Source organism: Prinia subflava (genome assembly GCF_021018805.1).
Source record: "Prinia subflava isolate CZ2003 ecotype Zambia chromosome W unlocalized genomic scaffold, Cam_Psub_1.2 scaffold_32_NEW, whole genome shotgun sequence".
Taxonomy (NCBI): domain Eukaryota; kingdom Metazoa; phylum Chordata; class Aves; order Passeriformes; family Cisticolidae; genus Prinia; species Prinia subflava.
In genome coordinates, this window is record NW_026960609.1 from 1,968,153 (window position 1) to 2,544,868 (window position 576,716).

Sequence of the window (576,716 nt, forward strand, 5' to 3'; positions counted from 1 at the left end):
CACTGTTTGTAGACCCAGCAGCTTTATGTGGTGAAGAGGTGATGCTGCTTGGGTTTGGGAAGGTAACGGTATTCTAGGTGACTGAGAAACCTTACTAGAATTTTAAGAAGCTGTAGGCCCTTCAGAGATTAGGATATCTATGGATAATGCTTGTATTTTTTACATTAATCCTTAATTTGTGTTTTAAGTATGTGTATCTGTTCTGTGTTTGCTTGTCAAAAAGCAGTAATAATTATATAACTTCGTGGAACAGGTATAGAACTGGCAACTGTTTCAGGTTTCTAGGCAATCTCTCACTGCTGTCCTTCAGTTGTGACCTCTTTAGAGGTCCTCTTAAAGGTGATAAAGTAGTTTAAGCTCTGCAGCTGCCAGTGAGGGTGTTATATTTAAAGTGAGATGACACCACTCCAGCCTGCATGTTGAGCACTTAGTTTTCAGCCATAAGTTCTGTAGTGCAATTCTTAGTGGGCAGTTCTTAACAGAATTCCTCTGTCTAGACAATTACTTACTTTTTTAAGGATTTTCTGAAGTGAGCATAGGTGGTTGATATGGGAATAGTAGCTGGCTACTTTGTTGTATCAGCACATGCAGAATTGTTTAATTCAGTGCAGGGCTACTGGCAAAATGTGAATCAGATCTTGCTTTGAAAGGGTATCTTGATTTTATTTTTTTTCCTCCCCAACAATGAAAACCCCCTTGTTTTCACCTTGTGTGTGAAAGCAGTTGTTGAGAGACTGCTGAAGGTGTCTGTTTTAGTGAAATAATGTGTATGCATAAGTGAAGCACTTGGCTAATCTTGCACTGAGTGCAAGACGTAAAATAAGGACTCCAGATAAAATTAGCAGCTACATTCTGGTTTCATGCAGGGCAAAGCAGGTGGTTGTCTTTGCCTGTTGCCTCAGGATTTTTTTAATGTAATATGTAGCTAAGACTTGCCCAGACTGTGATGCTTCTGTAGAACTAAAAATTCATTAGAGTGTGGACTTGTTGGTTTGGAAGTTCGATATTGGTGTGAGACAGTATTTCTGGACATTCTGGTATGTATCTTAAACTGTACATTTCTTTCTTAAATTACTGTTTCAGTTATCACTGGCCTTTTGGTGGCTCTTTAGGAAAACTAGAGATGGAGTCTGATGTAACTTGTGGCCTTTCTTTGCAGGATGGGATTGAACCCATGTGGGAAGATGAAAAAAACAAGCGAGGAGGCCGATGGCTAATTACACTAAACAAGCAGCAGAGACGAAGTGACCTTGATCGCTTCTGGCTAGAGACAGTAAGCACCAGTGGCACCTGAGGAGTCTTATGTTTGTGTGAAAATACATTTAACTGAATTGATATTTGTGTGCTACACTATTCTAACTTCTTGGCAGGAGTGTCTGTAGGGTTTTATTGACTGGCTGTGTTTGAAACATGTTTTTTCAATAGTGATCCTTCCTGTGGGTGTGTTCTGCCTAATACTTCCTTCTAATAGGCAGCAACAGGGAGAGTTCTGCAGGACAGATTAAGCTTTTCCCATGTAATGTACAGAACATTACTGTTGCACTACTGTGAAAATAATACATTGTCTTGAGTGCAACTTGCTCATTCAGTTGATAAAAGAATATGTTTTACAAATACTTTTTTAAAAAGTGAATAGTTTTCATGTTTTTGCTTTGTTGAACAAGGGACTTTGAGATTTTTTTCTTTCTGTATTTATCTTAATGCTGGGACAGGCAATAATAGCACATTCATCCTCTATATACACACCATAAAAATACTTTTTTTCCCTTTGCTGTTATCTCTTTGGAACAGAATTGAATAGTAAATATATTTCTAGTGTGGATTGCAGTAAATGTATTACAGAAAAATGTGTTGTCTAGGAACTGACTCAGAATAGCCTAAGACAGTCTAGTGCGATCTAGGATTTAGGGACATGGATTGCAGACAGGACAATACACAGCAGTCTTGGCAAATCTCTCATTTTTGTCCTTGTTTTTGTGAAAGGCAAGGAGTATTGTACCCCTTTGAAAGGGAGAAATGGCCTTCAGAACTGAAGCAGAGGTGTCCAAAATGTCAGAACATTCAGGACCTTTGTAGTCACTGTAGTTGTGATTTGAAGAGAGCATTATATAGTATTGGGCAGTATGACTGCATGTGAGCAATTTCACATCCTGCTGCATGTACTTGGCCTAATGCATGTGAGTCCTAACTGCTAATAGCTGACATGGCTTGGAAACATGTAGGTAGACTGTGTAAACTGGAGGCTAGAGGGCTCTGCTTTTTGCTTTGCAGTGAGCAATGGCACAGAGCCTAAATACCCAGGTGACTGTGATATGTGCCCTAAAACAAGCCTGTCACTTCTAATTCCAGTAATTACATGCAACCAATTTTCTGCAATAGAAATCAAAGCTTTTATAACTCCCTTTTGGAACAATTTTTTATTATAATATAATCTTAACTGTAAACTAAACTTGATTTGAGAAGACCTTTGTCTTGGTTTGAAAGACAGATATCTGCTAGGAAGGGGCAGGACCTCCCTAGAGATGGAGAATTCAAATCCCCTCCCTCCAAATTATTCCGATTAAAAAAAATTTAAAGGAGCTTTCAGGAAGAGGTATGGGGGTAGGAATAACAGTTCTTTACTAGTATATATGACAAAACGACCAACAAACAACAACTACAGCATCAATAATAAACAGAACCAAGAACCTTGAGGGCTTTCTTTTACAAAAGCCCAGAGCAGTTTGATCTCGGCGCCCCTGCAGGGCTCCGAGAGGCCGAACTGGAAGGAAGGAAAGTCCCGGGCTGGTGGATGAGATGAGGAGCTCTGCGCTGGCAGCTGGAACAGCAGGGGTGTCCTGGCAGGGCTGGGCAGTGCAGGGCTACAGAGTAGCAGGGGAACCTCCAAGCTCCGAAGAAGCAGCGGCGGTGGGGGGAGAGGCTGGAGAAAACGAGCTCAGGATTCCTGGGTACACAGCAGATGATTGTAGATTTCCCAGGACGAGGCAGAGGCAGAGGGCAGCCTGACCGTCCTCCTCGGCGCTGAGAGCAAGAGTGCCTCCCCCTTCCCCAGATCTGTCTTTTTGCCTTTCCCAAAGCTCATCATCTCTCCCCTCTGAGGGACACTCCCAGGGACTCAAAAACAATAGGTGTAGCCTCGTGCTGCCATATCTCTCAAGTACCCCTTTTTGTTCTGACTAAGTAGTCATTAAGGCTTCTTGGAAACTTATGGGAAAAAATTCTGTGAGAAGAAAAAAAAACCAAATCTAACCCCCAACAACCTTTTTCCCTGTTGTGCAATATTCATGAAAAATGTACCTGAGTAGTGTTTATTGAGCATGGTAGTCATCTTTGCTTGTATGTGAACTAAGACGGTTGATATTTTGCATGTTTGTGTGTGATTTGATCTTAACCGTTTATGGCTTCAGTGACTCAGTGAGTGTGTGCAGCCTGCAGTTGGGTGTAACATTTAAAGCATGTCTAGTTATACCAAATTTATTTTTTAGCACACTTTATCCGTTTTGTATTTCCTCAAGTAAGCCAGCCCTTGTGGGTCAGATGAGTACTGAAAGATCTGCTTTGTTTGAAAAGTTGCAAACATGTTAAATTTCCAAATGTTATAAGTGATACCAGATATAACTGGTATATCTGGTAAAACTGATATAACAACAGTGTATTTAATGTACTGTGGAAGTGAAGGAAACAAGTGTCCATTTGCAGATTCAGTGTGCAGAAATATTTTTTAATTCAGCATAGTCTAGGCGAATGTCTCAAGCACAAGAAACCATTTGTTTTGAATATCAGGATTGCTTGTTTTACAAGTTGCAAGCTGAAGATTTTAAACACTGCTTTCACAGCTGGCATGTTGCACAGGCCTGTGACCCTGCTCAGTCTGATGTTCCTGGCCAATTCCAAGCTTCACTGCTAGAAACCTGGGAGGAAGAATCTTCTATTGTGCACCTGCATTGATGCATTGTATTAAACCCTGTTCAGGATCATTGATGCCCACTTCAGAGTTTATGGAAACACCGAAGCTTCCTGTATCAATAGGAAGTAACATTTTGTTGGCTAGCACTTAGCATCTGGCTGGAGTCAGATTTACCTCTGAACTGGTAGACTTCAGCATTGAAGTTAAACCTTATGTACCTGATGCTGTGCAAATAGTCCTTACCAGGTTCTTCCTAGATAATGGATGGAAACACCTGAAATCTCAGATTGGTCCATCTGTGTTAAGTGTACTGTAGAAAGAAGAATACAGTGCTTTAATTCCTCTCTTGTTTTGGATTGGGAGGATGGGGTGGAAGGCAGCACTGTGGAAATGATCAACTGTGTCAGAACTTGCAGCAGGTGGCAGAGGAGGAGCAATGGAAAATTCAGAATAGAAGGAAGATGCCCTACGAGAGTATATTCACTTGGAATATTTGGAACTTCAAGAAGACACTGCAATAAATAGAAAATTATTGTTCTATGGCAAGTAGCTGTAGGCTGTAAAATGTGTTCCTCAGTCCTTGTGTACACTGAGTGCTTGCCTACAGAACAGAGTTTTTGACTCTGAACTGCTTTCTCTTTCACAGCTGCTGTGCCTTATTGGGGAGTCATTCGATGACTACAGTGATGATGTGTGTGGTGCTGTTGTTAATGTTAGAACTAAGGGTGATAAAATAGCAATATGGACAACTGAATGTGAAAACAGGGATGCTGTTACACATATAGGGTAAGTAATGTGATTGGCGCCTCGGCTGTATGAAGTGTAGCCATGCATATAAAGCCAGTTGGCTAGATAGAGGAGGCATTCCAGAGAAGCAGAACCTGTGCAGAGCTGTATCCCAAGCTTAACTGTGCCAAGTTGTGTTCAGTTCATTTCTAAACCACAGTGGAGGTAGTGCAGCAGTACAGAGTAGTTACTAACACATGCCCATACACAAATCTTGGCAAAAATTCTCATTTCACAATGAGGCATTGTAATTAACAACTGTAGGTGATGTGCAATCTATTCCAGCTTGCAAGTTTGTAAAGATGGGTAGTCAGTAAGAGTAGAGCATTGATAAGATTTTTTTCAAAAGTGGTGCTTGCAAATAAGATAAGGAAAGGTGCTGCAAATCTTAAACACAGACGATGTACTAAAATTTGGAAACAAAACAAAAAGCTATACAGTGATGTGCTGTGAAACTTTACAGGTGTTTTCCTACGTTTTGCCTCTGTTTAAGTACAGATAAAGCAATGCTGGGATTCATGGGTTATTTGACCAGTGTAATAGCACGCTATGCTCTTTAAGTAAGCAACAGTAGTTATCTCAGATGGAGTCTGTGCTACGGAAAATGTACATTTTGCTTTAGTGTGTGTGCAAGTATTACTAATTACACGGTTACTATTTACACAATTATGTGATTACAGTTACTAATTACACAAGTATTTATTGGATTTTGTAGTACTTATGCTTCAGAATAACTTGCAGATAAATTTGTCACTGTAGGCCGTTTACCTTACGCAAACCAATGAAAATATTTACCTTCCTGGCTTAGTGCACATGTCTTAAGCCAAACTTGAACTGTCTGGCATAGCAGCTTACTTGTTTCTCTACCTGATGGCTCTTTTGACACATGCCTTTTTTGGGCCTTTAAGAATCTGTATCTGCCTTCTACTAACAATTTTATTATACGGTCATGTTCTCAGGCTTCAATGGTAAGTGTTTAATAATGAACAAGCAAAACTATGGTGTTCATCTTCTGGTACCAGAATGTTGCAATAAACCTAGTAAGCATCACACAGCATTTTGGAATGGTATTTAACCATTAACTCAGGGATTGACTCCTTTAGAGAACTGTGAAAAAGTTAAGTTTTTTGCAAACTGACACAAGGACCAATGTAAGTTATGTTGCCCACTGGCTCTCCCATATCCTAACTCCAAACAGGAGTGGCCATTAGTGAGTTGCATCTCACTCTGTGCTAAGGAACACTGTGTGTTTGTGTCTAAGGCAGGTACTGCTGCTTCTTTCTTTTAAAACAAGATCCAAACTGGTTTTTCTTAAAGCTTCTGTTGGGTAAGGTGCCCGTCACCAGGTCTGTGGGGGTCTGCTTTCTATCAATAGTTAGAGGAAAGACAGCAACTCTCTGCAGCTGCAATGTGTAGGGTGATTAAAAACTATCTGTTCCAGGCAATTGCTGTTTTCTTTGGTTCAGGTAAATTTATTATCTCAGTAGTTCTGGAATTGTGAACTATGAGTTCTTCATAGGTGTTTTCTTTCTGTGTTTGGAAATACAGCTTTCTGGTATTGATACTCACATGAATGCAGCATAGAGTCCCTGCATTTTGAATTTATTTAGGCCTGTTAATTATTTTTTGCTATAGCTTGTCCTATTATATGAGGTAAGTCATTTTACAAAACTGTAAGTGGGTTTTAGATGCAATACACTAGAAAAATCATATTTCAAGTCCTTTATTCATATCTGAGAAATTGTTTCTAAATAGGCAGCTTTTTTTTTATGGTGTCCACAGATCTTAAAACAGGTGTCCTGATCCTAATTACTTCCTAAGGACTGTGCTTAAACTGTTGTTTTATTTCTTTTCCTCTCCAGGAGAGTATACAAGGAAAGATTAGGACTTCCTCCAAAGATAGTGATTGGTTATCAGTCCCATGCAGACACAGCTACTAAGAGCGGCTCTACCACTAAAAATAGGTTTGTTGTTTAAGATGACGCTTTCTGAGTATTCTTTCATAGGAGACTGCGTCAAGCAATCGAGATTGGGAGCTGAACCAAAGCCTCTTCAAAAGCAGAGTGGACTACATGTAAATTTGATTTCCATCTTAATGTTGCTGAGATTTGTGAGAAGTCTCATTCGCCTTTGTCTTGTACTTCTATGTTCAATTTTTCTATTTTGGCCGAAATAACCATTGCCAATCTAAATTTTAGTACGCTTCACCCCCCAAATCCATAAATGTGTTTCTGGCCCATTCTGTAATAGCTTGGTAGAAACATTACTATTGCAAAAAAATGATTTGTTTATCCACAGTATTCAGAAAACAAGTTGCCTTTCTGAACCTGCAGGAAATTACCCTGTTTTACACTTGCATTGTATGCAGTAAGATTTTGCTGGTTTGGAAAAGAGTATGGTGCATACAGTTTTCTAGCATTTTTTTATACAGCATCATCTTTGCTGTAACCTATGCTGATGGCTGCTAGATTAATTTATTTGTTTTCCCTATTTGATAACATCAGCGATATTTTGATTTGAATTGTTTTTGCTCATGTAACATGTGGGGAAGAATTTGGGTATATGACAAAGGTGGAATAAAGATTAATTTTGTGCATTCTTTGGTAATTTTTTTTTGTTTTTTTGTAACATCAAAGCTTTGCTACAGATTTATGCATTTCAGTCAAATCAGTCATCTTTTTGTATGATTTCCTGAACATAAATGTGGGGTTTTTTAATGTAACACCATGATTTACATTCCTTACTAGAAATAGTATGTCTGTTTTTGTATCTTATGCTGTATTTTAACACTTTGTATTACTTAGGTTATTTTGCTTTGGTTAAAATGGCTGAAGTAGAGAAGCGGTCCCATTCATACTAAGACAGTGTACAAAACTGTAAATAAAATGTGTACAGTTGAATTGTGTTTTAGACAACTAGATTTGTCCTTTTATTTCTCCATCTATACAGCAAGTATTTGTACTTCTTGTGACAAGGCAGTCTCTACTGTGGCTTCTATTGTAGTGTCTTCCAAGAAAGATAAAGTCTGGAGCTATAGTCTGTTGAAACTTTTAATAAACCTATTAGATAGCACCCTAAGTCAAAGTGGAATTAGATCAATGTGGCTACTGTTTCTTAGTGCTTGGTCTACTTGATCATGGTTTGTGTTGTTTCTCTTTTGACTTCTGTTTTATGCCCAACCAAGAATTTCAAGGGTACACAGAAAGCTGTTTAGTTTCAGGTAGGAGCTACAGTTAAAAGTGCTTTAGTGAGTGATTCTGCTCTAAGGATATAATGCATAAAGTACAAGTAGAGCATACCAGAGACATGGCTACAAATAAAAGTATGAGTATCTCGATAGCTTGGTATTTATTACCTATGTTGGACTAATCGAAGCTTTGTTTCATTGTTTGAAAGTTACTCCAGTAGAGCTGTGAGTTTATTTGGAAGTTCACAGGATGAAAGAGATTTTGAAGGTTGAGTTCACTTATTTTGAGCAAAAGATGGGAGGCTTTTTATTTCCACCTCTTAAAGCAGAGCATGCAACAAAATCAGTGCTTTATTGCTGATTTCTTACTTTTTTTAAAGTGTGTGATGTACTTAAATATCTTGCCAGGGCCATGGAGCCTTTCTTCAGCTAAGTGTCAAGGCAGGTGCTTTTTGGGGTTTTGATCTTTGTGATCACTTATTAAAGCAAGTTTAGTCACTGGCAGTGAAGCTTCAGTTGAATCTGCCTGATGAAGGCACTGAAGTGTCTGTGTGCTGAAATAGACTTGAACACTTTTCTTGCACAATTGATCAGAAATGTGTCATAAGGAGCATATCAGACTATGCCAAAAATGTCTGGATCACTGTTTAATGGAAACAGTGTAGACATCTCTATCTAAAGATACTATGCCTTTAGTATTGGTCGTTAACCAGGGTAGCTGGTGAATGTAGAGAAAGCTGTCAAGGCTGTTTGTGTGCTGGTTTCTGTGGATTCTCGTGTAACTTGTTGCCTGTCCTGATTCAGCAGGTGTGTAGAGCAAGTCAGGTTTGTTTAATAGGTCCATGATAGTAGAACATAGCAGTCCATGCCTGTTTCCCAGCTTCAGCTAATCATCAGTAATGCTTGCATGCATGGGAATGTGAAGATGAATCTGCCTCCCGAGTGGTGACTGCATGTGTGTAATTTTGGAGCACTGTGGCCAGGCTCCCTCAAAGGAGTGTCACTGGTAACAGTGGTAGGTGCTGCCCTTTTGTAAAGAGCATTGAGATTAACCTAAGTGCTGTTGTGAGAACTACATAGTATTGGATTTGTTCATTTTGCTACAAGACTGACCAGAGTATTATTTAAGGTAGCAGCATTTTGTTTGTCTAGCAAAGCGATTGATAGGATTTTTTGGTATGGCCTCAGGTTTTTGAGCCTGAACCTATTGAAGCAGCCAGCTAACTTGCCTGTAGTATGAAAACTGTGCAGGCAGGTTGATTTGAGGCTCTCTGCTGCTCAAATAACAATTGCAGTGTTTCTAGAAGACTTGAGAGGAAATTAGCTGGCATGGTGTCATGGGTTGGCACTGGCCAGATGTTAATGCACCTATGAATATGTTTTTTTCCCTAACAGCTACTGTGGGATGTGATCAGGAACAGAGCAGAGCAGGCTTAAATCTTGAAAACAAAAAAAAAACCCACTAAAACTTTATTACATTACATAAGAACAGGGACAGAAATACTCTTAAACACACACAGAGACAGAAATAAAAACTTCTTAGAACATTTCTTCTCCCAGTTTCTACCTCTCCACCCATCACTCTTCACAGACCAACCTTGGGGTTTTAGATCAAACAATCACCACTCAAAAACAAACTAATCTTCAATTCAGCAAGGGAGAGAGGAGTCTCTCTCGCACCACAGACTGTTCTCCAGAACACACAGGTCTACTCCTTATGTGTTCCCATGTCACCCGTGGCACCGCCCGGAGAAGTCTGCCAGGGTGACACTCTCTTTTTCCTATGTCCAGCGCTCTCACCGCTGTCTCATAGGCCAAAACTACATACAGGGCTCTTTTAAGGATACTTGCATGCCGAGCTCTCCCCTTTTTACCCAGGGGCCGGGGTTCTAGGAGCAGGTCTGCCCTGAGGGCAGAGGGCGCCACCTCACCCTCCCCCTCGCTTCTCTGTTCGCTCTACTCTTCAAGTGCCAGTCACTGTAGCAAAAGCAAGGGTAGCTGTATCTACCCAAAAATGCAGTTTATGTTCAAAAGAGACTCAAGTTCAGTCCATGGCTGACATTATGCAAGAAAAGTCTAGCTCCGAAGGCTACTCCTCTCATTCTTTGCCCATCAGGTTCCTTCCAATCGTGCTTTATCACCTCGGTCCCAGGCCGCTTCCTTCTCCTTTTTTTCAAAATCACTAGTCATGAGAATCAATGTCTAAGAAAAGTTTCTTTCTGCCAAGCAAGGGTTAACAGCTTTTATCTCCCAGCAGGGTGCAGACACAGGCACTCCCAGGCTCGGCAACTCCCACGTGGCTGGGCACCTTCTCCTGGAGTTTGGGGGGGAAGAGGGGGTGAGCACACACAGAAGGCACTTCCACAGTTTTCCACCCCTCCATCCTGGATGGGGCAGCTCAGTTCCAGTCCTGTCCCCTCTCTTCTCCCCCCCCGGGGCTCTGGCTTACCTGAGCCGACCACGTGTTTCCCCTCCCCCACCCAGCCTCGTGGCTGGGCAGGGGAAGGAGGCCTGACACGTCTCTCTGCTGAAACCAGGATCTGAAAAGAGGCCGAACCCCCTTGGGGTCCTGCTTTTAACTCTTTGTGTCCTCAGAGGCGTGTCCAAACCTCTGAGTGACCAATCCAGGTGCCAGCAGAAAAGCTGATTACTGATTGGACTGCCTACATTCCCCTGGAAAAATTCACCTCCCCCGCAACCACGACACATGGTTGCTTTATCAAACATACAGCCTATGCCTTTAATTCATTTTTAGAGGGAGCAAGTGACCACGAGCCTTGTTTTTTCCAGCTTGCAACTCACTTTGTGCTGCATACTAATGTTCTTCTGATAATAATGGTGTAGTTTGTATTTGTGTGCTAAGGGAGCAAGCTGAGAGCTTTCCATTCTGCATATTAATATAACAGCTACAGGTTCAGGCAAGGACAAAGCAGTAAATGTTGAAGTATCTTGTATTGATGCAGAATATTTGGTGTCATTAAACTCCCAGCTAAAGGGGTGGCTGTTGTCAGTGTGTGGTTTTAGTAAGCCTGGGAAGACTACAGAGTAATTGTCTAAAGCATCTTTTCAGAAGTGGGGTTATGTGATACAAAACCAGCAGAGCAAGGAAAGACAGCAGAAATTGCTGTGCTAGAAGAGGTTTAACAATGTGCCAAAATACAGCCTGTGAAGATGGGGTAACATGAGGAATATGTGTGAATTGTCAGCTTCTGGGTATTATGTTAAATCTTGGGCTGTGCAATGCTTTTCATTGTCACTTCTGTTTGTCCTGCTGTGCTGTCACTGTCTTGTGTATCAAGTTGTCTCTAGCTCAGGAAACTTTAATGTTACCCAAATTCTGGGAACTTGGGGTAGTGGCTTTTAGCCAAGCTTGGAGTGAGCTCAAAGCTTCCATCCTACCTAGTGGAATCCTTTCTTACTAAATTGCTTGGAAAAAGTACTCTGGACTCCATTCTGGGACTCTTACTAAAGGCGAAAAAAACAAAACCCTAAAACATTGCATTTTACTCTCTGAAAGTGACATGGATCTTCCCTTTGGTATGTCACTTCCCACAGTTTCCAAGAAGCTTTATTTTTGAGTCTTGGTGTGATGGTTTTAAAACTAGTTTTTAAGAACATCCTGCCTTGAAGTACTCTACCAGACAGTTAAGCTTCGTAGTTAAAACCATAAAGCTTTCAGGCTGCCTGGCACTTAACTTTTAGATGACTTTGCCCTCTTAAAAACAGTCAGTGGTTTCTGCAAAATTTTTTTGTGAATAGGTTTTACTTGGGTCTTAAAGTAACTTCTTTTAATGCAGAATTTGTGCCTTTTCCCATTGGGCAAGAAACAGGCAAATGGAAATGACATGAACAGGAAGGAAATACGTATGACTATTTCACTTTGAGACATCTCATACCTGTCCATCTAAATTCTTTGGAGGGCAGAAGTGCAGAGTACATTAGCAAGCAGTGTGGAACCAGTCCTATGGAAGGCACCTACTGCACCTCTCCATCATCACCTCAGAGCTCCAGGAGCTGTTCAATCCCAGACTTGCTGTTTTGGATCTCTTTGTGGGACACCCATTCACTGCAGCTACTTGAACAGATTTTCTGTCTTTTAGCTCTTAGAAGTTTTGTATTCTGCTTGAATTTGTTTTCAGGTGTCTGGCTCTGGCACTGAAGCAATGCCTTTAATAAGCACTTAAATTCCTTCCCCTGAGATAAAAACCACAGTCACTCTTCCTCTTGCCTGGTGGCTGCCTGGCACTTTCCCAAAAGACTGTGGGATTGCCTACTAGCTTTTCTGTTTTGAAATAAAGCAGGTTCTGATGTCCAGAGCTAAATGTGAATTATGGCTGTGCACGTGATGGTTGTTATGCTTCCCAGCATTAACTTGTTATTTTGTGTGATGCCTTAAATGTAAAAACATCGTATCTGAAGTCTGCCTGTTATCAGTTTGTCTGCTAATCAGACATAACTCAGAATTTATTTTTTTTATTCCCTGCTAGTACTGAGAGTGTGACAAGCTTAGCTGTGAATTTGTGGGGTTTATGACTGCCTATGCTTTTCTTGTTTCCATTTTTCTAAATCCTGATGCTTTTCAAGCCCTACTAAAACATGTTTAATAAAGGGAAAAATTACACTGAGTCCAGTCACTGCTTTTTTAGCTACTGTGATACCATGGAGAATTCCAGGTGTTGCTAAACCCAGATGAAGACTGTGTGTGACTTTTTGGCATAATAATCTGCTTACTGGATTTCATTTTTTTATCTCTAGCTATGTAAGTATGATAATAGTGAAAATGATACTTGAAAGTGTGTGTGAATATATCGTATATAAAGCAAAAATGACTCATTTATTTTTTGAAAGTAGAAAACTTTTGTTATTTCTAAAAGGTTTCTTTGACTTTCTGTAATGCGTTATTGGATTTTGCTTACAATAGGTAGTTTAGATCAATCTTTTTTCCTATGTTGTGCCTATTATTGTTATCAAAGAGTTGGAGCCAACTTCTGATAGGTAAGGTTTGGCATTCTTTGAAGTAAAGCTAGTTTTTCAGCCTTATCTTCCTCCATATGTACAGGGTAGTTTATCTTAGTGCATCTTGCCCCGAGCAGTACAAATATGCAGAAAATATAACAGGAAATTGGAAGGTACTACTTTATTTCTGTAGTTTGAATTAAAATAAAGTTTCTGAGGAACTAATGTCTCAGCTTCTTCACTCTGTATGGGATGTAGAGAAATGCAGATCAAACATAAATGAGTGTGAAACTACTTTGAAACCTGTGTTTGCTTTTCAGTTTGGAGCTTGTGTGTCATCACTAAGGCTCCTGCAGTTCACCCACACATCAGCCTTGTTCTAGACAGAACTGGTGTAACACAATTGCAAAATCACTGCTCTTCCCTTGTTTACCAGAGTTTTTCCAGTAGGAAGGAGTAGTCTAAATATGGTGTAGTGGATCAACCAGCAGGAAAGTGCAGCTGAACCCTTAATGGGAGCTCCTGTTGTGCCACTGCAGTGACATCAAACAGCTGGAGACAGCACTGGGAAGTTGCAGGAGGGCTTTGGTCTTCCTGTGCTGTCTGTTGGGGGCTTCAGCACCAGAAAGAAACTGTAGGTGTTACCACTGCACAGCTGTGCACTTCAGTGCCTGAGAGGCTTTCTGATACAAGAGTGGATGTAGACTTGGCTGTAAATTGACCTCACTACATGGCCTCAGTTCATATTGTGGGAAGTTCATATTGTGTTGAAGTGGGAGTGCTCCTGCACAGTGAGGAAATGGTCACTACCAAAGTCTTGAGGTGGAGATGCTGCTTCAAACTTTCCCTGTACCTGGAAAATTCATCCTTCAGTACATTCCCTAAAAGCGAGGGAGAAATTTGCAGGCTGACATGTGGAGACAGATGCGTCCCAGATTGTTTGGGTAAAAAAAGGGAAAAAAAAGGCTTGGAAAGGTCCCTTAAGTGTTTATTGCTTCATTGGTAGAGGTGTCTTCCCTGTACTCACCAGCTGGGGAGGGGGGCAGGGGGAGGTGGGCATCAAGGACAAAACTGAGGTTTGATTCTTTTTTCTTTTTTCCTGCCTTAGACCATGAGGGTTTTTCAAAGGTCACTTGGGGAGAAATAAAAATTGGCAACTAGATTCAAGCACTGATAATTTTATGGAATTTTAAGGTAAATTCCCCCTTCAAGGTTCCGGTATTCCTTTAATTATGGCTAAAGTAGCCCCAAATCCTCAGTGTTATTTAAAGTTTGTGAGTGTGACAAGGCCACATGAATGTCTCTTTGTCTTCATTTAACTGGTACTTTGCCAATGTCTTGTGGGGGTGTAACAATGCAGAGTGGTCATAAGCTGTAACAGCAGTAACTGTTTGAGCAATGTGCTGCAAAAAAAAACCATTGGATATTGATGACTTCTTAAGAAACATGATTCTTTCACATTTGTACAAAATATGAAAATTATACGAAGGGGACAACTAGATTTTTGTAATGGATTTGATGCTTTTGTTTGGCCATTGTTTCTCAGTAGAGATGGTGCTGTCCCTGCACAGCTGTCTGACAGCAGCAGGGGCGATGGCATTGAGGGGACACCTGCACTGAGACAGCTCTCAGCAGCTCAGAGCTGCTTCTCTTCTCTGAGCTTGTGCTGTGGGTGCTCTTGGCTATCTCCAGGACTGAGAGATGAGGTTTTCACTTCTACCCTCTGACATGATCTCCTCCAACTACGCTTCTGCAGTGTACAAACATGCTTCTGGTTCTGTGCACTTGATGTTGTTGCACTAACCCTGCCCCTTGTATGACTTTCAAGATGGGTATTCATGTGAAATTCTAGGTGTTCTGCCAGAGTGGGATTAATTCTGGATTGAATACAACCCAACCAACCTTTCCTCTTTTATGCTCTTGAGGCTACAACTTAATTCTACTAGAAGCAGTATGGTTTGGGGTCATCTCTAGTTAAATTACCTTGAGGCAACTCAGTCCTACTCCTTGCCTTTAATTTTAGAGTTTTTCTAGGTTTGAACAATAGAGAATCAGCTTCTTGGAAATGCTGGAGTGCAGATATGCCTTTGTTTTACTACAAATAAGCTTGAACTATGGCTTAGGTCTGCCTTCCTGTCCCCTAAAGGAATTTGCAGCAGAATTGGCATGTGTCAGCAAGGGAATAAAATACCTTGGCAGTGTGAGGTGTTTGCAGTGAGATCATTTGCTAGCTGTCCTGTTGTCTAGTGCTGTGCCTTGCAGTGCTGGTATCCAGACTTTGTAAGGAGGTTTGTACAGGTGTTAACTGTTTGAGAATACTTCTATCTTAAAATCCAGGTTTCTTCCCTTTTTTCAGAGGCTTTATTTTTGCAATTTTATAACAGTTTCTGAAGATTTCTCCATCTTTGCTGAACTGTGCTCAGTGGTAACTATTATTGACACTATTAACTATTATTTATATATATATATAAAACTGCTACTTGAGTGTTAATGTTTTCCAGCAGTTCTGGAGCACTATGCTGGTTAATGCACCTGCATGCTGGCTACAGCTGGGTTAGTTTGCTTGGAGTAGAAGAGAGAAGAGATTCCTGGCTGCCTGGTGCATTTATTTAGGATTGGTTTGAGGAGGTTTTTTTCCCAAAGCTGAGCCATAACCTTAAAATGGAGAGACTGCAGATAATAAAGGCATTCTTTCAGTTTTCCTATCAGTGGAGAGGGGGTGGCCAGCAACAGATAGAGGAGCATCCTCACTGGAATGTGCCTGGGGACAGTGAAACAATTACTCAAAAGCAACTGAACTACTGAGGCACTGAAACAGCTTCTCCTGGATTGAAGTGGTCAACGTGAAATGCTGTTCAAATCAGTAGGTTTTGTCCTAAGTGTTATAATTCCTCCTTTGCAGCTGCTCTGTGAGGTGACTGCTGTGCATGTATCAGTTCTATTGGTTGCTTAACTTAATGCAGCATTTTTGGTCTTTCCAGTTCACCCCATGCTGCTCCCTTACTACAGTGGGCAGAAATCAGTTTCTGGAATGGTTTTGTTGCACAGGGCAGTTCCGATTTTTCCAGTTTTTAGTCTGAGGTCTCCCTTGGGACAATTGACTGTAAAGGCCTTTTAACTGCAGAAGACAAAGTGGGGGAGAAAATAAGCTTGCAGTTCTATGCAGCAAAGTCCCTGTGTAAATATCAACCAGACAAGAAAAGAAAGACTTTTGCTGTCTGGATGGAGTTTGCTGTAGTATTGGTCCAATGTTCAGCTCAGGTGTTCGCAGAAGGCTCTGGGGTCACATGAAAGGAAGAAAGGCAGAGAAAAGTTTCTGTTACTTCCCAATAGACTGCCAAAGTCCATCCTGGTCTTCATGTCTGTGTGGGGAGTGCTGGGGTAGAAAATGCAATCACAGGGCTTCCTTACCTTTCTTTAATCTCTGATATTTTACAGACAAGTAATTCAATTGAGTTTGAGGCCTTGTAGAAAGGGAAACAAGTCAGATAATCTGCTACTTAAATCTTTTGTTTTGGTCATCTAGTGAGACCTAGTCATTTGGGGTTATTTTACAAATTTCAGTGAACACTGAGGACTGAGTTCTTGTTTTCCAGTAACTTCAGCCCTGTGGCATTTGGTCTGGTCCATTCTTGCCACATTGTTACCTGTGGAGAAAACAGTCATTGACAACTTAAAAAACTTGTTTTGGGTTTTTTATCCTTTCAGTAAAGTTTCTTTTTTGCTTTGTCATTAAGCAACATGAGGACAGTCTGTGGTGGTCTAGATTTTGCTGCAGAGGCTCTAGAAAGAGTCACAGAAAGGAATGTGTAGTTTAAGAATTTTGCTCAGGAAAAAGGAACTCCTCAATGACACAGAACTAGCAGATAATAGGAAGATTATGTACTCTGCTGGGGAGATGGTTTTCCAGAGGCACAGGTAAGAACAGCTCCAGTTCACCCAGGCTGCAAACTCCCTGACTCCGGTGTAATTTCTGGTTTTTAGGCATCCTCTTTTCTCTGTTTTGACAGGGCTTTTCTGCTGAGGGAATGTGGCCACACATTTCCCTGCAGCAGGCTGCAGATCACACACAGGAGTGTTTGGGATCTTCGCCAGGTGTGTGTTTTGTTTCCAGATAGGCTCTGGAAAGGTTTGACAGCTAGGCCTGTTCCCATCTCCTTCCTGGCTGAAATGATTGGATGCTCAAATACTCGCAAGTGCACATTTTCCAGGTGCTGGCCTCCAGCTGCCATCTGCCCTCAAGCAGCAATAAGATGGTTCTATAAAAAACTTCAAGTGGTAAACACACGTTGAAGGAGACATATGGCAGTGCAGCAGTAGGCAGCGTATCCTAAATGGAACCCCAGTAAAAAGAGACTCACAAACCAGCAGTGCCTTGCCATTTCCCACCAGCTGGAATTGTGTTTGCCATGTTTAGGATCACCTAAAAACACCTTCACTGTGTTTTCCTGTAAAGCTGTTCCTATCTGCCCCAGCAAGAAGGACTTAACATGTTTGGAAAAATCAATAGCCTTCTGCTGCAGGGGGTGGTGGCATGGGCTGGCTTTTGCAGTGAGCCCTTGAGAGAACTGAAATCAGGGACTCTAATTGGGATTGGAGACGGAGCAAAAATGCAGGTCCAATCAATATGATTAATAACATACATTCTCCCCTTTATTCTCAAAATGGCTGGTTTTATACAGTGCAGAATAGTTTACAGTTGCAGGTGCATTTCTATTGGCATTCAGCATGAACAAGTATGTAAACTATTTCAGTTTAAGGCAGCTACCGTATTTCCATCCTAACTGTCCTAACTAAAGTATGCACACACCTTAAATTAATTTCTAACTGCACCACAGGTTTATCTACTACTACATGGACCCAAATCTGAGGCCCAGTTTGGGATAGCTCAACCTTCATTCCATAACACATCATGCTCTTGCTACAGAGAACTTATTTCTTTTATCTAGTGGCATGAGATTGTAATAAATGACATGAAATAATTTGTGTTGTTGTGTATATAAAATGTGATTTAAGATATGTTCTGTAAAATAAAGTGAACAAGCTGGTCAAGCTTGAAACAAACGAATTTTAGGATGAACAAAAGCCACTGCCAGGAATCCAAGATGAACAATACCCTTGTCGGGAACTCAGGAAACATGAAATTAACAACAGAATAGAAGGTGGGCCGACAAACAGATCGACCCTCTTGGGTGGCAAAACTGTACAGACACAGCTATCAAGAATGATATGGATCTTGCATCAATATCAGGGAAAATGCCTCTCTAGTCACAAGTCCACCTCCCCATTCAGGCTTCCTAGAAACTGAATTACTATTCGTTTTTCCCTCAGAAGCCCCATTCACCAGACTGGATGGCAGAAAAGGGACTCCTATGAATATGAAGAAAAAGATGGAGGACAAAGAACTGTGGAGAAATACTCTGTTCCTGGCTAAATCAACTGTATATAAGGAGACCCCTAAAAGACTGGACTTTGTGAACAAGGGGAGTTACGGTGCACTAGAGGCTGTAGCTGAAGTTCACCTAGTGCCGATCCCGGGACTCGACACTGAACTTCCGATTGTTAGCTTGTCTTAAATTTTTGTTTTGTTAATTCTTTAATTAATAAAAGTATTTATTAATTTAGAATTGGCTGAACGCTTATAACAAGATGTTCAAGAGGAAAATAACTGTTGCAGAAATTGTTCTTGTGCTTTGCCACAGTCCAAAACTGGAAATGCCATAGTTAGAACGGTTCTCTGTAGCTGCCTGGATTAGAAAGGTAACTCATAAACCATGGTGGATGTTTTTGAAAATGCTGATAATTGTTTCCAGCGTGCAGTTTGATGTGACTATTGTTCTCCCTTCAGTGTAGGATAAAATAGAGGAGGATAAAAATGTAACATATTTGTTAATTCTTATCTATTACTGTGAGTTGTGGTACAAGTAGGAAAAATGAATTATATGTAACTATAACACTTAACTGGGCTGATAGGAACTTGTGTTCTGTAGACTCAAATGTCACTAAAAGGGGATATGCTTTACTTGTCTCCACGGGGTAAAATCCAAGGCCTCTTTATTTTCTGGAGGCAGTTTAAAAACCCAAAATTTCCCCCAAATGCAAGACTTTCATTATTGCAAGTAAAGCTTTAAAGATACTTTATTACTTGGAGCATTCCATGCAGAAAATTACTTTTCTGGCTTACTTGGGAGCCAGGAGCTCTGCTGTTGTCCTTCCTTTGGCACATACTGTATTTTCAACCATGCTTATTTTAAACTTGAGGCTAACAGCAAAGGTGTCCTACTGACTTGGTTAAAATATTGACTGAACTTTGTGTCCTGTTTCCAACAGTGACCAGTGACAGATGATTAGGAAACAGCTTGAGGAATGAAAGATCCATAGTATGATTTTTCCTTTGGGACACCTTGTCCACTTTTGGCAAAAACTTGTGCACCTAAGACTGCTGTGTTTAATAGCTCCTGATTGATCTGTCTCCATTAATTTGGTGAGTCCCTTTCTGAATGAATTTATAATATTGTTTTTTGAAGTTGACACAGCAGTTGAATTTCCAGCACAGCGATGCATTGCGAGAAGGCATTTCCATTTGTGTCACTGTAGCATCCCATAAAAAAATTCAGATTCAGCCTTCCCTTTCAATTCAGTCTGGTGGCAGATGTGTCAGAACTATCATTTAACAAAGGGGGTGTGTGTTGGTTTGAAAGACAGATATCTGCTAGGAAGGGGGCAGGACCTCCCTAGAGACGGAGAATTCGAATCTCCTCTCTCTAAATTATTCTAATTTAAAAAAATTAAAGGAGCTTTCAGACAGAGATACGGGGATAGGAATAACAGTTCTTTACTAGCATATATGACAAACAAACAACAACTACAGCATTAATAATAAACAGAACTAAGAACTTTGAGGGCCTTTTTTCACAAAACAAAAAAAAACTGGGGCAGTTTGATCTCGGTGCCCCTGCAGGACTCTGAGAGGCTGAGCTGGAAGGGAGGAAAGTTTTGGGCTGGTGGATGAGATGAGGAGCTCTGCGTTGGTAGCTGGAGCAGCAGGGGTGTCCCGGCAGGGCTTGGCAGTGCTGGGCTACAGAGTAGCAGGGGCACCTCAAAGCTCTGAAGAAGCAGCGGCGGTGGGGGGAGGCTGGAGAAAGCGAGCTCAGGATTCCTGGGTACACAAGCAGATGACTGTAGATTTCTTAGGACGAGACAGAGGCAGAGTGATGGCCGTGAATTCTTGCAGTGAAGGGCAGCTTGACTGTCCTCTTTGATGCTGAGAGCAAGAGTGAGTTCTCCTCCCCTAGCTCTGTCTTTTTGCTTTTCCCAAAGCTCATCATCTCTCCCCTCTGAGGGACACTCTTAGGGACTCAAAAACAATAGGTGTAGCCTTGTGTTGCCATGTCTTTCAAGTACTCTCTTTTGTTCTGATTAAGTAGTCATTAAGGCTTCTTGGAAACTTATGGGAAAAAAATTCTGTAAGTGAAAAAAAAAAACCAAAACAAATCTAACCCCCAACAGGGTAGAGATACCTTTGCTTTAGTTTGTTGGGGTTTTTTTTTCAAACTGTGCTCTCTGCCAGTCCTGTTTGCAGTTTAGTTTGGGTTTTTTTTTTTTTTTTTTTGTGGGTTTCAGTTGTTGAGTACTGGAAGCCTGGTTAACAACTTAGTATCTTCCACCTAGGGCCATGCAAACCATACTGTTACAGTATGTAAATGAAAGGATTGCCATTTAGCCATAAATGCCATAAATGTCAAACAGGAGAGGCATTGAGAGAGAGGTGATTCATCATGGAAACTCATCTTTCTCTGTCACAATGAGGGAGTGTCACTGTGAGCCTTGCCAGAAAGACACACTGGAGCCCGGAGTTGATCAGAGCAGCAGCAGGGGAGAAAATCCCCGCCTTGTTTATTACTTCCTATTTTATACTTCTCGCAAGGTGACCATTGTTATAAATGCCAATCAGATATTCCAATTTAAATAATAATTTGGTTTATTAATAACAAATCAAATCACAGAATTTCGATAACCCACCAACAGTGGAAAAACTTGACAGAGTCTTCCCGGGAAATGTCAAGGGTGAACCGTGAGATACGGGGTCTGGCAGCCTGCTATCTCCCCCAACGGTTCACAAATTCGCCTGGTTCAGGGCTTGGTTTTTATACACTTTATTCCACCCTTGGCAATATTTCCCCATATTTCCCATTGTTTCCCCACTAACTAAACAAATTCGGGAGTCTCCCCGACCAAGCAGAAAAGAGTTCTTTTCTCAGTTCAAATGTTAATGTCCAATTTCAATAGGTCCTTATAGTTGATGAGTGGTCGAGATATCGAGGATGTGACTTGATGGTCTGTGAAGGTGGCACCCAAGGTGTGAGTTGTTGGTGCCAGCTTATCTCCGGGGTCCCCTGCCTGGTGCTTGGGGCAGCTGCAAGCTTTCCCGGAAAACCCCTTTGTTCTTTCCCGAATGGGGCGCCGGCTGTCTCAGGGTGGTCAGTTTCGCCGTCTGCTGCAGAATCTCTTAAAACATAAACTTTTACCTGATATCACTTTATACAATTTTATAAATTTCTAATTTATCATAAGAACATGAATTAACCATTCCACGTTTATAACACCATGGATTGGAGTGTGAGCATTCCCACCTCCCACCACATTGGTCAAGGGGACTGTCACACAGTCTTGTTTGTCCCAGCATGGAATGTGAAAACAATGGCTATGTTTATAGAACATAGCTAGTGTTTACATGAAAAGAGCGTGAGAAGGTGCAAACTTTCTACTTTAATATGAACACTCAGCAGCTGGTAAAATCTCATAGTGACAAGGGAGCTTTCTGCATTCCCCTCTCTCCAGGCTCTGCAGATCAGAACCCACAGCAGCCTGAGCTGTGGGGCATGAGCTGTATTTCCATGGGAGCATCTCCCTGGGTGAGCACATGCCTGTCTCTTCCTGTTGCCTTCTTCCAGGGTTCAGGCTCCCTCCTCCACTGAAAAAAACCCAAGCTTCATAGCCTTTTGAGGTAGCTACAGTAGCTCTTTCTTTTAAAGCTGACCTTCAAGGTGTTATAAATGCCAATTTTATTCCAATTAATAAAATATAATTTTATTAATTAAAGAATTACAAGGCAAAAATTTAGGCAAAACCAACCATCGGAAGTACAGAGCCGATACCTGGGATCGCCGCTGGGTGAACCAGTCACAGCCCCTAGTGTGCTGTAACCCCCTTGTTCACGAATCGGTCTGTTTCAGGGTCCTGGTTTTATACAGTTTATTTGGCCCCTGGCATATTTCCCCACAGTTCTTTGTGTTCAAAGTGGCTTTTTCAAATTCATCTCCTCTGTCCTGCTGGCTGAATGGGGCTTCCCCTCAAAAGGATGGGTATTAATTTCTTCCCTCAGTTGTATGAATGGGAGACGAATTTCTGAATGGAGAGGGCCCCCCTGATAGTATCTTTGGTGATCATTGAGCAGTTCGAAGTTCTGCTGCCCCGGAGGACTGATTTCAGTCTTGATTTTCCTGTCATTCTGATGTCAATAACGGAGTCCTGGTTCCCGGCAAGGCATTGTCCTTCTCTGAATAGCAGTTCCAGGGTGTCGCCGGACTTGAGATTAGCTGGTTTCGTGCCTGGCCTGCTTGCATTTTTATTTTACAGAACATATTTACAGTTTACATGCACCAAAACACGAATTAATATACCATATTTATTACAAAGGGAATAAATGCTGTCAGCCAGATTCTACTTTGTACTGTTTGAAGAAAGGTGAAGTGAGAGATGTTTTGAGAAGATCCTGATTGGTTTTTTTCTTTATTTTCTATTCTGCTTGTTCTTTATGTCCCAATTAAGATCCTGTCTATCCTGGATGACAGAATGGCTGACCTGGAAATGTAGAAGTATGAATTAACAAGAGCAAAACCTGGGTCTGCTTGAGAGGAAGGCTTTTGTGTGGGTTTTTTGGGTTTTTTTTCCTCCTTTGGTTATTCTAGAATAATTAATTCATGATGAAGCTTGCAAAAAGGAAGGAACTACTGTTACTGATAAATACTGATATGTATAAAACCCTCAATCACATAGGTGTTAACTTTACTTTTTAGGGAATTTGACCTGTTACTGCAGCCTGAATTTCAGGTTTCTAAATTTCTGAATTTCAGAGTTTCCATGTTGAGAGAGTGTGTCTGCAAAGGAGTAAAAGCCTAACCTTGATGTAATTGCTACAACTGTTCTGTGAAGAACTGTTGATTTTTCTCTGCCAAAGAAATGTCTTATCAGATTTGATGCATCATGTTGCCTCCTGTAAAACTTAACTCCTTTCTAGACAAATTTAGTTGAAGATAAAAATACTCTTAAAACTAATAGTGCGTTATTTGTACACAAGTTTTAGCAGTAAAGGAAGTTTAATGAACATCCCTCATCTTACCTCCATAAAATTAACTTTAATGCATCTCTACTGTAATTTATTAATTTAAAAAATCTTATTTAATAAGCTTACAAAACTATAAGCCAATCCACATAACTTCTTGGACATACATTTTCTACAGTCCAAGAGTAAGGGGATACAAATCTTTCAAGAACTGATTGAAGATAAGCTCAAATAATAGAGAATTCCATCTATAGCTTACTTTTCTTTGAAAAAATATAGAGGGGGTGGAGACTGTAAGATTTATAGCTACATCAAGTTTGCATTTTTTTTCCAGTCCTCAGATGTAATTGAGGTAATTGTATTTGTTATGGACCTTGATGTAATGCATATACTGTGTTTGGTGCCTTTATCTTACATAAAGTTTCTGAGTAGATCTGTAATGCAGCTGCAAACCCTGCACAAGAGTGAGAAGCTCAGTGTGAACACTGGGTATCAGTGCTGCTGCTGAGGCATGCTGACAGCTCAGCCTGGGCAGCTTTAATCAAGGTTCAAAGTCGAACAGGGCATCTCTGAGCATTGAGGTAAGACCAAGGAGGTCCTGCAGGCTCTACTGGTGCTCAGTTTGCTTCTTGCTGGACCTGCTGTGCCAGCCTCTGAGGTGACAGTAAGGGAAAACGTGGCTGCTGATCCTCAGGTTTCTGGTACTGTAATTAGGGCTTTGGCTTTTTGACTCAGTGCTGAACATCGTACAGCAATCAGAACAGTTCCTTTGCTGTCAGATGTTACTAGGGGTGTAAAGAAATTTTCACTGACTTCAAGGATGGTGCTCAAAGTGTGACTTTATAATTTTCCTTAGATGTGATTAGGCATTTTTGCAGTGGAGGCTGCCAGCACTGCCAAGGGACTGTGGGAATATTTATAAAATAGTATTTACATGTGAGTTAACTGTGAATGGATGAACTTATTTCTTCTTGTAACCAGATGGGTTAAAACTCAATCATGCACATGGAAACCCGATGGAAAAGGGACTTTTATCTTATGGAATCATAAGACAAAAGAGTTTTCTCCCCCAATCAGTAATTTGTGGTATCTGCCACAGGATGTCCTTTTGCAAATGTATATCTGCCATAGAAAATGGCTCCATGGAAAAGTTGCATAATGACAGATGTTCTGTGTCATCAGGTGGGTTTATGCCAGGGGCAAGGATGCACTTCCTGTTCTCTGGCTTTATGGACCATGCATTTGGTTGGGGAAAAAGAAGATGTTATTTGTATGTGATAGTTCATATCCTGTCACGGACTGTTTGTCCTTTCAGTATGAGTCACACTGGTCTAAGCACTGCATGATGCCTATGGGAATACACAAGACAGAGAGTCAAACAGACTTGATTAGCATAGCTGGTTTGATAACCAAGATGCCATGGCAGGAACAAACAGAAGTGTGAAGATTACAGAAGATGGGATTAAACCTGCTTACAGGAAGAGAGAAGATTCAATCAACTTCTGCAAGCAAAGAATTATTGTAAAATGCATGAGTTTTCTGTGTGATTTTTAACCTGATTATTGTAGTAGAAATTATTAACCTGTCTGAAATAGTATATAAGCTTTTGGGAAACCTGAGTAAAATTGAATTCTGATCACTGAATCAGTCTTCTCGTCTCTCAATAAATCGCCAATAATTGGTGCCCCGTGTGAGGAGAAGAACCGGCTACCTACCAGCAATTGGCGACGTCCCTGAAACTGATCGTGACAGTGAGAGAACCGCGTTTGGGCCCACAGTCGCCTGTACACTGCGATGTGACAGGTAAGCCAAGGGAACTCAAAGTGAGACAAGACGTGTCCAACGAGAGAGACATTAATGAAACCATGCTACGCTTGCTGAGCAAGCATGGATCCCCCATCCTTAAGCAGGACCTTAAGTCACTCCAACAATGAGTGTCACGCATGTTCCCCAATACCACCCCTTCCTCTATTTTTCCTCTCCGCTACTAGGACAAAGTCAGCGTAAAGCTCTACGACCTGACTACACTGCCTGGCCACGAGCCAGAGCTACGCCTGCTTCCTGCATGGAGGGCAGTCATGGATGCAATTAAAAAAGGGGGGGCACGAGGCAGCCTGTCATACCACTGTAGAGACAGCCCCGGTGGCCGTACTAGACTAAAACCTGCTCAGGTTCTGCTCCCTGTCCCCGATGAACGCCAGAGATAGAGCCCAGCCGCCACCTGCAGCCCTACCGGTATCCCACCAGCAACCCCAGACCCACCGAACGCTAACCGCTTATGGGGACTCTGACTCTAGCAGTGACGGAGAGTCTTTTGACCCCAGCCCCGAAAATGATCCGAACTTATTCCCTTCAAATGTGCATAACAATTGGTTACAGATAAAAAAGAAAGCCTTTAAAGACAGAGACTTTGCCTTTATTTTGCTAATTAATGCCTCTTCAAGTTTCACCAAATGGCCAGCTTTTATAGCAAATCATCTCACAGCACGGGACAGCAACGAGTACAGACAAATCCTACAGCAGATGCAGCAGCTGACACAGTAAGCAAGAGCAACCTTCAGCTTCCAGCCAGCGCAGGCCCCATCCACCGGACCGTCTCCAACCTACATGCAGCCACCCCAAGAAATGCAGTAACGTTGTCTAATTGCTCAGTTTTTGTCTCCCTACAAGAAATTTATAGACTCTTAGTACCCAGTTACCATGCCTTGCTTATAGGTAGTTCACATACCTCAGTAACACAACTGTTTGTTTTACCAGCAATCATCAACTCTGACACAGCTGGAGAGATAGAGATCATGGCTTGGACCCCCCAGCCCCCCTGCGTAGTCCCGGCACAGACCAAAATTGCCCAGCTTGTACTTTTCCCTGCAGTACCCCTTATCCACACCTCCGACAGCTAATCAGACGGGAGGCAAGTTTGGTTCAACAGAGGTACCACAAATTTTTTAGAGGCAGCACATAACTCCTGAACGTCCTACGTGCTGATGCAAAGTGTCTCTGAGAGGCAAAGAGTTAATTTAAACTGGATTTATTGATACCAGTGCAGATATTAGTCTTATTTCCCAAAACCAATGGCCTAATGATTGGCCATTAATGCCTGTCCCCCAGGTCCTTTCAGGGGTGGGTAGAAACAGTCAAAGCTCTCAAAGCCAACACTTAGTACAAATCACAGGGCCTGAGGGGAGAGTAGCTACTGTCAGGCCTTATGTGTTGTCTGCACTGCTAGTTTTGAGAGAGAAAGATGTTCTATCTCAGTAGGGAATTTTTATGCAGTCAAATTTTGTATAAAGGTCATTAAAGCGGGCGATTTTAAAACTAACCTAGAAAGCAAAAAAACCCCAAAACCCCCAAAAAACCCAAACAAACAAACAAAAAACAAACAAAAACCCCAGTTTAGTAAATTAATGTCTCTTAAGTTCTTAACAGGAAAGGAGGAGGCGGGGATGGCACCCCTGCTGAGAAGACTGCAGAAAGCTCTTTTATGTTTTCAGTTTTTTAAATTGTTCTTGATGAACTCTAAACAAATAGTTACAGCCTTTTGTTGCAGCCGTGAGGCCTGGTAGGCCTCTCTGGCGGTCAGTCGCCTAAGGGCAGAAATGCCTAGTCATGGTGACTAGGCCAAAATAACCCTTCTCCCGCGCTCAGACCCTCTCTTATCTCCCTGTAAGACAATAGGTCATTTTTTACCCCAACTCATACCATTGGACCACTTCTCAAAACCTCGGTACCCTATAAAAACCCCACTTTTCCCCCAGCTCAGCAGAAGAGCTGTCCCTGAAACCCTTCACAGAGGATGCTAATAAAGGATCATCTGTGGAACTTCATACAGCGCTTCTCCTCTCTCTCCCTGTGTCTGCCAAGGCACCTTAGCAAGCTTATGAGCTGAGAATCACTGCAAAAGAGCTGATCACTGCTAAGAGCTGAATATCACTATAACTAAGCTTGCTAAGTGTTGCCTGTGCCTGGGAGCTTTGCCGGAGTTGCTTGGGCAGGGGGGTACGAAGGTGCACCCCTATCCAGGAACAACCAAGGCAGCCGAGACCGACTGAAGCTACCGTGAGAAAAACAAAAGCCTTTGAGTGAGAACTTAATGCAAAACTGTTTCTCTCCTCTTGTTTAGTTTGTCATCAAACCTAGGCTGAATGCAAATGTGTTAGATGTGAGACACTGTAGTACTGTACATCTCATAAAAGACGAGGTATTACCTGTCAATATGATCCAACAAGACGCATCAGAAATAATGCACAAATTTGATGATTAATGTGTGTATATGTTTGATCTACCTCAACAATTAGAGCACAGTGGCTTACTGCCACTGAGAATAAGGATATATGATGATTTCCTCAATATCATGATATTTACTGAGAGTTGTTTCTAGTGCTCAGATTAAGCCTGTTAAACTTACATGCTTTTGACAAAGATTGTGATAACCAATGTGATTTTTAGTTCAAAGGAGATCCCCATAGAAATATCTAGACTGGTGCATAAGAATGCATTCTATTTCGGCACAACCTTTGCAAATTTTAACTGAAATCAAAATTTTACATGATGCACAAAAATTTTTGAAATCAAGCTCCCTATTAGAAATCCCAAATGCAGAACCTTAGTTTGCATCCTTTGTTTAGACTGCTAAAGAGAGATTCAAACCTTTTATCACCTAAACAACTTAATTTACAAGTTCAACATGCACTGCAGAGCTTGGTAAACCGGCAAGCTGCACGCTAGGCACCTGAACTGCCTTTCCTTTTAATAATTTTGCATCTAGCAAAACAACCCCACACTTTGATATTTCTATGAGACTCCAAAGCACCAGACCCTGTGCTTATCATCGATATTTTTACCTCACCAAGCGACCAAAACCATCAGTATCCAACATGAAATGATAGCCCAACTAGTTGTTAAAGCCTGACAAAGACTAACTTCTCTTGCAAGAGTGAAATTTTCCATTGTTTTGCTGCCTCTTATCACTTTTATTTGAATCAGATATTTTAAGAATCTGAAGCTATTCAAATGGCTTTTGCTGAATTCAGCAGACAAATCTCAATACATCCTCCAAAACATAAGCTTTTAACACCTTTATTTCAATTAATAGAAAAATCAAAGAGAAGTGAAGTTCCATTTCAAGCCTTAACAGTATTCACAGATGATTCTGGATGCTCTCGTAAATCAGCAACAGTATAGACTCTTTTTCTAGTGCCTAAAGATCAGATGTATCCACATTTGAGAGAACCCCTCAAATTATTGAACTTGCTACTGTTGTCAGAGCTTTTCAAAATTTTTCTGTTCCTTTTAATCTAGTAACAGATTCAGTTTATGTTGCAAGAATCGTGAAACCTCAGCCCTGAAAGAAAGTGTAAAAAACCTGCAAACAGATGATAGATTTGAATAGTTGAATAAACTCCTGAAAAGCTAGAAAATCCATTAAAAAATTAGAAATTTAGTAAAATAAGCTTATATGTATTAGGCATTATATTATCTATTGTTATAATTATTCCTTATATTTTACAGTGTGTGTAAACTAAAGGTAGAATCTGGATCTTGGCTAGATAACCTGTTTAGTGGCTGTGGTTTGACACCTTGGCTAAAAGATTTTCTTAGGATAGGAATGCATGTAATGATTTTAATAATAATTGTATTAGTTATGGTACCTTGCTTGCTTCAGTGTGTACAGAGATTAATTAATAAGGCCATCAGGGGGGTATTCTTGGTTGATACAGGAGGGGGAGATGAGAATACACAAGACAGAGTCAGACTTGATTAGCATAGCTGGTTTGATAACCAAGATGCCATGGCAGGAACAAACAGAACTGTGAAGATTACAGAAGATGGGATTAAACCTGTTTACGTGAAGAGAGGAGATTCAGTCAACTTCTGCAAGCAAAGGGTTGTTGTAAAATGTATGAGTTTTCTGTGTGATTTTTAACCTGATTATTGTAGTAGAAATTAACCTGTCTGAAATAGTATATAAGCTTTTGGGAAACCTGCGTAAAATCGAATTCTGATCACCGAATCAGTCTTCCCATCTCTCAATCGCCAATAGATGCCAATCAGTGGTTTCATTTTGTTAGTTGTTAAAAATAAGGCCAGCTTGCTCCATCACCTACCTTGCACTAGTTATCCTGCCTTAGATGATATAAACGAAGGGCACTCCTTTTCTCACAACTAAAGACAAAGCTCACTTTTAAAGTGCATGTGACTCCTCCAGCTCTGTCAGTTATTATTTTGTCAAAGTTCAGGTTTCAAACTCACCTATCTGCTTGACACTGGGAGGCTTCTTTTTGGATATATTCATTGGATCTGACTTTAGATTTATTTACCACTAGGCTTGTTTTACTGTTCCAAGTAAGGGCCAGCCCCTTCCTAGAGCAGAACGTGTGGTATTTGTCAGAAAGAGACAGCTTTAAGGCTGCCAGATAACTGGCCAGCCTGCTCCTCTGTAAACAATTTTGTGGGCTCTGCTGATAACGATAAAGCAACTGCACTGGAGATGATTGGAAAATGATGGTATCTGTAGGGGAGCAGACCAGTACTGCTCCAGCATACTTGTGAAGAAAAGCACTTTCAAGCTTGTGAACATTTATAACCTCTTGTTACTGATGATGGCACCCATCTGCAGTTTTTCTGCTGTCAGTGTGTGTCATCAAGCCCCAGGTGCTCATTGTTTTGTTCTCATCAAACTCCCAGCTTTGGTTCACAGGCCCACAAGAAACTATCCGTGGCTCTGCAACACACCAACAATTACAAACCCCTTCCTGCCCAGTCGGGGTGATGCTTATCAAAGTGTTACTCATATAGATCTTGCTTCTATTAGACAAGGTGTCTGTCCCTAGAATGAGACAGCTATATCCATGGAACTGCTGGTTAACTCTGTCAGTCTGTATCTGAAATTGATTTTAAGCCTTGCAGGATTAATATAAGCTTTTTCAGCTAGGGATTATAGACCTATGAGGACATGCAGGTGCTATTTTGCTAGTTATAAATTGTAATGTAGATTAAATTCTAAGGGATTCAGGTATTTTAAGTGTCATTCACCCCTGCACAGGTAGGCCAAATTTATCTGGTATGCATCTATCACCGCGAGGCCTAACCAGAAATTACACTGGGGAGACAGATCTGGGTGGACAGAGCATGCAGGGCAGAAGACGAAGTTTATTTACAAAAACCCACTTTTATACATTTCCTATGAGGCCTGTGGATTGGAGGATGGAATTCCCACCTCCCCATGACATTGGTCAAGGAGGCTGTCATTCAACCTCCCCTTCTCCTTGAGAAGGAATTCATAACAAGGGCAGTGTTTACAAAACATGGTCCTGTGTTTACATTCACAAGCGTGAGAAACTGCACATTTCTCCTTTAATATGAACGCTCGGCAAACCAGGAAAAAACCTCATGGCAACATGCATCTGTGATGAAAACTTTGAGAAAGGAGACTGGGTTTGTTACAATGACAGCAATATAGAAGTGATGGCTTTAGGTCAAACCTGTCAGGTTTCACCCCTGCAGGGAGGGTAAAGAGAGAAACACCTTTATCCTTCCTGCAAACCACACAAATAGAAAAGCAACGACTACAACGCAGAAGAGGGTGAAGGGAGAATCCAGGTTTAAGGAGGAGATGGCTCAAAAAGAAGCACCGTGTCTCCTGCAAATATTTGCTGTGATGAAGCATGGGAAGGCATAAAAGCAGTCTGAAAATCTGAGTATTTGCATCTGCAGAAAGAGAGAAGAGAAATGAGTGCAGATCTTGCTCTTTTTTCTCTGACTCTGTTGCCAGAGGGCCAAGATAGGTAATAGTTGCAGATGAAGCTGCTACCTTCCCCTGTCCTCAGAGCATGTGGGCAACCCAGCAGCCTTCCTGCATTGCTTTCATTTTGGTGCAGCTCTGCAACTTGCGCCAAATTCTTTTAGAGATGCGTGGACTGTTATTGCCTGCCCGTGCCTTTCCCTGTGTAACTTTTGCAGCAGAAATGGATCAGTTTTGCTTGATGTAACTTTGCTGTCTGCTGCCTTTAAATTAGCTTCAACTGCTATGAGACTCAAGTGGTGGCAGCTGGGACACTGCTTAGCTTCAAGCATGGCTGGAGTTGCTCTGTGACCTGAAGAAAAATGTGACTGCATTTTACACTCTGGGTAGCAGAATGCCATGCATTAAGGGCAATGGAAAATAGGTATGTGGGAGGAAGCCCTTACTCAGTTAATACACCTAAATGTGAAGAAAGAGGATTTGGTGTCAAAGTACATCTGTTGCCTGTGGTTTGATGCAGACAGCATGACATATATTGCCAAACCTTTGTTCCATCTGTCACAGGCACCTAAGTTTCTATGATTTTTCATTGGCTGCTGCTTGTGAAATTTGCTGCTCTTGAAATTTACTGCTTCTGACATGCAGGAATATTTTTTTTCAAAGTGTGAGTGAGCTTGCAGAATGAGGATGTTGATAGGACAGAGCTGACCACACTGCTGAAAGCTTTAGCCCAGCAGAATTTCAGCTCCTGGTTGCAATGGTAGTTAGAAAAAAAAGAAGATCAAATTGGACAGCTCTCACCAAAGTCCTCCAATTTGTAGTTTCTGAAGAGATTTTTGTCTCGGTCTACTCTTCTTTGCTATATAAAGGAAAACATATATTTTTCCCTTTGTGTTTAGAGAGCAGGCATGGATTAGGTTTACTAAGCAATAATCAGCTTTCACTGGTTTAAAATTAACTAAAACAGGACTAGTCTTTTTTCTCTCAGCTGGTGACAGTAAGGGACAGAAGGTGTCTGGAGGAGGTGGCTCAGGCTTTTGTGAAGAGAGGTGTGACCTGCAGCAAGCTCTTTCTATTGCCCGAGGCATGGTGCCACATCCACCCTAGATGCGTTTTCCTGGCCTATCTTCCCACCTGCCAGGATGGCTGTATGAGAGAGGTGAATTCTGTTCTGTGCAGGAAGGGAGGGATAGGTGTTATTCTGGTGGTGATGGGACTGCATGTCCTAGGACTGGTGGAGAGCCAGCAACAGCAGGTGTCCTATCCTGTTGTCTATCACCCTCAACCTGTTCCCCTAAAGAGAATGTCCTCCCCTCTCCTATTTTGTGCTGACAGTGAAATGTTAGAGTTGTAAATGAAACAGGTGTGGGGGGGATTTTAAACCCCTGCCCCTTGCAGTGGGTAAGGACACCAAGAGGCCTTTGCTGCCTTCTCTTTCTTTGCTCTCTCACTATCATGCTGAGAGGTTCAATGTTTATGGTGGAGATGCTGCACTGCAGCTACGCTGAGTGTTCCTTGGTCCATGAGCAGTGATGTCACCCACTGTTGTAATTTAGATTTTGGGGGGGGTCCCCGGGGAGAGTTCCCCGGGAGCCCCCCGGGTCCTAGGGTCGTGGATGTTCGCATGATGGTAGGCAAGCAAGGAGACTCTAGATGGCTGGTGAGGTGCTGATGAGATGAGGGTTTATTTGGAGTTCGACCCCGGGAAGGCAGCATGGTCACTGAGGGAGAGGGGGAAGGGGAGAGAGGGAAGGGGAGAGAGAGAAGGGAAGAGGAGCAGAGCCTCCAGAGGCCTCCAGGGCAAAGAGAGCAAGCCCTCTCTGCTTGCATCCTTAACAGGGAGCTTCGAAATGGGCGCAGTAAGATTCTTCAGCCAATAGAGTTACAGATACATGATACTGCAGGGAGGTTACAGACTTGGGATAAACCATACACTTTCCAGGGGTGAGCCAGAGCATACCATTTCCATAAAATGCAATTCCACAACCCACCACATCAGGGTGGTCTCATTCAGCCTGGCCTTGACCAGGGCCTCCCAGGAATGAGGCATCCACAGCTGCTCTGGGCAGTGCCTGTTCCAGTGCCTCAGCACCCTCTCAGTAAAGAACTTCTTCCTACTTTCTAATTAAAATCTCTCTTCCTTTAGTTTAAAACTGTTCCCCATTTCCTATCATCATGTGCCTATGTTCTTGTTTCATGACCTGACCCTTTGTCAGTGTGTCCTTCTAGCTCTGTATAGTCATGTTTGTATCCCTGCCAATGGGCTTCATGTGCTGGCATAATGAGGCAGGAGCCTCTGTGTTCCCTAGCATAGCTGCTTTATGGGGCTAAGGATGTTTGATTTTACTTTATCTTCTCTAATTAAGTTGCTTTATTTTGATTTTGTGTTTGGGTGTGGTTAACATGCCCACTCATCTGGAACCGCACAGTGTATGTAACTTCAGTGTGTATCTTCAGGCTCACATCACGCTGGGTTTTGACTTTTTTTTTTTGGTAGAACAGCAGCTGAAGTTTTCCCTTTCTCACTGTCGAGCAATTGGGCCAATGACCTCCTCCTGAAATCACAACTGTGACCTGTTTTCTGTGCTAAAGAAGCAAAGGTATAATAGTTCACAGCATAGCACAGAGCTGTGCCTAGCAGGCATCACTTCCCATTTTCAGTTTCTTCTGCTGGCCAAGTGATGCTGGGAGATGTAACTTAAGGCTAAAAAACCTCCACAGGATGTGCAAGGCCTGTCTGTGTGTCAAGCATCTTTCCATCTCCTCTTAGCACTGAATTGGAGAAGGCTGTTTTCCTTTTCTGGCATTAGGGGGAGCATAGCTGTTTAGAGAGAGGCTACATGGTTGGAAAAAAAAGAATAACTCACAAACTGAAAAAAACAAGTTCTGAACCTTAACAGTCCATTTTAAACTCTGTTCCTACACAATGGCCTGTTTATAATCCCTGTGCCACCAGTAACAAAGCTTCTGCAGGCACTGAAGATTGAAGGACCTCAGACATCAGGCAAAGAGGAGGAGTAGAGATGGACAGCCTGATAATTTTGCAGTCCTCTAGGAAGAAACAAATTTAACTGAATGGGATTAACAATTACTGAAACCTTGTTTGGCATTCCAGAGGCCTTGTTAAACAACATTGTTTCAACAGCTATTCAGGAATGCTATTATACCACCAGGGCTGTCTCAGAAGTTGCATTTTCTAAACTATAATTACTTGGTTTAGCTTCCAGGCTTGTTATTGCTGATTGTACATAGGACCTTGGATACAGGGAGGAATAGTATTCTCTTGTTCTAAGCCTTTGGCTCTGCAAATTAGTTTAGTTTTGCACTTCAGTGCCCAATAAGCTGTGTGGTAAAACCTCTCCATCCCCAGTCAAAATCCCCAAACTCTTACTGATTTTCTCAAAGCTGGGGTTTTACATGTGGGCTCAAAGTTCATAGACTTTTGTAATTCCTCTGCTTCTACCTCTGCTGGCTTGTGCTTGCTTCCTCCATTCATGGAAAGTACCTTATTGATTGGTTCCCTTTAAACCCCCAAGGCTACTTCCTGCCTACTCAGTGAGCAAGGCTGAATCAGTGCCTGTGTGCACAAAAGGAACCAGATAATGACATTTAGGCCAAATGTTCTATCAAGGGAATTTTACTTCATATGCTTTTCCACAATTTAGCTCCTCCTTTAATCATTGGATCTCAAGCTAGTCCATTCTGCACACATTCCATTTGCTTCTTTAGGAACATACCAATGTTAGTATCACCAAGAGAATTGAGGACAAAATATTAAAAAGAGTGATTCCTTCCAAGAGAAAAGTTTGGGATGCCCAAAGCAGGCATGCCTGGGTGCCAAACAATGGTAATGGTAGCTGCAGGAAGACCATGCAAGGAGGGCAAAGAGTAACTGGTACATGTAGATCCTTCCCTGGTAGTACTACTCAAGAGGAAGTTTTTGAGACCTATGGTCTTTGCAGTGCAGTTGGAAGTCAGAGGAGGAGAAGAGGGAGACAGTTGGAAAGGGCCTAAAGAGGGAAGAATCCTTGGAAGGGCAATGTTATAAATGTGTAGCAAATCCAATAAATAAAAATGAATTTTATTAATAATTTACAAAAATAAAATTTGGAAAAAAATTTGCAAAAACTAAAAAGCCACAAAGTCAGTGACGAGCCTGTGGTCAGCACTGGGTGAACCTAGCTTCGGCCTCTATTGCACCGGAGTTCCCCTGTTCACAATTTCAATCCCAGCAGGGTCAGTTTATATACAGTTTTTGGTCGGAAAGGGCATTGCTTCATACTTCTTTGTCCTTTTCGACTCTTTTTCCATACTCATGTAATTCTGTCCTCACTGCCGGATGGTTGATTGGATTTTCGAGAAGAGATGAATACTTGATTCGATTTCTGGGAATTTCGTATTGGGATGCTGTCTTGGTTTAGGGCAAATTTGGGAGGAAACTTCTGAATAGGGTCCTTCTGGAAAGCAAACTTAAAAGGTTCTTCTCCCCAGCCGGTCCGGGAAAAGAACTTCCTTGGAGAAAAGTGGAAAAAACTTATTTATTTAACAACAAAATGCTCACAAGTATAAAGAATGAATAATATGAAACAATAAAACTCGCTGCTCCTAACAGAGATGGTAAACTTGAGAAAATCCTTGCCGTGGGTGGCTCAGCTCACTCAGTTTTTTATCAGTCCCAGTTCCTCTGGAGGTTTAGGCCCGGTGGGCTGCAGGCATGAGCTTTTGGTGCTCCTCTGGGGTTTTCAGTCCAGAGCAGATTCAAAGAGTCTCAAGAAAAAGGAAAAAAAACCAGTCCAGGGAACTTCTCTGCCCTAGCTAGCTAAAACTAACTAAAAAGCAAAAAAAAAGATCTCTGTCACAGGCGTTGGTCTGTGCTTCAGACGAACACAGTCCGGAGAGGAATGTGCAGGAGGAGAGCTGTTTTCAAAACAAACTTGGCGTGTCTTCATTCTTTGCTTTGGCCTCAGAGCCAGTCTTAAAGGCACAGAACTCAATATACAGCACAGACAGAACAGACGATTGGGGATACAAGCATCAAAAAGTCACTCTAGGACATTCTACTCTTTATCTCCATATCGTCAACTTAATACTAAAACTAAATAAATTTTAACTCTACACACATACACTTTATACATATATATATACACAGTATACAACTATATATAGATAATGGTAATGACATTCGGCAAACAATGATATTTACACATGGTTTTCACTTAATTATATCTCTGAGGTACACATTGTGTTGTTCTATCTTTCTGCATTATCTATCATTTGCAACTTGGTCTCTGAGCAAAGACAATCTCACGGATGGGTTTGTCTGTACTCGAGGCAGATCTGATCTAAACTGTCTTATAACAAACTTTTCAAATGTACTACAGGGACTTGATCTTCATCTACTGTAGATAGGAGCTTAGACTGGGCAGGGCCTGCTCTGTTGGTGGAACTTCAGGTGTTCACTAACCAGGTGGCTTTCGTAAATGCTGCTCCCAATTTTTGAAAGATTTTCTACTCAATGCTTTCAAGGTCGTTTTTAACAGTCTATTGTATGTCTTTATTTTTCTAGCAGTTGGTGCATGGTAGGGGATATGGTACACTTACTTAATACCATGTTCTCTAGCTCAGGTGTTTATAACGCTATTCTTGAGATGAGTCTTATTGTTTGACTTAATTTTTTCAGGGGTGCCATGTTTCTAAAGGACTTGCTTCTCAGGGCTTAGAATGGTGTTAAGGGCCGTAGCTTGAGGCACAGGGTAGGTTTCCAGCCATCCCGTGGTGGCTTCTACTATTGTGAGCACATAGCGCTTCTCTTGGCATGTCTGGGGTAGTGTAATATTATCAATCTGCCAGGCCTCTTTATACTTATACTTGGACTACCGCCCGCCATACCATAGGGGCTTCACTCGCTTGGCCTGCTTGATTGCAGCACACGTCTTACAGTCATGGATAACTTGAGAAATGCTGTCTATGGTTAGACCTACTTCTCGGTTTTGTGCCCACTTATAGGTGGCATCTTTGTTCTGATGACCTGAGGCATCATGCACCTATCGAGCTAGGAACAACTTTCTTTTATGTTGCTTATTTAGGTTTATCTTTGACACTTCTATCTTGGCAGTTTGATCTACTTGCTTGTTGTTTTGGTGCGCCTCATTAGCTTTACTCTCAGGGACATAAGCATCTACACGGCGGACCTTCACAGGTAGTTTCTTTACTCTAGTAGCAATATCTTTCTACTCATTAGCAGCCTAGATTGGTTTTCTTCTATGCTGCCAGTTGGCTTTTTTCTGCTTTTTCAACCAACTTCACGGAGCATTGGCTACTATTTACGAATCAGTGTAGAGGTAGAGCTTTGGCTACTTTTTCTTTCAGCAATGTCCAGGGCTAATTGGACAGTTTTGAGTTCAGCGAATTGGCTTGATCTACTTTCTCTTTCAGTGGCTTGTGCAACCTGTTGTGTGGGGCTCCATACGGCTGCTTTCCACTTTCATTTTATCTCTACGATATGACAGGAACCATCAGTGAAAAGAGCGTAGTGTGTTTCTTTTTCTGGCAATTGGTTGTATGGTGGAACTTCTTCAGCACATGTCGCTTGCTCTTGTTCTTCATCATTGAGACTAAAATTTTCACCTTCAGGCCAGTTTGTAATTATTTCTAAAATTTCAGGGCAATTCAGTTTTTTAATACGGGCGCACTGTGTGATGAGAGCAATCTATTTGCTCTATGTGGCATTGGTGGCATGGTGGCTAGAGGGAACTTCTGCTTTGAACATCTACTCCAGCACTGGTAGTCGGGGTGCCAGGAGGAGTTGTGCTTCTCTGCCAATCACCTCTGAGGCAGCTTGAACTCTTTCATAGGCAGCCAAGATTTCTTTCTCTGTTGGAGTGTAGTTGGCTTCGGACTCTCTGTAACTTTGGCTCTAGAATCTCAGTGGTCGGCCTTGAGTCTCACCAGGCACCTTCTGCCAAAAGCTCTAGGACAGACCATGTGTCCTGGTTTGAGGGGGAAGTGAGTTTTCCAGGAAGTTGTGGTCAAACCAATCAGTGGTCAGGTTTTATGTTGGCACCTGGAGGGGCCACTGAGAGGTTGGATACGCCTCTGAGAACACAGGGGGTTAAAAGCAAGGACTTCCAGAGGGATTTCCTTTTTCTGGTTCCGGTTTCAGGAGAGAAGCGTCTTCTCCTCCTCCCCTGCCCAGCTTACAAGGCTGGGTGGGGGAGGGGGAGGGAAACCATGTGGTTGGGCTGAGGTAGGCTGGTGCCCTGGGGGGAGAAGAGAGTGAAAGGGACTGGAGCTGAGCCAGCCCCATCCAGGATGGAGGGGTGGAGAACTGTGGAGGTGCCTTCCGTCCCGCCCCCCCGCCCCATCTGTCCCTTGCCCCCCCCCAGGGAGAAGGTGCCTAGATGCATGTGGGAGTGCCTGAGCCGGCAGCCCTGCTGGGAGCCAGAGACTTTTAACCCTTTCTTGGAAGAAGAAAACTTTTTCCAGACTTTGATTTTTGTGGCTGGTGGTTTCAGAGAGAGAGACAGCCTGGGACTGAGATGATAAAGGAAGATGAAAAGAATCCCAGATGGGCAGAGATGAAGAGGAGTGGCTTTTTGGGCTGGACTTTTCTTGCATAATGTTAGCCATAGACGGAACCTGAATTCTCCTGAACATAAGACTGTATTTGGGCGGATGCAGTTGGCTTGAAACCAAAGATTTGTGGTAGTGATTTGCCACTGTAGGAGTGGAGCAAACAGAGAAGAGAGGAAGAGAGTGTGGTGGCGCCCTCTGTCTTGAGGGATGAAGATCTCTGTTCTTGGAACCCTCGGCCCCAGGGGAAAATGGGGGGACTGCTTGTCCCAATATGAGAAGATGGCTGGTTTTTGGTACTTGGCCAAGCATCCTTAAAAAAAGCCCTATATGCAGTTTTGGTCCATGGACAGTGGTGAGAGCACTGGACATGGAAAGGAGGGTGTCATCCTGGCAGACTTCTCCGGGCAGTGCCATGGGTGACATGGGAACATGGGAGGGTGGACCTGTGTTTCCTGTGGGAGGTCTATGGTGCGAGAGAGACTCCTCTCTCCTTGGATGAATTGAAGATTGGTTTTTTTGAGTGATGATGACTTGGATTGGGAACCCAGGGTTTTGGTTTAAGCAAGTAAGATGAAGGGTAACGTGTAAGTGTTAAAAGGTAGAGTGTGGAATGGGTGGAAATTAGGGGAGAAGAAAAAATGTTCTGGGAGGTTTTTATTTCTGTTTTTTTGTGTGTTTAGGGTGTTTTTTTTCCTTTTCCATTTTCTGTTCTTATGTAGTTTAATGAAGTTTTCTGTCTATTTCAAGTTTTGGGCCTGCTCTGCTCTGTTCTTGACCACATCTCACAGTAGTTCATTAGGAAAAACATACACTCATGGGTGCACTGGCATCTGGCCAGCGCCAACCCATGACACCATGGTTTTTAGCTGCAGAGTAGAGCACATTCTTTACATCTGGTCTTGTCTTGACTGGGCCAAGGGCCACTGCATGAGTGATTTCCTGCTTGATCTGGGCAAAGGCTTGCTGCTGTTCAGGGCCCCAGTGGAAATTATTTTTCTTGTGGATAACCAGGTAGAGAGGGCTCACAATCTGGCTGTACTCAGGAATGTGCATTTTCTAAAAGCCTATGGCACCCAGGAAAGTTTGTGTTACTTTCTTGTTGGTTGGTGGAGACATTGCTGTGATCTTATTGATGACATCACTGGGAATTTGATGCCATCTATCTTTTCACTTTACTCCTAGGAACTGAATCTCACGAGCAGGTCTCTTAACTGTGCTCTTCTTGATAGCGAACTCGGCTTTCAGGAGAATTTGGATGATCTTCGCTCCTTTTTTCAAACATTTCAGCTGCAGTGTTCCCCTATACAATGATGTCATCTGTTGCCATGAATTTTCCTGGTTTGCTGAGCGTTCATATTAAAGGAGAAACGTGCAGTTTCTCACGCTGGTGAATTGTAAACACAGGACCATGTTTTGTAAATATTGGCAATGTTATGAATACTTTCTCCAAGACAAGGGGAGGTTGAATGACAGCCTCCTGGACCAATGTGACAGGAGAGGTGGCGATACCCTTCTCCAATCCATGGTCACCTTGCCACAGATATATAATGGAAAAATAAACTAAGGGCAGGTCTTCTGCCCTGCTGCTGTTGTTGCACCCAGACCTGTGTCCCCAGTCTGTGTTCCTGGTTGGGCCTCCACGGTGATAACTGGCGCCTATACGTGGTCAAGTTGCAAGCTAGTGAGGAAAGAAAAAAGAAGAAAGAAAAGAAAAAAAAAAAAAAATCTGCCTTCTACAGCTGCAAAAAGAAGAAACCCACGATGTTCTCAGAGGAACGATTGATGATGGAACTGCTCCACTCCTTTTTGTTGTCCTGTGACGCTGACTTAACCAGGAAACACGTGAGAGAACTGCTTAGCTGGGGAAAGAAACTTGGAATTTTTTATACTGCTGAAAAGGCACTTTATATTGGCCCATGGAGAACCCTGGGAAAAAGCCTTTTCTCTGCCGTCCTTGACGGAAACTCTAAGGCAGGCACTCTTTTACGGGCATGGACAACAGTCTTCCCACTTCTAAAAGAGGCTGGAGAGGACTTTGAAGTTGATTCTGGGCTTTCGACAGGAAGCAGGACTGGCTCCCCTGTGAGCTCCGTCGCTTCTGACGAGGATTGCTCTGATGCAGGGTTAGAGCCGATGCAGGAGACCCCCACCCCCATGTCGGGGGTTGGGCGCGCCCAGCGGGGTTTTTGGAAGCGCGGGGAAGCTTTTTTCGGTCCGCTCCCCGCGCGGTTTGCCGGGCGGGGAGCTGGGGTGCCGAGGGGGCGGAGCGCTCGGCCTCGGGTCCCACGCCGAGCGCGGGGGATCGCCCGCGCCGCCCCGGGCCGCCGTGCCGCGGCGACCCCCCCGCTGCCCGCCACCGCTGCGGGGTCCGCCCTGCAGCTGCCGCGCGGAGCCGCCTGGCCTCGGGCCCCCTGCGGGGAGCCGGGGGGGCCGCTGTGCGCCGCCTCCCCGGCCCGCCCCGCCCCGCCGCGACCTGCTCCGCGCAGGATTCGGCAGGCGAGAGCGGCGGGGACGGCCCCTCCTTGCCCCGTCCCCCCGCCGCGCCAAATGCTGTGCGCGGGGTCGCCGCCGCCGGCGGTCCGTGCGGTGCCCGCAGCGGAGCCGCCGCCGCCGCCCGCCGCGCCGCGCCCCGCCCCACGCGTCCGGTGCCGGTCCGGCGCCGCGGGGGGAGGGCTGGGCGCAACGCTGCCCGCTGCTGCGGGGCCCCCCGCGATGGACAGCCCCCCCGCATGCCCCCTCCGTTCAGAGGGGACGGGGCCGAGCGCTGGAGCCGCAGAGCTGCCGCCGGCTCTGGACCCGGCCACCGGCCCATCGGCTGGCCGGGCAGGAGCTGAAAGCTGTGGCCGGTCGGCCACGCCTCCCTGCCCAGCGCGACAATCGCCCCCCCGCTCAGAGAGGAGTCTGAGCGAGTCACTGTCCCCCGCCCGCCCCCCCTACGGGGCCGGGTCGGCTGTGGGAGATGATAACGGGGCAAAAGCGTTGTCTGATGTGCACGCTTTTCCTGTCATGAAATCGGATGAGGCTTTTAGTCCGCAGGTGAACCAGGCTGCTGACCTAAGAGAGCTGCTGCCTGAAGATGCAGCTTTGCCCAAGCCAGTTCAGGGAGCTGTGGACGTGGTTCCACAGAATCATAGCCATGATGCCCCATCATGGGCAGTCCCGTTTCCCTTATCAAGGGACGTGGCAGAAGATAATATAAGCTTCACTGAGGCAATTCAATGGATCAGTGCAGAATTTGAGAATCTGATCTTTCCTTTTGTAATAAGAGGTCTTGCAACAATGATGCTTGAACCTCAACAGGTTTTTACCTTTGAAAGAAATTGGAAATTCCTAGCTGGACAAATGGCTGTCGAAAACAGCCACCTGCCTCGAGATGATCCCTTGTTTGGGGTCGGAGCTGACCTACTTATGGGGAGGAGTCAATATGCTTGCCCTGATGTGCAAGCTGGCCTTTCTTTCATTGTTTTAGATTCGTGCAGATACATAGGGATATCTGCATTGATAAAAACCAAGTTATCCTTCTCCCCAAAGGAAGACTTCTTAGACATAGCACAGAAGCCAGAGGAAGCTTTTAATGAATTTATATCGCGTCTGATGCATTTTTTAAAGACGAGAGTCAAGGATATAACTTTGACAATGATAATTTTGGAGCAATTAGCAAGAAGCTATGCTAATTCTGCTTGCCAGAGGCTCCTGGAAACCATTCCAGAGCCTTCTACTGTCCTGGAGATGGTCCAGACCTGTGCAGTTCTAAACACCTGTGATTCTATGGTGATGACCCCAACGGCTGCTTCACAGCCGGCAGAAAAGAGGCAGAATGATGGACATGAGACACAGGCAGATATTCAGCCTAGTGGAGAACAGGAAAAGGAGGCACAGAAAGTGACTCCCTTGGTTTTCTGCGCACAAGGTGTGGGTCCAGACCATACTGCAGAAACTTGTAAAGCAGTGGGTCATGCTGAGCCCACGCCAAGCCCGAAAACTCGGAGGCGAAGAAAAAGACGAAGACGTCAGGGGGACGAAACAGTTTCCCAAGCTCTAGAACAAGAGCAAAATTCTCTGGCTGGTTTACAGCCAGCATCTCAAGTGTAGGAAGTGTTGATGTTGCCACATAGCTATGGTCAGTTTTCCTTGGACCTTGCAGTGGGTTTCTACGTCCACATCCTATGTTGCATGCATTCTTTGAGAAAAAGTCAATTGCTCAATTTGTGTTTTCTAAGTTCTCTATCCTCAGGTTCTGGGATCTTTGCCATGGAGGTGGCCGCTGAAAGTCTGCTGAGCTGCCTCAGGTGCATTGGACTGATCCTGTTTGATCCTGAAACCTTGTGCACCCTGTGCCACCCTAGTGCCACCCATCACAGAAGCCTCTTCGAGATCTGATTGACATGGACACGGACTGGCATCTTCTCTTTTCCTATATGGCCTCCATAGAGACTTTGGATCCTGTGGAGCTGCTGGACAAGGACAGACTGAAGCAGTGTGATGCTGAGAGCCAACGGACTGTTAATCATGGACTCAGAGGAATTGTTTGCTACGGCTCAGTTTTATGTATGGTAGCCATTGTGACCTCTGTGGGGAAAGTGCACGTTGTTTGGGGGTTGTGGTTTTGGGACAGAACTTTTGGGGTTCAGAATTTTGAATTGAGTGATTAATTTTTCTTGGAATGCTCCTGCCTTTTGCACCGTATATTCCCTTGTATCTTATAAAAATTTAAATATATGAGGGTGTTGGTTGAATTATGTTAGACTATGCTCGAGATATTTTGAGCAGGTTATTGCAAGGGGTTCAGGGTGAAACCCTGGGTAGCAAAGGCAGAATCAGACCAACATGTAGCCCTCACACCGTCACCTAAATGAAGGTCGGTGAACTTTATACAGGTTTTTTTTTCTTTCTTTTTTCCTGTCATAGAATTGTTCATTTTTCTTTTTTTGTTTTCTTTTTAATATACTTAAAAGGGTGAGATGTTGCCATGAATTTTCCTGGTTTGCTGAGCGTTCATATTAAAGGAGAAACGTGCAGTTTCTCACGCTGGTGAATTGTAAACACAGGACCATGTTTTGTAAATATTGGCAATGTTATGAATACTTTCTCCAAGACAAGGGGAGGTTGAATGACAGCCTCCTGGACCAATGTGACAGGAGAGGTGGCGATACCCTTCTCCAATCCATGGTCACCTTGCCACAGATATATAATGGAAAAATAAACTAAGGGCAGGTCTTCTGCCCTGCTGCTGTTGTTGCACCCAGACCTGTGTCCCCAGTCTGTGTTCCTGGTTGGGCCTCCACGGTGATAGTCATCGATGTACTGTAGATATTTGGAGCTTCACTCTTTTCTAGTGCAGTCTGGATTAGTCCATGGCAAATGGTAGGACTATGCTTCTACCTCTGGGGCAGTCGGTTCCAGGTATACTGCACTCCCCTCCATGTGAAAGCAAACTGAGGCTTGCATTCTGCTGCCAGGGGAATGGAGAAAAACATATTGGCAATGTCAGTAGTTGCATACCACCTCACTGCCTTAGACTCCAGCTCATACTGGAGTTCTAACATGTTTGGCACAGCAGCGCTCAGTGGTGGAGTCACTTCATTCAAGCTATGATAGTCTACAGTCAGTCTCTATTCTTTGTCAGACTTGCGCACAGGCTAAATGGGGCTGCTGAAGGGTGAGTGTGTTTTGCTGACTACTTTTTGGCTCTCTGGCTTTCGGATCATCTTGTGAATGGGAATCACAGCATCTCGAGTTGTTTTGTACTGTTGGCGATGCACTGTCGAAGTGGCAATTGGGTGGCAATTGGTACTTGTTGCTGTTCTGCCTTCAGAAGTCCAACTGCAGATGGGTTCTCTGATAGTCCAGGCAAGGTGTTCAATTGCTTAACACTTTTTGTCTCTACAGCTGCTATTGTAAATGCTTACTTGAGTCCCTTTGGGTCTTTGAAATACTCATTTTGGCAGAAATCTATGCCCAAAATGCATGGGGCCTCTGGGCCAGTCACAATAGGGTGTTTCTTCCACTTATTTGTAGTCAGGCTCACATCAGCTTCTACTAAAGTAAAATTTTGTGATCCCCTGTCACACTAGCAATAGAAACGGATTCTTTTTTTACATATCTTGATGGTATTGATGTGTACTGCGCACTAGTGTCAACTAAGGCCTCATACTTTTGTGGTTCAGATGTGCCAGGCTAACGAATCCACACAGTCTAATACACATGGGTTTTTTTAGCCTTTATTTGGCTAGAGGCAGGGCCCCTCTAAGCTTGGTTATCTTTCTTTTCTTGGGTAACTGGAGCTGCTTCTTTTTTGGTGGAACAACTTCTTTGAGTCTTGCTGTCTTCTCATTCAGACACCCGTGGCGCCAGAGCAGCAGTAGGTTTTTTATCTTTTCATGTTTTCTCTACAATCACGCAGGAACGACCACAGCTCAGCTTGTAAAGTGCCCCTTCTCTCCCTATCTGGGTAACATCTGCGTTTGGTGCCAGAACCTCTGATCTGTACTGCCGAGATTTGGAGAAAGTCCTCTTTCATCTCTTCTCTTAGCTTCTTGTGGCTCTCTTTTATCTTGTCTTCTAATTTCTGCAGTCGTGTTTCTACAGCTGTGATTCTTGCGTGTGTTGGACCATGCACAATATCTGCATATGCTCAGAGCTTCTTTGCCATATCTAGCATGGTCTCTTCTGTGTCATCCCACTTTATTATTGCTAAAGCAGAAGAGTATTCTTGTGGCCCAAGTCGTACAAGTTTTCGCCACATCACGGGTGTACATAGTACTAAATCTGGATTCCTAATGTTTAGGTCATCTGAGAAGGCAATCTCTGCCACTGCCATTTCTCTTAAGCGTTGAATCTCGTTTTATGGTCTTCCACTGGGTTTGCTGCATATAAAGGTTGTCTGCACACATCTATCGTTGTGCTACACTTCTCAGGACCCGTTCCCAGAGACTGCAAGGGTGAGCCTCCCTCATAATTTCTTGGTCAATAATCGGATCATGTGACAGGGATCCCAAATGCCTCGTTTTAGTGCCATCCAGAATTGTAGCCTCACCTGCAGCATCTCAAAGACGGACTAACCAACTAATTATAGACTCATCAGGTCATCGAGTGTAATCCTTTCCTAGGCCACGAAGGTCCTTCAGGGAAAAGGACTTAATAGTGACTCTTGATCTTGTGTCATTCTGTGGGGCTTTTTATCTTGTGCTAGTTGGTCGGGCTCCTGATCTTGTACCAGTTGATTGGCTTTCTGATCTTGTGTGAATCGGTTGGACTCTTGATCTTGTGCCAGATGGTTGGACTTCTGGTTTTGTGTCAGTTGGTTCAGCTTCTGATTTTGTATCAGTTGGTTCGGCTTCTGATTGTGTATTAGTTGCTTCGGCTTCTGACTGTGTGTCAGTTGCTTCAGCTTTTCACTGAGTACCAGTTGGCTAATCTTTTGATTGTGTGTCGGGAAGCGTTGAGGGTCTTTCACTTGGATCACTGTTCACTGGTCGATCAGTTTTGCGTGTGTGCTTCTTTTTCTTCTTTCTTGCAGCGACTGCCAGTGTCTTAGGCTCACTGGTTGAGTTGCTGCCTGAGTAGTTGGGGTGTTGGCTACAGTCTGAGGGGCTGGGGTAGCTGCTGATTTATTTCCCTGCCCCCCTGCCTCTATCTGCTGCCCTACAGTATCTAGCAGCGTACGATAAGCATATGCTAGGGCTCAGCTTATTGCAATGAGCTTTTTTTCCTTAGTCATCATGGCAGTGCTCTTTTAGATATTTCCCCACTTCATCTGGGTTCTGAATTTGTTCACGTGAAAATTCCCAAGCTGGGGGATCAGAAAATTCCTTCAAGGTTTGGCTCATTTTTTTCTATTTTCTGTGTTACTCAGGATTTTCTATGCCTGGGTCTACTTTTGGGTCTATTTCTGGGTTAGGGGTCTCATCAGCCCCTCTGGAAATCTCAGACTTCACTCTAGACAAGCTACAAACCATATAGAGGAAGTTTACCAGATGAAATACCAGGAAGGTGGTATCTTTAACATTCAGGGGACACTGAACATTCTTAAAAAGTGATGTAACAGATTCAAAAGAGAAGAAGGAAAGCAAAGGCTGAAAAGCTTCATCTCTTACTCTTCTTCTAACAAACTGGGTAAAATTACTAATAAATTTCTAAAACATGCTACTGGAACTAGGACGCAGGGTAGGACGAAGAAACTACAAACCAAACATACCTGGCACAAACTCCAGTACCTTTATAAACTTTTTATAAATCATGATCACCGAGCCCAACAAAATAGCAATCCTAATTCGTGCACCTCTAGCATATAAGCTATGGGTTAGAGACAACATTGGAGCTATTTCTGGATAAGAAAACAAACTTAGGGACTAGAGAGGTATTAAAACTTCAAAATAGCCGAGGGAACAGAAACACAAAAAGGACTATTCTTAGAGACATTATGAATTCAAGCAGCAACATGGCTACTGACTGTTTTATCCCTACACAAAGAACAACCAAAATGCAGTCAATAATCAATACAAGTTTTTTTCACTCTCTCAAGACCCACGTTGGGCACCAATAACAAAAATGTATTGTCCTGGTTTAGGGCAAATTTGGGAGGAAACCTCTGAATAGGGTCCCTCTGGAAAGCAAACCTAAAAGGCCCCTCCCCCCAGCCGGTCCAGGAAAAGAACTTCTTCGGAGAAAAGTGGAAAAAAACCTATTTATTTAACAACAAAATGCCCACAAGCATAAAGAATGAATAATATGAAATAATAAAACCTCTCGCTGCTCCTAACAGAGATGGTAAACTTGAGAAAATCCTTGCCGTGGGTGGCTCAGCTCACTCAGTTCTTTATCAGTCCCAGTTCCTCTGGAGGTCCAGGCCTGGTGGGCCGCAGGTGTGAGCCCTTGGTGCTCCTCTGGGGTTTTCAGTCCGGAGCAGATTCAAAGAGTCCCAAGAAAAAGGAAAAAACTAGTCCAGGGAACTTCTCTTCTTCAGCTAGCTAAACTAACTAAAAGGCAAAAAAAAGATCTCTGTCACAGACACTGGTCTGTGCTTCAGACGAACACAGTCCGGAGAGAGGAATGTGTAGGAGGAGAGCTGTTTTCAAAACAAACTTGGCGCTTCTTTTTTCCCTGCTTTGCTCTCAGAGCCAGTCTTAAAGGCACAGAACTCAATATACAGCACAAACAGGACAGACGATTGGGGATACAAGCATCATAAAGTCACCCTAGGACAGATGCACACTGTGGATGATGAAGTCTGGATCCATATCAAGTGATAATCATCGGTCGTTTTTGAGCCCATCTCCAGAGTGGGCTTATCTCTTCTCTTAGTCACCCTCCTTTCTGTTGTAAATCCTGGTCCTTGCCCAAGTTTTGAGCAAGGGCATTCACAATTCTTAATTCTTTTACTTTATTTCCAAGCCCGGGTGACTGCTACACTATTCCTCCTAAAACGCGGCTGAATTTATACCATCGATACATCATTTTACATGAACATGGAAGCTTATACATTTATATTGCATGAACACGAATTACATCATATATTTCAATCCCTCCCCTTCTACATTAAATATTAACATATTAATTAATTTGTGTTCTTTCTATTCCCTCCAAGTTCTTTTGTCATCCCTTACCCCTGTCCGCCTGAATGAAGGTGATCAATTGTTTTTTCCTTTTTTCTTTTTTTTTTGACATATACTAAGGCTACCCTTATACCTACCGTATCTTAGTGTATGAAAAAATCCCTAAAAAATTTCCCTTTTTAAAACTTCATTCTTTATTTAAAAATCATCCCAATCAGCTGTACGATATCCCTCATAGTTATCTCTTTCTTCCCTTGCTCTAGCTTCAAATTTCGCTAGCACTTCTGCCGCCATGATTTCTGTGTTACCTCCCTTTAATTTCATAATCTTAAGTGCCTGAGTATCCCGGCCCAGTTTCCCTCTGGCCATGTCCTGATCTATGGGCAGGGCTGCTATTTGCATGCCTTGCACCACTGAATGTATTAGGCATATGAAACATGGTATCAGGCTGGGCAGGAATATTATCCCTGCTACAGAGCATAGTATAAAGAAAACTGCCCTCTTCCACCATGCTCCCTGCCTGAACAGTTGATCCCACCAAGAGGCCTGAAGTATGGAGTTCCATTTCTGAACCGTGACATGGGCTATCTTCTTAATTTCTGCAGCCAAATACTTTATTGTCTCCCCGTAGTCATCAATTTCTACGCAGCATTCAGATTCATTGAATTTTCCACACACCCCTCCTTCCTTGGCCAGGAGGTAGTCCAATGCTGTCCGGTTCTGATATACAAAGGCCCACATTTGGGAGTGTTGCTTGGCCAGTAATTGGAGTGTGTCAGAGGTGTGATTTGACACAACCTTCACTACAGCCTGTAATCTTATCAGCCTGTTCAACAGATAGATTGGGGTCCGGTATCCCCAGGTCCCATCCTGAGCCCAGGTGGCAGGGCCATAGTAGTCTATTATTCTTTCCATGGGCCAATCCTCATTTCCCCACTTCTGGTTCCCCCCTGTATTTGGGAGTTCCTTTTTCAATTCCCTTTTCTTCCTGCTCAGAGTTTCGAAGACAGGGTCCCTGTTAATTACATGGAAGCTAGACTGAGCAACACAGAGCACAACCAATATGGTGAAATCATACGTTCTCCCCTTTGTTCCCTGAAACGGCCGGTTAAATACAGTTTCAGATAATTTACAGTTACAGGTGTTTTCTAATTGGTATTCAGCATAAAAAGGAACGCAAAAAATCTCATTTTAAGGTAGCTACCATAATTTCACTATAACTATCCTATCTAATGCATAAACACAACTTAATCCAAATTTTAACGGCACCACAGGCTTATCTACTTCCACACAGGCCCAAACCTGGGGCCCATTTTGGGATAGCTCAGATCTCATTCCAAAATACCTCATGTCCATGTTCTCTAAGAAATTCTGTTACAGAGTTTCATATAATGGTGCTCCTAACATGCTGCTCTCAGACCCAGGCAGAGTGAAAAAGGAGGGCCAAATCATCCCTAAAGTACAGGAGCCCTTCCACCTACACGGTAACTCACTGTAGGCTTTCTTCCCACAGATCCAATAAATTCCCCCAGGTGCCTTGCATTCAATATTTACGGCCCCTGGCTCCTCCCAATACCCCCTCAGACTCCCCAAGGATCAGAAAGGGTTTGGTCCAGAGCCTCTGTGCCAGCATAGACCGATTTGATCCATCCATTCACAATTTGTCTTCTCTTTGCTTCAATATCCCTGAGGGGGTTCGGGTTGCCAAATTTTGTTTTTGTCCTTGGAATTTACAGCCAGTGTAGATACACAGGGAGTATACCTCACCACTTCTGTAAATTCTCCCCCCTCCCTGCTAATGCAAAGGGTCCCAATGACTCTGATCCAACATCCACCCTTCAGGCCATGGCATGGTTTTTGATGTTGGTGTATTGTCCCATTTTAAGAGCTGCTCTGGAGTCAAACTCTCACCTTTCCAAGGCCATTTTTCTGCTGATTTCAGTCCCAGACAAATCCAACAGTTAGGCAACCCTTATTCAGTTGCAATTTCCTGCATCAAGTCTATGAATAGATTTTTTTTTGATGCAGGCAGCCCATAATTGTTGCATTGCTTTTCTAGCTGCTCGTACTGTTCACTCAATGTCTTCAATCTTTCCTGTTCCATTATCTTTCTCCTGGCCTCGGACTCCTGTCCTTTTAGCTCCTGAGCTACCTGTTCTATTTTACTTTCTGGGTCCATTCCTTCCTCGTTTTTCAAAAAACAAAAAGTCTTGTCAAACCTCAGGCAAATCTGGTCATCATCATCTTTTAGAAGGTCTAGCATTACTGGTTCATTCCTGGGCAAGGGTTTACCATATTTAAGGATTCTCCCCACCCAATAAGTTTTCTCATTCATCGCACACTGTCCCAACTCCTTATCATAACGCAACTTATTCATCTGAAAATACGCCATGTACATGGATTCTTTTCTACCCTTGATCCATACCGTATGATTACATTTGTCACAAACAGGGATAGTACGCGCCTTTCCAACCTCCCGCCTACGCCTCATGTTTCCTCCCGGCTTAAATGGCAAACCTGGCTGTTCGCCCTTGGGCACCATTTTTGAATCATAGCAGATTATTTTTCCTCCCGAATTGCACATTTTGAACCGAGTGCCATTATATATACAGTACCCTTTGATGTCATCCTTCTAGCAATTATACAGGGTCGCAATCTCAAGGCATGGTTCACACGTATTACTGAGATTCGGCCCCTCCGTGCTGATCCGATCCTCCAGGGGCAGGCCAACCATCCAGAAAACGGCTAGGCTCAGGATCACTAGTATTCCCCATGGGTGTACTCCTCTGCCTACGCCTGCGCCCACTGGGTTGCAACCGGCGGCGAGGGAATCCATCTTCCTAGCAGCAAGGGTACTCTTCCGGGGTTCCATAATTGGATCAAGCTGTGAACCTCCTCTTAAAGGCACCCCACCTGGATAGCTTTACCGGATCGGCGTTACAGGGTACTTCGTTAGTTATCTGGCACTCAATTGCCAGGACCTGCACCCTTGCGTCCAATTGTCCCCTCACCCCCTTTTGAAATAGGAGAAACCACTCATAGGAATCTAACTCCAGTAAGCCCAAATTTGTGGCAAGCGCTAAGATGCAATCAGTCAGGTTCAGCTCTGTTTCAAAACACTTTGTACACAAGCCCCTCGGTTCTCAGGGTTGCTCTTCCCTGAGATTCTCCTCGGGGTTGCTGTTCCCCGAGGTAATAAGGTTTTATCCCAAGGTTGCTGTTCCCTGGGAGTCTCCTCAGGGTTGCTGTTCCCTGAGGTAATAAGGTTTTTCGTCTTCTCTTTGCCCTAAGTGTTTCACACCGGAGCCAGAGACGACAAGCTGAGTCCGCCAGTGCATGTTTCCAAGGTTGTTTATTCTTCATTATCTCAGTTCTTTCTCAGCTCTTCCAGGTCTCCCTGGCAGGGTACATTATCTTAGTCCTTTCTCATCTCTGCCAGGCCTCCCTGGCAGGGTACATTATCTTAGTTCTTTCTCAGCTCTGCAAGGCGTCCCCAGCAGAGCAGGACACGCGGCGGACTGCCACGGATCAGAGAGCCCCGCACCTTATGTACGGTACCCTTGACCCAACCACCATCCACAATGTACTTTTTATTTACAAAATTTTACCAATGTCTACTACCTATGTTAACATGTTGTTTCTACTCTAAACCAATCTCTAAAATCCAACTCAGCAAAAGATGGGGGATGAGAGCAAGAACAAGGAGCACAGGGGCCACTCCCCAATTCCTCCATCTTGTCTCTTTAACCCCATATACTAAAAATCCTAGATTCTACATTTACATTCTATGATAAACTAAATACTACTTATTTTGAATTCTCTCAGCTTGTGATTCTTCATACAATGTGGGCATTCACTCCCATGGCCAGGGATCAGAGGCAGTGTCCTCCTGGGCTCTGTGTGAGGCTGGTTGATCCCCTTGTACAGATCCCAGACCCCCCTGTCTGGTCTCCAAACCCTCCAGGGTGGCCAGAGGGATGTTCTAGACTCCGACACTCTGTCTATCCCCTTCTTGACAATGTACAACCCAGATCTTGTGACAATAAATGCACCTAAAATGAACGCATGGGTAACACGGACATTCAGGCTTAAAACACTTTATCGTATTCCTGTCAGTCATTTATCGAGTCTGCTGAGTTTGATCTTCAAATCTTCTGGGAGAGAGGCTACTTTCCACTTAGGTTCCTCTTCTCATCTCTCGATCTTCTTAACCTGTGATGCATGCGTCCAGCCTTTTTCAGCTGTCCGAACTGCTGTGTCTGTGGTTAAAAGGACAAGAAAGGGACCTTCCGAACGTGGAATCAGGGAAAACTCCTTCCAGGTTTTGATCAATACCTCGTCTCCTGGTTGTACTCTATGGATGGCAAATCCCAAGGGGGTGCTCTGCATTATTATCCCCTTTTTCCTGAGTTCCTGCAAGTTCTTATTTATGGCTATTAGATATGGCTGAATTTGGCTGTCTTCTAATCTGGGGTGACTGACAGGCATCCCATGCTCATAGGGCATTCCGTACGGCATTTCAAAAGGCGATAGTCCACTTTCAGAGTGGGGCATTGTTCTTATGTTCAGTAGGGCTAAAGGGAGACAACCCATGACATCCTGGTTTCTAGTATTGGCTTAGACAACTGAGTGTTGAAAGTTTGATTCATTTGTTCCACCCACCCTGAGCTTTGGGGGTACCACGGTGTGTGATAGTCCCAGCGAATCCCTAGGGTGTCTGCCAATTGCCCAATAATTTTTTATGTGAAGTGGGTCCCCTGGTCTGAATCTATGTGATCTATTATACCATATCAAGGGATGGTTTCTTCTAGCAGAATCCTTGATACTGTTTGGGCTGTAGCTCTAGAGCTAGGAAAGGCTTCCACCCAATGGGTTAATTGATCCACTATTACTAGTAGGTATTTATACCTGCCTACCTTGGGTAGCTCAGTAAAATCTACCTGAACCCTCCCGAATGGGCAATATGCCAAGGGTCGACCCCCTTACTGAATCCGACGAGACCTGGCCTGGTTAACCCTTTGACATATCATACACCCCTGTACCTCCTGTTTTGCTAACTCATAGATTCCCTTGCATCCAAAGAATTTCAGAAACTGCTCGGCGAGGGCCTGTGCCCCCCAGTGGGTCTGTTGATGGAGCCTATTCAGGATCTTTTTGGTGTAATCCCTAGATAAGAGTTCTCTCCTGTCTGGTAATTTCCATTTCCCTTCCTCCCACTTGCCTCCTATCTTCTTATATCCTTCGATCTCCTCGGGGAAAGGACAGGAGGGGTATCCCTGGGTGCTATCTTCCTGAACTTCAGGGGTTTCTACCACTAGGACTGCAGCTTTCTTAGCCTCCTGGTCTGCCAAGTTGTTCCCCCAGATTCGGAACTGTATGCCTGCCTGATGCCTCTTTACATGTACAATAGAAATAGCCTCGGATTCCCTTATTGCTTCCAAAATCTATCTAACTCCTCATGGATCAGCCCTTTCCCTCGAGTGCTAACCAACCCTCTTTCTTCCCAGATCTTTCCAAACGTATGTACCACCCTGAAGGCATACTTGGAGTCGGTGAAAACTGTATCTTTCTTTCCTTTTAGTGTCCTAAGCGCTTGTAACACTGCATACAATTCGGACGCTTGCGCTGCCCAACTGGCACTCAGAGGTCCAGACTCTATCACCTCCCCCATCTTTCCATCCACTATCACATAACCTGACTTCCTTTTCCCTTCTACAACCCTTGCGGATCCATCCACAAACCATTTCTCTCCTTCCTCTAATTCCTCCTCTTCCAAGTCTGGTCTTATCTTTGTCTGCAGTTCTACCACCTCTGCACAATCATGACTACACTCCTCTGATGCCTCCCCAAACAGGAACTGGGCGGGATTTTGGGCAGCAGCTGTTCGTAGCTCCAAATCGGGTGAATGAATCAATATTGCCTCATATTTTAACAATCTAGCATCGGTGAACCATTTATCCACCTTCTGCTGCAGAATACTCCTCACATTGGATACTCCTCCATCACTACCAAGGGTGCCCCAAAAGTGACCTTCTTGGCTTCTTCCACTAATAGTGCCACCGCGACTATCGCATGCAAGCAGGTGGGCCAGCTTCGGCTCATGGGGTCTAAGAGCTTAGACACATCCCACCGGCTTCCTGATTCCTGCCCAATCCTGCGTTAGCACCCTGTACGCCATGTGATTGCGAACATCCACAAAAAGCTGAAACTGCCTCCTTGCATTGGGGAGGCTCAATATTGGAGCTGTTATAAGTGTCTCCTTCAACTCTTTGTACTGTGCCTCATCCTGCTCTGTCCACTTTATTCTATCTGTTGTCAACTTCTCATATAAGAATTCTACCTTTTCACTATATCCCTCAATCCACTGTCTGCAGTACCCCAAAAGTCCCAGCAGCTGCCTAACCTCCCTCTTTGACCGTGGGGGAGGTGATGCAATAATTCCCGCAATCCTATCAGGATCTAACTTCTTTTTCCCTTTCGTGAGCCAATGGCCTAGTTATTTTACCTCCTGCTCAGTGAACTGCAGCTTTGATTTTGATACTTTCAGCCCCTTTTTCCCTAAGAAATTCGACAACACTATCATACTTGCCCTCACGTCTTCCTCCTTAGGACCGGCGATTAATAGATCGTCCACATACTGCAAAGGTTTTGTTCCTTCTGTTGGAACGAACTGGCTTAACAACTGCCCTAATGCTTGCCCAAACAGATTGGGGGAATCGGTGAACCCCTGGGGCAGGGATGTCCATCGGAACTGCTGTTTCCTATTTGTCTCCAGATCCTACCACTGGAAAGCAAAACAATCCTGACTATCTTTGGCTAGGGGGCAGGTCCAAAAAACGTCTTTGAGGTCTATTATGCTGTACCAAGTGTCTTCAGGGGAGATCTGATTTAAGAGGGTGTATGGATTAGCGACCACAGGGAAGCTTGTTTTTGTTCTCTGATTTACAGCCCTCAAATCCTGAACTAACCTAAAACTCCTGTCAGTTTTCCTTACTGCTAGAATCGGGGTATTATGCCTGGACAGACATGGTTCTAAGATTCCCCGTTTCACTAAGTCACCTTTCTTCCCTCCATGGAAATGGTGTATTGCTTTATTCTGATGGGTTCCTCTGGTCTCTGAATTTCTTTGGAAATTGGTTCCATTTCTAATCTCTCACCTTCTCCCTGGGTGTGCCAGACTATAGGATCTACCTTATTTTCATCTTCCTCTGTTAATTTGTATAAACTTACTACCAAGTCTGGTCCCTGAACTATTAAATTTATCCCTAGAGCTACAATCAAATCTCTTCCTAACAGATTGTAATCCGCCTCCTCCACCAGTAACATGTTCCCCAAACAAATCTTATTTCCTGATTCTATATCTACATCTTTAATAACTGGAACCTTGAAGGGCTCCCCCTTTGCTCCTATCACCATCATGGTGTCCCTACTTTTTGTGCACCCCTTCAGCAATTTCTGAACTGGGGAGCGTTTGGCTCCCGAATCAACTAGGAAGGATATCTCCTCCCTATGGGGTCCTATTTTCAATTTTATCAAGGGCTCCTTAGATGTTCTCGATCCCAAAATAAAGAGTCCCAGACTTGCCTAGTCTTCCTGAAACATATTCAAGTCTTTCAATCTTTTCTTGCAATCCCTCTTAATATGCCCCTTTTGCTCGCAGTAATAGCATTCAGGGCCCTCAATCTGACTATTGGAGTCCCTTTTTGGCAGAGGAAGTTTCCTCCTCTGGGAGTGATCTCTTCAGTCATGGGGTCGATCCTGCCTCTGCACCTCCCTGACAGCAGCAACTAGCACCTTTGTCTGTACCTTCTGTCTCTCCTCCTCCCTTCTCATGTAAACCTTTTGGGCTTCTCTAAGCAGCTCCTGCAACCCCTTCTCTTGCCAGTTCTCTATTTTCTCAAGTTTCCTTCGTAAATCTTCCCACGATTTTGTCACAAACTGTGTTTTTAACAACACCTCCCCTACAGGGGAATTCAGGTCCATTCCCGAATATATCTGTAGACTCTTCCTTAACCTGTCTAACCACTCTGAAGGAGTTTCATCCCTCCCCTGACATTCCCCAAATGCCTTACTTATGTTTTGTTCCCTCGGCACTGCTTCTCTTACACCTTGTATTATTATGTTCCTTAAATCTATCATATTTCGCTTGCCGTCCTCTGTCTGGGCATCACAATTAGGTCTCTGACTCGGCCACTTCAGTTCCTCTGTTGTGCCCTGGGGATTTCGGCGCTCCCACTCCCGCATTCCTGCTTGGCTAATTAACTATCTTTCCTCTGTATTAAACAGAGATCTTAATATTGTGGTGAGATCATCGTATGAATAGATACTTGTACCCAGGAACTCATCAAGTCTATCAGAGACCCCTAAAGGGCCATCCATTAATTTTCCCATCTCCTTTTTGAAAGCTCTTACATCTCCAATATTGATTGGTACGTTTACGTATCCAATAACTCCTGGGGCGGTCGGCACCTCCCTTAGGGGAAGGAGGTTGTGCCTATCTTATTCTTCTTTGCTATCCTCTTCACCTATTCTCTTTGGCTTTCGCCACGTCCTCCTGGCTAGTAGAGTGGAGGTTGCTTTTGGAAGGCTCGTGGAAGGTCTAGGGCTGGGAGGGTGTGCCGAGTCCAGCTCAGGAGGTGGGTGTTCTGGGGGTAGGATATCCTGGGGCCGAGAAGGGAGCAGGGGCTGTATCCCTGCTAGGGGGGGTTGTTGCGTAGGAGGTAATGCCGAAGCTCCCGGCGGAGGGGCTCGAGCTGCCTGCAGGGGTTGGGGTGGGGATCCCGGGAGTGCTGGAACCAGCGCAGGCAGGGGTAAAGGCTGTAGTTAGGGTGGTGGCAAATCATCTATAGTATCCTATGTGCTGCCTTGGGCCTTGCTAAGGTTTTTGGTCTTTATTGGAAAGAGCCTGATGTCCGTCCTTTCCCATACCTTGGTGTACTCATACTCCTCCTCATCCCATGTCTGTTTGCCAGCTACGTAAGTGCACAAAGCTCTACATGTCCATTGCTCAAACATACCAAACACAGGCCAAATTACATGATTCCTTATCTCCTCCCCTCCCCAGACTTCTACACAGAAATGGATCATTTTTTCCTTGGATTTTCTCCTTCTCATGGGACAATTGTCTCAACGCTCCAGTAACCACCCCAAGGGGCTTCCCCACGGGATTTCTGGGGTGCTATCCTTCAGTTTCTCGGCGGATTTCGCCTCCATTTTCCCTTGAGATTTACTCTTCTGCTGTCCCATATCATCTAGGCTACTGCAGTTTAGCCTGTCACACGTTAAGTCCTGACTTTTTCTAACTCTGCAATTCCTGAACTTACCCGGTACCGTATTCTCTGATTCCTGATTTTGGTATCACGAGACAACTAGCCCCACAGGGTCCGACAACGAGGGTTTCACCTGGTGATGAGCTCTCTATTCACCTAAATTTCCTGGACCTACCCTGGTCCTAGAGTAAAAGGTTTACCAGCCCTTATACTCCTAAGGGCATCCCTTCTCTTTTAGCTGCCGTGACCGATGTCCGACCCTTCCCCGGATCGGATTTGACGTGAGTTAAGTCACTCGCTTCCCCCATGACTGACTGTCTCCCTCGTGGGACAACGGAACTGCGATCATGGGGTCCGCATTCGCCTCGTGATAATATCACGTCTCACTCATGCTCAGTCACCCCACTCAACCACGCAATACTTGCAGAGCCTTTTTCCCGCGTGAATTCTTCGTGCACGTCGATTTTATGAGTGAAACTATGCTGCGGTTCCGAGGACCCCTTACCCCAAGTCCTCCCTGAGTTTTCCGAGAGCCCCTGAGCCAGCTCTTATCCTGCCCTCTTTTGCTTGTGGCTTCTTCTGATTGGTTCGGTATGTCCAGTCGGTTCCACGAGATCTCCCCATTCTGCCGGGCCACTGAATGAGTGGGGTGCCTCCTGGATGGAAAGAGGGGGACTGTAGACCCCAAAAACTGGATCCCGTATGAGTCCCCAAGTTTGTTATAAATGTGTAGCCAATCCAATTAATAAAAATGAATTTTATTAATAATTTACAAAAAAAAAAAAATTGGAAACAAATTTGCAAAATGAAAAAGCCACAAACAAGGTCAGTGTCGAGCCCGGGGTCGGCACTGGGTGAACCTAGCTTCGACCTCTATTGCACCAGAGCTCCCCTGTTCACAGTTTCAATCCCAGCAGGGTCAGTTTATATACAGTTTTTGGTTGGACAGGGCATTGCTTCATACTTCTTCGTCCTTTTCGACTCTTTTTCCATACTCATGTAATTCTGTCCTCACTGCCAGATGGTTGATTGGATTTTCGAGAAGAGATGAATACTTGATTCGATTTCTGGGAATTTCGTATTGGGATGCACACCCCAGATGATGAAGTCTAGATCCATATAGATCGATAATCGTTGGTCGTTGTCGAGTCCATCTCCAGAGTGGGCTTATCTCTTCTCGTAGCCACCCTCCTTTCTGTTGTAAATTCTGGTCCTTGCCCAAGTTTCAAGCAAGGGCATTCACAATTCTTAATTCTTTTACTTTATTTCCAAGCCCGGGTGACTGCTACACTATTCCTCCTAAAACGCGGCTGAATTTATACCATCGATACATCATATTACATGAACATGGAAACTTATACATGCATATTGCATGAACACGAATTGCATCATATATTACAGGAAGGAAGAGAGCCAGAAAGAAAAAACCTTTGTTGCTCTATGAAGGGCACAAGGGCAATTCATGTGCCCCAGAGTGACAGTCAAAGCCTGCGTCTCCCTGGGCTCTGTGCCAAGGCTTACAACCCCCCTGTACAGATCCCAGACCCCTCTGTACATGTTCCAAACCCCCCTGCCCAGGTAGCAGACCCCTTTGACAGGGTCCCTGACCCTCCTGGGCAACCAGAGGGATGCCCTGGACTCCAACATCCATGGTTAGATCCACCCCTCGGTCTCGTGCCCACTTATAGGTGGCATCTCTGCCCTGATGACCTGAGGCATCATGTGCCCATCGAGCTAGGAACAACTCTCCCTTATGTTGCCAATCTAGGTCTATATTTGACACTTCTATCTTTGCAGCTTGATCTAATTGCTTGTTGTTTCAGTGCTTCTCATTAGCCTGACTCTTGAGGACATGGGCATCTACATGATGGACTTTCACAAGTAGCTTCTCTACCCGAGTGGCAATGTCTTTCCATTCATCAGCAGCCCAGATTAGTTTTCCCCTATGCTGCCAGTTGGCCTTTTCCCACCTTTCCAGCCAACCCTATAGAGCATTGGCTACCATCCATGAATCAGTGTAGAGGTAGAGCTTTGGCCACTTGTCTCTTTCAGCAATGTCCAGGGCCAGTTGAATAGCCTTGAGTTCTGAAAGTTGACTTGATCCACCTTCTCCTTCAGTGCCTTGTGCAACCTGTCGTGTGGGGCTCCATACGACTGCTTTCCACTTCCGGTTCATCCCCACGATGCAACAGGAACCATCAGTGAAAAGAGCATAGTGTGTTTCTTCTGCTGGCAACTGATTATACAGTGGAGCTTCTTCGGCACGTGTCACTTGCTCTTGTTCCTCTTCATTGGTGAGATCAAAGTTTTCACCTTCCGGCCAGTTTGTAATTGCTTCAAAAATCCCAGGACGATTCAGGTTTTCAATACATGTGCCCTCAGTGATGAGAGCAATCCATTTGCTTGCTCCATGTGGCGTTGGTGGTGTGGTGGGTAGAGGGAACCTTTCCTTTCAACATCCACCCCTGCACCGGTAGTTGGGGTGCCAGGAGGAGTTGTACTTCCATGCCAATCACCTCCAAGGCGGCTTGAACTCCTTCATAGCCAGCCAAGATTTCTTTCTCTGTTGGAGTGTAGTTGGCTTCGGACTCTCTGTAACTTTGGCTCCAGAATCCCAGTGGTCAGCCTCGAGTCTCACCAGGCACCTTCTGCCAAAGGCTCCAGGACAGGCCATGGTTCCTGGCTGCAGAGTAGAGCACATTCTTAACCTCTGGTCCTGTCCTGACTGGGCCAAGGGCTACTGCATTGTTGCCAGAGATCAGCCAGAGTCAGGACAGCACTCAATATGAGTTAAAAATCTTGCTCGTTTATTCAGCTATTTGGCTTACATTTATATTGTGCTAAGCATATCACTGGTCTTGAGATGGGATAAGGATGAAGTAAAGTTTGGAGCAATAGCCATAACAGGATGCTAGACGGGATGTGTTGACCATAAGTTGGGGAAGGCTCACAGCATCCAGCTGCGTGGTCAGAGCTTCTAAGCCAATTATATATACTGCAAGGACACGTGAACACTATGGTTTAACCAATGATGTTCTCCATCAGACTTGCGCAGAGGCCAAATGGGGCTGTTGAAGGGTGAGTGGGTTTTGCTGACCACCCCTTGGCTCTCCAGCTCTCGGATCATCTTGTGGATGGGGATCACAGCATCTCGATTCATCCGATACTGCCGGCGGTGCACCGTCGAGGTGGCAACAGGTACTGGTTGCTCTTCTACCTTCAGGAGTCCTACTGCAGATGGGTTCTCTGATAGTCCAGGCAAGGTGTTCAATTCCTTAATGCCCTCTGCCTCCATGGCAGCTATTCCAAAAGCCCATCTGAACCCCTTAGGGTCTTTGTAATAGCCATTCCTCAGAAAGTCTTTGCCCAGAATACACGAAGCCTTTGGGCCAGTCACAATCGGATGTTTCTGCCACTCCTTCCCAGTCAGGCTCACCTCGGCCTCCAACAGAGTAAATTCTTTTGATCCCCCCGTCACCCTGGCAATGGAAATAGATTCTGCCCCCACATGTCCCGATGGCATTAGGGTACACTGCGAACCAGTATCAACCAAAGCTTCATATATGTGTGGCGCTGATGTGCCAGGCCATCAGATCCACACAGTCCAAAAGACTCGGTTTTCCCATGCCTCTTCCTGGTTAGAGGCAGGGCCCCTCTAGCACTGGTTACTACTCTCTTCCTGTGCATACATAGTAGAGGTTCCTTCAAGGGGATCTGACACAGCATCCTCACTTCTGTAATAGCTGGCGGCTTGGTCATGGGAGGCTGAGGCTACCTTCATTCTGGTGGAACCCCCTCGGTTAGTGTTTCTCTCCTTAAGCTTACGCACCCGTGCTGCTAGGACAGAAGTGGGTTTCCCATGCCACACTCCCATGTCTTCCTCACGGTCATGCAGAAAAAAACACAGGTCAGCTTGTGGGGTGTACCCTCTCTCTCTAGCTGGGGGATGTTGGGCTCTGATTTTGGGGCCTGTAACTCACACCAGTGCCACGTGGGAACTGGTCCTCCTCATCTCCTCCCTATCTCCCTTATCTCCTCTTTAAGTTCCTTAACCACGGCCGAGACATTAGCCTGCATCAGGCCATTGATCATGCTCTTATAATTTCTGAGCTTGGTGGCTACGGAACCTATGGTCTCTCAGTTGTCCTCAGCATTAATTGTTGGAACGAATGTGGCATATTGAGATGGTCCTAGAGTTGCCAGATTCCTCAACATTTGCCCTATGCACCTAACCTTGTTGGGGTCATTGTCATGCTGTCTGCTCCTCCCAAAAAGTATCTCCAATACCACTACTTCCCTCAGCTGTTGGATCCCTTCCTCAAGAGTCTTCCAGCGCATTCTATAGTAGTGTTCCTGCATTCTTTCTCTGTGGACAAACCTCTCCCTTACACTCATCAAAAGCTGCTCCCAAAGGGAAAGGGGCCTTGGCTCCCTTACAAATACATGATTCAAACCTGAATCCTGGGTCAAGGGTCCCAAATTCCTTGCCTCACCACTATCTAGTTGCACCCCTGTACCCATAAAGTCCCAGACCCGAAGTAACCAGGCTGTATAGGCCTCATGTCCCCATTGGACAATATCTTTTTGCAGATTACCGAGACTTTCACATGAGAGGGACTCAATTATGATCTCAACCTGAGGCTCCCATGGCGGTTGTGAGGGCCCTCCTTTCTTATCCTTATTACTTGGTTCGCCGATTTCACCTTAGACTTCTTTGTTTCCACAGGGGCCACTGCTGCTTGCTGTTACTGCCCCTGTGGTTCAGCTGGAACCTGGACGGTTGTAACATCTGTGGGTTCCACTGCTGCACCATCAGACTCTCCTTTGTCAGGGCAGGGGGAGGGTTTCCCATCAGCTGGGGCTAATGAGGCTACCAGAGCAGAAATGTACTCCCTCAGCATCTGGCCCATCTCACGTATCTCCTTCACCCAGTCCAGGTGGTTATTCTCCAAGGTAGGCTGTGGGGCAGGGTCAGGCTCTGGGGCAGTATCCTTATTCTCTGGAGCAGGTATCAGGATGGTTATCCAGGTCAATCTCCCCTTATCGCTGAATGCTAAATAGAATAGGCCTGTAAGCAATACCAGCCACTGTATGATATCATTAGCATTCAGAGAAGATTTAAACCCTTCAAAAACTGGTGGGGTAGACCCAAAGAGCTGAGTGAAGGGTTGGGAAAAAATTTTCCCTGGTGTCATTTCCTCACAGAAAGTACCATTGTTAAAGTAATCCCAAAAACACAGTTAGGGTGTGATAGCTCTGAAGCCATGTGCCTGCCTTCCAGAGGACGTTAAAAATCCATGAATTCCTCACCTTATTAACCCATAAAATAAACTGGATAACAGCCACAGTAGCCTTAGTTATAGGGCCCATGTTTAGATAAGGGCCTGCAAATGGCAGAAACACAGCCACAACCACATGCCACCCAAACCAAGGCAAGCTAGATCACATGATGCTGTCCAAAAAGACCTCTATATCTAGTACACAAGAACGTAAGCACCCAAGAACTGCTATTCCTTTCTCTTAATGCCCTCATGTCCCACATTAGGCACCAAATTCTGTCTTGGTTTGGAAAGACAGGTATCTGTCAGGGAAAACTGCAGTTTCCCTTGGAATGGAGAATGTAACCCCTCCCCCCCTCCAAATTATTACCATTTTGCAATTAGGAGCTTTCAGGCAAAAAAAATGGGAATAGGAATAACAGTTGTTCACTAGGAATATTAAAAAAATAGAAATGCGGTAGAACAAAAAAACCCCAAACAAACAAGCAAACAAACAAAAGTCCTAGAAAACCCTGACAGTCAGAGATACGACCTGACACCCTGTTGTCAGAGTGTTGGAAACAGTCTGAAATAAGTCCTCCTGGAGTAACAGATGTTGTTCTGTGAAGTAGAGGTGATACTCTAGAAAACAAAAAAAACGGGTCCAGTGCTGGTGAGATGGGTCCAGTCTTCCTCCGAGAATTCAGTGGAAAAACCGGCTGAATTGGTGTTTGGGATTGCTGGTTTTATCCCGGTGGAAAGGCTTTGGCTCCTTCCACTTGGTGAAGCATCTCACAATGGAATGAAGTAATGTTATCAGTCATGTGAGAGGCCTTAAATGGCCCATTCACGGGTGATGTCCCTCAGAGGAGGATGGGTGGAGGAAGAGATAAGGAGGCACTGCCTTATCTGGTGTTATCTGTTGTCCCATTAACAGAAGGCATCTGCCCTCTTCCCCCCCTAGAGTTACAAGAGATAAAGAACAATATCTCCCAACCAGTTTCAACAAATGAAAATAGAATACACATTTTTGGTTACATTTTTCAACCCAAGACAATACCGGATGTCATTTTTGTCAGAGCATTTTCAGGAATTATACCTGAACCTTCAGGTATACACAAGCAATAGTCCATGTTTGGGAAGTTAGAAGTTTCCAAATTTGCAGAGTTTGTCCAGTGGTTTTAGCAATACAAAGTGAAAAAGATAAATTTGGCACTTACTGGAGTCTAAGTTTATATCCATTTTAATGACCATGGTCCAGTAGCACCAGTAACGGAAGGGAAGGTGACTATCCACACCGATTGCAGTTATCCCTAATTTAGGACTGCAAGTCTGTCTCTCTTTTTGTAAAATAATGCAAATGTTCTATTTCATTAAACTCTGTCACAGCTGTGTCCATAAATTGGTTGTAAGAACTACCTCACAATTAATGCCCTTTGGAGCCAGTTCGGTTGTATGAGTGTTTGGAACCACACCTGCAGCCACTGTGTGACAGTGAACTATGGATCAGCTATGTTATACTATTCCTGCTTCACTGTTGTATAGACTTGTCAGGGGATAATCCCTGATAAGAAAGAGCTCTTCAAAAAACTCCAGAACAGGGGCTTGCTGAGGCACAGCACCCACTACAGAAAGAGAGCTGTGTGCCAGGATGTTTGCTCCAAGCTGCGCCGTGGTGAAGCCGCAGCCCCAGCTGCTCCTTTGCCCTTGCCTGCACAGCAGTTGGCAGGAAGTGTGCCACCAACTCCCACCCCTTCCTCTCAGAAGGAGCAGAGGCAGCAGCTCGAGGTGCCTGACACAAAAAGAAATAAATGCTCAGATACACGTTGTCTTGAGAAAATAAAATCAGACCCGATGCAACTGGTTTTTGGTTGTTATTTGGTATACCTTAGCTTCAGTTTCTGACCTCTAACCCTGCAGGTGTATAGACATGCTTCATGCTTTGTGAGTTATCCTAACAACATTGTTGTTATCACATTATAATGATATTGGCTGGCCCTGAGAGATGATATTATTATCCAGTACTGAGAGCTAAGTTTCATATGAAAAAGCAGCTCAGTACTCACCAGTGTTACCCATAACAGTAATTAGTCAGTACTTGCACTTGTTATTCTTGAGGGAAGCTGAAGTCATGTTCACATCTGGGGCAGAGCATGTACTTCCACCAAGGCCAATACAACTTGTATCACTACTTAAGTTTAGTTCTATGAAGTTCCTGTCTCCGAATTCCTTCTAAACCTAAACAATGTCCCCTCCTCAGTGCTCACACTTTTGCTAAGCAGAAAACAAAGTGCTTTTATGGTTGCAAAACTAGGAAATGAACACAAATGTCATTATGAGCTAGTATGTTACTTAGATTTGAAAATATTCTTAGGTAGATAATACCTCTGATTCTATAAATCTTGTCTGTCAGAAAGCTCTACAGTTTCCCCATGGAAAAAGATTGCTATCCTATGAATTCCCACTAAACTGGAGAGTCTAGGAAATAGCTAGACCTGTGGACACAGACACTGAACTTTTCTTAGACCACAGCTCTTTATCTAAGTGCACGTGGCACAAGGTGTGAAAAATGCATATTATATGGCTCTACGTAGATATTTACTATATGTATTATGCTAGGTTGAAAAGTTATGCTGTATTAACATTTGAATAATATAGTAAATGTAGTTTTGTAATTAACATTAAGCTTTAGTAATCACAAATAAGAACTATGTGTGTGAGATATTGTTTTTTAGCTCAAGAGAAAGAGAAGATAACCAAGAAATTCTTCGCACAGAGATAACAATTACAGAAACCCATACATTTTCCAGAGGAGAGAGATTTATGGCTTCCTAATCAACAGAAACAACCTCTTCAAGCCTGACTTAGACTCAAAGGCGCCTGGGGGATTAACAGAAAGTTTCTGACAAGTAACAGGCAAACTGTCTTGTTTTAAATAAAATATGCATAATCATGAGGTTACTCCTCTTAAGGGGTGAATTCTCTTTTGACATTGCCCTTCTCCTGACTGACTTTTGTCTATGAAGGGGGGCCCAGCCCAGGCTGTAACTCTTTGCTATTATTGTCTTATTAATTGTCCTAACTCTAAATTGTTTAACCTTTATTATTTGTATTACTATTTTTTATAACCATTTTATTTTTATTAAACTTTCATAAATTTCAGAATCGAGTGATTGGTGTTTATTACAATATGGTAGCAGAGGATGGTTATTAATACCTCGCTGTGGGTGCTGTAGGAGGATTAGAGTGAGAAGACGCATCCTGCCTTAATTAGGCGGTCTCGCTCTGTCCCCCTGGGGTGACCACAGAAAAGCAGGTAATGATCCGAGGACAAAAAGAGACAATAAAGCAAAGAGAAGGGAGAGAATTCCCTAAACCGCGGTAATTAGCTCCTAAGATCAACGTGTACACGAAGAACAAAACCCAAGGAAAAAGGAGCGGTGAGTATTTGCTTGGATTGGGGGGGTGCGGACGGAGCAGGAGAAATGAATGTGTGTGTGTAAGAGAGGTGGGCTGGCTACGCCAGACTTGCTAAGCGAGTGCGGAGTTTCCCATGCTGTGGTACCGTCTTTCCACGAAGAAAGCGGCCAGTACAGAGACAAAGTCTGTGATAACAAAGAGTGAGAGAACCCCCCCGGGAAAAAGTGGGATTTGGTCTCAGGGAAGGAGTGGGACCTCTTGGAGAGAGAGAAAGCTGAGGATTTTCCTGGCATAATCCATCGGGGAAAATAAAAAAGGTAAAGTGTGTGGAAAGGGGACCCTAAAACACTGCTGGATTGAGGGTAAGAGTGCCCAAGAACATCCAGGATTAGGTAACCTGCTGGATTGAGGAAAATAGTATTCCAAGAGCACCCAGGGTTATTTGGTAATCTGCTGGATTGAGGAGAATATTATTCCAAGAGCACCCAGGGTTATTTGGTAATCTGCTGGATTGAGGAAAATATTATTCCAAGAACATCCAGGGTTAAGTTAAATTCTTCACAAGTGAGGATATGCCCAAGAGAATCTGGGGTTGGGAACAACATTGCTAGATTGAGGGATGTCCGTGAAAACAGGGACTGGACAGGGACACCTAAAAGTGTAATAGGTGTGTTGAAAAATAAAAGGTACCCTGTTGTTGTGGTTGTTTTGTTGTGTGTGAGAGTAAGTGAAAAATAAAGTTGAGTGAATTTGGACGAATGAAAGTATATGCAATGTGGATTGTTTATTTTAAGCTTTATTATAGTTCCTGAGAGGAAAGTGATTTAGGTGGTGAGAGGGAAGTGTATTGTATTGAAAAGCAGTGTGAGAAAAAGGAGTTGTTTTTTTTTTTTTTTGAGAAAGTAGTCGAAAGAAAAGTGATATTTGGGTGGTGAGGGAAAAGTGAAAAACGGAGGCAGGGAGTGAAATAGATAAAATCTTGAAAAATGGGAAAGAAATCCCTGAAACAAAACAAGAAAAGAAAAAAAAAAGGAAAGAGAAAGAGAAGGAAGGGGACCAAGAGGAGAAGAGAGGAAAAGAAAAAAAGAATGGGATCCTCTGCAGGTTTTACCACCTCCCTTTCAATACACGCCTGCATTGCTGGTACTCCCAGTGCTGGTTCTGGGTCCCGGCGAGCTGTTTCCCTCAGCCCCACCGGCCCCGATGTCGGTGCCTGTCCCAGTCCCAGCGCTTACTGCGGGTCCTGGCTTGTCACCTATTCCTGCCCCGGTTTCTGTCCCAGGCGCGAGTCCGCTGTCCGCAGCGGTGGCTCTGCCGGTTCTCCCCCCACCACGCTGTCCGCAGCGGCATCTCTGCCGGTTCTCCCGCCCCGCTGCCCGTGGCGGCCCCCCCCGGTCCCTCTTTCGCCAAGGGCAGCCTCCCCCCCTTCCCCCCCTGTCCCTCTTTCGCTGCCCGCCACTTCGGTGCCGGCTGCCACCCCGCTGCCCAGGGCTGCCCGGTCGGCCCCTGCCCCTGTTCTGCCCAGTTAGTCTGTGGCTGATTCGCTGGCCATGCCTGGCGGGTTCCTGTCGGTCCTGGCTGTCCTGTCTCTGGCCGCTTTTCCCGCGGCGGCTTTTTTGGCCCCATCCCCAGCAGTTTTTCCAGTCGCGGTGGCGCTGAGAGCTGTCGCCACTGCCTTGCCTTTGATAAGAGCGGCTGGTACCGCCGCCATGAACCACGTGGAGGCTGACCGCCCGGCAGTTTAGCCACCCCCGGAAATGCTTCCCCCTTCAGCAGTTCCGGCAGCAAACCCCACCCATGCTCCGCCTATGGAGGACCAAGTCTCGTTGGTATGTCCTCCAAACACCTCACTTTCTGTCCAAAGCTCTGTTCCCTTGGAAACCGCAGCTCCAGCTCACAATAAAGAGGTAGGGGACAAATACCATCTGGAGCCTGTAATAACTTTAAAAGTAGATCCCCAAGAAGAAGAATTAGAATTTGTGGTAGATACAGGAGCAAAAAGAGAAAGTTTTACTGTTCCTGTCATCAAAGATGTAGTAATGGAGGGAGAAACTAGATTTTGGATAGAAGATGTTTTGTTGGTCCTGGGAGCAGGTAGTAAATTATTGGGACGAGATTTTCAAGTGAAATTAGGAATAGGAGTGACTCCAGAAGTAAGAGGAAATAATTTGGCAGACCAGGAAGCTAGGGATGCAGCAGAGAAAGAAGCTGAAAGAGTAATGCTAATATTAACTCCAAATGAGGAGAAATTGGAAATTCCAAAATTTAGTGAAGCAGAGGAAAAAGAATTAAAGGAGATAGGAGGTGAACAAGATGAATCAGGGAAATAGAAACTTCCTGATGGAAGGCAATTACTTAATAAAATACTGACTAGAAGAATATTAGAAGACATGCATCAGAAAACTCACTGGGGTACTCAGGCTTTGTGTGATCATTTTTTTAAAGAATTATGGGTCTATTGGGATATTTGGGATAGCAAAGAAAGTAACTGAAAAATGTGTAACTTGTCAAAGGATAAATAAAAAGTTAATGAGGAAAACTACACTGGGAGGTCGGGAATTAGCTCTTAGACCATTTCAAAGTATCCAAGTAGATTTTACTGAACTTCCTCAAGTTCAAAGATGGAAGTATTTATTAGTGATAACAGACCATCTAACTCATTGGGATGAAGCAGGAAGAACAAAGAGCGCGAGCCCCCTGCATTTACACTCTTAACACAGAGGTTCAAAGGGGCGCGGTAACATTCTCCAGCCAATGAGGTTACAGATACACGATACTGCAGGGAGGGTACAGACTTGGGATAAACCATACATTTTCCAGGGGTGAGCCAGAGCAAACCATTTCCATAAAATGCAATTCCACACAAGCCTTGGGGATAAAATGGGAGTTACACACCCCATGGCACCCACAAAGTTCTGGCTGAGTAGGGAGGATGAACCAGACTTTAAAATGAACTTTAACTAAATTAATAGTTGAAACCCAAATGTCATGGGTACAATGCTTACTTTTAGACTTACTGAGAATCCGAACACAACCCAGGTCAGACCTGGGAGTATCACCTTATGAAATCATGTTTGGGTTACCGTTTCTGACCACCCAACATGGAAATGCTACCTATGAGGTAGGGGAAAGGAGTGTTAAAGGATACATTAACACAATTACAAAAACTCTTGAAAATTTGAGGTTAAAAGGAATAATCCCTCAAACCACTCCTTTAGACTTTAAAATCCATGATATTCACCCAGGGGAATGGGTGTTGGTAAAAATATGGAAAGAACAATCTTTAACTCCACAATGGGAAGGTCCTTTTCAGGTATTGCTGACGACCGAGGCTGCGATCCGGACCAGGGAACGAGGGTGGATGCATGCCAGCAGAATCAAAGGACCTGTGGAAAAATCTAAGGAGTGGACGATAACATCTGAACTGGGTGATACAAAGATAACTCTTAAACGGGGAATGGGTAGTAATGAACTGGGAAGACCCAAATGATCCAAGGAATATACGCAAGATCACACCTGACTGGGAAGTCAGACCGAGTTTACATCAGTGGTTTTAAATACCGCCTGGACAAACTTTGAGGCACCTCCGGTACCCTCCCTGGGGGGGGGGATACTGCCACTGCAGACAGGAGGATCGGGACTGTTTAGGACAGAAAACTCCTGTATTTTGGCCTTAGCCTGTGATTTATACAAAGAGGAGGGTGAATTACAACCTCAATAAGTGCCACGCAATATACCCTGTTTGATTCACCCAAATACTGGACATGCTAGTTGGGTTAAATGTAAATGTTTGAGCTGTGGGAAAAATTGGTATTGTAGTTCACACAATCGACGTCCTCCTTGCAGGAAGTGTCGAGTGCCAACTAGATCCCCTATCCAAGTAGAACTTGAAGCAACTGAAATAATAACTTTGCTTTGTGGATGGGAATTATTAGTGCCTGTTGAATGGGAAATAGCTGAGGAACAGTGGGAGACCACCGTTAAGGAGTGTCAAGAACGATTTGCCTGGAAATTAGCTAAGAGAAAGTGACAAGAGAAGAGAGGGCAAGACCAGATTGGCCTCTATAATCGCCACCAAGAAGATCACATACACCTGCTGTGGGTTGCAACCCCATAGGCATGGGAGGTGGGAGTATAAGCCATACTGGACCTCTCCTTTTTCTGTCACTCATATTCTGTCTCTTCCCTTTTGGGATATTGACAAGGCCATGCTACAGGTGTTATCGGAAGTTGTATATGGAAAGACACCGAGGCTCCTTCTTTATTTCTCACACTCATGTCAACAGTCACTGTTATAACCCTTCCAAATTAGGAAACTTCATGCACAATGGGCAAAAGTACTGGATTGCGGAGAATTTAGGGGGAAGTGAATGCCCAAAAGGGGAGAAATGGATTTGTTTCACATACGCTATTGGGAATAAAGCACAGGATTTGGTAAAAGAGCAATTGATAAACAAAAAGGCCAGGCCAGCACCACCACCTAGACCTGTACCAATCTCACTTGACGGTTTGTATACAAAACTGGAACAACAATTAGAAAAAGAGATATTTCACGGATGGGTAAAAATCAGTTTGTGGAATTGGGAGAAAGAATAACTAAGGAACTTAACATAACCAATTGTTGGGTCTGTGGAGGGGCTTTGATGTCAGAAGAATGGCCATGGAAAGGCAGCAGCTTAGGCCTAATTGAGCTCCTTAAGTGGAACCAGACAAGTATAAGGGGAGAAAACCGACCAGAGGGATGGGTTTTGAGTTCAGTAGTCACAGGGGAAGAATGTCTTTGGCGCAATAGGAAAAAGTTCCTTCATGAAGTAGGAAAAATTCTCTGTAAAAGATATAAGGTTAGTAATGGAACCTCCGTATGGTGGGTCCCAGAAGAACCTACCATGTATTGGACCCAGGAAAAAGTAAAAAAAGGAAATTGTAAGTATAATAAAAAAATCAGACATTTTCAATGTAATGATACAGGGAAAAATCCTTACGTTGGCATCCCAGAGATTTCTAAATTTTGGGAGAATATAGATGAGCAAAAATCGGATTATTGGAAAGCTCCAGATGGCTTATTCTGGATATGTGGAAAAAGGGCATACCCAAAACTCCCCTCTCAGTGGAAAGGGAGCTGTACTCTGGGAGTCATACAGCCAGGATTTTTTCTTTTGCCAGGGCCTGAAGGGGATCACTTAGGGATACCAGTTCATGAGGATTTTAAAAGAAACAAGAGAGACTTAATTGGAGGATTCCAAAAATGGGGAGATGAGGAATGGCCCCCTGAACGTATACTGGAAACATATGGGCCAGCCACCTGGGCACAAGATGGGAGTTGGGGATATCGAACTCCCATTTATATGTTAAATCGTATTATAAGACTTCAAGCAGCCGTAGAGATAATAACAAACAAAACTGGTCGGGCAATGGAATTAATATCAAGACAACAAACCCAAATCAGAGCAGCCGTATATCAGAATAGGTTGGCTTTGGATTATCTATTAGCTGAAGAAGGGGGTGTTTGTGGAAAATTCAGTACATCGGATTGTTGTTTAAAAATAGATGATAATGGAGATGCTGTCCTGGATATAGTCAATGATATCAGAAAAATCGCCCATGTACCAGTTGAAAGGTGGGAACCCATGCTAAATACTAGCTGGTGGGATAATGTGTTGGGAATAGAATGGTGGAAGAAACTAGGCTTCTTCCTCTTATGTGCTACAGCTGGTCTAATATTCCTTCCTTGTTTGATCCCTTGTTTCATTCGACTCATCACTAGTGTAGTTCAAGGTATGGAATTAGTGGCCATGGATCAAAAATTGAATACAACAAAAACTGTGCAAAGGATTATGGTATTAAAGAAACAAAATGGAATAGAAGACCCCTTCCAGGAAGCTAGATTGATTTATGAAAAAAATGAACAAAAAATGGAGGCGAGAAAGCAGTAAATACTGCTTGAGCCAAAGGAATTATAAAAAGAAAGAGGGAGGATTGTGAAAAATGCATATTATATGGCTCTATGTAGATATTTACTATATGTATTATGCTAGGTTGAAAAGTTATGCTGTATTAACATTTGAATAATATAGTAAATGTAGTTTTGTAATTAACATTAAGCTTTAGTAGTCACAAATAAGAACTATGTGTGTGAGATATTGTTTTTTAGCTCAAGAGAAAGAGAAGATAACCAAGAAATTCTTCGCACAGAGATAACAATTACAGAAACCCATACATTTTCCAGAGGAGAGAGATTTATGGCTTCCTAATCAACAGAAACAACCTCTTCAAGCCTGACTTAGACTCAAAGGCGCCTGGGGGATTAACAGAAAGTTTCTGACAAGTAACAGGCAAACTGTCTTGTTTTAAATAAAATATGCATAATCATGAGGTTACTCCTCTTAAGGGGTGAATTCTCTTTTGACATTGCCCTTCTCCTGACTGACTTTTGTCTATGAAGGGGGGCCCAGCCCAGGCTGTAACTCTTTGCTATTATTGTCTTATTAATTGTCCTAACTCTAAATTGTTTAACCTTTATTATTATATTTGTATTATTATTTTTATAACCATTTTATTTTTATTAAACTTTCATAAATTTCAAAAACAAGCGATTGGCGTTTATCACACAAGGTGAGATTGGCAATGAGATAACTCATGGAACTACAGCCTTCACGGTGGTGCTCTGCCCTTTCTCTTCTCAAGTCACTCCTGCTTCCATTTCTTTTTCCCTGGAAAATGTCAAAGAAATCATAGATCAAAAACAGGAGCTGACACAAAGACAGAGGTACTGGATCTAAGGAATGATTGATTTGAGGAATTGGGTTGTCAACTCTTTACTTGGTGGGAAGTAAGAATTTCAGAGTGCAACTATACCTCTTTTAAGATACAAACTTGTCAAACTTGCCACCCTTATTAATATTAGAGCTGGCCAGTCTTTAGTCAGAAGAAGGCCATTTATATCTGCATCTTAGAGATGGGACGAACTCAGTCTCTCTTAACTATATGGAAGCTGGAACAGAGCAACGCACGGTACAACCAATATGGTCAGATTATACGTTCTCCTCTTTATTCTTGAAATGGCTGGTTTTATACAGTTTCAGATAGTTTACAGTTGCAGGTGTTTTCCAATTGGCATTCAGCATGAGAAAGAATGCAAACAATCTTAGTTTAAGGCAGCTACCGTGATTCTGCTCTAACTGTCCTATCTAAAGCATGCACACACCTTAACTTAAATTCTAACTGCGCCACAGGCTTATCTACTTTCACACAGGCCTGAGACTGAGGCCCAGGAGGCCCAAACCCTAGGCCCAGTTTGGGATAGCTCAAACTTCATTCCATAACACGTCATGCTCATGTTACAATGGGAAGTAGATTTAGTCATTCAGATGGGACTTTTTCTCAATGTCAGTAGCAAATCAAAGCATTCCTGATGTTATGAAGCACTGTGCTGCTAGAACCAGCTTTGTCATTGAAATACCGCCCATTAGTACTCCCATGCCTTGTCACATAACTTAGGAACTGATGGAATTTGAATAACTGTCTTGTCCTTCTGCAAGAAAAGGTAATATTGCTCCTGCTTAGTATTGCCTCAGGCTTTTGTGCCAAAACATCACAGTAGAATTCACTGTTGACTGGTAACTAACAGTGAATTTAAAGTGCTGTCACAGTCATCCTGCTCAGCTTCCAGGCCTAGGTGGCCAAAGCACGTAAGAAGCAATCCACAAGAGATGGCACAAAGCTGAAGGATGAGGATTTTTTTTTTATCCCTGTTTGTTTAGGACAGGAGGCAAAATGTGTTTGCAAAGCAGAAAGGCTGCTGCAGGTGCAGAAGGCTCTGTTACAGCTGGCATTCTGAAAGATCAATTACCTACACCAAAGCTGTTCTGCTGCCTTAGCTATCTGCTTGCTTATTACAAAGTTAATTAAAAAGAGCAGGGTTCTGTGTTCAATACCCTCTTCAAGTGAGCAACCTAACCCTTAAAACCAGACATCCTTAAGCTGATCAGATGATGGGACAATGTGAAATGCTTGTGGCTCTAAAAGGACACTTCGCAATCATAATACTATGCTCAATTGAGAAAGCAAGTGAACTGATGTAATATGATGCTATAAATGATGTAGGCTGCATTTCTTATTGAGTTGTTGGGAATAAATGGATTGATAGATAAAACATCTGATATTGTTACTGAATTTATCATAATAAATATTACTCTGCAATATTTTGCTCCTGCCTGTGAAGAATTAAAATGCTAAAGGGTGCCAACACGTGATGTTAGGAGCATGTTATGACAGTAATATTATAAATGTTTGTACAGGTTGTCACCAATATTTGAAGCCACTTGTAAAAACAGCACCTTAATGTAATACATTACCATACCCTACTGTAAGTGGTGATGTGCCTTTATCCACTGGTACAGAACATGTACATTACTACTTATTCACCCTTTTCTACCCTCTTCCTATGGACCGTCTTGCAAAAGCAGTGTTAATAGACACAGGGATAACACTCGTGATAAACTATACAGTTGTGGTTAAAGTGTATAGATGTGTTGCATTAATTTCTCATTTACCAAAAATATCACTTATTTTCATGTATCCATTTCAGCAGATGCTTTTTCTTCTCATCGTCTATCAGATGCGACAGACAAATATTTCTTTTCACTCTCAAAAAAGTATCACAAGGCCCCATAACTGATACAATGTGATCTTGAATCAAGACTGTCTTCTGTAGTTCTATCACTATCATGCTTCTGAAGTGTGTTACTTTGATATCCTGTAGAGATGGGAAATGTATTTTATTATAAAGAAATCTTTCCTCTATTGAATCAAAAGTTATACTTGCAGAATCACGTAAACACAGAATCAATTAGGTTGGAAAAGACCTCCAAGACTGAGTCCAACTTTAACCAATCCCAATCTTGTCAACCAGATCGTGGCACTAAGTGCCATATCCAGTCTTTCTTTAAACACCTCCAGGGGCAGTGACTCCTGCCACCTCCCTGGGCAGTCCATTCCAATGTTTAACAACCCTTTTGGTGAAGGAATTCCTCCTAACGTCCAGACTAAACCTCCCCTGGCACAGCTTGAGGCCATTTCCTCTCATCCTGTCACACCTGGCACAACTTCCTTTCAGGGAGCTGTAGAGAGTAATAAGGCTACCCCTGAGCCTTCTCTTTTCCAGCCTCTCTCTTAGAGCTGGACCAGGAAACTTTGAATGCTTGATCCACTGAAATGACGACATCCTTCAGCAAAGAAAACCTATTAATTATGCTGCTAATGCCAGACCATGTGCACTCTGAATCCCAAACAGCATATGAATACAACTAAGCCACATAACTTAATGGCTGTCAGGTTCAATATAAACTCAGGAGATGTTAAAATATGAACCCTAGCAATCATCGTAGAATGGTTCTTCATGTGTTCCTGGGCGTGTGGTGCATACGAGATCATGTGGGAGGCGATCTGGCGGCGCCCATTGAGAACAACCTGCACGGTGCGATTACTGTTATGAACGAATTCCCAGTGGGTATGAGGGCTCAAAAAAAGCTGCCTGTGTTCGCTGCTGTGGCCCTGGTGTTAGGAACGAATTAGAGGGGGCTGGGCTATCCCCATCCTAGCCCCATAGCAAGACAGCTGAGACAGCCGCACCATCCCCCCAGAGGAAAATGTGGAGCACCCATTAGCATATTAAAAGAGCTCTGAGCACTCAGAATGCAATCCCCCCCCTCCTCCCAATTTGTGCCCAGCCTTTTAGAAAAATGGGGGTTTTTCTCTTTTGCAGAGAAACCCCATAGCTGGGGTGATGCTGCTGTCCCTAGAAAGCTGCTGACCCCCTCCTGGCTAGGCTAGAGGTACCCCCACACCCCAGCAAGTTTGAGGATGAAGGGAAGCTGCCCTGTGGCATTCTCCTACCTCAATAAAATGTGAAAAGGAGCAGCTCCTGTCTAGATCGCCCGGTCATTGTTGCTGTAACTACCTTTTTCAGCAGGGATACCCTCTGCTGTGACCAGGACAAATGCATATGCATTTGTATATGCAAATAAAACCGACCCTGTGAATCCTGGGAGAGTTTTTTTACAGGAACTGCACCCTAAGATGAGACGCTAGATGCATCAGAGGAGAATTAGATAGTGCCCTGGCCAAGGAAGGAGTGGACGCACCCCCTGACCTGGTTTGAAGATTCACCATGACCTATGAGGAGTCTGAACGGAATGGAAACCGGCCAGATCAAGCAACAGAGACAGACAACGGGAAACTCTCGAGGTTTTTCCCTGAGGGTAAAGAGCTGACTCTGCACTCCAGTGGCAGACCCCTCAGCGCTCTGCCTTCTGATGGTTGACCAGAGAGAGCTTCTAGCTGTTCCCGTGGAGACAAAGACTCGCCACCTACTGGGGGCAGCTGAGTGAAGATCCGCAACAGTACCTGCTCCATCGGATCACCACAGCAGCGTGAAAAACTCCGGTTGGACTCTGCAATCCTGCTGATGACTTTAATAAAGAGCTGATCACATTAATAAAGAGCTGAATATTAATAAAGGCATATGCCCTGTTCTTTTCAATTACAGTCTTGCTCCTCCTCATTACCGCAGACAGCCTAGAACCGGTGCTGCCCTCCTGGCAGCTCTCCCGCTGCGGAGCGGTGTTCTCCGTGACAGGCGGGGCCAGTCCTCGCTGTCTCAGCATTCCCCGGCCTGTGTCACCCCCGGCCGCCGGAGGGGAGGGATGGACGGGCGAGGGACTGCGGGCTGGAGAGATGGCGGGCTGAAGCCCCTCAGCCTGGCACGCCTGGCCCGGGCGGAGCCTCAGGACCACTTCCGCCCCGCCCCCTCGCCGGCGGCCCCAGCGCAGCCGGATTGGCGGGGAGCGGTGCCAATCACACAGTGGGGCGGGGCGGGGCGGGGCGCGTGTGACGGCCCTTGGCGCTGAGGGGGCCCGCGGCTCTGTCCTCTGCCCGGGCCGATCTTGCCCCGGCGGCGCCTTTCTCAGCGGTTTCCCCGCTCCTTGTCGCTCTCTCCTGCCTCCCGTCGCGAGCAGCCGGGGCCTCCTCCATGCGGGAGAAGAGGAGTTGGGAGCTGCTCGCCCGCCATCCCCGGCGCCCGGCAAGTCGAAGCCGACCCGCCGCCGCGTCGCTCCTGCCGCATCTCCCCGCGGCGCAGAGCCGGACCTGAGCTCTGCCCGCCGCGCCGCCCCCGGATCCCTCCTCATAGTTTTGCCCCCACCCTCCTAGTCTTTCCAGACCCCTCCTCCTAGTCTTCCTCGTTGTTTTTTTTTTTTTTTTTGGTTGTGTTTTTTTGGGGGTTTTTTTTTTGGTTTTTTTGGGGTTTTTTTGGTTTTTTTACTTCTCTCCCTTTCTTCCCCTCCCTCTTTGGTTCTCACCCTGGCTGCGAGCGAAGTGTCTTCATGAGCGCAGAGGATGTCCGGAAAGCACTACAAGGGGCCTGAAGTCAGTTGTTGCATCAAATATTTCATCTTCGGCTTCAATGTCATTTTCTGGGTAAGTGAGGCCGGTTTCGTGTCTTCCTCTGCTTCCTCCTCATCCTCCTCCTCCCCGGCCGCCGCCGCTCCCGGACTTGGCACAGCCAGGAGGGACAGGGACGTATGACAGCCTGGCGTGAGGCCGCGGGGCGATTTTCGATGGGGTGCGGGTGCAAGGCCAGGGGTGCCGCCGCCTCGGAGCCGACCGCCCCGGTCAGCCCTTCCCCGGGCAAGTTGTGGTGCTGCATTCCTCCACCTCCCGAGGGTGCCGGTTCTCTTCCCTTCCGGCACTCCTAATTGCTTTTGTTGTTAGTATGAAGCGGATTTCGTGCCTTCTTCTCCCCCTCCCCGTCTTTTCCTTTTTTCCTGTTCCCTCCTTCCTTCCCCCACCTCCGCTTTGTGGTGGGAGAAGAAGGGAGCAGCCTGGCACCCAGGCCTGGAGAACGAATTGATCTGCATGTTTTCACGCTGCCATCCTTGTTAGATGCAAATAATAGAAAGAATCAGAGCTCAGATTCTCTGCACAGTGCTGTTTAATGATTTCACAATGATGAAGTTAGTTATGGCACAGGTTTATTATGATTAGCTGTTAACACATAGTAGTAATAGCAATAATAGAATGGAGGAGGAGCGAAACGGTATTTCCACCCATCCCTAAAGTGCGAGCCCGTAAGAGGCCCGTTTGGGCATTTGTTGAGATTCCTGACTGTGCTGCTTGATCTGCCTGCACAGTATCTTGTTGTACCATTCCCCACTGGCTGTGGAGTAGACAGAGCTGTATAGTGAAATGTAACCTGCCTGTAACAGTACTTCTAGCATCTTCTCAATGTGTTGGATTTGAAAGAGAAGCAGCTGGTTTTGGATGTTCATGCCAAATTTCATAACCACAGAGTGGGGCAAGGGTTGAGCATTTTCACACACATGTAAGTGATGAGGTCTCACTGCACAGAATATTAAAGTGAGGTGAAGTCTCTTACATGTACAGTTCCCCTTTTTACGTGAGGTATTTCACAGAGCTTTGAGAAACATGCACAAACCCAGCTTCACAGATTCACAGAATATTCTGAGTTGGAAGGACCCACCAGGATCATCGAGTCCAGCTCTGGATCAAACCCAGATAAGTGTGGATGTGTTTTTCAGGGTCTTTGGAAGCAAGTTGAATGCATATTTGGTATAGTGGCTTGTTTGGACTATAAAGGAGAATCGGGAAAAAAAGCCCCAACACCACCTTGAAGGTTATGGATGAAGGTAGGGAAGAACAGAGGAGAGAAACCTTTTGAGCAGTGCTGAGCTTTGATTGTCCTCTTGGGGAGAACAGAAGTCAGTGGTTACATGGATAGCAGGTATCCATAGCTAGCCTCAGGTCTGTGTTCCTGGAAAATAAACATATCTGAAGAAGATGTTTTGAAAGGATGGGAGTTTTGATTAAGTCTACTTTTATACTGTATTACCTTTTCTTAAGAAGATATGCTGCCAGAGTGAAGCTGACTGTGGCTTTATGTCAGTGTTTACTTGGCCCCAGACCGACCCCTGCAGATGAAGGGTAGCAAGCTTTGTAGTATTCTGACCCTACAGAGCTGTTGTGCTTTTACTCTTGGCTCAGTTTTCAGTGGTTGAGTTTGCCATGGTTCTTTGCCCTTGTCTGTTTCTTTGTTTTGATTCTGCTGGGCATATGTTGCCGTGAACAGGGATATTTTTCAGCAGGGAGCGAGTAGTGTGAGGAACACTTGTGTGCTGCGTCCTTGGATTGAGAGAAGGAGATTATGGTGGAATATATAACCATGTTAACTTGCTCTTTCAGACACTGTCAGTGTCTCAGAAGCTCTATATCCTGTAATTTCCTTAATTTTATTCTCTGAAGGTGAATGTGTGGATGGTGTAAGAGACAAAGTGATTATGTTTTAGGTTTTCTGTAACTAGTCTTTTTCTTACTTCTGTGTTCCTGAGGCTGAAGTAGCTTCTGCATGATGGCAGGTGTGCCTGTGTTGTAACTGAATGGGCCAAAGGCTTTATACTGCTGGAAAGCTGATCTGAAAGCCTGAAAAAATACAATTGTGTATCAACCACTTTGCCACTTGCTTGATGTGAGGCCCTTGCTTGCAGATTTCCTCTTTTGCAAAACACTAATTGTCTCATTTGTATTCCTGGCTAAACTTCTTGAAATTCATGAAGACCCAGCACTTTGAGAGTTTAGTAATTTATTTAGAATATTGTGATCTCTATATGAGAAAGCCTGCATTTATTACCATGTCTCTCATGATTTGGAGTGAAAACATAGGCAGATACTCTTGTTGAATGCATGTTAATGTTGTTTTTACTGAAGTAATAGCAAACTCTTCAATAACTGGGCCAGAAAAACTGTAAATGAAAATTGCAGATTTGGTTGGTTATTTACAGAAAGTGATAACCAAAAATAGCCACTAATGTAGTAATTGTAAAGAGATTGAAATGATGAAGAGGTCATCATATTAACCCCATGACACTTTCCAGGATCTTGCAAATAGGGAGCACACCTTGTTAGGCCTTCTATCTGAGCATTATTATATAGTCCTTTTGTATTACAATCTTTTAAAATGTTAATGTATACAAAGAAAATACCTCTATTCTGCATCATAAAACAATGGACTAAAAATAAAGAGAACTGAGTTGGAAGAGTAATGATTTTGACAAGAAAATTGTCAGTGCTTTGAATAGAGGAATATTATAGATCTGCTGAAATTATGCAGGGAATGATTGTACTTGCTACTTAAACTGAAGTTGTTGCAAAAAATCTGAGGCTTTAAATCCCACAGAATAGGGGCAAAATAAATGGCCAGACCTTTTTGTCTTTTTTGTTTTGTGCTGGTGAGGTATTTCATGCCTTAAAAACCACAACAGAATTATTAGGATAATAACTATGGGAAAGTTGCACTCCAATGCTGTGTGTGTAGTTGTGAGTAAAGGTGACAGTATGCTTTTCAGGAGGTAGTTCTCAGCCTTGCACCACCCCAGGTAACATATTCTTGCCTAAATATGTGTTTCATAGTGTTGTAGAAGACAATATTATCTGCTGTGTCTATGCATAAATAATGTTCTAGATATATTTGCAGGCTTAATTTCTGTTATAAATGCCAGGACAATTTATTTTCAAATTCAATAATTTGGTTTATTAAAAATTCAAATCACAAAATTTGGAATCAAATCACAGAATTTTTAAGCAATAAAAAAACCTACACAAACAGTGACACTTACTTGACAGAGTTTCTCCCGGGAAAAAGAGCCAAGGGTGACCTATAGACATAGACCCTGGCCGTCTGTGTCTCTAGCTGGGTACACGAATTTGCTATGTTCGAGGCTTGGTTTTTATACTCTTTATTCTGCCTCTGGCAATATTTCCCCGTATTTCCTTTTGTTTCTTGGTTAGCTATTCAAACCCAAATTCGTCTCCGGTCGGATTGAAAAAGAGCTCCCCTCCCAAGTCCATGTGTTAATATTCAGTTTTTATGGATCTTTATAGTTGATGAATGTTCGAGATATGGGTGATATTGCTTGATGGTCTGTGAAGGTGGCTCTCGAGGTGTGAGTTGCTGATACCGTCTTATCTCAACAGGTCCCCTCCCAATACTTGAGAAGGCTGCAAAGTCTTTTGTTCTCTTCTGAATGGAGACGCCTGATTTTCAGGGTGGTCAGTTTCACCATCTGCTGCAGAAACCTCCTGAAACATAGACTTTTACTTGATATAAATTTATACAGCTTTATAATTTTCCAATTTACCATAAGAACATGAATTAATCATCTCATGTTTTTCACAATTCCCCTATTTCTTTTCTTTTGTTAACCATTTAATTCATGTTCGCATCGTCATTTTTAGATTTTTCTTTAAATTTACTTAAAATTCCTCTCTTGAGTTTCTTGTTCTTTGGAGAAACACCTGACTAGCGATTCTTGAACCATGTTTGCCTTTTCTGCTTTTCTTCTGATCTTTTCAATTTCCATGTCTCTGCTTTTGAGTGCCAGCCAGCTATTTGTGTCTTAACAGGGGTAACTTTTTGGAGGACCTATATGTCACAGGGCTGGCTCTTCACTGAGTGCACCGCTTGGTTCACACTCCCTAGAGTGATCTGCAGAAGTTTCCCTCTGTCTGGCCTAGCGTCTGTCGGGCTGCAACCGAACAACGGGAAAGTTTTTTTCTTCGCGACAGCAGGGGCTTTCTGCTCGGACCCTCGGGGTGGTTCGGACGGCATATCTCCTTTTAAAAGCTCTTCACTGAGATAACTTTACCTGCTCTGCCACACACGGCACTACATTAGTTCGACGGCACTCAGTGGCTAACACTTGGGCTTTTAGATCTAATTTTCTTTTTAACCCCTTTTTTCGTATATTGAATACTACCTGGGATAATTTGGTTCTATCAATCTCAAACGTGTGGCACAGTCTAAGAATTGCATAGTCAGAGTTTGTTTTTCTTCAGAACTCCTGTGGCATAGCCCCAGCGGTCTCTGCCCCCACTTGCAGTGCACTACTCAAATTTCAAGACAATAATTGCATTTGAAATGGATATATGGATTGCACGGGCATCTAGGTTCAGAGCAGCGAATGGATATTTCTTCTGCCATTTGTTTCTGATCTCCTGGGGGTGGAGTTCCTTCTCTTTAAATTTCTGGAGTCCTGGATTCACCCTTCCTGATGTTCTTCCATACTAGCACCTGTTAAAAACAAAAACAGGGGAACCTTCTAACTGAGGGGTTAGCACAGACTACGCCTTTGTCATATGAAAAAACTTCTTTTTTCAGAATCTATCTGATTTTATAAATCAACATCTTGAAGCTTTTTCACAGCTGGCTTCAACTGAAATTTATCAATTCTGATCTAGGTATAATGCAAGTTTAATTTTGAACAGTACTTTTTGAAAAATCTTCAGAAATACCTTACAGGAAGGAAACATGCTACGACTATTATTCAGACAATCTGAATATTTGAATGAGTTTTCTAGTTCATAATTCACTCATCTTCTTTATACAAAATAATTTACTACACAATTTTCTATACAACTCAAAATCTTCTTTTCACACAAGAATGATTCAATTCTTTATCTAGAATTTAAAGAACTTAATAGAAAATTCAAAAAAACTTGTCTTTTTTTTTTCGTACTGTTACAGAGAGAAATTAAAATTAACAAAAAGAGAATTTTACCTCCTATTAAACGAGGTTTATACTGAAACATACAAACAATTCTTTTTATATTCTACCAATACTTCTGACAATGTCCACTGGGTATATAGCGAGTAAACAATAAACACTAAGACTACTCTAAATCTCATAGCATTAACACAGGTTTTAGCTCTTTAAAGAAAAATTCACTTAAAAAAATCATAGACAAGTACAAACAATTTGGGCTTATTTCAAGAATTAAACTTAGCACATTCAGAGTGATTTGGTATACAGACAAACATTCATAAAACCCCGTATCTTACAATGTTTTGTGACAACAGCAGTTTCTAAGACAATCAGTTGTTAAGGTTACACACATCTTCCCTCAGTTTCTGCAGTCTCAGTGCAATGAGTCCGCACTACTGCTAATTAACTGAACTACAAATTTATATTTCAGACCCCTGCCTAGCGCGGCAAGATGCAAACTGCAGTAATAGCTGAAGTGACTTCTTCACTTCGACAGGGAGCCAATTCAAACAATCAGTGAGCAGGACAACTTAATGAAGGATAACCTTTAAGCAACATTTGTACTTAATACAAATTAAAAGAAAAACCTAAGACTTCACTCATAATCCTGGGGGAGTATTTTAACAAGACATAGGAAAAAAAACAAGGCACACTAAATAGAAGAAAATGATATTATAAATAGCAGAACTTATTCTTTTACTACTTATAGAATATAACTTTGTTGAGGGTCTGATCTCTTTTAGCTTTTATCATAGGAAGTGGATAAAACAACAGGGTTAATTCATCTGTAACAGGCATCAAAATATACTTGAAAACTTTTCAGGGCTATGAGTCACCCTGAAACTCAGGCCCTATTAGCTTACTCAACCTTTTCTAATAGATACAGGCACTATTATCTGTCACAAAGAGCTTCTACAAAATTAACTTATTTTCTATTTATTTTAGATCTAAACCGGTCAGTTTTAATTTACTTTTTCCTTTTAAAAAATAATCAAATTAATATATGTAATTTAATTATGCCTTCAGTGTACTATTTAAATATTTACTTACTAAAATATAGTATTTAACTATTCAAATAGCTGAAACTCAGGCAACCAGTTTTCTTTCTATTGTATCTACTAAACACAATTGTCTTCTCACACATCAGTTGCTTTTGAAGAGTGTTTTTCTCTTTTTTTTCTTCCCTGCATGTAATGCTAACAACATTCAGAAAAACGCAAAACTTCCTGAGGGATACTATAGAAATAAATCTAAAGCAAAAACACTAAGAAAGAAATAAGTCTACACAATTATTCACCCCTAAGAAATACAAGCACTAGAACAATTCTAAGACTTGTACTCTCCAAACCCAGGGATAGACAAAAAGACACTATACTAAAGGAATATCATCAACTATCTCTTCTAAGAAATCAGCTATATATAAAAAAAAAACTTTCACTGTTTCTTTCAAGCAAACACACACAAAAAAAAAAAGATTACAGAGAATCAGAAAAAAAATCATAGCCAGTTTAATTAAGAAGCAATTTTAACTCGGACTCTACTGGTCACACGCTTCAAAAAACTCAATCAACAGAAAAAAAACTCTTTGCAACACGTTGCCTGCCTCTACAAATGCTGTATTATTATTTCATATTTAAACCAACAATCTAACTTAAAAGTGTAGCAATCATTTCAAACATCAATGAGCTACATCGATCACAATCCTAGCATGCACACAAAAACCTTCACATGCCATAAACAAGCAACTGCAATGCCTACTGTTCTAGGCATCTAAAAACAGCTACCTCTATATCCTTTTATACGTGAAATACAAATAGCTTTTTACACTGTTTACAACTACAAAGCAAACTTTCATACGTCTCTCTAAGGCAATCTCGCTGAGTCTTGGCAACCTAGCTCCAACTAGCAGAAAACACACCAGTTTCTAAAGCTCTCCTAAGAAAACCCCATGGGAACAGGGAGTCTATACTTACATTCTCTCGCACAAGCATATGGGCGTGACTTTTTGGTGGCTTACTTCTGACAACGGTTAATAGAGAGGAGGGAGGGTAAACTGCCTAAAAAGCAATCTGCACCCTTTCACCATATTGGACAAAAACTACACAAATTCAGGTGATTAAAGGGAGAGAGAAAAAAAAAAAAAGCATCCTGGCCTTTTCTAAAGTGTTATTCATCAACTCTAAGTGTTTAGCTTCTACTACTATTTACACAATTCTAAACAAGAAAAAGACTCCTTAAAACCTTTCTCTTCACTTTATCAACTCTATTCTATTGCTAAGCACATCTTTGTTACAGTTTCTAAAACTTTTGTCAATTTCGGCTCCAGGCTGCTGTCTCTTGTCCTGTCGCCGCAAAAAAAACCTGCTTTTTTTTTTTTTTCTTTGTCTCTCGGCAACCGGGAACTGCACTCGCTTCATCGCCTGCTGGGGTTTTTAGTTTTTAGTGAAAAAAAAAACAAACGAAGAACTCTGCCGATCTCTTTTAGGAAAAAAAAACTCTTTAAAGCAAAACACACAACTCTAGGGAGCCTCCAAAATGTATTGAGCCTGAAGTAAAAGATCTACTACTACCAAAGAAAAGAGTAAACAAAATTCCTTTTTAATTCCTTTTCTTATCTTTTTCTCCGTAATTTAGCGTCGGTGGCCGGGGGTTTGAAGTCAGGACTAGAAGCGGGGACTGAGTTCTCTCTCAGGAATCCCCTTTGAGCGAGAGGAGGAGGGCGGGCAGCTGCAGATTATGTGGCCCCGCATGGGTCTCGGATGATGTAGCTAATGCTATCACTGAGAAGGCTGCAGAGGAGGTGGGGGTTGGGACAGACTTCACCCTGACCACCAGGCTGCGAGAGAGGCTTTTCCTGCAGCAATTTTCTCTTGTTAGAACACGGTCACACATCCCCTCCTGACCAAATGCTCTCGCGTCCGCGGTGTTAATAGATACATTCACACTTCCTACAACTCCGGGGGCAGTGTGCACCTCTCGCAAAGGGCACAAACCCTTTCTTTCTTCCTCCGCTTTTCCACCCCCCCCCCTTCCCCTCCTTTCTTCCCCCTCGCACCAGGGATGTGAGCACCGGCTTTGGTTCGGAGCGCATGCCCCCTCCCAGGGGACTCTGCCTTGGGATTTCGGGAACTGCCTCTGCTGAATTTTCCCACAAATCATCCTCCTGATCTCTACTGAGATACGATCCCATACTCCCCGTGGCACAGAAGTTATGAGATACTATATAAAAATTAAATCCCGAGTTTCTGAACTCGGTGCCATTAACTTAATGATCCAATGAATGACCGTTCCGTGGATGTTCAGTTAACTGAGGGCTCTGTAACTGCCACCGAAAAAATTAACGGACCCCACTCGGTCGCTGTCAAGAAGGCTTACTAGTCCCCGAACTCGAAGGGGCGTCCTCTTTCTTTCAGGACCTCTGGTGACTCCTACACTCCGTCGGGTAACACTCACACGCGAAATACCACGCGTTTCACACACACTCACATGCACATATACACGTTCTCAAGCACTTGGTCACCCCACTCAACTACGCTATACTTACGGTCCTTTTCCTGCATGGATTCTTCGTGCACGTAGACGTTTACGAGTGAAAAAATACTGCGGTTTAGGGAAACTCCTGCTGAGTTCCTGAGCCCTCCCCAAGCTAGCTTGTCCTAACGCCTAATACCTTCGCTGTTGTGGTTTCTGGGTTCGTAAAGCCATTTCGTTCTTCCGGACTTACCCGCTCTGCCAGGCCGCTTTTTACGGCGGGGCACCTCCCGGTCAGAAGCAGGGGTCCGTAGAATATTCAAAAACTGGCCCCACGTTGGGCACCAAATTGTTATAAATGCCAGGACAATTTATTTCCAAATTCAATAATTTGGTTTATTAAAAATTCAAATCACAAAATTTGGAATCAAATCACAGAATTTTTAAGCAATAAAAAAACCCACACAAACAGTGACACTTACTTGACAGAGTTTCTCCCGGGAAAAAGAGCCAAGGGTGACCTATAGACATAGACCCTGGCCGTCTGTGTCTCTAGCTGGGTACACGAATTTGCTATGTTCGAGGCTTGGTTTTTATACTCTTTATTCTGCCTCTGGCAATATTTCCCCGTATTTCCTTTTGTTTCTTGGTTAGCTATTCAAACCCAAATTCGTCTCCGGTCGGATTGAAAAAGAGCTCCCCTCCCAAGTCCATGTGTTAATATTCAGTTTTTATGGATCTTTATAGTTGATGAATGTTCGAGATATGGGTGATATTGCTTGATGGTCTGTGAAGGTGGCTCTCGAGGTGTGAGTTGCTGATACCGTCTTATCTCAACAGGTCCCCTCCCAATACTTGAGAAGGCTGCAAAGTCTTTTGTTCTCTTCTGAATGGAGACGCCTGATTTTCAGGGTGGTCAGTTTCACCATCTGCTGCAGAAACCTCCTGAAACATAGACTTTTACTTGATATAAATTTATACAGCTTTATAATTTTCCAATTTACCATAAGAACATGAATTAATCATCTCACATTTTTCACAATTTCTTTTGTCAATTCAGTGTTAAAATTGGTAAATATTCTGGAAATGTTCAAAAAGCTTATTTTATGAGACTACTATGTTGTTATGGAAAAGGAAAGCTCATTGGGCAGTCACCAAAGTAATATTTAGGAACAGAGAACTAATAGGCCCAAATGCATCTAAATCTAAAGCTGGAGGTCAGTGTAGTGTTTCCCTTTGCCGTGCTGCCGGCTGTGCATCGGGTCACACACCTGTGCTTTAGCTCCACTGCCATTCTGCCGGTGCTAGACCACCTTTCCAGGCTGGCAGCTGCTGCAGTTGACACTGCTTTGTCATGAGGCTTTCTGCTCTTGTCTTGGTAAAGCATAAAGCTGTAATATGAGGTAACAGAGAACACTTTTCTGTACTCAAAGCAAGCAAACAAAAATGCCTCCTTCCCCCTTCAGCTTCCATATAGAATGATGTCAAAGGTGTGGTGCAAAAGGTCAAAGGCGGCCACCCTGCTTCACAAAAGGCAAGAACTATTTCCCCCTCTTTCCCCCATACTTTGGGAAGACAGTTTTAGGCTGACTTTTAGTTCTAAGAGATGGTTTTAATTTTTCTCTGTGCTTTTTTATACTTGATGGAAATGATGGATGTATACTGTTGTTAAGGGCTAAATTTCAATCCACACTTAATTCCACTGACCCTGGTCTAATTGTAAAGATGTATAAAAAGCACTGACACCTCAGAAACTTTTGCTTTAGCTGGTGATTCACTCTATAGTTATGAGCTATGCTGCAATTATGATACATCAGCATATTACGAGTCATAACTTGTGTTTTAATTTGCTTGGCATCCGCTGTATTTGATGGCAACCATATGGGAATCTAGATAGTCTTCTGAATTACAGAAAGGTAGCAGAAAGAAAATAAGGTTATGTAAGTGTGTTACAGGAAAAGTGTTGGACAAGTGCACTGACCTTTGGAGGACAACCAATATATCGCTTATTTTGTACATTGTTGATAGTTTGTTTTTCAAAGGGGGAGAGAATAATTCTCTCATGTCAGCTGGTTTTCAGATATCCACAAGGAAGTTTTGATTTTATAATTTTTCCCTTGCCACAGTGTTAAAGAAAAACCCCAAACAAATCAATGTAAAGCTTGTTCCATGCAATTTTGAAATGCATTCTGTAGCATTTGATCTTTAAAATTTTGCATTGGGAGGATGTCCTTGCAGTGGAAGTGGAAGCATTCTGTTCATTTCCCTCCCCTCCCCCTTTTATTATCAAATGACTTTTTTATTTTATATTTCTTCATAGAACAGATGAAGCATAGCTAAGCATTCCACCAGTGGTCTTGTCAGAAACAGAACAATGCTTGTTTTGGGCAAGTACTCCACCGGTTTGCAACCGTGAAAGGTGAGGGTGTCTATATTGATGAAATAGATGCATTATTGTGAGGTCAGCATTCTTGAATTCCTCAGTGTCTCTTTCAGCAGATGTAGCCTCAGTCTTTCAAATGCATATAAAAATTTAGTAACTGCTGGCTTTGGGGGACTTGCTTCAGATCTGTAGAAGTAATTTTTAAAATAAAAATTTTCCTGGCCTTGTGTTCCCTCACAACTTTGTGGTAGGCTGTATCATTGGTGATATAAAAAGAACTAGCTGAGGAACATGGGCGAAACTATTTCCTTTCTCATAAATACTTGTTTTGCCAAAATTGGGTGTTCGTAAATGTGTTCCTGTTGTAAGTTATTTGATGTTTCTAGTTTCTAAAAGACTGAAGAAGCATAAGGGAACTAGAACTAGAGAAAACCCATTGTGATTAATTGTGACTTCTCTTGTTTGATGTCAGTGTGCTTCAAGAGAATATTATTGGAACTATCGTGCAGCTTATATACTTTCTGTGTTAAAGATAAATTTGGTAAATATATTTACCAGTCTCCACCTTGATTGTCTTGTCACAGTATCTTTTTTTCTGGTGGCACATCTGTCTCAAAATATGAAGAGTCAATTTTGAATCTTCAGTGTCCCAGTAAGGGAAAAGCTGATCCATGTGAATAGCACCCAGAGCACAGGCAGCCCCAACAGAATACTTCTGAGTGCAGCATCTTATGGATATTTGTGTGTGAGAGAAGTTAGCATTGGTCCTAATCCCATTGCCCTTGTTGTGTGTTGATAGTATTTCCATAATAAAGGCAACAAATTCATGTTCTGCAACACTAAATTTGAAGGTGGATGTGCTACCTTAATTCTAATAAGGCAGCCTTTGCACTGTGAACTTTTTGGTGTATGTATTAGGTATGTATATATTCAACTGCAGTGTATGATGTAATAGGCATGTAGGGAAGGCATGAGCTGTTCCAGGGAAGAAAGGCTTTCTTTTTTTGGATGGGAACCCAGAAGACATGTTCTTGTAAAGAAACAAAAAAACTACATACAAGGTGCAGTTGATGTAGGATAATTTTCAGATGGAAAATGTGGGAGAGAAAGGTTTTTTTGGAGGGGGGTGATGGGGTTCAGGTTTTGTTGTTGTTTTTGTGTGGAGAGTAGTAAGAAGAAAAATGTAAGGAACTTCTCTGCAGTGGACAGGAGTTTGGAAGTATGTATGTAATCTGTTATTTAAGAATGCTTTCTTAAAACCTAATTCTATAGATTACAGTAATCCTGATGTACTTCCTAGTGAACTTTAATTTATTCCTTATTCCTCAAACTCTGTAAGATGCAAGTTAATGATTAGTAGAGGATGAGAAACTTGAGTTTACAGATACTGAAATATCACTTCCTTTTCTTTTGAGTCCTGTTTGTACAAATAGACATTTTGAAGTCTATGTTGAAAAAGAAATATAAACTGGTTTTGGCACCAGGGCTGCTCCAAGCTATAAATTTGGAGCAAGAAACTGATGTGTTATTAAGTGCTTGAACTAAATACTTCAACAGTTCATATTCCATTAACTAAAAGCAGTAACCTGTGAAGATTTGCTATGCACATTTAGAATATAATGTTGTGCTTTCAAATAAAACCAAAGGTGGGAGAAAATATTTTGACCCCAAAAAATCACTTGACCTAATTCTACCAGTTAGAAATGTCTGGTCTTAAACTACAGTTCTGTAGGGGAGCCTTGTTTTGCCCAAAATATGCATCATGCTTCTCAAATGCATGGCTGGTAGCCTGTCAACAGGACTAATTGTTTTGTTGATGTAGACAGGAGAGCAAGGAGCTGAACAGCTCATGAAGTAACCCAGCTCTGATAGAGATGACACAGAAGTCATTAGCCATAAAAGTGTCTTCCAGTATGGTAGTATTTTAAACTTTTTCATATCTGACTTTTCCATTAGCTTGAATTTCATAGTGACTTTGTACTTGTGTACAATTTGTCTGTTTCTCATTAAAAATTAGCAAATGCTGTTACAATGCAGTAAAGAATTAAAAAAAGCTTATCCAATTTTTAATGAATGTACTGAATTGCACTTTGTGACAATTTTACGGTGCCAAATCCAGCAATACATTAGGCCTTAAATCAGTAAAGAATAATCTGTTTCTATTTCATTGTACTGTCATGAATTTGGAAAACATCCCATTTTTTTTGACTGTGCTGCTGCTCCTGCCACAAGATATCCTATCTTGTGATGTAAGACCCCAAAAAAGCACTTGCTGATGAGACTCCTGAAAGGGTTTACAGTTTTTCAAAAACTGTGTTAGATGCATGGGAGAAATACTGACAAGATGTTGTCAAGAGGTCAAAACAACAAAAAACTTCATTGGCAACTTCAGAAAATCAGAGAACTTTGGCAGAAGTTTAGAGCAGCTGTCTTGGTTTGAAAGACAGGTATCTGCTAGGGAGGGGGCGGTACCTCCCTTGGAATGGAGAATTCACGTCCCCTCCCTCCAAATTATTATAATTTAGAAAATTAAAGGGGCTTTCAGGCAGAGGTATGGGGATAGGAATAACAGTTCTTTACTCGTATGTCTAACAAGGCAAACAAACAATAACAACTACAACATTAACAATAAACAGAATGAAGAACCTTGAGGGGCTTTGGTTTCACAAAGCCCGGGGCAGTCTGATCTCTTGGGACTCCAAGAGCACCAAGCTGGAACAGTGGAAAGTCCCGGGCTGGTGGATGAGATCAGGAGCTCTGTTGGTGGTAGCTGGAACGGCAGGGATGTCCCACAGAGCAGGAGCAGCGCAGGGCTACAGAGTAGCAGAAAGCATCGAAGCAGTGCCAAAGAAGCCGCAACGGCGGGACAGGGCTGGCCTAGCAGGGCAGGAGGAGGCAAGCTCAGAATTCCTGGGCACCCAAGCAGATGATGGTAGATTTTCCAGTACGGGATGGAGTGATGACCGTGAACTCTCCCCGCAGCGAACAGCAGCCCAACTGTCCTCTGATGCCAAGAGCAAGAGAGACAAGCTGCCCTCAGCTCTGTCCTTTACCTCCCCCAAAACCTCACGTTATCTCCTCCCTCTGAGAGAAACTCCCAGAGACCCAAAAACAATAGGTGTAGCCCGGTGCTACCCTCTCCTTTGGCCTCTTCTTTGTTTTGGTCAAGCACCCACAAGCACCCAGTAGTTAGTCTCCTAGCAACATATGGGGAAAAATTCTATTAAAAAAACCCTAAACGAATCTAACCCCCAACAGCAACATTCACTCAACGTAAAGCACTTCATAAAGCATTAACTTAGCCCATTCAACTTAGCAACTCCAAGCCTGATCTGAGGAGAGTTAGAAGAAGAAAGAGGAAGAGAGAAAGACAAAAAAGATATAGAAAAGAACAAGTATAGCTACCCCAACTGGTTCCAGCAGTGTTCAGCTGAGAGAAATTCCAGGCAGAGGTACGGTCAAGACCTGTGTTTGCCTCATGCTTCAGTTTAGTACCCTTTGGCTTTCCTGGGCCCTTCCCCCAGGCTGGGCTTAAGGTTATCGGGCTGGGCTGGGGTGTGGAGCATTGCCTGGGGTGTGGCAGGTGACCACTGTGTGGCTGGGATACAGGCCCAGAGGGGGATGTGTGTGTGCAGAGTGGGGCATCGCCTCTCCAGAGCAAGGCCTGACATACCTATTCTCCCACACATGCACCCAAAATACTTTGAGCCAGCAGTCCTTCCAGCCTCTCACATGGGGTTCTCTGTGGATACAGATTTTCCCTGATGTGAAAAATAGGGTTATTTAATTCATGTTCTATAGATAATTATAAACTGGATACTGTAATATATTGTATAAATGTATGATAGATGTGTACGTGCTCCACCCGCGTGCCTCACAGATCCCTGTTGAGCACCTCTCCTGATCTTCCCGGTCCAGAAATAGAAGGTGAAAAATACAAGGCACAAACGCTGTCAGAAGAAGACAATGAACATTGACCAACCTACACCCTGACTACGTGCAGCAAAGATCACCTCAAAGCAAGGACTGACTCTGGTCATTAGCCTACGTGCGGCAAGTCATCCACGCTGCTACGGCCGTTAGATCACCTCAAAGCAAGGACTTACTCTGGACATTAGCATTTGAATACGGATCGAGGGACTCTTTCAGGGCTTAATGTAAACACTCTTAATTGCCGGTGCTTAACAGAAACAATGGGGAGAGTACTGCCGAAGGGGAAATAAAGCGTATTTAAACTGAGTCCCTAAGCGGGCAAATTTGTGTACCCTGCAAGAGACAGCATACTGCCAGGCTCTGTGTGTCTCCGGGTCACCCTTGGCTATTTTCCCGGGAAAACTCTGTCAAGTAGGTATCGCTGTTTGTGGGGGTTTCTGCTGCCTAAAATTCTGTGATTTGAATTTTTAATAAACCAAATTATTGAATTTGGAAATAAATTGTCCTGGCATTTATAACAATTTTGACGCCCAACAGAGGGGCCATTTTGAATATTCTACGGACCCCCGCTTCTGACCAGGAGGCGCCCCGCTGTAAAAAGCGGCCTGGCAGAGCAGGTAAGTCCGGAAGAACGAACTGGCTTTACGAACCCAGAAACCACAACAGCGAAGGTATTAGGTGTTAGGACAAGCTAGCTTGGGGAGGGCTCTAGAACTCAGCAGGAGTTTCCCTGGTAACCGCGGTATTTTTTTCACTCGTAAAATTGGACGTGCACGAAGAATCCACGCAGGAAAAGGACCGTAAGTATAGCATGGTTGAGTGGGGTGACCAAGTGCTTGAGAACGTGTATATGTGCATGTGAGTGTGTGTGAAACGCATGGTATTTCGCGTGTGAGTGTTACCCGACGGAGTGTAGGAGTCACCAGAGGTCCTGAAAGAAAGAGGACGCCCCTTCGAGTTCGGGGACTAGTAAGCCTTCTTGACAGCGACCGAGTGGGGTCCGTTAATTTTTTCGGTGGCAGTTACAGAGCCCTCAGTTAACTGAACATCCACGGAACGGTCATCCGTTGGATTATTAAGTTAACGGCACCGAGTTCGGAAACTCGGGATTTAATTTTTGGGAAAACCCATCGGAACTCCGGTGCCACGGGGAGGATGGGATCGTATCTCAGTAGAGATCAGGAAAGTCAGCTGTGGGAAGCCTCAGAGGAGGCGGTTCCCAAAATCCCAAGGCAGAGTCCCCTGGGAGGGATGCTGGAATATTGGAGTGAGTACCCCAAGAGGGGGGAAAAATCCAGGAAAAGGATGATTTATTTCTGTATGGAAGTGTGGGGAGGTAAGGAGATAGAGAAATATGTGGTCTGGCCGAAGTTCGGCACGTTTGAGTCCTGGACATGTCAGGCTTTGTGTAAATATGTCAGGAACAAGAGGCAAAGGGAGATAGACGAGTTAGAATGTGCGCCGTTGTGGGATGGATCCCAGTTTAGGGTGTATCCGATAGGGGAGTGTGGAAAAAGGAATGAATGGGAGCCCCTGGACTGCCTTCCTCCTCCCTGCGCACCCCCCCCCCCCCGCCAGCGCCGGCCCCTGCCCCGATCCCAGAGCTTGCTCCCTACCCTAGTCCACAGCGTGCCCGAATTCATCCCGCTACAGCCTCGGTGCCGCCGGCGGAGAACGGGGTCTCACTAGCCGAGACCCCTGCCCTGCCGCTTTTTCGCCATCCCGAAACCCCGCTCTTTCCTGGTTCAAGCCAGCGCATGCGCTCCGAACCAAAGCCGGTGCTCACATCCCCGGTGCGAGGGGGAAGAAAGGAGGGGGGGGTGGAAAAGTGGAGGAAGAAAGAAAGGGTTTGTGCCCTTTGCGAGAGGTGCACACTGCCCCCGGAGTTGTAGGAAGTGTGAATGTATCTATTAACACCGCGGACGCGAGAGCATTTGGTCAGGAGGTGAGAAGGGGGATGTGTGTTTGAAGCAGGGCCGTGTTCTGACAGGAGAAAATGCTGAATGAATTGGACTACGGGAAAAGCCTCTCTCGCAGCCTGGTGGTCAGGGTAAAGTTTGTCCCTAACTCCGGTCTCCTCTGCAGCCTTCTCGGTGATAGCATTAGCTACGTCATCCGAAACCCATGTGGAACCATGTGACCCGCGGCTGCCCCCCCTCCTCTTGCTCAAAGGGGATTCCCGAGAGAGAACTCAGTCCCCGCTTCTAGTCCTGACTTCAAACCCCCGGCCACCGATGCTAAATTACGGAGAGAAAGTATGGAAGGGCAGGAACATATAAAAGACTGGGAAAAAGGGACCAAGAATAAAACTGATTTACTAGAAAGGATATTAGGAGGTTTTTTTAAGGCAGTGGCTAGAAGGTGTTTTTGTGGATATTGTGATTCTGCCGTGACTTAGAGTCGATAGAACCTGAGAATGTAGGGAAAATTTAAAAGGGATTTTTCTGCCTTTGAGTTAATTAGATGGTAGCAAGTGCTGAATGCCTGGAACCTTGTTGCAATTCATTTCAGGAGCTTGCGTTGTTTTTTTCTTTATTACCCTCCCGTATGTCTGCTTGCTGAAGAAGCAATTAGGGTTGTTCAGTGGATCTGCTGATTTGATCATAGTCAGGATTGCTGTAATCCTGGGACTGCGAGCTACAACTTTTTCTAAAACAGTAGTGAGCATCAGTTTTCAGCAACAGTGTGTGTGAGTTAGAATGGTATATTGTTTGCCTTAGTGTGAAATCTCTTAAATCTGTCATTTCCCTATCCAAGAACTATTTTACTACATTTATTTGTTGATAGAAATTGAGAGGAAGCCAGGAAATTATTACAACTAGTATAAATAAATTAAGGGGAAACAAGCCTTAAAGTTTTTCTTTCCCAAGCCATAACTATGCATGGAGGATTTTTCTGCTTGATTGGAATTACTAGCTGTAATTTCTCTGTGTTAGTAGTTAGAAGTCTTTTTTCTACGGTCCCTATTTTGTAAGTATTTTTGTCTAGTGGAAACAGGGATTTTTCCTTTTAATTACTGATTTCTTAGAAAAGATAGTTAATGTTGTCCCTTTGATATTGTGTCTTCTTTACTTGCCCCTTTGTTTGGAAAATGTCAACCTTGGAGCTATCCTGATACCTGTGTTTCAAAATAGAGAGTGACTTATGTGGAGCAGCTTTTGTGTCATTTGTATTGAATATGGCTGGTAGTTGCCCGTAGTTCTTCAGGCCACGCATCTGGGTGTACTAATACCCAAAAATGGATGGAAGGTACAGGGGTGTTGCGTTGATCTAAAGAAATAGTAATAGATTGGCTGGAGTTTGGTTGTTAGTAAAAGCTAAGTTTGTGGAAGCTCTTTGTGATAAACAGTGGTGTCTATGTACTGGTAACTGCACTGGAAAAGGCTGTCTGGCTAATAGGGCCTGAGTTTTAAGGTGACTCAGCCCTGGAAAACTTTCAAGTATTTTGATGCATGTTACAGATGGGTTAGCCTTGCTGTTCTATTCACTTCCTATGATAAAACTGAAGAAGCTCAGACCCGCAATAAGTTACAACCCTGATGCTCCTTGTCTAAATCTTTCTATTTTCAAGCTAGTCTCGAGCTATAGATGTGAGAAGTGCCTGAGGCGATGCCATTTCTATATTGCTGTCAGTGTTGTTTTTATAGCATCTGTATATGTTGAGAATATTTTATAAGTGGTAAAGGAGTAGACTATCATTTGTGGGGTCATTTCCTTTTATTTGGTATACCTTATTTCTTTTTCTTTTTCTTCTATGACTTGTTAAAAGTATTCCTCAGGATTATGGTTGAGGTCTAAAATTTTTATCCCATGTGAATGCTAGTTTTACTTAAGAGGCTATTCTTCATTAGAAACATATTACCTGGAGCTAGTCTATGGGATTTAAGGTTGTCTTAGTTGTACAAAATCCATGTACCAAGTAGACATTTTCAGATGTATTGGTAGAATATAAAAGGTGTTGTCTGTCCGTTTTATTATAAACCTCATTTGATAGGAGGTAAAATTCCCATTCTGTTAGTTTTACTTTCTCCCTGTAACAGTACAAAAAGGGATTTTTGAATTTTGTATTGAATCATTTAAATTTTGGATGATGTGTTGAATCACTTTTTTATGAAAGGAAGATTTTGGATTGTATGGTGCATTGTTTTGCTTGTATGAAGATGAATGTGTGAATTGTGAGGTGGAAAATCATAGTGATCTAGGGACAAAATTGTTTTTATGATGAACGTGTGAATGTACTATTGGATGACTTGTTCTAATATTCAGATTTTCTGAATGGTAGACGTGGCAGGCATTCCTTCTGTAGAGTATTGCTGTAGTACCGGGCTGATTTGGAATTTGTATTGTGTACGTGTTCTTAATTGGTAAATTCAATTTGGAATAAGTTGCAGGATTTTGATTTATATATGATTGGCACAACTGCTCTGAGATTGTTGAATTACAAACAAAATACGACCCGATTTAGAGGAGGAAGAGCTGGAGGAAGGCGAGAAGTGGTTTGTGGATGGGTCTGCACGGGTTGTGGATGGAAAGCGGAAAACTGGGTATGCCAGTGGGTCATCCTCAAGTGGAGGACTCGCAGCTGCAGCCCTATTTGGCTGCTGTCAATAAAAACTTACAAGAATTAAGGAAAAAAGGAATAATTCTAGAGTACTCCCTTGGGATTTGCTATTCACGATATACAACCAGGAGATAAAGTACTGATAAAAGCTTGGAAAGCGGTGTCACTAACCCCTCATTGGGAGGGACCCTTTCTTGTCCTTTTAACTACAGATACAGCCATCCGAACAGCTGAGAGAGGTTGGACACATGCCTCCAGAGCTAAGAAATTAGCAGCCCCGAGGGAAAACCCCGAGTGGAAAGTCATCTCTTCCCCCGGAGATCTGAAGGTCCGGCTACACCGAGGACGCAACCGCCCGGAGGAACATCAAGCCGCAGCCTAAAGAATCCTCAAAGGAAACTTTGTATCCACCCAAAAAGGAAAACTAAAAAGAGGGAAGGGTAACCCGAAGGAAGGTATTTCTCCTTGGTCATACAATCTTAGAAATTGCGGTCTGCTGGGAGTAGTGTGGGTTAATCTGGCAAATACCTCAAATTCGGCCGACGGGGGGGGGGGGGGGGATAAAGTGCGAAAAGCATAGAAGTGGAGAAATTGATCCAGTAAAGCTCCTATTGTGACAGAAGGGCAACTCAAGCCATCCAGGGAAAACAACCCAGCAGAAAATGAAGGAAGGATCAGGAAGGGGGTCTGAGCAACCTGTTCTTGCTGTTGAGAAGAACCCGGAACCAGCCATTGGTCACAACCCAATGGGCTTTGGTATAAACAGAGGAACTCGTTTGTGGACTTCCCTACTGATCATAAGCTTAACTATAATACCTACAAAGAGTCAGTACAATGAAACTGTACTCAGCCTGGGGCTTCCTAGAGAGGACGGTCTCAAAGTTGACATAATGTCCAAAATGGAGCACCCTCAAAAGGAAATCTGGATGAGGGAAGGAAATTGATTAAAAGAAACTCCAGCCCACAGACCTTGTCTAAAGATTTGTGGCCAGAAATACCCTCTTCTTTCAAGAGGACCCCCTCAGAAGGAACCTCGGAGGGAGTGGTAATCACATGCAACCCGGCTCAAATAGCAGAAGCTGGAATGAGAATCCACGAATTTCTAATCAGTATACAAATTGAATTAAAAAGGCTGCAGAAGATAATGGAACTGGTGGGAGACAACACTCCGAAAAGTAAAACCAATTTAATTTGGACTGAAATAGAAAATTGGGCAAATGCACAGTCAAAGAGGGTGGACCGTCTTATAAAAAGGGAAGAAGAAAATATGTTAAGCAAGCTAAAGAATCCAGACACCTGTTTTTCAATGTGGGGGTGGATAATAAAAGGGGGAGGAGGGATAATAGGATTATGGGCTATGGGAATGATATGGATCCTGGTAAATCCCAGACTTACCATGAAATACATGATCCCCTGGTGTTGGATAACAAGGAGAATGGGAACTTTTAGAATTATGAATACAAAGAAAAACCAAAGAAAAAGGGCTGCTCAGGTTTTAAAAAGGTTTGAAATACAATTTGGGAAGAAGGGTGTTAATGGGCAGTAGTAGAGGAAAACAATAAGGCAAATACAAAACATGAATTAAAATTGTTGACAAAAGAGAGAAATGGGGGAATTGTGAAAAATAGGGTTATTTAATTCATGTTCTATAGATAATTATAAACTGGAAACTGTAATATATTGTATAAATGTATGATAGATGTGTACGTGCTCCACCCGCGTGCCTCACAGATCCCTGTTGAGCACCTCTCCTGATCTTCCCGGTCCAGAAATAGAAGGTGAAAAATACAAGGCACAAACGCTGTCAGAAGAAGATAATGAACATTGACCAACCTACACCCTGACTACGTGCAGCAAAGATCACCTCAAAGCAAGGACTGACTCTGGTCATTAGCCTACGTGCGGCAAGTCATCCACGCTGCTACGGCCGTTAGATCACCTCAAAGCAAGGACTTACTCTGGACATTAGCATTTGAATACGGATCGAGGGACTCTTTCAGGGCTTAATGTAAACACTCTTAATTGCCGGTGCTTAACAGAAACAATGGGGAGAGTACTGCCGAAGGGGAAATAAAGCGTATTTAAACTGAGTCCCTAAGCGGGCAAATTTGTGTACCCTGCAAGAGACAGCATACTGCCAGGCTCTGTGTGTCTCCAGGTCACCCTTGGCTATTTTCCCGGAAAAGCTCTGTCAAGTAGGTATCGCTGTTTGTGGGGGTTTTTGCTGCCTAAAATTCTGTGATTTGATTCCTATCCAAATTTTGTGATTTGAATTTTTAATAAACCAAATTATTGAATTTGGAAATAAATTGTCCTGGCATTTATAACACCTGATTTCAGCAGTATTTTGTACAGGTATAAGGGTTGGTGTGAGGGGATGTCACTGTTGGCACAGTGCTCAGTGTAGCTGCTTCTGCAACATACACAGAGATCTAGAGCAGTTTAGCCTTCTCCGTATGCTGGCATTAAAAATGTCACTAGCACACTGAGGCTTGCAGTCAGGGGTGCTTGATTTGGTATCAAACTGACTCAGTGTGATCTCATATAACCTCTAGATGGCCTGACTTACAGATGATTTATTAAAATATGAATATCGATCTAATATCAATTTTCAACTGTGACGGACAAAAAACTCTCTAACAGTTAAAGTTCAGTATTTCTTGGGCATATTTAATATTCTTCCCTTGTGAGTTTAACTGTCCTCTTTCCTTCCAAATGGCTCCATGTGCATGAACTACTCCGAATGCATACCTCGGGTCCGTATAGATATGAATTCTTTTTCTTTTTGCCAGCTCTAGGGCTCGAATTAAGGCAATTATCTCAGCCTTCTGCACAGAGGTATTTGTTGGTAATAGTCCAGACTCTATTACCTCTCTGTGGTAACTGCATACCCAGCATGCCTCTTTCCACTGATGACATAGCTGCTCCCATCAGTAAACCAGGTCTCGGCATTCTCAAGCGGGGTGTCCTTCAGATGCGGGCGACTGGAGTAGGTGGCTTAGATGGTCTCCAGGCAGTCATGGATCACTGGTTCTTCCATACTTCCGCTGAGGAAGGAAGCTGGGTTCACAATGTTAGTTACCACAATCTCAACATCATCTTGTTCTACCAATATAGCTTGGTACTTCAGGAATCTCTGTGGGGAGGGCCAATGCCCCCCTTTTGCTTCCAGGACTGTAGATACTGTGTGGGACACTAGCACAGTCATCTTCTGGCCCAGGGTGAACTTGCGTGCCTCTTGGATGTTCACTGCTACTGCTGCAATGGCTCTGAGACACCCTGGCCACCCCTTAGCTGCTGTATCCAGCTGTTTGGAGAGGTAGGCAACTGCCCTTCGGTACAGGCCCAGATGTTGTGCTAGTATTCCTAAAGCGATTCCTTGCTTCTCATGAGAAAACAAAAAGTACGGCTTACCCACGTCTGGAAGTCCCAAGGCTGGTGCTGACATGAGGGCCTTCTTTAGCTGGTCGAAGGCTCGAGTTGCTTCTTTTGTCCATTGAAGATCTCTGCTCCTTTCAGTGATCAAGGCATACAGAGGTTTAACAAGCAATCCATAATTATAAATACACAGTCTGCACCACCCTGTCATGCCTAGAAAGGTTCTCAGTTCTTTCACTGTCTGAGGCTTTGGGGTCTGGCATATTGCCTCCTTGCGATCTTGTCCCAAGGTTCTTTGTCCAGCACTTACTTCATAGCCCAGGTAAATAACTGTCTGCTTTACCATCTGAGCCTTCTTTTGGGATATTCGATACCCTTACAGGCCCAGAAAGTTTAGGAGGCTTACCGTCCAGTCCATGCATGTTTCCTGAGTCTGGGTGGCTATTAAGAAGTCATCCATATACTGGAGGAGCTGTCCTTCTCCTGGAGGAGGTTCCCAGGACTCCAAATCCTTTGCAAGCTGCTCCCCAAATAGGGTAGGAGAGTTCTTATACCCCTGTGGTAATACGCACTATGTGAGCTGAGTTTTACGTCCAGATCTAGGGCTTTCCCATTCAAATGCAAAAATTTTCTGACTGGCTTCATGGAGAGGTAGGCAAAAAAGCATCTTTCAAATCTAAAATGGCAAACCAGGTTAATTCAGGTGTTAAACGGGTTAACAGGGTGTAAGGATTGGCAACTACTGGGTACAAGTCCTCAGTTACTTTGTTAACAGCTCTTAAATCTTGTACCAACCTATATGACCCATCAGGCTTCTTCACTGGCAAAATAGGAGTGTTGAAATCAGACTGACACTCCCTCAGTAGTCCTATCTTCAAAAAGTTTTCAGTAATTGGACTAATCCCTTCTCTACCTTCTTTCTTTAGGGGGTATTGTTTAACTCTTACTGGCTGTCCTTATTCTTTAAGTTTAATCTGCACTGGTAGTGCATTCTTTGCCCTTCCTGGTATATCAGAAGGCCACACTCCAGGAAATACCTGATCTATTATTTTCCTGAAATTTTCCTCTTCATTTGCAACTTCAATTTCTTTGGTTATCATCATTAAACTTAACAGTTCTACATATTGTTGATCTTTTACCTCCAAAATAATTTCTCCATTCTTAAATAATTTTTTTCCCTCCAGCTGCTCTAGCAGATCCCTGCCCAAAAGTGCGGATGGAGCTTTAGGCATGTATAAAAATTGGTGACTTCCCCACTGTTTACTCAATTTATACTTCAATGGTTTGCAAAAATAAGCTCTTTCAGATTGGCCAGTCGCCCCTTTTACCATAACATAGTCATTGATTACAGGTATTAGGGCCTTATTCAGCACTGAAAATGTTGCCCCTGTGTCTATGAAAAATTTCACCTCTTTCTCTTTGTTCCCCAGTTTGACTATAACCAGAGGGTCCTCTAGGGTAGGGCCCTCAGGTCCCCCTCAGTCCTCTTTTACATGAGCAACTACTTTTTCCCCTTTCTGACCACCTTTTCTATGTTCATCACCTCTTCTTAGTTCTGGACACTGGTTTTTCCAGTGACCAAATTTTTTGCAAAATGCACATTGATCTTTTCCCAGTCGGGGTGGTCCCTGTTTCGGTGGACTTTGCCCATGTTTTCCTTTTTCTCCTTCTACTACTGCTACTAATTTCTTCATCCCTTGTTGTCACGATCCAAGCAGTAATCGTGATAGGTTTGTGTGATCTCAGAGTGCAAAAAGTACTTGAGGGGACAATAGTTTAATCATACAACAAATGCACCTTTATTGAGTGCCAACAACACTTGCGATAGAGGGAATGAGAAAGGAAAAATAGGATACAGAGCGAGGAAAGGGGGGCAGGGGGATATAGCTACCAACGGCAGGGACGTCCTCGTGGTGTGGCATTTGGCCAATGGATCCGTCTTCTGTCCGTGGGGAGATCTCAAAGTGTGAGTCACAGGGGGAAGCTTTTATAGTCGTTTCAGAAGCGGGGGGCACCTGGCCAACATGAGGGAGAGCACCCGAGAGTCATTGTGGTGAGGCCCGTTGCCCAGGGAATCAGGTGCAACCATTCAGATCAGGCAGGTCTGGGCCAAGCAGGTCTGGGCCTGGCCGCTGGTAAGCACAGGCTGTCCAGCCGTTTATTGTCTTCGTACAAGTTCCCATGGGAACCAGCTCCGGTCCAGTGGATGCACCTGCAGTTCAATGCTTGGTACACACACACTGTAGCTTAGGCCCGAGCCCCTTGCACACAGTCCCTTTCTTGACAGGGGGCCTTGACGAGGGTCATGAGGCAAAACCAGGGACCCTCGGGCCCCGACTCTCACACTTGTTTATATCCTCCTTTCCGGTTACTAAAACCTCTCCAGGCCTCATCCAGTAAAGCGTCTAAATTCCAGCTGTTTGGACCCCAGATCTTCTGGAGTTTCCACCTGATGTCTCCTGTAGACTGTCTTAAAAATAAATTTATAAATTGCTGTGTCCCTTCATCAGGTCCAGGATCCAGGGTGGTGTGTCGGCGCATTGCGTCTCGCAGGTGATCTAGAAATTCAGAGGGTGTTTGAGAGGGGCCCTATTTGATAGCATATAAGGGTGACCAGTTTATGGTTTTGGGGATTGCTCTTTCCAGTCCTTTTACTATCAATTCCTGGTATCTCCTTAACTGTCTCAACCCCTAATCTTCATTAGGATCCCAGTTTGGGTCTTGAAGGGGAAATATATTCCTAACATCCTCCTGTGTTGTTCTACAATCATCCTCAGCCAGATCCTTAGCTACTTTCAAAACTAATTGCTTCTCGGTCTCTGTTAGGGCATCAAGCAGCAGTTGGAGGTCTGCCCAATCAGGTAAATGCTGCTTAATCATAAACTTCATTTTCTTAGCAACCCCCATTGAATCACTTTGATAGCCCTTAGCACTCTTTTCCCAAATTTCTAAATCAATCGAGGAAAAGGGAACCTTAATCAGTTTTGTTTCTCCATCAGAGGTCATTGCTTGTCTTAGAGGTGCTTGTATGACCTCTAGTTTGTTTTTGGGTCTTTAATGCTATGGGTCCTTGTGGGGGAAGTTTTGGAGCTGGTGGGGGAGGTTCAGGTTCATTCCACTCACTGTCACTGCTAGGCAGTGGTGGATAAAATTTGGATGGTTCCCTGGGTTCAGGAGTGGATGGAGGAACCCCTACCTCAGCTGCTGCCCTTCCAAAGGAAGATGAAGCTAGAGATGAAGCAGGGGAGGTTGGAGTTAATGATGGTTCTCAACCTGCATCCCCCACCACCTCTCAGGGTTGTCGATTCCCTGAGATTCTCCTTGGGGTTGCTGTTCCCCAAGGTGCTAAGGGTTCCCCCAAGGTTGCTGTTCCCTGAGGGTTTCCTCTGGGTTGCTGTTCCCAGAGGTAATAAGGTTTTCAGTCTTCTCTTTGCCCTAAGTGTTACACACCAGAGGTAGAGACGACAAGCTGAGTCTGCCGGTGCACATTTCCAAGGTTGTTTATTCTTCATTATCTCAGTCCTTTTTCAGCTCTGCCAGGGCTCCCTGGCAGGGTACCTTATCTTAGTTCTTTCTCAGCTCTGCAAGGCATCTTCAGCAGAGCAGGACACGCGGCAGACTGGGTGGATCAGAGAGCCCCGCACCTTATGTACAGTACCCCTGACCCAACCACTGTCCGAGACGTATTTTTTATTTACAAAATTTTACCAATACCTACTACCTATACTAACATGTCAGTTCTACTCTAAACCAATCTCTAAAACCCAACTCAGCACAAAATGGGGGACGAGAGCAAGAACAAGGAGGACAGGGGCCACTCCCCAATTCCTCCATCTTGTCTCTTCAGCCCCATATGCTAAGAATCCTAATTTCTATATTTATATTCTATAATAAACCATCCACTACTTATTTTAAATTCTTAGGATTTGTGATTCTTCCTGCATGTGAGTGTTCACTCCCATGGACAGGAATCAGAGTCAGTGTCCTCCTGGAATCTGTGTGGGTCTAACTGACCTCCCTGTACAGATCCCAGACCCCCCTGTTTGGTCTCCAAACCCTCCAGGGTGGCCAGAGGGATGTTCTAGACTCCAACAACCACCCTCCTCCTTTCCTGCTTTTTAGGGGGTGGTTTAAGTATGTCTTCTGTCTCTTGTTCCAAAGCCTCTGCTTGGTATACCTTGTCAGGATGTGTGCACCTCTGATTTATCAAGCAGGTACTACAACACCATTTGGGCTTCCCTTTAGTAACTTTATGGTCCTTTTCAGGGGCCAATACTAAAGGATCAGATGGTGGCCTCATTCCACAATCCCTTTGTCACTTAGGGTGATCCCTAAGAATAAAAAACATATCACCATAAGCCACTTATTGCCACTTTTGTTCACGCTGTAGGAAGAGCATTAGCTGCAAGAGTTTCATGGTGCAGAGTACCATTTGCTGGGTACTTCACCCCCTCTGCCAGCCTATACAGTGGCCACCACTGTGTACAAAACTTAACAAGCTCCCTTTTGGTTTCTGTACCCCCATAGCCCACCAATTTTTTCCAATGTGTTAAAATACATCCTAGAGGACTGCCTTTAGGAATCTCTTGACTTTCACTTGCTCCCATCCTTAATATTCCTCTGGTATAAAGACATACTGGGCACTCTTCACCCTAAAGATTTCTACTGGCTTCCCTATATCTCCTGCTCCTGGGCATGTACTTTTATTGAAGAATGAAGCAGGGTTTACACGCACGCACGCACACACACACACACACACACCAGGGGAAGGGAAAAGCTCCTTTTTATTTTAATCTAAAAGGAAACAACACAACACAGTCAAACAAATTGACAACACACAGACTTGTCCCCTCTGCTTAAATTGCTGATTACAAATCGCTATTGAACCAAGTCCTCTGTTATACCTTGCACTGGCTATATTGCAGCTAAAATGCACTCAAAAATTGCAAGCAGTTTTACACATACTGCAGCAAGGGTACAGTTAAAAGCCAACTCAATCCCTGTCGAGCCGTAATTAGAGTATAGATGGGGCTCTTGCAAAATACCAACCAATATCTGGCTTTGGCCGGATGTTAACAATGCCAAACATACACACTCAACCAAAAATTTTAACAAAGTCTCGCCGTAAATCAAAGGGCTCAAGCGGAGACACAGCACAAATCCCTCTGCAAGAGGGAAGTGGGGGGCGGGGGGTGTGACCCTGGCCCCACTCCGTCCCGCACTCCTCTGTGGCCAGAAATCACCAGTTCCTTGTTTAAATACCACTCCACACACACCAGCAATCTCAGAGCCTCACAAACAATCAAGTATGTTCCTTCACAGTCAAGTCCCCACAATCAAAACCTTTTGGGGTCGAGCGGGGCTGGTAAGACACAGTGCAAGACTACAAAACCTGAATCCTTCTGCCGGTTACCAAGGTGACACCGCGTGTAATTTCAAACCTTTCACACCACTCATTCTTTTACACACAAAATAAACAGCTTATTCACTCACAACTCTCTTCTCTACTTAACACACTGGTTAAAATATTGCCAGCCACACAAACAAAACTCGCACACAGCACTTCCTCGTGGCACACATTCCAGGAACTGTATAAGCACTACTTTTGTAAACACAAACGCAGATATCCCTCCACTGATCAGGTGGGGGTTTTGAAAAACTTTAAACATACACCACTCTTTTACAACACGTACAGCACGCTACCAGCACACCCCAAAAACACACAAATCAAAATACAAAATCCTCACAAACCACAAGACGTACGGCACACCAGTAATTTCCACAGTGTAAGCATGCAAACTTCCAAAATAAAGAGATGTTTACACCACAAGCACATCCAGCGCACACGGGCTGCAATTGTGATTGCCTGCGACCCACTATGGGACCCCTCTCGTCCCAAAACTCACGGCTGGCACCCACACTGCAGCTCACCAAGCCGCTTCTCAGCACAAACCAAGCCAAACTGGAGCCACTACTGCTCCCAGAACACAGCAAAACTGGCGATCCTGCTGCCACCGCTGCTGCCCTACCTTGGGACACAGACTAGTAACTCCTGGTGCTGCTACCAGTACCACCTGAAACACAAACTACAAATACCAGACTGCAGAGCTTACAAAACCCAATCAGGCCTCTGTTTTGAGTAAGACGTCTCTTATGACTTAGAAGCTGCCTCTATTCAAAAGTACCCATTTCCAATATTTATTAAACATACCTTTTTGTTCATAGTTTTGGCAGGTCCTGGTCTTTCCCCGGGGTGTCAGCAGGGCCGCGGGAGCCCTCTTCCCAGAAAATCCTGGGTGGGCGCCCAGAGGGGTCCCAGACCCCGATGACCCGTCTGCCAGAGACAGCAGACTTCTGCCTGGCTCGCCAGATGATTTGTTAATATCAATATTCAACTGTGACGAACAAAAACTCTCTAACAGTTAAAGTTAGAAAGTGTATGTTTATTGCGACGCTGGGCAGCATGTGGGATAGCTCCCTATTGCGCACTGCAAAGATCACAGGTAATTACAAAGCCTTTTATTTACAAAAATGTTGAATACACAAAATACAAATGCATATTCATGCCCCTGTCACTTCCTCTTCTCCGCTTCATATGCTAATTGACAACAAGGCTATTAAGCATGTGTAGTTTGTTCCCTGAAATGGGTCAGTGGTCCTTTTGTGAGGAGTGGTCACCAAAAGGAGGAAGTCAAACGTGTCTTCCTCATTCTAAACTTTCAACCTTTCCAATGCAGATGTGATTGATGGATGGTAGAACTCCCTGTTTCCTGTTTTCCAGGACTGTTTCAGTGGGTTTCTGGAAACAGGAAGTCTTGTGTTGGATTGATTAGTTTCTCTGTTTGACAAGCAATGAGTTATTAAATCCAGGGTAGCTTATCTTAAATCCAGTTTCTTTTAACCATCCTCTAACTTTTGACTGATTTCAGCAAAGCTTATCTATTCATTGCAGCTAAATCAGCAACATCTATTGTTAACTGTAACCTTAGCTTTTCTCAAAGCTTCAAAATTAGTGTCTCACAGAGATGCTAAAACCAGCCAGATGCTACTCCTTTAGCTTCATAAACTAAATGATGCTGTAGTAGTATTAATTTTAATACACATCAGTCTCTGCATCAGATTCTTCAGCTAATGTTTCAGCTTTCCAGTCACTTTCCTCTGGACAGCATTTGGAATAAGTATTTCATCACACGCAGATGATCTTATGAATGAACTTTTAATTTTCCATAGAACTGGGAAAAATCAATATCCCTCTTCTAGGCCTTGAGAATCCCTCTTCTAGTGAAGACTCTGTTACATCAAATCATATTGAAACCATTTAAAGCAATGTTCCTGATGTGTGGTGACAGAAGAGCTTTCTTCCTTTTGTAGCAAAGCAAAGAAATACTATGAAAACACTTTGTGTACCTTTTCTGGAACTGTTGCCTCCTGGTCTTCCCAACAGCAAAACTTCTTACAGGGAAAAAACCACCAAAGAATTATAGGATCTTTTGCTTTAATAGGTCCTCTTTCTCCTCAAAAAGCAAGTAACTATTTCTAAAAGTATTTGGTCCTTCTTTGTGGTATTGAATTAAAAAAAAAAACATGAAAAGAAGACTAGATGTCTGTAGATATGTGCAGTATTTTGTATTTATAGAGACTTCTGTTTTGCTCACTTCACCAAAGAGATGTTGATGAGTTACGACCTGAGTATGTCTGCTGTCATTGCTCTAGTAGGCTTCTGTTAGAGGGTACTGAGTTATGGAATAAGTGGTGCTGCAAGGATGCTTGCAGTGACAGCCTGTGGGGTGTTTCTTAGTGTTAATGGATTACGTTTGATGAGAGTCTAGCTTAATTTTTTGTTGATTTAGGGGCTAATCTTACATGGCATGGAACATTATTTTGTGTCAGGATTTTCTCTGTGTCAGGAGGGCAGGTTCTCTCAATTGACCTCTGGTGCCCCAAGCAAAGGTGCAACAACACTGTGTGGTATGTCACCCCAAGCAGATCCACCTGGTGCCTGTCATTTTGTCCGAGCCTGCACCACAGGTTCTCCCTGTTGGATACCTTTGCTTTGCTTACCCATGTAGGGCATGTACTTACCGTTGTGAGGCTGGGTTCTCTGTGCTTCCCTCTCACTGAACTGCATCTCTTCTTCTACGTTCTGTTTTCCAGTGGGCTGTGATTTAAAAATCATGAAGGGAGTTCCCTCTATGTGCTGTAAATGGTTTTTGTATAGGAGCAGAAACACTGAAGAAAAAAGTTCCCAGATGTGTGGCAAGGGTTTTGTTGCTTTGTGCTGTGCTTCAATAAACGATGTCACCTTGTGGAAGATGTCTCTGCAATGCCATGGGATTGGAGTGTTTCAGACTTAGGCACGGAATTTGGAAATGGTGACATTTCAAAGCAGTGGGTCCTCCCAGGTAATGAGAAGGGTTGCCAAGTATCCTGGGCACCTCTCAGCTTGGAGTACACTGGGGTGTTGTACTGTGCACAGAGCAAGGGTTTCAGATTTTTTAATTTTAATTTTTGCCATTTAAATATAAAACCAGAAAGATTCTCTTCCCATGTAGGTAAAAAATAGCATTTTGTAGAAATTGTCTTCCTGACCACCAGTTCACTTGAGTATATGTCTAAAGGAATATGTGTGAATTCAGTCAGTCCAACAATAATTAAATATATCATTAAAAAAATTTAAAAAGGAAGAGGTAAAAGTTGTAAAATTAAAATTTCTCCTTTCCAAGAAGTTATTCAATAATTTCCAGATGAAAATTCATCCATCTGGCTTTTGAAGACTATAAAAATATATATATAAATATTAAATATGTATGATTGCAGTTAAAAAATAACTAAGGTCTGTTTTTTAATGAATATTGCTTGATATCACAACCATTCTTTTGTTTCTTTTTCATTCTCTGGCCATTAAGGGGGATGTGAACTGCTGCCTAACTCAGTTTTTTTCCATCTCTGAATGCCTAGGAGGATCTGCTTCTATTTCAGGGCCACTTCCCAGTTTGGTTGTGGGAACCTTTCAGGATTGGTTTTCGTGTGCGGCCTTGCAAATTCTGGTGTCAAAATGAGTGCAGGAGGCTGCAAACAGCTGAGGCTGGCACAAGGCTGCAGAGCCAAATGTGGTACTGCAGCTTCAGTGGACTGACAATGGTCTGTTACCAGATCTGTCTGAGAACTTTCTCATCTGGGTCAATTTCTGTTGATTTGCTGTTTGGCTCCAAGAATGAAGTGTGGGAAGATGATAAGACCAGCTCCTCCTTTCTCTGCATAGATCAACTTAAAGTGGTTGTACAAGCATGGCCTGTTTCAGCTCTAAGTAAATTGGTTTTGGAGTGTGGAGTACACAGAGATGTAAGACACGGTGCTGGGTCAGTAGTTAGCTCACTCCAGTGAGCACTGTTACGTAAATACTACCCCTCTGGTGCACTTTGATCTTCACTGGTTTTGGAAGAGTAATGGTGGTTATCTGTTTACTCCTGCTTGCTCAGTGATGTTAGAGAAACAAAAAGCAGTGATTGTTTTCCAAGGTTATTGTAATGTGAACTTAATTTGAGCTTAAGTGGACAGCTTCATCATTTACCTCTCTGGTTTCTTCTCCTTCCCATAAATGTTGTTCCAAACACTGTGCCACTCCCTCTAATAGTGCTGAACCTTTGTTGGAGTGGCCTGCTAGATGGGGTGGCAAGTGACCTCTCTGAGATAGTTTGTCATGATTATCCATTCCCATGTAGTGTCCTTTCTGGTGCCTTGTTACATGCAAAAGGTTTGTATGCATTTAGTGCTGGAGATATAGATATACAAATATATATATATATACAAATATATATATATATATGAAAGCTGGGATCAGATAAGATCGGGGACTAGAGAAACGAGGGTCCAAACCAATATGGTTATATTGCAGGTTCTCCGCTTTATTCCTTGAGATGGCGGGTTAAATACAGACAGAATAGTTTACAAGAACAGGTGCATTCTGATAGGCAGTGAGAGTAAAGAAGTATGTAAGCTACTGCAGTTTAAGGCAGCCACCGTGTTTTCTCAGTAACTGTTCTATGCTATTAACACCCATACCTTAACACAATTCCCAGTGCAACACAAGCTTATCTATTTCTACGTAGGGCAAACGTCTGAGGCCTAGCAGGCCCTGGTCTAAGGCCTAGTCTAAGGCCCACTTGTGGATAGCTCTACCTTATGATATAAGCCATCCTGCTACAAATCCCCTCTCTTCTTTAGAGCTATCCAAACTGGGTCTGTGACATGGCTGGCTACTTTCACATATATCGTTACAAGCAAGTGCTATCTGAATTACCCAGGAAAAACCCTAAGATCCTAGCTACTAAAAGCAAAAAGATAAAGGCACAGTGTTCAGTCTTTGCCATTCATTCCTACACAGGTTCCAAATTAAAGTCTCAAAATTATCTGCTGTCTCTTCCTCTTCTTCACTGCCTGATGATGTATCATGGCTGCAGACTTCTCTGTTGTTACTGGGTAGCCAGGGTTACTTCTGTCAATGCAGCTGCAATGATGAGTCTCTGTTGCTGTCTCGTTGTCTGGTTCAGCTTTGGCAGCTTTTGTTAGTATCTTATTGATTCTACAGCTTACAGAAGAGAAACTAAAACAGACCTGGTATGTGAATTAGCATTTTCAAAGGCAAGGGAACAGAATAGAAGTTTTGCATACTAATGAAAGTGAAAAGTGATTATCAAATCATTTCTGCTATCACCCCAGAGACTGCAAACTGCTGAAACGCTTTTCTTTAGTGGGATCTTGATATCCCTTTCCCAGGCAAGGAATACCAAGTTTCACCTCAAAGCTGATTCAGCTGTCATTCTAATCGGATCAAATTGTCAAGTTAAGATAACTTGCATATTATTTTTGGAGCAGAAACCTCTGGGCTTTGTTGACAAACAACATCCATCCAAGTTAAAATCAGAGTTTGGCCAGAACTCAAACCTTAAGTTGGAGTGATGTTCTTTAGTATATCTTTTAAAGACAATCTCTAACAACAATAAACACAAAATGCCTAAAATACAACAAACTGCTATAATATCTTTGCATAAAGGAAATACTTAAAATGAAACTTAAAAATTCTAACTTACACTTACCAATACAGCTACATCTGTTAATAACATTTATGAAATATTTAAATGGCTAAAAAGTAGATAGAAACATTTATAAAATACTTAGATGGCTAAAAAATAAATAGAATCATTTAAAATGACAAATGCTTGTTGGAAAACCTTTTAAGCAAGTAACAAAGCATAAAAACTTAACTATAACATCAACATACAAGTGCTACCAATTTGTGTACTTAACATGTCAACGAATTATATTTTAAAACTCTCATATACTAAAACAACTCACAACTAACAATAAAATCAAGGATCTAACAAATTGTATCATTTTAAATCTTCTTTATCGATGTTCTGTTATTATCATTTCAGTTAAAACTGTTTCTTTCCTTTTTTAATAACTAAACCTTACAAATTAAACAACTATACCTTTTATAAATTATAAATCACTCTTTAAATCAACTAACTCTTAAATCTAACATAAGTAAATCTTAACAAAAGCTACAACTTGTATTAACTTTATAAAATCTATATGTAGTAAATCAATATAAATTCATTATTAATTAAACTTTTCAAAACTTAAATATAAACTGAAACTTAACTTAAACTTATCAGGGTCCAAATCTTAAAATTAAACTTTAAAATTATATGTTTAGCAATAAGTAACTCAAACTCAAATTAAATCACACAAAAATCAATTTTCACCAATATTAAAATGTGAAAATATAACTGAAACTTACACAAAATTAATAACTAGCTAAAAACTCATCTCTATTTCATTTTTTACTTTATCTTTTTCATGATAGGATGTTTCTTTTTCACATTGCATTTCTCACATAATGATGGATTGCTTTACAACAGAGGGACAGATGACCGCTTTTTCTTTTTCTGGTGTTTGCTTGCAATGTTCACTTGCTGTATGTTTTGACCATCTCTGCCTAACAATCCTGGAAGCTCCCTGGGCATTGGCATGACATAGGGTCGAGTTACGATGCTTTGTTCGTCTTCAAAGACGATACTGACAGGCTCTGCACTCACTGAAGGGGGGTAAGGAGATCTCAAACACCAGTCCGTCGGCCAGTGCAGTTGATTTATAGTAGGATTGCTCACACCCGTGTCGAAAAGTAGTGATAGAGTGATAGATTTCGTTGATGCAGACTGCAGGGGTGCAGAAGCCTTCAATCGAGCTGGGTCTGGTTTCTCGGGGGCTGACATAGGCGCATCCATCTTAGTTGTGATCACATGTGATGACGTCAGCTCCTTTTCCTGTGAGGAGGAATCTAACACCGCTCTGCTTCCAGCACCGCCCTGAGATCCGCCTCCTTGCTGCATCACTTGCGCCCTCCCTGCTCCGGCTTCGGCCCCGCCTGCCTTCTCGTCTATCACCACGCCCCTTGGGTCTGGCAGCTGAGGCACTTCCTGGTTGCTTTCATTCTGCTTGGGAGCTGGAGAAGGCATTTCCTGCCCTCGGATTGCATGGGACGAACAAAAGGGAGCTACGTCCTCACTCTCGGAATGCGCGGAATGTACGGAATGCAGACCAAAAAACCTCATTATTTTAGACAGCTTTTTCATCTCTTTTGGCTCGGAGAGGGACGTTTTTGAACCAGAAAGACAGGGAAACGTCTTTTCTGTGGCTAAAATTACGGCTTTGCATTTTGCAACGAATGTTTGCAAGGTATTTAATGCTTTTCTCCAAATTACACTTAGCTCTGAACGATTCTTTGCTCTTTCTCCTTGTAAAACCACAGGGTCCCATATTAATTTTCCTTTTTCCTTCCATCCTGCTTCACTAAAGCGAAGCAACGGCCGATTCAACTTTCGTTTTTTCTGAACCCATATGGTTAACTGTCCCATATAAGCTCTTATCTTTTCGCCCCTCTGGGAGGCACCGATGGCTACACGCTGAAAAACAGCAGGGTAATCTCTTGTCATCGTTTCTTTTTAAAGTCTTTTTTGTCTCCTTCTGCGATCGCTGCTTACCTTCTTTCCGTCAGCAGTGGGGGGGGCACTGCGGACCTTCTAAATGAAACCAGTCAGCAATCGCTCCCCGATCTGCCTTGCCAGCTCAGAACAGGTGTATGCAAGCACACGAATCACTTTCCAAGCACAAGGACTTTTCTGCATCTAAGCAAAAACTCCGCATTCAAGCGACAAAAAACCTCATTTAAGAGAAAAAAAACACCTCATTTAAGAGAACAAGAAACCTCATTTAAGAGAAAACAAAAACCTCATTTAAGAGAAAACACTGTTCCAGTTCAGAGGGCGCCACATGAAAGCTGGGATCAGATAAGATCGGGGACTAAAGAACGGGGGTCTGACCCAATGTGGGTATATCGCAGGTTCTCCGGTTTATTCCTTGAGATGGCGGGTTAAATACAGACAGAATGGTTTACAAGAACAGGTGCATTCTGATAGGCAGTGAGAGTAGAGAAATATGCAAACAATCTAGAGTTAAGGCAGCTACGGAGTTTCAGTGCAATTACTTCTATTCTGTAAATGTCCATACCTTAACACATTCCCAATACCAGATAACCTTATCCGGTACTACGTATGTTGGACGTACGAGGCCTACTAGGCCCAGGCCTGAGGCCTGGTCTGAGGCCCAGTTTGGGATAGCTCTACCTTATGATATAAGCCATCCTGCTACAATTTATAACACTCGTGTGAGAAAGAATTCAGAAACTATGAAAACATCAAAAGGCTGATAAAATCATGGTGGGAGCAGTACTTAAAAATTAATTCTGATTTGCTAGAGCAGAAGTTTATTAACTTATGTACCTAAAAGCAGGACTTGAAGAGACTGGAAACCCATCTAACTGCTGTTGCATGCAGAGAAGGATTTCTGCTTCCTCTAATTGTATTCTACTGCTCTGCTCCTGCTGGGAGCTCTGGCATGGTCACAAGTAGTGTTCCAACTTCAGCTGTGTGGGGCTGGGTGGGGTTTCAAAACATTGCTTTCTTTTTGTATTCTTTGTTTTGAAGATAGGCAAAATCACTACCTGGGTAGTCTAAAGGTTTGTGGTGATATTTGAATCAATGTTTTATTCTGCAGAAACTTTTTCGTGAAAATAAGTAAGTGTTTGACTCAGGGACATAAGCCAATTACATTTTTACATGGTTTGCATCCTTGTCGGCTTTCCTACATTTTTCCTAAACCACTCTAATACCTGTGGGAGAGGAAGTAGTCCTTGAGCAGATGCAGTTAATACTTTGCATATTAAAGAAAACCAATCCAAATCCTGATGAGAGACACTCAAGAGTTTGTGCCACTGTAGCAGGTGAACGAATTGTGACTCCCTGTTGGAGGTTAGATTTGCTTCTTTTTCACTTACAGAATTTTTTCCCATAAGTTGCTAAGAAACTTAACGACAGTGCTTAACCAAAACAAAGAAAAGTGGCCGAAAGAAATGGCAGCACAAGGCTACACCTATTGTTTTGAGTCTCCAAGAGCTTCCCTCAGAGGGAGGAGATAACGCTAGCTTTGGGATAGGTAAAAAACAGAGCTGGGGAGGCAGTTGCTCTCTCTTGCTCTCAGCATCAAAAAGGACAGTCAAGCTGCTGCTCACTGCAAGAACAGTTCATGGTCATCACTCCATCTCATCCTGGGAAATCTACTGTCATCTGCTCGTGTACCCAGGAATCCTGAGCTCGCCTTCTCTGACCCTGCCCCCACCGCCCCTGCTTCTTCAGAGCTTTGAGGCTTTCCTGCTACTCTGTAGCCCTGCATTGCCCAGCCCTGCCGAGATATCCCTGCTGCTTCAGCAACCAGAGCAAAGCATCTGATCTCATCCACCAGCCCGGGATCTTTAATTTTCTAAATTAGAATAATTTGGAGGGAGGGGATTTGAATTCTCCATCTCTAGGGAGGTCCTGCCCCCTTCCTAGCAGATACCTGTCTTTCAAACCAAGACACTCCAATCTGGCCATTTTACTTGCTTTAAATACTCTTCTCTGCCCCATAGATTCATGACTGTATCAGCTGTCCTGCAGTGGGGCTGACATCTTACAGAGGGAAAAGGACGGCTGTGGGCTACAGTAGCTTTTGTCTTCAAATTCCCCATCCCAGAAATAGGGGTATGTATAGGATTTCTTGTGAACTCTCTATCATCTGGTATTTCATGTATTGTTTTAGATATCATGCCTGTTAAATGACAATGATGAAGTACTCCACTTACTTGTGGTTTTCATGTCAATAGCAGTTCACTACTGCCTAGAGAAATTACCATGCCTCTTGTCAATATCCTATTCTTGTTGCTGTCTTGGTTTGGAAAGACAGGTATCTGTCAGGGAAAACTGGAGTTTCCCTTGGAATGGAGAATGTAAAATCCCCTCTCTCCAAATTATTACAGTTTTGCAATTAGGAGCTTTCAGGAAAAAATATGATAATAGGAGTAACAGTTCTTTACTAAGAATATTAAAAAATGCAGTAATAATAAAAAAAAAAAACCAAAAAAAACCCCAACCAAACCAAAACAAACAAGCAAGCAAACAAAAGTCCTAGAAAACCCTGACTGAGTCAAGAATACAACCAGACACCCTGTCGGCCAGGGTGTTGGAAGCAGTCCAAATAAGTCCTCCTGGAGTGACAGATGTGGTTCTGTTGAAGTAGAGGTGATCCTGTAGACAGGTTCAGTGGTGGTGAGATGAGTCTGGTCTTCCTTTGAGAATCCAGTGGAAAAGAGGATGCTTGGGGGTCCCTGTGTCCCCATTTTTATCTGGGTAGGGAATGGTTGGCTCCTCCCCACTGGGTGGAGCATCTCACAATGGGATGATGTAATGTGTCATGTTATTGGTGAGCCTTAATGGCCCATTAACAGAAGATATTCCCCAGATCTTAGACAAAGTTATGAAAGAGATTAGAAACACTGCCCCACCTGGTTTTAACAGATGGTCTATAATCAGAAGGCATCCACCCTCCTCCCCCCTGGAGTTACAAGAGATAAAGAAAGAAAGAAAAAAAAAAGTCTCCCAACTGCTTTCTACAGATGAAATAGAATACACTTTTTTTTTTGTTACATAACCCAAGACAGTTGGTTTTGCATTCCTTTCAGTTTGTGCTCTACTCCAGCTTGGGGAGGCTGTTATCTCTGTTCCATTCTCTAAAAAAGCCCTTTCTGTGGCTTTCCATGTATCTATCTGTGTCTGTTCTTACACCTGGAATAGAAAGCTCACAGGAGCCTCTCCATGGTCACTCTCATGCTGCGAGAGAGGCCATTTGTAGACTCTGTTACTGGAGTCCAGCCACATGACCACAGGAACATTGGAAAGAGGAGGAACATCCCAACACTGACTGGTTTTTGTACCATTTTGTAAGGTAATTGCTCCTATTTGACAAACAGCTTTGTTCCATAAACACGTGTACACCTTTTAGGGTAATGTGCAAGCATCTCCTTGTGAAACAGCAAGCCTCATGTTGGTGCAAGACCTCCCACATAATACCTGTGGGAGAAAATCCTTCTTTAGTTATTGTGTCAAACTAAATCTGGTGAATATCAAAGCTGTGCACACAGCTCTTGCTCTGATGTGAAGAATTTCACATTTCATAACCATTCATAAAAAATTGCTGCAGGACTGAACCATGTAGAATCAAGTAAGGTAGAAGGGATGAGGCTGTTTTAGAGACTGGTACGATCATAGAAATTTGAGTGATGTGCTGTGTGATGTGATGTGCACCACATGGAAGGCCTGTTGCTGTTGAAGCTGTACTGGTTTGAAAGCAATATCAGTGAGACTTCAAGTCAGAAATACAATTTAATAGAGAAAGAAGAAACAAACAACAAAAAAGGTAAAAATAAAATAAGATAAATGCAATAGTGTTATAAATGCCAATCAGATATTCCAATTTGAAATAATAATTTGGTTTATTAATAGCAAATCAAATCACAGAATTTTGATAACCCACCACCAGCGGAGAAACTTGACAGAGTTTTCCCGGGAAATGTCAAGGGTGAACCGTGAGATACAGGGTCTGGCAGCCTGCTATCTCCCCCAACGGTTCACAAATTAGCCCGGTTTGGGGCTTGGTTTTTATACACTTTATTCTGCCCTCGGCAATATTTCCCCGTATTTCCCATTGTTTCCCGACTAACTATAGAAATTCAGGAGTTTCCCCGACCAAGCAGAAAAGAGTTCCTCTCTCCGTTCGAATGTTAATGTCCAGTTTCTATGGATCCTTAATGTCGATAAATGATTGAGATATAGATGATGTCGCTTGATGGTCTGTGAAGGCGACAGCCAAGGTGTGAGTTGCTGGTGCCAGCTTATCTCTGGAGGTCCCCTCCAGGTGCTTGAGACAGCTGCAAGCTTTCCCGGAAAAGTCTTTTGTTCTTTTCTGAATGGAGGCGCCAGCTGTCTCAGGGTGGTCAGTATCACCATCTGCTGCAAAATCTCTTAAAACATAAACTTTTACCTGATATCACTTTATACAATTTTATAAGTTTCCAATTTATCATAAGAACATGAATTAACCATTCCACGTTTATAACAAATAGTACAAAGGACCACTGACAGAGTCAGAATACAAACCTGACACCCTGTTGGTCAGGGTGTTGGAAGCAGTCCAAAATAAATCCTCCTGGAGTGACAGATGTGGTTCCATTGGAGTAGAGATGATCCTCAAGAAAAGGGTCCAGTCTTCCTCTGGGAATCTAGTGGAAACAAGCTCTCTTGGTGTTTGGGATGGCTGGTTTTATGCCGGTGGAAAGGCTTTGGCTCCTCCCACGGGGTGGAGCATCTCACAATGGAATGAGGTAATGTTATCAGTCATGTGAGAGGCCTTAAATGGCCCATTCACAGGTGATGTCCCTCAGAGGAGGATGGGTGGAGGAAGAGATAAGGAGGCACTGCCTTATCTGGTGTTATCTGTTGTCCCACTAACAGAAGGCATCTGCCCTCTTCCCCCCCCCCCCCCTAGAGTTACAAGAGATAAAGAACAATATCTCCCAACCGGTTTCAACAGATGAAAATAGAATACACATTTTTGGTTACATTTTTCAACCCAAGACAGAAGCACAGGATTTCAGTGATGTTTTGAGGCTAGAGTACAGGACTGAAATTTAAATATGCTGGTGATTGCTGCTGCTGTATGAGTTAGAAAAATACTTTAAAGTCCTAAGTACTTTATGCTGAGAGTTGGTGGGACTCCTTTTTTGTATCTCTGGTGATGTATCAGACCTCCAGTGAGTATTGCCATTTAAATCTTAGTGTACTAGGGTATGATTTTCATTTATGCGAAAAGGCTGCCTTGTTCCTATCTGCCACTGTGACATGTTCTTAAAATGACTGCAGATGATATGGAGGACGGTAGAACACTTTTGATGTAGCTGTGTTATCATAATTGTTCAAGTGAGCAGTATTAGACTCCTAGCTTGCAGAGTTGGAAGGACTTTATAAGATGGAAGGATGGACTTTGTATTGTGGGATGTAATTGGACTTCAATATAAATGATGATGGATGAGAAGAGAAACCTGTAATTTTTCACAGGACAAGGAGGAATGGAGTACATGCATTTGTTCTTAGAGCAGAAGGTGTTTAAGAATGTAAGCTTATAAAAGTGAGAGGGTGGTCATATTTTGTCTGAAAAAAGATGTACCTTTTTTATTTATTCCATCTCCATCTTTCTTTCTGGGAAGATACTTGCCTGCAATTATTGTTATCAAAGGGCCATTCTTATTGTTTCACTCAGTTTCGTTAGTAGAACTTTTGCTCATAAACTTTCTACCTTGGAAAAAACAAATACAAAGGCAAACCAAAACAAGCATCCATAAAGTTGTTTCAGAAGTCACAGAAAAAACCCTATGGATCAATTACTCAGTGCCTTCCCTCTCTCTCATCCACTTCCTGATGTGTTATTAATTTTGCATGAGCCCCTGATAGTGGAGAGTTAAAAATAATAATTTCTGTATAAGCTAAATGCAGGTGGTGGGGGGAAGGTAGAAGACGCATGGCTCGAAACTTGACGCAGCCTGGCCTTGGAACAAACGTCAACTTTCTGCAACCCGCTTCATACTATTGTTTTAATTGAATCAAGTGTGACTCCAGCCCAGGAGATAATTGAGAAGCATTGTTTTAACCAAATCAAGTATAACTCAGGGTAAAGCATAAGTATGATTTAAGATAGTTACTAAGAAATAAGATAACCAATATCTAGGGGTGGATGTAAGTTAACATATGTATAACTTGAAGCTATAAAATCACAAAGCAACTCTATATTCTGGGGCACAAGATTTGGGCATTACATGCCCCTGTGTCCCGAGCGCTCAAATAAAGAACCGCATATGATCGCCTTTGTGTGGTTATATGTTTTCCTACGCTAACACCCCTGAAGTCTGGGATTTGACCTTGAGGCTGGAGACAGAGCAACGCAGATCCAATCAATGTGACTAATAACATACGTTCTCCCCTTTATTCACGAGATGGCTGGTTATATACAGTAAGAATAGTTTACAGTAACAGGTGAGTTTCTATTGGCAGTGAGCGTGGACAAATATGTAAGCTATTACAGTTTAAGGCAGCAACCGTATTTCTATCCTAACTATCTTAGCTAAGGCATGTACACACCGTAAGTGAATTTTCTAACTGCGCCACAGGTTTATCTACTTCTAGGCAGGCCAGAATCTGAGGCCTAGCAGGCCCAAATCTGAGGCCCAGTTTGGGATAGCTCTACCTTTATTCTATAAGTCATCCTGCTCTTGCTACACACCCCCTGCTTAGCCCTTCATGCACTTAGAGTATAGAGCACAAAGGCTTTCAGCATTGTAAATGACTGGGCACTTACTACAACCCTCTGCGTAAAAGCAGATCCTGTTGACTTCCGTGGGAAACACTTGTTGGCAGCTGCATAATTGTTTTTCAAACAATGCAGTTTTTTTAAAAAAAACAACAACAAAAAAGGGAGGATATTTGAGAAAGCCCAAAAAGGTTACGCAAATGAAACACTGAAATGTCATTCAAAGGAGCTGGAGCAATTACATCAGTTGCCTAAGTAAAGACCTGGCAAAAAGATCTTAACTACTAAGCAAAAATTCTGGCAGAGAACAGTCAGCATACCAGGGAGTGTTCCTGCTCATTTGTGTTTCAGAGTAAGCGTCTTGCCTGGCCGTCCATTACATGACAAATTCCTGCAGCAACAGGAGCTCTATGATACTCTAATCATCGGAACAGTGAGAGAATTTAGGTGATGAAGGACACAAAGTTTACCCTCAACACACAATTATGACTGTGTTCTCTCATTGCAGAGCAGTGGTGTGCTTGTACAAAATAGCTTTACATGTGCTGAAATATGTGCAGAAAACAGTGGTTTCTGCAGGCTGTGTGCCTTGCTATCAGTCTGGGCAGCAAGCTGGTCACTGCTGTCATTTTTTATAAGTAGAGATTCCCAGCACTTCATTCAGTACTGACTCCTGCTTTTGCCAGGCATGTACATAATAACAGCAACTTCATGATACATGTGTCCGAGGGAGCTTCTAATACCCAGCTCTAAAGCGTCACTACTGACGTGCTCTACCAGCAGCCACATAAGAAATCTCCACATTCTATTAGTGGCATTTGAACTTTAACAACAGCTTAGGCTAAAGATAATGGCTTCTGTATGAAATATGTTCTATTACTGCTAATGCCATCTTACTAAGTAAGCTTGTGTGTCAGATAGAAGAATTTCTGTAAACAAAGCATAAAAGGAGGTGTGTATATAAATCATGCCTGAAAATCAATTTACAGCTGAATGGGGACTGAACATCTAGGTCTAGTTTTGTTTATGCTTTGGTGATTGATAGAGAAAAAGTAAAAACAGTCTCTCTAAGTGCAGAACTTGATGAATATTGCATTTATTTCCTACTATTGGATTGTTTCAGCACTTTGTGGTAAAGTAGTATAAGTAGGTAGTTTTAGTTTGTGCTAGTACCAATGGTTTCAGTACTGTTAAAAGTAAACAAGAGCCACCTTCCTTTTTGCCCTTAAAGAAGGCTTTGAAGAAATGTGAAACTGATTCTTATTGATGGTTTAGGAAAAGAAAATGGTCAAGGTTAACTATCCCTGATTTTAGATTCATCATACCACCAAGTGAGATGAAGAACTTTGAGCTATTGCACTGAATCCTTTGTCTGCCACATTGTCACATACCTTTATATTGGCGATTGATGAGAGACGGGAAGACTGATTCGGTGATCAGAATTCGATTTTATTCAGGTTTCCCAAAAGCTTATATACTATTTCAAACAGGTTAATAATTTCTACTGCAATAATCAGGTTAAAAATCACACAGAAAATTCATGCATTTTACAACAATTCTTTGCTAGCAGAAGTTGATTGAATCTTCTCTCCTCCCATAAGCAGGTGTAATCCCATCTCCTGTAATTTTCACAGTTCTGTTTGTTCCTGCCATGGCATCTTGGTTATCAAACTAGCTATGCTAATCAAGTCTGACTCTCTGTCTTGTGTATTCCCAGACCTTTACATTAAACATTAACCTCCAGAGCCAAAAATTACTCCAAGATTTTGGAAGAGAGTGCTGAGCCTTGCCTTTTGACCAGACTCAATACAAGGGAGTTCCCTGGGGAAAAGAATCTTACTCCTATTTTTCTCTCTAGTGCATGAAGAAACAATATATCAATGCATCTAAAGTTCTTATTAAACAAGTTGAAGTGTTAATGATAAAGAAGTGAAAAAAGTTTCTTTAAAGAAAATCCTATAATCTGGATTTCTGTTACCTTTGTGTGGATTAACAATTTAAATACCTAGAACAGGTTTGTTTGTTTTAAAATATGTTTGGCTAGGTTCTATATGGTGTGAAAGATGTGCTAAAAGGGCATTTTTGAATAAACTTGAATTTCTGCCTGGGGTACGATACACTCCAAAGGTAGTTTGGAGTTTGATGGTTTTGTCCCAGAGGGCAGTTGAAGATGGTGTCCTTGACAGCTAAACAAACTTAAAGCCACTGTAAGATACAGCTTCATGAACCAACTGGGAGGCTGGTGAAGAGTGACATGGGAGGAGAACAGCTTCCCTCAGGGAAGATGTGACTGGGAAAACCATTTTGCTGCTGAAACACCAGACTGGTTTACCTGCCTTGACTTAAAGCCATGTAGTTTGTTTTTTTTTTTTTTTGTGAGTGGTGACCATGTAAAACACCAACCCTGCAATTAGTATTTGGCATAATTAGTTTTTTCTATGGACAGACCCAATCTGAAAAAAACACCCCGCCTACTGTACTATGAGCAATGTCCCGTGGGAATTCTTTATCTTAATTAGCTCAAGAGTGTGGACATGTAATTTCTGTATTGTTTTCGAAGTCTGATACCTTTGATCAACCTTAGGTTGAATTAGGAAAGCCTACGGTATGAAAGGAATGTTGAAATCTTTAGAGCTACAGTTACTACAGAAGTTATAGAAATGAAACCACTAATACTGGTCTGGTATGACCCAGTAGGAGTTTGTCTGGAATGGTATTTCTGCTGTCCTTTGCTGGAGGGTAATAAAGGTGAGGTTTTTCCTTTCTCTCTTGAACTTTTGGAATGAGTGTGTCTAGTGAAAATTTTTCCTTCTGGTTTAACCTGAGATAATGCCAGCAGTTTGTACTTCATGGTCTGTAAACTGTTACAAAATTTCAAAATGGATTCTCAGTGTTCACAATGAGAGTAGGGTGAGGTTTATGTATTTGTTTGTGAAATGTTCCTAACAAATTATAATCATCGGTAAAGTAACTGGAAGCAAAAGGAGTAAATCCTCCTAAGTTTCAAGGGCAAGTACCAGAAGTAATTTTGTGAGCTTATTAAAGGTAGCTCTGACATTTTCAAGAAATTATGTTACTTTAATGAAAATGTATGACATTAAAACATGGTTTTAAATTCAGACACATTCACTATTAAACAGTTACCTTAATATGGGTATTTTGCATTAAAATAAAAGGGAATGTTCTTGGATTTGGATAGGATGCAAGAATGAAAACTTGCACAGGGCTAGACAGAAAGTTGTTTTGAAGCTGTTATGGGTGATGTGCTGTGAGATGTTCTAGTCTTTTCTCTCTGACATCTAATATTCTTGGTTGAAGCATTTCCTCACATAGAAAATAACTAAAATAAAGTGCCACTGCCAAGGAGGACCTCAACCTTTTTAGATACACAACTAAGAGGTCATACCTGTGATCATGCAGGACCAGGCAATAGGTCTGTTTAAGGTAAATGTCTTCGGAAAGTGGCCAGTGGTAGAGAGCTGGTGAAAAGTGTAAGAAACAAGGCAGGTACAAAGTGATAAATCTTAGGGTATATGCTCTGAATCCCTAGCCTTTTAGATCCAGAATTAGTTTCTTTGTACTTGGTATCACAATATGATTTTTTTTCTTTGTGAATTTATCTGGTTCATCATTGAATCTCTAATTTTCTGACTTGAGTGACATCCAGTTGTTAGCTGTACCTTTTTTTCCAGTAGTATTGGCTTACTTTGGGAGAGGTGGAGTTCCAACAGGCATCTAATAAAGCATTCTGCAGCTTGGAATCAATTAACTTTCATGTTCATCTGCTTAGCTTCTGTGAAACCACAATGAAGAATGTAGCTTGAAACACCTTTTATCTGCTCCCTGCTGTACCCTGCCCCTGTCTTTTCCACATAATACCAAATAAGAAACAAATTTTGGACACCTTCCTTTTCAGTGGTTCAGATGGTTGAATTACAAATGTAGGAGGCGTGTAAAGTCAAGTGAGTGTACCAGTCCAAGGCAACTACAGCTGGATGTCACAGATGAAAAAGCTTGCTGCTGGGAAGAGGAGCTTTAAGTTTCCAAATGGTGACCTAGTTGGATCTCTACACAGCTCCTCCAAGTTACAATGAAATAACCGTTTTCAGCCCAGGCAATGTTTAATAGTAAGACATACAGTTGGCAGCTTTTTATGAAGGATTGCAATTCCTTGCAGTTCTGTCCTTTTTCATCCACTCTTTCCTGTGTTTCACAAAAGGAAGAAACATGCAAGCCTAAACTCCCACAATCCTTATTTAATTTTGCTATTGATTACAGTGCATTCTTATTAAGTAACAAAATAGTGTACAAAACAAAAAAAATCTGTGATGGGCAGGTGACTCTGGAGGGTATTCTCAGGCAGACACCAGATTATGCCTTCCTTTGATTACTATTTTGGAAGATTCCAGTAATTTTCTGTAACATAAAAGGTCAAATGTAGAACTTTACCTGTTATTTTGGAAGGAAAAGTTGTAAAATTCCTTTCTCGTCTGGGCCCCGAGAAAGCTCCTAAGCAAATATATGGCTTATGGGCTCAGCTGCCCAGTCTGTCTGTGAAGCAGAGATCAGTGTTGTGCTGAGAGTACAACCATGAGGGTTTGCAAAAGGTGAATCAGTGGCCAGGCAGGAGAGTGGAGTCATTGGTGCTGTATAAGTGTGACATCTGGAAGGTTGTGTTGTAGCCCAAGAAAATTTGTTAATCAAGCCATGTTTATAAAAGTCACCTTATACCACAGCATTGGACATCTGATAAATGAAATGTGAGACTTTTCTTGTTTATTTGCATAGTAGTCCTGGGAAGGAAGGAAGAATGTGTCGTGGATGACGACTAGTATTAACTGGCTGACAAAGAAGAAAGAGGCAAGAGAGCAACATAAACACGATGGCATCATCAGATCCTTTAAAGCTAGGTGACCATACAGAGACTGACTTCAGATTAAAGCTAGTTTACTAGACTTGAGAATAAGAAAAAAAAATAGCTTACAGAGTTATAAGACTTTTTGTTTTACTAAAAAATAATAAATGAGTGCTTCTGAATGCCTTTGTACATTCTTATTCCCAGGGCTCGGGTCCATGATCTGATCCCCTTGGGAACTGAATTTCTGGGTAAAGAACTTAGTCTTGTTTCTGTAGGAAAGCTTAAAAAAAAAAAAAAAAAAAGAAGAAAAAGCCCTGAAAAAACCAGTTTGGCATCTGTTCATCTTGAAATCTGTTTTATTTGCTGCATGGAGGTCTATTTTGGAAGTACTTCAATGAGAAGTTAGACAATGGAACAAAACACTTTAAAGCTTAGCATTTAAATGTGTGTTAGTTGGTTGTTTTGGTTTTCTTAAGTTTTTAGGTATGTGGTTTTGTGTGGTTTTTTGGGGGAGTGGGTGGTTTTGTGGTTTTGTTTGGTTATATATATGTGAAGTACTTGGATTAATTCCTGTTTTCTTGGCACCAACAGAGTTGTTCCCTCTCTGCCCCATCCCTGTCATTATATAACCGTGTTCTGCATTGTGCCTTGATCTTGCATATGGAAGATTCTACTGAATGAGAAATAAACCCATCCTGCAAATTGAATTTAATGCTATAGGCTAGCTCTACTTCCAAAAGTGTAATTGCTAGAAAACTGTGGATTTTTCTAGCATCAATAAAATTGAGTGTGGACAGTGTATGTTAGCATGTTTACTTTTATATATATATACAGGTATACTTGTCTGTGTGTATATGTATATATTTTAACTCTTTTTCCCTGTTCTTTCACTTCTGTTCCATACCAATACTGCTGAAACTTGTGTAAAAGGACAGCTTTTGCTCTTGCCAGCCAGAATCTGTTTTTGCAGCGAGGGGTCCCTGCTGGGTAAGCCTTTCTTTTCCTGCTCTTTCTTCTCTCCGCAGGGTAGCAGGCATAAGGACTGCCCTCCTGTCTGCTCTTCTGACAGCCGCGCCTTCTCTGCTCCAACTGCAGCAGTTGCTGCTTCTCAGCCTGACTGAGAGAGCATAAATTAAAATACAAAGGTCTCCTGTGGCCACTCTTGGCTGGCAGTGCAATGGCAGATCAGACTTTCCTACATCATCTTCTCTTGACTTTCTTCTTTTTCTCAGGAATTTCCTCTGCATTTGTCTCAGTCACAGTCTTTCGCCACTGAGCTGAAATAGAAGCAGCAATCCAGTAACTCTAAATGTTTTATGTACTGGTGTCACTGGAGCAGTTTGCAGAGGAAAGAATCAGCGATGTGGGTTTCACCAAAAGCTCAAGTCTTTCTGCTTCTCATACTGCCTGGAGGAGATGGACTCTGTGTGTGCTTTTCATGGCTGCTGAAGATCCAGGGCTAATTCCTGCTCTCATCTTGCCACAAAGTCAGTGGGAGTGTTAGAAACAGCAGAACCATTGTGCTGCTATTGTGTGTGTGTGACTGAGGGCACAGCAGTAAGTGCGAGTGTTTTCTCCAGTGGGCTTTCATTGTTTTGCAACCTGGTGTCTTACAATGCTCATGTTGGAGGTCTCAACCCCAGAGGGTGGAGATGGAGCTACTTAGTGGTGGGATGGAATGCCATGCCACAAGACTGACTATGCAGAATTCCTGACCCAACTGTGGTGGGGTTTTTGTTGTGCGGTTTTTTGTTTGTTTTTTTGTGAGGAAATTGTTTTGGGTTGTTATATTTTGCCCTGTGCTTTTCCGATGTAGCGGATGTTTTTTGGCTCAATGTGCTTAAATATGACGACTATTCCTTGTAGGTGGAAAGTGGTGAGGATGGTGATTGTTTTAAATTGTTTTATTAAAGTAACTTTTTTCTGCTTTTTTCTGCCTTAGACCCTGCAGGCTGGTTTGGCTTATTGGGCATTTGGCTTATGCCAATGGCATTGAATTATTTTTTGGAATAATGGAATTATTCTTTTTATAGAGTGCTCACATTTTTGCTAGTCCTCTTATCTGTTTTAATTATCTGTCAGTGTCTGAATTCCAACACCTTTATGGGAAAAAAATTAAACTGACTAATATTTTGAGTGTTTGTTTTGTTTTTTATTTTTTAACCCTTCTTGAAATATCTTTTTTTTCCTTTTTTTTTCCTTTTCTTCCCCACTATGGAATGCAATGTTAAACTTGCATCCTCTTGTGTTGTAGCTTCTATCATGTTGGATTTGTCTTCAGGGCATGGTCAGGATTGGAACATAGTCCTAACGAAAAGCATTTTAGTAAAGGGTTTATTTTCAGTCCCTGAAAATAATGCAAGAAATGAGAACTTCCTCTTTTTCATTTCCATTTGTATAATTGTCAGCTAGTCTTCTGTGAGAATACACAAGACAGAGTCAGAGTTGCTTAGCATAGCTGGTTTGATAACCAAGATGCCATGGTAGGAACAAACAGAGCTTTGAAGATTACAGAAGATGGGATTAAACCTGTTTACGGGAAGAGAGGAGATTCAATCAAGACTTCTGCAAGCAAAAGTTGTTGTAAAATGTATGAGTTGTCTGTATGATCTTTAACCTGATTATTGCCGAATCAGTCTTCCCGTCTCTCTATAAATCATCAATAATTGGTGCTCCGTGTGAGGAGAAGAACTGACTACCCGATGGCAATTGGCAATGCCTCTGGAACTGATCGTAACAGTGAGAGAACCATGTTTGAGCCCACAATCGCCTATAAGCTGCAGTGTGAAAGGTGAGCCAGAGGAACTCAAAGTATGGGAAGAAGAATGTCCGACAAGAGAGATGTTAATGAAACCATGCTAGCCTTTCTGAGCAAGCATGAATCCTCTATCCTAAGGCAAAACTTTAAGTCACTTCCACGTGTGTTTCCTGATATTTTTACTCTCCACTACCAGGACAAAGTCAGTGTAAAGCTCTCTGACCTAGCTACACTGCCTGGCCACGAGCCAGAGCTACGCTTGCTTCCTGCTTGGAGGGCGGTCATGCACGCGATTAAAAAAGAGGGGGGGGGGGCAGTCTGTGAGGTTACCACAGAGACGGCCCAGGCGGCCATGCCAGACCAAAACCTGCCCAAGTCCTTCTCCCCATCCCCGATCCGCACCCCCTCCCCGATGAACGCCAGGGATAGAGCCCGGTCACCACCTGCAACCCTACTGGTATCCCACCAGCGACCCCAGAGATACCGAACACTAATCGCTTATGCAGACACTGACCCTAGCAGTGACGGAGAGCATTTTGATCCTGGCCCCGAAAAAGATCTAGACTTATTCCCTTCAAATATGCATAACAATTGGTTACAGATAAAAAAGAAGGCCCTTAAAGACAGAGACTTTGCCTTTATTTCGCTAATCAATGCCTCTTCAAGTTTCACTAAAATGGCCAGCTTTTACAGAGAAGCATCTCACAGCACAAGACAGCAACAAGTGCAGACACAAATCCTACAGCAAACACAGCAGCTGACACGGTAACCAGGAGCAACCTTCAGCTTCCAACTGGGCCACCCCCATCCACCGGACTATCTCCAACCAACGTCCAGCCAGCCCAAGAAGTGCAGTGACGTTGTCTAAGTGCTCAGTTTTTGTCTCCCTACAGGAAATCTATGGACTCTTAGTACCCAGTTACCATGCCTTGCTTATAGGTAGATCATCTACCTCAGTAACAGGACTGTTTGTTTTATTACGAATCATTGACTCTGACATGGTTGGAGAGACAGATCATGGCTTGGACCCCCCAGGCACCCTGTGTAGTACCAGCCAGGGGCAATATCACCCAACTCATACCTTTCCCAGCAGTACCCCTTATCCACACCTCCGATAGCTAAACAGACGGAAAGCAAGTTTGGTTCAACAGGGGCCCCACAAATTTTCTGAACACAAGGTATTACATCTCAGCGTCTCACATGCTAATGCAAAGTGACTCTAAAAAGCAAAGACTTAATTTTTACCAGACTCATTGATACAAGCGCAGATATTAGTCTTATCTCCCAAAAACAATGGCCTAATCATTTGCCATTAATGCCTGTCCCCCAGGTCCTTTCAGGGGTGGATGGAAACAAAGCTATCAGAGCCAACACCTGGTGCAAATTACAGAGCCTGAGGGGAGAGTAGCTACTGTCAGGCCTTTTGTGCTGTCTGCACTGCTGGTTTTGTGGGAGAGATGTTCTATCTCAGTGGAGAATTTTTATGCAGTCAAATTTTGTATAAGGGTCACTGAAGTGCGCAACTTTAACCTAGAAAGAAAAAACCCACAGTTTGGTAGATTAATGTCTCAAGTTCTTAACAGGAAAGGGGGAGCTGGGGGTGGCACCCCTGTTGAGAAGACTGCCGAAAGCTTTTATGTTTTCAGTTTTTTAAATTGTTCTTGATGGATTCTAAATAAATGGTTACAGCCTTTGAGTGAGAACTTAATGCAGGACTGCTTCTCTCCTTCTCTTTTTTAGTTTGTCATCAAACCTAGGTTGAATGCAAATGTGTTATATGTGAGACACTGTAGTACTGTACATCTCATAAAAGACGAGGTATTACCTGTCCAACAAGATGCATCAGAAATAATGCACAAATTTGATGATTAATGTGTGTATATAAGTTTGATCTACCTGAACAATTAGAGCACAGTGGCTTACTGCTATTGCTGTGAGCCTAGCCAGAAAGACACATTCAGAGCCGGAGTTCTGGGTTGATCAGAGCAGCAGGGCAGAAGAAGCCTGCCTTGTTTATTCTTCCTTTTTTATACCTCTCACAAGGGGCCCATGGATTTGAGAGTGGGCATTCCCACCTCTCACCACATTGGTCAAGGGGACTGTCACACAGTCTTGTTTGTCCCAGCATGGAATGTGAAAACAATGGCTATGTTTATAGAACATAGCTGGTGTTTACATGAAAAGAGAGTGAGAAGGTACAAACCTTCTACCTTGTATGAAATGCTCAACAAGCTAGGAAAATCTCATGGTGACATACTGCCACTGAGAATAAGGATATATGATGATTTCTTGAATATCATGATATTCACTGAGAATTGTTTCTAGTGCTCAGACATACCCTGTTGAACTTAGATGCTTTTGACAAAGACTGTGATAACCAGTTTGATTTTTAGTTCAGAGGAGGTCCCCATAGAAATACCTAGACTGATGCATAACAATGCATTCTATTTCGGCACAACCTTTGCAAATTTTAACTGAAATCAAAATTTTACATGATGCACAAAAATTTTTGAAATCAAGCTCCCTATTAGAAATCCCAAATGCAGAACCTTAGTTAAAGCCGAGCTCTGGTGAGACCGGAGACTAGAGCGACGTGAGACCAACCAGTATGGTTTGCAGCACGTACTCCGATTTATTCACCCAGATGGCGGGTTATATACAGAGTGAGTCGTTTACATTTAGCAGGTGCACTGTGATAGGCAGTGGACATACAGAAGTATGTAAGCTATTGCAGTTTAAGGTAGCCACCGTGTCTTCACAGTAACTGTTCCATGCTAGCAGCACCCCTACCTTAACACATTCCCAGTAACAGATAACCTTATCTGGTACTACGTATGCTGGACGTACTAGGCCTGCTAGGCCCTGGCCTGAGGCCTGGTCTGAGGCCCAGCTGTGGATAGCTCTGCCTTATGATCTAAGTTATCCTGTTCCTGCTACAAATTCCCCCTTTTTCTTTAGAGCTATCCAAACTGGGTCTGTGACACGGTTGGCTGCCTTAACATACACTATTATAAGCAAAGCACTACTTGAGTTACTCAAGAAAAACCCTAAGATCTTAGCTGCTAAAAGTAAAAGATGAAAGCACATTATATTCAGTCCTTGCTCTTCATTCATACACAGGTTCTAAATTAAAGTTTCAAATCATCTGCTGTCTCTTCTTCTTCTGCGTTGCCTGATGATGTATCACAGCTGCAGACTTCTCTGCTGTCACTGGGTAGCCAGGGTTACTTCCATCAACACAGCTGCAATGATGCATCTCTGTTGCGTTAATATCTCATTAATTCTACAGCTCACGGGGAAGAAACTAAAACAGACCTGGTATGTGAATTAGCATTTTAAAGGCAAGGGAATAGAATATAAGTTTTGCGTACTAATGAAAGTGATAAGCGATTGTCAAACTATTTCTGCTATCACCCCAGAGACTGCAAACTGCTGAAACGCTTTTCTTTAGTGAAAGTCCTGATATCCTTTTTGCCCGGGCAAGATAACAGGTTTCCACCCCAAGCTGATTCAGCTGTCATTCTGATCGGATCAGATTATCAAGTTAAGATAACTTGCATATTATTTTTGGAGCAGAAACCTCTGGGCTTCGTTAACAAACAACATCTGTCCAATTTAAAATCAGAGTTTGGCCAGAACTCAAACTTTAAGTTGGAGTGATGTTCTTTAGTATATTCTTTAAAAACAATCTCTAAAAACAATAAACACAGAATGCCTAAAATACAACAAACTGTCATAATATCATTACATAAAAGAGACACTTAAAATTTAAGATGAAAAATTGGTCAGATCACTCTGGAACTCGTCCTGTCTGGAATTTTTCTCGAAAACAGTTGAGTACCAATTGGAGCAATCACAGGATCAACACCTGATGGAAAAATCATCAATGTTGCTTCAGGTATCTCTCTCCAAGACCTTCTGAAAAACACTTAAAGATTTAACAAACTGAAATGCAATGTCTCGACTCACACAAGAGGTACCAAAACAAGCCCAAAATCTCATTTCAAGCAAAATGCGTAACAGTTAAAAGAATCAAATGAAGCTTCAAAAGGACATGCTAAAACATTGCATAAAACATACAAGATTGATTACAAAAGAGACAAACTATATACTTAACATGACACTTAAGAAAAAATTCTGACTTGCACTTAACAATACAACCATATCTGTTAACAACATTTATGAAATATTTAGATGGCTAAAAAGATAAATAGAATCATTTAAAATGACAAATACTTGTTAGAAAACCCTATAGACAAATAACACAACATAAAAACTTAACTAGAACATCAACTTACAAATGCTACTAATTTATATACTTAACATGTCATCGAATTATATTTTAAAACTCTTATCTTTTAAAACTCTCATACACTAGGACAACTCACAACTAACAATACAATCAAGGATCTAACAATTTGCATCGTTTTAAATCTTCTTTATCAATGTTCTGTTATTATCCTTTCAGTTAAAACTGTTTCCTTCCTTTCTTCTCTCTCCCCTTTTTTTTTTTTTTTTGTTTTGTTTTGTTTTGTTTGTTTGTTTGTCTTTTTTTTTTTATAGTTACAAGCATCCTCCTGCCCAGGAAGATTGCTGGCTCTGCCAACTGTCTCTTGAGTTTTGGGTAGTACAAAATGCCGTGAATCATGTTTCCAAAAGCTCTTATGCGGCTGACAAACGACAAACATGGACTTTACAAGTACAATTTCAGCCTGTAGATTACTTAGCTGTTTCAGGAAACATTATTCTCAACTCACTGGCTGTGGTCGAAGCTGGGAAGATTTGCTATTTGGAGAACCTGGGAGAAGGTCACTCAGCTTGAGGGAATTTGTGCCACATGACTGCTCAGCAGAAGGCTGGGCCGTCATGGCCCTGAATTCAAGTTACCTCTATCATAACTTATCTTGACCCCCTCAAAATTCACACTGACTGAAAAGTCCCACTGGCTAAAGTCCCTTACCCTTGTCCCATTCTGTCAGGCATGGGGACATAACTGCTCTCAGCTCTCTCACTAGTGCCATCACTGAACAAAACATACCACCACAGCCCTCAGGCTCTGAAACTCATCCCCTGAGCACACTACTGTGCTTCCCCATCACTGCAGCGCAGGACATGCTCTCCTAGGACTAAGCCAGCACAAACTCCTTGAGAAATGACCTACTGGTCACCGCCTCAACCTGCCAAGGAGGGGTCATAAAAACAGATTCTCTCAGGCCATTCACTCCTCAACCTCAGGAGTGACAAAGCAGTAAAAACTAATGTGCAAGACAGCCTTCCCTCATCTCTCTCCCCCAGCACAGAAGACCAAACCCAAGAGCAGTAGCACAGCCTCTCTGCACAAACAGATGTGTCAGGGGCTGGCTTCTGCCAGCTGCACCCACCTCTCTAGGCAGGACAACAACGCTGAGAGTTCTGAGATGAGGCTTCGTTCAGCTCTGAGCCATTCTCAAAAACAACTACTAGAAGACCTAGCAGTAAAGCAAGGGACCACTCCAGCTGGAGTTGTCAGCTAGAGCCCTCTCAGCACCACTTACTCAAATGTAGCTAGCAGGGCACTAATAACTATTTTCCATGTAATTTTAAATCTAGTTTCCTTTTTCTCTCTTTTTTTTTTTTTCTTTTTTTTTTCTTAACTAAACTTTACAAGTTAAACAACTATACCTTTTACAAATTATAAAGCACTCTTTAAATCAACTAACTCTTAAATCTAACATAAGTAAGTCTCAACAAAAATCTACAACTCTCATTAACCGTATAAACTCTATATGTGTGGTAACTCACTAAAAATTCATTACTAATTAAACTCCTTAACACTTAAATATAGGCTTAACCTTAACTTAAACTTATCAGGGCCCAGATCTTAAAAACAAACCTTAAAACTATATGTTTAACAATAATTACCTTAAACTCAAATTAAATCACACATAAATCAATTTTAACAACATCAAAATGTAGAAACAACTCATCCTTACACAGGATTAATAACTCTAGCTAAAACTCATCTCTATTTCATTTTTTACTTTATCTTTTTCATGATAGGATGTATCTTTTTCACATTGTATTTCTCACACAGTGATGGATTCTTTCACAATAGAGGGACAGATGACTATTTTTCCTTCTTTTTCTGGTGTTTTCTTGCAATGTCCACGTGTTGTATGTTTTGACCATCTCTGTTTAATAATCTTGAAAGCTTCCTGGTGCATGGCAGGCCATGCCGAAAGGGGGGAAGAACAACGTTCCCTTCCCCAAGAATCCCAGCTGGAATCCTGCTCTATCCAATCATAACCTGTTGTTCACCCCTCAGAGCAACCAGAACTATGCTGGGGCCAAGTTCAGCGAAGGGGGGGGCTGTAAGTGCTTGTGTCAGCTCCTTTTCCTGTGAGGAGGAATCTAACACCGCTTCCAGCACCGCCCTGAGATCCGCCTCCTTGCTGCATCACTTGTGCCCTCCTTGTTCCGCCTTCGGCCTGGCCTGACATCTCATCTTTCGCACCGCCTCCCGGGTCTGGCAGCTGAGCCACTTCCTGGTTGTCTTCATTCTGCCAGAGAGCTGGAGAGAGCATTTCCTGCCCTCTCCCCGCACAGCCGGCCAGAGGCGAACAAAGGGAGGGGCAAAGCGGAGCTGCATTCTCACTTTTGGAATGCGTGGAATGTATGGAATTTCTACTGAAGCGCCTAGCTACTACCTTAGATGTTTTCTTTTGTTTCTTTATCTTGGAGAGGGAAACAGAGGGACAGGGAGTTTGTTTTTCTCCGGCTAAAATTACGGCTTTGCTCTTTACAGCGAATGTTTGCAAGGTATTTATTGCTTTTTCCCAAATTACGCTTAACTCTGAACGTATCTTTGCTCTTTTTCCTGGTAAAACTACAGTGTCCCATATTAATCCTCCTTTTTCCTTCCATCCTGCTTCACTAAAAAGAAGCGATGGCAGCTTTGGCTTTCGTTCTTTCTGAACCCATAGGGCTAGTTGTTCCATATTAGTTCTTATCGCCCCTCTGGGAGGCAATGGACGCTAAGAGCTGCATCACAGCCAAGAAGTCCGGGTCCATGAATGAATCCATCCGCGTCTATCGCTCTTACCTTCTCTCTGCTGACAGTAGATGGCACTGTAGCCCTTCTAAACAATCCAATCGACAGACGCTCCCCGGCCTGCCCCGCAAATTCAGGATAGTAGTCGGCAAGCGAGACACAGACCCCTAAATCAAGCGAGGTCTTCAGCATTTAAGCCTTATATCTCACAGCATCTAAGCCTTATATTTTCAGCATCTAAGCCTTATATTTTCAGCATTTAAGCCTTATATTTCAATATTGATCCAGGGCTCAGTCTCTGAATTCGGGCGCCAGGTAAAGCCGAGCTCTGGTGAGACCGGGGACTAGAGCGACGTGAGACCAACCAGTATGGTTTGCAGCACGTACTCCAATTTATTCACCCAGATGGCGGGTTATATACAGAGTGAGTCGTTTACATTTAGCAGGTGCACTGTGATAGGCAGTGGACATACAGAAGTATGTAAGCTATTGCAGTTTAAGGTAGCCACCGTGTCTTCACAGTAACTGTTCCATGCTAGCAGCACCCCTACCTTAACACATTCCCAGTAACAGATAACCTTATCTGGTACTACGTATGCTGGACGTACTAGGCCTGCTAGGCCCTGGCCTGAGGCCTGGTCTGAGGCCCAGCTGTGGATAGCTCTGCCTTATGATCTAAGTTATCCTGTTCCTGCTACACTTCGTTTGCATCCTTTGTTTAGACTGCTAAAGAGAGATTCAAACCTTTTATCACCTAAACAACTTAATTTACAAGTTCAACATGCACTGCAGAGCTTGGTAAACTGGCAATCTGCACGCTAGGCACCTGAACTGCCTTTCCTTTTAATAATTTTGCATCTAGCAAAACAACCCCACACTTTGATATTTCTGAGGCTCCAAAGCACCAGACCCTGTGCTTATCACTGATTTTTTTAACCTCACCAAGCGACCAAAACCATCAATACCCAACATGAAATGATAGCCCAACTAGTTGTTAAAGCCTGACAAAGACTAACTTCTCTTGCAAGAGTGAAATTTTCCATTGTTTTGCTGCCTCTTATCACTTTTATTTGAATCAGATATTTTAAGAATCTGAAGCTATTCAAATGGCTTTTGCTGAATTCAGCAGACAAATCTCAATACATCCTCCAAAACATAAGCTTTTAACACCTTTATTTCAATTAATAGAAAAATCAAAGAGAAGTGAAGTTCCATTTCAAGCCTTAACAGTATTCACAGATGATTCTGGATGCTCTCGTAAATCAGTAACAGTATAAAGAGACTCTTTTTCTAGTGCCTAAAGATCAGATGTATCCACATTTGAGAGAACCCCTCAAATTATTGAACTTGCTACTGTTGTCAGAGCTTTTCAAAATTTTTCTGTTCCTTTTAATCTAGTAACAGATTCAGTTTATGTTGCAAGAATCATTATGAGAGCTGAAGCCTCGGCCCTGAAAAAGGGTGTAAAACCCCCCCCTGCAAACAGATGATAGATTTGAATGGTTGAATAAACTCCTAAGAAGTTGAAGACTCCATAAGTAGATTAGAAATTTAGTTAAAATAAGCTTATATGTATTAGGCATTATATTTTGTATTGTTATAATTTATTCCTTATATTTTACAGTGTGTTTTAAGCTAAAGGTAGAATCTGGATCTTGGCTAGATAACCTGTTTAGTGGCTGTGGTTTGACACCTTGGTTAAAAGATTTTAAGATAGGAATGCATGTAATGATTTTAATAATAATTGTATTAGTTATGATACCCTGATTGCTTCAGTGTATACAGAGATTAATTAATAAGGCCGTCAAGGAAGTGTTTTTGGTTTATACAGGAGGGGTAGATATGAGAATACACAAGACAGAGTCAGAGTTGCTTAGCATAGCTGGTTTGATAACCAAGATGCCATGGCAGGAACAAACAGAACTGTGAAAATTACAGAAGATGGGATTAAACCTGTTTACGGGAAGAGAGGAGATTCAATCAAGAGTTCTGCAATCAAAAGTTGTTGTAAAATGTATGAGTTGTCTGTATGATTTTTAACCTGATTATTGTAGTGGAAAATTATTAACCTTTCTGGGATGGTATATGAGCTTTTGGGAAACCTGCGTAAAATCTAATTCTGATCACCGAATCAGTCTTCCCGTCTGTCTATAAATCGCCAGTAATCCTCAATGCAATTTTTTTGGGTCCTCTGCTCATTTTATCCACTGCTCTCTGGATTATGGATGTGGAGGTTCTCCATGATTTGTGCAATGACTCCATTGTTTCTCTTTAATGTAGATATGTTGTGGCTTTAAATGCAAGGCCCTGCAACAGTGAATGTTACAAGCTGAATACCATTTTGTCATTCTTTATAATATTCCACATTGTGAAAGCCTAAAAGCAAAACATGCCTAAGCTTAGAACCTTTTTATCCACCATTGTGTTACATTTAAAATGTCTTGATTTCTATAATTGACTTTATGGATTTGGAGGAAGGGAAGTAACAGAACTTGCTCATACTGTTCCTTTTGTTATGCTGATTAGGCAGGTGAAAGGTACCGTGGTGGTTGGGCAAGAGGACAACATTGTGCAAGTGAATTGTTAAATGAAAGCAAAATTCATAGGTGATAAAAAATGTGTGTCTTTTTTCTTCAGTAAGTTCCATGCTAGTAGCAGGTGCAGATGAAGAGCTGGCATCCTGTGTTTCCATGTCGCATACAGCGGGATGAGTGGGACAGCGAGTGGCTGTGCAGCATCCACACTGAGGTGCAGTGGCAGAGCACTTCTGTAGCTGTTGGTCTTCCTGTAACTCCACCCCAGCTGGTACAGACAATAGTGAGTCTGCAATGTGAACTTGCCAGCCAGGGCTTGCACTGAGTAAGCTGAGATCTGTTAGCTGCTCTTCTGGAGAGCTGTTGTAACAGCAGAGCAAGTTGACTCTTCCTTTCTTCTTCCTTTCTTTTTTTTCCTTCTATTTATTTTAAAATGAGCTTTCTACAGGAGGAGAATGAGAATTGATTTGCTGTTTGTCTGCTTAATTCTGATCAGTTCAAGAATATTTTGGTGTGAAGACTCCAGGGTGTAGTGAGATTACCCAAGAAGTTTGCTAAGGACATATGAAGTTAATTGCAGGAATTTTACTGTTCCTGTCAGCTGATGATGCTCACTTTTTTTTTTTTTTTTTGTTCTGAAATGCTTTTATCCTTGAATACATTTTTGTGAATCACTGTCACTTGACTTGCTTATGGGTTCAGAAGATTGATTTTTGTGTAAAGCTCCTCCCTGTCCTTTCCTGGCTGATTAAATAAATAACATTTTTCTGTACTTTTGGCATATCTTTGTGTTTGTGTTATCCTTTAAAGGGGAGGAAGAGAACCGAGAAGCATATCTGCATCCTCTTCTTTTTTAATCCCATAACTAAAAAAGGGACACAAAGAGTTTGCAAGGGCACTTTTGATGTTTTTGCTGCTCTCTTCTCCAGGCAGGAAAATAAGCAAATGGGAGTAGTAGCTGAGGTACTTGTTAGACTGTAATTGTCAACCATTGCACTGTGATTTGCCAAGATTGTAGAAGCAATATAAGTAGCATTGGTGGTGCTTTCCTTTTTTCAGGCAATGTTCTTTCCACCGTCAGTTATAACCAGTTCCCTTTAATTACAGTTCCCTGTCTAATATGAGCTGAAGAGTCTCAGTGTCAGGGAGGGAGGGTGGAGCTACAGTGAAGAATTCATTGGCTTGGCACTGGTGTGATTCAGCTGACAGTCTTTATGCTTGCTGGCATGGTCCTTTCACAACATAAGATACTTTGTTCATTTGTTAGTATTGTGCTGGGTGATTGCAATGCTTTCAAACAGGCTGATCACTAGATTTTGAGTTTTTTGACACTTGGTTGGGGTTGACTGCCCTGGCCTGTGTACTCCTGTGGGCAATACTGTAGTACTATAAATAAATGTACTTCTCGTTCTGACCAAGTATATTCTTGAAGTGTCATTTCAAGTGTAACAGCGAAGAACACATTAGTAAGAAAGAATGAGGCATGCAGCTGTTGGGTTGTTTTCTTTTTTTGACTCTGACCTGCTTAATCTTCCCAGGACCTTCCATTTTTTCATGGAAGCTTGGGAAACAACTGCTGATAGATTACCTTGAGAACATTGAAAAGTATTGTTGAAAAGGGTAGTTTGTTCTGTTCTGTTTCCTCTACTTCCTACAGCAGTGAGGCTTGGCCTGGTTTCTGTGTTAAGAAGACAATTACTCTGGCTGGGTCTCTCTTATAGGCTATGGACACAGTGAAAACTTGCCCAGGATTTGGTAAGGTTTTGGACTGAAATTATAGACTTTGGGTTGGTGTGGCTTGCTGCTGTCAGTGCTTTGGTCAGAATTGGGTAGGCTGTGCAGATAGCTGGCTAGTTACAATATGCTTGCATTAAGAATATTTATTTTGGCATTAAAACAACATGTATGTTCATGCTATAAGTAAAGCATTTGTTCCTAAAAAGCAGTGTACTTCAGAGGTGCCTGTGGAAAAACAGAGATCATTTAGTTTTGAGCAGTTACTGAAAAACTAATCCTGTAATCCAGAACATAATGAGTTGTGGATTCTTTGCTCCATTGAGTAAAATATGACTGGTGTGACCTACTTTATTTGCATATTTAGCATACTGGATACTTTTTGTTAGTGGTTTGTTTTTGTAGGTGGAAGGCTTTAAAGAGGAAAGAGCTGGAGTTTTCAAAAACATCTTTATTAACCAAAATAGCACAAGGATGTGTTTCAGACTGCTGTGCAACTCCTCAATATATTTGTGTTTTTCTCAGTAGGAGTATCTGTGTTGTAATGCCTTATCTGGTAAAAGTGCTGTATATGTTCCCATTGACAGCATACCAAAACTAATAAATGGTTATTCTTGTCATCCTTGCTGTAGATGCATATTTCTAAAAGTGTTTTATTTTGAATTATCTGGAATGGAAACAATAATGCAGAATTTGGCATTAGGGTAAACTTCAGGAAGTAGTTTTTTTGTTAGTGGAGTAGTTAAAGAGAGGGGTAGGAAACCTTTTAAATGTAAAAATTGTCTCAAGTTTGTTTTGCTGCTGACTTTTTTTATTTTTTAGCCCAATGTTTATTGTTGCAATGTTAAAAAAAAAGGTATGTTTGTTGCAATGTTAAATTTGGAGCTGTGATGGTGGAATGGTGTTAGGATTGGTAATGCTGAATGTTACTAAGTGGTGAACAAAAACTGGCTCACTGCTTGAATTGTTCGATGAACTAATGAATGGTTAGGAGAGTTTTGTTGAGTTTTGAGAATACTGAGCACATTGGAGGAGGAATAATAAGGGTGCATCTGTGAGCTTTTAGTAGTGTGGGACAAATAAAGCTTAGTTCTGGCTTTGGAAGTGCTGCACAGTTCCCCTTCGGTCTTTCTACACTGACTTCAAAAACTCAGGTAAGGACCAATGCTCAGTAGTGCGGGTAACTTACAGCTGCATCTCTGGGAATCTGTGACTTATTCTGCTGCTTGCAGACTGCTTGAACTGAGTGTGTAACATGCCGTGCCAGTCTCAATACACATAGCACCAGTGCCTGAGTTGTGTGCTGTGAAGGCTTGGTGCTTGTTATTCTGATAATTTTCTCTTCTCTTAGTCCATAGCACGTTGAGAAGGGAATAGTGTCAGGAGAAGAGAAATATATGTAGCTCGGCAATTCCTTGCCAGGGCTTTATTTTGTGCTGCCTTTATTCAGCCTCTTGCTGAGGGAAGGACAGGTAGCTGACAGTAGCAGCGTATGATCATGAGCTGCATAGAAAGGGATGCAAAATAAAGGGATGTGCTGTGGAGTGCAGCTTGTTTGTTTGCAAGTGCTTGAGGGGTTGAGATTCAACAGGTAATTTTGTCCATATTTGCCAGTAGTAGGGATATAATGCATACTTCTTGCATTCTCTAAGGGTTAGAACTTTCAAAAAGCTAAATATTCTTTAATAATAAACTGCAATGAAGGCCTCTGCTCAAGTGTGATGTTTTTGTTTGTTTTATAATTAAAAAATTAAAGTTTTCAAAGTAAGACTTCAATGCAAGAACTGGGGGTGAAAGGAGAGTGAAGCAGAGTGAAACCATGTCCCTCAGTGCCACATCTGCCCTATATTTTGTGGTTGATTCCTACAATAGAGCATGTTTTGTGAAGGGAAAGAAATGAGGATTTTTCTTATGAGAAAGCTCTTTTTGGAGTTAGGGGGAGATTCAGATTCTCTGTGGTGAGTTCTGCAAATGGATCAGATGGTCATCTCCCCAGGTGGTCCTCATGTAGCTTATCTGGTGGTTTTGCCTAGTGGAAGGAAGAAAGGTGACTGTCATTGCTCTGGATGTTCAATTCCAACATTAACTGCTGTTCATGAGTACCTGTTCCTACTTGGGCTTGGTCAAAAAGATGACTGACTGCTAGTAATAAAAGATTTCACTGAGTTTTTTTCAGATTTTTTTTTCATTACTTTTTAATGAAAGTTCAAGTTTTTGAACTCTAGACATGCCAGCTTTTCTGACTTGAGAGTACATTATGGCACTGCACCTCTTCACTAGTTACCAGTAAATTTGATCAAAGTAACCCCAAATCTGAAGACACAAGCATTGTTTAACAATCTCTCGAAGTAACTGACTCAAGTTCTTGTGAAAGCAGCTGTACGTGATGTGATCTGGACCTCTTGCAAGAGCTGTGTGCCAGTAGAACTGCTGATTTTCTTATCTTTGTGTGCATAGTAGAAGACTCTTAACAGATAGATTCAGTAATAGGCAATTTCAGGTTTCAACACAAAACATGAAAGAACCTTAGTTCTTACACAGTTAAGGCATGTTGATTTTCACCTCTAAGGTCTAGAGAGAGGGAGAGAAAAAACCAGATCTAGGTGTTGTAGATCTCTTGAAGTAGTAACTGAACTGTCCCTTTGTGTGATAAACACTCAGCACGTGAATAAACGATTTCATGAGAGGTTGCTGGTAAGCTTGCTCTGTTTCCCCAGTGATGGTGGGAGAGTCTTAGGGAGAACTCTGTGCCTGACTATTCAGTTATTAACACTCATGTATGCAGCAACTAAAACAGCACAAAATGAAGAGGCCAAGCATCTAGGAGGGAAGATCTTGTCATTTCAGCTGGGATTAAAGCCTGTGTGCAGTGATCATGGCAAATTTTGCAACATGCCGTGTTAATTTAGCCATAAGAGTCCCTGTTCTATGACTACATTAGTGAACACTGTTACAAGCTGTTTTCTTTGAAAATGTTGAATGCCCTCCCCTCCCCAAACCCAGTGCTTACCTCTGTTGCCTTTCTCATGGTCACTTTTTGAGAGAAGGTAGAAGGAGGTTCTGGTGAACAAAGTGGCAATTGCAAATAGGGCTGTAACTTCTGTCTCTGCATTAAGCATTCCCATCTGTTAGTTCTTTAATACTTCTCTCATATAATGTAAAACTACACTTAATGTAGTTTTTCTGGATAGTACATGTCATGCACATTTTTTGCTGCTCTTAAGAGCATTTATATGCAAGTATAAAAACTCTGAACTGTGGTCTATTTGAGGTACTTGCGTAAAGCAGTATTTGAGTATACACAAATGCAAAGTAAAGGCATGATCTGCTGTGGAACAAATAAATGTGCCACTAAGGGCAAGATCTCAAGTGTTGTAGAAAATACATGTGGAAATGTTTTAAGAGTTCATTACATAACTAGGGCATCTGATTATTGTTATTCAAATCTCTTCTCACAATAAAAGCCAAAAACTTGTAGAGGAGTCGTCTTTGTATGTTAGCATCATCCCACTGTTCCACAGTGCAGTGTAAATCTCAAAGCAACACTGATGCAGCATTAGGTGCCTCACTCTTACTGGAAAGTTATTATTTCATCTAGTTTCACTATGCTTTTCATTGAATTTAATGATATGAGCATAGGAAATTTTCCTTTTTTTTTTCCTTTTAGTAAAAAAATTCAGATTTGAAAATCTGAGGTGGATGTGTACATAAGGAAGCAGTCACTACAAATATTATTCTACCTTGTTGGTTATAATGCAGGATGATCTCCCTGGGCTTTCCTTTCTGTTTGTTACCTACTGTAGCTTGATAAGGAGAACCAGAATGGACTTCTGCAGGCTCCTTCCTTGAGCTCTATTTGTAGCCTGCAACCACAAGGACCATGAAGAAGCCAGCTGGACACTTAGAAATGTAGAAAAGGCTATTGGAACATAATCACACTGAGTTTCTTAAATCTGCTAAGATTACTCACCACTGCTAAAATTAGCTTTTGCCTAAGGTTTTGGAAACCAGGTGCTCTGAGGAAATGAAACTGGTGACCAGATAAAAGAGCAGTGTCAAGCAGTGGCTACAGCTGTCCCAGGTTGATGTCAACTGGCACAGGCGATGTGGGAATGTATTCTCACAACAGCTGTAGTGTTACTAGGGTCCCGTGGTGTGAATTGCATGTGGCAGTGCATGCTGGGAAAGATCGCTTTCCTTATTGGGGTTCCTTCTACGGTGTTGAAGGACATAGTGGTGATAGAAGCAGAAGATAAGGACTCTAGTGTGCTAGCTCTTTTTGTTTTCTTCAGCACTGGTGACTCATTTGTTGATCAAAACGTTAGTTCTCCTAAGTGCTGTGCATGCAAAATTAGTGCTTAAGTTTTACATCTAGATCATTGTCAAGTGTGTTCTAGTGGCTGTAGAACAGATCAGGAAGAGAGTAGCGAGGTGCAAATGACGCATCTGCTGTTTTAATTCAAAGTAATTGATTATTAGGACTCTAAGTTCCAAATCTTTGTATAGTAATAATACTGCTTTTTCTGGATGCTTCCAGATACATTCAGTAACTTCTTGCAGAACAAAATAGAAAATCCTGTCCACCTTAATCATGCTTAGTTTGTTTTGAGGAGCATTCTTTTAGAAAAATTTGGGTGAGTTTTAGCTCTGTGTTATATGAAGTGATTGTGTTGGTGGCAGATTCTCCATCTGCTGGCAGGCGACACTGTTAATTGTACTGGTGTCACTGTTGTTTTGACAGCTCTCTCAGCTGAAATGGTGAAATTATATAGGTTGCAAATGTATTGTTCTTATGTCTTACTTTGTTTCCTTTGAAAACGACGTAATTCATAGTTCCAGTTTAGAGTACAGCTAAAGAAAGCAGTGTCTTGAGGAGGAAGCAGCCTCTGCCAGGGTGGAGGAGGAAGGAGCATTGGAGGGAAGATTTGAGGCTCAAGAACTGTTGTTGATAAAAGGTTACTTGCATAGGCACAGAACAAACCCTGCCAGAAAGCACATCAGTAGGTGCCCACATATGCCTGGAAAGGAAATCGGGATCAACTATAAGAGAATGTAGTGGAGGTTCTCTGTGGTGTTGTCAGCTTTCTGCTTGCAGGCAAAATGCAGTGGTGCAGTGAATTTGAAATGGTAGGAACCTAAAAAGATTTTTTTTTGCATGCAGATGTCAAACGTCAAGCAGTTATCACAAGTTTATTGAAGATTGTTTTTAATGGGAGTATTAAATCTGTTATGCTTTGGTTGCTTTTTAGCTACCTGTAGTTCAGGCTTGTCCTCACTTTTTTTTCCCTCTCCATTTAATGCAAGTTGCTCATTGCAGGGGGATATGGGCCACTGAATAGCGAACCAATATGATTTCACCAGAAGCCGTTTATTGTTTACAATACAACTCCAATTATAGGTTCTAAGTCTCTGGCCCAGGTGGGCACACATCTCTTGGTTGGCTAAGTCACTTGTCCAAGAGGCAGGTACATCTCCTTTAGGACATCTAATTGGTCAAATGTCCATCATCACATCGTGTCTTCTATATCTAGGGTTTACATTCTTTGTGGACAGTTTCTCAGGCTCTCTGGTCTCACTTCCATCCTGTTATTTTCCCAGCGACCTTGATGAATCCCTGAGAACCCTGAAAACAAGACTGCAGGTGGCTTGATAAGATTTCTCACAAACAGTTTGGCTGGTGCATCAAAATGGCCTTTTACACAGATGCATGGCTACAGCTCACTACAGGACTACATAGTCATTTTTACTTCCAAGTCAATTGCTGTATATCAGTAGTTATACAGTGAGCTTTATTTTATTCTTTGCTTCATTCCAGTGTATCATCATTCTTATACCATGTAAACCCCTGCATTTTAGCATTGTTTTGCAATCTGCTTTGACCTTTTTTTTAAATGCAACTGGCATTTTTACCTTATACCTTAGAAATAGAGTTGAGTGATTAACCTGCAGAATAGCAAGCGTGATTTGAATTATGTAGACCTGAAATTTTTGGGGTATCTTTTTTAGGATTACACTAGTGTGTGATTTTTCTTTTGCTTGCACAGTGGCTAGTGCATGCATACTGCATGGAATAGGACAGGAAGGTTCTCTTACTTTTAGACCAGATTGTCTTCAGCAGAATTTCAGGGAAGAAGGAATTGGTGTTTTGAATTTGCTGCAGTGTAGATGACTTTATTGACATGTAGCCATGATCATGAATTAAGTGCATGGACATTGCCAAGAGAGGTTATGTGGCTTCTGTGCTGCCCTTTCACTTTTATTGGCTCTTGGTGGCACTCCACCCTACTGTGGGGACAGACAATCTTTGTGTTCTACCTGTACTTTGCACCTGGAGTGGTTGTGTTCATCTGTGTTCACTCATTCTCTTCTAGTGCTTCCTTAATTAGCTGAGAACACTGCATTCCTGCCCTTTTCCTAGGGATATGCTTTTCCTGAAAGGAAATTAAATGAAATGTAACCCTATGCTCCTGAAGCAGCAGATCGAAAACTTTTTGTTGCAGAGGTTCTTTTGCTTTTAGCTGACCCATGAATTTGAGTCTCTCTTCAGATATGGTTAGGTGTACTCCAGTTGCCCTCACTAGCCACTCCTTGCTGCTCATGCTTTCAGCAGAGCTCAAGGAAAGAAGCAGGACTACTGGGAAAAGTGATGTGATGGAACTTGTTTTTCATATTCAAGAACAGCAGAGCTACCAGCATATAAAAAGGCTTTTACAGTGAATGGGCTTTTCTCATCAGCTGGAGTAAGACTTTATCTTAACATTTTCTCATGGAAGCTGTTCTTCTCAGTGTGCTACAAGTTGCTTTATTGTGTGAGATGTATTGGCACTGATGCTGTTGAAGGCCTATTTTACATGACAGTATAATAGTAAATTTAGGTGAATGCTTTTAAAACCTTTCACAAGAGCTAAGATTCAACACTATAATTTTTCTTGGATTGTGTTTCAGAGAAATTATTTTCTACCTTCTTTGTATAATCTGTAGGGAAACAAAGCAATTTAAAGATCAACAAACAGGAGCTCATCAAAATGCATCTATAGTAACTAGTGATAAATAATCTTTTTAACAATGAATTTGTTTCTGAATCTAAATATTGTTCCCTGGTATTAAATTACTTGAACTGATTTTGTTCATATACTAGAAATATTGCTGTGCTCCAGTCCTATGCTTGTTAATCAAGGTGGAGTGTCTGTATCAGCCCTGTGATGGAGCTTTTAATACAGAAGTCATGCAGCATCCACTTCCTTTTTGTCTTGAGTGGAGCTGTCCCAAGATGGCAGTCCTCAGACTTGCATCTGCTTTGCTGTATTGTGCCATCACTGGCCGGGCAGAGGCAGCAGGGAGGGAAATAGGCTTTCCCAAGAGGAGGTTAATTTAAAATATTTCAGAAATTATGCTTTTCCAGAAAGAGATTAACATGGGGAAACTTAGCAAAGGTGTTTGAAAAAAGTGTGCCAGTTTGCAGATGATCTTGTCTCTTTGTTTTTGTGTGTGGAAGTTTTTTTGCCTTGAAACTGGGCAGATCATGGCAGGTGGAATTATTTTAGCCCTTAGGTTACACAACTGTAAAATATTTGAAATATGTGTTTAGTACAGTTCTTAAGATGTAACACTATGGAGCAGTGCTGGATTTTCAGTTATTCCCACTGTCCACCCCCCAGCTTCAATACTATTGATAGAATCATAAACATTTAATATATAATCAGTTTGGATTATGAAACTCTGCCTGATTAATTTGCCATTAGGTATTTTAAAGAGCTCTAACCAAAGAATGCTGAAGGTTGAGGAGGATTTAAAAAACTTCGTCCTCAACTTTTGCCATTCAATTTTCTCACTATTTGTGTGGTGAAGCCAAATACAAGCTTATTTGGATCTGGAAGGATGGAAAGAATTGATGGAGGTTTGCCAGAAGCATCTTTTAAGAGAGTAGATTTTCTGATAGGAAACTGGTCAGTCGGTCCAGTCCATGCTGCCCAGTGCTAGGCAGTAAATGGTCACCTGGGGCCAAGTGTCCCAGTGCTGCAGCCTGGCTGATTAAATTGGGCTGATACCAGGGGATTGCCATGAGGGAACACATCTGCATGGTCTGGAGTCAGGGAAGGGTAAAAGAAGCCACTCTGTGGGTCTGTTTGCTACTGTCTCGGTTTGAGGGGGAGGTGAATTTTCCAGGAAGTTGTAGGCAAACCAATCAGTGGTCATGTTTTATGCTGGCACCTAGAGTAGCCACTAGGAGGTTTGGACATGCCTCTGAGAACACAAGGGGTTAAAAGCAAGGACTCCCAGAGAGTCTGCCTCTTGGGTTCTGGTTTTAGCAGAGAAACATCTTCGCCTCCTCCCCTGCTCAGCTTACAAGGCTGAGTGGGGGAGGGGAACCATGTGGCCGAGCTGAGGTAAGTTGGAGCCCCGGGGGGGGAAGAGAGTGAACAAGACTGGAGCTGAGCTGGCCCCATCTAGGATGGAGGGGTGGAAAACTGTGGAAGTGCCTTCCGTCCCCCCCCCCTCCGGGAGAAGGTGCCCAGCTGCGTGTGGGAGTTGTCGAGCCTGGGAGTGCCTGAGCCTGCAGCCCTGCCGGGAGCCAAGAACTGTTAACTCTTTCTGAGGCAGAAGGAAACTTTTCCCAGACATTGATTCTCATGGCTAGTGGTTTCAGAAGAGAGAGAGAGACAGCCGGGGACCGAGATGATAAAGGAAGATGAAAAGAATCCCAGATGGGCAGAGATGAAGAGGAGTGGCTTTTAGGCTGGACTTTTCTTGCATAATGTTAGCCATAGACTGAACTTGAGTCTCTTTTGAACATAAACTGCATTTGGGTGGATGTAGCCGGCTCAACTTGCTGCAGTGGAGCAAATAGAGAAGAGAGGAAGAGGGTGTGGTAGCGCCCTCTGCTCTCAGAGAAGAAACTCTTGGCCTCAGGGGAAAGATGGGGAGAGCCCGGCATGCAAGCATCCTTAAAAAGAGCCCTATATGCAGCTTTAGCCCATGGACAGTGGTGAGAGCACTGGACATTGAAAAGAGAGTGTCACCCTGGCAGACTTCTCCAGGTGGTGCCATGGGCAACATAGAAACACATAAAGGGTGGACCTGTGTTTTCTGAGGAGCAGTCTGTGGTGCAAGAGAGACTCCTCTCTCCCTTGCTGAACTGAAGATTAGTTTTTTTGATTGGTGATTGATTTAAAACCCAAGGTTTTAGTCTATAGAGGGTAATGTGTAAGGAGTAGAAATTGGGGGAGGAGAAGAAATGTTCTGGGAAGTTTTCATTTCTGTTTTTTTTTTCTTTTCTCTTTCTGTTCTTATGTAATGTAATAAAGTTTTGTTTTCTGTTTTCAAGTTTTAGGCCTCCTCTGCTCTGTTCCTGATCACATCCCACAGTAGTTGTTAGGGAAAAAACATATATTCATGGGTGCATTAACATTTGGCCAGTGCTAACCCATGACAGCTACCCAGCTCTGTATTTGACACAGCAGGAGTTGCTGGACTGAGCAGTAAGTGTGGGGTGAGCACTGTGTGGGCCTGTGCCATGCAGTGCCCAGTCAAAGAAACTGTAATATTTTGAGGCTTGGCTGGAAAGCACCGCAGGTGGCTTGAGGGGGCCTTGCTCACTGTGACAAGCTCAGGGCCCAGGCAGCTCCTGCTCTGGCCTTGGGCTATGCCCTGCTAATTTCCTTTTATTCCTGCAGAACAAAAATGGTCTGCGTGCTGTTGCCACACACTGTCCTTCCTTCTCAAGTGAGTGGAGTGCTACTTTTAAAAATATTTATCACAGATTCTGTAAGTTGGAAGGGACCCACAAGAATCATAGAGCCCTGCTCTTAAGTGGATGGTCTACACGCTGATGTGTCCTAGGGTGACTTTATGATGCTTTTATCACCAATCGTCTGTTCTGTCTGTGCTGTATATTGAGTTCTGTGCCTTTAAGACTGGCTCTGAGAGCAAAGCAGGGAAAGAAGAAGCGCCAAGTTTGTTTTGAAAACAGCTCTCCTCCTGCACATTCCTCTCCGGACTGTATTTGTCTGAAGCACAGACCGGCGCATGTGACAGAGATCTTTTTTTTGCTTTTTAGTTAGTTTAGCTAGATAGGGCAAAGAAGTTCCCTGGACTGGTTTTTTTTTTTTTTCCTTTTTATTGGGACTCTTTGAATCTATTCTGGACTGAAAACCCCAGAGAAGCACCGAGGGCTCGCACCTGCGGCCTACCGGGCCTGGACCTCCGGAGGGACTGGGACTGATAAAGAACTGAGTGAGCTGAGCCACCCACGGCAAGGATTTTTCTCAGGTTTACCATCTCTGTTCGGAGCAGCGAGAGGTTTTATGGTTTCGTATTATTCATTCTTTATGCTTGTGGACATTTTGTTGTTAAATAAATAGGGTTTTTTTCACTTTTCTCCGAGGAAGTTCTTTTCCCAGACTGGCTGGGGGGAGGGGCCTTTTAGGTTTGCTTTCCAGAGGGACCCTATTCAGAGGTTTCCTCCCAAATTTGTCCTAAACCCGGACAGGATGGAACCCACAAGCTTTTTAGCACCACCTGTGTGGCTACACAAAGTGCTGTGAGGCACTCAGACTTGAAGCTGGTGAGTTGTAACAGTAATTCTCCCCAGTAGTGGCTAGCATGTGTGGATCTGTACAAAATACCTTCTGTAAATCTTACCTAAAGGTTCCAGTCTTTGATTGTTGTTTCTTCTCATTTAGATATTTTTGGTTACATTGCACATCTTTTGTTTAAAGCCTTGGAGCAAATTTTCTGTAAGAGGCTTAATTTTGCAGGACTTGTTATCAGTTCTAACATGTTAATAAGTCAAGTATAGTGGCAAATCAACAATTTGTTCAATTTTTAATTAGGATTATTTTATATCTGACAGTTTTTTGTAATTGCCAGTCATTCTAAAATTTTTAAAAGTGAAATCAGATTGCTTTGCTCTTCCAGTTCCTGAGGTTATTGCTACTTCTGTGAGTACTTGGAAAGAGAGGCAGCCCACTTCAGCTAATTGTGTTGTAACTGTCCTAGTGGCTATGACAAATTGTATTAACTCCTCTGTGTTTAAGGGAAATAATGAAAAGGAAACATAGATTTGATGCAAATGGCTGGCTTTATTTGGTAAAATGTGTTTTGATTTAAACTTCCACTTGTTTTCAGCAGCACTGTTAGCTTGAGGTTTTGATGCACGGTTGTTTCTAAGGGCTTTTGAGCTGAGAGCTTTTACAGGGATGGGTAAAGGATTCTGTTTCATGTTTTATATTGTGTATATAATCTTGCTTCCTGAGAGCTCAGCTGGGTCTTCCATGCAGTTCCTCGATTCAGCACCTAATTTTGCTTTGTCTTGAGTTTATTGGGTTTTATTTGTTTGGGGTTTTTGTTGTGGGTTTTTTTTGTTATACTGGTATCTCAAAATAGCAATGCTTATTTGTGACTAGCCAACATAATTTGTGACTACTTGGAACTAATTTTTGAGAGGGAGGAGGAATGTATTGAGTTTTGCAGTCTTGGTCCTGTATCATGACCTACCAGTGGACTGAAAGATGTTATTGCTGTGGGACAATTCTTGTACCATCATTATTTGAACTTTTGATGACCTCTTGTCAAGAACACAGGGGAAGTAAGGTGCTAAATGTGTTATCCCCTCCTCCTTCCTCTGTAATAATTCTGAATCCATTTGGTCCACATCTGCAATATGTATTGGAAAGAAAATGAATATATAGACCTTTGATCCTATCCAAAAACCTTGCCGAGGCCGTCTCTACAGGTTAATAGATCTTAAAGGTCCAAGAACATTTTAAAGTCTTATACAAAGTTTTTATTACATGAAAGCATATATCTGAAGGTGCGAGAGTCCTACATGAGCGGTCTTACAATCGGTTATGAGTATAAAGTCTTTAGAAAATAAAATACCAGTAAAGTAACAGTCAGAACACAGAATTTAACACAGCATCACAGCCTCCGGGTAAAACAACCTCCAACTCCAGACCCCAAGCCAGGTTCTCGGCCGCAGGGTTGCAGTGGCAGGAAGGGGTCCCGAGGTCCCAAATCCCAAACAGGGTTCCCGGCCGCAGGGTCACAGTGGCAGGAAGGGGTCCCGGGGTCCCGAACCTGCGCAGAGTTCCCGACAGCCCCGAACAGAGTTCCGGGGCAAGCGCCACAAAGGGGAAAGGGAAAAGAGACCCCGGAGCCCTGATCCCAAGCGACAAAGACTACAATAGATGGTACCTTTAGAATCCCATTTCGACTCCCTGGTAGGGCTCGTTCCTCAGGCTGCAGAAGGTGGAGGTTGGATCGATAGATTGGATTGATCCATCGATACCTCCACTTCTAACCCAGAGGCTTTTTATCTGTATGTTACAAATGCATATTCATACCTTTATCTACACACTACCCAATCTAGGTGCAATTCTCTAAGTTCGAAAAACTACAAAAAACTATGAAAAGCAGTATCAAAAACCTACGCATATAGTATATCTATTAGTGCAAAAACTGTCATGCTAACGTAAAAATTCTATCTTATTGTGTGTAAAAACTCTATCTTAGCATATGTGAGGAACTTTATCTTATTTGCGCAAAATTCATACCAAAAATTATAAACAGTACTCTATTTTTGTTATGTCTAAACTCTATCACTAGGTCTGAAGCTCTATACTTCTACACTAACAATTAGGCACTTAGGGTATGTGAAGCCTAAAGCTGAAGCTTAAGTCTCTACTTTATGTGTGTGTGGCTTTATATATTTCAATTTTTCTAAAGGTTTTAATTCAATTCCTGCACTTCTCACTCCCTGTGGAGGATCCATGGAAACATGGACTCCATCTGAAGAGATGGAGTAGGAACCTGCTGCAGAGGACCCTGTTTTATTGACAGGAACTCTTTGAGCAGTCAAAGTTCTGAGTTGTCCTCTTCTTGAACTTGAAAGAGGAGGAAAAAAAACCCTAAGAAGAACAGAAATATACCTTAATATTCATATCCTAGCTCTGTCACCAAAGGAAAGCTGCAGCAAAGCAAGAGGCTAAGCTGTGTATGATGAGTTAGTGCAACCCTTGAGTTACTCTGAGTTATTAGTTGAGCATGGGAGGAGGAGGCCTGGCTTTCCAAAGGAACTGCTAGCAGAGCACTACTTGATATTTGGCTCTGACATATTCCCAGTCATATGAATAGACTTCTTATGTTGCAGCACGTAAGCAGGATGAGAATGTGAGTCTACTACAGCAGTTGGTGAAAACAACATATGCTTAATTTTATGAAGACTTACAGACAGATGGTGTCCCATAGAATAATTATATAACAGCCAGAATTCCTGTAACAAATCTTTTTATAATAGCTGTGATAATTACTCATAAATAGCCAGTCATTTCAGTATTTTTCTGTTACATAAATAGTACAGAGATCTAGTTTAGCCCCTCTTAAACTCTTGGGTGAATTTGTTCTTTAGTCTGGGTTATTTTTTTCACTTGTCATTTCTAGTCTTCCCTTGTTCTGGACAAAAGGCCCAAGTGATATGTGCTTCTGCTCAATCAAGTGAAATAAATCTGAAAATGTCACCTCTCCCTTACATGTCTCTTTTAGGCTTTTTTCTTTGCCTTCATGGACTCCCTGTCTTTTATTCCTCCCAGTCTCTGTCCAAAGAGATTAAAGTTGCCATAAGAATTTGGTTACTGCATGTTCCCCTGTAGTCAGCCTTGAAGGAATGGAATATAGAATCAAGATCTGTTTTCTGAGAACTGCTGGCTTTCATCCAAGATTTTATACCCATTTCTTCAGCTGTTATCTTGGATGTTTCTCGCATGACTCTTGAGTGGACCGTGAAGATTGCAGATTGATGGAAAACAGTTGTTAAAAATGTGTATGAGCTGGGCAACTACTTCTGAGGCATCAGCGTAACAACAGCCTTCGAAGCACCAGTGGCCCTGATTCATCTGACATCAAGATGAACTTCCTGCTAGCAAAGGACAGTTGCCTTTTGATGAGGATTTTAAGGAATGGATTTAACAAACAATGTCCTTTCTTACCTCTCTAAGTCTAAGCCTTTTAGTATCCAGTAGCTCATAACCCATCTGCTTTCTGTATCCAAAGGGCAATTTGCCAACTCCGTGTAAGCTACAGGTCACTCCTCGACTGGCATCATCTTGGGGGAAGGGATAGAGAAAAGCTTTTTTCTAGCTCATTGCCTGTATCATATTTGTGCTTATTTCTACTTTTTCTGGTGAAGATGGTACATAGGGCAGGGATTCAGATACAGGTCACGGTAAGTAGGCTGGCCAAGGTTAGGGAGATGTTAAACTTGTGAGGGACAGAGTTCTGCTAACACAACATTTCAAGTAATGCCAATGAAAAGCAGAAGCATATATTGAGCACTGGCCAGTTTGTCTGCAAAATATGCTGTTTATTTAAAGGCCTCTTTGTGTGAAGCTATATCCCTGCTTTCCCCAAAGGAAGCCTTGCTAGCTTTCTGGCTAGCCATGGACCATTAGCAATCAAAATAGATGAGGGTTTGAAGAAGGAATTATAGGAAATATACATCAGAAGTACTTCAGTAAATGCCACTACTGTTTCTCAGCTGGAGAAGTACTAATAGTGATTTTGTTTGAGACACCACACTTAATTCTCAGTGGTAGATGCAAGTCTGGACCTTGACAATTCTACCTGAGCAAGTTACAAGAAGTTCCTCATAGCAAGAGCGATGCAGGACTGCAAAGCAGTAGAGGTTGCTTGTGTTAGCCAGGTCATTACTGTCAAAATGAGTGTGCCTTATGTGCCTCTATGCACAGCAGTATTTACTGTCATGCTGTTTTACAGTAGCATCACCCCTAAACAAACATCTTCCAGCAGTGAGCTGGAAGCTGAGCAAAGGCTTCTGCTTGCTGGGGCTATATCTGTCCAGGCAAGGATCCTGGAAACTGGGCATTCACCTGTGAAAGCACAGATGGGGAAAGTATTCAGGAGTTTTGGGGGAAGAGGCTCTTTGCTGACCTTTGTATGTTATCAAATTAAACCATTTCCAATAATAATAAATTAAGGAAAATCTCCCTTTCTAAGATCAACCAACTTCCCGAGAATCTATAAATAAATACAAATTTATTTAAATATAATTAAGAAAGTGTCCTAATTGTTTACTTTTATTTATTTTTAGGGGAAAGCATTCTCCTAAGTTTCTTGTTTTAATATGGAATTGTTTGTTTGGCTGGTAATGTGGTTAATTTCATCTCTGTTTTCAGAAGATATTCTGATCAGATTCAGCCCATGGCTCAAATTGAGAAATTAAACAGGACAATGTTATCATCCTAAACAAGTTTCCAAGCAGCTAGATGCTTGATTACTCTTGGTGATAACTTTCATGATTATCCAGCCAAGAAATCTAGTGAAATCTAGTGATTTCTTGGTCTGGATGTTGTTAGGAGACTTTCAGGACAGTTAAATGTCTTATTTTCGAGGTCTAATATGGCTTTTCTTTAAAACTTTTAAAATGTTCTTTCACGTTATGTGTTTGCATTATACTGAACATGTCATTTGGTGTGGGATGATAGCACTTGGCTCAGTCGGGGTCAGCTATCCCAGCTATTTCCCCTCCCAGCTCCACGTGCACTCCCAGCCTCCTCACTGGTGAGGTGGGATGAGGAGTATTGAAGGTCCCAGGCTTCTGGAGTCAAATCCTGGCTAGCTCCAGACCCCAGGGTGTTACCCCGATAATGGACCAAAGGCAAAAGACAGAGGCGCTCTTCCTCCTCGGAACTACAGTCCCACTCTTTATTGCCAAACCCAACTCCCGAGCAGCAAGAGACCCTAGTCATGTCTTTTAGGGGTTTTATGCCCAGGGGAAAGGGGGAGGGGAGAGGGGAAGGGACTACATCCAATGGGAAATGACCCTGGGAAAGGGAGGGGGCATGGGGAGGAATTGAATAGGGGATACCAAAACCCAGAGGAGGGGTCCAGAACATACCATGTGCAAATATATAACAAAACTACTTTTATGTGCAAATACAACAAATCACCCAGTGCAATATAAAAATGAACTAGCTACTTAGTGCACTGCAACAGAGGAGTAGAAAAGACCTTGACTGTGCAAGTGTTGCTCAGCAGGAATGAAAACATCACTGCATTATCAACACTGTTTCCAGCACAAATCCAAAATATAGTCCATACTAAACTAACTACTGTGAAGACAATTAACTCCATCCCAGCCACAACCAACATGCTGATGGAAATGGGGACTGCATGCAAAAGAAGGGGGTTAGGGGATAAAGCAGTGAAATGTTGCAAATAAAGTTTATTGCTAATACTGGTATTTCTTATGTGGTCCTTAAAAATTATTATATTATTATTTTGGGAGGAGTGGCTAAAGAGAGTTAGAATTTGATGTTGATATTATGCTGATGAATGTGACAGTTGCCAGCATTTTGCCATAGAATATTTTCTCATATTTCTCCAATTGGTGCAGCTTCCTTGCCTCTTTTTAGCAGTAGGAGTAAGATCTTAAAAAAAAAAAAAAAATCTGTGCTACAAGGCAAACTGCACTAATATTTTATCTGTTCTAGACCATGTTATTGTGTGGAAGGTACAAGATTCATGAGAAAAAACTTGTGATATATGATGTAAAATAATTCGTGTTTGTGCAATGTAATGTGAAAATTCCTGTTCATGTAATATAATGTGAAATAGTTTGTGTTTATAATCGGTGGTGTAAAATCATTTGCATTTTAGAAGAAATACGGTAACAGTCACTCAGGCTCGGAAATAAAGAAAAATGTTCAGGAATTGTAAATGCCCATGCCAGAAACTCAGGCAAGGACCAAAATTTGCAACAGAAAGAAGGGTGACTCCAAGAAGAGATAAGCCCACTCCGGAGATGAACTTGACAACTACACAACAATTAACACTTGATATGGATCTAGCCCCCATCATGCGGGGTGTGCATCCAATACCATACATCCCAGTACAGGATTCCCAGAAATTGAATCAAGTATTCATCTCTACTCAGAAATCTATTCAACTGTCCAGCAGTGAGGAAAGGACTACGTGAATATGGAAAAGAAATTGGAAAGACAAAGGAAGTATGAGGCAATGCCCTGTCCAGCTGAAGAAACTGTATATAAACTGGCCCTGCAGAGACTGCAATTGTGAACAGGGGAGCTCCAGTGCGATAGAGGCCAAAGCTAAGTTCACCCAGTGCCAACCCCGGGCTCGACACTCATTTTTGTTTGTGGCTTTTTCTAAATTCTAATTTGTAAATTATTAATAAAATTCTTTATTAATTTAATTGGCTACGCATTTATAACAAGCTTATAAGCAGCAGTGTGTTGGTATGTGATTTACACACCATGCAAATCCATTTAACTATTTTAGGCCTTTTGTGGCCATGATTCTAAAGTGGATCTCTTGTCTGTCATAGTCAGAGAACAGAGGCACTTATATCCTCAGCGAGATGCTAGTTTGGAGGAGTGAATTAGCTCCCTTTCCAACCTGGGGATAAAGAAAGGTAGGATTGTCAGATTTCTCCAAGTGATTGTTTGCAGCATGTATGAATGAAGTCTTTTGTAGTGACCCATAATATACGACTTTAAACAATAACACCAAGAGTGTTGAGGTGCAGAGGAATTATTATCCTTAGTGTATAGTGCCAGATCTGGAGTCTACATTAGTCTCTTCAGGTTGCAATTTCTGTTTCACTCACAAAACCTTTCAATACCTTCAACTCGTTCTTGTCCTAGAAGAAAAAGCTTTCAGCTCAAAAGCAAAGAATGTATTCATTGCAGGCGTGGGACAGGGGGTGAGATATGGCAACATAATTACAATGACAGCTTGTAAGTTAGTCTGTACTAGCTTTAGTTACATCTTGTTTTTACAAGTTTTTCTTGCTTTTGCAGTATTTGCCTTTCTTTAACAGAAATTTTAACACCACCTTGTAACCTGTTTCTTGAATCTCAGATGAAAAAAAAAATTTAAGCCAAATCAGCTTCTCTTATTGATACTTGACAACCGAAAACTGCTAATAGTTTGTTTTGATTGAGGTCTTTATGGAAAGCTTATTGAGAGGTTGAGAACAAATCATCCCAGTGTGCATAGTATCAAGAATGTCAGAAGAAGGGATGTTGAGCTAAGCAAGGAATTTTAATGAATTCAAATATTAAAAAAAGAGCAGAAGGAACATGAGCAAAGACAGGCAGAGGGTGTGTGCAGACATCCTGGTGCACTAGGGGTGCCACTCAGCAGGCCAAAGCCTGGTTGCAGTTCAGACTGTCTTAGGACATTAAAAATTGCTAGGAAGGGCCTCTACAAGTATACCAGTAGCAAAAGAAAGTTCTTTGAAAGACAAGTGTGTTGTTGAACAGGGAGACAGCTTAATAATGGATCATACAGGGATGGCTCAAGTACTCAGTGTTTTTGGCTCAAGAAAGCAATAGAACAGGGACTTACCAGAGAAGCTGATGTGTTCTACTGTCCTCCTATCAGAGCTTTACTTGATGCCTCATCTGACTCATCTTTGATTAAACACCAGCCTATTGCTGTTTCTGTTGTGAACAGAGAGTGCAGGTTATTCCTTTTTCCTTATGCAGTGGTTAGAGTCTATTACCAGTTTGCTGTCCTTTGTGTTGTAAAGATTCTAAGCCTGTTGGGTTTATTTAGGCCAATAGTTACTTCTTTGCTTTCTTAGGTACTCTAAGCAATGTCTTTGTAAAAGTTAAGTGCCTAAAACTAGATGTAACATCCAGCTAAGCTTTAAAGGGACTAAATAGAACATAACGATTGCTGTCTGTATTTTGCAGGATATATGGCTTCAATTTCAAGCTCCTGTATGGTATAGGGTTTTTGTGTAGTGGCTTTTTCTTGTTGACTCAATTTGGAATTTACCTTAGCTCTTTAAAACACTTACTATTTTTGATCTTGAGTTTTTTTAATGATGCCCACTTAATAAGGAATTAGTGTGTGACTGGATTTGCTAGAGAAGCACATAGTTGTTGTGGCTGAAACCACAGCAGTGCTTTGGTGTTTCTATTGGAGGGAGGAAAAGGATGGGAAGTGGGCAATCATCCTGAGAAGTCTACATGCTATATGTGTATATGTATATATAGCTGGGATCTTGAAGTCTAGGTAGAATTTACTTGCACTGAGTCTTAACAAGCATCAGCTATTTGAATAATCCTGTATTTGATCGTTTTCTGTGAGGAGCTGCCACATGCTGCTCTCTACACTGAGCTTCTGCACTTGGCTGTGTCAGCTTTTGAGTAGCTCCTTGTATGTTGCCTCTGCTGAATGGATGGTTTCATTTTGTCTAGATCTCTGGACATGGTTAAAATAAATGAGGTCTCATTCTGACTGCTATTGGAAGACCTATTAAATGTGCTGTTTTCTTTTATCCTGATGGTAAGAAAAATATTGAATGATACAGGACAGGCACCTGGAAATTACTTGTCATGTCCTTCCATTTTGGTGGGGAGATATTGGTAATTATTTGCTTACTTAGCCTATTCTCCCCATTCTCACTGTCGTGTCCTAGTAGATTCACTAAGACTACTTACCCAATTTGATAATAAGAGCCTCTTAATTCAAATTCCTTCAAAGTGCTCAAGACTATTTAGTCTTGTTGGAGGTAATGGGGTCCAGAACAGGCACCAGAGAACTTGTGGGTGGCTAATGCTGTTAAAATAAGGTTTTTACTTTGTACGTTGACATTAATCAAAATAATTTCAACGGCAAAATGCACAGCTGCAGTGTCAGTGTCTCCTGGGAAATATTTTTGATCTAAATGCAGTGTGGAATTGCATTTTATTGAAATGGTATACTCTGGCTCACCCTTTGAAGTGTATGGTTTATCCCAAGTCTGTAACCTCCCCTGCAGTATCGTGTCTCTCTAATCCCACTGGCCTGAGAATCTATCCTCGCCCATTTCGAAACTCCCTGTTAAGAGTGCAGGGAGAAGTGGGCTCGCCCTCTTTGCCCTGGAAGCTTCTGGAGGCTCTGTACCTCTCCCCTTCCCTCTCCCCTTCCCTCTCTCTCCCCCTCCTTCCCCCTCTCCCTCAGTGACCATGCTGCCTTCCAGGGGTCAAACTCCAAATAAATCCTCATCTCATCAGCACCTCACCAGCCGTCTGGAGTCTCCTTGCCTGCCTGCATGCGAACACCAACGAACCTAGGGCCCGGGGGGCTCCAGGGGAACCCTCTCCAGGGACCCCCCAAAACCCAAACTGCAACAATGCAGTGGGTGTCATTAAGAGCACTTGCAGTGCACAGGGGGAAAGTGCAGTCTTGTGCCATGAAATAATAGTAGTCTTCCCAGCATAGAATCACAGAATAGTTTGTGTTGGAAGGGACCTTAAAGATCATCTAGTTCCACCCCCCTTGCCATGGGTAAGGACACCATTTGTCAGGTTTTATTTTCTAATGAATACAGAGACAATTGCTAGCCTATTTTTTTTTTGTAGTTGTCCTTCTCTGAATGGAGGAAAAGAAACTTTCATTCATTATTTGATTTGCTTCAGAGTAATTTTTAATTTTGGAAATGGGTAAACATCTGAGTTAATGGTTGCTCAGTTGCTTTTCCAAGTGGAGCTGGGCTTGGCTGAAGTTTGCCTTGGTACATGGCAAACATGACAAATCTGGTCATCAGGAGCCTGTGTTTTCATTCTGTAAACTGAAAAGCAGCAACAGCAGCTTAAAATCCTTTTCCCACTGATTCCTAAAAATATTTTAAAGGATGCTTTCATGAGACCTCACCTGGAGTACTGCACCCAGCTCTAGGGTCCTCAGCACAGGAAGGACATAGAGGTGTTGGAGCAAGTCCAGAGGAGGCCATGAATGTGGATCAGAGGAATGGAGCTCCTCTGCAGACAGTCTGAGAACTGGGGCTGCTCAGCCTGGGGAAGGGGGAGACTCTGGGGAGAACTTCCAGCACCTTCTAGTACCTAAAGAGGGCCTATGGGAAAGCGGGGGACAAATGTTTTAGGTCCTGTTGTGATTGAACAAAGGGTTACATTTTTCGAATTGAAGAGGGTTGATTTGAATTAGATATAAGGAATGTAATAAACGCCAATCACTCGCTTTTGAAATTTATGAAAATTTAATAAAAATAAAAATGGTTATATAAAAAAATAGTAATACAAATATAATAATAAAGGTTAAACAATTTAGAGTTAGGACAATTACTGAGACAATAATAGCAAAGAGGTACAGCCAGGGCTGGGCCCCCCTCCCTAGACAAAAGTCAGCTAGGAGAAGGACCCCATTATAGTAGAATTTTCCTCTTAAGAGGAGTCACTTCATGATTATGCATATTTTATTTAAAACAAGACAAGTTATCTGGTATGTGTCAAAAACCCTCTGCTAATCTCCTCAGGCGCCTTTGAGTCTAGGTCCGACTTGAAGAGGTGGTTTCTGTTGATTAGAAAGGCATAAATCTCTCTCTCTCTGGAAAATTTAGGGGTTTCTGTAAGTTATCTCTGTGCGAAGAATTTCCTGGTTCTCTTTCTCTTGAGCTGAAAAAGAATATCTCACACACATAGTTTTTATTTTTGATTACTACAGCTTAATGTTAATTACAAAACTACATTCACTATATTATTCAAATGTTAATACAGCATAACTTTTCAACCTAGCATAATACATATAGTAAATATCTGCGTAGAGCCATATAATATGCATTTTTCACAGGAAGAAGTTTTATGCAAGAGTGTGGTAAAACACTGGAACTGGTTCTATGATTTAAGGAGATGCTATATTGTGAAGCATTCAAGCTCTTAAGAATTCTGTGCTATTTCATGTCTTTCATACGCTGTTGTGGCTTAACCTCAGCCTCCGAGTCCCGTACTGCCTCTCACTCGCTTTGACTACTCTGCCAATTTTGATGTAGAGTTTACTTTGTCTTGTCGTTGCTGACAGTCTGTGGGAAGAAATAAAAGTATTTGAATGAGCAGAGTCAACATTTTGGATGAAAACATGAATCTCCTAGAAATCCTTCTATTTGTAACTTACTTTTTTTCTTCTTAAATCAAACAAAAAACCCTATCCCAACTAAAACAAAAAAATAAACAAAAGCAACATAAAGATATTCAACATAAAGATTCCAAGAATATTCTAATTTGAAATTATCCTTTAAACATCTTTGGGACTGCACAGCAAGTATTCAGTTGAAATTACATTGAATTAGTAATAGTCACTTAAAGTTGGTATTTCATATGGAAAACTTCAGACTGTTTTGCAGTCTTCATTGCTAACAACACTTTCAGGGAACATTAAAGAATGAACATTTTGTCACTGAACAGTAAACTTATGCCATGTTTCAGCACATGGGACGGTTATTATGTGGGGTTTGGATTTTTTTGTTTCTCTGGAGGAGCTGATTAAAGCTGGTTGTTGCCTGAAGGCATGTTGGAACAAGTTTCTGTTCTTGTTTCTTAGGGTTTCTGTTTTTATAAAAATCTAATGCAATGAATGCAATCTGCAGTGCAAATGAAATGGAAGAAATCTGCTGTCCTAAAACAAGGGTTTTGTTCCAAGCCTTGTTTCATAGGGGAATTTCTCCTCTTCTGAGAACTGGGTGGACATGCAAAACACATGAGGAATTTTGGAACAGACAAAATAGCAACTAACTAGTATTGCCCACAGAGAGAAATGTTACCACAATTTTGGTTTCCTTTTATTTTGTTTTCATGTTGTTGTTAGTATCTTTTAATTGACTTGCCTGGGGTCCATCTGTGATTTTGGCCACTACCAGCTTGGTGTTTCCTGAATAGTATTTGTGACATCCAAGAGTGGCAAAAAATATCACAAGGGGCAGGTTTCAATCTGGTCAGCACTTCATATTATGCTGGCAAGGGCAAGGACATGGAGCTTGTAGCAAACAAGCTTAGTGACCTTGCTCTCTTAGGATCCTCTGTGGCATTATTAGACTTAATTATGTTGATACCAAATGCAGTTTAATTAGGACAGACAAGGAGAAAATTAACTAGACAGCACAAGTCACATGAACCTCCTCTATCCTGCTTTTTATGTTCTTTGCTTTATTTTTCTTTTCTTCCTTCTTTGACTCTCAGGCTTTTAATGAGAAAAAAGTGTTTGGCTTTGTCACACAAGGTAATTGCATCTTTTAAAGTATAGCTGCCTGCTGTGACTAAAAGGTACCAAAACAGCCTTTAATATCCTGGTGATGATGAAAATTTGTCAGGTGGGAATGGTTGATAAAGCTGCTCTTAGATTTCTTTTCTACTGGCGTTTAGGACAGGCCACTAGAAAAGATGGGTCTCTGCATTTCTCTTGTGTCTCCTCTGGGATTTTCCTAGATATTTTTATCAAATGTCCATAGAGCCATTCCTTTACACCTACATTTATCTCCCTTTTCCCTCCCTTGCCTTTCTTTAGACTTTAAATCTATCAAATAGTGGATTTGTAACCCACTATAATAGTGTAGGGCCAAAACCAGTGAGTGTTGGCAGTATTGCTACAATGAAGCCCTTGCTAAATGCTTTTTCACATGCTGGGTTCTTTCTTGTGTGTTCAGTATGTTAAAGTGGAAGTGAACTAGCAATACTCTGTCACGATCCCCCAGATTCAGTCTCATTTAATTGAACAATAAGAAACCAATGTTTCATCAACACTTTACCCTTCCTGAGCCTGAGAAACTACTGGGGTTTTTTGCTTGTGCAACAGGGATAGCATTGTACTCAACCATCAGCTTTGAGATAGGCCTTGTCCTGAAGAATTCAGTCTATTTGGACAAGACAAAAGATGATAGGGAAAACTGAGGCACAGAAGGGACACGACCTGTGTAGGGTCTTGCTGCAGGTTGTTGGAGTCCATGTTTCCATGGATCCTCCACAGAGAGTGAGAAGTACAGAGATAGAATTAAAACCTTTAGAAAAATTAGAATATATAAAAGCTTTAAATGCATAAAGAAGAAATCTAACCCTTAGCTTTAAGTCTTACATGCCCTAAGTCCTAGTTGTCAGTGTAGAAGGACACAGCTTCAGGCCTAGTGATAGAGTATAGACATAACAAAAATAGAGTAGAGTACTGTTTATAATTTTTAGTATGAGTTTTATGTACAACAAGGTAGAACCTTATGCTAGTAAGATAGAGTTTTACGTTAATAGATATGCTATGTGCGTAGGTTTTGAAGCTGATTTTCGTAGTTTTACAAACTTTAGAATTGTACCTAGATTGGTTAGTGTGTAGATAAAAAATATGAATATGCATTTTGTAATTTGGCATAAAAAGCCTCTGGGTCAGTCGGTCAGTGGATTGATTGATTGATCAATCCGATCTATCGATCCAACCTCCACCTCCTGCAGCCAGAGGAAGGAGCCTTGCCAGGGAGCAGAATGAGATTCTAAAGGTATCATCTATTGTTGCCTGGCATCTGGGCCCTGGGGTCCCGTCCCTTCCCCCTGCGAGGGTTCGGGACCCCGGGACCCCTCCTTGCCCCTGCGATCCCGTCCCTTCCCTTTCCCCCTGCGGTGTTTGCCCCGGAACTCTGTTCGGGGCTGCTGGGGAGTCTGCGAGGGTCCGGGACCCCGAGACCTCCTTTCTGTCTCTGCAACCAGGAACTGCAAGGGTTTGGGACCCCCGGGACCCCTCCTTGTCCCTGCGGCCCCCCGGACGGGAACTCTGTGCGGTTCGGGATCCCTCACTGTCATCGTGACCCTGTGATCGGGGACTCTGTGTGGGTTTTGAATCTCAGGGCCCCTTTCTGTTGTGATCCCTGCGGCCGGGACCTCTGTCTGGGATCTGTGATCTTGTGATCCCTTTCTGTTATTGTGACCCCACAGTTGGAAAATCCTGCTTGGGGTCAGGAGATGGGAGGCTGATTTACCTAGAGGCTGTGATGTCAGATTTATGCTTTGCTTATAGTCTTACTAGAGTTTTGCTTGTTAGGAATTCTATGCTTTGTTTGCTGTTTCATTAGAACTTTGTGTGTTAAGATTTCTATGCTTTGGTTATTGTTTTATTTAGACTTTGCTTGTTTATGTTTATAATTGATCGTATTGTAAGACCGCTCTTAGAACTCTCGCACCTTCAGATACATGCTTTGTAAATAAACCACTCTGCTTAGATACTAAAATGTTGTAAGACCTTATAAAGACTTTATACCCGTACAACAACCTCGGCAGCAGGTCACTGGCAAAACCATGGTGAGAGCTTGGGAGCTGTAGCTGCTGTCTCATTGCTGGGTCAGCCCCTGTTCACTGTGGGCAGCCATATCCTAGGCACTCCTGATAATCAACTTGTATCATGTACTGCAGGTCACGCTGCTCATTAACTCTGGTGGTGGTGCTGCCGCCATCTGTTTTCTCACTTCATTTTCTGATTTATAGCTTCAGGTCTCACTCTTGTTTCTAAACTTCTTCATTAATTCCAAGACTAGTTTGGAATGTGGTCTATTGTGTCTGTGGGACTTGAGAGACCTTTAATCAGCAGATTATTGACACTACATGGCAAACAGTCTGGTATGTAAATAAAAGTTCATTATCACAATCCTGGACTCCTAAACCCCAGCAAGCTCGGTGGAGTGGATTGTGATAAGGTCCAAAAGAAGTGGGGTGGCGACAGAGGGCTGATAAAGGACCATGCGGGGTCTTAAGGGTTGGCAGTTCCGAAGCACCTTTAATGTCCGAATGCAACCGGCACCATAAGACAGAGAACAAAGAAATATGAGCCTTTTTAAAGAGGGGTGGTACAAAAATCAGGAACCAATCAGTAACTTTCAGGGGTGGGGTATGGGATCCCCCCATAGGGGGAGAACCAATCAGGGAAAACACAAAGGTGTGATTTGAACATATTGCCAAACAGAGTTGGGGAGAACATTCCAGAACTGGGAGGTGGGTATGGGATGATGGACATGGGGTGGGCGTGGGATGAGATAACAGTTGGGTTTGACAGACATGGGGGCTGAACCATGGATGGGGTTTGGGGGAATAAACCATTTTTCAGGGGATACCACAGTTCATGACCTTAGGAATTGCTGATAAAAGGTCCTCATTCAGGTTACTACTGCTAAAAAAGAAGAAAGGTCTATACACGCTTTTGAAGTTGTTTTTATTTTAAGGTTAGTGAAAGGTACAGAGTGTAGTGCATTGTAGTTCAGGCCCAAGGCTTTTTATCAGCAGCTGTAACATTGCACTGCTGCTAATGTTCAATTTTGCTAAGCATGCAATAGTTTCCAGATATTTTGTTGTAATCCTCTTTTTGGTGATTTTGTCTTCCAAAGTTATTTCAAGTTCGTTTGACATAATAAGGATTTAAGCAGCATGAATGTAGTTTTAGGTATTTGTTTGTTTTATGGTAGTAAACTCACGTTTTTTTTATGTACTGTATAAGCACTGTACAGAAGTTGCCATTTAACTCCATGTGTCTTTGCACGTGTAAAACTGATTAGCTCTCAGTTTGTAATGTGTTAGATGGTCTTAAACAGAAAACAGAGAATCTTCCTCTATACATCAAGACAAAATGCATTTTGCTTGTCAGCCCTCTCCCAATTAAAGGTGAGAGCATCTAAACTAGAGACATTTCAGACCCCTTCTCTAAAAACAGCTGATCGCCCCTGCCCTAAGGTCAGTGCTTTGGGCCCAAGGTAGGTTATGATAAGCACACCAGAGCTGGAAGGATCTCCTGGGTTCTGTGTGCAGTAGCTTTGGTGCACAGTTACTTTAGCTCCCCTGGAATTTGCACTGCAATCTCTTGTCCTTATGCAGTTGCCCTTTTCTGTGTTTCATACCACAGTGCAAATTAAAACTAATGTTTGAAAAAAACAGTTCTCAAAAACAAGCTGCAGCCTTAGTCCCGGATGTCTGTAACTGACCATGGAAAGTGAATAAACCCAACAGAACTGACCATGCTCCTTTGTGCTAAATAAAGTATCTTACTGAGGATTTACATGAGAAATTGATAATAGCTGAAAGTTCATTCTTCTCATATTGTTTAGACTTGCTGCAATTCTAGTGCCTGTGTTGCTCTTATTTTGGAGGGAAATATGCTTACAGTTAATTGGCCTAATCCCCAGTTAGCTGAATTTGGCAGAGAGATCAAATTTTAATAATGAAAAGCTTTACAAATTAAAAAAAATAGATAAAACTTTTGGATATTGCATAAAGCATTCTAAATGTTAAATTGGACATGGGACTACAAAAAAAGGCTTGCTTTTAGTTCTTCATTCACCCAAACATATCAAGTAGATGCTGTATTCTTTGTCTTAGTGGTTTTGTCTTTCGTATTTCCTAAGTTGTACCAGAATCTTAATTGGAAATTTGTAAAAGGCTTGTCAAAGTTATCACTTTCAGTGATAGAATAAAAACAATGATATAGAATGGACTATATATTAAATATTAGGTGTTAGATTTCTCAGGAGAAATACTACACTTGATAGATGTTTTTCTATGACTTCTAAAATACGGTAAAAGAGCTCATTGCTCTAACTCGGGGCTGGTTTTTCTTTATCTCTGCTGCAATGGTATCAATCTCAATCTATTGCTCCCAATCACTCTTTGGTTTTTTAAAAAAATACTATAAAATTTCACTGAAGTGTGCCCTATTTTTTGTAATTTGATGTAAGAATATACAATATTCACTCAGTAATAATTCAGTGGAGAATTCCCCTTGCTAATTGAATAAACACTTCTTGATCCTTCTTATTGTCCAAGTTGCAGCTTTGCTTTTGTAGAATGGAATTGAACAATTGATAGGAAAAGTCAATGGGAATGCATTTATCTGTGCTGCAGGACACATGGCTTGTTCAAAGAGGGCTCACTGAAAAGTAGATCAGATGTTTTGTGTAAAAACTGCTGACTTAGAGTTCATACATATGCTTCTAGAAAAGCTCTTGCTCTTGTGTAAATGGAGAGGTGATGAGGATATGAGGTTGTTTCTGTATAAACATTTTTGGCAGCTCTTTTGCGGTAGAAGAATACAGGTGATGACAACTCATGGGGTGAAAGAAATTTTACTTCCATCGGGAGTTTTTTTCCTATGCAAAATCAGTAGCGATGGCCTTATGCAAAAGTATTAAAATAGGTGTGTATCTACATTTTGACTGATAAAAATGATACATTTTACTTAGATGTTCCTCAGTGCCTTTTCCTGAAGGCATAACAGGGATAGATGAGGGACTACTGGTTAGACTATATCACCTTTGATAAGATGTCAATGTTACTGGTTTGTTATCTTTTTACAGCGAATCAAAGAAGTTTCTAAGGTGCACATTCAGGTTAAAAAAATCTAAAGTGAAAATTTTCATGCAAGGATGCATTTAAAAAAAATCTAAATCATGAGGTGGACTGTGCTGCATTGATTACTTAGACTACTGAAGTGCATCATCTCTGAAAATGAAGCACAGCCAAGATACTGCTTTGGGACTGGCAGATGTCATTCAGGACTCAGGGCAGATCATTGAGCACAGCTCACCTCCTCAGCTTTTACAAACAGATATTGTATTTTTCAGGGTTTCTTTATTAAATTTTCAGGGGTTTTTTGCAAGTTATGGCAGGGTGGTGTGGTAATTTTCATTGTGAAATGAGGTTTTTGCAAATGAAGACTTACCTGGATGCTTACCATGCAGCTGCACCATACTGTGCATTGTATGTGCTGAGAATAGCAGGAGTTTTGGTCTAATTCCAAGGGCATTTCTTCACATGGGCAATTTTCAGCATCATTGAACACAGGAATAAAAATGTCAATTTGTAAGATTAACTGCAGAACAATTATTAGGAAGGACTCAGAGCCACACACTCTAAAGAAAAGAAAGGAAAAATGGGAAGCGTAGAAGAGTCTGAGATCCAGGTAGTATTTCTGTTAGTGTCTGATCATATTTTGTCTTTTAAAGCCAGAAAAATATTCTGATCAATATGAAAAATTTTATTATTATAAAAATGTATTGAAGTTCTGATTGTGCATTTACTAGCATCTCTCATTACCCTAGAAGACCATGTGTTGTGGCAGAGATCTTTTGTCCAAAGTTCTAAATGCTTGCTTGTGGCCAGTATGCATGTACATGTATTTGGGGTGATTTTATCAGCTGTCTTACTCCCCTCCTGGTGCACACCTGTGTTGCCCGGAACGCAATAATCAACCACACAGAGGCAGAGGTCTTCAGTGAAAGCTGCTCCCCACCAAGAAAAAGAGAGCCAGCCTGTTTATTTCTTTCCTTTTATAATTTTGTGGGTCTGGAAGCACATTGGCTCTTGGGGTTACTACCCCTTCACCCCACTGGCCATGCCAGCTGTCAACCAACATTGTTTTCAGGCTGGAAATATGTAAGCAAAGGACAGTGAACAAAAACAAGAAAGGTTGTTTATGTTCCAAAGCGTGAGAAAGTGAAAGACTGACCCTTAATATTGCAACAGTAGCTAAAGAACTGACTCCATCTTACAAGCAAGTAGAAGGCTTTAAAAAATCTCAGAAAAACCAGGGCAACACACCTGGAGTACTGGGGTGGCTGGATTACTCGGAAAGCCCTCGGTGATGGGATTTGGAAGAGTGAATTAAGTAGAAAGTATAAATCAGAGCTTAAGCTGAGCTCTTAATTGCACTGCTTCTGTCAGTGGAGATTGACCCACAGAGTAGTCTCCTTCCTTTGCAAACCTCAAGTCTTTTCACTCCTGGCTTATTGGAAGGCTGCATAGAAATGTAGGCAAGTAGCCATAAAAGACTCCTGTGCATAGGACATAGTATCAGGCAGCTTTAGGATCTTTGGTTTTGCTCCCAGTTATTGCCGAATCATTCAGAAATAGGAATGATCTGTTTGTGTTACACTGATTAGTGAGATTTGTTGAGAAAGAAATTGATGTAGTTTATAAGCATGTATAAATATCATAGGACTCAAACTGGATGAAGTTATTTCATATTTATTGGGAGCTAAGAACTGAGGGAATCCTTCAGTTGATGAAAAGAATGGAATCTGTATTCGTGGAACCTCTTTTTTTTTTTTTTTCTTCTCCAAGGAATCTGTGATCTATAAGATGCCTTAATTTTGCAAGGGGATAACCATTTAAAAATAAACTGTGTGAGAATACAAAAATGCAGGTAGCTATTCTCAAATGAAGAGGTAAAACAATTTCATTTGTAAAACTGATTGCGTGCAATTTTAAGGAACAGAAAATCTGGTAAAGCTGGTGGACACTCATTAATTTTCTAAAATAAAAATATATTGTAAGAGGAGATGGAGCAGGTGGCTTCAAGGACAATGGTACTATTTTTAGCCTTCTAATTCTGTGATGTGAATTAATGGCAATAGAATTAAGGAGAGTTTACTGGTTTCCCATTATGCTTTTTTGGTCTACTTCTCAGTTTATCTACTAGTTTGGTAAGAAATTGTTTCTCTTGAGTCGGGCACTGTGGACATTAGCAATTATTATGGATGGGATTTTCAAAAGCTTCTAGTAGTTCTTGCTTACTGTTAAAGTCAAAAGGGAAACTAGAGGGAATTGTGCTACAATTTGGTATGTTTGTATATCCTGATTGTTGTGCATCTTTTGCCTAGAGAACAAAACCAGTGTAATTTCTTCAAACATATTTTAAAAATTAGTTGTATTTCATGTCTTTAGATAGATAATTGATGCAATGTCTTATGGGGATAGACAGCTCAGCCAGCAGCCAAATCTAATCTCTCTCAGTCACTGGAATGCTGTGGAGTGTGGGCTTTCTCCTTCTGCTTCTTTCGCAGCTCCAGCCTCCACACAGACTTATGGCTGATCAGCAGCTCTTTGTGCAGAAACGTGATTATGTTGGTTGAGAGTGCAGAGACTTGTATGTTACAAATTGGAGCTGGTAAGTTCTTGTAGCACAGCCTCAAACATCCGTATCTTATAGGAATTGTGTAGGAGGGACAAGAGTAGGAGCTCCAAGGAAGTCAGTGATAGACTACACTGACAGTGTAGAAAACTATGGATGGATTTGTTGTCCCGCATTGTTACATAAAAATCATATATATTGACTGTAATGGCAGGCAAGGCAGCAACCCCATTGCTTAGTTTGGGACATATCATTTCAGCTCATACAGGATTTTTCCTTCTGCTCTGCTTGAGGCAAGAGCTGGTAATGCTAATTACCGGATTAAGCGAAGGAGAGACAAAAAGCAGTCAGTGATGTCTCAGTCTTCACACATTCTGTTCCTCTTGCTCTCTCTTTTTAATGCCCTAAGGGTGCCTGCTGTAGAGTTTAATTGCTTGATTTGGTGCATCGAGAGAAAGAATGTGACACACCACCCTGCACTTGTTTGTGCTCTGCCCATTTGTCAGTGATAGAAACCAAGAAGAGGTCATGTGAGGGCAGTCAGAAAAGAGCGGCCATGCCGGGAACACAGTTCCACTACACTGGGCTCCTTTCATGCCTTCTGTGTGAATAGGGGTCAGAGCTGCAGCAAATGTTGTGGAATTAAGTGGTGATTTTATGCAGACACATCTAAATGGGATGGACTGAGGAACCCCACCCCATGCTGGAAACAGTGTGTTATCCTTTCAGGGCAGGTGAGAAGGGCTAACCATGAGTGGCTGATGAATGGGAGTGACTTTGGAGGAAAGCAATTATGGGCCTGATTCTAGAAAACCCTCTTGTACTTGCTGTTTGTGTGACACAAGCCTGATGATATACTAGGGAGACAAGGAGTTTAGCAGTCGCAGAAGGAGCTGTTGAAGACATCCTCCTTAATCAAAAAACTCTGTCACTTGAAGGAGTTAGGGGGTGTAATCTTGTATGCTGTTTGTGTGTTTGCATTTAAGTCTACACTCTCTGGGCTGCCTTGTCTCCCTAGCATTGTTTAGGGTGAAGTGTAGTTAATGAAGGTGCAGTTTTATGCTGACATGCTCCGCCACTTACGAAGTGTTACAGATCCATTTACAAAAATCCTGAGAACCCAGTTTCATTGGTGAGTGTTGATGGGGTGCAGTGCGGTCTCCTATGGGAGTTGTAATCCATATGCTGTAACTCCTACAGTCGGGTATTGTCAGTGGCAATGTGACACTTGAAAGAAAAGCCCACAAACATTTAGCGGGATATAGCTATACTGGTGGTGCTGGCCATTTTACATCTTTGCAGAGATAATAGAAGTGAGGGAAACTTATAGAAAGCAGTTACATTCTTTTTGAGAATGTTATATTAAATGTCAAGTATTTTCTCTTTCTGTATTCCATCAACTTGCTAGCTCTCTGATGCATGCAATTTCAAGGCTGTCTTCTGTAGTGTTTCCAGTGAAAAAAAATTCAGCTTATAGCAGACATTTTCTTAGTCTTTAAGTATACGACACTGTGTTTGGATTGTTAGATTTCATTCCATCTGTGTGTTTCATATGTTCAGCCCTCCTACTGCTCCAATTTGTGGTCACCTTTCTTCACTATGTGAGGGAAAGGACATGCGTAGCTGGAAAGGATTCTTGCTGATAGCTCCACAGTTGTGGTCACAGCTGGTACTCTCTTACCCTGTTTCTGGGTAGCCCAGTGCAGGGTTAATTGCAGAGTTTGTGCAGCAGGGAAGGACCAGATTTAAAGGTCTCTTTCTGTTTCCTGGTGTTTCAGCTCATATAAAGAAATATCTAAAAGTATGCAAATACAATGAAAAAAAAAACCAAAAACAATTCATGCTTTGAAAGGTTTCTAATGGCCTTGTAGTGGATGAAAAGCAGCACAGGTTAATGGGGAAATTTTCTAGGCTGAAGTGTTTTGAAATGGAAGAGAAGGCAGGCAGAGCATCCTGGACTTTGCTGGGCATGTTTGTCAATATACAAATAGTTTCAATTGCTTCAAAGAGGATCAGTAAATGGAATTATTGAAAAACAGGAAAAAATGTGTTTGATATTGCTTTTCCTTGCTCAGTGAAACTTTATTTTGTTCTGTTTCCATTTACTTCCAAAATTTAGAATCAGCTTCCAAATATACTTGCTCTTACACAAAAGCAAGGCTGAAAAGCAGGAGAAGCTATCTTGAGTGGTTTCCTTTCCAAACACTTCTCTGGGAAAACATGCCTTTCAAGTTGAATCCTTTCCTGTTGCTTGTGTTTGTCAGTTAGTGGCTAAAAAGTGAAACTCTGACACTATTAACTTTGGGTAAAACTTAAGCATTATTTTTCAGATAAGGGAGAAAAACAAAATAAGTTGTTTTTCTATGTAGTATTGCTTGAACTTTTGTGTTGCAAAATGTTTATTTTCTCTTCTAGCATGGATGGAAGTTGCAGTGTAGGCAGAGAGATGTCAAGAATGATTTAGCAGTTTAATGCTGTGCATGTTCTCCTTTACTCTCAAGTTTTTACCCTTCCTCTGCCAGGGTACCCTCTTGACATTGGGGTTTTTAGCAGGAATTAATTGTCGCCAGTTAGCAGTTGAGATGCACCTTCTTTGCTGTATAAATGCATCGTTAGAATTATCTGTTAGCTAATATATAGGATTACCTGTAGTGTGGAGTAGTACTTCTTTAGAACATGAAGCCTTTCAAGCAGAGTTGAGGAAATTCCTGTGTTATAAATGCATATTATATAATTGGCTTTTCGCACATATTAAAATGAATATCCTATGTGTTATGTTGGGAAGTTATGCTGTATTCAGATAGTTTCTTTCAGTAATATGGTAAATGTAGTTTTTAGGTTATAGAATAATAGTAAAATAGAAACTATGTTATGTAAACATGCTTTTGTAATTAGCTTGAGAAATAGAGAAGATAACCAAAGAATTTTTTCACAGTATCCTAGCTTGATAAGAGATAGCAGCAACGACTCGAAAAAGGCTCTGAGAAAAGATTTATGGCATAGCCTGCGACTGAATGGAGCCATGAGAAGACCAGATTTATAGATGGAAGGGAGAAGGAGGGGGTTAAGAATAAACAGGAACACCTATGATTTGAAAGGAATGTTTGAATCATGTATGTAATGTATGAATATTCAACACACTAGTGTTTTTAAGGGATGAGTTTTTTGTTAAGCGGTGTACCCGCATGGTGAATCCCATGTGAAGGTATCCAGGCGCCTGTAAAAGAATACTTTGATTAAGAGAGGATCTCCTCCTCCTTGGTCCTTTTTGGATGTTCTTGGCACTTTTCGTGCACTGTCCCATTGAAAAATCACCCCATGGAGGTGTGGCAGTCTACCCATAATGATGAACTTAAAAGGCAGGTCCGGGTCACACCGGTTGGCCTGCTGGGTAGACATGGTGCCTTGGACCTTTTCCAGGGCCTTCCGTGCCTCTCGGGTAAGTGTCCTATGAAAACTTAGCTCCTCTCCCCCTTTCAATAAATCAAAAAGGGGCCAGGTCTTCAGTGGTCAGACCCAGCCAGGGCCGCACCCAGTTCAATGCCCCACACAGTTGATGGACATCCGCAAGGGTACTAATTTTGGTCTTTACTGCCAATTTTTGCGGCACAATGGTCCGCTTACCGATCTCCAGCCCTAGGTACCTCCAAGATGGCATCCGCTGAACCTTGTCCTCCTGCAGCTCGAATCCTGCAACAACCAATGCACTGATTGTGAGGTCAAGCGTGTGGGTTAGCAGGTCATCGTTGGGGGCGCAAATGAGGACATCATCCATGTAATGATGGATAATGACCTTCTCTGTGGCTGTGAGGACTGGGCACAGCAAGGAAGCGACATACCATTGGCAAATCACCAGGCTGTTCTTCATCCCTTGCGGGAAAACTCGCCAATGGTAGCATTTTCTTGGGGCCTCTCGGTTGATAGAGGGAACCGAGAATGCAAACGGTGGGGCATCGTCAGGATGTAGGGGAATTTGGAAAAAGCAATCTTTGGTGTCAATGACTGCCAATTTCCAATCTTGGAGGAGCATGGTCGGGGAAGGCACCCCTGGCTGGAGTGACCCCATATCTTCAATGACGTTGTTAATTTGCCTGAGGTCATGAAGGAGCCGCCATTTGCTTTTGTCAGCCTTATGGATGACAAAAAGGGAAGAATTCCACGGTGAAGTGGTCTCCTCGATGTAACCTTTTCTCAGCTGCTCTTCCACGAGCTCATGAAGCGCCTTTAATTTTTCTCTCGAGAGTAGCCACTGCTCTACCCACACTGGTGTGTCTGTTTGCCAATTCAGCTTCTGGGTAGGGCGCTTCTCAGCTACCGCTGCCCAAAAATCCTGTGAGGGGTCTAGGATGTGAGTTGTGACCCCCTAAGGGGCCATGAGGTCTTGTCCAATCAAAGGTACCTTATAATCTAAAATGAAAGGGCAGAGGCTTGCAAATTGCCCTTTCGGCCCCTCAATTTGGACCACGTCCTTTGATTGTTTAGCTAATTGGATGCCTCCTACACCCTATACGTGTCTGGCCACATTTTGCAAGGCCCAATGTGACAGCCAATACCGTTCAGGCATGGTTGTCACATATGCTCTGGTATCCAGGAGACCCTCAACATCCAGAGTCTTCTCTCCCACCCTAAATTTGCATATTATTTTCGGTTTGTCAGTGGTGATCTTCTGGACTGGGCAGGCCGAGAGGACATCATCTTCTGTGGGGTCCACGGTAGGAATGGCCTGCGCTACAACCAGACCTCCTGCGAGGAATGTTGGCAGGTGGGAGCAATGCAGCCAGAGAACGAGGCCGCTGGGATTAGTTCTGAGTTTTCCCAGGATAACCTCGATCTCCTGCAGAGTGTATTTGCAATCCCTGATGATGAGGAACTCACCTTCGATCTGAGGCCAGTATTCTAGCTCGCTAGGGTCAGCAGGGAGAAGATGCCAATCATCATCATTCAGGAGCAAAGGCTTTGTCAGCTGCAACCTGTAAGGTTCAGAGGAAGAGATTGTTGTTAGAATTGGTCTGGCTAGATCGCATTCAAAAGGTTTTGTCATGTCCAATAGATTGTCCATAGAACTGGACTTTGTCATGATCCCTCTACATGAGAAGGCACTGTTGTATCAATTGAGTGTTTCCCCTTCCCATTGTTCCCTGCCCGGTCCACCCTATTTATGTCCTGGCACATGGTGGACTCACGGTCCCCATCTAGTTTTTTTGAACCCTTGGGTTCAGCCCAGGTTTCCCTCCCTCAGGTTTCTCCTGTCTCCCCTGTTTTTATTTTTAAAGTCCTCGAACTCCTTCTTGAGTGGACACTCGGACATCCAGTGTCCAGACTGTCCACATAAAATGCAGGATTTATCTGGAGGACGCCGAGTCTGGCGAGGCAACGGAATGTTGGCAGGCCGAGCAGATGAATCTATGATGATGGCGTCAGCAGCTGGAGCCTTCAGGGGATGATTCTGGGTCATGTGTCTTGGATGTTGTCTTGGAGGAGGGTCCATGAAAGGAACCTTCACTTGGCAGACCTGTAACATACTTCTCAAGGTCCGAGGGGGGTCTAGAAGAAGACTGAGGATTGCGGCACGGCAGGCATCATTTGCATTAAGAAAGGCAATCTCCTCTAGTATTCCCTCCCTGGCATGTTCTGTTTTGACTTGGATTTCAATGGCTCATGTGAGCCTCTCTACAAAGTCTACAAAGGATTCCAATGGCCCTTGTCGAATCTGCGTGTAAGGTGGAAGGGGACCATGTGGCTGCAGACTGAAAAAAGCCTTGCCTGCTAATTGTTTCAGGATTTCAAGGTCTGGGACAGGAATGGCGGCAGACTGCGCTGGGGCAGTGACCCATTGTCCCTCACCATAAAGATGTTCTAGGGTCAGGGCATAGCCCTGTTCATCCACTGCTGTGTCTGGGTTCAAGAGCAAATCAGGGAGGGCGTCTTGAGCAGCTGCCTCCATGCCCGTTCCCAGAGTTTATACTCTGTGGATGTCACGAGGCAGGAGAACAACTGTTTGATGTCAGCTGGAACTGCCACCACACCTGCAAGATCAGCAGCGAGAAGTCCCTGAAAGTAGGGACTTTCCCTACCATATTCTTTGTGGGCTTTACAGAGGTCCTTGATAATAGATTGGGAGAAGGGGTGCCAATTGGGATGAGTGCCTTGCCGTCTCCTGCCTCGTTTAAATGTGACTGGGGCAAGTTTTGGAATTTGGTCTGGGTCCTGGGTTTCAGGCTCCTGCCCCTCATCTTCCTGGTTTCCATCATGGGAACGGGGAAGGGGGGAGTGGGAACCGATGGGGGGCTTGGGAACCAGAGCTCCAAGATGGCTGCCTTCAGGGAGGGAGCGTGGTTGGGGCAGTAGTCAATGACACCCTAGGGGCATGTCGGTGGGCAGGGTGAGTGGGTGGGGTTTTCAGAGAAGGCGGGGAAAGGACATGGTGAGAAGTGGGAGGAGTTGGGGATTGAAAAGGGTTGGATGAGTGAAAGGGATTATGGGAAGGAGAAGGGAAGGACACAGAGGACCATCTGGCCACGTGGTCGCGGCCATTTTGTGTCCTGAGGGAGTGGGCACAATTTTGAGGTGGCTCAGCCTCTGCATAGCTAAAACGAACTCTGGCCTTTCTAACTGGGAAATGTGGGGGTGGGCAAGGTTCTCGGAGTGCCTGGCCAGGGTAACTTGAGAAGTCCTGAGCAGTCTGGCCAAGACTGTTCGGGTGGGGGGGGGGGGGGGCGGGGAACCTGGGGGTGAGACACTAATTTTGAAACTTTGAGAAAAGCTAAGGTTACAGTTAACAATAGATGTTGCTGATTTAGCTGAAATGAATAGATAAGCTTTGCTGAAATCAGTTAAAAGTTAGAAGATGGTTAAAAGAAACCGGATTTAAGATAAGCTACCCCGGATCTAATAACTCATTGCTTGTCAAACAGAGAAACTAATCAATACAACACAAGACTTCCTGTTTCCAGAAACCAACTAAAATAGTCCTGGAAAACAGGAAACAGGGAGTTCTACCATCCATCAATCACATCTGCATTGAAAAGGTTGAAAGTTTAGAAAAAGGAAGACTCATTTTACTTCCTCCTTTTGGTTACCACTCCTCACAAAAAGACCACCGACCCATTTCAGGGAACAAACTACGTATGCTTAATAGCCTTGTTGTCAATTAGCACACGAAGCGGAGAAGAGGAAGTGACAGGGATAAGAATATGCATTTGTATTTTGTGTATTCAACATTTTTGTAAATAAAAGACTCTGTAATTACCTGTGATTTTGGAAGTGTGCATTAGGGAGCTATCCCACATGCTGCCCGGCGTCGCAATAAACATACACTTTCTAACTTTAACTGTTAGAGAGTCTTTTGTCTGTCACAGTTGAATATTGATATTAGATCGATATTCATATTTTAACAAATCACGGGGAGCCTGAGCTGACGGGCTGGCTGCCTGTCGCTCCCTTTAGAATTCCCTTGCTTCGGGGAGAAGGTTTTGGACTGGAAAGAGGGGAAACTGGGGGGGGGTTGCCCACAACTCGGCAATTTCTCCATCCCTTTCCTTTTCAAAGCAGCAGTTTTAAACTGCAGGGCTAGATAAGCAACTTTGGGAAGTGATTCGCCCCCTGCCTCGCCTAATTTCAGGATTTTGTCTTCCACTGTGTGGAAAAGGCATATTGTGTGCAGATATTTACTATATGTAAAATGCTAGGTAGAAAAGTTATATTGTATTAACATTTGAATAATATAGTGCATGTAGTTTTGTAATTAACATTAAGCTTTAGTAATTAAAACTGAAGCTATGTGTATGTGGTATTCTTTATAACTCAAGAAAGAGAGCAAATAATCAAGAATTCTTTGCACAGAGATAATGGTTGCAGACACTTGAAATTTTCTAGTGAAGAAGAATTTATGGCCTTCTTATCAACAAAAAAGAAAACTTTTGAGGCCCCACAGACTTACCGGCGTCTGGAGATTAACAGAAGACTTTCATGACATGAACCAGCTGAAACTATTTGTTTTAAATAAAATATGCATAGTCATGAGGATGATCCTCAAAAGAGAGGGATTTTTCCCTAGTTTTTTGCCTTCTCCTGACTAGCCTTTGTCTGGGACAGGGAGGGCCGCAGCCTGGGCTGCTTCTCTTTGTTTATTGTCTCATAAATTGTCCTACTCTAAATTCTTTAACTTTTATTATTGTATGTGTATTACTAATTTTTTTATATAACCATTTTTATTTTTATTAAATTTTGAAAAATCACAAAGTGAGTGATTGGCATTTATTACACACTGCATGCCAAAACTGGGCGCAGTGAATGGAAGCAGGGGATGTTTGGGGAAAATGGAGAAATAGCCAGCAGGCAAACCTTTTCAAATCGCCCTTAGGGGGCTTAACTTGGGCAGCATGCAAAACTTCAATTAAACCATAAAAAACTCTCTTTTGTGCTGCAGAGAGCTTAGCACCCATTGTGGCTCTGATGATAAACTGCAGCACACACACACGAGACTGAGCACAAACAGGAAAAGCGAACTTAAAACCTAACACAAGCTCTCTTCAAAGCGGGATGAGCTGCACGTGTCTCCGACCCCTGGGGAGCCACGGGAACTTAGACTGGCTGGTAACAAAGCCGACCATGAAACTGCCACGCCGCGCTGACGGGGGCTATCCGCTGTGCAAACTTTGAATGTCTGGCTGCCGCGCCGAAAAGCCGCAGGCTGCCGCCGCACTGCGCTTCTGCGGCTCGAACCGTGTGGCACGAAAGCAACCGCACAAATTAAAATCGTGAAAAAACACCACAAGAACTAAAAGCACCGGAGAGGGACAAGCCGAGGAGGGGGCCAACACCCACAACTCCGGGGCTGCGCAGCTTTGGTGCCTCCAATTCAGAGACCACCGTGCTCCCGGTTCGGGGAAAAATAGAGGTTCCTGTCCCCGGGAGGGAACAGGAGGAGCTCACCGAAGCTCCAGAGTCAAGGGGAAAGCTCAGTCTCAGGGAAATCTCCTCCTGAGGGTGTAATAAACGCCAATCACTCGCTTTTGGAATTTTTGAAAATTTAATAAAAATAAAAATGGTTATATAAAAAAATAGTAAATACAAATAAATACAAGTAAATATAAATAAATAGTAATACAAATACAATAATAAAGGTTAAACAATTTAGAGTTAGGACAATTACTGAGACAATAATAGCAAAGAGTACAGCCCGGGCTGGGTCCCCTCTCCCTAGACCAAAGTCAGCAGGAGAAGGACACCGTTATAGTAGAATTCGTCTCGTAAGAGGAGTCACTTCCTGATTATGCATATTTTATTTAAAACAAAACAAGTCATTTGGTCCTTGTCAAAAACCCTCTGCTAATCTCCCTAGGCACCTTTTAGTCTGGGTTCGACTTGAAGTGTTGGTCTTCAGTTGATCAGGAAGGCATAAATCTCTCTCTCTGGAAAATTTAGGGGTTTCTGCAATTGTTATCTCTGTGCGAAGAATTTCCTGGTTATCTTCTCTTTCTCTTGAGCTAAAAAGAATACCTCACACACACAGTTTTTATTTTTGATTACTACAGCTTAATGTTAATTACAAAACTACATTCACTATACTATTCAAAAGTTAATACAGCATAACTTTTCAACCTAGCATAATACATATAGTAAATATCTGCGTAGAACCATATAATATGCATTTCTCACAAGGGGAACTTCTGGTGCTGAAGAAGCTGGCCTCCTCAGCTGTCAGGAGCACACCCCCCCTCCCCCACGCGGGGAGCTGCTACAACTGATGGTAGCTTGCCGTCCAGGGATGAAGCGCAGGTCCGGGGCTCAGAGCGCCCCAGTCCGCCGGTCTTCTCTGGGGGGTCCTCCGATATCTCAGGGGGCCTTTCAGAACTCAGTCCTGCCCTGCCCAGGCTAGCTCAGGCACCGTGGCAAGCAGCAGGTACGGCTGGCAAGCAGCGCAAGCCAAGCCGATCCAGTGGGTCTTGGTTCCAACTAAACCTCGAGGGCACAGGTTGCAAGGGGCAGACTATGGCGGAGAATAAAGGGAGGAGCCGGCCGAGTAAATCCAAGGGGGTTTATTGAGGGGTCAGGCGGAGCCTCCCCACCTGCCAAGAACTTGCTCTGACCAAGCCAGTTTTTGCTTTTTCGGACCCCCTTTTATGGGGGGGCGGTACAGAGGGTGGTGAGGAAGGTACAACCAATTGGCTTCAACACAGGAGAGGCTAGGGAGGTGACTGACACAAACGAGGACCACACATAAGGGAGAGGAGGGAATTTTCCCCGAACCTAGCCTATCACTCGAAGCCCCTCAGAACTTTCTAGCCCGCAGGCAGGGCTCTGAGATGACAGGCAGGCTCCAAGGAGGAGGGGGGAAAGGACTGACACCTAACAGTTATTGGGGGATTACCAGGGGCAACTAACAGGAAGGCAAAACGGGGGGTACAAGGAACAAACCATCTTACAGAGAGCTTAGAAAAACTTATAAAGAACTCATTAACACACCACTACAAGGACGGGCAAATCCAGCCTTATTTAGTGGCAATAAAAAAGAACCTGCAGGAGCTGAGAAAGAAGGGAATAGTTATGCAAAGCACCCCCCTAGGGTTCGCAATTCATAAAATAAAACCAGGGGATGAAGTGTTAATAAAAGCCTGGAAAGGAGTTTCCCTAGCACCACAGTGGGAGGGCCTGTTTCTTCTTCTCTTAATCACAGACACTGCCATGAGGACAGCTGAGAAAGGTTGGATACACGCTTCTTGGGTGAAGAAAATCTAAAGACGAGAAGAGAAGCCTGAGTGGAAAGTCACCTCCTCTCCCAGAGACCTGAAGATAAAGCTGCACCAACACGATAAATGACCGAGGAGGACACGATAAGGTGTTCAAAAGCAGGATGTCCATGCTACCCATGTATTCATTTTGAGTGTGGTTATTGTCAGGAGATTTGGGTTGTGCATCGTAGACTGGGATATAGACCTAGTGGCTTGTGTGATAAGTGCCTAAAAACGGAGCAAGAACTGACCAGCTTGATCTTAGAGCTTGCCACGAATTTGAGGGTACTGGAATTAGATTCTATTGAGTGGTTTCACATATTCCAAAAGGGGATAGGGGGGAAATTGGATTTGAGAGCCCAGGTCCTAGCAATAGAGTGCTGAAGGACTAATAAGGTACCCTGCAGCGCAGATACGGTAAAGCTATCCAGGTGGGGCGCCTTTAAGAGGAGGTATGCAGCTCGGCCAAATTATGGAATCCCGGAAGAATTTCCCTGCTGCCAAGAAGACAGATTACCTCGCTGCTGGTGGCAAGCCAGTGGGCAGAGACGTAGGCAGAGGGATACACCTATGGGGGATCCTAGTGGTCCTGAGCCTAGTCGTGTGCCCAATGGTGGGTCAGCCTCAGGGAGCTCAGCTTAGCACCAAGAAGGAGCAAAAAGCTGCGGAAACCATGGCATACCGAGCCCCGGATAGCCGCCAGAAGGACAAGAAGTTTGGGTACTATGCCTTTAACGGCACTGTTTACATCAGGTGGAGAAATAGCTGACCAAGGCCCAAAGGCAATGCCTAAGAATGAGCGGTCAGACTTGCTATTGAAACAGAGACAATGTGAACCGCTTGGGAGATAACAATGAAGGAATGTGCTTAAAAGAAACCTTTGGCTTATCAGATAACAAGGAATTAAAAGGGGGAGCCCAACAAGTGGATAGAAATCAACATTGGGGTAGTAAAGATTGGCCAACAGAAAAGATGTTACCTGCAACCTGGGCTTGAGATGGAAACGGGAAATATGAAACCCCGATCCATCTGCAAGATAGGCTCCTAAGGTTGCAGGCAGTGGTAGAAATCATTTCAAATCTTACTTTGGATGTCCTTGAATTACTGGCTAAGCAGCATCCTCAAATGGGGGGTTTTAAATATCAACACCGGGCAGCATTAGATTACTTGCTGGCTGAAGAAGGAGCCTCTACAAAATTAAAAGGAATTAAATATCAGACAGGGATTGACAGTTACGGGGAAACTGTAAGGGACCAAGCCGCAGAGATTAAAAAGGTGGCACAATTACCCATACAAAAAGGGGACTCAAGGCTTCAAACCTCATGGTGGGATCAGCTATTCGGGGAAAGAACGTGATGGGAGAAAATAGGACTCTTTATACTATGGCCCATAGCTGGAAAAATAGCCTTGCCTTGCATAACACCTGGCCTCATCCATTCAATATATTTGATAGTAAAAGGCATACAAGTACTGAAAATAGTGAATTTAAAGGGGAGAAAAGGGAGCAGGGCAGCAACAGCATTGGCTAACTTTGAGGCACGGGCAAGAACAGAAAAGGATAACCATAGGGGTAACCTTCCGCAAGGATATTAACAATTAGAAATGGTAAGAAATCAAGAACGGAAAAAGAAACACGAATTATATGTTAAAATTATAAGGGGGGGGGGATTGTGATAAATTGTTGTAGTTTAAATTTTAGGGGGTCCCCGGGGGGGGGTCTCCCAGGAAACCCCCGGGTCTTAGGGTCGTGGGTGTTCCCGTGCTGGCAGGCAGAGACTTTAGGTGGCTGCTGAGGTGCTGATCAGATGAGGGTTTATTCAAAGTCTCACTCTAGGCAGGGAGCATGGTCCTGCAGGAGAGGGGGAAGGGAAGGGGAGAGGGGGAAGGGGGGAGAGGGAAGGGGAGTGTCTGGAGACCTCTAGGGGCAAAGAGGGCAAGACCCCTGCGTTTGCACTCTTAACACAGAGGTTCAAAGTGGGCGCGGTGACATTCTCCAGCCAATAGAGTTACAGATACACGATACTGCAGGGAGGGTACAGACTTGGGATAAACCATACATTTTCTAGGGGTGGACGAGAGTATACCATTTCCATAAAATGCAATTCCACAATTCACCCTTTTTTTCTTTAAAATGTGAGAAGAGAAATATGACATATGACAATTAACAATTTAAAAATGAAACAGTAATGTCATGGGTTGGCACTGGCCAGATGTTAATGCACCCATGAATATATGTTTTTTCTCTAACAACTCCTGTGGGATGTGATCAGGAACAGAGCAGAGCAGGCTTAAATCTTGAAAACAAAAAAAACGCACCAAAAACTTTATTAATTACATAAGAAAAGGGACAGAAATACTCTTAAACACACACAGAGACAGAAATAAAAACTTCTTAGAACATTTCTTCTCCCAGTTTCTACCTCCCCACCCATCACTTTTCACAGACCAACCTTTGGGTTTTAGCTCAAACAATCACCACTCAAAAAACTAATCTTCAATTCAGCAAGGGAGAGAGGAGTCTCTCTCGCACCACAAACTGTTCTTCAGAAAACAGGGGTCTACCCCTTATGTGTTCCCATGTCACCCATAGCACCGCCCGGAGAAGTCTGCTAAGGTGACACTCTTTTTTCCTATGTCCAGCGCTCTCACCGCTGTCTCATAGGCCAAAACTACATACAGGGCTTTTTAAGGATGCTGCATGCCGAGCTCTCCCCTTTTTACCCAAGGGGCCGGGGTTCCAGGAGCAGGTCTGCCCTGAGGGCAGAGGGAGCCACCTCACCCTCCCCCTCTTTTCTCTGCTCGCTCCACTCTTCCAAGTGCCAGTCACTGTAGCAAAAGCAAGGGCAGCTGCATCCACCCAAAAATGCAGTTTATGTTCAAAAGAGACTCAAGTTCAGTCCATGGCTGACATTATGCAAGAAAAGTCCAGCTCCAAAGGCTACTCCTCTCATTCTTCCATCGGGTTCCTTCCAATCATGCTTTATCACCTCGGTCCCAGGCTGCTTCCTTCTCTTTTTTTTCCAAAATCACCAGTCATGAGAATCAATGTCTAAGAAAAGTTTCTTTCTGCTAAGCAAGGGTTAACAGTTTTTTCTCGGCAGGGTGCTGCAGGCTGAGGCACTCCCAGGCTCGGCAACCCCCCACGTGGCTGGGCACCTTCTCCTGGAGTTTGGGGGGGGAAGAGGGGGTGAGCACACACAGAAGGCACTTCCACAATTTTCCACCCCTCCATCCTGGACGGGGCAGCTCAGTTCCAGTCCTGTCCACTCTCTTCTTCTCCCCCGGGGCTCCAGCTTACCTTAGCCCGACCACGTGTTTTCCCCTCCCCCACCCAGCCTCATGGCTGGGCAGGGGAAGGAGGCTGGAGACGTCTCTCTGCTGAAACCGGGATCCAAAAAGAGGCCGAACCCCCTTGGGGGTCCTGCTTTTAACTCTTTGTGTCCTCAGAGGCGTGTCCAAACCTCCGAGTGACCAATCCAGGTGCTAGCAGAAAAGCTGATCACTGATTGGACTGCCCACATCCCCCTGGAAAAATTCACCTCCCCCGCAACCACGACAAGTAACTACACAGTTTTGCAGCATGAAACTAAATACAATTGCAGATGTGGGATAATTCGTGTTTATAATGTATGTATAATATAAATCAAGTTGTGCCCTTTAAAATAAATGGTCAAAATCATTTGAGACTGGGGTAGACAGATTCGGGAATTGAAAAACGACTTTGCTGGGAACTGGGGAACGACCGAATTTACAAGAGAAAGGAGAGAAGGTCCAAGGAAGATGGGTCTTCTCTGGAGATGGGACTGCGAACAACCCAACCATTACCATCGAAATGGATCTTGCTCTGCCATCGGGGACACGCCATCGGGGACACGCATCTCAATGCGCAATTCCCAGAAGTCGTATGTAATATTCATCTCCCCGTGGAAGAACTATTCAACCGACTGGACGGTGAGGATGAATCTACATGAATATGAAGAAAAACTGAAGGGATAAAGAGAGTATGAAGTAATGCTCTGTCCCGCTAAAAAAACTGTATATTAACAGGACTCACAGAACCGAAGGTGTGAACAGGGGGAGCTACGGTGCAATAGAGGCCGCAGCTAAGGTTCACCCAGTGTCAATCCCAGGATTCGACACTGATTCTTTGATTGTTGGCTTACCCGAAATTCTGTTCATTGATTTGTTTAAAAAAATTAATAAAATCATTTATTAATTTGGAATTTGCTTTACATTTATTCTAGTACACATCAGTGGCATGAAGGAGAGAAGAAAACTGAAACTTCATTTTGATTTCTACTTTGGTGCTCTATCTCTGTCAGAGCTACTTAAAAACAAACAAGTGACAGAATCAACAACTAAATCCTTTTTTGACACAGACAAAACCAGACAAGCACATTAAGCTCATTTTTTGCCCTGGATTAAAAAGTAAAATTACTTTTTTGGCATAAAATACTTTAAAGAGGCAGTGAGTATTGCAGATAAAATAACTTTGAGTTAGTCTGAGCACAGACTGCTGCAGAGGAAGTTTTTTGGGAAAAATTGTCCATTTGGGGTTTTGGATTTTGGTTAGGAACTTGTCAGCGCTGCTTTATATATGTACAAAGCTCAGGAGTCATGTGTTTTCCTGACTGTATTTCAGGATGTGAAATGCTGTACTTCATGTTGTCCTGATCACTGCTGTGTTGGTAAAATACTGTACCTTGTGTTCTGGGCTGTGCTGCTTGAATCACAGCAGGAAGTCTTAGTGAATAACCTACAGCGCACTAGAGGAAACACTGAAGTGCCCGTAGGAATCCTGGTAGTCTCCATGTGAACACCACGCACAAAGTTCTTGTGACACCTCAAAGGAAGGGCACGTGGGAGTTTTTTACACTGCAAAAATACAGGACTTAAACACATCTCCCACACCCCCCACCCCAACAAGCCAGAAAAGGTCTAGCCAGAAAGCTCTGGTTCTGAACTCTGACAGTTTTTCCAAGCTTTGGCTGGTGTGTTTGTGTTGTCACAAGTTTTGGGGGTTAGATTTGTTTCTTTTTCACTTAGAGAATTTTTTCCCATAAGTTGCTAGGAGACTAACGACTGAGTGCTTGACTAAAACAAAGAAGTGGCCAAAGGAGACCAGCAGCACCAGGCTACACCTATTGTTTTTGGGTCTCTGGGAGTTTCCCTCAGAGAGGGGAGATAACGAGGTTTGGGAGAAGTAAAAGACAGGGTTGGGGGCAGCTTCACTCTCTTGCTCTGGGCATCGGAGAGAGAACAGCCAGGCTGCTGCTTGCTGCAGGAGTTCGCTGTTACCCCTCGTCCGGTCTTGGAAAATTGACCACCATCTGCTCGTGTGCGCCAGAACCCTGAGCTCGCCTCCTCCTGCCCTGCTTGGCCGGCCCTGTCCCGCCGCCGCTGTTCCTTCGGCACTGCTTTGAGGCTTTCCACTACTCTGTGGCCCTGCACTGCCCCTGCCCTGCCAGGACATCCCTGCCGCTCCAGCTACCACCAACAGAGCTTCTGATGCATCTCATCCACCAACCTGGGATTTTTCCACCGCTACAGCTTGGTGCTCTCAGAGTCCCAAGAGATCAGACTGCCCTGGGCTTTGTGAAACCAAAGCCCCTCGAGGTTCTTGGTTTTGTTTATTATTAATGCTGTAGTTGTTATTGTTTGTTTGGCTTGTTAGACACACTAGTAAAGGACTGTTATTCCTACCCCCATACCTCTGCCTGAAAGCCCCTTTAATTTTCTAAATTAGAATAATTTGGAGGGAGGGGATTTGAATTCTCCATCCCAAGGGGTGTCCTGCCCCTCTCTAGCAGACACCTGTCTTTCAAATCAAGACAACAAGGAAGGTGAAATTACGTGCTTGCACAAGACTTCCACCTCTCACAAGTGTTTAATGTAACTACACTTGAATGCATGTGGCACATTAACCAACCTCTTACTGCTTGGCCTGCTCTGTCATCTTTTTGGTTGAAAATTGGTACCAAATTATTTAAGGTCAGGTGAGATGAAAAATTCCCTATGTTTAGTAATCGCTGGTTACTCTACAATTAAATGCCTCTCAAAGGTTTTCTGGCCTTTTTGTTAGTGTTTGACCCAATTGCCTTTCAATGCAATGCTGTGTGATGCTGCATCCCTACCAAAAAAAAGAATAATTTTCCTCCATGCAGGCAAGACTGAGAATAAAATATGTACAGCTTGAAATGCTGGTCAATTCACTTCGGAAAACAGCATGTGAATTTCACAAGCAGAGTAACAGTACAAGTACTGCTACACCTTCTACTTTTAAATACATTTACTCTTTATAGAAAAGAAATATGAAAACATTTGGGTTTTGTTTGTTAATAGAAAACTTATGACTGGGAAAATACTGCTATGCAAGTTGGTTTTTTTTTGGTAAGGCAAATGCTCTAGAGAAATGTTTTAATATTCTCCTGCAAATTATTGTATAAAAAGTAAAGAAAAAAAGGAAATCAACATTTTACATGATCTGTAGCAGTGACCATTTATAGTTAGGCCAGATGGTCTTATTAGATGTCTGTGGAGAATTGAGGCTTTTTCTCTGTAAAGTGTATTGTTGATAATGAGGTAAACTTCCACCTTTTTATTGATCATTGGAATTACTTCCAAATTATTTTAGGCTTGGCAGGAGTTTCTTTTGTAATTGTCAAGAAAATCCAAAGTTAATCCTGGTGAGAGGTGTAAGTCTTCTCATGATCATCTGTTTTCTGCCAGTGGGGGTTTACGGAGAGCATTTCTGTGTGCTTTATCCCCATTGCAGGCTGTGTTTGTGCAAAGGTGGGCCTTTCCTAGGGTGTGTCTGTAGGGGCTTAGGTGAGTGGTCTGCCTACCTCTGTATTTTGTCTCAAGTAGAGCAAGTAAAGATTCTCCAGGGCAAGAGGCATTTAGCCAACAAAATATGCATGCAACAATCTTCTCCTGATTTCAATCTCCCAATGAGTGTCAGTGTAAAAACTTTCTGAGCCAGAAGCTGCATCAGAATCACATTTCAATAGCTATGGACCATTCTGTTAATTATCTATTTTTTTTTTCTGAATGCCATTAAGCTTTTGATTTCCACAGCATCCTGTGATAGAGTTCATTATTTCATTCAGAATCTTTTTTCTCCTAATGGATCTTGCTCGTTGTTCCTCATTTGCTCTTCTTCATCTGCTCAAAAAAGCATTTCTGGTTTAGGATATGGAGAGGACTGGGCAGCATGTCATTCTCTTATCCTTTTGAGAACTCTAAGAACTGAGTTTTATTGTTTGTTCTTGACAGAAGCTAGACAACCTTGTTTTTTAGCTGCTTAAATTTAGCACAGTAAGGTCTGATCACCCAGTCTGTAAACGGGGATGAGCTCGGCCTGGCTTGAGACCTCTGTAGTTTAAGTCACCTTTTGCAACCCATGAGGTAATCTTATCCTTAAGTTTCAAGTTCTGGTGAAGGATCAGGATACTTGACTGAATTAAATTTATATAAAGTCAGTGAAGCTGGGCTTTTGATATACAGCTGATACGTATGAATGTAAAGTTACATTCATATGCACTGATCAAATACTTCCATTCTAGTTTTCCATGCTTGTTCTGTTCAAAACCATATTAACCTGTTCACAAAACATAATGTTTTGTGCCTCTTTACAAATAACAATTTGCCACTTCCAAATGTAACCTATGGATTTTTATAATATATAGCTTCCCCCCCCCCCTCCTGTTTCTTCAACTGTGGTGCCTTTGGCTGTGTAAGAAAGAAGGAAAGGCACCTGTTACTGCAAAAAAAGAGCTGCATTTGTCTGAGAGAGATTTGGAAACTTGAACAGCTTTATCTCAAATTTTAAATAATCACTGTAGTCAGGAAGATTACACACAATCTTTTGGCAAGCTTTATAACCATAAAAAAAAGCAGTCTTGATATAAGTAAGATGACCTTTTTTTTGCTTTTTTTGTGGTGTATCACAAGAGGCTGTACTGACTTCCTCAAATCCACCAGTTTTATGTTTGAGCAACATTCTATTACATGCCCTGAAACGACAATGAAAATAGTTTTCTTTTTAGTTGGCACTTTTAAAATCAGATATGCAAGTTGGACAGATGGACATTTAGAGATGTGCTCAGACATCTACTAAATGTTTTTTAAACATTTTATGTGATTGATACTGTATCATGCCAAATATGCAATAATGATGTTGGGAGATGGAGTGCTTATTCTGCCTGTTTTGCTTGTTTCACTGATCATTAGTGTAGCTTTTGTATGAAATCCCTGTAGATTTGGAGGGAAATGATTTGGAGGGAAAATGATGGAGGCCATTTTAAATTATTCAGTTGAATGGAGAACACAGGGATATAACAAAATCAAAGATGGCGTTCCCTTTTTCATCATGAGGGAAAGACTGTCTTTTGAGTTTGGTGCTGTTGAATCCCTTGGAGGAGAAAGGGAATTGAACTTCCTTTATGAAACAGTGAGTATCAGAAAAGTTATCAAATGTTAGCTGCAGTGCTTTTAAAAATTCATAGTCTTTCAGACCAGTCTTATTTTTATTTTTTCCCCTCAGAAATTATGGGTTATTTTATATGGATAACATTGCTAAAACTGATAATAAATGTGTATTTAGGATTTTTTAAAATCACTTTCTCAATGGGAGAGCGCTGCAAAGGCATTTGTTTTGTGCAGGCAGTGGTGATGCAAGAGTAAAATAGCAAACAAAAGTGTTATTTGACTGTGGAGTTTGCTTTGAGTCCTACAAACTCGAAAAGAACCTTGCTTGCTCGGTACTGATAGACACCTATTGCACCTACTCTTCCTGTGTGGGACATCCCAGGGTTGTGCAAGTTTTAAATTCTTCAACTTAAAAGTAGTTGAATTGTAAAATAAACTAGATACATATTGTAAAACTCTCACTGAGCACCCCTCAGTCCTGATAAAATTATTATCCAACAGAGAGGATGAGTCAATATGTATCTTTAAAAAAAACAGCAGACAAAACCCACCACAAATTTCTAATTCCACTTTTTTTCATTTTTTTAGTTCCTTGGCATAGCATTTCTTGGGATTGGATTGTGGGCATGGAATGAAAAGGTAAGTTGAATATAGCACCAAACTTTGTTTTTCCTCTTTATCTTTTTCTGATGAAATATTGAAACAGTAATATGCTTCATATTTTGTGTTCACACACAGTTCCACACAGTGGAACAAAATCAAGCCTCTCTGTCAAATAAAACCTTAGCTTGGGTCACTTAGAGGAACACTGTTGGAATCATTCCCAAGAATACCTTGGCAAGAAATGATGACTGACACTTGCCCATAAAATAACCATTTCAATCCTTGCACACTCAGACTGCAGCTCAGATACCAGAACACCCTGCTAGGGCAGTATGGTCAGTGTGTCCCCAGGAATGGAGGGGGAGCCTACATGTCTTAGAAGGCAGCTTCCTGAAAAATACCCAACGAGGCTTTGCCTTAACATGGCGTATTAATTGCTGTTCCTCTTAAAAAAACAAACTCAAAAAACTGAAAATCAAGATGAGCCCTGAAAACCAGTGCAAACCTGAGGCAGAATAACTGTTGTTTTTTCTTGTGCAAATGAAACTGGCCACTAGAACACCCTTTGTTGCAGGACTCATATCAGCTTTGAAATGGGAAGTATGTGTGTGGGGGGTGAGCGGGCAGGGAAAGAGAAAACATTTCTGAAACAGAGCCTAATTTTTAGTTTGCTTGCTGCAGAAATTAGGAAGAAGATAAAATGTCAAGGCATAATTTACAAAACAAGTCAGTATGTCTTGGGTTACTGGATGAAGAGTTTGGCTTGCTGAAAGACAACAGCCGAAATTAAAGCAAATATTTCCTTTTCTTCTTTGTTTAAAAGATTGAAAATTACAAAACCTGGCTGTTAACAATGGTGCTGTGTTGTTCAGTTACATAATAAGTTTTTCTTATTTTAATGAAAAACAGAGTAAGCAATAAATTGATCTTCACTTAGGGCATAATAACTGGTACTTGCAGCAGAACAAATAAGAGATTTGGAAGCTCCGGAGTTCTTCCTCTAAAAAATTCAGGACAAATTTTGAGTTGTTAACTTATATTCTAATTTCTCTGTGTGTGTGCCTTTGATGTAGATCATTACAAACAGTAATGGGATAATAATTAATACACACTGTATACACCTATATAGATGTATAGGTACATTTACATGCCATATGATACTGATGTTGGATAGCTCACACAGGCTTAGAAAGAGGTACTGTGACTTTTTTTATTCAGCAGAGGTGTAAAAACATGTTTTATTTAATACTCTAAACATACTCTCAAAGCTTGTAGCTATGTCTAAGCCCCAGAGAACTGCATTGTTTGGGAGTGGCTTTACAGAAAATATTTGAACATTTTTGTGTCATTACAGCAGGTAACACAAATGATTCCTCTTTAGAGTGGATGAGCAGGTAAAGGGAAAACAACTATAATGTTTGAAGTCTCAAGTATGCCAGTCTTAACAGCTAGAAGGTGTTCTGGTGGAATCCTGGTTTGTTAGGGTTTACATATTTTCTGTATGGGAAAACATGTACCCTTTCCTAGGGAAAATGCATTCAATTCATAATTGCTAATAGCCAGAAGCAAAAGCTCTTGTTTTTACTTGAGATTTGGACATCTGTTATTGGCGATTGATGAGAGACGGGAAGACTGATTCGGTGATCAGAATTCGATTTTACTCAGGTTTCCCAAAAGCTTATATACTATTTCAAACAGGTTAATAATTTCTACTACAATAATCAGGTTAAAAATCACACAGAAAACTCATGCATTTTACAACAATTCTTTGCTTGCAGAAGTTGATTGAATCTTCTCTCTTCCCTTAAGCAGGTGTAATCCCATCTCCTGTAATCTTCACAGTTCTGTTTGTTCCTGCCATGGCATCTTGGTTATCAAACTAGCTATGCTAATCAAGTCTGTTTGACTCTCTGTCTTGTGTATTCCCAGATCTCCTTCTTCTGTATTAACCAAGAACACCCCCTTGATGGCTTTATTAATTAATCTCTGCACACACTGAAGCAAGCAAGGTATAATAACTAATACAATTATTATTAAAATCATTACATGCATTCCTATCCTAAGAAAATCTTTTAGCCAAGGTGTCAAACCCCAGCCACTAAACAGGTTATCTAGCCAAGATCCAGATTCTACCTTTAAACACACTGTCTTTTAGCTGCTGAATGCTTTTATGGATAGATTCTGAGTGATCAGAAAGATTCATACAACACATTCCATCGAAATCTTCACATCCATGGCCCTGAGCAAGGAGGATGAAGTCAATGGCAGCACGGTTTTGAAGGGTTGCATGCCTTATACTGTCAACATCTGTTAATAAATTTGATAAAGCTGAGCTGGTGGCATTTGTCTGCTTTGCCAGCCAGCAGGCTATCTTATTTAATTGACTTAAGGCCTTTTTTGCAGCCAGTCCTGGCAAAAGCAAAGAAGCCCAATTCATCTGGGTCACAGACCACAAAGACAAGTCATCATCGCAGTATTCATCAAATGCATGCACAAATTTCAAGCGGTCGAATTCAGCAATGTGTGTCACATCTGTCTGTCAAATTTGCAGGCTCTGTAGACCTCTCGGGTTGACCCCTGTGTTCACATTAGGAAGGGAGCAACGCTGACAGTCAGGGCATATAGAAATTATATTAGAGGCTTGTGCTGGAGTTAATCTGAAAAGTCTTACCAAAGCCCCAGCATTTTGGTGAAAAAAGGAGTGACTCAGTTTAGCTTGCTCTATTTTGTTAGGCAAAACATGCTGCACTGATAAGGTTAACAAGTCTGCCTGGGCAGTTACCTTCAGTGAGAAAGCCCTGTAGATTGGAATGTGACCTGATATGCATCACAAAGTAAGGAGCCCTCCTTTGGTCTAACAGGGAGACCAGCAGTTTTAACCAGGAAAAAAGAATGTCATTTTTAACATTTTTCAAAACAGAATTCTCTGCTCTCTGTACAATACCTGAAACATATGCGGAGTCAGTAACCAGATTAAAAGGTGTGCTGAATTTCTGAAACACTCTGACCACGGCAGCTAGTTCCACTATTTGTGGAGACCCTTCAACAACAGCAATATCAGATTGCCAAGTTCCAGTTTCAGGGTCCCTCCATACAATCACTGATTTATGCGTTTTCCCAGACTCATCTGTGAATATTGTCATATCTTGCAAAGGAGTCTCACTTCTCTTTGGCTTGGGGATTAAATTAAAAGACGAACTTAATAATTTGTGTTTAGGCGGATGGATAGATATCTGCCCTGGGTAATTTGTTAAAGCAATTTGCAATTTTTCAGACATCTGTAGCAACCAATTCAAATAAAACATTGTGAGAGGTAGATAGATATGATCAAAATCTTTCCCAGCGAGAGGTCAGTCTTTGACAAGCCTTGACAATCAACATGGCCATAAGTTCATCTTGCATGGAAATAGTCTTGGGCATATTGTGAGGCAAAAAGACCCATTCGATAATTAGCCGAGGGTCTGGTTTTTCTGAGTCCCACTTGTTATAAACGCCAGGACAAATTTATTGCCAAATTCAATAGTTTGGTTTATTAACATCTAAATCACAAAATTTAGAATCAAATTATAACAATTTCAAACAATAAAAACAAAACAATACGAACTCCACGAACAGTGAAACTTACTTGACAGAAGTTCTCCCGGGAAAAGCAGAGTCAAGGGTGACCCCAGAGACACAGGACCTGGCAGCCAGTGTCTCTAGCTGGGTTCACAAATTTGCCCACCTAAAGGCCCAACTTAAATACTCTTAACTTCCCCTTTGGCAATCTTCCTCCCATTGTTTCTCTAATCATCGGCCATTAACTTTATTTACATTAAATCTCGAAAGAGTCCCCGGGCATATTCAAATGCTAATGTCTAGAGTTAGTCCTTGCTTTGAGTAGGTGTGTGATGACCGATGTAAGTCCTTGCTGGCACGTCTTTGCTGGCACGTAGCGTTTGACCGTTGCAAGTCCCGATGAGTTTTGCTGCACGTAGGCAGGGGCAAGTCATCAGCGCCCCGTGTTCTCACCTTCTATTTTTGGAGCCTGGAAGATCAGGGAGGTGCTTTACAGAAATTCGTGAAACGTGCGGGTTGAGCAGACACACACATACCTTCATACAATATATATCACAGTTCCCAATCTATAATTATTTATAGAACATGAATTAAATAACTATATTTCCCACAACTCCCCCATTTCTTTTCTTTTGGCAATAATTTTAATTCATGTTTTGTATTTAACTTAATTGTTTTCTTCTCTCGAGTTTCTTGTTCTTTGGAGAAACACCTGACTAGCGATTCTTGAACTATGTTTGCCTTTTCTGCTTTTCTTCTATCTTTCTAATTCCCATGTCCCTGACTGCCTTTGAGTGCCAGCTAGTTACTTGTGTCTTAACAGGGGTAACTTTTTGGAGGAGCCTTATGTCACAGGGCTGGCTTTTCACTGAGCACACAGCTTGGTTCACACTCCCTAGAGTGATCTGCAGAAGCTTCCCTCTGTCTGGCCTAGCGTCTGTCGGGTAGCAACTGAACAACAGGGAAGTTTTTCTCTTCGCGACAGCAGGGGCTCTCTGCTCGGACTCTCGGGGTGGTTCGGCCGGCATACCTCCTTTTAAAAGCTCTCTACCGAGATTACTTTACTTGCTTTGCCACACACGGCACTACATTAGTTCGACGGCACTCAGCGGCTAACACTTGGGCCTTTAGATCTAATTTTCCCTTTAACTCCTTTTCGTATATTGAATACTACCTGGGATAATTTGGTTCTATTAATTCTAAACGTGTGGCACAGTCTAAGAATCGCATAGTCAGAGTGTGTTCTTCTTCAGAACACCTGGGGCATAACCCCAGCAGCTCCTACCCCTACTTGCAGTGCACTACTCAAATTTCAAGACAATGGATATATGGATTGCAGGGGCATCTAAGTTCAGAGCAGCGCATGGATATTTGTTCTGCCATTTGTTTCTGATATTCTGGGGTTGGAGTTCTTTCTCTTTAAGTTTCTGGAGCTCTGGATTCGCTTTTCCTGATGTTCTAACACCTTTCTTCTGGTTACCCTTCTCTCTCTCAGTCCTCCTTGTCGGGTGGTTATTAAGTTCTCTTCGAGGCTCTTTTAGGCTGCAGCTTAATGTTTCTAGGGTGTTGGCATCTTCGGTGCAGCTGGACCTTCAGATCTCTGGGGGAAGAGATGACTTTCCATTCGGGGTTTTTCCTCGGGGCTGTTAGTTTCTTAACCCTGGAGGCGTGTGTCCAGCCTCTTTCAGCTGTTCGGATGGATGTATCTGTAGTTAAAAGGACAAGAAAGGGTCCCTCCCAATGAGGGGTTAATGACACCGCTTTCTAAGCTCTTATCAGTACTTTATCTCTTGGTTGTATATCATGAATATACATCGAAATCTTGCAACTTTTTCAGATTGAATTTACTTAATACTAAATTCTAAACTAGCTCAATACTACAGGAATATTGTACAGAGAGAATCCCTGTCATGTCTACTATCTAGAAAATCTGAATATTAGAACAAGTTATCTAAAACAATTTTGTTAACACAGGTTTTAGCTTTTTAAAGAAAAATCTAGTTTAAAAAAAAATAGATGAGCACAAACAATTTGGGCTTATTTCAAGAATTAAACTCAGCACATTCAGAGTGATTTGGCATACAGACAAACATTCATAAAACCCAGTATCTTACAATGCTCGGTGACAACAGCAGTTTCTAGGACAATCAGCTGTTAAGGTTACACACATCTTCACTCAGTTTCTACAGTCTCAGTGCAATGAGTCTGCACTACTGCTAATTAACTGAACTACAAATTTATATTCCAGACCCTTACTCAGCACATTCTCAGATACACACAGCTAAAAGAAGGAAGCAACTTGAGTGAGACAATGGGACCACCTTCTGTCCCTATTTTCGATGTGCACCCTGCCATGGCCATTTTCACTCAGCCTCCAAGAAGCATCTGCCTTCACAACTGCTTCTCACTCTTGCTTCAGCCACCCCTAATGATCAGCAAAATTAACACAATTCTAGAAGTACTATCGGACTTTTCAGCTCTGCTGTTAGCTTGATGGCGACACTTCTTATTTTGGTTTGTAATTCTACTGCCTCGTAGCAATTGTGACTACACTCTTCAGATCTTCCCCAGGACAGAAACTGGGCGGGGTTTCGAGCTGCAGCAGTACGGAGTTCTAACTCTGGGGAATTTACCAGAATTGCCTCATATTTCAATAGCCGGGATTCAGTAAGCTATTTATCTGCATTCTGTTGCAATATACTCTTAACATTTTGAGGGGTATACATTACTAAAGGGGCACCGAAAGTTACTTTCTTTGCCTCCTCTACTATCAAAGCCACGGCCACAATTGCCTGTAAGCATGTGGGCCATCCTTGGCTAACAGGATCTAATAACTTTAAAACATACCCTACCGGTTTCCTGGCTCCCGCCCACTCCTGTGTAAGAACTCTATACGCCGTGTGATTGCTAACATCTACGAAAAGCTGGAACTCCCGGTTAATATACCGGGGCAGTTCTCGTCAACTACTCGTGCAGATCTGTCTACAAACTATTTCTTACAGACAGGATCAGCTGCAGACCCCTATTTCAGTGGGGCAAGATACAATCTTGCAGCAGTAGCTGAAGTGACTTCTTCACTTCATCAGGGAGCTAATTCAAACAATCAGTGAGCAGTACAACTTAATAAAGGATAACTTTAAGCAAAATTTGTACAAATTAAGAGAAAAACTTAAGACTTCACTTATAATCCTGGGGGAGTATTTTAACAAGACAGAAAAAAAACAAAGCACACTAAATAGAAGAAACTATTACAAAGAGCAGAACTTACTCTGTAATAAACTATGCATTACTTAAATTCGGAACTTAAAACTCAGAAAAGTTTTTTAAAGCCAGGAGTCACTGTAAACATCAGGCCCCGGTAATCAGACAGCTTTATCTAGTATAATTATCAGAACATTAACACTACTGCTTTTTACTTCAGTCTAAAAAAACTTCACAAACTTAGCCTTTCTTAACAAGCAAACTCGAGATAACTTGTGCCTAATTCTTAAAGTAAAGCTCTTGTATTTGCTATCCATTCTTGCGTATTATTAAACTTAAATACACAAGCAAACACTGACTAAACTTAACACCGGTGACAAAATGCTGCCTCTCATACATCACTTACTCTCCACCCCTGAAAACACAGGCACTAGGGCAACCTCAAGGTTCACATCCTCCAAATTGAGGAGCAAGTAAGAAGACATAATATTAAAGGGACAACACAAGCCATCTCCTTCTAAGGAGTCAATAATTAAAATTAAGAATCCCGGTTCCCAACTAGATAAAATACATACAGAATAGGAACTGCAAAGAATAAAGAAAAATCCTGTAACTACTAACACAGAGAATTATACCACTTTCCCAACTTAATACTAGAATCCTGACTCTAATTACTATTTTAACACTATCTCGACAGAGAGATTTAGTTTCCTGCCTCTCAACAGCCACTTTAATTTGGGCTTCACCGGCTACATGCTTCAACCTTTTGAAAGAAAAACTGAAACACACAAAACCCTTGCAGTACACTGTCTGCCAACACAAATGCCATATTCCTGCTCAAGCTAACAATCTGAATTCAAAATGTAGCAATTGTTTTAAACATAGACGAGCTACATCTACTATACTATCAACTTTTTGATTTGCACAAAATCCTCACATGCAGTAGACAGACAACTAAAAGGAAGATATATTTTCAGCTTTTCAAGAACAAACACTTAGGTATTTTTTACGCATAAGTATAGCTCTCATTCTTGGTCTCTTCTCTCAATACTTTTATCCATTTTTGCTTCTTATTTCGCCTTACAGGGTGGTTTTCTGCCCCAGGCAGCCTCGTCTAATCACTTTAGAACTGCCGCTTTCCTTCATCTCCCGGCAACCATGGACTAACTCGCCCTGCCGCTTGCGGGAAGGGGCGGGTTTCGTTCCATTCTTACGTTAGTGAAAAGAAAAAAAAAACAATAACTCTGCCGATCTCGTCTAAAAAACTCTTAAAGCAAAATACACAACTCTAGGGAGTCTCCAAAATGTGTTCAGCCTGAAGTAAAAGATCTACCACCACCAAGGAAAAGAGTAGGCAAGATTCCTTTTAATCCCTTTTCTACCTTTTTCTCCTTTTGCAGACTCACGTGAATTCTCGCATTTCTAATTTGCATGCTTCCCAACACTACTAGTTATTCTCTAATGCATTCTAATTTACCTTTGGTAATTTCTGTTTTGCTCTACTGTCAAATTTCTTACGGGAATGCTTCTTTTTCCTCATTTTTCTTCCCGGGCCATTCTTGCTCTCACACTAACTGTCCCACCCCGAATCCCTCTCGGGCTCTTCAAGATCTCCTTCGGGGGTCCTGGTTTTAGCCAGGGCCGTAACTGGTGTATACCTGTCTGGTTTATTCTTCCACCCTTCGTTTTCTTTACCCCTCTTCTCTTTTTCTCCATATTTTAGCGTCGGTGGCCGAGGTGCGGGGTCAGGACTAGAAACGGGGGCAGGATTCCCTCTCGGGAATCTCTTTGAACGAGAGGGAGGTTTCTGGAGTGGCCGCTGAGCTCGGGGCTCCGCATGGGTCTCGGATGGCAGTGCTAACTCTGCCACTGAGAAGGCTGGGGAGGAGGAAAGGGTAGGGGCTGGCAGGACGGGGGCCACCGAGCCGTGAGAGAAGTTTATCTCGTAGTCTAGTTCATTCCGTGTTTTCCTTTCTTCAGAACACAGCTTTACTCGTACTTCATACCATAACAGAACATATGTCAATTCTTCAAATTCTCTCCTTTTCTTCTTCGCTACATGTTCCCACAGAGCTTCCCACGCCCATTCGTCAAAAGTACCAAACACAGGCCATATAATATTAGGTCCTATCTCCTTTCCTCCTCAAACATTCATACACAAATAAATCATCTGATCTTTAGATGCTTCTCTCCTAATTGGGCATTCTTGCCAACCTTGCAACAACTTTCCTAATGGACTTTTCCGAGGAATTTCAAGAGCAGCCCTCGCTGAGGTTTCCCTTAAGGAATCCTCCCGATCTCTGCTGAGATCTGATCCCATACTCCCCGTGGCACAGAAGTTATGGGATACCACAAATTAAATCCCGAGTTTCCGAACTCGATGCCGTTAACTTAATGATCCAGCGGATGACCGTTCCGTGGATGTTTGGTTAACGGCGGGGCTCTGTACCCGCCACCGAAAAAATTAACCGACCCCACCTGGTTGCGGTCAAGAAGACTTACTCGTCTCCGAACTCAAAAAGGGACGTCCTCTTTCCTTCAGGACCCCCTGGTGACCTCCCCCACCCCGTCGGGTAACACTCACACACGAAGCGAAATATCACGCGTTCCAACCGCTTCCCCGTCGGTCGGCCGTGTCTCTCGCGGGAGCAGCGGAAACGCGACCTTAAGGTCCGCTCTCGCTTCGTGATAAATCACGTCTCATTCACACACACTCACACGCACATACACGTTCTCAAGCACTTGGTCACCCCCACTCAACCACGCTATACTTAAGGTCTTTTTCTTGCGTGGATTCTTCGTGCACTTAGATTTTTACGAGTGAAACAATACCGCGGTTCCAGGGGAAAAACCCTGCTGAGTTCCCGAGCCCCCCCAAGCTAGCTTGTCTTAATGCCTAATCCCTTCGCTGTCGTGGGTTCTGGGTTCGTAAAGCCAGTTTGTTCTTCCGGACTTACCCGCTCTGCCAGGCCGCTTTTTATGGCGGGGCGCCCCCCGGTCAGAAGCAGGGATCCGTAGAATATTCAAAACTGGCCCCACGTTGGGCACCAAAATTGTTATAAACGCCAGGACAAATTTATTGCCAAATTCAATAGTTTGGTTTATTAACATCCAAATCACAAAATTTAGAATCAAATTATAACAATTTCAAACAATAAAAACAAAACAATACGAACCCCACGAACAGTGAAACTTACTTGACAGAAGTTCTCCCGGGAAAAGCAGAGTCAAGGGTGACCCCAGAGACACAGGACCTGGCAGCCAGTGTCTCTAGCTGGGTTCACAAATTTGCCCACCTAAAGGCCCAACTTAAATACTCTTAACTTCCCCTTTGGCAATCTTCCTCCCATTGTTTCTCTAATCATCGGCCATTAACTTTATTTACATTAAATCTCGAAAGAGTCCCCGGGCATATTCAAATGCTAATGTCCAGAGTTAGTCCTTGCTTTGAGTAGGTGTGTGATGACCGATGTAAGTCCTTGCTGGCACGTCTTTGCTGGCACGTAGCGTTTGACCGTTGCAAGTCCCGATGAGTTTTGCTGCACGTAGGCAGGGGCAAGTCATCAGCGCCCCGTGTTCTCACCTTCTATTTTTGGAGCCCGGAAGATCAGGGAGGTGCTTTACAGAAATTCGTGAAACGTGCGGGTTGAGCAGACACACACATACCTTCATACAATATATATCACAGTTCCCAATCTATAATTATTTATAGAACATGAATTAAATAACTATATTTCCCACATACTGAAATATTAAGGTATAAGGCTGTTTGTTAGGGTTCAGAATAATAAGCCACAAAGGCAGTTCTGGAGCCCACCTAGCTGATTGCCTCTGAGAGATAGCATCAGCTACCTTTTGAAGAGCAATTTGTGCTTCTTTGTTTAAGCATCTGGGTGATAAGAGGTTGGGCTCTCCTCCGAGGAGGGCAAACAATGGCTCTAAATCTGCATTTGAAATCCCAAGCAAGGGAGGGACCCAATTTATTGTTCCCAGAAATTTTTGTGTATCATGTAAAGTTTTGATTTCAGTTGAAATTTGCAAGGGTTGTGCAGAAATAGAATGCATGCTTATTTGCCAGCCCAAATATTTCGAGGGAGATGTCTTTTGAACTAAAAATCAAACTGGTTATCACAATCTTTGTTAAAAGCATGTAAGTTGTCAAAAACATGTAAGTTTAATAGGCTATATCTGAGCACTGGAAACAATTCTCAGTAAATATCATGATAGTCAGGAAATCATCATATATCCTTATTCTCAGTGGCAGTAAGCCACTGTGCTCTAATTCTTCAGGTGGATCAAACTTATATACACACATTAATTGTTGAATTTGTGCATTATTTCTGATGCATCTTGATGGATCACATTGAGAGCAAATACCTCGTCTTTTATGAGATGCACAGTACTACAGTATCTCACATTCAACACATTTGCATTTAACCTCGGTTTGATGACAAACTAAACAAAAGAAGGAGAGAAGCAGTTCTGCATTAAGTTCTCACTCAAAGGCTGTAACCACTTGTTTAGAGTTCATCAAGAACAAAAAAGACTGAAAACATAAAAGAGCTTTCTGCAGTCTTCTCAGCAGGGGTGCCATCCTCGGCTCCCCCTTTCCTGTTAAGAACTTAAGAGATTAATTTACCAAGCTTTTTTTTTTTTTTCCCTAGGGTAGTTTTAAAGTCGCGCGCTTTAATGACCGTTATACAAAATTTGACTGCATAAAAATTCCCTACTGAGATAGAACATCTCTCCCCCACAAAACTAGCGGCGCAGACAACACAAGGCCTGACAGTTGCCACCCTCCCCTCAGGGCCTGTGATCTGTACCAGGTGCTGGCTTTGATAGTTTCGTGGTTGAGGGGGGGAGGTCAATTTTTCCAGGGGGAGGTGAATAGGCCAATCAGTGATTAGCTTTTCTGCTGGCATCTGGATTGGTCACTCAGAGGTTTGGACACGCCTCTGAGGACACAAAGAGTTAAAAGCAGGACTCCAAGTAGGTTTGGCCTCTTTTGGGTTCCAGTTTCAGCAATGGAAACATCTCCTCTCCCCTGCTCAGCTTTGGGCTGAGTGGGGGAGGGGGAAGCCACGTGGCCGGGCTCAGGACAACCATGCGGTGGAACTAAAGTAAGCTAGGGCCCCAGGGGGAGAAGAGAGTGGACAGGACTGGAACTGAGCTGCCCCATCTAAGATGGAAGGGTGAAAAACTGTAGAAGTGCCTTCCGTGTGTGCTCACCCCCCCCCCCTCCCCCCCAAACTCCGGGAGAAGGTGCCCAGCCACGTGGAGGTTGCCAAGCCTGGGAGTGCCTGAGCCTGCACCCTGCCAGGAGCTAGAAACTGTTAACCCTTGCTTGGCAGAAAGAAACTTTTCTTAGACATTGATTCTCATGACTGGTGGTTTCGGAGGAGAGAGGGAAGCAGCCTGGGGCCGAGATGATAAAGGAAGATGAAAAAAACCCCAGATGAGCAGAGATTGAAGAGGAGTGGCTTTTGAGCTAGACTTTTCTTGCATAATGTTAGCCATGGACTGAACTTAAGTCTCTTTTGAACATAAACTACATTTTAGGTAGATACAGCTGCCCCTGCTTTTGCTACAGTGACTGGCACTTGAAGAGTGGAGCGAGCAGAGAAGAGAGGGGGAAGGTGTAGTAGAGCCCTCTGCCCTCAGGGGAGACCTGCTCTCAGAACCTCGGCCCCTAGGTAAAAAGGGAGAGAGCTCGGCATGCAAGTATCCTTAAAAGAGCCCTGTATGCAGTTTCAGACTATGGACAGCGGTGAGAGCGCTGGACATAGGAAAAAGAGAGTGTCACCCTGGCAGACTTCTCCAGGTGGTGCTATGGGTGACATGGAAACACATAAGGGGTGGACCCGTGTTTTCTGAGGAACAGTCTGTGGTGCGAGAGAGACTCCTCTCTCCCTTGCTGAATTGAAGATCAGGTTTTTTTTTGAGTGGTGATTGTTTGATCTAAAACCCAAAGGTTTAGTCTGTAGAGAGTAATGTGTAGGGGGTGGAAAATGGGAGAAGAGAAGAAATGTTCTAAGAAGTTTTTATTTCTGTCTCTGTGTGTGTTTAAGAGTTTTTTCTGTCTCTGTTCTTATGTAATTTATTGAAGTTTTGGTGTTTTTTTTGTTTTCAAGATTTAAACCTGCTCTGCTCTGTTCCTGATCACATCCCACAGTAGTTGTTAGGGAGAAAACATATATTCATAGGTGCATTAACATCTGGCCAGTGCTAACCCATGACAGGTAGCTTTTACTGTTTCCACCCACCCCTGAGAGGACCTGGGAAGAGTCCATAGATTTTCTGTAGGGAGACAAAAACTGAGTAATTAGACACTGTTACTGCACTTCTTGGGGTGGCTGCACGTAGGTTGGAGATGGTCTGGTGGATGGGGGCTGGGCCGGCTGGAAGCTGAAGATTGCTCCTGGTTACTGCGTCAGCTGCTGCGTCTGCTGTGGGACTTGTGTCTGCACTCGTTGCTGTCCCATGCTGTGAGATGATTTGCTGTAAAAGCTGGCCATTTGGTGAAACTTGAAGAGGCATTGATTAGCGAAATAAAGGCAAAGTCTCTGTCTTTAAGGGCTTTCTTTTTCATCTGTAACCAATTGTTATGCATATTTGAAGCAAGTTCGGATCATTCTCCGGGCCGGGGTTGAATGGCTTTCTGTCACTGCTAGAGTCAGCGTTCAGCGGCTCTGGGGTCGCTGGTGGGATCCTGGTGGGGGTGCAACTGGCGGCTGGGCTTTATCCCTGGCTTTCGTTGGGGAGGGGGTGCGGACAGGGGAATGGGAGCGGGACCTGGCCAGGTTTTGTTAACATCTCTCCCGTCGGACACCACCTGTCCCATACCTTGAGTTCCCCCGGCTCCCCTGTCACGTCCGGCGTACAGATGATTGTGGGCCCAAACACGGTTCTTTCACCGTCACGATCAGTTCCAGGGGTGTCGTCAATTGCCAGCAGATAGCCGGTTCTTCTCCAGTCATACGGAGCACCAATTATTGGCGATTGATGAGAGACGGGAAGACTGATTCGGTGATCAGAATTCGATTTTACTCAGGTTTCCCAAAAGCTTATATACTATTTCAAACAGGTTAATAATTTCTACTACAATAATCACGTTAAAAATCACACAGAAAACTCATGCATTTTACAACAATTCTTTGCTTGCAGAAGTTGATTGAATCTCTCTTCCTGTAAACAGGTGTAATCCCATCTTCTGTAATCTTCACAGTTCTGTTTGTTCCTGCCATGGCATCTTGGTTATCAAACTAGTTATGCTAATCAAGTCTGTTTGACTCTCTGTCTTGTGTATTCCCAGAATCTGTTATCAAGTCATCTTAAACCATTTTTAATCAGATTCTGAAAGGGGGAGAAAATGCCACATTGTTTAAAGACAAGCAAATAAAACCACCGTAGTTTAATATGCATTAACTCAGACTCCATATATAGTAAGATTTTTAGGTTTGGGGGTTTTTTTAATTAACAAGTAAAATAAAATACTGTGTAGCAGTTCATTTCCACACCCAAGCAGGTGTCTCTGTCTAAGAGAAAGAGTTTCAGCTTACCTTGGAACATGTAAGGAAGTTAAACTAGAATTTTCTATAGCCTTCTCATTGTAACTGGCTCAGTGTCAGCATGAAAAGAACAGGGCATATGCCTTTTCTTAATATTCAGCTCTTTATTAAAGTGATCAGCTCATTATTAAAGTAATCAGCAGGATTGCAGAATCCGATCAGAGCTTTCCATGCTGCTGCAGCCGTCTGAAGGAGCAGGTGCTGTCCCAGTGGATGTTGAGTCCTTGTTCCCATAGAAACAGCTGGCAGTTCTCTCTGGTCAACCATCAGAAGATAGAGCAGTGGCAGTCAGCTCCTTGCCCTCAGGGAAAAGTTTCAAGAGTTTCCCATTCTCTGCCTAAGTCAATTCAGCTAGCCAGTTCCCATTGTATCTAAGCTCCTCATAGGTTATGGTGAGTCTTCAAACCAGGCCAGGGGGTGCATCTACTTCTTGCTCGGCTAGCGCACTCTCTAATTCTCCTCTGACACATCTAGCTTCTTGTCTTGGGGTGCAGTTTCTCCAAAAAACTCTCCCAGGATTCACAGGGGCAGTTTTATTTGCATATAAAAATGCATATGCATTGGTCCTGGTCAAAGCAGAGGTATCCCAGCTGAGGTAGTTACAGCAAACAATGGCTGGGCCATCAAGGCCGGAGCCGCTCCTTTTCACATTTTAATGAGGTAGAAGAATGCTGCCTTTCCCTTCGGGGCAGCTTCCCTCAGTCTTCAAACTTGCTAGGGTGTGGGGGTTACAACCAGGAGAAACCCCCATTCTTCCAAAAGGCTGGGTGAAAGCACAAATTGGGAAGAGGGGGGGCTGCACTCCCAGAGCTCTTTTAACATGCCAATGCGTGCTCTGCGCTTTCCCCGGGGGGACTGGCCGACCGTCCTCCACGGGGCCAGGACAGGGGCAGCCCAGCCCCTCCCATCCGGGAAGCTTGTTCATAACAAGCACAGAGGCACTGATTGGGCTTTAGAAGTGCACCTCAAAACCTGCTGCCAATTTCATTGGTCAAGGTGCCAAATAGCCCACCTAAACAATCAAGTACTGAAGAGACAGCACAAAGGTGCTCGAGAGCATTTTTGAGATGTTTTAACAGGTGTATAGACTTGTTCATTACACTGTGTGCAGCTTTGTTATTTGTTTTTGTATTATTTTCTTTCTTTTATTAAAACCTTTTTGCTTTTTCAAGACATACTCAATCATGCCGTCTTGCTAAATTCTTTAATCCATTTCTCTGCAAGGCTAGACCCTCAGAGGTATTGGAACCCCAATAATACTGTTTATTGGTTTAAAGCACAGGTTTTTCCTTGAAAAATGATTGTGTTTCCCCAGCTTCTTTAACTGTTTTATTCTGCAGTGCTTAGTATAGAGTGTTTTAGTTCATGGCTGTAATAATCAAAATGCTGTATAGGTATAGCTGAACTGCAGAGCTCTTGAGCACAGACAGATTTGAGTTTTGTAGAAGAACTATGAAAAAATTGACTTGTTTCAAACCAATTTGAGTCCTTTATTTCATTTAGCTCTTTAGAGGACAGGCAGTGGCCAAAAGCTGCTGTCAGTAGGATCAAGTTCCATGTACTTGTAGGCCCTATGCTATTTAGTGGGGGGCAGATCAATTAGATCCCAGACAGAGTTGTTCTTACTGCTGATGAGGAGTTGAAGATGAAAGCCAAGGAGGTGAAGCCCAGGGCTTGAGAGATCTTTAACAACTGAAAAGCACTTCCCTAGCTAGGCTGCTGCTTGCCTAAGGCTACGATGGATATCCCTTACGCATTATGGGCTGTTATAGTGGTATGCTGTATGACAGCAAAGCAGCTTGTCAGAGAAGGACCTGGGTGTCCTGGTGTACATAAAGTCAAACCATGAGCCAGCACTGTGTCCTGGTGACAAAGAAGGTGGATGTGTCCTGGTCTGTATTAGGAGTGTTGCCAGCGAGTTGAGGGAGGAAATTCTTCCCCTCTGTTCAGCACTGGTGAGGCCCCACCTAGGCCAGTTCTCGGCTCCCCAGTCCAAGAGGGATGCTGACATACTGGAGAATTCAGCAAAGGGCTGAATAGATGATTGAGGTACTGGAGCTTCTCTCCTACAAGGAAAGGGTGAGAGAGCTAAGAGTGTCTAGTCCAGAGAAGAGTTGGCTCGGGAAATCTTAATGTATGGAAATACCTGAAGGACGAACGTAAAGAGAATGGAGCCAGGCTGTTTTCAGTGGTGCCCAGTGACAAAGGCAATGAGCACAAAATGAAACACAGGTGGTGTTTCCCCTGAACATCAGGGAACACCTTTTTTTTGTAATGTGAGGATTACCGAGTACTAGCACAGTTTTCCCAGAGATGATTTGAATGGAGTCTCTGTCTTTGGAGATTTTTCCAAAGCAATCAGGACATGGTTCTATGCAGCCAGAGCTAGGTGGCCAGATGACCTCAGCCATTCTGTGAAGACTTGCTGCTGTCTCAATGAACTTGACTTTATCAAACTTGAACTTGGCACTGCTGTTGTGTAATGTGTAAATTTGTAAGGGGTTTTTGCAGGAGTAGGTCTTCAGGACTCCTGCTTTAAACTTCATTTGGTGGTGGGGAGGATTTTGATTAACTTCTGTTTTGGATTGTGTGGCTTTATATTCAGCTGTGTGTTTTTTTAGCCTGGCCATCAACTTGCATATACTTTAGTTGCTTCACAGAATTTTTCAAGGTAAAAAGATAGTGTTCCAGGCCACATTAAAACTGCAGGATATATTAAAAAAAAAATTCCAGACTTCACAGGAGTCCTATTGGCTGCTGGTTAAAACCTGTTTGGGACAAATTTGTGGACTTGGTGCCTAGTTTCTCTTTTTTTTTGCTAAGTTGGCTGGAATTCTCCCCTTTAAACTTCCTTGTGCAGAAGAAAAGCACAATATTCAGTCTTGTAGCCTTCCTTATGGCATTTGCGGGGAGGCAAAAGAGCTCATTTGTCAAGTAGGCAATAGAATTGGCTTGACAGTCAGTCAGCCAGCACTAAACAAAAGCTGAGCAATTAGCATTCTGAGCCATGAACCTGAAAGAGAGCTGGGGGTGGGGGCAATAAACTATGGGGATGAATAAAGCTATCTATACATGGTGGTACTGTATAGCTCACAGTCTTGCAGTGTTTTCAGCCATGCCAGGCTTGTGCTTGTACCATTAAATAGTTCATCCATGGCAGCTGATTTCCACCCTCCCTGCAAGAGAGACATGAACATTGTTAACATACAAAGAGTCTATCCAAAACCTCAGCAACTTACAGCACTTTTGCTCAGTAGCAGGGGAAAATGTTTCTATTTCATTGTTTTTCTTAACCACTTCAAGTCATGTCTTCTGTTAACTATTTAAAAATAAACTAGACTTGTACAAAATGTCTATTTTCCTCCTTGGTTGCATATATTAGATATTGCGGTCTTAAGGCTGTTGGTGGTGTGATACCAGTAAGTGCTTGGGAAAATAAGCTTTCTGGCTACCTGCAGGAGATTTATGTTCAAGAGTAGAGAACCTAAGTGATGAATTGCTGTTGTCTTTTGAGACCTTACAAGATTGTCCATGGAGAGCAACTTGTTAGAAGGAAAGCACTGTGGTTTTGGGGTAAACTCTTAAGTAGGAGGTAGCAAAAGTAAGACATACTGAAGTAGGGAAGAAATCTTTCAAATTTTGTCAATTCAATTTAGTTTGTGTATAAAGTTGACTGAAATGAAGAGGGAGAAGTGGAAGAAGTTGACAATGTGCATGAGTTTGGCTTCTCAGCTTTTCCAGTTAAATCAGCATAACAGTAAGTTGTTTCAGCTCAGAAGTCAAGTTGTGTGCAGTTTGGAGTACCAGTATGGTACCTCTGGGTGCCAGCATAGCATTCTTAGTGAGCAGGAGCTCTAAATCTGGATCTGAAGTTTTAAGGCAGACTTTTACTTGTCAAAGGTGATTTAGGTCTGCTTTGGTGTTCTCAGACAAGCTAAACTCTGTACATGGAAACAATCACAATTCCTCAGATCAAATCTGTCTCTCCTTGCCCCGAAGTGAAAACTAGAGTTGTTTTCAAGACAAAATTCTCACTTCTCTTATTGTCCCAGTGAGTGGCAGACATCAGGAAGGAGCAATACACTAGTCACTCTGTAATTGTTGTGCGTACATGTCTATCACACAGTTCTTCTAAAAATTATTGCCAACAAGGAAGCTGCACCTATCCTATGTTCCTCAAAGGCTGAAGGATACCTAAAGCTTGTATCTTGCCTCCAAGACAGGGCTGTGTGGGTTTTATTGGACTGGAAAAGAGAGGAGGGGATTCACTATTAAACTTCATTTAAATTTCAGTAGATAAATATGCATAATCTAAACAGGCAGTCTCTTAAATGATTTACTAGTGTTCAAACACTTTATAGTCATTAATCCTGAAAAGTCTAAAAATCTGTATCTTGTATGTATTTATGCTAGTTATTCACCTATTGAACTTCTGCTTTGTTAGGACATGAAAGCTAGACTAGTTCTTCTTGGTTAGACACGTGAAAAATAAAGTTCTGCTGCTATTACTGTTTATTGTGGGAAATGCAAAAACAACAAAAATCAAGGAAATAAGATTTGTAAACATCCCCCACCTAGTTTCTTGCTTGCAGAGACAATATTCTGGAGTAGAATTCATTTGGCATGTTTCGATGAGTATTGTTCTGTTCCCTGTGTTTATTCTGATGCGTAGCATGGAGGAACTGCATCGAGTTTATGACTAACAAAGCAGAGAGACATTTTTCTATTTTAAAATCATGCATTTGAAAATACTTTTATTTACCATCACCCCCCAGATGTTACTGTTTGCCAATGTCTTGGTTTGAAAGACAGGTATCTGCTAGGAAGGGGGCAAGATTTCTTTAGAGATGGAGAATTCGAATCTCCTCCCTCTAAATTATTCTAATTTAGAAAATTAAAGGGGCTTTCAGGCAGAGGTATGGGGATAGGAATAACAGTTCTTTACTAGTATATATGACAAAGCAACAAACAAACAACAACTACAGCATTAGTAATAAACAGAACTAAGAACCTCGAGGGCTTTCTTTCACAAAAAGCCCAGGGCAGTTTGATCTCGGTGCCCCTGCAGGACTCCGAGAGGCTGAGCTGGAATGGTGGAAAGTCCTAGGCTGGTGGATGAGATGAGGAGCTCTGCGCTGGCAGCTGGAGCAGCAGGGGGCGTCCCAGCAGGGCTGGGCAGTGCAGGGCTACAGAGTAGCAGGAAAGCCTCAAAGCTCCAAAGAAACAGCGGCGGTGGGGGGAGGGCTGGAGAAAACGAGCTCAGGATTCCCGGGTACACTCGCAGATGACAGTAGATTTCTCAGGACAAGGCAGATTGATGGCTGTGAACTCTTCCTGCAGCGAGGGGCAACTTGACTGTCTTCCTCAATGCTGAGAGCAAGTGAGCCCCTCCCCCCTAGCTCTGTCTTTTTACTTTTCCCAAAGCTCGAGCTATCTCTCCCCTCTGAGGGACACTCCCAGAGACTCCAAAACAATATGTGTAGCCTCGTGCTGCCATGTCCTTCAACTACTCCTTTTGTTCTGTCTAAGTACTGTCATTAAGGTTTCTTAGAAACTTATGGGAAAAAATTCTGTAAGTGAAAAAGAGGCAAATCTAACCCCCAACAGCCATTGATACTAAATCCTGCAGATAAGCCTGTGAAAAGGCTAAACCTCTGTTTGCAAAAATGGATGTTTCAGAAGATCTTGTATTGATGTATCTTTTTCTGATCTTCCACGTTTCTTGGGTGTATGGTGTGATGTTTTTTTGTTTTGGTTGGTTTTGTTTGTGTTGTTTTTTTTTGTTCTCCCAGTAATGAGATATTGCAGCAGAGAAGTTTTTTTGCCCCATCTTGGAGGAAATGGAAAATAAAATAAAAAAGGATTTCTCCCATCCTCCTGTAGTACTGAGTGCCCTTCTTTTACATGCATCCTGTGGGCCAAATTCCATATCCACTCATTGTATCACCTCTTTGTTTCTTAGGCTGATGATTCTCCTGACTCTGACTCATTATGCCTTGAATTTTCGTTACTGTGACAGCTTTTCAAAATTGCTGCTGCCTGGAATGTTTTCAGTTGGAGCCATCCTCTCTTGTCCTGCAGTTTGCTACTGTGCCTGTTAAAGCAGTAGCTGTTCAGCAACAGATGATCTGGAAATGTTACAGGTTTGTTAGTGCACTTGTGACTCCCTTAGGAACCCAGGAACACATCAGATTGTGTAGGTGGGACAACACTGGGTCACTGCTCCAGCCGAGATGTGTCTGGCTTTGGGCTCAGCCTGTCAGGGCTGTTACTGCTAAATGCAGGCAGTGGGTACCAACAGGAGAGGAAGTGGTGCTGAAGATCCAGCTTGAACACTGCAGGTTTTAAAAGGTTTGAGTTCTTTTCTACCTAATTCTAGTGTGATCTCATGGACTGAATGCTTGCTAGTGGTTGGAGCATGATTTGTGTTCCAGGGGCACATCTTAATTTCTAAGTAATCCAGTCTGTGTGCTCTGAGACTGTTCCTGGTGTGAACTGAAGCACAGCTTGTATGTGATCACTTCAAAAGGACTACTGAATCTGACCTGAAATATTAATGAATATGTGCACCAAAGGCAGGAGCTGGAGTCAGGGGTCTGTCTCTGGAAAGTAATACAAGCTGTTCTGATGATCTTAAAGAGTACAAGATGGAGAAGGGGTGAGGTGCCCACGGTTATTGCTTTTGTATGTAACCGTTGCTTCCTTATTCTTTATTGACGGGATAAAGGCAAACTATTGTGCAGCTATAACATCAGGAGGGGCATTCACGAGCTCCTGTGTTCAAGACCAGCATTTTCCCTTAGCCTTGTTCTCGCTTGAGCTGTACATGAGATCCTGCTTATAGTGTGGAGGGCTCTGGCCATGAGGAAAACATGACAGGACAACAGAGGACCTGTCAGGCATCTCTCAGGCTTTTTTTCTACCTGTGCTCACATACCAGGAGAAGACTCCAGTTCTGCAGGAGTTTTTGTTGGACCTGGCTTGGTTGTCTCACATTTCTTGTTGAGTGGACCCACCAACAAGCACCCATGTGTTGAAGAAAAAAGCCAGGTCCTAATCATTTCATTTGACTTCTCCTGAATTTGAGGTGGGGTAGAAATGTGGGGTCTGTCTTTCCTGTTCCATCCATGTATCATTGTATCCTCATGATTGAAGTACATTTCACACATAAAGGAACTTATTTCACAACTTTACTGTTACTTATTTTAGTTCACTTATGGATGATGCTTTTGTTGTTTCACTACACCAAATAAATTTTGGGTTGCGTTGGATTAAAATATTAAATAGCAACTCATGGACTGTAATGTGCAACAGGCTGTTATGGAGGGTGGAGGAACAGAGCAAATAGATGAGCTGAAGATCAGACAGGGAACATGTCCTGCTGGCTCTCCTTGTGGGACTACAGCAGAGCCCTGGGTTGACACCATAGTGAGAAGTAAATTACTTGAGTATGTAGCTTTGTACAAACAAAGCATTTCCTGCCAAATACAGATCACACACATGCCTAACCTATTGAGAAAGTGATGTGTATATACCTCAAAAATAACCATACTTCAAAACAAGAATTTGTCTAGAGGAAAAAATTGCTCCTCTTTTAGATGTTAAAGTATCAGAGTACTCGCAATGATTTAACAGTCCTGGTTGTAATGGGCAACTTGCAGTAGTGTTGCTGAGGAAAAATACCTTGCATTTGGAGAAAGCCTTACTTTAAGGTATTTACAGGTGGTTTGTTTAGGTCTTGCTCGCATTGATGCATGAGGGAAGTGGACAGTCACCATATATTCCATGACTGTCTTCTTAGCCTGAGGATTGAGAGCATGTTTTGGAGGGTGCAGTGTTAGAATATTGAGATTACTGATCCCCTGCTCAAGCACCTCCTTCTGCTTTTGGCTAAAGATGCATTGAAGACAGAATTGATCACTGCTAGATGTTTGTACATCTGTGTCAAACTTTTCCCAGGAGTAGCTGTTGCAGGCAAAAAATATTTGATATTGTGGTAGTAGGTGTAGTAGACATAGAAACTTCTAGTGGATAGGAAGAGTATGTGCCTAGAGGACTGTTCATTTAGATCTTCTTAACAATATAAAGTGAGATATTATTCCCTTTTTGTTGCCCTGCTGCTTGAAGCCAAATATGCTTCTCTTCAGGGTATTGCACTGCTGCATCTTCAGAGAACTTATTTGTGTCCAGAGTACAAGACTGGAAAAACGTATTCTAAGCAGTAAGCAGTAATCTTCTGTCAGACTACCTCTGTGTATCTCGAGCTGTAATCACAGGGCATTGTTCGTGTTTCTCATTCCCACTGCTAGCTATTGTTTTATTGACAAAACCTCTCTGAAGATTGTGTATCCTGAGATGTCTCTCCAGAATACTGATAACTTGTGGTTCATATGTAGAGAGCATATGGAGCACAAATGAGAATTAAGCAGTATGTGCTTTGCATTGTCAGGATGTGTTATTTGGGATTTATCTAAGCTAGGCTTATGATTGCCATATGTAGACTAGCAACAGATGCGCATAAAGCTACTTTCCAAGGACAGCAAACAATGGCTGATAAAGCCTGTGTTGATCTATGCAGTTTGTGTTGGATCACAGATACCCTGAGGAGTGGCCAGCCAACATGTGGCATTACAGGCTGCTAAGAGCCTGGCAGTTCTAGAAAATCAAGTAAAAGGAAAAAGGGCAAGATTGGAAAAACAGTATAAAACTGTCTCAATAAATTTTATTGCCATCGAATTTAATGTGACCGTGACAAAATGCAAAGTGGTGTATTTCTTACTACTGCTTTTGTATTATGACTGTCTTCTCTAACAGTATTGTCCACAAATGTGAACTGAGTTTTACTTGGATTTATTTTCATTTGAATTTTACTACTTTCATATGGAAAGAAGTTGATTTAGCATAGTAATTTGCTTTGTGTTTTTTGTTGATTTATTTGGTTTTGTTGGCTTTGTTTTTAAAGAAAGACAAAGTGTCTTATGAAGAGAGACTTAAATATTTTTTTTTTTATTTTTTAAAGTAAATACAATAAAAAAAGGCAACATCCTTTCTCTAGTGACTATTTTTTTTCACTCCACTACACCACAGTACATTAATTCCAAAATCAGTTAATGTTAAAAGAAAAGAGTAGTAGTGCTTGCTTTAGGGTAGAATTTATTCTCATCTTATGGTAACTATATAAGCACAAAGGAAAGGCCTTTAAAACTTTGTGAGGAAGTCATTTTAGTAGTTGTTTTTTTCCCCTGAGGCAGAGCTCATGCTTCTTGACTTGTGTAGGGCCAAGGCCTTGATTTTTTCAAAGGTTTTGTGTTGTTGGATTATCCTGTTTATATTGCTTGTTATTCTTAGCCAGAAAGTTGGTTTGGATTTCTTTTCCATGAGAAATGTAATGAAGGAAAAGTAGTGGAAAAACTTTTGCACAAGTTGATGTAAGTGTTAATGGCAGGTAAGTGTTCATTTCATCGTGGTGTGTATCATCTCTTCATTGAGATGGTACCAGAAAAAGGGACAGGCCAACTGCTCCTCTTTGATAGCAGTGCTGGCTTTGAGTTGTGTTACATTGTTCATTTAATCTCTTTTTGCTTTTTTAATGAATGACAGTAAGGCTAGTACTGTATGTGATGTAGGAGGAAAGTGATGAATTTGATTTTTTTTATTTTTTTTTTTTTATCCCTCTCAGGCAATAGCCTTCTCTAGTAGGAGGGAAAAAATATACTTAGAGAATGTTATTCATGCTGTTGTATGTTTGTACTTCAGGATTGGGTTGTAGTCAGATTTTTCTTTGGGTTTTGTCCTTTTCTAAGGCTCTTTGAGGTGTGCATTGGTGAAATTCACATGTATATTTTTTTTACTCTGTTCTTGTCTGCAGAATTAAAAGCTTTGAGCACTGTCTTCATTTACTACTTGCTCAAGTTTTGCTTAGGAAACTCTATGAAAGTGGTTGCAGACTACATGAAGTAATGTGTTAAAGATATTGATTACATGACAATTGATATGTTTTGAGTGGTCCAAAATGAGTATGTGTGCGTGTGTGTATATAATCACAGATCTAAAGCCACAGTTGTGAGCAGTCATCATTAACAATGTTACTTTAAACTTCTGGAAATGAGATTATGGTAACTTTCCTCTAAATTGTTGCTGTTTTGGGACTATTTCAAAGAAACAAAGGGGTATGAACAGGAAGAAGAAAAAGGATGAACCATAGAGTTTTGCAAATAAGGCACTGTAGATATAGAGATCTCTGTTGCTGCTTCTCATGCCACAGCATCATGCAGGAGTTAGAGGAGACAGTTGTCCAAAGCACTCAGCCTGGGTTCAGGCTTCAGTGAGGAAACGCAGCAGTGTGCTTTGCATTGACTTACAGCACTGGGTAGGGGAATGAAGAAATGGTGACACTTCAGCATTTTTTTCTGCCAAAAAGCCTTAGGAAACTGTAGTTGTTCCTGTGCAAACTCACTGGAATAGGGTAAACTTTGTACTTGCTTCTTGATATGACCCATCTGTTCAACATCAGCCAAACTCTGCTTAAAACGTGTTCAAAAAATTAAAACAGTTCCTCAGGATTACTGGTGTCACAACCCAAGCTCTGCTTCCAAGGCAAAAATGGCATTACAAGCAGACTGTGCTGACTGTCATACCTAAAACACAGCATGTGTTGTTTAACATATGATAGGTCTACCCTAAGTTAGTGTAAACCATGCCCCAGGTCAAGTTCTTAAATTGTCTTTCATCCTACTAAGACACTTTTATATTTTCAAATTTTTCCTGCTAAGTAGTCAGTAGCCATACTTTATTTCTAGAATGAGGTTTTGGCACTGTAGATACCTGAAGTTGAATTGGCCAGATATGTAGTTTGTCAAAATCTGTTGAAAAATTTTTTCTTGCAAGATGCTGCAACCTAGAAGCTCACTTCTAATTTCTGACAATTGCTGTAAATACTGAGAGTAAATGCTAAATTCAAAGTGGTTTTATTGCTTTTAACTGTTTTTTCTATATAACATGTAACTGTGTGTTTACATAGATGATGTATATGATACGTAAAATACATCTCAGCATGGGTAATAAGAGTGACTTAAGTTTTGTTCAAATATCTGTTCTGAGTTTCTGGCTGACAACTTCTTATAGCTACATAAGCAGAAAATGCCCTGTGGCTTTCTCACAGAATTCTTCAAGAACATTTTGTTACTCATTCACGTGTTGATTCAGAAATATTGCACATAATTGCACTTTTTATGTCTTTTGGGATACAAAGACTTTCTTAATTGTTTTCTTGGTGTACTGCAGAACATTTATTTTGCTGTAGTCTTCTTCCTTTTTAAGAAGAAAAATGCAGGCAAAATTTATACAACAGAAAGCTGAACATACTTTTTATCCCTTGTCATTGTCTCTTTCTCAGGGAGTGCTGTCCAATATCTCATCCATCACTGACCTGGGAGGCTTTGATCCTGTTTGGCTCTTCCTAGTGGTAGGAGGAGTTATGTTCATTTTGGGGTTTGCAGGATGCATTGGAGCTTTACGAGAAAACACTTTTCTTCTCAAATTTGTAAGTAGCTTTTGCAACTGTGACATTCCTCATTTATGTAGCATGCCATATTGCCTGTTTGGTTTAACTGTGTTAAGCTTTTAAAATGAATTTTGGAGAGGAAGGTGCTATCCAGTGTCAGACTACCAGGAAAGCACTTAGCTTTTGACACATTACAGCTCTTCAGTCTCTGGTGTATACTGACTTTTTTTGAAGCTCAAAACTACTGGTGGTAAGAATCATTACATGGAAGTACTGCTTTTCATATGGATGTAGCCTAACATTTTGCTCTCCTGTCACAAAAATTGAGAAATTTCTTGTGAGAATCTGCATGTTGAACTTGGAGTCCATAACAAGCTGCCTATGAAATATAAGGGATGTAGATGCAGCAGTGAATGTGACCCGTGTGACTTCTGCTGTGCAAGGGCCTCTCATGGTACAGAGGAGATAAGACTGCTACAATATCCTCAGTCCGTGCCATTCAGCTAATTGGAAAAGGCTTCATTGCTTTCAGTGCTGGGGCCTGACAAGGAAAAGGGGAGGAGAATGTGTCCAGGATGCAGAAAGAAAATGGAAGTTTTCTTGAGCTCTGGGCTGGTTTGTTGCTTAGGGAAGGAGCTGCTGGTAGACAAATGTACCTCAGTATGCAGAACTTCTTTAGCTAAGTAGAGAGGTTCTGTATTTCCACAAACACTTCCTCCTGTGACTTTAGAAAATGAGGGTAACAGTATCATGTTAAATTGAAGATTTATACTAAAGAAGATTCTTTCCTCTACCACTCCCATTTCTAGAGGCGGGCACAGCCTGTGGGCACAGCCTGCGGACACAGTTGTGTCTTCATAACCATTTATTGTCAATATATACATGAAAAATCTTCCAGTGAAATAACTGCCTCCAAGTGACACATTTGGCTCCCACAGCCATGTTGTATAAGGGAAGGAGGCAATTGAGAGTCATAGTTCTCGAGGCATTTATAAAGCAGCATGTAACACTTTTTTTTTCTTCTTCCTTGCTTCTCTTAGCCTGCATAAAATGAACCCATCTGCTGTACCAGAAGTAGCTTCTCTGTCACGGGTTGGCACTGGCGCGATGCCAGTGCACCCACGAGTATATGTTTTTCCCAACAACTGCTGTGAGATGTGATCAGGAACAGAGCAGAGCAGGCCCAAAACTTGGAAATAGAAAGAAAACTTTATTAAACTATATAAGAACAGAAATGAAAAAAAATTAAACACACAGGAAAACAGAAATGAAAACCTCCCAGAACATTTCTTCTCCTCCCCCAATTTCCACCCTTCCACGCTTAGACAAAACCCTGGGTTCCCAATCAAGTCATCATCACTCAAAAAGAACTAATCTTCAGTCCATCCAGGGAGAGAGGAGTCTCGCACCATAGACCTCCCACAGAAAACACAGGTCTACCCTCCCGTGTTTCCATGTCACCCATGGCACCGCCCAGAGAAGTCTGCCATGGTGACACTCTCCTTTCCATGTCCAGTGCTCTCACCACCGTCCATGGACCAAAGCTGCATATAGGGCTCGTTTAAGGACGCTTGGCCAAGTACCAAAAACCAACCATTTTCTCATTTTTGTGACAGCAGACCCCCCCATCTTTCCCCTGGGGTCGAGGGTTTCAGGAACAGAGATCTTCATCCTTGAAGGCAGAGGGCACCACCACACTCTCTTCCTCTCTTCTCTGTTCGCTCCACTCCTGCACTGGCAGTCCCTGCAACAAGGTCCTTGGCTCAAGCCAACTGCATCCACCCAATACAGTCCCTGTGTTCAAGAAGATTCAAGTTCAGTCTATGGCTAATATTATGCAAGAAAAGTCCAGCCTAAAAAGCCACTCCTCTTCATCTCTGCCCACCTAGGATTCCTTTCATGTTCCTCTGACATCTCAGTCCCAGGCTGTCTCTCTCTTGTCTCTCAAACCACCAGCCAAGAGAATCAATGTCTGGAAAAAGTTTTCTTCTGCCTAAGAAAGGGTTAAAAGTCTCTTTCCCAGCCCAGTTGAGCTCCCACAGCAGTCTTGGAAACTCCTGCGGCTGCTCGGAACTCCTGCGGCCGGATGTCCTCCCCCCTTTCTCCGTGCTGCCAGGCACCTGGGATCGGATTTCAAAGCAGCGTCTCTCTCTCTCTGGGGTGGGGGGGACGGGGGACGAGGGGAGACACGGGGATGGAAGGCACCCCCACAGTTCTCCACCCTTCCATCCTGCATGGGGGCTGGCCCAGATCCAGTCCCTTTCACCCCCTTCTCTCTTCCCCCCCTCCCCCACCCAGCCCTGTGAGCTGGGCAGGGGAGGATGTGTGCTCCTCTGCAACTGGAAACAAAGAGAACATCCCTCTGGGAGTCGTTGCTTTTAACCCCCTGTGTTCTCAGAGGCGTATCCAACCTCTCAGTGGTCACTCCAGGTGCCAGTATTCAAACCTGACCATTGACTGGTTTGACCACAACTTCCTGGAAAACTCACGTCCCCCTCAAACCAGGACATTCCCATACAGCAGCTGAAGGAGAAATTAAAAATGTATCTGAACACACACACACAGAGCATATTAAAATGAAACTCAAAGGAACAGCTGCGAAGGGGATGGACTTCCAGTATACCAGGACCCCTGTGTGGTTTAAAACAGTGTAGACTCAGTGGAAATGCTTAGAAAAAGTGGCAGATCATTAGTAATGCCTTTGGCATCCATTGCATTTGCGTTAATCATAGCAGCCTAATTTAGTTTTAATGTGGATATGAGTCATTTCATAGACATTCAGCTCCAACTTAGTCATTAATTAATTTCTGCTGTGTCATAGGGTGACTTTATGATGCTTGTATCCCCAATTGTCTGTTCTGTCTGTGCTGTATATTGAGTTCTGTGCCTTTAAGACTGGCTCTGAGAGCAAAGCAAGGAATGAAGAAGCGCCAAGTTTGTTTTGAAAACAGCTCTCCTCCTGCACATTCCTCTCCGGACTGTGTTTGTCTGAAGCACAGACCGGCGCATGTGACAGAGATCTTTTTTTGCTTTTTAGTTAGTTTTAGCTAGCTAGGGCAAAGAAGTTCCCTGGACTGTTTTTTGTTTTCCTTTTCTTGGGACTCTTTGAATCTGCTCCAGACTGAAAACCCCAGAGAAGCACCGAGGGCTCGCACCTGCAGCCCACCGGGCCTGGACCTCTGGAGGGACTGGGACTGATAAAGAACTGAGTGAGCTGAGCCACCCACGGCAAGGATTTTTCTCAGGTTTACCATCTCTGTTTGGAGCAGCGAGAGGTTTTATGGTTTCATATTATTCATTCTTTATGCTTGTGGGCATTTTGTTGTTAAATAAATAGGGTTTTTTCCACTTTTCTCCAAGGAAGTTCTTTTCCCGGACTGGCTGAGGGGAGGGGCCTTTTAGGTTTGCTTTCCAGAGGGACCCTATTCAGAGGTTTCCTCCCAAATTTGTCCTAAACCAGGACAATACGTTTTGTTATTGGTGCCCAACTGAAGGACTGGAGAGAGTGGAAAAAACTTGTATTGATTATTGACTGCATTTTGGTTGTACTTTGTGTGGTTATAAAACAGTCAGTAGCCATGTTGCTGCTTGAATTCATAATGTCTCTAGGAATGGTGTCCTTCTTGTGTTTCTATTCCCTAGGCATTTTTGAGGTTTTAATACCTCTCTGGTCCCTAGGTTTGTTTTCTTATCTGGAAATAGCTCCAATGTTGTCTCTAACCCATAGCTTTTACACTAGAGGTGCATGAATTAAGATTGCTATTTTGTTAGGCTTGGTAATCATTATTTATAAGAAGATAATAAAGGTACTTGAGTTTGTGCCAGGCATGATTGGTTTGTGGTTTCTTCGTCCGACCCTGTGTCCTAGTTCCAGTAGAATGTTTTGGGGATTTATTAGTAATTGTACCCAGTTGGTTAGAGGAGGAGTAGGGGATGAAGCTATTCAGCCTTTCCTTTCCTTCTTCTCTTTTGAATCTATTACATCACTTTTTGAGAATGTTCAGTGTCCCCTGTATGTTAAAGATACCACCTTCCTGGTATTTCATCTGGTAAACTTTCTCTATATGGTTTGTAGCTTGTCTAGAGTGAAGTCTGAGATTTCCAGAGGGGCTGATAAGACCCCTAACCCATAAATAGACCCAGAAATAGACCCAGGCATGGAAAATCCTGAGTGGTGTGAAGAATGGGAGAGAATGGAATTTTCTGATCCCCCCGCTTGGGAATTTTCACGTGAACAAATTCAGAACCCAGATGAGGAAATATCTGGAGGAGTGTCGTGGTGCCTTTAAGAGAACTCAGTCTCTCTGCCTGCCTCGGCTAGCTCAGACACCGCAGCAGGCTAAAGGGTACAGCTAAGCAAGTCATGCAAGCCGGCTGATCCCTGTGAGTTCTTGTCCTGAGAGGCTGTGTGAGGCGGTGGAGAATGCTGACAACCACGGAGAAGAAGAAGGGAGGAGCCAGTCCGGTAAAAATGACAGATTTATTTGGGGGTCCCACAGGACCTCCTTACCACCTGTCGGATGCTCAGACTGCCCCCGAGGCTCTTCTGACCTGCCGTTTTATACAGCAGTGAAATGGGGTGTGGTAAGGAGGTTACAACCAATGGGTTTCAACTAAAGAGGTGGTACGAACATGGGGTGACATAACCGAAACCAATCAGGGACAACAGGGAGGGGTTTACACAGACCATGAGAAAAGATTGACAAATAACTGAAGGGCTACATGACTTTGGGGAATTGCAGGATAATACCAACAGGGGAAAATGGGATACAAGGAACATACCATTGTACAATCAACCTGCACAAACCCAATAAACTTATTATGAACTTAATTCCACACCACCACAGAGGAGTACTGCCATGATGACTCTAAGGAGAAAAAGCTCATTGCAATAAGCTGGGCCCTGGCATATGCTTATTGCACGCTGCTAGATACTGTAGGGCAGCAGATAGAGGAAGGGGGGCAGGGAAATAAATCAGCAGTTACCCCAGCCCCTCAGACTGCAGCCAACACCCCAACTACTCAGGCAGCAGCTAAACCAGACAGTGAGCCTAAGACACTGGCAGTCGCTGCAGAAGAGAAAGAAGCACACACGCAAAACTGATCGACCAGTGGACAGTGATCCAGGTGAAGGACCCTCAACGCTTCCCGACACACAATCAAAAGCTGAACCAACTGGCACCCAATCAGAAGCCGAAGCAACTGACACACAGTCAGAAGCCGAAGCAACTGATACAAAATCAGAAGCTGAACCAACTGACACAAAACCAGAAGTCCAACCATCTGGCACAAGATCAGGAGTCCAACGAATTCACACAAGATCAGAAAGCCAATCAACTAGTACAAGATCAGGAGCCCAACCAACTAGCACAAGATCAAAGGCTCCACAGACTGACACAAGATCAGGAGCCACTATTGAGTCCTTTTCCCTGAAGGACCTTCGTGGCCTAAGAAAGGATTACACTTGACGACCTGATGAGTCTATAATTAGTTGGTTAGTCTGTCTTTGGGATGCTGCAGGTGAGGCTACAATGCTGGATGGCACTGAAATGAGGCATTTGGGATCCCTGTCACATGATCCGATTATTAACCAAGAAATTACGAGGGAGGCTCACCCTTGCAGTCTCTGGGAACGGGTCCTGAGAAGTGTAGCACAACGATATCTGTGTGCAGATGACCTCTACATGCAGCAAAACCAGTGGAAGACCATAGAACAAGGGATTCAACGCTTCAGAGAAATGGCAGTAGCAGAGATTGCCTTCTCAGATGACCTAAACATTAGGAACACAGACTTGGTACCATGTACACCCGTGATGTGGCGAAAACTTGTACGACTTGGGCCACAAGAATACTCTTCTGCTTTAGCAATAATAAAGCGGGATGACACGGGGGAGACCATGCTGGATATGGCAAAGAAGCTCCAAGTGTATGCAGATGCTGTGCATGGTGCAACACACGCAAGAATCGCAGCTGTGGAAACAAGTCTGCAGAAATTAGAAGACAAGATAAAAGAGAGCCACAAGAAGCTAAGAGAAGAGATGAAAGAGGACTTTCTCCAAATCTCAGCAGTACAGATCAGAGGTTCTGGCACCAAACACAGACGTTCCCCAGACAGGGAGAGAAGGGGCACTTTACGAGCTGAGCTGTGGTTGTTCCTGTGTGATTGTAAAGAAAACATGAGGAGATGGGATAGAAAACCTACTGCTGCTCTGGCGTGACAGGTGTCTGAATTAGAGGACAGCAAGACTCGAAGAGGAAGTTCCACCAAAAAGGAAGCAGTTCCAGTTACCCAAGAAAAGAAAGATAACCTGGCTTAGAGGGCCCTGCCTCTAGCCAGGTAGAGGCTAGGGTAAACCGTCTTTATTGGACTGTGTGGATTCATTGGCCTGGCACATCTGAACGACAAGAGTATGAGGCCTTGGTTGACACTGGTGCGCAGTGCATGTTAATCCCATCAAAATATGTAGGGGAAGAATCTCTCTATCGCTGGCGTGACAGGGGGATCACAGGATTTTACTTTGGTGGAAGCTGATGTGAGCTTGACTAGAAATGAGTGGAAGAAACACCCTGTTGTGACTGGCCCAGAGGCCCCATGTATTTTGAACGTAGACTTTCTCAGGAATGGCTAATACAAAACCCAAAGGGACTCAAGTTGGCATTTGGAATAGCGGCTGTAGAGATAAAGGGTGTTAAGGAATTGAACACCTTGCCGGGACTATCAGACGACCCATCTGCAGTTGGACTTCTGAAGGCAGAAGAGCAACAGGTGCCAATTGCCACTTCGACAGTGCATCGCAAACAGTACAGAACAACTCGAGATGCTGTGATTCCCATTCACAAGATGATCTGAGAGCTGGAGAGCCAAGAGGTGGTCAGCAAAACCCACTCACCCTTCAACAGCCCCATTTGGCCTGTGCGCAAGTCTGATGGAGAATGGACACTGACTGTGGACTATTTAAGCTTGAATGGAGTGACTCCACTGCTGAGCGCTGCTGTGCCGGACATGTTAGAGCTACAGTACAAGCTGGAGTCCAAGGCAGCAAAGTGGTACGCAACTAGTGACATTGCCAATGCATTTTTCTCCATTCCCCTGGCATCAGAATGCAGGCCCCAGTTTGCTCTCACATGGAGGGGAGTGCAGTATACCTGGAACCGACTGCCCCAGGGGTGGAAGCATAGTCCTATCATTTGCCATGGACTGATCCAGACTGCACTAGAAAAGGGTGGGGCTCCAGAACATCTGCAGTACATCGATGACATCATTGTATGGGGGAACACTGCAACTGAAGTGTTTGAAAAAAGGAGCGAAGATCATCCAGATTCTCCTGGAAGTCGGGTTCGTTATCACGAAGAGCAAAGTCAAGGGACCTGCTCGTGAGATCAGGTTCCTGGGAGTAAAGTGGGAAGATGGACGGTGTCAGATTCCCACTGATGTCTTCAACAATATCACAGCAATGTTTCCACCAACCAACAAGAAGGAAACACAAACTTTCCTAGGTGCCATAGGCTTTTAGAGAATGTACATTCCTGAGTATAGCTGGATTGTGAGCCCTCTCTACCTGGTTACCTGGAAGAAGAATGATTTCCACTGGGGCCCTGAACAGCAGCAAGCCTTTGTCCAGATCAAGCAGGAAATTGCTCATGCAGTGGCCCTTGGCCCAGTCAGGACAAGACCAGAGGTGAAGAACATGCTCTACTCTGCAGCCGGGAACCACGGCCTGTCCTGGAGCCTTTGGCAGAAGGTGCCTGGGGAGACTCGAGGCCGACCACTGGGATTCTGGAGTCGAAGTTACAGAGGGTCCGAAGCCAACTACACTCCAACAAAGAAGGAAATCTTGGCTGCCTATGAAGGAGTTCAAGCTGCCTCAGAGGTGATTGGCACAGAAGCACAACTCCTCCTGGCACCCCGACTACCAGTGCTGGGGTGGATGTTCAAAGGAAAAGTTCCCTCTACCCACCATGCCACCAATGCCACATGGAGCAAATGGATTGCTCTCATCACACAGTGTGCCCGTATTGGAAAACTGAATCGCCCTGTGATTTTGGAGATAATTACAAACTGGCCTGAAGTTGGAAACTTTAGTCCCACTGATGAAGAGGAACAAGAGCAAGTGACACGTGCTGGAGAAGCTCCACCATACAACCAATTGCCAGAAGAAGAAACACGCTACGCTCTTTTCACTGATGGTTCCTGTCATATTGTAGGGATGAAACGAAAGTGGAAAGCAGCCGTATGGAGCCCCACACGACAGGTTGCACAAGCCACTGAAGGAGAAGGTGGATCAAGCCAATTCACTGAACTCAAAGCCATCCAATAGGCCCTGGACATTGCTGAAAAAGAGAAGTGGCCAAAGCTCTTCCTCTACACTGATTTGTGGATGGTAGCCAATGCTCTGTGGGGTTGGCTGGAAAGGTGGAAAAAGGCCACCTGACAGTGTAGGGGAAAACCAGTCTGGGCTGCTGATGAGTGGAAAAATATCGCTACTAGAGTAGACAAACTACCTGTGAAGGTCCACCATGTAGATGCCCATGTCCCCAAGGGTAGAGCTAATGAGGAGCATTGAAACAACAAGCAAGTAGATCAAGCTGCCAAGATAGAGGTGTCAAAGATAGACCTAGATTTGCAACATAAGGGAGAGTTGTTCCTAGCTCAACAGGTCCATGATGCCTCAGGTCATCAGGGCAGAGATGCCACCTATAAGTGGGCACGAGACCGAGGGGTGGATCTAACCATGGACAGCATTTCTCAGGTTATCCATGACTGTGAGATGTGTGCTGCGATCAAGCAGGCCAAGCGGGTGAAGCGCCTATGGTATGGCAGGCGGTGGTCCAAGTACAAGTATGGGGAGGCTTGGCAGTTTGATTATATTACACTACCCCAGACATGCCAAGGTAAGCACTATGTGCTCGCAATGGTAGAAGCCACCACGGGATGGTTGGAAACCTACCCTGTGCCTCACACTATGGCCCGTAACACCATTCTAGGCCTAGAAAAGCACATTCTATGGAGACATGGCACCCCTGAGAGAATCAAGTCAGACAATGGGACTCATTTCAAGAATAGCCTTATAAACACCTGGGCTAGGGAACATGGCATTGAGTGGGTGTTCCACATCCCCCAACATGCACCAGCTGCAGGTAAAGTGGAGAGGTACAATGGAATGTTAAAAACCACCTTGAATGCATTGGGTGGGGGGTCTTTCAAGAACTGGGAGCAGCATTTAGCAAAGGCCACCTGGTTAGTGAACACCCAAAGTTCCACCAGCAGAGCAGACCCTGCCCAGTCTGAGCTCCTATCTACAGTAGACGGAGATAAAGTCCCAGTGGTACATTTGAGAGGTTTGTTAGGGAAGACACTTTGGATCAGATCTGCCTTGAGTACAGACAAACCCATCCATAGGATTGTCTTTGCTCAGGGAGCAGGTTTCACATGGTGGATAATGCAGAAAGATGGAACAACATGATGTTTACCTCAGGGAGATATGATTGTTGGGTGAGAACCATGTGTAAATATCATTGTTTGCTGAATGTCACTGCCATTGTCTGTATATAGTTGTATACTGTGTATATATATGCATGCATGAGGGGTGTGTGTGTAGAGTTAGAATTTATTTAGTTTTGGTATTAAGTTGACGATATGGGGATTAGGGGTTGAATGTCCTAGGGTGACTTTATGATGCTTGTATCCCCAATTGTCTGTTCTGTCTGTGCTGTATATTGAGTTCTGTGCCTTTAAGACTGGTTCTGAGAGCAAATCAAGGAATGAAGAAGCGCCAAGTTTGTTTTGAAAACAGCTCTCCTCCTGCACATTCCTCTCCGGACTGTGTTTGTCTGAAGCACAGACCGGCGCATGTGACAGAGATCTTTTTTTGCTTTTTAGTTAGTTTTAGCTAGCTAGGGCAAAGAAGTTCCCTGGACTGTTTTTTGTTTTCCTTTTCTTGGGACTCTTTGAATCTGCTCCGGACTGAAAACCCCAGAGAAGCACCGAGGGCTCGCACCTGCAGCCCACTGGGCCTGGACCTCTGGAGGGACTGGGACTGATAAAGAACTGAGTGAGCTGAGCCACCCATGGCAAGGATTTTTCTCAGGTTTACCATCTCTGTTTGGAGCAGCGAGAGGTTTTATGGTTTCATATTATTCATTCTTTATGCTTGTGGGCATTTTGTTGTTAAATAAATAGGGTTTTTTCCACTTTTCTCCAAGGAAGTTCTTTTCCCGGACTGGCTGAGGGGAGGGGCCTTTTGGGTTTGCTTTCCAGAGGGACCCTATTCAGAGGTTTCCTCCCAAATTTGTCCTAAACCAGGACAATATCAAAAGGTATTGTTACCAAGTTCTACTTTGTCTGCTTAGGCGAAGCTTTGCCAGTGAGAGTATCTAAAGCAAAAGTCACATAGAAAGCATTTAACTGGCACTATTGGTTATTTATGCCTTCTCAAATGTAAGTGCCTATGTAGAAATTTAAGATGGGTTTCCAAGGGCCCTACATGTGGTGGTGACTAGCTGTGTCTTGAAATTGACTGTGAATTCTCTTGGATCTCTTTGAAAATTTCAGTGAAATGTCCAGGTTTGGACATTTGTTAGCTTTTTTGTTATTTGTTAGAATAGAATTAAGATATCTGTGCTACATCTCCAATAAAAATGGTGTGGTTTTAATTTAAAATTTCCTATGTGCCAAAATGGCTTGAACTTGCACTGAAATAGATAAATCCTTATTACTGGATATAATTGTGAGCTTTGAAAAATTTTGGTCGTAAAGGAAAATAATTTTAGCCTTTTTTATTTTCTTCATAGTTCTCTGTATTTCTTGGAATTATTTTCTTCTTGGAGCTCACTGCTGGTGTTCTAGCATTTGTTTTCAAAGACTGGATAAAGGACCAGCTGTATTTCTTTATAAACAACAACATCAGAGCATACCGAGATGATATTGATTTACAAAACCTTATAGACTTCACACAGGAATATGTAAGTTGGACTATGTTTATTTTTTTGTAAAGCTTACTTTTAAGAAATACCTGCTCTTATTTTTTACTTTCCATCTGTTCTCTTTCTTCAAGGAGCAACAGAAATGTTCTAGCATATAATGTTTTCGAATACATTTATATTTTTTTTACAGAACTTCTGGAAACATACAGCACCTGTGTAAAGTGGCTTTATTGATGTATGACTGAGTAAAACAAGATGGAGAGTTGGGGTGACTTTTCTTGAATACTTAGAGATACTGTGTCAAATGCACCAAGTTAAAATATTTTGTTGTAGAACCCATTACATCTCTTTAAGAAATTACTCCTTTTCTAAGCTTCATTTGGTCCGAAGATGAATGTTGGTGTAGTTTCAGCAACATTAGAAGTGCTACACCACACTGCTGAATGGCAGAGGTATTTAGTTGGTCCAAATGAAACTACAATGTTATTTCTTCCGAATTAGACTTAATGGGATTAGCCTAATGAAGTGGGTAACTTGTAGAGTTCTTGTAGGACATCTCTAAGTGATGCCACGTCTGCACTTGGGAGGGAAGGGTGAAACCAGTGGTGCACCTGTTTGTGCAGGTTAAGCTCTGTAATTTATCAGTGTGTGTGAAGAAGTCTTGCACTGACTTTTGCACACAAGGTCTGCCACTACCTTCCCTCTCCAGTACTCAGTTCTGGCCTGTATTGATGAAGTCCTCTTTGAATCTGGCACTGTGTGGCTGACATGGCTAAGTGTTGGTTGAATTAATATTTACTATTTTTTGTACATTCTGCAATTAAAATAGTTTCAATGCTTGATTTGCTTCCCTAAGCCTGGGGGGAAAATGGTAAGTAACAGGATGTGGATCCTGCACTGTTTTGAATCTTTTGCAAGAAGGTCAGAAGTCGCTAGAAACTGAAAATAATGGTCCACTTGTATGCAGCCAAAGGCTACAGTCCAGTTCTGCAGTAACTTCCTGAAGCTTTCTCTCCTAACTTGATTAGTGCAGGGGGATATGGGCCACTGAATAGCGAACCAATATGATTTCAACAGAAGCCATTTATTGTTTACATTACAATCCCAATTATAGATTCTAAATTCTACAGCCCACATGGGCACATACTCCTGGTTGGCCAAGTTGCTGGTTCGAGAGGCAGGTTCATCTCCTTCAGGTCATCTAATTGGTCAAATGTCCATTCTCACGCTGCACCTCCTGTATCAAGGATTTACATTCTTTGTAGACAGTTTCTCAGGCTCTTCATTCTTATTTTCATCCTGTTGTTTTCCCTGTAACCTTGATGAATTCCTGAGAACTCTGGAAAACAAGACTGCAGGTGTCTTGTTATCTACAATGATTTTGGCTGGTACACAGAATGGCCTAAGTTGTGCAAATACATTGCTACAGATTAGCACTCAGCAGATAAACCAGAGGCAGCACAAGTTGTGAGAGTGAGTTACTTCTTTAACCAGTAGAGATAGTGCATGAAGACAACATGTCAGGTATTGCAAAGAGAACTGCTACATCTAAAAAGAGAGAATGGCTATTCCAATGCTTTTAAAGACATGGTTGGTTTGGGTTTTTTGTTTTTTGGGTTTTTTTTTAAGTTGACAGATGGATTCATTGGTCTAGCTCCTTAAATGCTGTAAACCATCAGTGCTTCACTGGTCTCCAGTCCATTCTTTGTATGTTCAGCAAAACACATCAATTTCTCGTGTGTCCAACATGTTTTGCGAGACTAAGCCTGCCTGTGGCAGATTTACTCTTTGAAGGATTCAGCAAAAGTGGTAATTGTGCAATGTGTGGTGCTCAGGGAACAGTGTTCACACTGATGTACAGCCAGGCAAAGTTCCCCCAAACTGGCAAAAGGAGTAGCTGTACCAGTCAGTGTAGCCCTTGGAGCTTTTTTTTTTAAATCCAGGGCTCATTAGACTGGACACAATATTGTACTCTTGGTTCTACTGTCCCTTGGGCCTGAGCTTGTAGGCCTGTGCAACTCTGTGGTATTGTGTAGGCTTATCAGCTCACTCACGGATTTCTCTCCAGAGAGGAGCATAGCAGGGTGTGAACATAACTTTAATCACAGGATAAATTTGGAACAACTTACACATTTAGAATGGTATTTTAAAAAAATGACAAAAATCCCCAACCAAACAAAAAAAGCCAGTTTCAATGAAAGCAGTGGGAGTCTCAGATTTTGTTTTGAAAGCTAGAGGGAAACTGGCAGCAGTCATGCATGTTACTAATGCTGAGATTTCCATTCTGAAATTTAAGAAGCTCTTCTTTTTTTGTTCTAGTGGCAGTGCTGTGGGGCTTTTGGAGCCGATGACTGGAACCTTAATATTTACTTCAATTGTACAGATTCCAATGCAAGTCGAGAGCGCTGTGGTGTGCCATTCTCTTGCTGTACTAAAGACCCCACTGTAAGTGACAGTCTAGAGGGTAGGATGGGTCTGCTGTTCCAATTGTAAATAACGCTTCAAGATTTTCCTTTTTTATTTCTGGAAATTTAGCCTAATTACTATTCTCACCAACCTGTATTTTTTTTATTCTTGCAGCTCAGCTTAACCACTAACTTTTATTCAGTCAGCAAATCTCATAAGATAACTAAAGTCTTTGTTGTTTGTGGCTTTTATTAGAAAGAGAGAACCATGGGCTTGGCTGAACATACATATTAATTTTAACAAGTATAAAAAGGAGAAGCACTTAGTGAGTTGAAGGATATGAGCTTTCAACTGAAATTCATCAGAACAGGAACCCTTAGGATCAGACACTTTAAAAGTGGTATTATTCATTATTTAATGCAGTGTCCTGAGGCTGCAGCCAGTTTGACCCAGTTTGTGCCAGGTGCGGTAATGAATGACAGTCTGTGCCCTGAGGAACTGACCTGTTTGCATTAGAATCTTGAGTTGGGTATGGGTATCTTTGCATACTGTTTTTTTACCTTTAAAATTACTGCCTGTCCTCAAGTCACCTGAAATCAGACTTGAAAGGACAGAAATTGTTTGTGGGAGCAGCTTTTTGGTAAATTTTCATGTCTTTTAAAATATTTATAGTTCTGGATCATCAAGTGGAAAACGTTGGAGCCATGCATTGCTAATATGGATATGATACAGAAGTGAAAAGTGGTGTAGGGAATCAGTTCATTAATAGTGAAAGGCTTGGAACAGCAATGGGTGTGTGCATGGAAACTTAGGTGCCTATCACTGTATACATTTGACTATATAGCTTGAAAGAAGCTGGCTTTGAGTGCTTGTATTATCTAGCTGTGTCTTTTTCTCCACCTGGAATGACTTACAGTTCTTTGAATGTATTAGTCTAGCACAGACTGAAGTTAGGCAAGTTGCCAAAAGGCACCTCAGGTGCTTCCTGCCTTGCTCATAATGCAATGGAGTCGTTGCTCCTGGCATCCAGTTGCTGCTGCTCTGCCCTTCTCCTTATAAGGCACTGCCACTTGCACAACCTGGTTCTGGTTCCTCTGCAGTGAATGTGTCTTCACAGTAGTTTGAATTTTTCTCACAAACATAGCTGAAAATGTTTTAATGGGATATTAAAACAAAATGTAGGTCAGGTTCAAACATTACCTTATACTTAGGATTCCCTCTGCTATTTGTGTATCTGCCCACCCACCCACACAGAGGTCATCACAACCCAGTTTTAAAAATATAGTTGTTATAAAACCGAACCAGTGACAGCAGTACAAGGTAATCCTATAAATACATAATCTATCCTAAAGTTCTCTCTTTCTCTCTGTTGTGTAAATAGCTATGCAGTTTGTTAGGGTGTGATGCAGCAATCAGAAATTTAAAGATAAATCTCATTCACTGTAAGGAAACAACAACCTTAATGGCCTTTAAAAACTGAAAACATTAGAAGTCATGCATACAAGTAAAATAATTGTAACCAAGCTGTGATTGGTTCAATTGCAGTGATAAATACGGGTTTATTCTGTGGGAAAGCAAATTTGTCCCTTTTAGAATTAGGTTTCAGTGTTGGACTGATGCAAACAGTTATGTGGATACCTTATTGTTCTTAGTTTAGCTTGAATCAGGAAGTGATAAGTTTAAGGCAGGCTAAAATAAGTCTCTTGAAACAAATTTTGACTACTGTAGTTCATTATGATGTAGTTGAGGAGGTTGAAGTGTTCCAAATTCCTGTACAGGCAAGTCTAGAAAACTTTTTTATTTCCATTACATTTTTCATACCTTCTTTTGGTTAACAAGTTCCAAGACTAAAGGCAGAAGACATTAATGATGAAGCAAGTAGGCATTTAGTACAAGGGAGAAAACTTAAAATCCCTCTGTCAGAATCTTAGGTGCTTTTACATCATTGTAGTCTGTGACATGTAGATTCTGGAAAAGAAGCATTCATCTCATTAAGAGATACAAGTTGCTTGAATTTTGAAGGTCCATTAAGGGAATCCAGTTTGGGCAGCTGATAGAATGTGACCTGTTGGACTTCCTGCAAAGTTGGGAAACAGAGGAGCTTTCCATGCTGATAGGAGATACTTTTTTCCATATGTCTGCTTTTTAAAATCCATTTATTCACTGCTTGCCTTTCTCATTTCCCCCAATTTGATTAATTTGTGGTGTTTGGTACACCGAGCTAAGATGGGCTGATTTCCTCACTTTCTTGAGTAGTCCTTCTTCTGCTCAATGTCATTATATGATAAGTCAGTAACTTAATCTTTTGCTGCCATTGTGGCTGATGCCAAAAGTTTCATGCTTTATTTTATTACCATGAAATAACTGTATACAAAGTAAAAATACAGCTTCAGCTGCCAATGAGAAGCACTTGTTCCCTAGGGAAAGTCTGCCAGAGCCTATTTTATTACTTGTGCTTTGGGAGTACTAAAGGAAAGGGAGTAGGAAAAACTCCCTCCTTTCTCATTGGCATCAAGCTCCTATAAGAACAGGCAGTAAGAACACATTACTCCATCTGTTCTTTTTTCTTTCAGGTTTTTGGAAAGGAACTGTTCATATTTCTAGAGACATTCTCAGAAAGAACTTGCAGCTTCTGCAACAGAACTGCCCCTTGTCACCTCTTCATTCTGCACAGACTGAACCCTGATAGTGACAACAGTACTCTTGGCATATTTTTTAGCACAGAGAAAACCTTTTCAGCAGAAGGTTCTTTCACTTACCATAGATGTTCCCTAGTCTCTTTACTTTACTAAATGCTTGTATCTGGAACATGGAGTTCAGCCAGGTGGAGGGCTGGTTTTTCCAGATTGCTGACTTGAGAGAGAAAACGTTTTTTGACTGTGTGCTCTTGTTTGCTGCAAATAATTAGTAGCGCAGAGTGAAGGAGGAAGGTTTTTATTAAAGCAATATGCTAACCAAAGTTTGGATAATTGTCTTATTACGTACAGGACTAACTCCAGGGAGTTGGGAGAAGGTGTTTGGGTGACATTTTACTGGTTGCCTCTCTTCTCTCTCTCTTCTAGGAAGATGTTATTAATACTCAGTGTGGCTACGATGCAAGGCAAAAACCAGTAAGCTTTTTTCTTTTTTTTTTTTTCTGCTTCTTAATGTGGTATGTTAAGGATCTAAATCCCTATTGCAAGAGGAGATTTTTCTACTGATGGTGTAGTTGAATGTAATTATCTCTGTTTTCTTCCCTCTTCTCTTTGGCAGGAAGTTGATCAGCAGATTGTTATCTACACTAAAGGCTGTGTCCCTCAGTTTGAGAAATGGTTGCAGGACAACCTTACCATAGTTGCTGGTGTATTCATTGGGATAGCATTACTGCAGGTAAACATCATGTTCCCTGGAATGAGTTGCACAGAGGAATAATAGATAAAGTGAATACTTGATGGGGGAAACTGTATATGAGAATGGGAAATGCAGTACCAGTTGCCTGTTGGTGGGTTTTAGCAGTGGGAACTAAATGTTTGAGGCTTTCTTTGTGTTAAGGAATATTGAATTTTTATCTACAGGGATGCATTTTTTTCTTTTCAACTCTCAGAAGGTTGAAACTAACACTCTGCTAGATAAAGCTTATGTAGAGACTTTCAAGCCTGTACAGATCTACTGTTTCCAGTGGTGCTTAAATAAACAGCAGAGAGCCTTTAGGGTTGCTTTGAAACAAGACTAGGACAGTTAATTAACTGGAACCTAGTGCCACCATAAAAATACTGGGCTTACAGGAGTTCTGCGATTTTCTTGCTTCTTCCAACACTTACTGTTAATTTAATTTCTACCTGTGTTGTTTCTTTCATATCTAAGTTCTGTATAACCTAAGGAGTGTACCTGTGTGAAAGGAGTTGTCCAATGCTCCAAATTAATTAACTGTTGTCTCTTCCAGATATTTGGGATATGCTTAGCCCAGAATTTGGTTAGTGACATTGAGGCTGTCAGAGCCAGCTGGTAAAACTGCTGAAGTAACCACAACAAGACACTGGACAACCAAAACCTCTGAAACCTCCAGTGTGTCACTCCGACACCAAGCTGTATGGACATGGGTGACAGGGAAGCTTTCTCTCCCAAGTAGTCTCAAGTCTAAGGTCCTGATATTGCAGATATTTCTTTGGGGTGGGGGAGAGAAGAGTGGACTATTGAAAATCTGCTGCTCACTGACAATATTTTTTTCTTTTAAACCACCACTTTGAAAGCTGTTGAGCCGTGAATCTCTACTGTATTCTTGATTTTGAGTAACAAGTGGACACTTTTTTAAATTGATGTATTCAGTGAGACAGAGTTGCATTGTTGTAGTCTGTGGATATGCTGTTTATTCTTCATGTCATAAGCTCTTTGATAGCTGCCAAATATTCCTGAGATGGTCTATCTCCTCACCACTCTGTAAAGGAACAATCTTCTTATTTTCACAGCTAAACATAGCTACAGGCCTAAACCCATGAAGCAGGAAGCAACTTTCTATGCATCTATTGTACAGTAAAAGAAATTGTTTTTAAAACAAGGGATTTTTTTTATGCAAGCTTCCAAATATCTCCCTGTAGTACTTTGAGATTAGAATTAGCAGAAGGGAGAATTCCTTAATTTTGTCAAGATCTTTCTTCCTTCTCCACCCTTGTATGAAGAGAAAAAAGTTTTATATTTGACAAACAAGGGTTGCTGCCATACCTTTGGATATCAGTCTCTTAAGGCAAGGATAGAACTGTATAAATGTATGAAAGCAGTGTGGATGTTGGGTCCAAGCGAAGAATAATATTCAAAGAATAAATTATATATTAACTTAAAGAAAATCAAAACATATATATCTAATATGGAAAAATCTTTTGTTTCTCTGAAATTTAGTGTAACCTAATGTATTTAGGGATCTCACTAATATTAATGCTTTGACGTACTCATGTGAAGCTTGTTCTTTGGTCTGTTCCTAGTTGGGGCTTTGGTCTTTTTTTTTTTTTCTTTTCTTTAATTCTTTTTACTTGCATGAGCTGTGGAATAAGAATCTGTGACACTCCGGTGCTTTAAATATGTGCATATGTTTTTTAATACAGTCTAATCCAAACTTATTTACTGATAAATGTATGTGATTATGGAAAGATCATATCCCATTCTCTTGGAAGTTGGAGAGAAGAGTTTTGCCAGAGTAAATGCTTACCTCCAGTGAACGAATCCATGCTATGGAGATGTGTCTCCCTTTCTTGCTCTAAAGGCAACAAAGAGCTCTCTTGCACCAACAGAATAAAAGTCTTAAAATAGAAGCATTTATTTGGATCAGCTAAGACAGACCCTTTTGAATTGGACACAAGAAAGCAAAATGTGGAAAAAAGCACAAACAGTAGAAGACAGATCAGACTCCATCCAGCTTAGCACTTTTGATTTGTTCTTCTTCACTAATAATAGTGAACTTAAAGACCTGACCATGGCTTGGGTAGTTTATTGCACTTTGTATAAATTTAGCGTGTTTTATGACCCTTCTCAGTATCTCCATACCAGTCCTGAAAGCTGTGGTCCTGCTTTGGTCAGACAGTGGCAAAGGGTGTGTAGCACCTCTTTGTAAGAACATAACATCTTTCTGAGTTGAGTTTCCTAAAACAGGAGGTATATGGAGTAGAAGAGCGGAACACATTGCTTTCAAAGCTTCCCTGTTCTGGGGGATAGATAGAAGACTGATCTGATGACTTGTTAAGGCCCTTTCTGGTCCTGTGACTCTTAAATGAATATATGTACCCTTGCACATTTTGCCTTTCTGTGCTTTAGTTTGCTGTGGTTTTTCTCTCCTCTGAACGCTGGTGATGGGCACACCTGTGCTTCACAGATGCCTCAGACAGACCTGTTGTCTTCCCATCTTTGAGCATTACCTCATCCTCTTCTGGTTAACTCCCACTGACTGGTTCTGAATCAGGCAGCCTCCATATCCCTTGGTATCTGCTGTTAAAGGCCAGCCATGACTCAGAGTATTTTTAAAGCCTTTCAAAGCAATTATAATTCATTGTCCTTAATAAAGTTGGTTCCACCTCAGCACAGCGTTATGTTTTTCTTAGCCACTCCTCTACTTGAAGAGTTACTGGTTGTTTTCCCCCAGAGGGTCATACCATTTTGACTGATAGTGGCAGGACAGACAGATCATCAGCACCAGTGTTGCTGCACTGAGACAAAATGATGCAGGGAGGAATCAGGGAAGTGGGGTTGAGGAAATAACCCCTCCACCAAAGAGCTTTGAGTGTGATCCTGGGCTTTGGTTTGGAGGGAAAAGAAAAAGCCTAATTACAGGAACATTCCTTGTTGTCACTGATCTTGAATACGGCTGTTGCTGCTCTGAGCTTCTGAAGATAGCTTCATTCTTCTACTTGAATCTCTGCAGTTGTATTGTATTGGCCTTCTGCCTCGTCACACTGTTCTCTGAGTTCCAGTCTGCTGGTTGTGCTGTTGGCAGTCAGACTGATAGGAGGGTAAATGCTCCAAGCTGAGCAATTCTTGTTCTCACAACTTGCACATCTACACATAAATGTGCAACACTTCTGCTGAATCCCAGAATGACTGACTGTTCTTACAGAAAACACTAAATAGCTTACCTTTCTTGAGCTCGTCTTTTATTGCTGCGAATGTTGATCCTTCTCCCTCCCTCGTTCCCAAGAGATACTTATTTACTAATTTTTGCATTGTTTGATGAATGTGCAGTGAATGTTTAGGATTAGCTGTCTATGTCACACATTTAAATCCCACATTTTTTTGTCTACATGTCAGGTAAGATGTCCTAGAAATGTCCCATCAACAGCTACTCAGCAGCTTAGGTGTCCAGTTTGGAAACTTGTGGGAGGCCTTGGAAATCAATGTATTGTTGTCAGAGCCTGCCAAATACAAGCCAACTTTCTTCCAGGAAACTTTGAAAAGTTCATGTGAGCTGCAACTAAAGCACAACTGCTGGCTCTGCTGGCTACATGGGCTCAGTGTCTAAAGCAATAAGATGTGGTAGGCGCTAGGACTCCATGGCAATTTCTAGCCTGGCTGGTGTGGTTGTGGGGTAGATGTGAGTTCAGAGATCAGTCTAATTATCTTTCATGTGCAGTAGTTGTTCAGAAATTTGTTGTCAGGCTTACAGAGTGGGAAACATCTCTGTTTGCTGGGTGATTCCTGTGTAGTGGCATTGCTAATGAGGACTCTGGTAGCTCAGCAGCAGCACTGGCTTTAAAGCTATTTCCATATATCCCACTGAGCCCTGCCAGAGGGCATTGCAGTCCTTGCTCCTCTGCTTTTTAAATATCTTCTGTATTCACAGGCCTTTCTGTTCTTTGGGTTTGGGGGTTTCTTTGATCAATAGCCTAATGGAAAAATGTTTGATTCATCTCTTTGTGTCTATTTTGGTAGCAGTAGGATCTCTTTGCTTAAAATCCATAATTTTGATTGTGCCCCTTGGAGTCTGAAGCTGTGGGGGTGTTTGCTCAAGTGTACTCTGTCCCAAAAGCCTTCTCCTCTCCCCTTTGAGAGAGACGCTTATTGTAGTTCTGGTGTGTAAATAGTGTTTGAAATGTAAATAGTAGCATGCAGATTAAATGTTCTTGCACATGACTTCTTTTACCCTGAAAGTGTTTATTATGGAGAGGAAAGGTATCCACTAGAATAATTTGCTGGTGAGTCCTGAGTGGTTGTCTGGGCTGTCCCTTGCCCCGATGGAGCAGCAGGAGTGCCTCAGCTGCCTGTGCTCGCGTGTCTGCCCAGTGGGTGGGTAGCTGCACCTGAGGAAAGTGAAGCCCTGGCCAGCCCTTTGGGCTCTGGTTAGTGGCAGGGCCTCCCTTGCCCTTTGCTGCTTGGTGTTAGAACAGCATTAGACTGTGAAGTGGAGAATCAGTGGCAGCATCTCCTACCAGTTATGGGAGGTTGCCATCACTTGTGGCAGGACTAAACATGGTGCTATAAGAACTGTCCTGGACATCAATCTGTTTTTTTACTACTTTAGAGATGCCCTTGTTAAAACTGATCTTGATTAATATGGTTGCTTATGAGAGAAACTATTGTCTGAATTTTTGATTCTGTTTCCCTTCTTGCTGTGTATGTCTTTTGGGTGCATTGAAATAGTAGTTCTGCAAATACCCAGGAAGGAGATTTGACCTCAAAAGGCATCAAGCACTGCTGAATGTTCCAGTTCCTCACACTTTTGTTTTTTCTCTGAATCTTTTTCAGGTACCTGTAACAGCTGATGAAACTGTCTAAAAAAATGAAATAATACTACCCTGATCCATTAGCTACCAAATTTTGCCCCTTGAAAAAGAAATTTAAAAAATCTGTCTCCCTTAACATGCAGTATACAAAGAAGTGTTGTACTACCAGCGTGCACAAGGCAGCACTGCTAGCTGTCTTTTGTGTTTTGGCAATATAAGTGTGTTAATAAAAAGCTCCATCTGTATTTGTGTTCATGTTCATGCTGTGTGCATAGTAGAGATGGACCTTGAGCTCTGGGGAGATTGGGATGTGGGTTTGTGACTCAGAGCCATTTCTGTTATGTATATTCCAGATTAGTTCCAGCTGAATCTCTCTCTCTCTGGTTCATCTGAAAGTGTACAGCAAGCAAGGTGTCAATATTTACCCTTTGTGTATCATTCTTTTTTATACGAATGTATTCTCTTGTGTTCCTTTTTTATCAGATGTAAAATTGATTGTAAAAGCCAACTACACTTACCGATTGAAAGTATTGCTATAACAGAACTGCATGCCCAGTAGAGTTTGACTTGAGCTTTAGTTTTCTGATTTCAGACTGGTTCCCTTCAGTCTAGGAGAAAAGCATAGATCAGGTGCATAGTGTATTACTTGTCATCTTTAGCATTAGACTGTGGTATTGTATCACATGCTGATCTCAATGGATGTAACTGGAGTCTACTTAGGAAGTTAATGAGACTTCCTAGTAATTCATTTTAAGCTATTGAAAATGGTCTTGGTCATGCTACTTGTGTTCTTGGGTTTTTGTTTTTTAAAAGAGGCATTTTTAGGAATGTTTTAATACACTTATGATGGACAATACAATAATTTTAATAGTTGTGCAGTATTCTGTATTTACTTGAAGTATATAATTTTATATGCAATTTGTTAGATAATTACAATTTTATAAATAAAATTGTGTGAAATATGATGTTGTGAATGTGTATGTACTCTTGATGTAGCACTTAATATTAACAAGAGAAAGATACATTCATCCAAAGTTCCTCCAGGAAAAGATCCCTACCTCCTTTCCTCCAAACCAACAGGGGAAATAAATCCCCATCTCTCATATGTGTTGTAGAATACTGTGTTCTGATTAAATCACAAAACATGCTCATGCCACCAGTGGCTGCCCTTAGGTGAATAATAAGCTAAGACATGAAGAGCATGTCCTCACATGAAGAGATCCCTTATTTGCTGTCAGCTGTTGTTGAAGTCTCTGCCTAATGAACATGCTCTGCTTCTTTCCAACAGGTGGCTTATGTTCCTCAGGCTGCAGTGGCTGTGCTCTCCCCAGAATTATTCTGGTGACTCTGGTGTGTTCAGAAGTTGCTGCTTTACATGACTTAGACAAATGAAATTCCCACCTTCCTTTTCAAAAGTTTAAATAAGTGCAACATGTCCTTAAACAGAAATATTGAGAACTGGCTTACATTATTGTGCAGGTAAAAATGGGTAATGATGTCTTGTGCTACTTTGGATAGAGAAGTGTTGCATTGTGCTTTTGCTTTAGGTTCTTGGCTAGACTTCTGTTTTATGTGTGAGTTAGCCATCATAAGGGGATTGCTTGAAATTATGATTATGCTTTAGGATTTGCTGTATGTCTTCCCCAAGCATATCCTCCCCCATTCCCTATAATGGTGCCTGTCTTTATTTGTATCAGCTTGTATTATATTTTGACTCGTACCCTAATTGCTATTCAGTCGGTTATATGTCAATCCCTTTGACTTATTAGCCAGCCACTCCTTAGAGACTCTCCTATTGGCCCCCAGGTGCCTATCTTCTCGCTATTCTCCTCCTTTCCCAAATGTCAATCCCCTGTATTCCTATCCCTCTCCCCAGAACCTATCAGTCTTTAGTTACTCGATGCCCTATTTGTCCCTGTGTATCATTCCACTCCCCTGTTCCCCCTGATAAGTTTGTAAGATGTAAACCCTGCCTTGGACCCCTCCCTAGCTTTGCCCTCATGGGTTGCTTGTTCTGCACCACCCCCTCATAAAACCCACTGCCTGACCCCTGCTCAGGGTCTTGGGCATCTGGTACACCTTCAATAAACCACCTCAGTTTCACCCCAAGACCCGTCTTGCCTCTGTGTCATCTCTGCGCCCTGAGAAGCAACAGCTGAGAGGATCAGAGCTCCGGGGGGAAGTGTCGCTCCCCGAGGTGCTGCATGCTCTGGGACCCCCACAGAGTCACGGACCATAATAGAGAAGGAAGCAGACTTCTTTTTAAAAGTATTTCAAAACCTCTAGGTTTTGTACACAAAATGGCACTGTGATCAATTTAAAAGCACGTCTATATCCAGATTGAAGTCTAATGCCTTTTCTGTATTTCAGGCATATGACATTTATCTGTATGTATGGAAATGATTTGGCTAAATAAGCATCTAAATTGGGGATGGATGACACACAAACACAGGAATGACCAAAAATTAACAAAAAAGAAAAGCCAAGGACATTGCCTAATAGATGTGACAGACTTGGATAAGTGTTTTCATGATGGAGAGGGAGACTAGGAGTGGCTACCTGCCATCTGTCAAACTCTTAATAAGACTTGTACACTGATTCTTGAAGTTGAGGCTAGTTACCATTTTGAAACAAATGACCTTTTCCAATGGATGCTCTGGATGCAAGGCCAATATTGTTGGGGTTTGTGCCTTACCCAGAGTGAAGCTTCTCCTTGTAATAAGGACACTGAAATGTAAAAACACGTGGATGTGTTCACCTTCCTGACAGTGTGATGCTTGGCCTTGCAAAGTCTGTACAGACGCCGATGAGCGTGACACTCAAGGGAGGTGCTGCCTGCCCTGTGGTGTGGCTGTAGGGATCATTCTGGCTTGGCTGTGGTGGCACTAATACAAAGATAAGGCCCCCATGTCTGGCATTGCTGTCATAGAAACAGTCTAAGAGGCAGATGTTAAGCTTTGCTTAGATGTAATCTAGCTAGTAAACATCTAATTGGAATTACTGTCAGCAGTTTCACTTCACTTGAATTCAGTCCAGTGAGTAGTGAAATGTATGTGATAGTAACATCCTTAAATCCCATTTATTTGTAAAGGTGTTCAGAGGATAAATGATTTACCAGCTACACAGAAGTGACCTGCAGGCTGCAGCACTTCTACTGTGACTTACACCCATCTTTGCACTTATGTGGGCTTTCCTTCATAGGCTGAGCACAGATTTTATCTAGCAATGTAAATCATTTGATATTCCATCCAGGGAAACAATCTGAAAGTAGGGTATCACCATTGGCTTGTGTTCATGCTTGTTGTGACAGTGGTATTTCTGATAAATGTTTGGTGATGAGAATAGAGCTAATGCTTAACCACAGCTCCAGTTAGACAACCAAATGGGTATTCTGTCAACGTCACAACCAGCATGTGTGAGCACTTGCAGTTTATACCAATGTCAAAAGGAATAGTCTTTCTACAACCAGGCAGGTTGTTGATAACTGGCCTTTCAAATGTTATTTTGAGTTCTGTTTGAGTCAATAAAAAGAGTTTCTGTGCCTGAGGAAACTTGGGCATGTGAGGGCCTGTGAGCTGTGATTGTAAATATGCTGGTTATGTTCAGCAGCAGTGCAGAGGTTCTGTGTTATTTGGAGCCTGCCGAGGCCGTTTTACAGGTTATAGGTCTTAAAGGTCTAAGAACATTTTAGGGTCTAAACAGAGTGGTTTATTATATGAAAGCATAAGTCTGAAGGTACGAGAGTTCTAAACAAGCGGTCTTACAATCTCATAATCGGTTATAAACATAAGTCTTAGCAAGCAAAATCCCAGTAAAACAATAAGCAAAGCATAGAATTCTTAACAAGCAAAATTCTAGTAAAGCAATAAGCAAAGCATAGAATTTGACATCACAGCCTCTAGGTAAATCAACCTCCCATCTCCTGACCCAAGCAGCATTTCCAGCTGTGGGGTCACAATAACAGAGAGGAATCAGTCACAGAATCACAAATCCCAGACAGGAGTCTTGGCCGCGGGGATCACAGTAACAGAAAAGGCCCCCAGATTCAGAACCCGCGCAGAGTCCCCAGCTGCAGGGTCGTAATAGCAGTGAGGGATCCTGAAGCAGACAGAGTTCCTGGCCGTGGGGACGCGATGGCAATGGGGGTCCCGAACCCGGCAGAATTCCCGGCCACAGGGACGCGATGGCAAGGGGGGGTCCCGGGGTCCCACCCCACGCAGAGTCCTCGGTGGTCCCGACCAGCACACCGGCGGCAAGCGCGGCAAGGGGGAGAAGGGGGGGGGGGGGGGGGGAACCCCGGGGCCCAGATCCCAGGCAACAAGGACTGCTATAGATAGTACCTTAAAAATCCCGTTTCGGCTCCCTGTCAAGGATCGTTCCTCAGGTTGCAGAAGATGGAGTTTGGATCGATAGATCGGATTGATCAATCGACACCTTCACTTCCAACCCAGAGGCTTTTTATCCGTAAGTTACAAATGCATATTCATATCTTTATCTACACACTACCCAATCTAGGTGCAATTTTCTAAGTTCATAAAACTACGAAAGACTATGAAAAGCAGCATCAAAAACCTACGCAGATAGCATATCAGTGCAAAAACTCTATCTTGCTAGCGTAAAAGTTCTATCTTATTGCCTGTAAAAATTCTATCGTTATGTGAAAAACTCTATCTTAACATACGTAAAAAACTTTATCTTATTTGCGCAAAATTCATACCAAAAATTATAAACAGTACTGTTGTCGAACCCTGGAAAGACTGGGGACTAGAATAACGTGCGTCCACACCAATATGGTTCTAAGCACGCAATCCGCTTTATTCCGCGAGATGGCCGGTTAAGTACAGAGCAGATAGTTTACAGTAGCAGGTGCATTGTGATAGGCGGTGAGCATACAGAAGTATGTAAGCAATCTAGGATTAAGGTGGCTACGGAGATCTAGTGCCATTACCTCCATGCTGCGGGTGGCCATACCTTAACACATACCTAGTAGGAGATAAGTTTATCTGCTACTACGTATGCTGAACGTTCTGCGGCCTACTAGGCCCAGGCCTGAGGCCTAGTTTGGCCTAGTCTGGAATAGCTCAAATGGTATCTGTGAGCATATCATGCCCACGATACCTGAGAAACTCGGCCACAGTTCCCCCTTTTTCTTTTTGGGCTATCCAAACTGACGTTAAGGCACGGTCGGCTAATTTGCGCATGCATTGTATCAAGCAAGGCACTATTGTCAAAACTACTATGACAGCAATAAAGATCATTATACCAAAACGAATTAAATCCACAATCCACCCAGTGAGATTCCAAGACTTCAGCCAATTGTCAAACGGAGTGTTCTCAACTACAAGATGTTTCATGTTGTCCCTCAACTGCGCTAACTGCTGATGTATCGACCGTGAGTGGTCTGATAAATTCATGCAGCACATGCCTTCAAACTCTTCGCATCCATGCCCCTGAGCCAAAAGAAGGAAGTCAATCGCGGCTCGGTTCTGGAGCACTGAATGGCGAATGCCACTAACATCTTCAGCAAGCTCACTCAACAACTTCGTCGTTATGTTAATCTGTTTCCCTGTCCAGCAGGCTAAATGTTTCAGTTGTGTGAGGGCTTGTGCTGAAGCAACTCCTGGGGCAAAAATGGATGCTGAGATCACGGCTGCAGGCTGCCATAAATTAACTTGATCTCTGCAGTCGGGACCTAGTTGAGACATACTGCGCTTGACTCGTTGAGCCTTCCTTGGCAAGCCTAGAACCTGGTGAATACTAGGTGCGAACAGAGTTAGTTTACCAAAATAACACGGTCCTCCGACACTGTTTGGAGGTACTGTGGACCATGCTCTATCTCCACAAACTAAAAAGATTCCTGGTGGCAATCTCTTAGCAGCTGTTGTCAATTGCGTGACAGATCTGACCCAACTATTACAATACTCAGAGTAATTGTAATACAATGGTGAATGAGGGGACAGCCACGTAGCGTGGCCTTTCAATTGCTGCTCATCTATGATTAATAGACTTGAATTCACTGCAAAGCGCCCAAAGACAAGACAATAGTTTCCTGGCACAGAACCTAAAAGATCAAGCTCCTGAGGCTCTGGACCAGCAGTTCTAAGGTTTCGCGCTATGGCAGCAGCTTGTGGCCCTAAAGCACCTTTTGGGTCAATGCTGACAGGGGTTAAAGACTTGAACTCTGCCATGGAGGTCAGTGGAACTCCAATCAAGCAGGTTCTAAAAGGATTGGATGGTGTCGCTAGAGATAAACAAAAGGAATCCTGTTTAGTTTGTTTGGCCCAAGTAACCCACATGTTCTCCCTTGCGTCAATGTCAAACATCCCTGTTCTTGTTTCTACTACCACACTGATCAAAACCAACACCCTCATGCTTAACATTTCACCCATTGTGAAAAGCACACAGTGTAGCACGCAGGCTATCAACCTACAACCCTAACCAATAACTTATCGTGCCTCTAAGTATCACACAATAACAGTGCAATGATATAGTATTAAAACAGTCAATTTTCAGCACTCTCCACGTCTTCTTGAGGTGCTTCAGGCGAGTCGTCGCTGTCTTTGTGAGTGTCTCTAGGAGTGTCACCGCCGGTTGGTATCTTTTCCTGTGGACACGCACGGGTAAAGCGACTCGGCACCCAGACAGGTCCTGCTTCTCCTGCAGAAACACACATATAACCGCGACCATTAAACAAGACTGGACTGGGTCCCTGCCATTCACCCGTTCGCATGTCCCTATGATATACGTAAAGTCCTGGAATTGCTTGTGGTCTCCCTTCTTTCACAGCCTGGTGGTGGATGACAACTGCAGGCTCTTCTCGCCCTTCTGCTAGGCATAAGTAATTTAAAGTGAACAGTACTTTAGATAAACGATTGGTCACATCTAGGTCATTGCTTTGCTTCTGTTTTGTGAGATACTCTTTCAGCGTCCGATGAGCCCGTTCCACAATGGCTTGGCCAGTAGGAGAGTGAGGAATCCCGGTAGTATGTTTGACTCCCCACTTTTGCAGAAACCTAGCAACTCGTTGTCCCGCATAAGCTGGACCATTGTCAGTTTTGATTTCTGCAGGCACTCCCATCACTGAAAAGCAAACAGTCAAATGTCTCTCAACGTGCAGAGCTCTTTCCCCAGTTTGTGCTGTGGCCCAAATGAATTTGGAGTAGGTGTCAATAGTGACATGAACATATTTCAACCTTCCAAACTCTGGGATGTGTGTTACATCCATTTGCCACAGTTCCAGGGCTTTCATTCCTCGAGGATTCGTGCCTAGGCCAAGACCTGGCCCGTGATGACTGCATTGAGGGCAGGCACGAACAATCCCCTGTGCATCGTTCATAGATATTTGAAATTGACGACGCAAAGCTCTAGCATTCTGATGGAAATTCTCGTGGCTGTTGCGAGCTCTGACAAATTTGCTTTCAGGAGGGACATGGGCAACGCAACTGACTGCAGCATCTGCCCGTGCATTGCCTTCTCCCAAACCATTGTTGCACTGATGACTACGAATGTGCATCACGCAAAAGGCATGCTGACGCTGTCTGAGTATACTCCTCAGTCGTAGAAATAGTTCTCCGAGGCGCTGATTCTGAGTGGTCTTAATGAGTGCATCTTCGATTCTTTGTACCACTCCAACCACATACAAAGAATCTGACACCACATTAAGAGGTTCCTTGTTCCAGGTTTGCAAAGCCCAACACACTGCTCCCAGTTCCATGGTCTGCAAGCTGTCTCCGGCTTCACTGTGGATTAAATGCTGCTTCCATTCTCCTTGCTGTTTCCACACACACACCGCTCTCTGTGTCTTTCGGCCGGCATCCGTATAAACTGTTCTGCCTTCCACAGGTGTCATGGAACGCAAAGGCTTCTCCAGCCACTGATGGCGTACAATCAGAGTCCACATCGGACCCTTTGGCTGTCGGTTGTGAACCACACCTGTAAAACCCAACAATGCTTCTTGCAGCTCCACAGAATGCCTCAGTTTCCAGTCCAGATCTTCATTTCTGATCGGAACACTGATATCTGCCGGTTCTTCCCCATCGATCTCTAACATCCTATCTCTCCCTTTCCTGATGAGCGCGGCAAGGGCTTCTGTTCTTGTCATAACACGACTCTTCGGCTGCACCGGCAAGAACACCCATTCAATCACACCAGCTGTCGATTTTAACCCAGACTGGTGTTCCCCCTTTTTCTTTTGCCATTGAAAGATGATGGCAAACGGACAGACATCTGCGTTGGAGAGGAACAGTGACAGTGGCAGGTGTTCTATGCGGCGAATGCTCCAACCCCGTTGCAGCTTCTCTGACACCTTAACTAAGGCTTGTTGCTGTTCAGGGGTACATTGTCGAAGGCTACTGGCATCACTACCGTGTAGCCATGGTAGAAACGGTTGCAAGTCCTCATTGGTGATTCCTACAATGGTACGAACCCATTGCAGGTCTCCAAAAAGTCTCTGAGCATCATATAACGTTGAAATGTTGGTATGTAAAGTAATTTTCTGCGGCCGGATTTGTGCACTCGTGATCAGCCATCCTAAGTACTTCCACGGGGCTGATCGTTGTATCTTTTCCGGGGCCACAGTCAGACCACGATGTTTTAACTGTGTGACTAGCCAGTCCAAGTCCTCTGTGGGCAGAGGCTCCTTAGTAGCAACAAGGATGTCATCGACGTAGTGATAAATCATTGCATTGAAAAAACGCTGACGAATTGTCTGCAAAGCCCAATTGACGAATATCTGGCACATGGTAGGCAAGGTACGACTTCCCTGAGGAAGAGTTACCCATTCATACCGTTGTGCTGGCGCTGCTCTGTTAATAGATGGCACAGTGAAGGCAAAGCGCTGAGTATCTTGAGGATGGAGTGGGATCGTGAAAAAACAGTCCTTCAAATCGATGATCACAATGTCCCACCCTTGAGGAATCATGGTCGGTGCTGGCAAGCCTGGTTGCAGAGCACCCATCGCTTGCATCTGCTCATTAACCTTACGAAGGTCATGTAGCAGTCTCCATTTCCCTGATTTTTTAGGGATGACAAAAATCGGTGTGTTCCATGGACTCACTGAGGGTCGAATGTGACCTGCTTCTAATTGTTCCTGCACCAATTGCTTGGTAATTCGCAGCCTCTTCTCTGTCATTGGCCACTGCTCAACCCACACAGGGGTATCAGTTAACCAGGTGATTTTTAAAATGGGTGGCTGCTCTGCAGTGGCCACTAAGGAAAATGCCGGTCAGTAGTCAAAACCATCCCTATTTGGGAAAGCACATCTCTTCCTAGCAGCCCCAGAATCTCTTCATGCATTGGCACAACATATAGATGAGCCACAACCACTTGTCCATCTTCAAAGATGATCCGAATAGGATCTGCACTTATTGAGGGAACAGTCAGGCCTCCTACGCCCACAACGCGGGTATAGGGGGATTTCAAAGGCCAATGAGAAGGCCAATGTAATTTGTTAATTAAAGATATGTCTGCGCCGGTGTCTGGAAGTGGTTCCATGCCAATAATTTCATCGCCTCGCTGCAGTTTCACTGCAATCCGTGGCCGCTCGTGTAAATCCACTGTAAGGAAAACATTGTGTCCCATAGATCCAAAGCTCCCAGCTCCGCCTTCGGTTTTCGCAGGCTGCTTGTGGGACTGACGACGTGGCAGGATGTCCTCAAAGGGGATGATCTGAGCAATCCTGCTCCCCTTTGGGATTGTCACAGGAGGCTGCAGGGCATAAACCATTACTTTTAACTGTCCAGTGTAATTTGCATTGATGACTCCTGGCACCACCATAATACCCTGTTTGCTCGTGGAGGCTCCTCCTAATATCAAACCTCCAGCTGAGGAAATTGTATTATAGATGGGTTCAGAGACATCAGTTGGGATTAGGGTGACTTCTTTATCTTGCAAGGTGACTTCTTCTGCTGCTATGTCCACACCAACGCTTCTCCACGCAGCAGGTCTGGTCTGTCTCAATGAGTCTTTTTTGGGGTCTGGTGGGCTGAGGCATTGATTTGTGTCTTGGCGCGCTGCCTCGGCGCGCTGGCCGTGAAGTTTCCCTGTTTCCTGCAGACCTCTGTGGCATGAGTGTCCACATTGCAGTGGTGACACCAAACAGGCTTTTGGCAGGTCCGCCTGAAATGACCCATTTCACCACAGCGGATGCACTGGGACTTTGCCGCTGATTTTTTGTTATTAGTAAAACGGTTGAAGGGCTTTCCCGTCAATGCAGCTGCAATAACATGTCCCTGTTGCTGCATTGCGTTTTGCATTGCCGCTGTGAAAGCTGCTGTTTGGTTCGTCTGTTCTGCTCTCGCTGCTCTCACCAACATTTCGTCCACGCCACAGCCTTGAGGGAGGGAGGCCAGAATGGTTTTCATGCGTGCATTGGCGTTCTCAAATGCCAGAGAACGAAACAGATGGTCTCGCACCTCGTCAGGCAGATCTGGGGCATCTCTCAATGCCGTAGAAAGACGATCAATAAATTGAGCAAACGATTCGGTGGCTCCTTGCTTGATGTTGGCATAGGATGGAGGCTTCTTTTTGTCTGGCACCAACAGCAAAGCTCTGTAGGCTAGTGACTGGGAGAGTTGATGGATTTCGATGGGAAAAGTCAGCTGTACATTTGTCGTGGCATAGGCTCCTTGGCCCGTCAGCATGTCCGGCTGAATCCCATAAAATGGATCTCCCACTGTTTGATGCATATTGGCTTCCTCGGTTGCCAGGCGTCTCCACTCCCTTTCAAAAATGAGAAATTGAGATGGCGTGAGCAGAAGTGCTGCAATGTTAGAACTGTCAGCAGGGCACAAGAGGTCAGCAGTGAAGATGTATTGGATAATACTTTTGGAAGCTTCCGCACGAATCCCGTACTGGCTAACTGTCTGCTTTGCAGATTGCAGTACTTTCCATTCATGCGGTTGCCATCTGGCAACGTTCTGCTCAATCACCACAGGACACGCTATAACATTGGCTGCTTCAAAATCCTTATCGAGAATGGCATGTTTTTTAACTTCGGCCCAGCGGTTCAACAGCGGATCAGATTGTTCGGCAGGCAGCGCCATCTGCTGGGCATTGGATGGCAACGCCTGCTGGCTGTGTATTGACGACAGAGGTTGTATGGTACATGGTTTCTGTGGAAACGTTTTGGATAATTCAAATGTCCTTTGTTCCAGCTGACTTTGCCGGTTAGAGAGCTTAGCAAGCTCTGCTATAATTTGCTGCAGCTCCGTTGACCTCTGCGGCTTTTCCGGCAATTGCGTTGCACAGCTGTTATCAGGTTTCAAAACTTCCTCATCCGAGTCAGATTCTGGCAGAGGACAGTGAGACGCCTGTGGGTGGGTGGCGGGTCCCACTGATGCAGGCTGTGGGGGCGCAGGGATCTCAGGTTGAATCGAACTCGCGTTGTCTGATCCGGCCATGGGCGCTGCCATGTTCTCTGTTTTTGTTTTTGTCATGTGGGCAGCTGACGTCAGCTCCCGTTCCGGCGGGGAGGGGTTTGGCTCCGCTCCGCCTGTGGCACCGCCTCTAAGTCCGCCTCCTTGCTGCGTCACTTGTGCCCGCCCTGCGCCGCTGCCGGTCCCGCCTGCCTCCTCTTTCGCCACGCCCCTCGGGTCTGGCAGCTGGCTCGTCTCCTCCCCCACGCCTTTCTCGCCGAACCGCGGCAAGGACACTTCCGGCTTCTCGCTCGGTCTCTCACCCGCATGGCTGGCTACGTCTACCACGTCACGGAGGGAGGAACAGAGAGGGGCCGCGTTCCCTTTCACCGGATGCGTGGAATTAATTCCGAAAAATCTCGCAACCCTGGATACTTTTTTCCGCTCTTCCGCTTGGGAAGGAACGGTCTCCGGTTCAGGAGAGCAAGGGGCCGTTCTCTCCAATGCGGAAATCGCGGCTTGGGCAGCTCTGCGCTCCGCGGCAAAGGTTTGTAGCGGATTTATAATTTTCTTCCACGTGACGCCTAACTCTGAACAGAGTTTCGCGTCTTTCCCCTGTGAAACTACCGAGTCCCACAGTAAATCTCCGATCTCCTTCCATTCTGTCTCGCTGAACAAAAGCGAGGGCTGCTGTAACTTTCCTTTCTTTTTAGCCCATTGGGCCAGCTGATTTATATCAGAATCCCTGATCTTTTCGCCCCGTTTCGAGACAATGGACGCTAGCAGCTGCATGGCAGCTATGTAATCGCGTTCCATGAGTGAATCCATCCGCGCCGCTGCTCTTACCTTCTTTCCACTGACAGTGGGTGGCACTGTCGCCTTCTAATCAAACCAATCAGCTGACGCTCCCCAGCCTGCCTCGGGAATTCTGGACTGTAGATCGCAAGCGACACACACACGTCCAAAATCAAGCGAGGACTTCCAGCATTTAAGCTAATTAATTAACAGCATTGAAGCTAAATAATCCACAGCATTTAAGCTAAATAATCACACAGCATCGAAGCTAAATATTTCATTAAAATCCAGGGCTCTGTCTCTAAGTTTCTGGGCGCCACTGTTGTCGAACCCTGGAAAGACTGGGGACTAGAATAACGTGCGTCCACACCAATATGGTTCTAAGCACGCAATCCGCTTTATTCCGTGAGATGGCCGGTTAAGTACAGAGCAGATAGTTTACAGTAGCAGGTGCATTGTGATAGGCGGTGAGCATACAGAAGTATGTAAGCAATCTAGGATTAAGGTGGCTACGGAGATCTAGTGCCATTACCTCCATGCTGCGGGTGGCCATACCTTAACACATACCTAGTAGGAGATAAGTTTATCTGCTACTACGTATGCTGAACGTTCTGCGGCCTACTAGGCCCAGGCCTGAGGCCTAGTTTGGCCTAGTCTGGAATAGCTCAAATGGTATCTGTGAGCATATCATGCCCACGATACCTGAGAAACTCGGCCACACAGTACTCTATTTTTGTTGTGTCTAAACTCTATCACTAGGCCTGAAGGTCTGTACTTCTACACTAACAACTAAGCACTTAGGGCATGTGAAGCTTAAAACTGAGGCTTAGATTTCTACTTTATGCATATATGGCTTTATATATTCTAATTTTTCTAAAGGTTTCAATTCAATCCCTTCACATTTCACTCTCTGTGGAGGATCCATGGAAACATAGACTCCAACAGGAGCCTGATGTCATGAGGTCCTGGTCTGTGTTGACAGCTCTGGATTCTGTCAGTGGCTTTATTGCACTAGTACTAGCAAATGCCTTTCTGAATGTGTGTTTTGTTGTCTTGTTTTTTTTACTGTTGTAATGGTTTTAAATTCATAACGGGGCAGAAACACCAAATTATGTAGAGGTTTCACATTAGCTGAACTTTGCTTGTTAAATTTAGTGTAGGGGTTTAAATATTTTCGTATTGTGAAAATAGGATTAGGAGAAAAGGCAAAACAGGCTCAACTTAAAGATAAAAATAGATTTCTTAACACATGCCAAAAGAAAAAGGGAAAGAAAAAAAATGAAACTTTTCAAAGCACCACCTCCCCTCCAATGGTTTACTTTCTCACATACAACATAAAGAGATAAAAATTGTAATTTTCAGTCAGTTTCACCATTCAAATATAATCTTTCATCGGTTCTTTTAGGAAAGGAGTGTCTCTTAGAAATTTCTATGGAATTTCTCCACTAACAACATAAAAGTTGTCTTGTGGGTCTCATTTTTCACAAAAGACAGCCTCCCAGAAAACCTGCCTTTGTGAAGTCTTTCCCAATAGCAGCTTTCCCAACACTGCATATGGGCCATATCTGCTTGTTAGGGGTACTGTTTAAGGATGCCTCTTCTAGTATAAAACAAAGATTCTTTCCTATTTCCAAAATCATCTTCATCTCAAAAACTACAAATCTCCTTTTCCTTAGGAACAAAGAGCTTCATATCACTTTTAACTAGAGCTTTACATCCCCCCCAACAGCATTCACATGTTACAGGAAAAATAGTCCATTATCCATAGTTTACTAGGGACATCCAGCTAAATTAGGCCACTCCTTCTCCTTTGTTCCAAATAGCCTTTTCACTCACTCTTCACTGACTTTGTTTCATGCTATGTCTCCTTATAGTTCTATTACTTTGTCTGATCTCACTTTCAGGAAGGGCCAGTGCTTTGGGAGTTCTGTTTGCTGGCAGGAAAGAGTTAAAACTTGCCCAGGCCTGCGGTGCTCATGTGGTTCTCGCCGGGCCGCAGCTGCAAAGATCTCAAAGCCATGCCGGTAGAGGAGGCTGATGGATGCTTTCTTTTCCACCCCTCGATCTGATCTAAGATAGCTCAGCTCGGAGCTGCCATCAGAGTTTGCCAGCTCCCTTTCCTCGCTGCCAGCTGCTACTGGGCCCGGCCATGGCCAGGCTCCCTCTGCTGCGGCCTCTAGCATGCGGCCAGCCCTGCCGAGCCAGAGCCTCCCGTCTCCCCCGCCGGCAGCCGGGGAGAAAAGGGGCTTAGCTGCCCGGGCCACTCCCCGTGGCAGCAGCTCCCAGAGATCCGGCCGGGCCCGGCTCGGCCACCCAAGGCGGAGGGGGCCTAAGCCGGGCCCTGCTGCTGCCCACGATGTTACCTGGTGGCTCACCGGGAGAAGAAGAGGGAAGGCTCGAACAAAGCCTCGGTTTTATATGGGTATTACCAAAAGTCGCATTCTCTTTTCTCAGTGGCCAAACCACAAGCCAATAGTCAAGAACTGGCCCTTGATAGGTCTTTGTCTTTTCTAAAGAAATCTAAGGTCCTGACAAGGCAATAGTCTATATTGTTCTTTAACTAAACACCAAACTGTGTTGACCCATAACAGCTGTTGTGCAGTTTGGTATTGGAGTCTTTTCCTGCATGTTTCTGACACTGGATTAAATGGATGTAGAATTTCTGCAATGTAAAACCTCCTGTAGCATCTGCTGTGTTTTGGTACAATCTGAGAGCTTAAGCTGACTATTGAAGGCAAGTTCTTTTTCATACCCAGCTTGTGTAAACAATCCCTTTACTCTCATGACTGGCATCGTCCCATTGCAGTATCTGAGGGATAGGCAGTGGTCTCATGGAGCTGGGGAGTGAATTTGTGAAGGTCAGAAGAAGGGGTTTGCAATTGCCTGGCATGGGATCTTATAGGTGCTTGGACTTTGTGTTTGCTGCCTCTGCTGGTAAGAAAAGGAACTTGAAACTTCTGGGGCTGGCACTTCAGCTCTGGGAATGCTGAATTCACTTTAAAATGTTATACATGTTATAACCTTCACGCATGGCGGGCTTTATCAAGCTAGGCAATGGTATCACACAGTCCAAAATAACATCTGCTGGCTTGTTGGAAACTGCTATCCCAACTGGCTCCTTGTTTTGCCAAAGTGCTGTCTGCTGGTTTGCTCACTGGCATGTTATAGACCTACAAAAGAGCAGTTGTGAGGTAAGATGCTCAGACTGGCAGTTTTCCATCTCCCTTACCTAGGAAAGGAGAAAAAGGAAGTCTCTTGCATCTTCCATTTCTTACTTGATGGGTTTCTGCCAGATATTCCTTTGAATTGAATGGCTGCTGCAAGATATTCCCTTAAAATCCATCTATAAAACCCCCAGTAAGCAAAGAAGCAATCCCAAGCAAGCCCAGGAGCACTCATACACACATGGCTTTACAGGATAAGGATTGTATCATGCCTTGCTGCTAAAATGCATGATTGTTACACCACACAGTGCCTCTGTGTGAGCACACACAGTGAAAGTGGTTGGAATAGCTTCCTTTGTATCTGCTCAGCCAAAAGGCAGTGATTGAGTCAGACCAGAGCCAGGAACAAAAAGAACTCACCAGTGCATGGTGGTGCAGTCGCGGCTTCTGCGTGGGATTAGAAAAAAGGACAAACCACAGGTAAAAGTGAGAGCACTGAAATTTTTATTTGTTACCTCTAGGTACCACGAGTTTGACATTAATAGGCAAGACCAGTGAATGAGCAGCAGTACATTGCATTCAAACCTGAATCTCCAAAGCACCAAAAATTGAGCTGGATTTACTTCTTAATCCTATAGTCAGCACACTAGTCTGGACTTGCTGCATCTTGTATTGTCCCTAGTTTAGTAGTACATTTTTATGCAGTTACGGGGGATGAGGAAAGAGTCCGTTGTGTAGTACCACTTCTACATCATCATAGGACTACAACATGCACATTCTACTATGTGGCCCAAGCAACAAGAATACAAGTAGAACAGTTACGGGTGGAGACAGGTTTATGTTAACACCTCCTATGAATTTGTAGAAACCTTTTTGGATGGGTACCTACAGCAGTTAATCAATTTCTGTGGGAATGTTACATGCATGCACAAGTGATACAGTGGAAAACATAGCAGGACTGGCAGCAGGACAGAGGACAAAGGTGAAATCTGTGATGGGATGCACTGGAAACAAGACCTGCCTCAGCTTTCTACAGCAAGTCTCTGCTCTGTTAGCGAGGCCTGCTGGGCAACAGTTTTGTTCTCATTGCTCTGGAGTTTTGATATGACTTCTAGAAATGCCATGCTCTGCACTTCCTTTTGAAGAGGTTCTGGAAAAGGAAATATTAAAAGAAACGGTGCTTTGTATGAGACAGGCAGAAGAAAACTGTAAGAAACTTCTACTAAACCCTGCACACACTGCTGTGAGTATGCATAACCTGGTTATTGTTTACTTTTTTGAATTGCCTTTGAGGATGGGGAGACAACTTTTCAGGGCCTCCATCACACACAAACTCCATGGATTTCAGGTAATGATGAATGATGAACATGCTGCATAGCAGTTAAAAATACCCACCTGTATTGCCTTCCAAAACAGATGCTTAGGAAGTATTTTTAGTGAAAACATTTTTTTTTTGTTTATTCTTTAAACTAGCCTGACCAAGTGAGCTGGCCGTGACAGGCTCACTGCATCATTTGTGTGTGTCAACTCTTACTGGTTGTGTGGTGGTGTGAGATGGGTCCTTAATGGACATGTCATCACCTGCTCACTGTTTGCTGTCCCTTTACAGCTCAGCTCTGAAGTTAATGCAAACACAACACACAGAGCATTGCCCAGTGCTGTGCATATGGATGCAGTGTTTATGTTTTACTCAAAACTAGGAGACACTGTCTGATGATTCTGATCCTGGATTGCATGTTACTTTTTGTATTAATTGAGGTTGGGAGCAACTCATAAAATTGAGCAATTTTGTAAGAAATTTGATGAGTTTTTTCAAAGCCTTGTACTCTGAAAATCTCACAATTTTGATCTAAAATGGTTGGTTTTGTTTCATGCCTCTCTAGTGAAATCCCACTCAGCAACAAATACATTTAATTTTGCTTTCCACATGTTGCTGGGGGCCTAATCTCTGAATTTCCCAGGAGAAAACCCAACCACCTGTTTCAGATAGCTATGCTTTATGCTGTGCTATTTACTTTTTTTTTTTTTAAAGCAAGCTTTGGCATTTGTTCCCATCCCTACCCACTTTGCTGTTCACATGTTTTTAGTCGTCATGCAGTTTACCCCTACCACGTAAGAGCTGGAACCTCTCATCCTGCTGTGCACCTGGGAACGTGTATGTACAGACTGATGTCAGTGAAGCTGTTGGGGTGTGTATCCTATGTATGCACTTCCCGCTTTCTCCAGGCATTTCACTGTGCTTTATCATGGCTGGTAACATCCAGTTTCATGGAGACTCTTGCCTACAGAAGACTGTGCTAGCTAAGAATGCTCTGCTTTGGATGATTCTTCCATTTTCCATTGTCCTCATTTTTCTTTCCCTATCCATTCACTCAGTTGCAAGAGGAACTTCCAGATGAAAAGAATCACATAAACATAGGTATCTGTTAACTGCTTAACACTGTCTGAAGTTCAACAGAGGCAAATGCAGAGTTCTTCACCTGGGGAAGAATAACCTCAGGCACCAGCACAGGCTGTGGGCTGATGTGGGGAAAGCAGTTCTGCAGAGAATGACCAGAAAAGCTGTCCATGAGCCAGCAGTGTGTCCTTGTAGCCAAGAAGGCCATTGGTATCCTGGGGTGCATTAGAAAGAACATGGACAGCAGGTCAAGGGACCCTCTGCTCAATCCTGATAAAGTAACATCTGGAGTGCTTTTGTCCAGTTCTGGGCTCCTCAGTACAAGAGAGACATGGAGCTCCTACAGTGCATCTAGTGAAGGGCAGCAAAGATGATTAAGGGACTGGAACATCTCTCAGAAGGAAAAGGCTGAAGGAGCTGGGCCTGTTCAGCCTTGAGAAGAGATGATAGAGAAGTAAACTTCATCAGTGTCTGAAGGGAAGGTGTGAAGAGGATAGAACCAGGCTCTGTTCAGTGATGCCAAGCAATAGGACAAGAGGCAACAGGCAGAAACCGATGCACAGGAAGTTTCACCTGAACATGAGGAAGAACTGCTTTAGTGTGCGGGTGACTAAGCACTGGAACAGATTACCCCAGTGAGGTTGTGGAGTCTCCCTCACTGGAATTTTCTGGATGCAATCCTGTGCCATATGCTCGACCCATTTTGTGATTCTGTGAACACACAGATGTTAGCAACATCAAGTTAAATGTGATGTCAGATACCCCATAACAAAGCATAGTAACAGCAGCAGTCACTGGAGAATTAAACTAAACCATTTATTAAACCAATGGAACTGCTTCTAGTCTTTATTGAACTATACTGAGGTCAGTTACTTTAAAAATAACTACACAGGTCTGTTCACAGTAGAATAAGGAAACGTGGGTCACGATGTGGGAATGGTAATGAAAACAGTTTAGAGGCAACAGAGCTGTAAGAGGTGTACTTTAGTATTTTCCCATGTAAAGAACATGTAAAGAGCAATCAGCTCCTTGATCCTCCTCTCCTTGGTTAAAATAGTAACCCTCTCAACTTAAAAGTTAGTACCAGGGTTGCTCAGTTATTATTCTTGTGTCCTTACTGATTTTACACAGGTCTGTCCATTAGGAAGAACACCGGGTCAGTCAAATTCTGGGCCTTAACTTCACAGCTGCATAACGCAGTTACATGCTGCTGTCTGTTCTCTGGGAGCAGGGTAAGGAGCCTTATGCCTAGGCACAGCTTACAGTGCGGTGGCAGACTAAACTCTGCCACTTGGATAACCCTAAAATACCCTCCTAAGATAAGACTGGTCTGTACTCTGGTGGACAAGAGAGACAGGTATTTGACTTCAAATAACTGTCAGTTGCAGGTGACAAGATTCAGGAAGGGAAAATGCAACTGTCAGGCAGATTTTCTGAAGATGATTATTTTAGTTGGAAGTAATGGAAATAAAGATCAAGACAGTGAGGCTGACTCTGAACCTTTGGCAAAAGGCTTCTGCTCTAAAATGCATGGATAGTCCCAAGCATGAAACGGCTCAAGAAGGTTGTGAGTAACAACTAAGTTACATGTCTTAACATTAAAGTGAGTGATAAGAGCTGAGGTTTGTTAGCAAATTATGAGCACAATCTTTGCACACTGAGATGTGTATACTCTCTAGAACCAAGTATTTGTATAAGATGGCAGGAATATAATATTCACTTGCATGGGTGTACAGGTCTCCAAAATTACATTTGCAGTAGGCATGGTGAACTCTGTTTAAGTAAAAAATGATCTTTGTTTACAGAGACAGCACATGTTTAACTCTGGTAACTTTTAATCTATTAATTGAATTGCTGTAAACTAACCTCTAGAGAAACTTCATGTTTCACACTTGGCAAATTGTGCAGACAGGCTCTGACTTTCCACCTTTCTGTAATTATTCCAGTTCTTTGTCATCTTAGTTGTCTGTAAATGTCTAAACCTTTATGGAAGGAAATTTGTTCTCCCCCCACAGATTCAATCTTTCTAAAGAACTGAATGAAAGAAATGTAGCAACTTCTTGAAACCTTGAATGTAATTTTCCCATGACACCTTGCCCTTTTTTGTTTCATAGTTTGTTTTGTTTGTTTGCCCACACACAGGTGGGAAGTTGCAGTATCAAACCACAGCCTGCTCCAACAGCCTGTAAACAGCCTGACCTTTAGCAGAGGGCAAACTCAGAGAGGTGAGGGTTTAGTGTCCAGCACTGATGTGTGTTAGTGCATGTTGTGCCTGCTAGGCTGAGTATGTGAGGGCTGTTGAGGGAAGGAGCCTTCCTAGTGACATAAATGTAAGGATCCTTCCTGAAGCACCATCACACATCAATTACAGGGAACTTGCAGCTAGAAATGAAAATTAACTTCTTGTGATCTGCATATTTGCAAAGACAACTTGATATTGTACAGTTTTAAATGCTTTTCGTTTCTTTCCTGTCAAAGTTTGAGCTAGCTGCATCCTGCAGAAGCCAGGGTCAAGTTTCTGGAGTTAATATCCAAAACTGACTTAACAACTTCATCCTTGACACTATAGATAGACCCTACAGAGTCATAGCAAACTGAACCTTTGTGTCTATACCCATTGTAAACAGAGAACCAGTCACAGTGTGTTTGCACATGCTCTGTGTTCAGCTGTAGGAAAGAACTATACTGCACACATAAATCTTGGGAAGCAGCCTCTCCTGAATACTCACCAGATCCTATAAGAGCACAGATCAGCACCATGGAGTTATATTTTATTTCTGGAGCACTCCTGTCATCTGAGAGCAGTCTGTGTAGAATCTGAACAAGCTGAGCATTTTCAAGATCCTTTTCAGCAGTGACTGAAATACAAGTGAAAATTTATAAGCCTGGAAGTGGCACTTGCTTTGACACTTCCATGTGTTATCCTTTTATTGACACATTATCTCTCACCAGAGTGAAAGTGAGTCTGTGGTACATAACTCATTGGTATAAAACTCGAGCACATATTTGATGGTTTGATGACAAGAATCACAGCTCTTGCTATAAAAATGTGAAGTTGTCTAACCACTTGAAAGGACAGTCACAGAGTTTAATGATGAAATCCAGTCTTAATGTGCAGTAAGCTGATGGAAAAGCCGTGATGCTTTCTAGCCATTTAGGCCAACACCTGGAATATTTCAGCATTCAAGACTTCCATTGCCTGAATTTGCTTTTGCAAATTCTGTCTGAGTAAATAAAGATTGTGTAGTTCTCAATTCCATGGTAGAGGATGCTCAGGGTCCATTATAAAGCCTGTGGAAAATTTTTCAAAATCTCCATTTGAATTACTGCCTCTAGCTTTCTAAGATACATGTATTGAATTTGGGCTCAACCTTTAAATGCCTGAAGACAAGACAAAGAGATGATTCATGTGAATAGTAACATCTTTCCTTTTATTTAAAACAATTCCTTGATGTATTGGCAGTGATTTGAAAGTTGAACAGAGCATTTCCATAGTAAACAATGGCAAGAGATGAAATCAAGAACAAAAATATGTAAGGCTGTTTGTTTAGTTCCTTAGTTAATAAGTAAGCAAATAGGATAAACAAAACCTCTGTTGAGCATTTACTTTTCTGTTAGAAAAGCTGAGGAACTACAAACGCAGGTCAAGACATGTAATTATGTCTGCCTTCATATGGCAATTCTTGCACTTATTTCTGGGTAATTTAATGAAGACATGTTAGCAGCATTAACCACCTCCGTGTATTCTCTAGTTCTTACTTATTAGGTAACTGGACGCTTCACTTTGATAAGCTCCCTCAAAAGCAGATTAACATTACAGTGTAGGAATGGGGTCAGGTCATATAGTCTCTAGTCTAAGGTATGTTTGCTTTCTGGGTTTACCCCAAATCTGAAAGTTAAGCTGGAGGGCCTTTCTAGATCACACCACCACCTACCAGAATGATGGAGCAGATCCTGTATAACCAGCACTCTCCAGTTTCCTGCATAATGTGATGGCTTGCCTGTGTCTGCATGAACCACCATGGAAATATTGAAAGGCAAGAGGAAGAAGGACGCTATTTTACATTGCATTCTCCCTCTATGGCTTCTCTTGGGCACAGACTGGAAAGGAAACAGGTGGAGTGAACTGCTGGTATACTCACCTAAGTCTAGAGCCGCTATCAATGCCAGTGCAACAAGAGCTTCGTTTTGCATAATTACATGTTCGCTGGTCGCCATGGTTACTAAATGCTTGATGCCACCACTCTGTACAATGGTCCTAATTACATCCTAAAATAAATAACACAAAGATGAAAAAATTCCGCATTGCATACAAACTATATTAAATAAGGGAATTGTCAGGGAAGATGTGTTATCTTTGGGTACTCAAAGTTGGCTTTATGCACATAGAATCACTTCATACATCAATGTGCACACATGCAGGCTTACATATTATCTGTTACTGCTCTGCAATTGTAAGGTGCAGGGTGTTAAACCAAGGCAGGTAACCCCATAACTAAGTTAGGACACACAAAATGAACTCTTTTCCAGGTTATACAATGTAACTCAAGTTCTCATGCTGTGCCATTGATCATCAAATAATTAGGGGTTCAAAGTATCCAACAAACTTTATACTTAGGGTAAGGAAACACACTACCATAGTTATAAAAAAGTTATTAAATGCTTCATCTCTCTCCATGAATTTTCAGAGTTTCTTCAAAATGTTCAGAGAGGTGAGATCACAAATATTACACCTTACTATGTAACAGAAATGGTGTACTTGAAAAGCTGTTTAGACATGGACAGGAAAATGAGCAGTGGTCTCTTATTATGGAATTTTTCTTGAAATACAAAGCAGGTAAGGAAAAGTTAGGTATGGGACACCAATGTGTTGGTTTCTGTTCTAAAGCCAGCTGTTGAACTGAACTGTTGGGCAGTACAGCTGCCCAGTATCTAGGAACTTAAAATGTCATTTAACTGAGTTAAATGTGTCTCAAGCAGATCAAAAATACACAGCTGGGATTCTGTTTTCAAGTCCAAAATTTGATCCAACTTATGTGACAGGAGATAAATAAAGATTTCTGGTCTCTACAGATATTTGTTAGTTATAATTTTAAATGTGGTTGTGCATCTCATGTTTTCACCGTCTTATATCCCAAAAATGCTTGCAGTATGTTTACCTGAAAAATCAGTTAATTTGACATGCTGAAAGGAAACTATTTGAGAAAATGTGGATTGGATTTTATTATTTTTTATTTGTCCTGTGAGTGCACAAAGGTTTGAAGTAGCATTTATTTCTTGAAACAAGAATATGATTTAAATTTTTCATCTATATCTTAAATTTCTATTTAAAACACATCCCCCTTTCTTACACCAGCCACATGCCAAAACAATAAACTGACATGTGTTGAGAATGAATTATTTATTCAGTCCTTGCACAAGCTTTGTTTATGCAAGGAAACAGACAAAATATAATCCTTGAAAACTAAAATATTTTTAGATAATCATACTGAAGATACTAGCAGCCCAAATTACAGCCTAATGACCCAAGAATATCACATTTAAAACCTTTTTTTCTTCCTAAATGACATAATGTATGCAAGCGTTTAAGTATTTTTATATTTTTCTGTACTTGAACTATGCATTTTATTATTTGTGATTTTCTGCTGGAACTCCAAAGTAGTTCTCAGACTGAGACAATCAGGAAACTGCTAAGTTCTATTTGAATTGGTGTGGAATTTTGACTATATAAGTCTTATGAACCAATCAGCATCTTTGACATCAAAATTTTTTATATTGTAGGTGAACATCATCCTTTAAAAGGCAGTACCGAATAGATGACAGGTTTGGTGCTAGTGTGGCTGAAATCACAGGTACCTACTCCAGTTTTTTTGAATAACTAAAACTGACTGTTGCCTTTGTAAATATTACCCCAAAGCATTTAAAATTAAAAGCCAAATTCAAACCTGATGTTAAGAACTGTACAGTTGTACTCATATTCAAACCTAGAGGGCAGCAAAAGCTTAAAAAAACCCACCTTCTCAGCTCTGTTATCCTCTTCACATCAAATTTCCTCTGTGAGTACATGCACCCCCCAAAAATTAATTCACCTGTGATACAGCTGTTAATTTCTGCCTTAATATCTATTTGATGTCATCAGTAGTGTCTCCATATTTAGAATTGAATTGTCTTGTCCTATAGAGAATATTTATTACATCTCGCATCCGTGGTGGTGTTTGCCATCCATGCGTGCATGTTGGGGACTGTGGAGAGGGGGACAGAAAAAGTGAGAACCGGGAAAATGAACCCTGATCAGTTTTAGAGGCTGAAGATAAAATGGAGAATGGATATTAGACAGACACAGTGATATTAGAAATCAGCACAGATTTAAATCCCTGTAAGGCCTGTTGATTTGTTCTTGGAGACACTCAGTACATATCAGGCCCCTACTATATTTTTCACTTCACAAATGCCATGGATGAATGAAGAGGTCGCTGTTACAGTCTGAGCTCTCCAAATCACACTTTCTATTTAAGCTCAGTAATGCAGCCTGTGTATCAGTGAATATGCTAAAGGAAGTCTGAGCCTGAAACAGCCTGTCTCCAGAGGAGATGTGTTTGTCCTTTATAAAGCTGCTTTGTCTAATACTCAGCTGAACAAGAATGGTGGACTTGGACTGCTTAGGTAAAGATATTTGATTGATGTGAAGGAGATGGGAGGGGCAGACGAATTTTTCCTAATGTTATACCTTTTGCCATATACAAGCAAGCTTTTGTTAGAATTTGGGATAAATTATTATTTCTAGTGATCCATCTGAATCTTAAAACTCTGAAATATGCTGTATGAAGAGTAGGGAGACAGACTATTTCTGGATCTCAGTTTTATATAAATATATAGCAAGATCCTTACAACTGAGTTCACTGATTCTTCATCTATGGCATCATTAAAACAGAGAATACAGCATGCTGAACTTCTGCAGGATACATTAAAAATAAAAATGAGTCAAGCCTTGGGCAGAGGAGATGTAGCACATGAATACCCAAGCTGGCTCGCTAGAAGGCTGGCAAGCTGGAGGGTTGGTTACCAACAGCAAGTGCACAGGTTAACTCTTGGTTCTGACAAGCTGACCTTTTTTTCCACTAACTTACTTTTGATTTGCTGTGTCGTATAAGTGCAGAAAGTAGTCTGTTGGACTCTCCCATCACACCTGCATGATCCTTGGTTTCACACCACTCCACTAGTCGTTCCACCAGTTTTACGTTTTTGCCCAGATGTTCAGCTGCTTCTGCTACGTGATGCCGGAGCCAACAACACAACAAAAAGGTTGTCATTTTTTTAAAGCAAGTGCTAGAAAAACAAGCTGAAAGTTACTAACTTGGAGGAGTTAGAAGAACTTCACTAACCTGCACTACCAGTGGGAAAAGCTTAGTTTGCACTGAAACAAGTAAATCCAGTAAAAATGGAAAAAAAAAACCCCAAAAACCAGAAAAACATTCATAATCCAGTTTTTGAATAACTTATCATCCCAGTTAATGAAGCTTGTGCACTGATTAAGAGCAGGGAAAATACAGGTGATATCACACCCCCACCTGAGCTGTGAGCCAGCTCAAGAATTAAAAACCAGGAGGGACTGATGCCAGAAGGGAGCACTGTGGTCAGTTAGATCAGGTTTGATGATGGACTGTAAGTCATGTAAGTTTCTTCAAAAAATTTCTATTTCACATCCAATAGCTTTGCTAGAACTAGAATGGATCTTTTGAAAAAATCTGTAGGACTGAGTCAAAAATAAATATACAGCTAATTTACTTCACGAACTATTTCTGGTTTTTAACAGACTTCTGATTTTATAAATCCTCATCCTGGAACAAGTTGGTAACTAAAAGGTGCTTTTTCTTTTTGGAATTGCAGTCTAACAATTAATAGAGTATTATCCTGTTTCAAAGACTGAGGTACAGCCAGGGAACACAGTAAATAAACAGCAAAATAGGAGTGGTAGCTCAAAACACACCTCAATACACACTTGTAATGCGACAGTGTAAAGAAGTTCAAAAGTAAATAAGCATTTGACACCAATTTGGAGGGTCCCTGGTAGTTTAGAAGTTCTGGAAAAAAAATCAACCCATATTCCTTCTCCTTTTGCACATGTATTAGATTTATTCCATGACTTCAGGAATGAAATTTAGAAAAACTCTGCTTCTCTCTTTTAAGAATCATGGCAGCATATCACAGACTGAACCAAAGAGAATCACTTTATACATAGAGAACAGTTTATTTTTACCTTGTGCATCTATTAACATTCTTAATGTTCCCAGCAGCTTGAACTGAACAGGGGGCATCTCCGATCTGAGAAATTTCAATACAGCTTCTGCAACACCAGCTGACAGCATCTTAGCCTTATTTACAACTGCATGAATAAAGAACAGGGATTGATCTCAAGAACATTTCTGGAAGATGCAATTTATTTCAGAGCTGGTCTTGAAACAAATTTTCAGACATGGTTTGAAAAAGAGGTGGTGAGCCCAGACTTCAGGAACAGTGTGCACTGGTGATACTGTGTGGCATAAAAATGTCACGGTTCCTGTGAAATTAAGTGCTTTTTCCCAGTATGCACATCTAACTTTCTCTGTTCAGCTTGAGTACCACCTAAAGGGATAGACTTTTCCCTTTGGTCTAGGAAAGGCATCTTCCACAAAATGCATCAGGCAGAAGTCTAGGCTAATACTTGCCCCCAAATATGAGGAAACTTCTCTGAGTCCCAACCACACTCTTCTGTTTCTCATAAGCAAAGGAACAAGAGCATCTGATTAGCAGAATAACCTCTTACCCAGTTCCAATACTTCATACAAACAACACTGTGGCCTGACATGTCTGGAATCTGTTGTCTTTTGTTGCCTTCTTCCCCTCTCCAACCTCTCTTTCATCCCTTCCATTAGCCCATGTTCTCCACTTTCACAGAGCTCTCTGAAATACATTTCAGCCTTGCCCAGGAGTGTACTTGGAAAAAAGTACTTATTAGGTATTTGAAATAGTGTTTTGACACAGAGCTCGTCACTGAGGTCAGTTATTACTTGCTCATTTCTTTCTAACAATGTACAGGGATGGTTATGTAGGTCTCTGGCAGACACCCTTCAGCATAGGCTACAGGGAACTGACTGATAGAAGTGAAAAGAATGACTCACCTGAAAAAGGTAAGCAAATGGAATAGTGCTAAACCTCAGTGGGTTTAGTTATGTATGCATGATCATTTCTAAAAGTTGTGATTTGTCAAACCCAAAACCAGTAAAATAAGGTTAAATGGATGAAAGACTTATTTTTGGCTTGGCACAAGAAACCATACACAAGTGTTACAAATTTGCTTTATTGTTTCTCGAGCGTGCTCTATCTTTATGCTTGGGTAATCAAAACTCATACAAATTAAGTTACTAAAAATGACAAAATTAGCATTCAGCTTACTGCCAACAAACAGTAACTAATTGCAATAGGCTAGCTATTCTGTCAGTCTATCTCCAGCTCTAATTTGGCAATTTTCAAAGTCTTAAGTAAGATGCGGTGTTTTACCAAAGTGGACACTGTTCTCTGGTGGGGACCCTAAGCTGTGAGACAGGTTGCAAATGAAGCAAGCAAAAAGAAAAATAAATATGCAGTGCTCTGGACAAAAAGGGTTGAGAAATCATATTTAAAGCCTCCTCAGCTCCTTGCCAATTACAAGGCTGCCCTTTCTTTGGTGGGGCATACTATGGGATCAAAGCAGCAAGGGACAGTCACTGTCTGTGATGTATTCAGAACTGCTTGTCTCAACTGCTGTGCAACAGACACAAAAGCAGTGATGGGCCAGAATGAAAAGCAGCAGTCTGACCCGCCTCTAGGACTGTCAGTCAGTGCTACCACCCACATTCCCTGGGGGGGTACAGTAGGAGAACAGAATTTCACCTTGCAAGAGAATGCAAAGAGAGTCTTACCAGGAATAGCCAGGTTTCTCAGAGCACTCAGTGCAGCATGCTGCACAGTTACATTTCCATCCTCCACATGTCTGTCTAGCAGATCCATCAGCTTTTGAACTATGCCATTATCCACCATATGGATGCAGTTTCCGTCTGCGAGATGTAACAAGTCACTTGTGAAGGGAAGATTATTACTAAGATTTTTACAATAGCTTCTTAAGAATAGAATGGCTATTTCCTTGCTCCTTTGTAGATTTCATTGTTGAGAATTTGACCACCATCATCTGTGAAAATTGCAGTGCTTATGACAAACTTACAAGAGTAATAGAAGAAATACTGAAGAAGACAGAAATCCCCTATACTTCTCTACAAATGCAAAATAATATTTTTAAAGTAGGCTTAATGCTTTTGAGGATTGTAAAGTTTAAAACTAGTGATGTTGCTGTGTAATTCAACAGCAGCTTTACTGTAACACAGTTCTTGTTTGTAGCTGTACAGACAGAGCATGATAGAGGGGCACACATAGATTTACATAAGCCATTATGGCATATTCTTACCATTTCTGGCAAAATTTGCAATAGCCAGTGCTCCTGCAAGCTGTAGCTGATGACTGTTGGAAGGAATCCATGAAAGTACTCTTTGGAACACACTGCCTTTTCCTCCTTCAAATAACTTTTGCATGGATTCATCTAGGGTAAAAAGCACTGAGAGTCAGCAAGCCAAAGCATTTGTTAGAGAATCTTCTCTTTATATTTGTGAAGATCTGCTGGTTCCACTACAATTAATCCAGCCCTGCAATGAGGGACAAAATCTGACCTGTTAATTGTTTGCCTGGTGGGTAGCAGGTCATCGAGGTTATTTAGAAAATTAATAAATAGTGAAATTCAGCAGCCAAAAAATGTTACAAGTATCTGCTGTTGCTTTGCAGAACATAGTGACAGCCCATACTTACCTCCAAGCAATAACAGAACCATAAGATCAGAAGCTGTTTTAAGCTCTGCAATATCATCCTCTTTGTCACTGTCCACAGTCTTCTGGACGATCTCAAGTAAGCACTCCACCAAACCTGCTTCAACCAGCTGCAGTTTAATGACATCTGGAAAACAGTATGGATAACAGGAGTCAGAATCAGGATTTTCAATGCATCTACCATACAGACATATGCAGGACGGACTGTAAGAAACAGTGATGTCAGTGTTTTCATTGACAACTTGTGTACATAAAACCGCAACTTCTTTATTTGAAATTCTTATGGCAAATTTCTGTTATTATTCATCTAACAGGCTCTCCCTGGCTCTGGACTGCCTTTAGAGCAGAGTCATAAGCTGAATGTGTATGGAGCTCTTCACTTCTGAAAATTAGGGTATTTCTCTACAGCAAACTTCTGGCACCTCAGTCATGGCACAGCAGACTCATAAGGACTATGCGGTGTTCACACTTTCCAAAGACAGACAGGATATCTGCCATTCATTGAAAGGGCTGCAGGAGGAGTGCAGAAAGGCCAAATCCAAAAGGTTGGGTTGGCAGTGAAGTTTGTTCTGGAAACTGATGAAGCAAGCTCATTTCTTAGTTGTTATTCAAAACAAGGTTTGAGAAGGTAATAAATTTTTTTTCAGGTGAAATAGAATCTGGGAACAATATTTTTTCTCTTGTTTCTAAAATAACAAAATATTTAACACATATTTCCCTTGGAATCTCCTTTACATGCCTAAACTCCCTTTCTGTTAAGAGGGAATGGCAGGCTGTCATGCTATGTTAGGTCTTTTCATACATGGAAGTGATTACGGTAGTTTTTGCATGTTGATTTTGAAAAACAGTCACAAAGCTCTGCAGAAGTGTGCAAAAGAAGAGGATTTATCTCAGTTGTCTACATGAAATGGTATTTTAACAAAAAGGTGTTTAACCCAAGTTAAAATATTTTTAGGCCAGGGTTTTGGAAATATTTTTTCATACAGTTTACAAGCCACACTTCAGAGAGGAAGTGTGTTCTACCTCTGGTGAAGGATGTATCTGACTCAGTTTCCTGGTGTCACAAGGCTTTTTGCCTCACTGAAATTCATTGTTCCTCTAAGAGTGGCTGACCTCAAGAACTTTGTAAGGAAATGCAAAATCTCCAGTTGGGTTTTTTTTTTAAATAAGCACTTTTGCACTGAGGTGCTTTAAAAAATAGAGAATTCCCTTAGCCATAGAATACTGGGTTGCAGATGTTCTGTGATTTGAAATTAAAATTGCTACACCAGCGTGCTTAATCAACAAGTAAATTAGACAAAAAGTTTGAAACACACCAACCACCAAAATCCAGACTCTGCAAATACTTCATTGAGGTGTTTTTCCCTTCTGACCTATTGCTCATTATCTACAATCAAAAGCACCTAAGCAGTAATAGCAAAGTGAACTTATTTAAGTATGCCTTGAATTCACAGTGGAAATAATTTTCGGACTACCTCTCAACATCTCAGCATCTGAGTTAAGGTCAGCAGCAGTGAATTTCTCAAACTTATTGCGACTAAAAAACATACTCTAAGAAGTTAAGCATTTGAACTGACATATGTATTATGGGTCAACACAGTTTGGTGTTTAGTTAAAGAACAATATAGACTATTGCCTTGTCAGGACCTTAGATTTCTTTAGAAAAGACAAAGACCTATCAAGGGCCAGTTCTTGACTATTGGCTTGTGGTTTGGCCACTGAGAAAAGAGAATGCGACTTTTGGTAATACCCATATAAAACCGAGGCTTTGTTCGAGCCTTCCCTCTTCTTCTCCCGGTGAGCCACCAGGTAACATCGTGGGCAGCAGCAGGGCCCGGCTTAGGCCCCCTCCGCCTTGGGTGGCCGAGCCGGGCCCGGCCGGATCTCTGGGAGCTGCTGCCGCGGGGAGTGGCCCGGGCAGCTAAGCCCCTTTTCTCCCCGGCTGCCGGCGGGGGAGACGGGAGGCTCTGGCTCGGCAGGGCTGGCCGCATGCTAGAGGCCGCAGCAGAGGGAGCCTGGCCATGGCCGGGCCCAGTAGCAGCTGGCAGCGAGGAAAGGGAGCTGGCAAACTCTGATGGCAGCTCCGAGCTGAGCTATCTTAGATCAGATCGAGGGGTGGAAAAGAAAGCATCCATCAGCCTCCTCTACCGGCATGGCTTTGAGATCTTTGCAGCTGCGGCCCGGCGAGAACCACATGAGCACCGCAGGCCTGGGCAAGTTTTAACTCTTTCCTGCCAGCAAACAGAACTCCCAGAGCACTGGCCCTTCCTGAAAGTGAGATCAGACAAAGTAATAGAACTATAAGGAGACATAGCATGAAACTTGTAATAAATATGTTATATTTATTCGTGTTCTGGTGCATGTAAACTGTAAATATGTTCTGTAAAATAAAAATGCCAGCAGGCCAGGCACAAAACCAGCTAATCTCAAGTCGAGGGACACCCTGGAACTACTATTCAGAGAAGGACAATGCCTTGCCGGGACTCCGCTATTGACATCAGAATGACAGGAAAATCAAGATCGAAATCAGTCCTCCGAGGCAGCAGAACTTCGGGGCAGCAGAACTTCGAACTGCTCAATGATCACCAGAGAGACTATCAGGGGGACCCTCTCCATTCAGAAATTCGTCTCCCATTCATACAATGGAGGGAAGAAATCAACACCCATCCTTTCAAGGGGAAGCCCCACTCAGCCGGAGGACAGAGGAGATGAATTTGAAAAAGCCACTTTGAACACAAAGAACTGTGGGGAAATATGCCAGGGGCCAAATAAACTGTATAAAACCAGGACCCTGAAACAGACCAATTTGTGAATGAGGGGGTTACAGCACGCTGTGACTGGTTCACCCAGCGGCGATCCCGATCCCGGGTATCAGCGCTGTACTTCCGATTGTTGGTTTTGCCTAAATTTTTGCCTTGTAATTCTTTAATTAATAAAATTATATTTTATTAATTGGAATAAAATTGGCATTTATAACAAAACTTGAAGTCAGTGAAGAGTGAGTGAAAAGACTATTTGGAACAAAGGAGGAGTAGCCTAATTTGGCTGAACGTCTCTAGTAAACTATGGATAATAGACTATTTTTCCTGTAACACATGAAAGCTGTTGGAGGGGATGTAAAGCTCTAGTTAAAAGTGATATGAAGCTCTTTGCTCCTAAGGAAAAGGAGATTTGTAGTTTTTGAGATGAATGTTGTTATAAATGCTAATACAATATTCCAATTAAAATAATTTGGTTTATTAACAAAAGATCGAATTACAGAATTTCGATAAACCTACTCACAGTGGAGATACTTGACAGTCTTTTTCCCGGGAAAATGCTAAGGGTGAACCTCGAGACACAGAACTTGGCTTTCTGCTGTCTCCCCCTAGGTTCACAAATTTGCCCGGTTTGGGGCTTGGTTTTTATACACTTTATTCTGCTCTTGGCAATATTTCTTCATTTTCCCCCTCTGTGTCCAAGCTAGTTATTCAAATTCATGGGTGTCTCCGGCTCAGCTGAAAAGAGTCTTCTCTCTCCAGTAAGGTGTTAATTTCTGGTTTGGCAGATTTCCTGGCTGATTAATGGTCCGAGATATGGATGATGATGCTTGATGCTCGGTGAGGGTGTCGGCTGGTGCTGTTGATGGTCCTGCCGCCTTTTCTTGATGGGTCTCCTCCCAGTGCTTGAGGAGACTGCTGGTTTTCCCGTAAACCTTTTGTCTATTTCTGAATGTGAGCTTCTGGGGTGGTGCCTGCCTTTTCATAATTTGGTTTAACAAAATGTTACAAGGTATCCTGAAACTTATACTTTCATACAACACACATATATATACAGTTTTTATAGTTTTCAATTTATCATTAACCATAAGAACATGAATTAATCATTTCACATTTTTCACAAAGATGATTTTGGAAATAGAAGAGAATCTTTGTTTTATACTAGAAGAGGCATCCTTAAACAGCACCCCTAATAAGCAGAGATGGCCCATATGCAGCGGTCGGAAAGCTGCTATTGGGAAGGACCTTACAAAGGCAGGTTTCTGGGCAGCTGTTTTTCTGAGAGATGAGACCCACAAGACAACTTTTATGTTGTCAGTGGAGAAATTCCATAGAAGTTTCTCAGAGAAACTCCTTTCCTAAAAGAACTGATGAAAGATTATTTTTGAATGGTGAAACTGACTGAAAATTACAAGTTTTGTCTCTTTATGTTGTATGTGAGAAAGTAAACCATTGGGGGGGGGATGCTTCGAAAGCTTTCATTTTCATTTTTTTTCTTTCCCTTTTTCTTTTGGCATGTGTTAAGAAATCTATCTATTTTTATCTTTAAGTTGAGCCTGTTTTGCCTTTTCTCCTAATCCTATTTTCACAATACGAAAATATTTAAACCCCTACACTAAATTTAACAAGCAAAGTTCAGCGAACATGAAACCTCTACAATGTCAAATACACAAAAAGTTCAATCCTATTTTGTGCCAGTCTCTGAGGATGGAACTATCTTGGAGCAAACTGTAAATTATTATATAATAAAGTAAATATTTTGCAAAAATGTGCACTTTTAGAACTGAAAAAAGGAATTGATTTTCCATGCTACTTAAAATAAAAGTCAAAATAACTTTTTTAATTGAAGTGAAAGTTTATCCTGACTTAAACTTTGTAAAACAGACACACACAGAGTGTGTCTGCACAACAGCGCAGAATGAAACAAATCTGAGTTTGCAGTTCTATCTATCTAACCATCTGTTCAATTAAAAAAAAAAGCTTTAATGCTGAGGTGGTTAAAACAAGGTGTTGGGGGTTAGATTTGTTTTTTTTTCCTTCTCACAGAATTTTTTCCCATAAGTTTCCAAGAAGCCTTAATGACTACTTAGTCAGAACAAAAAGGGGTACTTGAGAAATATGGCAGCACGAGGCTACACCTATTGTTTCTGAGTCCCTGGGAGTGTCCCTCAGAGAGGAGAGATAATGAGCTTTGGGAAAGGCAAAAAGACAGATCTGGGGAAGGGGGAGGCACTCTTGCTCTCAGCGCCGAGGAGGACGGTCAGGCTGCCCTCTGCCTCTGCCTCGTCCTGGGAAATCTACCATCATCTGCTGTGTACCCGGGAATCCTGAGCTCGCTTTCTCCAGCCTCCCCCCACCGCCGCTGCTTCTTCGGAGCTTTGAGGTTCCACTGCTACTCTGTAGCCCTGCACTGCCCAGCCCTGCCGGGACACCCCTGCTGCTCCAGCTGCCAGCGCAGAGCTCCTCATCTCTTCCACGGGTCTAGGACTTTCCTTCCTTCCAGCTCGGCCTCTCGGAGCCCTGCAGGGGCACCGAGATCAAACTGCTCTGGGCTTTTGTAAAAGAAAGCCCTCAAGGTTCTTGGTTCTGTTTATTATTGATGCTGTAGTTGTTGTTTGTTTGTCGTTTTGTCATATATACTAGTAAAGAACTGTTATTCCTACCCCCATACCTCTGCCTGAAAGCTCCTTTAAATTTTTTTTAATCGGAATAATTTAGAGGGAGGGGATTTGAATTCTCCATCTCTAGGGAGGTCCTGCCCCTTCCTAGCAGATATCTGTCTTTCAAACCAAGACAGATTTATTAGTGCCCAACGTGGGGCTTGAGGGCATTGAGAGGAAAAGGAATAACAGTTCTTAAGTGACCTTGTGCACTGGGTATAGAAACCTCCCTAAATAGCATCATGTGGTCTAGCTTACCTTGGTTTGGGTGGCATGTGGTTGTGGCTGTGTTTCTCCCATTTGCAGGCCCTTATTTAAACATGGGCCCTATAACTAAGGCTACTGTGGCTGTTATCCAGTTTGCACTATGGGTTAATAAGGTGAGGAATTCATGGATTTTTAACTTCCTCTGGAAGGCAGGCACATGGATACATGGCTATCACACTCTAAGTGTTTGTTTGTGGGGTTACTTTAACAATGGTACCTATTGTGAGGAAATGACACCAGGGGAAATTTTTTCCCAACCCTTTACTCAGCTGTTTGGGTCTATTCCACCAGTTTTTGAAGGGTTTAAATCTTCCCTGAATGTTAATGATATCATAAAATGGCTAGTATTGCTCACGGGCCTATCCTATTTAATATTCCGAGATAAGGGGAGATTGGCCTGGATAACCACCCTGATACCTACCCCAGAGAATAAGGATACTGCCCTAGAGACTGAGGGTGCTGCCATAGAGCCTGACACTGCCCCATAGACTAAGGATGCTGCCCCACCACCTGACCCTGACATAAAGCCCACCTCAGAAATGAACCACCCAGATTGGGTGGGAGTTCTAGTGAAAGAGATAAGCCAGGTGCTGAATGAGCACCTTTCCCCAGCTGGTGGCAAACCCTCCCCCTGCCCTGAAGAGGAAGAGTCTGAAGGTGCAGCAGTGGAACCCACAGACATTACAACTGTCCAGGTTCCAGCTAAACCACAGGGGCAGTCACAGCCAGCAGCAGTTGCCCCTGTGGAAAGAAAGAAATATAAGGTGAAATTAGAGCACCCAAGTGATAAAGATAAAAAAGGAAGGCCCTCACAACCCACAGGGGAGCCAGAAGTTGAGATCATCACTGAGTCCCTGTCATATGAAAATCTCCGTACTCTGCAAAAAGATGTTGCACGACAGAGACGTGAGCCTTATACAGCCTGGTTACTTAGGGTCTGGGACCTTATGGGTAGAGGTGTGCAACTAGATGGGGGTGAGGCAAGGAATATAGGACCCTTGACCCAAGACTCAAGTGTGAATCAAGTATTTGTAAGGGAGCAAGGACCCGTTCACCTTTGGGACCAGCTTTTAATGAGTGTAAGGGAGAGGTTTGTCCACAGAGACAAAATGCAGGAGCACCACCTCAGCATGCGCTGGAAGACTGTTGAGGAAGGGATCCAACAGCTGAGAGAAGTGGCAATACTGGAAGTAGTTTTTGGGAGGGAGGGACAGCATAACAATGACCCCGACAACGTCAGGTGCACAGGGCAAATGTTGTGGAATCTAGCAACTAAAGGGCCATCTGAATATAAAACATTCACATCAATGATTAATGCTGATACCAACCGAGTGACTGTAGGTTCTGTAGCCAGCAAGCTTAGAAATTTTGACAGTATGATCAGTGGCCCAATGCAGACTCAAGTCTCTGCCGTGGTTAAAGAACTCCAAGAGGAGATAAGGGAAGTGAGGGAGGAGATGAGGAGGAACAGTTCCCATGTGGCACCGGTGCGAGTCACAGGCCCCAGAGTCAGAACCCAACGTCCCTCAGCTAGAGAGAGAGGGTACATCCCACGAGCTGACCTGTGGTCCTTCCTGCGTGACCATGGAGAAGACATGGGAAGGTGGGATGGGAAACCCACTTCTGCCCTAGCAGCACGGGTGCGTGAGCTCAAAGAGAGAAACACTAACCGAGGGGGTTCCACTAGAATGAAGGTAGCCTCAGCCTCCCATGACCAGGCTGTCAAGTATTACAGAAATGAGGATGCTCTGTCAGACCCCCTTGAAGGAACCTCTACTATGTATGCACAGGAGGAGAGTAGTAACCGGTGCTAGAGGGGCCCTGCCTCTAGCCAGGAAGAGGCACGGGAAAACCGAGTCTTTTAGACTGTGTGGGTTCTATGGCCTGGCACATCAGAGCCACAGAAATATAAAGCTTTGGTTGATACCGGTTCTCAGTGTACCCTAATGCCGTCAGGACATGAGGGAGCAGAACCTATTTCCATTGCTGGTGTGACGGGGGGATCGCAAGAATTGACTCAGTTAGAAGCCAAGGTGAGCCTGACCGGGAAGGAGTGGCAGAAACATCCAGTTGTGACTGGCCCAGAGGCTCCGTGTATTCTGGGCATAGACTATCTCAGGAATGGCTATTACAAAGACCCTAAGGGGTTCAGATGGGCTTTTAGAATAGCTGCTGTAGAGGCAGAAGGCATTAAGAAATTGAACACCTTGCCTGGATTATCAGAGAACCCATCTGCAGTAAGACTCCTGAAGGTAGAAGAGCAACAAGTACCTGTTGCCACCTCGACAGTGCATCGCCGGCAGTATCGGACGAATCGAGATGCTGTGATGCCCATCCACAAGATGATCCAAGAGCTGGAGAGCCAAGGGGTGGTCAGCAAAACCCACTCACCCTTCAACAGCCCCATTTGGCCTGTGTGCAAGTCTGACGGAGAATGGAGACTGACTGTGGACTATCGTGGCTTGAATGAAGTGACTCCACCGCTGAGTGCCGCTGTGCCAGACACGCTGGAACTCCAGTACGAGCTGGAGTCCAAGGCAGCAAAGTGGTATGCCACAATCGACATCGCTAATGCGTTTTTCTCCATTCCTCTGGCTGCAGAATGTAGGCCTCAGTTTGCTTTCTCCTAGAGGGGCATGCAGTACACCTAGAACCGACTGCCCCAGGGGTGGAAGCACAGTCCCACCATCTGCCATAGACTGATCCAGGCTGCACTAGAAAAGGGTGAAGCTCCAGAACAACTACAGTACATTGATGACATCATTGTGTGGGGGAACACAGCAAGAGAAGTATTCGAGAAAAGAGAGATCATCCAGATTCTCCTGGAAGCTGGTTTTGCCATCAAAAAGAGCAAAGTCAAGAGACCTGCCAAGGAGATCCAGTTCCTGGAAGTAAAGTGGGAAGATGGGCGGCGTCAGATTCCCATTGAGGTCATCAATAAGATCACTGCGATGTCTCCACCGACCAGCAAGAAGGAAACGCAAGCTTTCCTAGGCGCCATAGGCTTTTAGAGAATGCACATTCCTGAGTACAGCCAGATTGTGAGCCCTCTCTACCGGGTTACCCGCAAGAAGAATGATTTCCACTGGGGCCCTGAACAGCAACAAGCCTTTGCCCAGATCAAGCAAGAGATGGCTCATGCAGTGGCCCTTGGCCCAGTCAGGACAGGACCAGAAGTGAAGAACGTGCTCTACTCTGCAGCCGGGAACCATAGCCTGTCCTGGAGCCTTTGGCAGAAGGTGCCTGATGAGACTCGGGGTCGACCACTGGGATTCTGGAGTCGGAGCTACAGAGGGTCTGAAGCCAACTACACCCCAACAGAGAGAGAAATCTTGGCTGCCTATGAAGGAGTCCAGGCTGCCTCAGAAGTGATTGGCACAGAAGCCCAACTCCTCCTGGCACCCCGACTACCAGTGCTGGGGTAGACGTTCAAAAGAAAGGTTCCCTCTACCCACCATGCCACCGATGCCACATAGAGCAAATGGACTGCCCTCATCACTCAGCGTGCCCGTATCGGAAACCCAAATCGCCCTGAGATTTTAGAGATAATCACAAACTGGCCAGAAAGTGAAAACTTTGATCTCACAGATGAAGAAGAACAAGAGCAAGTGACACGTGCCGAAGAAGCTCCGCCGTATAATCAGCTGCCAGCAGAAGAAACGTGCTACGCTCTTTTCACTGACAGCTCCTGTCGCATCGTAGGGATAAACCGCAAGTGGAAAGCAGCTGTATGGAGCCCCACACGACAGGTTGCACAAGCCACTGAAGGAGAAGGTAGATCGAGTCAACTTGCAGAACTCAAGGCTGTTCAATTGGCCCTAGACATTGCTGAAAGAAGTGGCCAAAGCTCTACCTCTACACTGATTCATAGATGGTAGCCAATGCTCTGTGGAGTTGGCTAGAAAGGTAGAAAAAGGCCAACTGGCAGCGTAGGGAGAAACCAATCTGGGCTGCTGATGAGTGGAAAGACATTGCTGCTCGGGTAGTCAAGCTACCTGTAAAAGTCCGCCATGTAGATGCCCATGTCCCCAAGAGTCGGGCTAATGAGGAGCACCGAAACAACGAGCAAGTAGATCAAGCCGCCAAGATAGAAGTGTCAAAGATAGACCTAGATTAGCAACACAAGAGAGAGTTGTTCCTAGCTCGATGGGCCCACGACGCCTCAGGTCATCAGGGCAGAGATGCCACCTATAAGTGGGCACGAGAACGAGGGGTGGATCTAACCATAGACAGCATTTCTCAGGTTATCCATGACTGTGAGACATGTGCTGCAATCAAGCAGGCTAAGCGAGTAAAGCCCCTATGGTATGGTGGGCAGTAGTCCAAATACAAGTATGGGGAAGCCTGGCAGATTGACTACATCACCCTTCCCCAAACCCGCCAAGGCAAGCGCTACGTGCTGACCATGGTAGAAGCCACCACTAGATGGCTGGAAACCTACCCTGTGCCTCACGCTACTGCCCGGAACACCATCCTGGGCCTAGAAAAGCAAGTCCTGTGGAGACATGGCACCCCTGAGAGAATCGAGTCAGACAATGAGACCCATTTCAAGAACAGCCTTATAGCAGCCTGGGCTAAGGAACATGGCGTTGAGTAGGTGTACCATATTCCTTATCATGCACCAGCAGCCGAGAAAGTTGAACAGTGCAATGGCCTGCTTAAAACCACCTTGAAAGCACTGGGTGGGGGGACTTTCAAGAACTAGGAGATTAATTTAGCAAAGGCCACATAGTTAGTGAACACTCGAGGTTCCACCAACCGAGCAGGCCCTGCCCAATCTGAGCCCCTGAGAACAACAGATAGAGATAAAGTTCCAGTAGTACACATGAGAGGTATGCTGGGAAAAACTGTTTAGATTAATTCTACCTCCAGCAAAGACAATCCCATCCGTGGGGTTGTCTTCGCTCAGGGACCAGGATGCACCTGGTGGGTGATGCAAAGGGATGGAGAGACCCGATGCATACCTCAAGGAGACCTTGTTTTAGGATGAACTACCCACATCATGTGTCTGTACCCATATCTGTATGTATAGATGTATATTATTTAGGTCATGCATGTGTTTATATATATATATATTTTTTGTTTTTAAAGGTTTAAATTCAGTGTAATAGGTTGGTATGGGAAAAAATTCGGGGTGGATGATGTTGGGGGTTAGATTTAGTTTTTTTTCCTTCTCACAGAATTTTTTCCCATAAGTTTCCAAGAAGCCTTAATGACTACTTAGAACAAAAAGGGGTACTTGAGAGATATAGCAGCATGAGGCTACGCCTATTGTTTCTGAGTCCCTGGGAGTGTCCCTCAGAGAGGAGAGATAATGAGCTTTAGGAAAGGCAAAAAGACAGATCTGGGGAAGGGAGAGGCACTCTTGCTCTCAGCGCCGAGGAAGACAGTCAGGCTGCCCTCTGCCTCTGCCTCGTCCTGAGAAATCTACCATCATCTGCTGTGTACCCGGGAATCCTGAGCTCGCTTTCTCCAGCCTCCCCCCACCGCCGCTGCTTCTTCGGAGCTTTGAGGTTCCACTGCTACTCTGTAGCCCTGCACTGCCCAGCCCTGCCGGGACACCCCTGCTGCTCCAGCTGCCAGCGCAGAGCTCCTCATCTCTTCCACGGGTCTAGGACTTTCCTTCCTTCCAGCTCGGCCTCTCGGAGCCCTGCAGGGGCACCGAGATCAAACTGCTCTGGGCTTTTGTAAAAGAAAGCCCTCAAGGTTCTTGGTTCTGTTTATTATTGATGCTGTAGTTGTTGTTTGTTTGTCGTTTTGTCATATATACTAGTAAAGAACTGTTATTCCTACCCCCATACCTCTGCCTGAAAGCTCCTTTAAATTTTTTTTAATCAGAATAATTTAGAGGGAGAGGATTTGAATTCTCCATCTCTAAAGAAGTCCTGCCCCTTCCTAGCAGATATCTGTCTTTCAAACCAAGACACAAGGTTAGAGAGCTATCAAATACTGTGATGTCATTCCTACACAGAACTGCTTCCCACATTAGTCCAGCTCCACCTGTTAACTCATTTCTTTATTCCCACTAAAGGCAGTTGTTACATTGTACAAGCCACCTTTGTTTGATCCTTTGTTTCTCTGGGAGGAACATCCTGGAGAGGTGATCAGGGGTGCACATCAATTCCTGCTTTGGCTTGAGCAGTGAGTCAAACTCCCAGGGGCTTCCTGGGGTTATGGAACATATGCCACCAAGCACCAAAAATTATATTCATATGATCTCTCAATGAACAGTAAGGGCAGTGTGTCCAGCCCTTAGCTCTGCAATTGACATGCCCCTAGCAAAAATAATGTTATAGGAAATGGAATTGCCAGTGGCTCTCAGATTCCAGGAAATCTTGTCCTGGTGCTCCAATGGTCTGTGAACATTGAGCCAGTTTTTGCAGACAAATGTTGTGAAGTTCTCTAAAAAGCAGCTTTTGATATTGCCCCTGCCACTGGGGGCACAGGGCAATAAAATATAATCGCATACAGAGTGAATCAGTGATGGAATTAGCATCAACAATGTGCTGACTCTTGTCATATGCTCAACAATTAAGACCTATTCAGTTTTCATGAAACTACAATCATAAGGATCATCTGTGATGCCTTCAGAACAAGGCAGCCCATTACTCTGCATTTAGTGCCTGAAAAAGACACCGATATAATGAAATAAAAAATACACATAAGACAATGAGTAAAAGATAGAGTAAGAAAAAAAAAAAATCTCACCATTTTCTGCCAGGGGGGCCAAAACTTCAAAAATCATCTCTTTCTTATCATGCTCTATTTGCTTCTTGAACAGTTTCACAAGCTCTTCAGCAATGTTTGTGTAGGCAAACTGCTCCTTACTTGAATCTGTGAAGCAAAAGGAGAAATTCACTATAAAGTAAACAAACCATATCAAAAGGCAGAAGTACTTTTTATCTTTGTTACCAGGTTTGTTCAGTAAGATGACTAACTGCTCTTCACAGACAAGAGCAATAGACTCATGCTTGTCACAAAATGTAAAGATAAATGTCTAACACTTTAAATGTGCTGACCTGAATTAGTTATGGTTAAGGCTGTTAAAAATATAGAAATGTATGATTCAAGGCTGCTGGGTCTGGTTTTGCCCAACAAAATGTAAGGTAGCCATAGAAACATTAATAGTACAAAAATAAGAAGTCTGATTTCCCTCACCTTAACAGAAAGAAGAGCAGGTTATATACTGCATTTTCTATGGGAGAGATGAAGATTTGCACAAAGGCTTTAATATTTACATGGTTTCATGATGGTGACATTTCTTTTGAAATCTGTGTGTGGCTGTTGCTGGGCCATCTCATACCGCACAGATACAGCGTAAAGCAGTTTTACAGATGAGCTAGATTCCTACCAAATTAGCCAGCAGATCTTCAAATATACATTCAACAAAAGCATCTCTTATTCCATTGCCTGTATCATATTCCTCCTCACTGGCAGTATTACAAGGGATGCAGGTGGTAGGGATGGTGTTCTGCATTCTCCAATTGCCACCTCCTGAGGGCCATCTGTAGTTAGAAAACCTTCCAGCACCTTTGCTATTGCTCTGACAGATACTTAAGGATTTACTTTACTGTAGAATTGACCCCAAGGACTTGGGAAAAACATGAACTGCAGTCCTAGACACTTCTGTGCACATTTCATTATTGTTTTCTCCCACTATGCATGGTTGCATAGTATATTCTATGTGGATTTTTGATCTTTCCAGTATTTTAGCAGATCCATCACTGGTTTGTGCCCTGCTTTGACACAGAATAAGAGTAATATAATGCTTTTCAAGGGATCTGTGCAATGCTATTGTCTCCTAAGTGACGAAAAATGACAGCCTCACAAAAAAATTCCCTGAAGTTACAAGGCAAAAATAAAATCATAGTTACAATGTGATTGACTATTGCTTAAGGGAGAATAAAGTATTACAAAGTAAATTAATTTTGTGCCGGTGTTAAAGAATGAGCACCTTCTCAGTGTGTATGAACTGGAAGGGAAGCAGCTGCTGTGAAGTTTCTTTCCCATGGTTCTCATTACTCAACAAGACAGAGCTGGATCTTCCCAGAGGGAAAGGAAATTCTCAATGAGGTCTCAGTGAGGCTACCATTTATTATATTTAATATCATTATGGTTTTGGTTGCATTTAAGCACTAGAACTTTCAGTGTAAGACACTTACACTTTGTGCTGTGCAGACACAGTACATAGTGCCCATCTTGAAGAACTCAGATTTGTTAATTTCTTTAGTGCTACCTTGCTGGCTTTTTCTGTTGTTGATTTGTTAAGAAGAATTGTCTGCTGTAAATAAATGTATTATGTGTATGATCAGACTAAACTAGGTAACATGATACTTTCTCTGGCCTTGAAATCTATGAACTCAGGCCACCAAATACTACAAACTCAGAGATATATTTTTCATATTTTGAACTGCTGCATGTTCTTAGATGATATTGTAAGTGCTGTGTATTATTTACTCCAGTGCAAAAAAACTCCAACTCTTAAAACTAGAATTTCACCAAATAGGTTAGCAAAAGAACAACCATATAAACCACAAATGTTAATAAAACACAGGTTTTAACAACCCACTGATTTACACATGGTTGAATTCCAATGAAAACTGATCCCCTTGCAAAGACATCAGACCAAAGCAGGGCCACAAACTTCAATTTAAATGAAGTTGTAACTAAAATTAACCTCTATTCATAATATAACCTCTATACATGGAGGTGTTTAGACTTGAATATGTTAAAATTCTCCATCTAAAATAATACTGTATATGCAGATTAGCGAACTGTGCCTGTTTCAGTTTCATTCAGAGATTTTCATGAGCCAAATTTAATCTTAATAAAACTTTGTGGAGCTACACCAGGATATAATATTTATATTTTTAATAAATAATTCACATTAAGTAGCAGTTCTGTGGAAATACTGTTTAGATGATTTAAAATGTGCTTAGTCGCACTGAAGCACAGTAACATAAAACATAAGGTTGAATTAAGTATCCAAATTTTCAGTAAATTTCAGTTACTGAAGGGGAAAAAAAAGACAACTCTATATTCTAGAGAAAATAAGCAAAAATTTCTTGTCTGTTATTGTTGAATGTACCAAAAGGACTTGAACAAGCTTTTGTTAGTCTTTAACTAAGACTTAACATTATGAAAACTGGATTTAAATTTGAGATTAGTATCATGGACTTACCGAGTTCTGCTAAATTGCCAAATGCAACAAGGCACATTTCTGTTAGAGCTGCATTTTGGCAATGAACACCCAACAATTTCACTAACGTAGGAATAACACCCATATTGATAAGCTGTGACTGCAAGGTATCTACGTAAAAAGAGAGTACAACAGTGAGTTAGCATTTCTTTTCATAGTACTGTTCTTTTAACCAAAAAAGCATTTTTCACACAAGGCAACTTCTAGGATAAGCAGCATTAAAATGCCTGTCTCCTCTACTCTTCAGACTAGGATTTGGTCCGGATTTGAGATATGGACTCATAATTCTCCTTGTCCCTGGCAATGGAATGTATTCCCAGAAATATTCCTTCCTGATCTGGTCATAGGGTATAGTGAATTATGCAGCTACTGACAATTTTGTGGTTATCAGGTTCCTAATACATGTCAGGTTTGATTCTGGGCTCACTGAGACTAGCTGACTGAAATTGACCTGAACTAGGTCAGTGAAACAATGATTTATCTGAGAGCTTTTTCTATATACTCTTTTTAAAATTAAAGATCAAAACTGGAAAATTAAAATTAGAATGAATATAAACTGGCACTGAAATAAACATGTAAAGTTTTATAAACACAGGAAGTCACAATGTAGATTGTGAAGAGCTTGAGAAAAAAGAAAGTTTAATAAAGACAAAAATGGAAGGTTTAAGAAAAGTCCTTAGAAGCCATTCTGATAATTTCTTGCATAGGATGAAAGTTTATAGTATTTACAAGTAAGAAAAGTATTGCTCCTAGGTGTCTGCAAATGGAAAGATGCTTTGATGGTTAGGCAGAAACATGATGGGTTTAAAAGATTATTTATAACAGTACTTCCTCTTAAACATTTTACCTATTACATAGCAAAGAAAAAAAAATTGTTTCACAGTTGAATAGAATAAAGCAGACATAAATACACTACATGTTGTTTAGTAATTTTCCTAAGCATCTTTTTTCCTTTGTTTCTAAAGCACTTGAACTATGTTTAAATGTTACAGACTCAAAAGACAAGGATCCAAAGCCCAGTGAAGTCAAGAAAATTGTATTACTTCATTTAGCTTTTGGTCAAACCCTACTGGGAAATTCTGGGGTGGTAGGGGTTTTTTTATTGGGGGAGGTTGTTTGTTTGGTTCATTTGTTTGTTTGTTGCTTTAGTGTGGTTTTCTTGTTAAGGAATTCATTCTAGTCAACTGAAATCGGCTGGAGTTCTTATATCTGTGGCATCAGAGCCATAAAAAATTGCAGATTTTTACAGGGAGATAAAAACACATGACATCTGAAGTTTAGCAAATTTAGAATCATCTCATGCTCTCAAAAAACCTCTTTGCCCTCAAAATTCTGCCAAGTGTGTTTGAAATTTTCATATAATGAAAATTATGATATGATTCCAGAATTTTTAGTTTATTTGTATTCAGTGGAAAATACTTTGATATTAGTTATAAATTTGGTATACCAAGTAAGTAAATGGCATGGTTATTACAGGTTATTGGGGATAAGCAGGAATCCTTACAGCTTGACATCTTTAATAACATTGTATTACTTACCAGTAACTGAATTTCCTTTTTTGAGGGGAGGGATTACCTCTTCCACAGATTCGTAGTCTTTAGTGAAATTTATGAGAACGCCATGTCAGACACCAAAGAGCTGTTGAAGTTGTCAAATTTCAGGTAAGTACATATTGTACTAGCGCATGCATTGAATGCCATTTTACCTCTGGCAGATGTGTGAGTCACTACTACACCCTCCTACTTCATTCCAAACTGACTGGAAAAGTCTGTCTTTCAATAGGAAAACTGGGGAGAGAGGGAGATGGAATGGTTCTAGAGAAAATTGTTGTGTAGGAGAACTCAAGTTACTGGTAAATAAACTGGTTTTTTAATTGGTTTGTGATTGTACCCTGCAAACACTTAGAATTCTGAAGGAAAACTGGTCATCATGGAGAGTGGGAGAACAAAGACACAAACCACACATGCCATAGAAAATTACTTGGAAAGAAATTGGTTTGTTACTAGACTATACCTTTAGTCACTCTAACAATCGCTTTATCCAACTGCAATGGATAAAGAGACAATCTCTATGGACTTCATTTCAAAACTGTAAGTATTAACTCTCCATTTTGAGCAGGTTTTTTTTTTCTGCTGTCTCTTTTTTAATAGAAAATATATAAAAAGCATGGAGAGAAACCACATAATCTTTGAAAGGAAATAGGAATCTTAAGAGCCAGATAGAAAGACATATTGTTGAGAGCACAGAGTGCACTGACTAAAGGACCTCTAGAATTTCCAAACTAAAAAAAATGAAAAAAAACCCCATATACTAAGAAAGAACAATTGTATTGGGTCAAAAGTCAGGTATTATACCAGACTCCATACCAGGCTGATTTTCCCAGAGTAGAAGGATGGCACCTGAGTACAGGAAATATCTACAGTGGTAAGAATGGCATTACAAGAATTGCCAAAAAGGTAAACATTGCCTTAACAGCAGTAAATGTTAATTTAAAAATTATAAATTTTCTCCTTTGACAAAGACAGGGCAATCCTGTGAGTTACAAAGCTGCACAGGAAGCAAGACCTTTGAAAATAAAAGGCTGCCAGCAGTTATTTGCTATGTTTATACTTAAGCCTGGGCTTGCCATACAAATTCTGGACCTGACATTTACATTCGTGATTATCACCAACAGGAGGCTCTTTCTCTAGCAAAGACTATTAAGCATTTTAAGAGAAAAGTAACAGGCATCTCACTGGTATGGAGATCTACAGCACTTTTTAATTCAGATAAATTAAAAATATCTAAGTGGTTCAGTCTCAGCTGGAGGGACTGCCAGCAGTTCTTTGCCTCAGGAAAGCCTCAGACTGGGTAACTTGGACTAACTGCATATCTTGGCCTTTCACTGCAGGAATTGTTAATGCCCTACTAGATAGAGCAGAAGATGATTTTGGGGAAATAGACATTCATCCTACAATCAGTTGCCTGACACAGGACTAAAGCAAGCCAGGACGCCAGGCAACATTGTGTTTCAGGATGAAACAGCACTTCTATCCACTTCCTAAGCAGAACTTTATGCACAGCGAGCAAGAAGCATGAAAAACTAAATGCCTCTTCTGAATTTATGACTTAATACTACAATTTACACTGTTACCACATGTTGCACTATGCCTGTGTGTCCTTTTGGGGTGAAAAGCACTGACAGTGATGCTGTACAGATGCATATACAGGTAGATAAAATGCAATCAATACATGCGCCAGCACAAAGAATTACCTACCTAAAACTTGAATTTCAATGGCTCCATGTCCTTCGGTGACACACATGGAAACTCCAAAGAGTAAGATCTGAGGAGAATATCCCAAATTGAGAACTTTACTGGGGGCATTTTAATTAAAAATGCTGATTTAGGTTAATTCATGATTTTGAAAAGAATTTCAGAAAACAACTCATCATTTGTGTCCCATCAATAACTGTGATTATAATGCTGAAGGAAAAGTAGTTTTGTACAAATGGATGGCATAATTTCATACCCTAGAGAAACCTGCTTGCAATCCCCACAGCTATGTTAAATCACGACAGAACATAAAAGTGATTGTACTGATTATCTCAATATGGTAAGGAACATACTTTTTATCTGCTTTTACATACTTTAGGTTACTTTGCAATTAAGTGTATTTAGATCTTGAAAGCATGCTAGGCATTTCTAGTTGTGATGCAAATGAAACAAAACCCATGACAAACATGAAGATTAGCAAAGGTAAATCTTAGGAAGTATTACTGAAATACTGCGGTCAGACCATAATAATGGTGCCATAAATCTGCCTTTCATTTCTTGTATATTTACATAGCTTCTGCCGATGGTCAACAGTGCACATCAGACCCCAACATTGATTCCAGTTGCTAAGAGTTTTGTGAGAATAAGAAAGGCTCAGCAGTTGTATGATTTAACATCAGGATGTCACATTTTACAAAGGTGCTGAAGGAAAGACAATCTTGACAGATTGAAGTTTTCTATGAAATTAAATGAGGCAGCAATCTATAAATGTAATTACTTTTATCTACATATATATGCTCCTATATATATATAAATATGTATGTATATTTTCACACATGCATACTGTATCCAGTTAACTTCTGATCTCCAATTTGACTAATAAGCCAATTGGCCTAATTCTTCCATAATTTCTGCATTTCTTTAAAAAGCTTTCATGGTTTGTTTTAGAGATCCTCAAGAGACAATTTGTTACCTTATGGACTGACCCTATTAACTTGCAAATAGTCTTGGCTCACAGGATTATGGGATCTGCAGAATAACCACTCATATTTCTAACTCTTTTATGTGAGTGTTTGCATATGATTGTTAGTTTTATTAGATTAGTTATTAGTTTTCCCCTTTTTATCCAAGCTTGCTTTGCTTCTTGCTCTCAAGCAGACTAATGGCTACATAGAAGCTAATAACTGAAAGTAGGGATGGGCTATTTGTGTCTGATTGAATTTGGGTAGCAAAATACAATTATGACAAGAGGGTCGAGATAACCTGGGCTGAAGGCAAAGGGATGATTTCCATCAGAAAAAAACCCTCTCATTTCTAGCAGTGCAATTAAATAGCAACACTTTTTTAAGCTTAAAAGAACTGCAAGAAATGCCAAAGTTTGAGTTTGTTGTCTTGACAATTGTAGTTACTAATGAAATGATAAGATATCAAGGAAGCAAAGAAAGAATTGAGAGAGACAGTAAGCAAAAATAATTCCTGAACACAAGCAGATGACACAAGAATCTCATAAAAGGAATCCTATTTTAAAAGCTTAGACAACACTGTTATGACTGGAGTTACAATTGCAAGCTGAGTATCCAGAATCAGGATGAGATACAAGAATGCGCCATTAATTTGCTCTGTTTAGGAAAAGGAAGTCTTAGTTGTAGCTGCTCCTTAGTTGCCTTTTTTGTAAAACTCATGTGTGATAAATCCTGTAAAGTACTCAAGACTGAGTCTCTCGTTAAAAAAAAAAAGGCCGTTGATAGTTACTAATAATGAAGTAGTAGCTGTTGGAAAAAGAGGGCTATTAGCTGACTGGGAATGACAAACTGGAATCAAATAAAACAATTTATATAGTCTTTTGCTCATAAAATGCTGCTGATTAGAAAATATTAGGATATTCACAGATAATTAGATGCAACTAAGAACCAAGTGTGCTGTAATGGTCCTTATCTGGATAGCTAGTACAAATTAAATGAGTGCAAGTCATTCAGAGCAGTTAAAGAAATCTTCCAAGCCCCCACCTGTAACTTTTTAAGACAGCATGCCAAGATGGAAAAGATTATAGAAAAATGAGAAGAGAATGCAGAAGTGCTATTTCGAAGACTGAAACACTTCCTCCTTACCTAATATTTTTTCTTTTATTTTTGTCCAATTGGTTTCCATAACTACGGACAAAGAAATCTGTGACTCTAGGCTGCAATCCTATACTGCTCCTCCTTCAGCAAAACCAGTGCAGTGTTTTATCTTCTTTGTAATTAGCTGGGTTCAAACCTTTGCAAGTAAATCCCAAAAATGGTATTCACTAAGCTGTGAGCACAATTAACTGTCAGAGCAATCTCAATTTTGATGTTTAACAGGTCAGCAAAGAACTGCATTTAGTCAGACTTATTCACCTGCTGCTGCAATGCATGAAAGTAAGTGGTTGTCTCGGGCTCCTAGTTGACTTTGACTGCTGTCCTGAAAGTTTAGTAGCCCACAGGTGATATTTTTAGATCAGCTCACAATTACAGTCCAATTGTACTCGTGACTCTTAAAACTGGCAAGACAAGTCAACTACCTCTTTCTCCATTCACATACTACAGGTATGGTCACTGAATTTTCTTCTAAAAATTTAGTCCTCCAAATCACTTTTCTTTTTTTTTTTTATATTGATTTGGCATATTATTTGGGGTTTAATTCAATGGTTACCCCAGTCAGTGAGCAAATTCACAATGGAGCTAGAGGACACAAATCTTACACAGCCTACCCATGAATGCTGGGCCAAACAAGAGCTGGATTCCTACAAAAAGTACCCTTTCTCATGGAGACAACCAAGTATGTGGCGTAAGGTGGAGGTTTGGTAAACTCCCAGCACTCCTCCCTGATATGATGGTAGAACACAGGGCTGCTGAGTACCCTGATCCAAGAGCATGGAATACTCCTGCATTTCTCACTTCTGACACTGCTTCAGTGGCTCCTGTGAATAGTGTGTGTGAGATGAAAGATGTCCTTTAGCAGAGAGGAGAGCAGCTAGTGAATCCTCTGGCTGTCACTGAACCACACAACTGCTTTACTGATTGCATCAGAATAAGCTATCTTACTAGATGGAATGAGTAATTTATTCAATGTTCCTAACAGTTAAGCTGTTCAGAAGCTGCTTGTTTGGGAGATTTATCTCATAATTAGTTTTCCTAGAGAAGATCTGCTGGGAGCTTGGTCACTGAAGCAAAACTGATAACAGTATCTCTACACATTGTTTTTGGATTTGTCTGTCTTGAGCTACTAAGTATACTGCATGCTCATTAGTCTTAATTAATACAGAGCATTCTGTATTAGAGCTTAGAGGTGAGAATATCTATTTGCTCCAAATATTGTAACAAGGAAAAGGACTGAGTTAACACTATGAAATATAATAAATGTGATACTCATGCAAAGTGGTAAAGCAAAACAGTTCCTGGAAACTATATGAAATGCAGGAACTAAAAATTTACTATTTAAAGAGGACAGAAGAAGTACTGTAAACAAGAATTATTAGATAATACAAAGAAAGGAGGAGGGAAAAGCCCAATGTAAGAACAAGCAAAAGAGATGAGACACATACAACAGTTATATTTGGAGCTGGATGAGTAACACAAAGAGCTGAGATCTCCAGAGAGATGGCACAGAAAACACACATGGAAATTATGCTAGAAGAGATGATAAAGCAGATTAAAAATGTATACAATAGAGCCTATGGACCATCCTGAAAAGTAGAAAAGTTTTGGGGACATAGGATTGGAAAGTGAGTTACAGCAAGTGCTATCTTTCAGGAAATGGTGAGTAACTAATAAAGAAGATATTTCTTCCTAAGATGAAACATTGCAATTCAGGAAATGAGCATGATTGAAGACAATGTAAAATTACTAACTGCATTTGTAATCTGTGCCATTTCAAGTCAGGATGTCATGGGTTGGCACTGGCCAGATGTTAATGCACCTATGAATATATGTTTTTTCTCTAACAACTACTGTGGGATGTGATCAGGAACAGAGCAGAGCAGGTTTAAATCTTGAAAACAAAAAAAAACTTCAAAACTTTATTACATTACATAAGAACAGAGACAGAAATACTCTTAAACACACACAGAGACAGAAATAAAAACTTAGAACATTTCTTCTCTCAGTTTTTACTTCCTCACACATCACTCTTTACAGACCAAACCTTTGGGTTTTAGATCAATCAATCACTACTCAAAAACAAACTAATCTTCAATTCAGCAAGGGAGAGAGGAGTCTCTCTCGCACCACAGACTGTTCTCTAGAAAACACGGGTCTACTCCTTATGTGTTCTCATGTCACCTATGGCACCGCTCAGAGAAGTCTGCCAGGGTGACACTCTCTTTTTCTTATGTCTAGCGCTTTTACTGCTGCCTACACGCTGAAAATTGCATACAGGGCTCTTTTAAGGATGCTTGCATTCTGAGCTCTCCCCTTTTTTACTCAAGGGCCGGGGTTCTGAGAGCAGGTCTCTCTTGAGGGCAGAGGGCGCCACCTCACCCTCCCCCTCTCTTCTCTGCTCGCTCCACTCTTCAAGTGCTAGTCACTGTAGCAAAAGCAAGGGCAGCTGTATCTACCTAAAAATGCAGTTTATGTTCAAAAGAGACTTAAGTTCAGTCCATGGCTGACATTATGCAAGAAAAGTCTAGCTCAGAAGGCTACGCCTCTCATTTTTTGCCCATCAGGTTCTTTCTAATCGTGCTTTATCATCTCGGTCCCAGGCCACTTCCTTCTCTTTTCTGAAATCACCAGTCATGAGAATCAATGTCTAAGAAAAGTTTCTTTCTGCCACACAAGGGTTAACAGTTTCTATCTCTCAGCAGGGTGCAGTCTGAGGCACTACCAGGCTCGGCAACTCCCACGTGGCTGGGCACCTTCTCCCGGAGTTTGGGGGGAAGGGGGGATGAGCACACACAGAAGGCACTTCTACAGTTTTCTACCCCTCCATCCTGGACGGGGCAGCTCAGTTCCAGTCCTGTCTACTCTCTTCTCCCCCCCGGGGCTCTGGCTTACCTGAGCCTGACCACGTGTTTTCCCCTCCCCCACCCAGCTTCGTGGCTGGGCAGGGGAGGGAGGCCTGAGACGTCTCTCTGCTGAAACCGGGATCCAAAAAGAGGCTGAACCCCCTAGACTCCTGCTTTTAACTCTTTGTGTCCTCAGAGGCGTGTCCAAACCTCTGAGTGACTAATCCAGGTGCCAGCAGAAAAGCTGATTACTGATTAGCTTGCCCACATCCCCCTGGAAAAATTGACCTCCCCCTGCAACCACGACACAGGAGAACAGCCTCTCTGTAGCCTTCCTAATGTATTCCAATTTTCTTCACATTTTGAAAACTTGAAAGTGTGTGAATGCTGTAAATATATTTTGGCACATTAAAACACTTGTGTGCAGTAGCAAGCTAGGTACTAGTTTGTACAACTAATGTAGAATGCTACTGAGTTACTCTCAGTGGTCAAGGGCTCCTCATTTAATATACTCTCATTTTTTTGTCCCAGTCCCTAAATATCTCCAATTAATGGGATAATGAACTAAAACTTTTAATTTGTAGACACAGAACAGTATTGAACATACCTATAAATGATTCCCCATTTATCTTAGAACAATGTAACATATGGTTTTATATACATTTCACAAGGAGAAAAATTATTAACTGTTTGGCATACATACCCTTAAATAATTAACAACATTGCACGTCTGCAACAAATTAGTCTTATAATGTTATTTGATACTAATGAGAAAGAGAGGACTTAATGTAGCCTTCTAATTAACTTCTGTAAATCTGTATGATACATCTTTATGATTTGCTTTTAGACAAAAAAGTAAATTCTAGATGCTGATCTTAAAACTTTACACAATTTGTGTTATATGGAATTGTGTCAGGAATATATCTAGTATTTTTGGGAACATAATTTTACTGAAACAGAAAACTGTATATGTGAATTGAGGTCCCTGATCTCTTCAGAATAACTTAGTGTTAAGCATCCACAATGTAAACCTACAGATGATTATTTTAACTTTTTATCTTTTTTTACTGGGGTTGTTGTCCTGGTAGACATAAAGCAAATTTTCAGTGTTGTTTACCATTCTCATTGCTATAGTTCATCAGCATGCCACAAAAGATAGTCAAGAGCTTCACACTGGCTGGATCTGTTTTACTGCACAATGACCTTAAATGGTCTACTACAATATGTGCACCACCTGCATGGTCAACTGCATTCCTGCCCTCATCTGTAAAACAAAGAGTTACATTTAAAAAAAAAATGAAACGAAATCCCATCATCAAATCCCGAACAGTAACATACAAAATGAAGCTGTTAAACAGAGTGAAGTCATTTCTCCAGTGTTGTCAAATTCATCTAGAGAGATGCTTGAGTGCCAACTTTTATTGCAACAGAGATAGGAAAGTGAAAACACCTACAACAAAAAGGATTAACCACCTGGCACTAATACCTTTGTAAAGAAGTTCACTGTTTGAGGCAGAGCTGCTGGAGCTGATAAATAGTATTCTGAAGATGCACTGAGTTTTGCCAGAGGGAGGTTCTGAGCACTTGACTCAGCTTAGTCCATATACAGGTAAATTACTCTTGCTGTTACGCAGATCAAAAAGTTGAAATACAGAAAATAAATTGCTTGGATTACTTAAAAACAAAAAGGGGAATAAAATGGACAAAGCAGAGGTGCTAGTTTCCAGTGGCAACTGTTCGTGCACTCACTCTGCCACACAGCATGTTCTCTGCACTTCTAGAGCTGAAATTTGAAACCACTACCAGATACTTTTTGTATGGCTAAAAGAAAAATTTACTCTGCATCTATAAAAGACTACAATGTTCTGAAGGGTTATAAATAACACATCATAATCTTTGTATGAAACTCTTCCTATATAACAAATCAGATATGATGCAACCGTGTAGGAATAAAGGAAAAATAGGCCTTCTATTACAGTAATCATCAATACTGCTTCCTTCCCCAGCAGTAAGCAATAAGCAATAGACAACAGTCAATAAACTAAATTCCAGGGCTTCCAAAAGGAGAGATTTCCATGTGAGCTACCATTGGAATCAGCTGGAAAATCTAGATGAAAACAAAACCTTGGGGGGAAAGGAGGAGGGAATCAGTAAAGTTTTGCAATATAAGAAAAAAAACCCAACCCTCTCCTCAATTTTTTCATGGCCCCAAAGCAAATCTCCTCTGTTGATTGTTATTCACCACTCTACCATCCCTTCTCTCTCTCCCCATCATATGTGCAGGTCAAGCTACCAAGTTTTCGTCATTCTGCAATGTATTTAGCATGAAACCCAAGGCTGTACACATTTACAATATGATCTTCCACTGTAAAGTGTTCCAGACCTCTGCAAAAAGAAGCTTCTAAGTCTTCCAATTCTTGTTAATACTATTCATGAACTATATATACCCCTTATACTATATATAAAAAACAGGATTCCAAGTATTGCTTATAGGAACTTTAGAAAATTTGCCAAAATGATCTGAAGGAAGGGTAATTCTTGGCAGGTCTTAACTTAAAATCATCACCAAAGTAGTAAGAGTTTTGCAGAATAAATTCACTGCCATGACTGTTTCCACCTTTGACAGGATCTGGATATCAGAAAACTGTGTTTTGCTGCAGACACATCTATTTCATTTTGAAAAAGGAGAAATTGTAATCTATTAAACAGTTAAGTTCAAGGTAGGACTCTGTGTCAAGAAACAACTATTAAAAAAAGGACAAACAGAAAAAAAAATTTCTTAGATCCTTGATGTTGTAACAAACGTAGCTCTAATGCCGAAACAAAAGGAAGTCCTACATCAAAATATAGTGAAACAATATACTCACATGTTTAGACTCAGTGCTTACATCTACCAAATCAACAGAGAATAAAAGGTAATTTGGGTTTGAATATTCAAGCATTCTGCTTTATATATCCTCTTCTGGTATTTTTTACTAGAAAATTTATGCAAATACATGATTTTCTATTTAACTCATCTGTTCTGAGTCAAAATGGGTGCGCAAAATGAAACTGAATCACTGATTCTGGATCAGATGGACTGACTGTGGTCCTCAAATTGCTATCATGCAACTTAAATCAACAAACAAAGATGATAAATTCAGAGAAGAATCACATGTCAAGCTCAACCCTGTGTCTTGATGTTGATGAACTACATGTAAAATATGTAAGCAAAGTATAATAGAAAAGTAGAGTTGGGGGAGTGTTTGGAAGCAAGTGTTAAAACACACAAAAAAATAGTTACAAGCTAAGTTCCTTACCTGGACAGAATTTGGCAGAACTCTACTGAAAATTACTGTGCGATAATATTTTACAAAAAATCTAAATCATATATCCTTTAAATTCAAATATCTCTGGTTTGTTAAAAACTGCTGTACAGTCTCTCACTGAATACGTGACAAAACTCTTACACAATGTTTTTGTTAGGGAAACAGATAACCAGCTTCTTCTGTACAGACAGCGAAAGTAAAGCACGACAATTGAGAAACAAATCTCACTCCAAGAAAAGTCTGTCTTTATGGTATACTCAAAAAGTTAGGCACAAATGAACTTCAGAAGGTGGCAGGCTGTAAGAGCCAACCTTTGACAGGACTACATATGCTGGTAGACTTGTAAAGGAGATGCCATAACTGAGTTTGTTGCTCTCCCTCTTTCCTGTGCTGGAGTTCACCCTGCATGGCTGCTTCTCTGCCCCAGGCAGCTGAGTGAAGAACAGACCTGGGTGAGTGCTATAATTAGGATCTCCTGGTGCTGCCTTCTTTACCCAAGAGGATTAACTCACCTCATTAGTGCAGGACTCAAAGAATCCTGTGCCAGATGTAGGAGGAAAACCCTGAAGGTCCTGCCTACCCACTGCCAGCAATGCTGTGACACTGCTGCATCCCCAAGCAGAAAGCATAGTCCTGACTCAGAATGCTTCATGTGCATTTCACCAGCTCAGTTCTCACTACTCCTCTGTCGCTAAGGAACAGATTTTGCACACAAGAATCATCAAACTCCAAATCATTTACAGTCAAAACAAGCCCATGGCATGTTACTGCATCTTGTTCTCAATCCAACTATTACCTTGCAGTTCAGCAGCTCTACCAACTCCCACACTTAACATGCTTCCAAGCCTCCCAGAAGCTGTGTTGAATTTTTTTCCTGCAACCTTTTTAAATAAACATTTGCTATTCCTAAGAGAACAATGACTGAACAGTTTAATGAAAGCATTCACATTTCTGCTTAAAAATGTTTCACTGCAGCTCACAAAGGGCAATGCTGTTGTAGAGCATGTAATACTGTCTAAAGATGCCAGAATGAGAACCTAAGAAACCAGACAGATTTTTTTCCCTGTAAAATGTACAGTAGGATTTATTACAGAATGAGTGGTTACTTCACAATGTTCTTTAGTCCTATTGGTGATTGATGAGAGATGGGAAGACTGATTCGGTGATCGGAATTTGATTTTACTCAGGTTTCCCAAAAGCTTATATACTATTTCAAACAGGTTAATAATTTCTACTACAATAATCAGGTTAAAAATCACACAAATCTCATGCATTTTACAACAATTCTTTGCTTGCAGAAGTTGATTGAATCTTCTCTCCTCCCGTAAGCAGGTGTAATCCCATCTCCTGTAATTTTCACAGTTCTGTTTGTTCCTGCCATGGCATCTTGGTTATCAAACTAGCTATGCTAATCAAGTCTGACTCTCTGTCTTGTGAATTCCCATAAGCCCAATTCAACACAATTGTCTCTAAGAATTAGTACAGTCCCTTTTTCTACCCTAAACTGCTCAAAGGAGTTTTATGCAAAGAAAGGGTTTTAAGTGAATTATCAAATTACTGTGACTGTTCACATTCCCTCTCAACCAGTCCTGTCAAATCTTCCTGTTGCTCAACCATGCCCAAAGTCAACAACCAAACTTTTTTTAATGTGCAGGATCTTTACAATGTAGCACTTAAAATAGTTTCAATTCACTTTTCCCAAGACTTTTGCATCTCTTTCCCTTGAGTTTTTTTCCCTAATTCACCAGGCCCTAAAACAAATCATTAAGTTGCAAAATGTTAACAAGAAAAAAAATCTAAGTCAGGACTAAAGGGCTGTGCCATAACAGAAAGAGATACTGGAAAATATTTAGGCTTAAAAAACACACCCATTTCTCAGATTATCAGCTAGAAAACAATTTGATGGCATTTCTTAAAAATAAGCTTTTGGGCTTTAGGTATCAGATTTATACTTTGAAATGTTCTAGTTTTGTCTTGCAACTGGATACCTGAATTATCCTTTCCCCAATTCATGTTCTGCAAAAGTTTACTGGTGTAAGTAGTCGCATTGGTATAAATGGTGCAAGTCAGGGAGGGAAAGGATCATCTGCATGATCAAGGTCCCTGATTTGCATAAACCAAATTGCCAAGACAGCAAATTTGGGTGATATGGGAAAAATATAGTATTTATATTAAAATTCTTTTTACTTGTGTAATGATCAAATCATTTAAGTGACATACTGCCATTTTACTTTAATTACTTCATCATTATTGCATTTGGCTACAGTCCTGCATTTTTTTTACCAAGATATTGCTAAGATTAGACAGTGCTTTACAGATTACTCTTTCTTGTTTTTCCTAATTAAGAAAAGATGAACTAATTTACATTAGCCCAAGTTGAAGGGGCAGGGGGGACTGTTCTTTCTATGTGTTCTATTTCTATTTTCCCATTTTTTTTATAATTAAAAAATTTGCAAGACTTTTGGGGTGAGGCACTCATTTGCTCCTGCTGCTTATTCTTTCACCTGAAACCATAATGGTCTGTGATAGCAAACTGGCTGCTGCAAGGAAATTATGATGTGACAGATTATTATGAACATGTCTAAGGAAAAAACCTGCAGGAGTAGAACTCCAAAGGAAAAAAATATCCTGGTCACATGTGGAAAAAAAAAGAAAGAAAATATTCAAAAAGCAATGGCAAACCCTGAGCTAGCGTAAATGACATCTATGTAGACACTAGGAAAATACTGCCACTTATATAAACTAGGACTTTACCTTTTTCTGTCTGAACATTGTAAGAGTAAAACTTTCCATGCAATGCTGTCATTCAGTTTCAACACTTGAGTCTACTTTTTATCCTCAGTCTGGTTTGTGTATGCTTTTTAGTCACTGCCCCAGTCAGGTCTCTCTGACTGCATGACTACAGACCTACAGACCTACATAACCCTGGTTACACAACACATAGTAGCATTTCATTAATTTTATTTTTCAAGGAAAGTAAGCCTCATGTGATTATATTGCACTACTCTTGATTGATGCTTTTTCCATGTCTTCTGTATCTTGTCTGAAAGGGATATTACATAACAATACTGTATTTTGAGATTCATCTTTTAATAATTTGAAAGATAATTTTTGGGATTGCTGTCTTGTATTGAAACTTCCATTTCCTTTATTAATTCTTTTAGGAATTATAAGGCTGATTACCAGAAGTACAGGGTTTTTTTTATTTGCTTACTGGTTAGAATCAATCAATATAATCTTAAAAGTTTTACTTTATAAAGAAAAAAATAATCTTGAATTAGCTATGCTTGCTTCAGAGATAAACAGAATTGTCCTGTAGTCTGATCATCTTAAAATGCTGGCAGCTATCCTTAGCCCTAATGGTAAGCATTGAGGTGTTTCATAAGTTATTCCTTTAAAATAATTGCTAAAATAATAAATATGTAAACAGTAAACTAGGAGAACACTATCTTTTATTACAGCCCTTTCAAGGACTGAAAATAGGTAGAGTTGATCTTTTTGGATAAAACTGTTGCCAGCAATTTTTTTGGCTAATGATAACTGATGCAGCAGTGTATTGGCCCTCTTATGCAACTAGCTTATTCTAACAAACAAATACAATTTTTGAATGTATCCAAATAGAGATCTAGGGATATTTTTGGTAGCTTCTTCATAATATGTTCAATGTGTGGACCACAGGATATCAATGCCAACAAGCCCTAATCTCTTTCATGATTTCTTTTGTCTACAGAGTAAGGAGCTTGGCAGAACATTTGAAGGGAAAGGTAAGTGTGCAGGTATTGCCATCTCCCTAACCCTACGCTGAAGTAGCAGTCAAATGTAAGCCTCATTCAAGGCCACAATTTAATTTCAATAACATTTGCTTATTAGTCTGTCCTAGTTTAGGACAAAATTCCACAACTCCCTCCCCCACCACCGGGTTCGGGAGGAATTTCCTCAGAGGAGAAGGTGGAGAAAACTTGTTTATTGAGAAACAATGAAAAAAAAACCACTCCCTAACACAAGGAAAACAGTCCGAGATGACAAGAAATGTTTTCACCAGTCCAAGAGAGGGTGAGCAGTCTCTGCTGGGGAGGGTGCCAAAGCTTCTTTCACGTGCAGACTCCGGGGGGTTTTCCCTTGATGTTCCCGAAATCAGGGCCCGAAGCAGGTCCGATGTCTTCAAGGAAGGGAGGAAGGAAAGAAGGGGAAACACAAAAGCAGAAAAAGATGGCAAAAAAGCAAGCAAAAAGCAGAAAGCAAAGAGCAAAGCCAGCAAAAGCAGCCTAAAGCTAGCAGCAAGCCAGAAGCAAGCAGCCGGGGGAGGGGCTCAGCCACAGACAAAACAAACTGGGCACACGGGAACAGGGAAAAAAAAAAAAAAAAAAAAAACAAAAACAAAAAAAAGAAAACCAACCACGATTTGGGATACAAAGCATGAAAATGTCCTGTCACCCCAGGACATAGTCATATTCCTATGTCATATTAATACAAGAAAAATTATGTGTTTCTGATTTCAGACAAAAGAACAGTGATGAATTTACTGCTCAAGACTTCAATACTTCACTTCCAGTCAAATGCTACAAGTGGATCTGAGATTCTAATATAGCAACAGAAACATTTTTATCAGCAACAAGACATACAACACTACTAGACTCAGTATTGGCAAGTAATTTGTTCTGGATTCCAAGGATACTTCAGTGTGTAATTAAAATGTAGTAATTACTGCTACTGAATTCTGTTTGAAATTAAAGAAGCCAACTTAGAGAAGAGAATGTTCTACTCAGATATACTAAAGTCAGGTAAAGGTCCTCAAAGCTGAATGTAGCTTTGCCTTCCTTTACATATGCAATATGCTTACAGCAGACTCTTCAGTTGATTTTATAACTCTATGAAACTCCTTAGTAATTCCATTGCAGTCAAACAAATTACTCTAAGTTTATGAGAGTGTAAGTCAGAGCCGAAGCCAGCTTAGTATTTCATACAGCATGAAATAAATCATGGAACCCAATTACACAGTAAAATAGCAGGCAGTTTTTCTACACCGGTAAATAGGCATTTATACCCTCTCATGCTATTAACAGAATAGACCTTCACAACACAATTAATTTAGAATTCCTACTCCCAAGCCTCAGTGTAATGTTGTCTCTCAGCTTCAAACTCTCCAAGAGAAAGGGTGGGAAGTGAGCGCGGCATGGTCAGAGCCTGGTGCAGAACAGGGGTGTGCTGATGGCTGCTGCTGAAAGGAGCTCAAATGAGCTATGGGTCTCCACCAAAGCAGCCAGAGGAGTAATCCCAGAAAGTGTAAAACCCATGGGGATTTGGAGTAGGTTGGGAAAAGTCCAAGAAGGAAAAAGTAAAACAAAATCAAAAGAATCCACCATAAAGCATATTTGTGGATTCTACCAGGGTACTTTTCTTTCCCTGCTAGAAAGACAATTATTCCACAAATTGAAAAAGTAATAAGTGGACATGGGATCTACAAACAGCTGAGGCAAGTCCTGGGTTTGAGGTTAGTGCTATTTGTCCTAAATCATGAAGCCTAGGAGGAGCCTAGCCTGAGAACTCAGGGGTTTTGCATCACCTCTCAAATATCTTTTTTTCTTATGATCTAGAAAGATTTCCTCACCATTCTGATTCCATTTAGGCCAGCTGTGAAATAAAAAGTTAGAATAATATTGTTTAACAGCTTCCTAAGAACATTCATGATTAATTGCTAGTAAGAACTCACTATTACTGAGGAAGTATATGTTGGCATACATACACTCTAGTTTCTAGCTGATGCAATACTTGTGTGCAGAGCCTTGGAGAAAAACCTGCACTACCAAAGTAAGAATGCTATAGTTTTCTAAGACTGCGGCATGCCTCAGAAAGGACAGATCTAAAGGTAAAGCACTATTACTGTACAGTCAAAACCTTGAATTTGAATTCTCTGCAAGCAAAACACTCAGTTTTCAAGCAACAATTTATGGACTCTGGTCTCGATTTCATGGTATTTCTTTGGAAATAGCTTAGTAAGTGGCATTTGCATTGGGTAGGATCTAGTACAATGATAAGTGAAAAATCGTGGTAAGATGCTGCCTAGGATTCTGATGGTTTTCCATATGGTAATGAAAAAGGTTATGCCATTTTTTGAAGAAAACTGATTTTGACTTCTTTCCAGTATGTTTTAAAGTGTCTGATTTTCTCCTGTAGATCTGAAATTAATCATATCTCCTAAAAGAACATAACTGTACAATTGAGCTGTTTCCTATTTTTGTACTTAGCCTTTCTTAGCAGATCCCTGCAAGAGATCTGTACATTCTAAGATAGGCAGCTGAGTTTACGGAATTATAGCACGTATAAGATCTTTTTAACAAAACGTGATAAAATGTTCATGTTCTGGAGTTGAGGCTGAGATGAAGAGAGATCTGGTTTTATGTGAAAGGCCACATAGCTGAAATTCGGCTAGGAGTCTTGCCATCAATACAAGTAAGACTGCATAGATAACAAAGACATGTACAGCTTAGGAAATGAAAAAAAGGACCCAATAAATCTCCTGCTGCGAAAGGTAGATAAGCAGCTGTCAGAGGAGAGCCTTTATAGAATAAGTTGGCATTTTTAGCTTCTTTCCAACTCTGTAAGATGCTTATATACCAAGTATGGTTGCTAAGAGCATGTACCCAAGCTGGCATTTCATGAAGAAACAAGGCTGTGGTACAAAAAGAAGTAACTTCTGGATTACACAAGGAGGTCTCTAAGCACTACCATTAATATGTATATTATGGAAGGGCAGAATGGGAAATTTTTCACTTCCACTACAAGATATATGGAGAGCTTACTTCCCTTTGCTAGCTTTCAGAATATGTGAATGCTCTAAATAGTGAGAAGGAATTATTTTCCAATGGGTAAGAGCCTAATCTAATCTCAACTGAAGTCAATCAGAATGCCTCCCTCTAGTTTGTATGGCTTCTGAATCAGGCTCTAAATATCCCAGCCTTTCACTTCCTCTTAGAATTATCACTTTTATAGCATAAGTATGGCAGCCTCTATCATGTGCACAATGCTATATAAAAACACAGGAAAGTAGTTAGTCGATCAGTTCAGAACTTAAGTATTTAACAAGTTACCTGTGGAAAGATCACTGAGATTAAGATAGCATGTGCATCACAAACTTCATGATAAAAAATATTGTGAGGCTATTATTTGCTAAGAAAATTATACTAATTTAATATAGCATAATCGTCTATTAAAATTCTTGATAAAATTTATTTGATTGGCCTGATCCTTCATCTAGACAAACTGCACTGGTGTCAGAGTAGGAGATAAACCTGGCTACAGACAGGTTTTGTCTTTCTCCCACATTGTCTTGTTGGTCTTGCAAGAAAGTAGGCCTAAGTTGAAAACTGTAGTCTCAGTTTCCCTGTCTGCCATGCACCTGATCAGTCACATGAGACCAGTCACCAGACTCTTCCCAGTCTACTGTGAAAAAAGCCATCAGAGAGAGCTGAGGGGTGTACTAATCACCAGGGTGTTCATTACATGATCATGAGGTGCAATTTGGATAACGCTTTTCTTTAACCTAATACCCCAATGTCCAGAGCTGATGATAGCAAATAATTCTTAGACTTTATCTACAGCAGAATTAGCCATTCTGCACTGACATGGCTTTTTGAAGCAAGAACCATATTAAATATAACCTTTTCCAAAAAATGGAGATGACATCTTTACGTTGCATGTGGAGCTAAGTAAGGTGCTGGGAGAACTTAGAAGAGTTTGGGAGGTATCCCTTATTTGTAACATCTGTACCTCTGTAATATCCCTTAAAGAACAAACTTACTAAAGAAACAACACCAGGAAGAATGATAGGAGGGGATGGACAGACAGACAGTAGAAAGGTACCTATAGTTTGACTCATGGATAAAGAGTGGTGAAACAGCTAGGATAGCTGTTATGCTCTGACTGGACAAATCCTAAGAATTTAGCTTTGATTATAAGCAAAACCACATAACTGGTGGTTAAAAGGAAAGAATGGGCTAGGAGCTTTGCACCTAATAATATAGTTCTGATAAAATTATGCCCATGAGTGATCTGTGATCTGTTGTCTGGGGATTTGGAAGTACAAGCAGCTGTACTTGGTACAGGCTGAAGATACAGTGGGGGAGAAAGCAGGAGAGAGAAGAGGAGAGATCATGTCTCCATTTCCTCAGTTTGCACTTTCTGCTTTGATGAAAATTTGGGGGGTGAGGTGTATGTGGCATTTACAAGATAAGGTGTGTAGAACAATTACAGTCTGTACAGGAACATGCAGTAACGTATCTGTTCTTAAACTGTAGGGCTGCACTGAACAATCTGCATACAGTTGCTTCTGACAGTCTGCAATTCATTACTTCTGACTTAAAATCTTTTTATCTGCCTCAATTGTTTCTTTCATCTCTACATACAAGAGGAAGGCTGGGAGACCAGAAACCTCATCAGTACTAAGCTTCCTTCTACCTTACTTTGCAATATATTTGCCTATATTCTTGATGTTCAGAAATTCACATACCATAGATTTCTTCAAAACAAATATTTTTAAAAGGATGCTCTCAAGGCTGCTTGGTATAAGTTTGAACTATTTTTCCCCTTTAACTGTTTATGTAATGCATTTAATTCTCTATTTTCTTCCATGTTCACATGGGTAATTAAGTAGCATTTTTGAGGGCTAACACAGATGAGCACCCAGACAATAATACATCTACCTCAAACATAATAGACAAGAATATCTATCAGTAAATCAACAGGTTTTCATTTCATGTTTTCTGTGAGGAAATGAATCTGTTCAGTGAGGTCTCTGGCCAGATGCAATTCCTCTTTAACTCGTGGAAGGTACTAAATCTCTTTCAGCATTGGGACTTAGTCATGAATTACCTTTCCATAGTAGCTATGTTCCAGGAGTAGCAACTCTGGAACTTATGGGGAAATGGTCTTGCCTTCATGCAGCAACTCTGGGATCTGTGAACACTGAGGAACCACTGCCATTTTCCTTTGAAAAAACAATTCAGGCAATCCTTCTCCTCTTCAAGGCCAGTTTTAAGGGGCTTTCCCTGCAGAAGCAGCTGTTTGTGCCACAAATTTCATCCTGCACCACACCAACTTCTCTCAGAAATTGAGACCTGATTAACTCATATTGGCACAAGCTGTCACTAAACAAAGTGATGCAGCTTGCTGGGATGAAGTACAGGACAACTGGGCATTCAATATAAAGAAATATTGCTGTGAGCCATCCAATATGGGCTTTATTGCATAGGCTCTGCCTAACACTGATTTAGGACTTAGAGACATTCCTCATTGCTTCATGTTACAGTTACATGGCCAGTAGAAGTGCAAAAGAAGCTCATGTATTTGGAAAAATATAGTTACTGATGTATTTCAAGTTCTCATACAAATCACAATAACCAGAAGGGTAACAGATGCTTTTGTCTCAATTGGAAAAAAAAATACTATTGATATGTAACATTTTTAATTAGAACTACTGACTTCCACATCTTGCCTTTGCTTTACTTTGTATCTCCTTGTAAGGGAAAACCAACAGTAAAAACCTGAAATATATTACATTTTCTAGTAATAAGCATACTGAAAGTATTTTTCCTAAATAAGAATTTAGGATAGAGTACATAACTATTTAATAATTACACATTAAGTTAACAGAACATGTCAGGGTGGATGTGACATCTAGGCACTGTAAATAGTCTCTTCCACTCAATCAAATATGCTAACCTTGATTTTTGTCACATTTTATTACACTTTACTCATTAATTTTATTCAAATACACAGGGAAGGTAGTGACTGTCCTCCCACAGGAGCATGACAACACATGGGACACAACACATCACAGCCTACTGTAGATTTTATCAGTGCCAGCTTTGCTCTACAGAAGGACAACACAAGGTGAGTAATACAGTTTTCTGTACAGGATAAATTCTGCACTGTAAAAGCCAGCAGTAGTCCACAAAACTTCACACTAGAAAACCATTTATTTGTATCCTTATTGTATTTTATGAAAAAAATGTGGGATGAACAATAATGAAATGAACAGTTACATAGGTTTTACTTATATGAAATAAACCAGTGCACCTGAGAGTGACCTTGATCTCATATATAATCCTGAAACAGAATATCATAAATAACTTGTTATAGGAAGCTTAATAGCTTCTATGAGAAGTTTCCATGGGGAAGCAGCTGTTCAGTTGATTGGTCACCCGAAAGAAAATCCTAAATGAAAGAATTATACATTAACATCCTCAAGCAGTAGTTGTCTGTAACTGGAAATGCCTGATTAACTTCCCTGAGGTCAAAGGCAAGGTAATTTAAAACAATATAAAATGTAAATTTTCAATCTCAGATAAGAAAAAGTATCAAGGAGAAAGGCTACAGTCAGTATTCATACAGCAGAACTTTGGGTAAATGCAACATAGTATGTAGAAAATTTCTTACCATATAAAATAAATCACTAACTCTCAGGATAACAAAATGATTTTACAATTTCATCTCACTTCCCATCTGCAGACATCTATAATCCCTTCATGTGCAACATGTTCTTGGTATCTCTGCTTCTGAACCATATTGTGCACTATCTTTTTTTCAAAAATTTGAAGTAAAGGATAATGAGGCTGCATTTTCAAACCACTGCAACTGCTGGTTTGGTTTTGCAGATGACACAGCCAGGCATGTAATCAGCACATTGCAGTTACAATTGCATTTCAAAATTAAATTTCTTCTCATTGTAAAAATTTATTGTGCCCATAAAAAGCTAAAAAACCTCACCAGCGTCCCCCCACCACCACCCTTGACTACCAAACAACTGATTGGCCACATAAGAATTTTGAGAATCAGCAACATAACTCAGTCATCATTTCAGCCACATATGCAGCTCTGTACAGATTTGAGACTGGTTAGAATATGAGTATTCCCTTCTGACTCTGTTCCATTCCAACATATTCTGTTTGAGGAAAAATTAACTGTTCAGTGCCTCTGCATATGTAGCATCTGCTCCTTGAAAACCTAGTTCATTATGTTTGAAAAAAAACCAGAAAAACCAAACCCAGGATTAGAAAACCTTTCTATTCTTATATCCAGTTGTATCACAATATTGAAAACGTGTTTTAATCTTTCTGTCACAAAAGCATTATGCAAGTGTGATATTCAGTTTTCTTATCCATTTAGAAGAACCGTGGGGTAAATAAAAACCAAGAAAAGAGGAAAATGACCCTGCAGCACACAATGTACAGAACACCAAAACACTCTCCTCCCTTCCACAAGAGCAAGTACAAAATACAGCAGATGTCAACACTCACGGCTATCGTAGCATATATTGCCCAGGGCACGTCCTGTGTGAAGCAATACTTCCTGGTCTTTGCAGTTTAACAGCTGCACCAAGGGAGGGATCAACCCAGCATCCACACAGGGGTTCCGCATGAATTCTGCAAATAAAGCAAAGCCTGTTAATGCCAGGCCAGCTATTCCCAGTTTCATCAATTCCAGTTACACTGTCCTGGCAACTGGGCCTTTTGTGTGCCCTAAACACGTGCACAGAAACTGTAAATTCCCATGCAAGTTTCTAGAGAATAAACCCAAGTCAGGATTTGGGCTTAATTCTTTCCATTAGTTGCTAATTTAGAAGGAATTAAGGGTATTTAATTGACTTCCATGGAAACTAATTTAACATAGTTCAGACTAAGCATATTTTTAGCATCACAAAGAAGTGCTGAAAAGAACAGTGAATTCACAAGAAATTCAACATGAACTAGAATTACTAAATAACACAAAAGTTGACCTAGAACTAGTATTCTAGAGCAGCATTTTTTACTCTCTATTGCCTTAATTAGAATTCCAGAAAAGCTTTTCATTTAAGAGAACTAAAAAAAAAATCAAAGCCCAGTAACAGACTTTTATTTGGAAGCTGAAGAAAAGAACAGAAAAAGAGAATGAGTAATACAAGTGCTTATGTGAGCCCAAAGGCTTGTAGCTTTCCACAATCTAACTGATGCCCATCATGGGAGGAAAAGTAGAGGACCCATCCACTGGGAAGCTCTCTGCCCTTCCTTCCTGCTATACCACAGAGAACCAAAGAATTATTTTACAACTGTGTAAGTCATAGAGAACTACCCTGGTGTCAGAGACATAAAGGGCTGTTCTTCAGGAGATACAGCTAGGCAGGCACTATGCTGCACATTTTAGAAAGGTGGTTTTATAGAAGGAACTAACTACCTGATAACACCAGTGTTATTTCACATTTTACTACAGAGCACCCTTTAGAGATGTAGTATTGTAGGGCAAATGGTCAATATGTTTTTTATTTGTTCTGAACTGCAAATTATCACAGAATCACAGAGTGGGTAAGATTGGAAGGGGCCACAATGGCTCATCTGGTCCAACCTTTCTGCTTAAGCAGGGTCATCCTAGAGCACAGGGAATAGGATTGCATCCAGATGGTTCTTGGATATCTGCAGTGAAAGAGACTCCACAACCCCTCTGGGCAATCTGTTGCAGTGCTTGGTCACCCGTACAATAAAGAAGTTCTTTCTCATACATTGGTAAGGTCTCCTCTCTGTCATCTCTTCTCAAGGCTGAACAGGCCCAGCCCCCTCAGCCTTTCCCTGTAACAGATGCTCCAATTCCCTCTCACCCTTGTGGCCTCTGCCAGACCCGCTCCAGGAGCTCCACGTCTCTCTTGTAAGGAGAAGCCCAGAACAGGACAAAGTAATCAGGATGCAGGCTAACCAGGGCTGAGTAGAGGGGCCAGTTATGTCTCTTCCTGATCCAAAACAATATTGGATTTTTCAGAGTCAAGTTTACCTTTCTGTTACTTCATCATTTATGAGACAGATAGAGAGAAAATTTTTCTGATTCTGGATCAACAGAACTCCTCATGCCAATAGCTCAAACATTTCATACAGTGCTTGAAGTACAAATACATCTTCTCAAATACTCCATTTGTTGCACCTGTTACAATGTTCTTTGATGTTTTGGTAGCTACAAAATCTAGTCTCTTTTGTATTTAATCCTGCAGCGTTATTTTAGCTAAAGAATTATCAGAGGTAAGTAAATTTCATGTGATGATATAACTCTGAATACACCAACACGCAGATTAAGACGAATCAGCAGTGTCTATACACTTGCACAGGTCCAAGAGAAGATAGTTGTGAGCACAATTAACCCACCTTCCCCTAAGGTACTGTAACATTTTAGAACTGTGGCTAGATGCTATAGTGTGATAGATGGTAATAGTATCCATTGTAATGCACATAACAAATATCAGATACATCTGGTCTTTAAAACTGGTCTTGCCATGTCCTTGTAACATTCAGTATATTTCTTTATCGCCCACTTTCAGCTTCATTGCAATGTTTATTTATTAGATGTATTTAGTTTCTTCCTCTGTCTTCTCTGTCCCCTCAGCCTCTTCCTCTCAATTGCCTGTAAAAACTCTTCCCTGTTCCTCAGCTATCCCTACATCACTTTCCTTTACACCTACTAACCATAGTCTCTACATCATAAAAGTCAGGTGGTTTCTTTTCTCCTAGTCTGTATCAGGAAATGAAACTTGTTCTCACCTAAAAGTCTGAGAGGTCAGTCTGTTCTGCTGTTTGTTTATGTTCCTCACATGGTGAAAAGGAATAGGAAACCCTTCCTCCACCCTCCCTCTATTTGGAGTGAGCAGAAGCTTTTTCAGCAACAAAATCATTGGTCAGTACGCTGAGCAAACTTGTATTTATTGTTATAAATGCTAGGACAATTTATTACTAAATTTTATAATTTCGTTTATTAAAAATTCAAATCACAAAATTTGGAATCAAATTTCAGAATTTTAAGCAATAAAAAAAACCTCCCCACAAACAGCGACACTTACTTGACAGAGTTTCTCCTGGGAAAAAAGAGAGCTAAGGGTGACTCATAGACATAGACTCTGGCAGTCTGTGTCTCTAGCTGGGTACACGAATTTGCTATGTTCGAGGCTTGGTTTTTATACTCTTTATTCTGCCTCTGGCAATATTTCTCTATATTTCTCTTTGTTTCTTGGTTGCTATTCAAACCTAAATTCGTCTCCGGTCGAATTGAAAAGAGCTCCCTTCTCAAGTCTATGTGTTAATGTTCAGTTTTTATGGATCTTTATAGTTGATGAATGTTCGAGATATGGGTGATATTGCTTGATGGTCTGTGAAGGTGGCTCTCGAGGTGTGAGTTGCTGATACCGGCTCATCTCAACAGGTCCCCTCCCAATACTTGAGAAGGCTGCAAATTTTTTTGTTCTTTTCTGAATGGAGAAACCTCCTAAAACAGACTTTTACTTGATATAAATTTATACAGCTTTATAATTTTCTAATTTACCATAAGAACATGAATTAATCATCTCACATTTTTCACATTTATCAAGGTCATGTAAGAACAAGAAGTAAAAGAAATGGTGCCATATATATCAAAATAGATCTGTGAAACAGGAACAAAGATGTGGTACTGAAACTACTTTTGCAGCTGATACTACACAGAAATAATAGAAGAATGAGAAAATAATTGAGAACAGTCTTTAAAAGGTTTCCACTAACTTGGGAGAGAAATGAAGCAGATCCTTTGAGGAAACCACAAAGAATCGCTTAAGAAGTTAGGAGGAGAACCACTGAGGACAGAATAACATAAACCAAAAGAAGGACAAGATTCTGAAAGTGAAATGTAATTGTGTTGTAGTACTACGAACTGTGAAGATGATGTTCTCTCATTCCTGCTCCTGGCAAAGAAGACAAGGCTAAAAACCTTGGAAGAGGGTTTAAAAGGTCCACAGTGAAGAGAGAAACTCCATGTAACAAGTCCATCTGAGCCTTCATGATGCTCATAGTTGAAAGGCAAATGGCTGTAGATGGAGATACATAAATTGTAACCGAATTTCTTAGAGATCGTGGGCATAATGTGCTGTGGAATGAGATTTGAGCTATCCCAAACTGGGCCTCAGATTTGGGCCTGCTAGGCCTCAGCTTTTAGCCTGTGTAGAAGTAGATAAGCTTGTGGCGCAGCTAGAAATTGGGTTAAGGTATGGGTATCAATAGAATAGGGCAATTACTGTAAAGACACGGTAGCTGGCTTAAACTGTGATTGTTTACGTATTTGTCCACGCTCACTGCTAATAGAAATGCACCTGTCACTGTAAACTGTTCTTACTGTATGTAACCGGACGTTTCATGAATAAAGAGGAGAACGTATGTTATAACCATATTGGTTGGATGTGGACCTGACATTGGTCTGAATTTAGGCTTCAGGCTCTGCTAGTGTCTGTGTGAAAGGCAAGTGAGCAACTTTCTCACGTTAGCCTGAGAAATCTAAAGGAGGAATTCAAACAAACCTTGGGAAGTGAGAAACCATCCGCAGGTGGTGTTTTTCCAACATGTTTACTGGAAAGAAATGTTTACAAAAGGGTGTAGACACTGAATAACCAATCATGTTCTTTGCACCAAACTACTCTATAAAAGTAGAATTTAGAAGAATAAAGTTTGCTCTCATTTTTACCATCATGGAGAGTCATGTTGTTATTTCTGTGCAGTCGGAAAACCATAGCAACAGTCGGACCTGCGTTGCTCTGTCTCCAACCCCAAGTTAGAGTCCCAGCCTTCATTTCTGTCACCTGGAACTGGGACGTGTTTTTGTTTTTTATTTTTTGCTTTAATGCAGATACGTTTCAATACGGATTTTACGTTTCAATACGGATTTTATTTTGATTTTTAAACTTTTCGTCTGAACACGGATTTCGCCTAAACGCGAAGTAAGCCCCTGCCGTTTTGGAGTTTGTTTTGTGTATCTGGATTCAGTCTGAACTGAATACATGGACATTCCTCAACTTACAGGGCTGAGGGTTGGAGAACACTTGCTGCCTCGTTTCACTTGAAGGACGACAGCGACTGGCTGTGGGGAAGGTAAGCAACAACCACGGATTGAAACGAAAGGCTCTAAAAAGATGGAAAAATATTATAGTGCTGCCCTGCAGCTTTTAGCTACAATTGCTTCCAAGAGGGGTGAAAAAATAAAGGACACTGATATAGACCAGTTAACCCTATGGGCTCGGAAAAAAGGAAAGTTAAATCAACCATCGCTTCTCTTTAGTGAAGCAGAATGGAAAGAGATAGGTGAATCATTACGGGACTCTGTTGTTTCGCAAGGGAAAGAAGCAAAGATTTGCTCAGAATTAGGCGTGATTTGGAAAAAAGTGATAAATACCTTGCAAACATTTGCTGCAGAACGCAGAGCCGCCCAAGCTGCAATTTTAGCCTTAGAGAGAACGACTCCTTGCCCCTCTGACTTAGGGGTCTCTCTCCCTGAAATAAAAGAACCAAAGAAAACATCCAGGGTAGCCAGATTCTTCGGAATAAGTTCCACGCATCCCGTCAAAGGGAACGCAGCTCCCCTTTGTTCGTCCCTCCGCAATGTGGTAGATGTAGCTGACCATGTGGTCTGAGGGCAGGAAATGCTTTTGTCGCTGCCCGAGGCAAGTGAGAGCAAAAAGAAAGTGTCTTGGCCACCAGACTCAAGGGGCGGAGTGAAAGATGAGGAGGCAGGTAGGGCTGAAGGCGGAGCGGGGTGGGCACAAGTGACGCAGCAAAGAGGCAGACCTCAGGGAGGTGCCGAGAGCGGGGTGGTGTTAGATTGCTCCTCACCGGAAAAGGAGCTGACGTCATCAGCACATGTGATCAAAACAAACATGGCTGCGCCCATGCCGGACCCTGAGAATGCAAATTTGGTTCAATCTGAGACCCCTGCGCCCCCGCAGCCTGCATCAGCAAGACCCGTCACCCATCCACAAGCATCCCACTGCCCCCTGCCAGAATCCGACTCTGACGGAGAGGCTTTTGAGCCTGACAACCGTCGCACACCCCGACCACCACAAAAGATGCAGAGATCAGATGAATTACAGCAAATAATAGCTAAGCTCACTGAGCTATCTAATCACGAGAGTCAATTAGAGCAATGGACAATCAAAGCATCTAAGATTTCTCCACAAAAAACGCATGACTTGCAAACCCTTTCATCTTTACACAGTAAGCAGGCACTGCCGCCTGCTGCCCAGCAGATGGCGCTGCCTGCCAACCAAACAGACCCAATCCAGAGTCGCTCGTCCACGGCGAAGAAAAGCGCCATTCTGGATGGGGATTATGCAGCTGCAAATTTAATAGCCTGCCCAGTGTTAATTGAGCAGAACACCGCGAAATGGCAACCGCACGAATGGAAAGTTTTACAGTCTGCTAAACAAACTGTAACTGAACATGGAATTAGATCGGAAGCCACGAAAAATATCATACAATATATTTTTACAGCTGATCTCCTGTGCCCGGCAGATAGAGCCAGCATTGCAACTCTCCTGCTCAGCCCCTCACAATTTCTTATTTTTGAAAGGGAATGGAGACGCCTTGCAACTGAAGAAGCCAACAAACACCAAACAGTAGGAGATCCATTCTATGGAATACAGCCTGACATGCTCACGGGGCATGGAGCCTATGCCACAACAAATGTACAATTAACTTTTCCAATTGAGATTCACCAGCTGTCTCAGGCATTAGCCCACAAAGCCTTGCTATTGGTGCCAGATAAGAAAAAGCCTCCCTCATATGCCAATATTAAGCAAGGAGCTACAGAATCATACGGCCAGTTCATCAATTGTTTATCGACAGCTTTGAAAGATGCCCCAGATCTGCCTGCAGATATGCAAGAGCATTTATTTCGCTCCCTTGCATTTGAAAATGCCAATGTGCGCACCAAAACCATACTAGCCTCCCTTCCCCAAAGTTGTGGAGTCGATGAAACGTTAGTAAGAGCAGCCAGAGCAGAACAAAATAATCAAACAGCAGCTTTCACTGCAGCTATGCAAGATGCAATGCAATAACAAGGACATATTATCGCAGCTGCATTGACAGGAAAAGGCATCAGCTATTCCAACAGCAACAAAAAACCACCGTGTAGCATCATTTGCTTCCGCTGTGGTGATACAGGCCATTTTAAGCGAACTTGTCAAAAGACTGTGTGGTGTCACAAATGTAATGCAGACACCCACACCACTGAAGCTTGCAAAAAACAGGGAAACTTCAAAGCCAGCGCACTAAGGCAGCGCGCCAAGACACAAATCGATGCCTTGACCCACAAGATTCCAAAAAGGGTTTCTTAAATAAAAACAGGCCTGCTACATGGGGGAGTCTCGGCGTAGATATAACAACAGCAGAAGAAGTTACCCTGCAAGACAAAGAAGTAACCCTGATTCCCACCGATGTTTATGGACCAATGTACAGCACAATTTCTCTAGTTGGAGGTTTATTATTAGGAAGATCCTCCACAGGTAAACAAGGTATAATCATAATTCCAGGAGTCATTGACACAGATTACACTGGACAAGTGAAAATAATGGCTTATGCTTTACAGCCACCTGTGACTATTCCGAAAGGGAGCAGAATTGCTCAAATTACCCCATTTGAAAACATTGTACGAAATTGTCAGCTACCGAAACAGCCAACTGAGCCAGAAAGAGGAAACAGAAACTTTGGATCAACTGGCCACAATGTTTTCCTTACAGTGAGCCTGAAAGAGAGCCCACGAATCACAGTGAAATTACAACGAGGCGATGAGATCATTGACCAATTGCCACTTCTCAACACAGGCGCGGACGTTTCGATAATGAATCAACTACATTGGCCAACTAATTGGCCTCTACAGTCTCCCTACACCCACGTAGTAGGAGTAGGCGGCATGAGCGTCCCTTCAATGAGTGCAGACCCTATTCGTATTATCTTTAATGATATTCAAGTCATTGTAGCTCATCCTTATGTTATGCCAATGCCCGAAAAAATTCCAGGACTTTTGGGCAGAGATGTGCTTTCCCAGATAGGGATAGTCCTAACCACTGATCAGCATTTTCCTTGATGGCCACTGCAGAGCAGCCACCCATTTTAAAAATCACCTGGATGACTGAAACTCCTGTATGGGTCGAGCAGTGGCCAATGACAGAAAAGAGGCTGCAAATTACCAAGCAGTTAGTACAAGAACGACTAGAAGCAGGTCATATTCGACCCTCAGAGAGTCCATGGAACACACCAATTTTTGTGATCCCCAAAAAATCAGGAAAATTGAGATTATTACATGATCTTCCCAAAGTCAACGAGCAAATGCAAGCAATGGGTGCCTTACAGCCAGGCTTGCCAGCACCAACTATGATCCCTCAAGGGTGGAACATTGTGATCATCGATTTGAAGGACTGCTTCTTCACCATCCCGCTCCATCCACAGGACACTCAACGCTTTGCTTTCACTGTGTCATCTATCAACAGAGCAGCCCCAGCACAACAATATGAATGGACTGTATTACCGCAGGAGGGGTCAGAACTCAGCAACAATGTCCCAATTGTTTGTTAGTTGGGCTTTGCAACCCATTCGTCAGTATTTTTCTAGTGCAATGATCTATCATTATGTTGATTACATTCTTATTGCCACCAAAACGCCATTGACAGAGGCAGAGTTAAACTGGTTGATAGTACAACTGAAACATCGTGGACTGACTGTAGCCCCAGAAAAAATACAGCGATCAGCTCCTTGGAAATACTTAGGTTGGGTGATCACAAGTGCATAAATTCGCCCACAGAAAATTACTTTACATACTAACATTTCCACCTTACATGATGCTCAGAAACTCTTTGGGGACTTGCAATGGGTTCGTACCATTGTAGGAGTCACCAATGATGATTTGAAACTGTTCCTACCGTGGCTTCATGGTAGTGATGCCAGCAGTCCTCGAACGTGTACCCCTGAACAACAAAAAGCTTTGAATCAAGTGCCAAAAAAGTTACAATGTGGTTGGAGTGCTCATCGGATAGAGCACCTTCCACTGTCACTTTTTCTTTCCAACGCTGATGCCTGTCCATTTGCCATCATTTTTCAATGGCAAAAGAAAAAGGGGGAACGCCTGTCTAAGTCAACAGCAAGTGTAATAGAATGGGTGTTTTTACCTATACAACCAAGGAGTCGTGTCATGACCAGAACAGACGCTCTTGCTGCACTCATAAAAAAGGGTAGGGACAGAATTATAGAGATAGATGGGAAGGAACCATCAGATATCAGTGTTCCTGTTAGAAGTGAGGATTTAGAGTGGAAGCTGAGACATTCTGTTGCATTGCAAGAAGCATTGATAGGTTTTACAGGTGTGGTTCACAATCAGCAGCCAAAAGGCCCAATGTGGACTCTAATTACATGTTATCAATGGCTGGAAAGACCTTTGTGCTCCTTGACACCAGTAAAAGGCAGAACAGTTTTTACAGATGCTGGCTGAAAAGTAAAAAGAGCTGTGTGTGTATGGCAACAGCAAGGAGAGTGGATGCAATATTTACTTCAGAGCGAAGCAGGAGACAGTCTGCAAACCCTTGAACTGAGAGCAGTGTGTTGGGCTTTACAAACTTGGAACAAAGAACCTCTCAATGTTGTTTCAGACTCTTTTTATGTGTTTGGAGTTGTGCAAAGAATTGAGGATGCACTCATCAAGACTACTCAAAATCAGCGCCTTGGAGAACTGTTTCTGCAGCTGAGAAGCATACTGAGACAGCGTCAGCATGCCTTTTGTGTTATGCACATTCGTAGTCACCAGTGCAACAGTGGTTTAGGAGAAGGCAACGCATGAGCAGATGCTACAGTCAGTTGCGTTGCCCATATCCCTCCTGAAAACAAATTTGTAAGGGCTCGCAATAGCCATGAGAATTTTAATCAAAATGCTAGGGCCTTGCATCGTCAATTTCAAATATTTATGAATGATGCACAAGGGATCGTGCGTGCCTGCCCTCAATGTAGTCATCATGGGCCTGGCCTTGGTCTAGGCATGAACCCAAGAGGAATGAAAGCTCTAGAATTGTGGCAGATGGATGTAACTCATGTTCCGGAATTCGGAAGATTGAAATATGGCCATGTCACTGTTGATACCTATTCTAAATTCATCTGGGCCACAGCGCAATCAGGAGAAAGAGCTTTACATGTTGAAAGACACCTGACTGTTTTGCAGTGATGGGAGTGCCTGCAGAAATTAAGACCGACAATGGTCCATCCTATGCCGGTCAGCGAGTTGCTAGATTTCTGCAGAAGTGGGGAGTCAAGCATACCACCGGGATTCCTCACTCTCCTACTGGTCAAGCCATTGTAGAAAGGGCTAATCTGATGCTGAAAGAATATTTAGCAAAGCAGAAACAAAATGATGAAACTGACATAACTAGCCGATTATCCAAAGTACTGTTTACTTTAAACTATTTGTGTTTAGCAGAAGGAAGAGAAGAGCCTGCGGTTGTTATCCACCACCATGCAGTGAAAGAAGGAAGACCACAAGCAATTCCAGAGCTTTATGTATATCAAAAAAAAATGCGAACGGGTGAATGGCAGGGACCAAGTCCTGTGCTGTTTAATGGTCATGACTATATGTGTGTTTCCACAGGAGAAGCAGGATCTGTTTGGGTGCTGAGCCGATTTACCCGTGCGTGTCTGCAGTCAGAGATACCAACTAGCAGTGATAACCATGGTGACAGCAGTGAATTACCTGAAGCACCTCAAGAAGACCCAGAGACTGTTGAAAATTAATCGTTATAGCAGAAATAAATAGTTATACTGTTACAGTTATATGTTTAGGGTTGTGATAAGTCGTTGTTAAGATTTAAGTTTAGGTAATAGGCAAGTGTTATTTGTTTGGTTTTCTATAACAGACAACTAAAACGATGAGCAGAATGTTAGGTATTGGAATGTTTATTTTAGTTAATGTTTTAATAGAAAGAGGATCAGGAATGCTTGAAATTGACCCAAGACAAAATATGTGGGTCACTTGGGCCAATCGGAGCAAACAAGATTCCTTTTGTTTGTCTTTAGCCACACCATCAAATCCTTTTCAGACTTGCTTGATTGGGGTCCCAGTGGACTCCATGACAGAGTTCAGAACCTGGTCTCAAATCAAAATTGATCCAAAGAGTGTTTTAGGAACACAAGCTGTTGCCATTGAGCAAAATCTTAAAGTTGCTAGTACAGAGCCTCAGGAACTTGATCTTCTAGGCTCTGTGCCGGGAAATTACTGTTTAATTTTTGGACATTTTATGATAAATTCGAGCTTGCTAATCATAGACAAACGACAACTAAAAGATGACAGCATTTGGTTATCTCCTCATTCCCCATTGTACTACAATTACACTGAATATTCCAACAAGTGGACTGTCTGTGACACCATTAACAAATGTTGCTAAGAAGTTGCCACCAGGGATCTTTCTCATTTGTGGAGATAAAGCCTGGTCTGCAATGCCCCAAAAAGGTATAGGAGGACCGTGTTATTTGGGTAAATTGACATTGTTTGCTCCTAGCATTCATCAGGTTTTAGGATTGTCTCAAAAGACGTGACGAGTCAAACGCAGTATGTCTCAACTAGGCCCCAACTGTAAAGATCAAGTTAACTTATGGCAACCTGCAGCTGTAATCTCAGCATCCGTTTTTGCCCCAGTAGTTGCTTCAGTGCAAGCTCTCATGCAATTAAAACATTTGGCCTGCTGGACAGGAAAACAGATTAATATAACATCCAGTTTACTAAGTGAGCTTGCCAAAGATGTTAATGATATTCGTCATGCGGTGCTCCAAAACAGAGCTGCTGTGGACTTCCTCCTTTTGGCACAAGGGCATGGATGTGAGGAATTTGAGGGCATGTGCTGCATGAATTTGTCAGATCATTCGCAATCGATTTACAAGCAGTTATCACAGTTGAAAGAGAACATGAAAAATCTTGTAGTTGTAGACACTCCGTTTGACAAATGGCTTGGATCATGGGGTTTTACTGGGTGGATCAAGGATTTAATTCGTTTTAGCATAATAGTACTTATTGTTATCATAGTTATCTTAATTATCGTGCCTTGTTTAATACGATGTATGCAAAAATTAGCCAGCCGTGCCTTAGCATCAGTTTGGATAGCTCAAAAAGAAAAAGAGGGAACTGTAACCGAGTTTCTTAGAGATCATGGGCATAATGTGCTGTGGAATGAGATTTGAGCTATCCCAAACTGGGCCTCAGATTTGGGCCTGCTAGGCCTCAGCTTTTAGCCTGTGTAGAAGTAGATAAGCTTGTGGCGCAGCTAGAAATTGGGTTAAGGTATGGGTATCAATAGAATAGGGCAATTACTGTAAAGACACGGTAGCTGGCTTAAACTGTGATTGTTTACGTATTTGTCCACGCTCACTGCTAATAGAAATGCACCTGTCACTGTAAACTGTTCTTACTGTATGTAACCGGACGTTTCATGAATAAAGAGGAGAACGTATGTTATAACCATATTGGTCGGACCTGCGTTGCTCTGTCTCCAACCCCAAGATAGAGTCCCAGCCTTCATTAAATGACTAAAGGGAGTTTTTTATGTTTGGGTGTTTAAAATAGGAGAAACAAATATGAGCTCAAGCTGGGAGGACGAAGAGTTATGTGAGCAGAAGAGGTGAAAGAGCAAGAGCATGAAGAGGTGAAAAGATGAAACATGACAAAGCCACCAAGGCAAGTAGAGAGATTTGAAGTGATCAGATGAGTGTGTGCATGTGATCAGATGAGGGGAATGTAAGAGGAAAACAAGAAGTGGGGAAGGAAAAGATGCTCTTGTATCAGTAACACCCAAAATAGCAGTCTCTGCTCCCAACTCTGGCAGTACTGCATGGCATGACCACTCAGGGAATGGGTTTAATCCAGCTATCCTTCTATCCACTGAATGTTGATTACACAAATTTCTCACATTGCCCTGAAGTTTGTTGAAAACAGGTACAATATAAGCTTTAAACTCTTGTATTTTTATGCAATAAAACAAAGAAAACAATAGAATTCAAATGAGGTATTCCCTGCTTCCCTGCTTAAGCAACTATTTCAGTGGAGTTAGACTCCAGTGAGAAATACCCAGATGATCTCAGTCTTGAAAGCACTGGGACCTTAAATAATTTCTGAATACCTTCACTTTAACCTTGGCTGACAGAGGTCCCAATTACACCTGCTAATAACTCTAAGGAAAAGACAAAAGCTATTCTGTATGATGAACCAGGTAAAATGCCAGCTTTTCTGAGAGTGTACATAAAACATCAATTTAAAAGCTGTCAGGAAAAAGGACACATTAGAAACTATTCAGACATTTCATGTGTGATTTCAGATACTGGCTAAAATGCTCTGTAAGGGAATCTTTGAGGAAACAATACATAGTAATCAGTTTAGCTATAGTGAACACTGATTTTCTTCTTAACTTTTCCCTCCTCGGGTAGGAGCTAAAAGGACCAACTGTGAGGACACATGGCTGACAGTGTTGTTCAAAAAATACTTATTATAAATTCATTAAGTACAAAAAAAACCCCGTGATATAGTTGCCTGAATCTCTATCATTCTGAAACATTTCTAAATTTAAATTATTATGTATACATTTTTTATTGGCTCTTTATCTAAAAACTTTTAACACCTAGGAACTAAACATATCTTTTTTTTTTCTTGTTAGTGTTGTTTCTGAATAACCATATATAGCTCTCTCTTAAAAGCAGTAAATTGGGTGGAGGTTGTGGAATTGCATTTTATTGAAATGGTATGCTCTGGCTCACCCCTGGAAAGTGTATGGTTTATCCCAAGTCTGTAACCTCCCTGCAGTATCGTGTATCTGTAACCTCATTTGCTTGAAGATCTATCCGCGCCCACTTTGAATTTCCCTGTTAAGAGTGCAGGGGGAAGCAGACTCGCCCTCTTTACCCTGGAGGCCTCCGGAGGCTCTGCTCCTCTCCCCTTCCCTCTCCCCTTCCCCCTCTCCCCCTCCTTCCCCCTCTCCCTTAGTGACCATGCTGCCTTCCCGGGGTTGAACTCCAAATAAATCCTAAACTCATCAGCACCTCACCAGCCGTCTAGAGTCTCCTTGCCTGCCTGCATGCAAATACCAACGAACCTAGGGCCCGGGGGGCTCCCGGGGAACCTTCCCTGGGGACCCCCCTAAATCTAAACTACAACAGAGGTCACCATGGGGGTATCAGTAAGATGCTGTAGTTTGTGATTCCTCAGAAAAGGTTGAAATAGAATGTTAAAGGAGTCAGCAAGAATGTAGCCCTTTCCCTGAAGAGGCATCAGCATGAGAATTTACAGAGGGAGAGTGTGAAAAATATGGGATGTTAATTCATCTTCTTATGGGTTATGACATATTAAAACTATGAAAATCACTATATATATGTTATATGAGAATATAATTTTCAGTCTGCTTTGAAAATTTGCTAAGACAAAAAGCAGGCACCACCCTGGAATTTAACATTCAGAAAGGAGACAAAGGATTTACGGAAAACCCGGCCTCAGCATCAGGAGAAGACACATTAAGATAAGCTATCAGTCTTCTCCTCCCTGGATGGCAGAGTCGTCAGATCATTATCTTCAGCCAACACCCTCATTCGAGCGTGGAACACCACCATTAGAGGACCACCACCATCCACATCTCCGAGATGAACTTTTACCATTCATAAACCTGGGCGTCTATACACTCACCGGAAACCAGAAATTGACACCTCGCAGGAGAGGAGGAACTCTTTTCAGCTAAGCCGGAGACAACTATGAATTTGAATAACTAGCTTGGAAACAAAAGGACTATGAGGAAATTTTTGCCAGAGGCGGAATAAAGTGTATAAAAACTAAGCCCTGAACAAGGCCAATTCGTGAACCTAGGGGGGATGGCAGTCGGCCAGGTACTGCGTCCCGGTTCACCCTTGACATTTTCCTGGGTAAAAATAGTCAAGTATCTCCGCTATGGGTGGTTTTGCCTAAATTCTGTAATTTGATTTTTTTAATAAACCAAAAATTATAATTTTAATTGGACTATTGTATTGGCATTTATAACAGAGAGGGATAAGGCTGCCAGGAGAGCAGCTAAGAAACATTCTACTTTTCTCTGTCTGGCCTGTGGGGAAAGAAAGGCCAAAATGGAATCTGTGCCTCCAGCTGTGACAGCAGCAAGTCCAGGAGTGAGAAAAGTCAGCCACAAATGTCCTCTACTCTCATCACAGGGTCTGCCCTTAGTGTCTGCTTGCAGGTATGAGGCCATTCTTCTGGGTTCAAGATATGCAGGTATTGGGTGAGCTTTAAGATAATCCTGCCTAAAAAAAAATTTAAGTAGTTTTTTTATTACCTCTGATGTTATATTATATACTGTATGTATATAATACATACCAAAATGGACCAGATTCTTATTTGGAACTTTGGGCTCTTACTCTAACACATATAATGCTCTTTAGGTAGGACTAATTGGTTTTAATGTGGTATCACAGGACTCATAATGGTTATAATCTTAGGACAAATCTCAGACCAAAGAAATTATCTACTATCCCTTAACCACCTGTATAGATGCTACTGCTGTAACTATGGGCACTATGCATAACTGGCTGCACACATTGTGCATGTCTCTTTTTCTACATGCTTTTCATATAGAAATGCATTTCATCAGTGGTGGGCTATTTCTGCTCAATAAATTACATTACTATCTTAAAATCTAAACAGAATGAAAGTAAGAGTAAAAGAAATTCCAGCAGCCAACTGCTGTTTTGATTGTATTAAAGAGTACAGAAAAAAAATAGACAAAACAAAAAGAGTGAAAGGGAGGGACATGGAAGGTGTCTAATCTATAAAATGAAAACATAAATGAAGTAAAACATACTGACAAATGAGGTGAAAAACTGAAGATGTTCCAGCAGAAAAGTTCCTGTAGAAAACCTCACCATTTCTGGCTACTTCTGCTATGATGTTAGCTACTTTTGCTGTGCAGGAAGATTGTGGCATCAACAGACTCGCCAACACCTGAAGAACTCCACTTTTCTGGATTTTTTCACTTGTCTCCATATCTGAAAAACACATGACAGAAAAATGACCTGTGCATCAAATTGCTTTGGGGAAGAACAGAAACAAAAGCAGAAGGGAAGTCTTCTCAAAAGTAATTATGATAGTCATTATTTCCCATAAAAGAAGTTTACTGTTAGTTCAGTAACCATACTTATTTTATCTGATGTACTCATAGAACTTAATACTTTGCCATTTCTTAATCAATTGACCTTTGTAAGGTGACTGCTATATAAGTATATACAGATATATACTCATGCTTACATGGGGAAAATACTGGAGACTAAAGGTCATAAAGTGATATGTAGCAGATAAAGGTATTATGTAAAAGACAAGGAATGACACTTTGAAGAGATGAATTATTGGAAATGTTCAAGGAATGATGGGAAAAGTTCTTACAGTTTAGGGTACAGCTTAATGCAGTGTAGGAATCAGAAACTGGAGAAGAGAGCTAAGATGATCCTGGCTGTAGATTCCTCTTAGACTCAAATATCTTCTATGTTACTCTGTTACTGAGTAGCTCCTGTATAGACTCAGTAGAAGGGAAAGGGGAAAACACTGAGTTTCCTGTAGTAGATATCAAAGATTTGTGACAAAAGCTTTCCCCTTTCTGTATGTAGTAAGAGGAAATGTGCAACTGTTCCCTAACAGGGACCCACCTAACATCGCTGGCCAACAGCAGTGCTCTGTAACAAACTGAAAATCAACATTGATTCAATTGCAGTTAAAGACAAGGTACTAGATGCTATGACATATTTTGCTAACGCTTTTAAAAATGGAATATTTGAGATGAATATTAGTGTGACATAGTACATCTAGATGGCAGCTATTATTTCAGAAAGCAGCATGACTTCTTAAGCCATTTATAAGGGAAGTTATTTGCATTCTTCAGAGTTTACTGTGAGATGCTAGAATTGATGACTTTCGCAAAGCAAAACAAATCCATCTGAATGCAGTTTGCAACCACTCTGGCTGTGCTTCAGCTGTAAATTGATAATAACATACCACCCTCTCTCTTCTCTTTCTCCTTCCATTCCCCACTCTCAGGGCTGCAATTGAATTTGATTTGTGGCAGCCCCAGGATCACTCTGCTGCCTCCAAGAGTGGGAGAGATCCACTCAAGCTGCCCCTGAACAGAAGCCAGCACAAGCCTGGCAGAGGTGACTCCCATAGGTTTTGTGGCTCACAGAGTATGTACATGCTTCAGTGTCTGGGAGCTGGTTATGTCTACATGACAGAAAAAAGACTGAAAAAAAAAGAACTTCAAGTCTGGACTGCAGTTATGCCTCCCATTTCTGTATATAATTCCAACTTGGGATGTTGGTGTTTGGCTAGGACCACTCAGCTCCAATATGTCAGTGATGACATCTGATTACAAACAGATTAGGCATGAGTAAAGAGTAATCTCAACATCTCATGCACAATATAAGTGCTAATTATTATCAACCTGTTTGCAATATAGTTAACTGCAATTTTTGAAATACACTGAAAAAAACTCTCAAAAGATATAATGTAAAGGAGTTTATGGCTTATTTGAAAGCTTTTATAAACTCTGACATATAGCATATACTTAGTAGCAATATTTTCCAATGAATATAGACACGCAGAATGAAAGTCTGAATTTAGAAAATCATATCAGGACTAAAGACTAGTCCAGACATCTTAGGTGTCTGTTAAAGAAAAGCTTCTCTCTTCCTTAAGTTCAAAACTCAAAGTACAGAATTCAAAATGCAAAATATGGATAAGTGTGAACCTGTATTAGTAAGCAGGAGACATTAATGCATTTTCTCCTGTAATGCTGCTGAGATATACAGTATCCAGTCGTATTTTTTTAGTCTATAGTTTGATGGACTCTACTGTGCAAAGCATAAATTACATAAGTAGAACTAAATATATCCTGCAAGAAGTGGGAAAATAAAATTAAATGCTTCTCCAGGCAAGTTGTGTGCAGCAGATAGACCCTGATTTATTTTATTAAGAAAAGCAAGTGAGCACCAATAAAAGCACAGCCTTAACAGACCTCTCAGAAACAGGGAAATCAGCTACTTGGGACCACACAGATGAAAACTGACCAGTGACATGTTCCTACTCTGAAGCAGTGGAGGAGGCACACCTGCATATACTCATCCCTTCAAACCAGAATCCATAATGTTTCTTGTTAGCCAGTTGGGTATCAATGTCATACTTTTGCTAGTCATAAAAGAGGGAAGACAGATTAATTTGACAAGCAGTGAGTGCAGAACACCCCTACCTCTACTCTACCCTGGCTGAGTGCTCAAGAATCATTATTTTGGGGAAAAGCACGTTAGTCTGGCATCAGGCAGAAGAATTACTATCAGCCCACAGTGCTCTCTGAGGTATTTTTGCCAGGAATTGCCTTAGGTGTAAAAAATGCCACAGGGTGCTTCAGCTTGTCTACTCCAAGTCTAAGGAAGCACTGCTCTTCCTCTGCAGAACACATACAATTTATACTTGGTGTAATATACAAATCAATTCAGTTTCAAAATAGAGAGATGACAGTGACACTAAATCTTTGCAAGTAGTTTATAGTAGATCCTCCATATAAGGCATCCTAAGAGCATGTGCCAGGAAAATTACTCTTCTGTCCTCATGCACATTACTCTGTTTTGTATCTGCAAAAAAAAAATCTGGTTTCTTTCCAGGGATTCTGTGTTCATCATAATTAAGTTCTAATAAAGAAGGTGGAAAAAAAAGGAATGTGCTGTAATATACAAATTAATTTTCTAAGTCACATGTAATTAGCAGATATTTTTGTTAAAGGAAACCAATCTTTCTGGAGTTTTGAAATGCTTAAACAAGGAAGGGTATTTAAATTGGAACAAGATGTCTTATTTATAAACCTAAAATTGCCTTATTAAATATAGCATTTTTGTTAAGTATTTTTTAATATTCTTTTAAAGGAGGAAGACTTAACGGGCAAATGGTGCACAGGGCTGCCCTGCAAAGTTCAAAGATCTTCAACCACCCTTTACTTGTCTGCAGAGTCAACTGTGCGCTCAGTTCAGGTACTAAGTGTTAAAATGCATGTCTGAAGAAGTAAATACCAAGCTGGAGGTCTTGAAGATGATTTCAACACAGCTGTAGGTATTTAAGTATTTCTTATGGTGCCCAAACGGGACAATTGCTTCACTTAGAAAACATGAGCAAACAGTTCTGTGTGTTAGTCTCCTTTGTGCTAAGCTTCACATAACACGTCCTGTATAAATACATAAAACATACAGGGACATAGGAACAGAAATGAAGGGAAGTGTGTGTGGTGTTATTCTTTGGACTGGACAATAGACTGTCATGTTTATGTAGCAGTATTTTCACTATGGTTGTAAAAACCATCAGTTGTTTTTGATTCTGCAGAACCTGAGACTGGGAGGCCACACACCAATGCTGCCAAAGGGCTGGTACCCCTACCACTGTCTGGCTCTAGGAGAAACAAGGTAGGGTTTGCTGAGAATTAGAAACTGCTAGTGGCTTTAGCATAGGCAAACCGGATCTCTTGCCTTTATTTGTTTTCTTCAGAGTCTGGAGAATGCCTGCCTGGCTTCCTGTCTCTCTGTGTGTATGCACTAAAGAGGTATTATTTATTAGGATATTAATCTTCTGCAGTTTCATTCTGGGCTTCCTAGTAAATTATTCGAGGGTAAATTAGTTTGAAAACTTACGTCAGTTGTCATCTTTTAAACTGCTATTTCAATTGTGCTTGGAGCATGTAAACCCAAAAAAATTTCTCCAGGAGCAAGAAAGACCTAGGCAAATCTCTACCACATATTCTCCTCCTGTGCTTTCTATACTGGCCAAAATGGAAACTGTAGCAGTGCATTTCCACACCTGAGCAGGTGTTTCTACATAAGGGAAAGAGTTTCACCTTACCTTGGAACATGTAAGGAAATTAAATTAGAATTTTCTATGGCCTTCTCATTGTAACTGGCTCAGTGCCAGCACAGAGACAGTGATTGGGCTTTGGAAGTGTACCTCAAAGCTTGTTGCCAATTTCATTGGGCAAGGTGCCAAATAGCCCACCTAAACAACTGAGTACTAAAAAGAGTGCACAGAGGTGCTCGGGGCTTTTTTGGACTGCCTTAGCCAGTGTAAGAGTGTTTTCTACACTATGATGGGCTTGTATTTCTTTGTTGTCTTGGTTTGGAAAGACAGGTATCTGTCAGGGAAAACTGGAGTTTCCCTTGGAATGGAGAATGTAAAAAACCCCCTCCCTCCAAATTATTACAATTTTGCAATTAGGAGCTTTCAGGCAAAAAAATGGGAATATGAATAACAGTTCTTTAATAGGAATTTTAAAAACTACAAATGCAGTAGTACAAAAAAAAACAAAAAACAAAAAAAAAAAAAACAAACAAGCAACAAACAAAAGTCCTAGAAAACCCTGTCAAAGTCAGAGATACGACCTGACACCCTGTTGTCAGGGTGTTGGAAGCAGTCCAAATAAGTCTTCCTGGAGTAACAGATGTGGTTCTGTGAGGTAGAGATGATCCTGTAGAAAAAAGGGTCCAGTGCTGGTGAGATGGGTCTGGTCTTCCTCCGAGAATTCAGTGGAAAACCAGCTCTCTTGGTGTTTGGGATTGCTGGTTTTATCTCGGTGGAAAGGCTTTGGCTCCTCCCACTGGGTGAAGCATCTCACAATGGAATGAAGTAATGTTATCAATCATGTGAGAGCCCTAAATGGCCCATTCACAGGTGATGTCCCTCAGAGAAGGATGGGTGGAGGAAGAAATAAGAAGGCACTGCCTTATCTGGTGTTATCAGTGGTCCCATTAACAGAAGGCATCTGTCCTCTTCCCCTCCCCTAGAGTTACAAGAGATAAAGAACAATATCTCCCAACTGGCTTCAACAGGTGAAAACAGAGTACACATTTTTGGTTACATTTTTCAACCCAAGACATTTGTTCAATAATGTTTATTATTTTTGCTGTTATTAAAACCTTTTATTTTACAAAGCATGTCCAGAGAAGTCGTCTTGATATTATTAAGCCATTTCTCTGCAAGGCTGGACCCTCAGAGGTATTGGGAACCCCAATAGGAAACCATAGCCAACATTCCTTTAGAGGAATTGTATACCCTTTTAAATCCATTAAATTTGTGTCTGAAAGAAAGCTAGCAATGTAGATAGCCTGACATTAGGGTGCCACACCTCATAATCCTTTTGCTATCTGTGATGTATCTGTGATTTCAAATGCTTTCTTTTAAAGCCTAATTTTCAGTCTGCTTACACCAGCCCACCCCTAGAGCTGTCCCATCTTAAAGCAAAGAAACTGTAGAACTGTAATGATGCTGCATTAAAAGCAGCCCTTTTGCACACAGTCATAATTGGAGGTTTAACCTCTAAGGTTAAACCTGCTGCTTTAGATGCCTCCTTGTATCACTCGATATCAAGACAAAGGGTGTGTTAGATTATGTAGAGTCAAAATCTTATTAATGTCATAGCCGAGTGATTAAAATGTCAATATGCTTGCTTTTTGTGGTTTTGCAGTGCCTGAAGTCAGAATAGTTAAGGGGGTGGGCAGGAAAATCTTTCATGCCACAGATCAGAGCTGGAGAGCTGAGCACCGTGGCTATCAGACTGGTTAATTAAGTAGCAGAAATCACAGGAAAAATATCTCATGTGTTTCAAATTAAAATTCTACATTCTCTTCCCTCTCAGCTCTCTTTCCTCTGAAATTTCACTTCCCTCTATTCACTTTTTTCTCCTCTCTGTTTTATTTTGTACACCTTCAAGTGAAATAAAAGGCACAAAAGGGGAAGGGAAAAGCAAGGCATATCTCTCAGCAGTGCCTGGCCAGCAGAAGAAAGCTGTAGACTCACCATTCCCCCTTACCCCCTATGAACAATGAGTTACACTATTATTATTGCCCTACAGTCGTGGTGGCTAGCACTGCAATAATTCCCATGTTGTGGAGCTTCACACCACAGAATTATAAATAAACAGCTTTGTGAGGGTCTTCTTTATTAAGCAAACTATCTTTGCCATGTACTCTCAAAAATGCATGTCTTTCTAGCTGCAAAGATGTTTTATAAACCTACTGGAACTACTGCAGAAATTTTCCCTTGGCTTGATAATGTTCCTCCTACATGTACTCTCATCAGGAAGATGAACACATGAATAAATAATGATGAACCACATATATCATGAAAGGAACCTTCCATTTGCTCTTTCAGAAGGCAGAAGGGAAGAGAATGAAGGGAACAAGGGATATCTTTCAAAGTGGCACATGCTCCTAACCACCACAGTAAGAAGGTTCATGTGACCAAGCGTAAGCACTGATGCTCTCTCCATATACAGCCTCCCTCAAGAAACATTGTCCCTCTCTCCACAGCCTCCCACTGTATTTTTCAAACCACAAAATGAAGATTTTAGTCTGGCTACAAAAGCACAAAAAGTGAGTTGTAAAGAACCTCAGCAAAACAAATTCTATGCTCTCAGGAAACAAAGAATGCAGCACTGATAGGGAGGTTTTGCTTAACAAACCTTAACCAAAGAGTCTGTTCCAATTGTCAGGAGTTATTTTAACGGGGAAAAAAGTCCTTTAATAATAATAATTAATGTATAAAAATAACTGTAGACCTTTGATTTCTTTTTGGCATGCTTCTCCTCACATGGGTAAATACCCAAAATCTGCTTGTTCACTTATCCTTGAAATTAGACACCTCTCAGGCAAGAAGGGAGGATTCTCCCTTAGCTGTACAAATGTTTCCATCATGGTGTTTGCTCTGTTTTGTCTCTGTCAGCAGCTACAGGGCAACTTCAATCCCTATTTTTAATCAAGCAAGAGACAGTACACAGATGTTTGTAATTAAAATCTCAGCTCTAACAAGGAAGGAAGGACAGATGGAGAGACAGATTTATCAATCAGCTAGCTGCATGAGTCCCGATGATTAAATTCTCCAAAAGCTACATCCAAAGTATAAAAGTGAATTTCAGGATGAGATTCTACCCATTGAATAGCCTGTTGCAGGTACCAATGAAGTAAAAAATGTGACATCTTTGCCTTCAATGAAGAAAAATGCACATATACTTCCATTAATATGTCACAGCACATGGCAGAATATTAAAGTTAGGAAGCTTGGCATCCCTGAGTTCCTGAACTGGATTCAGTATTGAGCCCTGGTGTTGCCATGAGATTCTCCTAGCTAGCTGAGCGTTTCATATAAAGTAGAAGTTTGTACCTTCTCACACTCTTTTCATGTAAACACCAGCTGTGTTCTATAAACATAGCCATTGTTTTCACATTCCATGCTGGGACAAACAAGACTGTGTGACAGTCCCCTTGACCAATGCGGTGAGACGTGGGAATAACAACTCTCCAATCCATGGTCACCTTGTTAGAAGTATATAATAGGAAAATAAACAAAGGGCAGGGTTCTTCTGCCCTGCTGCTCTCTGATGAACACAGAACTCTGTCTCCGAGTGTCCTTCTAGCTAGTCGCGCCGTGATACCCTGGCACATAGACGGTGAATTTATCTGAGCTGTTCCCCCTGACTCACCTGCTCCAGGATGTAACCACTTCAGTAGCAAGGTTGCTGAAAGAGTTTGATGTCAGTGCCTCAGTTGCCAACTTTGTTGTCTGGCATCTTAGTGCAAATGTCATACACTCACATCCTCGTGTTTTGTATTCAGCCTCCGTGGATATTTTCCCCTGGCTCCTCCCTTACTTGTACTGACTGAACTTAGTACAGGTCCCAGGGTAAAGGGTATTCTCATGCTTTAGTTTTTCAAAATGTATAATAAATGCTAGTCGTATGGAGTAAAATCCTTTCCCCAAATTTGACTTAGTTTATTAACATCAAATTAATTTGAAAGCTGATCATTTTGTATTCAGGAAATGTTTCATGTTCCTTTTAAGCAATCTCTTAAGAGTGCTCTTAAGTGAGCTGAAATGCCTGCTGTAATATTCCACCCTTTGCTTATTGAAAGAGTACATCTACACATAAAAGAATTTTTTAATTTGCTAGTAATTTTAGTGAGCTGTGCTATCAGAGTAGCTTAAAGAAAACCAAATCTAAAAAAGATCACATTTTTAAGTTATAAGGGACTAGGGCAAAGGTAAGAATGAAACTGCAGACCTGAAACTGTGAATTACATGATCTCTAAATATAATTTTTTTGGTAAAAGGTAGGCATTTTCCTTTGCATTTTTGAAATGCAATATAGAAGCAAAAGAAAAAGCCTGCCTTTTGAAAATGCAATACAGAGACAATCTAAAAAAAAAAAAAAAGACATGTCAATTGTATTATCTGGAACCTCTATTCACTGATGCCTTCTGCAAAGAAAAAAATATAATAGTTAATCTTTATTTGGCACATTGTGTATTCAATGAATAGCACTTCAAATTTAGCACTTGGATAAACATTTAACTATCTGGCACTAACTAAATACATCACTATTAAGGGGAATTTATGTAAAATATAATCCCACTAAGCAGCAGTGATTACCATTCAGTATCATTAGGGTAAGCCAGTTTACTGTGAGGCAGTCCAATAAAAAGCAGTCACCTTGATTTAGTATAGTTATACTGTAAAAATGTATTATATACAGCTCTTAATGAGGAAACATTTCTGGATTATGTGTGTACAATAGCATGACAAGGCAACAGCCCATGAGCTAAGATGCAACAAACATCCTTCTTCAGCAAAAAGAAGGAACACTTTATAACACAGTGTTTGAGCCAAAACTCCCTCTTAAAAAATATCCATCAGGATCCCCAACTTTTAGCAGGGCATTTGACTAGAAATCTTTGTAGGTAAGCTTAATGGCTTGATTGGCTGAGCTGACCCAATTAAATTTGAACCCCTGCCTCTGTTGCAAGAGATTATCTGTGTCAGAAGCAGACTAGAAATTCTTGCTGGTCTGAGATATGGGGTTTTGGTTTGACTGCTTCCTACCAGCCACTCAGATACATGCATTTAGCTTGGTTTTATCTTCAAAAATTTTATCTTTATATCTGTTTCTCCCTTCTGCCATTTCTCTTCTTCCTCTAAAATAAAAATCTTATTTTCCACTGTATTCCTTGTTACTCATCCATTGAGTTTCATTTCTTCCTTTTTCATTTCTACTCCCTCTCCCTCCCTTGGTTTGAATAGACATTAAATGCATTATGCCCACTCCAGTGAATTCCAAAGATGCTGAATCAAGGTTTAGTAGTGGCTAAACAGACACTAGTTCCTGTCTTCAATATGTAAGGAAAACAAGTCCTACAAGGTACTATGATGCCTTAGTGCTACTCTTAATAGTTTTGTAGTTTCCAAGACAAACCAGGAATAATAATGTCCTAAAATCTTTGTAATAGGCTAAGGACACCATCTACCTAAAGAATACTTCAGTCTCTGCAGATAACTATAAATTTCAGTAGACAGCAGTGATACTGTTTAGTTTTTATCTTATTGGAGGAGGATGTTCTAGCTTTCATCTGTATTTCCTCTTCATGGATAACACCATAAATGTCTTGCTTGTTTGAATGTTCAGGCTGAGACATTTACATGTCAGGACAAACATGCAGGTCCGTGCCTGCTGGGTCTGAGTATTACATCCATGTGTGGCCTCCTTTTCCTTCCAAGATAACAGGTGGGAGACATATACTGGGGATCACTGGAGGGCACACCCACGGAGGATCAAAAATCCTCCTGGAAGGGAGAGTGCTGCTAAGAAAAAAGGGAGATGCTAAAAATCAAAGAGGAATAAGAAAGCATGGAAATGTTTTTTTTTTTAGTGAATTTAATTTTACTAGTTATCAGTTGTTTTATTAGGCCACTAATCCAATTAGTACCACTGCCTACCCCCTCAGTTGTGCTAAGCTCTCTTGATGTGCTTATGCACTGCCTTGTGACAGCTTACATGTTTGAAAAGTGTGCTGCATCTATAGGGATGCTGAAAGCTCTTTTTTATTTATACAAAACAACTGGGGTCAGAAGTTAGAGGGTCAGAATACGGCCTATAGACAGTTATTGTTTTAAGCTTTAATACTGTGCAAGCATTCACAATCAGGAAAGCATTGTTCATTGGCCAAGATCTGCATGAAACAACAGTTGCATAATTTTACTTTTATTCTGCTCATACAATTTCTTCAAAACAGAGAAAGGTTATTGTGCTGATGTTTAAGAATATGTTTGCTTGAGCAAGCTCTGAAATGTGGAGCTTTTTCTCCATGCTCCGTTCCACAGAAGGGAGCTGAGAAAGCTTAAGATGTCTAGCCAATAGGAAAAAAATGAAAGTGATTTCAGTTTGTGCCTTAGAATAACTCTGCTATGACAAAAGGTTCTACAACTTAATTTTTTCTATGTTTGGGGTAGGAGGATAGATATTTTCATGCTAATGTGAGAGGGCTGTGGAAACAAAAGATGAAATTACTTTCTTAATCCTCTGTATACTAAAGAGGCACAAGGCTTCACTGCAATCAGAAGGCACTTAGTGTTACAAGTTAAGCAGACAGCTGCCTACCTGACTCTGCAATGAATAAATAAGAGTACATACACAGAACTATGAACAATGTCCAAAAAAAAAGGTAAATAGATAAAAATAGGTAAATCTTGCTTTTTTCTTTTACAAATCAAAGGTATTAAGAGCAACAATAATACATTTTAAAATTTCAGGGTTTTTTTTAGTTGAGCCCTGAATTTCAGAATTATAATGTATTTACATCGTATCACAATTGCAAGAATTGTATCACAATTCTTCATGTTTTTTTCCACTCCAGTAGAGGAATGGTTCCATCTTCTATGGCCAGTGAAGATCAGAAAAAGGAATATCAAGTATACGAAGCACAAGTTCTAACTAAATTCAACAACATATGGAAGCCACGGCTATGAAGAACAGAATAAAATGAATTTCCAACTGAAAAATAACCTCTGTGTAAACATATGGTTGTGAGAACTGAAAATCCACCAATATAATTAAAGAGAGAAAACTAGATGCCCGTTAAAGCAGGTGCCTACCAAAGTTTTAGGGCATTCAATGAAAAGTTTCACCACTGACAAAAGAATGTGAGAAATCTGCTGTGTCTCCAGATAGCCAAGATTTTCTTAAGCACTCCAGATGCTAACACACCCTCTTATGGGGTGCCATCAAATAGGAACAACCACATTTCAGAAAACCCACTGGTGACTCCCAAGAGAAAACCTGAACAAGAAGTATTAGGTAGGAGAGACGAGCCCATGGTCCCTACACCAGGACGCTGGAACAGCAGGAACTGATGGCAAAAGCTTACTAGAAATTGCTCAGGTAACTTGTAACAATGTTATTTTCCCTGATACAACACAGCCAGTATGTTCTAAACAAAGCATGGCTCCAGCATATACACTCTAGAACAAAAAAAAAAAAAAATACTATTATGAAACTGTGTGCATTATGGGAAGAAAAATGGCACTCTAGAATAGCCTTTGAATAATGCTGAGATTTCCAGTTTCAAGTGTGAATTTAAAATTTTCATGTGTCATGTGATAGTTCCTTGAGTTACCAGGTATCAGCAAAGCTCAACAAACAGAAAATAGGGCATCTTAGTCAGGCACATCTTTAAGGTAAAGTGCATTACTTCAAATATTGCCAACGTTTCTAAATCCTTTTCAGAACTGGGGCCTTGCCCTCTTATGTAAGCTTATCTTTACTGCTGTGATTTTGCTTAACCATTTCTTCACACAAACATGTAAACCCATATTCTTAGTCTCCTAAAAAGTGTATGTAAAAAATATTTCAAATGCATGTGCCAGCCTTTGCACTTCAGCTACATGTCAGACATTTTCAGAGCCAGGTGCTGAAAGCTGGGATTAGTGGGCCTTTTCAACCTCTTACACTGAGTACAGCACAGCCAAAAATAACATTCTCAGCAGATTTTTCAGATTTCTCATTTATAAAAACTGGGTTATTTTATGTCTGCTGTAACTTCTTGTATCTGAAACACAGCATGTCTGGACTAGCAGTAACTTTTTTTGATGTTACTGCAATAATTATGTCCCAGAGAGCCTGCTGCTTAAAAGAAAAGAAAACCTCTATTTCCTTTTTGCTTTCTTTCTGTCAGGCAGTCCTTTCTTGTGGATATTTATTTAGGGATCTTAGGATAAATTAACTTTTTTGATAGGCATAGTATTTATGAAATGGCTCTTAATAAGTTTGTCTATGTTGATTGAAAATAATGGCCAATATTGTTTTCTCTTGTAATTCCTTATACAAGACAATTAACGAATTGTTCCCAATATCAAATAGTAGTACATACCTATATTTTTCTTTGGGTGTGAGATACAAAATAAAGCAATTATACCTCATCTACTTCATTCCAGAAATGTACGCATGTAATCTTACAAATTACTTTTCTTCAGTATGTCTTACTCATACTTTTGAGGAGGTTTGTGCCTTTTCTGATTGTTATATTCATTCTACACTCCATGTGACTGTAAACAGTCTGCTTCCAGATCAGCAAAATTCTTTCTAGACAATAACACATCAAGCCACGTCTGTACAGAACTAATCCAGATTATATGGAGCAGACAATGAAGTAACTTGTTTTAATGCATAGTTGTTAAAAGAAAACACATCTAATACATGACTTTCACCTCTTGATTGAATATAAGACAGTAATTCATTTCGAGCATGGCTGGCTCTGTTTTTTTACTGCTAATAATGCTTATGGATCATGTACCCCAACCTTTCCTTAAAAATCTGAATTATGGGAAACTTAGCAGATGGTGAGTGCTTGCAGGTGGACAGAGATCAAATACTTGTGTTTTTCTTTCGAAAGCAGGGTGGACAGAATCTCAGCTTATGTGAAGATCCACAAAGGTGAAAGGAGCTCTTACACTACCTGTGAATCTCAACTAATGTTACTGCAATTTTAGGGCTGCGAAGTCCCCAGATATGGTAGTTAACTTCAATGGGAATGCTGAAGGAACTCCACACAAAATGAGGCGTCTTTATTCTAAAGCATTTCTAATGCATGTTTATGTCTTATTCTTCTGTCATTGTTGCTTCTTTCATCTTAACCTCCTCAGTTTTCTCTAGTGCCACAAGCTAGACCATATATGACTTGCCTCAGACAAAACTGCTGGTGACAGACAAGAATTAAAATATCTGCATAAATAGGGATATATGTGTGGTGGTGGGTTTTGGTTAAGCTGTTTGGAGTTCTGTATCAGTGATTCTTCCCTGTTTCCCCCTGCTCGATGCTTTGGGTACTGCCCAGGCATATTCCCCTTTTTGTCTCTTTGTCTACCTCCCCTACCCCTGCCCTGTCCCTAGAAGCTTCAGTCAGCTGTGTATCTTTCCCCTGACCCTACCCTATGTTATGGAAAAACCCCTGTCCATCTGTCCTGGGACCAATCACCTGCTTGTTCCACACCCCCCACCCCTCGGTTTTAAAAGCGGGCGCGGGCTTTGTTCTTTGCCCTTTTTCGTACCCCTCTCTTGGGGAATAAAGGTCTCTGAGAAATCGTACGAAAAAGAGTCTTCTCTAATCCTTGCACCGAAGTCTAGGCACCGCAACATCTGTTGCCGTAGAAGAACAGCCTTGTTCTGCACCGTTACCTGAACCTGCTGGCAGATTTGGGAACGGTTCTTGGCACAGCCGAGAGTCAGAGCTAGCTGGGATTCTACCAGCCATGTCAACTGGCAGCCATCGCCGTGGGGCAGAAAAAACCCCAGACGAAATAAACTGCTTAGGACAGCCGCTCACCGCAGCGAGAGAGCTAGGAGACCGTGCCGTCGGCAAAGCCGTGCCATCCCGGCCACATGCAAGACAGCCACTCTGTATGCAGTTCCCCCCAACTGGGAGAGAGACTCCGCAGGGCCACTCCGCTGCCACCGCCATCGTGGAGCCGAGCCGCCGCCACCCGCCCACGCGGACCGTGCCACCGCCGACCGCTGCCGATTGCTGTGACAAGATATCGCCACAGCCTGCGCCGCGCCACAGAGCCACACGCTCCATCAACGCCGTGGGCAGCCCACACCGCGCTCCACTCCAGGCGACCGCCGCCGCCGCACGGCCACAGCAGCTGCCGTGCGCGCGGACTGCACCACCCATGTGCTCACTTCTGCTTGCTTGCGCTGTTTGAGCAGGCTGCAAGACACGTGCTCGCTCGTGCTGCCCGCCCTCTGTGCCAGGCACTCAGTGCCGGTCTCTCGCCACTTGCCATGGACTACGGCACCAAAGATTTGCAATCTGTAGAACGTCAGTGCCTCTGGGGAGCCAGCCCCCTTTTTAGTCATGGCAGCACACAGGGGAAGGAGAGGTAGCCCTGCAGCAGCTCCCACAAGGTCTCTCCCAGCTTCGGGGACCTAACTTGCAGCTTTTGTTTCCAGGACCGTCAGTTGGTGAGTTGCCTCACTGTGCAGCAGGCAGGGGTATGGGTGTTTTCCCCAGGGGAAGGGGGGCACAGGGCCCACATGGCAGACGTGCTGCGGGCTGCCAGGAAAGCCGCAGAGTCGGCTGCGTACCTCAGACGGGATCCCTGGGCTTTCCTTTTGCTTTTGTTTTCTCGTTTTACTGCAAGGGAGGGAGGATCAGTGATTCTGCAGACGCAATGGGAGCCAAACAATCTGCAGAATACAGAGAAGTGTTTGTCCAAGTTAAAGATTCCTTGGTGGTGGGAAAAATGCATTTTTCTCGGGCTTTGTTAAAAAGGTTTATTAGCTAGTTGTTTCTTCATTTTCCAGGTGTGTCTCCTAAAGATGTTAAAAGTGCAGCTTTTTGGAATGTTGTGAATTCAAAAATGATTGATTTACCAAAAAAGGGAACCCTTCAGGAGATGATTTCTATTCTTTGCTTGCTAAAATCCAAGCTGTAGTGAGTGAGTAAGGAAAGGAAAAAGACCCAGAGAAAATGAAAAAAAACCCAACCCAGTGTTCCCCAGTTCCTCCTAATCCCCCTCTTTCCCAAACCCATTGTCCCAATCCCTCATCCCCAAAGCCTTCTCAACACCCCTGCCCCTGCAGCAAAGTGCCTGCTGCCAAACAAATTTCCCTAAACCCTCTACCTATTCCCTTTGTCCCAGTTCAAAACCCCCAAATTGAATCTAGTTTGCCTTCCACCCTCCAAAATGGCTCCTAAGGGGAACAAAATGGCCAAGGCCTCATGGCTTGGTCTCGACCATGTGCTCCTTCTTCCTACATGGCCTTTCTCCCTGTCTCCTCCCCTCTGACCAATCCCTTCCTATCACCTAACCCCTTCTACCCTCCAGGTACCACCCCTTCCTTTGAGTCAGCCCCTTTAGCTCCTCCTCCTGTGTGAGTCAACCTGACTCCTCCCCTAGCTCCATCCAGGGTTCCACCCCCAATGACATCACTTGGAATCTCCGCCCACTTTGGTGACTCTGCCCATGTTTCTGCCCCCTTTTTGTGTAGCTCTGCCTACCACCTTCCTACTTCCGGTTCCCACGCTCCCATATCTGGTTCCCACGGTGCAGAACTCGGAAGTGACTGGCCCAAAAGCCTAAACCCACAACAAGAATTAAAAGCCGTTCCTTTTGCTGCCCCTGTTATATACAGTCAAAGGGCAGCCCATCCAAAATAGGAACCTTTCTCTTACCAAAGCAAAAAGGAGCTTTGCAAAGCTCAAAAAGAATTTGGTAGAAAAAGTGAATTTTTTAAAAGCTTAATAAAAGCCACTTTTTCATCAAATGTGTTAGTTCCTAGTGACCTCCAAGATTTATTTTCATGCCTCCTTTCTCCCACAGAATATATTCTGTGGGAAAGGACATGGAAGAGGTTATTAAGGGACCTCCTTCCTGAGCTTTTGCAAATCCCCAAATGTGCAGTTGATGCACAAAACCATTCAATTACAATAGACCATATAAGTGACGAAGGAGATTGGGGTCAAGCACACCAGCAAGCTAAGGGTATACCTCAGCCTGTTCTCCAACGCGTGAAAGGAGCTGCCGAAAAGGCTTTCTAAATTATGCCTACCAAAGATGCTAGACAAAGTTATATTTCTATTAAACAGTCTCCTTCTGAGCCCTTCCTAGATTTTACAGACAGGCTTCATGCTGTGGTGGAGAGTCAAATAGAAGACCTAGAGCTACAACAAAAGATGATCCTAGAAGTAGTGCAAACTAATGCCAATGAAGTTTGCAAGAGAGTCATACTAGGACTCCCTGTTCATCCACCACCAACCCTGGATCTCCTCGTTGAGACATGCACGAAGCGAGCCATCATAGACCCAGAAGAATTGCGAAAAGGACCCGGGCTCAGAAGCGAGACTACGGCACCAGGCACCATCTCACCTCAACCACCAGTGACTCAGAGAGTCACACGTTATCAGTGTGAGCGGGAGGGACACATAATGTGGTTCTGTCCTTTCAAAAACAAAGCATCACACACACCAAGGGGGGAGAGGGGAGGAGAAGGGGAGCCTGCTCCAACATCAAAAAACTAAAAGGGGAGAGCAAACCTGTCCCACGTGATGAAAAAAACTGGACAGGTCGCCAGGTTGTAAAAGTTGAAAAAGAGAGTGATTCTTTAAATGTGCAAGAACTTCCAAAACCTTCAGGTTTCATTAGCACAAAAAGTAAGTGTGAGCCTTTTAGGCTTGAACTTACTTCTCCCATAGTCTTTTCTTCACCTGACTGGCACACAATAACATTTGACCTTCAACAAGTTTCAACCTTACACCAGGCTGACAGTGAGTATCTTGTTGGAGACACAAAACACACACTCTCTGAGATCGAGATTGTTCCTGGAATTTTACCATCACAGCCAGAGCAAATCGTTCTGTGGGCATGTTGTGTCCATCCTCCCTTTTTCCTTCCTAAAGGTCAAGTAACACCACAATAAATTCCAATTCCCAATTTACTTCCATCAGCACCCAAACCTCATGATGATACTGATCTTTCTGTTTATTGGACTGAGGTTATGGGTGAACAAAAGCCTTTGGTCTCGTGTGCGCTCAAAAAAGAAGGAGACCTTGTTAAGATGCGAGGAATGATGGACACTGGGGCAATGTAACTCTTATTCCACCACACAAATGGACATCACACTGGGAGCTGCAACCTGTGGCTAGCAAGGTTTCCGGTGTAGGGGGGACAAAATTGGCAAAGAGATCAAAGAGCTTTGTTCAAATTGAAGGACCGGACAGAAAATTGGCTTCTTTATGTCCATTTGTTGTCGATTCTGGTTATACCCTCTGGGGAAGAGATGCCATGTCTCAATGGGGGGTTGAATTAAAAAAAACCAAAAAAACCCAGGATTTTTAGTTGTGGCCACTGAAGAGCACCCCATCCAAAACCTGAATTGGCTGACACATACTCCAGTTTGGCTGGACCACTGGCCACTGCACAAGCAAAAATTGAAGGCGCTCAAAGAGCTCATGGAGGAGCAACTAGCTAAAGGCCACATTGTCAAAACTAACAGCCCATGGAATATCTCCAGTGTTTGTCATCAAAAAACAGGGGAAAGACAAGTGGTGTCTCCTCCACGATCTGCGAAAAATCAATGAAGTCATTGAGGACATGGGGTCCCTTCAACCAGGTATGCTATCCCCTTCAATGCTCCCCCAAAATTGGAATCTAGTTGTCATTGATATAAAAGATTGTTTCTTCCAAATTGCCCTAGACCCAGCCGATGCTCTGCAGTTTGCTTTCTCTGTTCCTTCCATCAATAGGGAAGCTCCCTGGAAGCGCTACCACTGGATCGTTTTACCACAAGGGATGAAAAACAGTCCAATTATTTGTTAATGGTACGTTGCCAAAATACTGTCCCCAGTGCACGCCAAAGCAGAAGAAGCTGTCATTCTTCACTATATGGATGACATGCTAGTTTGTGCCCCTAATAGTGACATGCTCGCAGAAGTACTAGATGAAACTATTACTGCTCTGACTGCTGCGGGATTTGAGTTGCAGCAAGAAAAAGTGCAATGGCTGCCTTGGAAGTACTTAGGGCTTGTGATTGCCAACCAAACAATAACACCCCAAAAGTTGGTGATCACTGATAGGCCTAAGACTTTGAGAGACCTCCAACAGCTGTGTGGGTCCTTGAACTGGATCAGGCCCTGGCTAGGCCTCACTACAGAAGACTTAGCCCCTCTCTTCAATTTGTTAAAAGGGGGAGAAGAGCTAGATTCTCCGAGGGCTCTGACGCAGGAGGCCCAGCAAGCATTAGAGATGGTACAGTCAGTAATGTCAAGTTGGCAAGCCCATCATTGCCGGCCAGACCTCCCATTCAATTTCATCATTCTGGGGAAATTGCCACACCTCCATGGGATCATTTTTCAGTGGGACAAAGACCAGAAGGAGCCTCTCTTGATCATAGAGTGGGTGTTCCTTGGTCACCAAACATCCAAAAGTATCACCAAACCACAAGAGTTGATGGCCCAGCTGATCAGCAAAGCTAGGCTCAAAATGTGACTCTTAGTGGGGTGTGAGTTTACATGCAGTCATGTACCAATTAATTTGTCAACTGGAAAGATCACAAATGAAGCTTTAGAGCAATTGCTCCGTGAAAATGAAACATTACAGTTTGCTCTAGACAGCTACCCAGGGAAGATGTCAATTCATTGTCCTGGCCACAAATTGTTCAACTCTGAATTTAATTTGATCCCAAAAGAAAAGCAAAGTCGTAAGCCTCTCAAAGCCTTGACAATTTTCACAGACGCGTCTGGAAGGTCCCACAGGTCTGTAATGACTTGGAAAGATCTTCAGACTCAGCAGTGGGAAACAGATGTAGAGATAGTTGAGGGGTCCCCTCAAGTTGCTGAGTTGGCCGCAGTAGTCAGGGTCTTTGAGAAGTTCTCTGAACCAGTTAATATTGTTACTGGTTCGGCCTATGTAGCAAGGGTAGTGTCAAGAGCTGAAAATGCAGTTCTCAAAGAAGTTTCAAATCCAGTCATTTTTAACTTGCTCTCAAAACTAATCCATCTAGTCTCCCACTGAGAGCAACCGTATGACATAATGCATGTAAGACCACACACAGATCTTCCAGGTTTCATCGCAGAGGGCAACCGCAGAGCAGATGCCCTAGCCACTCCTGTGCAGCTAGTTGGCCTTCCTAACATCTTCCAACAAGCCAAGTTAAGCCATCAACAGTTCCATCAAAATGTTCCAGGCCTGATCCGCCAATTCTGTCTAAGGCGAGATCAAGCCAAAGCAATCATAGATACTTGTCCAAACTGCCAAAAGTTCTCCCTGCCATCGTTAGGATCAGGAGTTAATCCGAGAGGGCTTGGCAGTTGTGAAGTGTGGCAAACAGATGTCACCCACATATCCCAGTTTGGAAAGTTTAAATACGTCCACGTTTCAGTTGATACCTTCTCTGGTGCAGTTTATGCCTCAGCCCACCCAGGAGAGAAGACCACAGATGTACAGAAACACCTTGTGCAGGCCTTCTCCAATTTGGGGATCCCCAAAATGATCAAAACTGATAATGGTCCGGCTCATGCCTCCAAGGAGTTCAGTAATTTCCTGCAAGAGTGGGGGGTTGAACATCGCAAGGGTATCCCTTACTCCCCCACCGGTCAGGCAGTAATAGAAAAAACCCATCACACTCTCAAGAAAACCCTAGAACAACAGAGAGATGTTAAAATCAACAGTCCACACCAACGACTTTGTAAAGCTCTTCTTACAATGAACTTTCTCAGCTGTTCATTTGAAAATCTCAACCCTCCTGTTGTCAGGCATTTCAACCAGTCAGCAGTTGAAGTTTGAAGAGAGACCACCAGTCCTAGTGAAAGACCCTGAGACCTGAAAGGTCCAGGGGCCCTTTGATTTGGTCACTTGGGGTGGAGGATATGCCTGCGTGTCCACCCCCTCAGGTCTGAAATGGGTCCCGCAAAAATGCGTCAAACCTTATGTTCCACCTAAAGGAAAAGACACCCTAAATGCAGATCCACCTTCACCTTCCCTACCCAATGATGAAGCCATTGGTTCCTCTCAAAGACGACACAAAAGAAGTAGAGAACCCGAATCCTGTATTTTCCCTGATCCAGAGTGTTTAATAAGTTCTTTTAATGAGTGTTAAATGTTATTTTTCTACTTACATGTGTATGTTGTTTTTAGACATCCTCTTATTCCCCCGAATGAAGCCAGAACACCTGTGGTTTTTGTTCCTGCTAATGCTGTCAGCAGAGCATGAACAAGAGCATGATGACTTCAGAGTGATGCCTTGCCTCAATTTATCCAGCAGAGGCCAAAGCATCTTCGATTCCATCCAAGAAATAAAGAACACGATTGAAGAAATTAGGCGAGAATCAGGAGACTGGCTGAAAAACATCTTTAAAGACTGGGGGTTGCCAGGGTGGATGTCATCAGTTCTAAAAGACATTCTAATAATTTTTCTCATTATCCTTTTGATTTCCCTAACCTTTAAAGTGCTACAAGGAGTTCTAGCTAAAAGAGCCAAAAAACCAGCTCCTTCTGAGTTCACTGTGGCTGCTGTTGAAAGATGGTGGGAAGAGCCACAGACAGGAGTTTGAAGAGTTAGTTCTCTCATTTCATTTCAAATTAAACAAAAAAGGCGGAATTGTGATGGTGGGTTTTGGTTAAGCTGTTTGGAGTTCTGTATCAGTGATTCTTCCCTGTTTCCCCCTGCTCGATGCGTTGGGTGCTGCCCAGGCATATTCCCCTTTTTGTCTCTTTGTCTACCTCTCCTACCCCTGCCCTGTCCCTAGAAGCTTCAGTCAGCTGTGTATCTTTCCCCTGACCCTGCCCTATGTTATGGAAAAACCCCTGTCCATCTGTCCTGGGACCAATCACCTGCTTGTTCCACACCCCCCACCCCTCGGTTTTAAAAGTGGGTGCGGGCTTTGTTCTTTGCCCTTTTTCATACCCCTCTCTTGGGGAATAAAGGTCTCTGAGAAATCGTATGAAAAAGAGTCTTCTCTAATCCTTGCACCGAAGTCTAGGCACTGCAACATCTGTTGCCGTAGAAGAACAGCCTTGTTCTGCACTGTTACCTGAACCTGCTGGCAGATTTGGGAACGGCTCTTGGCACAGCCAGGAGTCAGAGCTAGCTGGGATTCTATCGGCCATGTCATATATCTATTTCCAAACAATGTCTCCTAAGGAAACCATCTGTGCAGGATTTTCAGACACTGAAAATGAAAGTCTCAGACATGAAGAGCTATGCAAGTTTCTCCTAGACAAATTGTAGCTAAAACAATTTGAATTTGGCTTGCCAAATATTTACCAGCAGTTATCACATTGAGCTGAGTATTTGACTCACCCTTCTGTAGTATAGCATATGTGTGTGTGCATGCACCTTAATTTGACTGGTGTGACAAATGGCAGAGTAGCTCCTAAAGACAGGCAGTAGGTATCATGTTCCAGGGCATTACACCTGTCTAGGATTATCAGCAGATCAGTTTTGAGAAGGAGAGTGACAAACAAAAGAAAACACAGCAGATTACATAGAAAGAAATAAAAAGTTACCATATTCATCATAACTTTGTCATGTCTATCTATACAGTAGAAAATGTGAGAAGAAAGGAATGTTTTAGCATAATGAATACATAAAGATTGTATGCAAAATAAATGGAACTATAATTTTCACTGTACTCTTAGAGACTAGGGAATTTAACATTCTGCAGCAGCCACAGAACTATGCTGCATGCAGATACCAATTAAAAGCAGTGTAATGGTCACTAAAACATTCGTGTGTACATGCACTATGCAAAACCGAAGTTGTCCTTTACTGAGAATCTCAATTTGTTGTAGTATCATTCAGTTTAACTACCAGTTTTGGCTGGCAGTAGATGAGAGTGGGATGCATTAGCATATTAGTAATGTACTAAATTTTATATAAGATAAAATAATATTTTTATCTCCAAGTCTTAAAGCATTGACTAAAACTTTAACTTCTGTGATTTACAATACTACCATGAACTCCCAACAAAATCACAGTCCTATAAAATTCTCTGAAAATAAACTATTCTTTGCATGGCTTTTTTCTCTCACATTAATATGATGATTTACTGAACTACAATATAAATGTATACTTCATTAATTTAATCATACACATGGAAATATACTAAAAGAGAGCAGAATAACTATTTGTGAAATATTATTTTAATTATTTCTGCATTACAATTAACATGTACTTTTATATAGACAATTTGATTTCTCGTTATTATTGTGTAATAATTTATACACAGACAAAGGTACAGTGTGTCTCTCATAACTACATATTATATATATGATAATATACACTATAATTAAAAATCAGTCAAATCCATATTAAGATGTTAACTGGATGGATGAGAGCTATGAGAAATTGTTTAGAAAGCTGATTCTGTATCTATTTGTTGAATCAATCTATTATATGCAATTTACCTCAATCTCTGAAGTCTTTTGAATGTACTGCTGCTCTCATAAAATTATCTCAAGCCAGAAGTCTGTTCCCCAAATCATTAGATGACCTTGAGAACTAAAGCCCATTGTCCAAAGAGACTTGGCAAAACTTAGGTGTGGAAGTGTCCAGTTCCCTTGAAACAGAATTGATATATCAGTTTCTAAATTACCAGCAAGCTGTTTAAAAAACCTGTCCTATCTGACCCATCTAATTTTCAGTGCATTATTTCAGTTGCCCTCAATCTTGGGCAAATGTAAATACGTGGAGATATGTATCATAGGGCAACTCAGCAGGGCTATATCCATGTCACTGACTTACACACAAAGAGCATGGGAAATTGTGGAGAGAATAAATTTTCTAGAACTACCCCAAAAAGAGAGGTCAAAATCCTAATAATCTGTTTATCTGATCTGGCAGCTACAAATCTAGCAGAGAAAATATTTTGGAAGGAAGAGCAAAGCCGTAGACTGAGATAGAGAGTCATCTGGTTGCAAGGAAGTATCAGTAAGTTTACTGTACATTAGTAAAATTATTTTGCATCTACCGGACTTGATCTCTGACACAGTTTTGACCTTCATAGGAAAAACAGCAAACTTTGTTATTTACACAAGTAAGTTGTCACTTTTCATATGATCTTCTTTTTAGTACTTATTGTTTAAGTACTAGGCTTAAAAGTAGTGGAAATAAATCCAATTGGAGGTTGGATTAAAGTATTGGTTATACTCTATAAATAATTCCAGCACCTTCAAAAAAAGGTTGATCTAAACCTTAAAGGTTTTATCACTTTCTGACTGATAATCTTCTAAAATAGTGAGAATTAAAACCAGACTACTATCAAATGCAAATGCTGTTATAATCCATTTTTGACTTGAACTGGATGGTGCTTATATTCAATCATGAAAAACCTCATCAAGTATTTTACACCAACTAATCCAAAAGGCTTTGATTTGTAGAACACCATGTGAAAAAAGCCAAGACATATTAATAATTTGAACTTTTGAGTGTATGGATATTTCCAAAGGACTCTTTTTTTTAAATAAAAAAAAAATTATTCATGGCTTGTACCTATCTTGAGAAGTTTTCCAACCTGAAATTGTACACATATTTTTTTCTGCCACAATCTGAAGCACTAAGAAAATTAAACTCAGAGAAGTCTTATAAACTGTCATCGTCATTAACCTTACCTTTCCATCTACTGGGAGTGGGGACAGGCATTCTAAAGTTTTTGGTGAAAATGACATCTTGTTCCATAATGACATTATTTTTGTTGCATACTACATATCAAACTTGGACCATCTTTGGATATCCAGCCTAGTTCTGCTGATTGAAACTCCTGGAATTAAGAAATCTGTCATCGGAAGTGTGAGGAGAAATACATCACAAATGGCAAACTGCTCTTTCAACCAGAATTAGCAAGTGGCTCCCTTATCCTTTTCCCCATCTTATCAGGCTTATTTTTCCATCTCAGTTCTTTTTTTTTTTTTTCTTGAATGATCAATTTAAAAAGTAAGTGTTCTACTTCATCTAGGAAAAAGGAATGCACTGCAGCTGTTCCAAATATTCAGGTATTTACCTGTCACTGTTACCTGTCTTCATTGCTACCGGAATGTTGCAGACCTATGGGTCAAAAACCCCCAAAACTCAATAGAGCCAACCTAGCAGCCTACTGCTTGAGTCAGTCATTCTGCCACATTTTAATTCACTGATCTCATATGATTTAAAGTTTTAAAGGTTCATACAACTTACTGTTTTGTGCCAGAGCTTGAAGCAGACAGTCCAAGCATTCCTCCAAGCTATCTGCTGTGCTGTCAGTGGATATTATCTTCAGCTTTTTCAGGGCTTCACTTAAATTGTCTCCTTGATAAACACAAAGGAAAAAGAAATTAGTGTCCTCATCAATTTGGTAACAGCACTATAGTCTTGAATGTGAATAGTTAGTGTAAAGTAAACAGTTCCTGTATCAATGAAGAAGACATGCATGGTCTGTGTTCTGAGGATACAAAAAGCCAGGGGTCAAAGGTTACAGAAGAAATTAGACTTTTCAAATTATATATAACATTTATCATTTTGCATCTGAGAACAGCATGTCACAGCAGGTGCTTTACGAAATGCCGCTGAACAGCAATTTATCAGTATTTTCTCAGCCTCGGTTACAGAAAACCAACAGCTGTTTCTTTGCTTCCCCCCTTGTGTGTGGGAATAAAATAGAATAGAAATAAGCATATCTTGTGATCTTCTTCATCAATAGAGTCAAAGTAATTGAAAATGCCAATTTCTGCATGCTGTGTAGGCTTCCATCTTGACTATTCACAGATGCCTAGTGCTAAGCTTAGAGCCTTTTAAGAATTATGCCACTTTCCACCACAATGTTACAAGCATCATTGTTTATATGAATTGTGTTAACTCTTTAAATTCAACTGATCCTTAAAAACAGATAGCATCTTCTTGAAATAAGAAAGTTCTGTTGGGGATTTCAGAAAATTAACTCTTCCCTCTAAAAAAATCCCACAACCACCCAAATGCAAACGAGATGGCATCATTCTCAAAAGACACCTATTTGCCCAGTAAAGGTTGGGATAGTATGATGGTTACCGTTTTGAGGATTCTATCCCTTCTTGAGCAAGGTTTAAGTGCTGGCAGCTGCAGCCTGAGCCTCTGGTAAGCCCACTGATGACTAACCTCATCTGAATGGACTATTCTTTTAAAAATGAGTGCTGATTCAGTTTCCATGCCAACTCTGACAGCAAGTAGAAAGTGTTACTCAAAACAAATAATGTTAAATAGTGTCTCTTGATCCCAGTGGCTGATCAAGAGCCTTGACCCAAGCCTGACACAGCCATAGGTGCAGTTTCTTTTCAATGCATCACAGGTATCTTCTGAGCCTGACTAGCAGCCTGTGCTGCCTTAGAGCTTCCCACCAGCGTAGGAAGCCTCCTTGACAGGTGAGCTGGCACCTGCTGTGCTTTGCCTCCACTTGCCTACGTATGGGATGGTGCAAAGGAAAAGAGTGGAGACACAGCAGGCATCCCATGAAAAGGGTGGAATCTCACTCCTGGAGCTGCTTCTCAGCCAAAGCTGTGGCTGTTGTTCCACCTCCAATTTTTATTAACATATGCTTTGTAGTTCAATATTCTGTAAAGATAAGATACTTAACTTTTTGAAGTGCTCACTATTTATGTATGAAATTGCTTGTATGCTTCTATGATCAGGCATTTTGTCTATTCAGTAATGAACATGTTCTTAGCAATACTATAGCCAGGAGTGTTAGTACTCCTAAATGCAGACAGCCAGCAGTATGCTGGCAACTCTGCAAAAGCCTTTTGGGCAACCACATTTGGTTGTGGCTCCTCGAGATCTTAAAAAACTTCCTCCCTACTACCTCCTCACTGTGCTGAACTGTTACCTTCTGGAACACGCTATCAGGGAAAAAAACCCCTAAATTTTAATTCCCCTCATGTCGCCCTGTTCTTTCAGAATTTTCCTAGCCTTCTGATTGTTTACCTTCTTGGAGTCAGTTTCTCACGATTCTAACAGTCTCTTAATGTAAATATAGCTCTGTTTACCTAATGGTTGTTTTTTGTTTACATACCTTTCTGGAGGAGGAGAAAAGGTGATTGACTGTCTGTTTGACCAGTGTGGTTGGAGGAGTCGTGATCCCATCCTCCAATCCATAACTGGTGCCAAAAATGTATAAACATGAGTAAAAGTTAAGTCCTTTTTTTCTTTCCTGCTTGGACATCTCTGAGTCCCTGTGTGGTTCTTTCGTGTCCGATTGCGACACCTTCATACTCACATTACTCTCTAGCAGGCCTACTGCAGCATTTTCTTGAATCACATTTAGCATACAGTAAAGCTGAGCACACACTGCAAAGTCTCATTGCTTAAATACGTTATTAGGGATATACCACTAGAATTTGTCAAAAGACACAGGTGTAGGGTACTCAATGACCAGCCCCAGTACTACAATTTAACAGTGTGCACTCCACCTCCTCTTATACCTTCTTCATCTGCCTCCTTATATTCGTCTCTTCAGTTTTCTGCTAACATAGCACTAATTCTCTTCTTTCCTTGTAGGCATCTCATTTCCTTCTAAATTCACACACAATTTTGAAGCTATAGCAACATTTACAGTAATAAGATTCAATCTACTATATATATATGAAAAGCAAGGGTTCCTATAATCTGAGGAAGAAGAAAATGAAAAGAGAAGAAATTCACTGTCACACCAGATTTTGTAGACTATTGTCGGAGAGCACACCCAGATTTTATTTCTCTTACAGCCTCTTCTACTTGACTTGTTCTCAATAAATCACAAGATCCAACTTATTATTTCATTTTTCTGTGCAAAGATGAGTGCTTTATATAAAATACTTGTTATTTATTTCACTCCATGCCACATGAGAACCTGCAATAGAGTTAGAAGTCTCCCCAATCAATTTCCCTAGCATCCCTTAGTGCTCAGTGCCATGTAAAGTTTTTATGGGGAAAGCCAACTATTTAAATACTACACAATTACAGATAATATGTAAAATTATGCATTTTGGGCAAAATTGTTCAAATGTGACTATCCAAATATTTCATTTCCTAGGACATAGAACTCAATTTTTCATGGTACCAAGCATGTGCACATCCCACTGACATACATGGACATTTAACTGCAACTTTAGACACATTTCATGTATCAATGGGCACTTGTGACAATGGTACTTGTGATAAATGCAGTAGAATAATTCGTGTTATGGTGTATATAAAATGTGATGTAAAATATGTTTTGTAAAATAAAATGTACAAGCAGGTTAGGTATGAAGCCGATGAATTTTAGGATGGGCAACACCCAAGGCCAGGAATCTGGGAGAAACAATACCCTTACTGGGAACTTGGGAAGCACAACATTAACACCAGAAGAAAGGGTGGACCGAGATCAGAATCAGTCCTCCGGGGCGGTGAAACTGTGAAGCACCCAGCCATTGTGGTTGATATGGATTGGGGAGAATGCCTCTCCATTCATGATTGCATCTCCCCATTCATGCTCCAGAGGAATGGACTTAATATTCATTTTCCCTCGGAAGCCCTATTCAGCAGACCGGACAGCAGAAATGAACATGAAGAAGAAGGATTGAAGACAAAGAGCTGTGGGGAAATACTCTGCCACCGGCAAAATAAACTGTATAAAAGAGGACCCCGAAAAGGACTAAATTCGTGAACAGGGGGAGTTACAGTGCGATAGAGGCCGTAGCTAAGGTTCACCCAGTGCCGATCCCGGGTCTCGACACTGAACTTCCAATTGCTGGTTTGCCCAAAAATTTTGTTCTGTAATTCTTTAATTAATAAAAATATTTTATTAATTGGAATTGGCTGGACATTTATAACAGTACTTGTGGCAATACTACTTTTAAAATATCTTATGAAACAATGTTGCACCATGTGCCAAATTGCCCTTCCACTAGGTATACTTCTAAGCTGTGAGTATTTTTAAAAAAACATACCAGTATAGATTAATTTAGAAACCATATGCATAAAGTGTGCTTCTAAAATAAATTAAAATAATCCTTGATTTTCTAATAAACCTACAACTCTAAACTTCTTGCAGCGTGACACTTAAATCACTCTGTACTAAAGAAGAAAACAATTGGAATACTGTAGAAACAACAGATCTCTTGACACAATATCACAAGGCCAAGAGCACAGAGGGAAGAAATCATCCTTCAGGAAAGAACTTATTTGTTTATTTTAGTTCTTTCTGTCCTAGTCCATCTCCTCTTTAAACTGAGTTAATACCTTGAAAGAGACAGTTACTTTTGAAACCCAAGAATCTTGGACATGTGCAAACAGATCTTCAACAGATTCAGAAGTTTTGTTATCTTTAATTTTTTTTCTTTTGTTTTCCTGAAAAGAACAAACCCTTGTAGTCTGAGATGACACTGACAGGGATATTCAGAGAGAAGTGCTGTAGTGTTCTAGAAGGCTCTCACCATATAATCACACAAGGCTTCCCACTCCTGCCATTTCACAGTTGCCTTAAACCTGTTGTTTAGGGAAGAAGCTGCAAATGCTTCTTTTCCAGGTACAAAACCCCTGTTGTTTTCTTGTGATCATCTGCTTACTTCTGTGTCTCCTCCTCTCCTTCTATAGAAGCTGCTTCCAATAGGCTTGTTGCTGAATAGGCTGATGAGACTCAGCAATAAAACCCTATCAAATAAAAGCAATATAAGGAATCTTTTTCGCTGAGTATCAGAGAAACATGAGTTGGTATGTGGTGTGGAATTAAGTTCATAATAAGTTTATTAGGTTTGTGCAGGTTGATTGTACAATGGTATGTTCTTTGTACCCCATTTTTCCCCTGTTAGTATTATCTTGCAATTCCCCAAAGTCATGTAGCTCTTCAGTTATTTGTCAATCTTTTCTCATAGTCTGTGTAAACCCCTCCCTGATGTCCCTGATTGGTTTCGGTTATGTCACCCCATGTTCATACCACCTCTTTAGTTGAAACCCATTGGTTGTAACCTCCTTAACACACCCCATTTCACTGCTGTATAAAACGGCAGGTCAGAAGAGCCTCGGGGGCAGTTTTGAGCATCCGGCAGGTGGTAAGGAGGTCTCGTGGGACCCCCAAATAATTCTGTCGTTTTACTGGACTGGCTCTTCCCTTCTTCTCCGTGGTTGTCAGCATTCTCCACCGCCTCACACAGCCTCTCAGAACAAGAACTCACAGGGATCAGCCGGCTTGTGTGACTTGCCTAGCTGTACCCTTTAGCCTGCTGCGGTGTCTGAGCTAGCCGAGGCAGGCAGAGAGACTGAGTTCTCTTAAAGGCACCGCGACATTGGTACATTGTGTCAACATGCAAGTCATGTGAAGCTCACATTAGGAATATCCAAGGGTGCAAGATTAGGATAGTAGAGGTAAAAATTGGCTAGTAATGTTCCCTGTGGTACAGTTGGTCAACAATGTGGTATCATGCTGTGAATATGTGTGGCAGGAAGTCTGAAGTTTAACAAAAGTATCAACTATTTTGTTGATGACCCTAAGCACAGAGAGTCTCTCATATCTGGCTTACTGTATTGCTTTCAGAAAAAATAGTTATCTGGACAAAAAGCTCTGAATCCCACACACCTTAATCCTGTATATCCTAATGTTACAAACTGGTAAGTTAGCAAGTGGAGTCTGCCAAGAGCTGTCAGACCTGTCTGGCCCATTCCACCTATGCTTACATTTTGTTTTCTCCAATAACTACTACTGCACAAACACTCATAAAAAATGAGGTGGTTTAAATACTTTGATTGCCCACTTTTTCTTTCTTTTTTCTTTTTTTTTGTTTTTTGTAGCACAGTATTACTATCTCTTGCAACCTTTTGCTATCTCTTGTGCAGGCATTTTATTAGTCAGAACCTAACATTAGTGAATGTTTTAACATTCCATTTCACTTCACTATACTCTTTTTCCGAAGAGCTTTTCTGTGACTCATTCCTATTTGCAGTCACTGACTTGTTTTATACAAAAGAAATGTTCTTTCATCTAGTAAAAATTTGGTAGTTGATCAACTTTGTTTAGGGTCAGGGCCACAGGAGTGCTGGTTAGACTGCAAAAAGTTTGAAAAGGTACCCAAAAGTCTTTCTAGTAGCTTCTGAGGCTAAGAACCAACTTGCCAATTTTGCTCTGAGTCCATAACATCTTCACCCAAATCAGAGGAAAAGCCCTATTCCAAGACTGATGTTAATAAAGTATTTAGAATGTCTTAGCTCAGTACTTAATGGTACTAATGGTCAGCTTTTGTCTGGACTGTTTGTTTTTCTTATATCTTACAACATTTTATCCAGTATAGATATTTTCTCTACAAAATGAGGATTTTGAACATATCATTAACATTGACTGTATCTTTTGATTGACACTTGGTAGATGTAGACATGTTGTTATTAAACAGACTATTGCATTACACATGCAACTTAACAGATAAGGAATTCAAAATTAATAGATATTGAAATGGGGCATACTGAAACATGTTGATTAGATAAAAAAGAAGTTCGAGCAGTTCTGCTATTACAGGGTTGGTGGCTGTATTAATATCAGAGCCTTTTGAGTCTGTTCCACTGCCTCTCAGGAAACAACGAGACATAAAACTGAGCAGAAGCAATGATGCCATTTTATGGGTGCCCTTGTGTTATAATAGCATAAACCTCAAAAATGTAAGTGTGTACATGCACATGGGTTAGACTGCAGAAACTACTTCATTTTCTTGAACTTACTAGAATTTCAGTCCAAACTAACCTGTAGGGGCAATCCACCCTAGGCTAACCACAGTTGTTTTTGATTGTTGCCATGAGTTTTTCCTGGTTTGGCTGAGCGTTCCTATTAAAGGAGAAGTCCGTACCTTCTCACGCTCTTTTAATGTAAACATCAGCTATGTTCTATAAACATAGCCATTGTTTTTACATTCCCTGCTGGGACAAACAAGACTGTGTGACAGTCCCCTTAACCAATGTGGTGGGGAGGTGGGAATTCCTTCCTCCAATCCACAGGCCTCATAGGAAAAGTATAAAAGTAGGTTTTTGTAAATAAACCGGGGCTTCTGCCCTGCTGCTCTGTTGCACCCAGATCTGTGTCCCCAGTCTGTTTTCTGGCTAGGCCTCCACAGTGATATTTGATGAAAAGTGTATCCTGATGGGATATTATTTGAGAACCTGACACAAAGATCAGACAAATAATCCGATGTGGCAGTGAGCAAATTAAGTTTATTAAGTTAATTGTAATAGTTTTATATACCCTGTTCAGCCTCATAGGCATTCCTTTGTCTCCCTCAGCTGTGTTAATGCATGCACCTGCTGCTGTTATGTAATGGTCCCTTATTTGTCCATCGTCTTTCCCGCCGTTGTGAAACTCATCCCAGTTATCCCTAGTTGGTCCAATTTGATTTTCCCGCCTGTGTAACTGCCCCGAAGACACTTTCCATTGGTTACTGTACTTCACCACTCCCTTTCTCCTATCTGGATAAAACCCGGGGTCGCTGAGTTCTCCCGCCGGAATTGGGAGTCAGTGACCAGGTGCAATAAATCCTGTCACTACCTCAACGGTCTCCTCCCTCCCTGTCTCTTTCTGCGTCACTTTATCCATCGCTGCTGAGAAGATTCTCTCGGAAACCAAGAACCCCCTACAAGAATCAGCCCAGCCTGCGCTGCTCGCTGGCTGATCTTCCGTCACTGTACACGGTTTCTGGGCTAGTCCGAGGTTCAGAGACGCAGAGGTCTCGAGCGGCACAGTCACAGTTGTGGCGCCCATCCGTGGAGCGCTGACGAGTGTCTTCTTAAGTCCTGAAGAGGGCTTTAGAGGTCTCCAAGGACCCCATGGAAAGGACTGACAGACTGCCGAAATTAGGAGCGGAGTCTGGGAAACAAAGTCTGTGGACGCTACGCAGCCTCTGGTCCGATCAGCCTCGTCCATTCGAGGAGCGCTCCCGGAGAAAGGGAAGGCAGCGTCTCTCGCAGCACTCGGATGTCTTCCTCAGACAGAGGCTTCCCCGAGATCAGTTCCTGCACCCATCGCCAGGGTTGGTAAGTATCCCCGCTGTTCTGCGGAGCGGGTCGGATTTTGGGATCAAGCTTTCCCTTTTCCCATTGGTGAGCTTTCCGCGCGGACGCAGTCTCTGGAGAGCAGGTTGCGCAGCCCCGGGGATTGAGTTTTCTGGCTCCCTGCCCCGGTTTCGGTTTCCCTGGTGTTTTTCAGTTTTCCTCAGTTTGTTTTTGTGATTTTAAGTTGTGCACGAGTGTGAGTGGTGCCTTGACTCGTGTGGCTGTCGGTCAGGGGATTTGAGCTCAGGCGAGCATGTTGCTGGCAGTCAGTTTGTTTTCAGTGCCGCGCCCCGGGTGCGATTCGCAGACCATAGTGAGTGCTTGTCTTACTGGAGTTGAAAGCGCACGGCGGTTTTTTTTCTGTTTAGGATTTTTAGTTTCCCGATCTCGGTGCATGAAAGTGCTGAATTAATATCTAAAAGGAGAATGGGTGCTTCTCTGTCGTCAGCACAGGAGGAAGTGTTTTATGTTATAGTTGAACTGTTGGAGTTTAAGAAAGTTACGTTTTCAAAAGTATGTTTAAAGAGACTTGTCCGGTGGATTTTTCTAAACTTCCCGTATGTGTCCCAAGCAGGGGTCTGCAGCACCCAGTTTTGGAGTGCCGCGGAAAGAAAATTGCTGGAATTAGCGAGCGCTAGGGACAAAGACACTGAAAAATTCTTGTTTCTGATTATGCAGCTTAAAGCTGCCACAGCACAAATAAGGGAAGTAGAGAAAGATTCATGGTTAGGACAGCCTGTCCCGGTTTCGCCTCTCCCCAGTCCCAAACCCTCTTCCCAGAAAAAAGGGATTTTGAAGGGAGCGACAGAAAAAAGATCTGTCAGCCCAGGCTCTCTACAAAATTCCTGATCCCCCCGCCCAAACAGTCGAGGCCAGACTGCCCGGGATTCCTCTGAAAGCCCTGGCCAGGTAGTCAGAGGACTGTACCTCCCCCCACATTCTCCCGGTTCTAAGCCCAAAGTTAGTTTTAAATTAAATGCCTCGCAGGAGCCTCAAAATGGTGCCTGTGGCACTCAAAATGGAGGGGACCGCATGGTCTGGTCATCATCCCCCTCTTCTTCTTCCCACAATCCCTTTCGTCCCTCCAGCCCCCCCTCCTCCTCACCCAACCCCTTCTGGTCCCCAACCTGTCCCACCTCCCCAAAGTTCCCACCCACCTGCCCTGCCCACGGAACCTCCTACCAGGCAGAGTCACAGGCATCTCCCCACCCCAGAAGTTGGCCATCTTGGATGTCTGGTTCCCATGCTCCCACTTCTGTTTCCCACGGTTGGAAACCGGAAGTGGACAGCCGGGAACCAGGAAGTCACCATGCCTGTTTCACTGCTGCTCCAGTGACTTACAGAAAATCCCGGAGAGACAACGATACTAATCCAAATTGGCATCCTTTCTCCCAATCAATCATTCAGGATTTATGTAAAGCACATAAAGACTATGGCAAGAGAAGTCCATACTTCCGTGGCCTCCTCACAGCCAATCTCTCTGGTGTGGTGGCTGTTCCTGCTGATCTTAAGCAGCTGTTCTCATGCTTGATGAATGTCACAGAGTTCAAACTCCGGGAGGCAGCATGGAAGCAGCTGTTGCGAGAAGTACTACCACACCTTTTGCAAAAAGCAGAGACGGCTGTTGACGAGCAAGGGAATGTTCTTTCCATTGAACTCCTTTGTGGTGATGGCCAGTGGAATTCCCCTTCCACTCAAGCCTCCCTAATTCCTTCTGCATCCCTCACAGTAACTAAAGATCTTGCATGCAAAGCGTTTTTCGGCCTCCAAACTCATGCTCCCATGCCACCTTATACCATGCTTAAACAAGGTCCAGCGGAACCTTTTGTTGAATTCGTAGAGAAATTAACCCGCGCTATAGAAGTGCAAGTTAAAAATGAGAGTGCCAGGGATCAAATATTAGAAGAAATAGCATTCATTAATGCTAATGATTTATGTTGCTCAGCTATTTTGAGTCTTCCCTTAGATCCTCCTCGCACCCTCCACTCTATGCTTCAAGTGTGTCAGGTCAAAGTCCCCTTCCTCAGTCGTGGAACTCAGCCTCGACCACCTCAAACATCCTCCCTTCCATGACCTCCACGTGTGGCTCGAGCAACCCATACAGGCCCGACACAGCGCAAGCCTCTTCAACGCCGCACACCTTCCATGGCAATCGACAGCAGCAATGCTTCTTCTGCAGAGAGGAAGGACACTGGGCTGCCACCTGTCCTCATAAACATCAAAGACAGAAGACAACACACTGAACACCCAGGACTCCTCGACCTTCTCATCAAATTCCAAAAAACTAAAGGGGGAGCACGAGTCCACCCAGCGTGATGACCCCAATCGGGTGGACCAAATAGGGGGAGTTAAAGGGGGTCAACCATTTTATGACAATACATTGGACTGGACATTTTTCTCACCTGAATTTGACATTGCAAAACCCATTTTAACAACCACTTCTCTATATGAACCTTACAGGTTGCGGCTCACGGAATCACTGATTCTGCGTGACCACGACTGGCATTTTGCTACCATCGATCGGTGCAGCATCAACGATTGGCCATTGGTAGAGGAAGGTAAGTACATTATTGTCGGGGATTGCAAACACACTCCGCAGGAGGTTGAGGTTCTTCCTGGGACACTAGTCAACAATCCCAGGCGCCTCATCCTCTGGCTGCGTTGTATTCACCCACCCACATTCTTGCCAAAAGGGCAGATAATTGCACAGGCCATCCCATACGGGGGCCCTGGCTTCCAGAACAACACAATCACAGTCAACACAGTACACAAGGTATCAACACAAAAGCCCAGGGTGAAGTGTACATTTATGATGGGTGGAGAGTCCTTTGATAAGGATCTTCTTTTTGACACGGGGGCTAATGTGACGTTAATCCCAACCAAGGATTGGCCGTCACATTGGGCCTTGGAGGACGTGGCAGCTCACGTCCAGGGTGTAGGAGGGCTTCAAGTGGCACGACAATCCAAGAGCGTGGTGAAAATTATGGGACCACAAGGACAATTGGCAACCCTACGTCCTTTTGTTTTAGATTACGAAGAGCCACTGCTTGGCAGAGACCTCATGGCCCAGTGGGGGGTCACAATTGATATCCCTGAACCCCCACAAAATTTTTGGGCAGAGGCTGCTGAGAAGCACCCCATCCAAAGACTGAATTGGAAAACCGATGATCCAGTCTGGGTGGAACAGTGGCCGCTTTCTAAAGAGAAATTACAGGCGCTTCAGGAACTGGTGGAGGAGCAATTAAAAAAGGGTCACATCGAGGAGACTATCTCTCCTCAGAATTCACCAGTCTTTGTCATCCGCAAGGCTGACAAAACTCGGTGGCGGCTCCTTCACGAACTCCGCCAAATTAATAATGTCATCAAAGATATGGGGTCTCTCCAACCAGGAATGCCCTCCCCGACCATGCTCCCCCAAAACTGGAATCTGGCAGTCATTGATATAAAGGACTGTTTCTTCCAAATTCCCTTACACCCTGACGATGCCCCACGTTTTGCATTCTCGGTTCCTTCCATCAACCGAGCGGCCCCAAGGAAACGATATTACTGGAAGGTGCTTCCCCAAAGAAATGAAGAACTCCCCAGTGCTGTGTCAGCAATTTGTTGCTTCCTTGATGTCCCCCGTGAGAGCAGCCACGGAGGAAGTAATCATCCACCACTATATGGATGATATACTTGTTTGTGCCCCGACAGATGATTTACTGTCCCACACGCTTAACCTTGTAACGGATTCCTTAGTTGCTGCAGGTTTCGAGCTGCAGGCAGGAAAGATTCAGCAGATGCCACCCTGGAAGTACCTGGGCTTGGAGATCAGTAAGCGGACCATTGTTCCACAGAAATTGGAGATCAGGACAAAAGTCCAGACCCTTGCTGATGCCCATCAACTCTGTGGTGCTTTGAATTGGGTAAGGCCCTGGCTAGGTCTGACGACCCAAGACCTAGCCCCTCTTTTCAATCTTTTGAAAGGAGGAGAGGGGTTGAGTTCTCCTAGGTCACTTACCCCAGAGGCAAGAACAGCGCTTGAGAAAGTTCAAAAAGCAATGTCTTCCAGACAGGCACACAGATGCAACCCAGACCTGCCTTTCCGTTTCATCATCCTAGGAAAGCTGCCGCATCTGCATGGCATCATTTTTCAGTGGGACCAGTCTGCAAGAACACCCAGACAAGGTAATAAGGGCCAAGGCAGGGGAGATCCTCTTCTGGTTATAGAGTGGGTCTTTCTCAGCCACCATCGGCCCAAGAGAATGACACAGCCGCAAGAGCTCATGGCTGAGCTCATCCGCAAGGTGAGAGCGCAGATGAAAGATCTGGCCGGTTGTGACTTTGAGTGCATTCACATGCCAATTGGCTTGAAGACGGGCCAAATGACAAAATTCATGTTGGAACACCTGCTTCAAGAGAATGAAGCATTGCAATCTGTCCTGGATTCCTTCACAGGCCAAATTTCAATTCATCGGCCGGCCCACAATTTGTTTAATTCGGAGGTAGCATTCACATTGTCAATGCAGAGTGTCCGGAGCAGGAAGCCCCTCAAAGCTCTGACAGTTTTTACGGATGTGTCAGGGGCTTCTCACAAGTCAGTTCTGACTTGGGAGAATCCCAAAACTCGGCAGTGGGAGGAAGACGTTGAAGAGGTGATGGGATCACCTCAGATCGCTGAGTTGGCCGCAGTCGTTAGGGCCTTTGAGAGGTTCACCGGACCTGTCAATTTAGTAACCGACCCCGTGTACGTTGCAGGGGTGGTGCCTAGGGCAGATCAGGCCTTCTTACAAGAGGTGTCCAACACTGCTCTGTATGAGCTGCTCTCGAAGCTTGTAAAGCTTGTCTCCCACAGAGAGCATCCATTTTATGTGATGCACACAAGATCACACACTGATTTGCCAGGGTTTATTGCTGAAGGTAACAGGAGAGCTGATGCTCTTGCTGCTCCTGCAGCGATAGCCCCATTGCCTAACATATTCGAACAGGCAAAACTCAGTCATCAGCTTTTCCACCAGAATGTGCCGAGCCTGGTCAGACATTTCCAACTCACACATCAACAGGCAAAGCCGATTGCCAGCTCGTGCCCATTGTGTTAGTCCTACGCCGTGCTCACACTACATGCCGGAGTCAACCCTCGCGGGCTTCAAAGCTGCGAGCTCTGGCAAACCGACATCACACACATTGCATCATTTGGAAGACAAAAGTATGTTCATGTATCCGTAGATACTTTCTCGGGTGCAGTTTACGCCTCTGCCCACACAGGGGAAAGAGCGCAGCATGTCATTAAACACCTTATCCAGGCATTCTCTTTCATGGGCATCCCCAAAGGCCTCAAAACTGACAACGGCCCAGAGTACAAGTCAGGTGAGCTCTGCAGCTTTCTGCAGCAATGGGGAGTGAAGCATAAAACAGGCATCCCACACTCCCCCACGGGTCAGGCGATAATGGAACGGACCCATCAGGAGATCAAAAGGGTCCTTGAGCAACAACAACAAGTACTTAAATTTGAACCTCCCTCAATCCGATTGGCCAAAGCGCTGTACACGATCAATTTCTTAAACTGCAGTTTTGAGGTGTTAAACCCACCAGTCGTATGCCACTTCAGATCAAATTCCGATTTCCAGCAGAAAGAGAGGCCGCCAGTCCTGCTCAGGTCACCTGAGAGCGGACAGGTTGAAGGCCCATATGACCTGGTGACGTGGGGGCGCGGGTATGCCTGTCTCCACTCCCACTGGGCTCAGATGAGTTCCCGCAAAATGGGTAAAACCATTTAAGAAAAAACAGGGGGAGAGAAGTGGAAACGTACCGCAAGTCGCTTCTGCGGCGCTACGCCGTAAAAGGCAAAATTATACCAGGTTGACCCTACCCATTCTCTGGGAATGGGAGGACCCCTCACCTTTTTCATATTTCCAGCCCACATGTTAATTATTCTTTGTTTCAAGTCTGTTTTTCAGCCTTTCAGTGCGAAAGATCCAACCCAGGCCGGAGAAGGTCATCATCATGACAAATCTCCTGCCGACGATTCTCCTTTTCACCAACCTCCTGGCGGTCCAGCACGCCTGGATCGTCCCTCAACCTAAGGCAAACGTCTGGGCCACCCTCGCCAGATCCATGGGCCAAGATCACATTTGCCTTAGCAAAACCTCAGCCGCAGACCTGTTGTCCACCTGTCTTGTGGGGATCCCATTCAAAGTTGAAGAACTGCCCAAACCCTTGCTGAAGAAAGCCAGATAAGTAGATCTCAAGTCCCTGATGGGTCCCACTCTATTGTGGTAGGAAGCAAGATACCAGATATTAACCCCCTGGTAGGCTGGCGCAAGTTTGTGTCCAAGCTGAGTGAACTCCAAGGAGAACCCTCAGAGATTGAGCTCCTTGAGTCCTCCAAGGCACAGGTTTGAGTCCAGTTTACCATGGCTCCGCCACAATCATCAGGGAAGGCTCCAAATAACATCGGGCAAACTAATAAATTCTACCACGCTGACCCTTGGTGTGAGCAAGTTGCTCAAGTGCCTGTGACATCTAATTGGTGGACAAAACCCATCTCACTACCCAGGGGAATGTTTCTTATCTGCAGAGAAAAGGCCTGGGCAGGCATCCCCTCTCGCCTTTCCGAAGGTCCATGTACACTGGGAAAATTAGGCTTGTTTACACCCAACAAAACACAGATAATGAATTGGCTGAGGAAAAACAACAGTACATACAATTCAGCCATTCAAAAATGGAATTCATTCATAAGGAATCTGGACCCCGATTGTGACTCTGAAATCATTTATTGGAACAAACCAAAAGGAGTCACAGTCACGATATTTGTCCCATGGGTCGCCATTGCAAAGTCCATGGGGGAATTGGCTCACCTGGAGTGCTGGGTTGCTAAACCAGCCAACCTAACTTCAAGTGCCCTGAGTGACCTCCTGAAAGACGAGGGAATCACAAGACAGGTGACCCTCAAAAATCAGGCCTCAATTGATTACCTTTTACTCCTTCATGGACTTACATGTGAGGAGTTTGAGGGCCTTTGCTGTTTTAATTTGTCATCTAAGGCTGAGGACATTAAGAAGACCATTGCAAGATGAGGGACATGGTGAGCAAAATCAAAGAGGAGACGTCGGACTGGTTCAGCGACCTCTTTAAGAACTAAGGGGTCTCGAGTTGAGTTGGATCCATTTTAAAAACCTGTTTGTTAATATTATTTATCATTATAATTGCATTAATTGTGATATGTTTGATCAGAAGGATGATTCATAAGTTAATTCCTAGTACCACATCATCCCCAAAACCAGCTGTGAACCAAGTTTCCATGGCAACTGTTCTTGAGGAGATGGAAATGGAGGACTTAGAAGAGCCTTGGGAGGACGAGTGCCTTCCTGAGGAGCAGTGGCCGACAATGCAGCCATGGTTCGGAGACAGCTGTTCTGAATCTGAACATCTGCCTCCTCGGTGCCATTTTTGTTCATCTTAATAAACAGAAAAGGGGGAGATTTTGCAGTGAGCAAATTAAGTTTAAGTTTATTGTAATAGTTTTATATACCCTGTTCAGCCTCATAGGCATTCCTTTGTCTCCCTCAGCTGTGTTAATGCATGCACCTGCTGCTGTTATGTAACGGTCCGTTATTTGTCCATCGTCTTTCCCGCCGTTGTGAAACTCATCCCAGTTATCCCTAGTTGGTCCAATTTGATTTTCCCGCCTGTGTAACTGCCCCGAAGACACTTTCCGTTGGTTACTGTACTTCACCATCCCCTTTCTCCTATCCGGATAAAATCCCGGGTCGCTGAGTTCTCCCGTCGGAATATGGAGTCAGTGACCAGGTGCAATAAATCCTGTCACTACCTCAACGGTCTCCTCCCTCCCTGTCTCTGTCTGCGTCACTTTATCCATTGCTGCTGAGAAGATTCTCTCGGAAACCAAGAACCCCCTACAAGAATCAGCTCAGCCTGCGCTGCTCGCTGGCTGATCTTTCGTCACTGTACACGGTTTCTGGGCTAGTCCGAGGTGCAGAGATGCAGAGGTCTCAAGCGGCACCGTGACAATCCGTTTGGGTGAGATTTATATATTTGGCCTGAATTGCTTTTTACAGCGGAAAGCCCAGCAGCTGGTGAGATCTATAGCACAACTTTGGTTTTTAATGACCCCAGATGCCAGTTCCCCAAAGAAAACAGAACACTGGTGCAAAATTATGAGAGCCCTTTAACTCTCAGGACATTGAATAAGCTTGCAGAAATGTTCAGCATGAGTCCTTTTGGAACCTATATAAACTGAGACACATCCTCTTGGGTAATTCTTCAGAAGATACCCAGTCCCATAGAAATGTTCACATCGACATGCAAAATACTCCAAATACAGAGTTTCTTGAGGACAGAAGAATCTTGTTCTTACATTCAGCCCATTGCCAAAAGATACTCCATCCCCTCCTTTCTTTGTAGCAGCTGCCCTCAAGCGCTCCCAAGTGTACAATATTTTCTGCCAAAGTACCCAAACCCATCATTAGAGACAACTCTTTGCTCCTAGCCCATCCAGGAGATTTTTAAACCTGGCATCTAATCAGGAGGTACCTATATGCTGTCAGAGGACAACAGTGAAGAATTAGTTTTGGATTAGTAATGCCAAATTACCTGGTACAGACAGACAAGACCAACATCTGTCTTGGGTTATGCAACCAAAAAATATTAATCAGGAAATAACTTTTTTTTAAAAACAGAAGCCCTGTTTATTTCTGTCCTACCATGTTCACTGAGGTGGGTTAATGCTTTTTTCCCAACAGATTTTCTAGTTCCAGGGATATAATGATGGATCATTAACTGCAGGGCTCCTTCTGCAACCTGTCTTTTACTTAGGTATATTTGCTCTACTTTTCTAGCATAGTAACTAATTTCAATGAGAGTGTCTATTTTTGACAGCAGTTCAGCTGCTTCATTCTTAAACACTTTCTGAATCTGAGATATATACCATCTGGTCTCAGAGACTTGTTACTCTCATTTATCCATTTGCTTCTGCATTTGTTCTTCTGACATGGGGCTTCATTTTTATTACCTGAAAATACTGACACGCCATGACTAACTGCCACCTGAGCACTAAGCTACCTAATTAGTTTTTGTAATTATCAGGTCAGCCTATACACACTAACAGCTACTTAGTCAATCTGTATTCAAAATCAGGATAGAAACTGGAAAAAAGTGGCATCAACCAGCAGTCAGTACACTTGGAATCTCTTGTCGATGCAAATTTTCTGTTTGCTCCCCCCCCCAGGACACTTGATACCGTTGAAAATAACTTCACATATTATTTTTACTGTAGTCACAGACTAACAATAGATTCTAATATAAAAAACATTTACACTTGTAAGAGTTGGTCGAAAAATCCCTCATCTGCCTCACGACTGCCAGAAGCCGAGACCCCCAGGGACCCTGGGCCGCAGCACAGGAGTCCTGGCCTGATTGAGGTGGAATCCAGGCTTCTCCCTGCAGGTGCATCTATTAGACAGAGACACCCTCCTCAGAGACCCGTGCATGAACAATGGATGCTGTTATGGTTCCTGAGCCATGTTTGTGGAAGCTGTGTTTGCTGTCCCGTACCGACCATACCTGCTGTAAGGCTCGGGCTGCACCGCTCCTCCATTGTGAGAGAACACCTGCAGTGCCCACGAGATCTCTCCCCCTTCCTGGCATGTTGCCCTTTGCCTCGAAAAAGAACTAAAATAATCACCCCAAGAAGGAGAGTCTCTAAGGCCTCCCCAACGGACAAGACGTATCTATTGGCGCGTGCTACGAGGACTGTGAAGGTGGTCTTGGTTCCAGCGTCACGAGGACCCACATCTGTTTGTCGGTAGCTATAACCCCCCTTTTCCTCTTTTCTCTCTCTTTCCCTTCTCCTCTATCGCATAATTGTGTGTATCAATAAAGATACAATTGATTTTACTTGAACTAAGTTCTCATTGCCTCTTTTTGCACTTTGAAATCAAAACGAACCATCACGACCATCCTTTGGCTCATGACAACACTATGCCAAGGTATATCAATCTGTAGCTGCTGTAATTGGCTTCTGCATATTAATGATCCTCAATTACTTAAATCATGGCTTGCCTTGCAAAGGCTACACTATAAGAATGACATTTCAGGAGATTTTGCAGAACCTAGGAAGATTTTTTTCTGTTTCCTAGGAAAACATACAGCTTTAGATATCTTTATATTTCATAATTAAACACTGCAGATCTGGAATTATCTTAAGGTCCAAAGAAACTGATCAAAATTCAATGGAATCAACATAACCGTACTGCTTTACAAAAAGCCCTAAAAGATTTTGCTTAAAACCAGTTCTAGAAGAAGAATGAAATAGATTTTTTTCATTTAATAGAAAATTGCTCGATAAAGGGAGTCTGTAGTGGATAAATTTCATTTTAAAATCAGCTAATGATAAAAAAAGTAATTATTTCAAATAATTTGGTACTCAGTTTATGGAAAGATCTTTTCTGGTTCTCTGTTACTAGCAGTAGTTTAAAAAAACCATCAGGATGGCTACCAATTTGTAAAGAATTACAGTCTAATTGACAAGACTGCATTTGTATTTGCACATCGTATTTTCGTATAGCTTTTTTTCTCCAGGTACCTGATCTTTACTGAGTCATAACATAAAAATGGTTTTAAACACAAAAATTTCCAGAATTAAATCAGCCCACATATATTTCACCATGTGAAATATTTACCATACAATACAGTACGTGCTAAGATGTACACATGAAGAATAGTGTTTTATCCAAGGGACACGTCTCTTTCAGGACAAATGTTCTGTCAAAGAACAGCTGAATGTCTTTTCATATCCTCCTTCTTGGCAACTGGTTCTCCTTTTATTTACCAGATGGTACTAAAAGATGAGGGATCATTTCCTTTCTCACTGGCAATTATAAAGTTACTATCATTACATTATGTCATCATACTTCAAGGTTACGAATGTGCTTGCTTTCAGAAGGTATTTATGAAGTACAAGGGAAGCAATGCACTGTGTAAGTGAACAGCAGAACTGGAAATTTAGGGTGTGGGAAGTGGGGTTTTCAACATAAAGATTTTCAGAATTACTGCACACACTGGATTCTTCAGGAGTCTTCTGATGCAGGTACAGATTGCACTCGGCACTTCTATAAAGCAGACCACAACACGTCATGGGCAGGTATCAGGAAAGCATCAGGTATCACATGAGGCAGAAGGGGACACAGTTCTTTGTGGGAATATTCAACTGTAAATGCTTCTCTATACATGCCCACCCCTCCTTAGTTTATGACATGGCTTCAAAGTACTGCAACATATAAGTCAAGGGAAGGTCTCCTCCATGAGATTATTCCAGATTACTGCCCACCCTATGCACAGAATGAAAAGAATTTAGTGGGGGAAAAAAACAACAGGACCAAAATAGTATCTTAAATTACTACTGTTACTTCAGACAATAGTCCAAACCCATTTCTTGCTCATGCTAAAGCAAAAACTCATCAAGCAAATTAAAATGGACAGCCTAAAGACACAGGTAGAATAGAATATAGCTCTTCCTGAAGAGTCAGTAAATGACTGAAACAGGATCTTGGAAAAAAAGGAGTAACCTTAATACTAATCAAATCTAACATTCCCTACAATGCTGTACTTCATATAACCATATGGAACAGTATAGAAGAGACAAGATGCATGTCTGCATGCATCTGTGCACATGCACACACACGCAGGCAGCAGGGCTTGCATCTCTCTACTGGCTCTTTTTTGATTTATTTTAGGTGGTTTATTATGTTCTTTTGTCTTCTTTCTTTTCCTTTTCTGCTCCTCCAGATGATTTCTGCCTGAAGCACTTTTAATCTAGCAAGGAAGAGTCACTTTGTCAAGTCATGACAGCAAGAATAGAGAACAGGTGCTAGAAAACAAACAAGAAAATTAAACTACCGAAACAGTCCAGTCTAGAAACAGCACATTTAAAACAAAACATATCAAGCTTTTTCAGCTTTCTTTTCTTTGAGATGATCTTTGCCTACACTACTGTGTCTAACCTTTTCTGACTGTACCTGCTAGTAAAGTCTCGATCCTAATGTGACTCAAGTTAGCTGACTACAAATGCCAACCCAGACATTTCACAAACAAATAAGAGGAAAACACTCCACTTTCCTAAAGAGCTTTTGAATTTTAATTATTTCCCTTACTATATAGAACACTGATTTATTTTGTGGCATAATTTAATGACACTGTCAATCCTCTGTACTTTTCCCAAGTTCTATACAAAATATGGCTTATTAACCAACAAAATAACACATATGTAATGCTACAAGTTAGTCTGGGTGGACTTTTGTAGGATGTTCTAATGCAGGACAACAAATTAGACTTGAAGTATACATTCCTAATCACTTTAACCAGCTTACTCTATTGTTAGCATTTTCAATAAACAAGTTAGAATTACTTTTTTTTTTTCTTACTGAGCCTAAAAATAAAACAAACAAACAAAGAGAAACCAGGTAATACAAAGCTGAGGATACAAAGATCCAGAACTAAGAAAAATTCTCTTTGACTTCAACAAGCTCTGGTTCTGGTCTTTGGCCTACCCTCTGCAAGTAATTCCATATCCACTGTACAAGCACACAGTGCAATATCTGTCAAAACTATACTTATACCAGCTTGAGTTACTGAACAAATCAGGGTTTGATTCTGTATAAAGTCCTCAGGCAATCTTTCACTAGAAACAGTGAGAATTTTGTCTGGGTATGATACCCAGGTTCAAAATTGGTACTGCTAGCTCTAATTGTATGTCACATCAGTGTTCTTCTGTCAGATGTTATGAAATACTAATCTCTGACTACACAGCTTATTCTAGCTATCATGAGTTCCCTGAAAACCTTAAATATGTAAAGGAAGCACCTGAAAGGAATAGGGTGAACCACGAGTCCACAGTGTGTTACAGATTTTGTTTCTTTTCTTTTAAGCTGTCTGCTTTGAAGGTCATAGAATCATGGGCTCTTCAAGGCTGGAGAAGACCTCCAAGATCATTGACTCGACCCTTTGACTGAACACCACCATGCCCACTAAACCATATTGAAAAGTGCCACATCGACTCAGTTTTTTAACACTTCCAGGGATGGTGACTTTACCACTTCTCTGGGGAGCCTTTTCCTGCTTTCAGTGAAGAAATTTTTCCTAATATCCAACCTGAGCCTCCCCAGCACAACTTGAGGTCATTAGTTACCTGGGAGAAGAGGCAAACACCCACCTTGCTACAACCTCCTTTCAGAGTTGTAGAGTGATATGGTCTCCTCGAAGCATTCTTTTCTTCAGACTGAACAACCTCTGTAGTGGTGTGTTAATGAGTTCTTTATATTTTATAAGTTTTTCTAAGTTCTTTGTAAGATGGTTTGTTCCTTGTACCCCCCATTTTGCCTTCCTGATAGTTGCCCCTGGAAATCCCCCAATAACTGTTAGGTGTCAATCCTTTCCCCCCTCCTCCCTGGAGCCTGCCTGTCATCTCAGAGCCCTGCCTCAGAGCTAGAAAGTTCTGTGAGGGCCTTCGAGTGATAGGCTAAATTCGGGGAAAATTCCCTCCTCTCCCTTGTGTGTGGTCCTCGTTTGTGTCAGTCACCTTCCTAGCCTCTCCTGTATTGAACCCAATTGGTTGTCCCCTCCTCACCACCCTCTGTACCACCCCCCCATAAAAGGGAGTCCCAAAAAGCCAAAACTGGCTCGGTCAGAGCAAGTCCTTGGCAGGTGGGGAGGCTCTGCCTGACCCCTCAAATAAACCCCCTTGGACTTACTCAACTGGCTGCTCCCTTTATTCTCCACCGTCATCTGCCCCTTGCCACCTGTGCCCTCGACGTTTCGTCGGAACCAAGACCCACTGGATTGGCTTTGCTTACACTGCTTGCCAGCCGTACCTGCTGCTTGCCGTGGTGCCTTAGCTAGCCTGGGCAGGGTGGGACCGCGTTCTGAAAGGCACCAGTGACAAACCTCAGATCCCTCAGCTGCTCCCTGTAGGACTAATTGTCATCCTGTGGTTTACTGGAGACAATGGAAATTCTCAGTTTTCAGGTATTTCTTACTGACAAGAAATAAATCCATGATGATACCAGAAAAGGAGGAGTCACATAAATTTGCATGGTCTTAATATGTTTACTAGAATCCTTAAATGGAAATCTGTCATCACTATTACCAGTTGTTACTGATAGCAAAAATCAAGTCTCTTTATACTTGGGTACTTTTTGTTCTTTTTTATAAAATACATTCCTTAAATCTGTTTATTAGAAAGCCTGTTTCTAAGTTCTGCTTTTAATATGACCACAAATTGTGTATAACAAAACACCTTTCTGAAATTCAGTAAAGAGCACTGATACCTAAATTACCATATACCTCATAACTCTCTTATCTACCTTACAGAAATGACAACCTCTGAAGCAGTCTTCATCTTTGCATCAAGGGAAGGTGTATGTGCAATTTTGCATAGTATGAAAGTACATCAATCTTTCTGACACATCCTCTACAAGTATTTCAAAAATAGTAAGTTAAGAAACAAAATCTCAGCCCTCGTCCTGTTGGCTGTTAATAAAATTCCATCTGGTCACTTAGGAGCTGTGCCAACATTACCACACAAAGAGCTTTTAAGCTGTTTGAATGTTCAAGAGTCATTTGACAGCTTTTGAATTTACCTTTTTTTTTTTTTTGGCAAATATGTTCCTAATAGAATACAGATGGCTAGGTTCTAACAAGTTTACTTATATGCAATCTCAAAACTAACCTTGAAAGTAAACTGCTGAGGTTTTGCTTTGGGGTGTTGCTTGGGTTATACATTTTTTTCTAGCATTTAGGATTGTTCAGTCTACTGCTGCTCCCGGTTCCTTATTAGGCAAATACAGAGTGAAAGCGAAAACTTGCTGCCTGTTTTTTCTAAAACTGCAAACATAGTAAGAATATGCTCAACCATCTCAGAGCCAACAGAATGGGAGTAGGGGACAGGGAGCTGAAGTCTCAGTAGACAGCAAGTTAAAGAAATGTTCACTGACAAAAATCTTCAAAGGGAAAGGAATCCCAAGTACCACTTTGGGCAATGAGAGAGACTTCAGCAGCAGATGGAGACTATTCTCAGTGTATATTATCCATATATCTTATAGTGCCAAAATCAGTTCTAGATTTATTCTGTTGACACTGTGATAACAGATGTGTATTTAATACAGAAAAATAATTTTCACGCTGTCATTTATATTCAAATTTGTATCGGAAGATCAAAATTGGTTTGCCAAAAATACCCCCACCCTCCATTTATAAAAAAACAAAACCAAAAAAACCCAAAAACAACCCCTTCTGAGTGACCTGATCCAGCTTCAAAATTACTCAGCTTGGCACAGGAGGCTGTATAAGGTGATGCCATCAATGACTTCATTTTCTGTGTGAAGCTATTAGTCTGTGTGATGAGGTTGTGTAAATCATTAACACATAACAGTGAATTTGTTTGGCCTGGTCTATTGCCTTCCACAATCATTGTAATAGACACATTATCAGGGAGGAATCAAAATGTTGCAAGTCTTGCAGGGGTAACGTTGGTCATCCACTTCTGCATAATATTGAGCCAAAAGGGACAGGTGAAATGACACTGAATGGTGCACCAGACTCTCAGCTCGAGGATCAGTTGTCTGAGATGCAATAAATCCAGTCAGACAAGAATGCTATTTCAGTTACAAGAAGTAGTTTAGTAATGCTTTCTCCTCATTCATATCCCTCAATATCTTTTAACTGAATCAAGTATAAAATGTGTAAGTTAAGGGAATCACTTTCTATCTTAAATCTCTGTTGGATAAGCACTCACTATATAGGTAAGGGTCTGATTCTGTCACTATTTATTGATGGGTAACTGAGTAGTCTTACACATCTGCATAAACTCTAAGGTCCTGACAATACAGTGAGATAATAAAGGGAACAAACCTGTAAAAATATAGAGTATTTTTACTGGTGTTTTAATTAAACTGTGGGCAATTCAACCAAATGAAGTTTTGGAAAGGATCTGAGTAGAAAGATCTTGGCTTTGACATTCTCTTTCAATTCTTTACTTTGGACCTAATTAAAACTAGCTACATATAACATATAACTAGCTACATTATAACATATAACATATAACATATAAAACAAATTTTTAAAGGTAGCAATTAAATTAGCTTAGCAGTTCCTAATTAAAAAAGACATAAGGCATTCTGTTATGCAATAACACTCATGCAAGTTCCATTTTCCTTCTTGAAAAGATACTGTCATGGGTTAGCACTGGCCAGATGTTAATGCACCCATGAATATATGTTTTTTCCCTAACAACTACTGTGGGATGTGATCAGGAACAGAGCAGAGCAGGCCCAAAACTTGAAAACAGAAAACAAAACTTTATTACATTACATAAGAACAGAAATAGAAAAGAAAAAAAAACAGAAATGAAACCTTCCCAGAACCTTTCTTCTCCTCCCCCAATTTCCACCCCCTACACGTTACCCTCCATGGACCAAAACCTTGGGTTTTAAATCAAACAATCACTACTCAAAAAAACCTAATCTTCAATTCAGCAAGGGAGAAAGAAGTCTCTCTTGCACCACAGACTGCTCCTCAGAAAACACAGGTCCACCCTTTATGTGTTTCCATGTCACCCATGGCACCACCCAGAGAAGTCTACCGTGGTGACACTCTCTTTTCAATGTCCAGTGCTCTCACCACTGTCCATGGGCTAAAGCTGCATATAGGGCTCTTTTTAAGGATGCTTGCATGCCGGGCTCTCCCCATCTTTCCCCTGGGGCCGAGGGTTTCTTCTCTGAGGGCAGAGAGCACCACCACACTCTCTTCCTCTCTTCTCTGTTCGCTCCACTGCAGCAAGTCGAGCCGGCTACATCCACCCAAATGCAGTTAATGTTCAAAAGAGACTCAAGTTCAGTCTATGGCTAACATTATGCAAGAAAAGTCCAGCCTAAAAGCCACTCCTCTTCATCTCTGCCCATCTGGGGTTCTTTTCATCTTCCTTTATCATCTCGGTCCCAGGCTGTCTCTCTCTCTTCTGAAACCACTAGCCATGAGAATCAATGTCTGGGAAAAGTTTCCTTCTGCCTCAGAAAGAGTTAACAGTTCTTGGCTCCCGGCAGGGCTGCAGGCTCAGGCACTCCCAGGCTCGACAACTCCCACATGCAGCTGGGCACCTTCTCCTGGAGGATTGGGGGGGGGGGGGAACACACGGGATGGAAGGCACTTCCACAGTTTTCCACCCCTCCATCCTGGATGGGGCCAGCTCAGCTCTAGTCTTGTTCACTCTCTTCCCCCCCCGGGGCTCCAGCTTACCTCAGCCCGGCCACATGGTTCCCCTCCCCCACTCAGTCTTGTAAGCTGAGCAGGGGAGGAGGCGAAGATGTTTCTCTGCTGAAACTGGAACCCAAAAGAGGCAGACCCTCTGGGAGTCCTTGCTTTTAACCCCTTGTGTTCTCAGAGGCATGTCCAAACCTCCCAGTGGCTACTCTAGGTGCCAGCATAAAACCTGACCACTGATTGGTTTGCCCACAACTTCCTGGAAAATTCACCTCCCCCTCAAACCGAGACAGATACATATCCTAAACCAGCTGATCTACTACACTCATCCCTGTAGCTATTTTTTTATGGAAACATATATTTTTCCCCCAGTTCTCTATCCCAGCAGAAGGCTGAATTGCAGCCTCTGCATCTGGTCAGACTGGGGGACTTCACAGTGATGTTCCAAAAGGTACATAGTCCTTAGATGCAAAGTCTTAATGGTGATTTATGCTGTTCTCAGAGGACTTCAAAACTTGCATTTAATTTGGTTTGATTACTTTTTCCCCAAAATTACCCAGAAAGTCCCTACTTTTAATTACAAGCTGCATGACAATTACAAACCATGCATGAAAGCTTTTAACCCTGAAAATACACTGGTTGAATTTGATGAGTGTGTACAAATAAGTTCCTAATGGAAGTGACCTGCCATTTGTGTTATTGTTAGGTTTTCAGTGAAAGTTTCTAAGAAACAAGTTAGTTGCAAATGTAATAAGTGCTTCTAAATCCTTTTATTTACAAATGTCTTACAATTAAACGCTCCTATGGTTGTAAGTACTTGTTTGCCTGTATTATCCTACCTAATGTTACTTTCATCAGTGTTTTTGTCCCAAGGAGAAAAACCAAGAGGGAAAGACTATCAAATAAAAATGCACATTTCCACCTAAACACACAACTGTTAAGATCTGTAATTAAAAAATTCCCTTTGACCACAGAAGGACCAATAGATGTGTGACAGTCTTCCCATGCCTTGGAGAAAAAGGCTTTTAGTATTCTCTAATGTCAGTGAAGGATACAGAGGAAATTAAGTCAGTTTTGGAAATCCCTGCTTCTTGGCTGGTGAAATGCCACTAATCCTTCAATTTAGCAGTTTAGCAAAAATTACTAAAATGGCCCAAAATCAACAATATGCACTTTGTAGGCAGATTGTGGTGCCCACATATCTCAAATCGAAGGCTACATTGTCAGCATCACTCATCTATAAGCTTTTAGGGCCAAAATGTACTCTAGAGTTTTTAGTTTGCTTTTATATATATCATGTACGGCTTTAAACCTGGTATTACTAAGATTAGCAGAAATCTGTGATTAATCCCTCTAGAGATAAATAGTTGCCTATTAATGCAGCTACTTATTTTCACCTAGGAATGCATAGGATGTAGAGCATTAATAAAAACACTGCAGTGATGAGATCAGCTCAGATCCTCTCTAAAGGAAAAGGATTCAACTGAGTCTTCATGTAAGACTGACGTAAAACTGCAGAATCAGATGGCAAAATTAAAATGGTGCACAAACTGCTCAATATAACCCTATTTTAAATAAAGATTTCCACAAAACCCACTAGTATTCTCCATGACTGCTGTGGTTATAAGTGATCGTTAACTTCTGTACAGCCTTTAAGTAAATTTAGTAAAATTCATACAAGAGTGACAATGCAGTAAATACGATACTGATGTTCTGAGGCAGCACATTACACTACATGGGCACAGCTGGGTAAATGACAATCCAAATGTTACAATCCTCAAGTATTACTTCAAAAAACTGTGATAAACATTTGAATGAGTCAGATGATGTAATAGGTATACACTGAAAAATATGGTTTTGGAGAGAGAAAATCTGACAGCACAAATCGGGGAAAAAATCTGAAAGAAAGGACTACTTTCTATGTCTTAAATTTCAGGACTCTTAATTAAACTATTAATCCCCCATTCAATCAAGTGTGTTTGGGTAACATCCCAAAAACAAGCGAAATGCTCCCAAGAGATATATATTTACAGGACGCTCAATAAAAAGACAAGCAAAACTACTTTTCTTTTCAAAAAGAAATGTATCTTTTAAAGACAAAAAAAAATCTGCAAAATGCCACACACTATATTAAATTACAAGTCATTTGCTTCCCCCACAAGCAGGATCTGACAGTGTGCAAAGTGGAGGAGTGCTTTGCTTCACTGCTTAATAACCATCTCACACTAGGTAAAGAGTCATACTGACAGAAACTGAAAGGGTCAGATTCTGCGCACAGTCTGCAGGTCTCAAGGATGAAGGGCAGATAGGAAGTACAAACAAGTCCTTGGGATACATTTCACGAGGGATGCAAGGATCTGTGTCAACTCAATACAGCTGCACATACTGTGTCCCCAAATGAAGAATGCCCACTGTACTCTCAGAGACGTTTATCCCTCTGATGACCATGAAGATCTTGACTGATCCTTAAATAACAGGGGAGGAAAAAAATCAAGTTATTATGCAGAGATGACTGTAGGAAGCCTACCTCCCATGGACTCTTTTACCAGACACCAGATTCTGGAGAAATATTACCTTTTTTCCTACTAAGTTCCACATGCATTTAGCTTAAGCCCAAATCCAGAACTCTCTTAGTTCTCTCAGGCAGCTTATTAACCAAATTCATATACTACTCTTATTGGTATCTCTGAGGGTATGGCTCTTCTAGGCCCTGCTTCCAATGTGGCCTGTACACACAAGCAACAGAGGAATTCTTAGGAGAAAAAAGCCAACACAAAGCATATGGCAAAAATGTGAAAGTGCCTTTTGCACATTAGTGTGAACATGAAAACAGACCAAATGCTATCCTCTACCTGAAAGGATTTAAACAAAATTTCTCCAAAACATACTCAAATCAGATTTTTGTATTTTTCATGTGAGGACTGAAACACCTCTTACTTCTTCTGTTGAGACATATTTTATATTGGATGGGGCTTGAGCAACCTGTTCTAGTGAAAAGTGTCCCTGCCCATGGCAGAGGGCTTGGAACTAGATGACCTTTGATGTCCCTTCTAACCCAACCAATTCTATAATTCTATATTAAACAGTCTGCATAAAACAAATGAGTAGTCACAGAAAAAAGTGCTGGAACTAAACCCCTTCACCTTTAAAAAATATACCTTATCTAACATACTATGAACACATATCACTATTGGGTCTTATATCCTGCTCAGTTTGAGGGTACAGCTTCAATTTCAGGCAGAGGAAAAGCCTGGACTTTTGGAGCTCTTTCCTGCATAAACATGTGCCTGTCCCGAGGAAGGCAAAGTTGGTAACCCACTTGTGCCTCTTCCTCCATTTGCATTTGAAAAGAAAAAGGTTTCTAACTTTCTTAGAAAACATGCAGGCATCCAGCTCTAAGAAATAATTTCAAGCCCTGGGCTTAAGGCAGAAATCATGCTTATCAGAAAATGGCATGCATATTAATTAAGGGTGGTTTCCTGCTGAGCTTGGTAGTTCATCCTATTCTGGACTCTCCAAACACTTTTTATTTACACAGCCAGAACTCTTGGCTCAGGTTTCTGAATGCCACATTGGAAACCAGCACCTAAAATTCAGAGCATATGTGAAATGCAGTTTGCCCCTAACCAGGCATCTGCAGAGAAACTGCCATTGCAGTGCTCCAGGATATTCATGGTATTTATTTTATACAGGCTCTTAGGAGGACTGAGGTACTGATCAGCTGCCAGTCCTTTTGCCAAGAGGAACAAAAGAAGCAGTGATACTTCAGAAGGAAGACACAAAGAAAAGAAGTCAAAACCCAGCATGATTTTTGAGGCAATTCCTGACCAGCTTCTGCATGTAACAAAGTAGGTGCAGCCTTTGGCATAACTGAGTACACTTATTTATGGACTGGTAAATAGTCAAGAGGCACTAAAAATCTTTGCAATGGTCTGTCAATAGTATGAAAAACTTCATCAGTGTGCCCTAGGCCATCCTCCACTTACATCTTGAACCAACATTAAGGAACAGCACAGTCCTTTCTATACCCTCTGTTTATAGTGTTTACACCAAGGAAATTCCTCTCGTTCAGCATATATAACTCCCACAGATGCCATTCATCTATCTTAGAAAAAAGCTTCCTTTTCCTCCAGGTTGCCAAAAATTTATTACTAAAGCTAAAAAAATAAATTAGTAATATTACACAAGTAAAACCACTATGTGTTGGGATAAATGAACCTAATTTGGGTAGAGGCTTTTACCTCCCTAATTAATACAGATATGGCCCATGACAGACTGTGGATATGACTAAAGTGTGGGACTCAGGAGAGCTTGTAAGTACCAGTTCTGGCCCATCATATCTCATGTCAGAGAAGGCTCAAGGTATGCGCTCTTTCCTGCTTAGCTGGAAAGGTGTTGTATTTCTCTGGGAAATGGTTTGTCCCACCCCAGAGACCCCTGGAACCTGTAACCATGTAGTTTAACCCTTCCTCCCCTTTCTGACCCTATTGGCTGAGTTCCAACTATCTCTCCTTAGCAGGAGACTAGAGAAGGCCCTGTTCTTCCTCATTCTTTCTCTTTCCCCCCTGGAAACCATCTGGAATAAATGTCTTGGACTACATCTGGGGGTTAGAGCCTCTTTTGGAATCTTTTGCCTTGTCCCTGAAATATTCCTCCAAAGCCCTCTAGGATCTGAGCTAGCATAGGAACTTTGGGGAGCTGCAGGGGGGATATTTCAGTTGGCACCTATCATAGGTTTTTATGAATTATTAGAAACCCACAAAGAATGTGAAAAACGTGAGATGATTAATTCATGTTGTTATGGTAAATTGGAAAATTATAAAGCTGTATAAATTTATATCAGGTAAAAGTCTATGTTTTAGGAGGTTTCTCCATTCAGAAGGGAGCAAAAGACTTTGCAGCCTTCTCAAGTATTGGGAGGGGACCTGTTGAGATGAGCCGGTATCAGCAACTCACACCTCGGGAGCCACCTTCACAGACCATCAAGCAATATCACCCATATCTCAAACATTCATCAACTATAAGGATCCATAGAAACTGAACATTAACACATGGACTTGGGAGGAGAGCTCTTTTCAATCCGACCGGAGACGAATTTGGGTTTGAATAGCAACCAAGAAACAAAGGGAAATATGGGGAAATATTGCCAGAGGCAGAATAAAGAGTATAAAAACCAAGCCTCGAACATAGCAAATTCGTGTACCCAGCTAGAGACACAGACGGCCAGGGTCTATGTCTATAGGTCACCCTTGGCTCTCTTTTTCCCGGGAGAAACTCTGTCAAGTAAGTGTCGCTGTTTGGGGAGGGGGGGGTGTTTATTGCTTAAAATTCTGTAATTTGATTCCAAATTTTGTGATTTGAATTTTTAATAAACGAAATTATAAAATTTAGTAATAAATTGTCCTGGCATTTATAACAATTTTGACGCCCAACGTGGGGCCAGTTTTGAATATTCTACAGACCCCTGCTTCTGACCGGGGGGTGCCCCGCTGTAAAAAGTGGCCTGGCAGAGCAGGTAAGTCCGGAAGAACGAACTGGCTTTACGAACCCAGAACCCACAACAGCGAAAGTATTAGGTGTTAGGACAAGCTAGCTTGGGGAGGGCTCGGGAACTCAGCAGGGGTTTCCCTGAACCGCGGGGTTTTTTTTCACTCGTAAAAGTCTACGTGCACGAAGAATCCACGCAAGAAAAAGACCGTAAGTATAGCGTGGTTGAGTGGGGTGACCAAGTGCTTGAGAACGTATATGTGTGTATGAGTGTGTGTGAAACGCGTGATATTTCGTGTGTGAGTGTTACCCGACGGGGTGTAGGAGTCACCAGGGGTCCTGAAGGAAAGAGGACGTCCCTTTTTGAGTTCGGGGGCTAGTAAGCCTTCTTGACCACGACCGAGTGGGGTCCGTTAATTTTTTCGGTGGCAGTTACAGAGCCCTCAGTTGACTGAACTTCCACGGAATGGTCATCCGTTGGGTCATTAAGTTAACGGCACCAAGTTCGGAAACTCGGGATTTAATTTTTAGTATCTCATAACTTCTGTGCCACGGGGAGTATGGGATCGTATCTCAGTAGAGAACAGGAGGATGATTTGTGGAAAGACTCGGCAGAGGTGGTCCCTGAGATCCCAAGGGGAAGCCCCTTGGGATAGATGTTGGAATATTGGAATGAATGTCCTGGAAGGAGATAGAGAAATATGTGGTCTGGCCGAAGTTCGGCATGTTTGAGTCCTGGACACGTCAGGCTTTGTGTAAATATGTCAGAAACAAGAGGAAAAGGGAGATAGACGAGTTAGAATGTGCGCCGTTGTGAGACAGATCCCAGTTTAGGGTGTATCCGGTAGGGGAGTTGGGAAAAAGGAATGAATGGGAGCCCCCAGACTGCCTTCCTCCTCCCTGCGAACCCCTGCCAGCGCCGGCCCCTGCCCCGATCCTGGAGCCCACTCCCTACCCTAGTCCACAGCGTACCCGGGTTCATCCCGCTACAGCCGCGGCACTGCCAGCGGAGAACGGGTCTCACTAACCGAGACCCCTGCCCCGTTGTTTTTCGCCACCCCGAAATCCCGCTCTTTCCTGGTTCAAGCCAGCGCATGCGCTCCGAACCAAAGCCAGTGCTCACATCCCCGGTGCGAGGGGGAGGAAAGGAGGCGAGGGGGGGGGGGTGTGGAAAAACGGAAGAAGAAAGAAAAGGGTTTGTCCCCCTTGCGAAAGGTGCACACTGCCCCCGAAGTTGTAGGAAATGTGAATGTATCTATCAACACCGCGGATGCGAGAGCATTTAGTCAAGAGGGGATGTGTGACCGTGTTCTAACAGGAGAAAAATGCTACGAGAAAAGCCTCTCTCGCAGCTTGGTGGTCAGGGCGAAGTCTGTCCCAACTCCCGCCCCCTCTGCAGCCTTCTTGGTAAGTGATAGCATCAGCTGCATCATCCGAGACCCATGCGGGACCACATGACCCGCAGCTGCCTGCCTCTCGCTCAAAGGGGATTCCCGAGAAGGAACTCAGTCCCTGCTCATAGTCCTGACTTCAAACCCCCAGCCACTGACGCTAAATTACGAAGAAAAAGATAGGAAAAGAAATTAAAAAGGAATTTTGTTTACTCTTTTCTTTGGTGGTGGTGGATCTTTTACTTCAGGCTGAATACATTTTGGAGGCTCCCTAGAGTTGTGTGTTTTGCTTTAAAGAGTTTTTTCCTGAAGGAGATCGGCAGAGTTCTTGGTTTTTTTTTTCACTAAAAACTAAAAACCCCAGCAGGCGATGAGGCGAGTACAGTTCCCGGTTGCCAGGAGACAAGGAGAGAAAAAAAAAAAAAAAAAAAAAAAAGGCGGCAGGTTTTTTTTTGCAGTGACAGGACAAGAGACAGCAGCCTGGAGCCGAAATTGACAAAAGGTTTAGAAACTGTGCTTAGCAATAGAATAGAGTTGATAAAGTGAAGAGAAAGGTTTTAAGGAGTCTTTTTCTTGTTTAGAATTGTGTATATAGTGGTAGAAGCTAAACACTTGGAGTTGATGAATAACACTTTAGAAAAGGCCAGGATGCTTTTTTTCTCTCTCTCCCTTTAATCACCTGAATTTGTGTAGTTTTTGTCCAATATGGTGAAAGGGTGCAGATTGCTTTTTAGGCAGTTTACCCTCCCTCCTCTCTATTAACCGTTGTCAGAAGTAAGCCACCAAAAAGTCACGCCCATATGCTTGTGCGGGAGAATGTAGGCATGGACTCCCTGTTCCCATAGTGTTTTCTTAGGAGAGCTTTAGAAACTGGTGTGTTTTCTGCTGGTTGGAGCTAGGTTGCCGAGGCTCAGCGAGATTGCCTTAGAGAGACGTATGAAAGTTTGCTTTGTAGTTGTGGACAGTGTAAAAAGCTATTTGTATTTCACGTATAAAAGGATATAGGGGTAGCTGTTTTTAGATGCCTAGAACAGTAAGCATTGCAGTTGCTTGTTTATTGCATGTGAGGGTTTTTGTGTGCATGCTAGGATTGTGACCGATGTAGCTCATTGATGTTTGAAATGATTGCTACACTTTTAGGTTAGATTGTTGGTTTAAATATGAAATAATAATACAGCGTTTGTGGAGGCAGGCAACGTGTTGCAAAGAGTTTTTTTTCTGTTGATTGAGTTTTTTGAAGCGTGTGACCAGTAGAGTCCGAGTTAAAATTGCTTCTTAATTGAACTGGCTATAATTTTTTTCTGATTCTCTGTAATCTTTATTTTTGTGTGTGTTTGCTTGAAAGAAACAGGGAAGGGTTTTTTATATATAGCTGATTTCTTAGAAGGGATAGTTGATATTCCTTTAGTATAGTGTCTTCTTGTCTATCCCTGGGTTTGGAGAGTACAAGTCTTAGAATTGTTCTAGTGCTTGTATTTCGTAGGGATGAATAATTGTGTAGACTTATTTCTTTCTTAGTGTTTTTGCTTTAGATTTATTTCTATAGTATCCCTCAAGAAGTTTTGCGTTTTTCTGAATGTTGTTAGCATTACATGCAGAGAAGAAAAAAAAAGAGAAAAATATGCTCTTCAAAAAACAACTGATGTGTGAGAAGACATTTGTGTTTGGTAGATACAATAGAAAGAAAACTGGTTGCCTGGGTTTCAGCTATTTGAATAGTTAAATACTATATTTTGGTAGGTAAATATTTAAATGGTACACTGAAGGCATAATTAAGTTACATATATTAATTTGATTATTTTTTAAAAGGAAAAAGTAAATTAAAACTGACCAGTTTGGATCTAAAATAAATGGAAAATAAGTTAATTTTGTAGAAGCTCTTTGTGACAGATAATAGCGCCTGTATCTGTATTTGAAAAGGCTGAGTAAGCTAATAGGGCCTGAGTTTCAGGGTGACTCTTAGCCCTGAAAAGTTTTCAAGTATTTTGATGCCTGTTACAGATGAATTAACCCTGTTGTTTTATCCACTTCCTATGATAAAAGCTAAAAGAGATCAGACCCTCAACAAAGTTATATTCTATAAGTGGTGAAGGAATAAGTTCTGCTATTTGTAATATCATTTTCTTCTATTTAGTGTGCCTTGTTTTTTTTCCTATGTCTTGTTAAAATACTCCCCCAGGATTATGGGTGAAGTCTTAAGCTTTTCTTTTAATTTGTATTAAGTACAAATGTTGCTTAAAGGTTATCCTTCATTAAGTTGTCCTGCTCACTGATTGTTTGAATTGGCTCCCTGTCGAAGTGGTCACTTCAGCTATTACTGCGGATTGTATCTTGCCACGCTGGGTAGGGGCCTGAAATATAAATTTGTAGTTCAGTTAATTAGCAGTAGTGCAGACTCATTGCACTGAGACTGCAGAAACTGAGGGAAGATGTGTGTAACCTTAACAACTGATTGTCTTGGAAACTGCTGTTGTCACAAAACATTGTAAGATACTGGGTTTTATGAATGTTTGTCTGTATACCAAATCACTCTGAATGTGCTGAGTTTGATTCTTGAAATAAGCCCAAATTGTTTGTGCTTGTCTATGATTTTTTTAACTGAATTTTTCTTTAAAGAGCTAAAACCTGTGTTAATGCTATGGGATTTGGAGTAGTCTTAGTGTTTATTGTTTACTCGCTATATACCCTGTAGACATTGTCAGAAGTATTGGCAGAATATAAAAAGAATTGTTTGTATGTTTCAGGATAAACCTCGTTTAATAAGAAGTAAAATTCTCTTTCTGTAATTTTAATTTCTCCCTGTAACAGTACAAAAAAAAAAAAAAGATTTTTTTGAATTTTGTATTGAGTTCTTTAAATTCTAGATAAAGAATTGAATCATTCTTGTGTGAAAAGAAGATTTTGAGTTGTATGGAGAATTGTAAATTATTTTGTATAAAGAGGATGAGTGAATTATGAACTAGAAAACTGATTCAAATATTCAGATTGTCTGAATAATAGTCGTAGCATGTTTCCTTCCTGTAAAGTATTTCCGAAGATTTTTCAAAAAGTACTGTTCAAAATTAAACTTGCATTATACCTAGATCTGAATTGATAAATTTAATTTGAAGCCAGCTGTGAGAGAGCTTCAAGATGTTGAATTATAACATCAGATAGATTCTGGAAAAAGAAGTTTTTTCATATGACAAAGGCGTAGTCTGTGCTAACCCCTCAGTTTTGGAGGGTTCCCCTGTTATGTCTTTAACAGGTGTTGGTGCGAAGAAACATTAAGAGAAATATTAAGAGAGACATTTTTGACCGTGTGATCGGTGGGGAAAACAGGAATCAATTGGATAACACCTAAAATTCGGTAAGCGGGAGTGGAAAAGCAAAAACATAGAAACCGAGATTTTGGTCCAAAAGGCTCCTGACTGCGACAGAACAGCTAAAGCTATCTAAGGGAAACCACCTGATAGATATGTGGCAGAAACCAGAAAGAGGATTGGAGCAACCTTTACCTGCTGTTTGAGAAGAAACAAACACCTCGCCATTTGGATGCAACCAAATGGGCGCTGGCATAAACAGAGGAATCGGTTTGTGGATCACTCTAATGGTCATAAGCCTAACTGAGCCCAACAGAGAGCTAGCATAATGAAACTGAACTTAGCCCGAGGTTTCCCAACATAGACGGCCCTGAAGCTAAAATTCAGTCCACCTTGGAGCACCCTCAAAAGGGAAATTTGGACCAGGGGATGAAATTCAAAAAAAAGGATTTCAACCGATAGACCTTACCTAAAGATCATTGGTCACAAATGTTCTCTTCATCCTCAGAAATCCCATTGAAAGAGACCTCTGAGGGGGTTTAACCTCATGCAGTAAAAGCTATAGAAATTTGTAAGAAATAGTACCAGGGAAAACAAAAGCATTGAAATTTAGTCTAAAATTGAAAGTTAAGTAAATATGCAATCAGAGAATGATAAAGATGATGCGAACATGAATTAAATAGTTAACAAAAGAAAAGAAATGGGGGAATTGTGAAAAACGTGAGATGATTAATTCATGTTCTTATGGTAAATTGGAAAATTATAAAGCTGTATAAATTTATATCAGGTAAAAGTCTATGTTTTAGGAGGTTTCTCCATTCAGAAGGGAACAAAAGACTTTGCAGCCTTCTCAAGTATTGGGAGGGGACCTGTTGAGATGAGCCGGTATCAGCAACTCACACCTCGGGAGCCACCTTCACAGACCATCAAGCAATATCACCCATATCTCAAACATTCATCAACTATAAGGATCCATAGAAACTGAACATTAACACATGGACTTGGGAGGAGAGCTCTTTTCAATCCGACCGGAGACGAACTTGGGTTTGAATAGCAACCAAGAAACAAAGGGAAATATGGGGAAATATTGCCAGAGGCAGAATAAAGAGTATACAAACCAAGCCTCGAACATAGCAAATTCGTGTACCCAGCTAGAGACACAGACGGCCAGGGTCTATGTCTATGGGTCACCCTTGGCTCTCTTTTTCCCGGGAGAAACTCTGTCAAGTAAGTGTCGCTGTTTGGGGGGGGGGGGGGGGGTGTTTATTGCTTAAAATTCTGTAATTTGATTCCAAATTTTGTGATTTGAATTTTTAATAAACCAAATTATTGAATTTGGTAATAAATTGTCCTGGCATTTATAACAGAAGCTGGAGACTTTTAATTGGGTGTCTCGAAGGCTCTTTGGGACGTTCAACTACCCTATCACGTTTCAGCTACTTTCTGTGGCTATAAGTATTTGAGGAAGGGTCCATAGCTTGCTTGGCACCTGATTTGCGAGTGGACTAGGGACAGGGACCTTGCATGCTACTGGCACGACCCACAATCCTAAAGGACAGGTAAGTCCCCTCGTGTTGCGGTTACCCCGGAAATAACCCCTAGCTGGGGGGGCAGTTTTTACCTTTGTGATTGTGGAAAAACAGGTCCGGGGGTGCTAGGACCCAGCAGTGGCCTGTTTGTGTTAAACGCAGGGGGTTTTTTTCTGCCGAACTGGGGCCCCATCAGTCTGGGGCCACTCCGGCCGGCAGGGTCTGCGTTTTGGGGGTGAACACGGCACAGGACGAGTACCAGCAGCCAGGCTAAGGCAGCGGGACACCCCCCAGTGCCCTCGGAGTCGGGAAAAAGCGGCTGGGACCGTGCTTCCCTGCCCGCGGTTCCCCCCCGCCCGTACTCGCTTTAAAGCGGCGATACGGGACTGTTGTCCAGGTTTTTGCGTCTGGAGGTAGATATTGGACAAATAGCTTTAAAAAACATCAGAAATATGGGCGTACAGCTATCTGTTCACCAAAAGAGTGTATTAAAACAGCTTAAAAATATTTTAATTCATATTAGAATCTCAAAATGTTACTAATACAATTTGTCTGCTGGCTATCAGATGAGCTACCAGAGGCCACCTTTCAAAATATACATTCTGTTTCATTTTGGGACAAAATTGGACAGTTACTGACTCTTTAAGTCGAAAATGGTGATAAAATAGCTTCTCTATTTATTCCAATATTTTTACAAGCTCGCAAGCAGATCTTAGACACAAAAAAAAGCAGTCAGCCACAGACAAATTCTCCACATAATCCCTTTCCTGATTCCCCTACCCCCCCTCCCATATCCTGGTCTGGATATCGGACAATCCCCCCTGTACCATTTTACCACACCGGGTTTTTCTCAAGAACACAGTTCTGACTGCTCCAAGGGTGACATGCTCTCCTCCCAGGGCTCTGGCCATGGGGCAGGCTTTCTGGGACCTGCAAAACACAGCCTGGAGGGTAATGGCGAACACCATGTGCTTGCTCCTTCTTTCCATAATCCTTTCTTCCCCCCAATCCCCGCCCCTACTCCATATGCCTTGCCCAATCCCTCTGTGCCTTCAGTAGCCCCGCCCCACCCCTCCTCCCCCTGCCTCCCCCAAGCTGCCGCGGGAGCGGGGAAGGGGGCGGGCCATCCTAAACACACAGCCCCGGCGGAGGAGGCGATTTCCTCACAGCAAGACATGAACAGCTTCCCCCGGGAACCCAGGACAGAGGGAGAGCAGCAGAAATTTTAGGAACTCAGACAAATGTTGCTGAAAGTATTCCCTCTGTAGCATCTGTCACTTATCTTGGTAGGAGAAACGGCACAAGGGCTTATCAGCCGTTATCCTATCAAGATAAAAAGGAGCTTTGTAAAATACAGTGAGAATTTGGCAGATCCAGTGAGATTTTCAAAGGGATGATTAGAGCAACTTTTAATTCAAATGAGATGGTTCCTAGTGACATCAAAGACTTATTTAGATGTCTGTTATCTCCCTCAGAGTATGATCTGTGGGAAAGCATGCGGAAAAGAGCTTTAAAAACATAATTACATGAGATTCAACTAACTCCTGGTGAAGCAAAAGACAATGATGAACACGATATCACACATGATCCCCTGTGTGGTGAAGGTGTCTGGCATTGTCCAGAAAAACAAACCCGAGTATTATCCAAGCCAATTTTAGATAAGATCTGTCCTGTTGCAGAGAAAATGTTTTATCAGCTACCAACAATTGAAGTAAAGGGCAGCTATACTAATATTAAACAGTTTCCTGCAGAGAATTTCTTGCAGTGTGTGGACCGTCTGAGAAAACAGGTGGAACGACAAGTACCAGATCCAGTGGTGCAGGCAGAATTCATTAAGGAGATGGTTCAGAGGAATGCTAATGAGACCTATCGTAGATTTATTCTTAGCCTTCCCCTAGAACCATTCCCTAGTCGGTCACAGATGATAGAAGCCAGTATGAAAAAAGCAGAACTTTCCAGTGCACCTGAAAGGAATCCAGGACTGACGGCTTGATGAGTCCTGAAGACTTCACAACCGCACTGCTGAATCAACAGTTTTCTTGACGATGATCGTGAGTCATGGGGTGGTGTGAGAGTCGGGGCCCGAGGGTCCCTGGTTTTGCCTCACGACCTTCGTCAAGGTCCTCTGTCAAGGAAGGGACTGTGTGCAAGGGGCTCGGGCCTAACCCACGGTGTGTGTGTGTACCAAGCATTGCACTGCAGGTGTGACTACTGGACCGGAGCTGGCTCCCATGGGAACTTGTACAAAGACAATGGACGGCTGGACAGCCTGTGCTTATCTGCAACCAGGCCCAGACCTGCTTGTCCCAGACCTGCTTGATCTGAACGGTTGCACCTGGTTCCCAGAGCAACGGGGCTCCTCACAATGACTTTCGGGTGCTCCCTCCCGCTTCTGCCCGTGTTGGCCAGGTGGCCCCCCGCTTTTGCCTGTGTTGGCCAGGTGCCCCCCGCTTCTGCAATGACTATAAAAGCTTCCCCCTCACACTCACACTTTGAGATCTCCCCACGGACAGAAGACGGATCCATTGGCCAGACGCCACACCACGAGGACGCCTCTGCCGTTGGTAGCTATATCCCCCTGCCCCCCTTTCCTCGCTCTGTATCCTATTTTTCCTTTCTCATTCCCTCTATCGCAAGTGTTGTGGGCACTCAATAAAGGTGCATTTGTTGTATGATTAAACTATTGTCCCCTCGAGTACTTTTTGCACTCTGAGATCACACGAACCTATCACGATTCCTGCTTGGATCGTGACATTAAATTGGCGTCACGGACAGGATTCTGACAGAAAGAGGGGTTGCAAGGTTGTGTGTAGTCTGTAACAGGGGGAGGAAGTTTGGCTCCAGCCGCACCTAGCCCGTCACCCCGGTGAACATGGTTAGAAAGCAAGGGGGGCCTCTCTGATTCCTCGCACACTGCACACACCTAAGGTGTAACAGCACCCCAAAGTCGACTGAGGGCTCTGTTGTCAGAATTTCACAAAAGAACTTTGAGTGCAAAAGTTGGGACTGACTACCTTGTGTTAGGGGGAGACATCCTGCGTTGTAATTGAAGGTAAACCTCCCAGGTATATAGGTCTCCCCACCCACTCAGGGAAGAAAAGGGAAGACACAGCCCTGCTGTGCGTGTGTGTGTGTAACTAAGCAGTGCCTCCCTGACGTGGTTTTGATCCCTACACAGACATGGCTGAGGACGTCCCTGTAAAAGATAAAGCTGCATTTTATGCCTTGTTGGCAAAACACAATGCTCGACCCTCTCCTGGGGGAGAAGAGTGGGCGCAAGATAACTGGTTTAACTTGGAGAGTGTAACTGATAGAATATCCTCTTTACAACATGAAGTATAAATTGGGCAGAAATAAGAATGTCCTTGCTTCAGTTTTGGGAGCTTGTCTTACAGCAGCCATAGCAGAACGTAATGTGAAAATGAGTGAGGAACAAAAAATCATAGACTCTCTTCAGGATTTAGTAACAATTTTGCAAGGACAGTTAGATCAGGAGAGGAAAGAGTTAGATCAAGAAAGAAAAGAGAATCTTTTACTGAAAACAGCTTTGAAAAAATTATCTGTTAAAAATTCTAAACGTGATGACCCCCCCCAAATTACTGTGGAAAAGGAATCTCCTTGTAACAATCAAATATATCCACAAAAGGATTTGGAATTGGCTAAAGATAAAACAGATCAAACTGAAACCTTGATGCCAAAATTGAGACCAGTAATTAAAATGGAATATAATTACATTAATGATGGAGACACTGACCCACATATTACAACTAAAGAAGTCCCATACACAGCTACTGAATTAGCAAAATTGAAAAAAGACTTTAGCCGACTCCCACATGAATCAGAAACAGAATATGTCTTCCGAGTGTCTCTCACCGGAGGAGATCAAATTTTATTATCAGAACAAGAAGCTGGTGGTTATTTGGGTCATGGTGTTTTCTTAACAACTGGAGATAAGCGCAGACCATGGTCCCTAACTCAGCGTGCAGCTTACTGGGCTGGGGGAATTAGTGCCTTGGAAAGAGGAGACCCTTTGGCCCTGGTCGGCAGTTCAGACCAAATTTTAGAAAACATTCATAAAGCTGCCTGTTTACAAATGATACATGAAAGGAAATTACTTTTTGGCTGTGAATCACCCATGCAATTACCGGTAAAGCCTGAAATTATGACTCCATTAATCCGAGGCTTGCCGGAGACCCTGAAACCCACTGCGATTCTTTTACAGAAAACTATAGCTACAATGACCCCACTTGATAGGTTAGACCGGTTTCTCGGTAACCTAAAGGATCAACATGATTCCTCTGATTCTGATAGCACTTCTCTTTCAACACCCCCAGAGTCATAAGTGCACTCTCCTGCTCGTGACCGTAAGGTCTGGACATGGAGCGAAGTTGCAGAAGAGTTAATCAATTATAACAGGAAATATGGTTCTGTGGATATTCCAACAGAAAAACCTGAAAAACTAAAAATCTTAGACACATTGTTTCCTTAGGACACAAATCAGAGAAAACTAAAGGTGTTTCACATATCACTGCTCATAACACCACTGCCTTTAAAGGCAACACTGAGAGGGGGAGGTTAATCTCCAGTCGACAATATTGGTGGTCTTTGGGGCTGAAAAAAGGGATCCCCAAAGATATCATGGATGGCTTGCCAATTAATAAATTAAGTAAAATTGTGAGTAATTGGCATGTTTCCAAACCCATTGTACCACATTCCCCTATTGTAAAATACACTCAACCCACTGCACCCCCTCCACAGGTTTTGGGCACCCAGCCAGAACAATCCCTCTTACCAGTTCTGGGTGCCGAGCCAAAGGTGAGCACTGAGCTAAAACAGTTTCCACCTGCTCACAGCACCCATCTAGTTTCAGATGTGTACCCCACTGAATCTAAAGAGTTAAACTGAGGGATGGAGATTGGGTGTACTTAAGAACGCTCACACATGACAAAACAACTGGAGATTTATGGATTACTGCAATAGTTGGCCCTAAACGAGTACTTATTACCTTTTTGGTTGATACTGGAGCACAAATTTCTGCATTAAAAACTGCAGATGCTTGGAAGTGTGGAGTTGTTCCAATGAAAAAACAATATTGTGTTTTAAATGCTTTAGGTACCCCCAGTGTTACACACAGAGCTTTAGTTAAGCTTTTGTTGCCAGGAGAAGAGGATTTATTGACTATAAAAATAGCAATAGGAGATTTTGAAAATAGCTTGATGGGAATGGATGTTTTAGCAGGTAGACAGTGGACAGATTCAGAGGGCTGTTTATGGTCCTTTGGCATACCACAGCTTAACATAAGGCTACTACAGATTGCACCATCACTCCCTTTCAGCAAAATTACTAATGTGAAACAATACCCTCTCCCTTCTGGAGCCAAAGAGGGCATCAAACCTGTTATACAGGATTTGCGAGAAAAAGGAGTAATAATTAATACACATTCTCCTTTCAACTCACCTGTTTGGCCTGTGCGAAAGCCTAATGGTAAGTGGAGATTGACAGTAGACTATCGCAGGCTAAATGCCAACACAGATCCACTCACCGCAGCTGTGCCAAATTTAGCTGAATTAATAACATCAATTCAAGAAAAGGCTCACACCATCATGGCAACTATAGATGTTAAAGACATGTTTTTCATGATACCTATACAACCAGAGGACATGGACCATTTTGCTTTTACTTGGGAGGGACAACAATACACTTTTACTAGACTCCCCCAGGGATACCGACACTCTCCCACTCTAGCCCACCATGCTTTGGCTAGAGAATTGGAACTAATACCTACACCTGACAATGTAACTGTGTACCAATATACTGATGACATTTTAGTAGGGGGAGATGAAGTAGAATTAGTGGGAGATACTCAGCAGAAAATAATTTCCCACTTGGAAAGTCTTGATTTGCAGATACCCTCAGAAAAAATTCAGAAACCTTCACAAGAAGTTAAATTTCTGGGCATTTGGTGGAAAGGGGGTATGACATGTATTCCCCCTGATACCCTAACTTCATTAGATCAAATAAAAATGCCTGAATCTAAAAAAGATCTCCAGCAAGCTTTAGGATTGTTAGTGTTTTGGAGAAAACACATTCCAGACTTTTCTATCATTGCTAGATCTCTTTACCAGTTGCTGAGAAAAGGGGTGAAGTGGGATTGGACTCAGCCCCAGGAGGAAGCACTGCAATTACTTATTTTTGAAGCCACAGCACACCAAGCACTTGGTCCTCTTCATCCTACAGATCCTTTTCAAGTAGAATGGGGGTTTGCTTTTTCTGGATTATCAGTGCACATTTGGCAACGAGGGCCCGAGGGACCCACTAGACCCGTTGGTTTTTATTCTCAAGGCTTTAAAGGTGCTGAAAAGAGATACACAGTTTGGGAAAAAGGATTATTTGTGGTTTGCTTAGCTCTCATTGAAGTAGAAAAAATCACACGGCAACAACCTATTGTTTTGAGAGGCCCTTTCAAAGTTATTAAGATTGTTACCACTGGGGCTGCCCCCCCTGACGGGGTGGCTCAAAGGGCTTCAGTGAGAAAATGGTATGCCCAAATTGAACATTACTGCAACACATTTAAGATTACTGAAGGTGCTGTTAAAAACTTAGCCATCCAAGAAACTGAGAGCTTGAGTAATAATCAGGACAAACTTGTTTCTGTGATAAAGGTAGCCCCTCCCTTTTCCCCCGAACAATCAGAAAATTCATGGTTCACTGATGCTTCTGCTAAGCGGGAGGGGAAAGTATGGAAATACAGGGCCGTAGCCTTACACACTTCTGGTGAACAAATCATTACGGAAGGAGAGGGCAGCGCACAGGTTGGAGAACTTACAGCTGTTTGGAGTGTTTTCAAGCGTGAAGCACAGAATACTTCCCTTGTTTGTATTTACACTGACTCCTATGCTGTGTTTAAAGGCTGTACAGAGTGGCTTCCTTTCTGGCAACAGAATGATTGGGAGGTTAATAGAATCACAGTATGGCAAAAGGAAAAGTGGCAAGAGATTTTAAACATTGCTAGCCAAGGAAATTTTGCTGTGGGATGGGTTGCTTCTCACCAGACAGATGGAAATTCAGCAGGAGAGTGGAACAATAGAGCAGATGAGTTAGCTAGACTGAATCCCCTAAAAAAGGAACAAATCACAGAAGACTGGGATCGGTTATTAGAATGGCTGCATGTTAAAAGAAAGCACACAGGTGCAAAAGATTTATACAGAGATGCTCATGCCCGTGGCTGGCTGGTTACCAGAGAAATGTGCAAATCATGCATTTCAGCCTGTGAACAATGCCGAAAACGGCTTGAAAGACACCCTTTGGAGGATGACCCTTTGCACTTAAGAGAAAATAAAGGTTTATGGGATGCTTGGCAGATAGATTATATCAGTCCTTTTAGAAGGTCAGGAGGTAAACATTTTGTTTTAGTAGGGGTGGAGATTGTGTCTGGGTTACTTCAAGCCGAGGCTTTTCAAAGAGCTACTGGAGATAACACTGTTAAGGAATTGCAAGAGTGGTTTGTGACTTTTCCAAAACCCCAGGAAATACAATTTGACAATGGGTCCCACTTTACTGCAAAGGTGGTACAAGATTGGGCTAAAGGTGAAGGAATCAAATGGACTTTTCACGCCCCTTATTACCCTCAAGCCAATGGTATTGTAGAAAGAACTAATGGTCTCCTGAAATGATTTCTTAAACCTCAGGAAGGAGGTTGGGATCTTCGGCTGTGGGAGGCTTTGAAAGCTGTGAATGATAGATGGGGAATAAATGGCTGTCCCAAAATCACTGCTTTTTGCCCAAAGGCCTCGAGTATAATTCCTGTTCTACAGGGACCAGATGATTCAAAGAACCCAAGTCACTACCTTGGGCAACCTGTTTTGGTGGACCTTCCTACAGTGGGAGAAGTACCACTTGTGTTAAAAACCCCTCTGAATAAATATGCATGGGTTGCATCTGATGCTCTGGGGAAAGAGCATCGGATAAGCACACGTTGGATAATTCCATCATTTTAATTTTCTGCCCTTTTAGTGGCAGGCTCTGTTGTTTTTGCCTTTTTCAGGAGAACGTCGGAGGACGTGCACCAGATGAACATGATACCTATATTAATACTTCTCTGCATCCTACCGCAACACCATGGCCAAAACCTTGTTAAGTGGCCGTGGTCAGAAGCTACTGTCAGGTTTACCAGCATCCAAGGATCCTTTCCCAGGGATCGTTGCCCAAACCTGGCAACTGTGGTACTGCATGACTCTGAGGTGTACCATTCGAGTGACTGGGGTTGGGACCAAAAAGATTGGTCCAGAACTCTAACTGGGACCTTTGGCGAGAGGATTCAGGTAGGATGCAGAAAAGTAGAGGGTTCTTCACATGAGAAAGCTTCCAGTATTGCCATTGCCGGGAACGTTTTGGAATCAAACATTACAAGCAACTTGCACCCCAACATAACAGCAAACCTTTGCCATACAACAGCATGGGCATGTGAAAAACAAGTTCCTTTTATATTGTGTTGTCGCCAAAGGATGGTAGGTAATTTTCCCTGAGACCCCAGTACTAACAATGTGGAAATTACGAGGCTTTGTAAAAACGAATCTGGTGATTGTTGGCACAATTTTACGTTGACCAAACCTACCTATGTATCATGCAATTGGCAAAAAATGGATCAATCGGGTTTGCAAGGTTTGGTTCACAAATTTAAAATGAATGTTGTGGCAAAACCCATATTGAGTATGATAGTGATATACCATGGTGAAAATGTCTCCCTAGTGGTAGATGACAAAAATAAAGTTTTCCCTCCTTTTGTGGTATCACAAGGTGATGACATAGCAATAAGATGTGAATTGAACAATGGAACACACAGAACCAGTACACGGTTATAATATAGGACCTCATGGTCGTGTTTTGTCTTGTGAATTTCAAAATCAGAACTGTTGGTTAAATCTAACCAATGTACAGTTCTCTCATAAAATCATGTGTGGAAAAAACAACACTAAATATAAGGGAGAACTTGATGTGGATGTTGTGATGCCCACTTCCCAACCCCTGGTTGTGTTAACTCCAAAGATTTTTGAAATTGGGCCATATATCATCAAGAAAACTGGGCAACAACAAATTTTGTTTAATCCGGCCTGGTCTCTCAAACAGGTAAAATTGTTGATACAGAATAACATTTCAGAAATCCAGCCAGCCTGCTCACCCTTTTTACAGACTTCTTTTGAGGGGTGGGATACCTGGTTGCGAAAGCATAGCCCTTCTAAGAAACGAATGGCAAGAGACATAACCGGTGTCGTGGGAACAGGATTGGGAATTTTGAACAGCATTGATTCAGAAGTGTTGATGAATAAATTGGCTGCCACAACAAGAGATTTGACAAGACTACAACAGCCTCTGTCCTCATCCTTATCAGCTTTGGGGACCCAACAATTGTTGTTATCAAACATACTACCAAATTGGGAAAGGGTGCATGTAAATGACCACAAATTAATGATTGATGCACTTAGTATTGCCCAGAATAACATTTCCCTGGCTTTGAGTTGTGTTCAGGCCCAATTGTGGATGCAATCAGTGGCTGCTTCCATAATTAGAGAAGGTGAAGAAGGCACTTTCCCCACCGAATTTCGGAAAATAATTTGGGATAGTGCCACTGATTTTGAAAAGGATTTTCAATCTTGGTGGAAACTGGTAAATTTTACCTATGATCCTAGCACAAATACGGCCACAGCTTTTGTACCAACTATACAAAATGCTTCAGTGTATTCAATTTTCCCTGTCATTGCTTTAGGATTGAATCACAATGGAGCTGTTCTCTATCCTTCTGAACATAGATAATGGGCCCGTCAGGTTGGTAAAAAATGGCAAACTGTTAATTTGGAAACGTGCATTGTCCGAGAACAACAAGGGTTCATCTGTGAAGGTAATGCAATTAGAGCTCAGGACATCTGCCTTGACACTGAACAGAACGTTTGTCATTTTGAGGTTTGTTTTAATAAAAGTCTTGAGACGGTGCTTGTATATATAGGCCATGGCTGTGTATGTTTAAGAACTATTTGTGATTCTGTGCTTGTAGAAGGTGTAGAAATAGGTGTTAAAAATCATTCCAATCTCTGTGTTTGTAATTTTACCAAGACTGAAGGATGGGACTTTTCCTATATAGCTCCAGTTACTTCTCACTATCTCTTGCAGACCAATTATACACTCATTCACAAGCTATTTCCTACACCCATTGGGATGAACCTTACTTTGGTAAAGCAATTGTTGCTCCATCAGGATTTGATTAACATTTTAAATAAAATTAAAGAAGATGGACAGAGAACTTTGGTGACAGTATACCATAATGTAGAAAAGATACACCGTGTTTTGGAGAGAGTCAAAAAGGATGCTGAACACAAATGGTGGGATACTCTTTTCGGATGGTCACCTACTGCTACTGGCGTCTTGAACAAATTGTGTCACCCCATTATTGTTCTTTTAATTTTGGTATTGATTGGTTTTGTTTTATCAGCAATCTTATACATCATGAATTGGAAAATGATGAAACAAATGAAACGATTGGTTTTGGTAATGGATGCACACAATTTGGTCAATAGCTCGTTCGCCATGGATGTTCCCAAAGTTATTGATACAGAGTACATTGTATTAACAGCAAAGTAAGGATTGTTTGCAGTGCATTTTAAATTGATTGTTGTGATTTTGATTTTTTGTGATTTGTTTTGATTGTTTGAAAGAAAATTGTTTTATTGTAATTATTATTAATTGAAATTGTTTAACTAAAATAGTTTGATTTTCTAATGATAAACTGAATGTAGACTTAATGAGAAAAAATTATTAATAACAATTTGCTTTGTTTCCTTTTTCCTTGTCCCTTTTGTTTTCCTCTTTCCTACTTTTCTTTATCCCTTTACTCTTTTCCCTATTTTCTGGGATATGCTACTGACAGCTTGATGAGTCCTGAAGACTTCACAACCGCACTGCTGAATCAACAGAGTTTTCTTGACGACGATCATGAGTCACAGGGTGGTGTGAGAGTTGGGGCCCGAGGGTCCCTGGTTTTGCCTCACGACCTTCGTCAAGGTCCTCTGTCAAGGAAGGGACTGTGTGCAAGGGGCTCGGGCCTAACCCACGGTGTGTGTGTGTACCAAGCATTGCACTGCAGGTGTGACTACTGGACCGGAGCTGGCTCCCATGGGAACTTGTACAAAGACAATGGACGGCTGGACAGCCTGTGCTTACCTGCAACCAGGCCCAGACTTGCTTGTCCCAGACCTGCTTGTCCCAGACCTGCTTGATCTGAACGGTTGCACCTGGTTCCCAGAGCAACGGGGCTCCTCACAATGACTTTCGGGTGCTCCCTCCCGCTTCTGCCCGTGTTGGCCAGGTGGCCCCCCGCTTTTGCCTGTGTTGGCCAGGTGCCCCCCGCTTCTGCAATGACTATAAAAGCTTCCCCCTCACACTCACACTTTGAGATCTCCCCACGGACAGAAGACGGATCCATTGGCCAGACGCCACACCACGAGGACGCCTCTGCCGTTGGTAGCTATATCCCCCTGCCCCCCTTTCCTCGCTCTGTATCCTATTTTTCCTTTCTCATTCACTCTATCGCAAGTGTTGTGGGCACTCAATAAAGGTGCATTTGTTGTATGATTAAACTATTGTCTCCTCGAGTACTTTTTGCACTCTGAGATCACATGAACCTATCACGATTCCTGCTTGGATCGTGACACACGCACAGCCTATGGCAGCTGCGATACCAAATCCAAGGAGGCAACCAATGTCACCAGACCAGCTGCAGCACATCATCTGCTTCCACTGCAAGAAACCGGGACACTTTGCCAGAACCTGCCCCCAAAACCAGGCACAGAAGAAATTCAACAAACAAAAATACTGAATTTACAGCACGTACCCGCTGTTGATACAACGAAACGCAAAGATATAAATATAGTGGGACCCACACTGGCGAATGCCTCTCTCTTAAAAAAGAAGGGGGAGGATGGGTCACATGGTGTGGGGGTGCAGAAAAATGAAAATGTCACATGTTCAACTAACAAGATTTGGCAGCCGTGAGGCCAATTTAGGCTCGTGACTACCAAAGGTTTTAATTTCAGATCTACTGATTGGAAAGTCATTAGAATGGACCTGTTAAACATGTCACAGGACCTGACGGTTTACCACATGGAACTGGACAGTGACTATTTTGTTATTGGGGACAAAACACAAACACCCTTGGAGACTGAGGCAGTTCCCATGACCATTGAGATAACAGGCCTCATATTTTTGGCAAGTTACATGCACCCACCCTTTTACCTAGTAGAGGGGCAAATTCTTGCCCAAGCCATTCCCGTTCCAGCAGAGATCACAGCAGAAGGAAAATCACCAGAAGTCTACTGGGTAGAGGTGGTGGGAGAGGATAAACCCTCTATGGCATGCAACCTAGCCTGTGGGTCAGAGTGCCTCCATGTGGAAGGAGTTCTGGACACCAGGGCACACATAACTGTTTTGCCTAAGACCATGCGGCCATCAGACTGGGAATTACAACCTGTGGCTGGCAAAGTTCAGGGCATAGGAGAAATCACATTGGCAAAGATTTCAAAAGAAATCGTGCAAATTGAGGGACCTGACGGAAAATTGGCAAATGTCCGTCCATTCGTTGCAGACTATAAGGCCCCCCTGTGTGGGAGAGACACCATGTCCCAGTGGAGAGTCCAATTTGTCATTCCTAAGACACCCCAGGATTTTTGAAAATAGCCACTGTGGAGCGCCCTACCCAAAAGTTAAAGTGGTTGGAGAATACCCCAAGATGGGTAGCACAGTGGCCTTTGAGTAAATGTCATGGGTTGGCGCTGGCCCAGATGCCAGTGCACCCATGAGTGTGTTTTTCCTAACGAACTACTGTGAGATGTGGTCAAGAACAGAGCAGAGCAGGCCCAAAACTTGAAATAGACAGAAAACTTTATTAAACTACATAAGAACAGAAAAATAGAAAAGACTAAAAAAACCTAAACACACAAAAACCAGCAATTAAAACCTCCCAGAACATTTCTTCTCCTCCCCCCTAATTTCCACCCATTCCACACTCTACCTTTTAACACTTACACATTACCCTTTATCTTACTTGCTTAAACCAAACCCTGGGTTCCCAATCCAAGTCATCATCACTCAAAAAAACCCATCTTCAATTTATCCAGGGAGAGAGGAGTCTCTCTCACACCACAGACCCCCCACAGGAAACACAGGTTCACCCTCCCATGTTCCTATGTCACCCATGGCACTGCCAGGAGAAGTCTGCCAGGGTGACACCCTACTTTCCATGTCCAGTGCTCTCACCACTGTCCATGGACCAAAACCGCATATAGGGCTCTTTTAACGATGCTTGGCCAAGTACCAAAAACCAGCCATCTTCTCATATTGGGACAGAAGTCCCCCCCATTTTCCCCTGGGGCTGAGGGCTCCAAGAACAGAGATCTTCATCCCTCAAGACAGAGGGCGCCACCACACCCTCTTCCTCTCTTCTCTGTTCACTCCACTCCTACAGTGGCAAATCACTGCCACAAAGTCTTTGGTTTCGAGCCAACTGCATCCACCCAAATACAGTCTTATTTATATTCAGAAGAATTCAGGGTCCGTCTGTGGCTAACATTATGCAATAGAAGTCCAGCCCAAAAAGCCACTCCTCTTCATATCTGCCCATCTGGGATTCTTTTCATCTTCCTTTATCATCTCAGTCTCAGGCTGTCTCTCTCTCTTCTGAAACCACCAGCCACAAAAATCAAAGTCTGGGAAAAGTTTTCTTCTTCCAAGAAAGGGTTAAAAGTCCCTGGCTCCCGGCAGGGCTGCAGGCTCAGGCACTCACAGGTTCGGCACTCCCACACACAGCTGGACACCTTCTCCCAGCGGGGGGAGATGGAAGGCACCTCCACAGTTCTCCACCCCTCCATCCTGGATGGGGCTGGCTCAGCTCCAGTCCCTTTCACTCTCTTCTCCCCCGGGGCACCGGCCTACCTCAGCCCGGCCACGTGGTTTCCCTCTCCCGCCCAGCCTAGTAAGCTGGGCAGGGGAGGAGGAGAGGATGCTTCTCTCCTGAAACCAGAACCCAAAAAAGGAAATCCCTCTGGAAGTCCATGCTTTTAACCCCTTGTGTTCTCAGAGGCATGTCCAACCCCTCAGTGGCTACTCTAGGTGCCAGTATACAACCTGACCACTGATTGGTTTGCCCACAACATCCTGGAAAACTCACTTCCCCCTCAAACCAGGACAGTAAAGAAAAGCTCAAGGTGATTGAGGAGCTCATGGAAGAGCAATTGGCTCAAGGACACATAGTAGAGACAACAAGCCCTTGGAATTCCCCAGTCTTTGTAATAAAGAAACCGGGGAAGGACAAGTGGAGGTTGCTCCATGATCTACGAGAAATTAACAACATTGTGGAGGACATGGGACCTCTCCAACCAGGGATGTCCACTCCAACAAGGCTCCCTTGAGATTGGCAATCGGCTGTCCTAGACATCAAGGACTGTTTCTTCCAAATTGCATTGCACACTGAAGATACCCCACGGTTTGCATTCTCGGTTCCCACTGTTAATAGACAAGCCCCCAATGAAGCATTATCACTGGACAGTCATTCCTCAAGGCCTCAAGTCAAGTCCTTTCATATGCCAACAATATGTAGCCTCATTACTGTCTCTGGTACACACCAAGAGAAAAGAAGCCATCATCCTTCACTGCATGGATGATGTGCTAGTGTGTGTCCCCAATGACTCTATACTCCAACACACGCTTGACCTAGTGGTTCAAGTTTTAACCTCTGCTGGATTTCAGTTGCAGGAGGACAAGGTTCAAAGGATGCCACCTTGGAAGTACCTGGGTTTGCAAATCACTGCAAGGACCATTGTTCCGCAGAGCCTAGAAATTGGTTGCAATCCAAAAACCCTAGCAGATCTCCACTCCCTGTGTGGGTCTTTGAATTGGGTAAGGGCCTGGCTAGGCCTCACAAATCAAGATCTAGAACCCCTCTTCAATTTATTGAAGGGGGAGAAAGAGCTGATGTCTCCCAGGGAGCTAACCCCAGAGGCAAAGACAGCAATCGAAAAGGTACAGAAGGCTTTATTAGAGAGGCAGGCTCATCGGTGTGAGCCAAACATGCCCTTCCATTTCATTGTTCTAGGAAAGCTGCCACATCTGCATGGTTTGCTTTTCCAATGGATCGAGGAGCAGAGAGATTCTCTCTTGATCACAGAGTGGGTCTGCCTCTCTCACCAAAGATCCAAGACCGTCACAGAGCCACAGGAGTTGATAGCTCAGCTGATTCGGAAGGCCAGGGTGAGATTGTGTGAATTGGCGGGTTGTGACTTTGCATGTATTCACCTCCCGGTCAGACTTTCTGAGGAGGGAAAGAACTCTCCTGAGAGACTGACCAAAGAGATGTTTGAGCATTTGCTCCAGAGCAATGCCAGTCTCCAATTATCTCTGGACAGGTACAGGGGACAAATATCAGTCCATGACCCATCCCACAAGTTGTTCAATGAGGAATTCCACCTCATTGCTCACGAGAAGAGGAGTCGGAGACCACTCAAAGCTCTCACAGTCTTCAGAGACGCATCTGGGGCTTCCAACAAGTCAGTGATGACTTGGAGGAACCCACAGACTCAGCATTGGGAAGCTGATGTTGAGTTTGTGGAGGGATCCCCCCAAGTGGCTGAACTAGCCGCAGTGGTAAGAGCCTTTGAGAAGTTCTCAGAACCAATTAATTTGGTAACTGACTCTGCCTATGTGGCAGGAGTAGTGTCCAGAGCGGAGCAGGCTGTGCTCAAAGAGAGAATTACCATGTCTTCAGATTGCTTTCATGGCTAATTTATTTAGTTTGTCTTCGAGAGCATCCGTTTTACATGATGCATGTGAGGTCACACACTGATTTGCCAGGTGAGATGGCAGAGGGGAATCATCAGGCAGACTCCCTTGCTGCACCAGTTGAAAATGCACATCTCCCTGACGTCTTCCAACAGGCAAAACTGAGTCACCAACACTACCATCAAAATGTGCCGGCTCTGATCCAACAATTCCAGCTAACGCGGAGTCAGGCTCGAGCCATTGTAGGCACCTGTCCCAACTGCCAGGTCCAAGCCATGCCATCGATGGGCATGGGGGTAAACCCCCGGGGCCTTGGCAGCTGTGAAGTGTGGCAGACAGACACCACACACATTCCTAGTTTTGGTCGCCTCAAATATGTTCATGTGAGCATTGACACATATTCAGGTGCAGTGTATGCCTCTGCCCATGCAGGAAAAAAGTCTGTACATGTCAAGCAGCACCTAGTGCAAGCTTTTTCAGTGTTGGGGATCCCAAAAAAAAATCAAAACTGATAATGTCCCAGCATATGTGTCCAAGGAGTTCCTAGAATTTGTCCAGCAGTGGGGAGTGGAACATAAAGCTGGGATTACCCATTCCCCCACAGGTCAATTTGTGGTTGACCGTGCACACCAGACGCTCAAGCAGGTTTTGACTAGACAGAGCAGTTCAACTGTGTGGATGTCTCCACAGCAGAAGCTCTGCAAAGCCCTGTTTACCATCAATTTTCTGAACTGTTCATTTGAAAACATGAGTCCACCTGTGGTACGTCATTTCAACAGTGGCAATCAGTTCAAATTGTCTCAGCATCCACCAATCTTGATTAGAGATCCAGAAACTTGGGAAACCAAAGGTCCCTATGAGCTCGTGACCTGGGGTCGTGGCTATGCATGTGTGCCTACTCTCTCAGGCCCTCTGTGGATCCTCAGAAATGGGCGAAACCTTTTGTCCCCAAAAATCCAGCTCCAGCAGAAGGGGATAAGAAGCAAGTAGCCAATGCTTAGAAGAGAAGACTCCGCCGGATGGAGGAAAGAGAACTTTCCTAGGTGTGGATTCCCTCCAGCAGAAGCAGAAACTTCTAACATGTTTTAAAAAATGTTTGTTTTTCCCTTCTAGAGAAAACCTACCTCCCACTCAACCCTGTGATGAACCCCATCCAAGTTGTCACCCTGCTAATGCTGAACAGTCTGGCAGCTGCATGGATTGTCCCTCAGCCACGTCAGAACGTCTGGGTAACCATGGCACAGACACTTCAGCAGGAAAACATGTTTGTCCACTGCAGCAACAAATAATCCTATGTCCGCCTGTCTAGTAGGAATTCCATTGCAGGCTGGAGAATTTCCAGCAGATTTGAACAATTATAGGTCCAAAAAAATTCCAGAGTCGCACACCCCCCAACCACACAAAGATCATCAGAAGTAAGCTGTGGTGTTCGTGAACCCCTTAGAGGAGTGGTTGTGCAGTTTTCCCAGATGGCTCAGGAACCCCAAGAGTTAAGTTATTGGGTTCTTCCCCTGTGACATACTGCATACATTTTTCCATCCTCCCAAAACCTTCTAGCACTGACGAGTACCACTTCATAAGACAATTTCAAGGAGAGTTTACTGTAAAAAGGTGGTGTCATAATATAAGCCACATTGTAGCAGACAACCCATCTCACTCTAGCCCCAGAAGACTCCCTAAGGGATTGTTCTTGATTTGTGGGGATCAGGCATGGGCAGGAATTCCGTCTCGGCTTTTAGGAGGGCCATGTACCATAGGGCAATTGTCCGTATTGACACCCAACCAAACTTTAATTGCTGAGGACTCACAAAAACAAATCGGCAAACAAAATTCAAAAGAGGAGCGCTGACAATTTGGACCCAAATTGTAATTCAGAAATTTTTCATTGGGCAAAGTCAAAAAGGGTTGCTGTGTCCCTTTTCGTTCCGTGGGTCGCAGCAGCCAAAGCTCTAGGTGAATTGGGCCATCTAGAGTGCTGGGTGGTCAAACAGGCAAACTTAACGTCCATTGCCATCAGCTCTCTCCTAGAAGACAAGGAAATTACCAGAAAGGCCACACTTCAAAACCACGCTGTGATAGATTTTCTTTTGTTACTACATGGACATGAATGCCAGGAATTTGAAGGACTGTTGCATGAACCTGACCTCAAAAGCTCCAAACATCCATGCTGCCCTTCGAAGCATGAACAACTTGATCGGACAAGTGAAACAAGAATCTGAGGATTGGATCAAAGAACTGTTCAAGGGCTGAGGATTCACAGGGTGGTGGATTTCTATAATTAAAACAATTTTGTTATTTCTGTTTATTCTTTTCCTTGTAACAATAGCATTCGGGGTCCTACGCTGTTTGATTTTCAAGGCTATCAATAGCCTCATATCTTCTACCTCAAAAGTCAACCACGTAGAGTTGGCAAACCTAAAGCAGTCTGATTTCCCTACCAGTCGTAAGTGGTGGGGAAACCCACACTCCATGTCAAAATGAACCTAATGTTTTTCTTGTAACCTTGTTAAACAAAAAAAGGAGGAGATGTATTTCTCTGGGAAATGATTTGTCCCACCCCAGAGACCCCTGGAGCCTGTAACCATGTAGTTTAACCCTTCCTCCCCTTTCTGACCCTATTGGCTGAGTTCCAACTATCTCTCCTTAGCAGGAGACTAGAGAAGGCCCTGTTCTTCCTTATTCTTTCTCTTTCCCCCCTGGAAACCATCTGGAATAAATGTCTTGGACTACATCTGGGGGTTAGAGCCTCTTTTGGAATCTTTTGCCTTGTCCCTGAAATATTCCTCCAAAGCCCTCTAGGATCTGAGCTAGCATTGGAACTTTGGGGAGCTGCAGGAGGGATATTTCAGAAAGGAATATGGTCATGTCTTGGAATAATAATAACAGCACTGAAAGCAGTACTAAAATCCAAAAAGATTACATCAACAACATGTAAAGAGGGTGGGAGCTCAGTAGGGCTTTCATGAGAATGACTGGGAGATCAGGACCCATTGATTTCCCATTAATTAATGCTGCAAGTCAATCTGAATGCATTTCTCATCAGCTAAATAAGTAATGTAGCACAGAGAGCTGAAATCCTATTTAGGCTACACCTGATAATCCATCTTTCATCCCCAGTGTGATTCTGCAGAATTAAGTCTGTTGGGTGTGTACAGATAAAGGTTTGCCATCCTCTTGCATTAACTTGCAGTAACTTATGTTTACTTGTAACTGTGGTCAGTACAAGGCACAGTTACTTATAGTAACCAACTAACACTCGTAGACAATTTTTCAAGTATATAGACTTTAACTATCCTTAATAAATAAATAGTTTTTGTATTTAATAGATAATAAATAAACTTTAATTTTCCTTGTGTCACAGTTATGAAGGATTTATCATTGCTTTACATATTATCAAGAAGTCAAATATAAATCTGCCATCCCTATTCAGACTGATTGAACAGCAGATTTTGAGTATGCAGTTTGTGCTTGAAACCACTATAGCCTAAAGGCAGATACACATTTGTCATCTTTGCAAACAACACTGAATTTGGAAGAACAGCTGGCATACTGGAGTTCAGAGGCACTGTCCAGAAACCTGGGGACTGGATCAACAGAAGTCTCCTGAAGTTCAGTAGGGGTAAGTGTCAAGTTCTGCAGCTACGGCAGAATAACCCCAAGCACCAGTGCAGGCTGGGAACACACTGTTGTAAAGACCATGGGGTTACAGTGGATGCCAAGTAAAACATGAGGCAGCAGCATGTTCCCAAAGTAAACAAAGGAAACTGTACATTGGTTAAATTAGGAGCATGACCAGCACACTTGATGCCGGCAAGGATTTGTGTCTCCCATAATTCTATGTCTGGTTCTGGATGTCCCAGATCAAGGACACTGAAAAACTGGGCAGAATTATCAAAATGGTCATGTTCCCACAACTCATGATGTGTAAGAGCTTGGGGGCCTCTTTAGTCTGGCAAAGAGGAGGCTAAGGGGGAAGCCTGAAACTACCTGAAGGCATGTTACAGAAAATACAGAGGCTTCAAGCATTAGCTGCACAAAGTCATAGCTAACTTGGGTCAACTGCCTCAAAATCCTTCCAAACTATGGTTCTGTATTTCTTCTATGATTCCATGAACCTGTTTCAAATTGCATCTCAAAACACTCACTGTTTCTACCACAGTGTCTCCAAGTAGGATATGCAGATATGCCTAAGTCTTGCTGTGTCACAAATGTAACTGCTTAGTCCTTATAAAAATTAGCAGAACACAGATGGGAAAATTCCTCATCTGACTATTCCTGCGATCTAACTTGCATTTAATAAATCTTTTCCTTTTCTTTCCAAACAGGTTAAGTACTCTTTTGCTCTACAAAAGGGGTAGCTGTTTGGGGCTCATGAAGAAAAGGTCTCAAACACAGGTAAAAAGTACTCCTTTTACATCTAAAATTATTTCATTTCACTTGATAATGGTATGTTAATTTTTAGTATGAGATTTTTATTATGATTAATTTATTATGATATTTACTCAACAGTGTATGCAGTTTTAGTACTGCTTGAACTCCCATATATACGAAGATAGACTGTGATTGTGAAATACCATGCAAGCTAAGTCTTACTACTACGAAAAAGCAACTTGGTGACTATGATGAAAAATTAGCTCGACTTGGTAAGTCCTTCATATTACTCCAGAATGATCTAAGCACAACTTTGAAGAACAGGGAAGATGGACTCCCCTTCACTGCAGTCTTCAGTTGTAAAGGCAAAATAAAAGGAGTTTGAATGAGGCTTGATTTCTGTTACAATATTTTAATATTGAGGAAAGATCATTAATTATTTATATCTTTGAAGAGAAAAAGAATGCATTAAAAATGCGAATTTGAGTTTTAAAAAATACCCTCAGAATTTGTGAGATGACAGTACACATGACACAAATGGAACCTAAGTACCACAGAGGCTATTTTGTGAACTGTTTACTAGTAGAGCTGCAAAAGTATAATAATTCTCCACATTCCTATTAAAGCATGCAGTTAGGAACCTCATAACTTATTAACTCTTAGGAAGTGATTTATATATAATGAAATAATACCTAGAAACTTTATATTTTGAAGTGAATAAGGAGTTTTGGTCTGAACACAGGCCTTTGAAAATGCTGAGTTAACCTCTAGCCGTCATTTTGACACATTTTTCACCTTGAAATATCTATTAATGATGCAATGTCACACTAGAAAACCACATTTTAGGAGCAAATGTTTTCATATGTTTCAAACCAATATTTCTTTTGCATGTCCTGCCTTTCATTTATGTTACTTGTTTACTTTTACATTTCAGAGTTCAAAGTAAAAATCTAGTTTTCACTTAATTTCTATTTCCCCATCTGGGTCAATCACAGCCTTTTGCAATATGTTAACTTTAAATCCTGCACAAGAATGGGAGTAGAAAGGAAGACAACTTTTTACAATCCACTGTCTTGTCTTCTTGTTCCCCCTTTTTTAAAGAAACAGATGGGAGGGGGCTAAATCTAAGCTTGGTTTTATTTACCTGCCTCACTTTTTACACAATTAAACATCTTCACTCTTGCAATTAAAAGGTTATTTAGATGAATTAATGTTTATAGATACCTCTTCAGAGGACTTTTTTTTTAAGACAGAGCTGTTCTCTTATCTTTTCAGCAACTGTTTGTCACCCTTTGCTGGCATGTCTACATTTTCTCTCCAATACATGAGAAGTCAGATTTTCTCATCTTTATCTGACAACATGATACACTGAACTGACTTGTCATTTGAGAATACAACTAATTCTCCTGTACCACAAATTCTCCAGTGTACTAAACATTTGCAACTTTTTCTGGCTTCCACAGATGTGAGTCACTGCAAAAAAACCCCTCTGACTGTAGATCATAAAACCATTAATTCTACTCAACCATGATGAGTATTTAAACATGAAACTTTGACAAGTCATCTCAAATATGAAGGCACTACGGACATCATTGTATTATGCATCACTTTACCCATTATCTTATAGTCATATATGCTCAGGCAGAATATGAAAGCTACAATTTGGGCCCAAATACCATCTTAAATCTACAGTCTCTATGCATAATACAGGGCAATGGGGAACTGAGGCTATAATCTGACTACACAGAGGTTTCAGCAGCAAAGCTGGTTTCAACAGATTACCTTTTCTAAATGCTCTGCAACCAGGTCATTTAAGGCATTGCAGTACAGCGTCACTTAAGCCTACAACATCCATGTAAACCTGTCATTTCTCTGACAGTTTTCTGTATTCAATTTAAAGAAGTTGTGTCTCAGCACTGAATATAAGTTTTACTTTCATTCAATTAATGCCTCAATGCCTCTTTATAGCTGTGTTGAGCATGCAGATCTTTCATGTCAAAGCAACCACACTTTTTTGTCTGATGGCCTTAGATTGCATTAGATGAAGCGGCAGAAACATCTAGAATGAAAAGATTCAGATGATATGCTGAATTCTGGGAACAAGTTTGTTTCTCAGATACAGAGAAGAATGGTATGCTCACCTAAACAAGCAGAACTGGGCTTCTAAACTTGAACAGAGCCTTGGAAAGTTAGAACGTAACCAAAGTCCAACACCAACACATGCTACACGATCAAAGCCCAAGCGGTACAGAATCTGTTACATAAACACAACACCACAGTGGACATCTGTTGGGGGTTAGATTTGGTTTTGTTTTTTTTTTTCCTCTTCTCACAGAATTTTTTCCCATAAGTTCCCAAGAAGCCTTAATGACTACTTAGTCAGAACAAAAAGAGTGCTTGAGGGATATAGCAGCACGAAGCTACACCTATTGTTTTTGAGTCCCTGGGAGTGTCCCTCAGAGGGGGAGGGGGAGGCACTCTTGCTCTCAGCGCCGAGGAGGACGGGCAGGCTGCCCTCTGCCTCTGCCTCGTCCTGGGAAATCTATCGTCATCTGCTGTGTACCCGGGAATCCTGAACTCGCTTTCTCCAGCCCCTCCCACCACCGCCGCTGCTTCTTCGGACCTTTGAGGCTCTCCTGCTACTCTGTAGCCCTGCACTGCCCAGCCCTGCCAGGACACCCCTGCTGTTCCAGCTGCCAGCGCAGAGCTCCTCATCTCATTCACCAGCCCGGGACTTTTCCTTCTTTCCAGTTCGGCCTCTCGGAGTCCTGCAGGGGCACCCAGATCAAACTGCTCCGGGCTTTTGTAAAAGAAAGCCCTCAAGGTTCTTGGTTCTGTTTATTATTGATGCTGTAGTTGTTGTTTGTTTGTCGTTTCGTCATATATACTAGTAAAGAACTGTTATTCCTACCCCCATACCTCTGCCTGAAAACTCCTTTAATTTTCCTTTTAATTGGAATAATTTGGAGGGAGGGGATTTGAATTCTCCATCTCTAGGGAGGTCCTGCCCCTTCCTAGCAGATATCTGTCTTTCAAACCAAGACAGATTTATTAGTGCCCAACGTGGGGCTTGAGGGCATTGAGAGGAAAAGGAATAACAGTTCTTAAGTGACCTTGTGCACTGGGTATAGAAACCTCCCTAAATAGCATCATGTGGTCTAGCTTACCTTGGTTTGGGTGGCATGTGGTTGTGGCTGTGTTTCTCCCATTTGCAGGCCCTTATTTAAACATGGGCCCTATAACTAAGGCTACTGTGGCTGTTATCCAGTTTGCACTATGGGTTAATAAGGTGAGGAATTCATGGATTTTTAACTTCCTCTGGAAGGCAGGCACATGGATACATGGCTATCACACTCTAAGTGTTTGTTTGTGGGGTTACTTTAACAATGGTACCTATTGTGAGGAAATGACACCAGGGGAAATTTTTTCCCAACCCTTTACTCAGCTCTTTGGGTCTATTCCACCAGTTTTTGAAGGGTTTAAATCTTCTCTGAATGCTAATGATATCATACAATGGCTAGTATTGCTCACAGGTTTATTCTATTTAATATTCCGAGATAAGGGGAGATTGGCCTGGATAACCACCCTGATACCTACCCCAGAGAATAAGGATACTGCCCTAGAGACTGAGAGTGCTGCCATGGAGCCTGACACTGCCCTAGAGACTGGGGATGCTGCCCCACCACCTGACCCTGACATAAAGCCCACCTCAGGAATGAACCACCCAGACTGGGTGGGAGTTCTGGTGAAGGAGATGGGCAAGATGCTGAAGGAGCACACTTCCCTAGTGGTGGCCTCATTAGCCCCAGCTGCTGGCAAACCCTCCCCCTGCCCTGAAGAGGAAGAGTCTGAAGGTGCAGCAGTGGAACCCACTGACGTTACAACTGTCCAGGTTCCAGCTGAACCACAGGGGCAGTCACAGCCAGCAGCAGTTGCCCCTGTGGAAAGGAAGAAATATAAGGTGAAATCAGAGCACCCAAGTGATAAGGATAAAAAAGGAAGGCCCTCACAACCCACAGGGGAGCCAGAAGTTGAGATCATCACCGAGTCCCTGTCATATGAAAATCTCCGTACTCTGCAAAAAGATGTTGCACGACGGGGACGTGAGCCTTATACAGCCTGGTTACTTAGGGTCTGGGACCTTATGGGTAGAGGTGTGCAACTGGATGGTGGTGAGGCAAGGAATATGGGACCCTTGACCCAAGACTCAGGTGTGAATCAGGTATTTGTAAAAGAGCAAGGACCCCTTCACCTTTGGGACCGGCTTTTAATGAGTGTAAGGGAGAGGTTTGTCCACAGAGACAGAATGCAGGAGCACCACCTTAGCATGCGCTGGAAGACTGTTGAGGAAGGGATCCAACAGCTGAGAGAAGTGGCAATACTGGAGGTAGTTTTTGGGAGGGATGGACAGCATAACAATGACCCCGACAACGTCAGGTGCACAGGGCAAATGTTGTGGAATCTAGCAACTAAAGGGCCATCTGAATATAAAACATTCATGTCAATGATTAATGCTGATACCAGCCGAGTGACTGTAGGTTCTGTAGCCAGCAAGCTTAGAAATTTTGACAGTATGATCAGTGGCCCAATACAGACTCAGGTCTCTGCCGTGGTTAAAGAACTCCAAGAGGAGATAAGGGAGGTGAGGGAGGAGATGAGGAGGAACAGTTCCCATGTGGCACCGGTGCGAGCCACAGGCCCCAGAGTCAGAACCCAATGTCCTTCAGCTAGAGAGAGAGAGGACATCCCAAGAGCTGACCTGTGGTCCTTCCTGCGTGACCATGGGGAAGACATGGGAAGGTGGGATGGGAAACCCACTTCTGCCCTAGCAGCACGGGTGCGTGAGCTCAAAGAGAGAAACACTAACCAAGGGGGTTCCACTAGAATGAAGGTAGCCTCAGCCTCCCATGACCAGGCTGTCAGGTATTACAGAAATGAGGATGCTCTGTCAGACCCCCTTGAAGGAACCTCTACTATGTATACACAGGAAGAGAGTAGTAACCGGTGCTAGAGGGGCCCTGCCTCTAGCCAGGAAGAGGCACGGGAAAACCGAGTCTTTTGGACTGTGTGGGTTCTATGGCCTGGCACATCAGAGCCACAGAAATATAAATCTTTGGTTGACACCGGTTCTCAGTGTACCCTAATGCCGTCAGAACATGAGGGAGCAGAACCTATTTCCATTGCCGGGGTGACAGGGGGATCACAAGAATTGACTCAGTTAGAAGCCGAGGTGAGCCTGACCGGGAAGGAGTGGCAGAAACATCCGGTTGTGACTGGCCCAGAGGCTCCGAGTATTCTGGGCATAGACTATCTCAGGAATGGCTATTACAAAGACCCTAAGGGGTTCAGATGGGCTTTTGGAATAGCTGCTGTGGAGGAAGAGGGCATTAAGAAATTGAACACCTTGCCTGGATTATCAGAGAACCCGTCTGCAGTAGGACTCCTGAAGGTAGAAGAGCAACGAGTACCTGTTGCCACCTCGACAGTGCATCGCCGGCAGTATCGGACGAATCGAGATGCTGTGATCCCCATTCACAAGATGATCCGAGAGCTGGAGAGCCAAGGGGTGGTCAGTAAAACCCACTCACCCTTCAACAGCCCCATTTGGCCTGTGCGCAAGTCTGACGGGGAATGGAGACTGACTGTGGACTATCGTGGCTTGAATGAAGTGACTCCATCGCTGAGTGCCGCTGTGCCGGACATGCTGGAACTTCAGTACGAGCTGGAGTCCAAAGCAGCGAAGTGGTACGCCACAATCGACATTGCTAATGCGTTTTTCTCCATTCCTCTGGCTGCAGAATGTAGGCCTCAGTTTGCTTTCACCTGGAGGGGCGTGCAGTACACCTGGAACCGACTGCCCCAGGGGTGGAAGCACAGTCCCACCATCTGCCATGGACTGATCCAGGCTGCACTGGAAAAGGGTGAAGCTCCAGAACACCTACAGTACATTGATGACATCATTGTGTGGGGGAACACGGCAAGGGAAGTGTTTGAGAAAGGAGAGAAGATCATCCAGATTCTCCTGGAAGCTGGTTTTGCCATCAAAAAGAGCAAAGTCAAGGGACCTGCCAAGGAGATCCAGTTCCTGGGAGTAAAGTGGCAAGATGGGCGGCGTCAGATTCCCATTGAGGTCATCAATAAGATCACTGCGATGTCTCCACCGACCAGCAAGAAGGAAACGCAAGCTTTCCTAGGCGCCATAGGCTTTTGGAGAATGCACATTCCCGAGTACAGCCAGATTGTGAGCCCTCTCTACCGGGTAACCCGCAAGAAGAACGATTTCCACTGGGGCCCTGAACAGCAACAAGCCTTTGCCCAGATCAAGCAGGAGATCGCTCATGCAGTGGCCCTTGGCCCAGTCAGGACAGGACCAGAAGTGAAGAACGTGCTCTACTCTGCAGCCGGGAACCATGGCCTGTCCTGGAGCCTTTGGCAGAAGGTGCCTGGTGAGACTCGGGGTCGACCACTGGGATTCTGGAGTCGGAGCTACAGAGGGTCTGAAGCCAACTACACCCCAACAGAGAAAGAAATCTTGGCTGCCTATGAAGGAGTCCAGGCTGCCTCAGAAGTGATTGGCACAGAAGCCCAACTCCTCCTGGCACCCCGACTACCTGTGCTGGGGTGGATGTTCAAAGGAAAGGTTCCCTCTACCCACCATGCCACCGATGCCACATGGAGCAAATGGACTGCCCTCATCACTCAGCGCGCCCGTATCGGAAATCCAAATCGCCCTGGGATTTTGGAGATAATCACAAACTGGCCAGAAAGTGAAAACTTTGATCTCACAGATGGAGAGGAACAAGAGCAAGTGACACGTGCCGAAGAAGCTCCACCGTATAATCAGCTGCCAGCAGAAGAAACGTGCTACGCTCTTTTCACTGACGGTTCCTGTCGCATCGTAGGGATGAACCGCAAGTGGAAAGCAGCCGTATGGAGCCCCACACGACAAGTTGCACAAGCCACTGAAGGGGAAGGTGGATCAAGTCAACTTGCAGAACTCAAGGCTGTTCAGTTGGCCCTGGACATTGCTGAAAGAGAGAAGTGGCCAAAGCTCTACCTCTACACTGATTCATGGATGGTAGCCAATGCTCTGTGGGGTTGGCTGGAAAGGTGGAAAAAGGCCAACTGGCAGCGTGGGGGAAAACCAATCTGGGCTGCTGATGAGTGGAAAGACATTGCTGCTCGGGTAGAGAAACTACCTGTAAAAGTCCGCCATGTAGACGCCCACGTCCCCAAGAGTCGGGCTAATGAGGAGCACTGAAACAACGAGCAAGTAGATCAAGCCGCCAAGATAGAAGTGTCAAAGATAGACCTAGATTGGCAACACAAGGGAGAGTTGTTCCTAGCTCGATGGGCCCACGACGCCTCAGGTCATCAGGGCAGAGATGCCACCTATAAGTGGGCACGAGACCGAGGGGTGGATCTAACCATGGACAGCATTTCTCAGGTTATCCATGACTGTGAGACATGTGCTGCAATCAAGCAGGCTAAGCGAGTGAAGCCCCTATGGTATGGCGGGCGGTGGTCCAAATACAGGTATGGGGAAGCCTGGCAGATTGACTACATCACCCTTCCCCAAACCCGCCAAGGCAAGCGCTACGTGCTGACCATGGTGGAAGCCACCACGGGATGGCTGGAAACCTACCCTGTGCCTCACGCTACTGCCAGGAACACCATCCTGGGCCTGGAAAAGCAAGTCCTGTGGAGACATGGCACCCCTGAGAGAATCGAGTCAGACAATGGGACCCATTTCAAGAACAGCCTTATAGCAGCCTGGGCTAGGGAACATGGCATTGAGTGGGTGTACCATATTCCTTATCACGCACCAGCAGCCGGGAAAGTTGAACAGTGCAATGGCCTGCTTAAAACCACCTTGAAGGCATTGGGTGGGGGGACTTTCAAAAACTGGGAGATTAATTTAGCAAAGGCCACATGGTTAGTGAACACTCGAGGTTCCACCAACCAAGCAGGCCCTGCCCAATCTGAGCCCCTGAGAACAACAGAGGGAGATAAGGTTCCAGTAGTACACATGAGAGGTATGCTGGGAAAAACTGTTTGGATTAATTCTGCCTCCAGCAAAGACAATCCCATCCGTGGGGTTGTCTTCGCTCAGGGACCAGGATGCACCTGGTGGGTGATGCAAAGGGATGGAGAGACCCGATGCATACCTCAAGGAGACCTTGTTTTAGGATGAACTACCCACATCATGTGTCTGTACCCATAACTGTATGTATAGATGTATATAATTTAGGGCATGCATGTGTATATATATATGTATTTTGAAGGTTTAAATTCAATGTAATAGGTTGGTATGGAAAAAAATTCGGGGTGGATGATGTTGGGGGTTAGATTTGGTTTTGTTTTTTTTTTCCTCTTCTCACAGAATTTTTTCCCATAAGTTCCCAAGAAGCCTTAATGACTACTTAGTCAGAACAAAAAGAGTGCTTGAGGGATATAGCAGCACGAAGCTACACCTATTGTTTTTGAGTCCCTGGGAGTGTCCTTCAGAGGGGGAGGGGGAGGCACTCTTGCTCTCAGCGCCGAGGAGGACGGGCAGGCTGCCCTCTGCCTCTGCCTCGTCCTGGGAAATCTATCGTCATCTGCTGTGTACCCGGGAATCCTGAACTCGCTTTCTCCAGCCTCTCCCACCACCGCCGCTGCTTCTTCGGACCTTTGAGGCTCTCCTGCTACTCTGTAGCCCTGCACTGCCCAGCCCTGCCAGGACACCCCTGCTGTTCCAGCTGCCAGCGCAGAGCTCCTCATCTCATTCACCAGCCCGGGACTTTTCCTTCTTTCCAGTTCGGCCTCTCGGAGTCCTGCAGGGGCACCCAGATCAAACTGCTCCGGGCTTTTGTAAAAGAAAGCCCTCAAGGTTCTTGGTTCTGTTTATTATTGATGCTGTAGTTGTTGTTTGTTTGTCGTTTCGTCATATATACTAGTAAAGAACTGTTATTCCTACCCCCATACCTCTGCCTGAAAACTCCTTTAATTTTCCTTTTAATTGGAATAATTTGGAGGGAGGGGATTTGAATTCTCCATCTCTAGGGAGGTCCTGCCCCTTCCTAGCAGATATCTGTCTTTCAAACCAAGACAACATCAAAGCCCCATTCTGGTTGTTCTTTGAGATGCTGATGAGTGTTAAAACAAATATTGTTAAAACATAAATATTTTTATTCCAAATTGTGACCAAAGTCAGAAGAGGCCTTTTTGTTATAAAACTGCTTTTGCAAGAAGTCAGGGAGCTAAAAGAAATTTAAAAATTAGGGGCTTGCAAGAATTTCTGAGTTTTCAAGTTTGATATGTACTCCTTGATCGCAGATTTACATCTCTGCCAAAAGAGAGTCTAATCTTAATCTGGAAGCAGGCTCCTCAGCACATTTCAGATTGTAAAAAATAAACTGATGGGAAAAACATAATAGGCTCATCTATATATTTTTTAAAATATAAAAAGGGTCAAGCAGAAAAGTCTTGTGTTTAAAAAAACCTGCCAAAACTAAGTTATTTTATAAATGTGCGTATTGACCAGCTTTCAAAAATCCAGCAATTTCTTTATGTACAGCCAAAGATGCTGCTTTGTTGATAACAACTTCTGATTTTAGAAATAAAGTAGTTTAAATAGTTGCTAGGTATGCTCACTTCCAAGAGATACCTCATTGTTGTGATCACTGAAGTACAGAAAACTGTTCAGAAGCAGAAGAGCTAAAAGTAGGCTAAAAACAATCCAGAAGTCCACAGCTGTTGCTTTTTATCAGAAAGCCTATTCAATATCAATTTAAAGAAAAAAAGAGAAAACATGAAACAGGCCACCTGTTGCTTAACTGAAGTGCTGCATTATCTAGGGCATTTCTCTCTCCAGCCATCTGTTTTCAGCTGGGTGCATGCACTGAACTCAAATTTTATGTTCATAAGAGAGCTCTACCAGTTTCTTCCAGAGACTGCGTGAGAAGTCTCAAATTCTACCTTGTTCTCAACAGCAGAAAAAAGAACTGTGGTACCTTGTAAAGGGAGAAGTTATGAACTTCATAAAGATAAGCAAACCCTTCAGATCATGTCTGGGATGAAGTTGCATTCTGAATAAATCTACTGAATTGCTTTTTGTTTGTTTCCACCATTCTTGCCTTCAGAGAAGTAAGCGTCCAGGCTAATGCATGTGTGGTTAGAAGCATAACATGTAAAAGTCTTGTGAAGAGAAATTCATAACATTTTCTGGGAATATCAGAAAGCATCAAAAGCCATCACCTAATGTCTACAAAGTGAATTTCATTCTGAAAATACAGTATTTCCTTTTTCTCTATGCTGCTACAAGACAGAACAAAGGTCACAGTATGTAAATTAATAGCTTATGGCACCATCCTTACTGTTCCTTTTACAGGAGGATGTTCTAACATGATGATCTCCATGTTAAATTGGTTTCTTATTTGATATAACAAATTATATAAACTACATAATTCCATCATTTTGAAAGAAAAATCAAGTTTACCAAATCATTTCTTCTATCATCAAATACAGCTTTCTTCATTTAGAAAGTTCCTTCAGAGGCTATGTATTAGTATAGCACCATATCTAGGAATAGAAGACATGTTAAAAGTGCTTCTGATGGTCAAAATCAGTCCTATGTCTGCATTCCTCCCTCAAATGCATAAACTGCGGAGCCAATACTACTATGCCATGGAAGGGTGGAGTGACTCATGCCATTTTACATGCTTTCAACAAAACAGGAGAGTTTAAGCTGTAGCACAGCCAAGTCAAAAAAGCAGGAACCCAATGACTTCAGGGATACTCAGTGTGGGCTTTGTGGGGGTACAATACTGTATAAATAGCATTTATACAAATAGGGCTCAATTCTGTACAATTTCTTTCCTACAAGATACATTCTTTCATATATTGTCACCTATTGTACATTAGGCAGAACTGAAGCATGATTTTAAGCTGGTTGTAAATAACTTGATATTTAACCAAAGAGAACATAAAAAAAAACTAAACCCAAACCACTTCAAAGCTCTTGAAATTACAAAACTGAGCACCAGTTTTTCGATTGTTTCCCTAATAAAAATGGCAAAAAGGGTATATGGTAAAAGAAGTTGTCATGTCATGTATTTAACTAATAAAGAAAAAACCTGATGAGGAGAGAATGTGAGATGGGAGGGAAGATGGAAAAGAATAGGTAACTGGAAGAAGACAATGTAGAAAACTGGGCAATAAAATAAAGAAGTCTGAAGGAATAGGAAAGCTGTGAAAGAGTACAAAGACTAAAAAAAAAGATTATTAGGCAAACTAGAAAATAATTTAATAAATACATTGTAACATCAGATAGAGATATGTGGGCTTTGCCTGGAAAGTGTACACTGTATTTTGGGCACTACTGCACATAAATGTATTGATTACTATCTTTGATTCAACTGAGGCACTATCTTGCTGTAAATGGGTGATGGGATTTTCATTGCAAAAGCTTAAAAAAAAACAAGAGCCAACCCTCTTGCCCCCAAAGCCTGCTTGATTCCTGCCAGCAACTCCTTATGTACATGTTCTTCCTCTTTCTCTCAATCACCAATGCCTCTCTGCTTTTCCTGTAATTCCATATGGCAGGAGCCAGTATGTCTATATATTCACCCTGAGCTTCGCAGAGAAATAGGTAAGAAACCCTGACAAGCTTTACAGAGAGAGCAAATTTGTATTTGTATAAAGCGTATTACTGGATTTCTAAATTCATTTGATTGTACCAGCTATTTTTACAACAAATGTGTTCACAGACTGGTTTTCTGTTCTGGTTGTCCTTTTTTTCCTCCCACAGAACAACACCCTGATCCTAAAATCAGTTCAACACAAGCAAGGAAGAAGAAGGAGGAAAAACTGGCTCCCAGTCACTTGAGGGAGAAGGAACAAAAGAGATAACAGTAAGTATGAAAATGCCTCATATCTGTTACACTGCTGCTGTCACTCCTCTTGATGGCCACATTCACTCACTGCATTTCCTCTAAACTTGCTCACTGAAGTTCAGGCAGGTTGTCTTAGGTATTTAAACAACAGAGTTCTACCATGATCCGCAATCCAGAGTGCACACTGAAGGACTGCTGAAGGAAGTGGTCAGATACAGAAGATACTATCACTAATACAGCAGACTCAGAAGACTGACTTCAGTCAGTTCCTCCAAAGGCCCAGGAGGGGTAGGTTAAACATTCTGTGGACAAGGAAGATTTAGATAAGAAAGATGTGTACAGTCCCGCTGTCATGGGTTGAAACTGGCCAGATGTTAATGCACCTATGAATATATGTTTTTTCCCTAACAACTACTGTGGGATGGGATTAGGAACAGAGCAGAGCAGGTTTAAATCTTGAAAACAAAAAAAACCACCAAAACTTTATTACATTACATAAGAACAGAGACAAAAAAAAAACCTCTTAAACACACACAGAGACAGAAATAAAAACTCAGAACATTTCTTCTCTCAGTTTCCACCCCCCCACACGTTACTCTTCACAGACTAAACCTTTGGGTTTTAGATCAAACAATCACCACTCAAAAACAAACTAATCTTCAATTCAGCAAGGGAGAGAGGAGTCTCTCTCGCACCACAGACTGTTCTCCAGAACACACAGGTCTACTCCTTATGTGTTTCTATGTCACCCCTGGCACCGCCCGGAGAAGTCTGCCAGGGTGACACTCTCTTTTTCCTATGTCCAGCACTCTCACTGCTGTCCATAGGCTGAAAACTGCATACAGGGCTCTTTTAAGGATGCTTGCATGCCGAGCTCTCCCCCTTTTTCCCCAGGGGCCAAGGTTCTAAGAGCAGGTCTCCCCTGAGGGCAGAGGGTGCCACTTCACTCTCCCCCTCTCTTCTCTGCTCACTTTACTCTTCAAGTGCCAGTCACTGTAGCAAAAGCAAGGGCAGCTGTATCTACTCAAAATGCAGTTTATGTTCAAAAGAGACTTAAGTTCAGTCCATGGCTGACATTATGCAAGAAAAGTCCAGCTCAAAAAGCTACTCCTCTCATTCTTTGCCCATCGGGTTCTTTCTAATCGTGCTTTATCATCTCGGTCTCAGGCTGCTTCCCTCTCTCCTCTGAAACCACCAGTCATGAGACTCAATGTTTAAGAAAAGTTTCTTTCTGCCAAGCAAGGGTTAACAGTTTTTACCTCCTGGCAGGGTGCAGGCTCAGGCACTCCCAGGCTCGGCAACTCCCACGTGGCTGGGCACCTTCTCCCGGAGTTTGGGGGGGAGGGGGCTGAGCACACACAGAAGGCACTTCCACAGTTTTCCACCCCTCCATCCTGGATGGGGCAGCTCAGTTCCAGTCCTGTCTACTTTCTTCTCCCCCCTGGGGCTCTGGCTTACCTGAGCTTGACCACGTGTTTCCCCTCTCCCACCCAGCCTCGTGGCTGGGCAGGGGAAGGAGGCCTGAGACGTCTCTCTGCTGAAACCGGAATCTAAAAAGAGGCTGAACCCCCCCGGAGTCCTGCTTTGTGTCCTCAGAGGCGTGTCCAAACCTCTGAGTGACCAATCCAGGTGCCAGCAGAAAAGCTGATCACTTATTGGCCTGCTTACCTCCTCCTGGAAAAATTCACCTCCCCCCGCAACCACGACACCCGCTTTTCCCTTTTCCCATGCTTTGTTCCTGGTGTCAAGATAGAACAGCATTTTGATTTAAGGAATTGTTCCAAAGCCTTCATGTAGCAAAAGTAGCTATTTGGCAGTACTGAACTCAAGCTTTGCCAGCAGGGTACTGTTGACAGTGAACATGATGGGATTTCTCCACAGGAAAGGGATACAGGAATGAACTTTGCAAGGCTAAAGCAACGGCAAGGTATGCTACAGGTCCTGTAAATAGTGGCATGTACTTGTAAGGTTGCATTTAAGGCTAGGAAAGTTAAAATAGTCTAATTAAAGTCACTGGACTGTCATATCCAACATCAAAGACCGGAAGCATTTCTAAATATGCTCCCAAGAGGAGTTCCCAGCTGCTGGAGAGCAAGGAACTCTCAGCAACAGGCAGAGCTCCTCAGTCAAACACTCCACTCACCCTACAGATTACAAAGGCTTGAAGATATTCATGTTGCCTGATTTTGATATTTATGTAAAATATCTACGCTACCAGCATTTTCAGCTTCCATTCACAGAATTAATCCATATGGTACAATTTTAGTTCCCAGCCTGGGTATAATTAAGGGCAAAAAGGGTAGAAAAGTTTGTCAAGTGCTCTCTTCCAAGTGTAGACCTTCAATGTACAGAGGACAGGATGAGAGAAAGGTGAGTACTCCATTGTACATGGTGTTCTTTCAGGACGTATGTATTCTGGAGGTGTCCTGGTTTAGGACAAATTAGGGGAAAATCTCCAAAGGAGCCCCTTAAAAAACAAACCCCCCACAACTCCTCCCCCCCCCACCACCGGGTTCGGGAGGAATTTCCTCGGAGGAAAAGTGGAAAAAACTTGTTTATTTAGAAACAACAAAAAAACCACTCCCCAACACAAGAAAAACAGCCCCAGATGACAAGAAACGATTTCACCGGTCCAAGAGAAGACGAATGACTTGGACAGTCTCTGCTAGGGAGGGTGCCAAGCTTCTCTCAGATGCAGACTCCGGGGGGAGTTCCTTGACGTTCCCAGATCAAGGTCTGGAGCCGGTTCCGATGGCTTCAGGGAAGGGGAGGAAGGAAAGAAGGGGAAAAAGAAACAAAAGCAGAAAAATGGCAAAAAGCAAGCAAAAAAAAAAAAAAAAAGCAAGCAAAAAAAAAAAAAGCAAGCAAAAAAAAAAAAGCAAGAGAGCAAAGCCAGCAAGCGAGCCTAAAGCTAGCAGCAAGCGAAGCCGAAAAGCCAGCAGCAGCAAGCAAAAGCAAGCAGCTGGGGGGAGGGGCGTGGCTATAGACAAAACAAACCCAGAGCATAGGAACAGAAACACACGATTAGGATACAAAGCATGAAAATGTCCTGTCACCCCAGGACAGGAGGTAGAGGCAATTACTGAAAGGTAAAGAAGGCAATAAGGACAGGGTTTTTGACTGCAGGTTTTGTGCCCTGACACTCCATGCTAGGAGCATCATGAAGGCCATAAATGTACAGGTAGCTGACAGTGGAAATAAAAACTCAAGACTATCATGAGATGCTGAGCTGTCACCTCCCCAGGTCTCCCAAGCACAGGTCTGCTCCCCACAGGCTCACTGGCAGCCCTGACAAATTTCTAAAGGGTTTTGTTCAATCCTCATCACCTCATCCACCCTATATTAGTATATTATATAATATATAAACAATAAAGATATAAATATTATATAATTTAAATATATACTGATAAAAAGCAGCTCATCTGCTTTCCTCCTTCAATCCCAGTCTTCTCAGTCTCCATCTCTCTGTCCAGTCTTACTCCCAAATACATTTGCAGAGCATAGACAAGAAATCTGAAAGAAAGGCTGCTATTCACCATGTGAATTTAAGTACTTGTTTAACTGGATTTAATCAGATACTGAAAAGACTTGTCAAACCTGAGTCAACTGATAGGAAGAGTCAACAAAAAATTTATACATAAATTTTGTGTATGTCTTCCAAATCATTGTCTGTCAGGCTGGTAAGTATCAGTGGATGGAATCAACTGATGAATTCGAACACTGATTAACTTTTATGAATCTCCCTGAGTTATCACACACAATGAATAGCTCAGTGTTTTGATAAAAACTCAGAATTTATAAATGCCTCAGATGTTCCTGTAATACACAACTAGGAGGCAGTAAGTTTGTATGAACTGTTAAATGTGAAGGAAATGGGATCTACTGTTGAAGTGAATCACTAAAATATTTCCTTTGCAAGAGTGTGATTTTGAAAAAAAATTTTCCCGTAACTTTTAAATGTGTAATTGTGATTTCTATAATACATTTATCTGACCTAGAAATAGAAATCATGAAAGCATTTCATTTATTTTAAACTGCAAAGTTTAACACAACTTTATACAGGCATCCATGCTGCCAATTTATGTATACGGTTAATTTCAACTGCTTCAGACATACACACTTTTTCCCCTGACATTTCTTATCATAATTTGTGGAGCTGTATCTGAAAGTGCTTCAGGTCAGAGATATTTCCAAGACACATGCCTTTCCTGTGCACACTTCTACTTGTACAGTTAAGGCACGCTGTAATTATTTGCAAGTCCCAAAGCATCATGCACTAAATTCTGTCCTCTACCTGGAGATAAAATGAACAGTAGTTATCTGGTTTATAGATTTGACAAACTCTTCTAGGCATCCACCAACTTTGTAATCTACTTGAACTATAGCTTAAGAACCATATGAGATCACCAGGGTTTCTGCACAACTTCAAAGCTCCCAAAGCCGGAGCTGTGCAGTTCTCAGGCTGAACAAACGTCAAGGCTCTGTGCACAGCTTTGAGGCTCCTTGAACCACAGCCACTTGTTCCAGAGCGTTTGCAAATTCTATAAGGCATATCTGGAGCACACAGAAATTCTAATACACATGAGCTATGTTTTTGCACTAAAAGGAACTTCAGCATTCAGAAATACATGGCTTTTAACTACCATTTTACTCTACCAAAACAAATTTCATCTGGTTGCCATTATAATAAAATCTGTAAATAGAAACAATTTTCTATACCATATTTCTAACAAAAAGAGGCCCTGGGAGATTGTTCTTGCAGTGAAAGCTGCTACTTATAAAATCCCTTCGTAGGAAAAGCTCCTTGTCTAATTAAAATTCAAACCACCATTAGAAAAACTTCTCCATTAGCTGGAGAACACATAATAACATTTCAAGACACCTAATTTCCAGAAGCTTAGATGTAGTTCCTAATCTATTTTAATCTGGAAACAAGTTAGCATCTGAAACGTTATGGCTTCACCAGTATCAAGACAGCAGGAATGCTCATTTTCTCAAGCACAGCATGTGAACAAACCCAGGTGAACCAGTCAGCGGTGAAAAGTGGGTTTTCTCTTACATAAGTAACTAGGTCACCATCTAATGTCCCTTTGTTATCCTAAAACATGAACATCCTGTGACAGAGTTAAAAAGGGATAAAGCCCAATCTCCTTGACAGATCCCACAGAAGAATCTCCATAGCCTTCCCTCCTGTCAAACAGTAATGACATCATCTTCCCTTTATTTTGAACAAATACTTGTTTATGCTAATCTCTTCTTTTTGTTTTACATATTTATATATAATTAAATTCTGAGAACTTCCAGAAATGATTCAGCTTTACTTGAGAAAGATGGAAAACTATAATGAGTTTTCTCAAGGATTGTCAGCAGCATGCAATTGGTACTATAAAAAAAGACAAAGTAATAATTATCTGATTTTATTTACACGATCTGAGCTATTTTCTTTATATTTTGGGGAGGGACATAGAGTAGAACTCCTTTCTTCCTCCTATTTCTATCCTCTGTTGTTCTATTCATCCATCTTTAGTTCTAGTATTACTCTGCCTTCATGCATTTCCCTTAAGGAATTTTGTTCCCTTCTATTGTTGTCTTGGTAGCTTTCTCATTCCCATTATTACTGCTTTTGTTTCCTTCAGGTTTCAGCTGTTCTCCTGCCCTTTATTCTTTCAGTTTGATGCTACAGAAAGCCAGACGCTCCTCACAGACATCTGAAACTAACTTTGAATCTTCTGTTCTCAGGAAACATACTTGTGAATGAAGCCTTTAACCTAAAGCTAAAGACAAAGTTGGTTGGTTTCAGTCTCACATAGTAACAGAAGATCACAAATACTGGCCTGATCACAGAACAGTTATTCACTGAGGAAGGTCAGTCAGAAGTAACCTAACCTTTCCGGCTGCTTTAAAAGCACACTTCTAGGAACATTACTGAAGTAAGAGATGCAGTCTAAAAGCAGTTTCTTCTCTATGTTTTAAAGAGAAGAATTTTACCAAAAGCTGCCTCATTTTTAAAAAAATGCTAACAGCCCTTTATACTGGCTTAAACTGGTGTATTCTGGCTGGCTAGAACTAATATGCTGGTGGTGTTAGAAGTCTCATTGTTTCAGCAAAAACTTTAAAAGAATTACAAATTATCTTTTTGTGCAATTGACATAACTCTTGTAAGATTTGCATTTCATGTAAGAAAACTAGTAAAAGAGCTCAAGATGGAAGACTTTTTCCCATTAATTTTCATTTGTCGCCTCTGAAGCTACTGGTTACATTTTTTTTATCAAAAGCAGGTTGGTCTACTCTATCTTCCCAAAAGCAATATTGGACACAGTCATGCCTGAAGCTTTACATCCTCCTGCCTCCTCTATTTCATGAACCATCATCCTGAAGATAGGTAATGGTTTGTTACACCCTGCTCTGGGGTTCAGTTTGAATTCAGTGTTTCACAACCACCAGGCTAGTTGCATATGCTAATTCTTCAGGGAAAGTGGGAGAGAAAATTGAATATATACGGGAGGAGAGCAGTGATAGAAATCTTTGTTCTGACAATGAAATGGACAGTACTAAAACAAATCCATTTACATTATAGACTGAAAACTTACATATTTTGTCACTGAGCCTTTAATGCTAGGTATTGTAAAGAGAGCCTAACAGGCTGCTTATGCAGTTTGTTGCCCAACTAAACACCTAAGTCTGAGCAGAGGCTGCCTTCCATTTCCTGCTAACAAGATCAGAACTCTCAAAATGGAAGAATATTTTTTATGAACTTTCACTATTACAGACTGTAACTGACACTTCAAACAAAGTGATAAATGCCATGAAAACAATTGTATCCTGTATTTGTATTCTGCATACAAACTCATCGTACGTGGTGTTTTTCAATCTTTTGGGCTCAATGGATTACTGCTGAGTGGTTAAATTGTAACAGAGCTCCTAATTTTTATTTCATTAATTTGCATCTCAAGAATAATTGCAGCCTGCTTACAGTAACCACCATAGGTCACTGCTCTAAAATTAAAGATTTTCTTGGATACAGTGTGATTGTACAAGTTTGCCAGTTGTGTTTTTTTTGAGATTAAAAACAAGAATTGACTGAGAAAAGAGATCTTTCATTGTGAAACTGAAGCATTACATTAGTAACTGAAAAGTAAAAGCCTTGTGTTTTTATAACAACAGAAATAAAGTAGTGGTGGTGCACATGTCACCTAAAGTATTGAAAGTTCTCTACTTAAGGCCACCTACCTCTCAAAGCCAGAAGTTGAATAGTGTTCAAACTCTACTCAGACACGGCTTTAAAAACTATAAATGCAAGCAGAAGTTATAATTTTGGAAAGAACCTGTATTAGTGAGAGGAAAGAGCAACCCTTCAGAAGGAAACAACTAGCATGGCAATGTCTTCAGAGGAACATACACATGGAAACAGTGCAGCAGAAGACATTTCTATACAGTAAAGATAAGGCAGATCCATGTATGCATAACAAGTATTTTTAAATACAGAAATCTTTTGATTTGACTTAGAATATATCTGCTTGAGCTTCCATGTTATATCTTTAGTATACAAACCAGCTAATACTACGCCAACCTTCATAAATACTGGAAAGACCATATGTTTAAATGTAAGACGTCACTGCACTCTCTGCCAGAAACACTTCTTTGTTGAGCATGATTTCTGGGAAGATATAAAAGCTGTGGGAAGAACAGATTCATCCTTGATTTAATTCTAAGGATTTTCAGCTTTTATGCTATGTGTTACCAAAAAGAAAGCTATAACCTGAATGAGGGAATCTACTACATCAACTGTATAAGCTTAAACATGAAAAGTCATTACAGTTGTCAGCCAAAGTGAAACTGATTTCAATCTTTGCCACTCACAAGAGCTGCTGCAGAGGCTACTAACAGTTTGATTTTAGAGACAGTGGCATCAGACTCTGATATGTGAAGAATAGAAAAAGCCCCAAAAAAACCCTTCCTTGGTATTTTCACAAGCAACCTCTCTGGGCTATTATGGACAGGTGCTGACAGAGTCTACAGGCAAGTTATTTCAGTCTTCCTGAAAATAATTACAACTACTCTTAGTTTTGCAGCAAGATTTTGTAGCAGATTCTCAAGTTGTTTACAAACTTGCCTGCAAGTGAAGTGTAGTTTCCTCTAAAAAGGAGTGATGTGCTCATTCTGCACCAGCTTTTCTGAGCAGGTTTTAGCTGATGCCCTGAAGTTACTATTTTTGGAAGCCAAAATACCTAGACTTTGACCAGAATGATGAGATTAATAGTCTTACTTTGTGGAGACAGGAAGGATAGGCAAATTAAATTTTGGTATTTTGCCTTTTCAATCCTCACGAAAAAGAGATCTTCACCACATTGTTAGCGTTTAACCTAACTGATGAAATCTGACAGTTATTCCTCATGTCTGACCCTGGCAGCTTCTAGTTTGAGTGATTCTCCAAAGGTTTTCCACTGCTTTAAGGAGTTAAATAAGTATTTAACCTCATTTCACAACCAGAAAAACTGAGGCACGGCAACAGCTTCCTTCCATGGAAACTTCTAGTTAAAAGTGAAAGATGCATGTGATCTGCAACTACTGATATACCTAAGGCCACAGGAAGTGCTGATGTCAAATCCCCGAGCCGAATTCAAGAGCTGCCACCTCCTTAGCCTGGTTGTGAACCATAGTTCCTTTCCCTCTGGATCTGCAATCTTGATCCCACCATCAGGTTTGGCAGACTGGCTGGGTCTTTGGCAAGCTCAACGTGGGCACCTCCGACCCATCCCTAGGATCTACATTACAGCCAGATTTCTGGAAAATCTGTTTTATGGTGGCTGTTTCATACCGGGAGGGCTGTAGCTTTGTGCAAGAGGATGAGGTGGAGAATGCAAGCGAAATTCACCAGCAGCTCTGTTAAGAAAACCCAAATACTATGTTTCCTGATCTCGTGTGGCATTTGTTGGGCACTCCATAGAAGTGTCAATCAGCGTGAAACTACTTAAATTATAATCTTAAAACAAAAAAGGGAGAGGTAACATGGCTGCATTTCTAGGCACGATTAACGCTCTAAAAGATGGAGAAATACGAGGACCCTTGTCTTCCTCAATGAGCAGAGATTATAAAACAATCTAAACGTACTAGCCCAACTTATCTCCATTATGCAAACAGTAACTGGGAAAACGTCCTGGGGGTGCCTTACATAACTCCTTGCTCTGAGTCCCCCTTGGCACCCGGGGAGTTGATCTTTCCCCTAACCCCGAACGCAGTCCCGGCTCCGCGAGTGCCGTGCGGGAGCTCCCCGGGCTGGGCGCAGCGGGCGGGCGGCAGCAGCGCAGCGGCAGCCGCCGCAACTTTACGCCGCAGGGGCTGGGCAGCGGCCGCGGCAGCGCCGGGGGAACCGCGGGGGGCTCTGCGGAGTCCCGAGCCTCCTCCTCGGCGCTGCAACGGAGGCGGCCGATAGGAGAATTGCACCCGCCACCCCTTCCCGCCCGCCGGAGACGAGCGGGCGGCGGCCTCCGGGAGCAGAGGGGCGACGGCAGGGGCTGCACAGCGCGGGGCCGGGGCGACTTACCCATGGTGCCGCCGCGGCCTCCTCCGCCTCCTCCTCCCGCTGCTGCTGCTGCTGCTGCTGTTCCTGCAGCTGCCGCCTGCTCCGCCGGCGCGGAGGGAGGCGCGGGAGGCGTGTGCGCGGAGCGGGGCGCGACGCGGAGCCTGCGTGCAGCGGGCTATGAGTCAGGGCAGCACATCCGGGCACGGCCGGGAGACACCCCGCCCGACAGCCCGCCCTGCCGCACCGAGCCGCCGCCGCCGCCGCCGCCGGGGAAGGGCGGGAGCCGCGCAGGGAGAGGGGAGGCGGCGCGGGGCCGGCGGCAGCGCCCCCGGCCGCGGAGGAGGTGGCGGCAGGGCGGGGCCACTCACAGCGCCGGCTGCTGCCCCTCGGCCTCCTTTGTTACAGGGGCTGGGGTGGGCCGGCCGCCTAGTCCTGGGGGCGGCTGCCGGGGACGGAGGGAGAGTGGGTGCGCCGTGGTGCACCCCGCACATCCCCGCAGCACCGTCGCTGTGTGCCGTTCCTCGGTCCGCGGGGAACGTGGGGTGGTTTAAACACGGTACTCACAATTTTTAAGTTTGTATTTAATGATAAGAACTCAAAGAAGGAACGTTTTCCAAGAAGGAGGGGATTATGCTGGATGGATAAAGGGGCTTTTTTGAGGTGGTCTGTGTGAGGCAAAGGATCAGTGGAGGAAGCGGCAGGTGATGTCCAAGTGCTGCACGTTTTGTTGAACCAACATGACAGGTTTTACACCCGAAACTGAAAGGCACGAGGTAGTTCTGTGTGGAAGGCATTTTTAACAAGAAAATGAAGGTCTGTGTTCAGTGGTCGCGATTCCTTTCTGCCCTCGAGTGTTCAGTATCTGTGAAGTATGGAACAATAAGTACCCGACTGGTGTTACAGTTCTCATAGCATTTTCAGTGGGAAACATTTGAGGGGGAACGAGATGTTGAATTGAGTAGCTTTTCTGGCATTTTCCAAATCTTCCCCTGGTTATGTATTCATGGTTTTACCTGAGTAAATCCTAAAGTATGGTTAAATAGAGTAGGATCACAGAACATGGTAAGAAGAGTTTGCTTGCTGTGTAGAAATGGATAGGCTAGGGACAATTCTGATGAGTGATGCAAAAAAAAAAGTTTTAGTTTGTGAAAAAGGCATATTGTGTGTGTGGCTCTACGCAGATATTTACTATATGTAATATGCTAGGTAGAAAAGTTATGCAATATTATCATTTAAACAATATAGTAAATTTAGTTTTAACATTAAGTCTTAGTAGAAAATTTGTGTGTAAGGTATTTTCTTTAGCTCAAGAGAAAGAAAAGATGACCAGGAGGTTTTTCGTACAGAGATAACAGTTACAAGAAATCCTCTAGTGAAGAAGAATTTATGGCTCCCTTATCAACAGAAGCAACCTCTTCAAAGACTTAAACCAGACTTGCAGACGCCAGGGAAAATATGCATAGTAATGAGGAGGTTGCAGAAAAGACCGAAATTTCTCTCTAAGTTGCCTTTCTCCTTCGCAGCCTTTGTCTGGGAGGGAGGGGGGACGGTAGTCCCGGGCTACCTTCTTTGCTCTTATTTGTCTCATTATTTGTCCTGTCTCTGAAAACTTTTTGAACTTTTATTATTGTATTAATTTTTTTGTAACCAATTTTTATTCTTTATTAAATTTTCATAAATTTCAGAAAGCGAGTTATTGGTGTTTATTACATAGTTGAATCATCCCCCACAGTGGCCTCTCAAGTGACACCAGTAGTCCCTCTCACCAGCAGTCAGCAGCTGCCAGGGATTTTCTCTCTGGAACACATCCCAGGAGCTTTCGTGCCTGTAAAAAGGCAGTGTGATGTGACAAGTAAAGAATAATTCATCAGTCTTTCTGCAGAGTACAGACTGAACATATTGGGTGTCTTGGGTTATGTAACCAAAAAAATGTGTATTCTATCTGTTGAAACCAGTTGGGGAGATTTGTTTTTGTTTTTCCATTATCTCTTGTAACTCCAGGGGAGCAAATGCCTTCTGATAATAGGCCAGCTGTTAAAACCAGGTGGGGCGGTGTTTCTTATCTCTTCCACCACTGTCCACCCTGGGGGGAATATCTTGTGGTAGTGGGCCATTAAGGCTCACCAATGACATGACACACTACATCATCCCATTGTGAGATGCTCTACCCAGTGAGGGGGGAGCCAGCCAATCCTACCAAGATAAAAACTAATGTGTAGGAACACCAAGCATCCTCTTTTTTCCACTGGATTGTCAGAGGAAGACCGGTCTCATCTCACTGCCACTACAGGATCATCTCTACTCCAACAGAACCACATCTGTCACTCCAGGAAGACTTATTTGGACTGCTTCCAACACCCAGGCCTACAGGGTGTCAGGTTGTATTCCTGACTCTGTCAGGGTTTTATAGGACTTTTGTTTGTTTGCTTGCTTGCTTTTCTTGTACTACTGCATTTGCATTTTTAATATTCCTAGTAAAGAACTGTTACTCCTATTCCCATATTTTTGCCTGAAAGCTCCTAATTGCAAATTTGTAATAATTTGGAGGGAGGGGGTTTTACATTCTCCATTCCAAGGGAAACTCCAGTTTTCCCTGACAGATACCTGTCTTTCCAAACCAAGACATTGGGGTTTATCTATTTACTTTTGTGTAGCCCTATAATTCACCACCTCTTTTCTTAGGACATAGCGGAATTTTGTAGTTGACTTCAGCAGGGTTAACCACTGTCCTGGTCTGTTGCAGCCATGAGGCCTGAGAGGTCTCTTTGGAGATCAGTTGCCTAAAGACAAAGAAATGCCTAGTCATGGTGACTGGACCAAATAACCCCTCTCCTGCCCTTGGACCCTCTCTTATCTCCCTGTAAGACAATAGGCAACTTTTTACCCCGACTCATACCATTGGACCATTTCTTAAGACCTCGGTACCCTATATAAACCCCACTTTTTCCCAGCTCAGTAGAGGAGCTGTCCCTGAAACCCTTTGCAGAGGATGCCAATAAAGACTCATCTGTGGAACCTCATACAGTGCCTCTCCTCTCTCTCCCTGGGTCTGCCGGAGGCACTTAGCAAGCTCATAAGCTGAAAATCACTATAGAGCTGAACCTGCAGAGCTGAAATCACTTATAGCTGAGCTTGCTAAGTATTGCCTGTGCCTGGGAGCTTTGCCCGAGGTACTTTGACAGGATGTACTTAGCGATACCCTCTACCCAGGAATACCTAAGGCAGCCAGGATCAGACTTATCTTGAAGCTCCAGGAAGGATAAACCAGTCTGCAGAACTTGACAATGAAGATGTGTAATGTTATGATCAACTGATGCTGAAAATTAGTGTGTTTTATAATGCTAGACAACACAGCTAGTTTTGTATTGGCGATTGATGAGAGACGGGAAGACTGATTCGGTGATCAGAATTTGATTTTACTCAGGTTTTCTAAAACCTTATATACTATTTCAGACAGGTTAATCATTTCTACTACAATAATCAGGTTAAAAATCACACAGAAAACTCATGCATTTTACAACAACTCTTTGCTTGCAGAAGTTGATTGAATCTTCTCTCTTCCCGTAAGCAGGTGTAATCCCATCTCCTGTAATTTTCACAGTTCTGTTTATTCCTGCCATGGCATCTTGGTTATCAAACCAGATATGCTAATCAAGTCTGTTTGACTCTCTGTCTTGTGTATTCCCAGATCTCCCCCTTCTGTATTAACCAAGAATACCTCCTTGATGGCTTTATTAACTAATCTCTGCACACATTGAAGCAAGCAAGGTATCATAACTAATACAATTATTATTAAAATCATTACATGCATTCTTATCTTAAGAAAATCTTTTAGCTAGGGTGTCAAACCCCAGCCACTAAACAGGTTATCTAGCCAAGATCTAGATTCTGCCTTTAGTTTAAACACACTGTAAAATATAAGGAATAATTATAACAATACATAATATAATGTCTAATACAAGAAAGCTTATTTTAACTAAATTTCTAATTTATTTATGGAGTCTTTAGCTTCTTAGGAGTTTATTCAGCTGTTCAAAACTATCATCTGTTTGCAGGTTTTACACTTTCTTATAGGGCTGAGGCTTCACGATTTTGCAACATAAACTGAATCTGTTACTAGATTAAAAGGAAGAGAAAAATTTTTGAAAAGCTCTGACAGCAGTAGCAAGTTGAATAATTTGACGGGATTTAAGTCTGTCATTGAACAATTCAAGAAATTAAAGACATACAAGGCTTTGCATAATCTTTCCGCAGGAGTATCTTCGGCTCCCCCTTTTTGTTGTAACAGAAGACGTTTGAGAGAGCAATGGGCTCGTTCTATAATTGATTGTTTTGTGGGTGAGTGAGCTATGCCTCTTTTGTGGGTGATACCCCATAATGAGAAGAAGTTTGCAACTCTACGGGAAATATATGCGGGTCTATTATTTGTCTTAATCTGTTGCGGAATTCTTAAGGTGGTAAAGGCAGCAGCGAAATGACGGCAGGCGTCTTTCCCTGTCTCTCTCGTGTGAGCTGAGGCAAACAGAGCACCTGAAAAGGTATCAATAGAAGCATGTACGAATTTCAAGCGGCCGAATTCAGGAATGTGTGTCACATCTGTCTGCTAAATTTGTAGGCTCTGTAGACCTCTTGGGTTGACCCTTGTGTTCACATTAGGAAGTGTGCAACGCTGACAGTCAGGGCATATAGAAATGATATTAGAGGCTTGTGCTGGAGTTAATTTAAAAAGTCTTACCAAAGCCCCAGCGTTTTGGTGAAAAAAGGAGTGACTCAGTTTAGCTTGCTCTATTTTGTTAGGCAAAACATGCTGCACTGATAAGGTTAACAGGTCTGCTTGGGCATTACTTTCAGTGAGAAAACCCGGTAGATTGGAATGGGACTTGATATGCATCACAAAGTAAGGAGCTGTCTTCTGGTCTAACAGAGAGACTAGCAGTTTTAACCAGTAAAAAAGAATGTCATTTTTAACATTTTTCAAAACAGAATTCTCTGCTCTCTGTACAATACTTGAAACATATGCGGAGTCAGTAATCAGATTAAAAGGTGTGTTGAATTTTTGAAACACTCTGACAACAGCAGCTAATTCCACTATTTGTGGAGACTTTTCAACTACAGCAATATCAGATTGCCAAGTTCTAGTTTCAGGGTCTCTCTATACAATCACTGATTTACGGGTTTTCTCAGACCCATCTGTGAATATTGTCATAGCTTGCAAGGGAGTTTCACTTCTCTTTGGCTTGGGGATTAAATTAAAAGACGAACTTAATAATTTGTGTTTAGGCGGATGGATAGATATTTGCCCTGGGTAATTTGTTAAAGCAATTTGCAATTTTTCAGACGTCTGTAGCAACCAATTCAAATAAAACATTGTGAGAGGTAGATAGATAATATCAAAATCTTTCCCAGCTAAAGAGGTCAGTCTTTGCTGAGCCTTGACAATCAACATGGCCATAAGTTCATCTTGCATGGAAATAGTCTTGGGCATATTGTTAGGCAAAAAGACTTATTCGATAATTAGAAGAGGATCTGGTTTTTCTGAGTCTTACTGAAATATTAATGCATAAGGCTGTTTATTAGGATTCAGAATAATTAGCCACAAAGGCAACTCTGGAGCTCACCTAGCTGATTGCCTTTGAGAGATAGCATTAGCTACTTTTTGAAGCGCAATTTGTGCTTCTTTTTTTTTTTTTTTTTTTTTTTTTTTTTTTTTTTTTTTTTTTTTTTTTTTTTTTTTAAGTGTCTGGGTGATAAGAGGTTAGGCTCTCCTCCCAGGAGGGCAAACAATGACTCTAAATCTGCATTTGAAATCCCAAGCAAGGGATGGACCCAATTTATTGTTCCTAGCAACTTCTGTGTATCATGTAAAGTTTTGATTTCAGTTGAGATTTGCAAGGGTTGTGCAGAAATAGAATGCATGCTTATTCGCCAGCTCAAATATTTCTAGGGAGATGTTTTTTGAACTAAAAATCAAACTGGTTATCACAATCTTTGTCAAAAGCATGTAAGTTGTCAAAAGCATTTAAGTTTAACAGGCTATATCTGAGCACTAGAAACAATTCTCAGTAAATATTATGATAGTCAGGAAATCATCATATATCCTTATTCTCAGTGGCAGTAAGCCACTGTGCTCTAATTCTTCAGGTGGATCAAACTTATATACACACATTAATCGTTGAATTTGTGCATTGCTTCTGATGCATCTTGATGGATCACATTAACAGCAAATACTTCGTCTTTTATGAGATGCACAGTACTACAGTATCTCACATTCAACACATTTGCATTCAACTTAGGTTTGATGACAAACTAGACAAGAGAAGGAGAGAAGCAGTTCTGCATTAAGTTCTCACTCAAAGGCTGTAACCATTTGTTTAGAGTTCATCAAGAACAAAAAAGACTGAAAACTTAAAAGAGCTTTCTGCAGTCTTTTCAGAAGGGGTGCTATCTTCGGCTCCCCCTTTCTTGTTAACAACTTAAGAGACATTAATTTACTAATTTTTTTTTTTTTTTTTTTTTTTTTTTTTTTTTTTTTTTTTTTTTTAAGTTTTAAATGACTTCTATACAAAATCTGACTGCATAAAAATTCTCTATTGAGATAGAACATTTCCCCCCCACAAAACTAGCGGCGCAGACAACACAAAAGGACTGACAGTTGCTACCCTCTCTTCAGGCTCTGTGATTTGTACTGGGTTTTGGCTTTGATAGCCTTGACTGTTTCTTCTTACCCCTGAGAGGACTTGGGGGACAGGCCATAGATTTCCTGTAGGGAGACAAAAACTGAGCAATTAGACAATGTTACTGCAGTTTTTGGGGTGGCTGCACATAGGTTGGAGATGGTTTGGTGGACAGGGCTTGTGCTGGCTGGAAGCTGAAGGTTGGCTCTGGCTGTGACAGCTGCTGGGTTGGCTGTGGGACTTGTGTCTTCACGCGTCGCTATCTCGCGCTGTGAGATGAGTTTCTCTGCAACGGCTGGCCATTTTTGTGAAACTTGAAGAGGCATTGATTAGCGAAATAAAGGCAAGGTCTCTGTCTTTAAGGGCTTTCTTTTTTATCTGTAACTAATTGTTATGCATATTTGAAGCGAGTCAGTTTGGATCATTTTCGGGGCTGGGATCAAAAGACTCCCCGTCACTGCTAAAGTCAGAGTCCCCATAAGCAGTTAGCGTTCGGCGGCTCTGGGGTCGCTGGTGGGATCTCGGTGGGGGTGCAGCTGGCGGCTGGGCTTTATCTTTGGCGTTCGTCGGGGAGGGGGTGCGGACGGGGGACGGGGAGCGGGACTTGGGCAGGTTTCGGTCTGGCACGGCCTCTGGGGCCGTCTCCGCGGTAGCCTCGCAGGCTGCTTCGCTTCTCCCCTCTTTTTTAACTGCTTCTATGACCGCCCTCCATGCAGGAAGCAGGCGCAGCTCTGGCTCGTGGCCAGGCAGCGTAGCCAGGTCGTAGAGCTTTACGCCGACTTTGTCCTAGTAGCGGAGAGTAAGAACAGAGGAAGGGGTGGTATCGGGGAACATGCGTGACACTCATCGTAGGAGCGACTTAAGGTCTTGCTTAAGAATGGGGGATCTATGCTTGCTCAGCAAGCGCTGGATGGTTTTCTTAACGTCTCTTCCGTCGGACATGACTTGTTTCATACTTTGAGTTCCCCTGGCTCACTTGTCACGTCTGGCGTACAGATGATTGTAGGCCCAAACACGGTTCTTTCACCGCTACGATCAGTTCTAGGGGCGTTGCTAATTGCTAGCAGACTGCTGGTTCTTCTCTCCTCACACGTGGCACCAATTATTGGCGATTGATGAGAGACGGGAAGACTGATTCGGTGATCAGAATTTGATTTTACTCAGGTTTTCTAAAACCTTATATACTATTTCAGACAGGTTAATCATTTCTACTACAATAATCAGGTTAAAAATCACACAGAAAACTCATGCATTTTACAACAACTCTTTGCTTGCAGAAGTTGATTGAATCTTCTCTCTTCCCGTAAGCAGGTGTAATCCCATCTCCTGTAATTTTCACAGTTCTGTTTATTCCTGCCATGGCATCTTGGTTATCAAACCAGATATGCTAATCAAGTCTGTTTGACTCTCTGTCTTGTGTATTCCCAGAGTTTTGCTACTGTTTTGATTGCACTGAGACTGCAGAAAATTCAAACCAGAACATGTTGGGTTTTTAACTGCAGGGTTTATCTAATTCAGTACTTTAAAAATACCCATAGGGTTTCTTAAATGAGTCTAAGTGATGAAAAGCTGTGCTTTCCTCTACTTTCAAACCTTGTCTGATGCAGGGTTGCTAGCCCGCTCCACGGAACCGGACCTCTACAGGCTGTCGAGTCCAGCTGATGCCCAGTGAGACAGCTGCTGCAATTACTTACAGAGATCCCTCTTTCGGCTTGGTAGCTGAGACCTGTTACACCTATGCCATGTGTGTGTCCAAGTCCTGACTTGTCCAAACCGAGAACAGATGCAGTAGATGCAGACCCCCAGGAACCCAGGAAAAGGAGACCGTTTTCCTTGATGTTTACTTGCCGAGAAACTGGATGAGACAAAAAGATCAGGAGCCGGATGGCAGGGGAATTTTCTTGTCCAAAGTTTATTTGAGCCCCAGCATGGGCTCTGAACCAATCCAACTGACCCGGCCGACCCCAACCAAGTGGCCTGTGGTCCCTTTTATTTTGGGAAGGAGGGGGAGTAAGGGGCGAGGAACTTACCAACAAGAGGGCAGGGGAGGAGACAATTCAGGTAGAAGGACATTTAGGTGAGCCAGTGCTCTTCTTGGGGGGCAGACTTTTTTTGTTTTTCTCCTATCACTCAACGCCCCTCTTGGGAATTCCCCCCAAGGGGTAAAACCCCTTTGGTTGATGGACATATCTCTGGGGAGGGGGATGTAGAAGGTTTTGGAGGTCTGGGAAAAGGGAGGACTGACCCAAACCTGGGGGGGGAAGCCCAGGGAAAAACCATTAACAGGAATGAAATCTCACATCATAAAACACTGCAACAGTCTGAAATTCATCTGTCCTATGTTTTTTACCTCCTTATTTCTTTCACTCAGCAATAAGTTTTGCTTTAGCTTTATGACTGTCCCAAATGTCTCCTCTACTTGTCTGGGGGAAAAGGCAGTGAAGTTCTCTTCTTACTGATTGATATTTGAGGGATCATCGAAGACATGTTCCACAGATTATTTCATGTAGGATAAATCCCACCTAGGATAAATTGGAGAAATTGTAAAATGCTCAGGTTTCTCTAGTTTACTTACATATCCTAACTGAAATGCACACATATACCTTTGCAAGACCCAGAAAGGTAGGACCATTATCTGCTCCAAGAAAGGATTTTGAGGGCAGTGACTTCTAAAGAGTTCTGCTTTCAAAAACACTGCCAGAAAGGGACTGTAGAATGTTTTTGATTATAATTAGTTTCAGTGGATCGAAAAGAACCATGCAAAACTAGGGAGACCTTTTGTTCTTTTGACTGAATACTTACTAATTCTAGAACAGAAAGAGAAAGCTCCAAAAAAGCGGATGACTTGATTTTTGTCAATCCCTTAATTAGGTACAAGAGAAGATTACCACAAAAAAAAAGAGTTGTTTTTAAAAATACTCCAAATCAAGTCTTGCCATTCTTACAGTAGAATGCAAGATCCTGCATGTGCAGCTACACATGGAGAAGTTCAAAAGGGAGAGGAATCTTTGTGAGAGGAATGTTCATCCCCAAAAGACTATATAGAAGAGTTTGGGGCCCTTAGGCTTAGATAACATATATACATAACACCCAAAATCAGTGTGTTGATTTTTTTCAAGTGATGAGCTCTTGGGTTTAACCCCCCAAGATTAGGGTGATAAATTGTCTCTGCCCTTTGATGAGTCACGAGCCAGGTGCAAAGAAACACACGGAGTCTTCAGGTTTCTCCTGTTCAAGGTCTCGCTCTGTTTATTATTTCTTATCTCACAAGCTCTTCTCGTGCCCTGCGGAGCTCTGTGCAGCAGCAGGGGCAACGACGTTCTCCCCTCCTCTGGGAGGGTCTTGACCTCTTATACTACATATTACGCTTCTATTATTTACAATTAATCACCAATACCCAACACCTATGCTAGACAGGTCATATCTACTTTGACCCTATCCAAACGTGCCACCTTCACAGCAGAAATGTCGGACCAGGAGAAGAAGAAGAAGGACAGGACCACACCCTGAATCCTCCATCTTGTCTTCTCGAATCCACACACCCAAAATACATGCACCCCCAGTGATAACCTGATTACTATCTATTTCACACTTTGGTGACTTGTAACTCCTCCTGCAGTGTAGGTAGTTTCTCCCATGGACTGAAGTCAAAGCCTGCATCTCCCTGGGCTCTGTGCCAAGGCTTACAACCCCCCTGTACAGATCCCAGACCCCCCTGTACATGTTCCAAACCCCTCTGTCTGGGTTGCAGACCCCCCCGACCGGGTCCCTGACTGTAACCAAGTTTCTCAGAAGTCGTGGGCATGATATGCTGGGGATGGGATTTGAGCTATTCCAAACTAGGCCAAATTAGGCCTCAGGCCTGGGCCTAGTAGGCCTCGTACGTCCAACATACGTAGTACCAGATAAACTTACCTGGTACTAGGAATGTGTTAAGGTATGGACATTTACAGAATAGAAGTAATTACACTGAAACCCGTAGCTGCCTTAACTCTAGATTGTTTGCATACTTCTCTATTCTCACTGCCTATCAGAATGCGCCTGTTCTTGTAAACCATTCTGTCTGTATTTAACCCGCCATCTCAAGGAATAAAGCGAAGAACGTGTGATATACCCACATTGGGTCAGACCCCGTTCTTTAGTCCCCGATCTTTAACTGTTCCCAGCAACATAGTGGTGCCCGAACAGGGACAGTTTTTTCTCTTAAATGAGGTTTTTGTTTTCTCTTAAATGAGGTTTTTTTTTTCTCTTAAATGAGGATTTTGTCGCTTGAACGCGGAGTTTTTGCTTAGATGCAGAAAAGTCCTTGTGCTTGGAAAGTGATTCGTGCGCTTGCATACACCTGTTCTGAGCTGGCGAGGCAGATCGGGGAGCGATTGCTGACTGGATTTGCTTGAAAGGTCTGCGGTGTCTCTCACCGGTGATGGAAAGGAGGTAAGCAGCGATCGCGGAAGGAAACAAAGGACTGTAAGAAAAATGGAACGTGACTTTCAGGCTGCTGTGCAGCTGCTAGCCTACATTGTCTCGAAACGGGGCGAAAAAATTAAGGACTCTGATATAAATCTGCTGACCCAATGGGCTCAGAAGAAAGGGAAATTACATCAGCCCTCACTTTTGTTTAGTGAGACGGAGTGGAAGGAGATCGGTGATTTGCTATGGGACTCTGTAGTTTCGCAAGGGAAAGAAGCGAAAATCTGCTCAGAATTAGGTGCAATTTGGAAGAAAATCATAAATACCTTGCAAACTTTTGCTGCAGAACGCAGAGCTACCCAAGCCGCGATTTTCGCATTGGAGAGAACGACTCTTTGTCCTTCAGACCCAGGAGTCGTTCCTCCCGAAGAAAAAGAACAAAAAAAAGTATCCAAGGTAGCGAGATTCTTTGGAATCAATTCCATGCATCCTGTTAAGGGGAATGCAGCCCCCCTTTGTTCGTCCCTCCGCGATGTGGTGGATGTGGCAGACCACGCGGTCCGGCCACCGGAAACGCTTTCGTCGCAGTCCCAGGAGACTGACAAAGGGGAGGGGGCAGCCCTGCCGCCAGATCCCAGAGGCGTGGTGAAAGATGAGGAGGCAGGCGGGGCCGACAGCGACGCGGGGCGGGCACAGGTGACGCAGCAAGGGGGCGGACTTCGAGGCGGTGCCACCAGAGGAGCGGTGTCAAACCCCCCCCCCACTGGAATGGGAGCTGACGTCAGCAGCCCACCTGACCAAAACAAAAACAGCAGACATGGCAACGCCCATGCCCGGATCTGACAACGCAAATTCAACTCAATCCGAGACCCCTGCGCCCCCGCAGCCTGCATCGGTGGGACCCGCCACCCATCCACAAGTGTCCCACTGTCCCTTGCCGGAATCTGACTCCGATGAGGAAGTTTTAGAGCCTGACGACCGCTGCACGGCTCGATCACCGAAAAAGCCGCAGAGATCAGCGGAATTACAGCAAATAATAGCTGAACTTGCTAAGCTGTCAAATCATCAGAATCAATTAGAACAAAGAACACTCAAAATGTCTAAAACGTTTCCACAAAAAACGCACGATTTGCAAACTTTGTCCTCTTTGCACAACAAGCAGACACTGCCGTCCACTGGCCAGCAGATGGCGCTGCCTGTAAACCAAACAGATCCAATTCTAAACCGCTGGTCTGAAGCTAAGAAAAATGCCATTCTGGATCAGGACTTTACAGCAGCAAATCTCATGGCTTGTCCTGCAATAATTGAACAAAACACCGCAAAATGGCAACCGCATGAGTGGAAGGTATTACAATCTGCAAAAAAAACGGTCAGCCAGCACGGAATTTGTTCGGAGGCAGCCAAGAACATCATACAATATATTTTTACAGCCGACCTCCTTTGCCCTGCCGATTCGTCGAATATCGCTGCTCTTCTGCTCACGCCGTCTCAGTTTCTTATCTTTGAAAGGGAGTGGAGGCATCTTGCGACCGAGGAAGCCAACAAGCACCAAACAGTGGGAGATCCATTTTATGGAATTCAGCCAGACATGCTGATGGGCCAAGGGGCCTATGCCACGACAAATGTACAGTTAACCTTTCCAATTGAGATTCATCAGCTATCCCAGGCACTGGCCCACAGGGCTTTGCTGTTAGTGCCAGATAAGAAAAAGCCTCCATCATATGCTAACATCAAGCAGGGAGCCACAGAATCATATGGCCAATTCATCGATCGTCTCTCCACAGCTTTAGAAGATGCTCCAGACTTACTTACAGATGTGCAAGATCATCTGTTTCGTTCTCTCGCATTTGAAAATGCCAATGCACGTACCAAAACCATATTAGCCTCCCTCCCTCAGGGTTGCGGAGTTGATGAAATGCTAGTGAGAGCAGCCAGAGCAGAACAAAATAATCAAACAGCAGCTTTTACAGCAGCGATGCAGGATGCAATGCAGCAACAGGGACATATTATCGCAGCTGCATTGACAGGGAAAAGCTTCAGCCATTCCAACAGCAGCAAGAAAGCCCCAGCAGACATCCTTTGCTTCTGCTGCGGTGAGACAGGTCATTTTAGGCGAACCTGCCAAAAGACTGTGTGGTGTCACAAATGTAGTGTAGACACCCATGCCACTGAAATTTGCAGAAAACAGGGAAACTTCAAAGCCAGCACGCTAAGGCAGCGCGCCAAGACAAATCAATGCCTTGACCCACAAGATTCCAAAAATGGCTTCTTAAATAAGAACAGACCTGCCACATGGGGGAGTCTTGGTGTAGATATAACAACCGCAGAAGAAGTCACCCTGCAAGACAAGGAAGTGACCCTGATTCCCACAGATGTTTATGGACCAATGTACAGTACAATTTCCTTAGTTGGAGGTTTGCTGTTGGGAAGATCCTCCACAGGTAAACAAGGTATCATTGTTATTCCAGGAGTCATTGATGCAGACTATACAGGACAAGTAAAAATAATGGCTTATGCTTTACAGCCACCAGTGACTATTCCGAAAGGGAGCAGAATTGCTCAAATTATTCCATTTGAAAACATTCTGCCAAATCGTCGATTCCCGAGACAGCCAACTGAGCCAGAAAGAGGAAATAAGAACTTTGGATCAACTGGCCACAATGTTTTTCTTTAAGTGAGCCTGAAGGAGCGCCCACGGATTACAGTAAAACTCCAGCGAGGTATGGAGATCATCGAGCGATCGCCACTTCTCGACACCGGCGCAGATATTTCTATAATAAATCAGCTACATTGGCCAACTAATTGGCCGTTGCAGTCACCCTAAACCCCCGTAGTGGGGGTAGGCGGCACAAGTGTCCCTTCAATGAGTGCAGACCCTATTCGCATTATCTTTAATGATAATCAAGTCATTGTAGCTCATCCTTACGTCATGCCAATGCCAGAGAAAATTCCAGGACTTTTGGGCAGAGATGTGCTTTCCCAGATGGGGATGGTCCTGACCACTGATCAGCATTTTCCTTAATGGCCACTGCAAAGCAGCCACCCATTTTAAAAATCACTTGGTTGACTGAAACTCCTGTATGGGTCGAGCAGTGGCCAATGACAGAAAAGGAGCTGCAAATTACTAAACAGCTGGTGCAAGAACAACTAGAAGCAGGTCACATTCAGCCCTCAGTGAGTCCATGGAACACGCCAATTTTTGTAATCCCCAAAAAATCAGGGAAATGGAGATTGCTGCATGATCTTTGCAAGGTCAATGAGCAAATGCAAGCAATGGGTGCCTTACAGCCAGGCTTGCCAGCACCAACTATGATCCCTCAAGGGTGGAACATTGTGATCATCGATTTAAAGGACTGCTTTTTCACCATTCCGCTTCATCCACAGGACACTCAGCGCTTTGCCTTCACTGTGTCATCTATCAACAGAGCAGCCCCAGCACAACGATATGAATGGGTTACCCTCCCCCAGGGGGGTCGTAACTCACCTACCATGTGTCAGTTGTTTGTTAGTTAGGCCTTGCAACCTATTCGTCAGCACTTTTCTAGCGCAATCATTTACCATTATGTTGATGACATTCTTGTTGCCACCAAAGCGCCATTGACAGAGACAGAATTAAACTGGTTGATAGCACAATTGAAACATCATGGACTAACTGTAGCCCCAGAGAAAATACAGTGATCAGCTCCTTGGAAATATTTAGGGTGGGTGATCACAAGTCCACAAGTTCGCCCACAGAAAATTACTTTACATGCTGACATTTCCACTTTACATGATGCTCAGAGACTCTTTGGAGACTTATAGTGGGTTCGTACCATTGTAGGAATCACAAATGATGATTTGCAGCCATTCCTACCGTGGCTTCATGGTAGTGATGCCAGCAGTCCTCGAACGTGCACCCCTGAACAACAACAGGCTTTGGATCAAGTGTCCAAAAAGTTGCAACGTGGTTGGAGTGCTCGTCGAATAGAGCACCTTCCACTGTCACTTTTCCTTTCCAACGCTGATGCCTGTCCATTTGCCATTGTTTTTCAATGGCAAAAGAAAAAGGGGGAACGCCTGTCCAAGTTTAAGTCAACAGCAGGTGTGATCGAATGGGTGTTTCTACCTATGTAGCCAAAGAGTCGTGTCCTGACCAGAACAGACACTCTTGCTGCACTGATAAAAAAGGGCAGAGACAGAATTATAGAAATGGACGGGAAAGAACCAGCAGATATCAGTGTTCCTGTTAGAAGTGAAGATTTAGAGTGGAAGCTGAGACATTCTGTTGCTTTGCAAGAAGCGTTGCTAGGTTTTACAGGTGTGGTTCACAACCAGCAGCCAAAAGGCCCAATGTGGACTCTACACGTTATCAGTGGCTGGAAAGACCTTTGTGTTCCTTGACACCAGTAAAAGGCAGAACAGTTTTTACAGATGCTGGTCGAAAAACAAAAAGAGCTGTGTGTGTATGGCAACAGCAAGGAGAATGGATGCGACATTTACTTCAGAGCGAAGCAGGAGATAGCCTGCAAACCCTTGAACTGAGAGCAGTGTGTTGGGCTTTGCAAACTTGGAACAAAGAACCTCTCAATGTTGTTTCAGACTCGTTATATGTAGTTGGAGTTGTACAAAGAATCGAGGATGCGCTCATCAGAACGACTCAAAACCAGCGCCTTGGAGAATTGTTTCTGCAGCTGAGAAGCATACTGAGACAGCGTCAGCATGCCTTTTGTGTTATGCACATTCGTAGTCACCAGTGCAACAGTGGTTTAGGAGAAGGCAACGCACAAGCAGATGCTGCAGTCAGTTGCATTGCTCATGTCCCTCCTGAAAATAGTTTTGTGCGAGCTCGTGAGAGCCATGACAATTTTCATCAGAATGCTAAGGCCTTGCATCGTCAATTTCAAATATCTATGAATGATGCACAAGGGATCATGCGTGCTTGCCCTCAATGTAGTCATCATGGGCCAGGCCTTGGTCTAGGCGCGAACCCAAGGGGAATGAAAGCCCTAGAACTGTGGCAGATGGATGTAACTCATGTTCCAGAAGTTGGAAGGCTGAAATATGTCCATGTCACCGTTGATACCTATTCTAAATTTATCTGGGCCACAGCGCAACCGGGAAAAAGAGCTTTGCATGTTGAAAGACACTTAACTGTTTGTTTTGCAGTAATGGGAGTGCCTGCAGAAATTAAGACCGACAATGGTCCAGCCTATGCTGGTCAGCGAGTTGCTAGATTTCTGCAGAAGTGGGGAGTCAAGCATACCACCGGAATTCCTCACTCTCCCACTGGTCAAGCCATTGTAGAAAGGGCTAATCGGACGCTGAAAGAATATTTAGCAAGGCAGAAGCAGAATGACGAAACAGACATAACTAGCTGACTATCAAAAGTGTTGTTTACACTAAACTATTTGTGTTTGGCAGAAGGGAGAGAAGAGCCTGCAGTTGGTATTCACCACCATGCAGTGAAAGAAGGAAGACCACAAGCAATTCCAGGGCTTTATGTATATCATAAAAATATGCGAACGGGTGAATGGCAGGGACCAAGTCCTGTGCTGTTTAATGGTCGCGGATATATGTGTGTTTCCGCAGGAGAAGCAGGACCGGTTTGGGTGCCGAGCCGATTTACCCGTGCGTGTCCGCAGTCAGAGATACCAACTAACAGTGGTAACCACGGTGACAGCAGTGAATTGCCTGAAGCACCTCAAGAAGACTCAGAGACTGTTGAAAATTAATTGCTATAGCAAAAATAAATAGTTGTACTATTACAGTTTTATGATTAGAGTTATGATAGGCTATTGTTAAGATTTAATTTTAAGCAATAGACGAGTGTTATTTATCTAGTTTTATAAGAGACAACTAAAACAATGAGCAGAATGTTAGGTGTCAGAATGTCTGTTTTGATTGGTATTTTAATAGAAATGGGATCAGGAATGCTTGACATCGACCCAAGGCAAAATATGTGGGTCACATGGGCCAACCAAAACAAGCAAGATTCCTTTTGTTTGTCTTTGGCCACACCATCTAATCCTTTTCAAACTTGTTTGACTGGAGTTCCAGTGAGCTCCATGACCGAGTTCAGAGCCTGGTCTCGAATTCAAATTAATTCAAAAAGTGTTTTAGGAGCACAAGCTGCTGTCATTGCACAAAATCTTAAAGTTACTAGTGCAGAGTCTCAGGAACTTGATCTTCTGGGCTCTGTGCCAGGAAATTACTGTTTGATATTTGGACATTTTATGATAAATTCCAGTTTGTTAATCATAAACAAGCAACAGCTGAAAGATGACAGCACTTGGTTATCTCCCCATTCCTCATTGTACTACAATTACACTGAATATTGCAGCAATTGGACGAAATCTGTGACACCATTAACAGGTGTTGCTAAGAAATTGCCACCAGGAATCTTTCTCATCTGTGGAGATAGAGCCTGGTCTGCAATGCCCCAAAAAGGTATAGGGGGACCGTGTTATTTCGGTAAATTGACATTATTTGCTCCTACCATTCATCAGGTTTTAGGATTGTCTCAACCAACCCGACGAGTCAAACGAAGTATGTCTCAACTAAGTCCTGATTGTAAAGATCAAGTTACCCTATGGCAGCCTGCAGCTGTAATCTCAGCATCCGTTTTTGCCCCAGGAGTTGCTTCAGCGCAAGCTCTCACACAATTGAAACATTTAGCCTGCTGGACGGGAAAACAAATTAATATAACATCCAATTTGCTGAGTGAACTTGCCAAAGATGTTAATGACATTCGTCATGCGGTGCTCCAAAACAGAGCCGCGATTGACTTCCTTCTTTTATCTCAGGGGCATGGATGTGAAGAATTTGAAGGCATGTACTGCATGAATTTGTCAGATCATTCGCGATCAATTTATCAGCAGTTATCGCAGGTGAAAGACAACATGAAAAATCTTGTAGTTGTAGACACACCGTTTGACAAATGGCTTGGATCATGGGGTTTCACTGGGTGGATTAAGGATTTGATTCGCTTTAGCATAATAGTATTTACTGTTATCATAGTTATCTTAATTATAGTGCCTTGCTTGATGCAATGGATGCAAAAATTAGCCAGCCGTGCCTTAGCATCAGTTTAGATAGCTCAAAAAGAAAAAGAGGGAACTGTAACCGAGTTTCTCAGAAGTCTTTCCATCCCCCAGCATATCATGCCCACGACTTCTGAGAAACTCGGTTACACCTGACCCTCCAGGGTGACCAGAGGGATGCCTTGGACTCCAACAATCAGCACCTGCAAAGTCTGGTCCAGTGATACCTGTGAGAATATCTCATTGAAAACAATGAAATTAGGATGCTCCTTATGTATTCATGAAGGAAAAAATTAAAACCGAGGTTAATGAGAAAAACAGGTAACTAGAAGAAATGTATTAAGTTACTGGTAAGGTTTGCAGTAGAAATTCGGAAGGAACCTGTACAAGTGTATTTTGTGCATTTCAGAAGATGTTTAATTTCAGCAGTGGGGGGAAGACTGAAAAATTTGTTCATAAAAATAACCTTTAGTATTGGCGATTGATAGAGAGACGGTGTCTTGGCTTGAAAGAAAGGTATCTGCTAGGAAGGGGGCAGGACCTCCCTAGAGATGGAGAATTCGAATCCCCTCCCTCCAAATTATTCTAATTTAGAAAATTAAAGGGGCTTTCAGGCAGAGCTATGGGGATAGGAATAACAGTTCTTTACTAGTCTATATGACAAAACAACAAACAAACAACAACTACAGCATTAATAATAAACAGAACCAAGAACCTTGAGGGCTTTCTTTCACAAAAGGCCTGGGGCAGTTTGATCTTGGTGCCCATCCAGGACTCCGAGAGGCTGAGCTGGAACAGTGGGAAGTCCCAGACTGGTGGATGAGATGAGGAGCTCTGCGCTGGTAGCTGGAATGGCAGGGGGTGTCTGGGCAGGGCTGGGCAGTGCAGGGCTACAGAGTAGCAGGAAAGACTCAAAGCTTTGAAGAAACAGCGGCGATGGGGGGAGGGCTGGAGAAAACGAGCTCAGGATTCCCGGGTACACGAGCAGATTAAAGTAGATTTCCCAGGACGAGGCAGAGTGATGGCCGTGAACTCTTCCTGCAGCGAGGGGCAGCTTGACTGTCTTCCTCAATGCTGAGAGCAAGAGTGAGCCCCCCCTCCCCCCGCCCAGCTCTCTTTTTACCTTTCCCAAAGCTCATGTTATCTCTCCCCTCTGAGGGACACTCCCAGAGACTCCAAAACAATAGGTGTAGCCTTGTGCTGCCATGTCCTTCAACTACTCTCTTTGTTCTGGCTAAGTACTGTCATTAAAGTTTCTTAGAAATTTATAGGAAAAAATTCTGTAAGTGAAAAAGAGGCAAATCTAACCCCCAACAGATGGGAAGACTGATACGGTGATCAGAATTCAATTTTACTCAGATTTTCCTAAAGCTTATATACCATTTCAGGAAGGTTAATAATTTTCCACTACAACAATCAGGTTAAAGATCATACAGACAACTCATGCATTTTACAACTTTTTGCTTGCAGAAGTTGATTGAATCTGTTCTCTTCCCACAAGGAAGTTTTAATCCTATATTCTGTAATCTTCAAAGCTCTGTTTGTACCTGCCATGGCATCTTGGTTATCAAACCAGCTATGCTAATTAAGTCTGCTTTGCTCTTTGTCCCATGTCAACATTTCCCCCATTTCTGTTATTTTTTAATAAATTTTTACACACTGTAAAATATAAGGAATAATCATAACAATACTTAATATAATGCCTAATACATAAAAGCTTATTTTAACTAAATTTCTAATCTGCCAATGGAGTCTCCAACTTCTTAGGAGTTTATTCAACCATTCAAACCTATCATCTGTTTGCAGGTTTTTTTACACCCTCTTTCAGGGCTGGGCCTTCAGCTCTCATCATGATTCTTGCAACATAAACTGAATCCGTTACTACACTAAAAGGAACAGAAAAATTTTGAAAAGCTCTGACAATAGTAGAAAATTGAATAATTTGAGGGGATCTCTCAAATGTGGATACATCTGATCTTTAGGCACTGGAACAAGAGTCTATACTGTTGAGAAACTAATTTTGAAGATTTGAGAAAAGCTAAGGTTGTAGTTAACAATAGATGTTGCTGATTTAGCTGAAATGAATAGATAAGCTTTGCTGAAATCAGTCAAAAATTAGAGGATGGTGAAAAGAAACTGGATTTAAGATAAGCTACCCCAGATCTAATAACTCATTGCTTGTCAAACAGAGAAACTAATCAATACAACACCAGACCTCCTGTTTCCAGAAACCCACTGAAATAGTCCTGGAAAACAGGAAACGGGGAGTTCTACCATCTATTAATCACATCTGCATTGAAAAGGTTGAAAGTTTAGAATGAGGAAGACTGGTTTTACTTCCTCCTTTTGGTGACCACTCCTCACAAAAGAACCACCGACCCATTTCAGGGAACAAACTATGCATGCTTAATAGCCTTGTTGTCAATTAGAATAGGAAGCGGAGAAGAGGAAGTGACAGGGGTATGAATATGCATTTGTATTTTGTGTATTCAACATTTTTGTAAATAAAAGGCTTTGTAATTACCTGTGATCTTGGCAGTGCGCATTAGGGAGCTATCCCACGCACTGCCCGGCGTCGCAATAAACATACACTTTCTAACTTTAACTGTTAGAGAGTTTTTGTCCGTCACAGTTGAATATTGATATTAGATCGATATTCATATTTTAACAAATCATCTCGGGACCACAGTAGGATTCTACTCTCTCTGGCCGAGGGGCCATCGGGGTCTGGGACCCCTCTGGGCGCCGACCCAGGATTTTCTGGGAAGAGGGCTCCGGCGGCCCGGCTGACACCCCGGGGAAAGACCAGGACCTGCCAAAACTACGGACAAAAAGGTATGTTTAATAAATATTGGAAACGGGTACCTTTGAATAGGGGCAGCTTATAAGTCATAAGAGATGTCTTATGCAAAGCAGAGCCCTGATTGAGTTTTGTAAGCTCTGCAGAGTCTGGTATTTGTGGTTTGTGTTTCAGGTGGTGCTGGTAACAGCACTAGGAGTTTGTAGTCTGTGTCCCAAGGTAGGGCAGCAGCGGTGGCAGCAGGATCGCCAGTTTTGCTGTGTTCTGGGAGCAGTAGTGGCTCCAGTTTGGCTTGGTTTGTGCTGAGAAGCGGCTTGGTGGGCTGCAGTGTGGGTGCCAGCCGCGAGTTTAGGGGCAAGAGGGGTCCCGCTGCGGGTCGCAGGAGATCACAACAGCAGCCCGTGTGCACATCGGATGTGCATGTAGTGTAAACAGATCTTTGTTTTGTAAGTTTGCATGCTTACACTGTGGAAATTACTGGTGTGCCGTACGTGTTGTGGTTTGTGAGGATTTGTATTTTGAATTGTGTGTTTTGGGGGTGAGCTGGTAGCATGCTGTATGTGTTTTGGAGGAGCGGTGTATGTTTAAAGTTGTAAAAGAATTTTAAAACCCACGCCTGATCAGCGGAGGAATATGTGTGTTTGTGTTTGGGAAAGCAGTGCTTATACTGTGCCTGGAATGTGTGCCACGGAGACATGTTCTGTGTGAGTTTTGTTTGTGTGGCTGGCAATAGTATTTTAACCAGTGTATTGTTAAGTGGAGAAGAGAGTTGTGAGTGAATAAGCAGTTTATTTTGTGTGTAAAAGAATGAGTGGTGTGAAAGGTTTGAAATTAAGCTCGGTATCACCTTGGTAACCGGTGGAAAGATCCAGGTTTTGTAGTCTCGCACTGTTTTACCAGCCTTGCTCGACCCCAAAAGGTTTTGATTGTGGGGACTTGTCTTGACTGTGAAGAAATATACTTGATTGTTTGTGAGGCTTTGAGATTGATGATGTGTGTGGAGTAGTATTTTAACTAGGAACTGGTGATTCCTGGCCACAGAGGAGTGCGGGACGGAGTGGGGCCAGGGTCACCTCCCCGCTTCCCTCTTGAAGATGGATTTGTGCTGTGTCTCCGCTTGAGCCCTTTGGCTTACGGCGAGACTTTGTTAAAATTTTTGGTTGAGTGTGTATGTTTAGGATTGTTAACATCTGGCCAAAGCTAGATATTGTTTGGTATTATGCAAGAGCCCCATCTATACTCTAATTACGGCTTGACAGGAATTGCATTGGGTTTTAACTGTACCCTTGCTGCAATATGTTTAAAACTGCTTGCAATTTTTGAGTGCATTTTAGCTGCAATATAGCCAGTGCAAGGTATAACAGAGGACTTGGTTTGATAGCGATTTGTAATCAGCAATTTAAGCAAGGAAGAGGGGAAAAAGTCTGTGTGTTGTCAATTTGTTTGATTGTGTTGTGTTGTTTCCTTTTAGATTAAAATAAAGAGGAGCTCTTCCCTTCCCTTGTTGTGTGTGTGTGTGTGTGTGTGTGTGTGTGTAAACCCTGCTTCTTTCTTCAGTAAAAGTATATACCCAGGAGCAGGAGATATAGGCAAGCCAGTGGAAATCTTTAGGGTGAAGAGTGCCCAGTATATCTTTATACCGGAGGAATATTAAGGTATTAAGGATGGGAGCAAGTGAAAGTCAAGAGATTCCTAAAGGCAGTCCTCTGGGATGTATTGTAACACACTGGAAAGAATTGGTGGGTTATGGGGGTACAGAAACCAAAAGGGAGCTTGTTAAGTTTTGTACACAGTGGTGGTCACTGCATAGGCTGGAAGAGGGGTGAAGTGGCTGTGGGCCTGACGTTGGTCTGAACTTAGGCTTCAGGCTATGCCAGTGTCTGTGTGAAAGGCAGACGAGCAACTTTCTCATGTTAGCCTGAGAAATCTAAAGGAGGAATTCAAACAAACCTTGGGAAGTGAGAAACCATCCGCAGGTGGTGTTTTTCCAACATGTTTACTGGAAAGAAATGTTTACTAAAGGGTGTAGACGCTGAATAACCAATCATGTTCTTTGTACCAAACTACTCTATAAAAGTAGAATTTAGAAGAATAAAGTTTGCTCTCATCTTTACCATCATAGAGAGTCATGTTGTTATTCCTGTGCCATCCGAAAAACATAACAAGTGGCCAGCAAACGGTACACTGCACTATGAAACTATTGCAGATAATGCTCTTCCTACACCATGAACAAAAGTGGCAATAAGTGGCTTATGGTGATATGTTTTTTACTCTTAGTGATCACCCTGAGTGGAAAAGAGATTGTGGAATGAGGCTACCATCCCATTCTTTAATATTGGCCCTTGAAAAGGACCATAAAGTTACTAAAGGGAAGCCCAAACGGTGTTGTAGCACCTGCTCGATAAATCAGAGGTGTACACATCCTGACAAGGTATACCAAGCAGAGGCTTTGGAACGGGAGACAGAAGACATACTTAAACCACCCCCTAAAAGGCAGGAAAGGAGGAGGGTGGTGGGGGATGCAGATTCAGAACCTTCATTAACTCCAACCTCCCTTGCTTCATCTCTAGCTTCATCTTCCTTTGGAAGGGCAGCAGCTGAGGTAGGGGTTCCTCCATCCACTCCCAAACCCAGGGAACCATCCAAATTTTATCCACCACTGCCTAGCAGTGACAGTGAGTAGGATGAACCTGAACCTCCCCCACCAGCTCCCAAACTTCCCCCACAAGGACCTATAGTATTAAGGACCCAAAAACAAACCAGAGAGGTCATGCAAGCACCTCTAAGACAAGCAATGACCTCTGATGGAGAAACAAAACTGATAAGGGCTCCCTTTTCCTCGACTGATTTAGAGATTTGGGAAAAGAGTGCTAAGGGCTATCAAAGTGATCCAATAGGGGTTGCTAAGAAAATGAAGTTTATGATTAAGCAGCATTTGCCTGATTGGGCAGACCTCCAACTGCTGCTTGATGCCTTAACAGAGACCAAGAAGCAATTAGTTTTGAAAGTAGCTAAGGATCTGGCTGAGGATGATTGTAGAACAACACAAGAGGATGTTAGGAATATATTTCCCCTCCAAGACCCAAACTGGGATCCTAATGAAGATGAGGGGTTGGGACGGTTAAAGAGATACCAGGAATTGATATTAAAAGGGCTGGAAAGAGCAATCCCCAAAACCATAAACTGGTCAGCCTTATATGCATTCAAACATGGCCCCTCTCAAACACCCTCTGAATTTCTAGATCACCTGCGAGACGCAATGCGCCGACACACCACCCTGGATCCTGGACCTGATGAAGGGACACAGCAATTTATAAATTTATTTTTAGGACAGTCTACAGGAGACATCAGGCAGAAACTCCAGATCTGGGGTCCAAACAGCCGGAATTTAGATGCTTTACTGGATGAGGCCTGGAGAGTTTTTAGTAACCGGGAAGAAGGATATAAACAAGGGATGGAGAAATTAGTAGCAGTAGTAAAAGAGGGAGAAAAAGGAAAACGCGGGCAAGGTCCACCGAAACAGGGACCACCCCGACTGGGAAAAGATCAATGTGCATTTTGCAAAAAATTTGGTCACTGGAAAAACCAGTGTCCAGAACTAAGAAGGGGTGATGAACATAGAAAAGGTGGTAAGAAAGGGGAAAAAGTAGTTGCTCATGTAAAAAAGGACTGAGGGGGACCTGAGGGCCCTACCCTAGAGGACCCTCTGGTTATAGTCAAACTGGGGAACAAAGAGAAAGAGGTGAAATTTTTCATAGACACAGGGGCAACATTTTCAGTGCTGAATAAGGCCCTAATACCTGTAACCAATGACTGTGTTATGGTAAAAAGGGGTGACTGGCCAGTCTGAAAGAGCTTATTTTTGCAAACCATTGAAGTATAAATTGAGTAAACAGTGGGGAAGTCACCGATTTTTATACATGCCTAAAGCTCCATCTGCACTTTTGGGCAGAGACCTGCTAGAGCCGCTGGAGGCAAAAATAATATTTAAGAAATTATTTTGGAGGTAAAAGATCAACAATATGTAGAACTGTTAAGTTTAATGATGATAACCAAAGAAATTGAAGTTGCAAATGAAGAAGAAAATTTCAGGAAAATAATAGATCAGGTATTTTCTGGAGTGTGGCCTTCTGATATACCAGGAAGGGCAAAGAATGTACTACCAGTACAGATTAAACTTAAGAAGGAAGACAGCCAGTAAGGGTAAAACAATACTCCCTAAAGAAAGAAGATAGAGAAGGGATTAGTCCAATTATTGAAAACTTTTTGAAGATAGGGCTACTGAAGGAGTGTCAGTCTGATTTCAACACTCCTATTTTGCCAGTGAAAAAGCCTTGTGGTGGTGTGGAATTAAGTTCATGGTAGGTTTGTTGGGTTTGTGCAGGTTGATTGTACAATGGTATGTTCCTTGTAGCCCATTTTTTCCCTGTTGGTATTATCCTGGAATTCCCCAAGTCCTATAACTCTTCAGTTACTTGTCAATCTTTTCTCATAGTCTGTGTAAACCCCTCTCTGTTGTCCCTGATTGGTTTCTGTAAGGTCACCCCATGTTCGTATCACCTCTTTGGTTGAAGCCCATTGGTTGTAACCTCCTTAACACGACCCATTTCACTGCTGTATAAAACGGCAGGTCAGAAGAGCCTCGGGGGCAGTTTTGAGCATCCGGCAGGTGGTAAGGAGGTCTCGTGGGACCCCCAAATAATTCTGTCGTTTTACTGGACTGGCTCCTCCCTTCTTCTTCTCCGTCGTTGTCAGCATTCTCCACCACCTCACACAGCCTCTCAGGACAAGAACTCACAGGGATCAGCCGGCTTGTGTGACTCGCCTGGCTGTACCTTTTAGCTTGCCGCGGAGCCTGAGCTAGCCTGGGCAGGCAGAGAGACTGAGTTCTCTTAAAGGTACCGCGACAAAGCTTGATGGGTCATATAGGTTGGTACAGGATTTAGGAGCTGTTAACAAAGTAACTGAGGACTTGTACCCAGTAGTTGCCAATCCTTAAACTCTGTTAACCCATTTAACACCTGAATTAACCTGGTTTACCGTTTTAGATTTGAAAGATGGTTTCTTTTGCCTACCTCTCCATGAAGCCAGCCAGAAAAATTTTGCATTTGAATGGGAAAGCCCTAGATCTGGACGTAAAACTCAGCTCACATAGTGCGTATTACCGCAGGGGTATAAGAACTTTCCTACCCTATTTGGGGAGCAGCTTGCAAAGGATTTGGAGTCCTGGGAACTTCCTCCAGGAGAAGGACAGCTGTAACATGAGCATGACATGTTATGGAATGAAGTTTGAGCTATCCCAAACTGTGCCTAGGGTTTGGGCCTGCTGGGCCTTAGTCTTAGGCCTGTGTGAAAGTAGATAAGCCTGTGGCGCAGTTAGAATTTATGTTGTGTGCATGCTTTAGATAGGACAGTTAGAGTAGAATCATGGTAGCTGCCTTAAGCTAAGATTGTTTGCATTCTTTCTCATGCTGAATGCCAATGGGAAAACACCTTCAACTGTAAACTATCTGAAACTGTATAAAACCAGCCATTTCGAGAATAAAGAGAACGTATGTTCTGACCATATTGGTTGTACCATGCGTTGCTCTGTTCCAGCTTCCATATAATTAATAGAGACCCTGAGTTTGGACAGCTCCTCCAGTATGTGGATGACCTCTTAATAGCCACTCAGACTCAGGAAACATGTGTGGACTGGACGGTAAGCCTCCTAAACTTTCTGGGCCTGCAAGGATATGGAGTATTCCAAAAGAAGGCTCAGATGGTAAAGCAGACAGTTATTTACCTGGGCTATGAAGTAAATGCTGGACAAAGAACCTTGGGACAAGATTGCAAGGAGGCAATATGCCAGACCCCAAAGCCTCAGAAAGTGAGAAAACTGAAAACTTCTCTAGGCATGACAGGGTGGTGCAGACTGTGTATTTATAATTATGGATTGCTTGTTAAACCTCTGTATGCCTTGATCACTGAAAGGAGCAGAGATCTTCAATGGACAAAAGAAGCAACTCGAGCCTTCGACCAGCTAAAGAAGGCCCTCATGTCAGCACCAGCCTTGGGACTTCCAGATGTGGGTAAGCCGTTCTTTTTTGTTTTCTCATGAGAAGCAAGGAATTGCTTTAGGAATACTAGCACAAAATCTGGGCTCATACTTGTGTTAGACTCCCCGCGCCTCCTTCCCAGGGAACGCGTATCGTGGCGGGGGGGGACAAGCCTCAAAAAAAAATTTTAAAAAAAGGGAGATCCATGTCCTCCTGCTCAGTAGGATGGATCAGTAGTTTCAACCTTCTCGGGAGCAGTGATAGGGTGTGTGTGGGGACTGTGGGGAAGTTAAGTAAAACCACTTTTTTCACTCATTCACCAATCGCGACCGCGCCTCTTGTCCCGCCTCCTTTTTTTCTCGCACGCAGTGACATGGGTCTGTTTCCATCCCTCCACGCGTGGTGCCGCGGCCCAGCCCCGTCTCCGCCTCCCTGCTGGGGAGGCAGCAGCCTCTGTCACCGGGCGCACGGCGAGTGCAGTGGGTTGTACGAACGTTCGCATGGCACGACCCAATCCAGCCTTCCCCAGCCCTGCGGTGCGCGGAGGAGATGGCTCTGCTCGCCACCTGTCCCTTCTTCCCCCTTCACGGCAGCACCGCCCTCCCCTGCGCTGTGTTCTCCCCCCGCCCTGGCGGCGCGGCTGGCGTTCCTTCTGCTCTTTCCCCTCTTTCCCTTGCTGTTTTGCAGTGGGGGATGGGGAAGGCAGCGCGGCATGGCCGCGCGCCGCCCGCTTCAGTGTCCTTGCCAGGGTGCGGGGTAGGGTGAGGAGGGGCGATGGGGTTTTGAACTCTGGGGCTCTTAGAGAGTGATTTTGAGCGTCCCCTCCCTTTTCTGGGGTTGCGGTCGGCATGTGGCCTCACTGTTGCTCAGAGGGCTGGGAATCTGATTCCTCTTTGCCTCTCTGCTGCCGTGGGAGTTTTAATTCTTCCCTGGAATTCTGTAATATCATTTGCAGCAGTGCTCTTGCCAACGCCAGTAATTTGAGAGCTGCTTTATCTCTGCTTATTGCTTTTTGAAAGAATTTTTTTTGTTCACCTCTTTCCAAAATTCTATTTGGAACTATAGTTCCGTTCTGCATTGAGGAATTTTGAGGCAAACCCATTATTATAGAGCTGCTGGCTCTTTGTTAAATAAAGCTGCAAGTTATGCAGCAGTGATGCTTTGCCAAGTTAATAAGATGCGTAGCTATTTCTGGGATACATTCCCCCCGTGTTCTGGGTTTTTGACCGGTCTCACCTTAGTGCAGTCTTTCCTCCCTGTGGAACTGGAACCGGTGTTGTCCTTTGCTGTCCGGCAGCTGTGGGATGACGTAGCCCTGGGCCCCTGGGTTCACGTCGGTCTGGCTGAAGTTCCAAGGTCGGCGACTTGCTGAGTCTGTCTTTATCTTCTAGTAATAAGGTTTTGGCTTCTTCTGAGGGTCCATGGCTGCTGAGATGTTTTCAGGCGCCACTCTCTCAGGGTTGCTTTTCCCTGAGATTATCCGCGGGGTTGCTGTTCCCTGAGGTAATAAGGTTTTTCGTCTTCTCTTTGCCTTAAGTGTGTCACACCGAAGGTAGAGACGACAAGCTGAGTCCGCCAGTGCATGTTTCCAAGGGTGTTTATTCTTCATTATCTCAGTTCTTTCTCAGCTCTGCCAGGCCTCCCTGGCAGGGTACCTTATCTTAGTTCTTTCTTTGCTCTGCAAGGCATCCCCAGCAGAGCAGGACACGAGGCGGACTGGGCGGATCAGAGAGCCCCGCACCTTATGTACAGTACTCTTGACCCAACCACTGTCCAAGACGTATTTTTTATTTACAAAATTTTACCAATACCTACTACCTATGCTAACATGTCATTTCTACTCTAAACCAATCCTTGAGATCCAACTCAGCAGAAAATGGGGGACGAGAGCAAGAACAAGGAGCACAGGGGCCACTCCCCAATTCCTCCATCTTGTCTCTTCAACCCCATATACTGAGAATCCTAGATTCTACATTTACATTCTATGATAAACTAAATACTACTTATTTTGAATTTTCTCAGCTTGTGATTCTTCCTACAATGTGGGCATTCACTCCCATGGCCAGGGATCAGAGGCAGTGTCCTCCTGGGCTCTGTGTGAGGCTGGTTGACCCCCTTGTACAGATCCCAGACCCCCCTGTCCGGTCTCCAAACCCTCCAGGGTGGCCAGAGGGATGTTCTAGACTCCGACAGTACTGAAGGGTAGTTGCCTACCTCTCCAAACAGCTGGATACGGCAGCTAAGGGGTGGCCAGGGTGTCTCAGAGCCGTTGCAGCAGTAGCAGTGAACATCCAAGAGGCACGCAAGTTCACCCTGGGCCAGAATATGACTGTGCTAGTGTCCCACACAGTGTCTACAGTCCTGGAAGCGAAAGGGGGGCATTGGCTCTCCCCACAGAGATTCCTGAAGTACCAAGCTATACTGGTAGAACAAGATGATGTTGAGATTGTGGTAACTAACATTGTGAACCCAGCTTCCTTCCTCAGCGGAAGTATGGAAGAACCAGTGATCCATGATTGCCTGGAGACCATCCAATCCACCTACTTCAGTCGCCCGGATCTGAAGGACACCCCGCTTGAGAATGCCGAGACCTGGTTTACTGATGGGAGCAGCTATGTCATCAGTGGAAAGAGGCATGCTGGGTATGCAGTCACCACAAGCAGAGAGGTAATAGAGTCTGGACCATTACCAACAAATACCTCTGCGCAGAAGGCTTAAATAATTGCCTTAATTCGAGCCCTAGAGCTGGCAAAAGGAAAAGGAATTAACATCTATATGGACTCAAGGTAGGCATTTGGAGTAGTTCATGCACATGGAGCCATTTGGAAGGAGAGAGTGTTGAACTTACAAGGGAAGAATATTAAACATGCCCAAGAAATACTGAGACTATTGGACGCAGTACAATTACCTGAAAAAATAGCCATCATGCACATTAAAGTGCACCAAAAAGTGAGCTCTAAATTGGAGGAAGAGAATATGCTGGCGGATAGTGAGGCAAAAGAAGCAGCAAAATGTGAGATATCCGATGAGACAATTGAGGCAGCATTGATTCCAGATGGAAAAAATTCTATTGAGGGTAAGCCAAGATACAATAAAAAGGATAAGAAACTTATTAAGGTAGAAAAGGCAAGTTATAACCAGGAGGGATGGGCTGTAAAACAAGGGAAACTTGTAGTACCCTCTTATTTGTTGTGGTCATTAGTACAAAGAGAACATGAGAAAACACACTGGGGAACAGATGCCCTGTATAACCATTTGAAAGAAAGAATTATGGCCAGGAAATTGCAGGGCACAGTGATACAAGTAACTCGTCAGTGTAGCCTTTGCCTCTGAACTAACCCTAAAAACACCCCAAAGCCTAAAGTGGGACAAATTGGGAAAGGTTGTGGACCTGGGCAACAATGGCAAATTGATTTTACAGAACTGCCCAGAAAGGGAGGATATCGTTACCTATTGGTGCTGACACCTTTTCAGGATGGCCAGAAGCCTTTCCTGGCAGGACAGCTAAGGCCTGAGAGGTGACCAAAGCACTGCTGGAAGAAATAATACCAGGATTTGGAGTTCCAGCCACCATATCCTCAGATAGGGGGCCAAACTTTATTTCAAAAATTGTACAGCAAATAAGTCACCACCTGGGAATAGACTGGGAATTGCATACCCCATACCACCCTCAATCTAGTGGCCAAGTGGAGAAAACGAACCATTTGATGAAACAACAAATTGTGAGATTGGGGCAAGAAGCAAATTTGCCCTGGCCCCAGGCTCTTCCATTGGCATTATTGCGAATTCGAACAAAACCAAGGGCAAAAGAGAAACAGCCTTTTTGAAACATTGTATAAGAGGCCATATTCAGTTCAAGAGGGAACAACACCCATTAAAGTAGGGGAAGAAACCCTACATAGATATATGGTGGCCCTAAATAAACACCTTAGAGAAACTGAGAGAGATGTGGCTGGAGCTCAAAACAGGGAACTACATGGGCCAGTACATGATTTACAACCTGGGGATTATGTGTACGTTAAGTCTTTTGCAGTAAAGACCTTGAAACTGCAGTGAGAAGGACCATTCCAGGTGCTCCTCACTACCTTCACTGCAATCAAGATCAAAGAACTGAAGGCCTAGATCCATCACTCCTGAGTGGAGAAAGCCCCAGAGGGAATTTGGAAGGTCACACCAGGCGATAACGAACTGAAGCTGAAGCTCACTCGGGACCACGAATAAATGGACTAATAGTTATTAGGGACATTTGTTGGAGTCCATGTTCCCATGGATCCTCCACAGAGAATGAAAGATGGAGGAATTGAATTAAAACCTTTGGAAAAATTAAAATATATAAAGCCACACACACCTGAAGTAGAAATTTAAGCCTCAGTTTTAAGCTTTCTTAAGTGCCTAGTTGTTAGTGTAGAGGTACAGAGCTTCAGGCCTAGTGATAGAGCCTAGACATAACAAAAATAAAGTGCTGCTTATAATTTTGTATGAATTTTTGTGTAAATAAGATAGAGTTTTTCGCCTATGTTAAGATAAAATTTTTTACATAACAAGATAGAACTTTTACGCTAGTAAGATAGAGTTTTTGCGCTAATAGATATGCTATATACATAGGTTTTTTGATACTTTTTTTTGTAGTTTTACGAACTTTAAAATTGTACCTAGATTGGCTAGTGTGTAGATAAAGATATGAATATACATTTGTAATTTTGGATAAAAAGCCTTTGGGTTGAAGGTGGAGGTATCGATTGATCAATTTGATCCATTGATCCAACCTCCATCTTCTGCAACCTGAGGAACGATCCTTGACAGAGAGCTGAAACGGGATTTTTAAGGTACTATCTATAGCAGTCCTTGTTGCCTGGGATCTGGGCCCCAGGGTCCCCCCCTTATCCCCCTTGTGGCGTTTGCCGCCAGTGAGCTGGTTGGGACCGCCGGGGACTCTGCATGGGGTGGGACCCCGGGACCCCCCATTGCCATCATGTCCCCGCGGCCAGGAACTCTGTCTGGTTTGGGATCCCTCACTGCCATCGCGACCCTGTGGCTGGGGCCTCTGTGCGGGTTCTGAGTCTCGGGGCCTTTTCTATCACGGTGATCCCCACGGCCGGGACCCCTGTCTGGGATTTGTGATTCTGTGATTGATCCCTTTCTGTTATTGCGACTCCATGGCTGGAGACGCTGCTTGGGGTCAGGAGATTGGAGATTGATTTACCTGGAGGCTGTGATGTTAAATTCTATGCTTTGATTATTGTTTTACTGGAATTTTATTTAAGACTTCTATGCTTGATTATTGTTTTACTGGAATTTTGCTTGCTAAGACTTATGTTTATAACCGATTGGGACATTGTAAGACCGCTCGTTTAGAACTCTCGTACCTTCAGACTTATGCTTTCATATAATAAACAACTTTGTTTAGACCTTAAAATGTTCTTTGACTTTTAAGACCTATAACCCGTAAAATGGCCTCGGCAGACATTATGTAGAAAGTTGTAACTATTGTAGTGATTACCTTAGCCATAACAAGAGTCAACGCAATACCACGTAGGTATAATGTGACTGGGATACACCGATGCCAAGGAAGAGCTTATGACCCTTACTCCCGTAAGGCTTTAAACAAGATGCTAAAAGTCACGAATGCAAGCTTGTGGGAAGGAAGAAATGTTTGGGGATGTGAGTATGCATTTGTACAGGATGGATTCCACAAGGCTTACCACCCACCCATGAGACCCATCCAGATTAGTCCTGAATGCTGTGACAAATGCTTGAGTAAATGTCCTCAGTTTAGACTCAGAATAGAGGGGTGTGCAATAAGAGGGTATGATATTGACTTTAACATCACCCAGGTATGTACTGAGCTCCATAAGGACCAGACTGAGATTACTCCACCAGTGCCAAGAAAGGCTGTGATCACCCAGATGCCAGCTATTCCAGAAATAGAGGAACAAATAACTCCTGTAGTTACCAGAATTGGGCCATATGCTATTAAGAAGACAGGAGTTCAGAAGCTGATAGTTAACCCAAAGTGGTCTTTGAAATGAGTAGAAATGGGAATACAGGTAAATGCTTCTCACGTTCGGCCAGAATGTGCCCCATTTCTCAGGAACTCCTTTATGGACTGGACCACTTGGCTCCAAAAAAGTATGCCTCCTAGTTTTAGGAGTAAGAGGGATCTCACTGGGTTGCTAGGGACAGGACTGGGAGTGCTGAACACAATAGATTCAGAAATGCTGATGACTAAATTAACCTCAGTAGGGAGCGATTTAGTCCAACTACAGCAACCTTTGCAATCCTCTCTACTAGCACTGGGTAACAATCATTGGAAATTGACCCAAATATTACCAGAATGGGAAAATACAGAGATCATGAGGCAATAATTAATGTGCTAGGCACAGCTAGTGAAAACATCTTGCTGGCTCTAGGGTGTACTCAAGCACAACTGTGGATGCAATCAGTAGCTGCTGCAGTTATCAGGGAAGGTGGAGAGGGAACATTCCCTGCTGAAATTCGCAAGATTGTTTGGGACAATGCTTCTGATATGGGAAGGGAACTTCAGTCTTGGTGGATGTTGGTCCATTTCACCTATAACCCTGTGACTAGTATGGTGACAGCCTTTGTTTTAACTATACACAATGCCTCAGTGGACCTAATACATCCAATAGTCCCCTTAGGATTAAACCATGAGGGAACTGTACTGTACCCTTCTGAACACAGGATGTGGGCACGAGAAATTGAAAGAAAATGGCAAACCATTAATCTAGAGCCCTGTACTGTGAAGAGGCAACTAGAATACATATATGAAGAGACATTAGAAGGTGACAAAGACACTTGTATGGATACAGACCAAAGTATCTGTCACTCTGAAACGCATCCAGGCAAACAGACAACTTCACTTGTGTATACAGGACAAGGTTGTGTCTGTCTCAGGACTGCATGCCCCAGCATAAGGATAGACAACCAAATTATAGATGAGACTCAATTCAATTTGTGTGTCTGCCATTTTGTTAAAATTAAAGGATGTGATTTTTCCTATTGGGCACCTGTAATATCACATCAGTATATAAAGGCCAACCTAGCCACTATGCAGGAGATACTGCCTGTGCCCATAGGAATGAATTTGACTTTAGTTGCTCAATGGATGAAACATCATGAATTGAGAGAAATCTTAAAAGAAATTAGAGATGGAGGGAAAAAGATATTAATTACGATTCATCATGACACAGAGACCATAAAAAGGGTTTTTAAAAGGCTTGAGGAACATTTGTCTCATCATTGGTGGGATGTGCTTTTTGGGTGGTCTCCAACATCAACCGGTATACTGAATGCCTTAGTCCACCCTGTAATTGTGTTGCTTATTTTGGTCAGCATAAGTTTAGTATTATCTGTTGTAATACTTGTTTGGAAGTGGAAGATACTACGACAAGTGGCAGCTTTAACATCACTATCAAAGGCATACGGCTTGGTCTTGAGAGACACTAGCCATACGGCTTGGATAGATGAAGAAGACGCTGTATACTGAGTAAAAGAGAATTTACTCATTTCATAGAACAAGTGGGGAAATGAGACACTAATTTTGAAGCTTTGAGAAAAGCTAAGGTTACAGTTAACAATAGATGTTGCTGATTTAGCTGAAATGAATAGATAAGCTTTGCTGAAATCAGTCAAAAGTTAGAGGATGGTTAAAAGAAACCGGATTTAAGATAAGCTACCCCGGATCTAATAACTCATTGGTTGTCAAACAGAGAAACTAATCAATACAACACAAGACTTCCTGTTTCCAGAAACCCACTGAAATAGTCCTGGAAAACAGGAAACAGGGAGTTCTACCATCCATTAATCACATCTGCATTGAAAAGGTTGAAAGTTTAGAATGAGGAAGACTGGTTTTACTTCCTCCTTTTGGTGACCACTCCTCACAAAAGAACCACCGACCCATTTCAGGGAACAAACTACGCATGCTTAATAGCCTTGTTGTCAATTAGAATAGGAAGCGGAGAAGAGGAAGTGACAGGGGTATGAATATGCATTTGTATTTTGTGTGTTCAACATTTTTGTAAATAAAAGGCTTTGTAATTACCTGTGATCTTGGCAGTGCGCATTAGGGAGCTATCCCACGCACTGCCTGTCGTCGAAATAAACATACATACACTTTCTAACTTTAACAGTTAGAGAGTTTTTTTGTCCGTCACAGTTGGATATTGGTATTAGATTGATACTCATATTTTAACAAATCACTGTTACTGATTTATGAACGCAACTAGAACCATCTGTGGATACTATTAAGGTTTGAAGTGGAACCTCATTCCTCTTTGATTTTTTTATTAATTGAAATGAAGATGCTAAAAGCTCTTGGGGTTCCTGAGCTACTTTGGGCAAAATCCGCACCCATTCCTCTAAGGGGTTCATGGCCACCACAGCTTGCTTTTGGTGATCCTTGTGTGGTTGGGAGGTGTGTGACTCCGGAATTTCGTTGGACCTATATTTGTTCAAACCTGCTGGAAATTCTCCAGCATGCAAAGAAATTCCTACCAGACAGGTGGACATAGGGTTCTTAGCTGCTGCAGTGGACAAACATATGTTTTCCTGCTGAAGTGTCTGTGCCAGGGTTACCCAGACGTTCTGACGTGGCTGAGGGACAATCCATGCAGATGCCAGACTGTTCAGCATTAGCAGGATGACAACTTGGATGGGGTTCATCACAGGGTTGAGTGGGAGGTAGGTTTTCTCTAGGAGGGAAAAAAAAAAACATTTTCAAAACATGTTTAAAGGTTCCTGTTTCTGCCAGAAGGAATCCACACCTAGGAAGATTCTTTCTCTTTAATCCGGCGGAGTCTTCTCTTCTAAGCATTGGCTACTTGCTTCTCATCCCCTTCTGCTGGAGCTGGATTTTTGGGAACAAAAGGTTTCACCCATTTCTGGGGAATCCACGGAGGGCCTGAGGAAGTAGCCACACATGCATAGCCATGACCCCAGGTCACAAGCTCATAGGGACCTCTGGTTTCCCAAGTTTATGGATCCCTAATCAAAACCGGTGGATGCTGAGACAACTTGAACTGATTGCCACTGTTAAAATGACATACCACAGGTGGACTCATGTTTTCAAATGAACAGTTCAGAAAATTGATGGTAAACATGGCTTTGCAGAGCTTCTGCTGTGGAGACATCCACGCAGCCGAGGTGTTCTGCCTAGCCAAAACCTGCTTGAGTATCTGGTGTGCACGCTCAATCACAGCTTGACCTGTGGGGGAGTGGGGGATGCCAGTTTTATGTTCCACTCCCCACTGCTAGACAAATTCTAGGAAATCCTTGGACACATATGCTGGGCGGTTATCAGTTTTGATTGTTTTTGGAATCCCCAACACTGCAAAAGCTTGCACCAGGTGCTGCTTGGCATGTACAGACCTTTCTCCTGAATGGGCAGAGGCATAAACTGCACCCTAAATATGTGTCAATGCTCACATGAACATATTTGAGGCGACCAAAACTAGGAATCTGTGTGATGTCTGTCTGCCACACTTCACAGCTGCCCAGGCCCCTGGGGTAAACCCCCATGCCCATAGATGGCATGGCCTGGAGATGGCAGTTGGGACAGGTACCCACGATGGCTCGAGCCTGACTCCGTGTTAGCTGGAATTCTTGGATCAGAGCCGGCACACTTTGATGGTAGTGTTGGTGACTCAGTTTTGCCTGTTGGAAGACATCAGGGAGATGTGCCTTTTCAACTGGTGCAGCAAGGGAGTCTGCCTGACTATTCCCCTCTGCAATCTCACCTGGCAAATCAGTGTGTGACCTCACATGCATCACGTAAAACGGGTGCTCTCGATGAGAAACCAAATAAATTACCTTTGAAAGCAACCTGAAGAGGGTAAATGGAAGAGGGGTTCTAGATCTTCATTTGTGAGGCCTAGCTAGGGTCTTACCCAATTCAAAGACCCACACAGGGAGTGGAGATCTGCTAGGGTTTTTGGACTGCAACCAGTTTCTAGGCTCTGCGGAACAACAGTCCTTGCAGTGGTTTGCAAACCCGGGTACTTCCAAGGTGGCATCCTTTGAACCTTGTCCTCCTGCAATTGAAATCCAGCAGAGGTTAAAACTTGAACCACTAGGTCAAGCGTGTGTTGGAGTACAGAGTCATTGGGGGCACACACTAGCACATCATCCGTGTAGTGAAGGATGATGGCTTCTTTTCGCTTGGCGCATACTGGAGACATTAATGAGGCTACATATTGTTGGCATATGAAAGGAGACGATTTCAGACCCTGGGAAATGACTCTCCAGTGATAACGCTTCATTGGGGCTTGTCTATTAACAGTGGGAACTGAGAATGCAAACCATGGGGCATCTTCAGGGTGCAATGGAACTTGGAAGAAACAGTCCTTGATGTCTAGGACAGCCAATTGCCAATCTCGAGGGAGCATTGTTGGAGTGGGCATCCCTGGTTGGAGAGGTCCCATGTCTTCTACTATTTTGTTAATTTCTCATAGATCATGGAGCAACCTCCACTTGTCCTTCCTCGGTTTCTTTATTATAAAGACCGGGAAATTCCAGGGGCTTGTTGTCTCTATGATGTGTCCCTGAGCCAATTGCTCTTCCATGAGCTCCTCAAGCACCTTGAGCTTTTCTTTACTTAAAGGCCACTGTGCTACCCATCTTGGGGTGTTTTCCAACCTCTTTAACTTTTGGGTAGGGCGCTCCACAGTGGCTATTTTCAAAAATCCTGGGGTGTCTTAGGAATGACCAGTTGGACTCCCCACTGGGACATGGTGTCTCTCCCCCACAGTGGGGCATGATAATCTGCTACAAAATGATGGACATTCACCACCTTTCTGTCAGGTCCCTCAATTTGCACAATGTTTTTTGAAATCCTTGACAATGTGATTCCTCCTATGCCCTGAAGTTTGCCAGCCACAGGTGGTAATTCCCAGTTTGATGGCCACATGCTTTGTGGGAATACAGTTATATGTGCGTTTGTGTCCAACACCCCTGCCACTAGGAGGCGCTTTGTTGCATGCCATAGAGGGTTTATGTTCTCCCACCACTTCTGCCCGGTAGGTCTCTGGTGATTTTCCATCTTCTGTGATCTCTGCTGGAACTGGAATGGCTTGGGCAAGAATTTGCCCCTCTATGAGATAAAAGGGTGGGTGCATGCAGCAAGCCAACAACATGAGGCCTATTATCTTACCCTTGATGGTCATGGGAGCTATCTCAATTTCCAAGGGTGTGTGTGCTGTTTCCCCAGTAACAAAATACTGTCCAATCCCATGGGATAAACCGTCAGGTCCTGTGAGATGTTTGACAGGTCCACTGTTATGACCATCCACTCAGTAGATCTGAAATGAAAACCTTTGGTAGTCACAAGCCTGAATCGGCCTAGTGGCTGCCAAACCTTGTTAGTTGAACATTTAACATTTACATTTTTCTGCACCCCCACAGCGTGACCCACCCTCCCCCCTTCTTTTTTAAGAGAGAGGCTTTTGCCAATGTGAGTCCCACTATATTTATATCTTTGCGCGTGGTAGTATCACCAGCGGGTATGCGCTGTAAATTCAGTTTTTTTGTTTGTTGAATTTATTCTGCTTCTGGGTCTGAGGGCAGGTTCTGGCAAAGTGTCCTGGTTTCTTGCAGCGGGGGCAGATGATGCTTTTCAGCTGGTCTGTTGACATTGGTTGCCTGTTTGGGTTTGGTACCGCAGGTGCTGTAGGCTGTGGGTGTGCAGGTCCTGGATTTCTTTCAGATGTGCAGAACATTTCCGCCCTCCTTGAACAAGCCTCTGTCATCTGGGACACATTAGGGGGAGGTTCTAGGAGAAGGCTAAGAATAATTCTATGACAGGTCTCCTTAGCATTCCTTTGAGCCATCTCCTTAATCAGTTCTGCCTGCACCATGGGGTCTTGTGCTTGTTGTTCCACCTGTGTCCTCAGACGATCAACAAACTGCAAGAAATTATCTGCAGCAAATTGTTTAATATTGACATAGCTGTCCTTCCCCTCTATTGTTGGTAGCTGATAAAACATTTTCTCTGCAACAGCACTAATCCTAAGTAAAATTGGCTTGGATAACACCCAAGTTTGTTTTTCTGGGCAATGCCAGACACTTTCACCACACAGATGTTCAAGTGTAATATCATATCCTTCAGTGTCTTTAGTTGCATTAGGGGTTTGATGAATCTCATGTAATAATGTTTTTAAAGCTCTTTTCCACATACCCTCCCACAGATCATACTCTGAGGGAGATAACAGACATCTAAATAAGTCTTTGATGTCACTGGGCACCATTTCATTAGAATTAAACGTGGCTCGAAACATGCCCTTAAAGATTGCACTAGATCTGCCAAATTCACTTTGTATTTTGCAAAGTTCTTTCTTGTCCTGGTAGGAAAGTGGCTGGTATTGCCTGGTTCCATGCTTTTTACCGACATACATGACAGGAGCAACAGAGAAAATGCTTTCATCCACATTTGCGAAAGGTCTTAAAATTTCTGCTGGTCTCCCAGTGTCTGGGTATATAGGAGGTACAGTGTTTGCATACCCTTGGGGGTTGGGAAGAGGGCGCTCTCTCCCTCTGTCCTGGCTCGGCAGCAGAGGCTGCTCCCATCCCACCGCTGTGAGTCAATTGCCCCGCCCCGCCTCCCCCCCCCCCCGCTGTGAGGCAATCACACCCCCCGCTATGGCAATAAGGTCAGATGGGCCCACCGCCTTCACTGCTGTTGCAGCAGCCGAGAGGGAGGCAGGGGGAGGAGGCGTGGGGTGGGGCTGCAGAAGGGACAAAGGGATTGGGGAAGGGGTATGGAGTAGGGGCGGAGATCGGGGGGGAGAAGGCATGTGGAGTGTGGCTTCCAGGGGACCTGCAGCATGGCCAGAGCCCTGGGAAGGCATCCCACCCCTGGATGAGTCTGCTCGGAAATAACCTGGTGTGTTAAAGGGGTACTGCGAGGATGGTAAACCAGGGTATAAGGGAGGGTCGGAGAGGGGGTTACATGGGGAGGTTTTCTTTGGCTGGCTTGTTTTTTGTAACTCTAGAAGCTGCAAAAATATGGGAATAAACAGAGAAGCAACTTTATCATTTTTCTCGGCCCATTCTGTGAGAATACGACCAATGTTATCCCAAAATGAGACAGTATCTATATTCTGGAGGTCATTTTCTGGTAACTCAGTTACTAGCCAGCACAGCTTTTTGGAAATTCTAACATTTAATTAAAAGTTCTTGAAGCTGTTTTAATACACTCTTTGGGTGAACAGATAACTAAACAGATAACTGAACGCCTATTTTTCGATATTTCTGAAAGCTATTTGTTCAAAATCCACCCTTCGGATGCAGTAAGGCTGGCTCTACAGTCCTGTGTCTCCGAGATACAGAGGGTACAGGCGGGACAAACGCCGGGGCTGAGATCGCTTTTTTTTCAGCTCCGGTGGCACTGGCGGGGGGGGGGTCCAGCAGCCTTTCCTGGCTTGTGGGGGACCTGCCCGAGCCGGGGGTTCCCCGAAAAACACAGCTCCCTGGGGCAGGGTGGCTTCAGGGCTGACGGGCTCTGACCGGCAGAAAAAAAAAAGAAAAAAAACCCGCGGTTCCGTCCGCAGGGTCCTAGTGCCTGTCTACCACAAACCCGATGGTAAGAAATTACTCCCTCCCAGTTTGGAGGTTATACCCGGGGTAACAGCCAGAGGGACTTACCTGGCCTGAGGGAGTGTGGTGCCATGTCAGGAGCATCCGAAGTTCCTGTGGTAAGCCCACTCGTGGTTGGGTGCAGAACACGAGCTACGAGCTTGATCCCTAAACACTTATAGATACAGAATGTGGCCAAAAATGCTGTAGGGCAGTTGATCTTTCAAAAAAAACTTCTGAGACCCTAGTTGGGGGTCTCCAGCTCACACGTGGGTTTTCAGAAATTCATAAAAATCCACTTTGGGTGCCAACTGAAATAAATCCTCCTTTTAACCCCTCCGAGGTTCCATTGCTAGCTCAGGCCTTAGAAGGCTTTGGAGGAATATTTCATGGACAGGATAAAGGACCCAAAAGAGGTTCTGACCCCCAGCTGCAGTTGAGACGTTTATTCCAGGTGGTGTCCATAGGGAAAGTGGGCGTGCACAGAGGGAGAGGGTCTTTTCTCAGCTCCTGCCAGGGAGGGGCAGTTTGGGACACAGCCAATGGGGTCAGAAAGGGAAGGAAGGGTCAAACTACATGATTAGAAACTCTAGGGGTCCCTGAGGGGGAGAAACCATTCCCACAGGGGAATGTAACAAGGAAATATGATACAGTACTGTAATTTAGTGGAAGTCACATCATCTGATGGGAATGGGCTGTCACAACTTGCTCAGCAATGAAGGGCAAAGAAAACAAAAGTGTGAGTAGCACTTTACCCCTGTTAGAGGCATAGGCAACCTTTTCAATCCTTGCACCTTGAGCAATTTCAGTTCTTGTAAAACTAGAGGTTAAAATGGTGCAGGGCCATCTGTGAGCTTGCACATGTAAAATAGGACAAGCTACTTCTTGAGACCTTCCTGTGGTATGTGAATGGGTAGACAATAAAAGTGTGCAGAGGGAAGAATGTTTGCCAAGGGATGACTGGCAACTGGCTGGCAACCTTCTCCTTGAAGGTAAGCTGCCTCACATGGTCCATGGGATAAGAGCAGCTATTGATTGAGAAGTGAACACGGTAATCTTTTCTTTGATAACTCGTTCACGTTCCCATATCTGCTGTGCAAGTATTCATGATAAAGCCTTTCTGGTAAGATGAAATTCGGAAAAGGTACCCAGCCTAAGGTACCCTTTCAATCTGTGTGTGCAATTTAAATACAGGAATGGCTGACCTTGGAAAATGAAATCTAAGAAACTAAATGGTTTTTTAATCCCAAACTTTCCAAAAACCAAGCTTAAATCTGCCTGAAGAAAAAAAAAAACAAACCCTGTGTGTGAGTTTGTATGCATCGTGTGTCATGCTGCAAGAATGCAGTAACCCTTTCTGGCCTAAAAATTTGGGGCTTTTTCAATGACCAGTCTCCATGTATATTGGGGACAGTAAAAATGGCATATGATATTTAGTACATTCATAACACATGAAGTTGCAGTAGATGTAGGCTTGACTCACACTTTAGAGCAGAAAGAATTTTCCTGCATAGTCAAAAAGGAATTTCTTCCTCCTTGCCCCCAAATTTCACTGGACAGTTGTATCATGCTTTGTTTTCTTGCTAGGGTTTTGTGTTTGTTATGGCTTTTTCCACAAGCCTCAAGCAAATTTAAATATTATAGAATGAAAGGGGTTAAAATATTCACCAAAAATGAGGTTTGTCTGCAGATATCTCCAGCTTCTCTGTAGGTATTTTTTTCCTCATATGGGTTATCATCTCCTAATTTTATTAATTTTCCTACTTAAATCAGAGGCGTGAGATAAATTGGAAAAATCCCTTTCATTGATTCACACTGCTATTTCTGAATAAGTATGAAGGGAGGGGATGCTCAAAATCAGTCACGAATACTCTCCCCGACATCCCCACAATCTATAAGCCTGCCACAAACCTCCTCACCAATCCCGAGAAGATTACAGCTCGCCATTCATCCTGCTTTGCAGGAAAACCTTGATACGATATTTTACGAAATCGAGTCCTCTGCATTCATGTGTTAACCTAGGCAGAGACATTTGAGTGCCCCAGAGCTCAAACTCCATCTCTCATTCCGCACTCTATCCAGCACCCCGGCACGAACAGCAAGGCAGGCAGAGCGTGGCCGTCTTGCGCTGCCCGCCCCATTCCCCATGGCAAAACAAGGGAAGAACGGGAAAGGGCAGGAGAAGGAACACCAGCCGCGCCTCCGTGGTCCACGCGAACACACAGCGCGGGGGAGGGCAGTCGGCAGATGCCCTACATGGGGAAGAAAACATTAGCGGGGAAGAGGAGGGGTTCAAAACAGAGAGTGAAGAAATAGAATGGGGAGAAGGCGAGCTTTCAAAGTCGCCTTCGGAGCGGTCAGAGCAGCTAAGTGAGGAGAACGAATAATTTCTGTGTGATTTTCGTGAAATACATCTTACACCAAGAAACACAGGACAGGCTCAGCGGCTGTGCGTACCCGCACAGCTCAAAGCAGATGCGAAAGCGGCGGTGGGCACTGCCGCCGTGCTGGGGGAAGACGGGACAGGTCGCGAGCGGGAGGGATGTCCTGCGTGCATCGCGAGGCTGGGGGAGGCTGGATTGGGTTGTGCCACGTGAACGTTCGCGGACCCCGCTGCACTCGCCGTGCGGCCGGTCACAAATGCTGCTGAAACTACTGATCCACCCTACCGAGCAGGAGGGCATGGATCTTGTCTTTTTTTTTTGAGGCTTGTCCCTCCGCCACGATGCGCATGCCCCGGGAAGGAGACTTGGGGAGCCTGACACAGACCGTGCCTCCATGTCTCTTCAGTCCCCCCCCCCAAACATCGAGCACAGAGGGACAAAGCGCTGTGCCCCCCCCCCCCCCCCAGCGGGACAGGAAGAGAGGAAGGGGGAGGCAGCAGAGGGATAGCAGGCAGCGATCGTCCCGCCCGCGGTCACTGTGGGCGGGAGCGCAGGAGTGCAGGGCACATCAGCCGTGCCAAACCGAGCCATGCAGCCACGCACAGAGATTGCGGGAGCAGTTGGGGGACCCCCTGCGCTCAGGGGACACGGACCGCGGGGAAGAACTGTTTGCGGACAAGCAGCGCGTTTTCGCGGATCGCGGGATGGTGGTGGGGGGAGAAGAGGGACACCGCTCTCGTCTGCGGCACCAGCAGGACACACGGTGATGACGCAAACCATGGAAAGCGAGGCAGGGACCGGGGGCACCAGTCCAGCACAGGCGGCGCGGAGCCAGGATGTGCAGGCACCGACGGGATTTAGACCGAGGGCCAGCGCAGATCAGGGCGGGGCGGACCCCGGGAGAGAGCAGGGTGAGGGCGTCTCCTTGGGCACTGCCTCACCAGGGCAGGCTGAGGAGGGGCGTGGCCGTGCCGGAGGCGTTTCTTTCCACACCCCCATGCCAGTGCAGACAGGGGCGAGGCGTAGCCAGGGTAGGGACTTCCCTCTGGGCACGGCCCCCCCGCAGCAAATGCAAGCAGCGCTCCACCCCTTCCCTCTCATCACAGCAGTGCTCAGACAGCGGGATCCTCCCTCAGCAACCTCGGCGCACGACCAAAATTAAAAGCAAGTATGCAGCAATGTCAACACGCTGCAACAATTAAAGCAAAACAGCAAACACTCGCGCTGCACCCAGCCGGGGCTACGCGAGCGCCACCTAGTGGCGCAATTGCAAAATTGCAGCAACACGCAGGGTCACCGCTTGACAGCGCCACCTAGTGGCAAAACTGCAAAATTACAGCATTTTTCCCCAATTTCATACAGAAAAAATATCTCTGGAAGGAAAATGCAACAATCTCCAAAGTAAAGAACAAGGAAAAGAAGAAGAAGAAAAAGAAAAAGAAACAGATAGTGATGATGATGATATCGTTACAATCACAGCTTCACAAGAAATTCCAATTGCTTCTCAAACAACTCTACTTTCAAAAGATTTCATGAAACACTTCTTCCTTCAACTCAGAGATTGTGCCTATGAATTTTCCCAAGATTTTCCTGCAGATTTTTCTCAACCTTTTTCTCCAGCAAAAGATAGCTACACAGCAAAGCCACAGCAATTTGCTCCATCAAGAAGAGCTTTTTCTAAGAGTGCTGCACAAGGACTGCAGCTCTCCTATCCTCAGCCAGGACAGGGGGAAGAAGATGTTGCATCACGGCAATGGACAGTGTTCAAGATTTATAAGAAACATGCAGCAACACCCAAAAGCCGTGGTGATCAGGGCAAAGATTTTTTCACAAACATGTCCATTGTATCACAGCATTGTCACGCAGTCAGCCATGCCAGGGACCCCTTGAATGTTTTCATCAGCCTCGAATCCCTCAGTTCAGTCAGAACGGCCTGGCAAGCCAGGTGAGCACATGCTGAACCCAGCCGGTGCAGCAACAGCGTCACGCAGTGGTGGAGCAGAACATTGCAATGGATCTCCAGACCATTTTCACATAACAATGAAGAAAGCTTTCATTAACTTTGTTTTCAACAAACTTCAAGATATTCTAGCTCAGAAACAGCATCAAACATTCATCATTGATGACAGCAAGTCAGTTCAAATTCCACGATTTTTGGACTGCAGCACAAGCTTCTTTTTCCACTCAATCACAATCATTTTTATTTTCAAAATATTTTTTAAAGCAGTTATTCCTTCAGTTGAAAGACTCTGCTCTGGAATCTTATCTGAATTTAGCAATTACCCCTTCCAGCACAAGGTAGTCACACCCTTTCTGAATCCTCTGCAAATAATCCCTACACATTTGTACTAAGGCTACCTGTTGGGTCAGCAGCGATTTCAGCCGTGATTTCCCTTCACTGTGCCACACAAGTATTATGTGCAGCACAGAGAAAGCAATTCTCCAGTCCTCATACAGGAGGGGGAAAAATTATTTACAATCTCCACTCCTCATCCAGGAGAGGAAGAAAAGCCAGAAATGGCAGCAAGCTCCAAAATGGAAGAAACAGCATCATGGCAACAGCAATTGAATCACATTCCTGCAGATTCACAGGATGAAAGAATCACAACAGACTGGAAAGCAATCAAAAAGAAAGCATTGAAAAAGAAGAGCTTTGATATAGTGAACAATGGAAAGTATCGTATTATCAATGACTTAACATGTACAGGATGCAAATCCAAGACGGGAGCAATTGGATCATGATGTGCTCAGAGACTGGAGAAAAGTGATGCGAGAAAATAGTTTGAAATCTCTGTACTTCAAACAGTTTTTGAAGGAATGCTAAATGGAGGAAAGCCCTCGAGGAACTGAGGAACAGATACCAAGGAGGAGTGAATGCAACCCTCACCATGTTGCAGATGGCAGGGGACATGCCACATGACAGACCTGAAATTCAAGCCAGGGACTTGCCAAGACAGGTGCTGGCAGACATCAGAAATAGAGCACAAAAAACAATTTTGCAAATTCCATCGACTGAAACACCTGAAAATATTTATACAATAATCAAGCAAGGACCTTCAGAGTCTTTCATGTCATTTCCCAGGCGTCTCAAAAAGCCAATGGACGGGCAAGTGAACAATGAAATAGCAAAGCTACACCTGCTTCAATTCCTTGCATTTGTGAATGCCAAGGCAGAATGCAGATGCAGCATCAATGCAATGCCTGGTCAACCATCTCTGGCAGAGATGGTGAAGGCAGAAATGGTGGAGGCGTGCAGCGAAGTGGGCACACCTCAGCACATCGTCTCAGTGTGGGCCAGCATCTGAATAAAGCAGCTTGAAAGGATCCCCCAAGCCCAGGATGAAGGAATTCTCACAGCACTTTCAACAAGTGCTTCAACAGAACAGCACGTGGACATTGTAAGAAAAGACCAGAAGAAGAAAATACAATCATTCATCCCTTTGCTGTGGAGCAATCCATCATTGTGTGGGAAGCACAGTGTGGGAAAGGGACATCCTATCATAAAGAAGATAAAATAGAAAATGGAATGGCAATGAGTTTTTAGCCAGAGTTATTCATTGTGTGTAAGTTTGAGTTGTTTCCATATTTTAATGTTGTTGAGGTTGATTTTTGTGTGGTTTGGTTCGAGTTTGAGTTACATATTGTTAAATATATAATTTTAAAGTTTATTTCAAGTTTGGGCCCTGATGAGTTTAAGTTAAGTTTATATTTAAGTTTCGTAAAGTTTAATTAGTAATGAATTTATATTTTATTGATTTGCTGTATATGGATTTTATAAGATTACTGCAAGTTGTAGGTTTTTTATCAAGATTTGTTTATGTTGAATTTAAGTGTTGTTTGATTTAAAAGGTTATTTAAAGTTTATAAAAGGTATGTTTGTTTAATTTGCAAAGTTTAGTTATTTCTTTTCAGAAATGAAACAGTTTCAATTGAAATGATGATGATGGAACATTGATAATTAAGGTTGATTTTATTGTTGGTTTTGAATTGTTTCAGTCTTTTGTGTTTAATTTTGAATTCAGAAGTGCATGAGAGTCGAAATATAATTTGTTGAAATGTTAAGTATTGATATATTGATTATATAGTGTGAAAATATATATAAAATTAGATAGCACTTATAAGTTGATATTAGAGTCAGGTTTTTATGCTTTGTCATTTGTTTATATGGTTTTTCAAAAGGCATTTGTCATTTTTGAATTTTTCTATTTGTTCTTCAGCCATTTAAGCATTTCGTAAATGCTGTTATTGAAAAATATAGTTGTATTGTTAAGTGCAAGTCAGAATTTTTTCTTAAGCTTAATTTTGAGTATATGGTTTGTTTCTTTTGTAGTCAATTTTGTATGTTTTATACAATGTTTTCCAGACTGTATGTAGTTTTGAAGTTTCATTTGAATTTTTAACTGTGTTATGCATTTCTTTTTGAATGAGATTTTGGGTTTGTTTTGGTACCTCTTGTGTGAGTAGAGGCACTGCATTTCAGTTTGTTAAATTTTTAAGTATTTTTCAGAAGGTCTTGGAGAGAGATACCTGAAGCATCATTGATGATGCTTCCATCAGCTGTTGATCCTGTGATTGTTCCAATTGGTACTCAACTGTTTTCAAAAAAAGTTCCAGAAAAGATGAGTTCCTGAGTGATCTGATCAATTTTTCATTTTAAGTTTTAAGTGTTTCTTTTGTTTAAAAATGTTATGACAGTTTGTTGTATTTTGGGCATTTTATGTTCATTGTTGTTAGAGATTTTATTTAAAAGATATATTAAAGAGCATCACTCCAACTTGAAGTTTGAGTCCTGGCCAGATTCTGATTTTACCTTGGACGGATGTTCTTTGCCAGCAAAGCCCAGAGGTTTCTGCTCCAAAAAATAATATGCGAGTTATCTTGACTTGGCAATTTGATCCTATTAATATAACAGCTGAATCAACTTTGAGGTGAAACCTGATGTTCTTGCCTGGGAAAGGGCATCAGGATCTTCACTGAAGGAGTGTTTCAGCAGTTTGCAGTCTCTGAGGTGATGGCAAAAATGTTTTGATAATTACGCTTCATTTTCATTGGTATGCCAAATTTTTTCTTTGTGTTGAGCATTCTTTTCATTGAAGTATTTTGTCATGTTTTATAGTACTCATGTCATGTTTTATATCTCCAAAAAATTGAAATAACCTTCATGGTTCAAAAGGAGAGGGGAGGAATGTTGAGTGGAAATTTAAGCAGAATTCTGAAAGTTGAGGAAAATTTAGTATGTTTTAAACTTTTGACAAGTTCTTTTGTAGAGTCCACTTCACCGAGCATCAAGTGGAACTTGAAGAGAAATGTGAAGAGAATCCTTTAGTCTTGAGCAGAAACCCAGAGACAGGATGGATTGAGAAATCATTCAAATTGAAGGCTAGGGGCAGGGGTTGTGCTTGTGTTTTCACAGGAGCTGAAAATGAGTGCCAGCAAGGAACGAGAACTTCTGACGAAGTCAACAGCATCAGATGCTGGTCCCAGAAACAGAGAAGCGAGCACGCAGACGTGAGCTGGTGTCACGACTGCGGACATCTCTTCATTCAGCTTGCAAAAGATTTTGGGACTTGGGATTTCTTTTGGGACTTGAGTGGTGTTGCATTTCAGAGATTCCCACAGAGAGTGAGGCCTTTGAACATGCAGTTCAATCAAGTGTCATACTTGTGTCTCGTGTTCTCACGGATTGCCTTGGGCAGTGAGGTGGTTTTGCCCATGATTCAATCAAGGGAGAATGGTTGGGAAACTGTGGCCAATGCATCAGAGTTGAACATCTTTTGTTTGATATACTCAAGATCAGGGAAATTCTTTTCAACATGTTTTATGAGTTTGTTAGCGGGCAGGTGATCAAGCAGGTAGTCAATCCCAGAGGACATCCCTCCAGCAATTTCACAGTTAATTTTCAACCTAGTGGACAAATGGGATGTTCGAATGAAATTCTTCTCTGTGGTTCTTTGTGAACCTTGGGAATGAGAAATTTTTGGTTCAGCAAAAATGAATTTTTGCAAAAAATTTGTTTTTTCCTGGAGTGACACAAAAGAGGTAACATCATAGACGTCACTCCAAATCATATGATTTGTAAAAGTGCATCATCTTGGTGTAACTACACTGAGATGTCAGATAAACTAGCAAGCCAGGTTTCAATGCAATTCCCAAAAGGAATCCTTTTCATTTGTGAAGACAGAATTTTGTTTGTGATCCCTGCAGATGTCAAGGGTGGTCCATGCAACAATGGGAGACTTTCTTTGTTAACACCCAGCATGACATTGATAAAAGAGCAAGAGAGGAAAGATCTATTGAACAATATGATCCAAGTTGTGATGGAAATGCGGATAGCATGAGGGATGATCTTGACACAATTGGGTCAAAGGGGCTGTTGGCGGAACAAGTATGCCCATGCCACTTCTCTTGCACTGAATGATTTGTTAACTGATGTTGACAGTGTGAGATGAAAACAGAAGAGCAATTGATTATTCATTGCTGGCGCATGGACATGAGTGGATGAGTTTGAGGAGATATCATGCGAACATAAGACAATTGGAAAAAGGGTGTGAACCAACTTAATATGAGAACTGAACCTTGAACGGATGGAGTATTCAATTTGTTTAACCTTTCATCGTGGTAGAAGGAACTTTTGAAAGTATTTGTGTATTTCTTGTTGGGGCTTGCGATTCTTCTGATGTTTGTGCTGTGTTTGCTTCAATGCATACGACAGGCCATGAACAGAGTTGTTAGAGAAGTGTTTTTGGTGAAAACAGGAGGGGGAGATGTCAGAGTCCAGGACATCCCTCTGGCCACATTGGAGGGTTTGGAGACTGGACAGGGGGGTCTGGGATCTGTACAAGGGGGTCAGCAAGCCTCACACAGAGCCCAGGAAGACACTGCTTTTGATCCCTGTCCATGGGAGTGAATGCCCATATTGTATAAAGAATCACAACCCAAGGGAATTCAAAATACATAGTAACTAGTTTATCACAGAGTGTAAATGTAGAATCTAGTATTTTTAGTATATGGGTTTGAATAGGCAAGATGGAGGAATTGGGGAGTGGTCCTGTCCTCTTTGTTCTTGTTCTCATCTCCCATTTTCTGCTGACTTGTATCACAAGGATTGGTTTAGAGTAGAAATGACGTTAACATAGGTAGTAAGTACTGGTAATATTTTGTAAATAAAGAGTACGTTGTGGATGGTGGTTGGACCAGGGAAACGGCACAAAAGGTCTGGGACCCTCTGATCCGGCCAGTCTGCCGCATGTCCTGCTCTGCTGGGGACACCTTGCAGAGCTGAGAAAGAACTAAGAGAGAATGAAAGAATAAACAACCTTGGAAACACGCACTGGCAGACTCAGTTTATCTTCTCTGGCTCTGGCGCGGGACCTTTCGGGCAAGAAAAGCTCGATAATCCTATATACCTCGGGGAACAGCAACCCCAAGGAGAATCTCAGGGAAAAGCAACCCTGAGAGAACCATAACAATCCTTGGGAAGTGAAAACCATCAGCAGGTGGTGTTTTTCCAACATGTTTACTGGCAAAAGGTTTTTATAAAGGGGTGTAGGCTCAAAGGACCAATCATATGATTTGTACCGAAGTACTCTATAAGAAGAGAATGTAGAAGAATAAAGATTGCTCTCATTTCATCATCATATCAAGAGACATGTCGTTATTTCCATGCCGTCCGAAAACCATAATGACAGTTGCTTTGATGAGTGAAGTCCCAGATTTGCACTTCATACTGCCACAATATGTTACTAACAATTGCACAACACCTCATGCTTTGGAAGGTGTGAAAGGTACCATGTTGTGTTACTTGCTGAAGCTGAATATTAAATTTCTAGAGTGGGGGAAAAAGCTAAAGAAGTGGGGTTTGAGTTTTCATTGCTTGTTTTAAAGGTTGTTTACCCAATCAATGATTCTATGAAAGAAAAAGATGTTATAAACAAAAAGCATTATATTATATTACGGCTGTGGTTCAGGAGATGTTCTCAGTTTTCACACCATGTAGTATAAACACATTACATATTGTAATTGTCTCCAAAGGGGAGATTATTACATACAAAATGCTTTGGAGGTTGCCTTTGACCACTTAATATTTTCTATTAACACATGTAATGTGTGTATCTATATATCTATGCCCTTTGTATTCAACCATGCATGTCAAAAAGAATTGCAGGGGGTTTTGCTATTCTCTTACCACATGAGCACCACTAGAAATAAAAATCTATTACTATAAACCATGGAGTCTCTCATAAGAAATACTGAAAATGGATTCATATTAGGAAGAAAAAAAATGCTTATTGGCATCCAAGACTTTCACAAGCCCACTTTTCTCAAATTAAGCTGCTTAAACAGTATAATCTACACAGATAGTTGAATTTAGTACTTTCTATTGTTTTCATTAAGAATCAGAAAAGCAAATACTGACAATATAGTGTCACCAGACTAACCTCACCTGTAAACTTTCCTTTGTTAATAAATTGGTGGCATTTTTTTCACCTGATAGCTGAGAAACTTCTCTTTCTAGTTAAGTTCCATAATCTTACAAAATAGATAAAATATATTAAAATGGTGGGTTTTAATAATCACTGTATTCAGGATGCTGGAATTTTTCTGTATTATGTTAGAACCATAGTAATTCCAAAAGAAAAATAAAACTGTTCTGGAAAATACAACTACTAATGAGTTTTATTAGGTTGAGTAAGGTCCACTAAAGTATACTATGGAGGCTACACAAACATGATATTTAAGGCTTTAGTAAGGTTGAATAGTATGGGGAAGAGGGAGAAGTCAGTCTTGTCTCATAATGCCACGAGGTGTAAAGCACTGATGAAATCAATGCACAATTTCATACTCATAACTATGAATGAGATCAGGATCTAGCATCAGCAGTTACAAAGAACAGGTAGTGGGATCCAAAGCCACTCCTGCAGGGGGATATGGGCCACTGAATAGCTAACCAATATGATTTCACCAGAAGCTGTTTATTGTTTACAATACAACTCCAATTATAGGTTCTAAGTCTCTGGCCCAGGTGGGCACACATCTCTTGGTTGGCTAAGTCACTTGTCCAAGAGGCAGGTACATCTCCTTTAGGACATGTAATTGGCCAAATGTCCATCATCACATCCCGCCTTCTGTATCTAGGGTTTACATCCTTTGTGGACAGTTTCTCAGGGTCTCTGGTCTCACTTCCATCCTGTTATTTTCCCAGTGACCTTGATGAATCCCTGAGAACCCTGAAAACAAGACTGCAGGTGGCTTGATAAGATTTCTCACAGTTTGGCTGGTGCATCAAAATGTCCTGTTACACAGATGCATTGCTACACACTCCTGATTCAGATGCAGTCAGAAATCGTAACAGAAGTCAGCTTCCCCTTGACAACTGCTCAGCAGACGGTGGGAACAGAGAGCACAGTGCTCTTACTCCTGTTGCCAGTGAACAGCCGCCTGGCTTGGAAAAAAAGCAGCATCACACACTGTCAGCAAAACAAATCATCAGACTCAGCAGTTCTGTCCTTATTTTGCAGTGGTCAAAGCCACATGGCTGCAGTAAGCCTCACAACAGCCCTGAACTAACTAGCTCTCCAAAAAATTCCGGCATCAGCCTTAGCTCAGGACCATGGTGGTACTGTCACATAATTTCTGGTTGGCTTTAAGAGCAAGCAGTGCTTGCCCATGGATGCCTGTAACACACCTTGTGGGTGTATATGGTGCATGCCACCCCAGGACACTCGTTATCACCTTTCATCAAGAAATCAGTCAAGTAAGTAGAGTATTTTGTTCATTAAACCTTCTGCTAAATGGGCATCCACAAAATCCTGGACTAAATAAGTTATTTAACTAACTAAATCTGTCTCTTGCTAAATCTTGACGTTACCAAACTGAGCCTTTAATAAATCCAAAGTGGGCCTTCTCCCAGTAACTTCTTACCACTGGAGAAACATGAACCCGAGAGCAAGATAAGAGACAGAAGGAAAATGACTCAAACTTCCAGCTCCTCAGTGTTCTGGGCACGCAGAGGTATTGCTTCAGTGCCACCCAAGATCCCACCCACATTCAGAAGCAGCATGGATTGCTGAGCCTGAGCCTGGATATCTGAGTTGCTGTTACATTCCCCAGCTGCAGGTTTGCCAGGCTGCAGCTTTCCTCAGCCTGTGCCTTCAACTCACACCTTATATGATCACTTACACTGTGGAATTGCATTTTATTGAAATGGTATGCTGTGGCTCACCCCTGCAAAGTGTATGGTTTATCCCAAGTCTGTAACCTCCCCTGCAGTATCGTGTATCTCTAATCCCATTGGCCCGAGAATCAACCCACGCCCACTTCGAATCTCCCTGTTAAGGGTGCAGAGGGAGAGAGATAGCTCCTCTTGCCCCGGAGGCCTCTGGAGGCTCTACACCTCTCCCCTTCCCTCTCCCCTTCCCTCTCCCCTTCCCTCTCTCTCGCCCTCCTTCCCCCTCTCCCTCAGTAACCATGCTGCCTTCCTAAAGTCTGACTCTAAATAAATCCTCATCTCATCAGCACCTCACCAGCCGTCTGAAGTCTCCTTGCCTGTCTGCATGCAAATACCAGCGAACATAGAGCCTGGGGGGCCCCCAGAGATCCCTCCCTGGGGACCCCCCCAAATCCACACTGCAACATCACACCACCTCTATAAATTGTCACCAGCACGGAATACCTTTGCTCAACACTCACATCACCCAGCTGAAAATAATCACTCACACTCTAAAGCTGCAGGATACTTAGTTTTCTTTTGTGAAAAATTAACTCAATGTATTAAGCCAGCACCAGCCTCATATCTGTCAGGCTTAGAGAATTTCTGGGTATCCTAGAGTGACTTTATGATGCTTGTATCCCCAATCGTCTGTTCTGTCTGTGCTGTATATTGAGTTCTGTGCCTTTAAGACTAGCTCTGAGAGCAAAGCAAGAAATGAAGAAGCACCAAGTTTGTTTTGAAAACAGCTCTCACTCCTGCACATTCCTCTCCGGACTATGTTCGTCTGAAGCACAGACCAGCGTCTGAGATAGAGATCTTTTTTTGCTTTTTAGTTAGTTTAGCTAGCTAAGGCAAAGAAGTTCCCTGGACTGTTTTTTTTTAGCTTTTTCTTGAGACTCTAAATATGCTCTGGACTGAAAACCCCAGAGGAGCACTGAAGACTCGCACCTGCGGCCCACCAAGCATAAACCTCCAGAGGGACTGGGACTGATAAAAAACTGAGTGAACTGAGCCACCCACAGCAAAGATTTTTTCAAGTTTGCCATCTCTCTTCAGAGCAGAGAGAAGTTTTATTGTTTCATATCATTCATTCTTTATGCTTGTAAGCATTTTGTTTGTTAAATAAATAGTTTTTTCCACTTGTCTCCGAAGAAGTTCTTTTCCCAGACCGGCTGGGGAAAAGAGCCTTTTGAGTTTGCTTTCCAGAGACCCTATTCAGAAGTTTCCTCCCAAATTTGCCCTAAACCAAGACACTGGGAAAATAATGAGCCTGACATTCCTGTCAGCTCCAACAACGTGTATCCTTAATCAAGATACACACATGTACATTGATGAGACATCATTCCTGTCAACTGATCTGAGGGTTTGCCTGCAAAGAGAAGCTATTCCAGAACTCATAAGGGTGTAAATATAGCCTGTCCACACCAGGAGCCTGCATTGAACTTGTATCCTGTGGCAGCTCTTGTATCCTTTTTCCCCTTTAACAAAGGACAAATATGAAAGCAATCAGTATTTTGCTGGTTTTTATCAACTTTAAGTCAAATTTGGTGTCTTATTTATGTTCAGCTCTGGATTTTAATAGAGAACTTTATGTGTTACATTCAGGAAAAATACAGCACTTACAAAAAAAGAAAAAAATTGAAAATATTTCAGAATATTTAAGACTCCGTAGATTCAGAACACAAACAGATATGTTTAATTGAAACATATTACCTGTGGTGTTAAAGATGCTTGAAGCAGTACAGAAATCTCTTATTGAAATGAAAGACTGAGAAGTTTTACTGGGGATTACATGCAAAAAGTTTGCTGCATCTGTTTCTGGATATATAGGATAGCTCACAGGCTATAAGTGTTTGCAAGGAGGCCATCCTTAGAACAGCTTGAGGACTAACTTCCTGTATATCTTTTGCAACTATTTATTTTAGATTGCTTCAAGTATAAATCATGTACAGAAAAAAACCCAGCAAAACCACAACAATCTTTGTGCTTGCTTTCTGGAGTATTCTTCAATAAACTGAGAAGTGGAACTGGAAAAATGGTAATTTGATAACCTGAATCTATAGGCCTGGATTTTCTTCCTCCAAAGAAAATTAAAAGGAGACAGGGCATTGCATACATCCCTCCCAGTCTGGATACTTCTATCTGTGGTGCACGTTCACCCTAGAATAGAGGCAGACAGCATAAATTGCCTGGAATGCAGTCTGTCTGCTTGTCTGTCTTCGTAATTACTTTCTTGCACTACCTGTGATGAGACACAAGTGACAGTCTCAGTTTCAGTCTGGAATTTCACTTTAGAAAGCCCAAGCATGACAAGTTAATTCTGCTATACAGAACATCTGCTGAACACTTTGCAAAACCCTCAAAAATGGCATCTTTGATATGTGCTTTGGCAGGGCAGCCAGGCAGCAACCACACCTCGTCAGCAGAATATAGTCAAGACCACCAAGAGCCCTACAACTGACCAAATACATAGACAGTCATAACTTTGATAAGTTTTAGAAGGCAAAAATTAGCATAATAAACATTGGCCATCCTTCTTATCTTAATTTAGCTCTACACTACATGGTGAAATAACGTAAGTTCCCTACATATTTCAGGAGTTAAGAATAAGTTTTTTCCTCAGACTTGTTCATCATCATTTTGCTCATTTAATATGCCTTAGAGAAATTTAAACCTACATGATGAAAAATTATCACTGAACCAACTGAACAAAACTACTATAATTCAGCAACTGCACTGAAGAGGAGGAAGTAAGATTAACTACTATTTTCAACAAGAAAACACAACCTCAAAGGCACAGTAGTGTTATGGGTTAACACAGTTTGGTTTTTTAGTTAAAGAACAATATAGACTATTGCTCTGTCAGGACCTTGGATTTCTTTAGAAAAGCCAAGGATCTATCAAGGGCCAGTTCTTCACTATTGGCATGTGGTTTTGAAAAGAACAGGGCATATGCCTTTATTAATATTCAGCTCTTTATTAAAGTGATCAGCTCATTATTAAAGTCATCAGCAGGATTGCAGAGTCCGACCGGAGTTCTTCACGGAGTTCTTGTGGTAATCCGAAGGAGCAATTGCTGTTGCAGTTCTTCACTCAGCTGCCCGCAGTAGGTGTCGAGTCCTTGTCTCCACAGCAACAGCCAGAAGCTCTCTCTGGTCAACCATCAGAGGGCGGAGCGGTGACAGTCTGTCACTAGTGTGCAGAGTCAGCTCTTTACCCTCAGGGAAAAACCTTGAGAGCTTCCCGTTCCCTGTCTGAGTCAGTTCAGCTGGCCATTTCCCATTCTATCCAAACTCCTCATAGGTCATGGTGAATCTTCAAACCAGATCAGGGGGTGCGTCCACTCCTTCCTTGGCCAGGGCACTATCTAATTCTCCTCTGATGCATCTAGCTTCTTGCCTTGGGGTGCAGTTTCTCTAAAGAACCCTCCCAGGATCCACCGTGGTGTTTTATTTGCATATACAAATGCATATGCATTTGTCCTGGTCGCAGCAGAGGTATTCCTACTGAAGGAGGTAGTTACAGCCAACAATGACCGGGCAATCAAGGCCAGAGCCACTCTTTTTCACATTTTAATGAGGTAGGAGAATGCCTTCTCTCCCTTCGGGGCAGCTTCCCTCCTTCTTCAAACTTGCTAGGGTGTGGGGGTTACCTCTAGCTTTCGAGGGACAGCAGCCTCACCCCAGCTATGGGGTTCTCTGCAAACAGGAAAAACCCCCATTTTTCTAAAAGGCTAGGTGACGGCACAAATTGGGAGGAGGGTGGTGGCATTCTCAGAGCTCTTTTAATATGCTAATGGGTGCTCAGTGTCTTCCTCTGGGGGGATGGAGCTGTCTTGCTATGGGGCTAGGACAGGGATAGCCCAGCCCCTCCCTACAGGGAAATTTGTTCATAACACTGCCGCGGGGAGCCGCCCGGGCAGCTGAGCCCCTTTTTTCCCCGACTGCCGGTGGGGGAGACGGGAGGCTCTGGCTCGGCAGGGCTGGCCGCATGCTAGAGGCCGCAGCAGAGGGAGCCTGGCCATGGCCAGGACCAGTAGCAGCTGGCAGCGAGGAAAGGGAGCTGGCAAACTCTGATGGCAGCTCCGAGCTGAGCTATCTTAGATCAGATCGAGGGGTGGAAAAGAAAGCATCCATCAGCCTCCTCTACCGGCATGGCTTTGAGATCTTTGCAGCTGCGGCCCGGCAAGAACCACATGAGCACTGCAGGCCTGGGCAAGTTTTAACTCTTTCCTGCCAGCAAACAGAACTCCCAGAGCACTGGCCCTTCCTGAAAGTGAGATCAGACAAAGTAATAGAACTATAAGGAGACATAGCATGAAACAAAGTCGGTGAAGAGTGAGTGAAAAGGCTATTTGGAACAAAGGAGAAGGAGTGGCCTAATTTAGCTGGATGTCCCTAGTAAACTATGGATAATGGACTATTTTTCCTGTAACGTGAATGCTGTTGGGGGGGATGTAAAGCTCTAGTTAAAAGTGATATGAAGCTCTGTTCCTAAGGAAAAGGAGATTTGTAGTTTTTGAGATGAAGATGATTTTGGAAATAGGAAAGAATCTTTGTTTTATACTAGAAGAGGCATCCTTAAACAGTACCCCTAACAAGCAGATATGGCCCATATGCAGTGTTGGGAAAGCTGCTATTGGGAAAGACTTCACAAAGGCAGGTTTTCTGGGAGGCTGTCTTTTGTGAAAAATGAGACCCACAAGACAACTTTTATGTTGTTAGTGGAGAAATTCCGTAGAAATTTCTAAGAGACACTCCTTTCCTAAAAGAGCTGATGAAAGATTATATTTGAATGGTGAAACTGACTGAAAATTACAATTTTTATCTCTTTATGTTGTATGTGAGAAAGTAAACCATTGGAGGGGAGGTGGTGCTTTGAAAAGTTTCATTTTTTTTTCTTTCCCTCTTTCTTTTAGTGTCTGTTAATAATTTTTTTTTTTTTTTTTTTTAACTTTAAGTTGAGCCTGTTCGGTCTTTTCTCTTAATCCAGTGGCACAGCAGTGCGGCTGAGTGAGCAGCAGGTTCCCCCCCCCCCCACGCTCGGCTCCAAGCAGTGCGGCGGCTCGGCGGCAGCGAAGCGAGTTTTTAAAAGCAACAGCGCTGTGTGCAAAGCTAATAGCTGGCTGCTTTAGCTTCCTACCTATCGTTTTTGATATTTGGTTGCAGTTTAGTTTGCTTTTAGTTAGTGTGAAATTGTGCTGTGCTTTTAACATCTGAAATGGGGGCTAAATTAAGCACAGCAGAAAAGGGAGTCTATTATCAAATATTAGGAATTTTAGTAAATGAAAATGTATCATTTTCTAACAGAAAATTAAATTCATACAGTGGATTTTTTTCTACACTTCCCACAAATTTCTCCAGAACTAGTCCACAACACCCAGTTTTGGGACACTGTTGGGCACGAATTAATAAAATTGGGGATATCAAGAGACACTCCGTCAGGCAAATTTGTGTTTTGGAGTTTGCAAGTTCGATCAGCTTTGCTTAAACAAAGAGAAGTGAAGGAAAAGCCAAATAGCAATGGGTGTACCCCTCCCCCCCGAGTCTCTCCCCACCCCAGTCCCAAACCCACACCAAAACTCGACATTTTAAAAAGAGATCATGCCCGATAAAGCCGACTCCCGGAGCCCCTTAAAATGTCCGAGATCCCCTGCCCACAAAGTCCTGGCCAGACCGTGTGGAATCCTCCCCCACCCCCTATCTCCCTAGCTCAGAAACCCCGAGTATGTGTCAGTTTCTCTGAGGGCAGTGACCCCCAAAATGGCTCCCAGTCCCCAGAGAGCCAAGAAAATGGCAGATGCCACATGGCACCATGCCTTGCCTGGTCACCCCCTTCCCATGATTACCCTCCGCATTCCAAAAACCCCTTCCTGCCCCTTCCCCCTCTCGACCCTCATGACACATTCCCTCCTCCCACCCTTCCCCCTCACTCCCTCGGCACTGCCCCTCTACCCCTCCCCAAGGGCATCTACCGACATGATGTCACCAGATGTCCCTGCCCCCCATTCCCATGGTCCCCCTGCCCCCTCCCCCGGTTCCCATGGTGGGAACATGCCCACTGCTGGTTCCTGTACCCCTGCAATTGATTCCAATGCTTCTAATTCAGAAGATGAAGAGCAAGAAACCACAGATCCACTACAGGACCCCATCTTGTCACTCACCCCTGTTGCATATCTGCTTGCAAGGCAAGGAGAGGGAGCAACAAATGCTAAATGGAGGGCCATTCCACACCAAATCATCAAAGATTTATGCAACGCACAGAAAGAGTATGGACGAGATAGCCCTTATTTTCGTGGCCTTTTAAATGCAGATTTAGCTGGAGTTGTGACAATTCCATATGATTTAAAAAAGCTTTTTTCATGCCTAATGACCTCTATAGATTTCAAACTATGGGAACTAACATGGAAAAACCTGCTAAAAGAGGTTCTCCCACACTTGCTTGCCGATCCAAGGACAGCAGTTGATGTAAATGGTTTGCCAATTACCATTGACCATCTCTCTAGTGAAGGCCAATGGTCCTTGGCCCCAACCCAAGCTGCACAAATCCATGTAGAAGCCCTTGAGAAAGTCAAAGAAGCAGCTGAAAAAGCCTTCTTGACCCTACGACCTGAAGGTCCTCCTGAGCCATACAGTAAAATTAGACAGCTACCATCAGAGCCTTTCCTGACATTTGTAGAAAGGTTAACTAAAGCTATTGAAATTCAAGTTGAAAAAGAAAATGCAAGGGAAGATATTTTAGAGGAAATGGCATTTGCTAATGCTAATGAGCAGTGTAAAGCTGCAATTTTAAGCTTACCTCTAGAACCTCCCCTGACACTAAAGGATATGCTTCTGGTCTGCTACAAAAAGTACCGCTGATGTGTGTGGCTCAAGACACCAGACCAAGGCTGCTGCCAAGACCACCACAGAGAGTCACCGTTGCCAGCCCAGTGCCTGTTCCATCAGCACAGCAGCGAAGACCAGCAATGGTTGACCCCACAAAACCATGCCTGCTTTGCAAGAACTTTGGGCACTGGGCTAACCGGTGTCCACTGAAGAAGCAGCTTGATGATCTTAAAAATAGCAGGGAAAAAGAACTGCAACAGCTTCCAGGGCACCAACAACAAAAAAACTGAATGGGGAGTGCCGGCCTGCAAGGCGCACAGACACAAAAAGGAGCAGGCCAAGGGAATGAGGGAAGTGAAAAAGACCAAGCACACGATAATATTCCAATTCCTCTAAGGGAAGCAGATGCTTTAAGGACCACTTCTGCTGGTCCACCACCAGACGTGACACCTAATAACCTTCGCTATGACTTAAGCAAATGTACTCTAACCATTGTTTCTGCTAATGAGCCTTTCAAGTTGCTGCTGTCAGAACCATTACATTTGAAAGATGCTGAGTGGCATTCTGTCTCTGTTGATTGGCAACAACATGGTATTAAGCACCGAACTAACTGTAAGTACATCATCATTGGAGACATCAAACACGCAACACAAGGGATCGAGGTTGCTCCAGGGATGGTAACATCAGACCCTGAGCAACTCGTTCTCTGGCTGCACTGTTTCCACCCACCCATGTTTCTTCCCAAAGGACAAATCATAGCACAAGTTATCCCAGCACCAACTCCACCTGAAGACACCGAAAAACAGGGACCCACAGTCACCCAGGTCCAAGCTATTGGGAAAGACAAACCTGAAATCTAGTGTAATGTCAGAGGGAATGGGGAGTCAAAACGCATTAAAATGCTTTTAGACACTGGGGCAGACTGCACCATAATCCCAGCACAAGCTTGGCCATCACATTAGGCTTTGCAAAACGTGGCTGGTCACGTTCAAGGTGTAGGGGGCAAGCAATTAGGGAGACAATCTAAGAGCGTCATCCAAATTGAGGTGCCAAATGGACAATTGGCAAATACACCTCCATTTGTTATAGATTATCCAGGGCCCTTGTTGGGGAGGGACCTGATGGCCCAGTGAGGAGTCACAATTGACATTCCAGACTCTCCACAAGATTTTTGGGCAGCGGTCACTGAGAAGCACCCTACCCAAAAACTGAACTGGAAAACAGATACACCAGTCTGGGTAGAACAGTGGCCGCTCAACAAACAAAAACTGAAGGTGCTTGAGGAGCTAGTAGAAGAGCAGTTAAAGAAGGGTAACATCATGGCGACCACATCTCTGTAGAACTCCCCAGTGTTTGTCATCCAGAAGGCTAACAAAAAGAGATGGCGGCTCCTCCACGACCTCCGACAATTAATAATGTCATTGACGATATGGGGTCTCTCCAACCTGGAATGCCATCTCCAGCAATGCTCCTCCAAAATTGGAATTTGGCTGTAATTGACATAAAAGATTGTTTTTTCTATATTCCTCTACACCCTGAGGATGCCCCGTGTTTCACATTCTCAGTCCCCACTATAAACAGAGAAGCCCCGAGGAAGAGGTACCATTTTAGAGTTTTGCCGCAAGGCTTAAAAGCCTCACCATCCATCTGCCAATGGTATGTCTCATCCTTGATGTCCCCAGTGTGTGCAGTCGCAGAAAAGGCCATCATCTATCATTATATAGATGATATCCTTGTATGTACCCCCTCTGATGATCTACTCACCCACACGCTTGACCTAACAATCAATGCATTGATTGTTGCAGGGTTCAAGCTCCAGGAACAGAAAATTCAAAAGATGCCGCCTTGGAAGTATTTGGGCTTGGAAACTGGGAAGAGGACCATTGTTCCTAAAAAATTAGAGATCAAAACAAAGATCAAGACCCTTGCTGATGTCCATCAGTTGTGTGGGTCCTTGAATTGAATAAGGCCCTGGCTGGGTCTGACCACCGAAGACCTTGCCCCCCTTTTGGATTTATTGAAAGGGGGAGAGGAGCTGAGTTCTCCCAGGGCTATTACCCCAGAGGCACAGAAAGCTGTAGAAAAGGTTCAGGCAGCAATGTCCACAAGACAGGCCGACCGATGTCAGCCTGATCTGCCATTCAAATTTATCATCTCAGGTAAATTACCACACCTCCGTGGAATCATTTTCCAGTGGGAGCAGAAACAAACACACAAGGCAAAAGAAACACCCAAAAAGGGCCAGTACAGAGGGACTCTCTCTTGATCATAGAGTGGGTTTTCCTCAGTCACCAAAGGTCCGAGAGAATGACAAAGCCCCAAGAGCCAGTAGCAGAACTGATCCAGAAAGCTAGGACCCGGATCAGGGAGCTGGCAGGATGTGACTTTGAGTGCGTTCACATTCCAGTCAGGTTAAAATCAGGCCAAATTACTAAGGCAATATTAGAACATTTGCTTCAAGAAAATGAAGCCTTGCAGTTTTCTCTGGATTCCTACTCAGGACAAATTTCTATCCTGTGGTGGTGTGGAATTAAGTTCATAATAAGTTTGTTAGGTTTGTACAGGTTGATTGTACAATGGTATGTTCCTTGTAGCCCATTTTTTCCCTGTTGGTATTATCCTGGAATTCCCTAAGTCATATAACTCTTCAGTTATTTGTCAGTCTTTCCTCATGGTCTGTGTAAACCCCTCTCTGTTGTCCCTGATTGGTTTCTGTAAGGTCACCCCATGTTCGTATCACCTCTTTGGTTGAAGCCCATTGGTTGTAACCACCTTATCACGCCCCACGACACTGCTGTATAAAATGGCAGGTCAGAAGAGCCTAGGGGGCATAGTCTGAAGATCTGGCAGGTGGTAAGGAGGTCCCTTGGGACCCCCAAATAAATCTGTCGTTTTACCAGACTGGCTCCTCCCTTCTTCTTGTTCGTCATTGTCAACATTCTCCACCACCTCACACAGCCTCTCAGGACAAGAACTCACAGGGATCAGCAGGCTTGCGTGACTTGCCTAGCTGTACCCTTTAGCCTGCTGCGGTGCCTGAGCTAGCCTAGGCAGGCAGAGAGACTGAGTTCTCTTAAAGGCACTGCTACACTATCCATCAGCCTGCCCACAAAATTTTCAAACAAGAAGTTCAATTCATCCTAAAATTAGAAAGTGTTCAAAGCAGGAGACCTTTAAAAGCTCTAACTGTCTTTACAGATGTGTCAGGAAGATCCCACAAGTCCTTTGTGACTTGGAAAGATCCTCAAATTCAGCAGTGGGAGACAGACATTGCTGAGGTAGAAGGCTCATCTCAGGTTGCTGAATTGGCTGCAGTTGTTAGAGCCTTCGAAAGGTTCTCTGAACTATTCAGTTTAGTTACAGACTCTGCCTATGTGGCAGGAGTAGTGTCCAGGGCAGATCAAGCAATACCGTAAGAAGCGTCTAACATCGCACTTTTCAAATTGCTCTCAAAACTTGTAAAGCTAGTCTCCCACTGAGCACAACCATTTTATGTGATGCATGTCAGGTCACACACTGATTTGCCTGGGTTCATCGCTGAAGGCAACAGGAGGGCAGATGTGACTCAGGCAGGAGGAGGGTGCGGCTTCCTCTGGCAATTGTGAGGTGATTGAGAGGCTGATTATAAGAGGCCTCTAGGGAGCATGGCAACCCGGAGCGTGGCGAACAGGGGCGCACAAACAGGAGCGCGGCAGTTTGTGCGGCAGTTCGTGCAGGCAGGGCAAGCAGGTAGGGTTGCAGGTTTCCCTGATTGTAAGGTTTGCTGTCGGGTGATTCCGGTGTTTCTGTTGGTTGGTTGGTTTTGGGGTTTCTGTATGTAATTGTTTCTACACAGTCCAAAAGTGTAGTTAGTACAAGTGAATATAACCAAATGGGACCCTCCAAAAAGGATGTGTCTGTACAGACCCATTCCTGTGCAGAGTGTTTCAGCTTATCACTGTTCTCAGGGGGTGTTGAGGAAGAAACTTGCCTGCGGTGTGAATGATCAGGTGAATGATCTCCTTTCACTGGTGGCTGAACTTAGAGAGGAAGTTGAAAGACTAAGGAGTATCAGGGAAAGTGAAAGGGAAATTGGTGGAGCTCAGCCCTCCCATCTGTGAGGGAGGCCCACCAAGAGCCAGAGGGCTCCTATGCCTCCTGTTGTCAGGCAATAGAAGGACAACTGGTGGATGAAGGTGAGTGGGAATGGGTCCCTGCTCGGGGAGGTAATAATAAAAAAATCCTCCAGACCCCCATCCCCTAGCCAGGTGCCACTTCAGAATAGGTATGAGCTCCTGGATCTAGAGTCAGCCAGATGATTTAGAAGAAAATTATCTGCCTCCTAATTATGATTCATCTGTTAAACAGATTACCACCTCTAAAATCAAAAAGAAAAGAAGGGTAGTCATAGTGGGTGACTCCCTTCTGAGGGGAACAGAGGGCCCCATTTGTCATCCGAACCCATCCCACAGGGAGGTCTGCTGCCTCCCTGGGGCCCGGGTAAAGGACATTACTGAGAGACTCCCTGGGCTGATTCAGCCCTCTGATTATTACCCACTGCTGATACTCCAGGCTGGCAGTGATGAGATTGAAAAGAGGAGTATCAGGACAATTAAAAGGGATTTTAGGGCACTAAGTCAGATGATTAATAGGACAAGGCACAGGTAGTTTTCTCCTCAGTCCATTTGGTGGCTTAGAAGAACGATGAAAGGAATAGGAGAACTCACGAGTGTCTCAAAGGTTGGTGTCATAGGCAGAATTTCAGATTCTTTGATCATGGGGCAACTTTTATGGCACCTGGCCTGCTTAAACCAGATGGGTTCCATCTTTCTGTTAAAGGCAAAAGAATTTTAGCTAATGAACTGGCAGAACTTGTTGAGAGGGCTTTAAACTAGGTTTGAAGGGGGAAGGGGATGCAGTTGGGCTATCTGGAAGCAGGCCCAAGGGTGACAAACCTGAGTTAGGGGTGAAATCAGTAGCCAAGCTGGGGTGCATGTATGCTAATGCACACAGCATGGATAACAAACAAGGAGAGCTGGAAGCCATGGTGCAGCAGCAGTGCTATGATGTAGTCGCCATCATGGAAACATGGTGGGATGACTCACATAGCTGGAGCACTGCACTGGATGGCTACAAACTCTTCAGAAGAGATAGGAAAGGGAAAAGAGGTGGAGGGGTGGCCCTTTATATTAGGGAGGGTTTTGATGCTATGAGTGTTGAAATTAATGATGATGAAATTGAATGTCTGTGGGTAACAATTAAGAGGAAGGCCAACAAGTCTGATATCCTGCTGGGAGTCTATCATCCACCCAACCAGGAAGACGAGGTAGACAACTTATTCTATAAGCAGCTGGAAACTGTTTCAAGATCATCAGCCCTTGTTCTTGTAGGTGATTTCAACCTGCCAGACATCTGCTGGGGACCTAATACAGCAGAAAAAAGGCAGTCCAGGAAATTTTTAGAGTGTGTGGAGGGCAACTTTTTGTCATACCTGGTGGGTGAGCCCACCAGGGGAGGGACTATGTTAGATCTGTTGTTTGTAAATAGAGATGGGATGGTGGAAGAAGTGGTGGTTGGAGGCCAGTTGGGGCACAGTGATCACAAAATTCTAGAATTCTTGATAACTGGTAAAGTCAGGAGGAATATCAATAAGACTTCTACATTGGACTTTCGGAGGGCAGACTTTGGCCTATTTAGGAGGATTATCCAAAGAGTTCCTTGGGAAGCAGTCTTTAAAAACAAAGGAGTTCAGGAAAGGTGGGCATGCTTCAAAACAGAGATCTTGAGGGCACAGGAACAGACTGTCCCTGTGTGCCGAAAGAGGAGCCCAGGAGGCAAACGTCCAGCCTGGCTGGGCATGGAGGTTTTGAAGGAACTTAGGAACAAAAAGAGGATGTATCATCTTTGGAAGGAAGGTCAGGTCTCTTGGGAAATATTTAAGGGGGCTACTAGAACATGTAGTAAAAGAATTAGGGAAGCCAAAGCTCAGTTTGAACTTTGAATGGCAACTTCTGTAAAGGATAATAAGAAATGTTTTTACAAATATATTAATGATAAAAGGAAGGGTAAGACCAACCTTTGTCCTTTATTAGATGCAGGAGGGAACTTAGTAACTGTAGATAAGGAGAAGGCAGAGGTGCTTAACACCTTCTTTGCCTCAGTTTTTAGTGGGAAGACTAGCCCTCAGGACAATTGTCCTCTTGAGTTGGTAAATGGTGTCAGGGAGCTGAATGGTTCCCCCATTATTCAGGAGGAGGCAGTCAGAGAACTATTGAGATGTTTGGATATTCATAAATCTATTGGTCCAGATGGGATCCATCCCAGGGTGATGAGGGAGCTGGCAGATGAGCTTGCAAAGCCACTCTCCATCATTTACCAACAGTCCTGGTTCACTGGTGAGATTCCAGATGACTGGAAGCTGGCCAATGTGACACCCATCCACAAAAAGGGTAGGAAGGAGGATCCTGGTAATTATAGGCCAGTCAGCCTGACCTCAGTCCCTGGTAAGGTTATGGAGCAGTTTATATTGAGTATTGTCATGCAGCACTTACAGGATGGCCAGGGTATCAGACTCGACCAGCATGGATTTAGGAGGGGTAGGTCATGTTTGACCAACCTGATCTCCTTTTATGACCAAGTGACCTGCCTGGTAGATGCAGGAAAGGCTGTGGATGTTGTCTATTTGGACTTCAGCAAGGCCTCTGACACTGTCTCCCACAGCATACTCCTGGAAAATCTGGCAGCCCGAGGCTTGGACAGGAGCACTCTTTGCTGGGTTAGGAACTGGCTGGATGGTTGGGCCCAGAGAGTGGTGGTGAACAGTGCTGCATCCAGCTGGCAGCCAGTGACCAGTGGTGTCCCTCAGGGATCTGTGCTGGGGCCTGTTTTATTCAATATCTTCATTGATGACATGGATGAGGGGATTGAGTCTTTTATTAGTAAATTTGCAGATGACACTAAGCTGGGAGCATGTGTCGATCTATTGGAAAGTAGGAGGGCTCTGCAGAGAGACCTGGAAGGGTTGGATGGATGGGCAGAGTCCAGTGGGATGAAGTTTAATAAGTCCAAGTGCCGAGTCCTGCATTTTGGCCACAAAAACCCCCTGCAGCGTTATAGGCTGGGGATGGTGTGGTTGGACAGTGACCAGGCAGAGAAGGACCTGGGGGTACTGGTCGACAGCTGGCTGAACATGAGCCAGCAGTGTGCCTTGGTGGCCAAGAAGGCCAATGGCCTCCTAGCCTGTATCAGGAACAGTGTGGCCAGCAGGAGCAGGGAGGTCATTCTTCCCTTGTACAAAGCACTGGTGAGGCCACACTTTGAGTACTGTGTCCACTTCTGGGCCCCTCAGTTTAAGAAGGACGTTGAGGCACTTGAGCACATCCAGAGGAGGGCAACGAAGCTGGTGAGGGGCTTGGAACACAAGCCTTATGAGGAATGACTGAGGGAGCTGGGGTTGTTTAGCCTGGAGAAAAGGAGACTCAGAGGTGACCTTATTGCACTCTACAGCTTCCCGAAAGGTAGTTGTAGTCAGGTGGGGGTCGGTCTCTTTCTCCAGGCAACAACTGACAGAACGAGAGGACACAGTCTCAAGCTGCGTCAAGGGAAATATAAGTTGGATATTAGGAAGAAATTTTTCACAGAGACAGTAATAAAGTACTGGAATGGCCTGCCTGGGGAGGTGGTGGAGTCACCATCCCTGGATGTGTTTAAAAAAAGACTGGATGTGGCACTCAGTGCCATGATTTAGTTGAGGAGCCAGGGCATGGGTTGAACTCGATGAACTTTAAGGTCTCTTCCAACAGACTAATTCTGTGATTCTGTGTAATTCAGATGCTCTCGCTGTGCCTGCAGAGGTAGCTCCTCTCCCAAACGTTTTTGAACAGGTCAAAATCAGCCACCAGCTTTTCCACCAAAATGCACCTGGCCTAGTCCACCAGTTTCACATCACCCGAGAACAGGCCAGAGCGATTGTAGCCACATGCCCCAATTGCCAACAACATGCACTCCCTACAATGAGCACAGGAGCAAACCCGAGGGGGTTGAACAGTTGTGAGCTGTGGCAAACAGATTTAACACACATACCATCATTCGGACGGCAAAGATATGTTCATGTCAGCGTAGATACCTTTTCTAGAGTGGCCTATGCCCACAGAGGGGAATCATGATGCCATAAAATACCTCCTACAAGCTTTCTCTTTCATGGGCATCCCCAAGGGTTTGAAAACTGATAACGGGCCCACTTAAAAATCCAAGGAATTCAAGATTTTCCTGCAACAATGGGGAGTAGAGCACAAAAAAGGCATCCTCTACTCCCCTACAGGTCAAGCCGTAGTAGGAAGGACTCACCATGATATCAAGAGTCCTGGACCAGCAACATCAGGTCCTGAAAGTAGAACCGCCTCATATTCTGTTGTCCAGAGCACTTTTCACAATTAATTTTCTGAACTGTTCTTTTGACAACCTGAATCCACCAATCGTATGCCACTTTGGGGGAAATTGTCAGATGTCACTGAAAGAAAAGCCTCCAGTCGTAGTAAAAGACGCTGAGGCTTGGGAGACAGTGGGACCTTACAAATTAGTCACATGGTGTTGTTGTTTAAATTTATGGGGGGTCCCTGGGGAGTGCCCCCCGGAGACCCTCGGGGTCTTTTGGGGTCGTGGTGATCCCGCGCTGGCAGGCAAGGAGACTCAGATGCCGGTGGGGTGCTGATGAGGTGAGGGTTTATTCACTGAGGGAGAGGGGAAGGGAAGGGGGGGGAAAGGGAGGAGAGGGAAAGGGAGCATCAGGAGGCCTCCAGGGGTAGAGGGGCAAGAGGGGCAGAGCTTTCTGCCTTAGCATTCTTATCACAGAGGTTCAAAGGGGCGCGGTAACAGTCTCCAGCCAATGAGGTTACAGATACAGGATACTGCAGGGAGGGTACAGACTTGAGATAAACCATACACTTTCCAGGGGTGAACCAGAGCAAACCATTTCCATAAAATGCAATCCCACAACATGGGGACGTGGATACGCCTGTGTGTCCACCCCCTCTGGTGTAAAGTGGGTTCTGTCTAAATGGGTCAAGCTCTATGTCCCCAAGGTCACAGGGGAGTCTACAGAAGTGCCCCAAGTTGCTAATGCTGCTTGGAGGAGGAGATGCCATGCAAGTTCCCTGGAAGAAATTCCACTGATCCCTCCTATCTGGAATTATTTGTAATATTCTCTGTTTTAAGTTTTCTTTTACCGGTTTTGATCCCGCTGTCAGTGTGCAGTCTCCAGACATCATGAGACCGAGTCTGCTCCTCGTCCTGCTTGTGACCATTCCACCAATGAGCCTCTGGATAGTCCCTCAGCCCAAAGCAAATTTATGGACCACCTTGACCAAGGCCCTTGGACAAGACCACATCTGTCTCTCCACAGCATTGGCCTCTGACCCCTTGTCAATATTTCTAGTAGGGGTTCCTTTTAAATTTGCAGAGTTCCCAGATGAAATGTGGCATGCCTTGAATGAAGTTAACTCACTTGCACCACCTCCTGGTCGCTACCCTGCTGACAATCCTCTACTGTTCTGGCAGAAGTGGGCAAGGCAGTTACCGGTGCCAAAAAGAGAGCCACAAGAATTCCATCTCTTGGGCTCCATGAATGCAACCTTTTTCATTCACTTTAAATTTAATCCCTGCATGCTACCTTATGAAGCTGAACTGAACATCTATCCTCACCCTAGCAACCCACACTACATGGACAAAAACTGGTGGGAAAATTTGGTTCTAGTCATGCACTCGTCAGGTGAAGATTATCAGCCCCGTGAACTCCCAAAAGGTGTGTTTTGATATGTGGGGACAGGGCTTGGGCAGGTCTCCCCCATCATCTGCTCGGAGGTCCATGCACTTTTGGCAAACTGAGCCTGTTTACCCCAAATCGAACAAATTTGATGCAGTGGCAGATGAAAAACAATACAAATAAATTTGCCATCCAAAAAAGAGACTTAAGACAATTAGATCCAGACTGTGATTTGGAAATTGTTCACTGCTCCAGATTTAAGGCCACTGCAATTACAGTCCTCCTGCCGTGGATCTCAGCAGCAAAAACCATGGGACAATTAGGCTGATTGGAATGTTGGGTAGCAAAACAGGCAAACCTCACTTCTACTGCCCTGAGTGACCTCTTATCAGATGAGGAAATTACCAGGCAAGCTACCATTCAAAACAGGGCTGCCATTGATTATCTGCTCCTGCAGCACAACCATAGCTGTGAAGAATTTGAAGGTCTTTTCTGCCTCAACTTGTCATCAAAAGCCGAGAACATACATGCCACAATTAACAAAATGAAAATCATGGTGAACGACATCAAGAAAGAGACAGAAGACTGGCTGAGCAGACTGTTCAAAGGCTGGGGACTCTCAGGCTGGGTGGGATCTGTGATGAAAACTGTGTTTTCAGTATTGTTTATTTTAGTTATTTTTATTGTAGTTGTTAGCATCGTTTTTGGGCTAATCAAATGAATGGTTTTTAAATTAATCTCAAGCTCATCTTCCCCTCCTGAGGTTTGCCATCTAGAAACCCTCAGTGCTCCAACAGATGACCTAGAAGCCCCAGTGGAAATCACTGGACTTCCTGATGAAGGACAAACTTACCAACCTTGGTTTGGCGAGCATTAAGCAACCCAAACCCAGTCCTCTTCCTTTTAAACAAAAAAAAAAAAAAAAAAAGGGGGAGTTGTTGTGGTGTTTTTTATGATGTGAGATTTCATTCCTGTTAATGGTTTTTCCCTGGGCTTCCCCCCCGCCAGGTTTGGGTCACTCCTCCCTTTTTCCATACCCCCGGAACCTTCTACACCCCTCCCCATAGACATGTCCATCAACGAAAGGGGTTTTGCCCCCTCAGGGGAATTTCAGAGAGGGGTGTCAAGTGATAGGAGAAAAACGAAGAAAGTAAATCCCCCTAGAAGAACACTGGCTCACCTGAATATCCTTCTACCTGAATTGTCTCCTCCCATCCTCTCGTTGGTGGGTTCCTCGCCCATTGCTCCCACTCCTCCCCCAAATAAAAGGGACAGCAGACCACATGGTCTGGTTCAGCCGGGGTTTTGACTGGTTCAAAGCCCATGCTGGAGCTCAAACAAACTTTGGACTAAGAAAACCCCCCTGCCGTCCGGCTCCTGCTCTTTTCGTCTCGTCCAGTTTCTTGGCAAGTAAACGCCAAGGAAAGCGGTCTCCTTTTCCCAGCCCCCTGAGGGTCTGCCTCTTCAGCCGCCATTCTCGGTCTGCGACAAGTCGGGACTTGAACCGACACCTTGCACAGGTGTAACCGATCTCAGCCACTGAGCCAAGAGAGGTATCTCTGCAAGTAATTGCAACAGCTGTCTCTCTGGGCTATCAGCTGGACTCGACAGCCTGTAGAAGTCCCGTTCCGTGGTGCGGACTAGAAACCCGGCAGTTCTGTTATGTTTTCAGGATGCTAATATATTGTGGTAATTGTTATTATTCTCAAAAGCCATTACACTAATGTTTGGAAACTTTAATATCAAAAATACAAGTCCCAAATCTAAAGCATGTTGCAAAGAAATCTGCTTGCAGAGTCGTCAATACCACAGTCAAAAACCTATCAGTGATTTCTTGCCTGTTTAAAACCTTTATCTCCTTATAATTCTTGACATTTTCGTCTTTAGTTAAAGTGTATCATTTTAGGTCAGGGTAGTGATATATTAATGTATTTTTCAAAAGGTATTGGGGTTTGATTCTGTGACTCCTGCTAATAGAGCAGTTGGCAGGTATATATCAATCTGTGGTAAAAGCTAATTGTCAAAGTTTTAAGATTTTTAAATTGCTTTTAGAGCTGGTGTGCTGTAAATCTGCTGTCAAATCTACACTGGAAAAAAAGATATTCTCATATTATGAGAACTTTCACAGATTACCAATTCTACTTTAAAACCATTCTGAGACATGACAGATTCAAATTCTGTAAACTCTGGGTTATAACTCTCAAGTTCTGTTGTAAGATAGATTTTTACAGTACTGTAATAAACCATGTTCTTTAGTGTTTTTGTCACATCTCAAATTACAGATCAAGGGTCCTTTTGAAGGCCCTCAACAGCTAATGTTCACTGTTCCTTATGACAGATGATTCTGAAGTAGCAACATCAGCTGTAGTGTCATAAATGCTAAGGGGATGCTTGAGTAGCAATAATTGCATACAGTGAATTACAGTTCATAATTAAACAGAATATAGAGGAGAATAATGAATTCCTTCTTTTTGGTTACTCTTTTACCGTGTAATTATTCTTCCAAGAAATGGATTAGGGGGCAGCAGAGCCATGTGGAGATCCAAGTCACAACTGTATTCCACATTTTGTTGGGAATTGTGTTTTCTGCGGATGCTGTTGCCCAAATACAAGTCATGTTTTCTCAACACTGAATAAGCAAAATGAATAGTCTTTGAGTAATCAAATGTATAATCAGAGAAATTCTCATCATTGCTGAGCAGAGCTTGCACAATGTCAAGGCCTTTTCTGACTCATCACTCTGCTAGAGAGGAGTCTAGGAGGGCACAAGAGGTTGGGAAGGGACACAGCTGGGAGAGCTGACCCTGACTGACCAAAGGGCTATCCCACACCATGTGGCATCATGCTCGGCGTATGCAGCTTGGGGACATTTGGGCTGGTGGTGTATGTCCTCCCAAGTCCCTATTACATGGGATGGGGCCTGCTCTCCCAGGGATGGCTGAACATCTGCCTGCCCATGGGAAGCAGTGAATGAATTCCATGTTTTGCTTTGCTCATGTGCCTGAATTTTGCTTTCCCTACTAAACTGTCTTCATCTCAACCCATGAGTTTTCTCACTTTTCCAGTTCTCTCCCTGATCCTGCTGGTGGGGTGTGGCCGAGTTTCTCAGGTATCGTGGGCATGATATGCTCACAGATACCATTTGAGCTATTCCAGACTAGGCCAAACTAGGCCTCAGGCCTGGGCCTAGTAGGCCGCAGAACGTTCAGCATACGTAGTAGCAGATAAACTTATCTCCTGCTAGGTATGTGTTAAGGTATGGCCACTCGCAGCATGGAGGTAATGGCACTAGATCTCCGTAGCCACCTTAATCCTAGATTGCTTACATACTTCTGTATGTTCACCGCCTATCACAGTGCACCTGCTACTGTAAACTATTCACTCTGTACTTAACCGGCCATCTCGCGGAATAAAGCGGAGTTCGTGCTGGAAACCATACTGGTTTGGTCTCACGTTACTCTAGTCCCCAGTCTTTCCAGGGTTCGACAACAGTGGCGCCCGAAACTTAGAGACAGAGCCCTGGATTTTATTGAAATATAAGGCTTCGATGCTGTGTGTTATTTAGCTTCAATGCTGTGGATTATTTGGCTTCAATGCTGTGTATGATTTAGCTTAAATGCTGGAAGTCCTCGCTTGATTTCGGACGTGTGTGTGCGCTCGCGAACTACAGTCCGGAATTCCGAGGCAGGCTGGGGAGCGTCGGCTGATTGGTTTGATTAGAAGGCGACAGTGCCACCTGCTGTCAGTGGAAAGAAGGTAAGAGCAGCGGCGTGGATGGATTCACTCACGGAACGCGATTATATAGCTGCCACGCAGCTGTTAGCATCCATTGTCTCGAAACGGGGCGAAAAGATCAGAGATTCTGATATAAATCAGCTGGCCCAATGGGCTAAAAAGAAAGGAAAGTTACAACAGCCCTCGCTTTTGTTCAGCGAGACAGAATGGAAGGAGATCGGAGATTTACTGTGGGACTCGGTAGTTTCACAGGGAAAAGACGCAAAACTCTGTTCAGAGTTAGGCGTCACGTGGAAGAAAATTATAAATACGCTACAAACCTTTGCCGCGGAGCGCAGAGCTGCCCAAGCCGCGATTTCCGCATTGGAGAGAACGGCCCCTTGCTCTCCTGAACCGGAGACCGTTCCTTCCCAAGCGGAAGAGCGGAAAAAAGTATCCAGGGTTGCGAGATTTTTCGGAATTAATTCCACGCATCCGGTGAAAGGGAATGCGGCCCCCCTCTGTTCCTCCCTCCGTGATGTGGTAGACGTAGCCAACCATGCGGTTGAGAGACCGAGCGAGAGGCCAGAAGTGTCCTTGCCGCGGTTCGGCGAGAATGGCGTGGGGGAGGAGACGAGCCAGCCGCCAGACCCGAGGGGCGTGGCGAAAGAGAAGGCAGGCGGGACCGGCAGCGGCGCAGGGCGGGCACAAGTGACGCAGCAAGGAGGCAGGCTCAGAGGCGGTGCCACCGGCGGAGCGGAGCCAAACCCCTCCCCACCGGAACGGGAGCTGACGTCAGCTGCCCACATGACAAAAACAAAAACTAGGAACATGGCGGCGCCCATGACCGGATCGGACAACGCGAATTCGATTCAACCTGAGATCCCTGCGCCCCCACAGCCTGCATCAGTGGGACCCGCCACCCATCCACGAGCATCTCACTGTCCTCTGCCAGAATCTGACTCGGACGAGGAAGTTTTGGAATCGGATAACAGCTGTGCAACGCAAGCGCCGGAAAAGCCGCAGAGGTCAACGGAGCTGCAGCAAATTATAGCAGAGCTTGCTAAGCTCTCTAACCGGCAAAGTCAGCTGGAACAAAGGACATTTGAATTATCCAAAACATTCCCGCAGAAACCATGTACCGTGCAACCTCTGTCATCAATACAGAGCCAGCAGGCGTTGCCATCCAATGCCCAGCAGATGGCGCTGCCTGCCAACCAAACTGATCTGCTGCTGAACCGCTGGGCCGAAGTGAAAAAACATGCCATCCTCGATAAAGACTTTGACGCAGCCAATGTTCTAGCTTGCCCTGTGGTGATTGAGCAGAACGTTGCCAGATGGCAACCGCATGAATGGAAAGTACTGCAATCTGCAAAGAAGACAGTTAGTCAGTATGGAATTCGTGCGGAAGCTTCCAAAAGTATTATACAATACATCTTCACTGCTGACCTCTTGTGCCCTGCTGACAGTTCTAACATTGCAGCACTTCTGCTCACGCCATCTCAATTTCTCATTTTTGAAAGGGAGTGGAGACGCCTGGCAACCGAGGAAGCCAACAGGCATCAAATAGTGGGAGATCCATTTTATGGGATTCAGCCGGACATGCTGACGGGCCAAGGAGCCTATGCCACGACGAATGTACAGCTGACTTTTCCCATCGAAATCCATCAACTCTCCCAGTCACTAGCCTACAGAGCTTTGCTGTTGGTGCCAGACAAAAAGAAGCCTCCATCCTATGCCAACGTCAAACAGGGAGCCACCGAATCGTTTGCTCAATTTATTGATCGTCTTTCTACGGCATTGAGAGATGCCCCAGATCTGCCTGACGAGGTGCGAGACCACCTGTTTCGTTCTCTGGCATTTGAGAACGCCAACGCGCGCATGAAAACCATCCTGGCCTCCCTCCCTCAAGGCTGTGGCGTGGACGAAATGTTGGTGAGAGCAGCAAGAGCAGAACAGTCCAACCAAACAGCAGCTTTCACAGCGGCAATGCAAAACGCAATGCAGCAACAGGGACATGTTATCGCAGCTGCATTGACGGGAAAGCCCTTCAACCGTTTTACTAATAACAAAAAATCAGCGGCAAAGTCCCAGTGCAACCGCTGTGGTGAAATGGGTCATTTCAGGCGGACCTGCCAAAAGCCTGTTTGGTGTCACCACTGCAATGTGGACACTCATGCCACAGAGGTCTGCAGGAAACAGGGAAACTTCACGGCCAGCGCGCCGAGGCAGCGCGCCAAGACACAAATCAATGCCTCAGCCCACCAGACCCCAAAAACGACTCATTAAACCGGACCAGACCTGCTGCGTGGAGAAGTGTTGGTGTGGACATAACAGCAGCAGCAGAAGTCACCTTGCAAGATAAGGAAGTCACTCTAATCCCAACTGATGTCTCTGAACCCATCTATAATACAGTTTCCTCAGCTGGAGGTTTGATATTAGGAGGAGCCTCCACGAGCAAACAGGGTATTATGGTGGTGCCAGGAGTCATCAATGCAAACTACACTGGACAGTTAAAAGTAATGGTTTATGCCCTGCAGCCTCCTGTGACAATCCCAAAGGGGAGCAAGATTGCTCAGATCATCCCCTTTGAGAACATCCTGCCACGTCGTCAGTCCCACAAGCAGCCTGCGGAAGCCGAAGGCGGAGCTGGGAGCTTTGGATCTATGGGACACAGTGTTTTCCTTACAGTGGATTTACACGAGCGGCCACGGATTGCAGTGAAACTGCAACGAGGCGATGAAATTATTGGCATGGAACCACTTCCAGACACCGGCGCAGACATATCTTTAATTAACAAATTACATTGGCCTTCTCATTGGCCCTTGACATCCCCCTATACCCGCGTTGTGGGCGTAGGAGGCCTGACTGTTCCCTCAATAAGTGCAGATCCTATTCGGATCATCTTTGAAGATGGACAAGTGGTTGTGGCTCATCTATATGTTGTGCCAATGCATGAAGAGATTCTAGGGCTCCTAGGAAGAGATGTGCTTTCCCAAATAGGGATGGTTTTGACTACTGACCGGCATTTTCCTTAGTGGCCACTGCAGAGCAGCCACCCATTTTAAAAATCACCTGGTTAACTGATACCCCTGTGTGGGTTGAGCAGTGGCCAATGACAGAGAAGAGGCTGCGAATTACCAAGCAATTGGTGCAGGAACAATTAGAAGCAGGTCACATTCGACCCTCAGTGAGCCCATGGAACACACCGATTTTTGTCATCCCTAAAAAATCAGGGAAATGGAGACTGCTACATGACCTTCGTAAGGTTAATGAGCAGATGCAAGCGATGGGTGCTCTGCAACCAGGCTTGCCAGCACCGACCATGATTCCTCAAGGGTGGGACATTGTGATCATCGATTTGAAGGACTGTTTTTTCACGATCCCACTCCATCCTGAAGATACTCAGCGCTTTACCTTCACTGTGCCATCTATTAACAGAGCAGCGCCAGCACAACGGTATGAATGGGTAACTCTTCCTCAGGGAAGTCGTACCTCGCCTACCATGTGCCAGATATTCGTCAATTGGGCTTTGCAGCCGATTCGTCAGCGTTTTTCCAATGCAATGATTTATCACTACGTCGATGACATCCTTGTTGCTACTAAGGAGCCTCTGCCCACAGAGGACTTGGACTGGCTGATCACGCAATTAAAACATCGTGGTCTGACTGTGGCCCCGGAAAAAATACAACGATCAGCCCCGTGGAAGTACTTAGGATGGCTGATCACGAATGCACAAGTCCGGCCACAGAAAATTACTTTACATACCAACATTTCAACGTTATATGATGCTCAGAGACTTTTTGGAGACCTGCAATGGGTTCGTCCCATTGTAGGAATCACCAATGAGGACTTGCAACCGTTTCTACCATGGCTACACGGTAATGATGCCAGTAGCCTTCGACAATGTACCCCTGAACAGCAACGAGCCTTAGTCAAGGTGTCAGAGAAGCTGCAACGGGGTTGGAGCATTCGCCGCATAGAACACCTGCCACTGTCACTGTTCCTCTCCAACGCAGATGCCTGTCCGTTTGCCATCATCTTTCAATGGCAAAAGAAAAAGGGGGAACACCAGTCTGGGTTAAAATCGACAGCTGGTGTGATTGAATGGGTGTTCTTGCCGGTGCAGCCGAAGAGTCGTGTTATGACAAGAACAGAAGCCCTTGCCATGCTCATCAGGAAAGGGAGAGATAGGATTTTAGAGATTGATGGGGAAGAACCGGCAGATATCAGTGTTCCGATCAGAAATGAAGATCTGGACTGGAAGCTGAGACATTCTGTGGAGCTGCAAGAAGCATTGTTGGGTTTTACAGGTGTGGTTCACAACCGACAGCCAAAGGGTCCGATGTGGACTCTGATTGCACGCCATCAGTGGCTGGAGAAGCCTTTGTGTTCCATGACACCTGTGGAAGGCAGAACAGTTTATACGGATGCTGGCCGAAAGACACAAAGAGCTGTGTGTGTGTGGAAACAGCAAGGAGAATGGAAGCAGCATTTAATCCACAGTGAAGCCGGAGACAGCTTGCAGACCATGGAACTGGGAGCAGTGTGTTGGGCTTTGCAAACCTGGAATAAGGAACCTCTTAATGTGGTGTCAGATTCTTTGTATGTGGTTGGAGTGGTACAAAGAATCGAAGATGCACTCATTAAGACCACTCAGAATCAGCGCCTCGGAGAACTATTTCTGCGACTGAGGAGTATACTCAGACAGCGTCAGCATGCCTTTTGCGTGATGCACATTCGTAGTCATCAGTGCAACAATGGTTTGGGAGAAGGCAATGCACGGGCAGATGCTGCAGTCAGTTGCGTTGCCCATGTCCCTCCTGAAAGCAAATTTGTCAGAGCTCGCAACAGCCACGAGAACTTCCATCAGAATGCTAGAGCCTTGCGTCGTCAATTTCAAATATCTATGAACGATGCACAGGGGATTGTGCGTGCCTGCCCTCAATGCAGTCATCACGGGCCAGGTCTTGGCCTAGGCACGAATCCTCGAGGAATGAAAGCCCTGGAACTGTGGCAAATGGATGTAACACACATCCCAGAGTTTGGAAGGTTGAAATATGTTCATGTCACTATTGACACCTACTCCAAATTCATTTGGGCCACAGCACAAACTGGGGAAAGAGCTCTGCACGTTGAGAGACATTTGACTGTTTGCTTTTCAGTGATGGGAGTGCCTGCAGAAATCAAAACTGACAATGGTCCAGCTTATGTGGGACAACGAGTTGCTAGGTTTCTGCAAAAGTGGGGAGTCAAACATACTACCGGGATTCCTCACTCTCCTACTGGCCAAGCCATTGTGGAACGGGCTCATCAGACGCTGAAAGAGTATCTCACAAAACAGAAGCAAGGCAATGACCTAGATGTGACCAATCGTTTATCTAAAGTACTGTTCACTTTAAATTACTTATGCCTAGCAGAAGGGCTAGAAGAGCCTGCAGTTGTCATCCACCACCAGGCTGTGAAAGAAGGGAGACCACAAGCAATTCCAGGACTTTACGTATATCATAAGGACATGCGAACAGGTGAGTGGCAGGGACCCAGTCCAGTCTTGTTTAATGGTCGCGGTTATATGTGTGTTTCTGCAGGAGAAGCAGGACCTGTCTGGGTGCCGAATCGCTTTACCCGTGCGTGTCCACAAGACAAGATACCAACCAGCGGTGACACTCACAGAGACAGCGACGACTTACCTGAAGCACCTCAAGAAGACGCGGAGAGTGCTGAAAATTGACTGCTTTAATACTATATCATTGCACTGTTATTGTGTGACACTTAGAGGCACGATAAGTTATTGGTTAGGGTTTTAGGTTGATAGCCTGTGTGCTACACTGTGTGCTTGTCACAATGGGTGAAATGTTAAGCATGAGGGTGTTGGTTTTAATCAGTGTGGTAGTAAAAATAAGAGCAGGGATGTTTGACATTGACACAAGGGAGAACATGTGGGTTACTTGGGCCAAACAAACTAAACAGGATTCCTTTTGTCTATCTCTAGCGACACCATCCAATCCTTTTAGAACCTGCTTGATTGGAGTTCCACTGACCTCCATGGCAGAGTTCAAGTCTTTAACCCCTGTCAACATTGACCCAAAAGGTGCTTTAGGGCCACAAGCTGCTGCCATAGCGCGAAACCTTCGAACTGCTGGTCCAGAACCTCAGGAGCTTGATCTCTTAGGTTCTGTGCCAGGAAACTATTGTCTTGTCTTTGGGCGCTTTGCAGTGAATTCTAGTCTATTAATCATAGATGAGCAGCAATTGAAAGGCCACGCTACGTGGCTGTCCCCTCATTCACCATTGTATTACAATTACTCTGAGTATTGTAATAGTTGGGTCAGATCTGTCACGCAATTGACAACAGCTGCTAAGAGATTGCCACCAGGAATCTTTTTAGTTTGCGGAGATAGAGCATGGTCCACAGTACCTCCAAACAGTGTCGGAGGACCGTGTTATTTTGGTAAACTAACTCTGTTCGCACCTAGTATTCACCAGGTTCTAGGCTTGCCAAGGAAGGCTCAACGAGTCAAGCGCAGTATGTCTCAACTAGGTCCCAACTGCAAAGATCAAGTTACCCTATGGCAGCCTGCAGCCGTGATCTCAGCATCCATTTTTGCCCCAGGAGTTGCTTCAGCACAAGCCCTCACACAACTGAAACATTTAGCCTGCTGGACAGGGAAACAGATTAACATAACGACGAAGTTGTTGAGTGAGCTTGCTGAAGATGTTAGTGGCATTCGCCATTCAGTGCTCCAGAACCGAGCCGCGATTGACTTCCTTCTTTTGGCTCAGGGGCATGGATGCGAAGAGTTTGAAGGCATGTGCTGCATGAATTTATCAGACCACTCACGGTCGATACATCAGCAGTTAGCGCAGTTGAGGGACAACATGAAACATCTTGTAGTTGAGAACACTCCGTTTGACAATTGGCTGAAGTCTTGGAATCTCACTGGGTGGATTGTGGATTTAATTCGTTTTGGTATAATGATTTTTATTGCTGTCATAGTAGTTTTGACAATAGTGCCTTGCTTGATACAATGCATGCGCAAATTAGCTGACCGTGCCTTAACATCAGTTTGGATAGCCCAAAAAGAAAAAGGGGGAACTGTGGCCGAGTTTCTCAGGTATCGTGGGCATGATATGCTCACAGATACCATTTGAGCTATTCCAGACTAGGCCAAACTAGGCCTCAGGCCTGGGCCTAGTAGGCCGCAGAACGTTCAGCATACGTAGTAGCAGATAAACTTATCTCCTGCTAGGTATGTGTTAAGGTATGGCCACTCGCAGCATGGAGGTAATGGCACTAGATCTCCGTAGCCACCTTAATCCTAGATTGCTTACATACTTCTGTATGTTCACCACCTATCACAGTGCACCTGCTACTGTAAACTATTCGCTCTGTACTTAACCGGCCATCTCGCGGAATAAAGCGGAGTTTGTGCTGGAAACCATACTGGTTTGGTCTCACGTTACTCTAGTCCCCAGTCTTTCCAGGGTTCGACAACAGTGGGGGAGTTGGTGAGTGGCTCTGTTGTACTCAGTTGACCCCAGGATTAAAACAATGGAATACTGGAAATGTGGGTGGGAATGTGAGAATTTCACTCTGTAGTAAGCTTTCCATCTCTAGATGAGGACACTTTCAGGTAGTATTTTAGCTACCTGTATGCTTCATCTTTTAGGAAAGGAGATAAGAAATGTAAAGGGAACTCATAGATCATGCAACTACATTTTTTTATTGCAAATTTGTGTTTCTTTTGTATAATTTATTTAAAAAAAGGATTTTGAAATCTACATCTAACTGAAGATGGCGAAAGACAGCTTGTCATGAGAATTAAAGCAGTAATGTTGACCATTCCATCACTGTTAAAAATACTGGAGTATTTTCTTCTGTATTCTGGTGTATGTGAATGTACAATAATTTCAGAACTCTTTGGTGGAGAGTTCTGTATGAATGCAAATTATTTTTTAAATATTATTATTGTTATAAATAACAGCAGTCCAACACTCCTACAGTGCAGCTGAAAAAAACGTAAGAAGAGCAGGAAACTTCTGTTCGATCTGTGTTCCTAGAGACTGTAAGGTATCTTAATCTTAATCTTGATCTTTCACCATGACAGCTTTCAGCTGATTTATTTTCTAGAATGGTGATATTTTGAAAAGTTTGGCTACTTCTGAGGTAGTTATCCTACATTAAAAAAAAAAGAAAAAAGCTTTTTAAGGATTTTATTTTTATTTACCTACAATATTTACATCTTGAAATTTTTTTTGAGTAAGACTTTTGAGGACAAAGAGGAGTTCTGTTTCTGTCTCTAGGGAAATAATGAAAACCTTCGTGGGAAAAGATGGTCATCTTTCAACACTAATTATAAGTTTCTGTTTATAGCACTGACTCATAATCAGACCAAAATGTTTAAATGGGTCACTACTTTTCTAATTAAGTCCCTACTGCAGATTATCTCAGTGGTCATTGTTCTTTCTTTAACTCTCAGGTTGGTTTTCCTGAGATATATTGGTTAGAGTCTTTTTTCTTTGAAAGCTTGTGCTAGAAGCAGAAGAAAAAGTCAGAGCTCGCTAGCTCAGGTTTCTCAAAGTTGTTTATTATTTCTTCTCAGTTTTTTCAGCTCTTTGCCAAGGTCTTTCCTGTGGCAAGAGCACGAGGAGACTCGTCTTAGGTCGGGAGGGCTTGTACTTTTTGTACTTTTTCTCTGACTCAACTATCGTCTACAACATATTTTTTATTTACAGTTGATTACTAATACTTACTGCTTATGTTAGACATGTTACTTCTATCTTAAACTAATCTTTTGTGACTCACTACAGCAGAAGATGGAGGACAAGAACAAGAAGGAAGAAGGACAGGGCTACACTTTGATTCTTCAGTCTGGCCTTCCTTGACTATTCTAAAAACTCCAAATTCTACATTTGCACTCTGTGATAAACTAACTACTATTTATATCAAACTCTTGTGGCTTGTAATTCTTCGTACAAGGTTGGCAGTTTCTCTTATGGACTGAAGTCAAAGACAGTGTCACTTTGGGCTCTGTGCCAGGGTCCCAGACCTTTTTGCCAGGGTCCCAGACCCTCCTGCCAGGGTCTCGGACTATCCAGGGCAGCCAGAGGGATGCCCTGGACTCTGACATATAACTACTGTTCTTTTTTATGAATAAGTTACAGAAATGTTGCAGCATAGTTTTGATGTGCCTCTGTTTCTTGTTCAGTTCCTCTTTGTTTCTGGTTGTGTATTTTGTAATTTTTTTTTGGTGTTTCAGATTCATTGCCCTATTTTAGTCAGAAATGCTGGCCTGGTAAGATTTTACTTTAAAGAGGCATAACTAAGGGTAGAAGGGAAAACATTTAAATGATTCTTTGTAGTCTATTCATATATTCAACCTTTTGTTCTGTATCTGTTGGTTTTAATAAAATATTTTTCTTGATATGTTTCTGATGCTACTGTGGGTAGAGCTAATCATGCCTGAATCTTATCTTCCTGTTTCTCTTAGAATTAGACAATTTTTCATTATTTTCAAGGACGTGTTTGCAAGGTTATATTTATCAGCACAAAACATGCTGCAGATGCATGTTTTTCTTAAAAATTATTACAGAATCAATGGGCTCAGGTAATACTTTTTGTGAAAATGTTTATGAGCAATAATAGCCATCAAGTGTATCAGAACACACAGAGGTAAAGTGTTATGATCCTAAGGAGAGAAAGAGCTTTCAAATAGTCTGAAACCAATTCTGTTTTGACAGTGGTTTCTTGTAAGCATAACAGCCTATTTTATATTTTTATTTAGTGGAAATTCACTTAAATAAAAGCAGTAAGTAAACTTTAATAATTTAAAGAATTTTCACAGTTAAAATATGATAGGACAACAAGAAACAACATGAAAAGCAGATGCAATAAATAAGCTCGTAAGTGGATCATAAATTATTTTGAGTGTTTTTATAGTGCTTGCAACAGCTGTTTTGGCCCTATCTTCTCCCTGGAGAAGTATCTGATGTTGGGTTGAATCCTTACTTTTATTTTACATAACCATTATTTTTGTGCCAGTGCTCCTTCATTGTGCCTTCAAAGCCTAATCTACCCAAGTTGCTGCTTTTTTTCTTACTATGAATACATATTTTTGATGAGTCATAAATTCCCAAAGAATGTTTTTACTGTCAAACAAATGTAGGCCTAAGTCCAGCAAAGCACTTAGATGTTAATAGTTAAATACACAGTTAGCTGTTGCATTTGACTGCACTAGGACTGCTTACATATTTTAAGCTCTGGACATACAGAAGTGCTTTAGTGAATTGGTGCCCATATGCAACACCAAAGAAGGGCAAAAAATTTGTATTATGTTACTGAGCTAGCCCCTCTGGTACAGAGAAATATCTGCAAAGACTTCACTTAGAAAAAAAAATAAAACTAAAATCCTATTTTTAAATAGGTAAAATATTTGCATTACAACATATGCACTCTATAAATATCACAGAATTAGTTAAAAAAAACCCCAACAAAACAGCTGTTCATTTTCACTTGCTCTTATGGGAATATTACTGTGCTTTGATAAGATTGGCAGTTGCTTTGAAAATGTGGAAGGACTGATTATCAGGCTGGGACCAGGGAGTTCTGCAGATCTAGGGCTGCTTGCTCATTAAATATGGTTTGGAAGAAGAGCTGGAGAGAGTGAATAATTCTGTGGCATAATGTGAGAAAATGGGGTATGTGAACAAAGCAGCAGCAGTAAAAGGTCTGTGCTGAGCGGCACTGCCTTAGTTGAGTGTTATAACCCTCGATGGCATGATTATGTTAGGGAGTTTATGATATATTATGCTGGAAAAGATGAACAACATGCAAATGAGGTTATTTTGACTGGTGTTTTATAAAAAGAAGTATTAAAACCCAAACCGGTGACAATTGTTATGCTAGAAGTTATCGAGATGGCTGTAAAGGCTACATAATCACTGTGTATTGGTAATACATCTGCACACATCTTCAGGCAAGGGGATCTCAGGTCTTACTCCAGCTGTTTCATCAATAAACTTAAAGTTCCAGGTAGTATTTGAGAATGTGAAAAACATATCCTTTTAAAACAGCATGTATAATCAGCCTAAATCTACTTTACAAGGTTGGGTATTGAAACTAAAAGGTGCTGCTGGGGTCTGACACTGATAATGCTGGCAACATGCTGGGCACTACCTGTGTGCTGTAACACTGAAAGGCAGTACATTAGTGCCTAAATTAATGCACTCAGGGACTTTTAATTCTTCACAGAACCTATTTCCATATTTAATTACGGGAAAGTCAGAAAAAAAGTTACAAAACACCTTCTTAATCCATTTCATTGTCAACGGAAGTGGCAATTAGTAATTCTTCTTCAAGTTATATTGCAGGGTTCACTTAAAATAATGCAGCTCCTTGCTGAGTTTGCTACAATTAAACCATATTTTATTTGCTAATGACTTACCAAGTTGACAATGACCTTGAAGTTGGTATTGTCAACACTTCTTGACATAAAGAGCTGGATGATTTACAGTTATTAAAATTGCATCAATATATTCTTGAGTCTTTGTCTGTATTTTTAAAAAGATTTTTAATTCCATTACAGATAGGATACTTTACCTGAATAATGTACAGGTTAGTAAGTTAAGCAATGGTCAATTTATATGGTTTTTACTAAAGATTTTTAAGATGTGTATATATAAAACAACACTTCTATTGTTTTTGAGTTTACAGAAGTGTATTTAACTGGACCAGCTTTAAAACTGCATGGCTTTAATAACTAGAAATGCAATTTATTACTGTCACATTTCTGTTGGCCATAACTCACTTATATAAATAAACTTACAGCTATTTAGATACTGAATTTCACTGTTTCAGAAGTTACACATTATCATGGTAAAATTTATTTCAGTGTGGTGTCATTGTAGTGGTAGTAACATCACTAGTACTGTATCATTGTAGTATTGTATCATCACTAGTATTTCACTGCTAGTGTCGTTGAACAGAGTAAGATTCTTTATGAATGCTTCTTGGCAATTTAAAATGAAGGTGAATAGTAAAATTTCATTTCTATAATTTAGAAATGCTTAGAACATCATAGTTAAAATTAAGTAATGTGTGTGCCTTTAGAAGGGATTTACAGTGGACTATCTTGAACATTTTACATCAAACAGAATTTTGCACAAATGAGTGCACTAATTAACTGTTTTGTCACTAAAAGTGTCACTGAACTTACCAATTTCCTGGTTTTTGTCATATTTGTCCTTTTGGAAGCTGATGTTGCATGTTCTCTTAATCCAGATGCATACATAATCACTCTACCAATTCATGAACATTATTTGAGGGGAACTATCATTAGTTCTTCACATTTTCATATTACATCATATCTGTCTTCAAGGGGGAGGAGAAAGAACCTCAATGACTTCAGGAAGAAGCTGATGTCATTATTTTAAAAAATACTCTATCATAAATTCTGTCCTCTGACTTGATGCATTTAAATTGGATGATGTTTTATTTAAGACCATTATTGCATATGTAAAAATATGATTTACTGTGTTCCATTTAAAAAGAAGTGATCAAACTGCCATCTTACTTCAAGCAGATCTTTTAACAATATACTCTTTTTGTTTTACCTTCAAGAACTGAGTTACTACACCATAAAATCTTACTTTAATGGAGTCATCATTATATGCAAAACTGTAACTGAGAAATCACATGATCTAATTGCTGTAATCTTTCTTTCTTAACTCTGAAACTGCTCTCAGTTTCTGCATCATGCCTAATCAAATATCATAGACTTTGGACTGATCAGTCTAGAGATTGTGAGGTGTCTAGGATGTTTTGAATCCTCATATTTTGAAATGTTAAATAATAGAGTGTACATATATATGTGTGTGTATACAAATATATATGGCTTCCCAGGGAGTAGCAAGCACAGATTTCAGTTTCAGTCACTCAATTATACACATAAACTGAAGTATCCAAATGATGATTATCTCTTTCTTTTAAAAATGCCTTTTAAAATATTTTTTTCAATTATACAGTGAGTAGAGTAAATGTAGACTGAGAATGTGCTGAGCATTCTTCTGTAGATGTTAGAATATGGCTAAAAATGCCTGTCATCTGACTGGATGACATCTTTACATGGCAAGGTTTTCTTTCACAGTATTTTTATTTGGAAACATGCTCATTTGTATTAGTGAGGGATTCAAATAAAAAAATTTCCTTAAGAATGTATAGTGTGACTAGTGTTGAAAAAGCAGACGTGACTTCCGATGTTCAGCATTTCAGTTTTTACTCAGGAAAACCCCTCATTCTTCAGTGCAGTCAGCTGTGATATTTGAAATAGCTCATAATTTCCACTTCTGTTTTCAGTCATATAAGGTTTACTGCTCTGTAATAGGGTACATAGACCAAAAAGCAACATATGCATAAAATGAGAGAATGACTGCTTTTTTTCCCTTTTTTTTTTTTTTTTAATTTAGATTTGTAAAATGTAGGCGGCCTTGTGGAAATATGGAAACAAATATTATGGTATTAGAAATGTTTAGTATATTTAAGATATGTTTGCAAATGTACTACTCTTGTTCTATGTAAAGTTCATTTACTTTCCAAGTGCTGCCCCCAGAAGAGAGAAGCGGGAAGTACAGATATAGCGGGTGTATAGACAAATCTCATACTAAAATGGCAATCTGCGCATTTTAATCTCCATAGCAGGGCTGTATATTTTTACAGTTTATGGTTAGTAATTTAATCTCATTCCTTTAGACACACAAATGACTTCTTTTTATTCAGAGCTGGTGCTCCTCTGGGAGGGATTCAGTTTGGTGCTCATTTCACATTTTTAGCTTCCAGAGCAATGAGGTCTAACTGATGTGAGGCTGCTCTCTGCCAACATTTTCCCTGGTCATAGAGGAGGTGCTGGAGATCAGGGCCCTCCAACCCTTGGAGACCTCCACCAGTGTGGTTAGAATGTACAAGACTTTTCCTGCCGTGAGAAAGGTTCTGTTCCATTAATAATAATATTGTGCTCTTCCTTTATTAATATTGTAATCAAACGTAGGTAATTCCACAGAATTAACCATATAAAAAATTCAATATGCTTATCCTTATTATAGACTTCAAAATAAATTATATTTCTACAGGATCTAGTCTGTCACAATTAAAATTAGTTTTAAAAAGAACATTTTGTACATAGCTGAACAGTGCTATGTTTTGTTTTACCATGCATTAAAACAGTAATATGTCCTACAGAACCACTTGATGGTGCTGTCACCTTTTTGCTCTGAATATTCAGTTCAGCTCTCATGCTTTCTTTATAATAATGATCATCTTAAATTTCTTTATATGGTGAAGGAGGAGGAATTGTATAAGCAAGGAAATTATTTTTAGTTTTCTTTCTTTTTCTCTTCTTTTTTTCTTTCTTACAAGGAGAAGGTGACATGTTAAGGAAGAAATATGTAAGCCTGTGGAGGTATTTTTTGTTATTGTGAGGTTAGAATGCATACACTGGAAAAAAAGATGCTACATACCTATAAAAAAAGGAATCTAAACTAAGGAAGATGCTAACTGCTATTTTCAGGATCCCAAATAATAAAGGGAAAATATGACTGAGTTGTTTTTCTGAAATGGGACTGACTTCAATGCTAAAATTATTGAATTATAGAAATGTGCTTGCTGATCATGGGTGCACATTCTGTTACTTGTAGCAAAGTGTTTTTGGGTTCCCCCCCAAAAAAATACTAGAAAGATGATATTCTTTGATAGCCACTCTTATTCCCAGCATGTAACTGAGAATGTACTCATGAATTGTAGTCAATGTAACAGATTTGTTAGAAATCACCTAAAACTTGCTGTGAATAATTTTGATGAGTTTAGAATTAGTAAGTGAAATTTTAGCTATATATTATATTTGCTGAACTGGTTGTTTTCTGTTGTTTAAAGATACACTCTGTCTACAGGCCACTGAATTTCAAATATGTCTGTAGAGTTGAACGTGGAGCTGAAAAACTCATAATGAACGGAAGGGAAATAGTTGTACAGATCTTTGTAATGAATTCAAGGTAGATGTGTTCTATCCAGCCTAGTGCATTTTTTTCAGCTATTTCCAACCTATGACTATTATTAAATGTATTCATGTGGAAACCAGAAATTTAGGCTCCAACTTGGGGAGGAGAAAGTATGACACAAGCATGTAAGAGAACAAAATTACTCTACATGAACATAAAATTTGTAATTTTTTTATATACCTCAGACTAAGAGGAATTGTTTCTCCCGCTCCAACTTCCATAACATCTGTGGAATGGATCACAGCTGGATGTGTGTTTGACAGCTGGAAATGCGACAATGCAGATATGTGCAGAAAGTGTAATTGAACAAATGAGTGGTCCATTGAGCAGGTTTGCAGTGCTGAGGTCCCACTGCTTGATGTGGACAATGATAACCTGAATTTTGTTACTCTTGCCATCTTTATGCACTCTGATCCATACTGACTTTCCTATGACAATCACCACTGCATCTCTGGGAGAGATATCTGTGCTCTGCTCAATGTGTTGTGTATGACTGAAGAAGCAGCTCTGAATAAGAATTAAAATGAGAAATCTAACTTGATTAAATAAGACAACATTTTTTAAAAAGCTTTGCTTCTAAAATGAAATATGCTGTCTGGAATCACAAGCTGCTTCCCTGCTGGAGATCCACTGTAGTTGTAAATCCTCAAAAGACCTCTTAGCTAATAACTGGAGTTACTGTTCTCTGTGGTTTCAGCATTACCCATCACAATGCTGTTAGTGAAATAAACTTGTTAGTATTAGAGAATTATTAGATTAACAATTGCTATTTGTTTGCAGAGAACATTGAGACTGAGGGTGGAGATGCATGAGTGAGAAAATTGGGGGAAAATCTGCTTGAAGACTTTCGGAAGGGAATAAAATTAAACTACAGTGTGGTTTATATTGTAATTATGGTATAAATAGCAAAGAAATGCCCTAACAAGCAGCTCTAAGAATAAAATCCACTGCAAGCATCTAATTGATATTTATACAATAAATCTGGCTGGAAGCTATTATCATTTCAGCTGTGGTTTGTAGATAGGGCACAAACAAGGCTGAGAAACTGCAAAATTATTTGACAAATTAAATTTTTCCTTCCTGTTTCTCTCCGTTACTTATTCCTCCCTGAAATATAAGGGATGTATTTTAATCATTTAACTGGAAAAAGGTGAGAGTTTAAACCTCAAGATGGGCCAGGTCCGGGCAATATAATGTAACTTAGTAAATCAACCAGGGTATTTTATTTTCTTAATAGTTTTTTTTTTAAATTAGGTATTTATTCTTTGGAATTACCTTGGGGTTTTGTTTGTTTGTTTGTTTGTTTTATTAGCATTGTACAATCCTGTCTTGGTTTGAAAGAGAGGTATCTGCTAGGAAGGGGGCAGGACCTCCCTAGAGATGGAGAATTCGAATCCCCTCACTCCAAATTATTCTAATTTAGAAAATTAAAGGGGCTTTCAGGCAGAGGTATGGGGATAGGAATAACAGTTCTTTACTAGTATATATGACAAAACAACAAACAAACAACTACAGCATTAATAATAAACAGAACCAAGAACCTTGAGGGCTTTCTTTCACAAAAAAGCCCGAGGCAGTTTGATCTCGGTGCCCCTGCAGGACTCTGAGAGGCTGAGCTGGAACGGTGGAAAGTCCTAGGCTGGTGGATGAGATGAGGAGCTCTGCACTGGTAGCTGGAATGGCAGGGGGTGTCCCGGCAGGGCTGGGCAGTGCAGGGCTACAGAGTAGCAGGAAAGCCTCAAAGCTCCGAAGAAACAGCGGCGGTGGGGGGACGGCTGGAGAAAACAAGCTCAGGATTCCCGGGTACACGAGCAGATGACGGTAGATTTCCCAGGACGAGGCAGAGTGATGTCCGTGAACTCTTTCTGCAGCAAGGGGCAGCTTGACTGTCTTCCTCAATGCTGAGAGCAAGAGTGAGCCCCTGCCCCTCCCCCCCCCAGCTCTGTCTTTTTACCTTTCCCAAAGCTCATGTTATCTCTCCCCTCTGAGGGACACTCCCAGAGACTCCAAAACAATAGGTGTAGCCTTGTGCTGCCATGTCCTTTACTCTCTTTGTTCTGGCTAAGTACTGTCATTAAGGTTTCTTAGAAATTTATGGGAAAAAAATCTGTAAGTGAAAGAGAGGAAAATCTAACCCCCAACAAATCCCTATGTTGATTGTCTTCTGCTTTTTAGCCTTTTGGTTTACAGCAGTCAGGCTCATTTGCTGTTTCTGAGCTCTTATATTTCATGAAGACTTTATTTTCATATGTGTTGACATTTCTCCTTATTTCACTGGAAATCTAATCCTTACAGTTACTAATTTTGCTGTGGTTTCAGAGCAGTGAACACATTTTTAAAGGCTTCCTTTACTGAAAGCCCATTTACTTTATACTTGATGACTTGTAAAAAATATGATCTTTCAGTAATTTACTTGAGCTTTTGACTCATCTAGGTTGGTCTTCTGCCACACTTGATAGCCTTTTTGCACATTAGAATGTGCTCTGAGGATTGTTCCTAAATATCAATCAGCTCTCCTGAGCCCCTTGGCCATTCAGCCCTCTGGGACAGAGTCAAACATCCCTGAGTGAGTCATAGCTGGGAGGGATGCCCTGCTGGACTTGTTACTGATGAAGGACAAATTCTTAAGGGATGTGAAGGTCAAAGTGATGGTGGAATTTAAGATCCTGAAAGATTCGGGGAAGACAAATAGTAAAATCAATCCTCATTTAACTGACTCTTAATTTAGCCCCTTCTCTTGACTGCCAAATGGGTCATTGTTAAATAGGATGTAAGGAAGTATTTTTCCTCATTGAGCTTATTGCCTTGTGTTAAGAGGAAGGCATCTCATTTATGTCTAACTTCCTGTAGAGGTGCTCATTAAGGTACTGCAGACTATATATTTCTACTGCTGTATGAGTGGTCATTAAGAAACTAGAAAATGTGTGTAGGACCATTGCTTCCTCCTCTGTGTGTCTTACAAGTATAAATGACCAGCTCAAACTTCTTTTAAAAGCATCAGTGACAGAGAAAGACTTCCAGTTTCAGATTGTTCATCCTATTCTCAAACTAAAAGTAAAAGGGAAGTTAGTGTGAAAAGTTTGGGACAAACAAGATTTTAGAATCTCATTCAGTGACTCTGCTGGTTGGTTTAAGCAGCACAATGATCAATGTGCTCCCTGGTGTTGGTTGTGTTTGCAGGTAAGCAATGCTCCTGTGTTTATTATAAATGGCACTTTGGCATAAATCCCAAGGATTGCCAGATTTCATTTATGTGATTCCGACCTTCAATGCCTAAATTGTTTGTTACTTTGATAGGGTCTTACACCTTGTTGGTGCTTTTTAAAATTTAATGTTAATGAAATGTTGATGTTTGTGTCTGAGCAGTTTCTACATGTATTTCAGAGGCCTGGATCTATGGAACTTTTGAATAAAATTAAAAAGAAAGATTACTTATATCTATATATTTAATCAAGCAGCTGATTTGGGCTAAGTTTTCAGGCTGCAATGCTAAATTCATTAGAAGCTGGAAAGATAAACTTTAAAAATAAACTTCAGTTTGCATTATCTGTAGGCTGGTTGGTCTTCATTTGCTGTGCAAGCATCTGTCATGGTTTAAATCCTTTCCAGTGTCTTGGCCAGATTTATTTGAATGTCATTTGAAGTGGTCATAAAAACTACTTGAGTATTTAAAGTGATTTCCTTTGAAGATTTTTCCTAAAATTAGTAATAGAAGGGCTCTCTAGAGGATTGTTTCTACCAAGAGAGTTTTGAAAATCTGTCATGTAGCTAGACCTGTTTTAGCTAATTACAGTGCTAAATCTCATAATTAGAGTTAGCGAATCATAACTCAAAGCTTTGTTTGACATGTGTTAGGGTAACAGCTAAAAAATTGTATGCTTTTCTTTCTTTAAGCTTTATTTTTCTCCACTGAGTGGTTGTTAGAATCATCCTGTGATAATAACTACATGATTTTGCCATTTTTGGAACAAGGCTTGTGTTGTTTCTTTGGGTTTACTGCATAATTGTACAACAATATTGTGGGACCCCTCCCTTTAGCGAATAATCTTGGCTTTCATTAGTTATTGCAAAGAGCAACTGTTTGTAATAGAATAGGCTTCCACTAAATATATTTAGATAAGCATTTAAAAATGAAGACTCATAAATTTTTCCTTTAACTTTCTAAAGGGAAGCTAAACTGCATTATGAAAAAGTCAACAGCAAGAAAAAATGAGGCAAGAAAAAATATGACCTCTTCATCCCACAGTAATAGAATAACAGGAAGGAGGCAATGGCACTTCAACTTTTTCCTACTCTTTGAAAACTAATTTATACCCAGATTCCAGGTGTAAGGCTTTTATAAGAGGATGAAAAAAACCCTTGCTGTTACATTTCCCTGTGGGAATGGTTTCTTCCCCCTCAGGGACCCCTAGAGCTTGTACCATGTAGTTTGACCCTTCCTTCCCTTTCTGACCCCATTGGCTGTGTGCCAAATTGCCCCTCCCTGGCAAGAGCTGAGAAAAGACCCTGTTCCTTTGTGCACGCCCTCTTTCCCTCTGGACACCACCTGGAATAAACATCTTGATTTGCAGCTGAGGGTCAGAGCCTCTTTTGGGTCCTTTTTCCTGTCTATGAAATATTCCTCCAAAGCCTGAGAAGGCCTGAGCTGGCTTGGAACTTCGGAGTGGTAAAAAGGAGGATTTATTTTCAATTGGCACCCACTTGGGTTTTTATGAATTTCTAGAAGCCCACGTGTGAGCTGGAGACCCCCCAAACAGGGTCTCAGAAGCTTTTGGGAAGATCAATTCCCCAATGGTATTTTTGGCCACATTCTGTAGCTATAAGTGTGTAGGGATCAAGCTTGTAGCTTGTGTTTTTGCCAAATCACGAGTGAGCTTAAGACAGTACCTTCGATTGCTCCTGGCTCAGCACCATACTCCCACAAATCAGGTAAGTACCTCAGTTTGGCTGTTACCCAGGGAATAACCTTCAAACTGGGAGGGAGTCACTTTTTACCATTGGGAGTGTGGTAGGCGGGTGAGCATTAGGACCCTGTGGCCAGAATTGCAGATGTTGGTTTTTGGTCTTGTTTTTGGTTTTTTTTTTCTTTTTTTTTTTTTCTTTTTTTTCCAGCCGGTGGCAGCCCACAGGCCCCTGGAGCCGCTCTGCCCCAGGGAGCCATGTTTTTCCGGGAAACCCCTTCTGGGGCAGGTCCCCCACAAGCCAGGCAAGGCTGCGGGACCCCCCCCCCCCCCGGTGCCACCGGAGCTGACAAAAACTTCTCTAAAAAGCAGTCTCGGCCCCAGAGTTTCCCTGCCTGTATTCTCCGTGTCTAGTAGACACAGGACTGTAGAGCCAGATTATTGCATCCGGAAGATGGATTTTGAACAAATAGCTTTCAGAATTATCAGAAAATGGGCGTTCGGTTAACTGTTCACCAAAAGAGTGTATTAAAACAGCTTCAAGATCTCTTAATTAATGTTAGAAAGTCCAAAAGGCTGCAGAAAAAATTGGTTCACTGGCTGGAAAATTAGTAGCCAGAAGCTGACCTCTTGCAAATAGATAATGTATCATCCTGGGACAAGGTTGGGCGTATACTCACAAAACAAGCGGAAGAAAATAATGAATTAGCTTCTTTATTTATTCCCATATTTTTGCAAGCCAGTAAACAGCTCCTGGAGTTACAAAATCCAGCCAGCCACAGAAACCTGCCCCATGTATTCCCCTCTCCGACCCTCCTGTATACCCTGGTTTACCATCCTCGCAGCACCCCTTTAACACACCAGGTTTTTCTCCGGCAGACTCCTCCAGGGGTGGGATGCCTCTCCAGGGCTCTGGCCATGCTGCAGATCCCCTGGAAGCCACACTCCACATGCCGGACAATAATGGCCACTGCCATGTGCCCAGACCTTCTTCCCATAATCCCTTTTCCTCCCCCCAGATCCCCGCCCCCACGCCATACCCCTTTCCCAATCCCTTTGTCCCTTCTGCAGCTCCACCCCACGCCTACTCCCCGTGCCTCCCTCAGGGCTGCCGAGGCAGCAGTGAGGGGGGCGGGCCCCTCTAACCTTACACTCACAGCGGGGTGTGTGAGTGCACAGCGGGAGGGGGGGCATTCCCTCACAGCGGGGGGAGGGGAACAGGCTCTGCTGCAGAGCCAGGACAGAGGCAGAGAGCCTCCTCTTCCCAACCCCCAAGGGATTGCAAATGCTGTACGTCCTATGTCCCCAGACACTGGGAGATGAGCAGAAATTTTAGGACCTTTCGCAAATGTAGATGAAAGCATTTTCTCTGTTGCTCCTGTCACATATGTTGGTAAAAAGCATGGAACCAGGCAATACCAACCACTTTCCTACCATGATAAGAAAGAACTTTGCAAAATACAAGGTGAATTTGGCAGATCTAGTGCAATCTTTAAGGGCATGTTTCGAGCCACGTTTAATTCTAATGAAATGGTGCCCAGTGACATCAAAGACTTATTTAGATGTCTGTTATCTCCCTCAGAGTATGATCTGTGGGAGGGTATGTGGAAAAGAGCTTTAAAAACATTATTACATGAGATTCATCAAACCCCTAATGCAGCTAAAGACACTGAACGACATGATATTACACTTGAACAACTGTGTGGTGAAAGTGTTTGGCATTGCCCAGAAAAACAAACTTGGGTGTTATCCAAGCCAATTTTACTTAGGATTAGTGCTGTTGCAGAGAAAATGTTTTATCAGCTACCAACAATGGAAGGGAAGGGCAGTTATGTCAATATTAAACAAATTGCTGCAGATAATTTCTTGCAGTTTGTTGATCGTCTGAGGACACAGGTGGAACAACAAGTACAAGACCCCGTGGTGCAGGCAGAACTGATTAAGGAGATGGCTCAAAGGAATGCTAAGGAGACCTGTCGTAGAATTATTCTTAGCCTTCCCCTAGAACCTCCGCCTAATCTGTCCCAGATGACAGAGGCTTGTTCAAGGAGGGCAGAAATGTTCTGCACATCTGAAAGAAATCCAGGACCTGCACACCCACAGCCTACAGCACCTGCGGTACCAAACCTGAACAGGCAACCAATGTCAACAGACCAGCTGAAAAGCATCATCTGCCTCTGCTGCAAGAAACCAGGACACTTTGCCAGAACCTGCCCTCAGACCCAGAAGCAGAATAAATTCAACAAACAAAAAAACTGAATTTACAGCACGTACCCGCTGGTAATACTACCATATATATAAACATAGTGGGACTCACATTGGGAAAAGCCTCTCTCTTAAAAAAGAAGGGGGGAGAGTGGGTCACACGCTGTGGGGGTGCAGAAAAATGTAAATGTTAAATGTTCAACTAACATGGTTTGGCAGCCACTAGGCCGATTCAGGCTTGTGACTACCAAAGGTTTTCATTTCAGATCTACTGAGTGGATGGTCATAACAGTGGACCTGTCAAACATCTCACAGGACCTGACGGTTTATCACATGGGATTGGACAGTGAGTATTTTGTTATTGGGGACACAGCACACACACCCTTGGAAATTGAGATAGTTCCCATGACCATTAAGGGAAAGATAATAGGCCTCATGTTGTTGGCACACTGCATGCACCCACCCTTTTATCTCATAGAGGGGCAAATTCTTGCCCAAGCCATTCCGGTTCCAGCAGAAATCACAGCAGACAGAAAATCACCAGAGGTCTACTGGACAGAAGTGGTGGGACAACATAAACCCTCTATGGCATGCAACATTGCTTGTGGGTAAGAGCGCCTCCTAGTGGCGGGTGTGTTGGACACAGGCGCGATCATTACTATAGTACCGCAAAGCATGTGGCCATCAAACTGGGAATTACAACCTGTGGCTGGCAAACTTCAGGGCATAGGAGGAATCACATTGGCAAAGATTTCAAAAAACATCGTGCAAATTGAGGGACCTGACAGAATGTCTGTCCTTTCGTAGCAGATTATCATGCCCCACTGTGGGGGAGAGACACCATGTCCCAGTGGGGAGTCCAACTGGTCATTCCTAAGACACCCCAGGATTTTTGAAAATAGCCACTGTGGAGCGCCCTACCCAAAAGTTAAAGTGGTTGTAAAACACCCCAAGATGGGTAGCACAGTGGCCCTTGAGTAAAGAAAAACTCAAGGCACTTGAAAAGCTCGTAGAAGAGCAATTGGCTCAGGGACACATCATAGAGACAACAAGCCCCTGGAATTTACCGATCTTTGTAATAAAGAAACCTGAGAAGGACAAGTGGAGGTTGCTCCATGATCTATGAGAAATTAACAAAATAGTAGAAGACATGGGACCTCTCCAACCAGGGATGCCCACTCCAACAATGCTCCCTCGAGATTGGCAATTGGCTGTCCTAGACATCAAGGACTGTTTCGTCCAAGTTCCATTGCACCCTGAAGATGCCCCACGGTTTGCATTCTTGGTTCCCACTGTTAATAGACAAGCCCCAATAAGCGTTATCACTGGAGAGTCCTTCCACAGGGTCTGAAATCATCTCCTTTCATATGCCAACAATATGTAGCCTCATTACTGTCTCCAGTATGCGCCAAGAGAAAAGAAGCCATCATCCTTCACTACATGGATGATGTGCTAGTGTGTGCCCCCAATGACTCTATACTCCAACACACGCTTGACCTAGTGGTTAAAGTTTTAACCTCTGCTGGATTTCAACTGCAGGAGGACAAGGTTCAAAGGATGCCACCTTGGAAGTACCTGGGTTTGCAAACCACTGCAAGGACTGTTGTTCCGCAGAGCCTAGATATTGGTTGCAGTCCAAAAACTCTAGCAGATCTCCACTCCCTGTGTGGGTCTTTGAATTGGGTAAGACCCTGGCTAGGCCTTACAAATCAAGATCTAGAACCCCTCTTCAATTTATTGAAGGGGGAGAAGGAGCTGATGTCTCCCAGGGAGCTGACCCCAGAGGCGAAGACAGCAATCGAAAAGGTGCAAAAAGCCTCTTCAGAGAGGCAGGCTCATCGATGTGAGCCAAAGGTGCCCTTCCAGTTCATTGTTCTAGGAAAGCTGCCACATCTGCATGGTTTGATTTTCCAATGGATCGAGGAAGAGAGAGATTCACTCTTGATCATAGAGTGGGTCTGCCTCTCTCACCAAAGATCCAAGACCATCACTGAGCCACAAGAGCTGATAGCTCAGCTGATTCGGAAGGCCAGGGTGAGATTGTGTGAATTGGCGGGTTGTGACTTTGCATGTATTCACCTCCTGGTCAGACTTTCTGAGGAGGGAAAGAACTCTCCTGAGAGACTGACCAAAGAGATGTTTGAGCATTTGCTCTAGAGTAATGCCAGTCTCCAATTATCTCTGGACAGCTACAGGGGACAAATATCAGTCCATGCCCCGTCCCACAAGTTGTTCAATGAGGAATTCCACCTCATTCCTCATGAGGAGTCAGAGACCACTCAAAGCTCTCACAGTCTTCACAGACGCATCTGGGGCTTCCAACAAGTCGGTGATGACTTGGAGGAACCCACGGACTCAGCACTGGGAAGCTGATGTTGAGTTTATGGAGGGATCCCCCCAAGTGGCTGAACTGGCCGCAGTGGTAAGAGCCTTTGAGAAGTTCTCAGAACCAATCAATTTGGTAACCGACTCTGCCTATGTGGTGGGAGTAGTGTCCAGAGCGGAGCAGGCTGTGCTCAAAGAAATAGAGAATGAACATCTCTTCAGGTTGCTTTCAAAGCCAATTTATTTGGTTTCTCATCGAGAGCACCCGTTTTACGTGATGCATGTGAGGTCACACACTGATTTGCCAGGTGAGATTGCAGAGGGGAATAGTCAGGCAGACTCCCTTGCTGCACCAGTTGAAAAGGCACATCTCCCTGATGTCTTCCAACAGGCAAAACTGAGTCACCAACACTACCATCAAAGTGTGCTGGCTCTGATCCAAGAATTCCAGCTAACACAGAGTCAGGCTCGAGCCATCGTGGGTACCTGTCCCAACTGCCATCTCCAGGCCATGCCATCTATGGGCATGGGGGTTTACCCCAGGGGCCTGGGCAGCTGTGAAGTGTGGCAGACAGACATCACACACATTCCTAGTTTTGGTCGCCTCAAATATGTTCATGTGAGCATTGACACATATTTAGGGTGCAGTGTATGCCTCTGCCCATTCAGGAGAAAGGTCTGTACATGCCAAGCAGCACCTGGTGCAAGCTTTTGCAGTGTTGGGGATTCCAAAAACAATCAAAACTGATAACGGCCCAGCGTATGTGTCCAAGGATTTCCTAGAATTTGTCTAGCAGTGGGGAGTGGAACATAAAACTGGCATCCCCCACTCCCCCACAGGTCAAGCTGTGATTGAGCGTGCACACCAGATACTCAAGCAGGTTTTGGCTAGGCAGAACACCTCGGCTGCGTGGATGTCTCCACAGCAGAAGCTCTGCAAAGCCATGTTCACCATCAATTTTCTGAACTGTTCATTTGAAAACATGAGTCCACCTGTGGTATGTCATTTTAACAGTGGCAATCAGTTCAAGTTGTCTCAGCATCCACCGGTTTTGATTAGGGATCCATAAACTTGGGAAACCAGAGGTTCCTATGAGCTTGTGACCTGGGGTCATGGCTATGCATGTGTGGCTACTTCCTCAGGCCCTCCGTGGATTCCCCAGAAATGGGTGAAACCTTTTGTTCCCAAAAATCCAGCTCCAGCAGAAGGGGATGAGAAGCAAGTAGCCAATGCTTAGAAGAGAAGACTCCGCCGGATTAAAGAGAAAGAATCTTCCTAGGTGTGGATTCCTTCTGGCAGAAACAAGAACCTTTTAACATGTTTTGAAAATGTTTTTTTTTTCCCTCCTAGAGAAAACCTACCTCCCACTCAACCCTGTGATGAACCCCATCCAAGTTGTCATCCTGCTAATGCTGAACAGTCTGGCATCTGCATGGATTGTCCCTCAGCCACGTCAGAACGTCTGGGTAACCCTGGCACAGACACTTCAGCAGGAAAACATATGTTTGTCCACTGCAGCAGCTAAGAACCCTATGTCCACCTGTCTGGTAGGAATTCCATCACAGGCTGGAGAATTTCCAGCAGGTTTGAACATATATAGGTCCAAAGAAATCCCAGAGTCGCACATCCCCCAACCACACAAAGATCATCAGAAGCAAGCTGTGGTGGTCATGAACCCCTTAGAGGAATGGGTGCAGAGTTTGCCCAAGGTAGCTCAGGAAACCCAAGAGTTAGAACTAGTGGGTTCCTCCCCTGCAACATACTGCATACATTTTTCTGTGATCCCAAAACCTTCTAGCTCTGACGAGTACCACCTCATAAGACAATTCCGGGGAGAGTTTACTGCAAAAAGGTGGTGTCATAATATAAGCCACATTGCAGCAGACAACCCATCTCACTCTAGCCCCAGAAGCCTCCCTAAGGGATTGTTCTTTATTTGTGGGGAATCAGGCATGGGCAGGAATTCCATCCTGGCTTTTAGGAGGGCCATGTACCATAGGGCAATTGTTCGTATTGACACCCAACCAAACTTTAATTGGTGAACGGACTCACAAAATCAAATCAGCAAACAAAATTCAAGAGAGGAGTGCTGACAATCTGGACCCAAATTGTAATTCAGAAATTTTTCATTGGGCAAAGTCAAAAAGGGTTGCTGTATCCCTGTTCCTTCCGTGGGTAGCAGCAGCCAAAGCTCTAGGTGAATTGGGCCATCTAGAGTGCTGGGTGGTCAAACAGGCAAACTTAACATCCATCGCCATCAGCTCTCTCCTAGAAGACTAGGAAATTACCAGACAGGCCACCATCCAGAACCACACCGCTATTGATTTTCTTTTGTTACTGCATGGACATGAATGCCAGGAATTTGAAGGACTCTTGCATGAATCTGTCCTCAGAAGCTCCAAACATCCATGCTGCCCTCTGAAGCATAAACAACATGATCGGACAAGTGAAGCAAGAATTTGAGGATTGTATCAAAGAACTGTTCAAGGGCTGGGGATTCACAGGGTGGTGGACTTCTGTAGTTAAAACAATTTTGTTACTTCTTGTTATTCTTTTCCTTGTAACCATAGCATTCGGGATCCTACGCTGTTTGATTTTCAAGGCTATTAACAGCCTCATACCTTCTACCTCAAAAGTCAACCACATAGAGTTGGCAAACCTAAAGCGGTCTGATTTCCCTACCAATCATAAGTGGTGGGAAAACCCACACTCTGTGTCAAAATGAACTTGATGGTTTTTCTTGTTACCCTTTTAAACAAAAAAAAGAGGAGATGTTACATTCCCCTGTGGGAATGGTTTTTCCCCCCTCAGGGACTCCTAAAGCTTGTAACCATGTAGTTTGACCCTTCCTCCCCTTTCTGACCCTATTGGCTGTGTCCCAAACTGCTCCTCCCTGGCAGGAGCAAAGAAAAGACCCTCTTCCTCTGTGAACTCCCTCTTTCCCTCTGGACACCACCTGGAATAAACATCTTGATTTTGCAGCTGAGGGTCACAACATCTTTTGGGTCATTTTTCCTGTCTATGAAATATTTCTCCAAAGCCTGAGAAGGCCTGAGCTAGCTTGGAACTTCGGAGGGGTTAAAAAGGAGGATTTATTTTCACCCTGCAATTTATATTGAAAATGAAAAAATTCTCCAACTAGTTAAGAATGAAAATCCATAAGCTTCTCCCCACCCCTCCTCTTCCTTTACTACTTTGGTGTAAATCCTGTGAAATAATTTAAGAGCATTAGCTTTTCGTTTTTAGAAATGGTGAGGCTGGAACAGATTGTCCAGAGGAGTTGTGAAGTCTCCAGGATATCCAAGAACTGTGTGAATGCAATCCTGTGCAATGTGCTCTGGGATGATCCTGCTTGAGCAGGGAGGTTGGACCAGGTGACCCAACTTCACCCACCCACTGAGGTCCCTTCCAACCTCACCCATTGTGTGATTCTGTATTTTCACACACTTTTGGAATATGTGAAAATTGTCATCAAATGACTCCTGACTCCTCTTGGAATTATTCAAGATTTGATAAATACACGTGAAAAATTAATTCAGAATAAATCTCCTGTGCTGTTGTTTTGCTTGTTTAAAATTGAAAAAATGAGATATTGGAGTGGGTTTTGCTGCAGATCCACAGATTTATGCTAAGACTTGAGCTTACAGTGCAGCCCATTAATCAGAGCAATATCTTTTCATAGTCCTTTTCTCAAAAACTTGCTTGGCAGAATTTTGGAGCCTTTAGGCTTGCGTGCGGGGGGGAAGACTTGATCTGCAGGCAACTGCTTTAGTTTCTCTATACTCTTTCTTATGTAAAAAATACTTTATTATAAAATTTTCTTTTTATATTTGTGATAGATATAGTGGGTTAATTCATGTTTTTATGGATTATAATATATTAAAATCATGATCTGGTAAATGTAATATAGAGTATAACCTAAATTCCAGCCAGCCACAGAATTGAGGAATTCCAAGGCAGGCACCACCCAGAAACCACCATTTAGGAGGACACTATGAGATGTTGGGAACTGGAGATGATGAGATTGGCATCAGAAAGGAAGGCACATTAAGATAAGGAATCAGTTCTCCTCCCGTGGGCAGCAGAGCCATCAGAGCTTCATCATTGCACCGATCTCTGGAGGAGAACCCTTTTCCATTCAAAAATTTTGGCTTTCATTCACCCACCGGAGGACTAAAATTTACACTTCTCCCTCCCATAGGAGACCCTATTCCACAGACCAACGACGGCGATGCATTCGAATAACTATTCCAGGGAAACAAAGAGACTGTGGGGAAATCTTATGCCAGGGGCAAAATAAAGTGTATAAAACCTGGACCCCAAACGGGGCCAATTCGTGAACTTTTGGGGGACTGCAGTGAGATAGAGGCTGCTGTCCGGTTCACCCTTTGACGATCCCCGGGTTATCGTCACTGTAACTCCACTTGTTGGTTTTACTGAAATCCTGTAATTTGATTTTTAATAAACCAAATCATATTTTTGATTGGAATATTGTATTGGCATTTATAACATATTTATATTTTTAGAGATTGTAGTTAGAAAAACTTTTAAAAAATCAATACTTCACTACATTCACCTGTATTTTCTCTTTTGACTGAGTTTTTCATGTCTCCAGCAAAATGTGTTTTAGGCGTAAAACTTCTTGTCATTGTACATTCTTAGTTTTTCTACTTTCAACTAGTGTGACTATAAAGAATTTTAAGGTAAATTGGACAGATACTACCAGCTTACAGTGAGAAATGATAGAACACCAAGAATTGTTTGTGAATGCTGAGCACTAGAAATAACATACAGGGTTTCATTAAACAAGTAACAGGTATTACTGGTACAAAGGACAGAAATGTTGATAATTTTGAGAAAAACCTGCAAATAACTTTTCACATGCATAAAATTAATTTTCTTAAAATTCGATTAACTTTATCTATGCTACTTGTGAATTTTGAAAACCTGTGTATGTAGATGCAAGACTGAGGAAAGATCACTCTTTCTGGCATACAAACCTTGCAACTGAAGGCTAATATAACTAGGATTGTTATATTGTCTTACAGAAAATCCTGGAAGTACTTGTTTTAATATGGTATAAACTTGCAAAAGCTGTCTGATGAGATCTCTTGAAATGACAAGGATGTCTTTCAAATAGACACTGTGAACCATTGAAGCGGGGCCCAATTTTCGGGACACGCCTGCCAGGTGGTGTCTGAAACCCCAGGCAGGATAAATGGTGGCAACTGGGCTGCGGCAGCCTCCTGGTGAGCTCTGCTGGTCCCAGTTATCAACAGGTCAATGCAGAGACAGACAACAGCGAGACGGGACTTGGGTGCAAGCTGAGATGTTTATTCAGCAGATGTTGGAGCCCCAAGACCCCGGGCAGAGGCCTTCGGGGGGATTTTATGCTTTCACAGAAAGCAGAGGGTCACTAATGGGTTATAAGTAAGGGAGTAAAATAGGGTGGAATGACATGGATATGGGGCCAATAAGATGGACAGGGAGAGGGAAAAAAGGTCATGTGGGCCTATGGGGCATCAAGGATTAGGGGATTTCCAAGGTGGGGATTAGGTAGAGGTTGGCTCACAGAGGGATATTGATAGGGCAAACTCTGGAAAGTGGGATAGGATTAGGGAGGATTGACAACTGGGAGGTGGAGTTCCAGAGCTTAACAAACCACCGGGTGAAACTATAACCGGGGATAGAGACAGGGGTGTGCCTGGATTATACCCAATATAACAAGCACAATACAGAAATAAATCATAACCTAAAAATGCACTGCAACAAACCATGGTTTCTTATTTAGAATACTCTCAGGTGATAATGAAGGATTTACTATCTTGTCTCACTAAAAAAAAATGGAAGGATTGAACAGTGATGCAGATGGGGGAACAGCACTGGTGGAAGGTAACTGTTCTCTTGGCATTGATCAGATGTGTGCCATGCTAAAGACTTTAAGGGATTTAAGTGTAAAATTTTACTTTCTTGGCTCTTTTATGCTGCATTCTTTAACTCCTAGTAAAGTTGTTCGGTCTTCCTTGGGTGTGTAAATCTGCCTGTGACGTGAGAGGAAAACAAGGAATGATGTAAAGGGATACACAGAGATGAGATAGCCTAGAACTCCTTCTACTAAGGAAGAAGCAAATCAGAAAAGTAGATAGATTCGGGAGAGAGGGGAAAACTGGTCTTTGTAGGCAGGAACTGATAGAAAATGAGGTGTCTTTTACTGCACGTTTGCAGAGAATGTGGTTTCTTTTTCCCTATCTTTCTTTTAAGTTCAATAGAGAATTGATGAATAAATATTGCCTCATGTTTTCAAATTACACAAAATATCTGAGTACAATATTCTTTCCAGGTTTCTGTTATTTGCTAAGGCATACAAATTTATTATTAAAAAAAAAAAAAAGGAAAAGACATGTTAAATGAGAATTAAAACCAAGAGTACATCCCCATAATTGAAGCTGATGAACAGCGTGTTGTAATTATCTCAGAGATCTCAGTTCTTCACAATATGGAAAGCACAATTGACCAGGTAAAAACCAGCTTTTTGTCCTTAGCTGGAATGAGACCCACAGTTCCAATGAGTGTGTGGGGAAATAGTAATGGGAACACTTAGCTGAACTCAACCATGTGCTCTGGGATTGCAAGACAGAACTGGAAACCTCATTCTTGGAACCAAACTTAACCCTGAGATTTGGGACTGGATTTGCTGGTGCCCAGGAAAGACTGCATGCTAAAGTAGGCTTTTTGTATTCTGAAGGCATTCATAGCACTTTGCTGCAGATCCACAGATTTATGCTAAGACTTGAGCTTACAGCACAGCCCATTAATCAGAGCAGTATAGCCCTTCTTTTCTCAAAACTTTAATTTGATGTCAACAAGTCTGCAAGCTCTTAGTCAAATTTGGTTAAAAGTGACTAATAGGTTAAAAATTATCAAGAAAGGATGAATTGACTGCTGAACCTGAAAGCATATCCATTTTTTCCTGTAAAGACCAGGCTGCAAATTGCAGTGATTTTAATCATCAGTTCATTCTAATTTAGACTCACAAATGTTTAAATGTACAGCTGTAACTGTCTATTTGTCATAGTGTCCTGTCTGGAAAAGACAAGGATTTCCCAAATTATCTTATTGAGGTTTTTATGTCTTAAAAATTTTGGATTTGCTTTTTTTCTTTAAACTGGGCTTGAATTAGGATTTCCAGAGGTTACAGTGTTTAGTTTTTCTTTAATGTCTGTATAATGAGTTTTAGGTGCTAGTTTTTTTTGGTTTTGTTGTTTTTTGGGTTTTTTTTAATAAGGTCAATATAAATTCCCCCCCCTTTTTTTTTTTTTTTTTTGATGAATAATATTCTAGAAGTATCTTAATAAGTAAAAACAAAAGGAGGCAGTGCAGTTTACAGGATTTCCATGATTTTAGAATGTGATTTCTGCCAGCTATAACTTTGCATGGTAACTTTGTTTCAATATGAACTGCTTCTGTCCCCCGGTTCCCCTACTCCTGAAGGTTTCTCAAGGGGAAAAAAAATTAAATATATATATATATGCATATATATATACACACACAGATATATAAGAAACTGTATCTTTTAGATAAAGCAGATGAAAAATAGAGTAGTACAGTTGGGGAGGTAAAACAGTCTTGCTGAAAGTGCTGGGAAAAAAGAACTCTTAAGCTATGGACAGACTTGCAAATTTTGTTTTGCTTATATTTAAAGTGAAAGGATAATAAAATCAGGCAAACAAGCTAAAGAACACTCTACAGTGACTGCTGTCCATTCATTTTCTTTGTCTAGCTCTCTGTGCTAACAAACCTGAAAAGCAGATGTATTTAAAAAGAGCAGACAAGAGATACTTTCTCTAATACATCTACAATACAAAAACCCACCTTCTTTAAAAAGTAAAAAGATTTTGAATTTTGAAAGAATGCATTATGCATGTACATTAGCATATTTTGCAGTTTTAAAAATATATATACTATAACTATGTGAAGGGTTGAGAGAACAAAGACATTCAACCTGGCCATGCTAGAGAATTTCCATGTAGAGTGTGGCATAAATGTTTATTTATATATCTATCTATCTATATAAAATCTAAATAAAACTTCAATAGATAACTAATGCTGGTATTTTATGAGGTATAATTGATTCCTTGGCATTACAAGAAAGTAATCATCATGCAATGAGAAAGTTATGTACATCTTTGTGAGGACTTAAATCAGTCTGTAAAATAGTTTGTTGATCCTAATGTATTTGTAGCCAACTTTTGTATTGCTAAATATGTGCTTAATGCAAAGTACTATCACCTTGGAACTAATGAAATGGCTTACAAGTTAAGAAGCATGTGTAGGCTGTTTCCCTACTAAGAAATAGGCAAGAAAGCAAGGGAGTTATACCATCTCAGAAAAAGGAGGAATTGAACTAAAACTGTGAAGCATTCACCTGCATACATTAAAAAATGTGATACCATCCCATTTTGTGGTGAAAATTTCATATAATTGGATTCTTTTTTCAATTGTTGTTGCAGTGCACTAAGTAGTTCATTTTTTATATTGCACTGGGTGGTTTGTTGTATTTGCACACAAAAGTAATTTTGTTATATTTTGCACATGGTATACTCCACACCCCCTCTGGGTTTTGGTATTCTCTATTCAATTCCTCCCTACGCCCCCTCCCCCTCCCTGGGTCGTTTTGCATTGGTTGTAGTTCCTCCCCCTCTCCCCGCCCCCTTTTCCCTGGGCATAAAACCGGCCCCTGGCACATTACTCTCCCCCTTTCTTTTTACTCTCCCTCTTTCTTTGCTGCTCATGAGGTGAGTTCTACAATAAAGACTGGGACCGTGGTCCTGAGGAGGAAGAGCGCCTCTGTCTTTTGCCTTCAGTCCATTATCGGGGTAACACACTGGGGTCTGGAGCTAGCCAGGATTTGATCCCAGGACCCTGGTACCTTCGATAAGGTGTCGCCCAATGTGGGGCTCGAACCCACGACCCTGAGATTGAGAGTCTCATGCTCTACTGACTGAGCTAGCCAGGCCCCAAGAGAGGGAGTGAGTACTCTCTGCCAGAGACCCCAAAGTGAACCCCAAGTGTGTGGGGGGGACAGAGCACAGAACTCCGGCTGTAGGGAAGGGTGGCCCCATGTGGATGGGGGGGGGTTTTGGCGGGGGGGATAGCAGCGGGTCCCAGGCATGGCGGAAGGGGCACGGGCAAACGTGGGCAAGTGTTTTTGCTGGCACAGGCAGCACGGACCTGTGGTTTTTGCATTTTCCCCGGCTCCAGCAGCCATGTGCTGTAGCAGTGTTTGTAAAACCCTCAGGCTTCCTCACACGTGAGTTTCTTCCTCTTACCTCAGAGTTGAGGGGAGGAGAAACTGTGAACCCTTTCCTAAGTCTGGTTGTTGTACTTTCGGTTTTGGTTTGTATTTGCTGCAAATGGAGGGAGATTGAAACTGTGCAGATTTGATTTTAACATCAAAAATGGGTTCTAAGCTCTCTGCACAGGAAAGAGACCTTTATTCCCAAACCCTAGATACCTTAAATGGTGGGAACACTAAAATCTCTAAGGGGAAATTAAAGCAGTTCACTTGGTGGTTGTCTTTACATCTGCCTCAGTTTACCCTGCAGAATGTAAATTCTGTCTCTGCCTGGGACAAAGTTGGAGGACTGTTAACATCTAGAGTAGAACAAAGAGACAAAATAGCATCTAAGTTTATGCCGGTTGTGAAAAATGTAGTATGTTAATTCATGTTCTTATAGTTAATGAAATATTGAAAACTATAAAACTGTATATATGTGTGTGTTGTATGAAAATGTAAGTTTCAGGACACCCTGTAACATTTTGTTAAACCAAATTATGAAAAGGCAGGCACCACCCCAGAAACTCACATTCAGAAATAGACAAAAGGTTTACGGGAAAACCAGCAGTCTCCTCGAGCACCGGGAGGAGACCCATCAAGATAAGGTGGCAGGACCATCAACGGCTCCAGACTACACCCTCACCGATCATCAAGCATCATCATCCATATCTCAACCATTCATCAGCCATGAGGATCTATAGAAACTGGACATTAACATATGAACTGAGAGGAAGAACTCTTTCCAGCCTGGTCCTAGACACCCTTGGATTTGAATAGCTAGCTGGGAAACAAAGGGAAATATGGGGAAATATTGCCAAGGGCAGAATAAAGTGTATAAAAACTAAGCCCCGAACTGGGCAAATTTGTGAACCAAAGGGGAGGCAGCAGACGGCCAGGTTCTGTGTCTCACGGTTCACCCTTGGCATTTTCCCGGGAAAAAGACTGTCAAGTATCTCCGCTGTTAGTAGGTTTACTGAAATTCTGTAATTCGATCTTTTGATTAATAAATCTAAATTATTTAATTATTTAATTGGAATATTGTATTGGCATTTATAACACCGGTGTTCATCTTAATTTGTAAAGAATTAAGTAAAAAGAGATGGAAAAACAGCCACTGTGAAAGCCCCCTCCCACCAATTTCCCTACCCCTTCTCTCATTCCCTCTGCTCCTGAGCTGAGAGAGACACACAGCCCGAGAAATGCAGGGAGCCTGGCATGAGAGCCACTGTCCCCCTGGTCCTCTGCTTCCCTTTCAGCACCCTGGCTCTGGCAGTAGTGCGCAGACTGACAGAGAACTCTCCCTGTATTCCTCTTTCCTGGTTCCTGTATCTAAAGTTTCATGTTTTGCTGGCACTGAAAGTAAAACCCCCTATCTCCAAAATGGAACTGGTCACGTGGTTGGGGGCCACCCCGGCCAAGTGGCTGACCCTCCATCTTACCCTTCTTCCCACAATCCCTTTCTCCCACATGTCCCCTCCCCCAACACCTTCTGGTCCCACAACCCCTTCCTCCCCTCAGACACCACCCCTCCCTCCCCCATGTTCCCGCCCTGCATGACGTCATCCTGCAACCCCACCCCTAGACGTTCCAATCATATTTCCCACGGTTGCTTCACCTCTCCGGACAATTCCACCCCCCTTCCTGTTCCTGGTTCCCACGGCCCCCCACCCAGTCCCTCTGAGAGCAGGGGGCCAGGGCTGGGGGGGGGTGGGGGGGGTTGGGGCTGGGGGACTATCCGGGGCCAGGGTGGGGGCCAGGCCTGGGGGGAGAGCCAGGGCCGGGTGTGGGCCAGGCCTGGGGAAGGGGCCGGAGCCAGCGGGGGGGGGGGGGATGATGGTGCCAGTGGTTCCCACAGGGGTGGAGCCCTGGGGAAAGGTGATCCTCCCGCCAATTCCCACTGGGGGAATGGAGCCGGGGCAGGGGGCGGGGGAAGGGTGAGCCCCAGCAAGTTCCCATGTAAATGCAACAGGGTAGGAAAGCCCTAGAAATCAAAACCAAGAACAGGAACAGATACATTTAGCTTTGCCGGTTACATATATTGAGAAAAAAAATGCAATCAGAAATGACCAACCCTTCTCGTACAATAATAAAAAAGAACTATGCAAAAGCCAAAAAAAATTGGTCGAGACAGTGAAATTTTTAAGGGTATAATGAAAGCTACCCTAACATCTCTTGAATTAGTACCAACAGATCTCAAAGATATATTCCGGTGCCTGCTTACACCCTCAGAATTTGATCTCTGGGAAAGCACCTAGAAAAGATCTTTGAGAAAACTCCTAGAAGAACTTAAGCAGAGCACCCAGGGTGCACAAGATTTAGAGGGGAGAGATATCACTTATGAACATCTGTGCAGTGAAGGGCAGTGGGCTAACCCTGAGGACCAGACTCGTGTGTTATCACAATTCATTCTAGATAAAATCTGAAACGTTGCAGAAAAGGTTTTTAACCAACTACCAACAGTTGAGACACAAGGTAGCTATATCAATATTAAACAGTATGGCTCAGAGAATTTCTTACAGTTCTCTGACTGCCTTTGAGCACAGATAGAAAGACAAGACCCAGTGGCAAAATCAGAATTAATTAAGGAGATGGCTCAGAGGAATGCCAATGAAGCCTGCCGCAGAGTGATCTTAGGACTGCCTCTAGACCCTCCACCCACACTGGCACAAATGATAGGAGCATGTGCCAAGAAAGCAGAGCTGTTCAGCACACCAGAGAGAAAGCCTGGATCAACCAACCCAAAAGTTGTAGCAGCTGTAACATCAGAAGTGGAGAGAAAACAGACATCACCAGAACAGCTCCAACACATCACCTGCTTCCAGTGTAAAAATCCTGGACACTTTGCCAGAAACTTTGCTCAAAACCAGCAGAAGAAGAAGAAGCAGAAAGATGGGACAACCAACAGACAAAAAAACTAAGACTTGAGCGCGAGCCCGTATAGTGCCAAGACACAAATGCAGTGGGTTCCACTGTGGGAAAAGACTGTCTCTTAACAAAAAAGGGGGAGGAAAGGGAGCTGAGTGCTAAGCAGCAGAAAGATAAAAGGGAAGGATGTTTATCTAACACAGCCCTGCAGACTCACGGGCGTTTCAAGCTTTTAACTACAGAGGCTTTTCTTTTCAGGTCTAATCACTGGACAGTCATTGAATTGGACTTGCCAGAGAAGTCATGAGACTTGACTGTAGATCACACAGGACTGGACAGTGAGTATTTTGTTATTGGGGAAACAGCACACAAACCCATGGAGATTGAGATTGTTCCCATGACCATTAAAGGAATCATGTCCAAACTCATTTTCTTGGTACGTTGCCCTCAGCCACCCTTCTACCTGGCCAAGGGGCAAATCATCGCCCAGGCCATTCCCACTCCAGCGGAGGTCCCAGTATATGACAAAGCACCTGATGTCTACTGGGCAGAAGTGGTTGGCGAGGACAAACCCATTATGGGGTGCAACCTAAACCGTGGGACAGATCACCTCCACCTGGAAGGCCTTCTAGACACAGGATTGGACACCACGATTACACCAAAAAAGATGTGGCCTTCACACTGGGACTTGCAACCCATGGCTGGCAGACTTCAAGGTATAGGAGGGCTTCTATTGGCAAAAATCTCAAAAAGCACTGTGCAACTTGAGGGGCCAGGCTGAAAATTGGCCAGTGTTCGTCCGTTTGTCATTGACTATGAGGCTTCCCTGTGGGGGAGAGACACCATGTCCCAGTGCAGGGTCAAATTAATTATCCCTAACCCCTCCCCTAGGATTTTTAGAAGTGGCCACTGTGGAGCACCCTACCCAAAAGTTAACGTGGCTGGATGACACCCCAGTCTGGGTAAATCAGTGACCACTCAGTAAGGAAAAGCTTAAGGCGCTCCAGCAGATGGCTTTGACTGAAGAAGGCTTTGAATGAGAGGCAGGCTCACCGTTATCAGCCTGAGCTGCCTTTCAAGTTCATTGTTCTGGGAATGTTGCCACACTTGCATGGTTTGATATTCCAATGGATCGAAGGGAAGAGAGATTCACTCTTGTCCTGGGGTGACAGGACACTTTCATGCTTTGTATCCCAAATCGTGTGTTTCTGTTCCCATGTTCTCAGTTTGTCTTGTCTATAGCTGAGCCCCTCACCTGGCTGTTTGCTTTTGGCTTGCTTGCTGCTAGCTTTAGGCTGCTTTGCTGGCTTTGCTCTCTTGCTTTCTGCTTTTTTGCTTGCTTTTTGCCATTTTTCTGCTTTTGTTTTTCCCCTTCTTTCTTTCCTCCCTTCCCTGAAGACATCGGACCTGCTTCGGGCCCTGATTCGGGAATGTCAGGGGAAAACCCCCCAGAGTCTGCACCTGAGAGAAGCTTTGGCACCCTCCCCAGCAGAGACTGCTCACCCTCTCTTGGACTGGTGAAAACATTTGTTGTCATTTCGGACTGTTTTTCTTGTGTTGGGGAGTGGTTTTTTTTTTGTTGTTTCTTAATAACAAGTTTTTTCCACTTTTCCTCTGAGGAAATTCCTCCCGAACCCGGTGGTGGGGGAGGGAGTTGTGGAGATTTTCCCCTAATTTTGTCCTAAACCAGGACAAACCTTTTTGGTGGCCCGTACGGGGAGATCGACCATACAAAGTGGAAAAAACTTTATTCTAATAATATTTTGGTTTCGGTTGTTTTGTGGGCATATTGGTATGTCTCTTTTTGAAGTCATAATGTCATTTGGAGTGAAAGCCTGCCTCTATTTCTGGTCATTAGGGTTCTTTGAAGTTTTAATACCTTTGTGGTCCCTAGGTTTATTCTCTTATCCAGCAATACCTCCGATACTGTCCCTGGTGCATAGCTTTTGTAACCGTGGCGCGCTAACCAGAATATTTATCGGGCTGGGCTTGGTTGTGATGATTTGCAAGAGGTTTATAAAAATGTTGTTATCGGTTCCAGGAATGTATGGTTCATGGTTGTGGCTGTGTACTCAGTTTGTTAGGGGAGAAGCAGGGGAGGAGGCTTTTCAGCCTTTGCTTTCCTTCTTCTCCTCTGACTTGTTTACATCTCTATTAGAAAATGTTTGGTCCTCCCTGACTGCCAAGGACACCATCTTTCTGGCATTCAATTTAGTAAGCTTTCTTTATACTGTCTGCAGTGTATATAAGATGAAGGCTGAGATTTCTAGAGGGGCTGGTGAGACTCCTGATTTAGGAGTAAAACCAAGGATGAAGAATTCTGAGTGGTGTGGGAAATGGGAGGATATGGGCCAAATTTTAAAGGAGTTTTCTGATCCTGTAGTCTGGGGCTTTCCATCTGAACAAATTCAGAACCCAGCTGAGGTGGTAAAGTATATGAAAGAGAGGTGCCATGGTAACACTAAGGAGGAAAGGATCATTGCAGTGAGCTGGACCCTGGCACATGCTTATCCAACCCTGCTAGATACTGTAGGGCAGAAGATAGAGGAAAGGGAACAGGGAGATAAATTAGTTACTATCCCAGTCACTCAGGCTGCAGCCAACATCCCAGGCTCCAGGCCAGTAGTTAAACCAGAGAGTAAGCCCCAACCAATGGCTGTTGCTGCAAATACAAAAGGTGGAAAGTGCAAAAGCAAGACTGACCGAAGGGTGGAGGATGATGATGATCCAAGAGAAGGACCATCACCAACATCAGAGATCACACCAAGTGGCACAGATTCTGGAGCCAATATTGATTCCTTCTCCCTGAAGGACCTTCAAGGCCTAAGAAAGGATTATAGGCGACAGCCCGATGAATCTATAATTAGTTAGCTAGTCCGCCTTTGGGATGCGGCAGGGGAGGCTACCATTCTGGATGGCACTGAAGCGAGGCATTTAGGATCCCTGTCACATGATCCTGTCATTGACCAAGGCATGATGAGGAGGGCTAGCCCTCACAGCCTCTGGGAACGGGTCCTGGACAGCGTAGCACAAAGATACCTGTGTGCAGATGACCTCTATATTCAGCAGACACGGTGGAAGACCATAGAACAGGGGATCCAACGCCTGAGGGAGATGGCAGTGGTAGAGATCATTTTTTCAGATGATATAACAACTAGGAATCTGGACTTCGTACCGTGCACACCTGTAATGTGGAGGAAACAGGTGCGCCTTGGGCCACCTGAATACGCTTCTGCTCTAGCAATAATGAAGCGGGATGAGATATATGAGACTGTGCTCGATATGGCAAAGAAGCTTCGGGCATATGTGGATGCTGTACATGGCCCGACTCATGCCAGAATTGCAGCTGTGGAAACACGACTGCAGAAATTAGAAGACAAAATAGAGGAAAGTCATAAGAAACTCAGGGAAGAGATTAAGGAGGACCTCCTCCAAATCTCAGCTGTACAAATTAGAGGCCCTAGTATCCAACGCAGACGTTCCTCTGTTGGGGAGAAAAGGTACACTCCACGAGCTGAGTTGTGGTTCTTCCTACGTGAGTCTGGAGAAAACATGAGGAGATGGGATGGGAAGCCTACTGCTGCTCTGGCACAACGGGCGCGTGAATTGAACGAAGGTAGGAAAAGGGAAGCAGCTCCAGTTGCCCTAGTCGAACTGTCAGGCATAATGATGATGATGACTTGTCCGATCCCCTTGAAGGAACCTCCAAGACATATGTCTCAGGAAAGAAGGATAACCAGGCTTAGAGGGGCCCTGCCTCTAGCCAGGTAGAGGTTAGGGAAAACCGAGTTTTTTGGACAGTATGGGTTCTATGGCTTGGCACATCAGAGCCACAGAAATATAAAGCTTTGGTTGATACCGGTTCTCAGTGTACCCTAATGCCATCAGAACATGTCCGAACAGAACCTATTTCCATTGCCGGTGTGACGGGGGGATCACAAGAATTGACCCTGTTGGAAGCCAAGGTGAGCCTGACCAGGAAGGAGTGGCAGAAACATCCGATTGTGACTGGCCCAGAGGCTCCGAGTATTCTGGACATAGACTATCTCAGGAATGGCTATTACAAGGACCCTAAGGGACTCAGGTGGGCTTTTGGAATAGCTGCCGTGGAGGCAGAGGGCATTAAGGAATTGAACACCTTGCCTGGACTGTCAGAGAACCCATCTGCAGTAGGACTCCTGAAGGTAGAAGAGCAACGAGTACCTGTTGCCACCTCGACAGTGTATCGCCGGCAGTATCGAACAAATCAAGATGCTGTGATCCCCATTCACAAGATGATTCGAGAGTTAGAGAGCCAAGGGGTGGTTAGTAAAACCCACTCACCCTTCAACAGTCCCATCTGGCCTGTGCGTAAATCTGAAGGAGAATGGAGATTGACTGTGGATTACCGTGCTTTGAATGAAGTGACTCCACCGCTGAGCGCCGCTGTGCCAGACATGCTGGAACTCCAGTACGAGCTGGAGTCCAAGGCAGCAAAGTGGTATGCCACAATCGACATCGCTAATGCGTTTTTCTCCATTCCTCTGGCTGCAGAATGCAGGCCTCAGTTTGCTTTCACCTGGAGGGGCGTGCAGTACACCTGGAACCGACTGCCCCAGGGGTGGAAGCACAGTCCTACCATCTGTCATGGACTGATCCAGACTACACTAGAAAAGGGTGAGGCTCCAGAACATTTACAATACATTGATGATATCATTGTGTGGGGAAACACAGCAGCAGAAGTCTTTGAGAAAGGAGAGAAAATCATCCAAATTCTCCTGGAAGCTGGCTTTGCCATTAAGAGAAGTAAAGTTAAGGGACCTGCTCGGGAGATCCAGTTCCTGGGAGTGAAGTGGCAAGATGGTCTGTGACAGATTCCTACTGATGTCATCAACAAAATCACAGCTATGTCCCCACCAACCAACAAGAAGGAAACACAAGCTTTCTTAGGTGCTATAGGTTTCTGGAAAATGCACATTCCTGAGTACAGTCAGATTGTGAGCCCTCTTTACTTGGTTACCTGTAAGAAGAATGATTTCTATTGGGGCCCTGAACAGCAGCAAGCCTTTGCCCAGATCAAGCAGGAGATCGCTCATGCAGTAGCCCTTGTCCCAGTCAGGACAGGACCAGAGGTGAAGAACGTGCTCTATTCTGCAGCCGGGAACCATGGCCTGTCCTGGAGCCTTTGGCAGAAGGTGCCTGGTGAGACCCGAGGCCGACCATTGGGATTCTGGAGTCGGAGCTACAGAGGGTCTGAAAGTAACTACACCCCAACGGAGAAGGAAATCTTGGCCGCGTATGGAGTCCAAGCTGCTTCAGAAGTGATTGGTACCAAGGTACAACTCTTCCTGGCACCTCGACTACCCGTGCTGGGGTGGATGTTCAGAGGAAAGGTTCCCTCCACCCACCATGCCACCAGTGCTACATGGAGCAAGTGGATTGCCCTCATTACACAGTGCGCCCAAATTGGGAAACTAATTCGTCCTGAGATTTTGGAGGTACTTACAAATTGGCCTGAGGGTGAAAGCTTCAGTCTCACTGGTGAAGAGGGAGAAGAGCAAGTGACCCGTGCCGAAGAAGCTCCACCGTATTGCCAACTGCCGGCAGAAGACACACGCTACGCTCTTTTTACTGATGGTTCCTGTCGCCTTGTGGGGATGAACCGGAAGTGGAAAGCAGCCGAATGGAGTCCCACACAACAGGTCGCAAAGCTATCGAAGGAGAAGGTGGATCGAGTCAACTCATGGAACTCAAAGCTTTTCAATTGGCCCTGGACATTGCTGAAGCAGAGAAGTGGCCAAAACTTTACCTTTATACTGATTCCTGGATGGTAGCCAATGCTCTGTGGGGATGGCTGAAAAGATGGAAGGAGGCAAACTGGCAGCGCAGAGGAAAACCAGTTTGGGCTGCTGAAGAATGGAAAGACATCGCTACCTGGTTAGAGAAACTACCTGTGAAGGTTCGCTGTGTAGATGCCCATGTCCCTAGAAGCAGAGCTAATGAGGAGCAGCAGAACAATCAGCAGGTAGATCAGGCTGCAAAGATAGGGGAGTTGAAGATAGATCTTGACTGGGAGCACAAAGGAGAGCTGTTCCTAGCACGATGGGCCCATGATGCCTCAGGCCACCAGGGTAGAGATGCCACCTATAAGTGGGCACAAGACCGAGGGGTGGATCTAACCATGGATAGCATTTCTCAGGTTATTCATGACTGCGAGACATGTGCTGCCATTAAGCAGGCTAAGCAGGTGAAGCCCCTCTGGTATGGGGGGCGGTGGTCCAAGTACAAGTATGGGGAGGCCTGGCAGATTGATTACATCACGCTGCCTCAAACCTGCCAAGGCAAGCGCCATGTGCTAACCATGGTAGAAGCCACTACGGGATGGTTGGAAACCTACCCCGTGTCTCATGCTACAGCCCGCAACACCATCCTGGGCCTTGAAAAGCAGGTCCTTTGGAGGCATGGTACTCCTGAGAGGATTGAGTCAGACAATGGGACTCATTTTAAAAATAATCTTATTAACACCTGGGCTAGGGAACATGGCATTGAGTGGGTGTACCACATCCCCTACCATGCACCAGCTGCAGGTAAAGTGGAGAGGTACAATGGATTGTTACAAACCACTTTGAAAGCACTGGGTGGGGGGTCTTTCAACAACTGGGAGCAGCATTTAGCAAGAGCCACCTGGTTAGTTAACACTTGAGGTTCCACCAACCGAGCAGGTCCTGCCCAGTGTGAGCCCCTTAATATAGTAGATGGAGATAAAGTCCCAGTGGCCCATGTCAGAGGTTTGTTGGGGAAGACAATATGGATTAATCCTGCCTCGAGTACAGGCAAACCCATTTGTGGGATTGTCTTTGCTCAAGGACCAGGTTATACCTGGTGGATAATGCAGAAAGATGGGACAACCCGTTGTGTACCTCAGAGAGATCTGATTGTGGGATGATATCCTTGTTTGCTGAACGTTACCACCATTGTCAGTATGTTAGATCATACTGACATGAGACAGAAGGAAACGTGAAAGTGTCAAAGGTCCGAGCAAGTAAGATGGAAGGAAATGTGTAAGTGTGGAAGGTTTGAGCAAGTGAGATGGGAGTTTTTACATTGTGTTCAGTAACATGTTCACGATATGGGATGAGGGGTGGAATGTCCTGGGGTGACAGGACATTTTCATGCTTTGTATCCCAATCGTGTTTTTTCTGTTCCCGTGCTGTCAGTTTGTTTTTTCTATAGCCGAGCCCCTCCCCCGGCTGCTTGCTTTTGGCTTGCTTGCTGCTAGCTTAGGCTCGCTTTGCTGGCTTTGCTCTCTTGCTTTTTTTTTTTTGCTTGCTTTTTGCCATTTTTCTGCTTTTGTTTTTCCCCTTCTTTCCTTCCTCACCTTCCCTGAAGACATCGGACCTGCTTCGGACTTTGATTCGGGAACATCAAGGAAATCCCCCGGAGTCTGCATTACAGAGAAGCTCAGACCCTTCAGGGTCTTTGATGAACACTGGTGGCCGCTCCTTAAGTTTTGCTTGTGTAGTGTTACTAAAGTGTCTGAAAATTGTGGGCATCTGTTCCATAAATGAGTTATTTAAAAATTTAAATACATATACAGCTTTATTTAGCCTTTCTACAGTAGAGAGCACTTCTACTCCTCCCCTTTGTTTTTCTAAAAGTGTTTTCAGTCACCTGTGTGCTCTTTCTACTATAGACTGACCTGTTGATGAGTGAGGTATTCCTCTAGTATGTTTGACTCCCCAAATGTTGAGAAACTGGTGTAGTTTCTGAGATATATATGCTGGTCCATTATCTGTCTTAATTTCTTGTGGGATGCCTAGTGTAGCAAATGCTTGAAGAAAGTGTTTGATTGCATCTCTGGTTTTTTCACCATTATGTGCTGAAGCATAAATTGCTCCGGAAAAGGTGTCTATGGATAAATGTATATGTTTGAATTTGCCAAAAGACTGATATTGTGTTACATCAGTTTGCCATAGTTGGAGGCTATTCAAGCCTCTGGGATTTACTCCTGTTGCTATGGCCGGGATTTCTAATTTTTGACAGTCTGAACATGTCTGAACAATTGCTTTTGCTTGGTTTTGTGAGATACCAAACATCTTTGTCAGTGCAGATGCGTTCTGATGAAAGAACGCGTGGCTTATTCGGGCTTGTTCAATAACATTAGGCAATGTGTTCTGTATTGTCATTGCTAGATGGTTTGCGACTGCATTACCTTCTGCCATAAAACCTGGGAGGATAGTGTGTGACCTAATATGTGTGATAAAATATGGCTGCTGTTGGGATGAAAGAAGAAAGATTAGTTTCTTAAGCAAACAGTATAACTGATCATTTAAAACTTCTTTGAGCAGAGATCCCTCTGCTCTTTCTACCACACCTGCAACATAGAAAGAGTCAGTTACTAAGTTAAATGGAAACCTAAACTTAGAAAACACATGCACAACAGCTGCTAGCTCCACTATCTGGGTGGAACCTTCTATTTTCTCAATGTCCAATTCCCGTTCTTTGGTGTTAGGATCTTGCCAGGTAATTACAGATTTTTGGGATTTCCCTGAGCCATCTGTAAAAAAGGTGATTGCCTCTAAGGGTGTATAACTCCTTAGAGGTTTTTCAATTAATTTTAAAGGTGAGTTCAATAGTTTGTGTTTTGGGTAGTGACTCGAATTTTTTCCTACAAAGTCTGCAAGCGCAATTTGCAAGGCTTCTGAGTTTTGAATCAACCATTCTAAGTATATGGATTTGACTGGCAAAAATATTTCTGAGAAATCTTTGCCTGAAAGAGAAAACATTTGAGCTTTCATTATGAGTTGAGACATAATTTCAGGGCATGTTGTTATGGTTTTACTCATCTGTCGGGACAAAAAGACCCATTCTAGTATTACCAGGTGGTCTTTCTTTGCCAAATCCCATTGGAACATTAATCCATGAAGTTGGGGGCTTTCTCCTAAAACTGCAAATAAAAAAGAGAGGTTAGGATTATAACGGTGTGCTTGATGTGACTGAATGGCCTCAAACACTTTTTCTAAAGCATTCTGAGCTTCTTTGGTGAGTTCTCATGGGGAATTTAATGCTGTGTCTCCTTTTAATAAATCAAATAAAGGGTTTAAGTCTCGATTTGTGATACCTAACAGAGGTCTGATCCAGTTGATAGTTCCTATGAGTTGTTGCATCTCATTAAGAGTTTTTGGATTGCAAAGTAGCTGGAGTCTGTGGTGTAATGGTCTGTTCTGTAATTCTGTAACCTAAATACCTCCATGGAGGGAGTTGTTGTATTTTTTCTTGGACTATAGTAAATCCTGCTTTCTGCACTGCCGAGATGACATGATCTGATGTTTCTTTCATAGATGTTTCTTCTTCAGCTGCTATCAAAATGTCATCCATGTAGTGCAGTATGAGGGAATGTGGATGTTGTGCACGAACTGGAGAGAGTATTTTTGCAACAAACCATTGACATATGCTGGGTGAGTTCCGCATTCCTTGCGGCAAGACTCCCCAATGATATCTTTTTAACGGAGCTTGTTGATTGATAGATGGAACGGAGAAAGCAAACCGTTGTGCGTCATCAGGATGCAAACGAATACTAAAAAAACAGTCTTTTAAATCAATAACAGTTAAAGTCCAGTCCTTAGGGATCATGACAGGTGATGGTAAACCTGGTTGCAATGACCCCATTTCAACAATAATTTCGTTAATCTTTCGAAGATGGTGTAACAACCTCCATTTTTCACTGTTTGGCTTTCTAATTACAAAAATGGGCTAGTAGTTGGGACTAGGTGTCCTTTTTCTAATTGTTCTTGTACTAACTGTTCTAGAACTGCAAGTTTGTTTGCTGGCAAAGGTCATTGGTTTTCCCAGATAGGTGTGTCAGAAGTCCATGTTAGTTTTAAAGTGTCTTTTTCATCTACAGCCCATTTTAGAAATTTGTCTCTATCCTCAGACCCCATTGTGACAGGATGTCTCTTCCCCACAGCACTATATCTGCTCTTACAATGAATGGTTTGGTGGTTGAAATGCGACCCTCGGGGCCCTCAAATGTCACTGGGTGCAAGCTGCGAAAGCTGTCACAGTGACCTCCAATATCTGCCAGCTGATCCAGCGTAGGTACAATGGCCCAGTCTTGCGGCCAGAGGTCTCTCGAAATCAGCGAAATATCCGCGCCCGTGTCGATCAGACCTGTGAGGGTGATGGTCTTCCCGAGGTGCTTGAGGGTGCAGCTGAGATATGGCGGCCCGCGGCTGATCTCTCTCGTCCAAGCGATGAGGGATGTGTTGCTGAGAGATTCTGGTAGGAGAAAAGCTTGCGCTATGATTAGTCCTCTGGGTAAGAAACATGGGGGGTCAGGACAGATAACTAAAACAGTGATTTCTTGTGAGGATGTTACAGACAGTACGGTTGGTAATACATAAAAACCTTCAGCATTATTTTTACTTACTCCCATTATTAAAAATTCACGGGATTGTGGTAGAGGTCCTAACTGTCCTGTAGAAATTGTATGGTGAATACAGTTTGTTAGCATTACTGGGTGGGCTGTGCACAGTTCCAGTTGGGTACCTGGGGGCATTGTGGCTGGTAACTCGGATATGAGTTGCTGCAGCTGTGGACCTGGCGGTCTGAGGTGTTTTCTGGCATGCTGGACAGGGTTTCTTGTGTCTGAGCGCTCCACTGTCTCGCGCTCCTCTGCCCGTTTCCCGAACTCTGCCATTTGAAATCCTGTGCTGGACGAGAACTGTTAGCATTTTGCAAATGATTCTTACAATTACAGTGTTTTAAGGGTGGCTTCCTCTGAAGCTGTGGGCAACTGTTTCTGAAGTGTCCTTTTCTCCCACAAAAGTGGCAAACCCCTTTTTGACTCTGCTGATTATCTACAACTCCTTTAAATGCAGCAAGGGCTTCTGCTAGAGTCTGTGCTTGAAGCTCTGCAACCTTTTCTTGTTGTTTTATGGGGTTTTCTTGTGCTGTGGTGATAGCATTGGCTAGAACTTCAGCTTGCAGTGCTGCTGCATGTTCAGGGGTATTTAAGCGGTTACATGCTTCAACTAGCTGGGCTATTGTTGGCTCCGGATCTTGGGGAAGAGCACGTAGTATTTTTTTGCAGCTTGCATTTGCATTAGAAATTGCTAAGCGTTTTAATAGCTCTTCTCGTGCCCGCTCTAAAGCTACTTGTTTGTCCAGAGCTAATTTCAAGCGATCTAGGAACTTGATATAGGGTTCATCAGGACCTTCCTTTACTTCAGAAAAATCTAAGTCAGGCTTATTACCATCAGGTACTTGTAACAATGCTGTCTTGGCCATTTCTTTGATATCATTTAGAACTGGCCTTGTGAGGGTTTGCACTTGTCTTTGTGGATCTACATTCACTCCTTCCCCTACAAGCTGCTCAAGTGTTAAGGCTGCAGTGGCTGGATTTGTGGCATAGTCTCTTAAAAGCTGATTTAAAGCACGCTTCCATGCCAATTCCCATAAAGAATATTCAGTAGGAGACAGGAGAGATGTCATTATTTGTTTTAGATCATGAGGTGTTAGTACATTGGCAGCAAAGGTGGCTTGCAATAGACCTCTAAAAAAGGTAGAGTCTCTTCCATATAACTTTGCAGTTTTGCAAAGTTCTTTAATTTCAGAGAAACTTATTTGTTCCCACTGGGGATTTAACCCTGCTCTATTATATCGGACTGGGAAAACTTTGAGTTTTGAAAGGATATCCCACTCCCCGTCTCGTGCTGCTTCCTTCCTTATCTTGTGCCAGGGATCTATGCTGGCTGATGAATCCTCCGAACCATCAGAGAAACTGCAGGACATGTGGGAAACCTTCTGATTTTTCATCGGAGTTTGTTTACATTTCTCCGGCATGGGCGCCGCCATCTTGGGGGTGGCGAGTTCCGGGATGTCACATCCGGTTCTCACGCTCGTCACAGCCAGGGCATGGCTGCCCAGGCTGTGGGTGGCAACCCGGGGCGGTGCCTGAGGCTTGGGACTGCCCATGAAGGGGGAGCTTCCCATGCTAGAGTGGGAGGAGTTGAGTGACACATCGGACTGGGCGTGCCGCAGGGTCGGGCTGTACTGAGCCCGCCCACGTGGAACTTCAGCCTCTGCCTCAGAGATGGGAGGAGTTCCACGTTTTTCTTTGTTCTGTGAGCCCGCGTTTTCAGGGCTTTGTTCAAAACTCGTGCACTCAAAATTAACAGACCGGGATCGCCCGTATCTCGTACTAGGAGATTGAGGGGGTGGGGAGGGCAGTTGGAATGGAACCTTAGCCCACGTGGCCAGTGCTGGCACAGGTCCCACTCCGGGGGACTGAGGAGGGTGCGGGGGGGGGGGGGGGGGGCTCTGAGCCCTCCCGTGCCTGCTTCCCAGGAGTAAATCAAACCGTTTTTTTCTGGGACTTGGGGGATCAGAACTTGGATTTTTATCTTCACGTCTAAGGTGAGCAGGAGCCTTTTTGCATTTTACTTTCTGGGCTCCTTTCTTATGGTTGCTTTTAGAGGCTTTTTCCCATGTTTCTCTTTCTGCAGTTTCAGGTGTTTTTTCACTGCTGAGCCTTTCACCTTCTTCTGTTACAAAGTCTAGCACAGTTTTAAAGATGGGTCTTAATTTTAACGCAGATTTTTTCTTTGAATTATACAACTTCAATCCTATTTTGTCCCAAAATTCTACTGTTATTGTTTCAGCTGTATTAGTGTCCGGAAAATTTTTATAGACCCATTTCACAAGTTTTTTAAGTTCTTTCCTCTCAAACCTATAGTCTTGAATAGTCAGTTTATAATTAAAATAACAAAAGGTGTCTCGCTGTTCTACGGATTGCCGGGTCCCCATTATCACTCACCGGAATGGCTCTTGTGATCACCCAGCAGCTCTTGGTTTGTCTCCGACTCTCTCAGGTCACTCGGTGATTAGCTGTTCTGTCTCCAGCTCTGCTAGACTGCAGCTTCTCTCTTTGGAAGAGTAATCCACCTGGTACCAGAATCGGTGTCCGTCAAAGACCCCTTCTCACCGGTATAGGGGTTCAGTCAAAAGGCTCCCTCTCAGCCTTTTTGACCCAAAAATGTGATTTTATTTTCACGACCAAAAAAACCACCACGAGCTTGCTTTTAAAAAAAAGAAAACCAAGAGCAAAATGGCCTAGCTGACGGTGAGGGCTCTATCAGCAAACTCCGATTCGGTATCTTAATGTAAGGTCCGAGTTCGAAGTGCCATTTATCGAGATTTCTCTCGATAACTCCGAGGGTCCAGCCAGTGGAGTAATGGCTTAATAAAATAGCGAGATGGCTTCCCAGGATATGCTTTGTAAAATAAAGGTTTTAATAACAGCAAAAATAACAAACATTACAAAATGAAAAGAGATAAGCCGAGCACAGTGTACCAAGCACAGTTACACAGGCTAAGGCACTCCCAAAAAGCCTCGTGCACCCCCTAAGCAGGCCCTTTAGTACTCGATGGTCTAGGTGGGATTATTTGGCCCTTTGCCCAATGACATGGACACTAGACTTTGAGGTGCATTTCCAAAGCCCTATCACTGTGTCTGTGCTGGGACTGAGCCAATTGCAACGAGCAGGCTATAGAAAATTGTAGCTTAACTTCCTTATATAGAAACACCTGCTCGGGTACAGAAATGCACGACAACAGTTGGTTATATGGTGGAGCTTCTTCAGCACGGGTCACTTGCTCTTCTCCCTCTTCACCAGTGAGACTGAAGCTTTCACCCTCAGGCCAATTTGTAAGTACCTCCAAAATCTCAGGACGAATTAGTTTCCCAATTTGGGCGCACTGTGTAATGAGGGCAATCCACTTGCTCCATGTAGCACTGGTGGCATGGTGGGTGGAGGGAACCTTTCCTCTGAACATCCACCCCAGCACGGGTAGTCGAGGTGCCAGGAAGAGTTGTACCTTGGTACCAATCACTTCTGAAGCAGCTTGGACTCCATACGCGGCCAAGATTTCCTTCTCCGTTGGGGTGTAGTTACTTTCAGACCCTCTGTAGCTCCGACTCCAGAATCCCAATGGTCGGCCTCGGGTCTCACCAGGCACCTTCTGCCAAAGGCTCCAGGACAGGCCATGGTTCCCGGCTGCAGAATAGAGCACGTTCTTCACCTCTGGTCCTGTCCTGACTGGGACAAGGGCTACTGCATGAGCGATCTCCTGCTTGATCTGGGCAAAGGCTTGCTGCTGTTCAGGGCCCCAATAGAAATCATTCTTCTTACAGGTAACCAAGTAAAGAGGGCTCACAATCTGACTGTACTCAGGAATGTGCATTTTCCAGAAACCTATAGCACCTAAGAAAGCTTGTGTTTCCTTCTTGTTGGTTGGTGGGGACATAGCTGTGATTTTGTTGATGACATCAGTAGGAATCTGTCACAGACCATCTTGCCACTTCACTCCCAGGAACTGGATCTCCCGAGCAGGTCCCTTAACTTTACTTCTCTTAATGGCAAAGCCAGCTTCCAGGAGAATTTGGATGATTTTCTCTCCTTTCTCAAAGACTTCTGCTGCTGTGTTTCCCCACACAATGATATCATCAATGTATTGTAAATGTTCTGGAGCCTCACCCTTTTCTAGTGTAGTCTGGATCAGTCCATGACAGATGGTAGGACTGTGCTTCCACCCCTGGGGCAGTCGGTTCCAGGTGTACTGCACGCCCCTCCAGGTGAAAGCAAACTGAGGCCTGCATTCTGCAGCCAGAGGAATGGAGAAAAACGCATTAGCGATGTCGATTGTGGCATACCACTTTGCTGCCTTGGACTCCAGCTCGTACTGGAGTTCCAGCATGTCTGGCACAGCGGCGCTCAGCGGTGGAGTCACTTCATTCAAAGCACGGTAATCCACAGTCAATCTCCATTCTCCTTCAGATTTACGCACAGGCCAGATGGGACTGTTGAAGGGTGAGTGGGTTTTACTAACCACCCCTTGGCTCTCTAACTCTCGAATCATCTTGTGAATGGGGATCACAGCATCTTGATTTGTTCGATACTGCCGGCGATACACTGTCGAGGTGGCAACAGGTACTCGTTGCTCTTCTACCTTCAGGAGTCCTACTGCAGATGGGTTCTCTGACAGTCCAGGCAAGGTGTTCAATTCCTTAATGCCCTCTGCCTCCACGGCAGCTATTCCAAAAGCCCACCTGAGTCCCTTAGGGTCCTTGTAATAGCCATTCCTGAGATAGTCTATGTCCAGAATACTCGGAGCCTCTGGGCCAGTCACAATCGGATGTTTCTGCCACTCCTTCCTGGTCAGGCTCACCTTGGCTTCCAACAGGGTCAATTCTTGTGATCCCCCCGTCACACCGGCAATGGAAATAGGTTCTGTTCGGACATGTTCTGATGGCATTAGGGTACACTGAGAACCGGTATCAACCAAAGCTTTATATTTCTGTGGCTCTGATGTGCCAAGCCATAGAACCCATACTGTCCAAAAAACTCGGTTTTCCCTAACCTCTACCTGGCTAGAGGCAGGGCCCCTCTAAGCCTGGTTATCCTTCTTTCCTGAGACATATGTCTTGGAGGTTCCTTCAAGGGGATCGGACAAGTCATCATCATCATTATGCCTGACAGTTCGACTAGGGCAACTGGAGCTGCTTCCCTTTTCCTACCTTCGTTCAATTCACGCGCCCGTTGTGCCAGAGCAGCAGTAGGCTTCCCATCCCATCTCCTCATGTTTTCTCCAGACTCACGTAGGAAGAACCACAACTCAGCTCGTGGAGTGTACCTTTTCTCCCCAACAGAGGAACGTCTGCGTTGGATACTAGGGCCTCTAATTTGTACAGCTGAGATTTGGAGGAGGTCCTCCTTAATCTCTTCCCTGAGTTTCTTATGACTTTCCTCTATTTTGTCTTCTAATTTCTGCAGTCGTGTTTCCACAGCTGCAATTCTGGCATGAGTCGGGCCATGTACAGCATCCACATATGCCCGAAGCTTCTTTGCCATATCGAGCACAGTCTCATATATCTCATCCCTCTTCATTATTGCTAGAGCAGAAGCGTATTCAGGTGGCCCAAGGCGCACCTGTTTCCTCCACATTACAGGTGTGCACGGTACGAAGTCCAGATTCCTAGTTGTTATATCATCTGAAAAAATGATCTCTACCACTGCCATCTCCCTCAGGCGTTGGATCCCCTGTTCTATGGTCTTCCACCGTGTCTGCTGAATATAGAGGTCATCTGCACACAGGTATCTTTGTGCTACGCTGTCCAGGACCCGTTCCCAGAGGCTGTGAGGGCTAGCCCTCCTCATCATGCCTTGGTCAATGACAGGATCATGTGACAGGGATCCTAAATGCCTCGCTTCAGTGCCATCCAGAATGGTAGCCTCTCCTGCCGCATCCCAAAGGCGGACTAGCCAACTAATTATAGATTCATCGGGCTGTCGCCTATAATCCTTTCTTAGGCCTTGAAGGTCCTTCAGGGAGAAGGAATCAATATTGGCTCCAGAATCTGTGCCACTTGGTGTGATCTCTGATGTTGGTGATGGTCCTTCTCTTGGATCATCATCATCCTCCACCCTTCGGTCAGTCTTGCTTTTGCACTTTCCACCTTTTGTATTTGCAGCAACAGCCATTGGTTGGGGCTTACTCTCTGGTTTAACTACTGGCCTGGAGCCTGGGATGTTGGCTGCAGCCTGAGTGACTGGGATAGTAACTAATTTATCTCCCTGTTCCCTTTCCTCTATCTTCTGCCCTACAGTATCTAGCAGGGTTGGATAAGCATGTGCCAGGGTCCAGCTCACTGCAATGATCCTTTCCTCCTTAGTGTTACCATGGCACCTCTCTTTCAGATACTTTACCACCTCAGCTGGGTTCTGAATTTGTTCAGATGGAAAGCCCCAGACTACAGGATCAGAAAACTCCTTTAAAATTTGGCCCATATCCTCCCATTTCCCACACCACTCAGAATTCTTCATCCTTGGTTTTACTCCTAAATCAGGAGTCTCACCAGCCCCTCTAGAAATCTCAGCCTTCATCTTATATACACTGCAGACAGTATAAAGAAAGCTTACTAAATTGAATGCCAGAAAGATGGTGTCCTTGGCAGTCAGGGAGGACCAAACATTTTCTAATAGAGATGTAAACAAGTCAGAGGAGAAGAAGGAAAGCAAAGGCTGAAAAGCCTCCTCCCCTGCTTCTCCCCTAACAAACTGAGTACACAGCCACAACCATGAACCATACATTCCTGGAACCGATAACAACATTTTTATAAACCTCTTGCAAATCATCACAACCAAGCCCAGCCCGATAAATATTCTGGTTAGCGCGCCACGGTTACAAAAGCTATGCACCAGGGACAGTATCGGAGGTATTGCTGGATAAGAGAATAAACCTAGGGACCACAAAGGTATTAAAACTTCAAAGAACCTTAATGACCAGAAATAGAGGCAGGCTTTCACTCCAAATGACATTATGACTTCAAAAAGAGACATACCAATATGCCCACAAAACAACCGAAACCAAAATATTATTAGAATAAAGTTTTTTCCACTTTGTATGGTCGATCTCCCCGTACGGGCCACCAAAAAGGTTTGTCCTGGTTTAGGACAAAATTAGGGGAAAATCTCCACAACTCCCTCCCCCACCACTGGGTTCGGGAGGAATTTCCTCAGAGGAAAAGTGGAAAAAACTTGTTATTAAGAAACAACAAAAAAAAACCACTCCCCAACACAAGAAAAACAGTCTGAGATGACAACAAATGTTTTCACCAGTCCAAGAGAGGGTGAGCAGTCTCTGCTGGGGAGGGTGCCAAAGCTTCTCTCAGGTGCAGACTCTGGGGGGTTTTCCCCTGACATTCCCGAATCAGGGCCCGAAGCAGGTCCGATGTCTTCAGGGAAGGTGAGGAAGGAAAGAAGGGGAAAAACAAAAGCAGAAAAATGGCAAAAAGCAAAAAGCAAGAGAGCAAAACCAGCAAAGCGAGCCTAAAGCTAGCAGCAGCAAGCCAGAGCAAGCAGCCGGGGGAGGGGCTCGGCTATAGACAAAACAAACTGAGAGCACGGGAACAGAAAAAACACGATTTGGATACAAAGCATGAAAATGTCCTGTTACCCTAGGACAGCAGTGAAAGAAAATGTTCAAAAGACAGTTTTCTACCTCATTGTTTCTTTTCGTAGAAGTACTCATACTTCAGCACGGGATTTTATTTAATACAAATTGAAGCGAACGCATGTCAGAATGAAAACTGCAAAACTGAGTGGTGCTGTTCTTTGCTCTTTGCAAGTGGGGAGAAATGATGTCACCAGTGTGATTACTGAGAACTCAGGCTGAAGACCTGTGAGATTTGAGTAATATCTGTGTTTAAAGTAATATGAATGAATAGTCCTTCCTCTACAAGTCTTTTCGAGTGTGTATGAGTTTTACTTTCTTCAGAAGTGGCAGACTCAGTTGTGACATTCTGTCTGTTCTTTCACAGGAAAAATGGGAAGCTTTGGGAAGATGCTAATCTCTGGCTCTCTGTTCCTAGAGATGACCAGATGAACACATTTGCTTTGTGTCATTGCTGAGAGAAGTGGAAATAAATATAAATTCTGTCATAGGCTATCTAAGGATACTTAGATATAGTGGGTTTATTTTTCCTTCTCTTATGTAACATACTTCAGAGTGTAATAGGATCTTTTAACCTCAATTTCATTTCAGTGCTTTCATTCAAGAGCTATCTCACATTCTAAACAGCATAGAATGCCAGTATTGTATTAAATGATTGGTTGAAGGCACAGGACTCGAGATGTCTGCAGGAATTTTCCCAGCATTTTGAAGACATCTGTTCTTGTGTAGAGTGGAAGGAATATCAGAATGAATCATCAGTCATTCCTATCTGAAAGTACAGAGCAGAGTTCAGGAAAGTGTTTGAAAAGGTACTCAAACCAACTGTAAAGCACTTTAAGCTTTGTTTCTAAAACCAGTGTGCACCATTAAATTAAAAAAACACAAACACTTTCACAATGCTTTTATAAAGCTCAGTAAACAGTGTTTTGGACGAAAAGACGAAAGATCCATGCTGTGAGTACTTTTGCTATTATAATTAAAAAAAAAAAAAAAAAGCAAAAATCCAAGACTGCTCACATGTATGTTCATATTTTTAGTTTGAAACATAACTCTCATTTTGCTAAACTCCAATCGGAAAATATTAGAGACAAAAAGTTTTTGAATCTCAGAACCTTTATTCCTGGCAGAAATAAGCCCTGTCTTTGGCAGATCCCAGAGAAACTTGCACTTTAGACTGGAAAGTCTTGTGTATATGTATCTTAAGGTAATGTTTACTTCTTTTTTATTTTTCCGTGTGATATTTATTGCAGTTGGTGATGGAAAGAGTCATGGATTTATTACTGGAAAAGCACAGAATTAATAAACTATCCAATATGCTTTTAAATTTTGAGGCCTGTCCTTTTTGAGTGTTGGACAACTCTTCACTCCTCAGAATAGTTTCCCAAAAATTGATGTGGTCATTGAATTCTCTTCAGGTTTAGCCAAATGTTACCTAGTTTTTTGGAATGTAGAGTTGAAGTGGCTGCATGATCACAGGATTTCTTCATCTTTGATTCTCTGTGAGTTTTAATGCTCCTCTGAAGATTGTCTTTCATCTTGCAAATAATTTCTGCAAAACTTATATATTACATTTTCCTTTTCCTACAATGGATAAAAGTGTATGAAGCAGTAACAGATAATGTTAGCTGAGGTTTAGTAGAGTTGTTCTGTTTCTTTTTAAAAGATTTTTACTTGTTTGGTATGCAAACCTAACATCTCTCAGGCCCTAAAATGGTATCTAGGGAGAGCACTGAACCTTTAAAACCCATTGAATACATGTGTTTTTTAATGGCATTTGCCTTGGTTTGAGTGGTGTGTTGGTGGTGTTGGGCCAGTTAAGCCTTCCTTATTTTCTTCCTTTCCTCTTTTCCTTTTCCCTCTTTGCCTACAAATATAAGAAAATTTAGAACTAAAAACATCTCTGGTTATACCATATTGAACATCAGTTACTTCCAAATAAGTGATCTATTAGGTCTACAATGTTTGTCTCAATCTCACAGTCTGTTTTTCTTGCATGTATCTTGCCCTATATATTTAGACATGGAGGCAATTGCCCTTGAGAATGTCTTAGAAAATTCTAGTTTCAGGATTGACTTATTTTTCCTCATATGGAAAACAGTGTTTAATATGGCTTAAAAAGTGCCCGCTGAACTGAACTGATTTCATTCTTCAGGTGATCACTGATTCTGACGGGGAAATTTAGCTTATCATATATGGCAATCCATGCAAAACCTTGTAGGAAACAACCTGTGCCTGTGGCTTTGGCTTTTCTGGCTGCTCTGGCTGTAGAAGGGCTGGAAATCACACACCAACTTCAGTTCCAGATCAGACTGTTGCTTCAAATTCCTTTGTCATTGCAGCTCAGCATCGATGACTTCTTTTCACACTACGGAAGGTTTTATTGGTCTCCTTTTGCATTCATTTATGCCTGTAAATAACTTTTCTGTTGTAATTTTTCTAGAGACCTCAGTCATAACAATGGTCAAGACTATCACTTAACAAATTTTGTGGTTCCTTTGGATCTATTTTCAATTCACAGGAGTGGCTAGAAAATGATAAATTCCAGCTACTATAAATAAAAGAAACCCCATGATGAGATAAGAACTCGTTTTGGAATTCTTAGTCTGTATGAGAAACTTCTAATGTTTTTTTTTTTTTCCTAATTAATATTGCATGCATCCAAAGGTTCATTTTATCCGCCTTTGTTATGCATCCAGATTCTATATTTGTAACTGGAATTTCTTGTAATGGCATTTAGTTAGAGAAATCAGCAAACCTTTTACATCACAATAAAACATCAATATTTATCCTAAGTTATTATTCAAATGTTTACAATATTAAATAGCTCTCCTCATACCAATCCCATGACAATTCAATGTTACTTTACAATAGTGCAGGAGCATTAGTTTTTGTTTCTAGCATGAATTTAATCTTTAAATACAAAGCATTTATTATCCCATGGTCAATTATTTTTCCTAATTCTATATAATTAAGCAAAAAATATGTGATGATTATTCTCTTTAAACAATTCTGCGCATTTTTTATTCCAGCGGAAATAGGATTTTGTTTTTCCTTAGAGAAAAGTTTCTTACACATTGATGTAACTTTGTAATGCTCATCTATTTCTTCTTTGAAAAACATCTTTTAATCTGACATCAGGCAAAATCTCAGAGCAGCCTCTGAGCTGTTGAAAAGCATGACTATAAATCTACAAGAGCATAATTTCCAGAAACCTTTTTATCAAGAGAACAAAAGGAAAAATTAATTAGGAAAATATATTCCCTGAAATTGCAAATGTTATGCATGGAAGACTTCGATGTATTTTTCTTTTTGTTGGTTAGTGATGCTATATACAACAATAAGAATAAAAAGAATCAGAAAGGTTATTTGTGCTTCTTTATTGGTGTACTCATAGCTGATTACATGAAATGACAGAATAAAGATAACAATTTCCCTCCCCCAAGGAGCTCTTATTGTTTTTTTAACAAGATTGATGACAGATATACTATCAGCTAAGTAATTAAAGTTTCTTTCAGAAGGGTGTAGAAAAAAAAACTATTAGCATCTAAGAAAGATAATTCCATATTTAATTTGGAAAAAAGTTACAACAGTGAACAACTTCCAATCAACCAGAGATAAAATACCTCAACAGAACTAAGTTGTTGACATACTTTTTCTGAAAGTATGTTTGTACTGAATTTTTTACTAAATCAGGCTAATTAAGCAGGGGAAAATGTATGCTTAATTTATGTGCAAGGCAATGCACAACTTGTGTGTAATTTCTAATGAATATAAAGTATGACTGGGTAAGTTTTTAAGACAGTAGCATACACATTTCAGTCATCAACACTGTATGATATATATTATATAACATAGCACATGTTATTGTATCTATTATATAACAGTACATGATATATATATACACACTATATGTAATTATATATAACACTACATTCTGCATGAATTTTGTTGATAAAATACTAAGTCTCTCTTTTTAGATACTCAGCCTAACAATAGTGGAGTTGCTGATTCCTTTCAAAAGGTTTGAAATTAATATTTCCACTTATGTTAGAGTAAAATGAAAAAAGGATCTAACTGTAGAAATTTGTATTTTCATTTGCAGAAAGAGGTTTATTTTTTATGTGTATAAAACTTGGGGAGGGGTAGGTTTGGAACAAAAGAAAAATTTAGAAGCCCTTTTTAATTGTCTTTGGGGAACTATTTAGGAAGTCTGGAAGCATTTTTGTCAAAGTTCCAATATATGTAGTACGATTTGATATTTTCATATGAACATAAAATTTATATTTCAGTGCTTCTCTGCATTTTCCATTGTTCTATCATATAATGCACAGTCTCTAAGTTTCCCAAGCAACACTGATAATTAATGAACAATTGAACAAACTGATATTGTGAGTCATTAGTTCTTTTCCATAATCAGCTCCTGATCAGGAAATCGCAGTAGAAAATACAGACAGCTTTCTGGCTCTGTTGACATTCCCTGTTATTCACTCATTCTGGAATTGTTTCCACATATGACACTTTAATATCTCTATTTCACTTGTTTTGGAATCTAGAAATATACATGAGTTAAAAATTTGTAGTTTTGCCTTACAGGTTTTCTCAACTTCTAACTCTTTTTTCCAAACATACAGATTCTGTGTGTTTATACTGATGTGGATTGGAAGTTAGACCTTTCCTGGTATTACCTCTCTTTCAAAATCCAGTTTAGTTTTGCCCTTGTGAGTCTACAGTCTGTCAGTGGTTTCTGGACTGTTCTCTGAACTTTCTATCATGCAGAATAAACTTTCTCACCATCTGAATTTCAGCTCCTCATAAATTTTATGAACAGCTAAAATGCATTTCTTTCACCTTTTCTTATTTTAGTTCTCTGTTGTTACTTATTTGACTTTGTGTCAGTTAAAAAAGAAAACATTATATTTATATGTCCCATACTAATCAACATATTTAGCATGGAAGTCTTTGCCTTGAAAATTCTATACAGCTACATGTAGATAAGATGGTGTCTGTGGGTATTCAGCTTTCCCATTCTGTTTTCCATCCTTGCTTAGACTAATGGTGAAAGTATTTAGAAGTCAATGTTAGAAATATCAAAATCCATTTGCATTGGCAGATCAAATAAGGAGTTCATTAAATGTGCAGCCTTTCTTCCGGTGATCAAATTGCTGCTGCAGCAGGGCTCGATGGTCTCTGTGGTCTGAGAAAAGCAGGATGGCACTGTTTGAGATGAATTTAAATGCAAGATCAAAGCTAAGAAACAAAGAATACATATAAGTGATTTTTATTTTCTTTGTATAAGAATAACACTGGGGTTATTTAATACATTAGAAGGAAAAGTAGGAATTAAGAACATGTGTTTCCATATTGTGTTGAAAGGATATTGTGACTTACTGAACAGAGAGAAATGTTAACATCATTTAAGATCAGAAAGATGTTTCTCATGCGGCATTAAAAGTCTGACAAGTTTTAATTTTAAAAAAATTAACTTGAAAGAAACTTGAAGATATTTCCCCATGTCTTAAAGCTTATTTTCTTTAAATAATCCATATCAGACTATTTGTCATTTCACTATACAGAAAAATAAATTGTATACATATATATTACTTCTAATTGATAAGGAGCATTTAGAATCTAGCAGGAAATTTACCTTGTTTAACAGGATTAGATGGGCCCTTTGTTATTGGATTCCAAAATTACTAGATAAATTTGCAATAGAAAATGTTTCTGTCAGAATTCCAAAAGATGTAGAATCACTGTAAAAGTCTTACTTGATTCATGTGAAATACAGTAAGATCAATAGAAGACTCTACCAACTATTTTTTTTATCATGGTAATTGATTATGTGACAGTGTCGCAGACAACAGCGTTTCCTGGAATTATTTTTCCATTTCTGATTCCAGTATCTGTGTTAATATAGATCTTGTTCTTAGGAAAAACTCCACTGTGCTGATGAAAAATTTCAAGTGATTTATCTTGATTTCAATAAGTTATTTCAGGGATCCTTTATATTTACTGTCATATTTATCTCTTTAGCCTGAATGTGTCTTGCTTGAGTGCTTTTTTTCACCTTTTGTGGGTTTCTTTGGTTCTGTCCCTGCCTCTTTCTATGTTTACATCTTTGTTTGATAAGGTACAGTAACCTCTACTAATCCATCTAAGGAAGCCAGCAGAGTTCATAGCATGTGATCCTGTCATAATTTAACTCTCTCTTTCTTATATTAAGCCCTTCAGGTTTTGGCATAATATTTATTTTTCAGTCCCTCAATTATCCTTTTACCTGTCCCCTGAACCTGCTCCAAGCTGCTACCAGCATCTGTTGAATTCCAGAGTTCAGAATGAACGAATCTAGCTAGGGAGAATTCCCATGTCTAATGTAAATGCAATAGGACTTCTGTACTCCTGCTTCACCTTTGTCTGCTGGATATATCTAGGGGTCTTTAATGTAATTCTCAGGTTATCTAATATTGTTGTAGTTTAAATTTATGGGGGGTCCCCGGGGAGTGCCCCCCGGAGACCCCCGGGGTCTTATGGGGTCGTGGTTGTTCCCGTGCTGGCAGGCAAAGAGACTCAGATGCCGGTGGGATGCTGATGAGGTGAGGGTTTATTCACTGAGGGAGAGGGGAAGGGAAGGGGGGAAGGGGAAGGGGAAGGGGAAGAGGGAACATCCGGAAGCCTCCAGGGGAAGGGGGGCAAAGAGGGCAGAGCCTTCTGCCTTAGCATTCTTATCACAGAGGTTCAAAGGGGCGCAGTAACATTCTCCAGCCAATGAGGTTACAGATACACGATACTGCAGGGAGGATACAGACTTGAGATAAACCATACATTTCCCAGGGGTGAACCAGAGCAAACCATTTCCATAAAATGCAATCCCACATAATATGTACAGCTGTGAAGCACGTACTTACACTCTTTAAAATCCGCAAAGGGAGTCCAAGCTCTAAGAACTTAATAGTGAGATTCCATTGATCTGAAGTGTTGGCAGGTAAAACAGAAAGCTGGGAAGGAATAATTTCTAAGTATGGTCAGAGAGCAGTAAGTGTCAAGAAATTGTGAACACTGATTCTGCTTTCATTTTAAAAGTAGTGTTGGAAAATCATTTTTTTTTTAAGTAATCTTCCTTTAATAATAAACACTTTTACGTTGAATAGAATTAAACTGTTATCAAGGATAGAATTATTGAATGAAGATGACAGTGACCTAAACACCTCAAATTTGAATTCTAGTCTTCCCTTTTAAAATGATGAGCAAGAACATACTATTAACTTTTTTAACAGAAAAGATCTACTTCTAATTTTGCTGCTGAAAGAACCCTACTGTAAGTGGATGTATGTTTTGTTCCACTAAGGATTCTTTAACATCAACAGTTGTGAAGGAAATATGAAAATCTGATGCTGCCTTGGAATTTTTTCAGGTGTGTGTATGTATGTCGCTATAGGACACTCAATGAATCACACTGACTCCATGAATCATCAGAAGGCTATAGAGCAATTTATTCAAAATATGATTTCTTTATATAGTATTTACAGAGACCAATATGATTGGATGGCAAAGTTAACACCTCTTCAACCACATTGGTCAAGCCAGAGGGCCATCAAGAAGTCCCTCCTCTAAAAAGGAATGAATAACAGATATAATAAAGAAAACATCTCTTTTTGTTTACAGCAAATTGCCTGGGAAAGAAATTTCACAAACCAAAACATCTCAGGCATGAAATCAGGGCTACATATGTATGAAAATTATATAGCATACAAACCTGAGACTGAGATTGGTAGTAGTGAGGGGGAAAATCACTCTGATTTAATAACAGAGAATAACAAATAAGAAAATACAACATTTTTTCTTTCTGAGAGTCATGTCATGGCAAACGTGAAATAAATATTATGTTTCATGTCCAAAGAAAATAACTTTTCTGATTCTCTAAATAGTTTGGTTATCTCTTACTGATATAAGATTATTGTCTTGGAAAGCTCTTAAAACCTGTTTTGTTTCCTTCTGGTATTTTCCTTTGCTTTATTAATAAAAGAGGAAATTTCACCTGTGTCAAATAGTTGGCTGAAGAAAATCACCTGTATAAGAAACATGGAGACCATGAGGGTGCTTGATCTACCCAAAACTTCGTAAAGAAACAGAAAATAAAACCAGCTCAAAACTCTTACCTTTGTAGTGGCTTTGCTTTCCCTTCACCTGCTAATTTTCTGTAAAGCTAGAGCACTGAGGAGTTTTTAAAAACGTGCAATGTAATATTTGATCAAAAGTGATACAAATGTCTTCTGGCTTCTTAATCTCACAGTGACTCTTTCTGAATAATTTAGTAGCCTTCTATATAGTTTTATTTTCAGTGCTGAATACAGTTTAGCACATTATTTTTTCAACTTTAAAGACTGCTCTAACTATTCCTTAATATTTTTTTAGATGTAGTAATATATGGGATCATGTTCTTGGTGTGTCAGCCTCATCAAAAATTCCTGAGGCCTTTTGCTTTCAACAGAGAAAAGATTTGCTGTGTGAGGGATAATGGGCTGGAATTTACTTTGTCAGCTATCGGATGCTGAAGTATCTTAGTTTTTACATGAATTTGGGATATAAATAATTCCTCTGTCTATTCTTCTAATTTCAGGATGACAACTAACTCTGAAAGTTTACCTGACTCTGAAAGTTTAAAATTTATTTTAGTTTTTTTGTTTGTTTTTTGTTGTTGTTTGTTGTTTTTAAGTGTTGCTGGAAGTGATTGTCATCCCATTCTTGGAAACTAGATGTACACAAAACACACTGTGAGAGTAATAAGGCATTACTGCTATTTCCTAAATCTGCTGCTTTTCACAGACTAAAAGCAAAAAAAGTATCCTTATTCTATGAAAGTGAAAAAATTAGAAAGAAGGAAGAAAATAGTGACTATTGCAGAAAGAGCATTCAACTCTTTTTTGACAAGTAAAGACATATTTAATAGGAAAAAATAGAGAAAATGCCTAAAAAGGCCTCTGCTAAAGCCTGAATGACATAATTTGCCTTGAAAATAGATACAGACATCAGATTAATGCTAAAATGATAAACTGATGTATTTAAGGATAAACTATGGAAGATAGATACTCCTTGTTGAAGACATTTATTTCTCCCAGCAATTCTTGTAATATTTGCTAGAATGAATTTAGCCTTTGTTGGTAGTAGAGGAAATATTATGGTTTCGTGCTTTAGTGCAGTAGTGCTTACTACCTTTCTGAAGTACAGTTCTTAAATCACCATGCATGCAAACAATTGTGCTGTAATAAAAGCTCTATCACAGTGCCTTAGTCTCAAATTTCATATTCTGAATTATAAATGTTTAGCTATTATGAATTATAAATGTTTAACCATTTGTATTTACCATATAAATATAACATTTTTTCATATGGACAAAACAATTCTACCTGTCTGAAGAATTATTGTTTTAATTCTTGTAAGTGGGTTTGGACTAGTTTACATGAACTATTCTTGCAGTAATGTCCCTTCTCTTTACCTGCAGGCTTATCTCTCATATACTTCTAGATGTGTTTAGATAGCTATAATGGGTCAGCCATGTTCCTTAATGATAACAGAACAGGTTAATGGTTTCAGCTAGAAATATGCAAGAGACATCCTTCTTAAAACATACTGTTAAACAGTGTTGCCTAAAAGGTGAGAACAACTTAGCTGACTCATGATGTAGATGAAGATGTGGAATGAAAAGAACCCAGAAGAAAAGATCCAGATTGGTTCTAAATGGATATAAACTTATTGTCTCTATTTGTAGAATCTTAATTTGAAAATGGTCAATTGTTGTTTAAAAACCTCCTTTTAAAATAGAATAGGTGGTGAAATAACAGGTAGTTTGTGAAATATTGATTGCTTTTAACCAAAAGAATGGCAAGGAATGTCAATGCAATTGATATGTCATGTAGGAAAAGGGGGGTTGCTTCATCCATGCTGTGATTTAGGAATGGTACTCCCCAATTAAGTGCTTCCACTGAGACTCTCCAAACCATGCTGCATCTTGCTTACTCCTTCCCCTCCTGCTGTGGCAGGCTGGATGGGAGAACTGGAGGCACAGAAGGTGAAAATCACAGGTTGAGATTAGAACAATTTACTGGAAATAACGAGAGCAAATGATTCACACATGATTGCTTGGAACCAGCATTACCCCACTGCTCCCTTCCAGTATCTGAAGGGGGTTTGTAGGGAAGCTGGAGAGGGACTCTTCACCAGGAACTGCAGTGACAGGACAAGGAGTAATGGGTACAAATTGAAAGAGAGGACATTTAGGTTAGATGTTTGGAAGAAATTCTTTACTGTGAGGGTGATGAGGCACTGGAACAAGTTTTCCAGGGAGGTTGTGGATACCCCAACACTGAAGTGTTCAAGGCCAGGTTGGATGGGGCTCTGAGCAACCTGGTCCTGGTGGAAGGTGTCCCTGCCCATGGAAGAGGGGATTGGGACTAGGTGACCTTTAAGGTCTGCTCCAATCTCTAAACATTTCATGATTCTGTGATTTTTCAGTAGAACTGGCAGAACTGCTATAATATAAAAAGGAAGCTTTGTGAGAATAATGTTTGGTCTAGAGGACTGAGCATTTACATAGTGTGAACAGATAAACTGTTTTTTCTGAAATGTTTGAGCAGTCCATCCACAACATTTTATGAAATAAGTTTACTATTATACATGCCAAAGTCCAGCTCTGGTAGACTGCTTTTCAGGAAAGGAAATAGTCAGGATTCTGTCTCCATCTTCAACTATGCCTACATATTCAAGGCACATGATGAAAGTCATGCAGCTCTTGCTATGGGTATATTTGTCAGTGCTGTGTGTGATGTAGTGACTGCAGATGATCTTGAATTCTATGTAAAGTGATTCTATAATTTAAAAAGAATATATTCGGTAATACCAGTTCTGTGTGATAATCACATAGGAAATCTATAATTTTTTTCATTCATTTTTGAACTGGTTATCTTATGCTTCAGGTAACTCAAGTAAACATATTCAAGGACATTTTGTAATTTCAGAGGCACACAGGTTTTCTGAAGTAGTATTTGTATATGTTACAAATGTTCAGCCAATTCCAAATTAACAAATACTTTTATTAATTAAAGAATTAACAAAACAAAAATTTAGGACAAGCCAGCAATCAGAAGTTCAGTGTCGAGTCCCGGGATCGGCACTGGGTGAACCTTAGCTACGGTCTCTAGCACACTGTAACTCCCCTTGTTCACAAAGTCCAGTCTTTTAGGGGTCTCCTTATATACAGTTGATTTAGCCGGGGGCAGAGTATTTCTCCACAGTTCTTTGTCCTCATCTTTTTCTTCATATTCATAGGAGTCCCTTTTCTGCCTTCCGGTCTGTTGAATGGGCCTTCCGAGGGAAAAATGAATAGTAATTCAGTTTCTCGGAATCATGAATGGGGAGGTGGACTTGTGAATGGAGAGGCGTTTTCCCTGATATTGATGCAAGATCTATATCATTCTTGATAGCTATGTTGCTCACAGTTTCAGCACCCAAGAGGGTTGATCTGTTTCTCAGCCCACCCTCCTTTCTGTTGTTAATTTCGTGTTTCCTGAGTTCCCGACAAGGGTATTGTTCATCTTGGATTCCTGGCAGTGGCTTTTGTTCATCCTAAAATTTGTTTGTTTCAAGCCAAACCAGCTTGTTCACTTTATTTTACAGAACATATCTTAAATCACATTTTATATACAAAACAACACAAATTATTTCATGTCATTTATTACAGTATACATAAAATATAATTCTCACTTTTCTGGGCAAACTGTGAATCTTCTTTTTTCCCCCCAGCTGTTTAGTTTTATGAGGATTGCTAATATTTTAAGACCACTTAAAAAGGTGTGGTGTTTAATTTTCTTCCTATTAAGAAGTGTGTTTTTATAGATAGTTGTAGTGGTGTGTTAATGAGTTCTTTACATTTTTTAAATTTTTCTAAGTTCTTTGTAAGATGGTTTGTTCCTTGTACCCCCCATTTTGCCTTCCTGATAGTGGCCCCTGGAAATCCCCCAGTAACTGTTAGGTGTCTATCACCGCGAGCCTAGCTAGATAAGGACACACTCAGGAGAGAGAGGTCTGGGTTCAAACAGAGCAGCAGGCAGGAGAGCGAGAGCCTGAGTTTATTTACAAAACTCAGTTTTATACATTTCCTATGGGGCGTATGGATTGGAGGATGGAATTCCACCACTCAGTCCACATTGGTCAAACCAACTGTCAATCACCTTTCTCCTTCCACCTAGAACTATGTAAACAATGAAAGACAGTTAGCAAAACATGGCCAGTGTTTATAGTAAGGAGTGTGAGAAGCTGCACACTTCTGCTTTAGTATGAACACTCAGCAAACTAGGAAAACTCAGGGCAACAGGTGTCAATCCTTTCCCCCCTCCTCCCTGGAGCCTGCCTGTCATCTCAGAGCCATGCCTCAGAGCTAGAAAGATCTATCAGGGGCTTCAAGTGATAGGCTAGGTTCAGGGAAAAACCCCTCCTCTCCCTCATGTGTGGTCCTCGTTTGTGTCAGTCACCTTCCTAGCCCCTTCTGTATTGAACCCAATTGGTTGTACCCTCCTCACCGCCCTCTGTACCGTCCCCCCATAAAAGAAGGGGGGGGGATGGTACCAAAAAGCCAAAAGTGGCTCAGTCAGAGCAAGTCCTTGGCAGGTGGGGAGGCTCTGCCTGACCCCTCAAATAAACCCCCTTGGATTTACTCGGCCGGCTCCTCCCTTTTATTCTCCGCCATCGTCTGCCCCTTGCCACCTGTGCCCTCGACGTTTCGTCAGAACCAAGACTCACTGCATGGACTTCGCTTGCGCTGCTTGCCAGCCGTACCTGCTGCTTGCCGTGGTGCCTGAGCTAGCCTGGGCAGGGTGGGACCGCTTTCTGAAAGGCACCAGCGACAGCTTGACGCCCATCACGGGGCCCCTCGAGGTATCGGAGGATCCCCCCTGGAGAGGACCGGCAGACCGGGGCGCCCCGAGCCCCAGACCTGAGTTTCATCCCTGGACGGCAAGCTACCATTGGTTGTAGCAGCCCCTCGCGTGGGTGGGGTGCACTCCCAACGGCCGAGGGGGCCAGCTTCTTCAGCACCAGAAGTAGTCCCCCTCAGGCAGAGATTTCCACGAGACTGAGCTTTCCCCTTGACGCCGGAGCTTCGGTGAGGTCTTCCTGTTCCCTCCCGGGAACAGGAACCTCTATTTTTCCCCAAACTGGGAGCACGGTGGTCTCTGAATACGAGCCACGAATGCTGCGCAGCCTTGGGGTTGTGGGTGTTGGCCCCCTCCCCGGCTTGTCCCTCTCCGGCACTTTTAGTGCTCTTGCTGGTTTTTCGCGGTTTTAATTTGCACAGTTGCTTTTGCGCCGCATGGCGGGAGCGGGGCCCAGCTCGCGGTGGGTGGCGGTGGTGTGCGGCAGCACCCCCCATGCCCGCGGCTTTGGGCGCGGCGGTCAGCGATTCAAAGTTCGCCCGGCTGATAGCCCCCGACGGCGCGGCGCGGTGTTTTCACGGTCAGCTATGCTACCAGCCAGCCTAAGTTCCCGCGGTTCCCCGGGGTTCGGAGACAGGTGCAGCTGCTCCCGGTTTGAAGAGAGCACACGTTTGGTTTTAAATTCGGTTTTCCTAATTTGTGCTCAGTCTAGTGTGTGTGTGCTGCAGTTTATCATCGGAGCCACAATGGGTGCTAAGTTCTTGGCAGCACAAAAGAGAGTTTTTTATGGTTTAATTGATGTTTTGTATGCTGCCCAAGTGTCCTGGGGTGACAGGACATTTTCATGCTTTGTATCCCAAATCGTGGTTGGTTTTTTTTTGGTTTTTTTGTTTTTTTGTTTCCCCTGTTCCCGTGTGCCCAGTTTGTTTTGTCTGTGGCTGAGCCCCTCCCCCGGCTGCTTGCTTCTGGCTTGCTGCTAGCTTTAGGCTGCTTTTGCTGGCTTTGCTCTTTGCTTTCTGCTCTTTGCTTTCATTTTGCCATCTTTTTCTGCTTTTGTGTTTCCCCTTCTTTCCTTCCTCCCTTCCCTGAAGACATTGGACCTGCTTCGGGCCCTGATTCGGGAACATCAAGGGAACACCCCCCGGAGTCTGCACGTGAAAGAAGCTTTGGCACCCTCCCCAGCAGAGACTGCTCACCCTCTCTTGGACTGGTGAAAACATTTCTTGTCATCTCGGACTGTTTTCCCTGTGTTGGGGAGTGTTTTTTTCATTGTTTCTCAATAAACAAGTTTTTTCCACCTTCTCTGAGGAAATTCCTCCCGAACCCGGTGGTGGGGGAGGGAGTTGTGGAATTTTGTCCTAAACTAGGACAAACAAATTTGGTGGCTTGTACGGGGGGGCGATCATACCAAGTGGAAAAAACTTTATTCTAATAATATTTTGGTTTCTGTTGTTTTGTGGGCATATTGGTATGTCTCTTTTTGAAGGTATAATGTCATTTGGAGTGAAAGCCTGCCTCTATTTCTGGTCATTAGGGTTCTTTGAAGTTTTAATACCTTTGTGGTCCCTAGGTTTATTCTCTTATCCAGCAATAGCCCCGATATTGTCCCTGGTGCATAGCTTTTGTAACCGTGGCGCGCTAACCAGAATATTTATCGGGCTGGGCTTGGTTGTGTTGATTTGTAAGAGGTTCATAAAAATATTGCTGTCGTTTCCAGGAATGGATGGTTCATGGTTATGGTTGTGTGCTCAGTTTGTTAGGGGAGAAGCAGGGGAGGAGGCTTTTCAGCCTTTGCTTTCCTTCTTCTCCTCTGACTTGTTTACATCTCTATTAGAAAATGTTTGGTCCTCCCTGACTGCCAAGGACACCATCTTTCTGGCATTCAATTTAGTAAGCTTTCTTTATACTGTCTGCAGTTTATATAAGATGAAGGCTGAGATTTCTAGAGGGGCTGGTGAGACTGCTGATTTAGGAGTGAAACCAAGGGTGAAGAATTCTGAGTGGTGTGGGAAATGGGAGGATATGGGCCAAATTTTAAAGGAGTTTTCTGACCCTGTAGTCTGGGACTTCCCATCTGAACAAATTCAGAACCCAGCTGAGGTGGTAAAGTATCTGAAAGAGAGGTGCCATGGTAACACTAAGGAGGAAAGGATCATTGCAGTGAGCTGGGCCCTGGCACATGCTTATCGCACCCTGCTAGATACTGTGGGGCAGCAGATAAAGGAAAGGGAACAGGGAGATAAATTAGTTACTATCCCAGTCACTCAAGCTGCAGCAAACATCCCAGGCTCCAGGACAGTAGTTAAACCAGACAGTAAGCCCCAACCAATGGCTGTTGCTGCAAATACAAAAGGTGGAAAGTGCAAAAGCAAGACTGACCGAAGGGTGGAGGATGATGATGATCCAAGAGAAGGACCATCACCAAAATCAGAGACCACAGCAAGTGGCACAGATTCCGGAGCCAGTATTGATTCCTTCTCCCTGAAGGACCTTCGAGGCCTAAGGAAGGATTATAGGCGACAGCCCGATGAGTCTATAGTTAGTTGGCTAGTCCGCCTTTGGGATGCGGCAGGGGAGGCTACCATTCTGGATGGCACTGAAGCGAGGCATTTAGGATCCCTGTCACATGATCCTGTCATTGACCAAGGCATGATGAGGAGGGCTAGCCCTCACAGCCTCTGGGAACGGGTCATGGACTGATCCAGACTACGCTAGAAAAAGGTGAGGCTCCAGAACATTTACAATACATTGATGATATCATTGTGTGGGGAAACACAGCAGCAGAAGTCTTTGAGAAAGGAGAGAAAATCATCCAAATTCTCCTGGAAGCTGGCTTTGCCATTAAGAAAAGTAAAGTTAAGGGACCTGCTCGGGAGATCCAGTTCCTGGGAGTGAAGTGGCAAGATGGTCTGTGACAGATTCCTACTGATGTCATCAACAAAATCACAGCTATGTCCCCACCAACCAACAAGAAGGAAACACAAGCTTTCTTAGGTGCTATAGGTTTCTGGAGGATGCACATTCCTGAATATAGTCAGATTGTGAGCCCTCTGTGCCTGGTTACCCACAAGAAGAACGATTTCCACTGGGGCCCTGAACAGCAGCAAGCCTTTGCCCAGATCAAGCAGGAGATCGCTCATGCAGTAGCCCTTGTCCCAGTCAGGACAGGACCAGAGGTGAAGAATGTGCTCTACTCTGCAGCTGGGAACCATGGCCTGTCCTGGAGCCTTTGGCAGAAGGTGCCTGGCGAGACCCGAGGCCGACCATTGGGATTCTGGAGTCGGAGCTACAGAGGGTCTGAAAGTAACTACACCCCAACGGAGAAGGAAATCTTGGCTGCGTATGAAGGAGTCCAAGCTGCTTCAGAAGTGATTGGTACCGAGGTACAACTCTTCCTGGCACCTCGACTACCCGTGCTGGGGTGGATGTTTAGAGGAAAGGTTCCCTCCACCCACCATGCCACCAGTGCTACATGGAGCAAGTGGATTGCCCTCATTACACAGCGCGCCCGAATTGGGAAACTAAATCGTCCTGGGATTCTGGAGGTAATTACCAATTGGCCTGAAGGTGAAAGCTTCAGTCTCACTGGTGAAGAGGGAGAAGAGCAAGTGACCCGTGCCGAAGAAGCTCCACCATATAACCAACTGCCGGCAGAAGACACACGCTACGCTCTTTTTACTGATGGTTCCTGTCGCCTTGTGGGGATGAACCGGAAGTGGAAAGCAGCTGAATGGAGTCCCACACGACAAGTCGCACAAGCTATCGAAGGAGAAGGTGGATCGAGTCAACTCGCAGAGCTCAAAGCCGTTCAGTTGGCCCTGGACATTGCTGAAGCAGAGAAGTGGCCAAAACTTTACCTTTATACTGATTCCTGGATGGAAGCCAATGCTCTGTGGGGATGGCTGAAAAGATGGAAGGAGGCAAACTGGCAGCGCAGAGGAAAACCAGTTTGGGCTGCTGAAGAATGGAAAGACATCGCTACCTGGTTAGAGAAACTACCTGTGAAGGTTCGCCATGTAGATGCCCATGTCCCTAGAAGCAGAGCCAATGAGGAGCAGCAGAACAATCAGCAGGTAGATCAGGCTGCAAAGATAGGGGAGTTGAAGATAGATCTTGACTGGGAGCACAAAGGAGAGCTGTTCCTAACACGATGGGCCCATGATGCCTCAGGCCACCAGGGTAGAGATGCCACCTATAAGTGGGCACAAGACCGAGGGGTGGATCTAACCATGGATAGCATTTCTCAGGTTATTCATGACTGCGAGACATGTGCTGCCATTAAGCAGGCTAAGCAGGTGAAGCCCCTCTGGTATGGGGGGCGGTGGTCCAAGTACAAGTATGGGGAGGCCTGGCAGATTGATTACATCACGCTGCCTCAAACCTGCCAAGGCAAGCGCCATGTGCTAACCATGGTAGAAGCCACTACGGGATGGTTGGAAACCTACCCCGTGTCTCATGCTACAGCCCGCAACACCATCCTGGGCCTTGAAAAGCAGGTCCTTTGGAGGCATGGTACTCCTGAGAGGATTGAGTCAGACAATGGGACTCATTTTAAAAATAATCTTAACACCTGGGCTAGGGAACATGGCATTGAGTGGGTGTACCACATCCCCTACCATGCACCAGCTGCAGGTAAAGTGGAGAGGTACAATGGATTGTTACAAACCACTTTGAAAGCACTGGGTGGGGGGTCTTTCAAGAACTGGGAGCAGCATTTAGCAAGAGCCACCTGGTTAGTTAACACTTGAGGTTCCACCAACCGAGCAGGTCCTGCCCAGTCTGAGCCCCTTAATATAGTAGATGGAGATAAAGTCCCAGTGGCCCATGTCAGAGGTTTGTTGGGGAAGACAGTATGGATTAATCCTGCCTTGAGTACAGGCAAACCCATTTGTGGGATTGTCTTTGCTCAAGGACCAGGTTACACCTGGTGGATAATGCAGAAAGATGGGACAACCCGTTGTGTACCTCAGGGAGATCTGATTGTGGGATGATATCATTGTTCGCTGAGCATTACCACCATTGTCTGTACGTCTATCATACAGATATGAGACAGAAGGAAACATGAAAGTGTCAAAGGTCTGAGCAAGTAAGATGGAAGAAAATGTGTAAGTGCGAAAGGTTTGAGCAAGTGAGAAGAAAGTTTTTTTCATTGTGTTCAGTAACATGTTCACGATATGGGATAAGGGGTGGAATGTCCTGGGGTGACAGGACATTTTCATGCTTTGTATCCCAAATCGTGGTTGGTTTGTTTTTTTGTTTGTTTTTTTTTTTTTTTTCCCCTGTTCCTGTGTGCCCAGTTTGTTTTGTCTGTGGCTGAGCCCCTCCCCCGGCTTGCTTGCTTCTGGCTTGCTGCTAGCTTTAGGCTGCTTTTGCTGGCTTTGCTCTTTGCTTTCTGCTTTTTGCTTTCTTTTTTGCCATCTTTTTCTGCTTTTGTGTTTCCCCTTCTTTCCTTCCTCCCTTCCCTGAAGACATTGGACCTGCTTCAGGCCCCGATTCGGGAACATCAAGGGAACACCCCCCGGAGTCTGCACGTGAAAGAAGCTTTGGCACCCTCCCCAGCAGAGACTGCTCACCCTCTCTTGGACTGGTGAAAACATTTCTTGTCATCTCGGACTATTTTCCTTGTGTTGGGGAGTGTTTTTTTCATTGTTTCTCAATAAACAAGTTTTTTCCACCTTCTCTGAGGAAATTCCTCCCGAACCCGGTGGTGGGGGAGGGAGTTGTGGAATTTTGTCCTAAACTAGGACACCAAGTTAAGCTCCTTAAGGGCGATTTGAAAAGGTTTGTCCGCTGGCTATTTCTCCATTTTCCCCAAACATCCCCTGCTTCCATTCACTGCGCCCAGTTTTGGAATGCAGTGGAAGACAAAATCCTGAAATTAGGTGAGGCAGAGGGCGAATCACTTCCCAAAGTTGCTTATCTAGCCCTGCAGTTTAAAACTGCTGCTTCGAAAAGGAAAGGGATGGAGAAATTGCCGAGTTGTGGGTGACCCCCCCCAGTTTCCCCTCTTCCCAGTCCCAAACCCTCTCCCGGAAGCAAGGGAATTCCAAAGGGAGCGACAGACAGCCAGCCTGTCAGCTCAGGCTCCCTGCAGGTTCCCCAACCCCCACACCCGAGCAGTCTTGGCCAGACTGCTCGGGACTTCTCAAGTTACCCTGGCCAGGCAACCCGAGAACCTTGCCCACCCCCACCTTTCCCAGTTAGAAAGCCCAGAGTTCGTTTTAGCTATGCAGAGGTTGAGCCACCTCAAAATGGTGCCCACTCCCCCCGGACACTACATGGAGGAGACCTCATGGTACAACTGTCTTCTGTGTCCTTCCCTTCTCCTTCCCATAATCCCTTTCACTCATCCTACCCTTTTCTGTCCCAAACTCCTCCCATTTCTCACCATGTCTTTTCCTTGCCTTCTCCGAAAACCTCACCCATTCACCCTGCCCACCGACATGCCCCTAGGGTGTCATTGACTACTGCCCAAACCACGCCCCCTCCAGGAAGGCGGCCATCTTGGAGCTCTGGTTCCCACACCCCTCCCATCGGTTCCTACACCCCTCCCACTGGCTCCCACACCCCTCCTCCCTGTCCACATGATAGAAACCAGGAAGATGAGACGCAGGAGCCTGAAACCCAGGATCCAGACCCAATTCCAACACTTGCCTCGGTCACATTTAAACGAGGCAGGAGAGGGCAAGGCACTCATTGCAATTGGCACCCCTTTTCCCAATCTATTATCAAAGACCTCTGTAAAGCCCACAAAGAATATGGTAGGGAAAGTCCCTACTTTTGGGGACTTCTTGCTGCTGGTCAAGCAGGTGTGGTGACAGTCCCAGCTGACATCAAACAGTTGTTCTCCTGCCTCGTGACATCCACAAAGTATAAACTCTGGGAACGGGCATGGAGGCAGCTGCTCAAGGACCCCCTCCTCGATTTGCTCTTGAACCCAGACACAGCAGTGGATGAACAGGGCTATGCCCTGACCCTAGAACATCTTTGTGGTGAGGGACAATGGGTCACTGCCCCAGCGCAGGCTGCTGCCATTCTTGTCCCAGCCCTTGAAATCCTGAAACAATTAGCAGGCAAGGCTTTTTTCAGTCTGCAGCCACATGGTCCCCTTCCACCTTACACGCAGATTCGACAAGGGCCATTGGAATCCTTTGTAGACTTTGTAGAGAGGCTCACATGAGCCATTGAAATCCAAGTCAAAACAGAACATGCCAGGGAGGGAATACTAGAGGAGATTGCCTTTCTTAATGCAAATGATGCCTGCCATGCCACAATGCTCAGTCTTCTTCTAGACCCCCCTCGGACCTTGAAGAGTATGTTACAGCTCTGCCAAGTGAAAGTTCCTTTCATGGTCCCTCCGCCAAGACAACATCTGAGACAAATGCCCCAGAATCATCTCCTGAAGGCTGCAGCTGCTGATGTCATCATCATAGATTCATCTTCTCGGCCTGCCAACATTCCGTTGCCTCGCCGGACTCGGCATCCTCCAGAAAAACTCTGGGTGCTATGCGGACAGTCCACTCAAGAAGGAGTTCGAGGACTTTAAAAATAAAAAACAGGAGGGACAGGGGAAACCTGAGGGAGGGAAACCTGGGCTGAACCCAAGGGTTCAAAAAAACTAGGTGGGGAGTGTGAGTCCACCATGTGCCAGGACATAAATAGGGTGGACCGGGCAGGGAACAATGGAGAGGGGAAACAGTCAATTGACACAACAGTGCCTTGTCTTGCAGCAGGAACCATGACACAGTCCAGTTCTATAGACAATCTGTCGGATGTGACAAAACCTTTTGAATGTGATTTAGCCAGACCAATTCTAACGACAACCTTTCTTCTGAACCTTACAGGTTGTAGTTGACAAAGCCTTTGCTCCTGAATGATGATGATTGGCATTTTCTCGCTGCTGACTCTAGCGAGCTGGAGAACTGGCCTGAGATCGAAGGTGAGTTCCTCATCATTGGGGATTGCAAATACACTCCACAGGCGATCGAGGTTTTCCCAGGAAAACTCAGAACTAATCCTGGAGGCCTCGTTCTCTGGCTGCGTTGCTCCCACTCACCAGCGTTCCTCGCAAGAGGTCAGATTGTGGCTCAGGCCATTCCTACCATGGACCCCACAGAAGAAGACATCCCCTTGGCCTGCTCAGTCCAGAAAATCACCACTGACAGACCGAAAATAGTATGCAAATTTAGGATGGGAGAGGAGACCCTGGACGTTGAGTGTCTCCTGTAAACCAGAGCAGATGTGATGATCGTGCCTGAACAGTATTGGCTGTCCCATTGGGCCTTGCAAAATGTGGCCGGACATGTACAGGGAGTAGGACGCACCCAATTAGCTAAACAATCAAAGGACGTGGTCCAAATTGAGAGGCCAAAAGGGCAATTGGCAAGCCTCCGCCTTTTCGTTTTAGATTATAAGGCACCTTTGATTGGATGAGACCTCATGGCCCAGTGGGGGGTCACAACATCCCAGACCCCTCATAGGATTTTTGGGTGGTGGTAGCTGAGAAGCGCCCTACCCAGAAGCTGAATTGGCAAACAGAAACACCAGTGTGGGTAGAGCAGTGGCCACTCTCGAGAGAAAAATTAAAGGCGCTTCATGAGCTCGTGGAAGAGCAGCTGAGAAAAGGTCACCTCGAGGAGACCACTTCACTGTGGAATTCTTCCATTTTTGTCATCCATAAGGCTGACAAAAGCAAATGGTGGCTACTTCACTACCTGAGGCAAATTAACACTATTGAAGATATGGGGTCACTCCAGCCAGGGATGATTTCCCTGACCATGCTCCTCCGAGATTGCAAACTGGCAGTCATTGACATCAAGGATTGCTTTTTCCAAATGCCCCTGCATCCAGACGATGCCCCACTGTTTGCATTCTCGGTTCCCTCTATCAACCGAGAGGCCCCAAGAAAGCGCCACCATTGTTGAGTTTTCCCACAAAGAATGAAGAACAGCCTGGTGATTTGCCAATGGTATGTCGCTTCCTTGCTGTGCCTGGTCCGCACAGCCACAGAGAAGGTCATTATCCATCATTACATGGACGATGTCCTCATTTGTGCCCCCAACGATGACCTGCTAACCCACGCGCTCGACCTCACAATCAGTGCATTGGTTGTTGCAGTATTTGAGCTGCAGTAGGACAAGGTTCAACAGATGCCACCTTGGAGGTACCTAGGGCTGGAGATAGGTAAGCAGACCACTGTGCTGCAAAAATTGCCAATAAAGACCAAAATTAGTACCCTTGCGGATGTCCATCAACTGTGTGGGGCCTTGAACTGGGTGTGGCCCTGGCTGGGTCGGACCACAAAAGACCTGGCCCTCCTTTTTGATTTATTTAAAGGGGGAGAGGAGCTATGTTCTCCTAGAGCGCTTACCCCAGAGGCACAGAAGGCCCTGGAAAAGGTCCAAGACACCATGTCTACCCAGCAGGCCAACCGGTGTGACCCGGACCTGCCTTTAAAGTTCATCATTATGGGTAGACTGCCACACCTCCATGGGGTGATTTTTCAATGGGACAGTGCACGAAAAATGACAAGAACATCCAAAAAGGACCAAGGAGGAGGAGATCGTCTCTTACTCATAGAGTGGGTCTTCCTCAGCCACCAGAGGTCCAAAAGAATGACAAGGCCACAAGAGTTTGTTGCTGAGCTGATTTGGAAGACAAGGACCCGAATCAAAGAACTGGCCGGATGTGACTTCAAATGCATTCAAATTCCAATTGGTTTACAATTGGGCCAAATTACAAAGCCCATGTTAGAACACCTGCTTCCAGAGAAGGAAGTGTTGCAATTCGCTCTGGACTCTTTCACAGGCCAAATTTCACTTCATCGACCCGCCCACAAAATGTTCAATTCGGAAGCCCAATTTACATTGGTGCTGTCAAGCATTCGGAGCTGGAAACCCTTAGAAGCCCTGACAGTGTTCACTGACGGGTCCAGAAGATCCCACAAGTCAGTTTTAACTTGGAGGGATCCTCAGACTCAGCGGTGGGAGGCAGATATTGCTGAGGTGGAAGGATCACCTCAGGTCACTGAGTTGGCCACTGTTGTCAGAGCCTTCGAAAGGTTCCCTGAACCATTCAATTTAGTAAATGACTCCGCATATGTTGCAGAAGTTGTGTCCAGAGCAGAACAAGCCATCCTGCAAGAGGTGTCTAACGTGGCACTTTTTGAGTTGCTCTCAAAACTTGTCAAGCTGGTCTCCTACCGAGAGCAACCGTTTTATGTGATGCATACGAGGTCCCATACCGATTTTCCAGGGTTCATTGCAGAGGGAAACAGGAGGGCAGATGCTCTTGCTCCCCCACGGCAATGGCCCCTCTGCCGAATATTTTCGAGCAGGCAAAACTCAGCCATCAACTTTTCCATCAAAATGCACCTGGCTTGGTGCGACGATTCTGTAGCTCATATCAACAAGCCAGGGCCATGGTGGCCGCATGTCCCTCGTGTCACCAACACGCCCTTCCCACCTTACATGTAGGCATAAACCCCAGAGGATTGAACAGCTGTGAGCTGTGGCAAAGGGATGTTACCCACATTCCAGCATTTGGTAGACAAAAATCTGTTCATGTGTCTGTGGACACCTTTTCTAGTGCAGTCTTTGCCTCTGCCCACACGGGAAAAAACCTCAGATGCTATCAAACATCTAATACAGTGTCTTGGGTTGAAAAATGTAACTAAAAATGTGCATTTTATTTTCATCTGTTGAAAGCGGTTGGGAGATATTGTTCTTTATCTCTTGTAAATCTACGGGAGGAAGAGGGCAGATTCCTTCTGTTAATGGGTCAACTGATAACACCAGATAAGGCAGTGCCTTCTTATCTCTTCCTCCACCCATCCTCTTCCCATGGACATCACCTGTAAATGGGCCATTTAAGGCCTCTCACATGACTGATAACATTATCTCATTCCATTGTGAGATGCTCCACCTAGTGAGAGGAGCCAAAGCATTTCCACCGGGATAAAACCTGCAATCCCAAACACCAAGATAGTCTGTTTCCACTGGATTCCCAGAGGACGACTGGACCCTTTCTTGAGAATCATCTCTACTTCAATGGAGCCACAGCTGTCACTCTGGGAGGACTTACTTCGGGCTACTTCCAGCACCCTCACCAACAGGGTGTCAAGTTTGCATTCTGACTGTCGGTGGTCCTTTGTACTATTCCATTTATCTTGTTTTATTTTTATTTTATTTTTGTCTTTCTTGTTGTTTGTTCTCTCTCTATTAAATTGTATTTCTGACTTGGAGTCTCACTGCTTTTGCTTTCAAACCAGCACATACAGGCTTTCTTGTTCATGGGCATTCCATGGCCTTGAAAATCGATAATGGCCCTGCGTACTGCTCCGAGGAGCTCTGCAGCTTCCTGTAACAATGGGGAGTGGAGCATAAAACAGGCATCCCCCATTCCCTGACAGGCCAAGCCATGGTAGAAAGGACCCACTGGGAGATCAAGTGGGTTTTTCCTCAACAACAGCCAATTTTAAAAGTGGAACCACCCTCTATCCAATTAGCCAGTGCATTATATACAACCAATTTTTTAAACTGCTCCTTTGAGGTTTTGAACCCACCAATCATATGTGATTTTGGAGCAAACGGACAGCTGCAGATCAAAGAGAGGCCACCAGTTCTGGTAAAGGTCCCTGAGACCGGATAGACGGAAGGGCCTCATGAGTTGGTTACGTGGGGACGAGGGTACCCTTGCATGTCCACCCCCAATGGCCTGAAATGGATCCCATCCAAGTGGGTTGAGGCTCTACGCCCCGAAGGTCTCAGGGAAAAATGACAACGGTACGCAGGTCACAAAGGCAGCTTTATGGAGAAAACGTAAAGAGAAGGACACGTGGGAAGAACTCCCCTTTCCCCCTAGTCCCTGTCCAGATGATTGTGTTTTAAGTCTTTTCCAGTTACACTGCATTGAGCCCAGACCCGAGCCTCAATCCAAAAGAGCACCATGTGGATACCACTGTTCCTGGTTGCCTGCTTTGTCCCACAAACGCAGGGGTAGATCGTGCCGCAGCTGAAGGCCAATGTGTGGGCCACGCTTGCCAGAGCTATGGGCCAAGACCACATTTGTTTGTCCTCGGCATCAGCAGCCGATCCATTGTCGACCTGTCTTGTGGGGAATCCTTTTAAGCCTGAGGAATTCCCCCCTCCGCTGCTGAAAATGATGGCTGATGTTAACAGACTGAAACCACCCCATAGAGTTGCTTGGTCCTCCATTTCCCACAAAGTAGATATACCCATCCATAACCCCTTAGTTTTGTGGAGAGATTATGTTGCCACCATGCCTCAGTTGTCTGAAGTCCCCGTTGAGTTTGAGATCCTTGGTTCCTCCAGCTCCACGTGGTGTGTTCAGTTTATGTCTGATCCACCCAAAGGCCAGGAGAAGCTGTTCCTCCCAGTTCTCCAGATAAAGGAAGTATATAAAGCCCGAACGTAGTGTGACAGGATGACCCATGTAATAATGGCCTCTGCTCTAAATTATAAACCCCTAGCCCTCCCCAAAGGTAGTTTCTTTTTTTTGTGGTGACCCAGCATGGGCAGGCATCCCCCCTCGCCTGACAGGAGGTCCAAGCGCCCTTGGCTGTTTGAGCCTGTTTACCCCAAATAAAACCCAAATTATGAATTGCAGAAAGAAAAATTCTACTGTTATTTTGGCCTCTGAAAAGATCCAAAAGAGAGATCTGGCTGATCTGGACCCAGACTGTGACTCCGAAATTGTTCATTGGTCTAGACCTAAAGGTGTTGCGATTACAATCTTTTTGCCGTGGGTCTCGGTGGCAAAAGCACTCGGAGAATTGGGCCATCTAGAGTGCTGGGTGGCTAAACAGGCCAGCTTTACTTCCAATGCCCTGGCTGACCTCCTGGCAGACGAGATTACAAGGCAGGCAACACTTCAAAACAGAGCCGCAATGGATTATATCCTCCTCCTCCATCGCCATTGCTGTGAGGAGTTTGAAGGACTCTGTTGTTTAATCTAACCTCGAAAGCAGAAAACATCCATAAGACTATTAATCAGATGCGGGACCTGGTACACGAAATCAAGCAGGAAAACGATTGGTTCAGTGGACTTTTCAAGGGTTGGGGGCTCTCGGGTTGGGCAAGTTCTATTTTAAAAACTTGTTTCTTAGATGTGTTTATCCTTATCATTGTTGCAATTGCCTTTGGAATTATTAAGAAGATGATCAGTAAGTTGATTTTTGGGTGCTACCTCTCCCCCTTCCGTGAATCAAGTTACCATTCCAAGTGCTCCGGAAGAGTACGAAATGGATGAGATAGAGGATGCAGAGGAGCAGCCTCTCCCTTCTTACCCTCCTTATGAAGAATGGGTTGCTGAGTCATACCCACAATTTGAATATCCTCCACCACCCTTCTAATTCTCATCATTTTAAAAAGAAAAGGGGGAGATGTAGTGGTGTGTTAATGAGTTCTTTATAAGTTTTTCTAAGTTCTTTGTAAGATGGTTTGTTCTTTGTACAGCCGGTTTTGCCTTCCTGTTAGTTGCCCCTAGAACTCCCCCAGTAACTGTTAGGTGTCAATCCTTTCCCCCCTCCTCCCTGGAGCCTGCCTGTCATCTCAGAGTCCTGCCTCAGAGCTAGAAAGTTCTATCAGGGGCTTCGAGTGATAGGCTAGGTTCAGGGAAAAACCCCTCCTCTCCCTCATGTGTGGTCCTCGTTTGTGTCAGTCACCTTCCTAGCCTCTCCTGTGTTGAACCCAATTGGTTGTACCCTCCTCACCGCACTCTGTATCGCCCCCCCATAAAAGAGGGGGGGGGTGGTACCAAAAAGCCAAAAGTGGCTCAGTCAGAGCAAGTTCTTGGCAGGTGGGGAGGCTCTGCCTGACCCCTCAAATAAACCCCCTTGGATTTACTCAGCCAGCTCCTCCCTTTATTCTCCGCCATCGTCTGCCCCTTGCCACCTGTGCCCTCGACATTTTCTCGGAACCAAGACCTACTGGATCAGCTTTGCTTGCGCTGCTTGCCAGCCGTACCTGCTGCTTGCCGTGGTGCCTGAGCTAGCCTGGGCAGGGCGGGACTGCATTCTGAAAGGCACCAGAGACAGATAGTAAAGGTCCCCAGAGTGTCAGTAATCCACTCATTATACACCAAAGTGAAATTTAAACTGCTAATGTCCTTCTGTACAAACCACAGTGGTCTTTCACAATTTTTAATTTTCTACTTTCATATAGCAGTCCCATTAAATTCATAGAAGTGTGACTAGATATTTTGCCTAAGGTAAAGATATAGCTTTTGTTCATTTTTTTTTTAACTTTGAAAAATATTACAGAGCTTGAAAATAAAACAGCCCTCATAGAAACAAACAAGAAAAAAGACCTGAAAAGTACTTTTGACTTTGACCATATGTTCTGGTTTGAAGGGGGAAGTGAGTTTTCCAAGAAGTTGTGGGCAAACCAATCAGTGGTCAGGTTGTATACTGGCACCTGGAGTAGCCACTGAGGGTTTGGACACGCCTCTGAGAACACAAGGGGTTAAAAGCAAGGACTCCCAGAGGGATTTCCTTTTGAGTTCTGGTTTCAGGAGAGATGCATCTTCTTCTCCCCCGCCCAGCTTACAAGGCTGGGTGGGGGAGGGGGAGGGAAACCATGCGGCCCAGGCTGAGGTAGGCCGGTGCCCCGGGGGAGAAGAGAGTG

At 42.9% G+C, this 576,716-nt stretch overlaps 3 protein-coding genes and 1 non-coding gene across 15 annotated transcripts in view; 2 read left to right on the forward strand and 2 right to left on the reverse strand.

The window, feature by feature from the left end:
- Positions 1-7,598, forward strand: part of LOC134565061 (eukaryotic translation initiation factor 4E-like) — a 21,711-nt gene extending 14,113 nt beyond the window's left edge. The window contains exons 5-7 of one of the 2 annotated variants that reach the window (XM_063424437.1): positions 1,160-1,273; positions 4,554-4,693; positions 6,556-7,598. In XM_063424437.1, the coding sequence (XP_063280507.1) occupies positions 1,160-1,273; positions 4,554-4,693; positions 6,556-6,670 (369 nt within the window). In that variant the 3' untranslated portion in view covers positions 6,671-7,598. The remainder of the gene's footprint in view (positions 1-1,159; positions 1,274-4,553; positions 4,694-6,555) is intronic. The other variant, XM_063424436.1, reaches the window with a different exon arrangement.
- A 69,735-nt stretch (positions 7,599-77,333) lies between these two features.
- On the forward strand, positions 77,334-237,799 carry LOC134565064 (tetraspanin-5-like). Of its 2 annotated transcripts, XM_063424440.1 has the most exons (8): positions 77,334-77,473; positions 189,481-189,531; positions 215,218-215,364; positions 226,117-226,287; positions 228,568-228,693; positions 231,717-231,764; positions 231,907-232,023; positions 232,577-237,799. In XM_063424440.1, exons 1-8 carry the CDS (start codon positions 77,393-77,395, stop codon positions 232,640-232,642), a joined length of 807 nt encoding a protein of 268 aa, XP_063280510.1. In that variant the 5' UTR covers positions 77,334-77,392; the 3' UTR covers positions 232,643-237,799. The 2 variants fall into 2 exon arrangements, with proteins under 2 accessions (XP_063280510.1, XP_063280511.1); XM_063424441.1 differs by lacking the exon at positions 215,218-215,364.
- A 5,402-nt stretch (positions 237,800-243,201) lies between these two features.
- Positions 243,202-421,369, reverse strand: LOC134565059 (rap1 GTPase-GDP dissociation stimulator 1-like). Of its 10 annotated transcripts, none has more exons than XM_063424426.1 (15): positions 421,095-421,368; positions 342,711-342,821; positions 318,565-318,687; positions 303,139-303,264; positions 289,654-289,800; positions 280,302-280,430; positions 277,829-277,954; positions 265,418-265,561; positions 265,023-265,154; positions 264,484-264,618; positions 262,803-262,928; positions 261,673-261,812; positions 258,688-258,814; positions 257,275-257,403; positions 243,202-243,491 (listed from the first exon to the last, which is right to left on the reverse strand). In XM_063424426.1, the coding sequence occupies exons 1-15, from the start codon at positions 421,096-421,098 to the stop codon at positions 243,337-243,339; spliced, it is 1,854 nt and encodes a 617-aa protein (XP_063280496.1). In that variant the 5' UTR covers positions 421,099-421,368; the 3' UTR covers positions 243,202-243,336. The 10 variants fall into 10 exon arrangements, with proteins under 10 accessions (XP_063280496.1, XP_063280499.1, XP_063280503.1 ...); XM_063424427.1 differs by lacking the exon at positions 243,202-243,491 and adding an exon at positions 252,641-253,297 and having other exon boundaries at positions 421,095-421,365; XM_063424429.1 differs by lacking the exon at positions 289,654-289,800 and having other exon boundaries at positions 421,095-421,366.
- Positions 421,370-527,901: 106,532 nt separating this feature from the next.
- Positions 527,902-527,974, reverse strand: TRNAE-CUC (transfer RNA glutamic acid (anticodon CUC)). The gene has a single exon. It is a non-coding gene; the product is annotated as a tRNA-Glu (tRNA).
- Positions 527,975-576,716: the final 48,742 nt, after the last annotated feature.

What these genes read in the sequence shown, in the direction of transcription:
- LOC134565064 (XM_063424440.1), top strand. Translation starts at nt 77,393, where the DNA reads ATGTCCGGAAAGCACTACAAGGGGCCTGAAGTCAGTTGTTGCATCAAA. An exon ending in GCTGTACTAAAGACCCCACT is followed by an intron (nt 228,694 to 231,716) that starts GTAAGTGACAGT and finishes TCTCTCTTCTAG; the next exon opens with GAAGATGTTATTAATACTCA. An exon ending in TTGGGATAGCATTACTGCAG is followed by an intron (nt 232,024 to 232,576) that starts GTAAACATCATG and finishes TGTCTCTTCCAG; the next exon opens with ATATTTGGGATATGCTTAGC.
- LOC134565059 (XM_063424426.1), bottom strand. An exon ending in TGCAAATTTTGCCAGAAATG is followed by an intron (nt 264,619 to 265,022) that starts GTAAGAATATGC and finishes TACATCTCGCAG; the next exon opens with ACGGAAACTGCATCCATATG. An exon ending in GATAGCGGCTCTAGACTTAG is followed by an intron (nt 257,404 to 258,687) that starts GTGAGTATACCA and finishes CTTGTATTTCAG; the next exon opens with TCACTGCTGAAAAGGATCTT.